At 35.5% G+C, this 485,760-nt stretch overlaps 2 protein-coding genes, 4 long non-coding RNA genes and 1 other non-coding gene across 13 annotated transcripts; 3 read left to right on the top strand and 4 right to left on the bottom strand.

Moving 5' to 3' along the window:
* Window positions 1-40,911: 40,911 nt before the first annotated feature.
* Window positions 40,912-231,269, bottom strand: LOC149803226 (uncharacterized). The gene is made up of 3 exons (XR_016420161.1): window positions 230,846-231,269; window positions 143,414-143,577; window positions 40,912-41,500 (listed from the first exon to the last, which is right to left on the bottom strand). It is a non-coding gene; the product is annotated as an uncharacterized LOC149803226 (long non-coding RNA).
* LOC149803227 (uncharacterized) lies at window positions 162,127-173,723 on the bottom strand. Its single transcript, XR_016420159.1, has 3 exons — window positions 167,619-173,723; window positions 164,754-164,911; window positions 162,127-163,777 (listed from the first exon to the last, which is right to left on the bottom strand). It is a non-coding gene; the product is annotated as an uncharacterized LOC149803227 (long non-coding RNA).
* Window positions 173,867-287,910, top strand: LOC149803225 (uncharacterized). Of its 6 annotated transcripts, none has more exons than XM_089952854.1 (31): window positions 173,868-174,379; window positions 208,985-209,351; window positions 238,171-238,272; window positions 242,517-242,672; window positions 245,200-245,949; window positions 246,511-247,590; window positions 249,376-249,441; window positions 249,908-250,007; window positions 250,513-250,610; window positions 250,957-251,199; window positions 251,361-251,551; window positions 252,190-252,358; window positions 253,080-254,117; window positions 255,041-255,158; window positions 258,980-259,063; window positions 261,281-261,404; window positions 261,846-261,933; window positions 262,255-262,344; window positions 262,730-262,810; window positions 262,990-263,082; window positions 272,864-272,959; window positions 274,295-274,407; window positions 275,147-275,461; window positions 276,299-276,431; window positions 276,966-277,156; window positions 277,464-277,572; window positions 277,944-278,060; window positions 278,573-278,890; window positions 279,492-279,613; window positions 281,599-281,763; window positions 285,630-287,910. In XM_089952854.1, the coding sequence occupies exons 2-31, from the start codon at window positions 209,054-209,056 to the stop codon at window positions 285,825-285,827; spliced, it is 6,846 nt and encodes a 2,281-aa protein (XP_089808980.1). In that variant the 5' UTR covers window positions 173,868-174,379; window positions 208,985-209,053; the 3' UTR covers window positions 285,828-287,910. The 6 variants fall into 6 exon arrangements, with proteins under 6 accessions (XP_089808982.1, XP_089808980.1, XP_089808978.1 ...); XM_089952852.1 differs by having other exon boundaries at window positions 255,017-255,158; XM_089952853.1 differs by lacking the exon at window positions 173,868-174,379 and adding an exon at window positions 208,735-208,882 and having other exon boundaries at window positions 255,017-255,158.
* Window positions 276,953-310,818, bottom strand: LOC149803224 (uncharacterized). The gene is made up of 3 exons (XR_016420160.1): window positions 310,487-310,818; window positions 296,954-297,137; window positions 276,953-277,092 (listed from the first exon to the last, which is right to left on the bottom strand). It is a non-coding gene; the product is annotated as an uncharacterized LOC149803224 (long non-coding RNA).
* Window positions 310,819-343,795: 32,977 nt separating this feature from the next.
* LOC149803223 (uncharacterized) lies at window positions 343,796-365,228 on the top strand. 2 transcript variants are annotated; one of them, XM_089952850.1, is made up of 6 exons: window positions 343,796-344,013; window positions 344,526-344,647; window positions 351,273-351,387; window positions 356,928-356,974; window positions 359,802-359,866; window positions 361,155-365,228. In XM_089952850.1, the coding sequence occupies exons 2-6, from the start codon at window positions 344,540-344,542 to the stop codon at window positions 361,213-361,215; spliced, it is 396 nt and encodes a 131-aa protein (XP_089808976.1). In that variant the 5' UTR covers window positions 343,796-344,013; window positions 344,526-344,539; the 3' UTR covers window positions 361,216-365,228. The 2 variants fall into 2 exon arrangements, with proteins under 2 accessions (XP_089808976.1, XP_089808977.1); XM_089952851.1 differs by lacking the exon at window positions 343,796-344,013 and having other exon boundaries at window positions 344,027-344,647.
* A 50,386-nt stretch (window positions 365,229-415,614) lies between these two features.
* LOC149803222 (uncharacterized) lies at window positions 415,615-437,177 on the bottom strand. The gene is made up of 3 exons (XR_016419952.1): window positions 437,016-437,177; window positions 435,373-435,472; window positions 415,615-415,734 (listed from the first exon to the last, which is right to left on the bottom strand). It is a non-coding gene; the product is annotated as an uncharacterized LOC149803222 (long non-coding RNA).
* A 5,316-nt stretch (window positions 437,178-442,493) lies between these two features.
* Trnap-ugg (transfer RNA proline (anticodon UGG)) lies at window positions 442,494-442,565 on the top strand. Its single transcript has one exon. It is a non-coding gene; the product is annotated as a tRNA-Pro (tRNA).
* The last annotated feature ends 43,195 nt before the right edge of the window (window positions 442,566-485,760 follow it).

Raw genomic sequence — 485,760 nt, 5'->3', positions numbered from 1 at the left:
TGAGACATTAAAGACTGACAATATTCCGTTTGTTACTTTATCTTCTTCCGTCGCCATATTCTGCCAGGTAATCAAATGTAGTTATTAATAAAGTTCTCAGTGGCGGAGAATTACGTCTGTGGTTAGGTCTGGATATGACATAAAAGACCTAGGATATTCCGAGTAGGAGTGGATCGTTCGCCAGGGGCAGAACGTAACAGGGGTTAATGTGTTACAGTTTTCCGTAGCGTGAAAATAATTTAAAAAAAAAAAAACTCACTGTGTGTAAGGGCGTTTGGGAGGGGTTTCGAATTGGTTTGCAACGAATTAATTTTTTAAAACCCAAAGCACGAAGCCTGATCTTTATGTCAAAGTTGTATGCGTTCAACATTACTAATTTGAGCGATATATACAACACGTTCTGTAATATAAATATGTCATTATTACTGAAAAAGTTATTAGCATAAAATACAAACATTTAATATTAAAACAACACTGCTGTCATATAAAATGTCAAATAAATCAGTTTTATTTGCGGATCCCTCCCGAGTTTTTGCTTTCCGTCAATTTGCTCCAAGTTCACGCCTACAAAAACCAGGTGTGTGTTTTTAGCACGAGAGCTCGTTCTGGGTATTATGTTCTAGACGTACGAGAGCTAAGAACGGCGCTAGAACGAGCACTGGTAAAAAAAAAAAAAAAAACAGTCCTCTCCAGTGCAGCCAGGAGGAACCGTATATAGCACAGTCACAATCTGGCATTTTCTGCCCTCCAGAAAAAAAGTTGTATAACTGCCATAGTATGATGATATCCACGGGAAAGCTGTACTACCTCAACACCACTTCAGCATATTTTTTTCTTCTTTCTGGACCACGTCTCTTTCGTCTTCACATTTGTTCAATGAAAAATGAATTTGTGCGTGATGTAGGGCGATATTATCTATTTTTATTTAGATTATGATACAACCAGTCTGTATTGCACACTGTTGACGCCATGTTCATTTTGTAAGCCAAACAATAATCAATAGTTATTTCTTTTTAAAGTATTAACATCGAGAATATTCTAATTCATCGATTCAACTGTCTGATATTGTGACGTTATATAATACTATTAAAATATTAAGCACATTTTCATGAGACATAGGACTATTATCAGGGCTTATCATGAACATATATCGTATAGAAGAATACAATAATTATGTTTTCATAGGTAGCAGATGTACATTTATGATGGGAAAGGATGATAATTCAGCAACTGAAGATAGTTATTCCTAATTGAAGAATTTATTGCTCATGCAACAGCAAATCACATTGACCATTTTTGTTCATCATAAATATGTTCTATGAATGAATACAGTTACCTATGAACATATATATATATATATAGATATAGATATATATATATATATATATATATATATATATATATATATATATATATATATATATATATATATATATATATATGGTACATCAAATTCCAGTGTAATTCGAATGCCTCTTGCCACTGCAGTTGCTTCAATTAACACTGCTACTACATATACTACATATACTACTGGCTACAGTAATAACAGACTGCAGCAACAGCAGCAACAATAGTAAAAATTATTTTATTATTTTTTTAAATTACAAATTGGCAGTTAGTTCAGATTTTCATCCAGGTCTGTTTCCCTTTCTAACTCAAGAATCGCCTGTTGTGTATAACCCAGACACTCTACATCTAGAAATTGTTTATTTTTAAATAATTTGATGTACATTGAGTACATAAAAGTGAAACAAGTAGACGATTACTGAACTGGTTTTGCTATTGTGGGCCTCGTTGTACATGTAATAAGGCCATCATTGTGGGCCTCGTTGTACATGTAATAAGGCCATCATTGTGGGTCTCTTTGTACATGTAATAAGGCCATCATTGTGGGCCTCTTTGTACATGTAATAAGGCCATCATTGTGGGTCTCTTTGTACATGTAATAAGGCCATCATTGTGGGCCTCTTTGTACATGTAATAAAGCCATCATTGTGGGCCTCGTTGTACATGTAATAAGGCCCTCATCGTGGGTTTCATTATAAAATGTAATACGGTTCTGATTGCGTAATTTTCTATACATGAAACAAGGTCCTCTTTGCCAGATTTAACACAGGAGGCGGTTAATTTTTGGTGTGTGTGTATGTGTGTGCGCCATGGCTGAGATGTTTTTGCAATCTGTTCTGCATTTGCGTTATGTTATCTATTTGTACAATTGTTATTTACCTACAACAGGTTATTTATTTATTGTATCAATATTTGGAAATTCTTTGCTGATATAATTTGAATGAAACTAACGATCTGAAAATCTTAAGAAATCTTAAAGATTAGCTTGCTTGAAATACATCTGCAATTACGTTTTCTTAACGTATAGCTTATGCAAAACTATACTGGACCTTACGAAGGGCTTCACAGATGCTGAAAATTTACTAATTTGTGTGACAGAATGCCTCAGACGACATTTGTTTTTAGGACTCACGGTACTGATATTATGGAAAGATGGGACCCAGTCTAGAAATGGTGAACACAAAATAGAGTCTATACAGGTAAGGAGAGTAAAGATTGGTCGATAATGAAAATTAATATTTAAGTAAAAGGAATCTTGTGAGAGCTTAACCGATTTGCAACTGAATTTTTTTTATAGAGAAAATATTCTACTGATGCAGTTTCAGTCTTTTTACAGACCTAACTTAGGGCCAACCAATATTAAGCGTAGCATCTGATTCGTTAGACGCGGAAAGAAAATACTTGTTTCAAACACATGTAGATTTTTAAAATTGCCGCAGCTCGTATGATTTTCTCCAAACAGAAGCTTCCATCTAGGAAGATTATACCGAGAGATACAGTTTTTTTTTAGGTCAGTGTAATTAAATATTTAAAGTTCTTGAATTTTTTAATAGGATAAAATTTCCATCAATTCACTATGGGAGTTGATTTAGTACCGCGAGTCCTATAAGTCTCGCTTGCCAAGGAACATTTTAAAACAAGTCGTAAAATGACTGACTTAACGTAAAATTACGTTGAATAAAGTCAAAATTAAATTTATTACATGGTTTCTGTTTACTATTAGTTTCTTCAACAACTTTTAGGTGAAAATGCGTCTGATTGTTGTCTTAAATTCTGCCGTTAAGTGGTTGCCTATCTACGAATACCCATTAACATAACAAATGTTCACTAACACATCTACGATTCAAACAACAGAGAACTTCATCATTGATCTAAATCGATTGCACACCAAAATTAAAAGACTGTCGATATTTGGATAACCCCTTTCAACCAAAGAATACTGCCGGTTTTGAAAGTTTCCAAATTTACAGTTGATGCCAGTTTTCAAAAATCGACACACAATGCGTCAACATATAAAGTTATTGCTATTATCCGCCTTAGTTTAAATCTTTTCCTACTCTGCAAACTACTTGATTAGACTGTGCATTGATGCTGCCACCAAACCATTAATCATCTCTATTTATTTTCGCAGTTATTTTAAGGCAGGGAAAATTGCGGAAGTATTGTTTACAAATGTCATCTCTCTTCTAAAATAATTTAATTACATAAAGAATATGAGCAGAAATTAATCTATTGTCTACAACCACGAATGTTCTGACAATCCATGAAGCTTTTGTATCATGCCACAACACATACAATTTTCTGATATTAGGCGGAGCTTACAGCAATAGATTTCCTACAAACGAGGCAGTAAAATGTTTTTGATTATACAAAACAATAGGAAAAAATTATGCGAAAATCTAATTTTTGCCCATTCTTGGTGTAAAACCCAGAACTCCATCTAATTGACTTTCCTATTTGCAGGGCATGCGCGCATGATGATCCAGTACAAATTATGTTGACAGTAACCTTACATACAATTAGTGCTCATTTGGAATACTGACCGGATGATGAACAGATAAAAACAAAGCCAATGCATGCTTTCTTGCGTATGCTTTACGTGTCAGTCTCCGAAAAAATGATTGGACAAAACTACAGGAAACATATGTGATGGAGTGTAAATTACTATTCATAATTTGATGCAAGCTTGTTAATGACTTTGTTGGCGTCGGAATACCGGAGAATAATTTCAGTGATGACATATTTGATGGCGTGTGCGACATATTACATTGATCAATATGAAATTTCATGCGACTAGTTTAATAATGCCCTCACTACGCTTGCCGTCACTGACAGTGAAGGCGAACGCACACAGCCATGGAAAATAGAGTTCTCACGAAATAATGTTTGAAATAACTTTGAACAAGGGAGGTGACGTAGCCAGTAAATAAATGTCACCTGCTAATCGGAGTAAAAATAACCCTTCCAATTACAACGAATGCTGAAACTTTTCTCCGCACGCTCGACGCACTCAGAAGCTTGGGCCCTGGAAAAGGCCATTTTGGAAGGGTCGTTTTTAACTGCCCACCATAAACAAAATGAATATAAATCTGTGGGATAGCATAGACCTTTCTTGTCACTAGTCTGCATAGCGGCTCCCTTACTATGCTTTCTTAACAACAACCAATTGAAAATTGTCCATAGAAAGGCGTCAGTTTCATTAACAGTGATGTTTGATTTCTCCACGCAGAAACCATCTTCTGCCACAAAACAGAAAACCGAGAAGGAAAACTTGACATTGTTTGTTATGGCTAAATGGGTATGATTAATTACTAATGACAAGTCACCTCGAATAATACGTACCAGAAGACATTTGAAACCCTAGCACTTTACGCAAATTCTTCTTTTCTGTCATAGATCATACTTTGGCAGAAGGAGGATTCCCACGAGTATTAAGAAAGGAAGGTTTTTACTGAAAATTTATATTTCTGATGGCCATCGTTACCAGAAATTAATGCTGAAGCATTCGACCCTATGAGTTGAAGTTTTCGTTGGTGTATTTTCACCCTTGATATCACCATATTTGCTAATATATATTTGTCTTTAATAAGTTATTTCTCCTGATGCTGCTACTTCTCTACGACTACTGCTACTAAGTGTATAAATAGCAACAACACTACTACTATTCCTAAGAATAATAATCATAACGATGTTTTTATTGTTGATGATGATGACAACGACGATGACGGATGTTCTTGTTTTCGTTCTCGATTTAAATGTTTTAAAACATCTTTAAATAACGGTTGCCATGCTTTTGTCGTTAGAATGTTTATGCAATATTACATATGCAGTTTATTTTTTATTTACTTCTCTTGCAATCTATCAAAAGACTCAGTGATGACGTTATCAGAATATTACAAGCTCAAAGTCAAGCATTACTCCCAAAATACATTTTGAAACAAAATGACAAAAAGTACAAAACCCCTCAACATCGTAAGAATCACAAAATTGTTTCATTTTGGTCGTATCACAAAATTATTTCATTTTGGTCGTATCACAAAATTATTTCATTTTGGTCGTATCACAAAACTATTTCATTTTGGTCGTATCCGATGCTGTTTCCATAGAAAATACTGACCTGAATTTGCGAATCTAGTTCTACGTGGTTTCATAACAATGTGGTGTGCCAAAATATGATAAAGGCATTTCATTCGCAAGTAATTCAAACAGGAATTAATTTGAGTGGGCAGCCTTGGTTTATCATTGGCAATGTACTTGGTTTCATTTCTTTGTTACTATTAGCCAATAACGTGCTGAAAGTACCGTTCAATCAGTCTTTGTACAAAAAGTGTTTTTTTCTTTCTTTGTTACGGTAACTTCATTTGTTTTTCATTCTATATGAAATATGAATCAAATATGGGTTAATGTTTTCGAACATATAACAGTGTTTGATATAACCGTGTCAGGTAGCTAGATTATTTAACAAGGCATCAGTTTACTAAAAGTTAGCATGTGCATTTTTTGATTTCGTGCCATTTTTAAGGATTTTGTATTTCCTTTAAATCACGAATTCAGAAGACCAAAATTAATGATTGACCTGTGACGTAAACAGGCAGCAACCATCAAGAGTCTTGTCAAGAATCTGAGTTCAGACGTAAATGAAATGTCAAGCTGATTTATGAATACTGGTATACTCGAAAAGAATTTAATTCAGAATTTCCCTTTATCAAAGTGGTGTTGTATTCTCAGAAATTCTTGGCTAACGTACAGTGAAAAATGCTTCACGAAGCAAACAAAGTTTATTTTAGAATGTCACTTCCCTTCAATTTATTCAAATTAAAGGAACATTTCTACCTCACTTTGTCCAAACTGTCTAAGCACTGGTGCATTGGTAGAATGGTTAGGTGCCTAACGAATTCTTCTTTATGTTTCTAATACCTTCCCATCAACACGGTGTAATATTCTATATATACACTTTATTATCCGCGAGAAGAAGCTGTTGGCATAAACAGATACGCTCATATTTCTGAGAACAATATTCTTAAAATATTGCTAAGAAAGCTTAAATGGAGGGACCTCTCAATCATTATGGCAGCAAAACTAACGGAATTACAATACGGAGACTATGTTAGATTTTGTTTGTTCCATTTAATATATGTGTTTGTGTCAGTGAGTGTGATTTGGAATTTTAACGTAGCTTTAACAAATTTTCAGTCATATACCTACAATGTTGGCAGTGTGGCAGTTTATAACGATGTTTAGCACTGGGGCATCATGCCGCAGAAATGTAGCATGATGTCCCACCCAGTCACATTATCCTGACACCGGGACGACCAATCCTAGCACTAACCTCTTAATGCTGAGCGCCTAGCGAGACAGCTGCTAGTGCCATTTTTATCAGTCTTTGGTATGACTCGACTGGGGTTCGAACCATCGACCTCTCGCATCCGAGGCGGACGCTCTAACCGGTCATATTAAATATTTGTATGAATTGGTTTGTTATGTTCTTAAGAAGATGGTTTATTTCTTTTGATGATGTCCAATTTAAAAACATTTGCTACAACGTATTGAATGTTTCATGGTGCCAGGTCAGCACTTGCCGTCGTAAAGAAAGACGTAAAGAGGTTGATCGCTTTACTCGACATCAATATTAGGCTTCCAGTACAGGCAGTTCCATACAAAATGTTACTTGTTAGTTTGCCTTTTCCGTTTTATATTATGACATACGTGGCTATTTTTGTATGCTGATTCAAGCTTTTTTGCTAATTTTAATATCTCTTGGACTACTTAAGAAATAAAATTGAGTCTCAACTTTTATTTTCAGCAGTTTAAACCATCAATCGATAAAACCCATCTGATGCGTGTTTAATTTTGTTATACTATCCACATCAATCCCGATATCTACTCTAAATTCTTAGGACTTTCCGCTAACAGTGAGGTCCTAGATTCACTGAGACTACATATAATCTTTTGGGCACAGTTAATAATCGATCCTTAATTTGAAACGATGGTTTCGTCTGCTTCTGACCGCCAAGGAAGACCACAAAAATAGCCTGCAAGTAATCTTATGTTTTCTCACCACCCATACGAACAATTCCTCTAAAATTGAGAGGAAACAATGTTTTCATCACAATAGGACTGAAATACAAAGCATTTCCTGTTGTCAATACCATTCGTTGATCTCAGACAGAGATTTGTCTGTCTCTTTCCCTCTGTTGTTAATACCATTCGTTGATCTCAGACAGAGATTTGTCTGTCTCTTTCCCTCTGTTGTTAATATATGTTTGTAAGCTTCTTTTGCTTCTCTTTCTTGAATATAATTCGATGTACATTGAGCAACCTTGATTAAAAGCCTTCCTTGGTCTGCTTAGCTATATTGTATTGTATCTCATACAATGAGGTTTATTGTATCTCATACAATGAGGTTTATTGTATCTCATACAATGAGGTTTTGCGGCTTTCGGTATTTAATCTCAGAATATTTAGAGGGGAAATAAAAATAATGTTTAATTCAGAAAAGATCTTCCCAGTTTCTTGGGACTATTGTATTGTCCATATTCTCTGCTGTAGCAAACTTGGACCTTTTATAGATGTCAGTTATGTCTGGAGAACATTTTAAAAGTTAAAAAAAACTGCAGATTATCTTAATGTATTCTATATATTTGGCGGTGTTAAATTTTGATGTTAGCCGTTTTCTCTGCCAAAATGCGCAAAATTCAATGATCGTCATTAATATGTTTTGAATTCAATAAAGGAGAGTCTTTTAACTATGATTGTGAAACTTCTCTAAACTGGTCCAACTGTAATCATATTTCTTCTGCAGATGCCGCAATAAGGCTGTTATAATATTAATAAAAACTGTTACTACGTATCAGCTTTATAAAATATACATTTTTTGTCCCAGCAGTGTCCGGTTTAGATACATTATACCGTATTTTGAAAAAAACTAAGCTCTCAGACAAAACAACCCCATAACATTCATTTGAATCTTCGTCAAACATAGAATTGTGAATGAAGAAATTCAGACTAATTCCGAATACAAGTCTGAAAATTGTCAGCTACGTGCGAGACTGTTTCACACTGCCTTTTTTCTGTCATATACATGTATACACAATTGTTTCATGCGAACTGCCTTGCGTATTTTTGTGGCTTAAAACTGATTTTTGAGACTTTCCAGTTTTCTAATTTATAGTTGTTGGCTTATGGTAATATATGGTGTATTGCAATTAAAAATAACTAATTTGACATTTGTTAATATACTTATCTAACCAACTCCACATCCGCCTCCACCCCACCCACCATGCCACAGCCACCAACAAAAAGACAAACAAACAAGCAACAACAAACAAAACAAACTTAGAAAGACCGTCAAGACTTGATTGTCTTTAATATTATGTATAGTGTTATGGTCTATTTGCAATATTGTTTCTAAGGCAACTGCCACATTCCTAGATTGATTGTTACAATCGCACCCAAACATTCAAGAAGAATAATTTTAAGAAAAACCATCTAAACACTTACAAAAAAGCAATAATCAACAGCAGAAACAATAAAAATATTTTACAATAATTCGATTTTGCTTTTAAGTTTGTTAAATCTGTCCAGGGACTTGGATCATAACTCATACAAAAGTTTGTCCAACGAATATGAGCAACTGTCACATACGATTTACACAGAAACGTGTCCTACGCGATGCCCCTATGTTCCTCTTGTAATGTGACAAGTCAAGAAATGCATTGTATACAGATTGTGTTCTATCTCTGTCGCCCAATTTTTGTAATCTCTCTCTCTCATTAATAAACTAGCTCAACACAAAATATAAATCATGTTCCAATCAAATGTGTAAATCTAATTTTTGCCTGTTTACCAGCTCCCGGAGGAGACTATGACAAATGCCTTTCCTCGTGCCTTCTTCTAGTACACCAAAAGCAATTATGATGGATTGTCACGTCATCTAATGTAAGTTTCTCTCTTTTACCTCCTTTGTATTGATTCTCCTTGAATCAAGCATCAAGAACATGGTGTCTTGGATTCCGCATTACATTAAGTGAGGGCGATTATGTTTGAGTGAATGTCAACCACTGCCTTATAAGAAGAAATAACTTCTCCATTCCGTATTTTGCGTAAGACTCGCGAGCTTGTCTATGTCTGAAAAACACTTTTCTCTTTTAAAGTTATAAAATTCATATTTCGATTAGTTTTTTGACTCATTGTACAAACTAAGTATTTATACAGAGTCGATCACTTCCCCTAGTTGATACACTTGACTACACAATGGACACAAACTAAACATCTCTTTAGAGTCGATCACTGGCCCTAGCTGATACACATGGCTACACTACGGACACAAACTAAAATTTTTATATAGAGTCGATCACTGCCCCTAGTTGATAACATGACAACACTACGGACACAAACTAAGCATCTATACAGAGTCGATCGCTGCCCCTAGTTGATACACATGACTACACTACGGACACAAACTAAACGTCTATATAGAGTCGATCACTGCCCCATGCTGATACATATGGCTACACTACGGACACAAACTAAACATCTATATTGAGTCGATCACTGCCTGTAGTTGATACACATGACTACACAACGGACACAAACTAAACACCTATACAGAGTCGGTCACTGCCCCTAGATGATACACATGACTACACTCGGACACAAACTAAACACCTATATAGAGTCGATCACTGCCCCTAGTTGATACACAGGACTACACTACGGACACAAAATAAGGTTCTATATAGAGTCGATCACTGCCCCTTGTTGATACACATGACTACACTACGGACACAAATTAAACGTCTATATAGAGTCGATCATTGCCCCTAGTTGATACAAATGACTGCACTACGGACACAAACTAAACACCTATATCGAGTCGATCACTGCCCCTAGTTGATACACATGACTGCACTACGAACACAAACTAAACATCTCTTTAGAATCAATCACTGCCCCAAGCTGATACACATGACTACACTACGGACACAAACTAAACATCTCTTTAGAGTCAATCACTGCCCCTTGTTGATACAAATGACTGAACTACGGAGACAAACTAAACATCTATATAGAGTCGATCACTGCTCCTAGCTGATACACATGACTACACTACGGTCACAAACTAAACATCTATATAGAGTCGATCACTGCCCCTAGTTGATACAAATGACTGCACTACGGACACAAACTAAACATCTATATAGAGTCGATCACTGCCCCTAGTTGATAACATTACAACACTACGGACACAAACTAAGCATCTATATAGAGTCGATTACTGCCCCTAGTTGATACACATGACTACACTACGGACACAAACTAAACGTCTATATAGAGTCGATCACTGCCCAATGCTGATACACATGGTTACACTACGGACACAAACTAAACATCTATATAGAGTCGATCACTGCCTCTAGTTGATACACATGACTACACAACGGACACAAACTAAACACCTATACAGAGTCGATCACTGCCCCTAGATGATACACGTGACTACACTCGGACACAAACTAAACATCTATATAGAGTCGATCACTGCCTCTAGTTGATACACATGACTACACAACGGACACAAAGTAAACATCTATACAGAGTCGATCACTGCCCCTAGCTGATACACATGCGTGAACTACGGACACAAACTAAACATCTATACAGAGTCGATCACTGCTCCTAGCTGATACACATGACTACACTACGGACATGAACTAAACATCTCTTTAGAGTCAATCACTGCCCCTTGTTGATACAAATGACTGCACTACGGACACAAACTAAACATCTCTTTAGAGTCGATCACTGCCCCTAGCTGATACACATGGCTATACTACGGACACAAACTAAAATTTTTATATAGAGTCGATCACTGCCCCTAGTTGATAACATGACAACACTACGGACACAAACTAAGCATCTATATAGAGTCGATCACTGCCCCTAGTTGATACACATGACTACACTACGGACACAAACTAAACGTCTATATAGAGTCGATCTCTGCCCCATGCTGATACATATGGCTACACTACGGACACAAACTAAACATCTATACTGAGTCGATCACTGCCTCTAGTTGATACACATGACTACACTACGGACACAAACTAAACACCTATACAGAGTCGGTCACTGCCCCTAGATGATACACATGACTACACTACGGACACAAACTAAACACCTATATAGAGTCGATCACTGCCCCTAGTTGATACACAGGACTACACTACGGACACAAAATAAAGTTCTATATAGAGTCGATCACTGCCCATTGTTGATACACATGACTACACTACAGACACAGATTAAACGTCTATATAGAGTCGATCACTGCCCCTAGTTGATACAAATGACTGCACTACGGACACAAACTGAACACCTATATCGAGTCGATCACTGCCCCTAGTTGATACACATGACTGCACTACGTACACAAACTAAACATCTCTTTAGAATCAATCACTGCCCCAAGCTGATACACATGACTACACTACGGACACAAACTAAACATCTATACAGAGTCGATCACTGCCCCTAGTTGATACACTTGACTACACAATGGACACAAACTAAACATCTCTTTAGAGTCAATCACTGCCCCTTGTTGATACAAATGACTGAACTACGGAGACAAACTTAACATCTATATAGAGTCGATCACTGCTCCTTGCTGATACACATGACTGCACTACGGACACAAACTAAACGTCTATATAGAGTCGATCACTGCCCCTAGTTGATACAAATGACTGCACTACGGACACAAACTAAACATCTATATAGAGTCGATCACTGCCCCTAGTTGATAACATGACAACACTACGGACACAAACTGAGCATCTATATAGAGTCGATCACTGCCCCTAGTTGATACACATGACTACACTACGGACACAAACTAAACGTCTATATAGAGTCGATCACTGCCCAATGCTGATACACATGGTTACACTACGGATACAAACTTAACATCTATATAGAGTCGATCAATGCCTCTAGTTGATACACATGACTACACAACGGACACAAACTAAACACCTATACAGAGTCGATCACTGCCCCTAGATGATACACATGACTACACTCGGACACAAACTAAACACCTATATAGAGTCGATCACTGCCTCTAGTTGATACACATGACTACACAACGGACACAAAGTAAACATCTATACAGAGTCGATCACTGCCCCTAGCTGATACACATGCCTGAACTACGGACACAAACTAAACATCTATACAGAGCCGATCTCTGCTCCTAGCTGATACACATGACTACACTACGGACATAAACTAAACATCTCTTTAGAGTCAATCACTGCCCCTTGTTGATACAAATGACTGCACTACGGACACAAACTAAACGTCTATATAGAGTCGATCACTGCCCCTAGTTGATACACATGACTGCACAACGGACACAAACTAAACACCTATATAGAGTCGATCACTGCCCCATGCTGATACACATGGCTACACTATGGACACAAACTAAACGTTTATATAGAGTCGATCACTGCCCCTAGTTGATACACATGACTACACAATGGACACAAACTAAACATCTATACAGAGTCGATCACTGCCCCTAGCTGATACACATGACTACACTCGGATACAAACTAAGTATCTCTATAGAGTAAATCACTGCCCCTAGCTGATACACATGGCTACGCTACGGACACAAACTAAACATCTATATAGAGTCGATCAATGCCCATAGTTGATACACACGACTACACTACGGACACAAACTAACCATCTATATAGAGTCGATCACTGCCCCTAGCTGATACACATGACTGCACTACGGACACAAACTAAACATCTATATTTTAAGTCTTTATGTTATTTTCATGTACTGTGGTTGAAATTTCTTTGTATCAGTCCCTCAAGATGATAGGATGGCGACACCTAGGACACAAAATGAACATCTATATGTACTATGCGATGCATTATATCAGTCCCTCAAAGTGATGTGGATGGCGACACATAGGACGTAAGCTAAACTTATATATGAGGTTGCTTTACCGATATTCTGAACTTCTTAGTGTCAGGTGCAAGGTGAAGCTGTTTGCATTTGCAACATTCACAAAGGAGAATGTTGGCATACCTCTATGTTACTTTCATGTACTGTTGCTGAAATTTCTTTGCATATAATGCTCGTAGAACCGTACATGAACTGAGCACACCACTGACCAAAATGACTGATCCCATGTGCTCGAAAAATCAACCTGAATTAGTTTAAAGTACACTATCTTTAGGAGTCATTAAATTTTGTAAAATAAGATTTTCTGGTCTTTATTTGGACAATTTACTTCTGAAGTCCAGGAAGTGAAAATGACCAAGCTGAGCAAGCATTTATAAGTAAGGCCAACTGCAACTCATCCTCTATAATTCTATACCAATTAATCATATACAAAATAAAGGGAATTTAAAGGTACTTTAACAATACCTAAGAGTCACGAGGTTTTTCTTAAATAACTATTATAACCAGTGAGGAAAACTCGGGAAATTCTTTTACTTTAAAAATATAACCCTATGCAAAATACAAGACTGTAGACTGCCACCTTCAAACAAATATGAAAATTTGTGCAATTTTGTTTCTTTTTCTCATATCATTATGTATGATTTTCTCAACAAAACGGTACATTCATATCGTATGATCTTCTCAACAAAACGGTACATTCGTATCGTATGATGTTCTCAACAAAACGGTACATTCATATCATCACGTATGATGTTCTCAACAAAACGGTACATTCATATCGTATGATGTTCTCAACAAAACGGTACATTCATATCATCACGTATGATGTTCTCAACAAAACGGTATATTTATATCGAAGCTACATTAGCTCACTATGTGTATTTTGCTCTTGGTTTCACAATATGCCTTATGGCAGTATCGTGTGTGTTATGACCTAATTTATCGGGAAATTAGAAGTCTTACAACACAGGAATGAAGTCAACTTAAATTAAAACTGTTGCATTAAGAGAAAGTAAAATATATTGAAGATTTTTCTTTTCATTCATTTGTAGCAGCATTAAGAAATAAATTAGAATAAAATTCACATTCTTCCATATGTTAGTGTTAGGAGAATAAGCAAACATTTTAACCGTTGACCTTTGACATCCATATACCTCATCTGTTCAGTCCCTTTTCATATTGTACAATTTATTAATGTTATCTCAGGAATAATTGTGGCAAGTTTCATGTTAATGTCTTTCAGCATAACACTGGTTGCTCCGTTGAGAAAAAAACCCACAACAATATGCATTTTTAAAGTAACCCACTTTATATCATAATGGGGGTGGGGGCTGGGCTTGTGGGTGACTTTGCTACTAATGAATTCTGTTTTGTGTGAAAAACCGAACAATGTTTGAAAATGATTGTTTTGATGCTTTGAACTTAAATGTTTCAGCTATACAACCAAAATTAAATTATAAAATAATAGTACCTATGTGGTCTCTGTGGGGCGGTCTACAGATTTTATGAACATATGAGAGAGTGATACGTGTAAGGTGAGGTTGTTTGCTTTTGCAACACGCACAGTGTAGAGAATGTTGGCATACCTCTATGTTACTTTCATGTGCTGTGCCTGAAAATTCTTTGGATATTGCACTTTTGGAGATTGCATGTGATCTAAGCACATAATTGACCAATACGACAGTTCCCATGTGCTCGAAATTATGAACCTGAATTAATCTAAAATACACTCTCTTTAGCTCTTATTAAAACAGGGAAACTGAATTTTGCTAGATTAGACAATACCAGCTTCTGAAAGTGTGATGGATGAATTACCAAGTATAAAAAAAAATGTAAAAGAGTTATCGATACTTTTTTGTGGTCTTTTTACATACAATTTACCAATGAAATCATATGACACATTGTAAACATCTTTATACAGTATGAGAAGATGTACCTGACACAAGATACACATCTTTATATAGTATGACAAGAAGTACCTGTCGACATATCGACAAATATGACACAAGATACACATCTTTATACAGTATGACAAGAAGTACTTGTCGACATAGCGACAAATATGACACAATATACACATCTTTATACAGTACGACATGAAATACCTGTAGACATAGCGACAAATATGACACAAGATACACATCTATATATAATATGACAAGAAGTACTTGTCGACATAGCGACAAATATGACACAAGATACACATCTTTATACAGTATGACAAGAAGTACCTGTAGACATAGCGACAAATATGACATAAGATACACATTTTTATACAGTATGACAAGAAGTACCTGTAGACATAGCTTCAAATATGACACAAGATACACATTTTTATACAGTATGACAAGAAGTACCTGCAGACATAGAGACAAATATGACACAAGATACACATCTTTATACAGTATAACAAGAAGTTTGTCCTTGCTCAGATTACACCTATATAAAACGTAAACATTGCAGTAATACCTAAATACGTTCAATCAATGTGTCCTGCAAACTCAAAATTTCACTTGCAACTATGACGTCATTCATTCCTTAATTACTGTAAAAGTTTCTTTTCAGTTAAAAAACAAAACAAAACGCCATTATATTGAACGTTGATTGTAGTAATTAAATGTATTTATTTTAGAATTAATTTGACGTCCACCACTGTTGTTATGTTTTTGTCTGTTGTTAGGCGTTTACATACCTAAAGCTCGGCGCATAACGTAGAGGTGGAGATTATGACGTCAGAATTGAAAACATTGCATGTATCCAGTCAACGCAACTGTTATATTGATACGTAATGTCCTTACTGGATCAATCCAATTGCCCGGTACATACTAGCTTTAGTCGAGTATATAATTATTGTAGTTATTTTGCACCTATAACTTGCGTATTTAGATGTATATAATGAATGCACTGTACTTCTACAGATCTACATTTCTAATTTTGTACATGTTTGCTCTCTGTCAGCATATACGTGCGTGTCACAGATAAAGTCAAATACAGTTTTATATCTAATATGAAAAAGAAAATATCGATATATTTAGAGTACACGTGGATATCTTATCACTGTTAAGACTCTGATATTTCAGGAGCACGAACTTGTTTTTTTTAGCATAGAATTTCAGAATCTGGTATTGCATTTTGGTAGATGACGAACATCAGTATATTCACAATCTTGCCTTTTTTTTCTCAAATGATTTATGACGATGCACACACGAGTCGCGCCTTAAGACCAACTGTAAAGTTTATCAGGTCATCGCGAGAGTTATGTTTTCTTTTGTATAAATCAATATAACCCCTGGATAACAAGCGAAACGAAATAAATCCAAGTCGTATTTACACAGAGAAGATCCCAATCAACTCCACACACGGCTTCTTAACACAATGACTAATAGCATAACAATAATAATACTAATAATAATAATAATAATAATAATAATAATAATAATAAGAAGAAGAAGAAGAAGAAGAAGAAACAGACGAAGAATCTCCTTTTGATTCTTTATCAACATCATTATCTTTGCGAATGTTGACCAACTAAGTTCATGGGCGTCGTACCCAAATGCAGCTTTATAATGACTCGATTTAATAATTTGTCACTAATACCCATGTTTCTTACCTCACTGAAAATACTAGTTGTTTGAAGGATATCATCATAAAGCCAGAAGGTGTTACCGTTTCATAATTTCTTTATTTTTAACTTGATCACTTTTTTCGTAAGAAAATTTATTACTTTTTGGTAATAACCATTCAGATCAAATTCAGACTCTTTAATAATGAAACTCTGAAACTGACAACAGCAAAACTACAACATTACATACCCTAGTATGAAGCCATCTGCTATAACTTCATTACTTATCGTGATACATGTGCATTGGTTCTTCTAAAGGGAGACACATTTTACATGCTTACATTCACTCGAAGGAAAATTCATTATCTTGCACGTTATTAAATATTTACTCCTAGATAAGGCTCATTGTCTATAAAGGTATTGGAAACAATACCCTTTGACCAACTGCTCATAAACGAATAGCTGAACGAGTATTGAAAACTTCTCAAAAGTTAAACAGCACAGAATTATTGTATCAAAAAGATCGAGAAAGGTGCAAATAACAGCACTGATACAAATATCGAGATCTGTTTGGAATGCTGAAACAGCAAGCCGACGAGACCGATTTACGGCAGGTCGTAAATTGATAATGATCCCTACGGCATCACATCTTTTGCTATTTTTTCATTCTGTAAAAGTACTATTAATAAAATGACTAAAACTGTATAAACAGTTTCATTTTCCATCTTTAAATAAAGACAGAAGTCGCAATCGCTAAATTTTAGGTTCAATCTCTAAATCAAATTCATAGCTATGCGGCACAGTAACGTAGCCGGTGTCATCACAGCGATGATCTAATAATCTAATGATATAGTCATGCATTTCTGCGCGGTAAACGTTGATTTTACAAAGTGAGCATCTTTATTTACGTAGTATTTAAATAAAGAGTCTTTAAAAACGTGATGAATGGTAGCTGTTTTGCAATAGTCTTTCCTGAAATAAAATAAAAGTATCACGTGAAAAATTCAGTGAACGACACGTATAATTGTTGGATAACATTCGGCTCTGACTTCTTTTATTGTAATTTTAAATTGTAAATCACTAAAGTGCGCATTGCATCACAATTTGAATCACGTAAGATTGCGAGAACTGTCAATGAATTCCGGCTCCGAGTCCTCAAAATAATTTTATCCTGATAAAACCAGTAAATTTGTAAAAATAGAAGCATATAATATTAAGCAATAGCAAAATTATGTCATGATAAGGCTAGCTCTAAACACAAACACACACACACACACACACACACACTACTACCACCACCATCAACAATAACAGCAGCAGCAGCAACAACAACGACAACAACAACAACAACAATAATAATAATAATAATATTAAATAATAGTTAGACAGCGTCTAAAGTTAACGTTTTCTAAAGTTACAAATGTACAACCTGTTGTGATGCATGGAAAGCAGGAGGTAACTATTTGATCAAAATGCCCAATGAAAGGCAATCGATTGGCAATTTATTGACCAAGGTTTCAACAGTCTAAGTATAATACAGTATCAGGTACATAAAACGACATATTTCAAAGTTTCTTTTCAAAAAAAATATCAACACGTTTATCAACATTCTTGCTAAACTAAACAACTGACTTACGTGTGATTAGCACAACATGTCTAACTGTGATGACGTCAATGTTTTCCACTAACTTAACCTTTAAAGTGCACAGATCATAAATTTAAACTGTTGAATGAAAAGAAACGAAACAGATATGCATTTAAATTATTAAAACAAACAAATCTCTTGACTGGTTCAACGTTATTGATGTTAGAAAGTGTCTTGATACTTTGATCAGGGACACACATGTGCTCCGACAAGAGTTATTTTATTACTTTTGGGTCTGCCATGAAAATTATAAATTAGACCAAATCCAATTTTAATTAAATACATTCTCTTTCATCCCTAATGAAAATGTAGTCTCAAAGAAGGTCTTCATTTTTAGAAAATATATAAAAATGAAGGAAATACACAGGTTTCTTCAACATAGACACTATTCTAACATTCTGAAGAATCTCGCGAAACAACAGACTGGCCAGGGTTGGTGAGTTTTGATTCTATCATGACCAATAACATGGAAACTGGTTATTTGGTAGTATGTTTTGTTGTTGCATTAATCCAAATATCAACCATTGATGCAACAGAGAATACAGACCTTCTGTCAAAATGTTTCAAGGAATATGATGTACATCTTGCACACCATCCATCTGAGGTTACCGATAAACATCGATCCGAGGTTAAGATGTTTTTTCTTCTTTTTTTTCTAAGGGACAAAATAGTACAAATATAATTTAGAAAGAATAGTTCAACCATTTACATTAGACGACAATAGACCCCAATTTTGTCAGCACCATTAATTTGGGTAAAAGGCTTATAACACAGCAAGAGCTATAAAGCTCTTGCATCTTGTCTGCATTTTCGGTCATCAGAAGGTCAAATTAAAGTACTGTATGAAAATGCAAAGACAAAAAATCCAGGATAAGTATTCGTGTAGGTTATATGATGCATTAAAAACGCAGCATTCCAGAAGAACATGAATGATTCAGTATAAAAGCATTTACCGTCTGATTCATACATCAGCTACCATGCGGCAATAGCATCAGAAGTGTAGAGACCGTTGACCATTGCTTGCCTTTTGAAGGAGTCTTATGGCTTTCTTTCTATATCATCTTTCTGTAGCAGTTTAATCAAAAAGGTGTCAGTAGAAATTGGCAAGCTGACCTGTATGTATTTCGACGGATGTATAAATATTAATGTATTCAGTTAATAAATATAGAATATCCTGTTTAAATAATAACAAGAATTCATGTGACATGAATGATCCAATATTTTTCTCTTTTATTTTGACTGACATGTAGTAGTTTCGATTTGCATCATGCAACCAACTGCAGAAAAAAGGAGTCATTACTGACGTTAACAAGGACAAGGTAATTTTGACTTGCGATCATGTCTGGAGCATCTATGAACAATAAAACAGCAACAACAACATTAATAATACTAATACTAATACTAATACTACTACTACTAATAATAATAATGAAATTAAATAACAAACTTAAAAAGTAGAAACATAAAAAAATAACAAATTGAAATTTTAACAGCTTGGATAAATATGTAGATATTAGTTTATACTACTTACAAATTTTCAAACTCACACGTAGTAGAGAAAATCTTTGAGGCAACCTAACCGAATTTGTATCCATTTTTCCACCTTTTATTTTTTGTTTGCCAAAACAATTCATCAATGCACATTTTAAAATGGGGTTTCATCACAGTTTTTACTTTCTTAGCTATCCTGGAATACGTTTGGATTATTTTTCTCACTGATTTGTTAAATTTATTAACCAAAACTTGTTTTTAAATCACTTTTCATCCAGTTTTGTTAACTGTTAACTCAGTTGTGTGGATTTTAGTTCAGCTGTGTTAAGGCCGTTGTAAGATTTCCACTGGTCCTTGAAAGGCTACTAAAAATTGAGGTCAGTGATCGCCCAGACTGTATGAGTCCTATGCTCACAAAACCCACACAACCTGGCTACTGATGTTTCTTTCAAAATAGTGTCAGCCAGTAGCTTTAAATGGAAATGGTGGTATGGAGTCAAGGGGAACCTCTATGCTAAAATGGTCATTAGGTCTAACATGGGCATGGTATTATAGGGTCAAAAGTGTTAATAGGGCTCACATGTTTATGGGCTCAGAAGTGTTTATAGGGTCAATAGTTTTATAGGGACAAACTGGAATTGTAATGTTACAATTTTTATCCACGGTCCAACACATCGCACATACTATCCCAAACCTATTCCCCCAGTCCAGCACCCTTTCTTTGATTACTCTCCAAACACATACCCCTACAATCCATCATCTGGTTTTGATTACTATCCAAACAAACACACTTACACGCCAACAGAAAGGGTAGAATTGTTTATGCATATATTTTCACACACAAGAGTATGAGGTGTTTATTAACACATTATACCTTCTCAAACATACAGACACGAAGAAGGGAGAATGAGGTAAAATGAGTTTTATGTTTTGGTTGACAGCCACATATTCATATAAAACACATATGTACATACACAACACACATATACATACACAATACATATATACATACAAAACACACGTATACATAAAACACACATACATACGAAACACACATACACATACAACACACATACACACATACATACAAAACACAAATATACACAAAACACACATATACATACAAACACACATATACATACAAACACACATATACATACAAAACACACATATACACAAAACAAACATATACATACAAAACACACATATACATACACAACACACATACATACACAACACATATACATACAAAGCACACATATACATACAAAACACACAAATACATACACAACACACATATACATACAAAACACATATACACAAAACACCCATATATACACAAAACACATATACATAAAAACACACACATACATACACAACCCACATATACACAACCCACATATACACAAAACAGACATATATACACAAAACAGTTATACATACAAAACACACATATACATAGAAAACACACATATTCACAAAACACAAAACAACAATTTGTGTGGACAAATATAATTAGTGGCTCTATTTTCTAGAGATCTGAGTGACAGTTAAAATGGGGGATTTTTTTACTAGACACACCATAGTTGCTACACCTCCCGGGTCGGGTTCTACTTCATAATTTTGTGATAACGGTGAGCCTTAAACGAGTCTCATGCGCTTCCTTCTTCCAATCCTCTGTTTTTTCTTCTTCTTCCGATATCGACTCTTTTTCATCCTCTCTGATTATTTTGTTCCTGTACTTTGATCTAATTCGTACTGAGACGAGGGAATTCCTTTTTCAAACTCAGACTCTTTTTCTTGCTTCTTTTCCGTCCGAGCCTTTTAGATCTTTGCCACATAATTCCTCCACGATTTTATAAAACAAACTCTTTGGGAGATTTTAGTTGTTGTATCTCCATTTTTAAATTGAAATCTGTTCGGGTAGCATTCCATTTTTTCTCCCTTCTACTTTTTCCATTAAGGCTATTGCCTGTCTCAGCTTTCCTACTCCGCAGTGTTGGCTACTCATTCTTCTTCTTTGGTCTACGATGGGTGGCAAGACTGCCCCGCGCATCTCTTTATATGGTAGCTGCATTTAGGTGAAGGAAAACATCTCTCTAAAAGAAGAGAGGCGGAAGTATACGAAAAGCACACATAGGTGTAATACAGAGCACAAAATCAAAGAAATAACGTGTTTTTAAATTTTCCCACTCAAACCCATGTTATCGTTAAGACAGAGACATTTATGGCACAACAAGGTAGGAAACGTCTATATACCCCCTTGATAGTCACAAACGCACGCTATCACATTAGGAAGGTGAATAAAGTTTACTTGAAAACACAGACATACACAAACATGAAACACACACATATTTTGTTAGTCAATACTTTCCAGATATTGGGTGGGCCTTAAAACGGCGATGATAGAACTAGGTAGGAATGAGTGAGGATGATTTTTCTTCACTGTCTCAATCCTCTGTTTTACGGACTGTCGAATGATGCTTGTTCACTGGTGGTCGATGCAGCAGCTCGGTTTTTTATTGGGAGGGGCTTGTTTGCCTTACTGTTGGTTCGTTGCTACATTATCACTGGATCGTGGTAAACTCCATTGTGTCTAACATAGGTTTTCCCTGACGATATCATCGTCTCTTTTCATTTTGCTGCGTCTGTAAGTCCGTCAGAACGTCTTCTTCCAAAATGGAGAGGACGAGCTCGTTTTCCATTTTGAAGGCTATTGGCCCTCCTGAATAATCTTCTCTTTCGATGGAACTCCGTCAGCAGGCGATTAACATGCTCAAAGTGTTTGACATAACCTGTCAGGACGTGATTAACATGCTCAAGGTGTTTGACATATCATGTCAGGAGGCGATTAACATGCTCAAGGTGTTTGACATAACCTGTCAGGACGCGATTAACATGCTCAAGGTGTTTGACATAACCTGTCAGGAGGCGATTAACATGCTCAAGGTGTTTGACATAACCTGTCAGGAGGCGATTAACATGCTCAAGGCGTTTGACATAACCTGTCAGGAGGCGATTAACATGCTCAGGGTGTTTGACATAGCCTGTCAGGAGGCGATTAACATGCTCAGGGTGTTTGACATAACCTGTCAGGAGGCGATTAACATGCTCAAGGTGTTTGACATAACCCGTTAACAACATCTTTTTTTTTCTTTGGGCAACAATGGGTGAAGAAAATACACACATTGTTCTACACTCCATGAAACATGATCCTTGTTATTTCACATTATTTAACAGAGTTGATACGGCATTTCTTTTTTTTTTTTTTTAAAGTGAACGATGTCGTCTTCGAGAGGAGGTAAGTCATAAGAATAAAAGTATTCCATACTGTGCTCGTTGGGAAAGAAGATGGCTAATTCAATGGATTTCTGGTTAGATTACTGTCGTTTGTGTTGATGATGTAGGCGTGCACATCTTTAAGTTTGCGATGGGAAAATTCATCTCTAGCAGATTTGACAGGATTCCAAGAAGCTGTATATGAACTGCGAGTCAGAAGATAACAATATTTATAAGAATCTGTTTTATTCTTTTGTTTTCACTGCGTCGTAAAGGATGTAATTGTTCTTCTAAAATATTTACGGGGATAATAATAATGCCCAAAGGAAGGTAGTGAAAGAACGGAGACCATCTGGCATGTTCCAGGACAATTGAGTCTTTCTACTCGTGGATCTTCACACCACAACTGAAACAATGTACTTAGTCTCCTGTCCCGACTATACAAATCCGGCACCGGCTAATGATTTGGGTCTTGATATTCCATCCTTATCTTTAGGCCACTGTTTGAAGGTATTGATTCTACATTCAAAGTAACAATAGCCAGGCAAAGCAACAGGAGACGTGTATTTGCATTTACATCGAGATGAGTTAATGGAATGCAAAGTTGTTTGCGAGTGCATGGACAAGATCCGTAGATAGCTATACATGCGGAATCACATTTGCCAGTAAAGTAGAAATATGCTGCATCGCTATTTGAGCGGGAAGGCACACGAACGATATCGATTTCGATGGTTGAGGAGCGGCAATGTCGTGCTGCATCGTTGATATTGCAGAGTATGGCATCACTCTAGGTGGAAGGCACATCATCACATTCACGTGGATTATAGAACTTTGAGTCTGTAGTGGGTCTCTTGCTCATTATTTGATGTGTTGAATTATTCACCAAATTTCTAGGTGAGCCTTTGTACTCACAATGAAATGTTGGTCGTGGAATTCTCATTTTTTATACTGGTCTGTCATTCGCAATCGTTTTTGGTACAAGATCTGATAAAAGTTTTATAAAGGTCGACTGACGATTTGATGGTTTTGCAAACGTACAATTATGTGTGGGTCCAATGATTTCACGCAAAAAGGATCGATCTTGTCCTTATTGTAAAGATATCAAAGTCGATACATAGTAAACTCCTTTGACTTTGAACTTGGTATAAATTTATCCCTGTTGGTCTCTGTATTTTCTGGGCCGCCTTATGATGAACATATACTAGTTCATTATGGGTGCTCGTCAGTTCATTTACCTAAACGGTCGTTTTTGATGTCTTGGCAATGACTATCTGGACGGTGGATATACGTGAAACTGTCGGTGGTGTTAAACTAAAGGTCTCGATCTCAATAAAGCTCTAAAAGGGAATGCAGTTTTAAATGAGCATTGGCTGTCACGCAATGATCATATTTCCAACGGCTTCAGGGGATGCAAGCTCTGTCACTCCTAAGTAATTTACCAAGATCAAATCTTCCCAGACGATCTTTGAGTGTATCATGATTATTCCTTTCTCGTCCATCAGTTGAAAGTAGCGGCTAGGATCTGCTAAGTGTTCTGTCTTGGGCAATATCAGACATTATGCCAATTTTCATTTGTTCTTTTTCCCATGCAAACTCAACATGCGACGGAGGAAAATATTTCTCTACCTCCTTTCCCTTAAAAGGAGGCACCAACTTAATATTTTGGCAAAATCAAAACCTGGAGCTGTGTACACAGGACATACGTATGCTCTACTTGTTAGTTTTAATTCCTCAAGTTTAAATTGCAGTAACATTTCCCTCTCCTTTTTGCACATGCGTTTACATTGCTCATTCATCTTTTTGCATTTGCATTTCTATATTCCTTTTGCATCTGTATTTCTCTTGAATCGTTTTGTATTTGCATTTCCCTTGCGTACTTCTCTCTCTCTCTCTCTGTTCATTTGTATTTGCATTTCCCTTGCGTACTTATCTCTCTCTCTGTGCATTTGTATTTGCATTTCCTTTGCGTACTTATCTCTCTCTCTGCATTTGTATTTGCATTTCCCTTGCGTACTTATCTCTCTGTGCATTTGTATTTGCATTTCCCTTGCGTACTTATCTCTCTGTGCATTTGTATTTGCATTTCCCTTGCGTACTTATCTCTCTCTCTCTGTGCATTTGTATTTGCATTTCCCTTGCATACTTATCTCTCTCTATATTCATTTGTATTTGCATTTCCCTTGCGTACTTATCTCTCTCTCTGTGCATTTGTATTTGCATTTCCTTTGCGTACTTATCTCTCTCTGCATTTGTATTTGCATTTCCCTTGCGTACTTATCTCTCTCTGTGCATTTGTATTTGCATTTCCCTTGCGTACTTATCTCTCTCTGTGCATTTGTATTTGCATTTCCCTTGCATACTTATCTCTCTCTCTCTATTCATTTGTATTTGCATTTCCCTTGCATACTTATCTCTCTCTGTGCATTTGTATTTGCATTTCCCTTGCGTACTTATCTCTCTCTCTCTGCGCATTTGTATTTGCATTTCCCTTGCGTACTTATCTCTATCTGTGCATTTGTATTTGCATTTCCCTTGCGTACTTCTCTCTCTCTCTCTCTCTCTCTCTGCATTTGTATTTGCATTACGTACTGCTGAAGCTGAAACTTTCTAAACTCAACTTCCATATGGTGTTTTTAAACTGCAGTTCCGTTGATTTCCTGTCCGAAGCAGATGAAGACTTCCTTATCAAACACAAAGCATTTTTACCAAGAATACCCTTTTCCCCCAAAAAATAAGGAATCAAGACATTAATTATCTTTCGCTTCGTTAAAGTTCTAGGAAATCATCCTATTTAATTAATCTAACCCTTCCTCGGTAGATCTTAATGAAAGTATTTTACATTATATTGGTATCATAGAACACATTAGAAAAAAAAATAACGAAAAAAATTAAAAGTAAAGTTGAAAACCTGTTTGGTATACTAGATACAAAATATCACATCAGATGAAAAAGTTTCTGCATAAGACAAATTATATAAATATACATGATGATATATTTAGCCCAATGGAAACAAATTTATTCATAGATTTATGTGGTTTGATAAACAATAATGTCTTAAATGTACAAAGTAATTGCAGTAGCAATACTTGGTTTTATTACCTCTCAAAAAATCTGTCCTTTATCATAACACAAACACAACATTGCAACATCAATAACACATGTTTATATGCAACATTTTTATTAGACTGTTAGTAACAACAGTAAAGCGTAGGTTTCTCAAAAGTCTGTTTTCTGAGAAGAATATAGATGAAAAGCCTTTTATAAATTATTTAAATAATGACTAACCAAACCGTGCTTCCTTAATATTTTATTTACGTTATCAATGTGCTTTGCTCTTCTTTCATTGAGGGGCCCGAGTGGCCGAGTGGTCTCAAGCGCTCTCCATTACGGATCACTGCCATCTCACCTCTGTCTGCGTAGGTTCGAGTCTCGGATTCAGCCAATGTGGGTATGTGAGAAAGCTTGCCAGTAGCTTCTCGAGGGTCGGTGGTTCTTTCCGGGGATTTCCCGGGTTCTTCCTCCACCATTAATACTGGCCGCCATGTACAGCCAATCGTGTGCTGAAAAATGGCGTTAAACCCTACAACAACAACAACAACAACAGATAATCTTTCATTGTACTCCTTATTCTTTTCTGTAATTCTGTAATGCTTCAGTTTATTTATTTTGTGTTTCTTTTTGAGCTTTATATTCAAATAGTTTCTAGCTGAGTTTGAGATTCATCATGATTAAAGTAATTGAACAGAAAATTAGTAGCTGTGAATGCTAAAGCATTATCAACAAATTATAATGCTGGCCAGGTGATCTTTATAATAATGGTAATCTTGGATTGATCCAAGACTTTCAAAACAAAATTTTAGACTCTATAAAATCTCCTACTATTAGAAATGTAAATTATAGACGTTTGTCTCTATAAAATAAATATATATTGGTTGAAACTAATACTCTTTTCTAGTCATAAATATAAATATTTATTGTGTATAAGTAAATGATTATTTTTATCATCAACAATAACGTGGAAAATCAATATCAGGTATGCTGTTCATTATTGCCTTCACATTATTGGAATATAAATCTGAATTACGTATTTTAACAACATATCGATCTGAAGCCTCCCCATATGTTGACTTTGTTCAGACCTTACCAATCCCTAAACATATCAAGTTCATTTTGGAATTTTATTAAGAATAAATAAATCAGAAATTGTTCTTACTATATTTGTAATCTTGCTATTAGTATATTTTTTTTTTAAATGTATAGTTTAAAACGATCGTCTTGTTCATACTTGAAAGGAAATCCTAAATTAAAATGGGATCAATTTAAAGCTAATTTATTTTCCATACTTTGTCATCTGCAATTATTTTTCATATTATTTGTACTTAAATAATTGTTCATTAATATTTGAAATAGTCTTCTCGCCATCTGTGATCGCTTTGTCTTTCACATCAATATCTATAAAACTTTCCTCCATGTCTTCTCTGCATGTTGTAATATCTTTCAAGTTGTAATCCACCAAAGACTTTCAATACTTCCATTTACAAACTACCCAGTGCCTGCATCACTTAGTTTTATCGGTTCTCCTAAATTATTAATACGGTTGTTATCCAATTTTAGCTTACTATTTATTGAAGTATCGAATTCATCCTTCAGTAAGTATCTAAAAATAAAATTGTATGACATCCTTGACCTATTAGCTGAGGGTTTAATGATATTATTGTTATTATTTATTTAAAACCAAAATGATGAAATGGGCAAAGTTATTGAGTCACCTTTCCAGCCTTATCTTTGATTAGTGAAAATCTTTATTTTATTGCCAATATTACAATTTAAGGTTTTTCAATTAGGAATAACATATCGAACTATTGTAACAAAAATATACTATTCCAAATAATGTTTTTAATTATTTTATTATATAATCTTTCTTTTAGATTTCGATTAGTGGACATTTATCCCAATTCGATTTTATTTTATTCATATTTACCTCATGAGAAGCAAACGTGTTTTTTTTTACAATGGACATACTGTACAATTTTAAATGATCTAGATATTTAAGCTTTAAGTTTATAAAAATTTAAAACAAGCTTGACCCATTTATCTTAATAACACAGTAGTCTATGGAATCTATGCGTTTTAACTTCTATAAAGTATAACATGATTGATCCTAATCAAGTCCATGACAGGTAGTTACTCTTTGTAGTGCTGTGAAACCCGATAAAATATCCCACAACCACGTAAACACAAAAATAAAACGTTTGAAATTTGGTAAATTTAATATACCATTGTTGTTCAAATGGAAACATTTGTTTTATGTTTGATCCATTGCTTCGACTTCCTTATCTTTCTCTTTGGATTTTAAACTAAAAGCACCGGGACGTATTGAAGATATTTGTTGTTATTTATCTTAAAATATTAACGAGGAGTCGGCCAAATTAATTTGTTTGAGATATTCGACGGATATGTGTAATTGGCATACGATTCAAATATGCTTCTTTTGTGTCTTCATTTTTGTATGGACTACTAACGTCCAAGTCACAGCGAAATGCAGTTTCAATAGACAGACACTCTAATATAGTTGGAGAGGAACTGTTACGATCTTTTTGCATTGTTTAGTGGATAAAGAGGCTTTAAGAAACCACAAACTGTGTCAGATTCGGTAGATGCCTTTATAGAATTTTGACTCTTTAAATCCTGTCACTTCAGAGTCGCAGTTGGATATATACATTGTGTAACTGTTACTCGACGGTTTTAAAACCTTTGAGCTATGGTTTCTGGCATTCATTATCTATGCTTCCTTCATTCTAACACTTATCAGTATTGAAGTGGTCTTGGTTTCATTCTTATCGGTTGTATAATAGAATACTCAATGTACAATATGACAAAACAGAACAATCAGGTTTGCCAAACCTTTATCCTCAATTACGGACAAAGGTCAAACACACGTTACAAATTAAATATTCATGACCTATTTTGAATACGCTGCTTCTCAGCCATCAGTATTGAAATTGAAATTCAGCCACACAAATAGTGGTTCATAAAGAAGGAAAAAGAGTTTTAAAATCTTACAAATCTTAACAAAAGTCAATATTTAAAGCAAATGGAAACCAGAAATACTAAATAGTAGAAACGTAATGCCTGCCCGAGAGCAAAAAGAATAATCCGGTATTACAATCGAAAGAAGAAAATAATTAAACTATTCGAGTGCAAATTAACAGGGATTTACATGTGAAGAATATTAAGTAGAAGATCAATGTACGGCCACAAGAAAAGTCAATTTTATACTGATCTTTGTGTTAGCAGAGAAATAATAGATTACTTAAAGATCGGAAAACCTAACAAGTACGGCACCCTACCCATATCGTGCAACTCAGTTAAATGCATTCAAATCGTTATTCCACTTTAACAAAAACAACATATCAAAAGAAATTAGCGAGATAACAAATTTGCTAGACTAAAAAATGTTTTCGCAGAATCAACTAAGCTGGGCAGTGCAGATGGCAAATCTAGATGTGTGATTTATTATTGCATTTAAAGACGAAAACATACCAGAGTTTCTCAAATCAGTATACAAAATTCGCGTTTATTTCTAGCCGAGAAAACTGCTGTTTAAATTTCAAATACCTTTTCCTGAAACTAATGCGTTCAAATCAAATGACAATGGTGCAGATAAAAACAATCTAGTCTGATCTACAGCAATTATGAAATACAAAGAACACCTCAAAACAATATCGATCATGAACTATGCAATCAATAATTTATTTTCATTCAGATGGTTTCGGGGGCTGCTATAGTTTATTACTTGAAATACGTTAAGAATATTTTACTCTTCAATATGCGTTGTTGACGCCTGTAAATAAAATTTCAAAGAACATACCTACAGATGTCAAAATAAGTAAAATAAGATTCGACATTTCTATTTTCATATATTCAAGTCTACAATGATCCATTGACAGAAATGATAACAATTAAAACAACCATATAACAACATATTAGAAGGGAGACATACATGCACACACTGCATCTATTCAAGTACAAATAACAGCAAATGCGTGTCCATTTATGAATCATAAGTATATATATATATATATGTCTACCAATTTTGAACAACTGCAGTATTGTTAGTCATAATAACTAATGTGTATTTATGAACGATTTAAAATTAATTTCTGCTCTGATTGACCAAATATTGTCTAATATAAAAGACTTTCGTCACGAATGTTTCTTCTTGGAACATTCAAATTACCAAATCGACTATATACATTTAGAAAGAAATTCAATTTCATTTGTCTTTCTTCTACACTTTAAAGGTGGTATATTCCGTGCCTGATTTAAGACACACGAATCTTTAAAAAAAAGAGTTTGTGGCACTGTGCAACGGTACTTTAATATATTTTTGAAACCATTTTCTTAAACAATCCCAGGAAAATGTGTTTTAATTTGACAACCTCTGCTTCCTCTATATTCCGCAAGCATAAGACTAAATATTTCCTTGCAAACAATGCGTGGGTCACTGTGTAATTCTTTGCTAAAGTTAAAAATTTTGTGCAGCTATATCTTACGATATAAGGTAGAAAAACAAAGGACGAACAGATCAGATAACATTTGTACAGTTTTAAACTGTATTCGTAAAACGCGACATAGTCTCGTCATGAGCTAAACCAGTGGTTCCCAAACTTTTTCGGGCCTTCACCCCCTTGGTTATCCTCAGCGCCTCCTACCTTATCCCGCAAAAAGCACTATTCAGCATTAGCGCCAACTCGATAATCCCACCTCTCCCAATGGGGCGGTACCGCCCACTTTGGGAGCGACTGGGCTAAACAATCTTACTTTTGGACCATTTTATTTGCTCCCTGTAACTGAACGAGCTAATGTTCTATTCCTTGTGATACCTATGTATGTATGTATGTATGTATGTATGTATGTATGTATGTATGTACTTAACTGAAACCTAGCGAGCTTATGTTCCATTGATTGTGGTGCTCTGTATAAGCAGGTACATACACTTTATATATATATATATATATATATATATATATATATATATATATATATATATATATATATATATATATATATATATATATATATATAGATATAGATATATATATATATATATATATATATATATATATATATATATATATATATATATATATATATATATATATATATATATATATATAAACAATGTAATGGCACATCAACACAATCCGGCTGTATAGCATTCAGTGAAATGAGGTATCCCCAAAAGGCATACAAACAATAATAATGACAGAGAGGGTAAGACACAACACTTCTGAAATGGGATATCATCACGGCACGCACCTTAGGGCAAATGGATTGTTACCTCCTACAAGAAAGGGCGAGAGGAAATGGAAGAGGATTGTCCTAATCGGGCCTATTGTACATCTCCGCATGGGGTCGTTGTACCTGAGATTTTCTGATCTCCATAATAATACTATCGTTAAATGATTGACCTGCTTAAAGGCATAAGCCACTTACATAGTATTTTAGACAATTTAAACATTTTTGCACGATGTATTTTGTTGTCCTCTATTAATGGAGGCCGCTCCGGTGGACTTTTAGAACCTCGGATGCGGGAGGTCGCGGGTTCGAACCCCAGGCGAGTCATATCAAGGACTTATAAAAATGGTACTAAAACTTTCTCGCTAGGCGCTTATCATTAAGAAGTTAGTGTTAGAACTGGTCGGCCTGGTGTAAGGATAATGTGACTGGGTGGGACATCATACTACATGTCTGCGGCATGATACACCGGTGATAAACATCACTATAAACTGCCACACTGCAGACATTGTAGCGATATGACTAAGAAATTGTTAAAGCTACGTTAAAAGTCCAAATAATACACACACACACACACACACACACACACACACACACACTCTCTCTCTATTAAGGTATGATTCTTATTTAGGATACCGCATTCATGTCTTCAGTACCTGCATGCGAACTTTGTCTTGTACGCTTCAATACAAATAACAGAAGATACGAGATTATATAAAACATTGTGATTAAACGTCTCGCGGGGCGCCGGAACTCGAAACGGAACAAAATGTAAATATCTTTAAGATTATTCAAAAGTACATCAAGGATACCTTGAGTTTTAAATAACGCTTATTGCTTATGTTAAAAAAAAAGGATTAAACAATTTTTTTTTCACATACTACAATAGCTGATGTAGGTACATTCAGTACTAAGTTCTATTCTTTCCGAGATTTGGTGACATCATTATTAACTTGAACTGGATATATTTCTTTCCATTATCAAACAGTTAAGGTGTATGTTTAAACACATCTTATTTGTTGCTTTTAATTTCTTCTTTGGCCGCTTATCAAGTGTGATTAATTTGTATCACTATGTCTGTGGGGGTAAGGGCGGATCTACTGTTGTGGGAGATTGTACCCCAAACACTATATCTGTGTGAGGAATGTTATGGTTGGGAGTGCTCCCAATATTGTATTTAAGCTATTACAGAAGTCCCACACAAACTCGATTTTGGTTGGAAGTTAAATTAGTGAAACATAGATGTAAAGTTCCGAGCCCCCTGTCAGCAATGCCGACGGTTAAATATACAAAAGGTTGAAATTCAATGAATAACAATTTAATAACAATTCAATAATCAAATTACGCAAATTTCCAATTACACTTCTTCCGCTCGACCATTTTAATAGCCTACTGCATCATTTGATTAACAGTGTGAGATCGATTTCCACCTGTCCTTGTATTTCCACTCATCTGTGGTATTCTTCTCTCTCTCCCTTTTCTTCCAATTCCTTCTCCTCCACTTTATTCTCAACCGACTAGACTTCCGTCGATCTCGACTTTTTCGGCTAGTCTCACTTCCGTCTCCAACTCTTGAAGACATGGTGGGACTCAATCGAACCCGAAGTTCTTTGTCCCCTGAAAAGCTTCCTGTGAAAACACAAGGACGGAACAATATTTTTCCTTAGCCATCTCATCTCACACTATACGCAGCCTATCCTCATAAAACGGCTATTAAATTTCTTCGGTCACGCATTCATTCATATCGAGGTACCCATACGGTCATGCATAGTAAACAGCCCCATAATACATCACTGTATCAGTTACTTCTCATTCATACATTAATAAAGCCCGTCACATCAATTCATATTCCTAATCCTGTTATACTAAAAATATCACAATAATCAGACGCATTCCTTTACCTTACACTCATACAAATTACACAAATATTTAAATAGTCATGCTCTAATATATGCATACATCCATAGCAACTAATCTTACATACTCCAACCATTTTCCAAATTCACACTTCAAACATGTGTAAATTCTAACATAACTTATTAATAAATGCACTAGTTTAATACGATTTAACCTAAAAGCGAATTACTAAGTTAATTCTGACCACAAGTTAAGAATCAACATAATTTCGCCTCGCATGTAATAATTCTCTTCGTAGGCTCAAGCCCATTTCTCAAATACGCATGTAAATGAAACACTACAAAGGTAATTATACATACTAAACGATCATTGTAATTAAATGTACATACTACAAATAATTACAATTATGATGCCATGATAGTCTACAAAATCGAGCAAATAACTTACTGACCTTTTCGAAGCTTTGTCTTTCCTTAGAATCTCCCCTCTAAGTTTTACCGCCAAATTACGATTGGCTTCCTCGGAGAAACCCTACAGGGGGTTTCATGGTGGCAACGGAGTTACTGATCGTAGCGCCTAAAATTACCTCCCTTAGCTCCAATGCGCATGCCCACAAAATATTTCCAGTTCCAGATAGTTCACCGTTCTACACTTGGTTAGCGAAACATAGTCAACAAAGGAAGGTATCTTAGTTGTACTACAGATCATTATGGTTAAACCAATGAATCAATTATATATGCCAAACATCTTTTGTTCATACTAGGAGAATAATTATAGACATTAAATCAGATAATTAGATTCAGTCTCCATACTTACATTATATCAGATAATTAAATATTTCCTTTCCATACTTAAATGATATCAAATAATTCAATTAAATACACTGTCCATACCTGATAATATAAATTAATTATCCATAATTTCAGATAAATTTGTAGGAACATTTCACTCTGCTCTCCGATTTTAAACATTTATTGCACATTTTTGGCTATATAACTTTAACGAAAACAATCTCAACAATTTGCATTTTTCGTACGTTGATATATCCTTCTTTCTCAGTTATTTTCGCGAGGCTAATAGTTCGTTTATAACACGTGTTAAGAAAGTTATAACACAATTTCGATAAGAAAATTATAACACGAATTCGATACGTCAGCTGATTTGTAATGCTGAATATTTTAAACCAGAAAAGTTTTTTTGATTAAAAAAATGGAACACAGTATTTTAGTGTATTCAGAGGAACTTAACAAAGCAATAATTACATTAGCTATCATAACGATACATGAGTGTAATTAATACAGACGAAATATTTATTCATATTTGGGTGTAAATATCGTACAATATTCAGAATAAATAACATGCCCAATGACGTTCTTTTGTTGTTTCATTTTCTTTTTAACTTTTGAAACATGAAATATCGGACGGAACATGCAATAACTTTCAGCATGATTTTTCTTTGCTTATGCTGACACGTAATAACTCTCAAATTTGCTGGGGTCTTTAGACAACATTTCTGATTGCCACCAGCTAATTCATCTAGAACAGCCTTCTTAAAATTAGTTTAATTCTGTTTAACTTTCCTTGCATCAAATATGTAAGTTTTAAAGATCCAATTATTTCACAGATTCCGTCATATTACTTTGGTTCGCCTTTTAAATCAATATTGATCCACGTGACCGGATGTAAAATTGCAAACAGTATGATTTAAAAAAGAGACTGCTTGAAAGGACATACTCTACAAGTCAATAATAAATGGATACTCACAAATATTCATATTTGTTGTCTTTATCTATCAATCACTCTTTCTAACTTAGCATCATTTTATACTCGTTTTTAACCAGAAGTATGTTTATGTAATATACGTATGCGAACACACATTCATCCGAGGATATACATACCCATGCACCAGATGAAATAAGACAGACATACAGACAGACAGATAGGTGAGAGCCACAAATGTCCTATACATGCATAGTGTGTCTAACATCGACATTTCTCCAAATTATATACTCTAAAATTTCCAACAGTTCAAGGAAATAAAATTAAAATAATCATCTAGGAGACTCGTACGTGCGCCTGTCTGTTCAAGCGTGGTTGACAGTTGTGCATTTAAAAAAAAAACTCAAGTTATTTCATGAAAAATATAATGAACATTAATAGAAAAGCAACAGTCTAAATCAATAATAAAAAACCTTAATAAGTTAGACTTTTTTCTCGTTGTCGTTCAACCTCCATTAACTGCTATGATTGAATCTGTACAAAATAAACATATTTTCATTATTCTTCAAGCGAGATAAATTGCAAGAACTTTTTACGCAGCGATATACTTTCGCACAATCAAATAATACAAACTAGAGCATAAGGTAATAATGAAAAGATAATGAAGTTCTGAAATGGGCAGATACTATTTATTTGAAAGCTGGGAGCAGCGCAAGTTAGTTTAAAAAAAATATAAGATGTAAAAAAAAATGATCAGATATTGATAGAATTTCTTTTTAAGATAGTGAGATATCGATCCTCCTTGCATAATGTGAACGGTCTGCCACATTTTATTGATCTACATCTGCCATCTTAATTGATTGAACTATCCGGAAGTGAGTTGCACCGATATGCTCTCTGGTGTTTTCAAGGGGAGATACTAACCGTGAAACCCCCTATTGCTCAGCAATCTTCCAGGTGAAACTGAATTTTCTCTTAAGAGTTATGAAAATTATCAGTTGGCCTGCATTGTAATAACAGCCTCTATCTCAATTCCGATTGGATATCGCTGCGAACCGATCCAATCAAACTTAGCGGACAATGTCCCTCTCGCTGCTTGTCAACGTGGGTACGGATAAGAACACGCCTCGTTAACCCCACGGTTTCCTTTGATCCCTAACTAACCTCTTAACACGTAGGTGTGGTAACTACAAGCTTTTGTTTAGATGCAGGTAATCTATTGCCTTTGCCGCTTCAAGATTCCGGTCTCCAGCTGGTCATGTAATCTTGCGTAAGAGATTAACACTAGCCCCGCGGCAATGTTTGGACATCGAACACAACGCCGCGGTACTATTCAAGACGGGTAAATTATTGCTTATACATGTCTTTATAGCTGAGGCTTAGCAAACGTGACAATCCCTATTGGGTAAAGGCTTATCTACTGTTGTGCAATGAAAACTATCCATGGGATAGTTACCTTAAAAGGACTTGCACTCGCACCGGCCGTCCCCCTCCATCCTCTAGAATTTTTTTTTTCCTCCTATATTTTATTTTATAAAAACCATATTATGAAAGACTTTTGATTTCGGAAGTAATGAATTTAATATATGCAACCAATCTGAGGGAGTGAAGTATAAAATATTAAAGAAAAAAAAGAGCTCACTCGAATTTGGATAAATTTATACAAAAACAGTGAAGAACGACCCATATATAACACATTAAAACAATAACAGTAATTTTTTGAATAAAATGTAACACACCGCTACTTCACCTAAATTCCAAAATGTATTAAATTAATCTCTGAATAAATTTTAAAAAAAAGAAAAGATCCGTTAATGAGGATCATAAGACAACTGGGAATGATACGACATATGGCTATCCCTACATGGAAAACAATTACAGCACAAACAAACAAATAGCAAAAACAACAATAGCAGACACGGGATATAGGGACCTCTAGCCAATGTTACAAAATAAAATAGGAGCGGAACTCCGAGTTAGGTGATAAAAAGCTATTCGGAAGAATAAACCTACAGGAGACACTAGGGATTTAAAATACCCCGGCAAAAATTTATTAAATTTTTGAACCAAATTCTTTTGTATAAAAAACACATTGCAACATATCGGAATCAGTAACACATAAAAACATTTACTCATTGGCTAAGTAGGGAGGGGCATCTGTCTGGTGCCCCCCCCCCCCAAAAAAAAAATTATCTACTGTTGTGGGAGCATGTACCCCATCACTATATCCGTATGGGTAAAGGAGTACCTACTGTCATGGTAGAATGTACCCCTATCACTATATCCGTATGGGTAAAGGCGTATCTACTGTTGTGGGAGCTTGTACCCCTATCACTATATCCGTATGGGTAAAGGCTTATCTACTGTTGTGGGAGCTTGTTCCTCTATCTCTATATCCGTATGGGTAAAGGCGTATCTACTGTTGTGGGAGCTTGTACCCCTATCACTATATCCGTATGGGTAAAGGCGTATCTACTGTTCGATTTTAGTGTTAGTAGGTTCCATGCTAGTTTTAGCTTAAATAGGTTATCTATTAGCTTTAAATTGGTTCGGTGCTAGTTTGAATAGGTTCGGTTTTAGTTTCAAATTGTTCCGAACAAGTTATACCAATTATACAATTTAAAGCGCACCATGACACAGGTTCAGTACCGAGAAAATGAAAGATTTCCTTGTTCGGACCGAAAAAATAACCTTTGTATATCTCGACTGACAATGAATGTTAATGTTGATGCACGACCGATTTAGCTCCGGGGCACTCAGAAAGAAATGAATTGAGCTTACATGCAACACGTGCATCCATGAGAAAAGCTGTGTTGTGCACACAGTCTGTATGCTATTTCACTAACAGTCAGGAAAATGTAGGTGATTATCATGCTCCGTACACCCAAGGTTCAAATTCCAACGAAATTACTCAAGCAATACAATCTGTTTATATGCTTTTGATTACAGGAAAACGCTAATATTGTTTGTTTTCGTGATACACGTTTTCGTAATACACGTGCTGGTGTGTTGATTGTCTCCACGTGCGTCTGAGGTGTGTCTGTGTGTGATTTTGATTTTTAACGTAGCTTTAACAATTTTTCAGTCATATCGCTACGACAGTTTATAGTGATGTTTAGCACTGGGGCATCACGCCGCAGACATGTAGCATTCCTAACACTCACATCTTAATGCTGAGCGCCAAGCGAGGCAGCTGTTAGTACCATTTTTGTAAGTCTTTGGTATGACTCGGCCGGGGATCGAACCCACGACCTCCCGCATCCGAGACGGACGTTCTAACCACTACGCCACCGGAGCGGCGCGTCTGAGGTAACCAAGCTTTGACCAACATTTACATTCGGGCTACGTCAGAACAAAATTAGGTCAAATTTTTAACACCTTCTAAGCACTAGAACATTTCTACAGTGCACGTTCACAAGTTGCAATTAACACAAATCCCGTAACTTTATTTTGATGTATCAAATATATTCCATTTGATCAAGTTTTCCGTATCAAAAATGAAAAATAAAATAAAACACACACACACACACACACACACTCGCGCGCGCTAATGTTAAGTTCCAGGAGCAGACAATATTTCCAGCAGTGACACAGCATACGAAGAATTTTGTAAGACAAACTGTGAATTTCCTCAGTCCACTCCAGATTCCAGCTGTTCCCTGTGACCAGCCTTTATACACGACACACGGTACTAATTATACGGAAGAACTGTGAACCAGTGTAGAAATAGGTGAAGAAATAATAGAGTATTTACGGGTTTGGTGGTCCATAATTGGTTAATAATGAAAATTAAAATTTTAGGAAAAATACTTTTTGAGAGCTTATCCTATATGTAATTAAAAACAAATATAGACAAATTTCTACTGATGCAATTTTAGCATTTTTACAGGCTTGACTCAGGAGTACTCAATAATGAAAGTAGCACCTGGTTCATTTGGTGCAGAATCAATAACACGTGTTTCATGCACATGTATGTAAACAAAATGCCGCGGGTCATATGGTGTTCTCCACACATAAGCTTGCACCAAGGTTAGATGTGCATGGAGAATTATAGGTCTCATCATCAGCACCCAGAAATTTTAAATTACTGAATTTTGAATATGATGGTGTTACCATATGTTTACTATTGGAGTTGAATTAGTACCGTGTGTCCTACACAGTTGACTGATACAGTGGATATGGACACAAACTCGTCGTGAAGACAAAAAAAATTCCTGGTAAATTTGGGAGGAATTCATATGTAAACGGCAGCAATGAAGATTATTGGTGATTGGCTGCAAGACAATGGGCTGATAGCTGCCTTTCCTTATGCTAACACAGCTTCTAGCACGGCAGATTCATGTATGACGGCATCACACGTGTCTCTTACACAACAAGCAACACACGTGTCTCGTACACAACAAGCAACTGATGCAAGCGTATAGATCCTGATGTAGAAAACTTACATACACTACATTGATCGATTGGCAGAAGACTAGAGCCGACTTACATTTGAAAACTGTGGAGTGAGGAAGGAATCTGAATGCCCATACTTCCAATATGGTCCAGCACTTTACAATTGGAGTGGTCGATTCTGACAAGTATTCAGTTCCTAAGCCAAGGAGCTATTTAATTGCACGGAGATGCTCTTGTAAAGGTGACATTTTGTTTTGATTTTGCTCTGTACCATAACACTTATGCTCGTTAGCTGCCAGTTCATCTCCGTCATATGATTAATCAATTTAATCGACAAACTCAGATCCTCCATTAAAAGTTGGTGCTCCTCGTTTTCATCTCACTTCGAGTTTTCCCCAAACCCTGGTTAAACCATCCACTGCATAGAGATTAAAGCCGAAACGGGTAGGATAATCCAGGATAATGAACAATATGAGCGTAACACATAATGAAAAAACAAACAAACCCCATACTCATTGCAAGAGTAGAAGTTAGACGAAAATCCTTGTATTTCACGCAATCAACTGCATGCTTGTCATTACCAAAAATTCAATAATTTTTCTCATCCGATAGCTGCCGCTGTTTGATAATATCTGCCAAGCAATTAATGAAATTATTACATCAGAATACAAACAATGAACAATATTACTGAAATAATATAAAAGATAACATATTATTCTGAGATTTTAATTTGATTTAGAAGTTTACAATTCTTATGAATGACACACAGTATGTCTTTTATGTACATTGCAAATCATCTAAAAAATAATTGCGGTTTAGACAATCAACTGATCTCTTATTGATGTCTGTTAATAGCTACAATGGATCATGTCAAAGTGCTACGCGTCAGACTATGCACGATACTAACAATGTCGAACACGTTCCTGTACATCGACTTGTATGTAAAACATTTCTACTGCTAAGTTAACAAAAATCAAAACTAGATTCAAGTGGAGCACGTTGTCTTGCTACAACGGGCCAAGCAAAGCATGAACTTAGATAACAGAAAGTCATCAATTAAACTGATTTGTATAACTCACTGTACAACTGAGAGGCCGATTATTTCAAAATATTGCCTAACCTAGCAAGCTGGTTCGCGGGATAAGTACAGCCGAATTTGAAAGATTTCTTTTTGGAACCTTGGAGGTCGTAGTTAAGATATCGATATGCAACAAATACATCTACTATCTCATACTAGATGAAATAAATGCATTGCTTTCACCCTCAGAGCAAGCCACGTGGAAGAATCTGATTTGGCTGAAAAAGTTATAGAATAGAAACACATGGTGTGATGAAATTTATTGACATTAGGAATTAAAACATTGACAGCCTCGTGGAATTTCTCAGAAAAGCCACTTTTTTGACAAAAGCAAATGTTGCCTTGCATACAATTACTTTAAGCGATTTAAAAATAAAAGTTAAGCGTGGAAATGGAAAGATGGTAATTCTAAATCAAGAATTTCGTAAATTTTGTCCCATTATAGAGTATTATTATAAACTATGAATGAAATAGAAAAGTAAATTTACCACGATCAAAGAGAAATAAAGAGTTTGATGCAAGATAGCAATGTATGTATGATATACATTGTCTTAGTAAACTGAATAAAATGGCCAAGATTCGCTAAGCCCTAAAGCTTTTTAAAATAGTCAATAAAAGAACAACAAAGAAAGAAATTTGCATAAAGGCAGAATGCTTTGTTATATCACTCTCATTCACAATATAAATGAGAATACTAACAACTTTAACTCCACTGGATCTCTGAAGAAAGGTGAACACTCCTTTGCCAAAGCTATTTTGCAGGTGTTAAAAAGAAACCCCTTCCGGTTGGTTGTCTCTAGGCTGACACGTCCCATTTTAAGTTCAGGGATAAAACTGAAAACAAAAGAACCTTTTATCGCCAGTAATACAACATATGGGAGATCTGAAACGAGAAAGTCATTAAGTTGCTTACAAACATAGTTACAATGAACAAATAGGGAAAAATTGAATATGCATCCAAAATCCCGCCTGACCTGATAGATCTTCATCAAGAAGACTGTATGCCCGAGGTATAAAATAAAATTGTTTATATTTCCAAGCATATAGCAGATAAAATAAATGAGATTTCGTAGCCCTCATTTGTCTTCACATCATGCCGAGATAACACGTTGAGTTTATCGCATGCCAACACGTAATGTGATGAGATTAATTTACTTTCCAAATAAACATATGAAAACATTTCACATAATATATAGATAAAAGATGAACATACTGTTTGCGATAAAACAAACGGTATTCTTAATGTTGTTGTTGTAGGGTTTAACGCCATTTTTCAGCACATGATAGGCTATACATGGAGACCAGTATTAATGGTGGAGGAAGAACCCGGAAAAACCCGGAAAGAACCCCCGACCCACGAGAAGATACCGGCAAGCTTTCTCACATATCCACATTAGCCGAATCCGAGACTCGAAGGTATTATTAATACTGTACTATACTATACTATACTATACTATACTATACTATACTATACTATACTATACTATACTATACTGCACTGCACTGCACTGCACTGCACTGCACAACACATAATTATTAATAATTATTAATATTATTATTGTTATTATTATTATTTATTATTATTATTATTATTATTATTATTATTATTATTATTATTATCATCATCAGCATACACTCTGATCATGACTGCAAGAGACCAGATAAGTATTTCTTACACAAGGAATTGACACCTTCCAGGTTCAAAAAGGCTTATCTTTTACGTACGTTCCTATCCTATAATCTTTGCAGAGGGAGAAGTTTTAACCTGTCAGCTGTAGAGTTTTCTGAAGGAAAATGGTGTGGCACCTTAGCTGTACGCTTGTCTAAAGGAACTAATGTGCCTGTCATCCGTACACTTGTCTAAGGGAACTTATGTGCCTGTCACATGTTCCTTGAGCGACGGGGTGGGCAGGTAGGTCGGTCAGTAATTATATTTTTTTTTTTTTTTTTTTGGGGGGGGGGGACAATACTCCCCCACGTCCAGAGTCCTCCCCCCCCCCAATCCAAGCCTTGGAAAATGTTGATTTTTAATTGCCAAAAAAAAGCCAACCCGAGCCTTGCATGTAAGACTAGTTGGCACAAAAGAAAATTAGCAAAAAGAGATGCCCTCGCCAAGCTGAATGATATTTTATACATTATTTCGTGGGTAATTGTTATAATTGTTAATTTGTTATCAGGTATACCCCCCCCCCCAAGGAACCCATGTGTGCGAAACGAACACCCTGGGGGGGGGGGGCAGGCAAGTTTTACCTGAGTTTAGTTATATTCTTTATAATTACCCGTTCATTGATATTTTAACATCTCAACCTATTGCAGATAATCACTAAGTATAATAATTCTGTCTTTACAAAAGTCGAAAGAATTGTTTGCCGCGTGATTCGAACCCGAACAAAGTTTCCGATTGGCGACCAACGGGTCGCTGAACAAAATTCCAACCGCGATAACCTCTACAGTACGAGCTCGCTGGAGAAATATATCTGATTCTTGATGTATAGAGACGCATGCGTGTTGTTTACAGCAAATCAATTACCCCCTCCACCCAACAGGTGTAACTGATTACAGTCGTACTGACATTTTTATGAACAAAATGTACAAAAATACTAATCCCAAAACATATTCGTAAATATATCCTACAAAGACAGTAAATCACTTATGTTATTATTTAATGTTCTAATAATCTATACAACCGTATTACAATCAGCGGAGAGATAAATGCGTAAACAACATGTGTTATTTTTAGCCGCAAGCGGGTCATTAAACCGGATATACGTCATGGGGGAATCTCGTCCGCGTAATTCGAAACATTTCTTCACAAAGAGTTCCAGTGGGTTGTTAGTAGGTAACAAAACAAAACGGCACATTACTATATGTACTAAAATCTTGTCTATCCTTTGACCGGTGATCTGTAATTAAATCACTGTTACAATAATAATGAGTGATTATGCGCTAACTATGAAATCTCGTACAGCTAAGCTAGTTCGACTACGACTAGAGGCAATTAGGAAATATCTTCCCATCCGTGATCCTGTCAAACAACAACGTCGGGAAGTTCAAGTGGAATTTACAGAGGGTTATTTTAACCAATTGTTGAACTAACCCCCCAAAATTGCTACAGCAACTGAGGCAACACGAAAAACTCTCGAGACATTACTGGCGTATATAGTTCATCGTCTTCAACCAGCTCAATCACCCCAGCAACCTCAACCCGAAGTTCACCAATCACCATCACCGAAAGGTAGAACTAACATAATAGATACTGAGGAGGGTATTGCCGCTATCAGGGATAGAGACCAAATACGTGATATTGACGTGTTTGGATACGGTGCTAGAGATCAATATATAAAACCCGAATATATTCACAGTCTAAAAGCTGCAGATTGGGTTAAAGATGTATATCACGTTTCTACTAATACTTAAAGGAGTAAATCTGAAGATTTTAATAATTTTGAAATTTTTAACCGAGCAGTTACGGAATAGGCTGCAATTGTAAAACAGCAAAGGACAGAAAGCAGGAAGGAATAAAGTGTCAACTTAAACAAGCAGAAAAAGATGAAAATCCGGCGTAAAAACTAAATCTGAAACAAGAAAAATAAAAGACAGAAGCTGAGTTAGAGGAACTTTCCAGTGCTCTGGGACCACATGACGAATCATCAACATTAAGGGGCTACGGGAAATAACCTTACCACTTGCGATCGTAGTCGTAAAAAGCAAACTTCGTCGGCGATTTACGATCAACTTTGTCCCATTAACGTCCATGATGATGTTGATTGACTAGAAATTCTGATTGGTGGAAGACGAGCCGGCAATAATTCCCCCGAAATCATCAGTGAAGCAGCTGATATTTGTAAGGGTTTATTTACCGGTGGGTCATGGACAGCAGCGTTTACCAAGCAATAATCGATGAAATTACTTCATTGTTTGATCAGTTAGATAGTGGATAACAAAATAACATGATTATTCACAATGCTCAACGTGGACCTGAAATGGTCTGGGTGATAAATTCACGATTACCAGTATATAAAATTATCTACGGAGATGGGATTGGTGATGTTCAAGGTTTATTTAAAAGGATCGACCCAAAAGCACTGACGTGATGCCAGCACGTGTCAGTAATATAATAAACCAAGCTGCCGATGATATAACGATACTGGGTATGCAAGATATGCAGTTGATTATTCAAGGTCAGCTGGCCCATCAATGATATTCGCCAAAGATACCACCAATGAACCCGAGAATCGCAACGTAAAAATGAACGATACGGAAACTAAAGTAGCACCGATGAATGAAATTTCAACTTATGATTCTCAGCACGTCAATCAATGTCAAATGGTGATGAATAATTTTCATGTACAATTCGACTATCACACATCTTTGGATTTTGCAAAAATGTTGCTATACATACATTTGTACTGTTCGAAAGGACAACGACAACGATGCAGTCTGGCGTACAGATACGTTTGACGCTGGTAAAGTGAGACTGACAAAACTGTCGTTGTGGATGACAACAATGATACCAGAACTCGTTGAAGAACAACGGCTGCTCTCTTTCATGGTCAGCGACGGAAAATCTATGACCGCAGAGAGTACTCAGTTTACTGTTTCTGGTGTATTTACATGGCAGATAGCATCAGCGCAAGGGGTTTCAGCACCACAACATACAGCTTCAGGATAACGCACGAGCAAATTCTCAGACACGAACCCCAGTGGTGTTTGACACGCTTCGTGTTAGCGAAGTCTCTCTAGGAATAAACGGACATCAAGAACCATTCGAAGAGGTGTTACTGAATTTCGATAACAATAATGTTGTACGTACGTATCATCGTTCGATGACATTCATGGAGCGTGATCAGAATGTTGCTTCTGGTTTGCATATATCTCATCGAGATTTTACGTCATTATATCCGAGTTATTATTTCTCACTGAAACACTTGGATTTGATTAGACATACAGCGTTGACATTTTCGAACTTGTATAATGGGGTTGGCCGGAATGAGGTTGTTGTTTTTCAGGATCAACATGGGCGCCTAAAGACGAACACTATTAAGTGGGCAGATATTATCCAGCGAGTTTTAGGTATGACCAACAATACCATACCGGTATGTACTAATAATGGGAAAATCAGAGACTCAAGCATATCAATAGCGACGATCAGAACGAGGTCAGTAAATGTGTTGTTAAAGCCGGAGATACAATGACTGGTGAACTCAACATGGACTGAAATATAATTGTTGTTTAGAAAGAACCGATAGGAGACGATGACCCTGAAACATAAAGGTACGTTGAAAACATAAACTCCACGGTAAATTCCTGGGTAGCATCAGTGAGTGGCATATTAATCACATTGTGATCCGAATTGTTGCAGAAACACAAGTAGAGTCTCTACTGATTACTTTGTATATACAATGGTCGCCGAAGTTATGCTCGTTGACATCGACGAAAAAATGATAAAGATTGCTGCTATGTGTAATTCATACGGCGCTAATCATCAACGTGGTATATATGGTGGGGTCTGGATCAGTAACAAGGTCACAAAAAACAACTCCCTCAAATATACTGCTGAGATCACCGGGGTGTACAGAGTCTCAGTGTTTAGCTATGCGAAATTCGGGATATTTACGAAATGTCAGTGGCGTCATTCAAGCGATAGATTTTCCGGAACGTGTCAGTCGTATTAAATCAAAATATAGAGGGAATATTCATATTGGATCCAGAAGACAAAAACTTAACATCAACGACGTGGTGTCTGGAATTCGTCGTGCAAACATCTCAGTTAATTACTTAGCGTATACGATCGCGCGACAATCAATCCCACACAATCTTACAGATATCGCCCGTGATAGGTATCGGTGTCACCGTTGTTCTCGGCGTTGCTGGTATCCTTAATATTATTGCGGAAAAACTGTCAACATGCGAGGGCAAGAAACTACATGAACACACAGAAGTAACATGGGCAGTGACGCATGTTTATATAAATATATCATATATACTATCGACGGGGTTAAACGACGGTGTAATATCAGATAGTGAATTTTCTGCAATTAGTGATATTTATTATTGGTATCACAAGATAGCACTGCCGTGAGATAACGCCCGCAGCGATAATTTGCGGGCGACAATGTTGCCAACACCACATTTACAATCCGTACAAATATAATAATGACCGCAGAAATAAATACCCGACTGAAACAGATTATCACTAACATAACGCTGCCAACGACCAAAATGATATCAGTGGTGCCAACGCAGCCGGAATTCGATACTGGTTTTCCAACTCCGATAAAAACACCTAATGGTCGGTCACTTGAGATCGCACTGACACAATTACGAATTTATAATATTTGGCCGAAAAACAAAATCATTTGGTGGCTTAGCTCATAACAATTCACTGGTATTCACGCATGAAATCAAGCTTGATGAAGGTGGCCAGACTGTCCCAGACGAAAGTCGTTTTCATTCCAACAGGATCATACCAAATCGAAGAAATCAATTATGAACGTCAGCGGAGAACCACATCTATAACAGGGAAAAAAAAAAATCAAAGATCGCTATCAAAGTACATGAGCCAACGCTGAGCGCTGCCATTGAACTATCAATGATCAATTACGCCGTTGACGTACATTGTTGTTGGTTTACTACAATCACAACGATATTATTATTCATCAGAAAAAACGAATATTTATGAAAACTCCAGGTATAGAATACACCCAATATGCCGAAGTTCGTTGAACTTTTTCTACTGGAAATGCTGCGGTTAGCCTCGACTGGTAGTAGAGATTACTAGGACCAGCTTTCACGTCGTGAAGAGGAAAGATTATTAACAGAAATTTCATTAAGACCATTGTTTGAACTAGGGGTTATTGATAAAATAGTTATCGTTGAAATAGCGAAGGAACATAAAAGGACACAAAAAGATCTCAGAAGGTTTCTTGAGTCGTATATACTTGAATATCTGAATAATGATCTTAAACAAGAAATCACTATGACAGTACATCATCTCAACCAGGTGAGGTTCAGTGCTGATTTCTGTCCAACGAAACTGATAGAATCAGTAATTCACCATGGGGAGGGGGTGAAAATAGGAGACGTATCATACAAAAACATTTCCTTGACGTTTTAAGATCACCGAAAACCAACAGCCTACGTTTAAACTACACGGGTCGAACATTGATAAAAGGTAGCAGTATCTCAATGATATAATTGACGAATATATGCCAAACATCTCTACTGTATGGGGGAAAATAAGAGGTCCGTTAGATATTCTACAACAAAACAATGGTCCAGTGGGTGGTGGTCGACATGTATCGCCGTATGTAGTAATATTACGTTGACGATTTCTTTTAACCGTGTCTTTGAATCAGTGGATGGTAGTTATACTGCTGATGGATTGCAGGGATGATGCAGGCATCCCAGTGATATGTTGTTTAAATCTTTTCTCCATAGGATCCCCCCCCCCCCGGTCATTTGATCGTATCGGTGCGGTTAATCATGTTTACTTCTCATAATCTATCGTTGCCACGAATACGTTTTCGTCTGACCAACTAGGGTGCGCATCTGATTGATATCCGTGGGAAAAAATTAACTGTTAGTTTGTATGTGCGTGATAGGCAGTGAAAAAATAGCGCATTCCGCCGCCAATACAAAAAATAAATAACCTATTGTTTTGTCATGCGAAACATTATGTTAGCTTTTTATACCCCTTCGTGTTGCTTTTAATACTGGCGAGGTCACAAGTCAATATCGGACGATCTGAATTCTGATTCAAATCAATCCGACACAAGTTTCCTTAGCTGTCTCACAAGTATACCTACAACCGCTCGAGTTTCATATTGGCGAGAGAGCTTGGATCTGATTTCTTAATTGCGCTAGCCAGTGGAACAAATTTAGCAATTTCGCTACCATTGTTGACACCAAAGACAATTCCATTTCGCGTTGGAGTAATTTGATAGATCTATATTCTTGTGCAAGTGTATATCGACCCTCTTCCCGTCGCTGCTGTATCATTTCAAAATAGTTGTTGATTTTTTTAAACATTGAGTTGAACCACGAGACAGTTTTTTTTAATATAATTTCTCAATTTCAGAGATAATTGTTTTAATATTTTCTTGGTTATTTATATAGTAAATATATTTCTTTAATAATAGGAAACCCACCGCTTATTTGACGTGCAGGCTGCTCAACCAAAGATTTTATCGAGACCAATGCTATATCGTGTTGCTGCATGTGTTAATTAATTGTAATGAATCCATGTGGAGTTATCTGAATATGTGCATAGACTTTTTTATGTCCCTGTCTCCGTGAATATTTCGCAATGTATGTGTATCAACGCCGTTAAAGATAACGAAAAATTACAGTTATCTTTGACCACCTTGGTGATCTAAACATATCGTTGCGTAACGTAAATGACTTCTGTGTTTTTATGCCTGTCTCGTGAAAATATAATGGCTGGATTTGTTTGTTTGTCAAGCATGACATCATAGTAAACCACAAGATTATTTATACTACCATCAAGATCTTCGACCGACGGTACATCATTTATGTCGGTGATATATTCAACAGTACCTGTATCGGGAAACAGGGACTCATTAACATCTTCATTGAATTCCTTTAGGACATCATACCATGGCTGGCCGTCTGCGGATGGTGCTACTAAATAGAGTTTAAGCCATCTTATTATCAGGTTGAGCATCAACCGAGTTTTACCAGACCCAGACGGGCTAATGATAATAGCTCGAATACTATCTGGTAACGCTGGATGGTGCTTGTCGGGTGCTTGCGTTTGTGTTTATGAAAGGTCAGTCACGTTCATATTGTAAAATTATTTATTATTTATAATCATGAGTCTATATTGTGTTCGATGCAAAGCGGTCCCGGATACAACTGGGCTAAGAGCAACAACAGTTGAGGAATAACCGGCGAGCACTAACAGGCAAGTGTATAAAATGCGGCACAAAAAGTATAAGCTTGTACGGTCTCGCGAAACGTCTATTGGCGGTGATATTGCTGCGGCACTCGGAAAATTACCAGGAACTCATTGGGCTAAGTGCACGGGTAAAAAAACTACTTCCGGAATATGATTATTGTGGTCCTGATATCCGACTTGATATCAGACTTGACGAAAACAAATCAGCCAAAAGCAGGAGAATTTCCAGTAAATGCGATTGACCAGGCTTTGCATGCTCATGACGTCGCATATAAAAACAAAGATCTTGAATAACGAGATATCGCTGATGTCAAGTTGATTCATATGTTGAAGTCGATAAAAAATAAAACATGCGAGAATCGCTCGTCAACTGGTTGATAATATCGGCTATGATGAGTGGTAAACAAGCGGGGGAATTACTAAGTGTGTGCAATTAATAATTATAATAATGGAGTCAATTCATTATAGTCCAAGAAGATATTCGAAAGACACAGCAGCGATTAGCAAATTCGCCGATGCTGAAGGTGTCGCATGCGGTGTATACGCAGATTGGTTGGCCCGACAGGCAATATGGCACATTTATTTACCGCCACCTGAAACGATTCAAAATGGACGGTTTCATGTGAGCAATCCGAACGAAGGTCATCAAGCAGATATGTTGTTTTTACCACATGACACAATCACTGTCATATCATGTAAACACGAACTACAGAGCCATGTACGCACATATAAATACGTGTTGACCGTCGTCGACCCTGAAAGTAGATACAAGGAAGCGGAACCGCTATCGACTAAAACAGCAACTGAAGTCGCAACCGCGTTTGAATGAATTTATTCGCGTTTACCGTTATTCTGGCCACGATTGCTACAGGTTGATCCTGGCAAAAAAATTCTTGATGGGGTAATATCGCTGATAAAATAACAAAGAGTTAAAAATCAGGCGAGGGCACGCCGCCATACCTCATGATCAAGCAATCGTTGAACCATTAAATCGAACGCTTGCTGAGCGATTGTTTGGATATCAGGACGCCCAGGAATTACTAACCAAGAACAAATCTCGCGAATAGTTGCGAGATTACCGCACGTGATAGCTGAGTTAAACAATGACGTTTACGCTTAAAATTGCTATGAAACCCGTCGATGCAATCACGGAGAAACAAACTGAGGCTAAGCAAACGCTATCCTCTCGTGAGGCTGGTGCTAGGCAGCAACGTGACAGTCAGGTATTTATATGGACCTGGTGAACTTGAAGGTGTTAAACAGTAACCAAACCAATATCGAGCGTAACCAGACATACAATTTGTAGCGTGGTAAGATCTACGGGTAACCTCAATCTACCGACTAGATTCGACGCTCTTCAGCATGGATTTGTCCGTCAACAACTGCAGGATATGATTGTTCATAATATGGTTTGTCAATACCTGTAAGCATTCCCGATGCAGAATCTTTATCTTGAAGGCCATATGCTGACCACGTGCTCGTGATTGTTGAACAGGGTCGAGTTGGGCAATTTTCACCATCGGGTTAGGCAATAAATTTAATTCTAATAAATATCTTTTATCATCAGCTAAATTACCAATAATCATCCCCCGCGTTCGTCATTCATTGTATCACCAATGAAAATACTGTCGTGATCTATCCGCAGCGTTGACCAAATATGAGCTGCACCGTCCCGCTTGAACTCCTCCTTGGCCATTCTGATATGTTGGTGTAATTGTAAATCAAACGGTGGGCGTTTTTTTAATATATCTTCTACTCTATTAAAATCAACCCTGGGCCGTGGCTGGTTTAATCATAGATAACATTACAACCTCTTATCTTGTAGTTTCTAACGATTTAATCTGATTTCGCAAATTTCCTAGGTCAGTTAACAAGGTTTTGTCTAACACCGTGAGATTATAATACTGTTCATGCAATTGTGTCCCAACAATCTATCAACCCGTTTTTAATTAAGGCAAGTTTTTCTTTCACTGATCATTATCCCGGAATGTAATATAATGTTAAGAGCAAAAAGTACATGTAAGTGGCTTATGATTGGATTGACAACCCCATATGGAAAACATGTTTTAATAAGTATTGTGGATCTCATTGAGCAAGTGGCCGGCGAGGAAGGTTAGGGTCAGAACCATGCGTTAAATGCGGAAAGGGGCAGGGTGTGATGGGAATGTCCGAACTTTGTGTTTAATAAGGGGGGGGGGAGTAAATATATAACGCTAAGAAGATACTATGAACGATGAAGTGACTTCGTGGGTGCTACAATAAAAGACGCTAAAGATTGTCTAAGTAGAAAATCATAGATTTTCCATGACTAGAAACCAATCTTATTAATTGGAGAAAAAGTCAGCTCGATAGAAGCGGTGTAATGAAAAAAAAATTCAGTATATATAGCAATGTACTGTTGTTTTTTTTACCTACTAACAACCCACCGTAACGTTTTGCGAAGAAATGCTTCGAATTCCGCCAACAACATGAAATTCCCCAGTGGCGTAATCCGGTTCAATGATTCAGTCGCGGATAAAAATAACACATGTTTGCGCATTTATCTTTCAACTGATTGTAATAGGGGTTGCATAGATTATTAGAACGTCAAGTAATAACGTCAGTAATTTGCTATCTATGTAGGATATATTGTACGTTTATGCTTTGGGATAAGTATTTTTTGCCCTACGTTCATAAAAAAAAATATATCAGTACGCTTGTAATCTCACCTATTGGGTGGAGTAGGTAATTGATTTGCTGTAAATAACATGCATGCATCTTTAAACATCAAGAATCGTATATATTTCTCCAGCCAGCTCGTACTGTAGAGGTTAGCGCGGTTGGAATTTTGTTCAGCGGAAACTTTGATTGGTTTCGAATAACGCGGTGGACAATTTGTAGGCGTTTGTAAAAAAAAAAAAATTATTATAATTAGGCGGGGGACAGTTGCGATCGGCTGAGAAGATGTTGAAATATCAATGAACGGGTAACTGTAAAGAACATAACCCAGGTAAAACTTGCCTGCCCCCCCCCCCAATCCACTGGGGTGTTCATTTTGCATCCATGAGTTCACTTGGGATGGTGCCTAATTACAAATTAACAATTATAATAACAAATATAACAATTGCCATCGAAATAGCATATAAAACATCATTTAGCTAGGCCTGGTCACCGCTTTTTGCTATTTTCTTTTTTGTGCTAAACAGGCTTAAATCAACATTTTCCAAGGACAGGATTGTAGGAGGGGGCTTTGGCCGTTGGGGATGGGGTGTTGCCGACCCCCACCCCCATGTTTGTTGACACCTCCACCCCGCTGTTTCTTGTCTAAAGAAACTAATACGCATGTCAGCTGCACATTTGTCAAAAGGAAACGGCGTTTGGCTGTGAGCTGTACATTTGTTTCAAGGGTAATGTTTGAGCCTTTTCAGATTTACACTTGTATAAATGGAACTCGTGTGACAGCTATACACATGCCTAACTGAAAATATAGGGGCATGTCGGCTGTATACCTTATTTCAGTTAGGAAATGGTGGATCCTGTCCTCTGCACACATGTCTAGAAAATAATGAATTCTGATTTGCTGTTACATCTACATTATGTATTCTTTAAATCAGTAACGAGCTAGAATCGTGCCTAGATGCCCTTACAAATATTATACAATGAGTGACAAAGTTCAAAGTCAAACAGCGGCCACACAATTTTGCCGGAAGATGCTGTTGTAGGTTTTCTTAATGTAAAAACTCATGCTAGGTAAGTTTCAATTTATGGAGTACATCACAATATTATAAGCAGAAACGAAATTCGCGACGGACTTGAAGTGATGTTTGGTGACAGAAAAGACGGACATGGTTGAAACCGTGTGTCCAAAGAGATGGAGGTGCTATTAAACATTTGACAATTCACTGCATTTTGACATGTATTCAGTCTTTCAAAAACAGCCGAATAAAGATAGCACATCTTTTTTAAGAGAACTTTCATACTATGAACATAATTTAGAAAATATGTCACAGCTACACAAATATTTGACAAACAATTACTTATGTGGAGAGAATATCCAAGGGCATGGGCTTTACGAGAGCTCGGGGCAGAACACTCCTTTGTATCAGTAATTATACCGCATGTCACTAATGTTAAACTTCAATTTATTCGATTCAAGATGAACTTAAGGCATATCATAGTTTGCGTTATGTGCTTTGTTAAAATGCATTACTTCAGTTGCGTGATATACGTTATTTCAATCTCAACTTCAATCACATGATATGCGTTACTTCAATCGCATGATATACGTTACTTCAATCGCATGATATACGTTACTTCAATCGCATGATATACGTTACTTCAGTCGCATGATATACGTTACTTCAATCGCGTGATATGCGTTATTTCAAAACCATTATTTGAACCGGTCCATATTACAGTATGTATTCCGAGAAAGAATAATTATGATGTTTCTTTAAGTTCATGCCATATCAATGCGGTACATTAGTGGAATGATTTATATTAGATATATGTAGGTCATTCACAGAGGACTCAGTAATAATTAATTAATTAATTAATTAATTAATTAATTAATTAATTAATTAATAATAATAATAATAATAATAATAATGATGATGATGATGACCCACGGGAAGCTACTGGCAGCTTTCTCACATATCCACATTAGCCAAGCCCGAACATCGAACCCATGAGGACAGAGGTGAAATAGCAGTATTTATTATTTATTATTTATTATTATTATTATTATTACAAAATCTGCCCATCTTACCATGAATGACCGACATAATAACCCCGAGTTTTGGGGAGCAATTGCGGACGCCCATGGATAGTTTGACTGAGACATAATGTATACTGACCTAAGTTCAGATCTACCATTACCCACTTCTTTGAAGGCAGATCCATAACATTTTTGCCGTCATTTCGGCTTTTGCAACCATTACACAAGAAAAAAGTTACCTCCGTACCACTTGCAAAAGATTTAGAAAAAATAATCGCTTCGACCTTCGATTGGAACGACACACACGTTATTTGTTTGCGTCAGTACGGACTGTTTCGATACGTGAATTTGGCGATTGGTGAGAAACGATCGCGTCACAGGGGGCCCTGACTGGCCGAGTGGTTTAATGCACCCAGCGTTACGGATCATTTGCATCTCACATCTGTCTGCGTTGGTTCGAGTCTCAGGTTCGGCCAATGTGGATGTATGAGAAAGCTTGCCAGTAGCTTCTCTCTGTTCGGCGGTTCTTTCCGGGATTTTCCCGGGTTCATCCTGCACCATTTATACTGGCCGCCATGTATAGCCTATCATGTGATGAAAAATGGCGTTAACAACACGACAACAACAACGTTCGCGTCACTGGTCCCTGTCTGATGGAACATCGATCGGTCATTTCTGTCAGGTCCTGAAAACACATCGGAAGTAGTTGTCGGAATACACATCAATTTGCTGTTTTTAGTGATTCGCCTCTGGCAGATTGCAAACACGTATGTTACAACCGCAGTGGTCGAGAACATTCTGATTGCAACTGTGTTTCCTTCCTCCGTTATACTTTTCCATGTGAACGAAAGTAATTTAGGTCTGACTGGACAGTTTATCTCGTGAATTTTCATCCGATAATGACCTATTGCAGAAAAATGAGAAAACGTTTACACTGAAGATACAAATAAAAACAAACTAATGAATTTTGTAGAAAGCATGCATGTAAGATTTTGACTGCGGCAATCAGGTTAATTCATAATACAACTGGTCGCTTTTATATTGAACTAACATTGCCACCAACCTCTCTTTTTTACAATCATTTATGACAGCAAAGAGCTATTTTGAATATTTTTCTATGACAAGGCAGCTAAAAGAATCAGTATATGCCTTTGCATGAATTAAGTTCCCTAGTACTATAAAAATTAGCATACTTTTCATCCCCCTCAACCGTCTCGATTTTTAGTTAATTACTTCTGTAGCAGACATGCGTAAATACGTAAGCCAAGTCGGCTGTTCATTTGTAGCTCAAGTTACGCGTTTGATCTCCAGTGCTAGTCTAACTGTGACAGGTAGTCACCAAACAAGCCAACTCATTTTCAAGCCTAACTCAAAGTAAATCTAAACCATATTGCAGATTTAGCTTCTGTGTGAACTTATAAATACTATGCTTGTGATTATTAGGTTCATGCCTTTTACCTTAAAAATTAGGGAGGTGTCAAATACGAAACTTCTCAGTGGTAGCAGCAAGGGCTGAACAGACCACGTCGGTGAGTTGGGGTTAGCACTACCATGAAATGTGGGCCCGAAGCCAGCTTTGGGGAAATTTTCTTCCAACGCCATAAACAGTTTTAGCGCGCGAGTGTTTTTTCCAGATCCACCAGGACCGTAAAGATAGACCGTTTTATGCCTTGCGATTGGATCATTTACAGTTGGTGCCAATGATGGCCTTGACCATTGTGAGTTTTTGTAATACCAAGGATGAGGTTTACAATCTGCAGGCTCAGAATAATCAAGTATTCGCTCATTTTTTACTCGTTACGAACCACATGGTGCATCGGCGTCACTTATCGGAAGTCCTTTATATGTCCATGGGATTTATCACATGATCTGATTTGTTAAAATAAGACCAAACCAAACAGCGACGACTGGGTGAACAATCCCAGCAAATCCTGTAAGATCGATGATATTCCCTTGAGAATCTGCAGGTATTTGGCCAAAATACCACCCACACTCACCAGAGCCAAGAAAACGTCCGGGATAATATGCAACCATGTCAATTAATGATAACATTCCTGTAATTATATTTAGCATTCCACAACCTGCCATGTTCGTACTCGACACACGATCGATGGATATCCTCGAGAAATTCCATACGTGTTGGCTCCCATGAAATCTTCTGCTGGGCAAAATGAGCAGTGACGGACGGCACAGTGAAGCAGTTACTGAGCAGTTGCGCGACAACTTCCATGTCATCGGTGTATTTTAACGCAACCGTAGTCATCTGCGAGTGAAGATCTTCGATCTGTACAGATCCCCGGACTACAGCACAAACTGATCAAATCCTCTGTCTTCATCCCCTCGAAACAGCCATATTGACACAGTGTCGCGTTTACTGATATCCCAAATGTACTAAAATATATCACCGCGGTAAAAGTTAACCTTTCTTTCTCGTGGAAAGTTTTGTTTCGTATTCGCGAGACAACTCTGATCCGATTTTCTCGGTCGCCGTTGCAAGTGGAACAAATTGATGAATTTGTGTATCGTCGGTAATTATCACTAACGACTCTGTCATTGCTTGCTGGAGCGATTTGATAAACATGTATTCGGCTTTCAACGTGTATCTTCCTTCGGATTTTCGTTGCTGTAACATTTCAGAATCATACAGTATTGTTTCAGGATTAAGTTGATCAGAAAGATGGATCCCAATGTTAAGATGGAATCGAGATTGCTGAAAATCTAGTTATGTAATATTTTAATTTCAGAAATAATCACATCGATGTTTTCATGATTAATTATATAACACTTCTTTAAATTGTGGAGGAACCCCCAGAGTTAACTCTCCAGTGTTAACACCGGGAGCCTAAGATCGCACCGATCCTAGGATTTGAGGTCGTAAGGCCTAACATACAGACTTAATATTAAAGTAGTTGTCAATGGTGATCAGTAAATCTGAAATGTAACCGTGAGAAAAGCGGATTATGACATCGTTAATAAACAGGATTAACTGGCACCGATACAATCAAATGACCAGAGGGGATCTCAGGGGTGATCGAATAGAGAATATACCCCTGCTGGGCAAGCCCAGCCGGTGCTTGTTTAGAGTTTTTAAATTCTACCTGATAGCTGCCATATCCGTCATCACATGCGAGATTCACGGCTATCGTTGATGTGATATTAACTACACTATGTGATACATGACGAACACTGCCACCATCGCTAGCGATGGAACCATTGTCGTCTTTTATAATCGTTGCTGACATGGATTCATTTTTTCATTTTTCATTTTTCCCATGCATATGTGATCTTGGGGTAGAATTCATCGACGATTGAATAAATCAGCATAGTTTAAAGTAGGTAAGTCCGCGTTTGTGATCCTGAAATAAGCGAGAAAATTTTCTTTTAATGATACTTTGTCTGAAAGTCTGAGACTCACTTGTACCATTATGCTACTGTGGAGACCCAGGATATCATAACGCTCAAACAGCCATAGTAGTTCATTATATGTGCGATTAAACTCTAGTGTTATATCCCCAGCAAATGTATCATAGATTCCCCTCTTCACCGTAAGTATCTACGTTCCTCGTCGGTGTAAATAATATGATGAAATATCCAGATGAGATTGATCGTTAATGGTTTGATATGCTGAGCATCCTCTCCCTCACCTCTGTTTATTCAAGTGTCACTATTTCTGTATTCTGGAACATTTATGAACGACTGCTTATTCGACTGATAGTCGGTTTTTCTGTGATTCTGTGGTGCTGGTGGTGTTAGTGTTGGTATTAACGGTTATCTTAATACAGTTCTGATAGATGATCTTATTTTTCTATAGGGCAGATTTTTTTTTAATGGGGTGGGCTTCCCGATGATAGACTTAATTCTGCGTTGAAATTCATCGTTGATTTATTTGATTCCTGTTGGAATACCGACCACATTCTAGTCAGGAGTGCTAGCGGATTCACCGTCAGGTTTATTTTTTTATACGCAAATACCAATTAATTATTGCTTACAAATCAACATAAACAACACTACGTGGATCAAGAATATATGCAACCCATCGAGTACCAGGACCGAAATTTCCTTAAAGATTTGCGATGCCCATTTCGATACTATTTGGTTTGTCAGGTAACTGATCACGCATGAAAACTCCTTTTGATGTGTTGGATATTTAATCGACGAGCAACTTTAAATAAATTAAAATTTGACATGGGAGGCGTGCTAGAGTTCCGTGAAAGTTTTAACGATGAGTCCGTGTTAATCTTAGACCTGTGCCTGATTTACCGTACCACTGAGGGGTTCGTGGCAGTATTAGATCTGATCCTTTCACGGATCGCAGATTTCGTCTTTTTTTGGGAGGTCAGACCGCGTTGGGACACTCCTTGTCTTGTAGCTTTATTTAATGCCATCCAGGCAGCAGTTCCAACAGCACCAAGTGCGGATGCGTTTTCAACAGCTGCAGCTGAAGAGGCAATCAACGTTTGTATAACTGCAAGAAGTGGAAATATACCACCAGTCGTTCCTATAACATTCTTGGCAGCCTCAGAAATGTGACACCGGTCTTTGACTTCTTGGCTTCATTAAAGCGGGTCATCTGACGCTCTGTCAGCGATAATTTATTTGGGCCTTTGGGGTTGCTAGCGACCTGTTTTGGTTTCAGTAATATTTTTATTCCAGATTTTGTTTTCGATACTGATTGTAGCTTTTTAATCTGACCAGGTGTCAGGGTAACATTGACGTGCTGATATGACATAATAATATTGTGAATGATTTAATTAATGATTATATTCAATTGCAGACCAGTCGTGATCAACATTCATCAACCGTGACAATGTTGATTTACTGCCTGAGTCCATAAAAGAGAACAGCTGTTGTTCTTCTGTCAGCGATTATGTCATTGTTGGCATCCGCAACGAACGTTTTGTTAGCATTACTATACCTGCAACTGCAGCATATCTTGCTAGATTGCACTATTGTCCGTGGCTTTTCGAACAATTACAACTGTATGTTTAGCACTGAAGATAACTTTTCTCACTTTACGACAGAATCCAAATATATGTGATAGTGGAATTGCACATGAAAATTCTTAATCACCGCTTAGCATCGACCGACGTGCTGAGAATCCATAGTTAATATTTTCATTTATCGCTGAAACTTCAGTTCCAGCGGCGTGCATTGTTATGTTACGATTCTCGGGATGATCAGTGGTGTCCTTTGAAAACATCGTGTACGGACCAGCGGACCGTTAATAATCATCGCTGTATCGGGCTAGCCCGATAATTGTCGTGGTAAGTCGATATTTTGAAGACATGATTCAATCTTCTTTCCGTCAATCATGAATGTGGCACTTTTAAACAACTTCAAAACACCATTATTAACAAAACCAACCCGATATGCTGTATTATATGCCTTAGAAGGCGACATTCAATGTCAATGAATGCCTCATTGGGCAAGAAATATCTGCCTGTATCCTGAACTTGAAGTTCGATTCTTTCACGTGCATCAGGTAGACGTGCATCATAAGAATAATACTGATAATCACGCACCGATTCATCTTCGAGGACTGGCGCACCAATGTCAAATGCGGTATCAGATACACGTTTGAACATATTATATCTATTGGTTTTTAAAATTAAAAAAACGACGTTGACGTTTATCTAGTGAATCAATACCACTTTCTGCTATCAAACTTGCTGTTATATTTTTTTTCTCTCTCGGTATCTTGTTGTCTTGTCAGCCTGTTAGGGGTTTGCAACCCAGCTAAAAAAAAATCAGCTGTTCATTTGCAGCTTGATTTATTATTTTACGGACACATACTGGCATCACTTAGTTGCTTGGAAGTGTAACATCCTGCAGTTTTACTGGGGGAATGCTAGTATTCTTTGGTCGGACCGCTGGTGGTTTGTGTAATAATGGTGCAAGTCTTTGTTTGATTGCTGAGAATGCTTTACCAGCAACGTTATTAACGGTGCCAAGAACCTTGTCACGATGGCTTTCTTTCATAGTCGCTTTGGGGCAATCTTTCTGAATAGACCTTGAACAACATCACCAGGTCCATCTCGGTAAAGTGATTTATATGTTGGCAAGCGTGAATGTATCACTGTGATCATCCCAGGTCCACGTTGAGCATTGTGTATAATCATATTATTTTCTTGTCACTGATCCAATTGCAATCCTAGTAAATGAAGTGACCCTCTCAGTCGCTGTAGTAATCATCTATAATTTCATCGACAAGTGCCAAATAAACATTAATGTCCATGATGCCACCTGTGAATAATCTGACAAATAGCAGCTGCTTCATTGATACTTGTTGGAATTATTACCAGCTCTTGTCCACCAATCAGAATTTCAAGTCTATCAACATCAGCAAGGGCGTTATCGGGACAAAGTTTTTCAAGGCCACTTCCTCGAGTGACCCGATCGCTAGCGACCAGACCAACGCTAGAGTTGGACAAACCACTTCCAGTTGTTTCGACTCTTTTTTTTCTTACTTGTTCTCAAGGTTGCTATCCTCTCTGCTCTTGCTTTTTTCAAATTGCTGCATTATTTCTACTTCTTTTCGTTTCTTTTCTCGTTTTGTTTGTTCAACATACTCACCTACTGTCTCACTAAAACAGTTAACATTTTCATCGTCGCCTCTGACCTGCTTAACACCGAAAATAATGCGATATATGTATTTAGGTCAATCAACGCGTTTTAGATCTTTAAAATACTCAGATTTGACATACCTTTCTCTTTCATCCCACCCAAATGCAGCGATTTTAAGTAACTGTTTTCCATCCGTGATAGCTGAGAGACCTTCCGGGGTAAATGTATCTACTATCTCAGCTTTAAATTTTACTAGCTGTTCTTCTATATCCAGTACTGGAATACGCTCTTCAACCCTGCCGATCTTAGCGCGAGCTTCATCGATGCCTTCTTGTAATTGTGGTTGAACATCAACTGTCTCTAATGCGGTTTTGCTCTAATGTGGGAAGACGACCACTGGTAGCCTCTGTGGCTGGCTTAAACAACTCTGCCGCATCGTCTGCAAATTCTACTGGAGCTTCCTGACGCGTTTGTAATTGTTGCTTGACAGAAAGATATTTCTTAATTGCCTCGATTCGTCGTTGAGGAGTTTAGCTGTACGATATTCCATTGTTAGCACAGAATCATTCATAGTTATTGCTGTATCAGCGATTTAATTATTTAATTATGTCACCTAACAGGCTTTCTTTTTTACCTGGTACTTTGATGACTCCAGCGACGACTCGCAAATATTTTGGACAACGACGATGATGCACAGTGATCAACGAACATTTTTTCTTCAAGAAAACTCCCTCTGAGCCCCAATGAGGACTAGACCACGTTTTGTAGAAAGCGTTGTTGTAAAAATGGAGGTCTTTTCCTATTGGATTGTCCCTCTCCCGCTCTTCTGTGGTGACAAATTACACTCGTGGATTCTTCTTTGACTTGACGACAAAGGCCGAATATGCTGCAATTGAGGTCCCAGTCAATCGGAACATGTCGACTCTGGAGTTTTCATCGGAAACAACGACGGATTAACGCACATTGCGAAGTTCATCAGTGTCATTACCTACTTTTATACTATATTGTCCCAGAGGTCTTTAGCATTACTTAAACACGTATAACAAGTAACATTTAAAAAAAAGAACAATAAAAGAAAGATAACGGGAGGTAATTACACTATCAGAAATGATACAATATGTTCACCTTTTATTTTAATGGGTTGTTAGCTTTTTTTTTTCCTTCTATATTGTGTAGAGCCTACTGATTTAGGATGGTAATTTAAAATAAGTGAAACATGGGAAACGTGACCAGCTTGATATTATAATATGAATTCTCTATATCCTAGCGATGCACTCAGCTGCAGGTCTGATCTCATCATATTCGTATATTTTGCACTGAATAGCAGTTTACCTTGTTTTAAATGTCCTTCAAATGTGACATAAACATTTTAAAATGCATACTCGAGGATTTGCATCATTGTTCCCATGGAAAAGTCTTTTGAAAAATGATGACATCCTGAACGCACGTACAAAACTTAATTTAAAAAAGTACACAGATTCTCCAAGAACCTTCTTTTTTGAGATCCCTGCTTGTACTCAGTACCTCTAGATATCTATCAGGCACCGAACTGGTTAAGCTTAAATATGACAAGTTCAAAAAAGTTAATTCTTCTCACACTATATCATTTGATTGGATACATTCTTTCCCTGGATACATTCTTTCCCTGGATACGTTCTTTACCTCAGTGACTGTTGATTCTTCATATTCCACGTTTTGATGCCTTTCGTTATCAGGCGATTTTCGAAGTGAATTCTTCTGAGATATCTCTTTGATCACTTTCTGACGCAAGAATCATCTGGTGTCATTATAAAAGCAAGTTCAGATTTTTATATGCAGATGACATTTTATACTCCAGTGAAAGAACGTTTGCAAATATATATCGTGCAATATCTCTGACCCATCTCTGGGAATAATCAATGCTAGCAGTATCTGTGCACGAGAGAATATTATTTTATGCAAATGCCGTTTTCGTTATCTGAAATGCTTATCACATTTGAGTCGACCAACTTTTCATCATTTTGATACAAAACTAATTGGTTTGCCCAGTAACCGGCCGGGGGAGGGGACTTTTGCATTTTTATTCTCAGGTTTAATATATCATTCTCTTCCCATTTGTGAAGTAGTTTTTACACCAAATTTATGACATTATGATTTAGATCATATGTATAAATAGTCTTATTCTGGTACAGTTACGAAAGTCAAAAGGCACAAAAGTAAGAGTGTTTTTGAATTAGAATTGTTTCAGTTCATCCCAAGATTATTTTAATTGAAGAAACGTTTGATGGGACTGAGCAGCAAGAAGAATCAATTTTCGCCCCCTCCAGACCCCAAGTATTTGTGTAGATTTTACTTGAAGCAGGAGCTGATAAAAAATATTAAATGTAAACAAATGTTTCACTTGTTATCATCTTGCTATGCTTTTTTAAAGTTTTGTTTATTCCTTTCTGCCAGCATGAGTTTAGGAATTTTTGTAATGTAACGGTATATATAAGTGTTATTTTTATTATGTATGAAAACATTAATTAGTGTAACGGTACATATAAGTGTTATTTTTATTATGTAATGTAAGGCTACATATAAATGTTATTTTTATTATGTATGAAAACATTAAATAATAATGAGATGATGTGTGATTGCTTAGGCTGCAAAAGTCCAATAATTTGGGTTTTAAAGAGTGTGTTTTTAATAATCTTTTCTTTTTGTGATTTGATAAAAAAACTAAATCATTGTCAAGCGTGAATTCATGTCAGGAACAGAAATTAAAAAGAGAAAAGCCTTTAGCTTCAAGTCATAGTGAACATGAGTAAACTGCATAACAACTTCTGTATTTCAAAATTTGCTGAAAAGTTCTTTGGATAACAGCGTTGCTTAATGCCTTATATTTTAAAGTGGACCGTTCCAGTTGCCTAAGTGGTTAGAGCGTCCGCCTCGGATGCGGGAGGTCGCTCTGCTCAGCATCAAGAGGTTAGTGTTAGGACGGGTCGGCCTGGTGTCACGATAATGTGGCTGGGTGGGACATCATTCTACAAATTACACACACACACACACACACACACACACACTTTAAAGTGTTTTTACGCAGTTTTGTTCTAAATATTGCTCAGAATGCTTGTATTTAACTACTGTCGATGAGCTATTAACAAATACCTTTGCATCAAAGATTTCCACTGTGACCACCCGTTGGGCCGAAGTTTCTGTGTGGACTTATGAAACATGATGCGATTTAATTCCTTGTCATCCAGCTATGCATTTCAGTGCCTGCACGCCAAGAAATATGAGATCATCTCTCGCCAAATCGATGCTGAACGTCCGATAGACTTTAGGATTCAATAAAGTAACATGAAACGATTACTTCGATCTTTGTTGACTGGATTCTAGCTGAAAAAAGGTACCGATTGCTATGGTGCAACTGGCGGACGTGATGGAAACTTCATTTTCGTCTTTATCATCCTGGCAGAACACAGTCGCTCCCGTAGTTCCCATTTTTGACGCCACTTCGCAAAATGGGTAACGTTAGAGATAATGGCCTATTAAAAAAAATTCATATTTGACCTCTCCGAACACGAGGCGAATGAAATGTATGACTTGCTAATGTTAGTAGCTGGATTAATTATCCTAATGTAAACGCACTCGTACGCGCGGCCTCAAGCATTTAGTCTTTCTTTTGCGATGTTTATTACCCCATAACAAGGTCGCCCTCCACGTAATAAGAGTTTTGACGTTGGAGATAACAGTGGCGTGAACAAAAGTACTTTGTAACTGAAAGTACATGAATGAGTTGCCTAATAATTGCCTGGCATAAAGAAAAATAATCAGTTGACAGGTTCCTCAGTCACAAATTTCCATGGTTTCTTGGGTATTAAATGTTGGTCTGCAATCGCAGACCATTGTTTGGAGTGGCAACATTTTGACTAAAGGTGGTTGGCTATCACATCACCTCCCGGTAACCTAACATATGAAACTTGGAATATAGTTCACACGTGGACCCCATTCTTAACATCCCCGTCTTTTTCCGGTACGGGTCAAGTAACAACTCTCTGAAAGAGACTCCAAAGTCATCGAAGTTATACTTACTAGCCTGTTACGTTTATGGCGGACGAACTGATTCAGATAAAATGATAGGCATTGAAAATAACACACGTGGACATTTCGACGATCAATTAAACAGAAGAAAAACTTGTGAACTGAATTTTTGTATGTTGAAAAAAAAATCGTTAGTTTCAGTGACTTAAGTTGTTGTTAGTGGTGACACGTCATTTACTCATTGTTACGCCATGAAGTTATTATGACGTAATAACAATCACGGGCTTGAGGGCTGTTCAAAACGGATATTATTTACCTATGAGCATTTTCTTGAGTGCTATGGAATTGTCAGATGGTGTTCCGATGGACATGAAACCCAATCGGAAAGTCTTTGGGATTTTCGTTGCATGTTAGAAAAAGACATCGGATATAAACATTCTGACTACCTTGGCTATTTCGGCGAGAAACAAATATTCATCAGTTATATGTCGGAGTAGTACTTTACAGAAAAATCATGTTTTTTGTTCTCCGGAAATATCTTCCCAAAGAGAAACCAGAATCTATTGCGATTTCGGCTATTTGTTCCTTTGGAGTGACCGTTATATTTACTGAGAAGCTGCAATTCAAAACTAAATTTGATACATTCGCATCATCTCGGTCAAACCTTGTTTCGTAAATAGCCCAGGTAGTCCGAATAGTAGTTATTGGCATACGTTTGAAGTATGATCCACATAATTGACCTGGAATTTGTGAATGGGATGTAAATGATAATTATTCCCACCTGCCCGTAGTTGTTTATACGTAATAAAAACTTTAATGACGTCACAATTTCTTGACGACGTATCGTCACTAATAGGAGTGTAAGCACTAATCTGAAGCCATTGAAACTGAATGATTTCTTCATTTAAAAGTCGCAAAGAAAACATTCTGAATTAGCAGTGAAGGTTTTCAATTGATGACTGAAATGTTGTTAAGTGTTATTTCACCGCCTTCTTTTGTGAAGATATATTCTTCGTTTATACAGACAGATAAAGACATTTTTTTTCCCCGCTTAAAACTAGCCGGTTTGGCAAGTATCACTACGATCACCAGAGAGTGAAGCCTGGGTGAATCGGAATGTTCTCTTTATTTTCCATCACATTTTGTGAAGAAGAAAAAATCCTCGAATGTAAAATAATTGTTATTTTTAACTGCCCACATGCCCATGTTTGGTATCACCTGATCATAACTTCATTGACATGTCAGCACTAACAGCATCGCAAACAATTACTTAAGGCTATTGGAACCAAATGATTTCTTCCGTTTTCTTTTTTATCTATTTTAAAGCTGCATGGATAACATTCACAATTAAATGTGCTGGTATTTCTCTGATTGCTGAAACGTTAACACTCTTATTTTCTAGACCTATCATTTTATAAGAACCTGTTCTTCGTTGATCCAGCCGTATTTTCTTCCGCCAAAACCTTAACAATTTGGAAAGTATTAATACGATACTTTCTTGTTTCTTTCAGTCTCAAAGTAATTCATCTCGCATTGGAAAGATACGATGATATTACGAATGCAGCTTGAGACACCCGGCAGGCTTTTGGTTTTTTCCCTCTATGCAGTGGGAAGCCTGCTCTGTACCACCACCGCTAAGTGAACACTTATACTATCTGGCGATTTACTATCCAATTTTGGATGCCATCCCTACGCTGACCATCTCGGATGACACGTCTGCATGTAAACACTTGGCCCAATTACTTGCTTTATTGATTTGCTGAGGTAAATATATATATCATCAAATAAATTAATAGTACAAAATATGCTAACGTGTTTTTGGAAAATATGAAATAGCGCGTACTGTGCTGGAGCACTCGATTTTACACATCTTCATTTTCAAAGGTGCTTGATTTTGTACGCTGTCATGCTCTTCAATTTCAGAGGCAAACAAATCTTGGATATAGTCCGCAATCAAATGACACGTAAATAGAAATGATCGGTTCTGAAAAACACCGGAACTTGCAAAAAACAAAGGAAAACAAAAACGAAGTACAGTGTACTCGAAATTATGGGATACTAGACGGCTTTGTCTAAATGACTAAAGTAAAATAAATCTAATAGTGCGATCGAAATATGCAAGGTGAAAAGAGTAAAACTTTACATCGGTTGCGAAGAATGTTGTAATTCAGGCTATTTCAGGTAGTATGATTTGTGACGTCATACACATTTTGATCTTTATTATTGATCATGTCATCACGTACTCAAGGGATCAAAGTGTTTCGGCATGATGTAATTAATCTGGTAATGCAATGGGGGCGTACTTTCTCCTGTATTTTCTATTGACTAACATTTGCGAGTTCTATAAGCAGATACATTCTATACAGCCCGAGCCTGCTTTGGGTTTCTTTCATGGACTTAATGTCGTCGTACTCGCATCTATATATAAAAGAACAAAAATGTCCTCTGCCATGATGTGCGTCCGACAAATTAGCTGAAGACCGCAGCGTAAGCTCGACAATAATAATATTGCAACTCTAGGACAGTGCCTACAGACAGCGCGAGCGAAAGTAAATGAAAATAACTGTTATTATGTTTTCTATCCAGAAAATCAATTTATTTTAAAATGCATTCTTTCATGCTTATATTTGATAAATAGTTGAATGTGTGTACTAAAATTGAACCATGATTTTTGTTTTGATTTCAATGCTTTGCCTCCTCGTCGATGCATAGTCAAAAATCTTTGCATTCCCACATTGGCAAGAAATGCAGCCTTGGTCGTTACAAAAAGAATTTCTATTTTTTATGGGTACTAACGTAAGTGAGAAAGGTTAATGCACAAATCAGCTTTCCGCCTCACACATGCATCAGTATCTATAAAAATGTGCTACATATGCATTACAAAAGGATATATTCAATAGAGGATGCAAAATACATCTGTCACTTTTTATTACATGTACCTTCTGCATGGGGTGATTTCAAATGTAATAGTGTCATAACTGGTTTTTGAGACCACACTTTCTTAACACGACTACAGCCTAAAACCCTTTCTAGTTCTCCATAACCTTTCCATACTTGGAAATTTTTACACATGCGTGCTACATCGTGGAAACTTTTCTTCAAAAAACCTGCTTGAGTTCGAGTGAAAACGAACGTCAGTAGTTCACGGGTTGGGGAGTCCTGATAGGTAAACTTGATCTCATACAGGCCATAACGATACTATTAATTGAGACATATAATAATACTTTTCATTGCAAACCATGTCTCATACACGTCCATGATGACACTTTTCACTGAGACAGGTAAGATTATTATTCATTGTAAACCAGGTCTCATACACACACATGATGATACTACTCACTGAAACAGATAAGATTACTATTCATTGTAAATCAGGTCTCATACACACCCATGATGATACTACTCGCTGAGACAGGTAAGATTATTATTCATTGTAAACCAGGTCTCATACACACATATGATGATGCTACTAACTGAGACAGGTAAGATTATTATTCATTTTAAATCAGGTCTCATGCACACCCATGATGATACTGCTCACTGAGACATTTAAGATTACTATTCACTGTAAGCGAGGACTCAAATACGCCCATGATGATACTACACGCTGAGAGAAATAAGATTATTATTTACTGTAAGCGAAGACTCAATGCGCCCATGATAATACTACTTACTGAGAGAGATAAGATTGCTATTCACTGTAAGCGAGGATTCAAGCGAGGATTCAAATACGCCCATAATGATACTACTCGCTGAGAGAGATAACATTACTATTCACCGTAAGCAAGGACTCAAATACACCCATAATGATACTATTCGCTGAGAGAGATAACATTACTATTCACTTTCAGCGAGGACTCAAATATGCCCATAATACTGCTCGCTGAGAGAGATAAGATTGCTATTCACTGTAAGCGAGGACTCAGATACGCCTATAATGATACTACTCGCTGAGAGTTGTTGTTGTTGTGGTGTTTAACGCCATTTTCAGCACACGATAGGCTATACATGGCGACCAGTATTAATGGCGGAGGAAGAACTCTGGAAAGCCCAGGAAAGAACCACCGACACACGAGAAGCTACTGGCAAGCTTTCTCACATACCCACATTGGCCGAATCCGAGACTCGAACCCACGCAGACAGAGGTGAGATGGCAGTGATCCGTAACGGAGAGCGCTTTAAACCACTCGGCCACTCGGGGCCCCACTCGCTGAGAGAGATAACATTACTATTCACCGTAAGCGAGGACTCAAATAAGCCTTTGATGATACTACGAATTGGACAGATAAGATTAGTATTCATTGTAAGCGAGGTCTCACACACGTGCAATATGATACTATTCACTGAGATAAGTTAAAGAATACTATTGAAACTATTTCTTCCCGGAGTTTTACAATACAGCATCCAGATACTGCTGAAATCATTGCAAGCATCAGGAGTTTATTTAATGGCTCTACAAGATTATCTTCCATTTTTTGTATTGTTGGATCTCGTGATAATATTTTCTTCTGGCAAACGATCGAATGGAAGCAGCGCTGTTTACTGAATGTTTTCACTTATGTAGATCATTTATGCCGATACCATATATTTTTTATTGACTAAACAATACCAATTATAGGCTGTAGATCTTGTTGCTTGATACGAGATGTTTTTACAGCTTGGCGACATTTGAGAGCATTCCATATCATATATAATATAACTGAGCTAATTTCACATAGTTCTTTGACCTCTTTTGCAGGGGTGGAACCATACCGCTTTTGTATTTCCGCAATAATTTGTGTTGGAAGGTCTTCTTGTTTTCTTGGCATTTGATATACTTTTCAATGTTTCAAAAAGAATTTCCTATGCTGGGTCAGTGGAGAGTTCCGAGTACGTTCCAAAAGATGACTTATCTGTGCGCAGAGTCGACTGTGGTTATTCATTTTAGCCAGCACCGTTTCAAACTCTGTAATCCAGTGCTGTCCAACCCGCGGCCCGCGAGCTGATTTTAAATGGCCCGCCTGAGCTTGAGTAGATATATAGTCGTTCCTTTTCAGTTTTCTGATGAGGCCCTCGGCTTCAAGAAAAATATTTTTCAGTGGCCCATGGTGTCAAAAAGGTTGGACAGCACTGCTGTAATCGTTTAATCTTCAATGGTCACCGAGAAAAGATTGAAAATTCTGCTGAGACAACTTTGGGAGCCCGCAAAATCTCCGAAACAGACACGTATTCCCGAAAGCAACCATAATTCAATTATTTTACCAGCGCCGCTAGCCACACGGGTCACTATTGATATGAATTCAATAGCAATTCCGACTGGTGTGCCTGTGATGGTTTCCGCAGCTGCTATTCCAGCCACACCAAGGCCAACGGTTGTTGCTGCTGAGAGTCAGCAAATAACATTTACGATAACATACATGCGTTTGTATAAGTTAAACGGTTTTCTTGTTTTTGGTGATTTCATCTCGTAACTGTTGTTCCGTTTCCAGTTTTGTTTCGCGTCGGTAGCTTTGAGGATCCATCAGAGTTCTTCTATTAATATCGTCACCGCAAAGTATAATTGGTCAGCAGGCAGACCCTCTCCAGACTAATCATTTAGGTGCAACACGCCTTTGCACTTCCGATCAAATGGCTCTCTTCCCTGATACACATAGGGAACATTTATAACTCAGGCGAGTGCACATTTGAGGCACTTGCCGCCACACTCACTTAGAACTACATTGATTATGCCGCTGTATGGTCTCTTTAACGATCAGTCTCGTTTTTTCTCAATAACATTTACAGTGACAAGCGCGTCATTGTTGAATAACAGTCGAGATATTTCTCTTCCTAGCTGAGTCAAAGTTGATTCAGGATAATCGACGGAGAATTTTGTATTGTAGGTGAATTCCACTCCGTATTTATAGAACCAGTCCCGAGGTATTTTCACTCCTGATGGTGTAGTCCTTGACTGGGTGTATTCGCGTTCTAAAACGATAATTCCAAACCGGTTTTGAGCTGGAGCTGAAAAAACCAGGGTGGTTACAATGGTCAAATTTAACTTTGGACGTTGCTAAGATTAAATTTGACTAAATGAGAAGGGGTAAAACGATACAACTGTGCCGCGTATCGATACGATTCACGATACACAGCCTGCTATACGATATATATCGATACACATATGAACTTGATGGTCTTTCCATCTTTTGAAGGTAGGTGAAGCCCTTTATGTATGTTAACACACTGGTTGTATTTTCAGTATGCAGCTTACAGATATAGATTAAGTTGTCATATATGTATCTGCATTTCTCAAGTCATGGTTAAATATTTACTTATCACTTCTCTCTTTCTTCCTGCTCCACCTTTTTAGAGCTCTACTGAAATCAGAACTTTTAAAAGATGTCACCTCTAGTTGTGTAAGTATAAATCTGTTAATTTTTTAGAATAATATGTTCTTTATCCGTGTTGAATATTTTTCTTTGCTTCTTTCTGGAGGGGCATATGCTTAGCTAGCTTTGTCATCTTGAAGATGTTGGGGAACTGATCTTTGTGGACGGTATTTACAATTTTCCAGAGCTCACATATGTTATCTATTGGGTACATCGGCTCCAAAATACATATTTCCACTAAGATAAATTCACTTTATTGAATCAGTAGTTTATCGACTACTGTGACAGATTTCTTATCTGTTCCATAATGCTGTATAAGGGTTTTTAGTCCATCACTATCATAGTCTGCTTGTGCCGGCAGAGGTATTCAAATAAATATCTTAACTTCTTATGTTCATTTTTTTAAAATCCATATTTATTAAGTTTACCTTAACCCTGATATGGATATATGGTTTTGTAGCTAATGATCTGCAGGGCTAAATTTATTCATAAAAAGTGACAAGTGCATTCTACCTTTAAATTGTCTGTATTTTAAATACGTGCAGTATTGTGCCCTTTCTACGTTTAATTTTGAAATACCGCTGAATTGGAGATTGAACGTATTTACCGATTGAAAACGTAATGAACCATGCCGAGAATCAGACATTTTGGGTTTTCTAGGTAGCTCGCATTTAAACACGCATTTGTAAAACATCTTTGATGAAAGGTCCAGACTACGCCATAATGCTTATTCCAGGGCGCAATGTGCCAATCAATTTAGTTACCTACCCGAAAAACAGATGTGGCGACAAGAACGGTTAAACAAAAATTGTATATTTCGCCGAGCACAGTTTCATATGCGAGTCTGTTAGCTAATTTGCGAGAGTTCTCGCGCATCACCGTTCTCCAAGTGTGCAAATTCATATTTTTTTTGCACCATTCATGATATCGGGAACCCTGAAAGCTTCTCTGTTTAAGTACTATGTATCAATGACTTTTGCGCGATGTTTCTATGTGGCTTTGCTAGTTCTTCCTGTTTGTAACGAAGGAAATAAGCAAGACTGGTTCCTGATTGGTAGTTATTATTTAACATGGACCAGAACAAACAATGAGATTTCAGTGTAACATATTTCACCGTGCGATACACCGGTAGTACAGCTTTCCAGTCGACCTAATTAGACATGATACAATTCAATGTAGAAACTCACGTAAAAGTTGTTATTAATGATGAGTAAAATACTTCATTGTGCATGTGGAACACATTTGGAATGTATCCTATATGCTGAACATTCTGCTGGGTTAAGATACTTAGCATGGAATGGGGGGGGGGGGAGGTTACAAACCAAGTAAATTTGTTTTGTTCTAATTTGCAGACGGCGTGAGAGTATTCTCAATAGTCGTTTTCGTTTTTTTCTAATAAAGACTACTGTCTAGGACTGCAAAATGATGTTTTAGATGAATTCTGTACTTAAAGAATAACAAGGCAAGCTAATAATAGTTATTCATGACTACTAAAGACTAAGATAACTTACAGTAAGTATCGCGTTATATCGATTCTTCATCTCCTGTATCGATATGTGTATCGTTGCAGCAGAAGCATTGATGCATCGATATATCGATGAATCGGTTCACCCTTATATATGAGGGACTGGTAACGCTATTGACATGCATATATTGGTCAACAAGCAACACATAACTATTAATATCGATGTTGGCACTCTCTGTCTCCTCTTACGGCGCTTTGGTGCGAGTCTGTAGTCATCGAGAGGAATCTTCTGTCAGACTCTATAAATGTCTTCAAACGTTCGTCTGTGACCACCGAGGGACTCGTTGAAGACACCCAAAGCGTAAGTTTGGATAACTCAACGTTAACGTTGGCGACACCATCACTTATCCAATCTAGATCGTTAGCATCGCCATTACGGCATAACATTACTGTATTGTTGACCCCAAAAGTAACCTTACGAACATCTCTGCTTAATCCAAATATGTGTGAGGGTGGAATCCTGCACGCATTAATCTGGTTTCTCCCCGTAGCCAAGCCAATGTTGAAATCTGTATTGTGGCAGACATACCATTGGGTTGATTGTTCACGAAAGCTGCCTGTGTATGTTGATGCGAGATATACAGGCTATGATCTGCATAGTTGTTTGAGTCATTGACAAACATCATAGATGGACCTGCGTGCATCCCGTAAAGGTCAATGTATCTGGTGGATCCTTATTTTGTAGTGGCAGTATCAACTTTGTCCAAACAGGCTTTAATTTCCTTTCGGTCCATGAGATATCGTGTGATGATGAATACCGCTATGATGTCTTTTGGGACAAATCCGAATTTGATTCTGTTGCCGTTTTTGTTTTCCTTAAATGTGTCGCAATGTAGAAAATACAGAGATGCGTCCCGAATCTGAAGTTCTATTGGCTTTTGCCGCCCTAGCCTTTTACACGAATTATTGGTAATCGTGAACGTTTCAATCTCTCGACACAGGTGCGACCATGTCTCACACTGGACTGGTTACATCTATGAAATTATCCATCGTTTACGCATTTCTGGTTTATTTAATATCTTCCGCAAGACAACTGTTATCCGCTCCCTACAGCCAGATTTTCGATCATTGAGCATGTATTGAACTTGTGCCAGACGTTGTTGACCGGCATAATATACAGTTTTACTAAGCAGAACTATTGTCGATGAAAATGGAACAGATTTTGGTCGTCGAATCACTAATCATCGTAGTCCATCTCGAATCGATTAAACTCCTTCGATCCCAGACTTTTTACAAGACCTCAGCGGCGCTTTTACATGTTCGCAACGACTTCCATTGGAAGATGTTTAGAGATCAGTGCAGCGCGCGAGGTCAGGTTCTAGAGATGCTTTGCGCTCCTGTTAACTATTCCCAGACGATATCGCCAAGCTGTTTATGTAATATGTGGTGAAAAGATGTTTTCTTGTGTTGACAACACGCACTGGCATTACGGGTACGCGTACTATTGTCATTAGATAAAATATCAGGTCGAAACCTAATATATATACGGTTGTATCACTGTACTTTCCGCGGAGGTCCAATACGTGCCATTCCTGATCCACAAGGGTGACGCGAAGGTTCGTCAACCAGTGATCGCTGCATGGAAGATACACAAGCGCTCTCGGAGTAATTGATATCAAATCATATGGGTGCACATTCGGGATGAACCCAAATGTGGAGGAAGGTGATATATGCCCCCACCTGGTATAGTGCTTTTGTTATCATTATCTAGGAGATGATCGACCACGATGTTATAGCCTGGAGAAATACATAACATAACATATTGGATTAATGGATGGAATAACAGAGATCTGAGCACACGAACCCCATATATACAATATAATAGTTTAATCAAATACATAAACAAAAATGAAATTGAACATGCCATTTGAATGATAGACTTTCTCTGAGAAAAATAATTCTATTATGTCAATAAAAATAAATTCATCATAGACTCGAGAGAAAGATAGAACTCAAATTGATGGCAAGTCTGCATAACTTTGTCGCTTTCTGTCCTTTCCTAATCACTTCTCTTTTATCTCTTCACGTTCTTCGGGTCACACACCGGAACTTGGTTGTATTCTGCACTTGTTCCCACAGTGTAGCACTGTTATTGAGTTATTTTTCCCTTAAATAGATAAACTCTACCTAAATATTTGTCTGTTTTTTCTCTCCTGGCGTTGATTAACATTCCCACTCTTGTTATGTCAGTTATCGTCTTATCTTAACTCAACAGACAAGGCCAATATGGTCAGTTCGCAACCTGATACTGATACACAAACCTATTAACATAAAATTAATATCTCTCTAGCTGCTAAACGCATTCCTAACTGGAACCATGATATAACTAGACCTCTTAGATAGAATATTACACCACCCTGTGGGCTGCAAATTACTAGCTGGTGTCAGTCGACTCACAAATGAATTACTGGACTTCAAGTCTTGTCTTAACTAAATTACTTGCTAACTAGCGATTCACTGACATTGATATAAATAGTAAAATCAATTCTTTGCATACATGTTACATATAATTTAAGACAGATAAATCAATGCTCTCAATTCGTATCAGAGTAATGCATGAAATTCCTACAATACATGATTTCTATTACGTACAAACGACAAAATCCGAGCACATTTATATCAATGAAATATTGTATAACATTCTTACAATATATAAATCGTATAATATTCAAGACAATGAATGCACGATTAACTTCTGAAGTAAAGGAAAACTGAAGTCTGAATTCAAAAAGAATTAATTTAACAAATAAAAACAAACTTACATCGAAGAACATATTGTATATGATTGAGACAATACCTTTGTGCCTTTTCGAGGCTCGTTCTTTCTTTGCAGCCGAATCTTTCTCTGGTTCCTAGTCTCTCAAATTCTTCTGCAGCCCCGTCCCTTTAACAATCTAACGAGAAATACTTGCTATTTTACGGAGTTAAATTCGGCCTTCTTTCAGAAACTTAGACTAATTTCGCGAGGGAGATTACTTCACATCGAATTCGTTTGGGAACCTCGCCCGCTTAGATAGTCAGGATTAGTTTTCTATAACCGCCAAACGTTTAACACATCCATCGAGGCTAGAATAATTTTCTCTATTCCGCTTGAATGTCAGCTAACCCAGGTTGAAAGTTATATATTTTCTTCATGTTGTTTAGCATGACACCTATTATTGCATTCGATGCTGTTGCAATTCCTTGCATGATCAAATGACGAGTCTTAATAGTGCAAGTTTACCTGCCTTACTCATACCGTTTGGTATCTTTTATTCCACTCTCTCGCGCGAATGGCTTAAGTTTATTCTCAGTTGACATGTCCGTATATAATGGAATAAAAAAACATTGTTTGTTTATTTATAAATGAAATTGTTTAAAAAACCGCAATGGCTTTGATCCTCGACAACACCGTCGGCTGTTATGGACGATATCGTTGGCATTTTCTTTCACATGCACTTTTCTAAGTTTTTGCCAACGCTCACGATAATACTCAGCAAATGATCCACATGGTTAGCAAAGCTGGATAAGTGGCTTAATTCCGATACTATATTTAAAAGCTGGTCGAACGTAACGCGAACAAGTATGATTTACAGTATTCGTAACAACATTGTCTGTGACAAAGTTCTCGTTTTTCAAGGCACACACCTTTGTATCGATTGCGTTCCGTGATAATGAAGTTTCTATAATCAGGCGATTACAGTCTTTAATTCAAAGTACCGTTCATCTATCATCGATTCACAGATTTTTTTGGGTTACTTGTTACTTCTTCCAGCCGCCTTAGTTTTCTATCCTCACGTGCACACGGTGGTATGTGGCCTCAGACCACAACTATTTTTTCTACTACTTTATGTATAAGCATACAAGAGTTTGAACGTTTTGCCATCATTGATAGACCGCTGTTGCATTTTGCTACACATTAACCCACCGTAGTTCAGTAAATCCCACAAGATTGAAAGGCTTCTTTTCGTGCGTTACTAATGTAAACAAACCGACGTAAAGGAAGCAACCACAAAAGCGTTTGCATAACCAGAAATTCTTGAACATTTTACATCGTACAGTTTCCATGAAACAAAAATCGAATACAACTTTCTATACAATTCCGTAAACTTTCAAGACGTCCCTTCCATAATTATTACCAAAATGTCTTTAGCACATACGTCAGTGGCAAAAATACTATGCAAGGAAAGCACTATCTATTTGTAATATCTTCCTGATTTTGGTCAACCTCAGCTTGAAAGGGAGGGGCTAATCTAATTGATAGATTATAACTTCACGGAATACATCAAGCGACATGCAATGATTTTGTGTTATAACAATTTGAACTTGCAAATCGATCTTTTGTAAATAAACAGGTTTGCCCTTTCTATGATTATTTGATTCTCTTGCAGGCATGGATAGAGTTTTCCTTTAGTTGTTCTCGGTCCAAATGAGCTCAAATTATACATCACCGAGCATCACAGCAACTCGAAGACGGCCAGATTTTTTTTATGTTTGTATCCAACAATATGAAACTTCTTGGAGTGTTTGTATATCTCAGCTATGGTTTTTTTGCTCCATTAGACTTGTAATGCTTCAGATGTTTCTCCCACTGGCTACGATGCTTCGTTTCTGTGGCGTTATATATTTTCGTATGCCTCAAACAAGCGGATTGTCGATGGCACTGAAATATTAAATGCTGGAGACACTTTTGTAATGGATTTGCATATTGCAGTGATCTTCACTGTCTTCGCTGTCTTTGCGGTTGACGTTGTCTTCGCTGAACGTTACAATATCTTCACTGTCTTCGCTGCCTTTGCTGTTGTCGTTTTCTTCGTTGAACGTTACAATATCCTCACTGTCTTCGCTGCCTTTGCTGTTGTCGTTTTCTTCGTTGAACGTTACAATATCCTCACTGTCTTCGCTGCCTTTGCTGTTGTCGTTGTCCTCGCTGAACGTTACAATATCTTAACAGTCTTCGCTGCCTTTGCTGTTGTCGTTGTCCTCGCTGAACGTTACAATATCTTCACAGTCTTCGCTGTCTTTGCTGTTGTCGTTGTCCTCGCTGAACGTTACAATATCTTCACTGTCTTCGCTGCCTTTGCTGTTGTCGTTGTCCTCGCTGAACGTTACAATATCTTCACTGTCTTCGCTGTCTTTGCGGTTGTCGTTGTCCTCGCTGAACGTTACAATATCTTCACAGTCTTCGCTGGGCGATTCAGTCAACGTCAGCGACTTGAATTTTTCTTGCAGGACATCACGCGTTTTGTCATATATTTCACCAAGTTTTCGTCGAGCTTGCTCCATCACGGTCCCTACCCGGCTAATTTTCAAGGTGTTCCAGATACAAATAAAATTATACAAGATCTATTGAGCCTCTTTAACAAATTGATATGATTTAAACTATACAGCGATTCAGGTGTTTTTTTTTGTGTTCTATGACATTATAAACTCACCATGGTTCTGGCAATTTAAGTCCCGTATTAGACATAGCTGCAATTTCTGCCATAGTACTCTTCGCATCAAACGATGTGACTTCTAATGGCACCATATAATAGTCTAATGCAATTCTTTAATAGTGAATCGCTTATGTGCTTTTGGCCTATCTGTCTCAGTGAATATCATCACATATGTGTATGATACCAAACTTGCCTTTTACAACTCCCCAACCCGTGAACGCAGGCTCACGCGGGGTTCAGAAGGGTAACCTCCACGCGATAGCCCATGTGTGTAAAATATTTCCAGTGGGGAAAAGTTGTAATGAACTAGAAAGGGTTATGGGATAAAGAACCCTGATAGGTAAGAGTGGTCTCTACCGTCCATTATGATACTACTAATTTGAACACATGTCAAATTTAATAACTTCATATACAAACGTTTATGGAATAACTTTCACCTACTTTTTCCAATTGTTACTTGCACCCTCCAAGGATGACGCGCCATTTAGAGATAATTTAGTAGGCTTGTTCAGGGGTCACTTGGAATATTTCATCTGCAATAATTCAATATGACAGACCAGGGGTCATTTGGAATATCTCTTCTGAATAATTTAATATGACTGGTCAAGGGTCACTTGGATTATCCCATTTACGATGATTCAACAGGACTGGTCAGGGGTCACTTGGAACATCCCATTTGCGATGATTCAGTAGGACTGGTCAGGGGTCACTGGTAATATCCCATTTGCGATGAAATGTAGTCTGGTGTACTAAGAGTTTCTGGTGCACTTTGTGAAAGTAATCATGATCAATGAATAAATCGAAATGTGTTATTTTTGATAATTCTATTTCGGATACGTTCTTCCACTAATTTAATTGCTAACATTCAAAATAACTCAAGTCAAAAATATAAAGTGCTCTGCACTATCGTCGCTAAGTTAAACATATCTTTTCTCTGCCGATCCGCTATGCAATTTTGTATTTTATCCCTACGCTGACCGGCCCAGTGTATACATGCGTTTGTCAAAGAGTCCAACAAAATAGTTCTGCACGTTTCACCCCTTTACTTTTGTTGCAATGACGTACTTAAGCCATACGAGTATAAATGAACTAGGTATACTCTTTAGCAAAAGTACGTTAGCATACGCTTTTGTAAAATATAACATTTCCCATGCTCATTGAAGCACATTCGTTTCGAAAATCTTTGATTTAGGATGTAGGGGTTATTGCAAGTAGTCCGCAATTCCATATCTAAATCGAAGTGATCGGTTTTGAGAAACATTGGAACTATTAAAGTTTTGACTTTTAAACTGTCACATTTAATAATAATAATGAGGACTTTGTATAGCGCCTAATCTTTAGAAGCTCTAAGCGCTTTACAACATTAGACAACGCCTATAAGATAAACAAAACATATATAATGATACGATTACAAAAACAAACACCATGAAATTAGAAAACATAAAAATCATGCTGAAAATATTGAAGGTAGGAAACATTAATAGGTCTTTAAGTTTTTTCTTGCAGTCGAAATAAGTGAGTTTTGAGAGCACTCTTGAATGGGATCACTGTGTCTTTGTGTCTAAGTATCTTGCTGGTGTGTACACATGGGTGAGGTCGGATAGGTTGGACTAGAGTCCGTCAGTGAAACGTAGCACAGAGAACAAATTTTGTGTTTGATTTTGGATCGAATGGATAGCCAGTGTAGGGTACAGAGCAGCGGGGAGGTGTGCTCTGATCGTGGTACTCTAAATATAATCCGAGCAGCTGTGTTTTGAACTTTGAGAAGTTTCTGGAGTAGATATTGAGATGAACCAGACAGAATTGAGTTACAATAGTCCAGTCTTCAAAGTACTACTGAACAAACAAGTATTTTAGTGGCATCAGCTGAAAGATATTTGTGAATGGAGCTGATGAGTCTCAGCTCAAGATATGCAGCCTTGCATATGTTCATGACATGTTGGTGCAATGTGAGAGTACTGTCCAGAGTAACACCTAGGTTTCGTACTGATGGTGTGAATTTAATGTTGGTGTTACTAATATTTATTGTTTGAGGTAAAGGATGTGAATCAAAAAGTCTTTGTGTTGTGATCAGAATGGCCTCAGTTTTATCATCATTCATCTGCAGCTTGTTACATGTCATCCATGATTTCACATCAGAAATGCACGTCTCTACACCTTGGATGGTAGCATCAACGTCAGTTGGGTGGCTAGATTTGTATATTTGGGTGTCATCAGCGTACAATTGGTGAGACATTGGATGATGATCTATAACACTTGAGAGCGGCCGAGTGTATATAATGAAGAGAACAGGTCCAAACACCACAACTTAGATCAACTGGGTTGGAGTGTATTCCATTTGCAGACAAAATTTGTGTCCTGTTGACCAAGTAGGACTTGAACCACAGTACGGCTGTATCATGAATGCCAAATACATTGAAGTAATATATCATGGTCTATTATGTCAAATACTGCAGACAAATCAAGGAGGGTGAGGACTGTAATCTTTCCACTATCCAAAGCAGAGAGAATGTCATTAACTATTTTTAGAAGAGTAGTTTCAGTACTGTGGCAAGGGCGATATGCAGATAGTACTTTGCTAAAAAGACTGTTTGAATTCAGATGAGATACAAGCTGGGATAGAACAACCTTTTCTAAGATTTTTTATATGAATGGGAGATTAGAAACTGGACGGTAGTTCTTTAAATCGTTATGGTCTAGTGTTGGTTTCTTCAGCAGAGGCTTTACAATGGCAGTTTTGAAAAATGATGGTAATTCCCCTGATGAGGGAGAGAGGTATTAATAACATCAGTTAGTGAAGGCAATACTGGATCTAAACACTCAAGCAGCAGTGATGTTTGCATTGGATCAAGTTCACGTGACTTTGGTGCACTCTTCATCAGGAGTGTACGTACGAAATCCATAGGGACAGGTTCAAATGCTTCTAATGGTTGCCGCTCAAATTCTGTATCCCAACTGTTTGGTGACAACGAGTCAATTGAAATTGTGGTGTCAAGCTTATCTCTAATGGTTTGTACTTTGTCACGGAAGAAATTTGCAAGCATGTCCGGAAGGCCGACTGGAGAGAAGTAGTTGGAAGTGGTGTATATTTGTTCCTTGACATTAGCTTGTTAGTATTCTCGAAGAGCTCTTTGCAGCTGGAACTTTCTATGATCTTAGTAGTGTAGTGTGCTGATTTCGCTGCATGGACTATATTTGTGACATTCGTCTTAGCGGCTTCATAGATTTGCTTATGAATAGTAAGTCTGGTGGAAAGCCAAAGCCTCCTCGCTTTACGGTGGTCTCTTTTAGCAGTGTGAAGCTGGTCCCTAATACTGCTATACCATGGAGGACACTTTTGAATTGATACTCTGCACTTGGTATCTGGGGCATGTTTGTCGAGCAATGAACGCAGGCAGTTATCGAGTTTATGTGTTCAGGCACTATAACATCCATGTTTGATTTGGAAAGGGTGTCCAAGGAGCAGATATAATTAACTTTTTAAAGCAAATTGTTGTTATTGTCATTTTAGATCCTGCGTCTTGTTTTTATCACTTCTTTTTTCCCCTTCTTTTTTCACATATTTGCTCGATCACTCCTTCGTCCCTAAGTACGGAAACAGAGAAATCGACAAGGGCACATGATGCAAATATATTTTTGTAGGCTACTGTTATCATTACATCATACATGCCGGGTGCACCATTCCTTATTATAGTCAGCCTTTCTCTTCCATTTGGCTGACGTGGACTGTCCGATATTGTTGATCCCGCTGTTATATTTATATCGTACGTGAGAGGAACGCCTCTTGTTAGAGTCAGCTTTTTCCCCCACGAAAGTGAGAAAGACGATATAATCCGAAAGTCCTCATATGTTTTAAGAAATAAAAACAGCTCCCAATTACCCGCATCTGATAAATCAAGTCCGTTAAAGAGTACATATTGGCGTCCTCTAACAATGCGTTCAACAAACATTTCAATGGTTTCTTCGTGTTATAACGAATATTTCAATGGTTTCCTCGTGTTATACTTACTAGTCTGAACTTGACAGGATTTTAGAGATTAACATATCCCACAATCGTGTTATACTTACTAGTCTGAACTTGACAGGATTTTAGAGATTAACATATCCCACAATCGTGTTATACTTACTAGTCTGAACTTGACAGGATTTTAGAGATTAACATATCCCACAATCGTGTTTCAGACTGAGGATACTCTACAAGACTGAAGCCGAAATATATCAGACACTTTGATTCCCTTTGCAAATAAATAAATAAATAAATAAGATGAAGACATCGTGATTATTTTATTTGTTTGATTTTAAAATAAAGTAACTTGGGCAATGAAAATTTTTCCAGTGTCGATGCAAGAATTTTTATGTTAACATGTATAAAAGCTCCATATTATCGCCCAGTGACATCAACCAGTTTAATGATATTTGATTCTTTTGTCTGATTAAGACGCCTACTTGATACGTGACGATTACTTGCTATTAAGTAATATATCATTCCGATATATGTAAATAAGATGGTGTACGTATGTATAATCATTTTGTCTGTCGTCTGCTTTTGATTTCTTCAAGTAATTGAGACCATATGCGATTTATTTATTGTAAGTAATACATTTTAAATGTTCTCTGTGAAAAACAAATCCTCCCCCCAACGAAGATATTGTCTATTGATAAATTCTGAAGTTATCAGAAGTAATAGATCTGCTCTACGAGGAGATGCTCGTGTAGATTATATCATTTTTGAGGTCCTACCAATACCTTTTATGTACGTTAGATCAAGAGACAAAGTCAATGCCATATGTTTGGAGGGATTAAGGGAGCTGTGCCTTTTTTTTTCTAGATTTATCCGTTCCCTGTTTTATCCAAAATTTGGTAGTCGCAGAAGCAGAGTGTTTAGCGTGCCAGGCTTGCGACTAGATGAGTGCAGGTTCAAATCCTTTCATCGGACCAGCCTAGGTTAGCTTAAGGCATGTTCTTAGACAAGACACGTTATTTCAGTTGCCGCAGCGTTCAATAAAATGCAACCACAGACTTTCAGTAAATCCTTTGGTCCTGTTAAAGGACGAGTTCAGTGGCATTCCAAGTGTAAATGGTGCCCGGGGCGACGATGATGGCCCCGTCAACGATTTTCCTGCAATTTAATATGTTATCAGCTGTTTTGGGCGTCCCAAGAACCTCTCGCGCGGGGCAACCCCGTTCACCCCACCCCCACCCCTTTAGTACGCGTGGAGTTATTAAGCATCAAAACGTTAGTTGCCTAATTCATAATTATCAGTCATGTTTATCATTCACAAATAATTTGATGAAAATGACTCTTTTCTTCATTCTTGGAAAAAATAAAGGGCCGCACAGCTAAGAGCCAAGATTACAAAAAGAAAAAAGAAAAAAAATAATTAAAGAAAAAAAATAATTAAATACAAAAACCACATGGTGAATTCTTGTCCAGCTGAGAATATGTTTAGAATATGTTTCGTGGTGTAGCAAGACATTATGTCCCACCCCTACTCCCGCCGCAACAAAACAAAACTTATTTCTGGGGAGTCACACCAATTTTTTTCTTCTTTTGTTTTATGGAAATGTTGGATACCACACTTTGAATGACGCTCCCCCTCTCCCCGCAACTGCCAGGGGTTTCTTTGGCGGCTGTTATGCCACTGATTTTAAAAATCAGTTTTTACCATCGTATCTTAATGAGAAAGCTTTAACTGAAATTCCAAAATGTTGGAAAGGGTGTGAATATTAGTATTTTAAAAGAGTACAGATTCCAGAAAAGTAACCACTGAAGCATGAATGGAATGAAAATTATACCATATTTATTAGCGCTGAGTAACACCCTGCAACAAAGATCAAATTACGTTTTCACTTAATGTGCAAACATTTTAAAGAAATTGAGATCAAGAAAAAACTTATCATTTGCGTCTACCAACATATCAGCAACAACTTCGGCGGAAATATGATAGTACTTTGCAGGCAAGACAAATTGTAATGAGTGAGTCCTCAAGAAAACCTAAAACGAAAATTAAGGTAGCAATAAAATCGTCTTGTCGCTTTTGACGGGTTATCAGCTTTATTTCTCTCTGTCAAATTAGTTTTAAGATCGGGTTCGCGTGTCTAGTTTTTGTCGTATGCTCCAGTCGTGTAAATTACTCAGACCATCCTATGAACCCATTGGGATTTATAAGCAAACAAAAGACCATGGAACGCCAACAGCAGTAAATCCCGCATGGACTAAAAGAAGAAACTTTGTTGAACTGTGAAATATGCCAGTTTAGCGTGTAAAGATAGTTCACATTCGAAGGTGATTGTGATGAAGTTGAATTTGCTAGTTGTCTGATTTGTAAGGTCGTTGTTGCCACGTGATTCTCTTCACACGCCTCGTGTCATGATTGCTGGATGCTTAAGACCCCTGACTGGCAATGAATGATGTGACTCCCTTGGAATGGTGAGGACGGGTAATTTACACTCTATATACTTTAGATTATATCCTTAAACTTAGTGCATAATTTACTATCAGTGGTAAATTTCCTTGCAATCGCTCCGAACTTTTCTGCGTTTGCATAGTAATCCCCATTAACAATGTGAAACAAGACATATCTATCTACCTACCCACATATCTATCTATCTATCTAACTGGTGTGTGTATGTTTGTGTGTGTACATCCCAAAAGATAATATTACAAGCTATTATCTCCAGGGTAATTAGATTTCATCAAGCGGGAAATATGTATGTACTTGATAAATTATGCAAGTTCAAAATAATATTTGGATGGCTTATAGTTAATTTGCCGATTTAAAACTGCCCATATTGAAGACATCTTGAAATTTCCATAAATAGTACGTCATCTGTTATGTTAGCAAGAACGGTTGGTTAGAATTTTACAATTGCTGATATGGACACTTCAAGAAGATTTATTTATTCGAAACTGAATCCATTATTACTCAGTATTTAAATTATAATTTTTATCTTGGCATAATATTGTCAATTTTGTAAGGAAATACAGATCATTGTCCATTTATTTTAATATAAAAAGGTAGTTCGCAGTCACGAACAACTGTACCGAATTTTCAGTCTCTCCTGCATTCTGGATGATGTAAAGCAGTCTATGCTAATTTGCTGAGAATGGGTCGATCGACATCTACGCATTGCATTTCAAGGGTAGGTACGTTGTGCACTAGATGCCACGATATCATTCTGAACACTTTTAAAAGACCTTAATTGATTGTTATTCTGAATCACTTTGAACTGTCATTTGCCAAGAATCCAGACAATTGATTCGATGCGAACTACCGTACACCTATGCACGTGAGAACATTTGCTTCGATTATGTCGATTTAAAATAAAAACTTCACGAAAATTTGTGGAGCGATCGGATTAAGATCATCAAATCTGAATCGTTCTGAACCGTTCAGCGTGGTAATGAATTTACATCTGATACTTTTCTCTTCTAAAGAATGTTTCAGGTTGGTGTTACATTATTATTATTTTTCGTGCGATCCTAGCAGTTAAACTTAGTAATGAACCGTATCGGATACTAACGTGTTTTATGAGCACTCATTTCAAATGAAATTTATGAAACGAGTGGAATAATTTCTACTCCTTGCGAGCCTTGCTGTCGCAGAGATTGAAATTATTCAAGCATTTTCACAAATTTCATTTGGACTAAGCGTTTGTAAGATCATAATTATCACAAAACGAAACAACTGTGATTAATTTTATAAAACAACAATTAATGTGACTTTGAAAAACAGTAGGATACCTTGGTAAATAATGTGATAAAATTCAGTCTTTCTTCTGATGTCAAGCATCTAGTCAAAATCCATCAAATAACCTCAGATGTTATGTTTGTGTTTTGTTTTTTTTTATAAAAAAAAAAGATTTATTAAATCTGTAATCATTTTAAACTGCAAATATGCTTTCATGTATACTGTGGAAAATAAACCCATTGCAACTTCAAAATGTATTGCCATGTAGGCATACAAACTTATTAGTATGCCTAACAGACATCTAAATATTTGGGTTTCAGCGAATAGGTCAAAATTTACAAATTAGTTAATTGTCGTTATATAAAAATGTTAGTTAATAATATCTCGACCAAACATACTGAGCAAACGGAACATGAATAGTATAGGAAAACAGGGGTTATAGACCAAACGTGAGAGGTCCCTTTTATCTTATGGGATAAGTCCTCTGGACCATCTGAACTATTAGGTGATGTATGAGGTTTCTGGACCAATCGTATTTTTTATTGTAAAAAAACTGTTGGTTTTGTACCAAATGTATTCTGATGAAAAAACCAGGGTGTCATGGACCACTGTTGGTTGTGTACCAATGTATGCATATTAGACGTTTATTGTCAGTATAAGCAATGGATCATACATCTTCGTTTCAGGAAATTTCGTTTCCAGAGGCGTTAGACCTACCACCATGGCCGTGGACATGGACATCAGCGTCACCTGAGCTGGATGCGAGCTTCGAAAAAGCAATCGATGCTATTTTGAAAGGTTTTGATGAGGTTGTAGCGATGTCTAACAAGGATCTGAGTTATTTTCCGGAGATGATTTTTTTCGGAGGAGAAGGAGGATCAGGATGTGTATGAAGATGACAAATGGAGGAGGAGATGTTATAGCCCTCAGAGACCCACGCAGCCCTATATGCAGCAATATCATATTAGAAATCATTTCAAGCGTTTTAATCTGTCTGCGGCACAACGAAATCAATTTTGTTATTAAATGAACCTTGTCACGGGCACTCCTCTTCCAGGTCGCACGACATTCATAAAGTTAGATTACGTGTTCAGGAATACTTTTTTTTATTTGAATGGATTATCTGAGAAGGCAATAAAATGCAAACCCGTTTCTGGTACAAACGTGTCTAGAGCTTACGATAAGATTATTTCCGATGCGCTTAGTGGACATATGGTACTGCCGTCGTCAGATGCATCATTCTAAACACGTCCTATTTACCTTTTTGCAATTCCTGATCGTAAAAACAACCATCGAAGGAATCTCCCGAGGTATTTTTAAGTGTGCACGTGACTGGACATCGTTTTCTTTACTGTATCCACCACAAACACTTCCTCGGTCCAGTGTGTATCCATTTTCGATTGTACTTGTTTGTCTGCGTATTCTTACGTGGTTACCCACCTTAATTTTTTGCCAAACAAATAAGGCGTAGGTCACTTCCTGTTTTCGGGCTCCTTTGGACGCTTCCGTGGGATCATTTTGATACTTCTGTGCCTCGTGTGATTCTACTGGTTTATGATCTCTGGCAATATATCTAAATACTGGTTAATATTATACGGTTTTTCAGAGTACTATTTAACCTCTCCACGACAGCAACTTTGACCTGATTTTGTGTGCTGTCCGAGACGGTTTTATTGTAAAATTCGGCTGCCAATTTTCTTGGTTTTTGTGCACCCACAATGCTGTCCAATTCCTCAACGATAGAGTTTCCTTTCTTGTTTTAGAGACGAACTACCTAAATGTATTTGCTAAACACATCGATTAACCGTCAGAATATACTTGAGATGATCGTTGTGCGGGTTGTAATCTCTCATGTCGGCGAGATCTACTTACCCAAAGGTTTTTGTGCAGCTCCTCTGCTAGCAACTCCATTTCTGGCCACGTTGTGGCTCGCGTCTTTGACGTTAGCGACTGTGTCACTAGCGGCTCTATTGCTCGCGCCCGAACACCGGCACCCAGTGTTTAGTTCTTATGATACTACGTACGAGAGTGCAGTTTACTCGTTCACCAGATTTTCTCGGTTTGAACTCTTTTAGAACCTTCACATCCAACTTTGTCGTTGGGATGATCCCTGTAACAAATATCATGTTGCAGAGCAATGGTATCCACGCTGTGATAGAGCTCTTGGCCGGGCAGAGGATGATCGTTTTCGTCCAGTTGTTGTTCCAGGGGGTTCCACGGCCTTAGTAACTTCCATCCACCGCTAGGTCAGGAAAGCTTTCAGAAGACTTTATGGGTGTCGACGGCGCCACCCAGGATCTGACATTGACCGCATCGCACACATCCTCCCACACAGATTCCTCTCTATCCGAGGATCCTCACAGTTCGTGCCTAGATCGCGATGTCAGCAGAAACACAGATACATATTTTTATGCAGAGAAAATTCGCTGTTGATACAGGCTACATAGTCGCCGGAGACATTTACACGCGAGTCGTCAGTTCTGCAATTTTTGGGCTTCACACCTCGTGGAACTATTTCACCATGATGTGACCATTTTTGGTCATCACCTCTCTGGATTTCTGCTGCACGTTATAGCTCTAAGCGTGAGACACCACGAATTCATCGTTGTACTATACCTAATATATCGACTAAACGTAGTGTTTTTTTCGCACTGATAAGATGGTGACGTTCCATGGTATCTCTGCTGGATGTAACGGATGCAGAACCAGCCACACGTGCTATCGTCGGGAGGAGGTAAACAGAAAGACTCGTAGTACTTGACATCGCGTTGTGGCGGATCATTCACCGCGGTTACCCAGTGAGTTCCAGATCCATCGTAATAATCTTGGACTTGAATAAAGCAGCTCTCGTCGGGTCTGATTTAATCGGGTATTTGATTCTTCACCTCTGAAATTGTGGACGCTGGATGCTAACTCTCACTCTCGTTGTCAATGTTTGACAAGGGCAACTTTCCAGTAAACCTTTATTTTTTGCTGTCGGAAGATGCTTCTCCGTGAGATACCTATCCGGGAAATGTCTTTTCCACATGTGGTTCAGGAAACTGGAGTCTTCTTCAGATGCCAAGCAAACCTGGAAGTAATGTTTCAGCGATACCGGCTAACAGTGATGTGACGAATCCTCCTTGTTTAGCCAACTGAGACGCATACAATTTCAGCACAACTTCTTTTTTAGGCCTCGGCACATTTATCTATCGCGGAAGCCTGTCTATAAATCTGCATGAGCTAATTAGGCCCTCATAATGCTGCCGAGCTCATCTTGATTGATATGGCTTTTGTTTAGGGCGATGCCTCAGCCACGTTTTTCTTCTACTGAGGCGACAGTGGTAATCCCACTGGCATGTAAGACATTGTTGTTTTATATTACAACAGATTATTATTTTGCTTTTTTGCGTTTTCTGTTACGATAACCACTGAAGAGGTTACAATAGCACGTTTCTAGAGGGCAACATCTTTTCCCCGTTGCCGCTTTTTGTGTAACTCAAAGGACTGCTCCTGTCGATGCAGCGAGACCAAGGGGAAGTAATACGCTGTTCGACAAGTTTGGAGCAAACGGTTTGACGAATGAAACTATCGCGCTGGCAATATAACCTTCCTGTGTGGTTCTGGAACCACACTGAGCAACATAGTTGCCACGGGTATTTTTAGCTCTACTTCGTCGTTGTTATCGCTGAACACACTGTGGTTGGAGCATGCTGTATAAAAAATGGTTTAGACATTTCTTCAGCCACACTACAGTCGTCTGTTCAACCACGTTCATTTTTCCGTTGGGCATGTCCAGTGTCATGATTCGGTTTGACGTCACTATCGCATAACACATGTACTCCCGGCTTTTCAATCTTTGAGACCGTCGGAATGCTTGTTCATATCGAAATGGAAAATAGTATGCCACCTTGCTAAATTCTCCAATGACACCTGAGTGCCCGTGTCCATGTCCTGCTTAACAGTCTTTGAATTATTTCGTGGTGGTCTCGCTGTAGTGGTCGCTGATGATCGCGTAGACGTCCCGGTTGTCTAGCCCTGAAAACAGCACAAAACATCCCCTGATGCGTCTTATATATTTGAGTAAGTCGTAGTACGATTGCGTCAAGTACATGCTGTTGCAGTGCTTGGTTCACGAATACGAGAAATACTCGCAGATCTTCGTCATGTTCTCGCGGTCGACTTCAATGTCTTCAAAAACGATGAACTTGTGCATTTCTGAATCAAGTTCCTCAATCGGACGGGCTCCAGTATCTTCTCAGGCCGTCTCGCGAGCAGATCTCGAGGTGGCACTCGCCGAATATACGATAAATAGGCGGATCAATGTCAGAAAACGTGCATCTCGCGGGCACGTTTTCTGTGGCTTCAGAAATCAATTCTAATTTAGGGATGGTATCGCCCAGCTCTAGTACGGGCACACAAAATATGAGACGTGAGAAGTATAGAAAACTGAGTGTTCTGGACCACTTTTTCAGGGGTGGTCACTGAACAGTGTAAAAATATGGTTTGTTCTGATCCACGTGGTAACGTAGAGAAAGAAATAAGGAAAATAAGTGTTTCTGGATTGGTTCTTGGCGATGTGATGTTAGGTTTTCTGTAGTGGTTTTTTTTTAACGTTTGTTATCGTTTTGTGTGTGGGTGTTAGTGAACGTATTAGAGATTACAATACAATTTAAAAGAATGGATGCTCGAGAGACGCATTTGCCCGATGAGTTTATTGAGAGAATCATGGTCGGACACACGGTGTCGATCACAGCACAGTTGACTCCTAAAGATGGCTATGAGGATGAGCTGAAACGTTTTGATGAGTCTATGGCTTTTGTGAATCACGATTTGAGATGTGTCCCAGAGATGATGTTTTCCGAGGTGGACATTATGAATACGAGGATGATCAATTGTGGAGACGATGTCATAGTCACCAGAGACCAGCGTAGAGATATAATCAGCAGTACCACATTCAGAATAAGGTAAGCGATTTAATTTATCAGCATCCAAGTTTTGTCAATTGCTGACTTTGGTGACGAGAGTGTGCTTCCAGGTCATCAGAAATTTATCAAGTTTGATTACTTGTTTAAGCGTTTAATTAAGGTGATTGGGGCTTCCAGAGCATGCATCAAAGTGTAAATCAGTTTCTGGTAAAAAGTTGTCAAAAACATACGACATAATTATTTCGGAGGCATGGCATTCATGCTTTATGTGCTTAGTTCCCAAGAGAGGTTACCGCCGCGGTCGGAATCACGAGTTAAAGGTGTCATGATAACTAAACTGTTTGACGAGAGATTTTTTGCGTTGGTGGACAGGACTTTTCGATTCTGAACAGTCCAGTCTGATTTTCTGCAATTCCTGCTCGTAAAAAGAACCTTTGATGGATCCTTCTGGGGCATCTTTAAGAGTGTAGGTGTCTTGGATGGTTTTCTTGACTATACCTACCGTCAAGACTTCCTAGGTCCAGTTGTGTGTGTATCCTTTTTCGAACGTTGTTGTTTGTCTGCTGATTCTGACGTGGTCATCAACCTTAAATTTGTCTGAAAAATAAGGCGTCTGTGACCTCCTGTGTTCAGTCATTATGGCCTTGTGGGGTGATTGATGAGCCTTTTACTGGAGGCATTTTAATGTTTCGATGACATGTTTGATTATACTGGTTAATGATCTCTGGTACAATATCTAAGCATCTGTTATCGTTATTGCTAGTGAATCTTATCCATATATGATTTTTTAGATTCCTGTTAAAGCTCTACGACAGCGTCTATGACGTACTTTTGTGTATCTTGATAAAACGTCAGTTGTTAAATACGAGAACTGATTTTTGCTCGAAGTCACATTAAAAAGCTGTTCCATATTCAGCAGAAATCAGTGCGATCTCGTACGTCGCCGTTTCATCTAATTATAGTGGAGTATTGTCTTTCCAGCAATGGGTTTTGCCCAAAATTTGCAACAGAGTTGTTGACCGATCAGATCCTCGCGTAAAATCTGATGCTGCTCCTTCGGGAGAAAAACGCTGTCCAGAAGATGATTTAGGATGTCCACCGTTTCGTTATCGATTTCCTACTCACATTATCCAGTACTCTAGTATTCTCTTTCTTCGTGTTCTCTGTCTGTTATTCTTTTTCTTGTTTTCTTCTAATATAATCTTTCATATTTTATCAAGCGGTCTGCTTCTATCAGCACTTCTAAGACTAGAAGTAGCACTGTGTTCACGTTCTGGTACTGTCGAGGGTGCTGCTGTCTCTTGTGCAGTAGTGGACAGACACACAGTTTCGCCAGGTGCTTCTGACTCGCACGTGTAGGATGTGCTATCTCTTTCAGACAGACCCAATGGCTTGCGTGATGTCGTGGTCACGCTGAGGGATCGGGGATAAGCCCCTTTCTCTTTCTAATTTCTTAATAGGTTTGGGTGGTGGAACAGCCGGGGGTGCTTTCGTTGAGAGTGTAATTTCGGAAAACATCTTTTTGGAAAACTCTGTTTCTTGCGCTCCGCTGGGGCCTATGATTTTGACGCCGTGAGCGCTGAGAGTACGAATGACACCATATCGAAGTTGGAATATGCTGCTGGTGTGTTTTTTAAGTTCAGGATGGATTTTAATTAGGTTATGAAATCGACGCAGAATGTGAATCTCCTGGGCTAAAATGTCTTTCTCCTCGAGAGTTTTTTCTTTTTTACGCTTTTCCAGGATGAGATATAATCAGTCTCCGGTCGCTCTGAGATACTCTTCTATTTCTTTAGCTTGATCTAGCTTTCTGACTTTAGTCAAAGTGTACGAAAAGCCTTTCGGTATTTTTCTGGTATACTTTCTGCATCGCGCTGAAACCTCATGAGATCGTGTTTACTTCCCGACGTAGCGACGGTATAAGTCTTTGAATTCTTCTGCTGTGATGCCACTGCAATAGTCCCTCTCTATTGCATCCACATGTGTGTTATCTAATCCTGAAAACATCACAAAGCATACGGTATTTCGTCGGATGTATTGGGCAACGTCGTAATAGGGCTGCGTGAGGCAATTTCTCTTACAATGCTTGTTTCATGACAATGAAATACACTCGCAGATATTGGTCATATTGTCGCGATCGATTTTAATATCGTTAAACTTGATAATCCTTATCGTGGAACTAATTCTCAGAATTCACGGCGTGTGGGAGTGTATACGGGATTAAACACGAGAGCGACCATGATTTACCATTTTCAAACTATGAACCGTTCAATGTTGATCGATAGAGAACCCGGAGAAACTTACATGCCGATCGTGATTCACACCATTTAAAGAATTAGAATCCACAGTTCTAGTTACTACTAACTGGTGGATTAAAACAACACAATAGTTAACTTGTACAGAATGACATCTATGGAAAGAAAACCATTTTACGGACTTCCCACCATCTGGTCGGTCACCGATAACACTCAAACGATCTCGTAATCCAAGTTAAATTCGTTTGGAAATACTAAATTATCATTAACAGGAGGAACACTCGCGGAAACTCTCACCGCGGTGGCAGGAGCCAAGTTGATGGTGATGGTGATGGATTACCCACCCGTAGCCATCAACGAGGTATCCAAGAAAATGTATGTGGCCACGCGCAGTGTCAGAAATACCACTAGACATCTTCCAACGCTCACTGGAAATACGGGAAACCGGTGTGACATGATCATTTCGGCCTCAATGGAATATTCGTCTGCCTTCAAATTTTATTTGTCTTTGTTCATCACGTCGCACCAACGTCCACAGTAGAAGAGTGGTCGATAACAGGAGTCACTTCTATCGTTTGGTTACGGTTACGATCAGGAAATTTCAGGTGCGCGGACTCACTTCTGAATCAGAACTCATTCTCATCTGGAGATTACACGGCATCAAACTAGATACTATAGCATACCTGCTTTAGGATGGAACTGCAACTTTTGGAGCAACCAAACTGGAATTTTACATCACCTCATCGAGCACGTACAACACATATTCCACATTTAAATTTACCGTGCTCAGGTATTTCCAGATTTTTGCTCTGGATGACCGTATCTAGATCGTTGTGATATCGTCGTGAGCAACATTGTTGCAGTAACTGCATCCAACCGTCGTGGATTTGAAATCAGGTCACATTCAACGTCGGAAATTTGTACGAAAGAGGACGATGACACCTACAAAAAATAACTCGACTGCAGGGAAAAAGTCGTCACACGAAAAAGTTATCGCAGAAAAGGAAAACTGCGTGATGCTATCGACAAACGAAAAATTTTCCATCAGCCGGGATAGAGTGAAAACAATTGTGGAAGTCATGACATTAGCAGACAAGTCTGATAATACTCCAGACGAATAGATGCTCGACCAACCCATAGTGGCACTGCAACCCTAAAAAGCCATAGAAGCGTAATTGTATGCAACCATTTACGGCCAGTATGGAAAAGTAGGTCCAACTCTGGCCGCAGCGGCGTACAAATGCCTTGAGAAATTTCAGCTAGAGGATATTAAAAGCAAGCTGGAGAACATTTTTAAAGAGAGCGATGCTCTTCCCGAAGGAAATTTTGTTATGCACACAGTGGCCACATCGGAGTTGCTGCATAAAATGAATGATCAGAAAACCTCCTTCCCAAAGTACAGGACAATGATTGTGTATACTAGTCTACTTATTTATATTGCTTCAAAAATCATAGCGTACGAAAAATGGAAAAGAAACGTGGACAAAATAACTACTGCTTTTATTACCTTTACAAATATCACCATGATATCATATGTAATCTCGCGGATTTCTTTGCGATCAATATAGATAGATCTTACAGGTATTTAGTCTGTAAACAGTTCCTGATATGCTAGCAGATCTTGTCAAATTAAACCAGATAACGGGAATAAAAAAGATTAAGTGATCATTGCACCACTTGCAGATGATTTTGAAGTGTTCGGGAGCAGAACTATCAAAGTAGTTGAAACTCGCATACAATTTCCATCAGAACATGTGCCTCAGTTGGAGGTTATGCTACAAAGTTTAGTCGATGTAGAACCACAAGATGACTGTTCGGTGCGGACGACCACGTCGTCAGGGTGTAATCGATTTCAATCACATCGAGGAGCATGGTTGATGCAGATATCACTTACCTTATTTTTATCTCGTTGCAGATTCTCCATCTCTCAGCTTAGTCTCAGAGATCCCCGCAAAAAAGGTAATGTATTCAGTCCACAGTTCGGGTCGAAACCAGATATTTGTTTCTGCCATGATCGAATCGATGTTGTGATGACTTTTGTCTGACTTTGTACCGTGCATAAAATCGTTCCACGCATGATAAAATTCCTCGTCTATGACCAGAGTTGACAACGCGACCGTAATCTGAAACAATGCTCATGTCACCTGAATGATTACTGCGAAGAGAGCAATAAGGGTAGCATATTCGTTAGCCAAGGTTCTGATAACCCTATCTACACCTTGGCGGATCGAACAACTATATTTTTACTTTGGCCATGCGACATCTATTGGATTTCATGTGTTGCCTTCCTTAATACGTAATGCCAAATAACCAATAACATGGTGCATTGTACATCTGCCGAAAACGGTGGTTGCAATTGACCTTAAAAGGATACTTTGTAAGTTTAACACCGAAAGTATGACTATGTACCAGACGGAAGCCACTACAGGTGATTTGAGTAAAAGATATTTGTGGCAGACACTGGAAAAGTGCTTATTTATCAGTCAACAGTATTCAAATTTGAACAACTTAAATTTGATTGGATTCGGTGGCTTGAAATTCACAGTCCAGAAGCTCAGAAATATCTGCTTGATATGTCAAGGTATTGAAACGGTTTTCGGAATATTGGCTAGCGAAGATGCACAAAGACAACGTTTACTCACTCTGGAACTGCGAAGACAGTTATCAATCGGAGGATGACGTCATGAGAGTCATCTACGACGAGGACCTTATTTGGAAACATTGTATGAGAAGCAAGGGAACAGAATACTTCAAGGAACTCTTAAAATGATCATGGTCTTAAAATATAAAGACACCATTGCCAGCAACAGCATGGCTAGAGATACACATGGCCGACAACTCTGTTGTCCACAACCCTGGCGACCAAGTCGATCACAACAAAGTTGCTCACAGCGAGGTCGACCATACACGATATCTTACTTTTGCCCACACCGAATTTCGTAAAGAACGCAATGCCGCCATCGTGAACCTGTATCATCTTCATAATGAAATTACTGTAACACTTATACTCACCAGAGTGTTTGGCATAGGAACAGAGCTCGTGCTGCTTACAGCAGCGCAGCAATAAAAACTCTACCGCCATGGTACGATCAATATCGTCTACAATAAACCAATGTTGATGAAACATAGCATCTAATGCATTACTCGAGAAGAACTCATTCATCTCATATACCGTGTATCCATATAATGCAAATATATTCAATGTAAGTATATCCCGGGTGAATGCGTCTATGTGTTGTAATTGTAGTTTTTCGTGCCTCTCCTTAGAAAGAAGCCTGGTCAACCTCATTGTGGACAGAGGCATCAGCAGCTATCGCTAGTGTTGTGGACAACAGCGTCCTGGACAGCCATGGTGTCTTCAACATCTTTAATCTTCGCTATGTAGCTATCCATAATGTGTGTAGCTTTCTTAATAATTATCGTCTGGTTTTTTAATACTTTATCATAATAATAACTGGATTACTCTGATGATTTTACTGCCACTTTTTTGACATATATACAGCGTCCGCGGACACCCACTACACATCTATGATGTCCTAAGTTTCCTTGCTTGCTGATTCTGAGCACAGTACTTACACATGTATGTGTGTGTTTGTGTGTGTGTGTTAAAAACTTATCTGAACCATCGATATAACGATCGAAAACGAAACATTAAGAAGCGATTAGAGATATATTGCAAAACAGTACATTGTATATAAGTTACAAAACTTATCTGAACCATCGATATTCCGAAGAAAAGTGCGAACCAAAAGTTGATTCTGCGGAATGAGCTCATTCTTAAGTTAAAGTAGTTCTTCATCAGCATCATGCAGCAGCGAAAACGTCATCTACTGCCGCGCTGTATGAACTTTCTGAAGAAGTGCGAGATCTTCTGAACGAGTACCTACGCGGTCACAGTAATTGGCTTCAACTCGTCCGTGAGTTTAAAAACGTCTTGGACGAGACATTATCACACTGCAGATCTATGCCAAACAATTACACGAGGAGTACAACACACTCACGGGTAACGTCACAGAGTATCCCAGATCAAAAGCAGAAGTTCTGAAGCGTCAGGACGAGATGATCAGTAGGCGGAGGCGAGCTAAAATTACGAAAGTGCCCAACGTAGACTTGCATCGTAAACCAATCACACCTCGACAAACAGTATGTTTATGATCATCTAAAAGTGCTTGCTCAAGTTGTCCATAAATAACAACAACTGATCAAAACTAGTTATTCAGGAGCTTAAGACACATATGACTATCAAACTGAGTGTTGCTTTAAACATTCATTTCACGACAGAAGAAAATAGTATCCATAACTGGATCAGACCAAATCTGTCATCGTTTCTCGTGACAGTCTATTCAGCGAGATTCTTGACATCCTCTAGTCATTACGTTCAATGTTGCATCCAAATACAGTCCAACGGGGCAGGTCATTATGACAAACTTCACAAAAGATTTTATCGACTGAAGCCTGTGTGAACGTTAAAAACAAGGATGACTCATGCCTGGTCTGGGCAGTGCTTTCTGCGCTTCATCCTGCTAAAGATCATTCCTGTCAGGTATTTCACTATAAACTCAATACCATCCAAACAGGAAATATCCAGTTTCCAGCCAGAATAAGGGACATCCACACATTAGAAAACACTCAACGGTCTTTCCATAAGTCTCTGGTCTCAAGGAAAACAAATACACTGTCTTTCTCTTGCCGATCTCCAAAACAGATTCACTAAGCAGTATCAACTTAATTTACAACCAATCGCATTTCAGCTGGATCAAATATTTTAGCCATCTGTGCCGATCTCAATACACTAAGCATGAAGATATAGTCTGATTCTGCCATATATTGTTGCAATGTTTTTCGAGGCAGAAAACGCTAGATGGGCATTTAGCGATGGGTTATTGTCAAGAAACACAAGTCGTTCAGATGCCATAAGAGGAGAAAATACTTTACAGCTCGAAAACAACCGCAAGAAATATGCACAGACGTTTCATTTCGTCTTCGACTCGGAAGCGATACTAGAAAATGTGGAGGGACCTACTCCGGATCCCGACCAATCTTTTACCCAAGTGAAGCGAAAATGCTATCGGCTATAAACGTATTGTTGCACAGACGAACGCCTGTCATCCCCCTATCGTCAGCATCGGGTGCAGAGTGTGTGGTTTGCTTCTTTGAGCAGCTCATGTCTGAGTACACACGCATCACAGACATCCGAAAAATTCAGCACCACTGATTCCACTCACGCCAGAACAATATCAACAACACAAGTCAGCACAGCGCCGTCATATCTGCGAAGAGCGTTTCCAATAGCAAGATAAAAAATGTCAGAGACCACTGCCACATCAAATGACATTATCGTGATGCTGCTCACTTCTAATGCAATCTCCATTTCAAAGATCCCCATTTCATTCCAGTCATCGCTCATAATTGACGAAGGTATGACGAACACTTTATCATCGCGGCGTTAAACCATCTTGCGCGTGAAAGAACTTTTAAAATCGCTGCTTCCCTCATAAATCTGAAACGTACCCATCGTTATCGATTGGACCCTTCCGATTTATACATTCTTTTCAGTTTATGTCAGCATTGCTGGACAAACTCGCAAAAATCTGTCCAGTCTTTACTCATCTCGACGACGATGATCCAGACAAAATATATCTGCTCAAACAAAAAGGAATGTATCCTTATGAGTACATCAACAGCTAGTCACCGTTTTAGGAAAATTCTGTTCCTGTCCAAGATTCCTGTTATACCTCGCTCTGTCTATAACACATGAACAACGACGAATACAGTAGTGCTCTCGCTGTCTGGTACACCTTTTTCTGTCAGACTCTCGGCGATTCCGACGATGTGTATCTGAAAAAAGATGTGCTGTTTCTTGCAGACGTGTTTCAAAAGTTCAGAAATAGCTGCCAGAATCATTATCAACTGGATCCTTTATGTTACTTTTCATACCCCTCCCCCCCCCCCTTTTTATTATGGGACGCTCTACTTAAGACACGTCAGGTGCAACTCAAGCTTTTCACGGACCCGGACATTTTTATGTTCACAGAGCAGATGGTGCGATGGGGGAATCTCCGTCGTCACCAAAAATCATGCCATCGTCAATAATAAGTACATGTCCAACTACGATCCGACGAGGCCACCCGTGTACATCCATGATCTCGACACAAAAATTCTGTATGGCTGGGTTATGTCATAACCTCTTCTCACATGTGTATTTCGCTGAATATCCAGTGAACAGTGTATGCAGGAACTCTCGGACGGTTACGTCAACGACATTGGCTATTTTGTCGAAGTCGATTTAACCTACCCATACCACTTACATGATCTCAACATCGATTATCCCTTCTGCGCTGCACAACTCCTTGTTTCCAAAGAGGTACTCTCGTCGGAACAGAGAACAACAAAAGACAAATTTAGCCTTGGAGATGCCAAGGTGGAAAAACTTATACCCAGTTTCATGAACAAGACCAAATACATCATGCACCACCATTTACTAGATCAGACGCAGAAACACGGATTATTGTTTGATCAAGTTCATCGTGCACTCATGTTTAATCAAGCGACGCGGATGACAAGTTACATTGACTTTTATACGACACGGCGAAACAAAGCTAACGCGGACTTCGACAAGGATTTCTTCAAACTCACTAACAATAGCGTCTTCGGAAAAACCATTGAAAGCAATAGAAAACGCAAAAAAATCGAAATCGTTAAGGACGCGTGCCGACGAGATAAATTAGTCTCATCGGATGCCTTCATGCACATGAAAATCTTTGACGAAGACTTAGTCGCGATCGAGTTCAGAAAAACCAACTTAGCGTGAAAAACCCATTTACACTGGAGTAACCCTACTCGATTTCCATCATGGATTTATCAAGCAGACATATAGAGATCGCGATAGTCTACTCAAGACCGATACCGATTCACTCATCTATGAGAATCAGACAGAATATATTTACTAGGATATGTACGATCACCGAAAACACTTTAACCTCAGTGATTTTCCACGGATTGTCCGTTTTACTGGGCAGATAATAAAAAGATTTTTGGAAAGATCAAGGACGAAACCTATGGCGATCCCATAGTCGAATTCATCGCACTACGATCCAAAATGTACTTCTTCACCACAAACACAGGTGTAATCCATACAAACTTAAAAGGTGTCACTAAAACCACCGTCCGTCACAGAGCTAACACAAACCATTACAGAAACGCCATAAATGGACATCTCCATTATTACACTATCAGAACATTCAAGTCGGATTGACATCAGATAGCCACTTTACTCATCAATACAAAGAGGTAAGTGTGCATTCGATGATAAAAGACAACGCACTAATGGTATCTCCATATTAGCCTTTAGACGCATAAACATTAAACACGTCTGACCTTACGTTCACTCACACTGAGCCAGAACTCTTCTTTCATCCCATGACAGAAAAACATCCATCTACATTTTTTTCTGCACAGGAATCAACACACTAAAACACTGGCCAAGAACCACTATCTCGATAACCACTTCAGAAATATGTGGCACACCTGCCAAAGAACCACTCCAGAAATACTTTTTCCTATATTTTTTCTCTGCGCCACCGACTGGCTCATAGTGACCCGCCGAAAAAGTGGCTCAGAACCCCATTTTCGTATTCTACTGACGTGTGGGAGTAAACACCGGGCTCATTCCTGGAGCGACTATTTAACACCTCCGGGAGGTTTATCGGGGAAAATCGATACTCGTCAGGAATTTACTCGCCCATCACTATACAAACCTGGGACGAAGGGTTGGAGTCAATAATTACACCTCATAGGCACCGATGACGGTCGCCAACTCTGGAATCACGCAGGTCACTGACGGGACTCTCGACCACTTGGCCCATCACAGATAACACCCACGCGATCTCATATTCGCAGCTAAACTCATTTGGAGGCACTAAGTTATCAACCACCATGGAAGCCTCGTCGGAACCCTCACCCCAGTAGCGGGAGCTAAACTCGTGGTGATGGATTATCGACCCGTGGCAAAGAAACAATAGACAAGCGCCGATTCCGAAACATCACCGGGCACATTCCAACGCTCACGGGAAAAATCGAAAACCGCCATGGGTTGGTCATCTCGGTGGCGACGAAATTTTCCTCTTCTTTCAAAGATTATTATGTTTCTGTTCATCACATCGCACGTACAGCCACGAGAAACGAACGGGAGACAGCTGAAGTCACGTCTAACATTTGGATGCAGATCCAGCCCATAGTGGCGTTCACGATCTGGAAATTTCAGGTACGAGCTCGTTCTCACGTGGAGATTAGACGGTATCAAACCCGACACCACAGTGGACTTGCTTTATGAGAGCACTGCAACTCCCTGGGAAACCTCATCACCGCCCTCCCCCCCCCCCCGTACCTACACCGGGTGTTCCAGGTTTAAATTTTCAGCACTCACGACAGAACCTCCTAATCCCGGTTGCACTTATTTCCAAACTTTTACCTTGGACTACTTGATCTAACCATCCAGCGAAGAAGAATTTTACCTTGATCCAACTAATTTAGTTTTTACCATGCCTGAAATAACCCGAATCGACATCGACATCAGTTGCTGTTCGACGGTACCTACTGGCAGGACACCTCGTACGCCGCAATTCACCTGCACTTCTTCAAACAGACCACGCAACATTATGTTCTGTATTTTGCCGTGCTTAAAGTACGCAACGACAGAGAATCGATGCGGTTATCTAAAATTATAAAAGGGCTCGTTCACGCTATCAACAAGAAAACCGGATACATGACGAGGCGAAAGTTTGCACGAATGAAGACGACGATCTGCACAAAAAAGACCACGACTGCATGAATCAAGTCGTGGCACGAAAACATTTTCACGTAACCAAAAACACCGCGATGTCGTCGACAAAATAATTTTTTTTCAGTATGCCGGATTAGAATACGATGACACCGATGTCATCGTTGAGTTGATGACGCTCAACGAACTAAACGGTAATGATCCTGACGAGATGGCTTTTGAACTGCCAAATAAAGTCATGGAGGCGATATTTTATCTCTTTTCTGTATTATCAGCCTGGATAAATCTCTCCAAATCTGGTCCCGACAGCACATAGTTATCAGGAAATTTTAAATCTGTCGAAGCCTGAGCTCACATACACGGTGAGATCTGTCAGTAAAATTTCTAAAGGAACTTCCAGTGATCCGCCAGTTGCAGAACCTAAGATGTAGAAAACTATCGTGTACAGAAAGTTCAACGTACATAAGTACACCAATAATTTTCTCTTTAACGAGGATATATTGACAAGAGTTTCTCCTGGAATAATATTATACGAGAAAGTGAACCTCAACCTGGAAAGAATAGTAATCATCTTTTATCACCTTTACAGGTATCACCATAAACTCGACCCTGTAGTCGACGTCACAGATTTTCTATCGGTATATACCTACTTAGAGACGATTCAGATGCAGACCTCTCCTGATACTCTAGAAGATCTCAATCTGTTCACAGAAATAAATATAAACGATTTTCTTGCGAAGGTAAGTGATATTGAACCAGAGATACGGACTGATATCGAGCAGCGAAGGGTTACAGTTGAAAAGTACATGAAATTTCTGATTAATCATCTGCTGAAGTTGCAGATGTTCCAGAATTTAGGATAGGATGAGACCGATCATCAGTTTGAATCACTTCGATGAGAATCTGTCGGACGAGGTCAGAAAAGAACTAGAATTGCATTACGGCTATTCCCATAAAAAAATCTACGTGTAAATTCACACGTATAGACATTACCAACATTTACTGTGAATCGCCTCAGCGGCACATCTAGCCTTGACTGCGGCGGGATCGTGTCCATGGTCACCACGCCAGTTCGTTCAAGCTGATTTTATCCGGAGCTGGCTTAGCTTTGTAAACGAAAGTGAAGCGGTTGGAACTCGCGATTGAAGCACACAAAAATAATAACAACATGCAGGTTTTTTAGTTTATTAAGAAGTGCTCAACAAAATCTGATCATAACCGGCATGGTGGTATATTGGATATGCCTTTTCTGATTCGCGAGCTAAGAACCCCATCATAATCAAAATGGCATCGATGTTATTGAGTCACCTCGAAAAGGCCTATTACAAAAGGTTTTTAACACCTATCGAAAAGAGAAACTGACGTAAAAGCCTGCTTTATGGATCGTATTTCTCGTGAACACGTGACACAGCCTGGTCGATCACGTCGCGATAATTTTCTTGAGATTGTATTCATGTTTGTGCATCGCCATAAGCTTATACGGCAAGTACGTGACGATGTTTTCTTCGGATAGATCATGTCGAACTCGTAATCACCGAACACAACATCACGTCCGTGTCTAGACCCTGCTGAAGTAATCTAAGCAGCTTTGACTCGTCAGAGTCATCGTAGTCCTCCTGGCAGTCATGATCGCAGAAAAAGAGAACGATAGCGAATGCGAGAGGTGCTTTGGTGTAACGTCAACAGTCACGATAATGAAATATTTTGTCCTTTCGTGACGCGATAGCACCTGCGAGTGATAATACTCGGCATTATCCCTACATATCTTAAAAACGGACACTTAAATTCGAGCAGAACAATCTGGTGATCCGTCACGATGAACAATTCGGAGGATTAGCGGAAAACCTGGGATTGCGTTGTCGATGCAGATGTCGTTGTCCACGATCTTCTCTCCCTGCAGCTTCTCCGTGTACAGTCGTAGTGCAAGGTCGAACATCGATCCCCACAGGAATGGTAACGTCATTGAGATGATCTACGCCCCTTCCGGAGAAGATAATTCTTTAGTCACCCTCAAATCGATGAAAGGGCACAATCTCATGTCAGTAGCGAGCTCGGATCAGCTCAGGGTCGTCCCTATAAACTGATACCAATCCGTGGACCTTTTCTTGATGCCGTAATTAGCAAACAATTCAGGAGTTTCTTGTGCAAATTTTTATCAATTATGCTTACTTTAATAGTCATTCTCTAATACAAAAAATGTTTGCGAACCACGTCGTGGCCACGATATGTTCATCAACGACGTCATCTCACACAATACAGACATATTGGACGAAGCCATTACGAGCTTGATGAGAAACAAGGTTCCTATGACCTTAGACGAGAGCCAATAGGAGTGGCGCGGAAGAAAATCTTGTTCACGCGAGAACAACGTCGTGAGATGTCTGAAAACGATGTCATCAGGGTCAACAACAACGAAGACCTGAAACGAAGCACTGGGTGAAATGTATGGGAACGGAATACTTTAAAAGCTCTTAAAATTATACCAGTCGTAATATATATATATATATATATATATATATATATATATATATATATATATATATATATATATATATATATATATATATATATATATATATATATATATATATATATATATATATATATATATATATATATATATATATATATATATATATATATATAGAGAGAGAGAGAGAGAGAGAGAGAGAGAGAGAGAGACATGGCCGACAACATCACATACCTCACGTATGCCTTCGTCGAAAATCGTAAAGATGTCGACGATGACACCGTGAACGCGTAAAATCTTAACATCGACATGAGTGTGCCTCTCACGCTCTCCAAAGTGGTCGGCATAGGAACAGATCTTTTCCTGCTTACGGCGGCAATGCAAAAAGAATTCTATGACAAGGGTACGCTCAAGGTCGTATACGCCAAAGAAACACAGCATCTTCATCATGCATCGAGAAGAACACATCAAGATCATACACAGGTCATCATTATCGATGTAAGCATCACAGCTTGATAACACAAATTTTGTGCCAAAATGATCTCGTAACCACCAGAAACACTGCTCACGTCATTTTCTTTTGCCTCTCGATGTCTCTGACTACGATAGCGCTCAGTCGGTTGTTGCTGTTGTTTCGTGATCGCGGTATCTTTCATCTTTGCTATGTAGTCGTAGATGATCGATGTGGTTTTCATGATCTTGTTGGATTTTTTCTTACTTTCTTCTATCTTCTACTAATATTTAGTCGCCCTAATATTTCGGCTTCCACAGTTCTGACACGCTTGTAAGCGTCCATGAACACCAACTCCACATCCTAGGCAGGGCTGAGGTCCTGGGCTTCCTTTTTTTGATGATTGAGTTGTGCTGTGCACATTATTCGCTACTGCAGGTTCAGATGGATCTCTCCTTCGTGCTCTGAAACAACTACTGACATCGGTTATTTCCTTCTAATGGCATTTTTCTTATGCCATATTATTATTAAGGTAAAAAAATATCTTTAATTTGAAAAAAAATTTGAACTAATTGAAGAAATCGAAAAATGACAATCATAGATATATTTTTAATTTATATGTAATATAAGATAAAAATGTGTATCTGAGCCATTGCCACAATGATGAAGAGCACTACCATTTCTACTTCAAGGATCCAGATTGCATTCCAGTGATCGCTCATAATCCACGAGGGTACGATGGACACTTTATCCTGGTGACTCTGAATCATCTGAGAGTCAGAGAACTCTTAAAATCCATCGGAACCAAAATCAGATGTATCATGTATAATAATTTTGAAAATTACATGTCGTTATTGCTTGGACCTTCAGGTTCATTGACAGTTTCAAGTTTATGTCTGCGACGTTGGACGAACTAATCAAACATTGTCCTGGCTTTGTTTATCTCGACGAGGCCGATCCGAAATACGTTTGCTCAAACAAAAAGGAATTTATTGTTACAAGTACATCGATCGTTGGTCACGGTTTTTGTAAAACGTTTCTTCCTCCCAAAGATAAGTTTTAATCCAAATTAAATCTGTCCAATATCACCAACGACGAATACGAAATCGCACTGTTGGTGTGGAAAACTTTGGTTGCTATACTCTCGGGGATTACCAAGAACGTGTTTCAAAATTTCAGGGAAACTTGCCAGAAACATTACCGGCTAGACCAGTTCTGGTACTTCTATGTACCCCTGTTGGCATGGGATAAACTGCTAAAGAAAAGTGGAGTACAGCTCAAGCTCTCTGCGGACCCGGACATGTTTGTTTTTTTTAACTTTACAAACGGTACGAGGTGGAGTTTTCGTCGTTAGTATATAAAAAAAGAACATGATGTTGCCAACGAAAGATTCCTGTCAAACTAAGATCCGACTAAGCCATCCGTGTAGATCATTTATCTGGACTCAAAGAGCTCTATGATTGGGCTATGTCGCAGCCACTTGCTGTGGACGGTTTTCACAGGATCACCGCAGATCAATTTCTACAGAAGCGCTCGGGAGGTTATGTTGATGACATTATTACGTCGAAGTTGACGTGATTTATCAGGAACACTTGCACGAGCTACACAAAGATAATCCGTTCTATGTTGAAAAATTTCTGGTCGACGATGAGATACTGTCTCTGGAATAACTGACGCAAAAGGTCTAGTTCGGTCTGGGAGACGCCGAAGTAAAAAAAAAGTGCTGAATCTCATAAGAAAAACCAAGTACATCACGCTCTAAAACAAAGCTTCTGCTTGGGAAAATGTATCACGCGTTAAAGTTTAATTAGGCACCGTGAATGAAACGATACCCTGCCTTTAACACGCACCAGAGCACGATGGCCATCACGGACTTCGAAAAGGAGTTTTCAAATTCATCAATAACAGCGTCTTCATCAAGAACGCGCAAAACATCCGAAAACGGAATTTGTGTTCAAATCGTCAGCGATGTGCGTCGCCGTGATAAGCTTGTTTCGTCGGATGCTTTCGTCCACATGGAAATCTCTGACGAACACCTGATGGCCGTTGAATACAGAAAAAGACATTTGAAACTCAATACTCCTGTGTACGTTGGAGCAGCTATACTCGATCTTTCCAAAATGCTCATGCTGGATTTCGATTATGACTTCATCAAGTCACGGTATGGTGATCGCGTTCAACTACTCATTGCCGAGACTGATCCGCCCGTCTACGAGATTCAGACAGATGATCATTATCAGGATATGTTTAACCACAAAGAACTTGTAGATCTTAACGATTAACCACAATATAGTCCGTTTTACTACCCAGACAATAAAAAGGTCCTGGAAAATTTCAAAGACGAGTGTAACGGTGCACCCATTGCGGAGTTTATCGGTCTGCACTCCAAAATGTTCTGTATCAAGAAAAAGGTCAAAGGCATTAAAAGACCATCTTCAGCAAAATTGCATCGAGACTTCTTCGATAGCACTTCAACGTTGGCGTATGGACATGTAAAAAGGTCAGTTCCTGTAATGTAAACATGCATCACCTCATCGTTTATGTCCACTCACTATCACCACCATGTGATACAGAACCAACATGGTTCACAACCAACATCGATCTAATCACCATCCAGTGGTCCAGAACCCTGTTGTTTTCTTTTTAGAACACATTTGGTACAGAAAACAAATGTTTTACATAAAAAAGTACAATGGGTCCAGGACTACCATGCATCACTTCATAATCCAGATCGTCCAGAGCCCTTATCCCATGAGATAAAAGGGTTATCCTACGTTTGATCTTGAACCCCCAGTTTCCATTACTAATAACGTGTTTATAGATTGGCAAAAACAACATTATACGATTAACAAAAGCGATTATCTCTCTCTAATTTATTATAATTTTTGTATATTGATGGTAGACATTATATGTATATCTCAAACGTAATACTGTAGTGATATGGATGTAAATAATTTGATCATATTGAAAATAATATCTAAAATATAACTAATTGCACAAGGATAATATATCACCCGTAATTAAGAACAAAATAATTTTGACTGAGTAAGGTATGACATGCCACAAGTGTAGAGATTTAAGATAGTTAATCCACAACGTAAATTCATAGTTTAGAATTGAGCTATTTTTTAAACAAAACATTAACATTAACCACTAAAATAAGCTAGTTTAAAATGTTAAATTTTAAATATTATAATTTAAATAAATAGCTTAAAACAATATTGACATCAAAAGTTTATGGAAACTGATTTCTTCATGAGATGTTTGTTGGTCCCTGTAGTTTTGTAATCTGTTCAAATTATGTGACAATGAAGTATTTTAAATATCACTTTTGGCTGTCTGACAATTTATCTACCAAACATTTATTCTAAAGTATATTTTGAGAAATAAAGTACTATATTATTTTCTATGCGAGTCAGTTTATCAATAGGTACATCTTTTGCGTACGCTGGACATTTTAAGAAATAATAATTGTTGAGCAAAAGGAAAGAGATAATTGGAGAATCCTTAGTGAATCCATTAAAAACGTTTTTTAAAAAATAAATGGCTATTTCAAATGCTGGATTCCTGGTGCATTATTTGTTCCGTGCTGATGTAACCACATTAAGCATTTTGCACCGCAAATGCTGGGTATCACTATTTAAAATATTCCTATTTAAAAATGAAAGTATTTTGGGTGAATTATTTGACAAGAAATGTAACTTTTCCAACAGAAAAAAGACATTCTTATTTCTAAGAGGTCAGGGGCACGGTCATGTATTGAAAGAAGTACATTTGTCTGAATTTATTATAGAGAATTATGAACTATTCATGTCGAAAGGTTCTATATCACTTATTAGTGATTCTGCAAATCCTATCCTTTTTAAAATTTTAAGGGACACAGGAGCTTCTCGGGTTCTTTTATTAACAGATACTTTGCATTTTTCTGAGAAGTCTTCTTCTAATGTAAGTGTTCTTATTCAGGGTTTCTGTTAATGTTCTATTCCATTGTGAAAATTTGCCATCAGACTTGGTCTCATACCCGTGACAGTCTAAACAGTGACGTATTTACCCATCTAGGGTATTCATGTATTACTAGGCAATGACTAGCCGGAGATAAGTTTGTGGTTAATCCTCTTGAAACTGAATTTCCTGATTTATACCCAGCTTATGCAGTTATGTGGGTTACTTGAGCTATTGCAACCAAAGCCTAAGAATGATGTTGACCGGAAGTGTTCCTTTAGCTGACACACTTGGTGGTCAGTCATTTGATGTGATAACTTTTGTTCCTGGTATGTATCATTCAAGAGGTATTGATCACATTGTTTTTTACTACTCGTTCTCTTTATTCAAATCAGATTGACAAAGAACAATTACTCATTGTCGAACAAGAACACGATCATGAACTCATGTTTGTTTCAGAGTACTATTAGGGAAACGGATACAACACAAGTACATGTTTGTTATTTTGCTAAAAATGGGGTCATTATAAGAAAATGGAGACTATCAGATGATGAGTGATTGGTGAGCTATCAAACTATCAAATTATTATTTACTAGAAATAGAAAGTGTTCATCAGTAATATTCTTGGACAGAAACATTAATTTGGAATTATAGTGAATTCAGACAAGGGCATTTTGGATAATATTGTTGTGATATATCAGAAAACCAAGTACATCATCACACTTTAGGAAATTTGCATAATCCATGATCGAGACCACAGGCACATTCACTCCTTCAGTACTGGGATTTTATTGGCACTTTATACATTTGGATTTGTGATAGAACTTTTAGGACTATTTGGGACTTAATTCACAATACTGTAAGTTCTTTTTAAATTTTCACTTTGCAAATTATGTTGTTGAATTTTACAAAAGTTGTTGGTTTTCACTCTTTTCTGTTACTTAGCTTGAGACCATAGAGCCGTAAGAATATAACCTATAGTATAACAGTTAATTTATACCTGCTATTTGTTTTCTTTCCAAATTACCAAGAGTATTTGCTTACACTGTTTCCAAAATTGCATCCGTCAAACAATTATGACTGACACTGTTCGTATTTGACATTATGTCAAGATGTGTCCACAAAATGAGAGCAATTTCAATACGAAACATGTCCTTATCGCATCTGTTTTGATTAAAAATTATGTAAATTACGTAATGTTTCCTTATTCTTTTGTGTACTTATTTAAATTTATACATCATTATTCCTTGTTTTTGGCAACGGTTATATCCATTTATTACTTTAAGCGGTTCATCATTTCTGTTCACTTCGCTTGTGAAACCATGATCGTCAGGGTCCATGTGGTTAGCGTCGCGCTCAGCATCAGTTTAGATCAAAACTACTTTCATGGAGCAAAAGATAATTTCTGGCCATTGAAGATTCTTGCAGAAAAATCTTAACTGATTAGATTACAATCTGAATACAAGTATTCCTCTTTTGCTGAGGTTAATAGTGTACATGATGTAAACCCATAAGCCAATATAACGTTACTATAATTCTCTTGCTTACAAAATTTTTAATTTAGAATAACTCACTTGACACTCCATGTAAACGTTTAAAAGAATTGCATCGTTTCTCGGGTTTTCTATGTCTTGTTTTCCAAACATAAATGTTCATTATGTATTCAGATCATATGCCCACGCTCATCCGATTCTTGTTGATTGGTTTATTTAGCAAAACATGCATTATATATCATGTTCTTCCTTGTCAATACCTTTCAGTCACTAAACCTAACAAACCGTGTGTGTATGTTTATATGTCTGTGCATTGCATTAGGTATATATTGGTCATAAATATTATCACAAACGTACGAAACAAATTCGAATCAGAGCTCGCACTTGATTTCACATAAATTAACACGGACGTGCCTTGTTTAAACGTTCATCTCTTATCTGCGATTTATGTGACATATATTTTTCTTTAAAGATTTTTTTAGTACGCAATCACTGTACATAAAGATAAGTCGCATAATTAAATTCCAGAATAATTTCCTTACATATATTCAGCATTTTCATCTGCAATCATCAATATAATATAATAACAGTGTCTTTAGTAAAATAACGTGTCTCGTACGCTTTAATACATTCTATCGTGCATCCAGGCGTATTGACTTTTCTGATATAAACATGGTAATTATCAATATAGCGAATGAAAAGAACCCGTTTATCTGAATTTCCAATTAGAGTTTGTTAGACCAGCTGTATTTGTTAACTCATTTTTGAAAGTACAAGCTAACATTTGTCAATGATAATAAAAATCATATAAACATGGTTGCATAATTATAAGCAATGGTTCACCAGATAAGTAAGTAAGTAAAAACTAAGTAATAAAGTAAATAAATAAATAAAAAGATAGATAATAAAATAAATAAATAAATAAATCATAAATAAATAAATAACGTTCAGCTAGAAACCTTTCTATGAAGAGCACATTAACCTGGGTAGGAGAACAATTAATTAGATTTATGAGGACAGGTGCTTCTTAAATCGCTATACTGCAATTATTTCTAATGTATGTGTCGTGAGAGGAATTGATTCTTAATTAAGCCTTTGTTTATTTAACCGTAAGACCGACTAAACAAGGGAAGGTTAATATCGATTTTATATCGATACTCTCAGATTTGAAATTGACAAGAATCCGTTATTTGGAAAGCTCGAAGTCAGGCTGACTACAATTATTACGCCTGGTTATAAAAGGCGGTGGATATATTTAATCCTGATTGGTTAGGCTAAATAATGGGCGTGGTTCCCACATGAAATTTCTTGGTCTTTAAAATTGCCCTCAGTCTACATTTTTTTTCTGCAAGAGTGAAAATATAAAAGACTCCGAGACTGAAATTATGAAGAAATTCTCTTGTACAATATTTATCCAAGAGACCTGATGCCTGGAAAGTCGACGGACAGTTCTGGCTGTAGAAGCGAACAAAGTTTGAAAGCACAAGATATCTGAGTCAATCTCATGTAATTCGTTGATACCAGTATAATGATTTGCTTGAATTTATTTGCTTATATTTGCATGAATTTACTTGTTTAAATCCGTAGATCGTTTCTCTTTATATGCGTATAACTGTGGTTGAGTTCATCTATCTGAATTCGTACAATGATCTTCTTTATGTAAGTTTGACGAATTGTTTAAATTTGTTATCTTGATTGTTATAGGAATCTAAGAACTTCATGTGTTACTTTAGTTGAAATGAGGTACGAGAATCCATGTGAATTCTCCGATCTTAGATGATTTCACGTATGATAAAGACTTGAATGTGTGTAATCGCTGAAAATAACGTAGTTCAAACATTTAATGAATTTCATTTATTCATTTGTGTAATTGATACGAGAACGGAGCTGTTATGTCTCATGTGATGTTAACGCGATTATTAATATTATGAAATTAGGTTTGTTTATGGTCTGCCATGTTTAGCTTGACCAGATAGCCTTTGGTATATGTTTGAATTCCGATAGGACGATATCTGACATAACGAGAGGGGAGTGATGATCTATTCCCAGTAGGATATCTGACAGAAGATTTAGGTCGCTTCTCTGTTTATTTTGAAACGGGAAGTAGCTCCACTGACGTATCCACGTACCTACTTATCCAGGTATCTACGTATCTACGTACTTACGTATCTACCTACCCACGCAAAGTTTGAGGGCCGAAAAGAGGCGAGACAGTAGGGATGTTGCAGAAGGAAAAAAGTGAAGGGACCGAGAAATGAAGTTGGAGTAAACCGGGAATAAGCAGTTTATGAAGTTGTACAATGCAATGACTTCGAGTGTTCACTCAATTCTATGATGAACCAATCCTATCATTTAAAACAGATCGGCTATTTACCTAACTATATTTGTTTCTGAAATTCGGTGAATGATTTTTTTTAGAAACGAAGTGTATCTTCCTAATTTAATTTGTCTTTCCTTATAATTTGTTTCTAAGTTTTACCGCCAAATTACTTTTTTTGGGTGGTGTCCCTCGTCTGATCTTTCTAGACCATTCAAGGTAGCCCCACTCCCTAACTGTAATTTTACTCGTAGGTTTAATGTTTTTGTTAAAAGTGTTTGCTATATTCTTTAAGTTTTTAATTTTTGTATAATTTTTTAACAAATAATTTTTTTATACTTTTATGATTAGTGTCTTGGTTGTATACGTTATTGTTCTTTCGGATTTTTTGTTTTACTTTGGACCAATTTCTGTTTCAGTAAGACTGTCCATCTCACTAATGTCATACTTTGTTTCGTCCAGTTCCTCATCGTATGAGAGCTTATAATATTTTTTCCTTTGCCTTTCACTTGCTTCTGATGTTGATTTTGATCAGTCTTTTTAAAGTTCCTGCCTCATAAAAATCTCACTTTCTTTCTTCTTTGGAGAGTTTTATGTTTGTTTTTCTGGTTTTACTTCTTTTTGCTTTCTTTGTTGTTGTTCTTCTTCTTTTTGTTGTTCTTTTATTTCCTTAGTTGTTAATATTATTTGCTTTTCTTGTTGGTTCTGTTGTTTTTAATTTGTTTATGTTTGTTTCTCTTTGTTTATGTTTGTTTTTCTTTCGGTTCTTGTTCTTTTTGTTGTTGTTTGCCAATTGGTTGTTGTTGTTGTTGTTTGATCTTTTATTGTTGGATCGGTTGCCGGATCAGTTGCTGGTTCGCTTGCTGTCTATACTCTTGTGTCCTTTTTTCTTTTCCTAATGGTTATTGTTGTTCTTATTGTTCTTGTTTGTTATTTAGTTTTTGTGTCATTTGCTGTCTATGTTCTTGTTTCTCTTTTTCTTTTTCTTTCTCTCCTGCTGGTTGCTGTTTTATCTGGTTTGGGAATATTGTTATCTCACTAATGTGGTGTGTCTGTTGCACTTGCTGCTGTTGTTTTGTTAGTTCTTGTTGTATTTGGCACCACTTGGGCGTGTGCCCCACTTTCCCACATTTATGGCATTTCCTGTGGAAGATACATCCTTTGTTTCACGATTTTGCTAAAAAGGAGTGTAAAAGGAATAATTTCTTGATGGTTAATTTGTTTTCTCATTCTGTTCCAGTAGTCTGGTACCGTTCTTTATTGTGTATCCAGGGATGGTGTCCATTCTCGCTCTAATTACTTTGGTTTGGAATTTTTGGTGGAATTCTCCTTCCGGTGGAATTTCCATTGGTATATTCACTATTTGTAATTCTCCTGTCCTCTTTTTTATTTTCCGCATAAATGGTTCCGGTTTTTTGACGATAATTGTTCCTCTTCTTATTTGTATTTCCCGGCATAACTGGTTAAGTCACTTTTGGTCTCAGTATAAAACCTCTATCCCCATTCATATTCAAACTGTCTGCTAGGTCTATAAATTTCCTGTTAATTATGCTTAATTCTGCCATCACCCTACTCGTTGTTGGTTTTTGATCTACCGGTATTCTTGTTGTATCTATTTTTTGCGTTCCTTTTTATATTAATATTTCAAGTATAATCCTTCTGTTCTTTCGTTATCAAAGTAATTTTCCAGTTCGGTCAGTTCTCTGTTTCTCGCCAGCTTTGTTTGCTCTTGCATCTAGTGCACTGAGTTTGTTTCGGCTTAAGAGAAAATTTAGTTGTATTGTTTCCGTCCTGAATTCTTCGTAATTTCTATCTCGTATTGTATGTGTTTATACTTTTACGTATAATGTTCCATGGATTCCATTTACTCTTGTTGTAGTAAAGTTTCACCTCACATTCCTGTGGACTTACTGGGGGGAGGGACAAAAACAGACCCCACCTCCAATTACCCCAAAAATAAAAAGAGTTTTCATGTTTTCCTGTAATCCCCTAAGGTGCGTGTGTTTGCATTTCTTTTTCTAATAAACGTTTGATCCAAAATTTATTTGAATAAAAAATTTGATGGGGTATTTTGTTTTCTAGTGTATCCTAAAGGGTTGTTCGACCGACCTAGGCTTCAATGTCTTAGTCGAATTCCCTTCCCTTTTTGTTTTCAAGTGACCTTTGCTAACGGTCTAAATACCATGGTGGAAAAGTGTAAATGAATTTTCAGTTATCATTCTATTTTTCTGTTGAATTTCAAGCAATGATGATGCGGATGTGGACTTGCGCGCAGTTTCTTTAGTTCTTGCCATGACAGACCTTACTTCTCAAGAATTAGTGTCAGAATCCAAATTACTTTTTTGGGGGAGGGGCACTAGACAGATATTCCCCTATTTTTCCCAAAAAGTAAAAGTGTTTTTATGTATTCATGTGTCTCCCTAAGGTGTGTGTTTTTGAATTTTTTTATCAAAAGAATTTCGATCAAAAATTTAGTTAAAATTAAAGTTTTTGATGCGGTATTTATTGTCCCTAGTGTATTCTAAAGGGTTGAATTCAATCTCCAAGATCGGAGTCCCTTCCCTTATTAAATGAGTGATCTTTGCCAGAGATCCCCGATGTCCTGTATATGCTATGTGTCTATTTGCTATATTGTTTGTGTACTAAAATTTGTATGTAAGGACGGCAACGTTTATCAAGGTATATCCCAAGTTGTCTTATCATTGGAAGAAAATACTTTTTTATTATTTGGACATTATCAATTCAATATGTCCAACATTTAATTTCCTATAATTTAGATAGCTATTTTTGAATTTTAGAATTTTAATGAGATTTAAAACAAATCCATAGTGTTTTATGCGTGTGTTTCATTGTGCGACGTTTCCCATTTTTCCTTAAATTGTTTCAAGAGTGAGAAAACTATGCCCTGTTTAAGAAGCCACGTTTCCTTTATGTCTTTATGCTTCTCTTAAAATTCGGGCTATTGGATCCTTTATAAAGTTAATGCAATCATCTGCATGTTGGAACATTTTGACTTCTTTAAGATTGGGAATCCTTATCCCCTCGATTTCTTGGTTTTCCCTAATTTTTATGTTAAGAATTTCGATTCCTATCACGTATAATAGCATTTTCATCGGGCGTCCTTGCCTCGCTGATCCCTATATTTCAAATTTCTCCGTGCTTCCACTATTTACCTGTACTCTTTAAGTTATCTTATTGTACATGGTTTTAGTATATCTCCAGAAATAGTTTCAAAATCCCAATTTTTCCAGCACTTTCTGTACCTAGTTTGTTCCAATCTTTCAAAAGCTTTTTCTTGGCCGAAAAGTACCATGGCACCTTTCAGGTCTGTCTCTTTTATAAACTCTACCACTGTTTTTATGCTCACAATATTATAAGTTTGATTTATATTTATTACGTTATCCATACCCATCTTAACCCTATTCGCTGATATTCTACTTAAGATCTTATAATCTATATTTAGGAGGGAGATGGGCCTCCAATTTGTTTAAAATCTTCCCTATCTCCCTTCCTTTTGTATATCAGTGTGATTAAGCCCTCCCTCGTGGATTGTGTCATTGTTTCATTTTTTAAATATATTATTGTACAGTGATTCAAGGATCGGCGATAACCCACTTTGGATATTTTTATTGAATTCCGCAGTGAGTCCATCTCTCCCTGGGGATTTCCCTTTCGCTAAGTGTTTAATTGTATTTTGTATTTCTTCTTTTGAGATGAATTCGTCACATTCGCTCCTATGTTATGACGATATTCTCTCGAATCTTATTCCTTTTAGATATTCGTTTATGGTTTTGGTGTCAATATTTTGGGTTGTACACAAATCAGTATATTATTGTTTAATATGATTCATTACATCTTTTTTCTCTGTCAGCATTTTGTTGTTATCTCTTAATTGTTCTAGATGTTTGTCTCCACCCTTTCTCATTTCTTCTCGTTCATTCAATCATTCCGCTTTTCATATAGTTGAGTAAACTTTCCTGTCCTTTTTTCCCTTCCTTCATTTTCTTCATCAAATTTTTGCTTAATCTTTCCTTTAGTCTCTTTTCATTTTCCCCTGCATATGTTTTCTAGTTGGTTTTTTTTCTTCTATTTTCTTTTTCTCCATTTTATTTGCAGATCTTGCCTTCTTTTCGCGAATTTACTGGCTATTTTCTTAAATTTAGCTTTTAAATTATCCCATTCTGTAAAAATATCTATATTTTCTCGTTTGATAAAATCCCCAATTTCTTTATTCATTATTTCTATAAATTATGTTTCCTATAGAATTACATTGTTTAATTTTCATACCCTCCTTCCCCATTTTAACATATTTTAAAGCAAATTTCGATATTTATTAAGTTATGATCCGATATTGTGACTTCTGTTATTTCAGCCCCTTTATATAAAATGTATCCAGTGTACTGGCTTTTTTGGCTTTTTATTCATACGTGTATCCCCTTCTAATCATGTTCTTCCTTCTATATATGTCAATCAACTTATGTCTTTTTAAAAGATTTTCCTTTTTTTCCAAATTACGAGTGGCTTTCTCGGAGTAATCCTATTTGCTCAGCAATCTTCCCAAGAGAACTACTCACCTTTTGCTTTGAGTTATTCAGTTACAATTCGGATCTAAATTTTAATCACACCCTCTGTCTAAATTCCGATTGGATAACGCTGTGAACCGATTCAATAAACCTTAGCGGACAATGTCCTTCTCGCTGTCTGTCCACGTGGGGACGGATGAGAACACGCCCCGTTCACTCGCGGATTTCCTCTGAACTCTGAACAAACCTTTAACATGTAGGTGTGATACGGCAAGCCTTTGTCCAGTTAGCACGATCTATCACCTGTGTCGATTCAAGATTCCGCTCTCTGTCGGGTTACGGTATCCTTGCGTAAGAGATTAACTCTAGCACGCTGCAATGTTTAGACATTACACAACATGGCCGTGTCAATTATATACTTCTTAATACCTGTGCTTAGCAAACGTGACAATGTCTAAATAATGCCAAGTGATTTTACTGCTGGCTTCGTAGAGATTCGAACTAAGTGGTCCTCACGCAACGTTTATTGTTCAATGCACTGCAGAATGTATAGTAAAGCATTGTGTACAAAGCACATTATGTATAAAAAAAAACAACAAAAAAAAAAATTGAAACGATACAACAGTTTTCCATATAATTGTACTTGAAAATGGCATATATTTTAAAATATAATTAGGTCTTTTACAAAAGTGAAAGCATCCAAAGGTTAGGTCGATAAAAATGACAGTTGTAATGATAATTTGATGTTTCTTCCATATTTTCATGACATATTCAGTCCATAAGGCTTAATGAGCACCTGTAGTTTTAATTCTGAAGAGTACATATTTATATCTGATATATAGTTCACTGGGCGCCGCGATATCATTCGATATTTTAGGTTCATTGAATTGATAGTTCACTGGGCGCCGCCATATCTTTCGATATTTTAGGTACATTGAATTGATATTGCTCTTGACTCACTTGAAATCGTTATTTGTTGAGCATGACGATCACCAATCGTCATTTTCTTTTGGAGAAAGCCGGCAATAACTTTGAAATGAGATTCTCTATGCCGTTCATTTTTGTATTTAAAAAATGCGTTGGTGTTTTAGAACCAACAAATTTGGCATATAGAACTTGCCGTTATTTGTTTGTAATATGTAAGGAGTTTATTCCTCTATTTGTATTTTTATGCGCAGCCAACGTTGATTTTTAAATTTATTTTCTTGCCCCAGACGCTAAGGATATGGTGCCTGGAACTCATTCCTTTACAACAACTGGCAATTATCTACAATTAGCAGCTTTGACATATCTATTTATCAAATATATGGTTCAAGAATATTCTTGACACAATAGCAAACATTCAACTGAGTAGACTGTCAAAAATATATTCTTGAGCTTAACACAAATGTGGATAACAAGAGAGACAGAACAAAGAAGTTTAAGAAGGGAAACTTTAAAAAAAAATTCGAAGACGAATGTCAGTAATAGAGTAGTAATGATATCCTATTTGTAACATTGCAATTTATATTACATACTTTTTTATGACGGTTGATACCCCTATTAATCAAAACGTATTAACAGACCATTAATGGTTTCCATTCTCTTCACTGATTCTTAAAATCAGATTTCTGATACCGCACATAAACAGCGTGTTTTTCAATTATATGATAAAATCTTATAAATTCCTTAGATCCTCTTGGACGCAGATTTCTTTATTTAATTTTTTGTATATCAATATAAAATTTTGCAAAATGCACGATTAAGGAGAATATCATTACTCTTGTTTAAAATTTATTTTCCAAATAAAATTTTCTTGTAATTTAATGCCATATTAGTTTCAACGTTTGCGCAAATACATATCATTCCTTCTTTCCAAATTTCTTTCATACAGTCACGTTGAAATTTAGAAACCGACAATATTTTTTTTTAATGTTCCTGAACCTGCCTTTGATGTTAAGTCAGCATGAAAAATCACACAACTTGGCATCATTTGTACCGATTTTAAAGGGAAGTCAATCAAACGTTCATTCTTCGTTATTTCATAGATATTAATTTTATTAATATGAAAAATGTAAACGAAGGTAGGAAAAAAGTCATACTAATAGAAATATTAGAGTTCAAACTTTTGAAAGTTGATGTATATACCATGTGTTTGGTACCGCGATATTCCAGAGGTAAAATATATGAATGCTATGAAGAAAGCATCAGAGGAATTACGAATGGTTCATTGCGTCACAAAGTTGGTTTGTTTACTGGAATTTTATATCACAGGCTTTTGAAAGGCTATCACTGTAATAAAAAAATTGCAGAATATCAGAAGGGGAAAATCCTATACATGCATGTATACAATAGGCAAGGATTTCAATACGGTCTCGAGATGGTTAGGTGTGCAATGTAAACAGTTGTACATTTTTTAGTTCGATGCTATTCCAAATATTGTATTAAAAAAATTGCAAATCATACCGTGCCTATACGAAGGCTAATTTTCATTCCATCATCGTATTATGACTGTACGGATGCTAATTTTCATTCCATCATCGTATTATGACTGTATGGATGCTAATTTTCATTCCATCATCGTATTATGACTGTACGGATGCTAATTTTCATTCCATCATCGTATTATGACTGTATGGACGCTAATTACAAAGTAATCCAGAAAAAGCATTATTAATCCAACATGACACAAATTAGGTTGACTCCATTTCTAAAAGCTAGATTACATTTCCTATCCAACGGGAAAAGTCCCTTAATATTTAAATTGCAAATGTTTCATTTAAAAAAAGATAAACAACGAAGTCTGTATGTATTTAATAATCTATACTTTTAATGCTTAACATAAAATCAAAACTGTTTTTCATTATTTGCTTCGATGTATTATTATAATCTCGGTCATAAACAAATAGCACAGGGAGATAATTCGGGCTGCAAATACAGCTTCAAGATTATTTACAGCAGCGAAAATGATGCGGCCTTGTTATATTCATTCTTTTAGGCAAGGTATGATTGGTACAAAAATATTTTGAATGCCATAAAAAATTAGGAATTTTTACATTGCAATCCTATCCACCTCAAGACTGTGTTGCCAACCCTGCACACACACACACACACACACACACACACACGATTCTCCTCCCTGCATAGTCTGCCCTTTTCGTACAACAGCGATAGAATTGTAAAGGCGTGTGGTTATGTACATAGTGTTGCTTGAGTGAAATATTTTCATTAAATCACAAAAAGTTATCACATTAAATATGAATTATGTTTGTTTTTTTGGTTTAAATGCGCACATAAGCTTAAATGGGATTTAAGTTTCTTACGATGTTTGACCCCAGTAAAAGTAAGAAAGAAAAAAGAATCATGAATCTGTTTACAATGTTCGACCCCAGTAAAAGTAAGAAAGAAAAAAGAATCTGTTCTTACGATGTTCTACCCCGGTGAAAGTAAGAAAGAAAAAAGAACGTGGCTCCAATTATTAATACACATATTAATTTTCTTGTCGGCTTTTATTTGAAGCTGATATCAAGAAATTTTAATATATTTTTCCTACTTTATATTAGTAAACTAATGACACTTCCAAAGGTGCTGTGTGCCAGTAGGTCTGTGATGCATGAACGAGATTCTTTGGAGACGTCTTGGTATATTGAAATAAAATGAGAGAAAGCAGATTGTACATTTTGGATTCTTCATGCAGGTTGGGTTGTTTTTTAGTGAGCATATTTTGTCTCTTCATTTCGAGTATTGAAGAAATGTCCCTTTATTTTCTTTTGTGTCTTTGATATTGGACTCCACCTTTTGATCATATTTATAGCGATGAATCAGATAAGCCGAGGTTAAGACATTTTTCAGTACCAGCACGCTTGAATTATTGAGCGCTTTAGTGTCACTAAACGTTCTTTGTATGTCACCGAGAACCATTCGATCTAGATTTCTGTTTTATTTGGCTCTAATTAATTAATCAATGGAAAATAATGTGAATGATTAATACTGATCGAAAATGTTGCGTAGCTCACCAAGCAAACATGGGTCAACTAGTCTTGGGCGTATTAAATTAATTGGAACCGACAGTGCATGCATTGGAATGATGTCACTATTATTGTTTGTTGATAAACATTATGTTGAACTGGGTCAGACCGTACTTTGCATAAAGTCAGACCAGACTGACAGCGCATCATAGTTTTGCCTCAATTAAGTCGAAGTTGACATGCAACGAAACAGTTTTAATACTCGTTGCCAAGTAGATTTGAATAAAGTGGGGTTTTACCTAACTTTAGTACGGTGCATCAGAATTTAAATAGTTGGTCAAATGCTTCAAACAGAGTTCATAGACAATATTTTTTTAAAAATCAATATAGTAAAATCTATTAGAACATATATGTGCAGATCGATTATGGAGTTCTGAAAGACATCGGCTTTACCATAAATAGAGCTTTTCACTTGCAAGCAAACATGCCAGTTTAATTTTGGAAATCTCACAACATATACGATTGTCTAATATTTGTTTGAAAGCTCTTCAAGTGTCTATATAAAGTTTGAGACTGTGTTCTTTCCTCAAAAATAAAAACAGAATATTCATCTCAGTTAGGTGGATAATAATTATCGAAAGAATCGGATTTGAGAACTGTTGAATAACCCTGATGTTCATTTGCATTAATTCCAGTAGAAACGGTTCACATAAAAATGCCGTTGTAAATTCTTACTTAATCCACAAATATTTGGCTTGAAAATCATATAAAAAGAATATATTATTTTGTTAGAACATAAGGGGAATATCGCCGACCAGAGCAAATTCAATACATTTTAAACTCAGATTGCATTTTTTGTCAGCAAATACGGCGTTCAAGTTAGATAAGAAACACATCTTTGCTGCATCGATTACGACTTATGATGATGTAAGACATGCACGCTGGCGTATTGTAAATGCATTATGCAAATTTAAATAATTATAACTTTTTTCGTGGCACTGCGTAAATCCTAAACATTGTACACCAGTTTAATACAACTTGTTATTAAAAACACCGTTATAATTTGGATCAACAAAGTTGGCGTCGTGCTCAGTATGATCTAGATCAAAATTATTCGCATGATGTGGCAAAAAATGTTCTGTAACGAAGCATTTTACGAGTAATCTTGAATTTCCAGCTTCACCTTAGCTTGGTATTAATGAGATATTCTTATTTGTGCGCTTGTCTTATCACATTATTGCAAAATATGAATGTAGATATGTTTTAATTTCAGACCATATGCTTCAATAATTTGGCTTTTTGCCAGCATATTTCTCAGTTTGTCGCGCCATGTGTAAGAGTAGAGAGACTTTTGTCTGCCTGGGCAATGGCTTTTTATTTTTTTTTAATATTACTATCTATGTCTAAGACAGAGCGTGATGCGAATAAATCATGTGTGGAGATATATGAAATTTGCGAGTGTATTTGATGGCAGGTGTTCTCAAAGAGTTACTAGATTTAGGAACCTGGTGTACAATACAGCTTGTAGTTTACGAAAAAGCCTTATAGAGACTGTACAATAACCGATTTGATCTGTGATGCTTTTTCAGAAGTTCCTAACCTTTAGTACTAGGCGCGAGATACAAAATGTGTATAGAAACTCTAAAGAATACTTTGGTTACAGTTAGTACGTACTTTTGAGAGAGGGATTGGCATGTATAATAGCTCTACATTAAGTTTGTATGTCTGAAGCAGGGATCAGTATATTTGGTAGCTCTGCATTCGGTATGTCCTTCTGAGAAAGGGACCTGTATTATGGTAGCTCTACAATTAGTATGTACTTCCGAGAGACGAACCGTTATAAGGTGAAGTTGTTTGCATTGGCAACATGCATAGTAGAGAGAATGTTGGCATATCTCTATGCTACCCTCATGTACAGTGACTGAATTTGTTTTGCTTGTGATCATTATGTACCTATGAACTATCTAAAGCAAGCAGCTAATACAAGGGCTGCCACAGTACGCTAACTTTATATGAACCACATTGTGGTAAACTCAATAGTTTTCCGAGTCTAGCATGAACCATATTGTGGTAAGCTCAATAGTTTTCTAACATGAACAACATTGTGGTAAACTCAATAGTTTTCTGAGTCTAACACAAAATCATCAATGTCAGTATTGATAGACAATGCCTGTTTGAAGATCTTGTAAACGTTACAACGAAACTCTACAGTGATTAAAATACAGATATAGAATGTATGAAGAACAAAGATTTAAAGTGGTGATTTAACATATAAGTAGCCGAACATGAACAATTTAATCCTGCATTAGAAAACCATATGCAAGAGCTGGCATATATATATATATATATATATATATATATATATATATATATATATATATATATATATATATATATATATATATATATATATATATATATATATATAGAGAGAGAGAGAGAGAGAGAGAGAGAGAGAGACAGAGACAGAGACAGACAGAGACACAGAGAGATGAAGTTGTGGTCGTCATCGCCACCGATGGACTAAGTGACACACATGTATGTATGTATGTATGTATGTATGTATGTATGTATGTATGTATGATAAAAAGGAAACAATAACAAAGTCACAGATGATGATATACACTGCGTTCAGAACAAAGAATGTTATGATTATGGAATAGTCATTTCACTGGCAAACAAATAAGACGTGGTTCCTTATGTTGTTCAAATTAAGCTCTAGTACGATGTGATGTGATTTTTATTTTTAACGTAGCTTTAACAATTTTTCAGTCATATCGCTACGATGTCTGCGTTGTGGCAGTGTATGGCGATGTCTAGCACTGGGGCATAATGCCGCAGATATGTAGCATGATATCATGATGTCCCACCCAGTCACATTATCCTGACACCAGGCCGCCCAGTCCTAACACTGACCTCTTAATGCTGAACGCCAAGCGAGGCAGCTGTTGGTACCATTTTTGTAAGTCTCTGGTATGACTCGGCCGGGGATCGAACCAACGACCTCCCGCATCCGAGGAGGACGATCTAACCACTAGGCGAATGGAGCGGTGCTATAATACGATATAATGAATTCTTAAACAGATACAGATGAGCAAAGATGATGGATCCACTTTCCTATGGAAAAGTGACGATCTTATGGATGAGGGATTAAAAGAAAACAATTAAACATATACAATATGTGTACTAGGTGGACACATTAGTAACTTGTATGTTACGTGTTTAGGCTTTAATAAACAGTAACAAAGAAAGAGGAAAAACAATGTAAAAATGAAAATAAATAATAAGAAATTACTTTTTTTAACAATCAAATACTAAAATAATCCAAGAATAAGCAACGAATTAAATTTTAGAAGTCCTAGCAATAAAATGTTTTAATGAATTCAAGTTTGAGTCCCGACGAAACAAATCACAAATGGAAGGCGATGACATATACTGTAGCCTTTATATTATGGATGTGTCTACAGATCTTTGTTGACCACAAACAATATTCCGGTGTTTGAATTTCCGAATAAAACTGAAAAACTGAAATAAAGGTCTTTGTCCAAGAATTCTGTGTGAGAACTCAAATATTTCCAGGAAAAAGAATTAATCTTTTGGAATCCAAAAATTTGAATAAAAATTAAAATATAACTCCACACTGGTCACAACAAAACGAATACCTTACGTCCCAACGTCACCTTACGTTCCAACGTCCCAGTGTTTAGAAGCCCGACTGACTAGTTTCTCTATAGACAAAGGTTATATAGTACCTTGAGACGCAAAACAGATTCCCGGATGAGGGTCACGTGATCACATTCCTGAACATTTTAGAAGGTACTCACATGTCACGCATTCCAGTATAGTCTCGATTTCACTATTATCATTCACACATTAAGAATGGATTTAAAAAAAAAAGAAGTTGTTTACTTGATTCTCAATCAATGTTAGGAACTAGGTCAGTAAAAAGATACAATGTTTTATTTTTATGTTTTTTCAACTAAACAGTCAGGTCAAACTAATTTCGGGAAAATATTAAATTCCTAGTACATAAAATTACATTACTTTGACATGAATAAAATTTTTAAAAAATTTAAACTTCCAGCAGACAATTAAATTAATCAAATATAAATCAAATCAGATATACATAACAGTAACAAAACATATATTACAGTATTCTTTTAAATAAGTGAAAAGTTTGTATCAGATTATAAACATTACAGATTGAAGAGTAAAATTAGATAGCGACATTTCCTTTTGTTACCGAGTGACATGGTGATGAAAAAACTGCTATTCGCTTGAACTCAATATAAATCCTGCTATCAATCTTGGTGCATCAGTCGATGGCACAGACTGATAAACTGTAGGTGACATCACGAGAAGAAACTCCTCCGGACAAAATAAAATAATTAAGCCTTATGTAGAAATGAAAGCTTATGATGATGCTTGTGACAATGACGATTCTTAGACATGTGCTGTCCCTGACATGATGAACAAGTCCCTTTAGAAACGTTATAAAACAGAATTGACCACGAAATAAACAAACAATCAGTTATAACGATACCAATGGTTGCAGGACAAGTTATAGTTTACTTTTTGAAATATGTTATTAATTATGGCTTTGTCATCTGCGGATATGATGCTATTAAAAAAGGCCTCAGCTACTTTGACGGCCTTCGCTTGTTTGTTTTATTCCTTTTAATTTATAGATGGGCTAATATTCATGATGTTGTGTTGCTTTATTGAGAAGATATTGAATTCGTTCTAGAACAATTCGATCAACCCTCTAATTTTGTATGCATCTATTCATGGTACCTAACTGTTCTTCTTCTTTAATATTTTTAAATATTATTTTCTGTAGATTACAATTTTTACAAGTTTTTCGCTATCTGCTAGTTCTGTCAAACTCAGGTATATTTCTTTATGTATCGTATCTGGGACATGATTTGAAATTCAGAGTTAACAGTTGCATATAACTACATGAGTGTGTCACGTTATAAACCGTCTTGCAAAGTAACCCTTTTATAAACCTTAACATGATGAGCTGACTTTCCAAAATTTCATTGCTCGTATAATAGAAAATAGAGAAGACAGAAGAACAACAGATCTTAGGCGAGCAAAAAACAAGAAATGGTTATTTCTCACAAGCGGAAATATCCAAGTAGAATTGAACCTGGCTAGCAACTTGTAAAATGTTCACAGTAAAATTAGATATTGAAGAAATTGTAAAGCTAATTATTCCGGTTTTTAACCAGTTAACAACTGCATACCTGAAAAGCTAATGTGCTTTTACGTGACAAGATTGCAAGTCGATACACAATGAAGCATGTCTGATGAAGAATGATTCCAACGAAGCAACATTTACTGTGGTCTTTTCAGGCACAAGCAGTGAGTACAAAGGATGATTACATTTTTGTTTTAGAAAGCAATCCACAGAAAAGATTTGTAGTACCTGCAGATTAGAGAAGCAATTCAGACGGAGAATGTGAAAAATAACAGTACAACCGCTAATACAACCGGTTATCATTCTTACGTCTACGATGTCTCTTTCAGATATATAAATATCATTTATATGTATTTAATTATTTCCAATAAAGTTTTCATATATACATCTACATCCTTTTTATTTCTTATAATGGTATACATAGCGTAATAGACCTGGGGGCTCTAAAGCTGTAATGTGATGGATGGGGAGGATGGTTTTTCTATGTCATAAATTTAACATGTTGTTCATGTTAATGAATATATATATATATACAGTGTATACTGAAAGAATGAATTTAAACATTGTATTGTAATATAACTGTATAGATCGCGACTTACCTATATCTGTATTAAACCGTTCATGTTGTATGTCAAGTGTGATTGTCGGTCATGTGGCAACAAATGCCATTGAATTCTGCCTCACACATCGTTGTTGTTGTTGTTGTTGTTGTAGGGTTTAACGGCATTTTTCTGCACAGGATAGGCTATACATGGCGGCCAGTATTAATGGTGGAGGAAGAACTCGGAGAAAACCCCTTAAAGAACAACCGACCTACTAGAAGCTACTGGCAAGCTTTCTCACATACCCACATTGGCCGAATCCGAGACTCGATCCCACACCGATATAGGTGAGATGACAATTATAACGGTGAGTGCTTTAGACCACTCGGCCACTCGGGACCCCTCGCGCATTGTTAAATACTCACACAATCTTCTGGAATCTTATTTTATATGAATTTGTCACAAACATAAATATTTTTATCACACTTAAATTCCCATCCAAATCATCATTTGAATAGCACTAAGCTCCATGACTCCAACAGCTGACATCACGAAAATGCGTATACAGTCAAGATGTCCGACACTAGATCACATGGCCGGTTCCATACAGTATTTTTGTCAAGTTCACACTTTTGATTAAATTTCGATTGGTTGATTGTAAACGCTTGCCTTCTTTTATACAAGTATAAGTATAACTTTTAATAGTGTGTTCTTCATTTCTATGCCGGTCAATATATTTTCAATGTTATCAGTGTTTATTGGTAGTTGTGTACTCTTCACTCAAGCTTACCTGTCTTGGTTACGACTTCAGGTACTTTGACGTTTGACGGACACGACATAATACGTAATGTTTATATATTTGGTAATGACAGAGTGTAAACGGACAAGTGATGATTGTTATATTAACCCTCCGTTTGTGTCGCTGGTTGTAGAATATCTGTTAGGCACTATCAGACCTGTTCGGCGTCTCCGACAAGCAATGATTGGTTAAATTTAAGTCACATGACTATTTTCCGAAGAGTATAAATACGAGCGAAATTCGAAATTCGGCGGATAGCTATCAACATTAGCGCTTCTATCAACATCTCTCTACCAAAGAAAAAGAACACAGTATTGAGGTAGTTATAATTACAACTTTATTGAATGACATTAGGAAGCCCATGGATACTTTTAAAAATAAGAAAAGTTGTAATGGCGTTATTCTCAAAAACAGATTGGAATTACACACACACACACACACACACACACACACACACACACACACACACACACACACACACACACACTGTAAGCGTTATCCACGGAGCACTTTGCAGAAACCTTACACAAAGTCCCCTCTTTTTGCAAGAGGTGTGGGTTGGCGAATTGTGCCTTCTTTCAAGGTGTCCGCTTAATTTGGTTTTCGTTATCTAGAGGCTGACCGCCCTCTATAGTAATGCCCGGTTCGAGTAAATATAAATATAAGTGGTGAAACTTATGGGTGGAATAGATAGAGATCTGAGCAGATATATAGAACAAACCAACACGAGCCCACATACATGTAAACAAACAATTTAATCAATTACATAAATAAAACGTGGGAATTCATTTCATCAGGAATATACTCTGCTTTTAGATATTAAACTTTCACCGAATTACAACAAAAACACAAATATATTTAAATATAATAGCCGATCTGTGAACAATCGAAGTCAATTGAAGTCAATGCCTTGTACGATTGCATAACCAGTTTATCCAGTTCACTCTACTTCCACTGTAGCTGTTCTTTCGACTTTTGTCGGTCTTGCCTCTTTCGGTCCTCACTATGTGCGTAACACGTAGATTCACAGGATACGTCTCAGAATTCGTCTCAGAATTAATACGTCGCAGCTTACATTGCAGGAGTTATTTCCTCACTTTGAGCTTTCAGCGTTCCCTCTTCTACCGTCAAATTTGTTCGTCAGTTTTTCTCGACAACAGTTTTACGAGAGAATTTCTCCCAAATTCTCTCGGGCTGTTCTTGACTTGTTTTCTCTTGCAGAAAAGCTTAGACTGACTAAAATTTTCGATGTGGGCGATATTAAAACTAGGAAATTTTGTCTGGGAAACACGCCCCTTATTTAGAGTAACCAATCAGGATTAAGTATATTTGCCGCCTTTTTCCAGAGGTGCCAAATCTGGGGTCAATTTGATCTTCTACGTTGCGACTACTGGTCACTCGAAATTCTCAATTTGTGACAGTTTTACCATGAAATCAATGTTTACCGTGTCCCTAATAGTCCGTCTGGCTGCTGTATAAACAGATGCTTAATTAAGAATGAAATTCTCCCCTCGAAAAGACATTACCGATCATGGCAGTATGGCGATTTGATACGCGCCTGTCCCCCTAAATCTAATTAATTTTTATCTGGTCTCAACTAATGTGTTCTTCATAGATCGCCAGAAAGTGATTCAAGCTTAATATAAAGTAATATTGTGCCACATAAATAAGCAGTTATCTCCCGCCACACAAAGAATTTAGGGTTAACTTTCAAAATATTTACTCTGTGGGTCGTCCATTTCTTGCTCAATAATTACGTTAAGGTTATGAAAGCCAGCATATTATAGCATTTGTGTATTGCATATGTTACACGTAATCAAACACAAACATTTATATTTTAGTCATATTTCTTTTATTAAGCATTTTATCACAATTTCATAGTCAAAAATAAAAAGATCCTGACAGTGAGCATTTCTTTACATGTATTATTACATTTACACAAGTTACTCCATACCCCCCCCCCAATCTGTTAGAATACCAATATTTATAAAAGGTTGCTGAATATAAGAATCTTACGTGATACAAAATTTATTTTATATGACTTTTCAGCTGTAAGTACGCATTGAAAAATATAAAAATTGAATATTAATAAAAAATGTATTGTTAATAAAAATTTTTGCAAATCGAAAGTATTGCTGAAACCATGCGTTCTAATATGAATATATTGTAATATAAGGATAAAACCATATTTGTGTTTCTTAACAATGTTCACCTGTAGCCATTTTAAATCATATAGCTAGTTATAAACATGCTTCAAAACTGTATCGAGTGAGATAGTTTTCTTGCGAAATCCAAAGAAAAGAAATTATTAATAGTTGATGCTTAAAATGCAAAGAACTTTTTCTGTTTAAATTCATCAAATAACATTATTTTAAGCATGTAAGTTCCAAAACATTCACGAAGTTAAATATAATAACCATATTTACCCCCACCCCCACCCTTTACGATAATACTTCAGTGAGGTTTCATATGACTTAATCTGATTTCTGATGCAATAGGTTACATATGTAACATTTTATAAAATGTGTTTACCGTATGAACAAGTTAGACCGAGCCGGACAATGCACAGCGTTTTTGGCATTGTTGAAAACGGTAGTACAGGGGACATAACTTCGTGGAGAGATAACTGTTATGAGCCAAATATCCTCTGCAAGAAATAATGTATGTGCCTCAAAGCTAAGCAACATGCATTTTTTTTTCTTGCTCTATGCACGTTTTCCTTGCATCCACTATAACTCATCTTGGAACCAAAATTAAAGAGTAGCATGGCATCATGAGGAATCTTGTATTTTCAAAACTGAAAATACTTAGAGTATTGTTTTGTACTCATTTTAATACCGGATATATTTCCTGATGTGGTATAAACAAAAAACATGATTTTTCGAGCGGCGCAGATGCGAGTTAAATCATATCGTTTTTATACTACAAAATGAAATACGAGGGGTATTTTGAAACGTTCTGAACTTTTTGTTGAACCTGTCAATTAATGTAATGCCAATCGATAAACAAAATAACACCTTATTAAATTATATGCAGCTGCACGCACAGTACGCCGGACATCTGCAGATATATTCGTTTAACGTAACACAAGCTAGTGACAGTGACGTAAACCTGACAGAAAGAGAAACAATTCTGCTATTGATCAAAAGATATACTGCGAAATCAACAAGTTTAGGAAAATCAACAAAACATTTATTTATTTAAGATAAAGTGAAATTTTAACAGACACTTATAAAATTGTGAATTAAATCTCCTATAATCCTGCATGTCCTATCATAAGTCCGAAAGTATGGACTGTCCTATATGATATCCAATAGTCCTGAATGTCCCGACGTACCAGTACTCTTGCACATCCTGGTGTAGCACAATAATACCATCCATAATGTATTTGAATGAGTTGTCAATAATCGTAAGCAGTATTTCAGTTCAAAAAGTCAATTAGAAATTTAGTGAATTATCTAAATAAATAACTCTTCCAAAGTTATATATGAAAACAAACGTAAATGATTCGACAGGTTGATCATGAAGCAGGAAAGACTGATTGATTACCAGCTCTGATTATATATATTTCACTTGTCCTCCGTCACAAAAGAATGTTCGGAAAAACTGATCATTTTCATGGAACATTCCACTGACCCTTGAACTCAAAATCTAGTAAGCATCTTGTTTATCACTCATAATGATGAAAAATTTCAGGTAAGCAATAACTCTATCTACAATCACAAACATGACAAAGGTCAGGTATGCATAACATATATCTACAATCCTCAATCACAATCATGACATTAGTCATGTATGCAAAGACTCTTTCCATAACCGTCAAACACATACAAAAGTCAAGCTCATCATATAAATTAAATATAAATAACACATCCCCTCGTAATGAAAAAGTGTGTGTGTGTGTGTGTGTGTGTGTGTGTGTGTGTGTGTGTGTGTGTGTGTGTGTGTGTGTGTGTGTGTGTGTGTGATTTGGATTTTTAATGTAATTTTCAATTATGTCGTTACGATGTCTACATTGTGGCAGTTTATAGTGAGGTCTAGCATGGAGCATCACATCGCAGACATATAGTATAATGTAGCCGGGGTTGAATTTCTTTTTTTTTTAAAACAAAGAGGATTCTTCCAGCCAGGATGTTGCTTCTGAGATAAAGAATCTATCATCTCAACGTCATGACAGATTTAATTTGTTTGTGTACGAACATCAGAAAAGAAGTGCTCACCATTCACATAACAGCTGTTTTTATTTTATTTCTTCCTGTCATGAAGTTGTAGACGCGAAAGTTCCTGATCCGGATTATTTAATATTTCTGAATTCCGAAGATTAGTAAAACTATTCACTGCAACCAGACTGCATTACATCGTTTACATCCTTACTGTGTGGGATAGGGTACAACTATACTGATTGAATGATTGACTCGGCTATCACTACCAAGATACTCTTTGCACATATTTATATCACAAATTTGTTTCTGTTTCCGCCTCTCAGGAGTGTTAATGAAATAATTTAAGTCATTTACCCCATTGTCAAATGTATTAGGACCATAAAACATAGCTCGAAGAGGAGTCTGCAGTATTCGCACAAGTTCTAGAACTCTATCATCAAACTGAACACTCCTTTCCTGTGTATTTCTCTCATACCTTAATTTTATTTTATCTGGGTAGAGCGAAGATGAGTTATTGCTTCCTCACAATCCTTTGACAACTTTATTGGAAATTGGACATAGTCAAGAACATTAATCTTTGAATATTCATTTGAAAGAAGTCCATCTTATAATAACTTCAATGGCCCATGGACCGGTAAGTCCAAAAACTAGCTCAAAGGGACTAAAACCCAATGATTCTTAAACTGAGTGCCTATCAGTAAACAACAGCAATTAAACAAACTCATCCCAGTCGTTTCCGTTATCAAAGCAATATGACCGAATCATATTCGTAAAAGTTTGATGAAATATTTACAAATCCCCTTGATGTTCAGAGTGATAGACAGACAATTTAAAGTGTTTGATGCCTAATTCATTCATAACTTGTTGAACACTTGTAGACATAATACACTGTACTGATTTTCGAAGGGAAACAAGTGCAAACAAAACTTTTTCAAAGCTTTTACAATGGTTTTAGTTTCAATATTTTTCAGAGGAATTACATCTTGAAATTTTCTGGACGCACAAGTTATGGTCAACAAGGATTGGTTGCAAGACTTGGTCTTAGGCAAGGGACCGACACACTCTACTATTAATATGTTAGATGATTCGTCAATTGCAGGAATATGTTCCAAATGAGTCACATGCATGTTCTGATTGTTTTTCTACAATTTGACAGGTGTGACAAGATCTGTTGTGTTTAGAATCACAATTTTTAAAATAAAATAAAATTAATCAAGATCTTGTGATACGTCTTAATGACCCATAAATGGCCATCCAAGAGAGTATCATGGGGTAGACCAAGAATGTCCTGTATATATGACCTGGAACAACAATCTGGTAGCCCACAGGCCACACGTCACCAGAGGGTACCCCAGGTGATTTCCATTTTCTCATAAGGATCCCCTTTGTCACAAAGTAACAAACTTGAACTTGCATTTTTGCTAATACCCACGTGAAACGAACAGGAGATATCGGTATCTTGTTCCTGTTCGAAAATGAGTGATTGTATTTTGTCACCCAGATCAGAATCAAGAGAATGAGTAGCAAAAAGTGGAACACTGATCGAAATTTATTGATTGATCAATACTCGCAGCAGTCGTGGCCTCATCAAAGACTAATCAATAAATGTTTAAGGTAAAGGAATAATTTCCTGATCAGCATTGTGCTCAAGAGCTCTTTTTTGCCATAGATCTAGTAACAGGTGAAGCAGGATTCAAATCAGACATTTCAGTCTCAATAATATTAGCTTTCTGATCCCAACAAGACTTATCAGGTTACAAATGGATTAACCACTATTTTATCACCAGATATTGTACAGAAATAAATGATTCAATTGTCACGAGTCCTGTCATGGGTTCTGTCACGGGTCCTGAGACTATGTCTGATATGAAATCGACAAAAACCGCACCCTAATCCCTAAATAAGAACACTTTCGGTTTTCTCCTCTGATACTTCCGGTACCCTCGACTCCGTGCTCTCCTTGCACTTCCGGGATTCTCTTCCACGCTTCCTTACGATACAAGGCCTCCCCAACTGCTTGCGTCACGCTAGACCACCCACGTGGTCCCAACGTGTCTTCCTTCTTTCCGATTCTCTGTGTCGCCTCTCCCTCCCACCCGGAAAGCCTCCTCAGAAGCCTTTTGTTCCAAATCCAAACTAGAATTTCACAAGAATCCCCCCTTTTACACATGCACAACTTATGCTCTCGGAGTACATGTAACGGCTCTCAACTTCGTTGCCATCTTCTCCTTACGAGATTCACGTCTGTACTAATTTTCCAAAATGAATGAAGCTGTAATAATGTCTCGACTGTACGGAAAACTCCGCCCTAAATTTTAATCTCTCGGTTCTGTTTGACTACGGCCCGGTCTCTTTGAAAACTGCCTTGTGGTAATTTCTCACTTACACGTCGCACTGAATTCCCAGTCGGGACATCGCTGACTAAGGGCGTAGCAAACAAATGCGTCCCGACCCGGATGAAGATTGATTCTGAAGTTAGCTGCGAACCGGCCATTGCGTAACGGTTACATTACCGAATTGCAGTTTCTTTGTCTATAATCAGGTCTATAGCCGAAACCTTACGTAGTACGTATTAACATATCCTGGTGCTCTCACTACGAAGTAACTATAAGAAAATATATGTATACAAGAACAGCAAATGTTCCCCACAACGTGCCAGGCATGGCATCCTCAGCAGAAGAACCTCATCAAATGACAATTTATTGAATGACCATTGTAAACGGTTACATATAAACTTTTATTATTACGTCGTTATTATCGGTCGAACCTTTCTGTTCAGCAGGACTTAAATGTCGTTACATAGGAGGCGGTAATCATTATACATCCGTTAAGGCAAACGACATAAGTAGTTGGAATTACTTTTTTTTATATCAAGTAAGGTACAATAACTTTTGCTTTGATTGATGACTGTGGGAATCTTGACGATGTAGGAAATGATACAAGTAACCTAATAAGACTAACTTTCAGGGGTAGCCATTTTGAAATATCTGTTTTTGTAATTGTTTGAAAATCCAACTCTGTAAACACAGATGTTAAAGAAAATGTGCGTTTCTGAGCCTTGTTTTACAGCAAGGTAAAAAAGAAAAAATAATTGAAACCGTGTTTTGACCAAAACCACGAATTCAGTGCAGAACATGAAGGAGCAATTGTAGATTCTCTCCTAAAGAACAAAGGGAGCAAGATTGTTATGAGTTTAGATTTACCTTATTATAAGTACAGGGTATTTGTAAGATACTTTCAAGTTTCGTTTAGCATGGTTGCGTGTTCCTAATGTAATTGTGTCATGTTTAATATATTTTGCCACCACCACCAAAAAATGCACTGGCAATCATATACTGACGATGATAATTTATTCGTCTTTACGTTGTACGTTTCGTGTTGGTAAGATCTGCGTAAATTAATTTCCTGATAATTTCCATGTGATTAAATAATTTAAATCAATTTCACAATTTAGGAAGTGACTTTCTTTAAAAGTGCAAACTCCTACCCAGTTGCTTACTAATAACAAAATCGATATAAAACTCTTTCTCTCAAAATTGGCTATAATATAGCATTGTCGTCAAACATATGGCTTTCAAGAATACCTAAATATTTCACAACTTGTTAAACTCATACGATTCATTAGATACGGAGTTCCGACTGTTGATAGCTAAATCTCTCGTTTTTCTACAATTTGCTTGATCACAGTAAACTTGCAAAATAATAGAACGAATTTAAAACAAAGAAACTATAGGCAGCTTGATAACATGTCTATCTTGTCATCCGCAAAGGCATAAATATGTAACCAACGACCGCCCTCAAAGAAATCCTCAATCGATGATATCACCTGTAGAAAGAAAGTGATGTATATGCTTCAAACACGATAAATCCACCATAAATAGATTTGCTTGATTTGAAATGTTGACTGAGCTTTCGTCAGTAATTGTTATTCTGGCAAATTAGAGTTCTTTCTATGTTTGAAAAATGGCCTTTTTGAAATAATGTCTTTTTTCTCATAGTTCCAGCTGATTACCTAACAATTGCTGTTCATCACTTTGAAGAAGTCTTCTCAAAATCCTTGATAGATTTATGTCTCAAATTTGTATTCATTTCAAAATTTTATTTCATCCACGGTTGCTAGAAAAAGAATTAAAACGATAGGACTATGTGTGTATTTTTCAGTTTTAAACCCAGCTATGTGCAAAGCGTTAATTGTTCTTAGTTTCTTTATGTCAAAAACCCAGCTGTGTGCAAAGCGGTAATTGTTCTTAGTTTCTTTATGTCAAAAACCCAGCTGTGTGCAAAGCGGTAATTGTTCTTAGTTTCTTTATGTCAAAAACCCAGCTGTGTGCAAAGGGTTAATTGGTCTTAGTTTCTTTATGTCAAAAACCCAGCTGTGTGCAAAGGGTTAATTGTTCTTAATTTCTTTATGTCAAAACCCCAGCTGTGTGCAAAGCGTTAATTGGTCTTAGTTTCTTTATGTCAAGATATGTTTGATACTCCTTTGTCGAATTCTTTGAAATTTATTTCTGTGTAGTAATGGGTTGTCCTTCCGACCGCAGACGTTATGGAATCTACAAATTAGCATCCCGGATCATTTACGTCTGCTATTTTTGGAGCAAATTTGCTTCTACCCATCTAATTTGTTCATCCATTGCCCATCTAAATTATATCCCATCAGATATTGGCCCTATTGCTGCAATACATAAATGAATGTATGTTACTGTCTTTGCTCGGGTATTATTTATGATTTACATTGGCATATATGTATGGCATTACGCTAATTCAGCTTCTTATTCCACATTCAGGAATCATCATCATGTGATAATCTATCAACATTTTTCATTCGACAACATATTCGTGCGTTGGATGTTGTTTGTAGCTTTTCCTTGAGACAAAAGGAAAATGGTCTAAACTGTCAAAGAAGATCTCGCTTTACATAATAGTCATGCAGATTTCTAAGCATTTCAGGCTGACATATTTCATGGCATCGTGATCATAGTGGAAGTCATTTTAATTGTTTTGAATCGTTAAGTGATGAGTGAAACCTGAAGCTTGTGTCGCAGTTTCTTTAAACTTGTGAAAGTTGTTGATATATTCGTACGAGTAAATGTCTTTCCTCTAGTAATTAGATATCATGTTTATAGCCTATTTCATTTTCTCTGTAAATGTGTCATCACTTATATGTTTAGAATGTTGTTTCATAGAAAGATCAATGCACATTCATTTATCTACACACCCGATTGTTCTTTCAGTTGTCTTTCTGTCTTTTCCTTCTTTCATTAACTTACCGTCTACAATATTCCTTACTATGGATTTTTCGTCCCCGATGCGTTTTTTTTTCCACTTCGTTTCGATCAGTTTTGCTTTAATGAATATATGGTTGGCATAAGCGGACAAATTATGAGTAAAGGAGGATATTTTAAACATCTGATATTCACATTACGTTCATTATATGCTGGATTTCTATATTTTTCATGGCCTCTTACCTTGTCCTAAAGCATTTCTTTCTCACATATACAGCATATATCTGTTTAGGTAAAATGTTTTTCGCCTACCTCTTTAAAAACCAACGTTGTTTTGGGTCCTTTATTCCAACGCAGTTTTATCTTCCATCTTCGTTTTTATTGTGGCCACCACAATGAAATATAATTAACAAGTGAACGTGTCTTTCTGTCTTTATAGTTCAGTTCTTCTAAATGGTTTGATATAAGATTGTTAATTTATTTTAGAAGCGTCTACATAGATATCAAATTCATGTTCAGATTTTTAATGTCCTGTGTTTTTAAAACAATTCTGCAGACATCTTTTGACCAGTTACCGTATCTATCCAAACTGTATGCTGGTGATCTGACTTTTATGAGAAATTTGATTCCACGGACAGGAAAACATTTATTTACCGATATTATCTACATTATTAAAAGCTTTAATTTTTACTCCATTATGGCGATTCTATGAGTTTGCTCTAAACCGTTAATTATTGTGGATGTGCATTATTGAATATTCAATCCTGTAAAACATCCATATTAATATTTCACTGAATTCCTGTCAAAATTTAATATGCAAAATGTCAAATACAGATTAAATTACATTATTTATTTACATCTCTTCATTATGTTAAGAGACATTATTCTGTGGTAGAAATGTCTGTATTCAGATTATTCGCCCTTCAGGGTGGGTCGTTTGATAAATATGATCGTTAAGTCTAATTATAAATAAATTATCGAATTATTATATTGGTGATATTCTTTAAATATGGCTGAATATCATTGAACAAAGATCAGACAAGTTATAAGTAGTAAATTCTGTACACTGGAATCAAATGAATATCAAGGTCTTTTGCTACGGTTCTGTTTAAGTTTTGTTAATTCATACTCTTAATTCCTTTTTAGTTATGCAACGTTTTGAGGGAGATTTTTTTAATATATTTGCATAACGAGTATCACGGAATTGTTTTGTTGTAAATGTTTACGCATTATGTATGAAAGAAAATGTATACTGGTTTCGTTGCCGCGTACAGCGTTCACCGAATTGTAATATTACGCAAATTTGTAGTTGTTTGTCGCAGAATATTTTAAGGATGTCAGCGTGACACGTAACCATTAAGATTGACGTATGGGCTAGGATCGCAATAAAATGGTATCTTGCGATGGTTAACCCCTCTTGTTTGGGAGACATGATTCAATTTGAATTAGAGTCCGTTCGGATAACGGATAGAAATATAGAACTGAGAGATGTTAAGGCAAGCTGAAAATGACAAAGCTGAGACAAGTCAGAGATAAATTTTGTGAAATCTTGGGCCATTTGAAAAAGGTTTCATAAAATGATATTTTACAGAATAGTTATTAATAAAGGTGGACTAGAGAGAATTATTCTGACTTCGATGGGAGTGTTAATATTTTGGCGGTTAAAGCTATTATTGAATGAGTGAGTGTGTTTCCCAGACAAAATAAAAAATTTAAGTAATTTTGCTAAATTGTTCAGTCCAAGTTTTTTTGTTGAAAGGGAAGCCTGTGTGACTCAGACGAAAATTAACAAGTAATTTTACTTGTTAAACAAATCGTCCAAGGGACCGAGTTCCGGAAGCATTAAAGACCGGTACGAGAGAGAGAGAGAGAGAGAGACAGACAGACAGACAGACAGAGCGAGTCTCGAAAAGGTACAAAGTTGTTGTCTCAGTTACAGAGAATATGCGCACTAATGTAAGTTATAATTATATGTTGAATTTATTCGTTTTAAAATCATACTTCAGTTTTCCTTGAGTTCAGAAGTTAATCGTGCATTGCTATACGACTCATGCATTGTAACAAAGTCATACAATTTTGCATTGTTATGAATGTGTTCGGATTTAGTGGCTTGTATTTAAAAGAAGTAACGTATTGTAGTAATGTCATGCATTACTCTGATACGAATTAAGAGAATTGATTTATATATGTCTTAAATTACATGTAGCTTATATGCAAAGAATATAGTTTACTATTTATATATATATCAATGAATCGTTAGTTAGAAAGTAATGTAGTTTATATAAGACGTGAAGTCCATTAATTCCTTTGTGTAATTAAGTTGTGAATTCTCTTAACCGGGAAAATCGGCGTAAGTCGACCGACACCGTTCAACTAGTAATTTACAGCCCACAGTGGGATGTAATAGTTTATCTAGGAGGTCCAGTTATGTTATATTTCCGGATAGGAATGCGATTAGCCGCAAGAGATACATTAAATTTATGTAAATAGGATTGTGTATCATTATCAGTTTGCGAACTGACCATATTAGCCTTGTCTTTTGAGCTACGATAAGACAATATCTGACAAAACAAGAGTGGAATATTATTCGAAATAGATAAAAACAAGACAAATATTAAGGTTGTGTTTTGTTTATTTGAAGGACAAAATAGCTCCATACCAGTGCTGCACAGGGGGAAGAAGACTACATTCCAGTTACGTTTGATGACATGAAGAGGATGGAGAGAGAGAGAGAGAGAGAGAGAGAGAGAGAGAGAGAGAGAGAGAGAGAGAGAGAGCAGCGCGGTCTTGTCACCATCAGTGGTTTTGAAAGGACTGGAAGCATCCAGGTTATGCTGACATGTCCAACTCGATTCTATGATAAATTCTGCTTTATTGGTAGAACAGAACGGCGAATTGCATTTCGCATAAATGTTGTAATTCTATTTCTAAACGAAAATGTATCATTCTAATGTCATGTTCAGCTTAATTTTGCTTAGGTAATTGATAAAATTGTTATATTTAATATACGGGTAATTTAATATTTTAACATACTGTTTCCTCGACCCGGGCAATAACACTGTGGTCGATCATCTAGATAACGATAACCAAAGTACCGTAACAGCTTAGGTAATCATGTCACTCCAAAACCTCGCACGAATGATGGTTCATTATATCAGACTTAGATATTTGAAAACACTGAATTATGTTCACCCACAACAGCACGCTTGAAGTGTCTGAAATGAGAGACCCGATTACCGATTACTTAAGATCCTTGTCCGTGGAAACTGACCGCTCTACGGAAGTTATTTTTCAGCTGTAGAGGTACATGAAATGTAAAACTATTCTTTCATCATATCATTTCTTTTTGCATACTGAATGTTTGGGAATTTATTCTGAAATTTCTAGGATGTCAAAATTAGTCACGTAACGCCATGTCATCAGATAAATTATGGTCTGTTTCAAATAAGCCATTCTTTTAATTATAGATGAATGGACTAGGTAAATTCAAAATGATGCATACATTCGGTGACAAGTATTGTCGGGTTCTTATAATCCAGTGCGATTATCAATGCCGGGTTCAGATTCATGTAAAAACGCGGACTGTATAATAATCATCACTTACAGTTGTTTTTATTAAATAATTTCTTGCATAACAAATTTGTATTCATGTGAGCAATTGCGTAACGTATATCATTATATTATTACTTAACAGTGTCTCAAGTATGAGACGGCTCAGTTATTATATGTTTAGCTGTTTCACGGTGAGTTGTGGATCACAGTTGGGTTGTGTTTGACTGGGATGTTGCTGCAAGTGGTGACGTTAGCTCGTTAGACAGAATTCGTTTACTTATAGTGAAAGGCCAAGATTAGGGACCAACATGTCTGCAGGAAAATCCTTCGGCTGACTGGGAGGAGTGCATCGTGCCAGGTTGCTCCTATACCATATGACGAGGTCTGTTCAATCGGAAGTACACCGTTGGCGTCGATTAGACGCCAAGAGATATATATCATATATCCGTTTTTGTAATTAAAAATTCAGTATCGCTTTAGAAGTTAAAATCAATTATAACATGTCTTCATGAACCATAAATTGCTAATATTTGTCAATAAATTCTACATATTGATCATCCCAGCTGATAAATCCTTATATCAATTATAGTTGTTGCTAAATGCTACACATTGAAATAACTGGTGATAAGTTCATATATCAGTCATATTTGTTATGAGTTCTATACGTTGATTTCAATTAGATTACACGTTGAAGTTGCTTTTTCTAATTAGTTCCATTTAGGAACGATATCATTTTATTATATCCATTGTTGAACTCTTTGTGCATCATTCAGATAAATCCATTCTTGGACTTTATGCGCACGAGCATGGTGTATGATTCATTTCTCGTTCAATTAAATTATTAAAAAATCAGTCTCATTCAGGAGATTGAGTTCAATGTCTTCAGTATATCTAATCCCATTCTGCGTTCATCCTGTTACAACGAGTACCACAAAACATGTTTACCAAGTAGTTAAATTTTTGTTTGTTGTACAGATTACACTGCTGTACCTCAGTAGCAAGATCTTCGTCAAAATCGTCCTCAATAAAATTTCAGATGAAGTCAATAAAGATATAGGCAATGTACAATCTACATAGACCACTTCTTGATCCACAGACAGATTCATAAACAGCCTGGCGAACGTAACATCATTATCTGCATTAATTTCATATACTTTTAAAGAGCTTTTGACAACTTTCATCGCAAATCCTTCTGGAAAATCCTCCGCTCATACGGAATCCCCTCCCCCCCCCATGTAGATTGTGAATGGCAAACACTTACTTTACTGAGACTTCGAGTGCAAGGCTATCTGCATCAACCACCTCACTGTCCCATCATCATCAAAAGGGTCAAGCAAAATTGCATCCTGTCACCTTCTCTTGGTATTTTTGCCATATAATGGCTGATAAAAAATCATAGCAGACAACAGTAGCAGAATTCGATTTACTCTCGCCTCCTATTAGAAGAACTGATGCTGATGACATCAGTTTCCTCTCCAGTTATCAGAAAGACAACAAAAAAAAAAAAGAAAAAAAAAAAAATTAAAGCGAGCCAGAGTTATAAAATTGACGAAAATGAATCAGAAAATAAATAATAACCCGATTTGTCATTAAGGACAATCACATAGAGAAGTGGACTAGTTTACACTACCTAGGAATCAGCGGGCAATAGATGCAAACACTAAAGAGAGAGAGAGAGAGAGAGAGAGAGAGAGAGAGAGAGAGAGAAGTCAATTTAAGAATCAGAAAAGCCAACCTGCCCTTCACCATGCTGAAGAACGTTCCGAATCACAACAACTGGGAAGAAAACAAAGCTTAAGATCTCTTCAACAGAGACGTTCTATTTGTGCTGGAAGATTACAGCAAGAACAGTGCGCAAACTTGAGACCTTCCAAAACGAATGTCTGCGGAGGATCCTTCAAAATGTACGACCAAGATAAATTGCAAAACTTATTGTTCAACAGTGAAAAACAGAAGATGGAGTTGGCTTGGGTATGCGTTTCGAATGCCACCAGACACACTGCCCAGAATAGCGTTATGCTGGACACGGACGTAAAGCGTAAAAGGAAGGGGTCAGCCCAAGGAGAAAGGCGATGTAAATGGAGGAGATGTAAGCGTGCGGCCTGACATGGAAAACCTTCAATTGATAGATTGTAGACCGGCAGCAGTACACTCTCTCATGGAATCCTTATGCACCACCTAAGGCACGATGAGGATTGAATGAATGAATGTTCTGGAAGTAACTGATAATGGTATAGTGTAAAAGAGATTAATCGCCATCGGCTATTGCACTCGCTGTGTTTAGCAATTCTTGATGATGTGTGAAAGTATCAAATTATTATCTTTTTCTCGCTCCAGCGACGTCGCTCCGCAAGCGTTTGTCCCAAAGAGACAAAATGGAGTTCATGTTTCACTGCACTAGCGCTAGTGATGTTTTATTGTGACCTTTCCAAAATCTCCCACACCTGTGAGATAAAGCCAAAATTTTCCATTTTTAATGCTCTTGTATGGCAGTACACAAAGCCATAATTTTAGCATAAATGTTAAAATGTATGCTACTTTTTTCTGAATAATTACTATTAACACGGAATGGGCCACGTCTTGGTTTTATATTAAATAAATCGTATCGGACATGCTCCCGTGCTGTATAATTAACATAAGCCAGGTTTTCAGTCTTTATAACGTTTTGGTTTTAATCTGCATCATCCTCTCGTAAAACGTTATACGCAAGGAAAAACTACGTACAACTGTGTATCAGGGGATTTCAGGCGGTAACATTTTTGCTTGGTGTATCTCCTATGTCAAGACCATGGATGTGTTAAATAATGATTGACGAAAATGTAGTCCAGAAGTTTGTTATCAGAAAATCTCTTTCAGCTTTTGTGATGCATATACATATGAATCTAGGCTCATGCAATATGCTCGGCATGTCATATTAACATAGGTCAACAGTTCCTAAGGTGTCCCATTACGTTTGGATTGGAAGCCTGAACTTGATACGTATGGTAAATGATTAAAATGCAAAACAATGTTACCTGCTTCATGGATAAACTTAACACGGGTAAGCAGTTTCTATGCATTCTGGCGCTACTATCGGCTTAATCCCTGTACCTCAGATTTGCAGATCCCAAGATTAATTTTGCAAGAATACTTTTTATGTTGTCTTGTGACTTTTATGCAGACTTTGCTTTCTTGATATCTGAAGAAAAAAAAACATGGCTTAAAATGAAATACAAACATCACCTAAATCGATGGCGTAACGCTTTAGATTTAATTTAATAATATTTAGTTATTTAAAGTTCACACAGTCATGTCTGCCACGGAGAAACTGGAAATCCATAATGGAAGACCAGGCCTCGTCAAAATTCTCAGAAAATATTTATGACAATGGGAGGCACCGTATCCAAAACTGCCAAGTGTTGCACTAATTTGTCAGATTATGAGAAAATTATATTTTACTGACCTACAGGAACTCGTATTGAATGAAAAGTAATTTAAACTTTGTGGCAGATAAGTATAAACACTACATGGTTGTTTATGTCATAAGTTTTTGACCATAGAATCGTAACACTACACCTCCCCGTTTGTTTGTAATCCCTACCAATTTCAATAACGAAAATCTTTACTGAGATAAAAAGTGCACTTAACTTAGTAAATTCATTCATTGATCTATAATTTCTAACCTGGCTGTGACCAGAATGGCCCTAACATTGGCGTTCGTGCTTAACGGACATTCAATATTAACGTGGCGCCATGTTGCGTACACTATCGGCAAGTTGATTTCCTCAGAATACAGTGACGTAGTTCATCCTGCCGTAGTAACTGCCGGGTAATTCCGTAAATTACCATAATGTTGAGAGTTTAGTTATATCCTTTGTACACATGTACATATAAATTACACCGCTTGTTAAGGTCACGTGAAAGGAAAATGGGTAATTGTCAATCTTTTCATTGGCTTGATTCGACATTGTAAATATCACAAGCAGACGACATAGTATTTTCCTTTTATGTAGATACATGTGTAGTTCGTTGTACATTTCACCCCTTTGCTGTAAATGTACTTGTACAGGAATTGGAAATGGCTGGCGAACAGGTCGTCATTTACATGAAAACTTCCGTTTGAAATGAAACTCGCAGACGATAACGGTGTTAGGATCCCATCTGGGCATAATCAGATTTGAAACTATAAATCAATAAATGAATTGACTAAGTTATGCGCATCTTTTATCTCATTTGCGCCTCTCTTCTTTTAAAACGGTGGTGGTGGGGTTACAAACAAAGGGGGAGGTATAAGTCAGACTAAATGCACTTGTTAAGAGCAAGATGCATAGGCAATATGCCACTTTCTTACTGGCAAACTGCTGTCGGAGTCAAAAGGAGAATATTCGTTAAAAATATATATGAATACTTATTTCAAAGATATGATTATTCGTTAAAAGGATATAATTTACTACAGAGCATTCCTATTCAATAATATTATGTCGTTGTAAATGTCAATCAGGTCTATTTTTGATTGATTTCTTACCAACGTCAGCTCTTTTGTTCTGGAGAGTGAATCTACGTGTTAGTATTATAATATAATGCAAGTCTAGTTTTTAACTGCACACTTTATGCATCAATTAAAATGCATCTGCGCATTTATGTTTCCCTATGCATTAAGTATCCAAGATATAAACAAAATGCATCGATATAAGTAATTTAAAATGCGGACTCTAGAAAGCAAAGCTATTGACGATTCACACCGATACAATCATCTAATCATCGAATTTCGAACTAATTTACACTCACAATAATAGAATTGAAAAGATGTTTCTTCGCTCAGTAGTTGGGACTTGTATATATAAAAACAAATAGTGTGCAATTCACGATAAGACAGTTAGTTTATTATTACGTCAATTTTGTTATGTCATTCAATACATTCGGGCAGAATCGCGCTAAGGAAGAGGTGTTACGTTCTTTTGGTGCAATTACGATATACATCCGCTATTCGGCATCGAAGGAAATCCATGCACGGAAACAATTTAATGGGGAAAACCCGTTTATAATGGAAACATATATGGCAACTAAGAACATATTAACATTTTTAATGTTATCATACTTTTGCGACTTGTTGTAAAATGGCTTTACTATCCCTTGGTTCAGGTTACAGTTGATATTAATGAATGTGTTTCAGAAATATAAACTTTGTATGCATACGTAAATATAAACTTTGTATGCATACGTTGAAAAGGAATTTATAATCTTTAAACAGCCAAAACTTTGCCGATTTCTTAACACTAAGGATATCGGACGAGAGGGCATACCTTTTGCTATTTGACAATGTAATTATCATTATTTTATCCACATTGGTTGCAGAGAATTGTGCAATAAATTGTCCAGCAGCCAATAACTTTTGACTCAGAGTATTACATTTCCTGAAAGTTAAATGCTCTGAGGTATAACCAGCGATCATCCTTAATTCAAATAATCAGAATTAAGCCTTTCCATTAGCAATAATCTATGCTATGCCTATTTTTGATGAATTGAATGAGCTTCGTATCATGTGATTGGAAGTAAACCGTCATGTGATACTGATCTTTGGACTTAAATCGTCATGTGATACTGCTCTGTGAACGTAAACCGTCATGTGATAATGATCTGTGGAAGTAAACCGTCATTTAATTCTGATCGGTGTGCGTAAACCGTCAAGCGATACTGATCTGTGGACGTATATAGTCATGTGATACTGATCTGTGGACGTAAACCGTCATGTGATTCTGATATGTGGACGTAAAACGTCGTCTGATTCTGATCTGTGGACCTAAACCGTAAATCGATATTGGTCTTTGGACGTAAATCGTCATGTGATACTGATCTATGCATTTAAATCGTCATGTGATATTGATCTGTGGACGTAAATCGTCGTGAGATTGATCTATGGACGTAAACCGTCAAGCGATACTGATCTGTGGACGTAAACAGTCATATTATACTGATATGGAATTGCTTTATAGATTGGTAAATTTCGCGGTTCCCAATCGGTTTCCAGTGCTTTTCGGTCAAATTTTGCATATATCAATGCCATACAATATCATAGTAACAACAATATCCACTTGCCCACACCACCCATTACTTCATATCCAATTTTGTAATAAGCATATGACAGGCTTAACATATTTCGACACAATTTACACTCATTTTAACAAAATTGAAACGATTTTCTTCACGGCAGTAGTTGGGACTTGTGTATAAATAAAAATGGTCGAAAAACGAAGCTATCAGAAATTCCATGCTCATTGCCAAAACGCTATGATGCATGTAGCAAAAGTACAATTAAATCGAGTATAATTTGGACATAAACCAAGCGCTAATTAAGCGTAAATCAGAGTTTGTGAAAGTGTTATTACGAATTAAATCTTGGCAGTTACTATTGTGAACACAGTACAGAGCTGAACATTGCTTTCTTGTCTCCCGTGTTAGCACAAATGTTTTATATGAATTCGTCATAACAGTGCAAAAAGGAGACAAAGTTTCCATCACCAAAAGAACATAAACATGCTCTTGGGAAATGTCTCAAATGATATCATATTTTGAAGACGTATAAAATGTCACTTTGTCCCCGAAACGAAAAAGCAATTGTCATTACAATAGAGTAATTCAATGGCTGACATTTGATATTTCAGACCACAAATGTATTGACTGGTGTCATTATCAAACCATATCTTCAAAACGATGACTGTACATACATAAAAATGTTCAGCTCCTAGTTTTATGATCTTTTATCAGGATGAAAATGCATTAGTGTTCTCCATGGACAAAATTTACTGACACACGCTACGTCTATGCTTCTTTAGCACGGAAGAATCGTATTGTTTCGACTATTTTTTTAAACCGTCACTTAATGTAACCCCAAGTAAACTTAAAGGGTTGCAGAAACAAAATAGTCCTGCCATACTGTCGACGATATGTAAAACTCTTTGCGTCTACCTCAGCTGCATTCAAGAAATTTGTCCCTATCTGAGATTAACAGTTCCACATTTTAACGATGTTGGCAGGTGTTAAACGTACATTTATTGCGCAACTCACGATGATGTAGTCAGTTTATTATCAATCAGGTCAATGTTGTTACGTCATTCAATACATTCAGGCAGATTCGCGCTGGGAACTATGGGAGAGATTTGACGTTGTTATGATGTAATTACGATATACCTATTATATTATGTACAGGAAGGAAAATCCTTCGTATGAGGATAACCTGGGAACCCGGTTATAATGGAACAGATACGACAAATAAAATTATACGAACCTTTTTAATATTATCGGACTTTTACAACTTGTTGTGAAATGGCTTCACTATTATCTGGTTCAGGTAACAGCTGATCTTAATCAGTTTATTTCATAAATATAAACATTTGTATGTATATAATGAAAAAGAATTTATAATTTTTAATCAGCGAAAGATTTCGCGATTTCTTGATACTAAGGATGTCGGCCGAGAGGGCATACCTTTCTCTATGTGTCAGTGTAATTATCATTATTTTATCCACATTGGTTGCAGAGAATTGTGCAATAAATTGTTCAGCAGCCAATAACGTTTGACTCAGAGTATTACATTTCCTGAAAGTTAAATGCTCTGAGGTATAACCAGCGATCATCCATAATTCAAATATTCAGCATTAAGCCTTTTCCATTAGCATAATCTATGATATTTCCAATTCATATGAACTGACTGCGCTTCGTGTCATGTGATTTGGAAGTAAACAGTCATGTGCTGCTCGTTATGTGATACTGATCTGATGACGTAAGCCATCATGTGACATTGCTTTGTGGATGTAAACCATCATGTGATACAACTCTGAGGACGTAAATTATCATGTATAACGATCCATGGACGTAAACCTCATGTGATACTGATATGAGAACTAAACCGTCATGTGATACTGATCTGTGGACGTAAACTGTCACATGATACTGATATGGAATTGCTTTAAAGATTGGTAAATTTAATTTGCTTGCAGTGCTTTTCTGGCAAGCTTTGCATCACAGTAAGAACAACAGCGCCCACACATCCTACCCCTCCCTCCTACCATTACTACAGATCTAATTTTGCAACAGGTATGGTGGCGCTCTACGGTTTCGTATTTTTGCATAAGGAGGGTTAAAATTTTAAAGAAAAAAAAAATCCCTGGCTTTTCTCAGTGGTTATACTGACTATTTAAAAAATACCTTGTATATCTTAGGTAGAGTTCAAAGAACCTTTAATTCCCTTTATTTTGGTGTATGATTGATGGGTATAATATGGGTTATAGAGTACATACCACTTGGCCTTACTCCAGATGTGCATCTTTCAAAACAATGCTAGCTCCACCTTGTCATTGAACTTAGAGGTAAATTGTATTAAAAAACAGAGCCGATAACTTTTTTTTTACATTTTATATATTTGGTAATTCATTCATTGCATTTTCAGAAGCTGTATTTTCAAGTCTGGCAAAATTCATTTTCCCTGTTTTAATAGCTGCTACGAATGGCGTACTTTAGACTAATTCGGGCTGATTTGTCGAGCACAAGGGAGCAGTCATTTTAGTTAGCAGTGTGCTTAGATCATGTACAATTTCCAAAAGTACAATATCCAAAGATATATAATCCACATTACATTAATGTAGCATAGAGGTATGCGAACATTCTTTCCAATGTGCATGTTTTAAATGCAAACAATTTCACCTTACATACGTCACTCTCTCAAAAGCCCAATGTGCATGTTTTAAATGCAAACAACTTACCTTACATACGTCGCTCTCTCAAAAGCACATAATAACTGGTGAGCTCTCCCGATATCACGGGCTTAACAAACAACTGCATATTAATTAATTAACTCAAAATGGACATCATTTTCTTTGGATGGGGTCGAAATAAATAGAAAACAACAACGATGAATGCTAAATTCGTAAAGAATATTTGGTCTAGAAATAATTACGGTGACCCTCATTAACTCTTGTTGATGTGGTCTAAGACAGCTTTGCTTGACAGTAGAAGTTTTCATACACTTTGTTCCGAATCGACGATAAACGAAGTGGATCGACAACCCTTGTCTAACGACGTGAAGCAGCTAATAACATACGAGCATATGCTGACGAAAATTAAAATGCTTTGTTGATGGAATCCGCTGACTTCGACGACAGGAGAAAAACTGAACTTATATGGATTAACTGATCGTGTTTGTGTATTTATCGAAGTGTGCTTTGTATCCAATCTTTTATATTGTGAGTGGGTATGAAATATATTAAATTCTAAATTAAATTCCACAAGCATTCGATCTCCACCATCTTCTGCCAGGTGTAGTTCTTGTTCAACGTAAAATTGACGAGTTCGGATTGTTCGTACTCTAGAGCTTGTGAGTTTGATTCTAATTAATGCTTGTGAGTGTGATTCTAATTGGGCCAAATGTGGGAGTAATTTTGATCTTAATTCAACCATCAACAGCTATCTACTGCTTCATTCATATCTGTCTGTATTTTTTAATGACCAGCTCAAAGATTGATAAATATTGACGTAATGAGCTTTGTCATGTTTGTACATTTCTTATTACTACTCGTTAATTTAAAGTTTATTGATATATTGAAAAATATACATCAATATATAAAATGTCTTAATCAAACATTTATCCGCTAGACCATTAAAACGCACTTAGTTCAGATATCAGATAAATAAATATACAAACACATCTACGTTACTTCAAGAATTTTAGTATAGTGGTCCTGGTTTCTATTGCATCAAAACATGAATACATATATTATCGAATTGTGCCGATGATGAAGACATTCTTGTTTAGGAATTGACGTTATTGCGTAGCATTATTTCAGTACTAGTTTATGCTACATTTTATCCATCCAGCCAGGAAATTTAATTTGACAGCAACCATTAATATCTAATAGTCTTGTTCTCAACAAGTTTTGTAAGTATATTGTCTTTTTCTCAGGATCGCGTTTTCAAGCAAACACGGGATTTCTGGCACTGTTAGAACACTTTATTGTTGTTGTTGTTGTTGTTGTTGTAGGGTTTAACGCCATTTTTCAGCACACGATAGGCTATACATGGCGGCCAGTATTAATGATGGAGGAAGAATCCAGGAAAACCCCGGAAAGAACCACTGACCCACGAGAAGCTACCGGCAAGCTGCCTCACATACCCACATCAGCCGAATCCGAGACTCGAACCCACGTAGACAGAGGTGAGATGGCAGTGATCCGTAACGGAGAGCGCTTTAAACCACTCGGTTACTCGGGGCCCCGAACACTTTATTAATACGTAAGTGTCATGACTTCACAAAAGGCTTAGGTGGGTGATTATCCTATAATATGTGTGTATGCCTTTATGATGTATGATGGGTATGACACATCCGCTGGTCCGACGCCCTCAAATTCAAGTTTGAAAGGTGACTTTCCCGCGGGAGGGGGGGCAAATACACGCAACAGAGAGAGAGAGAGAGAGACAAACAGACAGACAGACAGAGAATGGGGGTCATGTTCAGTTTCTAATGATTCATGCCCTGTTATTTATTTCATAATATTTTACATACTGGGTTTCTAAACTAATGGGTTTGTACTGTACGATGCGTCATTCTAATAGTACGAAACCATAAGTTCAAGGTTGAGTTATTCAAGTAAACATTACGTGATCTGACTCCAGGCTACAGTTTATTTTGTGTTTTTTTAACGACCAATATGACATAATTGATGTGATAGGCAGCTGATAATGTTTACCGGTTCGATGTGCCAAGTTAATGAGTCATTATTGAATCATCCTTATGTTTTAGTAATTGCCTGTTAGTTCTCTATAATTGCCTATTAGTTATCTATATAAATTAATTATTATATAGAATTATGGATTCTTTCTAGTAAACGCCGGTCTTGGAAGTTGTTTAATATGATAATTCATTTATTTAATATAATCATTCGATGGAAGTACAGTGTTTGAAATATTTCAGATTAATTGAAATAATAGCGGTCACGGAAATATTGTGAATTCGTTTTAAGACTATTTGGATATTTATAGCTATTACGGAATTACTATAAATTCATTTAAAGAATTTTTTGATCATATCATAGTGGTTCTTCTGTACTGCTGATACATCAGTACATTAGAGGACAACGTTCGAATACAATTTAAACTCATACGGATTACTCGCTAGTTTTGGACTTAATTATTTGGGGCTTTATGATTTCCTTCACCAATCTGAAAGTTACTTTTACTTTTTCACCTTATTTTTTAGGGAAATAAATTATATTTTCCATTATATATAAAAACTTGTTCATTTTTGCTTCTTATTTTAAAAACATAGAATCGTAACATCTGCAACTTTTTGCTCTGTGATCTCCCCATTGTACATATATCAAAATCTGTATTTAGCATTTATATATACCGCATGCATATAAATACCTGCAGCGTCATTCACAAGATACACTATTAATTTCCATCTTGTAGTTCGCATTTTCTACGGCAGGCATGATAACGAAAATATTTACTGTTTGAAACTTTTGACAAATAGAAAATAAATATTTCAAATTTAACTTATCAGGTGCATCTTATAATCGTAATATCTGTAAGTATACGGGATTCGTGGACTTTAAAGTCCAAAGCCAAAACAGGCAGATTTTCAGTAAGCTTCAAAATGTGCCGAGCTTGCCAACTCTAAAAAGTCTGCATGTCAATGATATTAAAGTGACTGGCTAATAAGCTTTACTAATATACTATACGAGATTTCTTTGTCAGTCGTATTCGGAATTTAAAAACACTCGTCTGTAATGATTGTCCCCTTGATTTTTTTTAAAAAGCGCGATCGATGTAATAAACCTCGGCACCGACTAGCGGTATTTATCATTTATAATATCATTTATTGTTTGCCTAAAAACAACAGTAGACTGATACATGCTTAATGTTTGGCAAATAATTAAAATAGATTAAAAAATATTCAGTACAAATATTTTTTTAATGGATGACTATCTGTATTAAAATTGATGACTATCATTATTAAAGTGGATGATTATCTGTATTAAAATGGATGACTATCTGTATTAAAATGGATGATTATCTGTATTAAAATGGATGATTATCTGTAATAAAATGGATGAGCATCTGTATGTAAATGGACGACTATCTGTATTAAAATGGATGAGTATCTGTATTAAAATGGATGAGTATCTGTATTAAAATGGATGATTATCGGTATTAAAATGGATGATTATCTGTATCAAAATGGATGATTATCGGTATTAAAATGGATGACTATCTGTATTAAAATGGAAACGAGTATCTGTATTAAAATGGATGACTATCATTATTAAAATGGATGATTATCTGTATTAAAATGGATGATTATCTGTATTAAAATGGATGAGTATCTGTATTAAAATGGATGATTATCTGTATTAAAATGGACGTGTATCTGTATTAAAATGGACGATTATCTGTATTAAAATGGACGACTATCTGTATTAAAATGGATGACTATCTGTATTAAAATGGATGAGTATCTGTATGAAAATGGACGAGTATCTGTATTAAAATTGATGATTATCTGTATTAAAATGGATGACTATCTGTATTAAAATGGATGAGTATCTGTATGAAAATGGACGAGTATCTGTATTAAAATGGATGATTATCTGTATTAAAATGGACGACTATCTGTATTAAAATGGATGACTATCTGTATTAAAATGGATGAGTATCTGTATGAAAATGGACGAGTATCTGTATTAAAATGGATGATTATCTGTATTAAAATGGACGACTATCTGTATTAAAATGGATGACTATCGGTATTAAAATCTATGAGTATCTGTATTGAAATGGATGACTATCTGCATTAAAATGGATGATTATCTGTATTAAAATGGATTAATATCTGTATTAAAATAGATGATTATCTGTATTAAAATGTAAAGTCAAGGATGTACACTCGGAAACTAGGTAGCAAATGTATAAGGGGATTGGTCAGTAGCCATCTGTGGGACATCGAATAAGTTTCCAAGCCTAATCTTGTTTTCGGCCCAACAGAAACCTCCGTATGATAAACTTACATGTGTTCTCAAGTAAGACCAATTTGTTTTCAATGGTAAATATCCCCTTTCTAATTATTGTTGAAAGAACTTCAAAAGGTTTTACTTTGCAAGTGTTTGTAGGAACTGAGCAATTTTCTTTCGGTCTTGTTCCGAAGTGTATTTCATGCTGCAAATATAATCTTTGTGCAAACAGGTGCAGTTTGCTCTGCAAAGTCTAGCGGTGGCAGAAAGGAGGTCCTTATCAATTAAGGCTGACATCCGAGGTATTCCAAGATTGTAGTGTGTATTTTCAGATGAGGAAGGACCTAGGAAGTGTTTGAACTAGTCCACGAATTTTTTCTGAGTAATCACAACAACATAAACAACAAAAATCGGTCTTTTGAGGAAATGTTTATCCAATGATCTTCCCTAAATTTTCTTCATGCTTTTAAGAAATGTTTGTTTAACGTTCACAGCCATAAAAGACAGTTACTGAAATTATTCTCTGACAAACGTTAAGTAACGCGAATGTACTTAGACCTGGATCATTAAGACCGGATGATCTGAGAACGCACTGCATCAGCTACCGCTTTGAAAAACATATTGCTATTTATCTTAATACCTACGTCTTTTCAAAAGTCTTCTGCTCATATAACGAATTTTCAAGATTAAAATCGGTTTCTTTTAGAAAATTATTGTATAAGCCTGCAACATAAATGCTGATAGCACACGTCCTTGACCAATTCCCTGTAGAATTGGGAACAGTTTTGATATGAATCCGTTACGTTGGTTGCAAGAATAAATAGCCAAGATCATATATGCACAGAACTTAAAGCACAGGATTTCACTACGGCCGTCATGGCGTTCATATTGGATGTCTGAATTATTATTTTATTCCAAGATCTTGTAGTTTAAGCAAACGACCATCAATCAAAAACTCTATCAAACGCTTTTTCACTATCTACAAAAGCGACCTTCCCAGATTCTCTCAACCAGTTTTTTGTTTTCCCACCAATTTCCTTTGTGATTTGATGTAAAACGCTTTTGAATGGTGGCTAAGATTTAGTGATTTCTGACTCGAAGTGGTATATAATAAAGTTTTAGCACAATTGCACTTTTACCTGTACGCCAGGTACTCACAATTGCACTTTTACCTGTACGCCAGGTACTGAATTTGAATTCAGTTTTATCGATATACTTGAATGTATTGTTGATGCTGCTGTGTGTGCATTTTTATAACGCCAAACTTATCGACTAAATATGTTGGATATATTCTGGAATAGTTACATTTCTGAGTATTCATTTAGCATCCGACAACGTCTCAACCTGCAGTAATAATAACCAGTAGATCTTTCTAGACATGACAAAAGTCTACAATAGTTATTTATTTAAAAAAATCATAAAATATACAATAATGGTAATATGTTTTTGTCAAGAAATCAACTTTAAATAGACTATATTTGTTAAAAAGATCGGTGTGTTGTCATTGAGTTGACTTTCAACAACCATTATTTATTAAAACGATCGGTGTATTGCCACCGAGTTAACTAAGTTCTTGAACTAAAATGTAGTGCGTTCAAATTAAATATTGTTTAAAAGATTTTCTCAACCAGTTTTGTATCTTATCGAGATTAAAGAAACATTGATTTAGTGTAGAACTTGACTGAACACATGTCACGTTCAATGATATCAATTGGAATAGACGAAAGAAACTGATCGGATTCAACTATATCTCCAACAACGTTTATATTCTTGAAAGAAGAAAAAAAAAACTTGTTTTGAACAAGTAATGTATTATCATGTTGGGTAATGGACTCCCTAGCTACGATGTCGTAGCCTCAACATGATTTATTGTGGTTGAGGCTACGAACTGGTCCCATATCTTGTAATAAAGCAACAACAAAAAATCATCACTAAAGTTAGAAAAACAAATAGTGTAGAAACATACTATATAAGTATAATCATGTTGTGAAAGAAGCTTGGCTTATTTTGGATTTATTAAACGCTTACACGATAAAATAAATTGGCATGGTTACACTAACCTCACCGTGTCCGCCATGACAGATAACGCGCGACTCTCGCCGTGACCCCTTTTATACGTAAGGTTTGCCAGACCATATTTGGATGTTTCTACTCTACGTATTTATCAATAAAATGGCAAATAATGGCTTCTTGGTGGAATTTCAAAGTTGTCGATAAACCGTATTTACTTTTAATGGGCAGAATTTCCGACTCAAACCGCACCATATTTTTGCTACGATTTGTTTACGTTTCCAAATAAGGCCTCAATGTCCTTATATGGCACACAAACAAAAGAGGCTGAGAAGGGAAGTAATCATTATTTGAATATGGCGGACGATCTAAACGAAAATATCGGATACAGAAATGTAAACGAGATGTTACAACTATTTCAACAATGATTTGCAATACATTCGGTATTAAATAAGAGGACTACTCAATTTATTGGATTATATGCAAGGAATATGTTCAAATTATTGATATTAGGCTTAAAGAGCGCCGTGTGTGAATCACACCCGGCCTGCTCCATTGACACGTATATGCTCATGTTAGTACCCCGTCCACGAGGTAGGAGTAGGGGTACTAATATTAGTACTATGGACTGCCATGAAAATCCTTCGACATTATTTTTATTTTCCTTAAACTGTGAACAGTAGGGTAGGTAGTTAATAAGGCTTTAGATGAATTATATAAGGAGATAATTCCTATATTGTCTTATTTTTATCGACACATTAAAACAATAAAACACACACGAATGGATCCTACATCAAAGAAGGGATCAAGGCATTTTGTGAGTACCATTGAGTGTGATGACTGAGTGAATAAATATTAAACGGAGCCACTCACCAACAATGAAATCTATGTCTAACCGAAGAGAGTATTGTCATACTATTGTGAGATGGAGGATTTGTATTATTTGGAGTTTTGCAAGTCATAAAAGTTCGTTGACTTCATTGCCATTCGTGACGTACTTCGATTTCAATGTCTTTACATTATTTTTACAAGTATAAAAATAAATTAAACTTCGCTCAGGTTCGAAAGACATGGAATTAAATTTGAATGACTTCTATAATCTGACGAGAATCGAACCATACAGACAAGTATCTGCCGCAGTGTTTGTCGTTGTCGACAGACAATTTAAAGCCCAAAGTCTTTAATGATTTTAGATATGGCTTCTCTCAGACAGACATTATTACAGCCAATAAATTCTAAGGAGCTTTTGGTATATATTCATGGTACTCACATAAATTTGTATTTCATTCAATGCAGTTAAGTACATTATCTAGTAATTTCACTATTAATGTGTCTAATTTGACTTACGGATGACTTTCTGTATGTCAGATTGATGGATACAGAACCAAATGTATGATTCTCAATAATAATAATAATAATAATAATAATGGAGTCGTTATTGCGTGTGTCAAATCTAATGAACTTTTTCCAGACTATATCTGACTGCAAAACCCCTTCCCCAAGTTTCTAACCCCCAACAATTTTTGTACAAATCACATCTACTTGTGTATTAACTATATTATTCAGCATTAGGTCACTTCGCTATTGACAATATCCTTCAAGTATGTTGAAGCAACAAACAAAGTTAACATGGAATAAAAACACATGTTCGCTACCCAAGCTTTGATTGATGACCATGCTTAATAAGTATTGTTGTTGTTATTGTCGCTATTGTTTTGGGTTTAACGCAATTTCTCATCACAAGAGAGGCCATGCATGCCAATATAGTTGGTGGAGGAAGAACACGGGAAACTCCCGTAAAGAACCACTGACCCACGGAAAGCTACTGGCCGCTCTCTCACATAACTACATTAGCCGAAACCGAGACTCGAACCCACGCAGACAGAGGTGAAATGGCAGTGATTGGTAAAGGTGAGCACTTTATACCACTCGGCCGTCGGCGGTGGGGTAATAAATATTGTAACTTTATATGTTGTTACATTGTTAGATAAGTAAGATATATACTTTTTTCGGATGGATGGGTAGATTGGTTGAATGGTGGGTGGGTGTATTGCGCAGTGAGTGTTGGTGTTTTAATTCTTTCTCCACCAACGATTTATCTCTGCTTACAACGCCATGAGAGAACCTTTAACAATTTTATGCACGGTCTGAATGGTTACCTGGCTTTGTAGCTTTTATTCTTTCAAATAAACCAGTTCTGTTCCTGTTGTCTCTTAACTGACACGGTTTCGTTCAGTTCCCAATAATTGTTAGGTCACTAGATCACATTAACAACGAACCAGTCATGTTTCAATCTTTCATCCCAAACATTTGTGGTGTGTATGTCTGTCCCATAACTTGGCTGTCAACAATGTTTATTTCAATGAGCACTATATATATATATATATATATATATATATATATATATATATATATATATATATATATATATATATATATATATATATATATATATATATATATATATATATATATATATATATATATATATATATAAAACCTGTCACGCACGCAACTTGAAGTTTTTACACACACACACACACACACACACACACGTAATCAAGGGATCAATTTAAAACTTTAACGTGCCCATAGAATTTGACCAATCAGTGATCTATTAATTGACACGCTTTCCAAATTTGCGTTGGTGAATCTGTGTTGTCCGATTGTTTTTAATTTCATATACTATTCTTCCAATTTTCCTTTCTTTGGGCAGAATATTTCTGGATTGTAGTGGTAAGTTCTTTTAGTAATTATACACTTTTAATGATATATATTGTTGTCGGAATTACTTATTTTTCTGGAATATTCTATCTTTGCTTCTTGGTAGACCTGAAAATTCATGCAATAAATAAAACAGAATAATATACGTTAAAGAAATATAGGTGCAATTACTGCGCTTTATGTTTTCGTTGGCAGTCGGGTTCGCTATTCTTTCATTATTTTAAATTGTGTACTAGTCTGAGCACATGGTCGACGATGTACTCCAACAATATCTACTTAAGTTTATATAGACCTCAGTGTCCAAATTCTAAGAACGTGAAAAATCAGTAACCACAATACTACTTTTTAATGCACGTAGCTGCAGCCCTGAAATTTAGTGCATTACATTAAAGAAATTGTGTGCAAAGTTTAACTTTATTGATCACAACCAAAAGAGACATTTCAAGGGTTTTTGTTTTGATGTAACTTTACATGGATTCTATGTATTATCTTACAATTTCCATACAAAGTGAAAGGAAAATTTGAAGTGAAGACTATTTGATTATGCCTATGGATTATATTGACAATTATTGAGGTAATGGAAACGAAAACTCCTAAAAGCAATCAACCACTCAGTCAATCAATCAACTGATCAATCATTTATTGAATTCAGATCAAAATTACATAGCGAACATGAACCAAAGCATCCACGCTGAATGTAACCACGCTGATTGAGTAGCGTGTTCTCCAAAGTAAGCAATGACTTTTCATAGTTATTACACGTATCATCAAAGCCATTAATACTGCAAATCACACCTTTTCGACATTAGGTTTGTTTTGTTTTAGAGAATTATCGCAATTAAAAGTGTGCCAAATAAAATACAGCTAACTACTGTCTCGCTTTTTCCAGAGATACGTCAATTAACAAATACATATATTTATTGTATCCCAAACTTGCGGACTAGTTTAAACATATCAAGCGTCGTTGTAAAAGACTTGTACTTCATGCAGGTCGTTGGCTCGATAAGAAAAAAAGTGGCTTTAATCACAGGGCTCGATTAATGAGAATTCAATGTTTTTTCTTTCTTTCTTGTATGTAGACTACGCCCAAGTATACCTCATGATCACGGGAAGTTTAAAAAAAAGTTGCCTAAAGGGAAGTAATTCGATTCACGGCAGATGTAATCATAAAGATTTCAGTGCGGATTACCGGTGGATGAATTTGGATGTGTAAGGAACTTGGCCAGATTGTCTTCTCATTCATTCAAATCGACATGACTTAGAATAGTGGCATATAAATGGGGAAGAACACCTTGTCTCTTCTGATAATCAACCTTTTTTGTTACTTACTATCTCTTTTAGGTCTACAGATACATTGAAGGTGTAAACAAAATCGCCAGGTACGAATGTTTTTGCTGAACTTCCGGTTAAAAAAATAATTAAATTGAATAATTTCAACAGCGATAAATGTTGTATGTAGTAATACGCAATAAATCTGACAGGTATTCAATCATAATACACACGCACCAGGCACAAGTGTGTACTGAATTGAAAGTTATGCTTATCAACATTTTTAATGCACATAACAGTCATGAAATTTACATTACATTAGAGCAAACGAATATTTCATAGAATAGACTACAAGATCGAGTTAAACATTTTAAATGTTTAGTCTGATATAAATTATATATTCCAAAATGTTTCTGTACCTTCGAATTTCTGGGCCTGATAATAGTAAGTCTTGTGACAAATCAGAAACTTGAGGTACTAATATAATTATTCCTTTTATACAAATTACGGTTTGGGAAGTGTACCCACTTAATCATTATGAATATGGGGCTTAATTGTACAAAATACTTTACACGAAAACCGGTGCACATAAGTACCTTTATCGTGTTTTAGTGCAAGTAGTTGGCTAATATCAGGTTGGAATCAACATTGGAATATGCAGGCACCACAAAATTGTCTCGTGCATAAGAAAGGATACGTTAAATAAAACATGTAACTCACTTTTACATATTCGAATCTTGCTATTTATCAAAAGGTGTGATAATTGTGACACTTTAATGAATTAAAACCAAATTAAAATTATGAAATTATGAATTTGAATATTTGTTTAAAAAATTTGAACTTGAATTCATGGGGATTATACAGTTTGCTGAATGGGGATATTGTTTATATTAGAAGGCAAACTGAAGCCAATGTTTACATGGAGTGCAATTTTAATTCTGAAATGGGTTTTTTCCTCTCTTACCTCTGGTTTGCATCGCGATGATATCGATAATTTTTTACATCGCGATGATGTCGATAATTTTTACGATGACATATATTATTATCATGATCAATATCCAAAAAGGGACAATGCATAGAGACTGTAAAAAAAAAAATGAAGACATCACCTTCATGAACGATATGTTGAATATTAGCAACCTTTTACACTTTGTTGCATTCAGTATTATTTCATTTGAAGACTTAAAAAAAAAAACTACTACCGGGTTCCCGAGTCCCTGAGTGGTCTAAAGCGCTTTCATTTACCAGTCAGTGCCATCACACCTCTGTCCGCATCGTTTCGAGTCTCAGGCTCAGTCAATCGTACGAGAAAAAGCTTGTCAGTAGCTTCCCGTGGGTCACTGGTTCTTACCGAGTTAACCTGGGTTTTTCCTCTACTACTTATAAAGTCTACCTTGCGCTGAGAAATGGCGTTAAACCCGAACAACAATAACAAAACAATATTAAAACTACCACCAAAATTCGAAAGTATGAAAAGGACTAATAATTATGCTGTATTTAGTTTTGACAATTATCAGAATACATTTCCTTTATTTATTACTCTCTGTTTCTCATCTCGTTCCAACATCCTGGGTTGGGTTCAAATCAGGAGACAGGACGAATCTTTACTAATCATCTCTCGAGGCTTTTCGTCTACACCTCAATCGTTTAGGACTTGTGCACACTAAGTTACGCACAGACGGATGGAGAGGAATACTAAAAATGCTTTGTTCATAGAGATCGGGGTCTATAAATTCATAAAATTAAAGACATCCAGACAGGTCGGGTATGGCTGGAAACTGATAAATATGGAGATGGAAGAATAGGTTGACAAACTGATCGGTGGATTAATATATTGCATAGTGGTGTGGGGGGTTGCAGCAGTTTCTTGTAATGTACTCTTTTGCTCATCATTTGGTCGCACTGTCTTTAGTTCATTGCGTGTACAATTTTATATTCTATTGCTTTAAATAAACTTAATATCTCATATCATTTTCATATATCTTTTTTAAAAAATGTGCCCACTTTGGTTTAAAAGGTACAATATGCGAATTGGGAAGAAATCATATGCCACATTCATCTGTATGTTCTCACCTGGATATACATACAAGTCTGGAAAATATTTTTCTCACTTGGATGTACATACATGTCTGGAAAATATTTTTCTCACTTGGATATGCATACATGTCTGGAAAATATTTTTCTCACTTGGATATACATACATGTCTGGGAAATATTTTTCTCACTTGGATATACATACATGTCTGGGAAATATTGTTTATCTATCGACTGTCTTTGGTATTCAGCTTGAGGCATCTATCTGTATTAATAGCTACACAAGGCTTACTTATCATGCATTAAAAAAATGCGATTCAAATTATCCACATTTATGTTGATAGTGGCATATCGCGCTATTGTAAATTTCAATATTCGTCTTAAGATTATATTATTCATTTCAACTTATTTGATAATGCGGATTTCGATTTTCCTGTTTTGCTTACAAACAAGAGAAAAATACTTGCTCAGAGGAGAGAGAGAGAGAGAGAGAGAGAGAGAGAGAGAGAGAGATATGCAAGACTAAAAGACAGATGTATAGATATACTGAAAAAATACGTTCAGATAAAAAGGCATAAAACCGACACATTGATATTTGTATAGGGAGATACACCAACTACGAGGGAGAGAATTCAAAGGGTGAATACGAGGCAGCTGGAATGTCATAACGTAAGTATGAATATTGATCTAATAATACAAAGAGTTTTGTCATTAGCTTTGTATTGCATAATATGCAATGTTACACATGGCCACAATATAAGTAAGATATGCATAGATCTTGCATCTATTCAAACCTGAAATCTTAACACAGTTCGGAAATGTACGCAAGGAGTACATTTAGTTGCATTATTAGAAATTAAGTTCTAAATAATTCCTCCGTGTATATTAAACATGCAAGGATTCCTCTCAGAACGTTAATTGATAGCCCCCCCCCCCCCCCGTTCCGAATATACAATTCGTTGTTGGGCTTCTGATACTGTGGTTATAATGATGTGCAAAATACATACACGATGCTTAAGTTCAGACATGTTATATTTACCATGGTCCTTGCAAGTGCGGAAACTAGATTTCCGAAGCATTCGCTGGAACCAAGGGGTAAAGTCAATTACATTGAGAGCGATAGAAACGGCCTACTGCTTCATCGACTGGATATTGTTTTCCCACAAAGATTCATCATTGATCAACAATATGTCCACTTAACCGATACAACAGATTCGGAAAAGACGGAAAACTATATATATATGTACTTTGCTTTTATCCCACAAAAACTATATAAAAGAACAACATCACTTAACTGACACAACATATTAGAGAAGGACGAAAAATTCATCATGAGCACATAGAGGAAAGGGGATGGGGCACACACCCGATACCGATTTCACCTCCAAACATGTTTTGGCCTACACTGTGAAACTTAATAACTGACAACTACATGTTTGCCCGCCAACCTCACCCCCAAAAAAGACAAAATTTCTGCGGGCACCCCTGAATCATATTTACATGGACTGTTTATATCCTATAAAAACTATGTGTCAATGAACAATATGATCACTTTACTGACTCTTAATTGACAGAAATCAATAGTTAGTACCTCGAAGTGCATGATACATCAACATGACGTGTAAAATTTTAGTTATATTGTGTTTACATGCCAAAAACTTAATCAGAACATCAAAACCGATCTCAGATATGATAATTGTGATACTTTTATTAATTGAATATTATTTAAATAATTAAATATCACGTTTAAATATTTTGAGTTTGAGTTCGGTATATTCATTACTGGACACTTTGAGGAATCGGGATTTATATTCTGATTCAGAAGGTTACCAGTGTTTACCTGGAATGTTATTCTAATTCCGAAATGATCTTGTATATCTATGTCTGTTAAGCTTGGTGATGGTGCTGATAATGATGACGATATTATCATTAGCAGCAGCAGTTACCAAAACGGGGCAATACATAGGAATTATTTTTAAAAAATGAAAGAATACATAAACTTCTGGAATAATAAACTGTGGATGATAACATCTCTCAGTCTTTAAATATTCCTTGCGTTCAGTAAGCCTACTATTTATTTTGCAGAGCTTCATGGAATTACTACAAAAAGTCAAAATTATAAAAATGGTTATAAAAGTATAAAAATGATTAACAGTTCCACTTTATTTAGTCTTGACATTTCAAATTATAAATCCTGGATTTAAAAGCTAAATCAATAAAAACGAAACAACTGAGCAATCTTGTCTTCTCACTGCTTCCCATCGTTTCCGCACCATGGGCTAGGTCCATAATCCTTGTCCGTTGTACACGTTTACAAACTACGGTCAATCTTTGCTCCAGATTTAAGTCTTCACCTCGGTTCTGTAAGAGTTAAGCGACAAAGCGTGCACTACTAACTTACGCCCGGACGGACAGAGAGGATTACTGATACCAAGCTTCTTGATCGGATAAACAAATTCGAGAAAGATAGACAGGAGTGGTGTGACTGGCTGGTTGAATGGCTTGATAGATAGCTGATAGCAAGAATGAAGGACAAGATGAATGAGTAGAGTTATTAAGGCATTTTGCTCTTCGGGGCTCCTTTTGCAATGTTCAATATCTCTTGTAAATTCCTACTAGCACTAGCTTATACTGTCTGAGTAATGCACTGCGGTTTATCTTTAACACATGGGAAAAATGTCTGCAAAGAAAGAGAGAGAGAGAGAGAGAGAGAGGTGCAAATAAATATACAGAAGACAGACGCAAAATAAACAAGAAAGTCAATTACATTGTGAGTTACAATGATGGCGATCAAGAAATTGTAAAACGTCTTCGACTGGACATTGTTTTATTTCCCCACAAAGACTTGATGTAAATATCACCCTATGATCACTTAAAATGTATAGTTGATACAACCGATTCGGAATGGACTGAAAACTATATCCATGTATTTTGTTTTAATCCCATAAGGACTATTTATAAATGAACAACATGATCACTTAATTGATGCCAAGGAGTCTGAATGTATATATATATATATATATATATATATATATATATATATATATATATATATATATATATATATATATATATATAGTTGGGACCTGTAGATGGAAGATACATATGACATGTAATTGTATTTATATAGTGTATAAAGAGTTAAAATCTAAACAAAATCTTCAAAACATTGGACTACTTGTATGATAATGTGGCATTTTCATTAATTATGCATCTTTTACAAAATTAATAATGTCTTTGAAATGGATTCATTTTAGCTGGATTTCACTGTCCATACTTTGCTACTTTTATGAAAGGATATTATTTTTTTAAACACAAAATAACTGCCAACAGTTACCTCCAATCCTACTTTAATTCTGAAATGGTCCTTTCTCCCTCCCCTCATTCCTCTGGCTAACATCGTAATCATGGTGATGATTTGATAACATAACGGCGATTATTGTTAGTAGTAGTGGTAGTACTATCAAAAAGGGCCGATCCAACTTGTTTTTGAAACTATATATTACAGCGTTAAGGACGGTCAAATTCGCAACTTGAACACCTTGTCGCATTCAATTTTATTTAATTTGTAGAATTTCATACAACTACAACAAAAAGTCAAAAGTCTCAGAAAAGGAAACAGTTATGCTTTATTTAGTCTTGGCATATTTCAAAATACCATTCTGTGGCAAACAAACGTACCAGAATCGGAAAATACAGAAATTTATCTTACAAGTTTTATTTTCCGCTTTTTCAATTTCCATTGGTTATATTCAGCTTCTGGGACCGAACGAACTATTATCAGTCACCTATCTAGGTTTGAAGCCTTCATCTCAATCATTTTTGAAGTTACTTCTAACTCAAAATGACTCAGACGTGTCTAGAGTTACAAATCAAAATGACTTAGACGTGTCTAGATTTACAAATCAAAATGACTTAGACGTATCTAGAGTTATAAATCAAAATGACTTAAGAGTTACAAATCAAAAGCTACTTAGTATCTTCGATGAGCAGGACCACTCCTGTGGCCTAAGTAGTTAGAGCGTCCGCCTCGGATGGGGGAGGACGCAGGTTCGAACCCCTGCCGAGTCATAACAAAGACTTATAAAAATGGTATTAGCAGCTGCCTCGCATGGCACTCAACATTAAGAAGTTAGTGTTAGGTCTGGTCAGCCTAGTATCAGGATAATGCGACTTGGTGGGACATGATGCTATATGTCTGCGGCATGATGCCCCTAGTGCTAGACATCACTATAAACGAAGACTGCAGACGTCGCAGCGATATGACTGAAAAAATGTTAAAGCTGTGTTAAAAATCTAAATCACACACACACACACACACACTTATCAACATCTCAGCTGGAATACAGATATCGATTTACACATACATATGCGCATTGGTGAAGAATAACTTCTATCTAAAATTACTGTCAAATTTCTATCTCAGCAGTCACTAGGGATATATGCTACCACTTTTAGACTACCGAGTGTACCATTTATGGAATACGTTCAATTGCATTCTATCCAGAACTTACAAACTCCATAAAAGGGCCGCCCGAATAATTTTGTTACGTCCTATTACGAATCCCTTGAATGCTTAGTTTTCACGTCTAAAATGGCTGCCTATACAAAACGCATTCTTTATTTAAAAGGAATCATGACATACAAGTCTTTAAACGATCTTTCTCCAGATTACATCTCTAACCTAACTGAACTAAGATTATCAAATATTGAAAGATCTCAAGATTTCGTGGTCGAAAACCGACCTTTTCAAAAGTTTATTCACTGTATCAGCACCTACCAAAAGAATTCCTTATCCCCCGAGGATACGTAATTCAAATTCCCTTGCTATATTTACAACCCCATTCAACATTCTTTCTTGTCCAACCGGAATGATAATAAAACCTCCCAAAAGTAATTTGTATCATTGTGTCCAGAAATAATATGTGCCTGTTGTTTTCAATGCACCCACTATAGTTACACATTTTAATTCCTTTAAAATGTGTGGAGTACGTGTGCGACGATACTTAAGTGTGTAAAAGTGACATTTTTGTAAAAACAAATATACAACATAACCTGTTATAAACAGTGAGGAATACATGGCAAATAGTCATACGTGACCAAATGTGTTCTCCTAAAGATTATTATTATTATTATTATTATTATTACCACTAATAATGTTACTTACGCAACGCGCACTAACAGTACAGAGGGTGGATTGAGATTGTTAATACCGTCGTTACCTTTTTAAAAAAATAAGGGATGGGTAAAATAACAGTCGTTGGGGTCTGTGGATAGATTGACAGAAAGTACGAATGGACGGATGTTGTTGTAGGTTTATAGTCATTTTAGAGCAAATGACACGCGGCAGCCATTATATCTGGTGGAAGTGGGGCCGGGGAAACACCTAGGAAGAATCATCGACCAACGTGAAGCTACTGGCAAGCTTGGGTTGAGTAATATATTACCACTGGTTTATTATTTTCTAATTTTTGGCGGCTGTAAAGTATTGCGGAATTGATACTTATATTGCATTATTTAAGCAGAAGTTACTGCTTTCGCTTTTCCGAATTTTGCGGTCAGTAAATTACATGTTTCATTGTTGTAAATACAATTAATTTTGGTACATCTTAAAAATATGTCCATTTTGATGCAAAATGAAAACAAAAGTGAATTAGGAAAGAAGAATATCATGAATTCGTTTACATGTTCTCAGCTATATATGCTTACATGCCTGACTATTATTTATCTGTCGATTGCCTTTCATAGTCAATTTAATTTAAAAGTCGGTAATATTAGCTACACAAGTCTTACTTATCATGAAAAAGTTGTTGAAATTTCGACATTTTATTTTATTGAATGTAACGGCGTTATTAAGGCATTTAATTATTCAGGTCTCAGCTGTAAAAGTTCAGAACCCGTCGAAAAATCTTTAGACTAATTTATACATATTTGACAATGCATACTTCCATTTCGGATTTTTGTTTTTTTATGCAAGAACAAGAGAAATAATTACTAGCACAGGCGAAAAAGAGAGAGATACATATAAAATATAGAAGACAAACGTACAGATGGGCAATAAAAAAGCTTGTCAAAAAGACTGGCAAACCCATATACAATGCTGTCGGGCATTTCTGCGCACCTAAGGTTCCCGTCTTCAACAATGAAGCAAAACGCATACCAAATTCGACGACTGACGAAAATAAATTAAAGCAGTGCTTACCATTTGAAAAGAGGAAATTGTTACCAAAATATTCTGTTCAAAATAATATTAATTTTGAACACACGGGATACCACCCTCGTGTTTTCCTGATATGTCGGCCTATTCTGCGCACAGCTTTGACAAGATGTAATGTTTATCCATCGGGCTATAAAAATGAAATGCATTACTTTGGACTGTTTCTGTTTTGTAATTTATTTTCTGTTGCATAATATATCATATCATGTGGATGCACGATGAATCTTAACTCTTGTCAACATTAAATCAGGATCTAACCTATAATTATAAAACAAAGAGAGAAACTTCTCCATTTGTGACAAAAGAACCGGATTATCTGAACATAGGAGGGATTTAACAACGAAATAAAGGTAGGGTTCGAAAAATATAAACTCCATTTTCACCCATTTGTTTGAGGTTTTTCTTCGACGCAATTTATTTATAGAAATAAGCAAGAATTACGCAATCGCACATGCTAGAATAGACCATGAACTATTACGGCTAAATTTAAACACAATTCGGAAATTTCCGCAACGGGATAATTTTACATTACTTACATTTAGTCACGTTATTTTATTTTACAGGATAAGTGTCTTCGAAAAAATAAATATGTTTTGCTCATATAAAAGGGCGGTGGTGGGTGGGTCGTTCAAATGGAAAGCTAATGTATAGCGTCTATGTTCTGAGACAACTTTTTGGACTTCCGATACTAAGCTTAGGGAATACAAAATACACAAGATACCATGATGATGTTTGAATTGAAGTCGTTTGAAACCGCTCGACCATATACGACTATCACAAAATACGCTTACGTTCCGACATTTTGTACTGACCATGGCAAAATCGTTTAACAATCCTTGAACTGTGGAAACCAGATTTCCGAAAGCATCACTGGAACCAACGTGGGAAGTTAATTACAATGCAACACTTATGCCTATGAAGAACTTCTCTTTTTGACTGAAGCTTACTTTTTCTCTAATGATTCGATAAATCAGCCAAGTGACCGCTTAAATAGATGTGGCAAATGAATCTTAATGTGTGTGTGTGTGTGTAAAGTAAAAGAACTTAACTTGAAGATACGGAAGAAAAACGTGTATAGTATTTAAACATCAGATTGGAATTGAAGTCAAATTTTCGCGAATTTTCGCTAATATAATTTAGGTACATATGAGACTAAAATGTAATATTTAAAAGCACAAAGAATTATTATTTACACCAGTAACTGAAGTCGATATACAATCTGACGTAATACAATTTAACAGATGTTCTTTGTGAAATGCAATCGAAATTTTTATAATAATGACCATGTGGAATGGATGGAAATGAAATGTTTTTTGGGTTTAACGGTATTTTTCAGCCATGATTGGCTATTTATGACGGCCAGTATAACTGGCGGAGGAAGGCCCTGGGAAAATAAACAACCACCTACCCACGGGAAGCTACTAGCAAGCTTTCTAACATACCCAGATTGGCCAAGCCCAAGACTCAACCCCACGTGAAATGGCAGTTTTCGGTGAAGGCGAGCGCTTTAGACCACTGGGCCAACATGGGCTTCGGATGAAAAAACGTATTATACTAATACAAGGAAATACACGTGAATATTTTAAAAAAATTCAATCTTCTAAAATACTATAGAACATTAGGATTGAATCATCATCAGATCTACCGGAGATGGTATTACAGGATACTGGAGAAGGAAATGTGGAGAATTTAATGTAAAAGCCGCCGTTTCTCCGTACAGAGATGCGACAATGTAGAACCAGAAACTCTCTATCATGCACGTTCTTTTTTATCGTTAATGTATTTTCTTGATCTATGATCCCGAGAAGGAAGCAAAGAATGTACATATTACCCAGAGTTGTAAAAAAATGTTTGTTTCTGAAATAATTGTTCCATGTTCAATTAACACAACACTGCAGTTGATTTGGACTATTTTGGACTAATTTCTCAATCTGTATGTAAACAATTTGCTTGGAACGTTCAGAAAAATATTTCCAAACAGCACAAAATCTTAGAAATCATCTACTACTAATCCAAAATGTTACAGTATACTTAAATTCATTTGTAGGGCGCTGGGTGCCGAGTAGTCTAATGCGCTCGCCTTTACCGATCACTGCCAGCGTCGGGTTCTAGTCTCGGGCTCGGCCAATGTGGCTAGCGTTCCAGTTATACTGTCTGTCCGTCATGTATAGCTTACCATGTGCTGAAAAATGGCGTTAAACCCACGACATGCACAAAAATATTTGGTCTACTGCTACTTGAAACATATATATCATTGTATAAAATATGTCAGCTTAAATATGACGCTTTCGAATAAAACTGATCGTGTTACTAGGTCAGTCAACTATTATGACACAACTGCCGTGAGTTCAAAATATTTTAGCACAATTGCTCAAAGTTCAAAATACTGCATTTTAAAAATTGCATTTGATTAACACCAAGTATCAGACATCTTCCGATCAAGTACACTAATGATATTATGAGAAATAAAAATTAAAACACTGGTCTCGTGAATTAAGATCATAATAAACAGAATGTTCTAAATCTAAAATTACGTTTATACAGAATTACTTCATTGCAATTAGGTTATGCGAATAAAAGTTAATACGGGTTCGTTATATATAATTTACTGTCTTTTATTTAAAGTTCACTTCTCCTCTAGAAAAATCTAAATCTGGCCCTTTAGATAAATGAACAAGTTTAAATTTAGTTTCTGAACTCTCAAATAGGTATATTTGTGTCACAGAGTTCCGTTAAACTCTGTTAACGTTATTTACAGACAGGTAAAGCCCTTCACAACTTAGACATGCTCAGGGTAAAAACATTAACTTTAATATTAATAATTTTTACTTCAGTTTAATAAACACAAACCAACCCCGACCTTCTGAAAAACATGTAAAAGAAATTTAGATTACATTATTGATGGCGCTGGATGCATATTCTCGCTAATAAACAAGTCTTTCATGTTGTAAGGCTTAATGTTTGATCTATAATCAACGAGTGAACGTATATGTACTGATTGTATATCAAAGTCTAACTGTAAACAATCTAGCTGACATTCCTTTATCTATTTACAAATTACCATTATGTCTTATCAAAATTTTCACGGAAAATTGAGAACGATTTACGTAACGTTTTTTTAGTCACAAAACCTATGAAGTGCGTTCCCTCAAGCCTTTAATTACTCACTAATGCAATTATTATTATTATTATTTCTATTTCGATGTTTTCTTCTAAATATTACTTTTAAATATTTAAGGGATCTCGATCGCAAAATTTAATGAGAAAGAAATAGCAGAGAATAATAATAATAATAATAACCGCCTGATACATCATTTGTGTTGTATAATATGACGTAAATATAAACATCAAGCAACTTAAGACGTGAAAAATAAACGTAAACAATGTACTGGGAACATAAATAAATTCCAACCTAGATCAATGTATATTAGGTAGATTAATAAAATCATGTTAATTTGAAAGAACTCATCAGATCATTGCTTTCGTGTACACAGAAGGCTAACTACGTGTATCATGGACTAAACGCGTGTTACTAAAATTCAGGATTTAATGGACTGAAATGTAAATGTGCGTAATAATAATAAGAAACCAATTTTACCTCAAAAAATGTCTTTTTCCATTTCAATGATATTTTTAAAAGTTAAAAAGTCTTCTCATTACAGTCTATATATAATGAGGGGAAGATACCTCATTAACATAGATTTAGTGTATTTAATTGTATATATATATATATATATATATATATATATATATATATATATATATATATATATATATATGACTTCTTTTTATCAAGCTAAATCTAATTTATAGACAATACATTAATCTTTACTGTTTTCATAGATTTCCTAATCACCAAAATCATACAGAAACAAATTACTACTACTTTCTCGTGCTAGGAAATTGTTACGAAATTATTTAACTGTTTACTATTCGTAAATAATGTACAAATGTGTGGTTTTATCAACTGCTGATTCCAGTAAATAAATACGTTATACGAGTACCGGCATCTTAATTTGGCAGTTAAAATACTATTTTCAACGCAGAAATTAGTTTACTTAATATAATGAAGTCACAATGCGGTAAATATTGTTTTGTTAAGTAATCAAATTTTAAGACATATATATATATATATATATATATATATATATATATATATATATATATATATATATATATATATATATATATATATATTAGCATCATATCTACAAATATTCAGGTCACATAATTTATTACTTCTTTATTTAGTTTAATTCATTTATTTATGTTGATTAACCGCCGGTCTATGCTCTAGTTTGTGGAGAAAACTGAAAACAGGTTCTTTTAAATGTCATATAGTACAACGTAATACCTGCAAATATTTCAATGAAAGGTTCTTGTTTTAAAAACAAATTATAATTCCTGTCTAACATTTGTTTTTTTTCTTGTTGTTTTTTTTTAAACATCGGTTAAGGGATATTACAACGTATTATCCCATTTGCTCTCGACTAAAGCCTTTATTATCAAAATAATATTTAGATCAATGCTGTATGGTTGGTGACCTAAAAACAGAGAAAACGGAACATTTTGATTTTCGACATTGGAGTTGAATCACTCGTTTTTGTTTTTTAAATGGATTAAAAACGTTTATTTAAAATGTCAAAGTGGAATCATTATGCGAGTTTAGGAATGTTTAGTTCAAAGCTTGTTATTTCAATGATCGTAATAAATATAATAAAGAAAGGGCTAAATTTATGACGATGTACATTACATAATACGTTCACTATGAGCTTTTAAAACGTGCATGCCAGAATCTCGTCTTTAACTTTTCGTGCAATTTTATTTTTGGGTCCTAAAGTCAGAGAAAAAATTCCGATTATTCTTTCTTCTACTATTATGGTGTAAAATATTTTTCCCGACGAGTCGTTGCATTTTAAAAACTTTACAAATAGAAGTATGCTTGACTTTATTCTTGCTTCGCTATAGAACTACTGTCAGAAGTTTTTGCATTACAAAAATATCGATGGAAGAAACAAAGTTTTGTTTCGCTAGTTAAACAGCATAACATAAAACGCAAGGGACACGCACTCTGCAAATAAATCAAACATTTAGTCTGAAGTGAGATAAACAGCGAAAATTAATGTTTTCTTTCACGGGGATCTGTGTACATAATCGCTGTAAAATTACCTTACCTTTACTTTTTGAAACAACCCCCGACCTAGGAAACGCCCGATTACTAGCCCAGCTATTTCCCTAACAGAAGTGGCACGCTTGTTTATACATGTACATTATAAATAGGTAATGTATAAGCTGCAAATGAGCTATATTACTCCCAGGCATGGTTTATGAAAGAATCACACACCCATACACAAACCAGTCTGAACTGAAAATACAGTGTTGAATATTCATAAAACAATTCACATGTCCAGTCTGGTTACATTGATTTTCCCGCAGGGTGATTGATGGCCACAATAAATTGACCTCCAAACTTCAAATCCATCCTAAATCCAGAACTATCCTTCGTCCAAATGCCGAGTAAAATGCATGTCGATTACTTTCCATTTCACCTTCCCTCGAACAAGCTAAAATATATCCGTTGTGTAAATGTCTGCACACATAAAACACTTCAAGGCAGCTAACTAACCATGAGCAAATTTGCAGAACGCTGAACAAAGCCATGGCTATATTGACGTATACTCAAGTGCTGTGCTTCATTCTTATGAAGGGCCCATCCTATAATACTAATCCGGTCAGGACGGATCCCGGACTCGTATGTACGTCAAAAATAGCACCGTTGAAGATGAAGGTGGTCGGCCTTGGCAGTGGCTCAAATTGCGGAATTGAATAACTCATTGATAGCACGTGATAAAACTCTAAACAGAGCAGTTTCGAGATTCCCAAAACGATTTCAACAACATGTTTCCCCTATATATTCAAAGACTGTATATTAGTTTCCCGACCTGAACATTACCAAAGCCATGTGAAGCCTGTAGCGGCTCGTAATTCAATACGGGTCTATGAATAAAGAATATACATGACTTGGAATTTATTTCCATGAATTTATAAACGATGTCGCCACTCCCTGAAGCCTGAAAGGTTGTGTGCGCTCGGTTTGTTTACATGGGGAATCTTGAAACGCGTGGTGAGATAAATATGTCCACAGGGGTTGAATAACGAACCAATGAAAATCGCGCTTTCGTTCGTTATGATAGACAAGCCTGCAATAACAATAACTCATGTCCCCTGCTAACCATACCACGACAGAACTATGATAAAATCGTTACTGAAGACGAGTAGGCCCCTGCCCACACTACCGGCGAAGCTTTCGAAGGGAATACACATACAAAGCACGCGCTCCAGCGTCAAACTTCGTGTGTTACGTTCACCACGGTTATACCCATCAGTTTGACACTTCTAAAATTCAAACCTACATGGAATAAGAATTTACATACTATAACTAATGTATCATTCTGAGTTAAAATAGAACAACAAAAACAAAATCAGCCCTTATAAGTTATCCGCCAGGAAAATGTTGAGTTAGTGATTTTATGAAGGGTGTGAAACACAGAACTGTATCTCACGTTTTCATTAATAGGATTTAAATTTGTGACAACTGTGCTAGAAAGTTACCTGACATTTAATCTTGTCAGGAAAATTATCTAAATTTGTTGAAGTTGATTGCAAGAAGTAATTCCGTGATCATTATTTTCGGGATTATCTTCAAATGAAGTGGTCTTACATATTGCGGAGCTCATAGTTACAAGGTAGGTCGTTTGCTATTTTTAAAAAATAATTCATAGACTTTAGTATTCATATAGTAAGGAACACATTATTCTTAAGGATCATGAAAGTCTTTAAAACTATGTTTAAAAGAAAATCACATTTAAATATAAAACATAAGAAGACACTTCTGTCCTGCCATGAACACTTTAAACGAAAGTTGCGGGGTATTCGACCCGGAAGATATGTCTTAATCCTCCTTTATCCCTGCTTTAACACAGGACAAGATTTATTTCCCCAACGACCGAATAAATATCGTGGTTTCTTATTATTAATATAATTTGAGACTAACAAGGTGGGAACTGCCAAAACATCATCTTATAAATTAGCATACAATTTTCAACATTTTTTTAAAAACTGAAATGTTGTATAAACTTTTAGTGTTGTAGTAACTTAACAGATGGCGAGGACAAATACTATTGCTAAAACAACAACAGCAACAACTTCTACTACTACTACTATTACTTCTTCTTCTTCTTATTATTATTATTATTATGTAAGATTATTGGAATTGCTATTTATTGTTTTGATTATACAATGCATACTTAGCAATTATGAAATAGTCTTTTATTGTACATTATATAAAATGCAGCTAGAAGAAAATTTGGAATCAGACCTTTTAAACATTCCACTATATAATATTTAGGTGTAAAACTTAAAAGCATTGAATTTTTAACCATCGCTGATTACGACTCATGTTCTGGTGAATTTTAGATTTAAAAGTATGTTGTTGTTGCTGTTATTATTATTATTATTATTGAATTGGTGGTATTATCTTGTTGTTCTCGGGTTTAGCTCAATAATTACGTCAGAATAATATAATAAATTACTTAATAGTTGGTGTTTGTTACTTATCGAGCTTGTCTATAAAGACCTTATATTTTAAGAATTTTAATTTTTTTGTATCATTATCTTTTATTTTATATACATTTTCACAGTGTTAACATCTTCACCTTTTATCTTGCAGTATTTCATGTTGACATATATTTGAAAGGGTTTGTCTTCCTGAAATATTCTGATCGGTTCGCTGTTTTTACATTTGAAAACATTACATTGAATCGTGTCCATATAGCCTCTATTGTGCTGACTTACCTTGAAACGCTACATACATACATACATACATACATACATACATACATACATACATACGTGTTGGTGCATTTACTGCTTTGGGTTCCCTCAGACGTGGTGATAAATTAATAAAGTTTAAACATTTGTCATAAAAGACCGGAAAATCCAGAAAATGGACTACTCTGCCTCAAATCCGCAAATTTGATGGGCACATTATTAAATTTATACTTTACTCAAGAATCCACAGGTGTAGTGATGGTTGAAAAGAAATCGATACTGTCACTTTTGAGAAAAGACAAACACCTTGAGTTGGAAACCGCAATGTTAGTAATCATGACTAATCCATTGATAGACACAATATCATGACATAACTAAACATGTAATATTTTCTACTAATTTCATTTCGATATTTCATACCAGTATGTTTTAGTATAGGCTTTTTTAGACGTTCTACAAATGGCATCACTGGTGTGTAGCAAACATATTGACATGATATATACATAGCAACGAATCATTAGTGATAAGTTTATCAATACACAGCAACGAATCATTACGGACAAATTAATAAATACATAGCAACGAATCATTGGGGACAAGTTGAAAGTCGATTTCAGTGTGTGTATTTTCTATATGTATGATGTGGATCATGATACTGCATATTTTTTAAAGTTTATCAATATATACTTTGCAAGATACACTATGCCATGACAAAAAGCACTTAAGATACACACACACACACACACTCGCGTACGCACACACATGCACACATCGAGCTAGTAATAATATTAACTTTCCAATTAAGGCCACACATAAAAAAATATCTTTCTGTCAAAGTTTACGGCGACACCTTTGTGATAAAGAATAGAAACTGATGATTGTCAAGAAGTGGACTGGCCATTTTTAAGTGTCTGGGGTAAATGGATTCCTTCTGAAGACCGCTCTAAGACTCTAAACTAGCGCCAAAATGAGGTAGAAGTTTTATTAATATATCGACCTGTAAATTTAAATTTCCATCTCCGCTATCTCACATCCTTAAGTTTAATGCACGCAATAGCCCACGATTTATGAATAGCCCACGATTTATGCAGTATTACTGCGCTAAAGCCAGATCGAAAACTTTTATACTTGGTTTGTCCACTGACAGACATTGTCTGATGTAGACGAAAATTGAGTATGCATTAAAAGATATGCAAAGTCCAGTCACATAATTATTATTTTTTCGTCAGGAGTCTTACGCTATAGGATGCTGTATAGAAAGCACTTGCATCGGGACTGCTGAGCAAAACACACGCTGAATATAATTAATGTTATTGGTAAATCAAATTTTGATAAAGTACATTATAGATAGCCGTTTATATTAGGCTGGAGGACAAACAATAAAGCAGACAGATAGGTAGAGAGATAGATTGATAAATAGTTAATTAAGTAGAAAGGTTGATAGTTCAATTATATCGTTGCATGTATGTCAGTCATCGTACATGAATAATTCGCGGACATCAATTGATGTTTCTTATGTTTGACCTTATTTAATTAACAAAACCAGGAGAAATTTCGCAACTGGAATCCTTTCTGTTACGACTGTCTTGTGCTTATAAAACATCTATCGAACGTTATACCCAAATTATTCAGTTTTCATCATCTTGTATACGGCTAAACACGCTATCATACTATGTCCATACCGCATAATGAAAACATGTATTACATTAAAGATGGAGTTTCTGGAAAGGTTCCAATGCTAAATGCCCCAAAATCCAAATCACATACTTTAAAATATCGATTTTAAAAAATTACATTATATTCCGAATGTAGTTCTAACGTTCAGAGTTTTCATGTCAGAGCTTATATTACTTAATTTGTTTTTCAAAGATGAAGTTAAATATTTGGGCATAGAACGGGTGAGTTTAACCATTACCTGTTTTCTGAGAGACATTTTCAGAAATGTCATTTTGAGTTGATACTGACCGCTGTGATCAACATTAGACCCTAAAATTACCGATATTGCGATTTACGCAGTAGAAAAGCATAGGGTGTTTTTAGGTTTAATGCCACAACGAACAGTTCTGGCTATGTAGGTCCGATAAAAGGGTTGATAATGTAGATCTAAAGGTACAAAACAAAAATGATAAAATCTTTGGAAAGATATACCCTGCTTAATAAAAGCAAACATGTACTTCTACAAAATAATAAGTAAAAGATAAAGGTTTAGATTTCAGTAAAAGGGGTATAAAAATTTAAAAAAATGAAAGATATGTGAAGTAGATCCCTTGGAATATCGGGTTAGTTACATTACACAAAGTTAATTCATGTGAATACAAGGTTGAAAACCCTAGTTTCATTACACAAAGTTAATCCATTGGAATATAGGGTTGAAAACCCTAGTTTCATTACACGAATTTAATCCATTAGAATATAGGGTTGAAAACCCTAGTTTCATTACACAAAGTTAATCCATTGGAATATATAGGGTTGAAAACCCTAGTTTCATTACACGAATTTAATCTATGTGAATAGATGGTTGAAAACCCTTGTTTCATTACACGAAGTTAATCCATTGGAATATAGGGTCGTTTAAACTATTACAAAGTCCACCAAACTTGGAATAAAAGATTTATATTTTGCTTTAGGACATTCTTTCGAAGATCTCGCCCACAGTGGATTTCGGATAGGTTGGTCACTGATCGTATAATGATGAGCGTATGTATATTCGTCGCTTAGTAGAAATCTAGTTTTGAAGTGCAAAGTTTAAAAATCCATACATTTGCTGTGACTTTTACAAAGTCTGTTAAACAATTCCAGGGTTATAAACATTTTGCACATTGTGCTTTTACACCTACCAGCCAGCGAATAAATCTTCGTTTTTTTTCATAAAAAATGCTAATAATCTTACTTGAGAATATAAAGACATAATGGTTTATTCAACGTCATTTCTCACCGATTTGGACATATAAAGAAAATTTATCTCAGACAAGGCATGTACATCACTATAACGCACAACGGAAAAGAATTTTCAATGCTTCATGCAAATGCCTTTCACAACTAACACGAAGGCGGTTGATGTTGCAGACGATTTTCACAATCGCATGCTCTTGCAAAGTGTTATCACCAACCTTACCAAATAGGGATTGTCCTGCACTTTCTCTCTACAATGTCACATACGGCAAAACCCAATCCATCCATATATATATATATATATATATATATATATATATATATATATATATATATATATATATATATATATATATATATATATATATATATATATAGTACACGCGAAACAGCCGTCGTTAACCAGAAAACTTTTATGAGAAACTTCTTAAGTAATACAGATTGAAATAATTATAACATATATTCAGGAAAGAATTACGTCAGTGTTTTAAGAGAACAAATCGCCGATCGAATTCCTTTTCTTAAGCACGCCTTTTCAATGTTATTGTTTCTTTATACTTATGTCTATGTATAAAAGGAGCAAATGCTTTATTGGTACATCCAGCCAAGTAAATGTTTTAAGCCAAAAATTGTGTCATTAAAATGTTGTTGTTTTTTTTTTGTTGTTTTTTTTTACCGCACAAGGAAAATCTAAAGTTATACATCAATACCCAGGTCAAAAATGAGGACACGTAATGAGACCATAAAAGGAAATAATTTAAGACATAATAATGACTGTACTTTTATTGTTGACAGACCCTGCCGGTATGTCCAGTACCTTTGGCGTCCCAGGCTTAACCCTTAAATCAATAAGTGGATCTCATTACGATAGAGCCATAAGTGAACAATTGCTTTCGCTAATAGGTTGAAAATTTTAAGAGAAAAGATCTTTCAAAACTGGACATTCACCAGCAACATTTCGTGCCAGTCATTCGTGCACAAACACGCAAACTTGACTTAGCACTTGCATACAGAGACTTCGTATATTTCAAGATCGAAATCAAGGGGCAGAAGTAGAGAAAGGGCAGCTTAAGAAATAGCTTCATTTGTCTCCTCCTCATTTATAATAAAATAATTTAAGGATGAACTAAATAATTAAATGAATTTATATGTGATATATAGTTTGAATGAATGGATTCTGATTCAATGAAAACTTGATGCTCCCTCTTTTACTCGTTGCTCATGTACCTCAGTATTATATTTGCATACTGAACCAAGCTGCACTTACTTCACTTTATAGTTCACTGCCATATGTTGGCTCGTATTTTTATGTTTTCGAGCTTGTGAAAGCCCACAATTGTAAGAAATTTTGTTTTTATTACATATACACATATCTCATACTTGTTATATATAAATTTAGGCATAAATAAAGTGTATCTTGTAAGATGCAAGAAATTGAATTCATGAATCATTATTATGCCTCACAATTCGATTACCTCGTTATTGATTTAGAAATCTGTACTTGCTGCAAGAAGTAACTAATTATGCGAAGAACGTACATTTCTTTTATGACACGAGACGTGTTTTTGCGTTCAGGAGGTATCTGGTTTTGCGTGCATATCGTAATAATACCAGAGCTAATTTGGATGGAAAGATTGTCGAAAGAAGGAGATTGTGGAATTTGGGGGGAGTCTAATGCATAAATAATGAGACTGCATAACATAATGATCAAAAAGATTTATAAGTGTTAAGATTATGGACTCCCGCACCATTCCATGTGCTACACGATATCTACATATTCGTTTATTTAAGCTGCGACGTCAAGATTACCGCCCGTTGCAAAGCGCACTGCAATATGTGTTCATATTTTGTATGAAGGTTGTCCTTCAAATATATAATCAGCGCACAGATAACAACATTAATGTGCCAGCTCATTAAGGCTTAAGATTTAATTGAATTTGTGTCCTCCCCCCCCCCCCATTTCCATCCGAAAGATGTGGCTTTACTATTTCGTACATCTAGGTCTCGGTTTGATTAATATAACCAGCACTTAACCCCTGGCAACTTTTATTTTGCATATTATTATCCATCTTGAAATGACAGTGTATAAATTAAGGCTAAATACATTTATGTAAATTTTTCGTCAATAATTAAATATAATCACAGAAAGTGTAAAACAGACGACATAATGAACAGTTGAAAAAGTCCCAAATTTGTCAGTCATTTGATATTGGTTGCAGTTAAAACTTGGAACATTATTGTTTTAGAAAATCCTACTCGCCAGTAATTTGCCAGTATTTACAGTTAAAATTGGCAACATTATGTGTGTTAGAGACAATTCTAAACTCGTTAGTGATTTGCCGGTATTTACAGTTAAAATAGGCAACGTTATGCTTGTTAGAGATAATCCTAAACTCGTCAATGATTTATGAGTGGATATAGCTAAAACTGGCAACATTATGGGGGCTAGAGAAAATCCTGAACTCATCAGTTATTTGGCAGTGGTTATAGTTAAAATTGGCAATACTGCGAGTGTTAGAGAAAATCATAAATTCGTCAGTTATTTGCCTACGGGTACAGTACAGTACAGCGGCCTGATCTATGATCAGTCAGTCATTCAGTGACTTTCAGTCGCAGATTCAAGTATTGAATAGATCATGCAAATTCGATGCCAATTAATTAAAATGATGAGAGATAATCATTCAAACCAGGAAGATATTAGTTTTGTTTGTAACTTTATACGTAACACAAATAACAACCAGCTGGATCCCTTAACCCTGTTGTCTACTTGTATACAGTAAATATGATAACGAATGTTTATTGACGAACAACAATTTTAACAAAAATGAAAAAAAGCAAGCAATTTTATGAATTCAGATACTTAATATAAGTAGAAGATTAAGAAGGGTTTATAGCAATTATCTCAACACTTTAGTTTAAAATGACTTTTGCCCATAACACTTCAGTGTAGACTGACCCTCGCCCTTGAAACTTAAGTGTAGAATGACCCTCACGATGTGAACTCTCTTTCGTAGAACTGATTTGTGTTTTTGGCGCTATGATCTTGCATGCTTTTGGTGGGCATGGGTATATATATGTGTGTGTGTGTGTGTGTGTGTGTGTGTGTGTTTTACAGCAAGTAATCACAGTTCTGGCTACATAAATCCAAGTAAGGTTAGATATTTCCAATAAAAGAGTACAAAACAAATAGTAACGACAAATGGCAACACATCTTGCATACAATATTATATATTTTATATAAGCTGTACTAATTTAAAACGAACAAGACCTTCTCAGCTGGATTATTATCACACTACATAAAGACTGCCTCCATCATGAATGGACATTGTGCTTATTCCACATGCCCCAAACCTAAGGGGGGGGGGAATAAATGTTTTATTCCTATCACTCATACGTAAATTTAAATAATAGTTTCCAGAATCTTCTACAAATTAAACAACATTCTTTCGCGTTAATAACGATTTTACATAGAGAACATGGTTCTTATAGGCAGCCCCCCCCCCTTTCTGGCGTTGAGCGAGATGTTCAGACCAGTTCGAGAGTTGAGGCCCCTAGAACCTGGTTATATTAAATTTGGAAATGAATCGCATGCCAAAACTAAGTACACAACGAAGTATATTTTCAGAACTTTTTATTTAATAACAAACAAACAAAAACGCTTTTCGAGGCCCCCTTTGGTATCTGTGTGCATTTTCAACAAAAACCCTGTATATTTCAGTTCTATTACCATGAATAAGTTGCATTAAGGATATGACTAACGTGTAAATTAGTCACGACCTTAAATCTTTCATATACATGATAGAGATAGTTCTGTCATGATCACAAATGTAGAATTTGTTTAGAGACCTTGTAACGTTATTCAAGTTTCAGACATTGTTTACTGTAATTTGCACTTGCTGTTGATATGTCATTGATAACTGTTATTTTTTTGTCGATATCTCGAATTCGAGTTCTTAAAGTAGGTGAAATAAATTTAATCAATTATTTTAAATACATTGTTTGTTGTTGTGGTTGTTGTTGTTGTTGTTTATTCACTGTGAACTTGGCTACCCGAGAAAGGAAAGCATGAAAATGTCGAATATTTCAAATAGTACATAACTATTTCTCATCACATGTAATTAAATGTCCTATAAAACAGCTGCCCCTCTTTGTTTATTCTTTAATTATTTTATAGCAGATTGTTTGAAAATATGTGATTACGTTGCACGATTTTCACGTTCATTCTTAAGGAAATGAAAATTTAATTTTCTGATGCCTGTATCATTCAAGAGTTGTACAATTTGTCCATATTTATTTATGAAGTGCGGATAAAATAATGTGGAATATCAAATAGCTGTATACATATATCGATCATTTTAATTCTTCTTGGAGTCTATGGTTTAGCACGCATTCCAGTAATATCATTTGGGATGTTTCATTGCATATAACAATTTACAGACTGTTTTAATATTTTTATTTAGTCAAAATAATGTTTAACTTTCTTTGAGGATGTAGGAAGTGGAATATGTGCTTTCGAAATTGTATAGAGAAAACAACTTCCACCCAAATCGTTCGCGTGATAGCACATTGAAAGTAAAAAATTCGACAGTGATATCCTGACAAGCATATTGTACATAGTCATCGATGCAATACTTGGTGTTTGTAATTGTTGTTCAGCTAAAATCATTTATAATCTCAGACTGCAATTGATTTGGCGTCCTTCCAATAACTCTCTGATGAGTTTACTGTCGCATGCAGTAACAACTTTTGCCGATGACTTCATCAAATATAACGTGTGATGTATTGCTTATTATTCTTGTCAAAAGGTTTGGTACATTTTGTTTTAAGTAATTTTAATTGTTTTAAATGTTAAGTTAAAAGATGCAACATACAAATGTTTTCACAGCATTTAACAAACTTTCATTAAAATAAGACCCAATTAAATTCATATTAAAACCCGTCTCGTTTTTGTGGTCAGCTTTTATTGTACCTGAATGAGCTTATTATTGGTTATTAAGCCTTTCTAGCAAACGTATGATATTACAAAGGCCATCTTGTATCTGCATATATTATTCGTTTTTACTTCATCGAGAGTTTCGTATTTCAATGATTCTTTTTCCGCATCGTCTCTGCTTTTAAGTTTGTTGTAAATGAAACAATTTGAAAGTCAGAAAATTATGGATTACGTCACAGTTTCATGCAGAAAAGTCTGTCTAATTTTTCAAACGATCTCCTAAATATATTTCTATTTTATTCTGATTTCTTCTTTCATTTACAATGGTTTCGATATTAAAGTTCTACACACGAAGCTTCTGACAGTCACATTTTTGGCATTCTCTGTAAATTTGCCCCGCCTTCGCCACACTGATATCATTTAATCTGTATTCAAAACTATATCCAAGGACCAAAACATCTTTCTGTAGTAAGAAAATACCTTTTCCATACAGCTCCAGTAATCGATATGGTTATATACTATGACGAACATTATAGTGTGTCAGTCTGGATAAGGCCAGATATGTTCAGAAACAAATCTGACTTGGAATAGACATAGCCTAAATCACCGTATAGCCATGGAAATCTTTATTTATCTTCACCGATAGTGCTGATGTATGATGTACATTTCTTTTACCATGAAATATGCAGTAAGTCTTTGAAAATACAGAAATATGCAATAATTCTTTGAAAATAAAGAAATATGCAATGACTCCTCGAAAATACAACAAGAAACATACTTTGAACGGAGACTCAGCACTTTGAGTATGTATGTCTCCAAGACCGAGAAATTTACATAAAAATATATTTTCCATTTCTCATTGCTGAATTCTGAAGAAAAATGCTCCAAATAAATGTCTTACACCCTTTCCCTTTAAAAAATACATACATACATACATACATACATACATACATACATACATACATACATACATACATACATACATACATACATGTGTGTGCGTGCGTGCGTGTGTCTGTGTGTATGTCGGTGTAGTTTGTTTCTGGAGAAATTTAATCAGTGTGTTCATTAACGATTTTTCACTGCCATTTTCAGCTTTATACACAGGTCACTTTAGTGAATATATATATATATATATATATATATATATATATATATATATATATATATATATATATATATATATATATATATATATATATATATATACACACACACACACACACACACACACACATACATACATACATACATACACACACACACATACATACATACATACATACATACATACATACATACATACATACATACATACATACATACATACATACATACATACATACATACATACATACATACATACATATGTATGACTGCCAGCTCTGGTCTCTAATTGTAAAGGCCTGCACTGCGATTTACGGTATTTTGTAATATGTAAATGCCAGCTCCAGTATCTAATTGCAATGCGATTGGCCGATGCAGTGGATTTTGAAACTGATAGTTTATTGCAGTTCTGCAGGTGCAACCGATGAAATACTGGTGCAGCGCGATGATGCAGGACATGTTACGCCCAATTTCCCTAATTGACGGAATAAAAAATCCACTTTAGCATTTAACCGCAGAAAACCGTAGACTGTATTTGTTTGTATCGCCATAAACATTGCGATACTTAGTGTTTGAACCGCACATGCTGTTTTGATGTAAACATGAAAATCGCAGTTTCCTCTGAGGTGGGCATAATTTACGCTAATTATGCTAGAACTTCTGGCTACCATATTGTTTGAAGTTATATCAGTTGTGTAAAGTCATGTCTTTAATCCAACATACTTAAGGATGGATTCTCTTATATTTTAAATTAGAACTAAGCCTGATGGTTAGAAGCCAACACTAATTGTTATTTTTGGGGATAAAAGTGTCAGTCGAAATAAACTTATTACGTTTTGTGTTAATGATCTTATATACGTAAATTCTTAAAATAACCATTTATGTATCTATCTCCAAAAACGGTGTGTATTATGCACACAGCTGCATTCCAAACTTTTAATACGTCACAAATTTATAACAATACTGAAAAAGTTCTTCGCTTTTAGCATAATTGAGCATTATTACATTGGGTAGAAAAATTAGGACAGTCTCTATAGTCCAAAACACGTTCTCCTAAACCTTTTATAATCTAAAAATACAATATCTGAAAATGGCCTTCTTGTTACGTTAAAAACCGTAGAGCATTTTAAGTTTAATACCAACAAACAACTAAAAATTGTCGATCAAGTGCAAAATACTACATATTTAAAGTTTAGCTGTTCTGCATTTATCAGTGATTACGGTAATTAAAATATACAATATAATGTAATTAATTTAAAGAGGCAGCATAATAAAATACCGTTCACGTTTCTGGACATGACTAATAGCAAGGTCAATACTAATATAATGGTGTGCACAGGAAAATTGATATCGCGCAGCGAATCCTATTTCCTTTTTTCATGATTTGACAAACACTCGATGCTTTTGTTTTCAGCTGTGACAAGTAACATACTACTGACAATTAATTCCATCATTACCTATACTTACTATGACCACATATGACTCGTCATAATAAAATGTGATAACCTATTGGTCAGTTTTTAAAATCAAACCTAATGGTTGTCATGGAAATGACACTGGGGGCATTTTTGCTGCCGAGCTGAAGTAGACGTATAGTAAACGGACAGTCACGATTCAGTTCCATCTTATATGGTATTTAGTTATACACTAGTTCGCGTAGAAGACGAATGGTAAACAATTGCTGCTCTCGTGACTAAAGAGTAACAGCAAATAAACAGAAAAACAAAAATATATGAAATTTATAACAGATGTCCAACAAGTAAATTACGAACTGGAAAATGTCTTTGAAATTGATTTCTCTTAAAGTTGGAATAGTTTAATGATTACCATTTTCATTGCACATCAATTGTTTGAAAGTCGAATCGGTATTGATGAACCAGTTGTTCTTTTTAAAAATGCAACGTCTACTTTGTCTTAGTTTAAGCTCGTCTTCGTTAGCCAAGGTTCCGATAAGATAAAATTATCTGCACCTTGGCGGATCAAGCAGATATTTTAGTGCTTTGTCCCAGCGACATCTATTGGATTTCTTGAGTTGCCACGACGCTATGAATGGCATAGGGTCTGGAAAAGTTTCCTATTTTTGTCCTAATTTTTTATCGTAACCCTAATCAAATAAAAATAATTGACCTTTCATATTAATAAATATAGAAAATACAAATATTGAATTAAGTGCGAAGATGGCTGTAGCTCAAAGGTTTCATCGACTAAAGGGACAAATTTCTTGATGCTATGCTACCGGAAGCCATGGGAAAATGAGATCGAGTCTCTAAGTGTATAGCGGACTAAAACTGCTTGAGACATTCTGAACTGACAGTACTAGTTGTATGGATAATTTGGAACCAGTCTGAAAATGAGTGAAGATAAATTAGAGTAGATATGTTATGGCTGGCCAGGATTGGTTGATAATGAAAGATATATATTTGTAAAAAGAATCTTGAGAGTTTATCCTAGTTGTAACTGAAAACTTGTTTTATTGTTGTAATTTCAGTCCTTTAACAGACTTAAGTTTGGAACACTCATTACTGAAATTAGCACCTGCCTGTTTGGTGCGGAATTGAACTGACACATTTCAAACATATATAGATCCAGAAAATTCCGCGGCTCGTATGGTTTTCTCTGTATTTCTATACAGAGAAACCCATACGAGCGCGGAACTTATCCAGGATGCATCTATACATATAGGTTTGATCATAAGCACTAAACATTTTAAAGTTATTAAACTTTTAATAGCACGGTGTTTTGCATAGGTTTACCTTGGGAACTGAATTAGTACCGTGAGTCCTTCTATTTACATATGTAGACTGTCGTGTACAATATGGTCATTACGTTTTATGTACCGTATTTGAATTAAATAATTACATAATTTAAACGCCTGTAAGTAGAAATCAGCCTAAAATATCTCAAACAAACGGAAACTGTATTAAATATCTGGTATGAAATTCATTTAGTGTTACGTACTGTTCGAGTGACTATATACTTCCATACAACTAAGTTCATCAATTTAAACAAAATGTGCATTTTTACACCCTTGTATATTTCGTGTAGGACATGTGGGAGTCGCTAGTAGAACATCGATTTTTTCACTGCACGGGAAAGGTTAGGGGATTATATTTGGAAGTCAGAACCGTTTCACCAAAATTTGTCTTCAAAGTAGCATTTTGTTACCATTTTTCTAAAATTTAAACTTATAGTACATATATATATATATATATATATATATATATATATATATATATATATATATATATATATATATATATATATATATATATATATATATATATATATATAAAGCACACACACACCCCCGCCATCAACATAGAACACTGCAAGCGCCAGAAACAGTTGATCAGCTGATAGCGAAAGAAGCTGTTTTCGAGACACGTGTAACGCCTTTAATCAACTAACATCACAAAACTGTAAGTGAAACACACCTTCTATTTGAAAAAGCTAACCCTGTTAGAAATTTTTCTCTGCAGGGGAACAGAAAACCTGAGGACTATAAGAAGTATGTGGCATAGACATCGCAGAGCTAAGTCACAAGGCGCTACGCGAAATGAACAGGCCTGCGAAAGAGCCTAAGAAAAACATAGTCCCAGGATATGGATAGACAAAACAGAAATATGGGAAAACACGAATGCTAATCCAAAGCTTCCCCTAATTAACCAACTAATTAATTTTGTTCTTTTCTTTTGAATTTAGGAACTTTCGGATATTTTTGATTTGTGGTAAAATTTGACATTTGATGTTGATAAAAAGCATATGTACTTAAATGGTTACCACATCCTAATCAGGAGGGTACATCTGACTCGAACAATTCCAGGGGTGGAGGAGGCTAGGTCCACTCACAAGGAGAAGCACGAGGTTAATAAAGATAGTGCGGATCCCCAAAATGGACATTGCCAATCCACCCTTGGAAAAATATTAGAAAAATTAGAAACATCTCACAATATCACTCACACACTAAAAAATTAGGGCTTTTCTTCTATTTTGAAACAGCAACCGTTTCTCATTCAAACTAGATTACACAAAAGAAATTAAAAAAGAAACAAATTTTGATTGTTTCCCAATTTTTTTTTTTTTACAAATACAAATCTTTAGTATACAAAGAAAAAAGCAAATACACACACATATAGCATACAGAGGACATAGGAGACCCTTAGCAAAGGTCACTTGAAAACAAAAAGGGAAGGGAGCTCGTCTTGGACATTGAAGTCTAGATCTGATGAACAACCCTTTTGAATAGACTAAAGAAAGAAAAACATAAAAAATTGTATTTAAATACATTTTTGATCAAAATTATATTGTAAAAAGAAATACACACTCACCTTAGAGGGATATAGGAAAACATGAAAATAATTTTTTTATTTTTTGGAAATGGGGGGGGGGGGGGCACGTGTCTGGTGCCCACCCATCCACCCCAAGTGTAACGCCGCTATTGTTATATACTTGTCCAGTCGCGGCACTAATAGGTAAAAGACCACAGGTACCGTACTCACTCATATGTTGAGTCAAACTATAACAACAAAGATCCAAAATTCACCGTTGAATAATGCACCTGCAGATAATGGTCAATGTTGTTTGTGTTACTGAGTACTAGGAACAAACTGCACTGACCCAGATCTGCCGACGCATTATGCGACGGCAGATCTGGGTCTGTGCAGTTTGCAGTTGGACTCGTCTTAAAAAAGCGGATATCAATAGTTGCCTTAGAAAGCAAATCTCAGGACGTAGCATAACTAGTATCGGTTATTTAGGATTACGCAGTAGGAAAAACCTGTTTATTATCTCAAAACAAGAAGGTTAGTGGGTCCCGGCGAGGTCTTTTAAAGAAACTCTGCAGATCATTCAAAAAACACAATTCGTAGTCTACAAAAGGTTTTCCAGTAGGAGGGTTAAACTTTTGTGAGTGCCGCCCTGGATGATATACCTATTACACTGTCTCTACAGGAAATCTGAGGAAAAAGTTCAATGCAAAAACGACTTTCCCATACGGCTTGGAATTATTTAATTGGATGCTTTGACCCTCTTGTTGATGGCTTTTCCAATTACCAACACAGTAGGCATGCTGTCCGTGATCTAGCTTAATCTCAGTTCTCAGACTGCCTGATTGGGCTTCTTACCAGAAAATTAAGGAAGCTGTAATCCAACTTCATTATGAATCTATAATCCCCATTCATGTCAGGATCAGCATATCATCTATGAACAGAAGCGTTTATATGTGTGTGTGTGTGTGTGCATCATAAAAACATATACATATTTTTTGATGAATAAATAAAACAATAAACAATGTTCAATGCCTTATTTTATTTTATGAAATAGTTACTATGTATTTTCATGTCGTATTTCTATATTGTTTCCAGTCAAAAGAGTGTTGTCCAGAGTTTATTCTTAATTTTTTAACACAACAAATACACACAACTTCAGCGAAAGAAAATGTAAAATTTCCACATCTTTCTATTATGGTCATCCAATGTCAAATAACACAACATTGCAATGTTTTTACTACATCATCTACAGTAGAATTACAGATAACGCATTCTTCCAGACGTTGGTTTTATCATAGCAACGGGAATTATCACCATATTTCTGCATTTATAAGAGTAATTAACACCATATATTCCACTCCCATACGAGTAATTGACACCATATATCCCACTCCCATACGAGTATTTGACACCATATATTCAACTTTTAAAAGAGTAATCTGCACCATATATACCGCTTCTATAAGAGTAATCAACACCAGATATTCCACTCCTATAATAGTAATGACACCATACACCATCTCCTATAAGACTAATAAACACCATATAACCACTCCTATAACATTAATGTATACCAAATACACACTCTCATATAACGATCCAATGTACGTTAGCTATCAGAGTAGATACATTTCAATTTTGTCATGGATTCGCCAGTGAGAACTGTCGCATTGTAAATTGTACTAATGTCTCATTTCCGTGTCTGTCAGTTTTTGTTGCATTAACGGGTTTCTCATGTTTTCTTGTGAGGATGACATCATGCCATCATGTCATTAAGATGATGCTTTGGTCAAATTGCATATATATTTATATATGTGTGCGTGCGTGTGTGTGTAGCTGTCTTGTCAAGGACAATTGGATTCCCAATGTATGTTCCATAACAGAAGTCTCCAACACATGATACTGTGGTGCTGCTGCGTGACCTTTCAAAAATCATTTCGTTTCTAGGAGATAAATATCTATGAACCTGTTCAACATCATCCAGATTTCTTAGGTTCAGACTGGTACAATTTTCTAATCCATAAAATGCTGACGAAAATATGTCACTTTCCCCATATTGTAACGCTAATAATGGAATTGATATCCAGTCTATTTAATTCATAAATGTACAGAACATTAGTTGTTCTCTCAGCTTTTTACGTGTGTATTTCTTTAACGTCGTTTGTTGCTAAATCACTGGAAAACAAAACACCTCTGCATATTTTTTTTCTTATGTGCATATCAGACTTCAGTCAAACAGATTTTGAAGGATGAGTCAGCCAAAACTGTGACGTTATTTTTCATGAATTATAGAATTGTTTTTATTTGCATTATGATCCCGTTTCCACCTTGTGACATAGCTGAAGGCAATATCCAAGATAATTTGTAGTCTTTTCATGGTTGCACTCTGTAGTCATGTTTGTTTGACATATACTGCGTATCAGCTGTTTGTGAGCTCATGTATAAGACCAATCAAATAAAGCTGAGGTGGGGGTGGGTGAGGGGAAGACACTTGCTTATGTTAAAATATGTTGTGTTAATTTTATAATGATAAATTCAACCAAGGATTCGTTTCCTCAAAAATGTTTGGGGATATTCCTTTGAAAATCGACTTCACAAGTTTTATTGGATTGGAAAATACCAGAGGTGGTAAATGTATTAAATTTTACAAAATTCCCTCTGCGTTTAATTGGTGTATAAAATATAATACGTATATATAATCTTCGTACACCACTTATAAAGTAGAACAGTGGATCTAAGAGGGATATTAACTTAAAATAATTTTGTTTCTGCATAAAGAGTGTTATTAATATGGGTAGGTCGTAGTATTAATTAAAATTATGCGTTATTTAGAAACTTAGCAATGGAAATGCTATAATTTTACCAAGTTTCTCGAATAGCATTGACCATAGCAACGTTTTCAGCGCTGATGTATATATTTTTGGATCTTCTCGTACTTTCTTGGACCATAGGAAGTGCACCTGGTCCACTTTCACTCAGTCTGGTGTAATCTTAGCACAGTCTCTTCGTTTTATGGCTCACACTTTGCAAGATCAGGAAACGTGTTTGATGGAAGACACAGTGTATATATGAATACGAGGTTTCTTGTTCTCTGGGAATTTCACGAGCACATAAACACTTTTCACCTACAATATTCTTGGTGAAATGTTCAAAACAGATAAAGATAGGCCATACGCAGCTGAAGGATGGAAGTCACAACCACGAACTAGACACAAGAACTAGAGTTAATTACTGAAGTGTCAGAAAGCGAGCAAGTACGCATTCTTTGATGTCAATTTTGGTGAGCCAGCTAAGATCTCAGACCACCTCAAAGAATCATTCACCATCAAACACGAAATAATTTCGAATAACATACACCATACCTGCTTGCGTAAATTAGAGTTATTTGTTTGAAAAAAAGGGGGGAAATGGAACGGCTATCTGACAGAGTCTTAATAAACTGTTGATCTGGGTATATTCCTTCTTCTTTGGATTGGATCTCGTGTTGTTTCAAGGTTTTATTAATACGCAGTTCAAACCCGATTTCGGATGTGGCAATGCTATAGGCTTCCCGAAATACAGCGTTACTTCGGTTAATTTTCTTGTTTATTAAACCTTGCTCTGGTAAATTTGCCATCTGTCTCAAATGGCAAATAAGCTGATTAACCAATAATTAAATTGATTAGCTACTTGTAGACAATTATTATATGATTTGTGCAATGACATTTTGTAATTTTTGTTCTTGTCATTGATTTTTACGTTCCATCATGGCCAGTCGCTAGTACGTGTCAACTTTGATAATTATTTATTGGCTAAATAAAACATCATCGATGCCTTCTTTTCCGTAAGCCACCAGAATTGTGATTCATTGTACATAAAAGTAGTTTCCTTAAATCGCAATGCCTATAATATGCATTCTTGACTAATATAGCACAGTGCCCGTTGCACTAATCATCGCTCTTTTTTTAGGGTTTATTCATTTGCAGGTTTTAGAAGTGTAATGAATGATGATACTTTTTAAAAAGGTCCCAATTATAAACGGACATGAATTAATTTAATGATGTCTTGTCAAATTTATGAAGGTTTGTATTTATTAAATGTAAAAATAATGGAATGATATTCAACTGCAACACGGAATATTATAATCGCAAGTATATACACTTAACACGTTCTCATCTTGGCATATGAATAGAAGTGAGTTAAATCAAAGAAGACAAGAAAACTGATTTTAAAAAATTGACTTATTCAGCAGATTAATGTTAATTTTCTTCTTTATAGACTCGTAAAGCGCCTTCATTTTTATACACTAAAACAACATTAACTAACTGACAAATAAAATTATCAGAAAATGTAGTTTTGGAAGCTTTTAGTGGCCACGAAGTTTTTAATCTGGAAGCAGTACACCTTCGAGTCTTGCAGCCACACAATGACACACATAGTTATTTTAATTACAATGGAAAACAAAGCAACGTCAACGAAACACTCGTGCTACATTTATATAAAACTAAATAGTCGTTGAAGAACATACCATCTTGGAAATTCAAAAGGAGGATTCTGAAGCGAGTTTATGGTCTAATAAATAATGTCCATAAACACAGTATGAAGTTACATATTATCGGAATGTTCTTTGTCCTCCAGAGAAATGTAACTAGCATAGGCTATTAAATTCTCATAAGTAACAATGCTGTAATGAAATAGTAAGCCAATGACCACTTGGCCTATGCTATACACTTGGCCCATGTTAAACACTAGGTATATGCTATACACTTGGTCTATACTATACACTTGGCCTATGTGAAACACTTGGTCTATGCTATACACTTGGCCTATGTTAAATACTTGGGCTATGTTTAACACTTGGTCTATGCCATACACTTGGCCTATGTTAAACACTTGGCCTATGTTAAACATTTGGCCTATGCTATACACTTGGCCTATGTTAAACACTTGGCCTATGCTATACACTTGGCCTCTGTTAAACACTTGGCCTATGTTAAACACTTGGCCTATGCTATACACTTGGCCTATGTTAAACACTTGGGCTATGTTAAACATAAGATCTTTATAAACTGAAAACAATTTTAGCACTGGCAATATGTATTTGCAGCCATGATTTCTTGTAACAAACATTTAAATATGGAATTTCGTTTTCTGCGGATTCGTTACGACCTAGCTCGAATCAATGAACAAAATCCAGTGTCCTTTGGGTCTGATATGATAGATGGATCTGCTCTAAGAGGCAATGGTAGAATATTACTTTCGAGAAAAGCACGACACAGGTACGTCCAGGTGCTCCGCCTTCTTAATTAGCAGCAAGCAAAACGTAATCGGGTGCCACTACGAAACGGATATATATATATATATATATATATATATATATATATATATATATATATATATATATATATATATATATATATATATATATATATATATATATATATATATGTACATACATACATACATATAAAGAACTAGTGTTGAAGGATGTACCTGTCTGTTAAAAGGGACATCATATAATGAAACAAAACTTTTTTTCTATTATCGTACATCCTCTCCTTCTCAGATAATAAGATACCAGAATTACCATTTTACTCGCTCACATAGAGAAACACACACCAATGTATATATTTAAATTTTCATAATATTTAATTGCAATTTAGACAAATTTGGACTTCATTATTATGGTATAATAATAATAATAATAATAATAATAATAATAATAATAATAATAATAATAATACACTGCAACAAACCCATGGCATAAAGGAGAAAGGAAGTGTTTCAAATAGACACGCAACAGGCATTGGACACGGGGTTTGTGATGGATTTTAAACGCAGCTCACTGATTAGGTAATACAACACATCGAATACAGAACCAACGCAACTCCCAGTTAGAAAGCAAACATGAAATTATTAGATTTTGATTGTTAGTTATATTTTAAGCGACACATTAATCGCATGATTGGTTATATATAGTACTAGATTGTCGTAGCTAAATGACTTTCACAAGGACATACCGAAACAGCCGACAAGGGTTGGCCTAGGGTTCGTATCGAACTCGCGACGTTTGGATCGCAATCGCTAAGCTACCGCAGCTCCCGAGCAGATTGCTCGATTAATGCTTAGCTGATATCTGGCATTTCAACAGTACAAAATTTTCGATGACATTAACTATGGAACACATTATGTTCGAAATAGTGCGGTCCTTGTTAACAGTGGTATCTATGATTTGGAATGCCTCATTGATCATCTGTAAAAGCAATGATTACCTAATCTGCTGTAATGGTTACCCTGACTGCTCCATTGTCCATAATAAATTGACTGGAAATGCAAATTATGTAATTGTTGATCACATAACAAACCATTCATTTACTTGTATTTCTTGTTGCATTGGCATTCCATGCAATTATTGTGATCCACACCAGTCTTTCATGCTTCATTGGTAATTTGTCTGCCCTCGTACGAATTTTAATTTAAATGCAATGCACTTCTTTCTTGATGGCTTCTTATTTTGCTGTAATGGTTATTCACGTGCGATATTTTCTTTATACTGCTGTATTAGTTGCAACGGAAATCCCTAGTACTCTTCGTTTCCATGAAATTCCGCTTTATCTTCATTATTCTGTGTTGTCCTCGACTGTAATTCTCCTTTAGAGGTACGTTCCACTAGTTGTATAGGCTCTTTAGTCATGGGTGATCGACATACATTGCTTCTCTGTCATCACTTCTCAGCAATACAGCCACACTCTGTAAGCTTTGGAGTCTTAGTTCTCAGCCGTTTCTTTACCTGTTGTTGAAGGCATACTAGTTCTTTTTAGGCAAGTTGCTAGGTTCACTTTATCAGTTGGCATACATCTACTAAGACGCTTGATTCATGGACCTAATTCTCCAAAAAGCACCTTAAGTTCGATGGACAATGTCAATAATTAGTACGAAACCTAACCTTTCCCGGATGTATTTAAAATAAATCTTTGCAAATCAATTCAATTTTGACTTTGGATCACCATTCTCAACTTAGCGGTCATTACTACTGATCATACCTCGACTGTATGCCGAGACATGTCGTTCGGACCACCTCGGCTATTTGGGAAACAAGGATTGTCAAAGATGTTGCGAATATATCGCCTCGGTCAATCTTACAGTCAATCTAATCATAGAAATAGCCGAGGTAGTCCGGATAGAATATGGTTTCGTTTATATGAAGACATATTCGGCGAATCAAATGTCTAATTCTTCTGTAAATTACTGCTCCGACATAACAGCCAAATCATATTTTGTCTTGCAGACATATCATCGGTGATCAGAATGTTTCGATCGCATCAACACCGATGTCAACATTCACAGATAGTCGATTGTATGTGATAAAAAAATCTGCCACAAAAACCATTCAATGATTTGGACAAATTTAATTTTATTCTGTATCATTTTGTATACCATAAGGCGTGGTATATTGTTATGATGTCCGTTTGTCCGTCTGTTATAATTTTCCTGTCCGCAAAATAGCTCTAGTTCTCCAAACCTTGTGGGCGGATTTCACAAGAGCCTAAGAAGACATCTATCGATTTTAGGGTCAAAAATAAAGGTCACTATGAGTGAAAGAAGAGAAATGCTTTCCGCTGAATGGCATTAGTTCTACATCACATACCAAGACCAAACATTGTGAATGGTTTGCACTTGGGATAAGGAATAGATTTTATACTCAACTTATGGTGTTTAAAGATCAAAGAACATGGCAGCTGTGGCTTATAAAATGAGAGAATATTTATACACAAAAATTACTGTTCTCGACAATTACCTTCATCAAAGTTCGTGTATGAATTTGAGTTAGAAAGAAACCTATGGATTCTGGGGTCTAACGGTCAAATGGCAATTTCACTGACTGAAAGAAAAGAATGTTTTTGCATACTAACTTTAGTTGTACGCCTCATATCTTGATAAAAGTCTGTGGAGGCTTTAACGTGAGGTCTGGAAGAGGTATATTGGCTTCGTTCAAGGTCAAAGACATTGCAATCCCCCCCCCCCCGCAATTGTTTTGTACAGAAAAACGTTTGTTCTAATGTAAGTTCATTTTGAAGACGTTGTGGCTGGCTTGTACTTGGGGTAATATAGAAAACTAGATTTTGAGGTCTAAAGGTCAACTGTCACGACTATGGTAACTGTAATAAGACAAGAGTGGTTTCTGTCGATTTCGTTGTGTTCAAGACCGCAAACCTTGACCAAAGGTCCAGATCATTGAGACTTGTTGGTCAATAATCTGCACGCAATCCCACTGTATGCATAGTGGATTATTGAACATGAGGCGGGCTAATATAGCAGTACCATTACTTTCAAATATTGGGCCTAAAATTAATGAGAGGTTAGTATGCAACTCTGCACGATTAATCAGATAAAATATTCAACATTAACTCCGTTCGATGTAAGGACAATTAATCAAAACTGATATTCAATATTAACTCCGTTCGATATATGGAAGATCAATCAAATAAAATTGTCAATAGTAAATCCGTTCGATATTTTTTAAAAATCATATATTTTCAATGGAAAAGCGACAATTGTCAACTAATGTATTATTTATTATCTCTGTTTCAACATGTACAGTTTGCTATCCTCAAAGAGTACTTGAATGGTCACCATTATGATTTTGTTCATGCACACCTGTAACTTTATTTCGCGATATCATATAAATATATACCTAAAATGTCAATTCAGTATCAACTCTAGAATAACAAAGAGTACTTCATCCTACACATGAATAATGGAAGAAGCTTAATTTGAACTGGAACATAATAATCTATCTGTTCGTTTACCATGTAAAGTTCATGCAAACGAAAGGCAGGCGTATATCACAATTCTGTCCATTCCTGTAAATGCAAATTTTTCTTCCTGACCGAATGACTTCTTGCTTTCATTTCGTAAAAACATGACACTAGACAATTTACAAATGATAAAATCGGACTTCTTAAAAAATCTGAGCTTTGTACAACGTGCGTAGATTTAGCGTTGACAAATTAGTCGCACTGGTATAGACACAGTATACATTATTGTTCTTTACTGTTTTTCTTGGACGTTTAGGCTGCTTTGTTACCACACTGTCCCCAGTATGGTTTTCGCTAGTTTTAAGGAGTTCAAAGCTCTTATGTTATCACAAGGTTCTCAGAAGAAATTCGTTTGTTTTAGGTAGTTTAAAGCTGCATAGTTACAACACGGTTCCAGCAGATATTGTATTCATCAATTTTAGGGACTTTAAGCTGCTTTGTTACCACATCGTCACCAACAGAAATTAATCACTTTTAGGGACTTTAAGCTGCTTTGTTACTATATGGTCCTGTATAGAAATACATCTCCTTCAATAAATCCGGGACCGTTTTGTTATCGCGCTGTTTGTAATAGAAATATAATGTGCGTCACTTGTGGCGCTTAAAGCTCCTTATAGTCGATGGATCTTACATTTGTTCTCTGGCATAGATCTGCAGTACTAGACAGCGACAGCGTGCCGAGGACAGTTTCTCCTAAACAACCGTTTTGTGGTGACACTTGAAAAGTATTTAATGTGGTTCGTTGAGACAGAGCGGAATGAAGATCTTTTTTTTTTCTTTCATGAGAAAATATAATTTATTTTACTGTGATGCTTTTGTGTTCGAGCACTTAATGTGTCGTTTTAATTCAGTGATAAATTTGCACGATAATGCACAGTGCTATTTATTGTTTGCCGGTCCTTAAACACAAAACAAAGAAAAGAGAAAACAGTTTAAAGAATACACGTGTTCCAATGAAATCTACTTTTCCTATTTTCAATGTAGCTATTTTATCCAAATATTCCCCCCCACCCACACACACACACACATATCAACGACGGAAATATTTGTTTCACTCGATTCCGACGACGTCAAGCGCAGAATTCAGTTTTTCTGGGTGCCACAGGATTACAGCTAGGGTTTGTTTAACCAATGGGCACTCTCATATGCAACCATACACGGTAATGAACTCTATTCAGCAAACACAATTCTACCCGTGTAAATATTCGGGCGTCGAAGCTTCCGGTGGTGTAAGGGGTCTCTTTACACTACAGGACAAGTCAATATGATAAGATTTAAGATCTCTCCCTATCACACATCTCCAATGAAATCAGACCAAGTTTTAAAGGTCTAAAATTGTCTAAAATGGGTGAAAAGACTCGTGTATTTTTTCTTCTTGTTAATCAGCTACATGGTAAAATGTTTTGTTTTGTTCTAAAAACAAATCCCTTTGAATCTTACATTTAATTTACTTTTTCTAATATTGTTTTGAAGAAATAGTTTCTATATCTATGTCAATGGTATTGCCTTTTAAGCCAAATTCACGAAGACGTTGAAAATGGATTTATTCTAATGTAATGTTTTTGTTTTGCTCTGTCCTGTAACGAACTCGGTATCCAGAAGTCAGAATGTTCGTGCACATTGAAACAATTTCGTTTTCTTATTGTTCAAAGAAGTAGCTGTTTGGTTGTCTGCTTTAATATTATATCTTTTATTTTGTTGTAAGTCGTGGTGTATACTCAGATATGGTGCAGTTTCCATATATAATGTTTGTCAACTATTTCATGTTTCCCACAATTCCAAATAATCATTAAACGTTTTATTCTCTTGATGTTCGTTCTAAATGCTAATATGTTATTTAGATTATACGGTGTTTTTTACAGAAAAGACTCCAACCTTATTTCTTTTCACTAAACATATTCTTTTTTTTATTATAAAATTTCATGCGTTTATCATAAATAATCAATTTTTAAATCGTGAACACAAGGTCATTCATTGTTAAGATTTCTGGATATTTGGCCGTCAGCGTTCTGCTTCCTGAATCGTTGGGATTACTCATTTTGTGCGCTGCATGCATCTTGACTGGTTTCAATTCCTATTTAGACTTCTCGAAAATGATTAACTGAAAACATACGGTAACCTGACATGCGGGCGATTAGTTTATGGGGGATGATGACACAGTTTCAATAGATAAAGTACATTCTAATCCAAATTTGGGTTGACAATAGCTATGCAAATACAAAACATTCTCAAATCTTATTTGTGTCTTATTTCTAAGTGACAGCTATGCGGATGGAATCTAAAAGTAACCACGAAGTTGGAAACGAAGACTGAAACAAAACGCTTCTTATTCATGGTACACAACAGATGATATCTTGCCGCTATTTCCAATATTAGACAGTTTTATTGGCCACTATATAAGGATTTTCCGTATCAAATTTTGAAACCTAATTGCGTTATACAGCCACATGTACATACATATATGTACAGCATTATCTCACGTTCCTTAATACTGTGATGGGTAGTTGTCTTTTTTTGTTGCTGTTTTTTTATATAATAAAGTTGAATGGCTGTGACACCTTACTTTATAGACAGCTAGTAGCACTTCCAAGGAGATAAAAACCTTTAAGACAGAACATTAGTAAAAACATGCTTGCAGCGACTACTGCATCGTTGTTTCTTTTTTATTCTAAATGACCGCAAAAGATCCTTCTTTTAACGAGAATGGTGAACATGTATTAGAAGAATGGGAACGAATAAGTAAGAAGTATTAATTTGTTGTCCTCCTTTGTGTTCCTAAATAGTTGTTTTATGGCATGTTTATGCTTGCCCTAGGTTGTGGAGTAATTTCATTAATTACAACATATTTGGAATTATTTTATAAAGTGGTAAAGATTGCTTATCGCATAAAATTGGATTGATAATTATATCTTCCTTTTTTTTAAAGCAGCCATATTTGTTATTCAAAAGACACTTTCAAACCTTATGAATTATATTATTCTGCAATCTTCAAGAAAGCAATGTTTCTGTATCACCAGCTGGACTGCCACACTTTTGATAAAGAACGTAACATCATTCCTTGACGCATAAGGAATGTATTAGTTTTTACTTACTTGCAAGCTGACTCAAAGTGCAAAATGAATGATGATGGTCGATAAAACGTGCTAAACTGCGTCAATACTCGTAATTAGGTTTATGAGATAATAAAATCAAGCAATTATCGATTTGTGTCCGCATAACATGCTTATGTTTGCGATGGAAATTGTGTGTGTACATACGATGATCTTTCTCTTTTTGCTCGTCTTCAGCTTTTGATTGTCATTGTGAAAGGCCTGTGGTTGTGCTAGTTTCCTTGACTAAATAACGCGAGATGCCATGTGTCGTACTTGCGGTTAGAAAGAAAAAAGGTTGGAAAGCACTAAATACGGTTAATCTCTAAATTTCTTGAATAATTCGATGAGAATATGACCATGATTTCGGTGATTTGTGTTTGATTTGATCTGTCACTTTCAAAAACAATGTCCAATACAGAAAATCTCACTCAGCTGGTAAAATTGCAGGGATACTAAAGTTCTAGATATAAATTTATTCCACATTCTGATTTGCCTTTGAAAACACAGAGTCCAGTACAGAAATTCTACCTTAAGCAAAAAAAATAAAAAAAAAAAAAATAATAGCTACAATGAGTTCTGTATTTCAAGTCCGAACGCTATTAATGATTTTCAAGTTGCGTAGACTACGCCAGAATAGGTTCCTTAGTAGTGAGGTTGACGTACATTTTGATACTGGAAGCTGGTACGTGATTTTATTATGGTATAAAAACCACATCTTTTCGTATACAATCGAATATATGTAACTGAGATGCAAACTTAATGGAAGATGGAATGAAAATTCATATAAATCATTTAAAAAGTTGAATTATCTACCCAGACCGACCATTTGTTTCTGGGTGGGGGTGGTTGAAAGCAATACGGTCTGGGATTGTCTTAAGAAAAATGCAGGCCTCCTAACAGTTTGAAAAAATATTATTGGTCAATTTTTATTTAAAAAAGAGATCATTATGTCAATTAGTAAAAGAAAAATTAGCTGCAGGTAAACGAATCTAGATAACAGTTTGCATTAAAATCCTAGTGGTTTTAATTGCACTCATATTCACTTTGTAAAGCTGGCCACCTTCGCATTTACATTAGACGTTTGGGACCGACCGATTATATTCTATGAGATGGGCGGGTGGAGATTGTTGTGGTTGTAGGATAGGTGGTGGATGGATGGAGGAAACTGTGATGCTTTCGGAGGAAAAATGCCTTGCCCCCAAATATCTTGCAATCAAAGATTCTTGCTCTGATTTTTAAGAAGACTTCCCAACCCTACACCCAACCTAATCATATTCATTGATCAGGTAAAACATTAGCTTAAGGTAAGCAAACAATAATTCAGGCTCTAAAGACACTCTACCCCCTTCCGCCCGAAAATTAAATGGTAGCCCCCCCCCCCCCCCGTTGGAAATTAGCAAAGTTTTCTTCTGTTGTGTTGTTTGTACACTGTGACGTAACTACCACATTATGTGTTGTTTACATGGCAAGGTTAGACAAGTCAAAGTCAACACTTTATACAAAGGATCGCTTGGGAATTCAAGTCTGCGTACAACAACAACGTATCCTTTGTCCATTAAAGTTAGCATTTTTCATGTCGTTGCAGCTGACTGACATGTTTTCAGCTTTGGATAATATTAGTTAAGAAAATGTGCCAAGCCTGCAGATACCTTCGGTTGTTCTGATTCAATATGTACAAAGTGTGATACGATCCCTGTAATCATTATGCTTATTAATGTCTCACATTCACACTTTCCAATTTTCATGTTCCGTAAATAAACACCTAAGGTAAGGAAAGTATTTTCTATACGATTCTGTCAAAAGATTTGAATATCCATTCATATGATTCAACTAACAGTCTTATATTTCTAATGCGCATATATATATATATATATATATATATATATATATATATATATATATATATATATATATATATATATATATATATATATATATATATATATATATGTATATAGATAGATAGATAGATAAATAGATAGATAGATATGGTGAAAACAGTGATCTCATACTGCTCTGCAGCTGGGTGGTTGCAATCTATACGCTTGCCAGCAATTAGTACCATTTCAGTTTTTTGTTTCTTCTTTTCATACGTAGTAATCTGTCTTCTATAAATAGTGCAATAAATAAACTGAGTTATACTTGAGGGATCAAAAAAAAACAAAAACCAAACAATACAAAATAACAAATATTCAACGTACAAAAGTAAAACGTTAATTTGATTCATGATTTATTACTATTGTTTTTCTTTTCGTATTTTGTAACATATTGTGCTGCAGTTGCATGGCAGAAAGATCATACAAAATGCTGAGTTGGTCTCTATAGGGAGCGATACGGTTTTATGGTTCCACCAAATATTAACACACCTAAACATATTTGTCTTCGTCATAATATAGCTTACTTTACAACCAATGGGCAAAGTAACCGGAAGTTCCCACGTTCTCCTGGTCGTTTTGTATGGTTAAAAGCTCATAGAAAACAAATGGTGGTAATTTACAGTAAGGAAGGAAGAAAATATTGACAAGTGGAGATGTCTTATGTTGAAGAATACAAACATCCGGGGGTTTTAAGAGTTGTGAAAATGTGTGACCATCTGCTTAGCAATTCTAATTAAAAAAATAAAATAATTACAATCATACACGACTAATTACAATCATAGAAGACTTGATGGTGGTTGAAATAATTACAATCATAGAAGACTTGATGATGGTTGAAATAATTACAATCATAGAAGACTTCAGGTTTATAATAATTACAGTAATAGAAGACTTGATGATTAAAATAATGACAATCATAGAAGACTTGATGATGGTTGAAATAATTACAATCATAGAAGACAAGTCGATGGTTAAAATAATTGCAATCATAGAAGACTTCAAGTTTAAAATAACTGCAATCATAGAAGACTTCAAGTTTAAAATAATTGCAATCAAAGAAGACTTCAAGTTTAAAATAATTGCAATCATAGAAGACTTCAGGTTTAAAATAATTGCAATCATAGAAGACTTCAGGTTTATAATAATTATAGTAATAGAAGACTTGATGGTTAAAATAATTACAATCATAGAAGACAAGACGATGGTTAAAATAAGTGCAATCATAGAAGACTTCAAGTTTAAAATAATTGCAATCATAGAAGACTTCAGGTTTAAAATAATTGCGATCATAGAAGACTTCAGGTTTATAATAATTACAGTAATAGAAGACTTGATGGTTAAAATAATTACAATCATAGAAGACTTGAAATAATTAAAAATAATTACAATCATAGAAGACAAGACGATGGTTAAAATAATTGCAATCATAGAAGACTTCAAGTTTAAAATAATTGCAATCATAGAAGACTTCAAGTTTAAAATAATTGCAGTAATAGAAGACTTGATGGTTAAAATAATTACAATCATAGAAGACTTCTGGTTTATAATAATTACAGTAATAGAAGACTTGATGGTTAAAATAATTACAATCATAGAAGACTTCAGGTTTATAATAATTATAACTATAAAATACTTGACTACGTTTAAAAAAAAATTGGAAATAAGTGACGACCTTTTCCTTCCGCATGTAGCTAGAATGCGAGTTTGTTAGTCTATTGTTTTACGTTGTGCGGCGAATTTTTGAAAGCATATACGTGAATACTTCTATTTATGTTGGATATTTATTGTGGTGCATCAGCACTAGGCTTTTTATCTTATATTGAATATAACGTGAATTATTAATGTTTCAGCCGTCGACAAAATTCAACCTGTGTGATGTTAGTTAGTTAAGGGTCAGACTTAATATCGATTTTTATATTCGTTTTATTACCTTTTGAAGAATTTATACTTACGACAGAGTTTATTTTAAAATACTATTTCTTATTAAACTTTAAACTTCACACACGCACAAGGTAGGCAAATAGACAACAGATAGATAAGGGAAATGGGCAACAAAAAATATAGGCAGAGATGAAATATGACACAATGTAATAGCTTAATTCAAAAAGTCGTATGGCTTAAACTTACTGTATTAATGTATCCAAAATGTTGAGCTGGAGACAAATTTGGCACATAAGATGAAAGGCAAACATTTACATAAAATGTTAAGTTCGGTTTTCAATTTTAAAATTTAACACTACTATTATAGCCTGCTCCACGCTGTTCAAAAATAGACCCAGCCCAAAATTTTGATCAATTAGGCACACAAAAAGCGTAAACAAAATATAACGGGCGTCAGAACGCCTCTGACATATATAAGACAAAAATATCGACAAGAAATCTATGACGGATGCGAACGTTTTGGATAATTGTGTAACATAAGCTACATCTGAAACCTATGTTCAATAACTCCTTTTTGTTCCCCTTACACATCACCGGCAAGGAAACTGCTACACGCATTGAAAGGAATATCCCTTCACTGTTTCTGTACCTTTCAATGAATGATCGAACTTGAATGTACAATCAACAAGTTGCCACGACTCGTCGTTTAAAGCTTGGTAGACAATTGACTCTCTATTAGTAATTTAGAGAAAAGAATTTCCAAATTTGTCTAGAAAGTATTTTAAAAAGGAGTACAATTTTCCCATTCAGAGGACTAGATAAGTCCGACGCTATTAATGTTGAAATATCCTTTTCATCAAACGATGAAAGAAAAAGATGTCTGAAATACTGTATCATGTACATGCGATGTAGTAATGTCTTTTGATGGTCTCTTTTCTTTAAAAATTATTCTAGTTCATATTTGAGATATAGTTAGTTTTTGTATCTTGTAAAATAGAATTCTAACAGATATATGAACTTTGAACGCATATGTTATCTTCAAATTATTTTCATTTAGTGGAGACCTTGGCTCTGTTCATTGTAATATAATACTTTTTGCCGTATATCAATGAATGGATTAACCACATTGACTGGCATGATGATATGAACTTTGCTTAAACCGGCATATACATTATTCCTTTAATGTTATCGACTAAATCAATGTATAATGATTACTATCTCAACTATTTACTTATAGAAACTTCAGTTAGGTGAACATGATTTTGTTTCCTCGTCTTTATCCCAGTATATCAGTGAAAAGAACTTAATGCATTTTTCAGGGCGTTCATTACAGTTTGGGGTTCTATGCTACTGGTATAAATATACAGTTAACTTCCTTCTTGTGAAGAATAATTTCCTCAACTCTTTTTTAAAGAAAAAAAAAACGATTGACGATATTTCTTTTAAGCTCATTGTTATTGTCATTAGTAGCAGTCCGACTTTGCATGCATCCTTTAGTTATTTTACAATACAGAGCATGTATCATTTGTATTAGGAAGTATACTAGTTAGTACCCTTATACTTAGGGCCTAATTAGTACGTTATCGTGTTTGAGTGATCTCTCAAGTGTGCATAATTCGTGGTATTATTTGCAACAAATTTAATGATGAATTAGCACAACATTTCCCAAGTAGATGTTCAACGGCTTTCATTCCCAACATTTTGTGAAGAAGCATGGCTTCTTCAGAAATCTCTTCATCTCTAACGTAACTGTTGGACGTGGTCTCGTAACTCAGAATATCAAAATATATTATTTGAACGTAGTCTGGTAGCTGAAATATCAAAATATATTATAAGACCATATCAGCATAAACAGTGAAGACCAGTCTAAATATAACCAGAAGAATCGAATTCATCCTCTCTATCGTAAATCATTATGGTCATGTTCAAGTACAGCTTCCCGTATAATGTGTACCCAAAAAAGTCAACAGATTGTTGAATAAAACATCACGTAAACACATGAGTGAAAACCTAACATATTCTGTTTAGGCTTGTGATAAAATGATCAGAAAGCTAAACATTAGTTTTTGTTTTGTAGAGACGTTTTGAAGATAAAATATCCAAAGATACAAACGTCTCTCTTTTTAGGGAAGATAAATACAATACGAGAATCCCCACCAAAAAAACCCAAAATCTTCCCGACCTGAGAGTTAGGTCTGTGTTTTATAATGTCTATGTTACAAAGTGTAGTTAAACAGGTAGTACCCAAACATTAAGCTTGGATTTAAGCGTAGTATCTAGTTTTCTTACCGTGTTAGTGTCTTTTCTTAACTCGAATTAGTATTTAAAGTATGGGTTGACATGACTAGTAAATTGACATGTTTAGTACATTGACATGTCTAGCAAATTGACATGTTTAGTACATTGACATGTCTAGTATACACATCTGGCAGCCTTTTGCTGTTCTTCAAGCTATTTCTTCTTCTATTAATGCAGGTTCTCGAAATCAGTGCTTCTGTTTTCAAATACGTATGGCATATAACGAGATTTCACTAAAGGTTTCTCACGCTGTAACTCAATCTATTTCTTCCAATGGTTCTTTGGGAATATTTTTAAAAGTAATTCTTTTATCGAACTAAGACGATTGCAGAAAAGTTAAATGCATTTGTGTACCGGACCTAAAGGCCATGAGAAGCCATTAGGTATATTATACATTTCGGGCACTACGTTTGTAAGAATTGTATAACTTTGTTTTTCTTCGCTACCATCAGCATATGAAGAAACAACTATGAGTAGAAATGACGCGCATACTATCATTTTCCGCGATAGTTCTACGTACACAGACTTTTCTCAGTACGGTAAAGATGACATTTGACATAGTTGACACAATACACAAATTTTCTTTGTGTACATTAAGCTAGAATAAAGTTGTAAACACGACTGCGTGTGTATTTTCAATTGATGTATTCACATCATCGTCAAATATAAGACGCCAACGTCTTATCTAATATTAATCACTCAAAAGAGCACACAAGCATAACATAATGTATGTATGTATGTATGTATGTATGTGTGTGTGTGTGTGTGTATGTATGCATGTATGTGTGTGTGTAGATATAACATTTATATATACTTTTGCTTCTTGTTTCAAGCATTTCAACTGGCTTCCTTTTATACGAGTCACTTTCCCTGTATGAAAAGGTTTCAGAGATGCAGTCCTCGGGCCAATATCCACATGTGGCTTTCATGGTGATTTGAGTTTGAGACCGGGTATTAAAAGTACATTTAGCATAGTTTATGGTGCCACTGTGAAAATATATAACGCCTTTACGTCAATTTATGTCAAGTGACATACAAAAATTAAGCACTATATTAAAAGTAGAATGATATACTGATTTGTTGTGCACTATTTCATATAATTAGAATAGATTGCCACTGCAGTGACAATACATTTTCTTCGAACGTTTGTAATTATAACAGTAAGTCTACAATGCAGTCTAAGAAATTGTTCAACAATATAATTTTAGTGAATCTTTATTTTCATTTTCAATAACAGAGGTTTATAAGGTTTGCGGAACCTTAAAAAACACAATTTTGCAAGCGGTCATTTTCTTGTCCCATAAATTCCTAAGTCGACAATTTCACTGATGCATCGAACAGAAAGGGAAAGTCGGACTTGTACTGAACCTTCTGTCCACGTCTACCAAACCAAAATAAATGACAGGCATGAAGTGACTGACGACTTTACTAATCGTCATATATACTTAGAAATTAACGTTACCAACAGGTTGATATGATTCATCGAATTTACCCGAGAATATATTTGTGCATCAAAGGCCCCCCTCCCCGAAAACTTTGTCACGAAACATACATTATTTGACAAGAAGTATCAACGGCTACATATAAAACAAGCACGCATATTTATGTATGAACACATGTATTCAAAATTGGAATTTGAGTATATTATGAGGTACCATTTAACCACTATTATGCTGTGTCATTATATACTATTGCTTACATAACTGAATATTTTACTTGTGAATATTACCTTTCTCGTTAAAATATGAAGTGCTAAGATTTTGTTATATAGATAAAAAGCCTATCATAAAGAATTGCTTATAAATCTGAGTATCGGACATTTACCTATATTTCTCTGGTATAATACATGTCTTAAAACTATCGACCTGGACACTTGATCTCCATGTATAACTGTGCTTGAGGATCATTTAGAGTATCTACGGTATTGAATCTGTCCATCATCTCTTATACGAAGTTGTGATGGAAGGTTTACTCTCGCCGGTAGGGCGAGTGGTCTGTGATCAGAGCGCGCCTCGCCTGGCTGCTACACAATAGGCTCGGTAACGGCAACCCTTTGCAAGATCGTATCTCCACCAATGCAACGTAACTCAATGTCATTACTGTCAATGATTGAAGAGGTTTTACAGTTCTCAACGATCTGCCGCTTTGACTGCCTTCTTTCTGCATATTAACTAGATCTAACGTGGGCTATAAGGCACGAATGCATGGAAAAACGTTCTTCAGCCATGAGGACGGGATATTATCAATTTTGTCTGCGGGCAACCAACCAAAAGGTAGTCATCTACATTTCAACTATCAAGTTCATTTGCAAAAGCAAACATGCGATGCATAATTACATGGGTATTATATTTTCCTTACGTATTACTGTTTTTCAGACGAACAAATTCCGTTGAGCAAGATGAAAGAGCTTAAGTATACCTAGCCGAAGCTAGGATACCCCTTCGATGGAAGGTCGTGTGGAATTCAGCAGTCTAGACCGGGTTCGTCTTTTAGGGAGTCTCCAAGCAGGATCTATAGGCCCTTTAGGGCCTCCTTATTCGAGTTCGGAATCGGGGCATTCCTCCTCTATATCTGCGCGTCTTAGTACGTCAGTCGCAACAGCAGCGGCTGCGGCAGCGTCAGTCACTAGTGTCAATGGAGGCACAGAGATAACAAGACCCACTTCCCCAACAACGCTTGCGTCATTGCAAGGACAGTATTTCCATCGTTGCATACCTCCAGGAGCGTCACTCCATTCCTCCGGTAAGTTATGTATACTATTCTTACTATACGTCAGTAGCCCCTGATACTAAATCTATTATGATAAATTGGAAAGTACAATGTTTTAAAGTTTGTAAATCGGATTATTCATTTACCAAAAAACCGAAACAAAAATAAATTATCTTAGCCAAACCTTTATTACACACACAGACACACAGACAATTATCTTTTATATCATTTCTTTTGGAATTTAGTAGAAATTGTATTATTTTTTTTCCAATTTAACGACGTATATAATTTGGTTACATAACTAAGTTCTTTTTTTCGAGACTGATTGTTTCAAAGATGATTTATATACATAAGCGATCCCTCATTCTTGGAGCATTTGTTGGTGTTATTTGTCGCCTGTTATTTATTGTGTTTTTTATGTCCAGGAGAAATTTGCGTTTTTGAAAACGAAATTAGACAAGAACGTATTTTATCTAGATTTTAATTTTAAGTAGAAAAAAAACCATTAGTAGTAGAAATATATATATATATATATATATATATATATATATATATATATATATATATATATATATATATATATATATATATATAATTTCCTTTAATTGTAGAAAAGTGCCTGATTTGATAATATTACATGTCCCAAAAAATCATGCATCATTTGTTTCAAAGGCGTGTCTTGCGAAATTACCTGGACAGCCCAGTCATTATCATAATCCAACTCTGAATGCACTCTTTATTTCGAGCGTAAATATATATATATATATATATATATATATATATATATATATATATATATATATATATATATATATATATATATATATATATATATATACTATTGTGGTATATATATGATACAGAATCACAGCAAATTACTTGTCATTGCTCTTGGCATATCCACGTTTTCTTTATTTTTGTTTAGTATCGTCGTATTTATTATTTTCCAAGTGACTATGTTTTTTATGACCCAAACTACTTTCTATCACTTAATTCGTTCATTAATGTTGCACGGAACATAGATTTGTCAAAATACAGAAACTTCTGAACCAGTTCTGGTCAGCTGTAGAGGCAACTGAAATATGTCTTGAGTCTTTCTTTATTTTAAAAACTCGTTTGACTTCGATTTATTATAAAGCTCGTTTTAGGTTAGTTTTCTTTGATATTTTCATAAAAATTTTTCCCACTCGTTTACTTGTTTCCAGTTGCTTAAAAAAAACGCTGAACAGTCAATAGTATTCACGAAAAATCTACGTTTTATTTTGAACTTCAATGAAATTTAGTCAAAGCTATTATCAACAATAATGCTTAAATAATTATAAAAGCGATAGAAAGAAAATTTTAAGAAATATTAGAAAGATGTGAATTTATGTAAGCGAGCCGTAACACTGTATTAAAGACGTAGAGCTAAAATAACTACCTTGCCAAATTTGTTCGCTAGCAGTTGAATAGTAATGACAAATGTCCACCCTTTGTAGAATAGGATGCTAAATAAGAGACAGGGATATATTCCAAAACGTTACATTAATGAGCGCCATTCACATATATCAAACGTTACTTTTGTTTCTTTATGAAAAAATATTATAAATCTCCCTAAATGTCGTGGAATAAAAACATGTAAAATATAACATAACATTTTGTCGGAATCATTTACATGTTATAGTTGCTGTTATTTAATTGACCCATAAGAAAAATAGGAAAATGCACAGCCAATTCATTAGCGCATGTTTCTACAGAAACCGGAGTTTCTCATTTTGAAAACTGGTTAGTTTTTTTTAAACACGATTCACAGTATATTGTGCAATTTCGTAAAAATGTAATGATAAACGTTCACATCATAGAGATGAATTTGTAAATACCATATACCGTATATACTCACTTATAACTTAAGTCCAGCAGCAAACAAATAGACCCTGATATGTCATCGCATAAGTTACTGACGTATCTAGGTCTGTACATTTTGCAGTTGGACGCTACTTACAAACCAGTTATACACACGGTATAAAATTATTTTAGCCCTACTTGGTTGGATAGTAGATATTCTCCGGACAACGATGATGCAATGATTTACACCAAATTGGCCATCGAATTGGTCAGCGGTCCACTGAAATGTATGTTATGCAAAGGCTGATTGAAACCCTCAGCCGATGGGTCAATTCTGAAAATATGTATTGTATTAAATTATAATTGTTGACCATAATTTAGTCACTGGAGATATATATCAAGAATACTGTAGTGAACGTTGAATATATAATTCTTATAATGTACGCCACTCCCTGCTAACGCTTAAAGGTTTAATCCATTTGCTGAATTGGCATGGTGGCAAAGTTCTGAATCTGGCGATGTAAATGAATGCGTCAGATCTATCGACGCGGGTGGCACAATGTACAATGCTTTAGGGCAACCCAAGCTATGCCCATGCGCAGGCTATTTCGATATAGCAAGGTCTTTTTGTTCACATTTTCATCCATCTCCGCGACATTTGATGTCATAAAATTATACCGTCTATACTCGCCTGAAAGTCGGATCTGACTGTAAACCACGTAGACCTCTACCTGTCGGCATATGATGCAGTCGCAGATCAGGATCTGTTGTATTAGTTCGTTTGAGTAGTCCTAACAACTGCACTAACTTAGATCTGTCGGCGCATTATACGATCTGGGTCAATATAGTGTCAGCTGATTATATACGGTAATAGTCAATGATGTGAGTTGTGATATGACGTGATTTGTTTTTTTAACGTAGCTTCAACAAAATTTCAGTCATATCGCTACCATGTTTGCAGTTTGGCAGTTTATAGCGGGGCATGATGCTGCATGTAGCATCATGTCCCACCCAGTCACATTATACTGACACCAGGCCGACCAGGCCTAACACTAACCTAATGTTGAACGCCTAGCGAGGGAGCTGCTAGTACCATTTTTAAAGGCCTTTGTATGTTCGAACCCGCGACCTTCCGCAAACGAGGCAGACGATCATCATGAACGGTCAACAGTCAATGAAATTTACAGTTAATCGCATTTATTGTTTCGTTTAGCTTTAATATGTGTGTTTGTGTGTGTGTGTGTGCTTTGGATTTTTAACGTAGCTTTAATAATTTTTCAGTCATATCGCTACGGTGTTTGCAGTGTGACAGTTTATAGTGATGTCTAGCACTGTAGCATGATGTCACATCCAGTCACATTATCCTGACACCAGGCTGACCGGTCCTAACACTAACCTCTTAATGTCGAGCGCCAAGCGAGGCAGCTGTTAGTATCAGTTTTTTGAAAGTCTTTGATATGACTCGGCCGGGTATCGAACCCACGACCTTCCGCATCCGAGGCGGACGCTCTAACCACTAGGCCGTCGGAGCGGTGTTACTTTAATGAGAGTAACAGATCACAACGATTATGAAACTGGCAGTCTGGCATTCCAATGAGTGTATGATCACTTCACATTTAAGCATCGCACATTATGGTATTTTCAATGTCCATCTAAAATAAACATTAAGAAATTTTAAGAGTTTTTAAGTATGTATGCACGTACGCTTGTGCGTAAAATAATGCAGAAAACAATGTAAGCTTGTCAAGTTGTTGATTTAGATCATCGTCTCTTCTGCAATAATGAAAAGCAAGAACGATATTTGCATAATTCTTTGTTTTTCCTTTGAAAGGATCCTCGAATGACGAGAGTATATTTATCTTAAGTACACATCATAAGGTGCATATCGGTGACTGAATTTTTTTCCGGTACGACTTTGTTACTGAGATCAACTTGCTTTTGTGCAAAAGAAATCCAGAGATGCAGAGCATTCTGCTACAAGTAAGTCACAAGCTGTGTCATATCGATGCAAGGTGTTTAGTTTGCAAAAACAGACATCTTTAAAGGCAATAGAAAGCTGGAATCACTTTTAAATAAAGTGATTAAGAGTGCTTCTCATGAAATCTTTTCATAAATTCTGTCGAAAGCAATAATTAGTTAGATTAAGAATTATATGTAGATCTTAATACAGTTTTTCCTAAATGACTTGATATTTTGTTTACACGTTTATCTTCATAAAGTAAATCAACAGAATACACGCTGTTATCATCAGCATTTATATGACCATCACTAACACGAATCTTTTATGTGCGCGAGAAAGAATCCAAACATAACATCAGCGTTCCTGAAATGTACTTTTCTTTATTTTCTACGTAAGTTTTTTTCCCCCTGTAATTTGTGATTCCCTATACATTACTCTTATTTATTTATCAATATGTAAAAAACAGTTTTGGAGAAGCAAACTCTGCATGAACACATCAAAAAGGTTTGTTCTGAGTCTTTTTAAGTTTCTAGTAGAACAGGGTTCACACAGAATTCTGAATGATGAATTCAGAGACTTTTCCAAAGCTTTCAAAGACCACAAACATAGATTTCCAAGACCTATTTTCGCTAACAGTTATGTCATATGAGAAAACAAAGAATGAAAATTATACAACATTGTTTAATGGTGAAATGAAACTGTACCGATCTCTGAAAGAAAGAAAGCAGAAAAACTCGACTACATCCGAATCTAACAACATTGCACAATTTTATTTGTGGTTATGGAAAGAAATTAAAATGTTTGGGTTTATTTCAATTTTCAAAGAATTCTAAAGACCTCTGGGTAATCAGCTTGATTTTCCCAAACTGTCATGGCCTTGAACATACTACCTCATTTTTTCCAAACTGTCAACGATTTTCAAAGACCGTATGAACCATGTAGAAGCGTTTTTGCTCATCTTTAACTTGCGTACGAATCGATTGATGTAAAATACTTTTCGTATATAAAGACGAAAACAGCCACAACTTCTAAATGACGCCTGACAACATCATTAATATCAGTGGTAGTTTAGGTATTTACCAAAGTATTTATTTCTGAATTTAAAAAAAAAAAAAACACATAACTCTGTCTGATATTAAATATTCCAATAACTTACTATATAATAATATACAGTTAAAACTATCAAATGTGCTATTATATTCAACTACGTTTCTCTTCCAAGAATTAATTAAAGCTGTGTTGTTGTTTTCTTGTTCTCTAAAACTGATACATCTTTGGGTCGGTTATTTTGTTTGTACACGTTTATGTAGTTTGTACACGGATATATAGTTTGTACACGTTTATGTAGTTTGTACATACTTTGTATTTTATTTCTTTAACCTTTTATCCATGTGCTAGCAGCGCCATGCAGAGATAAATTACTAGATGCTAAAGATGATCGAAATTCCCATTCTGTATGTAATAGAGGAAATTTGACGTATAGATTTTTCCCGTCTCCTTGGTGGACAAATCCCTTATTCATTAGTTGGAGATAACGCCTACTTATTTATTTGTCATTATGTAATAACTTTTGCCGCTTATATATTTTGGGAAAAGCCACCTCTACATTAACACGTCACAATGAATTTTCTCGAGTCCGTTGAGGTTTTCAAAAGAACCGATCCATGTTCATTTGTAGGGAGCGTACGAAATGAGAAATGAATTACTTGGTGTCGATAAAACCCTTATTCAGTAGTTTGAAACTCGTGAAACTCACGTAGCATATGCAGCTCAAACGGGATTCAAACACCTTTCTTTTTGAAAATATATAATTGATGAAAGTAACAAAAATGATCCATTTACTGTATTGCTTTGAATTTATGAGCATTTCTCATTCTCGAACCGAATTTCACATGATAGGTATTTGCATGTTTCAGCATTTCTTTTCAGAATTATATGTATATAACTATTGTACATTTCTGTCTGTATGATATACCCAAAGAATTGTTGCTAGCCTTAACGATGGAAAACATTTTAGAAAGACTAATCTTCAAAAAATATTAAGTTAAACGGTATACTGTGAGTAAATTACGTATGCATATTTTATATACTTAACGGTATACTGTGAGTAAATTACGTATGCATGATATGTGAATGCTACGCAGTATACTGTAAATTACGTATGCATGATATGAGTATGCTAAGCGGTATACTGTGAGTAAATTACGTATGCATGATATTTTATATACTAAACGGTATACTGTGAGTAAATTACGTATGCATGATATGTGTATGCTAAGCGGTATACTGTGAGTAAATTGCATATACATGATGTGTGTATGCTAAGCGGTATACTGTGAGTAATTAAGAATGCATTATGTGTATACTAAACGGTATACTGTTGATTAAATTACGTATGCATTATATGTGTATGCTAAGCGGTATACAATGAGTAAATTAAGTATGCATGACGTGTATAATAAACGGTATTAAATGAGTGAACTAAGTATGCATTTTATTTTTTGTACATTAAACAGTATACAATGAGTGAACTAAGTATGCATGATTATGCGAATCCTAAACGGTAAGCAATGAGTGAGTAAACTAAGTATGCATGATATTTCTATACTAAACGATATATAGTGTGTGAATCATGTATGCTTGATATGTGTACACTAAATGGTACACCATGAGTAGACCAAGTATGCATGACGTATGCACTAAACTATATACAGTGAGTAAACTATGTCTGCATAATATCCGTACACTTAATCATCAAACCACTAATTAATATCGGATTCATTTAAGGTCAAAGACCATTCGTAGACATTTTAAAATCTCTTTCAATGACAGTAACTGAAGAAAAGAAAATTAATATTTTCCTGCGATGTACGAGGAGACAACATGATACTCTCCACGCGATGTATGAGGAAACAACATGACGCTTTCCACGCGATGTATAAGAAAACAACATGACACTTTCTATGCGATGTACGTGGAAACAATGACACTTTCCACGCGATGTACGAGGAGACAACACGATACTCTCCACGCGATGTATGAGGAAACAACATGACACTTTCCACGCGATGTATATGAAAACAACATGACACTTTCTATGCGATGTACGTGGAAACAACATGACACTTTCCAATCGATGTATGAGGAAACAACATGACACTGTCCACGCGATGTATAAGAAAACAACATGACACTTTCTATGCGATGTACGTGGAAACAACATCACACTTTTCATGCGTGAGGAAACAACATGACTTTCCACGCGATGTATGAGGAAACAACATGACACTTTCAAAGCGATGTACGAGGAAACAACTTGACACTTTCCACGCGATGTACGTGGAAACAACATGACACTTTACATGCAATGTATGAGATGCATGTACTTGACAGATAAAACTAGAAAAGGAAACAATAAAGATGTATTAAACGCAAAGGCATTTTTGTATTTAAAAAATAAACTAAATATATTTACAAAGTACGTGTTCAAATAAACTCTAAAATATACATACAATAAATAAGTAACGACGGTCTTGACCAGAGAAAAAGAAATCAAAGGCAATGTTACAAACCTTTTACACGGATCAATTTCCCGTCTTTCAATAATACTAATAATAATAGCTTCAATTATTTGCTTGTTTGTCCATTTCATTTTTAGACGTGCATTATTTAGTAGGGAAAATGCAAAAATTTAAATGAATATGCTCTCGAGTCATTGTAATCCCACACAGAAATTGTATCCAACTTGAGAAAATATTTAAACTTTTGAGGAAATGATCAAAATGTGTTTACTGACGAAGTTCATAAGGAAAACAAGAAGGGGAAAATATCTCTGCAAAGTAAGCTCTGATAAAAGTCATTTTATAAGTAAAATCTATATCAGACCACTTCGAAACGTTTGAGGTTAAGAAGAACCTGAAGCTGTTTCATAGCCTCGTAGGTGATAACTGTGTGATTGATATCAGCTTCTCATGATCCCATTTGTCAAAAGAATAATGAACGATATACTTGCTAATACTTTCAGCAAAAACTGATACGAAATATATCTCCGACGAATTTGGTTGATGAAGACGTAGTACATTTAAAGAATAGTTGGCTGTGCCATATACTGTTACTTTATAGGATATAATCGATCTGTCCAGGAGAGGACAAAATATACGAGGAAGATGAAGCCAATGAAAACAACAAATCCAAGTGAAAACACAAAACAGGTCAAAATGACGTCATATTTGAAGTATGTCACAGAGCTCTGAACGCTGAGAGATCGGATATACATTGACGAAGTTACAACTTCTGTCTCTGAAGGAATAACGAAATGAAAACCGCTTGTACAATTTGAATACTCGCAATAAAATTCCTATGAAAGAAAATTATAAAGTCAACGAAATGTATAAAAGACCTTGTAAAATCATCAGCGATTTACTACCTTCGATCAGTCTGTAGCGTGAAACCAATCTGAACGCAAAAATTATGTCGTACTGAACATTGATCAATAACATAAATATTTCCTTATGCATTTGATAAAATGAATCTATGATGTTAACTCTTTGAAAGTTGAAGAATTTTTCATATATTTATGAACAGTGTAAAGTAGCGGAATCAGATGTACACCAACCCAAATATCAACATTCAAGAAATTTTTGAATTGTATGGATCATTAACAATGTAATAATACTTTGTTTTGAAATTTCCAAATGTTAAAACACCCCCAAATAAGTGACAAGCGATCATCCACAAGGTCATTATGTGTGTATACCATCGTAGGATAGTAGCCATTAGACCTTCAGGGCCATTCCATAATCAATAACAGTTAAAGCAACATAATATGAAATGTATATACCCAATAAGAAATACCAACCCAACCAATCAGGCACCTGTATATAAACAACGTGGAAACATAAAAATAAGGGTATGACAACAACAAACAACAACAGCAGCAACACAATTTCAAATGACGTGCACATACTTGAAACGGTTGACTGAATATTAAGTCAATTTTTTAAAAGTAGTTTTAAGGGTCTAATTCTATTTCATCCAGCAACATATCAGCTCTTTTGCCGAACGATACGTAAAGAACTTTAGAACTGAATTTTGATGAAAAGGGTTCTTCTCGCAACTAGTGGAGTTTTGCATAACATAAGTTACATATTAACATTTTGATACCTGACTTTCAAGTTTTAATAAATTTCTGAAGATTTTACTATATCCCGACCTGATCGAATAATCTAACAATAATCATGTTGTTTGGTGATATTCTGGTTTACGTTTACTGTACGTTTTTCATAAGTTATTTTTAAACAGGGTGGGCCAAGCTAAGCAAAATAGCAAAAGAATTTCAGAATGATACAAATCCTTTCTGGAGTCACAGAGAAATTATAAAAATTATACGTGTATTTGAATGAGAGGGGGAAAAAACTCATTCTTGTGAAGGAAAGTAGTTAATTTGATTATATGTCGCAAAGACAACAAAAGTATAAAAAAATTCGTTATGTGTGCTATCTTTTTCATTGAATTGTAATTTTCCCTCAAACGGTTTTCCATATTATTAATCCAATTTTTAAACAGTTTACGGTTGAATTTACTGTCTTCTGTCCAAGAATGTCGGCCAATGGCGGCGTGGAAGCTTATAACAGAATTCATTATGGAACAGTCGTATCTGGGAAAAAATAGTAGAGCTTTCATAACGTATCAGTCTTTTTTTATAGCTTCTATCGGTTGATTCTTGCTCTCTAATTATTTGACTGCGCTGTAATCTATATAAATTAAAGTAATTTGTTTGTCCTGGTGTAATCCTTGTATAATTATCAAAAATAATTGGGGAATACTTAAATTTTACTATTGAATAAATGTTTAAATTCTTTATGGCTACCGACATAAAATTATGTACATAAAGTACACATAAAAATGTATCATTATCATCATAATGTATGCTCCTATTTAAATAAAATGTTCCATTCATCTCGTGTTTCGTCCTCCCTGCTCAAAAGTAAGCCTTAACTTTTGACCTTATTCGTTATAAATATTGATTGTTAATCAGACACGTTCTCTAATAAGAACATATCCTGCTTTACCAAAATTCTCAAGAGTGAAGCAGACTGAAACAAGCAGAATTGCTTACGCTCTCTGTTGTACCCACGGCCAGCCGAAAGAGTAAACGTTTCTTCCTTTGATGGTGCAAGTATACGTAGCTGCATGGTCTAAAGCTAGGCCAAAGGTGGTTAACTTTGACTCAACATACGTGGTGTCGAGCAGTCACTGAGATTTTATTGAGAAAATACTTAACAACTTACAATGTTGGGTCGATGTGCGTTTAACGCCATTGTTCTGCACACAATAGGGTGGCTATACATGACGGCCAGTATAACTGATGTAGAACTTCAGAAAACCCAGGTAAGAACTGGCGACCCACGAGAAGCTAATGACAAACTTTCTCACATACCCGCCATGTCGGCCTATTCTGCGCGTCGGGTAATTCTGCGCAACGATACGTCATTTCTGTAAACATTTGATCACGTGCTATTTTGGGTCAAAAATCCATTTTGTATCCAGAAAGAAGAATCGTACATTAATTAAGAAAAGTGATATTCATAAAGTTTACAAAAATATCCCATATTAAGACTCGAAATGCACATTCAAATGTGATTTCTAAATGGCAACGTGAAAACCCACTCCATGACCTTCTTGAACCCGTAACCCAGAAAATTCGATTTAATATGCATTTTTTAGAATCATACAAATAAATACATTATATAAAAGATGGAAATGTGTACCTTAAAACAAAATGTATTTCAATCCAAGTTTCCAACTTTGCAAGAAGTTGTCCCACACGTACAAAATCGTCTGCTACCCAACGTGTCTTCTAGCCACTAGAACATAAACTCTCAACAAATTCCCCAGCGTATAGTCTGTTTCTAAATTCTGTAGTAATTTTTCCCCATCAACAAGACGTTGTAAACACATTACACCTATTCATTGTTGTTTCTCTTCCACGTAATAGCTTATTTTTCATAAAATGTTGAACTTTACAAACTTATTTACAAGATCGGTTTAGTTTGCTTAACATCTCTTGCCATTTATTGGTATTTTTACGTTTAATTTTGTAAAACTAACTATAAACCTGATCTAATTACTCGACTGAACTGCTGACAGAAACATTCCAAAGTAATATATTTCATTTCTATAGCAAGATGGACAAACATTTATCTTTTTAAACTATGCGCAGAATAGGCCGACATATCGCGAGTCATGAAAACAGTGTGGTGGTTTCCCTTGTGTCCAAAATTAATATTATTTTGAACTGAATGTTCTGGTGACAATTGCATCTTTCCAAATGGTAAGCATTGCTGTATTTTATTTTTGTCGATCGCTCGAATTCGGTATGCGTTTTGCTTCAATATTGGAAACGAAAACCTTAGGTGCGCAGAAATACCCGACAGCAGTGTACCCATATTTTCCGATGCCGACACTCGAAGCAATGCATACAGTTCAAAAACAAAGCGAGGAAAAACCCAACCCCAAAACACGCTTGTCATAGTCCTGCATGATACCATATGAGTATTATATATATATATATATATATATATATATATATATATATATATATATATATATATATATATATATATATATATATATATATATATATTTTAAATCTAAAGCTCTGTATAATAAATACTATCTAAATATTTAATGGTTAAATATATTTTTTTCTAATCAAAGAAATGACATGTTTAGTCCATGCACAGATTTAATTAGCTATGAAATTATGACACAACTTGAATAATACAGTATGAAACAAGCTGTTTCTTGCGAATTGTGTTTTTATATTACGTAACAAGTTGCATTCATGTCATATCAAAGGAACAGGATATGAAATTCTATAGGTCACTTATCTGCCAAGATTTGGCACTGACCAGTGTCTTTGTTAGGTAACATAGATTGTGGCGATATAGAGAAAGAAACGGACACGATATGATAAAATGTAATAAAGCCCTCGATAAACTGTAACCAAAGAAATCAGACAGACATATCGTACTGAATTTTTATATTCACTTGTAAAATATGGAAGATATAGAATGCATGCACAATAAGAATAGGTCAGTTTTAAGTGGAAACTGAAACCAATGGTTAAAAATGGATGACAAAATATATGGCTTGGAAAATGAAGTGTGGACGGTATAAATGGAAACTTGTCGTGTGTATGTGTCCCTTTAGAAAATATATCAGCTCATGATGTTTACTGGTTAAATGCATTGTACTCGTACTCATTTCTCAAAAATCGTTCCTTGGATAAGGCCTGATATGTAATCCAAAAATCCAAGTGATAAAGCGGCCGTATCCAATGATTCAGGGTCACTTATTGGTTTATAGAATGATGACATTTGAATTTTTTGTGCCAATCGTTCGAGGAAACTGAAGTATTTGATATCATTGTTATTAAAACTATTCGTGCTTTGGTATAAAACGAACTATTTAAAAACAAATTGAACACAAACCAATAAACATCACTTAAACTATTTGGGTTCTGCAGAACATCCACAGAAGCTGCCCTACATCGCAAAATGCAATGGGTTTTGAATTTAAAAAATATTTGCAATTTAAAAATTATACTTTCTTTGCTCTTAAAATGTTAGTGTTCCATTAGAAAACAATTATATCTATGAACACACTCAAATACACGAAGCACACACTGAGTTTTGACTAAGGGCAAAAAGGGTGAAAACAAACCTTGACGTGTCAAAAGCACTTGACTGGGGGCTAATTGTTTGATTTTATCCACGGATATGTGATAAACTTAATATAGTTTTAAATACATTAAGAAAAACCATTGATAATTTTAAGGCCAACATGATCTCAAAATAAGTTGTATCCTCAAAATGTTTTTAAGAAATTTTAAAACTATGACCTCATATTTTTACACACATTTTTATTTTAAACATAAAGACACTGAGTGTAACTCTACGTCAGTTAGATAAAACGATATTGAAGATATTAAAGATTTTCATGTTCCGAAAATAGACGCAATTTTTTCTCCAACACAGTTTCTCTTTTAGAAGATATAATATAAATGTAAGAAAATGTAAACGATACAAAAATAAATATAATGAAAACTTACACTAAATCATACATATTTAACATATAAAAGGAAAATATAATCTTGTTAAATTCCATACATATTTAACATATAAAAGGAAAATATAACCTTGTTAAATTCCATCCTTCGTATAATTTTATTACTCCCAGCAGTATACGGTATATTTTGTATTTAATGTTGCACCCAGAAGTATACGGTATATTTTGTATTTAACATTACAATCGGCAGTGTACGGTATATTTTGTATTTAATTTTGCACCCAGCAGTGTACGGTATATTTTGTATTTAATATTGCACGCAGCAGTGTACGGCATATTTTGTATTTAACATTACACCCAGCAGTATACGGTATATTTTATATTTGCAAGTTTCTTTTACTCATGTTGAAACAGTATAACCCTCTCCTTTGCACGATTTTTAATTGATATTGGTAAAAAAAATTCAACGCTACTTCGCAGCGAAACACTTTTATCTGTAGAACTGTCAGATGTCTGAACTTAATACACTCAACAAGCAAATACACAATATTGTTCAAATGTAAAAAGAATAGAAAAAAATATATCGAAGTTTAAAATAAGAATTTATTAACATTTTATGTATTTGATTTAGAATTTTTTCCTATCTTTTTAAAAGTTTGTGTATTTAATAAGGTATAATTTGAACAGTGTTGCAGTATACAGTTCATAATTTGAACAGTGTAGCAGTATAAAGTTCGTAATTTGAACAGTGTAGCAGTATACAGTTCATAATTTGAACAGTGTTGCAGTATACAGTTCATAATTTGAACAGTGTAGCAGTATACGGTTCATAATTTGAACAGTGTAGCAGTATACGGTTCATAATTTGACAGTGTAGCAGTATACAGTTCATTCACATTTATTTACGATATAATAATTGAATTATATACGAAAAACACGTAACATATCCGATATCGGAGACTTGCTGCATATAAGGTTTCATATGCAATGAATGTAAATGGTCACAAAGTCATTAAATTTGGGCCCGCAATATGTCGGATCCTATCTGACGCTGGGGCCAACCTCATGAATAAATTTCAACACAACCGCGTGTGGCAATTCACATGGAAGGTTCATGGGAGCGAGAACAATTGTGACAATGTACACCGACCGCATTTATTATTTTTCAATATTTTATCTTCTTACAAGTTGAAAGCAGGTTTTCTAGTACTTGAAGTTGGTACTAGTGTCCTGTGCTGTTAATCTATAAAATTAGGAGCCATTTTCGAAGGAGAAAAAGCACGCCTTTACTGATCACTTCCATCTCACCTCTGTCCGCGTAGGTTCGAGTCTCAGGTTCGGTCAATTAGGATACGTGAGAAAGCTTGCCAGTAACTTCCCGTGGGTCGCTAATTCTTACTGACCGCCATGCATAGCCTATCTTGCACTGAAATATGGCGTTAAACCCAAACAACAAATACAACTTTTCCAGTTTGTTAAAGCTGTATTATACATGTCTAGTTAAAGGGGTGTGTGGCTACACACAGGACAGAAAACAGAACACTTGGAACGAGAGATGAAATAAAACGAACACGAATTAGATCATTGCTACCATTTAGGTTTTATTCATTCATTGACATAAACATCAAATTAAGCTACATGTCGTAGTATTTGCTCGCATTTAATTATTCCACGGGGAAAACAAAACCATAGCGCATGAAATACGCCCAACCTTTATATTGTGCCTGCAATATTTAAATCGAAAAAGGAGAAAGATTCCGTTACAAATTAATTCAGAGAGATTACATACGTAGCAGGACAATGGATTGGTAAGTTAACTCTAGCACGACCTCGACTTTAACAAAATGAATTACATGAATGCTAATCTTACCAGTGCAAAGCGGTCAGAGACCGTATGAACTGTCTAAGAGAAGGGGGGGGGATACATTTTTTTTTAAAAGTTAGCCCAAATATAGTGCAAATTATGTTTCGGAAAAATATAAATCATATTTCTTTACACTACTGTAGATAATAATAATAATATTAATAATAATAATTCGCATTTTTGATCTGTTGGGAAAAAAAGAGAAATAACTGGTGAAGTTATAATAATATTATCCTGTGTGTAAAACCTTAGAAAAGTATGTGTAAAACCTTAGAAGCGTATGTATAAAACCTTAGAAAAGTATGTGTAAAACCTTAGAAAAGTATGTGTAAAACCTTAGAAGCGTATGTATAAAATCTTAGAAACGTATGTATAAAACCTTAGAAACGTATGTGTAAAACCTTAGAAGCGTATGTGTAAAACCTTAGAAACGTATGTGTAAAACCTTAGAAGCGTATGTGTAAAACCTTAGAAACGTATGTGTAAAATCTTAGAAACGTATGTGTAAAACCTTAGAAACGTATGTGTAAAACCTTAGAAACGTATGTGTAAAATCTTAGAAACATATTATTAATTCCAGCTTGTCCAGATTTTTAGCATGTAAATTTAAAAATATTAAAAACAAGTGATTGAACACTAATCTCCTCCCCATAATTGTCAAACTTAGATGTACATGTCTTGAAATTTGCGTTTTTAATGTAAATAAATTTTGGGAGGGTTAATATTTATCTCAGCTTCGAAGGGGATATTTGTCTGTTTTAAATACGGGTATTTTTGATACTTTTAAAATAATTTGTTTACGTCAGCCCAAAAGGAATTTGTACTAATATAAACTTTAAACGTGATTGCAGAGCAAAGTATAACCTTGGAAAAGCAAAATATCTGCTTTGTTTTATGTCGTGAATTTTATGTCTTCATTCATTTTTTTTTGGTGGTATTTTACGGTTTCCCTGAACTATGTTATCGTTATTTATTAATATATCTGATACAAGTTATATTTTATCTTGAATAACAAAATGTATTGCAATTGTCTTGAAGAAATGAACAGTACCTCAGAAATGAAGAATTTTTCAGAAACGTTCTCTATTTAATTTTTAAGATTTTATTAGAGAATAGAGATGGGCTAACAAATTCTGCGGTCAGAAGATTGGAAATACTCATGCGAAAATTTATTGAGCGAGCGATTGAAACAGCAAAGAAGGCTGAAAAGAAAGGACTTGATATTTATTTAATAGTTTATGACCGCTAAGTGATAAAATATATCCATACTAACACGCAGTATTTAAAGGAAACAACGTATAGAGCAAAGCAGGTATAAATTATGCACGCACATTTTTATGTTCATGTACTTTTCTAGGAGAGGAATGGAAAGGTATAAAATAAAGTCCAAAACATCACAACATCAATGTTTCATTACCAAGGTGATGACGTCTTACGGCATACATCATATCTGCCGAAGAAATTTAAAAAATAGGCAATAATTAGTTGTTGCAATCTATTTGAATTGAATGATTATCTGTAACAAGAATCTAATTCAAACACCGCAGTTTAAAAAAAATAGGTCGTTGTGCATAATAATTCAATCATTGATATTGATCTGAAATAAAATAAAAGCATGATATGTTTGAGACTTTTATAAAAGACCAAATATTGAATGCCTTGGTCAACGTTTCCAATTATAACTAGGCCTATACGCAGCAAGCGGATACACGTACCACTTATTGCAAGAAGATTTGGTTTTAGATAAATCCCGTACATGTAAGTAAATAACAATTTACACAAGCTGGTGCCTACCCGTCTACCTATTACTACAAAAGGGAATCAGTAATATTTGAAAGGCTTTAGTTTATTTTTTTCGGTGATTTGAGACCTGGTATGTTTTGGTATTGATATGATTACGTTATCATATACGACTGGAAAACGCATTTTCCTCTAGAAAAATTCCCTTCAATAGCACCTTCTCAATCTAATTACAGTGCTTGTTCTCAAAAAAGCACTTGTACGAATTTACTTAAAGTTCTTTGCATGGGTTTCATTTACTTTAAATGCTTAAAACACGCGAGTGTTATCTGGTACTATTATCGCCTATGAACCTATAATAATAATAATAATAATAATAATAATAATAATAATAATCTCATACATGTTTGCATTCCTATGCAGTTGTACCTTTTGAATGTGTTTTATATCTATAACATTAAAAATATACCATAAAACCATTATTTCATGGAAAATATTGCGTAGATGACTATATTTTTACAGTGGAATAAATAGCCCCATTGCAGACATTATAGTCCAGGAGTGGGCAAAGTACAGCCCACGAACTGATTTTGTCCGTAAAATTTACTTCACTTGGTGTGACTATAATCACTTATATGGCCCGCGCCCTGAAGGAAGTTGCCCATGCCTGGTATAGACCATGATCTTCCGTTGCATACTGCCCCTGCAGATTACAGTCTATGATGTTTGCACTACTCATTTCTCTCACATACCTTTATCTGCCGGCGCATTATGCGATGACATATCACGGCCTGTAGAAAATGCAGTTAGACTCGACTCAGGGTCGGCCTTAGGCCAATTGGACCGATTTGGCCCAATAGGGCCCCGCGCCTTACTAATCTTTAAAACTAATCTATTGAGAGAAAGTCATTTTAAAGCGATGGAAGAAAATTTTAAGTTCATTATCATATAAAACTTGTTTTATTTCCAAATGCTGCGCGTGAATTCGAGGGGCCCTGCCAAAATGATCAAAATCGGACTGCGCGTTTGCCAAGGCCGTTCCTGACTTGACTTAAACACGAGTATTTTCGCTACTCCATCTTTATAGCAGCTTTGATTCTGCGATTTCTTCATTGCTCGTGTGCAGTTTGCCAATCTGTTTTGAAATGGGGTCCCCAATAATTAACTAACTGGATTGATTTTTCCATTTTCCACTTAACTGTGAAGAAGTATCTTGTAATTTAAAAAAAAACGGCGACCGTATATTGCATTAATTTGCGCTAGATTTAGCCGAAACATTGTGTGATGCAAGTCATGCTACTGGGTGAGAGTCAAAAGTATTTTTAATTAATTGCTATTTAACAATATTTTTAATTAATTGCTATCTGACTGTTCTCAGTCACTCTAAATTTCTTATCTTCTTTAAGTGTACACGTTTCCTTTTATATGTTTATTTCTTTCAGACATTAATAATAAACGTGACCAAATAATTCATAAGCAATTATGACTACACAATTAAACACTGATTTTATTGACTAAACAAGAATAACAATCTTGGTGGTATGTTGTATTTTGCAAGCCATGCATATTCCTGCAATGTCATTAAAACAAAATAACCCATTGAAAGACTACTAAAGATGTGTGGGGTACATGACACCTCCAAAGGAAAGATACAGTGAAATAATATAAAAAAAATGGAAGACGTTGAGTAAATTAGACAAAATGCTTTTCAATATGCACAATGCGAAAACCTTAATTTGTACCTAACCTTTAAATTTGAGAGAAAATAATAAAAAGTCGCAAAGTCTGAAACCCCGGATTGCTTCATAAGAGTTGCTATGATTGCGTTCTGAATATGCAACCTCTTATCCAATTTTGCGAATTCGCATAGTTTTCTATTCTTTCTAATAGAAAAAGGAAGACATGGTTTACAGTTGTTTGATTATTTTTTCTTTCTGCCCCTCTAATTTCCTCTGAATTAGCATATCGATTCTTAGATAATTCGTTTGATGGAATGTCGAGTCATGCAACTAATATACTGGGGTTCTCCTTTCCGGTTCTAAGATGGGGACGATGCAAGTTTTTATAGGTGCGAGTCGAATTATTTTCATATTTTTACTTATTTTTATGGGGTGGGTTGGTATGGGTGGTGACTTTCTGTACACTTTTCAGTCCCTTAGTATTAATGATCCTTGCTGTCCACAAACCTTGACATCTCTTCTATACAACTTCCTTTGTTCGATTTACTTGTGGGTTCATATATGCTTTCATTGTAATAAAGCTGGTACAATGCAAGTATTTTCGGACCTACACATCTATTTTCTTCGTTGATTCTGCATGTCTTAAATGTGATAAATATTCACGAGAAAACAAGAATTAAAAAAAAGAAGATAACAATATAACAATAAAAATTCTATTCGTAATATTCATTTATAATAGGTGAATTTAAACGGTTTTAACGGAAAGAAAAATTAACGAAATTGTGAAAGACTAATGATTGTAAATGCAAGTTTTACTACTGAGTTTTATATCTATCATACTGAAAAAATCAGGAAGGTAATACTTTCATGTTATTTATGCACTAACCCAAGTTCATATAATGACATTCTCGGTTGTTTATTTCAATCAACTTTACATCGGATATAGGTCCAGTGTTATATCTCAGTTTCATATACCATTATTTGGTATATTTCAGATCTTGTTAGTTGGTTTGTGATCAAAACAGGCACAACAGCATTCCGACTGTATTAACATCTGCGAATTGCTCCCGGAAATTACAGGATTTGAAACTTCCACTGACATAATGCATGGTCTGAACCGAACTATATGGGTTAAATATAAACAATATTTAGCAATTCAGCAACGATCAAATATTATTTAAAAAAATTACGATTTAAATTTATTTCACTGCACTTAATTTGATATGAATTACAAGAAACAGTTTCGCGTCTGGGGTTTTATGATTGACATATTTTGCATAGGATTGGTTGCTGATATATCGAAAAACCAAAATTTCTTCATGTCAGCAATAAGAATGTTTTTTGAGATAATAATGCTTAATGTAGACTCATCTAATAAGAGAAAATGTTTATTTATGTTGACATATAAATCATTCCGGATACCCGTCATCCAGGTACATAAACAGTATACCTATGACTAAAATTTTAAAAATTATATTTAACGAATTAGAAGGGAAAGTTATTAGAATGGAAAGCTGAAAATATTCAGATATTTATTCCAAATTTATGACTGGAACTTTTAGAATGGAAAGCTGAAAATAATCAGATTTTTATTCCAAATTTATGACTGGAACTTTTTAACATTTCCTAATTCTTAAAATAAAAAAAAACACACCTGGTTATACAAATATTATAAATGTAGCTTAAATTCAGTTGGAGTAGATAGTTAAATTATGATTCTGCATTTGGTGTGAACATTATTTGAAGTTTCATCTTTTTTTAAAGATATAAATTATTTGACACCGAAAATGACTTCAAGGCTTTATTGTTTCTATTTAAGGGGCGTGTTTATTATTAAATATAAAGAAAAGCATTCCATGTTGGAAATAATTTTAATATTTTTGGTTTCTTAACGGGTTAGTTCCATGCGATACTATTCTAAAATATCTTTATAATAACATCTGAGTATCTTTTGTTTTTTCGTTTTTCATCTTTTACCACACATTCTTATACTTGGCGTGGAGAGTAATTATTAACAAGTAAAACATTAAAATAGGAATTTCTTGGAAATAAAGGCGCATAAACAAGCACATATATTTTTTCATCGTAATCGTTAAATTAATTGTAGCTTACCATACGATAGTAATTGGTAGTATAATTTACACACCTATTAATCGAGGTATCAAGAATTTCCACGTATTATAGTTGCATAAAGTTCACACATACACACCGAAATAAGGTCGATTATGCTAGTACAACGCATGTATCTGTTTTAAAGATGCCTGGTCTTTTTTGTACTGATTTTATTGATGTTTTTCTCTTTGCCGAATATCATGTTTTATTCATTTCATCACACTGTTGCTTAATACGTCAGTATAACAGAACACCATTTATCCGATACTCTAAACATATACGAGAAGTACTTAACTAGATTATCTAACGAAAATTATTGTGCATCTGTTCTCTTTTTCTGTTGTTTGAAGTTAGATGTATGGGATTTTTCTAAATGTATCTGAATTGCTTTTCCTCCGATGTAAATAATGCTCCGTTCCCTTTAGCTTTGTTCATGTAAATTTTTGATCCCGACGTAAAGAATTCTCCATTCCCTTTAGCTTTGTTCAAGTTATTTTTTTAATTATATAGTAAACATCATTCTATGTTAGTTTTGGAAAACTAGATTTTTCAACAAACACTAACTATGCACATGACAGAGGTATGAATCATCTCTGTGTAAGCAGGCAGAACTAGAAGAGTAATAGAAAGAAATACAAAATACGTGGACAGCTTCTATTTTTGTTACAATGTTTTGTGATATTAAGATTATGCCACTTGACTTTTCCGCATATGTTTCATACTAATCATTTAACACAATTACAGACAATGGTCTACATATTTTAATTTTTTTTTTAATGACAATAACCCAAATTGTATCAACAACTTATTTCTATATATACTAAAATGAGGAAAATAAATTATAATGGCAAAAAATTTCAAGTACTGAAATTAAAAAAAGGTAGTAACGTCTTTTCTTACAGCGAGAAACTTACCCACGGAACGTTCAGTATCCAATTTATATTCCTGGAGTAATATGCTTAGCAATGCTTCTAAACGGAATTTACAACGTCGGTATATTGATTGAATAAAGAGAAGAACAAGATGGCTGCCTTAGCAGCTACACAGATCACTGGTGAAACATGTACACATTTGTGTTCGTTATTAGAACACAATGACTGATGTACATAATACTTTGATAATCGTTGTCAGTTCTAAATACATGTACTTATCAGTGCTTTAAGTGCTGTAAAATGCAAGTTAAGTATAGCTCTGATGAATATGACCTCCCCGAACATCAGCCAATGAACCTCCTGGATCATGACAAAGATATTACCATAATACTGTTCGTACTTACTCGTTAGGAGGTTATTTACCGCTGCTTTTTAATCCATACTAAGTGCTGTCATAGCACGTACAATTAAGAATGCACATTTCGTGATGTAAGAAGAAGATTTTGACCTCGCCAATCATAAACTCCTCTGCATTGTTCATTAGTCCAACAAATACTTTGTTCTCGAGATTATAGGTCAGGTTGCATTCCAGGTCGATGTACATAGAGACCCTATAAATAGCTTAACCCGCAAATCTGCTTGGTATGTTCGTGAGGGGTCGTCTCAAATAGATAAAATTTATTGAAGAACCTGGACAGCTTGTGCCCTGGTGGTTTAGTTGTTTTTCTTTGTAAGATTTAAAGCAAGAAAGCTATCATACAAAGCCGGACAAGAAATCGGCTCCTCAAATTTAAAGTTAAAAAAAAAAATCGTGACTTTGCAACTTAATCTAAGATTTGACATCGGCTTAAATATATGAGATGTTTTTTTAGATTATTTAGTGTGTATCGTCAATACTTAGCTCATGCTGGGTTCATATATATATATATATATATATATATATATATATATATATATATATATATATATATATATATATATATATATATATATACACAATAGTTGATTATTCCTGTAAGGGGTTTCATTGTGGGAGAATAGCATCAGAATATTTATTGAAAGCGGAACCTGATCAAGTAATTTAAGCAGACTTAACTGGCACGGACTACCAGGAAAGGTAGATATTGGTTGTAATTATTCTATGGAAATTACTACAACGAGTGCCATATGACACTTGTAATATGCCAGATATATGACAGTTCTCGGAGTTGATGGCTTTGCCATCTGTTTGACCTACTTTTCAATATTTAATTTGGGGAAATATACACAAAATGGTATATGTAGGAAATGTACACGAAAAGGCTTGTGCAGGAAATTTACACAAAACGATGTGTGTGTGTGTGTGTGTGTGTGTGTGTGTGTGTGTGCAGCGTATGAATTGTACTAATGTTTTGTTTGAAAATGATAATATAATACAATATAATATAATATAACATAATATAATATGATACGATATATAATGCAATATATGGTATGATATGAAAAAACATACTAGAATAGAATATAATATACATAATTTAAAATATTCCCATAGATGCCTCGTACAAATACACACCCTTTATAACTGATATATTAATATTTCATGGATGTTTAAAGGTAATATTTTATCGTTGTTGAAGTACACACAATTATTATAAAACAATATAGCTACAGAATCAGTTCTGTACCGACAAAATGTAAATTTAAAACTACATCAATTCCATTGCAAAATTGCTTCCACCACCCCAGAAATAATTATAGTCAAGTAGATAATAGTTTATTATACATTAAGAAATACACAATAAAGTTTTTACAGAGATTGCATTTTCCCGAAAGGTGTGTGTGTATATATATATATATATATATATATATATATATATATATATATATATATATATATATATATATATATATATATATATATATATATATATATATATATATATATATATATACTTCTGCGATTATAGAGATTATTACTAAAAAATCATTTGAAAAACGGCTTTTAATAATCAGTGTAGTTCTATTAATGCCGACGTTTTATCTGATGCAGCTAGTAAACATTTACAGATGATCTTCGGTAGGTAACACATTGCTTATTTTGTATTGCATATGGAAGGAAAAAAGAATGAATAATAAAAATGAATAATTAATAATTTATGGAATAATTTACTTATCATAAATTATATATATATATATATATATATATATATATATATATATATATATATATATATATATATATATATATATATATATATATATATATATATATATATATATATATATATATATATATATATATATATATATATATATGTGTGTGTGTGTGTGTGTGTTATTATGGAAATTGAAGATTTCAATTTTCACACTGTAAGTATCTTCAGTTTATGCAAATAATTTGCAATATGTTTAATTGATGCATTCTTGGATAATAATAATAATAATAATAAGAAGAAGAAGAAGAAGAAGAAGAAGAAGAAGAAAAAAGATTGTTGGATATGGGTTGTATAAAATTGTATTGGTATCAAAAGTAGCAAGTGAATAAGGCATGTGTAGCGCAGTTTTTCATATTAAACAAAATCGGCCGTGGACCATTTATTTTTTCGGTTAAATTAACATCATCTCTGAGATTTTTTATGTATCAGTTAACGATAGCTTCAAGCTGTTTAGTCCAAACAGCAATTATAGTGTACGAAAATAAACTTTTCGCATTTGTAGCGAGTAAATCTATGCTTTGCAGGGTAACGTGTCCTCGTAGATGATACGAACAACAAAACTTTCCAAAAGCAATTAAATTCATATGAAGTCAAATAAGACGCAAAACTCATAGTAGCGGTTTGGTTGGAATTCACAGGATTAGCTAAACTCCATGTTGATGCATGGGTATTGTTAATACTTACTTGTATGCATTCAATTTGATTGTATCAAAGGAAAATGATTGACAGAAATATCCCAATTTCTACTTATTATGTCTTTTAATTAAATACGAGATGTCTTCGCTTTGAAAATACGTCTCTAGTGTAAGACTGGCACTTTAGGCTCGACTGAAGCATCTTGGGGAGCAATGAGTTCTATTCTGCTATGCTCGTTTAGATATTATCACTTTCTATTTCTGATACTGAATGCAATGAATCGGGTGCTGTTTCTCCCGGATCTAATTAGCAGCGAAGTGCATGTACTTAGCACCGTCTCCCAGGGCAGTTTCCTCTTATCTGAAGATGAATAATGATGTTTCATCAATGATTCATTATAATAAGTATGAAATTTCTAGAACAGCTGGCATTGCGTTGTCTACATGGTAGATTACTGTACATATCTACTGTGAATCTTTAACTTATTTATTAGACTCTTTTCTAGCAACTGGGGCATAAATCGGAACAATAGTAAGAAGAAGAAGAAACAAAAAAAAAAAAAAAAAAAAAAACGATAAATAATACCTTTGGAGATATGTATAATACTGTTTTCACAAACTGACATAATCGCGAGCTCTCTGTGCTATTTGGATGTAATTATGTGCTATCTTCTGGCTGGCTCGACTGAATAAATAGTGTACTATTATGGAAATATATGTGAACGAATAAATGCATGTGAAGGATTTTAAAAATCTATAACAAAGTTGTGGGAAGATAAAGAAGCAATATTTTTGAACTATTATGAAATCCCGTCCGTATACTAACGCAGGGAATATTCGATTTGTTTTGCTGGAAGCTGGTGCTAGTTATGCTTAGCTACGTAAGGATAGTAATATACTTTTTTATTATATGAAATTAAATAAAATGAATAATGTATTTATAATCTACAATATATCATCTTGTACAATTTGACAATAAGCTCATATGCCGCGCACGTTCTAGAAAGGGATTTAACAGTATTAAATCTGGTATTATGACGTCATTCGTCGAGTTAGAGTGTTGACCAACGATAAGGTCGCCATACATCTGGTTTATTACACCAGCAAACAAGACAAACATACTCAGTGGGATGCCCAAGGAAACGTACTAATAACCTGTAAGTCGTTCCCTTTTCTGATAGTATTCAGTAGGTATTCAAATATAAACCAGTGTAAGCATGAATTAATTCTAATACTTGCCTTAGCACGCCAGCGCCATTATCAAGGATTCATTTCCTAGTAATTGAACGATAACGAATGGAATCAAAGATGGGAATGGCGACTTGAAACGCGAAATCACCATAATGTGCAACTTTCTTATTATAAAGGACAGGGTTGGCTTGAATAATTTAGTGGTAATCTTTGAACTTTACCATTGCAAATATTGGATTGCTTTTGCTACCGTTCTGAAATAACACAGGACAACGAATAATGACGTAATTAATCTTTGCAATGTATATATGGCACAATCTTGTTCCAGTGCTGCTTTGTAAAATCAAATGTCTGGCTTTTGAAAGCAGATATTTAAAGATTTCTTTCAAAAGGTGTATTCAAATAGCATTTACTATCTGGCTTACTTTCCCTTATACAAAATTTTGAACAAAAATACGGACAAACACAACAGTATGGTTAGTATGTTCTTTATGTGTGTGGGCTTTATAAAACGAGCAGATTTTTACACGCTGCGAGCCTTTTGTAGCCACTTCATCGAATCATGAAGATGTTATTCTTTATAGCACATAAATGCATACAAGATAATCTATTTAGCACACAAATGTATATGTTATTCTATTTAGCACACACATGCATATATGTTATTCTGTTTAACACACAAATGTATGTTATTCTATTTAGCACACAAATGTATATGTTATTCTATTTAGCACACAAATGCATATGTTATTCAATTTAGCACACAAATGTATATGTTATTTTATTTAGCACACACATGCATATATGTTATTCTGTTAGCACACAAATGCATATATGTTATTCTATTTAGCACACAAATGCATATGTGTTATTCTATTTAGCACATAAATGCATAGTTGTTATTCTCTTTAGCACATAAATGCATCACACCACTACATATATGTTATTCTATTTAGCACATAAATGCATAGCTGTTAATCTTTTTTAGCTCACAAATGCATACATTTGTTGTGGGTTTTTTTTTGTTTGCACAGACTTGGTTGTGTTCATAATACAGCGCAACATACCATATTCTGAGACTTCAGTTTTGTCGAATAGAATTTTGTCCTTTACGATATCTGACAGGGCGTATTAAATTAGTGCAGGATTCACTTGGCATGCTTTACACTCATATCTGTTATTAATATTAACATTAATTTCCATACTTTCTTTGAGTTAATTATTCCGTAAGGACCTATCTATAAACTAAACCGACGGTAGCCACGCATGGTGACGTCACAAGTTTGACATGTTTTGTTTCAGATTGAAAATTGTATCTCGACTTTACTACACATTTTTAAAATAAAATCTTTAAGATGATAGTGAAATGAAAATTGGATTCTAAATGGTTTTTGTTTGCTAATATTTATTCCCGGATAGTTATGATAAATAAAATCATTAAATTATGTGTACAATTCAGAATAATTATAATTAATCAAAGTAAATAAAATGGTACTTTGTGAGCGAATTAAGGAATACAAATAAATAAGCATCTTCTGAACTTGTACACACACACACACACACACACATACATACATACATACACACACACACACACACACACACACACACACATATATATATATATATATATATATATATATATATATATATATATATATATATATATATATATATATATATATATATATATATATATATATATATACACCAAAATTTGTTACATCTTCTGTCTTGTGATATGATTTTCATTCCATGACGACATTGTCAAGTAGGAAACTCATTCTTACTGGTCTTGACAACGAAATTTGATGTACTTACAACAGAGTATGCCGCCGATAATCTACTCCAGCGATGTTGGAATCATATAATTAATAAAGCATTGCGATTCAGTAATTGAATATTTGTCTCGCATATATTCGTAGTCAATTCTTGAAGATAATTTCATAACTTGAAGAAATATTATGCAACAAATGCATAATAAGAACAAGAAAAAGAACTTGTTGTCTTTAAGATTCTACATTTAAATAACATGCCACAACACGAATCGATAGCATGATTTTGGTGTCAGGCAATACTGTTGCACGGGCTTATCTCTATTGTCAGACATGATTTGGTGTCATGTACTGTTACACCGGCTTATCTCTATTGTCAGCCATAATTTGGTGTCAGGCATTACTGTTACATTGGTTTATCTCAATTTGGGAAACTTAGATGTTATGTACAAATAGAAACAGCTTTTCATGTTCGTATTAAAACATATGATGATATTCGCGTTAAATAATAAGATTTGTACAAATTAGTTTTTACGAATACAGTAATGTAAAAGCTATTTTGACTGATATAATTAGATCTAACCACGTTTTATTATCACTGATTGGTAACGTTTATTCACTTATTTACGTAGGACACGTATTTCTATATTTATTATTTTGTACATTTGTTTGATGTGGTCATTTTTCAATGTTGTGATGAAATATCATTGTCACAGATTGTTGACTTAGGCGTGGTCTCAGTTTAACCCAGTGTTTTTGATTTATAGATTTTTTGTGTGATTTAGCAGATATAAAACACTGCATGATCATATTAACTTCGAAATGAGTGAAGTATTAGATGTTGATTAATGCATTAATTCTTCATATGAAAAAAAGACAAAAAAAAAACGACAACAAAAAAGGACCAATCAGTTTTATTCGTCCCGAATTGGTACTTCACATTGACCTATCAATGTCAAATACTTTTTTGTATGTTCGTTTCTCTTGTCATGATGCTGACGTAGAGGTAATGTTTGAATGAGTGTCGAATTTTATTTGAGGAAATTGCTCGCTTGATGAGAATTATTTTGCAAGAAATGCCACTGTTTGCTATCGCGCCTGTTTGCTTTAGTATTTGGTTACAAGAAATGTAACTGTTTGGTAACGCTTCTGTTTGCGTTAATATTTGGTTAGAATAAATATACATTTGCCTATATTTTACAACAGAGCATAATTATATATGACTGCTAAAACTACACACACACACACACACACACACACACACACACACAAATTAAACGTTTAAATGTAGCTTAAGATTATGGTTAGATCTGTAAACAAGTATACATACATTCGCCATATAAGCTGAAAGGCTAGAAACTTACGTCATTATCATTAATAATTTCTTTGAAATAAATGTTTAAAACCTCTGAGAAATAAATGTTGAAAATAATCAGGGAAATGTTTGAAAATCACAGATAATTTAGACATGGATGAAAGTATTGGGGAAAAAAACCCACTTTAGCCCGATTGAATTGCACACTATTGAAATTATATGGGAAAAGAATATAGGGGTTTACTTCTTTCGGATATAATTAGGGTTGCTGTGCCCATTGACATATATTGGTTAATATAAAAGAATATTTCATCAGACAAAAGTTTTCAGCGAATTGCTTTAAAGGAAAAAAGTTTAATATTTTGAAAACTGTTTGCTTGGAGAGAGAAATACATATTTTTCATCACATTTAAAAAGACTGAGAAAAAATAATATTTGTAACAAATAATTGATAAAATTGTGTCACCTTTTGTTCTGTGTAAAAGAAACGTACCATAATAGATGATCTTTTTGTAGATAGGGTTTGTGCACAAGTAGATTAGGCCAAACTAATGGACTATGTCTAGTACTGCGTTTCACCCGAAGTTCTAATCTCTATAATTTCCATCGTTCCAGGTGCTAACTACACAATGATGACGAACTTTTTGACCGGTGGCCACTCACCGGAAGCGTTGAAAGCACTCATGCCAGATATGCATTGGAGTCCGGCTCATGACGGTAAATTTGCATCTCATGGTATCTCGCTTATTAAATTAATTTTTGTTACAGTGTATCAATTAGCTTGTAATTAGATGTACATAAAATAACGTATAATGCCTGTTTCCATGATAATGTTTGGGTTGCTAATATTATCTTCAGATAAAATGTTGTCATGATGGCCCTAATACAGCCTTTTATAACTTGGCTTATTTATGGTCAGTTTCATTTTAAACCAAAATTGATATAACTGTTTGGGGTGTAATTGTTCCAAGGAAGTCCACACACTTAAAATCATTTAAGTTGTAATTGATACAAGAGCACGAATGGATCAAAGTTTGATTTGACCCAATGTTCTCTCACCTACATCTGCATCGGACATACAGAGAGTAATGGTAATGACTGATATTTGTAACATGATAGCGCCTTTATAAAGATTTCATACTGTCAATGTTTTGTGTGATTTATTCATTGAAATACATTTTAAAAATATGTGTATGCACGCATAATGTTGCAACATATATGTAATATAATTTAATTGACTGGTTCATGATTTTATAATAATAATAATAATAATAATAATAATAATAATAATAATAATAATAATACTTATTATTATTATTATTATTATTATTATTATTATTATTATTATTATTATTATATAAAGTGTAATGCTACTTGTTGCGGACTTGAGAATATACATGTACATTAATTGCCATCTGATTCAAGATGGAGCAATACATATTCAAAACTATAAAGAAATATGTGCCACAAAAGTTTAAGATGTATGCGCATATTCATGCACATACAGGTCACTCCAGGTGCTATCCGTTCTTTGATAGTTAACATGGCTTGTATTAAAAACAATAAATGAACACTCTATTGTTACGATACTGTATTTATTGCTTTCTCTTACTAATCCGAGCATGGTAGACCTTAACTTCATGTGCAAATTTGGTAGATGGTTCAATCTATGCATTACTTCAAGGTCCCTTATAGCCACTTGCAGCTCTCCTGATGAATTTTCGTGTTCAGCTCATCTTTTATGGGTTTGTGCCAAAAACTGTTGTGATGAAGGATTTCAAAACATTTTAGTAGTGGAGCCGCGGTAGATCAGCTGGCAGAGCGTCAAACTCGTAATCCATGTGTCGTGGGTTCGATACCCTCTCAGGCTGCCTCGATGTGTCCTTGGGTAAAGGACATCCTCGGCCTGATACAGCTAATAGTATTTTAAAAGTGCCGTAAAAAAATTAACAAATAGGTAAACCGATCACGAAAATAGTGAAATAATATGTTTTGCGTGTATCTGTTGAAAATTGGGGATAAGAAATTGTTTGGAATTATATTAGGAATTACTACTATTACGGACATAGTACTGCTTTGGTAGTAATACTGGAAAGTAATTCCATAAAAGTGGTAAACGTACTAACGTGTATTAAAGTGAACTGATACTTTTTTATAATAATTTATGATTTTTGTTAACTAATATATGGTACACATTGTCTGCAATGAAATAGATAGTTGTAAGTAATGTACATGTTAATATTATTCAGTTGTGTATATCATATTGAACAGAAGCTAAACTAAATCTTAAAATTATATCTGTCACATGCTGAAAGAATATATTCCTGATATTTTTTAGTGTTGAATAGCCAAACTTTGCATATAAAAATACTATTCATGCTTGGTAGGAACGTATTGGTTTTTGTTATTTATAGTCGAGATGGTTGGTTTGGGATGTCGCTCTCTCAATTGTAATTATACGATAATTAGCCATGCTTCAATTCTATCGTGTACGAAATGATTGACAAGTTTAGTGTCAGTTTCTGATCGAGGCTGACTGCAGCGGAACATTGGTCCGATTCTAGTATGGCAGTTTTACTTCTATTTTATATACCATGTAACGCTTGAAGGAATACAGTCGCCAGATTCTTGATATTTAATACTACCAGCTACGTAATGATTGCATCCGCATATGCCAGCGTTGGACCATTCTGGATTAAATTTAGAAATAATACACCGCAAATTGATGCAAGAATGATATTCAATTGTAATGTGTTCCACAGAAGAGAGCACGTTATTTGAAAAGAATTTTTTCAGTCAAGATCCAGGATTTAGCTTACGGAAGAAAGGCATCCCATATCTGACTTCCCATTTGTGCTCTTTTAAGCTCGCGTTCTTCCCGAGGGAGCTATGCTAGACAACATTGGATGGGCATCAACATTTTTTAGAGAAGGAAATTAACTCGGCCTTTATTTCATGCGAAATGAATAACATAACAAGAAGTCCATTAATAATTATAATGATGATTATGACAATAATAATAATAATAATAATAATAATAATAATAATAATAATAATATTTTCAAGATTTTGTCTCTTAGGTATAAAACAGGGTTAAAACGTTTTAGCTCTAAAGCACCAAGACCTCTGGAGCAACAACAAAAATAGCATATAAACTTCAACTTATTGGCTTGTCTAAAGTAATTTTTTAAAAACTCTTTCGGTATTTATATTTGTGTGATATTTTAGATATGATTTATTTCTTTATCGTGGACTTTTGCGTATCAAGTTTCAAGACTAATTGCTATAATGTTGTATCAAAGACGTCATTGCAAGAAGTACAAGACAGTTTAGACCATTTAACATATGAGTGAGTTACTGCATGAATTACTCATATTTGCTTAAAGCTCTTGTTGGCAGCGAAATAAAACCATTGGATCGTCATCTCCAGTAGCATGCTGCTTATGCTAGCTAACTCTATAATTAATTTTCATTAATTTAATCCATAGTTTGCTTCAAGATTGTCCCATATGTGCACACATTTGAACACTTTCTTTATTCTGTGGAGATATTTGAAATAGCCTTTTATATGATTGTATTTGTATTGCCCACTTAGGCAGTATAGCTCCTCCATTATACACATTTGTTATTCATGTTTATAACTTAAATATTATCACATTATAATGATATATAGATTTTCTTATGCAACTGTAATCATAGAAGTTATCCATGCTTTATGTAAAATGGTGTTACTAATCTTATTATTTTTTTTAGAAATTTAAATTACTATTTCTTAACTAAAGTGCAAAAGTGTGAAAGCATCTGTCATATTTTAAAACAATTTGCTTGTCGCTAAATTTTTCCAATCATTGGCACGTAAATGTATTATTTTGACAATTTAAGCATTCTTTACTACAGACTGATAATTGGTAAATATGCAACAAGGCAAGGAAGCGTTTGGTTTTTAAGGAATTTTTGTCATCATACATTAAATAGTGTATCTGTCTAGGTTGTCTACAGTGTGTACTCTATATTTTGTTTTTCGTTATAAACTTATGTACGCTTCATATTCGGAGTTTCGTCAATATCATCAAATGAAGATGAAATGCATGCTATATTGCGTTGGAATCAATACTGTTTGTTCTATATGACAGTAACAAGTCATCTGTAAAGATTTATTTTTTCAAAAACGGCAAAATCTCGATACAAAGAAGTAATCGTAGATTTAGTATATAGCGATGTTTACTGTGCCACTCTTTTTGTTGTTGTTTTCTTCTTGTTATTTTATAAAAATTAGCAAGGCACCGTCTGTAAATACTAAACATGTCTGACTTTCTGCATTTACTATTAATTAGTGAGTTAATTTAAAAAAAGTCCCCAGCTAATCTATTTTACTTACATCATGCATTAACGTATAAACCATCTGCAAATGATAGGGATTTGTCTGCAAAGATCATATATATTTTGGCTATAAATGTTTATTTTGATCTGTATTTTCATAGTTTCTTTCCGCATTGTATTAGTACGAAATGTTTCTTAGACGTCAAAACTTTCTAGATAAACACCAAGTGTTTTGTTTATTATATACTAACTCTGTAATATGTTTTCGGTTTCGTTGTACCTACGGAGCGAAATGGTCAGAGTTCGCCCGCATGCTGCTTGCTTTTATCAGCATGGTCTAATTTCACAGCAGGATGAGGATATCACCGGGCATGTGGAATATTTTAAATTGCTTGGTGGAAACGTACATAGATCGGGTCCACCCTGTCATCGCCTGTCTTGATCATTTAGCTATCTTGTGAGTTCTGATTTGATTATGCATTATTATCTCCACTCCTCGATCTCTCTTGGCCAGACATTTTGATGAACGATTGCGCTGGGAATGTGGAAGGAATGTCCAAAACACTCAAACATCTTACTTCGTATTTTTGAATAAAAAGGACATTCCGCTTGAACTTGTGTTACCTTTCTTTAATTTTCAGGCTATGCCCGGTACTTTCTGAACAACTACCATCCATACCTGCCATATTTACCAGCCACGGAATCCCTGTCCATGTTTGCCCATAACTCAGTCGGAGCGGCCCATGTGCAGAGTCAGGCGTTAGCCGCTCAACACCGAATATATGACCTTCATAAAGGTTCGATAAATGTTGTGTTCAGTAATATATTTATTTATTCTTATGGTAATTCTTTGAAACTTGTACCTATGAAACAACTGTTGAGAATAACTAGAATTATTGAAAAGATGGCTTATCGAAATCAGCAGCTTAAAGCTTAAAAGTCGAAAATAACGATTTGTGCAATTCTATTGAAATATAAAATCGGAGTTGAATCATAAATAAAATAGAGACGACTGTGTCAGTGTAATATGTATTTTGTCATGGTGATGGAGCGGTACAACAAAGAGTATGGAGCACAGTTCATGTCTACCCGTTGTCTCCGTTCACGAGCTTACACCCCAAAACATTGCCGTCTTCCGTTAGTACCCATTTACTTATAAGACATACATATTTTAAGTATGAATGAAAAGTGATATAAGTGATCCACACAGTCATCTTTCTTTACCTTATTTAAGATTTTATGCCTCTTTAAAATACTTGCTCCTTTATTGTTGGAAAAGTAGGAAAATTTGCTACTAGTACAGTTACCCTATGACCATATTAGACAGTTTCCTGTGTCTTGGATAGGGAGTAATTGGGTAGAGAGTAATTAATCGCAAAACCAGAAAGACATAATCAGAAAATAAGAGCTTCCGATTAGCACGCACCATAAAATTGTTCTTGCAAATATATTTCGGTGCAACGAAAGGAAAGAAAAACAATTAGTGTAATGAATTATTTATAACTTGTATTATAAAGATTAATCTATAATTATGCCTTTCTCTTACACTTGAAAATCATAAATTATTAACTGTTGTATTTTATAAATGAAAGACAAATCATGCTGATGTCAGTGCAGTGCTGGATTATGTTTCTACTTGAATACAGCGTACAAAACTAAGTATAACGTTTAATGCAATATAATTAGTTTTACAAAAAGAGATTTCGATTTATCCCTTTTCATAATTAAGTTTACTTTCACTTTCTTATGCATTTCAAACACTACAAATGAAATATGATTGTCAACTGTTAGTGATCATAACCCCACAAAGATGCGACATGATCTCACCGTATCCCTACAAAGATGCGACATGATCTCACCGTATCCATACAAAGATGCGACATGATCTCACCGTGTGATTGGATCTCGCAGTATCCCACACAGAGGCGACATTATCTTTTAGTGTCCTCACAAACAGACAAGTGATTTCACAGTATTCCAGTCTCACGTGAAAAATAATCTTCCTAGAATATAAACATAAGAGCGAGCCCAACTTGCCCATATTTTTCATCCTGTCACAAAGATTTGTTTTCCTAGGATAAAGGTCTTAACGGCTACGTGGTACTTTTAATTTAGAACAGACTAATAATTCAACGAAATGGAAATGGTATCTTCGACACTATAATTCCACTAATGCTGCTAATGTTTATTCAAGTTGTACCAGTTAAGCGGATTCCTTTTGTGAGTATTGAATAACAACCCTCAGTAAATAATAAAATCACCCAGTAACCGTGAGATAAAGTAAGCTTAGGATGCTGTAGATTAGAATTTGTACATCGTAATCGTAAGCCTTTGTTTGAAAACCGTTGTTTACCTCCTTCATTTTACTCTTCGTTCTATGTCTGTCAAATGTCGTGATAAGTTTTGTGTCCCAAAATGGAATAGAATTCCATAAATTGTCTTGATAAGTGTCTTGTCCCACACTGTGATGTAATTCCGGAAAATGTCTTGATAAGGGTCGCGTCCCAGAATAGGAGGAAATTCCACAAAATAGCTTGATATGTGTTGCGTGCCGCAATAGGACGAAATTCCACTTCACTTTTGAACTGCTTTTTTTTTGTCATGGATCTTTTTGAGAGGCAAAATGGTACTAAGACGTTAATGTTAACAAAATGGTTCGTGTTCAAGTATAAATCCTTGTTTACTGATATAACCTTATAGAGCATGATTATGTATTAATTTCTTAATAAAATGCATTCATGCTTTAAATTCGGATTTTAGTATTTAGTATTTACTGATGGGTAAATCCAGAAACTATATAAGTGGTGCAGATCTTTAAATTAGTTGATGCGTTCCCACTATTTTGCCACAATTTTATTTGTTGTTTGTTGTTGTTTTGAGTTTAACGTTATTTCTCATCGCAAGATTACCGGTGGAGGAAGAATCCAGGAAACCCCGTTAAGAACCACCGACCCACGGTGAGCTATAGGCAGCTTTTTCACATACCCAAAATTGGTCGAGCCCATGGCTTGAACCCACGCGGACAGAGGTGAGACGGCAGTGATCGGCAAAGGCGTGCCTATCTGGGCCCTCTCAAAAGTATTTGTAGCGCACCGTATACAAAATGTATTAACAGTATTTACATATTTTAGCACAAGCGTACTGACGATTCGTGCATATTTTACTTGATGGCATTTATCATTATCTTCAGGTGCCAGATAATTTATCGGATATTATTGTGTCGATCTCTAGATAGTGCGATAATATGCATTACTTGAGTGGTTTTGATTTGATCAAGGTCATAAAACAAATTGAAGTTTTTCTGGTGCTTTTGTTTTCTTTCAGAAGCCATATGTGGAAGCAGTTCATCGTTAGGAATGTTACCAGGTGGATTCTTTGGAAGTGGACCAGGTCTTCATTATTCTCAGGCTAGTCAGATGGAAGCCACAAATCTCTCTTTGTCCATTGTAAACAGGTGCAAACAAAATGATAAAAATCGCCCGCATGAAACTGGCAGAAAATCGTCTGATAGGCCTCAAGATCACCGCTCGTTTGATTCTAATGTCAAAACAAAAGGAGATACAATTTCTATAAAACAGCCATTTACCGATGCTGAAAAAGTGTGTTCTCCGTCAAGAAAAGACACAAAGTCGGATGGAAAGGATATTGACAAAAGAAAATGTAATGGCCATTCAATTCATCTGAAAGGAAGTTCAACTATTTCGAAAGAGCAGCATTCCAAAGATAAAAAGCAGTCTTTAGAGACACACAAAGATGAAATGTCTGATTTCAGTTACTTTCCATATCCATCTCCGAATGATAGTTGTGTACCGAACTCAGTGTATGAAGGACTGCAGTTAAATGGAATAAAATCCGCAAAGGAGGCTGATGTACAAGACAAGCCAGAGAATCTTTGCTTAAAAGATAAACATAGCTTGAATTGTAATTCTACTTCTGTAACACCCGCCACATATGTGAGGACGCAGTCGGTTGTCACAAATACAACAGTTACAGTCACTTGTACCCAGACATCATCGAATCCTCACGTGACATCTTCAAATTCGTCAGGATCAAGTTTATTGTCTACGACTAAAGGTATTTTCTTTCAGTAAATCTCCATATTTTTGAAATCTTCTTAGAAACTTGGTATAAAACTCATTTTGCATTGATCATTGCAGTTCTCGCCCATACATACAAGTTTATTATGCTCACAGGGAAGTTATTTTTGCTTAAGTGCTTTTGAAATACCAAAATCCGCGGGACCTGTAACGCTGCAGACACTACCTGCGATAAATTAAATCAATAAAATAGTTTATATGTAAAACACGACATGCAATCAATTTTACTTGTGCGATGACTTAGATCATGCAGTGTGTCAACATGGCGAATCATACTTTTATTAAGGAGTTTGACGAGTGTACTAAAGAAAAAACAGTTTCTGGGAATAAATAATTTTTAAAAAACCAGTTGACATACAATTCTGATGTTGTTTAATAGGTAAAATTGCATCATTTTTTTTAGCATACACCAAATACTCTTGTGTTTTTCCTATGTTTACTTTGCATGTATCACGATTAACGATTAACAGCATTTATTGCTTCCCTTGTAATTTTAATTTAGACTGTTTGTAACAATCTGTTATCGACTATTCAACAGGTTTAAGTTCAGAGGCCCTCCAGCATACATTGTCGAGTCCGGACAAAGACAACACTGTGACAACATACTCTCTACCTTATTACCATAACCTATACGCAAGATCACAGAGCACATACAAAGAAGGCATGAAGGTACATGCCACAACGTTTGTGCCGGAAGTAGGGACGGTAACGAGTCATTTAAGCGCTATTCCCAAGTCAAAGGACAGCTTGATGACGCTTATGGACGACAACATTGCTTCGACATGCTGTACATCAAAGGAGGAACACTGTTCTCAAACGCTCGATGGTAAGAAGGTCGCGCAGCAGGATGTTCGTCCTGTTTCTAAGAATGAAGTAAACAATGCTCCATATGAAATCGCTGCGACGACAGAAGAAAATTCAAAAGTGACACTCGTTAAAAGTCATCCTAAACAGCCTAAAGAAGTTCCAAAAGTTTCAAAGAAAACAAATGACCAAATGAAGATAAATACACACCACTTTCATAATGAAAATAAGATGGACACTGTTGAGTCACGTGTTCCTCTTAAAAGCCCCCCTACTGAAAACGATTACGTATCAGATAGACGAGTTGAAGATAAAATTAATAAAGTATCTCAGAAATCACATTCAACCGAAAATGTAGGTATACCTGTTGATAGACAGTCGCATATATCTAAAAAAGCCAAAGTTGTTTGCAAAAGCAAGGAAGTGAAAAATAATACGAAACAAACAGAAAGAAAAAAATCGCTAGGCAGCTTGAGAAAAGGAAATTTCAGAAGTCTTACCCAAGATAAGCAAAGGAAACAAGAATTACACGCTATCGATAAAGAGTCAATGATTGACATTTCCACTCAAAAAGAGGATGCGTTTGATTTCAATCATAATTCTAAGGGGAGGGAAAATAATATCAAAGCTATACCTAATGTGGAAGAGGCATATGCCCCGGAAAGTACCACCGATCGATCCGTTTGCCACAGGCCTGGCTCGGCTCCTCCAGCGACCAATACTTACGTTGCCGAGGAGAAGAAGGAAGAGGATAAAAGAATTATAATTTCCAAAAAGTCCTCATCGAAAATAATAGATGGATCTTCAACACCTGGTAAGTTAAATTTACATGCATTCTGTATCTTAATGGATACTTTAGTTACCTCGAAAAGAATATTTGAAATGTTATTTTTTGATTGTACATGTATTATTTGTTGAAAATACTAATGAAAATCAGAAATTATGTATAAGTATGTTTATGTTGAACATTCTCTAATGTTAATTTTGCTTGACAATCACATCGTCTTAATCTTATTGTCTGACGGTTTTACATTATTATATATTGAATGACACAACATAAACAGTTATTAGCTCCATGGTTATAGACCAGAAGAACGTTTGGATGGTCTGTTGTTTGTCGTCTGTCGTCCGTACCCGATCCGTCCGTTAGCGCGCGTTTGTTATCGATACTGTTCATGAATTAATTATAGGATTACCATGAACCTTTATCCATAACCTGATTCCAAGGTCGAGTTGATACAAAGTAAAAACGACAGTTCTGAAATATTGTTGTCGCCTCTACCCCTGAATGTTTGGTCAAATCCAAGTGTGATTTCACTAACATATTTCGTACGTCTAATTGGTCCTAACAGAAAATGACGTCTAAATGGTACCCAACATGGACTTCCATGGCTGCCACATTGAACATTTTGTCATCACTACTCCTCCAGTACTGAAAGACGTATCGACATGTGGTTTTCACCTGAAGATTTCTTATAATATCTACTTGATTCTAAATGAAACTATTGCCTATCAGACCTCAGATAGGGTTGCCATCTTCAAAACATTATTATCGTTACTCTCCCCTGAATGAATGGCCATATAAAATGGAGTTTTCAGCAAACGTCTTTTTTTTATAATGATTAGTTGATTTTCGATGAAACTGCTGTTGATTTGTTATCCAATATGCGACCGTAGCGACTGTTTTGAAAATCTTGATGGATGTCATGTCAAAATACGCCTTTCACAATAAGACTTCTTTTGATCTCTAATTGGTCTTAAATGAAAATGGTGCATATCTTGTATTGTTCCTTTTAATTGTCATATTAAATAATTTAGGTTTGGATAACATATCATTTTCTAAAAAGAGTTGAATGTATTCTTTCGTTTTGTATATTACATATAAGAAAGCGTTACTGATGTCATGTATTGCAAGAATAAGAGGTCATAGATTTTATTCAACAAATATCTGTCCGTCTTTGCGAAATAAAAGAAGAAATAAAAATATCTGTATAAACCCAACCGTGAAAAAATTAAATTTTTTGTGAAAGTCTCAATTTTGGTAATTTGTATATGAGGACTTTTCATAGATCTGTGAATTTTCATAGAAAGATTCTTTGGATGGAAACTTCCTATAAAAACGGGAGAAAATTTATTTTGGGTCGTAATTTAAATGATTTTTAAACAAAATGTGCAGTATAACGAAATGCCCAAATAAATAGTCTTTTTCTACAAAGTTTAAATATTAAATATAAGGCATTATAGTAATTTAAATTCTGTTTTGCTGATCACATACATTTTTAAGGTCTATCTTCTTCCGATACAGCATATTTCAACTAGATGATTTAATTCTTATTCAGAGGAAATATTAAGTTATATCTTTCATATTTTTATAAATTTTAATTTTATTATGTAGACATTTCTCGATGAAAGAAAAATTTATTATACAACTATGTCACCGTTTATCCAAAATACTAGTGAGTTTTTGAATTTTTAAATGTCACTATTTGATTTAGGTTTTTCATAGATATAGATCTGGAATTTCTTGGGCAGTGTTTATCTGCATGGTGAAGAGAGAACTATAATAATTGCATTTGACTCTAAATAACTTGCATTTTAGGCCCAAACATTCCTGTTGGAATTGCTGTTGCACGTCAAAGGCCTGTTGTACCAAAAGGCGATACTGGTACGTGGATAAATGCTGAAATTTATAATAAGAACTGATAATACTTGCGTTGTACACGTTCATTCGTCCCAAAAGTGTATTTTTAAGAAAATCTTAAATAATGAATTTTCTTACAGATATCTTATTTACTTGGACACTTTGTGCTTAGACATGTTTTATTGCACAATAACGGTTTGTAATCACGGTTGCTTGAAATCACACCAGTCGTGGCTAATTTCATTAGATAGCCATCTCTTCAATGTAATTAGATACGTTATTATTCTAAGTATCAATTTAAATGGTTTCTAACATTAATTTATTTGAAAGACAAACTATTTTTGCTTGTATTTTAAAAGGTATCCGTTGGGTTTTAAGTGACATTGTGAACAGTTATGTATCAGTCTTGCCATACATCAATATATCTATCTCAAAAACAATGTGTACATTTTCTACAATTTACTTTGAAACGGGTTCTCTTTCATTGTAGCAGACGAGAAGCTCCTATCGGATGACATTGATACTTCGGAAAGGCAAGAAAAATCGCCTGCTAGCCAGCAAGATATAAAACCAGGATTAACTTCTCAAAGGTAAAACCAGTGAAATCAAACGAAAATCATGTAAATATGAAAAAGGCATTATAGCTATGAAAGGCTATCAAGTATATTACACTGACTCCTTCTCGACAAAATTTGTTTTGATATGTTCCTTTTCAGTTTAATTATTAAGGTTTTATTCATGTTTGTTTTAATACACGTGTTTGCAAAAACTAAAGATGTTCAGTTCTTACGTGTGTAACATGTTTGGTTTTGTTCTTGCTTGAAAGAGTGTCAGATCAATACTGACGACAACATCTGTATTCTACATCCAATATTGTTTTTGGAATTATTAAATACGAAACATTATAAGTTCGTATTGGATATACGATAAGTTTTGTAAAGCTATCCATTACTTTTGTTTGCAAAATAATTTTCTTATATGTTCTTTTCTCTAAAATAATTAAGAAAAACATTTTGCGTTGTCTTAGGTTTTACCGCTATGTTGTGTGCGACCTACAACTCTTTCTTAAAATTACATTTTTCTATCTTAATTTAGACCTCTAAAGGTTATCCGCCCTGCAACCAAATCAAGTGCTAATGGACCAGGAACATCTGAAAGCAGAAACGAGCTACCTGCTAATCTTATCGTCACAGGTATGCAATGGCCTTCGTTATATAAAATACCAAAATAAGTTTTACAGACGCGTTTAGTCTCCACTAGAGGATAAATTATAATCGAAAACTGTACCATTTGCTTTACAGTATGTAATTCATATGAAAAAGTAAGCTCCGAGTTCAAACACGGTATTCTTTCACCGCCTGAACAACGTGTTAGTGGAATACCGCTGTTTTAAGTAAAAGTACGTTATTGCAGGTTTTGTTAGTCATTCTGGTCACTCTTTTCAGTCGAAGGTAAATTGTATGACGCACTTCCAAAAATGTTGGCTCCATTAAAGTTGCTTACAGTTAAGGCAATGGACTAATTTTCTACTTGGTTTAGGAGGTTCCAATGCTACCACCGGGGTTTTCTGGCCAGACGATCCTGCCTCTCGACAAATCGCCGCTCAGTTTCATACCTTGAATGCAGGATGGTTCGGGCAACTAAACCAGGCTCCTTTTAATTACCATCAGCCGATTCCAACATCGCTTCCAGAAAATGCCGGACAAATGCCGCTATCTGTTCCGGCCGGATATAAGCTTGCACAAGATTCACTGACTGGCCAGATACTTTTGATTCCATCAGGTGAATATCTTCAACTTCTCCTTATCTCTAAAACTGTCCCTTCTCCTTTCTATCAGAAACACACTCAGTCATTTACGCGGTAACTAGGGACGCACTTTAAGATTAAATGGATGTCTTTCATCCAGACCGTTTATTGTCTTTATATGTTTTCTTTTCTTCAGGGCCAGATATATATGACGTGAACAGAGTCTGGCCCGGGTATTCTATTCATCCTCAAGTCCAACATTGCCACTCATCGTTTCCGCCAGGTCTACTTCCAATGCAAGGACAAACTCAACCTTTCTTCGAACGACCTCCTAATACCGACTTTCAAAGTACCATGCCACACTTTCAGAACGCTAGCAGCAATATCGTACGTAATACCATTAAAACATCCATGCATCTGAAGAATGGAAGTTGTGTATTTCGCAGAATATTCATTTATGATTTATCATGAAACAATTCAGTGCTTTTATTGGATATATTTGTAAACTTTTGAAAAATGTGTGTAACGTTAGTTTTGTTTAATACGCGCACACATTCATGCATATTCAAAGTGTATACTGCAAGGCGGGCTCTGTCCTCAACGATTTCCTTTCCATTCGTAAGTAATTATTAACGAGTGTTTCCCTCAGTTCTGTATGACAACATTATTTTGCCATTTAAAGACAAAATTTAAAATAAAACGTGCATATTTGTTCGCTCGCAATATGCGAAGACTAACAACGTGTGGGCTCTCATTCCTAAAGTTCTTTAATTCCCCTTATTTATTTATTCACCTTTGTCTTTTTGAAGTTCCAAGATTTATACGTAAGGATATAAGTCTTCAAGCCAGACTTTCTAAAGTTGTTGGTTAATTTATAATGGTTGCGTTAACTATGTTCGTTAATTTATCTAGGAAATTATTTGTTCACCACTCACACCATTAGTAGGCTCATTGTTACTTGCTTTAGGACAGTTACATTATATCGAATCATTGACATTAATCAGATAACCCATGACTTTTTCCAGTCTTATGCAAGAGCGGAAACAGTGGTAAAGGAGGAAAAACCCGACGAGGATACAAATCTGGATTCTTGTAATCTACCCGACTCATCAGATTCTTTCTCTGGCTCTCACACAACTCACAGCCCGCACATCACGGCTGAAAAAGATAAACACAACACTGGGTATATTCCAGGTGATAATAAATTGACAGTTACATGTGTATAGAATTTTAGATCTTCTGTTTCATTTTACATATATTTCTGACATTATTATTGGTAAGAAACATCTTGCATCCAGCTTAGTTTTAATTGTATATGGAGGTATGTTTGGTATGTCATTGTAAGTTTTTATTGCATTTTTATCAAAATTAAATGATGTTGAATTCTGTCTTATTTGACGTTTACATTTGGCGAACATTAAATTAAGAAGCATGACATCAGTTATATTTTTACATGATTGCATTTTTATGAGTCACAGCAACAGTACTGTCATCATCACTTTAGTATCTTCAAGGTAAAGTCTACATGCAAAGTGATCTTTATTAATAATTAAGACGTATATAGTAAAATTGTTTCCCCCAGCTCATTCTAAAAAGTTACAATGTCACAGTTTATAAGTATTCTTCATGTAGTTTTCACATAATATACATAATGTTTCTTATACGATTCCTACATAGTATCTGGCTTTGTCTTATACTTGTTTTTTTTAAAAATTCATTTCTTATCTATATTAGCTACAATATACATAAATGTTTTGCCAAATAGATTAGTTTCTAAATTTATATTGAATCATCCAGCCAGGGATATGGTACCTAATCAAATATTCCTTTAAAGTTCCATCATTAAAACGAATAATTGTCAGTTCCGATTTATGTATATTAATATTAATTAATATTGGGTTGTTATCATTTTCAGAACTCAGTGTGAGTAATGGGCAGCAGGGGAACTTCCCATTTTCATCACCGCAAATGTCATTTGTATTTAATCCTGAAATTTTGCCTATTTCTTCAAATCTGGCCGAATCTCAAGTCGTGGACACAGATATCAAAACTGAACAAGCTTCTGTGCAATCTAGGGGTACGTCGCCAATGCTTCCACCCACAGATTCCAATGATGAAAGTGAAGAAGTTAATTCTCAAACGGAAATATACTTTGAAGAAAAGAATGATGAAAGCGTTTGTGACGACAACGTTGACAATGACCTAAACGAAACCACAAAAACTGATGCTGACTGCTTACTTCAGTGTTCTAGTAAGGAGATACAGTCGAACGATAAAGCGACTGAACTTGTCAACAATGATGATACTTCCCGTCTGGAAGAGGATGTTTGTGTCAGGACAATAATATCAGAGAAAATATCTATAAATGTTGACGACGAAACCCTGAAGCAAGAATGTGACCCGGTTGAGGGTGAAAAATGTAGAAAAGAATACGATTTGATGGAAAAAAAGTTTTACAAAGAGAAAACGGAGGAATGTAAATCAAATGAGGACGAAAACACAGAGGAAGAAAAAATAGCATCTTCGGCCCTATGTGCCCTAAAAAATAGCGTGAGCAAAACAAATTTACAAATATTTCCAACAGATCTTACATGCCAAGTAGCTAATAAACCAAACTCAAGATCGGATTCTGATGAAAGCTATAATCCATACATAGACCCGGTCATTCTTTTGGCGGCAGATGGTCTTGAACTACTAAGTGCCCTTGCTGAAAAACGGTCCTTGTGTTCTAATCCTACTCCGCAATTTCAGGATACTTCTAAAAGTCAATCAGAGGATCATAAACCCTCCACAGATTCAGACAATACCGTAAATCTTATATCTAACAATGAAAGTTCAAAATGTGTGAACGAAAAACCAAAGGAAGGAAAGCCTAGAATTAAATTTGGATATTCATTCAAAGCCTCGAATTCAGTTAAAACAACAAACTTTTGTGGAGTTCAGTTGCCTGCAGGTGAGTAGCTAAATGGACATTTGTATTGTTGTAATTTGTTGCGGTATTGAGTCAAGAAGAAGGTGAACCTAACTGCGAACAGAGTAGACTCAGCCCAGGCCTGAGACCACATCGTTTGCAGTTGAATGCGCGTTGTACACGAGTACATACAGTATACTTTAGTATATTGGTGATAATATGAATGCATAATGTATGTCTTGTTTAATTTAAACTATATTTAAATATTGTTTTATATCTAGATTAATTTATCGAGGGAAAACCTGGCCAGTTCTTTAAATCAGTTGTGTCTCACGTTTCCTGGGCAACTATCACTGTGTGTCCCACGTGTCTTCTTTATTGTTGATTCGACTTTTCACAGTAACTTTGGTAGACAATAGCATATCTTATTAATCCGATCTGCACGGTTGTCCATCATAGACAAACAACATTTGGACCAGAAACAATCAACTGACACAAATATAGATTATTATAATTATGACTTTGTAATATATTTTTCAGTATTATTATCTTTTTCTTGTCATTATCTGGTTAATAAATGAATATCAAATATATATATATATATATATATATATATATATATATATATATATATATATATATATATATATATATATATATATATATATATATATATATATTGTCTCTAGTTAAATTTTTGGCAGATGGACATCAAAAGTCGGGACCACACAAAAAAAATAGAAATAACAAGTGCAATGTATTCAAGAAGTGTAAACACTTGCGATGGGAAAGATACATTTTAAGTGTTGTTACTTTCACTAAAACATTTTCAAGGGGAATATTATTTCCATGGTTTCGTCCATGATAACTCCAATAAAAAGAGTTATATTAAAAATGAGAGTTATCGCAGTGCGTTCATTCATTTCAACTCAAAGAAACAGACCTTGATTCTTTTCTGCAAATAGATGACGAGGTAATGGACAGCCTGGAGCTTGAAATGAGGATGAGGTTGGCGGAGCTACAGCGACGCTACAGAGAAAAACAAAAGGAGCTGAGTAGATTTCAACCAAAGAAGGACAATGAGTATGACTTTTTTATCAGCCATGATATAAAACACCTTAAATAAGAACACACATTATCATTTAAAACATGTTACAAAAACATCAAAATATATAAATAGGCGCTAGAACAAAAATAAATTTCAGCTATTTTTGTTTCCCATTTTAAATAGCGTTTAATTTTAATTGATTGATCATTGTTTTTAGTTTTCGAACCATTACTCATTGCATAATAATCATGTAAGTAATTGGTGCTTTTCATAGATAGAGGAGCTAAGGTCACAAAATACACATTACAGATGAAAATATTACATCATGTTGGAGAATATACCTCATTCGGAAATTCTATTTTAGTCAGATAAATAAATGTTACCGTACTTCGTTTCTTAGTTTTCAGTCCAGAGGTATCAGAAAATCGGGTAGTTATAAACATTTAACACACACACACACACACACACACACACACACACACACACACACACATATATATATATATATATATATATATATATATATATATATATATATATATATATATATATATATATATATATATATATATATATATATATATATATATATATATATATATATATATATATTCTACAATTGCTTATTCTTGAAACTTATTTTACGAAGTAAATATGATCAGTGTATACTAATAATAAATCTTTATCGACACCGGTATCTGTATTTGACCCCCATTTTCATGAGCGCAGCCATTAACCTGCCACGTGATGCATCAGCCATGATGATTTTGAAATGAACATTAGATAACACGCGTGTTGCAATCAAAACACTATCAATCTTTTTTTTACATGATGTCTTTGCTCGAATTCTCTTAAACACTGACATTTACAGCGATATAAAATATAAAAGGGGTGGAGGCAGTTCACGTTCCGTCAATGTGTGTTGAAATGATTGTCAAATACTGAATGTAAGAAAGAAATCGATGTGTGAAATACAAGGACAAGTGCCTGAAGACTGTATGTATAGCTCCATTTAAACTTCGTTATATGGCGTCATATGGACAAATGAAGCTTGGGTGGATTAATACCATAAATGGCAAAACAATACTAAAAACCGGTTTTGTTTGTTCTGAACATTTTTTAGGCTGAATGCCGACATAAAGAAACCCATTCCCAAAGCTTAAATTGGAATACGAAAGCAAAGCAATACCTGGTCGGCGCAAACTCCTGAGAGAACTGTCTGTTCAAAACGTAAATTAGAATGCACTAGAAATAATCAGGATCATCATAACATAGTTTTTTGGAAAGTGAATAAAATAAGTATTTCGGTAGGTGGTGAGGTTTTATATATATATATATATATATATATATATATATATATATATATATATATATATATATATATATATACATATATATATATATATATATATATATATATATATATATATATATATATATATATATATATATATATATATATATATATATATATATATATATATATATATATATATATAACTTTAATTTTTTATTTGTCCAAGTCTGTAATTTAAATGGCACGTTCATTAACGTCAAAAGCATGACTAGAAATCGTCAACCAACATAAAACTCTATTGCTGTAAATTAGAAGTCACAGGCGCATACATATTTTTAAAGTCTTGCAGAACACTAGGCGTTATTCAATTTCATCATCCCTGCTTGACATTGTGTTGTCTGCATTAAATGTACGTAGTCTTGTAACATGGTCATTCACATTATTATCATCATACTTTACAGCCACAAAATTGTGGTCATCTGCACTAAGCTATACAAGAAGTCTACATTTCCTAAGACCAGTGCAAATCATTGTCATATGTATTTGCATATAGAACCCCTTTCTTCTTAGGAATCGTACACTCATTGCCACTCTTTTATAACTAAAGTTCATCCGATGTGGTTCAGTTAGTAGGCATTGGACATTTAATTTCAAAGAGCGTGTTTGGGCTCGGCAACAACCAGTTTTCTTTCACATAATCATATATTTTCTATTACAGAATATTCATTATAATGTAAATATTGTTCTCTGACACTTCACTTTGAAGCCTATATTTTGTGAAGTTATTTCCTGCACATTTGGAATGTTCTCTTATAAAATTTGTACAACCAATGGAATCCTTTATAAGAATTTGGCGTACACAGCTTGCAGTAATCCAGAGTTTTCTTGTATATTTCCATTGTGTACTTTCACTTTGCGCTATTGCAATCAGTTTGCAACTATGCAATCCGAGCATTGTCGCGAGTTACATATTTTTCGTTTACAGTCTGGGAAGAACGTACATCTATTTTTAGGATCATTTTGCACACGCTACGTTAAATCGTGTCAATATGGCCACTTTGAAAGTAAATGTAAATGTAGCCTTGTAAACTGTTGTGGTATTTCAAATCGCCACCACCGACATATTTTGACGAAGTTTAATAATCTTAAATGTCACCCTATGTCTCATTTAACCCGTTTCTGTACTTTAGAAAAATTCGCTGGCATCTGTTATTACAAGTAATTCTGTTAATTTTTTTTACTCACTGATTCGTTTCGTTTACAATCTATTTACTAGTGATATGGCGGACGCTACTGCTACGCACCTAGCTAGCGATATCAGTACAACGAGTGATAATTAAAACGTGTGTATAGCTGTTATTAACGTGATCAGCTAGCTATACAACCTTTAGCCGTGAAGTTGTTTACATGGTCCCAATCAACACAAAATACTTGTTTCTTTCAGACTTGTATAATACCGGTCATGTTGATGCGATTTCATATTTCGCATTCATTCGCTCATATACACGGTACTTTGAGTTGATGGATTCTGAATTTTTACTGTATCAGGAAATAAGTTAATACACATAAAACATCAAACATTACATCCGGTGTATTTATATTTGTTCCAGAGCTATAAATAGAACTAGAAAATTGGAGAATTAACAAATATACTTGCATCAAAAATTACCTTGCGAAAGTGGTAACGTTAGATAATAGTTATGATTTTAGTACTTAGCCTAATAACAAAAATATTTTGCAACAATTTTAGTCAAGAAAAATGGGAAACGGGGAGAAATTCTCGTAACGTCAGGCTGACCCTGTGCATGTATATGCGTTAGGTGATTGATCTTATTCTTAACGTACGTATATTATGGTGTAACAAAACTGACAAAATGGTCAATGTTGCACGTGCATATGCAAACAGCTTACCGAGTATTGTCAGAGTGGGCTGGAAAAGGGAGAAGCAAAACAGGTGTTTACGCCTTACCAGGGTCACTCGCCATTTCTATACTAATTTTTTTAATGAAAAATTATGCTACGTTTTACACTATTTAGAGTATTTCACGGCACCTCGCCATGATACTTGGTGTCGGTCAAAAGTTAAAAAATTATAAAGGTAAAGAAATTGCAAAACAAACACCACCACCCAAAGAAAAGAAAAAAAAAAAAAAAAACGAAGTCAAAGGCTTCCAAATGAACGTAAACAATTATACAACCCTTAAAATATATTCCGCAATCAAAGTGAACACATTTAAAATTTTAATTGTGAACTTTTAAGTGGAAGTGGGACACATTTTCAAATTTGCCGCGTCACTTAGTGCGATCAAAATTTACTTTTGATCCATAATACCGAAATTTCCGAAACCTTAACAGACCGAACTAAACGATATGTGTGTGTTTCATTAGTAACATAGTCATTTGAAATAGGCGACTAGGCAGGAGTTTGAAGAACACAGTCGTTATATCGTTTGTAAAATTGGTTTGGGAAGGGATAGAAGTAATGAACATCAGGCACTGGAATATTAAACAAAAGTGAAAATGATTATTGTTGATGTAAGAGTAAAAGTTCTTTTTCAGTGATTCGAAATCCATACTGCGTAGAGGTCCTGGCAGACCTCGGAAAAGAAAATTCACAGTAACAGAGGACACTGGTCGTTGTGGGTGAGTAGATCGCTCATTAAATTCGATGTGCTACTTTCGCAAATTAAAATCCCAATCGCCGTTGTTCTAAAATTCAAGCACATGCCATGGATTCGTCGTTTAACGGTTTGTGAATATAGCAACTTAAAAATTAAGACAAATCTCGTTTCATTCTGAATAAACTCACTTGTAATTCAAACAAATTATTTTTCCTTCTAAAAGAACCCATCCACCCAACTATGCATCCACCCTTCCATCCGTCCACCTCTCTTCTGTCTGTCCATCTATCTCGTTATCTCCAAAGAGTAAAATACGCAGTATCTCATGGGGAAGTCTTAATTCATTTGATTTTAGCCGAATAGGAGAAAAGTTCAGCATCAGATAGCAGAGCTGAAAATACAAATGTTGATATAGATTGAGTTCACTGAAGTATAAGATCTATAACATCTTTGTAATTAAACAAACAGGTACTGAATAAGCCCCATCTCGTGGCATTGAACAAAAGTACCTTTGTTCAGTTTCAGTGGACGACACTTAACGAAACTGTTCAATCGTCTACGACGTAGTCTTTTGTGACGCTTAGGACAGAGGTTGAAAACTGATCACTGCGCACAGCTTAATTGTTCAAAATCCTTCAAAAATAAGAATGCTTTGTTTAGAAGAGACACGCACAGAAAAGGCTTAAAATATATTGCGTTGCTAATTTGTTAAGCTTCACATAAAACTAATAGTTGTCTGGATTTTGCGACACATTTTACGCCCTACTGAACCAGGCCACTGTGTCACCCATGATTTAGGTCAATGTTATCACGATAACAAACTGAAGAAAAAAAATTGACTTTGGCAATAAGGAAATAAGAGAAATGATGTCTAGCTGTAAACGCTCATTCTTTTTATTGGTTCAGTTATTATGTTGTCATAATTACAAAACATAAAGACTTTCTCTTATGATAAGAAAATGCAGACGTTGCCGATCCAATTATAATATTGTGTGCTTATTGTTGATGTTGTTATTCACTAAGAACGACGAGGCTATTTATAGTTTTGATGCACACACCCTAAGCTTAAAATATTAAAACATGATGCACACATAAGTATGCGTGTAGCATAAACTGAATGACACGTGACTATTATTTTATAGGAAGAAAACTTGGGTTGCAGGTTTAGGCTATCTAGGTAGACGAAAGAAAGTATTAGGATATTTTTAGTTTAATAATTTTTGACTCCGACGCTGTATTGTCGCGGCAAACAGGGTTTCACGAATAATGTTGAACACGCGCTGTCCATCGGCAGTTTGCAGATGTAAAGTTATAACCAGGAAAGACGCAAATCTGTAAGAGCAGAATTCCTGCAAAAAATGCTAATATTTAAAAAAAAATCTACATCGAAAACCACTGAACATCACATTTTTGTAAGGTACATTCAATTCCACTGATACAAATCTCTTGTCAAGTTAATGTATATCCACATTGGTCTTGATTACGAACTATATTCAGTGTATTGTCTGATGTTTGACGACTATAGGTCATATACTGATGGTGACATAGATGTCCTTACAAGGTTAAGCTGGAAATTTCATTCCATGGCAGCAAATATGGATCACAATTTACAAAACGTTGTTTATAATCCTACTTATCCTATATAAAAATAAGAAAACTCACTTAATTTTTCAAATCAGTAATATTTCAGTAATAACAACGATAATATTGATAATAGATTCATTTATATAAAAATATTTCTCAGCCCACATTGCACTTAAAATTCAGACAAAGTTATATAATATTTTTTCATTTTAGTTTCTACTGTTCTTATCTTGGATTTCAATTTACCTGACGTTAGCGTCCTTAGATCCTTTATTTTGAAATACTTAGCTAGGGTAAGCGTTGACATACCATCTTACCGGTAAGTTGAAATTTATGTTTATTATATAATAAGTGCGTGCTACCATACTTAAGTTAAGCAAATACCGCGATAATATAGAGTTGTTCCCCCATGATAATGTAATTTTGATTAACCTCCATAAGTATTTTTGTTTACATTTATGCGATTGGATTTACAGATATTTTTGTTATTAGAATATATAAAGGAAATGTCAGAATCTACACAATTTGTAACAAGGCAACAATAACAACGGTTTTAATATGCACCGATAACAACATTAAGTGCCGCGATAATACAGCTTTCCAGGCTACGTGATCAGCCTGCGTTCAGTGATTATGAGAACTGTCTTTTTCACAGGGAGTACAAGCAAACTGTAAAGATTAAGAATGGAAAGCAGGAGTCCAGTCCTGGTCACAAGAAAAAGAGACTCGCTGAAATGCTGGTTGATCGTGTTTTCCGAAAAACGGGAAGTTCATTCAAGGTACATTACAAATAATTGGATGGAAACAGTACGAGTAGGTAGACGTGTATGTCTACGCGATTTCAACATATTTTGCAATGACAAACATACAAACGAAATAAAAATATTGTAGAAGGTAATGAAATTCTAGCATCATTTTGATTATAAATCCAACGTCTCTTTGCTCTTTTCCATCCGTTTTTGTTCGGAAAAAGTTGTTCCATTTATAATGAATGTGTTTATCATTGATTGTTACTTTTTATTTATTTTTATTCTTTCACTGTAACGTACCTTTCAGTTTAAATCTATTAAATTACGTTTCTTTACAATGACAATGTACTTATATAAAATTTTCAGCAATGTAACAAACCGAATAGTTTTCCCCATTTTGGGAACTTTATTTTAATAGATTTTTTAACACTTTTTATTTTGAATACAAACATATTTCCATTTTTTTGGCAGATTCCTTTAAGCAAAAAGACAAATTTGATTGCACCGGCAAGAATAGAATTTCATGCTGGCGTGAACAAGGCAGAAAAGCTAAACGCTGGTGAGACATCTCATCTCATTCTGGTCATCTCATCATAAAAATGTTTAAAATAATATTATCAAATATTTTTTTAACAGTATATTACACAATTCAAGACATAAATAAAGTTGTAAAATTGTGGGATATTTTATTATACCATGTCTGCATATATACTAGTGCTGTTTCAGGCAAGTTATATAGGATGGATACAAAGAATAAAAAGCTTGATAGAATAAATGAAAAGGAGATCATCAATATGTTAATGTATTATACTAATTTAATCCAATTAACGAGAAGCACTGCATGAGCAAAATGACAGCTAAATTATCAAATTTGTTTCAGTCAAACCTAAATCATCAGTCGATATTGCGAGGCTAATCAAGAAATCGAGATTATCCCAGTGGAATGGGAAAGACAGAAGCTTTTGGGGAGGTATACACAATTTGGAAAGACATTTTATGTCAAATTCCATCTAAGTAAAAGAACGTCGATGCTTTAGCGTATTAAATGCTTCTTTAATTAGAGGATATATATAAATGCTCAGGTGCACATTATATCAATTAAAAAGAAATGTTACATGGATTATTATTTGTTTACCATATTCATAGACAAATATATTGAAATAATAGATAACGAATTGACATCTACTTTCTGTCAAATTCACACATTAGTGTCTGATTGATATGTGATTTGTACATGATAAATGAGTATTTGATTACAAAGTTTTGAGATGAAAATACCTGTATGAAATTAAAATCATAATGTCAAATCGATAGGTTCCTCAATTATATATAATTTTAATGTTTTTATTCTTCAGGATTTTGGAAGAACAAAGATGAAAAGAAAGCCACTGATTCATTTAAAACGTCTGAACCAAATACAGTTAAACAATTTCAGGGTGAGATTCATATCTTTTGCAATATTTAAATTTCATATTTACTATTTTATTTCCTGTTTCCAGTATACATTAAAAAAATACACAAAATCTCAAAGATGTGTTTTTATTTAATACTTACCACTGACCAAAATATTTCTAAAAAAAACAATAATGTTTTTTTGTTTGTTTGTTTGTTTTAGGATTTCCCGTCACAAGTGGTCTTGGACTTTTAGCTGAATATGCATCAAAGTCAGTTCCAGAGAAGAAAAAGAAGAAGAGGAAAGAAGATGAGGGTAAGTTTAACATTACTGTTATACATAGATACATACATACATACATACATACATACATACATACATGCATACATACATACATACATACATACATACATAACATAACATTGCATACATACATACATACATACATACATACATACATACATAACATAACATTGCATACATACATACATACATACATACAAACATAACATAATATTGCATACATACATACATACATACATACATACATACATACATACATACATACATACATACATACATACATACATACATGCATACATACATACATGTACATGTACATACATACATACATTGTTATGTATATTTGATTTAATTTATATTTGATTTAAAATAATTGTCTATTTGTAAGTTTTAATTTTTTTTATTACTTTTAATTTCATTACATGTTAACGTAATGTAATTTTGTTTACTAAGAATTTAATATTTTCCCGAAAATTCAGTTTGACCTGAATCTTTTGATAAATACCTAACAATAGAAACTGTTTCTATTTCTGACTTAGTTTCCAACCTTGATTCAGAAATCACTGAGACAAGTAAACAACTATTTATTTTTATTTTATTCTCGAGTAAAACGAATTTTATTTTTATCAAGGTTGTACTAGGAGTACGTAATTTTTTATATGTAAACAGTCTCTGTTTCGCAATTCTGGGTTTTCCGAAATTGCGCACTAGTCAGGTTTTATACTGATGTCTCATACAGAATTCTTGGACAAAGATCTTTATTTAAATTTTATTCGGAAATTCAAACACCGGAATATTTTTGTCTGTGGAATTAAATAGAACTGTTGATGATACAGCGCCATTAAAGCTACAGTTTACGTCATCGCCTTCTATTTTGGATTTTTAGTACGGACGCGAACTTGAATTCATTAGAACATTTCATTACCAGGACTTCTAAAATTGAATTCGTGGATTAGTCTTGGATTATTTTTGGATTTGATTCTTAAAACCGTTAGTTTTTATTTTTTCAGGGAAATAAATTATTTGTTAAATTTTTCAGAGCTTGTTGTTTTCACTTTATTTTGTCGCTGTTTATTAGAGCCTAAACTAGTAACATAGGAATTGGGGCCTCGTCCGGGATTTTTCAAGTTTGGCTAAAATATTTCAGAAAACCTTGTTTTTTTTAAAATTTGAATTCCCCATGTTTTTGAAATCTTTAGTGAAATCGGCAAGAATTTTCTAAAATGTCATCAAAAGTGGAAATCTTTCTTTCAAATTCTAGCCAGGACCAGTTAGACCTTTTCAGAAAAGATGAATTAATTTAATTTGCCAGAATATATGATTTTTCTGAGGTAAAGGCTTCCTTAACGAAGCAAGAAATAAAAAATACTGTGGTCCAGTACTTGGTAGAAAGGAGTGTTTTAGATAAAAGTACTTTGGTTTCGATCAGTAAATCTGTATCAGACTCTGACATACATGTAAAGGAATTAGAATTAAAATATAAGATGGAATTGGAGTTGAGGAAGCTGGAACTTCAGAAAGATAAAGAAGAAAAACAAACGCAGTTGTAACTGGAATAAGAGAAAGAAAGTCAAATATGTGTGTGTGTGTGTGTGTGTGTGTGTGTGTGTGATTTGGATTTTAACGTAGCTTTTAAAAAAATTCGGTAATATTGCTACGATGTCTGCAGTCTGACAGTTTTTTAGTGATGTCTAGCACTGGGGCATCATGCAGTACGATGTCCCACCCAGTTATATCATTCTGATAGCGGCCGACCAGTCCTATTACTAACCTTTAATGCTGAGCGCCAAGCGAGGCAGCTGTTTGTACCATTTTTGCTAGTCTTTGGTATGACTCGGCCGGGGATCGAACCCACGACCTCCCGCATCCGAGGATGAGGCACAAACCACTAGGCCACCGGGGCGCTTAAAAAAAATATGTAGTTAAAAAAATCAAAACAAATGCAGTTACAAGAAAAACATATGCAGTTATATAAGGAAGAAGAGGGAAAGAGATGGAATATCAATTTAAAAATGAAAGAAATGGAGCTGGCAAGTGAAAAGCACATTTCCACTTCAAATACAAATTTAAGTGTCGATGTTACAAAGAATATTAGGTTAGTACCCCCTTTCAGAGAAAATGATGCAGACATATATTTTCCTTATCTTGAAAAAGTTTCTGAAAATTTAAATGACCTAGGGTGCATTGGACTCAATTATTACAATCTGTACTTATTGGTAAATCTAGTGATATTTACCGATCACTGTCATTTCACCAAAGCGGTGACTATGATGTGGTTAAAGAATGCATCTTAAGGGGTTATGAGTTGATCTATGAAGCTTTTGGGCAAAAATTCAGAAAGTATAAAAAAAGAAACTGGATAAACTCATGTCGAATTTGCTAGAGAAGAAGAGCAGTTATTTGATAGATGGTGCTTAACCAAGAAAGTTGAACAAGATTATGAAAGTCTCAAACAACTTGTATTACTTGAAGAGTTCAAGAACTGTGTCCATAGTGACATTAAGACTTATATTGACGAGCGTAAGATCGAAACCTTGGAAAATGCTGCTTGTGCTGCTATTCTTGAACTTTTGTAAATAAGACTTCCATTCCGTAGTTTGATGGCAGAAAAGTATTTCAGCCTAATATTAACAGGACCTTCTAAATCTGAAACTGGCACAACTTTTAAAAAATCAAGCTTGACCAAAGATCCTTGTCTCTTCCTACGTGTACCTATTGTAAGTTGTAAGAAGAACGGACACGGTATTTCTGATTGCTGCAAATTGAAAAATAGGCATCAGAATCAAGACAGACGTATTCCAAATGCTCTTATTTCCAAGAGATCAAGGTCACGGTCATATATTGAAAGCAGTACATTTGTTAAGTCTAATAAACCCCATACTGATTTTATTATGGATAATTATGAACAATTCATATCGAAGGGTTCTTTATCACTCTTGGGTGATTCGGCCAATCCAATCGCTATTAAAATTTTAAGGGACACAAGGACTTCTCAGTCTCTTATTGTCAGGTACTTTGCCTTTTTCTGAGAAGTCTTCTTCTAATGAGAGTGTTCTTATTCAGGGAGTAGAGTGTGGCTTTGTTAATATTCTTCTCCACTGTGTAAATTTGTCATCAAACTGAATCTCAGGACCCATGAAAGTCGCCACAGTGTCTGTTTTACCCGTTGAGTATTCATTTATTACTAGGCAACGACCTAGCTGGAGAGAAGGTTGTGGTTAATCCACTTGTAACTGACAAGCCTTGCTTGGATCAGAAAGTCGATCCAATTGAAAAAGAATTCCCTGATTTATTCCCAGCTTGTGAAATTACCAGAGCTGTGGCAAATAAAGCTCTTGAGAATGTTTTGATCAGGAAAGTATTCCTTTAGCTGACACATGTATTGGACAAGCTTTTGATGAGGTCTCTTTCACTTGTTTGGATCAATCAGAAGGTGTTGATCACTGTGATAACTACTCGTTCTCTTTATTCTAGTCAGAGTGACAAACGAAAATCACTTGTGGAGCAGAAAAAGATCCTAATATCTCACGTTTGTTTCAACGAGCTATTAGTGAAACTGAAGCTACTGAAGTTCCTGTCTGTTATTTCCTTAAAAATGGAATTGTTATGAGAAAATGGAGACCTCCGGATGTACCTGTTGGTGATGAAAGGCCAGTGAACTATCAAAACCTTACAGACAGGAAATACTTAGTCTGGCCCATGAAACTTCTTTGGCTGGTCATTTAGGGATTACTAAGACTTATCATAAGATCTTGACTCACTTCTAATGGTCAAAAATCAAAAGTGATGCTTGTAAATACTATAGATCTTGTCATACTTGTCAAGTGTTAAGAAAACCCAATCGGAAAATACATAAGTCTCATCTACAACCAATTCCTGCCTTTGACGAACCATTTATGGTAGATTGTGTTGGACCCTTACCTAAGACCAAGTCAGGTAACTAATACTTATTGACCATAATGTGTGCGTCAGCAAGGTTTCCAAAGGCAATTCCTTTGAGGAATATTAAAACTTTGATAAAAATATTTGAACTCAATTTGGCCTTGACAAATCTGTCCAATCTGGTCAAAGTTCAAATTTTAGGTCTGGAACTTTCCAGCCTATTATGCCTGATTTTGGCATTCAGCAGCTCAAGTCAAAAGTGAAATTTGACAGAACTGCAATAAAGAGAACGTTTGAGTCTGGTAAAAAGTTCTGTCTCTCTTGCTCATTCTTCAAAAAATTTCTTCAGTTTTTATATTACGGCCTTTACAAAGTTAAGAAGAAAATGAAATAGTTCAATAATATTAGTGTTCCTGGGATCTAAATAAATTATAGGAGTACCAGTATATTGAAAGAGATAGCCAGGTTAAACATGCAGTTAATTTAGTTGTACCTGTCACATTCAGTGAAGATTTGTGTGAAGGAATATCATCGGATTCTACCGATTTTGGAGTGACAATCTTCGGAATTCAGAAGTTATGAAAGATCTGGACCGGAAATTTTCACATTTGCAAGATCAAGAAAGAAATGAACGTAAACAGTTATTAATTGAATATGAGACCTTATTTCCAGATGTTAATACAAGAAGGAACAACATTTTCCATGACGCTGAAATTGTAAATTCCAAACCTGTGAAACAACACCCGTACAGGATGAACCCTCTCAATAAACATGAATACTTGAAAATTGAAATTCAGTATTTGCTAAAGAATGATTTTATAGAGCCCAGTAAAAGTGACTGGAGTTCACCATGCATACATGTTCCAAAACCAGATAAAACTTTCCGTATGTGTACTGATTATAGGAAAGTGAATAGTGTGACAAAAACAGATTCATTTCCATTACCAAAAGTCGATGGCTGTATTGATAAGATCGGAAATGCCAAGTATGTCACCAAATTTGACCTTCTGAAAGGATTTCAGCAAATTCTACTAACGAAAAGAGCAAAGGAAATTTCGACATTCGTGACTCCAGATGGACTTTATCAATATAAAGTAATTCCGTTTGGGATGAAAGGGTCGCCAAGTACTTTTCAGCGTCTCGTGAATATGATTACCTCTGGTCTAGACAATTGTGATGCTTACATCGATGATGTCATCATCTACAACGACACATGGAAAGCACCTTTTGCAACAATTCGGAAACTCTTTGACAGACTCGCAGATGCAAGTTTGACAATTCATTTATCCAAAAGTGAGTTCTGCCGTGCTAGTGCAACTTTTCTAGGACATATCGTGAGACATGGACACGTTAAACCAATAGATGCTAAGGTCAAGGCTATCTCTGAATTCCCTGTGCCTGTTAGTAAAAGGCAACTTATGAGATTTTTAGGTATGGCTGGATACTATCGGAAATTTTGTTCAACTTTTTCTATAATTGCTGAACCCCATGACAAATTTATTGAGTAAGAAAAACAAGGTCCTTTGGACTGAAACAGGTCAGGAAGCGTTTGATAAGTTAAAAGCGCGCTAGTTCTTAGAGCTCCAAATTTCAGCTAATCATTTAAACTGTTTGTTGATGCAAGTGATGTTCAGTTTGGAGAGTTTTGATTCAAGAGGACCAAAATGGTATTGGTCATCCAGTTTACTATTTGTCTAAGAAATTAAATAAGCACCTAAGAACTTATTCAACAATCGAGAAGGAATGTTTGGCTTTGATATTGGCATTACAACTATTTGAAGTTTACATTAGTTCAGTTCCTTCTTCGATTATTGTGTTTAGTGACCACAATCCCACTTACTTTCATCGGCAAGATAAAAATAGAAATCAGAGACTACACTGGACAACAAATTTTTACAAAAGTCATGTTACTGAAATAAAATTAGTCAATTCTTATCAATTTTTATGTGCTGAACACGAATATGACAGTCAAATTGCAAAATTGGCTCTAGTTTTTTTGTAATCTGCAAGAAATTAATGTTTACATAACGAAATGCATTCCAATAGTAAAAGGTCAACTGTAATAGCCTACCTATAAAAAATCAAGTCATTGACTACATCTTAGATTTCTTCGCCTGTCTCTTGTACAGCTGTTCGGGAGCATCTCTGAGGAGTGTCCAGCAGTAGTCAGCCAGCATTGTAGTGGACCATTTTCTCTGGTATCTTTGTTCCATTGTTGCGATATCTTGATGAAAACGTTCGCCGTGTTCATCACTAACGATACCACAGTTGCTAGGAAAGAAATCCAAATGGGAATGAAGGAAGTGAATCTTTAGAGACATATTGCAGCCAAGTTTCTTATACTTCATCAACATGTCTTCTACTAGTTCCTTATAGTTTTCTGCCCTAACATTTCCGAGGAAGTTTGTAGAAACTAGGCGAAAAGCATTCCATGCTTGTTTCGCGTCACCTTCCAGCAAGTTGTTGAACCGGTCATCTTTGAAAAGCTCTCGAATCTGAGGACCCACAAAAACTCCCTCTTTAATCTTTGCTTCGCTGAGTCGAGGGAATTTTTCATGCAGGTATCGGAATGCTGGCAAAGTCCGGTCAATGGCTTTCACGAAGTTCTTCATCAAACCTAGTTTGATGTGAAGGGGTGGTAGCAAGATTTTCTGAGCCTCAACCAGAGCTGGGTGTTGGATATTCTTCTCTCCAATGGCTACATTCTGCCTGTGAGTCCATTCCTTCCTCATGTAGTGCATTTCCCTTGCTCGGCTATCCCACTCGCATAAGAAACACATGTATTTTGTATATCCTTGCTGCAGTCCCATTAAAAGGGCAACTACCTTCAAATCACCACAGAGGTGCCAGCTGTACTTGTTATACTCAATGGAATTCAGTAGCTGCCTTAAGTTATCGTATGTCTCTTTCATGTGGACAGCATACGCTACTGGAATAGATGGAAGAATGTTTCCATTGTGCAAAAGCACAGCCTTGAGACTCAGTTTCGAAGAGTCCACAAATAGTCTCCATTCTTGTGGGTCATGAGTGATTTTTAAAGCATTCATGAGGCCCTCAATATCGGAACAGAATATCAGATTACTTTCCTTTCTGAAGAAAGGCTCCAATTGCTGGTGGCGCTTTCGATATGCAGTAATTGTGACATCTTCTTCTAGAAGATTCCATTGTTGGAGTCTTGATCCTAGCAATTCTGCCTTGTTCTTTGATAAGTCCAAATCACGAATCAGGTCATTTAGTTCTTCCTGTGTTATTCTGTGTGGGGTTGATGATGCACCACAGTGAAAATCTGGATCACTGCATGCTGATGGACCAGGAGAAGAACAGGTCGACTCACCTTTGTCTTCGTTAGATGAATCAAGAGAATATTCTGCTGGAGGTTCTGGAATAGGAAGTCCCTCACCATGTGGAACTGGTCTCAATGCAGACGGAATGTTTGGGTAGACTATTCTCGACTTCTTTCGCTTCGTTATTCCGCCGGAAAGAGGAGGAACCAAGCAGAAGTAACAGTCATTTAGGTGGTTGCTTGGCTCTCTCCACACCATTGGGACTGCAAACGGCATTGATGACCTTTTGCAATTCAACCACTGTGAAAGCTGTGTTGTACATGTAGCACAGCATATATGCGGAGCCCAAGGCTTGTCTTGGTCACCAACCTTGCATCCGAAGTAAAGATGATATGCCTTCTTCACTTGAGAATTGATACTTTTCTTCTGGTTGGCAAATGTCACTTCCCCACAAATATAGCAAAAATTGTCCGCGGTATTAACACACTTTCGAGGCATTACTGTTCTTTATTGCACGTAAATGGATAAAATAATAAGTTTTATGTAACAGTAGCTTGAACTGTCTCGCACAACGTCTAAAATATTTTAAATGCTGAACCTATCTGATTGGGCTTTATATAGTACACTGCTTACGTCAGCTTCAGCAGCCGCCTGGCATTAGTATAATAGGCCTACACATGTATACTACACTGCTGACGTCAACTTACTTCAGCAGCCGCATGGCATTAGTATTGCATTGCATCAGAAAATGATGCAATCAACTGTGGATGATGTGAGCATGATGGTATTATGCAATGTTACATCATTATTCCGGATGTTGCTGCAGTCCTACTGGAGAAATTTACACAGTGAAACATAGAAAATGAGGTATATGAATATCTTCAAAACGAGAGCCAATACAAATTTTTCACGGTTATATTCGTGTTCGGCACACCAAAATACTACAGATTAGGGCCTTTTCAAGTCAGTAATGATTTCACTGTTGACCAGTGCTATTAAGGTAAAGTTTGATGTTGCAGGGATATGATACTGATACAAGGGACATCAAGGGGAAAGATAATTTAATAGCAGACGCACTTTCACGTGTATAAAAATGTATTATTTCGTGTATACTTTATCTAATTTATGAGTTATTTTTAACCTGATGTATAATGAATCTATGGCAAAAAGAAAGCTTTATGATAAAGTCTTTCTTTTTATTTATTGGGGAAGTGTTATGTATATTTGATTTAATTTATATTTGATTTAATTTAATTGTCTGTTTGTAAGTTTTAATTTTTTTATTTTTAATTTCATTGTTTGTCATTGTAATGTAATTTTGTTTACGAGAAATTTGATATTTTCCAGAAAATTCGGTTTGACCTGAATCTTTTAATAAATACCTAATAACAGAAACACTGTTTCCATCTCTGATTTAGTTCCTTATCTTGATTCGGAAATAGCTGAGAATAGTAAAAAAACTTATTTATTTTAATTTTATTCTCTATAAACAGCCTCTATTTCGAAATTATGGGTTTTCCGAAATTGCGTACTAGTCAGGCTTTATACCGATATCCATAGATATATTTCTCAGTTGGGCTTTTTTATTTACACTGGAAAGTGTCTGTTATGGCAGTTTGGAGTTATATTTTAATTTTTATTTAAATTATTTGGATTCAAAAAGATTAAGTCTTTCTCCTGGAAATATTTGATTGCTTATACATAATTCTTGGACAAAGACATTAATTTAAATTTTATTTGGAAATTCAAACACCGGAATATTATTGTATGTGGAATTAAAAATGAGCTTTACACGATACAGCACCTCAAAGGCTACATTATACGTCATCGCCTTCCATTTTGAATTTTTCATCGGGACTAGAACTTGAATTCATTAGAACATTTCATTACTAGGACTTTTAAAATTTAATTCGTGGATTAGTCTTGGATTATTTTTGGAATTGATTCTTAAAACCATCAGTTTTTATTTTGTCATTTTTACAGTGTTTTGTTGTTTTTTTCAGGGAAAAAATTATTTTATAAATTTTTCCAAGCTTGTTGTTTTCACTCTTTCTTTATTAGAGCCTAAACACGTAACATACAAACACACACACACACACACACACACACACACACATATATATATATATATATATATATATATATATATATATATATATATATATATATATATATATATATATATATATATATATATATATATATATATATATATATATATATATATATATATATCCTTTCCGAAATTTACTCTAAGCCCCGCCCACGCTCATTTAGGCATGAAACTCCTTCTGAATAATCAAAGTACATACAATAATTTTATGGATTTTTCACTGAACTAAAGGAACTAAATATATAACATAAAACCAGCTACATGTATTAACACCAGTGTCTTGCTTTAGCTACATGTACTAACACTGGGTACTAACACTGGGGTCTTGCTGATTGCCTTTTCATTAGCCGGGGCTAAAGGGTAAGCAAATGCTGAGAAAGGTTGATTGATATATCGGAATGGTTATTAGTAGTCGTAGAAAATTAGTATCCATGACACCGAGAAAATGTATTTTGTTGTGTTATGTATATTTAACTTGTTCTTAATTTGGCAATTTCTGCCCATTTTATTTCAGAATCCATTGATTCTTCACCGACAGAATCTCCAAACAAAAAGCGGAAACCAGGGCGACCTAAAAAGTGTAACCCGAACAATCAGACTGGAGTAACAGGTATTTACGTAAAAGTGTTGATTAAGCTTTCGTAAGTGACGTTTTTAAAACTGAAATGTACATATCGCTAGGGTGGCCTAGTGTTTAGAGCGTCCGCCTCTGATGCGGTATGTCGTGGGTTCGATCCCCGGCTGAGTCATACCAAAGACCTACAAAAACGGTACTAACAGCTGCCTCGCTTGGCGCTCAGCATTAAGAGGTTAGTGTTAGGACTGTTCGGCCTGGTGTCAGGATAATGTGACTGGGTTTAACATCATGGTACATGTCTGCGGCATGATGCCTCAGTGCTAGACATCACTATAACTGCTACACTGCAGACATCGTAGTGATATGACTGAAAAATTGTTAAAGCTACGTTAAAAGTCCAAAACACACACATATCGTTAGGGGGCATGGGGTGGGCAAGTGGTCTGAGCGCTCGCCTTTACCTATCACTGCCATCTCACCTGTGTCTGCGCGAGTTCAAGTCTCGGGTTCGGCCAATGTGGGTACGAGAGAAAGCTAGCCAGTAGTTTCCCGTGGGTCGGTGTTTCTTGCCTAGGTTCTTCCGGGTTCTTTCTCCTCCATTTATACTAACGGATTTTTCAGCACATAGTCTATGTGCTGAAAAATCCGAAACAACACCTACGTATAATCAGGTACCGGAGACTAGGAGCACAGACCTGTGGAATATGTTGAATTTTTCTTAAGGTTATTGAACAAATATTTAAACTGAGCCAAACTTGGATTTTATTGCATAGAAAGTGTCCATGGAAGGTCCATCGTGCCCATTATGATTATAGCGTTTTGATTAATCTAAATTACCCCACCATTGTATCAATAGTGCGGACAAATAGTTTACAAACCTCCCCATAAAAACTCTAGCTACATGGCAACGCTCCTGCTTCTTTGCACACAAAAAATCGCCTTTTAGTACAATACAGTTAATCTGCCGTGAAAGGCCAAACTTATTAAACAACAACCTGTTATAACCGGCCAGTTTTACAGATCCCTTATATCAGATTGTTAAGAAACGCGCTATCTCAACCTACCAATTTTCTGACTTTAACATGTGGATACTAAAGAGAGGTTTGACTGTTTTTATCAGCAAGATTGGTACGATGTAATTGTATGATTTCATATTTATTACATGCAACTTTATTTACATAGCATTTTTGATATGTAACAAAAATAAACAAATTTGTTTAATAAAACTAATTTTTATTTGCTTAGCAGAATGATATTCTTTAACGATTATTTAATAGCTTTGGTATCAAAACTTGCAAGATAAATTACAAAGTCCATTCTCGAACTTTTATGATTATCAGCTGTGAATAATTTTTCATATATTTTCAGAGACCATTGTAGCAAAGCAGTCCAAGCACCGCGACTTCTTCTTGTGGCAGAAAAGAGATGTCCCAAATGAATCTCAGGCACAGACCTCATCATCTACAGGAAGAAATCTAAGTGTAAGCTTTTCGATGAAAGAACTGCAGACTTGGAGAATAAAACTGTATAACATTGCATTTATTGATATAAAAGATTTCTTTTACAAGGCATGATAAATTTAATATGGTTTAGATAAACCACCGATTATGAGTATTCACGTGTACATCTATAGCACAACTTGGTATCTACCTGGAAGAAATATGTAGTAACAGAGATATACATGTATTGCAGACTCGCATTTTGCAAGATGGTCACATTATCAAAAGATAATGATGGTGTAGAAGTGATGGAGATAGTTTTCTTTACTTTGTGTATCATCTAATTAAACAAAACCATACTTGGCCATCAGTTGGATACAATAAAACCAGGAAGGAATGTATTATATAATAAATTAAAATTCCTTCCTTCCTAGTTTTATAGTATCCAACTAATGACCAGTATAGTTTTGTGTCTTTTTCATCAAAAGCATTGTCTTTCTATGAAAACTGAATACAAACCAATTTTTAAAACACGTTTCGAACCCTTTAACGTGTTTATAGAGTTGATAAAATAAACGCTTGGATACATAGGGTGTGATTTAACGATAACGAAAGATCGATAAGCTTTGGTATATACACTTGAATTATATGGACATTTGTAGGAAAAACCTTTCTCTCATATAAATGAACAGTTGAGGTTTTTTATTTATCATTTGATCATCGTATTGTCAGTTTAATTGCAAAAATAAATTTATTACGATAGAGGTTTATGCATTTTCAGCTTGAAGGGAAAGCTCCTTTAAAACCCATTTATCTCGATGAATGGAACTTACGAAGAAGCGAAAGGATATTCTTGAGTGATTCTAGTCCCCAACCTTCTCCAAACAACACCTTATCTCCTACAAAATCACCAACGCCATTCCCCGTGAAATCCGAGAGGAAACTGGAGCCACATAAATTAAACATGGATAAGGTGAAGGCCTCAGAAACATCTAAAAGGTCAACGAGTATACATGATTTGTCAAAGAAACTAAAGAAGAAATATTCAAAAAGTGTTTCCCAGAAGTGCAGAGATCAAAGTTCTATCCAAATAAAGGTAGAGTGCAAAATTATTAATTAAAAGGACTTTAGAAAAGATTCATGAAACAAAAAAAAAAAAAAAAAAAAAAAAAAAAAAACGTTCTGTTGACTCTGGCCAAAAGGGTATTTTTTTTACGTACACCTTGTATTCCGATGATTTTTGCATATTATTGATTTATTGCAGCCAGTTATGAAAAAGACCATTGAGGTTTTAATGCTCGAAAATATGCGCCATCTATATAATAAATATGCACATCACGAATTTATGTTACATTTCATAAGCATATATTATATAATGTGTGTGTGTGTGTGTGTGTGTGTGTGTGTGTGTGAGTGATTTGGATTTTTAACGTAGCTTTAACAATTTTTCAGTCATATCACAATGATATGCAGTTTGGCAGTTGAAAGTGATGTCTAGCACTGGGGCACAACGTTCCCTGTAAGCGAATGGTAGACGCGCACTGCATTGTGCAAGCATTACGGTGACTTGAACAAATGTTTTAGATCTTCGTCGATTGCGATGCGCGGGAATGTCTGAGCGCGCAGCTTAGAGGGAACGTTGCTGGGGCATCGTGCTACAGACATGTAGGATGATGTCATACCCAGTCACGTTATCCTGACACCAGGCCGACCAGTCCTAACACTAACCCCTTAATGCTGAGCGCCTAGCGAGGCAGCAGCTAGTACCATTTTTATAAGTCTTTGGTATGACTCGGCCGGGGTTCGAACCCGCGACCTCTCGCATCCGAGGCGGACGCCCTGACCACTAGGCCACCGGAGCGGTTATATAGTCTGTTAATTTCAAGATTTGAAAGAAAATTATAATTTTAAACTTAGGACATTTTAAATTCAGGTTACCAAGGAGATCCCCGAGAAGAAAACTGAGCAAAACAATGAAGGAAATGGACAAAATAGCGGCTCCGAAAGTGAGAAGGATGACGACAAGCCTCTAAGCTACTTTAAAACATCGACCACTTGTACATCTGGTACGAAATGCCATTAAGTACTTAACAGATGTTAGATATTAAAATAATAAATAGTTTTAGTTGAAACATATTTTGTTGTCAAAGTAATAAAGTAATTGGGGCTGGGCAACACGTTCTAAAATGCTAGGTTCAGCCTTTCACCTACATGAATGTACATGGTATAAACTTAAGGCAAATAGGTGGGGGAAGAGAATAGTTTGAATGATGATAAAGGGGATCTTAAATATGAGTCATAAAAGTATGATGATTTTTTAACTATAATTTATATCACACAAGGTTGTTCTTTAACAAGGCAGAGAGATAGAGAGTGGTCAAGTTTCAATTGGAACAAGGCAGACAGAGAGAGAGAGAGAGAGAGAGAGAGAGAGAGAGAGAGTGGTCAAGTTTCAATTGGATATTTTTATTCATCGATATTCCGTTGTAGAGAACATTTTGGACATATAAGTACTCAGTATTAAGGTCTTCAAAACGTACAATTTCACATTGTTACATTCCTTAATTTATGCAAAAAAAAATTTTCATTCCCCTTGTCAGAGCAAAAATCATGCAAGATAAATAAGGGCGATCTACGGGATGGACTCCGCGTTCTGCTGTTCAGTGATGGCCTTTTTCACGAAGGATCAGTCAAAGCTATCCAGCCACCTGACATCTATGGAGTTTCCTTGGAAAATGAAAGAAAAACGCGTTCACATATTTATTCGCAAGAAGAGATTTTGCAAGAGGCGGTATGTTGTACCTTCATATCCTAAATTAATTCAGTTTCTGATGTTATTTTATATCACTTTAAAATCTTATATTGTGCACTTACGTTTAATGCACTCACGACTCGTCATAAAACTAGAGTAAATATATTTCACCAGTACTCTATTTTGAAATGTGTGTCGTATATGATCACATATATTCACAAATGTATCTTATATCCGAATAGTAACAGAATTAATAAAAAAATATTGTTATGTAACTGATACAACTGTAGCAGAAGTGCTGAAAGAATAAACAATCGAAAAGTTTCAGTTTTCATTTTTTGTACAGATTCTGGACGTTCAACCATCATCTCGGCAGTTGCTCCCAGAGGGGACCCGCATATGTGCATACTGGAGTCAGCAATTCAGTTGTCTATATCCTGGAATAATTTCAAAAGGCAAGCAAAATCGAAATCATAATAATGTATCCTAGAAACATTTGCTAAAATGCTAGATGAGTTTAACCTAATTTCTTATATTTGTATACATGCATTAACAATATAAATGTATCGATTACCATACATATCAAAAGTAATATCACGCATTTACCTACTGCGTAGAGATTAGTCTTTTAGTTTAGCTGAAAGAAAGCTATACTCTGGGATAGGGACTTGATTTGTTATACCATGTTCGCTTTTTTCATTTGCCCACGCACATTTCAACCATCGTATCTCAAAATATATTTCGTTCATGTAATGTTCATACCACTCCTAGTAAGAGTTTCCCTCCAGAAAAAATTCAAAGAATTTCCCATTTTTAACCGTTACAGCAAGTCCAAATCCCTCTCAAGATAGCAATCTAATCAACGTTGAATTTGACGACGGCGATTCCGGTAAAATACCTATCGATCACGTCCGTCTCTTGCCACAGGACTTTCCACAAGTTGGTTAGTATCAATAAGTAGGATCGTAAATCCTAACCGTGAAGGATTGAAGCCTTGCTGCATAATGATCAACTGTTGAGAACTTTTAACGGTCAAAACAATGTCAACAGAAAGAAACATAAACAGAATGTAATATGTAACATGTTTTGAATGTCTGGTCCTTGAGACATGACTTGGATGAATAATCTTACTTTAATTTTCAAATCTGTCCACAAAAAAACGCAAAAGGAAGTGTTTACTACTTTTAAAGCAAATTGTAAAAGAATCTCGTGACATTTCAAAGAAATTTGTACAACAAAACTTGACAATTACTTTGTTAACATAAGTTCAATTCAAATAACACGTGCAATGTTATTGTCCATACCATGATCATAACAGTACTGGCTACTGTCATGACGATTTACAGTGTTCCCATAGCTCTCGCTTATCATTCAACATTAGACAAAATAAAATAATAGAAGTTTGTTTTTATGCTATTCCTACACTGTGGCCAATACGTATTACGTATTTGACAGAATATGACCCGAACCCACTCCTCCTCTTGACGAAACGTCGCCGCAACACAACGACATCCGAGAGTAGTGAACCCAGAAAGTCGCTTTCAGAATCGAAGCCTAAAAGGGGACCAGGTCGTCCGCCAAAATTGCCTAAGGCGTCAGCAGAACCCTCTGAATATGGTGATGACGAAGACGTATTTACAAAAGAAATAGAAAAAAATGACAAACATGACAGCAAGGAATCAAAAGAAATATCTCCCCAGAAGGAGAAGACAGTCAAAATCGCAAAGGACACAGGCGCCAACGAAAGAAGAGATGAAAACAATAGGCCGCAGGGTAAATTGATTTTACGCTATTCAAATTTCTCAAACCATTGATAATTTTAATTACCGTATCTTAAATCATTCGAATACATTTATTTACTACCTCTGAAAATAAAAAATGGTTCCTTCCTGTGCTTATATAGCTTTAATTTGCAGCAACTATCAAGGCTTACTAGCTTGTGATATCAGATATTGTGGTAACTTTCAATAAAAAAAGATGTTTGATAAATTTAAAAAAACCTTATATTCAAAATATTAAATTATTTTTAAGATTAGAAGAAATTACCGCGTTTTGAATTACTAGAACCTTTCTGTACACTCGATGTAAGAACAAAATATTCATTACTTAGAATATTTTGGAAAGGCAGCCTCTTTTGAACGATAGTTAGTCCTCAGTGACAAACAACGCGTACATAAAAGAGTGAACAGCAACGTATAAAACACCTCCAGAAAAGTGAGATGTTTAATTCGTGTTACATTGAGCTGGATCGTTACATTTAATAATAATGGGCACCGCACAGGATGGAGTGATCAAGTACAAGTGTCCATCTAAAGTGCTTCGGAAACATTTTTAATTGGTGACGTTTTGAAAACTTAAATTCTTAAACTTTCAGTCGGTTTTCCAATACGCCAGCTATGGGAATGGTCCGGCAAAAGTACAAAACGACCAGGGTTGAAGGGAAAAGCAAAGAAAGAATATTACAAAGCAATAGCTCGTGGTAAAGAGACAATTATGGTATGTATAAGGAATGCATCTATACCATCGTGGTTCATCTTTCATTCAGAATCCAGTCATGGATCTTGTAAAGATATGCAATAATATAACACATCCTTTTCTCATAACATATCATGCCTTTGTAAGTAGAAATATATTTTATCTGAATTTTCTTTGCATCATATCTCGTTGCGTATTATCTACACAAATGAAGAAAAAAAAAACGCTGTCAAGTATTTTTCATCGCTGGGAGAGGTCAGCTATGCTTGTCTACTGTTGCTTTGCTCTCGGTGCATATATATCTACTGTCACTTTTTTAAGTAGCCTAGCATTCTTATATACATATTCTAACACAATTTATTTTCTTTCCTAAAATTACAAAATCCCAATAAATTCTATTATTTTTACCTGTAATTATAGATACCCTGCTCAGAAATTTGGATAACGTCGCCTTTCATTTGTTTATGAACAGAATCGGTTGTTTACATGGGTTACCAACAACTTAAATATTAGCGAGATGAAAAAGATTAATTAAAATAGCAACCAGCCTCCACCCCCACCCCGAACAAAAACTCCCCTTGAGCAGAACAGTTTTGTGTACAGTTAAATTTTTTCTGTTTACGATGAACGGGAGATAAAAATGAAGTTTTCACAGCGCCTGTTCTGCTTTTCGAAATCAAATGATGGAGAATTTGCTGGAGAAAAAGAGTCAGTTTGCGGTCACAATATTGTCCATGGTATCATGATTTTCTTAATCAGAAATAGGCATATATTAGCTTATATATCATGAAGATTCAAACAACCTTTGTGGGGTTTATTTACCATGGAAGTTTGAATAAGTATTTCAAGGAAAAGTGACATCAATAATATTCCACTATATTAAGCAACTTGCAGTAAACATTTACACTATATATAAATTTATGTTGCTGGATATATCGGTTACATACTTTGTATCCTATTAGCCTTAATACTAAGGTATTATCCAAAAATTGCGTAAAATATAAATAAAATTATTTATTAAACACACACACACACACACACACACACAGACATATATATATATATATATATATATATATATATATATATATATATATATATATATATATATATATATATATATATATATATATATATATATATATAATCTTTATTCGGTTACATGAGGCAAAAGCTAATATATTTAACCGATTCGGCCCCGATCCCGTCTGTAGGCGTGATGAGGCTGTACCCTACTTCCGAGCTCTGCAGCATCAAGGTCATTTAAGATACACCAGCGTGGGTGTATTAAAAAAAAGCAGACAGATATAGCTCTAAAATCATGCCAAATAATCTGGAAGTTCTAGTTGCACTACAAAATACAGAGGGAAAAACCTCATTTTTTGGACCCGGTTTTTTTTTCCACCCAAAATTTGCTCGAGGTCGGAATGCGATTTTGTGTCCGGATTTTAGACCTTTTGGCCTCAAATCTAAGGCATACCGGTCTTAACTGCACACAGACAGGTGATTTTTTTGCAAGAACTAGGATAAGGTGGGCATTTGGAATAAATTGCGGTCTCCATACGAAAACGATGGGTCCATTAAAAAAAACGAAAAAAAAAACAAAAAAAAGACAGAACTCCAACTTTTACCCTTCTGCTCATGCGCAAGCAAAATAACCAATGAAAAATGATGTTTCTAATACAACTAGGCATTATTCTCTTGGAAAATCTGTTGAAAGCCGATGTATTACGATGTATTCAGAAATAGCCCCCCAAATGTCTTTCCTACGCATATTTCCGGGCAAAAACGACAAAAACCTCTTGGGCCGAATGAGTTAATGATCGGTATTATGAGTTTAAAACCAGTTATAATATTTGTCGTTACGTAAATTAACATCTATGACGGATTTATCTCAATATTTTTATTTTTGATTGAATTCACGACATTATTTGACCTAATTTGTGTGAACTATATTTCAGAACATTGTAGCATTTTGTCTCTATGGGCTGTCTCAATATTTACAGGTTGGAGATTGCGCAGTGTTTCTTTCCACCGGTCGCCAAAACCTCCCTTATATAGGCCGGATAGAAAGCTTTTGGGAAGGATGGGGAGGCCAAATGATTGTAAAGGTCAAGTGGTTCTACCACCCCGAAGAAACAAAAGGAGGCAAAAGGCTCGCAAATATGAAGGTAAGTTTTAAGCTTTACCATTAGCACCTGTGCCCACTGTGTACAAATAAATACACTGGTCAACAGTGAAATCATTACTGACTTGAAAAGGCCCTAATCTGTAGTATTTTGGTGTGCCGAACACGAATATAACCATGAAAAATTTGTATTGGCTCTCGTTTTGAAGATATTCATATACCTCATTTTCTATGTTTCACTGTGTAAATTTCTCCAGTAGGACTGCAGCAACATCCGGAATAATGATGTAACATTGCATAATACCATCATGCTCACATCATCCACAGTTGATTGCATCATTTTCTGATGCAATGCAATACTAATGCCATGCGGCTGCTGAAGTAAGTTGACGTCAGCAGTGTACTATACATGTGTAGGCCTATTATACTAATGCCAGGCGGCTGCTGAAGCTGACGTAAGCAGTGTACTATATAAAGCCCAATCAGATAGGTTCAGCATTTAAAATATTTTAGACGTTGTGCGAGACAGTTCAAGCTACTGTTACATAAAACTTATTATTTTATCCATTTACGTACAATAAAGAACAGTAATGCCTCGAAAGTGTGTTAATACCGCGGACAATTTTTGCTATATTTGTGGGGAAGTGACATTTGCCAACCAGAAGAAAAGTATCAATTCTCAAGTGAAGAAGGCATATCATCTTTACTTCGGATGCAAGGTTGGTGACCAAGACAAGCCTTGGGCTCCGCATATATGCTGTGCTACATGTACAACACAGCTTTCACAGTGGTTGAATTGCAAAAGGTCATCAATGCCGTTTGCAGTCCCAATGGTGTGGAGAGAGCCAAGCAACCACCTAAATGACTGTTACTTCTGCTTGGTTCCTCCTCTTTCCGGCGGAATAACGAAGCGAAAGAAGTCGAGAATAGTCTACCCAAACATTCCGTCTGCATTGAGACCAGTTCCACATGGTGAGGGACTTCCTATTCCAGAACCTCCAGCAGAATATTCTCTTGATTCATCTGACGAAGACAAAGGTGAGTCGACCTGTTCTTCTCCTGGTCCATCAGCATGCAGTGATCCAGATTTTCACTGTTTTGCATCATCAACCCCACAAAGAATAACACAGGAAGAACTAAATGACCTGATTCGTGATTTGGACTTATCAAAGAACAAGGCAGAATTGCTAGGATCAAGACTCCAACAATGGAATCTTCTAGAAGAAGATGTCACAATTACTGCATATCGAAAGCGCCACCAGCAATTGGAGCCTTTCTTCAGAAAGGAAAGTAATCTGATATTCTGTTCCGATATTGAGGGCCTCATGAATGTTTTAAAAATCACTCATGACCCACAAGAATGGAGACTATTTGTGGACTCTTCGAAACTGAGTCTCAAGGCTGTGCTTTTGCACAATGGAAACATTCTTCCATCTATTCCAGTAGCGTATGCTGTCCACATGAAAGAGACATCCGATAACTTAAGGCAGCTACTGAATTCCATTGAGTATAACAAGTACAGCTGGCACCTCTGTGGTGATTTGAAGGTAGTTGCCCTTTTAATGGGACTGCAGCAAGGATATACAAAATACATGTGTTTCTTATGCGAGTGGGATAGCCGAGCAAGGGAAATGCACTACATGAGGAAGGAATGGACTCACAGGCAGAATGTAGCCATTGGAGAGAAGAATATCCAACACCCAGCTCTGGTTGAGGCTCAGAAAATCTTGCTACCACCCCTTCACATCAAACTAGGTTTGATGAAGAACTTCGTGAAAGCCATTGACCGGACTTTGCCAGCATTCCGATACCTGCATGAAAAATTCCCTCGACTCAGCGAAGCAAAGATTAAAGAGGGAGTTTTTGTGGGTCCTCAGATTCGAGAGCTTTTCAAAGATGACCGGTTCAACAACTTGCTGGAAGGTGACGCGAAACAAGCATGGAATGCTTTTCGCCTAGTTTCTACAAACTTCCTCGGAAATGTTAGGGCAGAAAACTATAAGGAACTAGTAGATGACATGTTGATGAAGTATAAGAAACTTGGCTGCAATATGTCTCTAAAGATTCACTTCCTTCATTCCCATTTGGATTTCTTTCCTAGCAACTGTATTGTTAGTGATGAACACGGCGAACGTTTTCATCAAGATATCGCAACAATGGAACAAAGATACCAGGGAAAATGGTCCACTACAATGCTGGCTGACTACTGCTGGACACTCCTCAGAGATGCTCCCGAACAGCTGTACAAGAGACAGGCGAAGAAATCTAAGATGTAGTCAATGACTTGATTTTTTATAGGTAGGCTATTACAGTTGACCTTTTACTATTGGAATGCATTTCGTTATGTAAACATTAATTTCTTGCAGATTACAAAAAAACTAGAGCCAATTTTGCAATTTGACTGTCATATTCGTGTTCAGCACATAAAAATTGATAAGAATTGACTAATTTTATTTCAGTAACATGACTTTTGTAAAAATTTGTTGTCCAGTGATATCATTGAAAAAGTTACCTTATTTTCAAAATTTATCAGTATCTTTATGTGACACGCGTGTAACAAACTAATGAAAGAATAGCAGTTAACTAATGACCTATAAACATATGATCCCTTTCATTCCGTTTTTGCACTAATTATTGTAAATGTGTATTTTCCCTTAAAGAATTTTGATGTGAGACATTCTGTTTCGTTTATAGTCTGCAGAAAGTTTCACTGATCGGCATAAACATCTCACGAGTTTGATTAGCAATGATCGGTTATTGCCATTTTTATGAATACATATATTTGATTAGGTACGACATGTTGTCTGTTATGAATACGTACGTTTGATTAGCAATGATCTGTTGTCTGTCATGAATACATACGGTTGGTTAGCAATGATCTGTTGTCTGTCTTGAATACATACATTTGATTAGCAGTGATCTGTTGTCTGTCATGAATACATGAGTTTAATTAGCTGTTTCGATTCTATGGTCAAAAATTAAGTAACAGAAAGAACCAAAGCCACCAAGTTTTGTAAAACTTAACAAACAATTAAATTATCGATGTTATAAATGAAAATGTGAGAGAAACTTACAGTATTATGAAGTGAATCCAAACTAATCCCCATAAAGTTGTATGAAAGTCCAAAAGAATGAAAAGTTCCATATAAATTTTAAAACCGAAAATGTACTGGTCTGCCATGTGTCCTGACGTTGTCAAAATGGCGTTATTCAGAACTCCTTTGAATAATTTACAATAGTTCCAGAATAATATTATTTTCCAAATAATGAGCACTTCTTTCCGGCTGAATAGTCTAGACAAATATTTTTCCTCTCCAATACTATTTAAGTACAACATAAATTACGTATGCAGACTTACAACAGGAACACAAGAAATGAGAATGACTCCAAAATAGGAATGACTTTGATTGCTCAGATCTCTCCTTATATACACCTTCTATTACGACTATATTTCACAACATACCCCACGTGACAGATCTTACTACTCAATTTTTTTCGAAATTGCCTATTCATGTGACCTAGCCCAACCAACGAGAAATTACTTAATTCTTCTAGTACTGTTCAAACTTACCAACCATTGAGAAAGTTACCCGAAGTCGTCTACAGGTCTTATTATTAGTAATTGTCAGTACATACGTAAGCATCTATTTATAGGTCCTTTGTAATTTTACTCTCTTAATGTTCCTTAAAATGACCCTAGTCGCAGGCAAAGTGTAATAAAATAATCTGTAAAATTCATAACCGTAAATAAAATATAAAAAATTAGATAAAATCATGTATCAGGAGTTACAAAAGTATTAGATATACATAACATGTCAATGCTCTGTTGTCTGTAATGAATACACACGTTTGATTAGCAATGGTATGCTGTCTGTCACAAATAAATATGTTAAATGTGTTCTGTTGCAGGGTGCTTTGTTTAAATCTGATCACGAGGATGAGAACGACGTTCAAACCATTTCACATCAGTGTGAAGTTCTTTCATATGACGAGTACAAAAGAAGGAGAGGCGTGATATCTTCAGAAACTACGGGAGAAGTGTATTACCTGGCCGGTTCATACCAACCTACCATTGGGCTAATTAAATTCGAAGCCGGCGTCATATAGAAATTAAAAAACTAAGCACAAATTAAGTAAGCAATTTGTATCGATTTCAGCGCAGATCACTGAAGAAATCGTTTTAAAGCAACACATTGTGTTCAGTACTTTTCTATCTATTTTCTTTATATTATAATTTTCAGTTAAATGTGTGGGTATAAGTAAAACTGCTTGGAGCAACTCTAGTAATGAAGAATTTGTCAAAGAATGTGTGATATGCAAATGTGATTTTAAGATTTTTTATATGATATTGTATAAATGATATGTTTATTCATTAAATGGTATATATATATATATATATATATATATATATATATATATATATATATATATATATATATATATATATATATAATGTTTATGTCCTAAGTGAAATTGAAAATATGTAAATAAATTTATTTTAATTCATTGCAAAGTGCCTATTAGCAAAAACTTGAAGGTCATAAGGTACATGTATGTAAAGAGAGGTGAACTTCAAGCATACGTTTCTGTTCACACTAAATTATTGTTTTGCATATGCTGTGAAATCCATTGATTCTGCAGTAACTAGTTAAACAAGGACTGAGATATAAGCAAGGATAAACTTGCCTGTGTCATTTCTCCCTGACTGTGGCACTAAACCGACCTGACTAGGACTACCATTGGTCATTTATGTACCTGATTGTATTACAATTGGTCATTTATGTGCCTGATTGTATTAAATTTGGTCATTTATGTGCCTGATTGTATTGTAAACCTGGCCTGGTCTTGTACTTCTACGGCACAATTACATGGTTTCAAAATCCGGTCGTGAGCACTTTTACATCTATATCGCAAATTCATTTCTGAATTCTAAGTTTGTCCCGACACAATTTTTTTTTATAATTTATTTTTCTTCATGGAGCTCCCCAGGATACTGTATGAATAATCTGTTTTAAAGTATATATATATATATATATATATATATATATATATATATATATATATATATATATATATATATATATATGTATGTATGTATGACACAACAAACGCGAATTGTCGGTATCGTAATGTAAATATCTGATCAAACATATCATTTGTGTCATCCCGGTTTTGTAGAATATTCTTGAGAGTTCAGATCCGATTTTTAATTAATATTTGTTCAATGTTAAAACCTTGAATAGATGTAGCAACTGGAGGATGCCATAAGTCTCATCTCAATTGGAGTTTGTTTTGGTGGGGTGGGGTGGAATAATACTTTCTCCGTTGTATGGAGTGTGTCTATTGTTAGAAAACAGTCTGTCTTTTTTGCGTTTATAAATTTGTATGTCATCAGCTTGGAATATTCAGTTTGGAATTGAAAACTTAAAATTTAATTCTCAGGAGTTTGTTTATGAAACATTTATTAAACAATGTCTGCATATTTAGTTTCCCTGTTCGAATCCTTATTAAGGTGAAAAACTAACAGAATCCAAATGAGTTATAAGTTGCCGAGAAAATAATTCCATTCCTGGTTTCCCATTATAAAATCATGTGAAAGATATGTATTGCTTGGAGAATAAAGATGCTCGTTATATTATTATACTTCATTTCCGATAATACACAAGTTTGTGATTGATTTTGATTTGTTATTTTTTTATAAAATGTGCAATAATGTATATAGGGAGTCCAATGGTGCTGAAAAAATGTGATGGTTAAAGTGACAGTCTTGAAGTATAAACAAAATGAATAGATAGTTTATCAGCAAGATGGTACAGAAGTATCTATACACATTTATGTGCATACTTTTCTCCTTTTATATGTCAAAAATTATAAAGAGTTCTATACTTTCTGTTCATTTCTCTGTTAAAAATATTTTTATTTCTTTTCGTACGTTTTGTTCCATGCACAATTCAGTTTTAGCATCAAATGCATGTATGTATGTATGTATGTATGTATGTATGTATGTATGTATGTACTTGTGTGTGTGTGTGTGTGTATGTATGCATGTATGTATGTATGCGCTCATATGTCTGTACGTGATTTACAATTTGCCAAGGTATCGTGTAGTACACCGCACCGCATTTAATATTCATGCTTCATAAATCTTTTCTTAAAAGTTCACAAAATTGTAATAAACTTTACTTCTGATGCTTATTGTTATCTCTCTGTGCTTGTACACTCATAATGATCGCATTTTTCTTTTTATGTAGCACTTACTTTTTTCTTAACTTTCTCTTCTCTGAAAAGATACATTTTCCCTGCATTCTTGTTTCTCAGGTTTCCAATTGTGCTACAAGACATGAAGCCGTCCTCCGAAGAAGGAAAAACGGCAAACCCTTGTCACGTTTATACTTAGCGGAATTTAATCTCTATTATTTAGTAACTTCTAGTCAAGGCATGTAGGAAAGGATATCTTTATGATTCTTCATAAATTCAAAGTATAAGCAAAATATCAAGCACAATGTAAAAGCAACAAGTGGAACCAAAAGAAAGTGTGTGTTGGCAGGAACAAATATTGAATGATGGAATACACATGAAATGAAGGCGAATATTGCTCTAAATGTCTTTCCTAGACCGAGAACCTTCTCGACATTAATTTTGTTTTATACGGAATCAAAATCACGAACTTTATAGTTTCAGATGTGAGATGTATTAAAGACCGATCTTTCGACCGTGACCCTGAGGTCATGTAAGGCGGGTTTTCAAATTTGACCTTGAACATAGTTCTTTTGCTCTTCAATCATATTTTTAAGTAGACGACACTGTTTCTACGCCCATGGTTTAAAATGTGACACAAAATGATTGTATAAATATTTTCCCCTTCCCATATATACAGATCTTGATTCCGAAAGATTAAAACTTTTTTCATTACAGACTGTGCATATCACAAATGCACGTTTTGTTTCTTTATATTTCTCAGAGTCGGAGACATTTTTACTCAAATAATTATGTACTAGTACGCTTAAAACAAGCATCTCTGAAAGGGTATGACAAATCAACGCTATGTTCATTTAATCCGTTCCTGCATTAATTTTTAACAACTGAATATTGAAACCATATTAGATACGAGCAAGAAACTCCAACGTGCCAAATTTAATGATACCAATTATTTATGTTTCAATTAAAATGTTCGCAATACAAATGGAATACAAAAATATATTGACCTTGACCCTGAGATCAAATAAGGCGCCTTATCACAGTCTTAACGATACAGCTGAGATATAAAAAGAGACCAGGTTTAATCAAATCGTTCGGCGAGTAGGAACTATTACAGATTAACTAAGGCTTCAATGCGTGTCGTATGAAATCCTCACCTGAAAACTATAAATCGATATAATTCTCATTTAATGAGACAGGATTAAACTCTAAAGATGATCACGGTGGCATCCATTTTGAGCGTTAGATCAATACCATTTTCAGTGGGATCAACCACAGTGTCCTAAGTATTCTATCGGAAATCGCGTGTCAATAGAACCATTAATTTGGTAGGAATAAATATATACAAAATTTCAAGACTTCTACGATTGATTCCATGTTGGTGTTCATACAGAGCTTTAGAGTACTCTCAAACGTTCTTCAGTGCAACTTCCATGAAAGTATGATTATAATAAGTATAAATATCATGACTTCTAATAATGCCACGATGGTGGCCATATTGGAGTTATTTGTATGGTGGCCATATTGGAGTTATTTGCTCCATCATTTTAATGTAGGACCAACTACATACTGTAAAAATGTTTCAGTTGAAATCCTAAGTAAATGCCGCCATCAGTTCAAGATTGGTAGTGATAACAATGATTTTGATATCGTCCCAAAGCTCCCATATTGGAGATACTATCGGCACCATTTTAATTAGGATCTATTATATCTTAATATATTAAAGCGGATCTTAGTTCATATCTCTCTTCAATACTATTGTATGCTAAGGACGAGTAGCAATCCAGTGTCCTTAAGATCTCAGCTAGGACAGTCATTTTGGAGGTTTGACCGCACCATATTCATATAGAACCATAAATATGTTACAAGGAGTGATATAGTGACACCAACATGTCAATACAGCTATCCCATCAGGAAACGTAGCAATAGCAAGCTTTTCAAGATGGACAACATGGCGAGTATATCGTAGATTAGGTCGGCAAGATTTTCATTAGAACCAATTATATATCATCAAAAGCGTTTTAATGAAAATCCCCTGCAAATATACCACCTGCTGAGGAAAAATAACGATGAGCAGATTTGTCTGACTGGCATCATTTACATATAGGACCATCCACATATAACAGCGCCTTTAGTGAAAATCCTGTATGAGTATAAGCATTTATTCCAAAGAAGTTGTGATAACAAGATAATTTTAGGAAGGTCACTGAACGGCCATATTGGAGGTCAAATCGACTTAATTTTTTATTTAGTCAAGTGATATATCGTAATAAGTGTTTTAATGAAAACCTCACGTTTTTAAGACAATCCATTCTGGATTAGATGCGATAATACAATTTTCAAGATGGCTACCCTGTCGGCCATAATGAAACTCTGAGGGACACCATTTTCACTAAAGAACAACCAGACCTAATGATAAAGCTGAGTGCCAAGCTTTGTGACTTTTCTTCCCGTAGGGTCAGTAAAAATAATGGACAAAGGACCATGGAAATACAGAGGGCGATCTACCTAAGGAAGCAGGACCATTGCATAAGATCTGAGCTTCGTCCAGTAAATATGAATATTATTGACCAAATTTACGATCGGCTGGAATAATATGAAAGCAACTAATCAAACTTAATGCAATGCCAAGTTGCATGCCTAGCAATGAAAAATGGCTAAAGTCCATATACATTAAATATAGTTCTACTCTGACACATGATGCCCAATCTAATTGAAGTATTCCTCGACTCGAACTCAAACTTTATTCAAAACATACATTTGATCGGCTAAAATCAAATAAATTGCCAATGAGACGTTAGCATTCTGAGTTAGTCTGAATTTGAACATGAGAAAGTCTTAATAACCTTACGCCAGTTTTATACTTCGTACGTACGCTTGAACGCGTGTTACAAATATTTTCCTGTACATCTAATGCAACCACCACCACTACGCTCTATTGTGCGGAAATTATGTGCGTCGTGTGACTTATTTTGTCCACATGGCTACATTTTGTTCTCGCAAAATGCTGTTTAAACGCTTTCAATCTTTGTCCTTCAATGTTCATTCTCTCATATTCTCTTATCAAGAGAAACATCGGTTGAATACTTTTCCTTTCATGCAAGTGAACCTTTTTTATCGTCTAGACCTTTAGTCCCATTTGGTATGGATCCACACGAACGCTTCATGTACAAGGCCATGTGCGAAATTCCGAGAGTACATGATTGTTAACATTACGATGATATTGAGCTATTTCCCAGCCATCTTTATTGAGAAATTGACTGACTAAACGCATCGACCATGGCTTGTTTAATGAACCAATTCTATGACTTGGCATAGTTTGTAATTACCATACCGCTTTATGGTCATCGGATTCCAATCAGCCTTTGTTACTACGTTTCATTGCTTCTACCACATAGCAACACCAAAGAACAGCGAAAGGGAGTCGTGCCACTTGGACTTTTACAACCAGTAGAGTTTATTTTGCACAATAGTAAAGACAATAGGCGATTCTTGCCATTGTGTATATTCTTGATACAGAATCCAAGGTGGAAAGGCCAAAGATTACACGACCCATTTAAACACGTTTTACTTTAATCATGGTCTATTACTAGGCGTTTCTCGTACGTGTGTCACTTTCATCTTGTTTACGGCAATGAAAAGGTCAACAATCACTGTATTTGCAAAAAAATTTAATGCAAACTCACTTCTTACATTAAATTCAATACAGCTGATGATAGTTAATAAAAAAGATTGCAAAGGTCATGTATTGGATTTCTAATTGTACAAGAAAGTCATGTGGCCCAGTAGAAAAAGAAAGGACAGAGTTCACAAAGCTATGTGCGTTAAAACAATATCATATATGTGTAATGGATATCAGAATGTAAGAAGTCTGCATTTGTGTGCTTTTGGATTTTTAACGTAGTTTTAACAATTTGAGTAGTATCGCTACGATGTCTGCAGTATGGCAGTTTATAGTGATGTCTAGCACTGGGGCATCATGCCGCAGACATGTGGCATCTTGTCGTACCCAAACACATTATCCTTATTCAAGGACGACTAGTCCTAACACTAACCTCTTGATGCTGAGAGCCTAGCAAGGCAGCTGTTAGTACCATTTTTGTTTTTAAGTCTTTGGTATGACTCGGCCGGGATTCGAACCCGCGACCTCCGCATCCTAGGCGGACGCTCTAACAACTTAGGCCACAGGAGCGGTGAATGGAAAAAAACATTTTACGCGTAAATTTTCCGGTATAATTATGCATAAAAAAAGAAGAAAATCAGCACAAGATTATTACGTGAATATGACAAGGGATGAAACTCGTGAGAACGGTACGAGAAGTTAGCTATACAGGTTCAGGAATTTTTTGTAAACCTGCTTGCATATAATAAAAAAAAGTATGAAATAACTGATGACCCGTATGCAAAATGAAGTCACCCATTTCAAATAGTGACAGTATCCAAGATATATTTTAGTAAAGGTCGAAAATTTTAAGACCACAACGTGTTATTTCTTCCCTTTCATGAGCGCACGTCTAAAAGTTAATTTTAATTGTATGATATTTGCTGTGTAATATTTAAGTCTATCATGAATTTGACTAAACTGGCACCAATCAGGTCTCAATTTCAGCAACAGAACATAACTCTATACTAAAGTGTCAGTTTTCAAACCAGCAATCTGATGGCTGAAATGTAAGCCTTAATTTAAAACTGACCAATCAATTATCATAAGTCTTAACTTAACTTCAAATTTATATTCGTGAAATTGAAGCCAAGTCTTAAGACATTTTTCAAGTAAAAACCATAGGCCAGTAGACAATTTTAGAAGTACATGTATTCATATGACACATTTGCCCCGAGACAGATTCCTTTAAAAAATCTTGCATCAATCCAAAAATGGCGAGACACGTCCAAGGCATTATTCATCATTTAAAATGACATCATTCTTTTCCTCTTCATGCTCTTTTTTTTTCGTAGTTTTGAGTCCAGTTATGTTTGGTCAACATTCTTTTGACACAAGACACGATAAATGACAGACAAATGGAATATTTCAGAATCCACTTCAACATAAAAATAATATTCTTTAAATACGCAGCAATTTGGCGACTGCATTTAGTATAGTGCGCAATCGCGACTTTGTTTCACAGATTAAAATTTCAGTATATCGGCACAGCTTAGAGATCTTATAATGAAAAACTATTTTAAGCAGTTTACAGGTTATATTATGGAAGCTCGTTTATTTCGTATGCCAATATATATATATATATATATATATATATATATATATATATATATATATATATATATATATATATATATATATATATATATATATATATATATATATATATATATATGTATATATATATATATATATATATATATATATATATATATATATATATATATATATATATATATATATATATATATATATATATATATATATATATATATATATATATATATATATATATACGTAATGGAGAAATATTTTTTAATATTGTTGACTCATAATTAAGTCCCTAACTGAGGTAACAACCGTAGGTTTGTGGAACCATTATAGAAATAATGAAAAAATGTGTCGTGTTTGTAAGGTTCATCTGCTGTCCGTTCTTTCTTTTCTCTTGTGGATCATTCAATGACAGGCCGTTTAATCCATGCAATACGCTTGAAATAAATACGTTTTACTCCAGTGATGATGTTGTTGTTGTTGTTGTTGTTGTAGGGTTTAAAGCCATTTTTCAGCACACGATAGGCTATATATGGCGGCCAGTATTAACGGTGGAGGAAGAACCCAGGAAAACCCCGGAAAGAACCACCGACCCACGAGAAGCTACTGGCAAGTTTTCTCACATACCCACATTAGCCGAATCCGGGACTCGAACCCACGCAGACAGAGGTGAGATGGCAGTGATCCGTAACAGAGTGCGCTTTAGACCACTCGGCCACTCGGGGCCCCCTACTCCAGTGATAAGGAGGAGCATTTATGCACCTTCATATCTTTAAAGCAAAGCCATTAAATCAATTTGAATCACCTTTTTAAAATTCAAGTTACATTTCTTAAAAAATTGAAGACATAACTTTAAAGCAATTTCATTTGCTGCTAAACAGTGGGCAAATGTGTAGAATAGTGTCAATATTATGAAACACATGTTCAATTATTGTATATAGTTATGATAGTATACTATTAATTCACTTTAATTCGAGAAATTCCGATTTTCGTGGCTTTCCTTGTTTCCGCAAGGAACAAAATCAAATGACCTAACAAGCATTAGTCCTTCTGCAAGGAAAATATGGCCCCCATCCCAATGTGAGGCAAGTGCCGATGACAAGAACCTTTTTTTTTAACCATGCAATAAAGATTTTACTTTATGCCCAGAAGCTATGAATAAAATATTCACGAGGAATAGTCCGCCAGGGAGACGATTGGAAAACTTTTTTTTTAGGAGCATAATGCTAATATATTGACTTTTGGGTTAAAAATGATACTTCCATCATGGTTCAACTCCTTATCGCATGCAATGTCAGCGACACTGCTGGTAAGATAACCACGTACTCGATAAAGTCAGAGAATGATATTGAAAGAAAAATTAGAGCACAACTAATTTCAGGTGATTAATTACGTGTTTGTCTATATGAATAAAACTAGTAATTTAGCATTGGCGAATGTATTTCATAGCTTCCTCCACCCATTCAAAACCAACAATTTTTTTTTGGACAAAACTCTGAACTGAAACTTTTATGTGCATGACGGACACGCACGAAGTAATAATTTGACTGGCAGTTCCTAATATAATTAATTTATTGCTTTAAAATTAAATTTGCTAGCTTACATTCGATCAAATGTCTTATTTAAATAAGGTTGGCTGTGCATAATTTACTTTTAAAAATAATTTGTAAAAACTTAAAATATGCTTTGATTGGTATCGATCATCGGTTTTATTTGTAGAAAAGGAACAGGAAGGAAGAGAAGAGAAAAAAAAAAAAACAGTTAACAAAATTTGCTTTAAAATCAAATATATGGCTCCAAAAACCAGTAAACATAATGCACAGAAAAATCACATTTTGTTACTACCGCCATGAGCGAGTGAACCTTTTATCATTGACTTTTTTAATAGAAAACCACGAGAATAATACTGGCTAGCAAATGAAGACAGGGTAAATTTAATTGCAATGATATCACTTCTGCTGAAGAAAGGAACCAACTGAAACAAATATTACCAACATTTAGGAAAGAAATAATTAAATTTTTTATGCACAATAATAAATACATTTCCGACTTATTCCCGTGGAAAAAGCAGAAAGGGCTTCTGATTTACAAAATTAAACTGTTTCCTGAACGGGCATTCCATAGTAAAGCCTCACGTGCAGTTCTTAGCACACTAGTACTGCTCCTATTACTAAATGATGATGATGATGATGATGATTTTTATTATTATTATTATTATTATTCACGAGGTTTATCTAGTCTCCAATTGTGGAGACGAAAAGAAAACAAATTTGTAATTCCAATAAATACTGAAGAGAAATCTTTGAAATGCCCTCCCCCCCCCCACACACACATTGAATACGAACAATAAAACAATTATATTTGATTACCTGTCACATCTAATGATTTTTTTTAATACATAATTGTATTCCTACATATTTGACATGGACAACAAAAGTTACGTATCTAGTTGAATGATAACAGAGCAATAAGAAAATTCTGGAAGTTTGCAAAAATAAAAATACTAAGTACCCTATCTTTATTAGGCGGCATTATATTACTTGAAAAAACAAAAATCCTGCAAGTTCAAATAATTCTTCCTAATAATATGCAAGCTTTACAGCTAATTCCATTGTCATTATGGCATCTATACGATTTAAATCAGCGTCAACTCTCATTTATCAAAAAAGACTGAATTTAAAAAAAGTTTGATTAATCATACACTCTTAAAGAAAGAAGAAAGAAAGAAAGAAAGAAAGAAAGAAAGAATGTAAAAGTCCAATTCCCCTCTCCGCCCATGTAACTTTGAAACATACACGACAGCGTATTATAAATTTAAAGCAGAGAGCGTGTACCTTTGGAGCCGCCAGTTGGCTATTGATTTCTTACTAATTTTGTTTGATACAATATAGTACCCAATGAGAAAATAAAATCTTATTACGTATAGTGATATAACATACTTCAGCTTTTGTCTTGAGTACACGATAATCTCACACGCACAGACTACATTGCATTTAGAATTTCTAAAGTTTTTAAAGTTAAATTTAAGTATTATTATAATATGATGCAAGATCCTGACCATGTTAATTATTTACACTTTTCCCCCCATCTTCTACCCTGCTTTTTTCTCTTCATTTCCTACCGTCAATTAGTAAGCCTGTATTAGTCTATATATCTGTAATTTTCCGCAATAAATTAATAAATAAGTTCTCATTTATTGTGACCATTGCTTATTAGAGGAGCATAATTGTAAATCATGCGGACATGTGCGAGGGTGTTAGTAGACATTGCCTGTTGGCCAATCCCTATCGAAATATGTAATACTGTAACAACGAAATGTAATAAATTAATAGCGATAATAATAAAGAATTATTAATAAAGAAATACTGCAAACACAATACTTGTTTTAAAGTCTAAACTGCAGTTTCCGAGCAAGTTTCTTTTTGCTCGGTAAAATGTACTCACCATCACCGAGATTAAAGCATACATGTTTCACTAGCATATATATCGGTGTTTCAGCACTTCGTTCTCATTTAAATGCCAAATCAAATACATGCATTTATTGTCACATTTCATATAGAAATACATTGTCAAGACACATGTAAATTATTCCCAAAGATAGCTGGTGACTTGAAATACCTGCGTGTTTTATTTCCTCATAATTGGGCATGCCATAATGCAGAACAGTGGAAACTAATCTCAATGCTCGTTACTATTTCTCGAATAAGTAAGATTGAAACTTTTTATACGTATGGAAAGACACATTAAAGTTCATTTGTAATCAGATTGGGTGACGCCTCTCGCTATTCACTTAAGATGTGGACTCATACACGAGCATACATACCCGGCAGCGGTGTCATGGGTGGTCCACAAACTAGTTTTTCCATGGAGGAGCAGTTTCGAGCTGGGCCATGTGTTCTAGATCTAAGTCAGGTGAAGGCTTTTAGTCTCTTTTTTTTATCCGGAGTAGACTTTAATTTTCAGGATCATTTCCTAGTTTAATAGTTGTTCTTCCTCCTAACATCAACCTAATAAGAAATAGCATATATGTGTACAGACACACATCTGACTGTGTGTGTACCTAATAAGAAATATCAGATATACGTGTATAGACACACATCTGATTGTGTGCGTACCTAATAAGAAATATCAGATATACTTGAATAAAAACTTGCAATTATAAATCTGTTTCTGGGGATAAAATAAAGTATTGCAAACCAGATATTGTATTAGCCGAGTACGAGTTAAAGGGAGATGAGCTAGATATATAATTCTTCTCAACGTAAATATGTGCCAAATATATACTTGTTGAACATACATACATACATAGAAATATATATATATATATATATATATATATATATATATATATATATATATATATATATATATATATATATATATATATATATATATATATCACTTGATTATCGCCTATTCAGTACTTTTGGATGACGTGGGGGATATGTACGGTATGAAAGCTTATCACAAGGGGGCCATTTCTCACTTTTAGAGGGAAAAATCGAAGAGATAGTTAATCATAGGGCTGACAGATTTGTAATAAGTTTGTGGGACTGTTCACGGATTCGTCAATGAGTCCTCTGAGATATCTTTAACCAAATGTAAAATATATGTATGTATGTATGTATGTATGTATGTATGTATGTATGTATGTATGTATGTATGTATGTATGTATGTATGTATGTATGTATGTATGTATGTATGTGTGTATGTATGTATGTATGTATGTGTGTGTGTATGTATGTATGTGTGTGTATGTATGTATGTGTGTTTATGTATCTATGTGTGTGTATGTATGTATGTATGTATGTATGTGTGTGTGCATGCATGTATGTGTGTAATATACACGCACCCTCATATATATATATATATATATATATATATATATATATATATATATATATATATATATATATATATATATATATATATATATATATATATATATATATATATATATATATATATATATATATATATATATATATATATATATATATATATATATATATATATATATATATATATATAATGTATTAAGTTTTAACATGTATGTTAAATCTATATCTCTGTCCATCGCTGTTTTTCTGCTTGTCTGAATTATAATTTTTGACTCAAAAGCAATTTTGTCGGGAATCTAATGTTTTGAGGGAAAAAAGAAAACAAAAGACAATATTCAACTTCTCCAAAATAAATTTAATGCGAGAGAGCATTACAGTCCTGTCGTCATCCTGTTGGTCTCTGCTATACCTATATTCTGACAATACAAGATTGAATGAAAGCGAAATTTTCTTACAATACACGACAGAATGAAAAGATGCCTACTGTAATTTTTCCCGAAATGTTGCAAAATTTTGAGTTGGTATTTTGGAATAAAAAAATATCGCTATCAATTTACTTAGGTTTTTGCCACTTCTCAAAGCGTTACAAAATATGCACAAATTCAAATAACGCACTTCATGATATTTTTGTTTTAAACATGAAAAACAGACTCAGCCCAACGACTGTCACTTATCAAGGATCTTAACTGCATCGCAGCAATTTTGGAAATCTTTTCAAAGTGGAAGAATGGCTGTAAATTTTAATAATTTTGACAGATGAAGTGATTATGAAATATGTTATTCTGTTCGCTCCTATTACTTCTTATCTTTTATTAATTCAAACTCTTCAATAGCTACTGTGAGAAAAATAATGGGTACAGAACTTAGCAGATTCAAAGTCATGCAGACGTGCCATGTATGTATGTATGTATGTATGTATGTATGTATGTATGTATGTATGTATATGTGTGTGTGTATGTATATGTATGTATGTATATGTGTGTATGTATGTATGTATGTATGTATGTATGTATGCATGTATGTGTGTGTATGTATGTATGTATGCATGTGTGTGTGTATGTATGTATGTATCTATGTAGGTATGTGTGTGTGTGTATGTATGTATGTATCTATGTATATATGGATGTATGTATCTATGTATGTATCTATGTATACATGGATGTATGTATGTATCTATGTATATATGTATGTATGTATGTATGTGTCTGTATGTATGTATGTATGTATGTGTGTGTATATATGTATGTAGGTATGTATGTGTGTGTATGTATGTATGTATGTATGTATGTGTGTATGTATGTATGTATGTGTGTGTGTAGGTAGGCATGTATGTGTGTGTTTGTGTGTGTATGTATGTATGTATGTATGTATGTATGTGTATGTATGTATGTATGTATGTATATATGGATGGATGGATGCGTGTATTATCATTTAATGGTACTGCAGCAAAATAATGGCTAACTGGTACCAATTAAAAGTAAAGTTCGAAAATTGTAACAGCACACAGATTAAGCTAAATGTGTAAACATGTGTTAAACTTTGAAGTTGGAAGGTGAAATAGATCTGATCATTTCATGGGGATAAACATAAAATTATAATGTAATCTACTGGCATTAAAATAAGAGTACTGCGACATATCCGAAGAGTACTAAGCGGGTTACCCCAAGACACTCCCAACTTAAGACGCAGGTCACGGCAAGAGGGCGTAAGTATGGGTGAATAATGGAAACTACATATCAGTTTTTAGGTGTGTGCCTTAATGAGAAAAAAAAATTCTCGAGAGAGGGAGAACATATACACACAGAAACAAGCACAATAAAAGACATTGTCATTATTACACAATATTTTATTTATATAATCAAGACAAAAACAAATTCGTTATGATACTGAATCTCACAAAGAAATCGGTCAAACAAATCCTATACATATTTATTTATATATGCATATGTCAGAAACACATTTCACACATATGTATTTCTATTCCATTCTAAAACTGCATTACATTATTTACGGGCATTTGAGTGACACAATAGGGCAGTAAAATTCACATACCATATAGAGATAGTTCAGGTAACTTCATATCTTTTAACAGTAATCCGGGAAAGAAAACTAGATTTGGCTTCGTCTGTTCTGTTCGTGAATTATGAACGCAACTGGTTTATCGAAACTCAAGAGCTATGCTATATTTAGGTGCGTAAAAGTTTCTCAATAATAATAATAATAATAATAATAACAATTTTTTCTTTAATAATAATAATAACGATAATAATGATGACAAGTTTCTCTTTAATAATAATAATAATAATAATAACAGTAATAATAATAATAATATATTGCTACACTAATACTACTATTATTGGTATTACCATTACCACCACCACTACTACTGTATCATTACTATACTACTATTAATAATACTGTATCACATCATCAACTAAAGAACATCTCATCTGGCAGATCCTGTGCCCTAGTTTAAAGATCAAGATCTCGATATTAATCAGAAAAAAGTGTTTGGTGACTTTCTGTAGTTTAAAGTTTTGGTAGTGGTAACGGTGGTATTTTTTTGGTGCTGGTGTATGTGGCTTTTATGGGCCGTCTTGTATTCTGCTTTTGATATATTTGGAAATGCAGCTACTACACCACTTGTTTTCCTGCTAACACTTCAGCACTTTAAAATATCTCATGAGAATATTTCTCACCTCTAAAATATTATATTATTCATTGAGTATGAAGTCAAGGAATAATGAAGATTTAGATTAATGTCCCAAATATGCTAACCTTGATTGTTTTCCTGAAAATCTCTTGTTAATTAATACAATGAATATAGCAACTACTGTAGACAATGTATAAAAAAGGTCATCAAGGACATAAGCATAGAACTTTTCATAATGCTCTATATACATAGCGATGCCGAGGTTCATCATTTACAACGGTTTTTCCCAAAAGATACAAATATAAAATATTCTCTTTCCGTACAAAAAAGTATGCAAAACAAACAATATAAACGAGAGAGAATTTTGTTTTCACAATAAATAAATTTAAAAAAACCCCAATATTCTTATTAAAGTAATACTATGTATTTCAGTATACAAATTTACCCGTATTATTTCACTCTTGAAAAATTAAAATTTTCTACAGTCCCAGTCATTTCTCAGTCTCATCCTTCTTTTCATATTTGAAAGCCGCATACCTTTCCATTGTTATTTTAGCATCTTAGGTAGCATTTTAATCGTACTTAATGCACTGTACACGATTTCATCTTTAACGTGTATATATAATGTTGAGTTACAAGAATAATGCAGTTACCATTTACAATTCATCTGATGAGTCTTTTTCAAATAATACAATTTCGAAATCTAACTGCGCTCTACTACCATTTCTTAAAAATAAATTCTCGTTATTCGATCTCTTTTGGCCACACTGTCAAAATAAATGATGGATTTTTGCCTTTGTACTCTTATAAAAAGAAATATTTTCATTTTCAAGCACCCCAATTAGTTTAAGATATGAATGAGTGGTCAAATTAATGTGGGTGATGCATAATTAAAAATCAATTTAGTCCTTTAAGTCATTTGCATAGCCGTGAGTAAATTGGCTTCTATTCATCTTCCAACAAATTAAATTTCTGTATTCGTTTCCATTTTTTTTCACTAGTAGTCTTCATCGTGTAGAAGATGCCTCTACAGCCATTTCCAGATTAAGCGTGACTTTAGGTTACAGGTTACCAGTTCCTAGTTTGATAAATCAAACCCCCAAATCTTGATATTGATGGACGATATGTGGTTTTGATGTAACCTGTTCATGAAAATGTGCTAATTTTCTGCATGCAAATCTTTCCGGAATAAACCTGCGTACACTTTAGAGATATACCCGTATTTGGTAACATCCACATCTAGCGCGAAATTCAAAATGGCCACATGACAGAGGGTTGTGCTATTCCACGTGGATTTTACAAGTCACCAAACAGGATTTGCTCCGGAAATATAATGTACATGCCACCAAAAGAACCCTTCAGCCGACGGTAGCTCCACAGCCGCGATAGATACTGTTAAGTGTATAAAATGTAGACCGATGTGCAGACAAAACTGGCTGCAGATCTTTTCATGTTTTAATCAAAAGGTGATATCATCCCCTAAACCGCCAATCAATATCATCACTGGTGCACGGCTGGTTTATCGGTCTAACAAGTTCCAAAGGTGTCAACTGTAAAGAATGTATTGATAAACGAATTAAGCGTTCAGAATATCCTGATACATACTCACATTTTGTATCAATACAAAATAATTGAGAATAATTGTCTTTAAACTCACAACATTTGTAAATAGGCCGTTTTCGTTAATAAAACCGTTCTGAATAATTTACATTTGGCTTTCGTTATTTCCAATTTGAAACTGGACTGTTAAATACTATTTTCTCTGTTCAACCCCTATATTGGTGGATCGTATATCCTCACCTTTCAATGGAAGATAACATCCGGTAAATTCCTCCATCACTTTCTCACATCAAGCCGAAAGGTGCTTTTAACTGTAACCTTTATATGCATTACTTCACAAAATCTATGAAACATGCCCTACCTGATAAAATGATTTCAAATAATGCTAGAAACTTTTCATTCTGTATGAAAAACAATCGAAACTGGGTAAGTCGACAACGGGTAAGTCGATGAAACACACACACATGTATATATATATATATATATATATATATATATATATATATATATATATATATATATATATATATATATATATATATATATATATATATATATATATATATATATATATGCAATAAATTGACAACGAACAGTGCGAAGCTAGTATCTAGCTAGCCTGAGCGCTTTCGAATCTTTAATGAGTCTTTCTCAAAGGCAAATACAAAACTCGGACAAGATAAGGAAATAAAACAGAAAAACGGTTATGTTTGCGAATTTTTACATGGCTGTTTCTACAGGAATTCAAACTTTTAACTTTATGTTTCCACAAGTTTATTTCAGCTTGCTGCTGATACTGGAAAATATTTGTATTGACCTAGAAATTGATGAACCATAACGACATCTGTTATTTTATGTAAATTTACCTAAAGCGCAAATTATATCCCGGATATTTCATTGTTACAGTAGTCATAGGCTATTAAGCAAATTTAGAGAATTATGTGAATGTGAGGTTTTATCAACCACTAGACCCCACATTTAAAAGCCTTGAATTTGAGTCAATATGATAAATTAATAAGCTCATAAAATTTCACTTTCACCGAAACAATGATCCCTCTTTGTTTTATTAAATATCTAGAGAAACTGCAATTTAATTTTCTTTAGAACAGTTCGAATGTCATTTCAACAATGCAGCGATAAGAATGCAAGACTATATAGTCAAAGTGAAAAAGTTCATGGCGTCATCACGATGCGACACGAATAACCATGCAACACTTCGAAATATCAGGTATCACGTGCCTTTGTTTAGTCCAATGAAAAGGCACCTCTCACAGAACAATGCATTAATCTAGCAAACAATTATACAGTCCCATCAAAGACCAAAAAGAGAATTCAGCCACAACTTTGAATGACAAATCGAAATAATGTGAGGTCTAAGAACACCATAGTCATCCACTCAGTAGACAAGGAACAAAAAAAACAAAGATGACTGACAGTGATAAAGAAAACCTATCAACAACATGGTATAACATGGTATAACGATATTCGACAGTATCATAGTAAAGAAAGATGCACGCTGATGTAAAACCTTACAAGAAAGAGATGATACCAACATCACCATATACCATATGCTTTTATTACATAAGAAAACAACATAAACATAGAAAGAGCTTCCGTTGCATAACATGGAGGTAGAACTTTCCTTCTAAACAAGAATTTTTAAAATAAATTCTTAAATCAAGAGAAATCATTTATCTTGGATATGAACAATGTATGAGCAAAATACTTGCAATCTCACATAATTGATACAAAGCTACATATAACAGATAATCGATATTTGACAACTTTAGATTTTAGTTTTTTATGCCTCAGTTTTGTATATTCTATTTGTATGTGATCATCTTAACGACGTATTATTTAATTCCTATATCCAATATCAAGGTTAAGGAGTGATATGCCAACGAACCAGAGAGAGAGAGAGAGAGAGAGAGAGAGAGAGAGAGAGAGAGAGACTTGATGTTTCGTCTTTCCTATTTGACTTTATAACTATCCTGGAATGAAATGATTCAGTCCGATTATGTGGCTAGAAATTGTGATTGTTCGCTTCGGTCGAAAACAAACTGTAAGCAAGTGAAGTGAAGTGAATCTCTCTTTTGTATTTAATATTCTGGACTTGATATACATCTTTCTGCCTAAAACTCAATTATAATCTGAGTGCACATTTTTGGAACTGATTAAATTTCCTCAGCTAACTAAAGCCATAGGTTTTGAATCTGAAGTTACAACTTTATTCTGCCAAAGGAAATAAGTAACGAATACAATTCAAGAAGACGTATATAAACGATCCAGTTTATATCATGAATGGTAGAACGTAACGTAACCGTCCAAACGAATTCCCACCAAACAAATAAAGTACATCTTTTTGGGCGATTGCCTTTTAATCAGTTTCAAACTGGTATAACATTACAACCATTTATTCAGTCATGATGCTAATAGGATTAGATATACTATATCCGAATAATATTAGATATACGAATATTATTAGATACACGAACATTATTAGATATACGAATAGTATTAGATACTCGTGCGCACAAATTTAGATGAGAAATGGACATAGCGGAGTACGTCGCTGACCATTTTCATCTACCTCCCAATGTGACTGCCTAATACGACGCTTATGGGCAGATTCGTGGCATGTATCCGATTTACTATTACCCTTGTTGCACAAAGCCATCGATATCTGTTGTACACAGCATCAAATGTGTTGAATCTTCTCACCATATGACATCATAAATGTATCAGTCAGAAATCATAATAACTAAAATCTGCGAAGACGCACAGCTCTAGTTGCACAGTTTGCGACAGAAACACGTGCCCTCTATGCTAAATGTATTTATGAATTAGGAAATCGATATTCAAGATAAGATAATGTTGACTGATCTGCATTTGACCCTAATATGATTCGCATTGGTAAAATATCCATCGAGTCACGAATAAATGATAAAGGAAGGAATCCGTCTCTTAATGTTTTTAAAGCAAATACAAAGAAGCAAATAAAATCAGGCACATAAATGCGTACAGGGAAACAAAAAATGTGTACAGGGAAAGAACAATACATGTCAATTTGTCCTTTAGGATTCAAAATCTTTCCCGTACCTGACATTTAATAAAGCAATAATATATGAAACACCAATTCTTATTTTTGGAAGGTTTAAACTGGCTATTTTTAAGGGCCAAATTTAGGAAATTAAATATGTACAAAGCATTTTCATGCCAAGAGAAAAAAAGCGAAAAAATCCACAATTTAGACCTCCCAAGACTACACATGTAACATTGAAAATCTTAAGAAATGGATATAATCTATATTTGTACAATGTGAACTATAATAACCAAGTAATTCAACCATTGTGTGAGATTTCTCTGTATGTTTCATATAACATTACCGTCCATAATTTCACAATTTAGCTTGCTACGTCAAAGTCAACTCTGGCACTTTTTAACAAGACTTTCCAAAAATGTCGTCGCAAGTATTACTTACCGAGAAAAAAAAAATCATATTTGAAATGAGTGTTGTAATTTAAAGAAGCGATCGAGTGATCAAACAGCACAAGGGGAAAATATCAGTATTCACCTTCAAGAAAGAAAGAAAAAGTCCTTTGAAACATGTTGCAAAGTTAGATCGTCATATATTATATAGATCAAAAAATAATGCGCCACACTTAGGTAAGCCTTTGATCAGAAATATTAATCTATTGTTCTGATTATAAGACTTAATAAATCAATATATTAATGGAAAATAATGATAAAAATAAATTTAAAAAATCACATTTCCAGTATGACGCAGAAAATCACCCAATACAGAGTGAAAGGTAAACTAGCATATTCCAGCAACCGTCTTCATAAAGGAGTGATTTCGTGTGTATAGCAAAAGTGACTGGAGTGTATTTTTAAAAGTTTTAAAAATATCTCTAACAATAAAATAATAAAAAACTATTCCCGATCGAACACCGAACACATGACACACCTCGGTAACCTGTCAGCAAAATTAAGTAATGGATTATAAAGATAATCAGGTAATTAAGACTCGTGAAATGCAAAAACTGACACCAATATGCAAACTGAACGACCAGGGTCGATGAAAGATTAAACCTCAAAAATAATGAATAAACCTGAAAATGATGCACTATTAGAATTTTAAATCAAACGTAATCTTAAATATCACTGCATCGCATTACCTTTCATTTTATTTCGTTAAACATATGAACAGATGCATGTTGTTTAACAGTGTTCGTTTCAAGGAAACTGAAATATCCCTAATTGTGCTGGACATGTATTGTATAGTGCTTTGTGGTAAACACTATTTCTACTCATGCGTCTCTCGGTAATTTTAAATGTTCATAAATTACATTATTAATTGTCTCTGAAAAATAAAACTTGCATGTTAATAGATATTTCTGAACGATTTTATTTCAAAATAAAAAATAAATTAATAAATAAAATCAAAAATAAATAAAAATAAATAAAATTTAAAATCAAATAAATCAACTCATATACAACTCATGACATCAAAAATGTCACAAAAGTATTGTTTGAAGCATCATTTTAGACACATTGTGATGCTCAAGGATAATTACAACACAACAGTGGTACCAAAATGTCCAGAATTAAAGACGTATTCACTATCGGCATGAGTTATATCTGAATCCAATTTTTACTTTGCGCCGGACATATGCTACAAAATTAAACGCGTATTCCCAGAAAATGCATGTTTCCAAGCCGCATGTAATATTTAAAATAATGTGTGCACTAAATATTTTTTTATATTTATTATAAATAAATGTTAATTATATTTTGTATTACGATTCTTTCGGTATAAAGTATCACATGTAATCTACGGATTAAAGTTCTAATAAACGTCATATTTTTAAACTGAGCAGAACGAAGAGAAAATTCGTAATATAGTTTACATGGTTAAAACTTGACATTAATGAAATTTACAATGGAGTTACGAGAAAACAACGCAATTCACCAATATTTCCTGTAATGACGCATTTCATGCAATATTCAAACATCAGCACCATTCCTTCGACCAGTGAAAACAGATATTTTTTGCAGTATTCAATATAAAGAATTTTATAACCTATTTCTAAAGACGTGGGATGTAATTTGCCATTAAGCCGATATACTTTCATATTCATAAAAGCTAAGTCTATAATATTCGTAATAATAATAATAATAATAATAATAATAATAATAATAAATGAAGTTCAACACTTTTAATTGCAATCCTACTACAGTACTTTCAAAGTCTGAAAATTGCAAAAGACTGCACGTACCTAGCAAAGATTTATATTGTAACAAAACTAATCGCCATCGGGAAAGTCCTTCTGTAACAATGCCAATGAATTTGAATAGACGAGGAAACTGGTTTTCATATGAACAAACTTTGAAGATTATTTCATGTATAATTCCCATCGTCTAAAAAAATGGAATGATTAGTTTAAAAAAGTTCATTTGTAAGTGTGACTGACTTCCAAAATGTAAAAAGGGCACAATAACACATTCTACATTGATATCATCAAGCATGTATCAATTCAACATAAATCATTAATATAACTACTGCTTTTAGAAACATCTTTCATGGTAAGCAAAACAGTTCCAAAAATGCTCAGTGATTTGTTGTTGCTTTTTTTTTTTTACACACTACCATATTTTACTTTCACAGCGACATCATTGGATCTATAGACTCTTGTAAGCTCTGATACAGAAGGTAAAAAAAACCACTTTCAATAGTTTTCTTGAAAAAACAAAATAACTCACTGTCTCTGTATTTACATGGATAGATTTTTTTAGTACAGAAATATAATAAAAGGCACAAGATATGCAATAATTGTAAATTTCTTCGAATAATGAATCTGGGACTAAAGCCGTTTTCATCACTGCATATTTGACCGTGAATACCTTATACTAAGCGAACAATAAATATACATTCATTTAATAACACTTGTCATCGGAAAAACTGCAAATATAACAGGCGTTTTCGATAACCAATAGTCACTTGGTTTGTTTTTATTTATCCTGGATATTTAGCTTAACTCAGCAGTTGAAAGATATATTTTGCCTGTGTCTGAAAATACTGATAAACGTTGATTATGAGAATTCTTTAGTTACGTTGAATAGTTAAATTGTATATGGTGAAATATTTAGCAAGACTTAGGCCGGGAAAGAAGATTAAAATAAATAAAAATTTGTTCATCAAGTGAAAGTACATTTTGTGGAAATATTCATCTTAAAACATGTCGATTAGAAGTTATACTCATAGGAAACAAACTTTGGTTTCAAACATAACTAAGAAATGAAAGGAATAATCCTTTCACGAGGCTCTTTAGTTATTAGAAGAATGTTTTTAAAATTCTGTCTTGTGCTTAAAGAATTAAGGATCACAAGTAATGAAAATTTCAATCATAAATGTAAATTTTCTGCCTTGTTAGAGGCAAGTTCAATTCAATATAGTTCAATTTGAATCGAATATTATGAGACTTTAGAAGACTTAAAAGCTAAATTCTATATCGGTTTTCTTGTCGATAAATGGTGTAATTAATCTGAATGTCTCTACAAATTTCATATAGATGTTTAACGTGAAGTAAATCACATAAGTGTTGGACATCACGGCTATTTCAAAATTTAATGTAGATTTTTAATATATTTAAAAAAAAAATGTTTGTCTTGATGGACACCAAAATAAATCACATTATCATGGCGAAAGTCATAAGCACTACCTGTACAAGCACGATTACCTTCATCAACGCCAGTCACGCATGTACATGTCCAATTTCACCTAATTTCATAGGCGCCCGCAGATAGAGGCCCCAGATTTAAACTCTAAATATGTTTTGGCCTAAATCCGTAAAACTTAATAGCTGACCCCTTAATTTTGCGGACGTCCCTGTCCCCTTTGTGCTTTTCCGAAAAGGTTTGTTAATTTGACATTAAAAAGTCTGTTCTGTTCCTACTCAGAAATGTGTATCAAAAGTGACTATTAAATGTGATTGTTAAAATAACTATCAGACATCCAGATACTTTGACAATTTTTCCGACAAGAAAAAACAAATTTCACATAATTACATGATAACGATAATGAGAATGATAATTACTTATTTCGAACATTAATCAGAATAAACAACAGTAAAGAATCAAATCTTAACTGACGTAAAATATTACAAACCAATGTAATGTAATCAATTCATGCAATATTCCCAAGAGGTTGTGTTTTATTGATGAATATATTTACAGAATTAGATTATTTTAGTGCTAATCATTTTGTTTAAATTATACAAAACGGAACACATCTTCCTCACAGATGTATGTTATTATTATTTATTATTACTTAATTCGTTTAAAGCCTTTTTATTTTAGTTACAATAAAATATATTTTATTTTCTAAGCAAGCATACCAGGAAATAATTTTAATAATTTTTATATCTCACTACAAAAGAATTGTGTATCTCTTTACACTTGTACGGTTTCACATTTGAACTAAAATGTACTTTTAGTAGATACAAACATTAAGATTATTTTCAAGAACAAAGCTTCATTCTTTTCTCCTTAAAAACAATCTTATATAAATGTTTTGCTCTGCTTCAGAATTTGCTCAACAAAGAACCAACACATACGATTGCTCATAACCGATATATGCAATCGGCCAAAAGAATGTTCTGGTCTTTGACCTAGGTTTCGGCCATGCCGCAAGTGCGTGACTTTTGCTGGTACACGATAAAATTTATTAACAATAGAGGACATAGCAATTTATCTAGCTAGTCATCAACGTCCTTACACGCTTGATCATTTTAATAAACGTTACTTGTAATACATAATATTTTTCTGCGATTTCTTTTGGAACAAATGAAATACAAAATATTTACGAGGCTAAAATATTCTGACGGATCCTAGCTTGAATGGCTTGACACTCACTGTTGCCTGACAACGATCGAAGGAATCATAAATATGTATTTAGTAGCGGCAGATGCGCTTGATAAAACTAACTTCGCATATGTAAATTGTTTTCATGAACATATAGGTTACCATACTGGGAAACATGCTCCCACTATCATAAAGCTGAAATAGGAGCGCGGACATTATTTCATTTATCCAATCAATAGTCGACAAATAGCAACGAAGCAGTTCACACTAAATCAATAGTGAGACCAATAAATCTTACGTCAAGCGATATTTAACACTAGGCTGTCTTGACATGCACAAAATAACTGTTGATTCCACATTGTGATGGTTTATGCAGTTCAAAGGTAAATAATTTGTGTGCATAGCTGCACCACAAAGCCTTGTACATTGCATCTTTACCTTGCAGCGTAAATGAAAAGCTCCTTTCCAAACAGTGGAACAATCAATCATGGCGGTCCGCCATGCTTTCCAAAGCACGATGTACAACCCCTTAATTTGGCCCGATATTCTTCTCCTGATCAGCGGCAAGCCTTGGTTCTAAGCACTCTACTTCCGCTTGTATTAGCATTACCACTATCCTGCAGTGAATAAAGCAAGTGTTATATCCTTCATCTTGAATCCGAGGCTATACAATGTTGCTTTACTGGTTTTCACTTTAATGCGTTTTCTGTTTTATCAAATGTTCAGAGGTCACCTGCTCTTTGACCGTGTAGGCCTATTGAAATTCCACATCATCGAGGGGTGTGAGCAAACATGGAACCCGCCCTTGGGAGGGATTTGTTGATTGACATATCCTGTCAGACATTTAATATTGGGATCACATGCTCTGCCCCGAGATTACCTACATTTACGTACCGTATTTACACCATATAAACTTAAATTGGTACCCATGGGAAGATCAGTTTTGGTTTTGGCGTTGTTTTTGGCATGCACTACTTTTTCACAGCGAACAGATCCTGTCAGCGTTGATGACAGTCAGTTCCTTGTCATTATTTTTCTTTAAGGAAGGGAGGATAAAGCCTAAAAGATTCAATCGACCCAATTCTGTCATCAGTGTTTACGTGTTCTCGTTGAAGCATTTCAATATTCGTGACTATTTTTCCTATGTTATCATTACTCTAGTTTCTTTATTCCTTAAACCAAGCTCTAAATGAATCAATCCGAAAATGCAGATTTCTATTTGAAGAAGAAAAACAAACAAATAATTAACAAAATTATTGGAAATAACGACTGTATATTTCATTATTTGTCATGTTTTATACCAAAACCAATAGTGTGGCTTAATCTGCGAATATAAATTACAAATTATACACAACCTTTGTCCTATAAAATTTGAGTGATTATTATTTGGAAGATACGCATAACAAAGACAATAAGCAAAATACAAATAAAATCTTAAATTCTTCTTCTTTGATCCTTTTTCTCGGTCCAGAAGTAACTAAATAGTTTGATGTCATTGAATCTAAGCCAAATTGATTTTACTTTTGTTTAGAATATACATATATACATATACATACATATATACACACACACACACACACATATATATATATATATATATATATATATATATATATATATATATATATATATATAGAGAGAGAGAGAGAGAGAGAGAGAGAGAGAGAGAGAGAGAGAGAGAGAGAGAGAGAGAGAAAGGTGCAGGAGAATTAGAGGTATATATTTAGCGTTTCAAGTATACATTCCAGGTGTGCGTTGTATCTTTATTTCTTTTTCTTTCATTCTTTTATTTTATTTGACACACGTTTTAGACATATGGTCATAACATGAGTTCATCTCATCTAAGATGTTTATCTTTTATACTTTCGTTCCTTTAAACTTCTTGATATTTCCATGCTTCTCTTCTAATAAAATCAGAGTTTAGCAAGAAGACCAGCAAATACACACCTTGCAAATGTTCTTGCTATGTGATCTGTATGGGGATACCTGTGGTGGCCAGAGGCGTAGCTATGATATTTTGCGCCCGGGAACGAACTATAACATTGGCGCCCCAGCCCCCTCCCCGTTTAATCACATTTTTGAATATTACTCTTGTTTACTTATTATAATGTAACGTTGTAAGCCTCATTTTGGCGCCCCTGTACCTTGGCGCCCGGGGACATATGTACCCCCCTGCCCCCCCCCCCAGCTACGCCTCTGGTGGTGGCTGACTTCGTTTAGAGGAGTACAAATTTAGCACCCTATACAAAGAAAAGTAAAGGATTTCGAATAAAGACGCTATCTGAGAGAAAATAAAACACTTTCTTTAAATAGAAAAACATACATTTACAAATGAAAAAGATTACACTAATCTGTAAATATGAAACCTAATTTGTGTTTTTACGTATTATTAACTAGTAGTATATTATAATATGTTGAAACAATTTTGTTTTTGTAATATTGATATTCCGGTGTGCTTACAATCTTTATCAGAGATGTGTGCAACATTCAACCACCCAGTCATCCCGGATGTTCAACATAAAAATCAGACACTTGTCGCAGGTTGTACGAATTTGTTTCAGATTGTATACCATTTTTATTTACAAGGAAGACATGCTTTCATGATATATGTTCAAAAAAGGATAAGGAAAGAGCCTTCGGAACATTTTTTATTTTTAATTACGAATCTGCGACTAAGATATCGTTAAGAAAATAAATACCGCACAACGGACTGAGTATTCATTTGGAAACGAAATCATGGCATGCGTTTCCTCGACTACAAAGATAACGAAGATCGCCAGATACCTATGTATTTTCAGATTCACAGTGGAACAAAATGACACGCATTTTCTATTCCTAAAAGATATAATTGTAGTAAAGAATGATACAACATTTAAAATCGATATGGCAAAACCACTAATTTTCTCAATCTTGTCAAAGATCACATTTAAAAGCGAAAAGAAAAAGTTCTCTAAAACAACCATACTTTCGCTCTCGTCATTTCAAACATTAACAATGTTGCCACAATGCTGACTACACATCAGCGAAAGAGTTATTACCAAGAGACAATTGTGACAATAACAAAGATTTTGAAGTTGACAGTGGAGAAATTATTTTTCCTTTTACGCACCGAAAATACCCCAAAACAACAAGTAACTCGTAAAAGAAAGTTTTCTGAGCAGACACGACTAATCAGAGAAACAAAGTAACAAGAAAAGTTACATGGAAAATTGAACCTCACATCTTAAACATGAAGGCCTACAACGCATGCGTAATCGTATACAGAACATAAAACTTCCATGCCAGGTTGAAAGAATGAGATCCAAAATCGTGTCAAAAAATGGCAATAAAAAAAAAAAAAAGAAATTAAGAAATGTTATGATATATATGGTATAAACCTATTAATCTCCATCGTCACTTGACCTGTATAACTTAGCAGTTAATACCATATAATGTAGTAAGAAAATTCAGTCTATATAGTTTTATAACTAAGTTTAGGATGTTACTTTACCAGGAGGACAGAAGACTCAAGATAAATAATGATAGTCGATTGAAGACCAATTGAGATGCTATTACAAGAAAGGCTTCTTCAGATTAAAATAGAGATACGTTTTTTTAGTACTTTATGAAATATTTTATGCATCCATTTAACAAGCTAACGAAGGACAATTATTCAAAACAGAAGGCAATGGAAAACTAATGACTATATATTGGTTAGCTGATTTTATAAATTTAACACTGTAATGTGTCTCATATCTATGTTAATATTAATAAACGTCATTCATAATAAAAGTCAGCTTGTTACATCATACACACAAAATTGTTTGTTTTCTCAAACATGAAACCCACTCCGGGCAACAATAGAAAAAGCTTGACACAATATTGATCACATTGGAACATCCTTTAGCATATAGCAAATGTTTAAAAGTTCTCTTCGTCCAAGATCCTAAGCAGTCTGGAAGTAACATAAAGGTTTCGTCTTATATATTAGTTGTCCTACGGGATAGATGCGTTTCATAATACAAAAAGATACAATACATTAATCTGTGAATTGAAAAAAAAAACCCAGACTAATCTGTTCGTGTAAAAGATACAAGCCGAATAAAAAACGGACAAGGGAATAAGGGACAATGTTTTGATTAATTGATTTGTTCTCATCTTTATACGTTCAGCTGAAATCCTTTGTCGTTCATATGAAAAACAAAATATGTTACCTGTGTTCATTTTCACAACATTTAAAAATGCCATATACACATGCAAATACATTGCGTATCGTACTATCGAAAGCAGAATTCTAAACAATTTTTAAATTATTTATTAATTCCATAAATATCTGCCGGCAAATGAGTTTAGAAAGACACATCGGTCCTTCTTTGGTGAAAACCCCAGTTAATTCTAAGATTTTGTAAATACCTATATATATATATATATATGGTATTTACAAAATCTTAGAATTAACTTATATATATAATCGCTTAATTTTAAGTTTCAGTAATAATATTTCGACAGGAGCACCGGGTAGAGTGAAAATCGGTGCGACGTTGCTATTGCTCAGAAGTGATGGAGGGAATGTTATAATTTACAGCACAAATCCTAATCGAACGTCATATAAGCTGATTCACGATTTAATAGGAGGGAAATAATAATAATAATAATAATAATAATAATAATAATAATAATAATAATAATAATAATAATTGAAATATCGTTTCAGAGTATGTTATACAAATCTATCAGAATACCTTAAGTAAACATTTTAATTTATGGTCACAAATAAAGTTAGGGCCCAGCGATTTTCAAGAAAAAGTAAAAGCGGTTTTCCGACGTTTCGAGCTGAACAAGCTTATCTCCAGGCGGATAAACAAATGCTAAATACAAAATCAAAGCAAAATTCTATACTTCTTCATATTAGAATAATATGGTGAAATTTACAGCAAGATAGAAAAAAAAAAAAATAAAAAAAAAAAATAAAAATGTTATGTAACAGTAATAAATAAGCGGCTAATTATGCCGATGACATGGCGAATCAAGATATATATATATATATATATATATATATATATATATATATATATATATATATATATATATATATATATATATATATATATATATATATATATATATATATATATATATATATATATATATATATGTGTGTGTGTGTGTGTGTGTGTGTGTGTGTGTGTGTGTGTGTGTGTGTGTTTGTGTGTGTGTGTGTAATTTACTTATCTTGTTCTTGCTCTGCAAAACAATTTTCGAAAATAAATTGTAACAAGGGACATTTAATTCATGTATGCTAGTTTTAGTTAGATGAAAAATTAAGTCGACTCCGAGGAAATTCGGTTTTGTTGTCATACGATTGATTGTATTTTTTTTTAAATTGTCATATGTAATGAAGAAAAACATGCTCAGTTTTAACAGTTTAAAATTTTTACTAATTAGTCACAATTTGAATATTATGCTCTTCCATATGCGGTGGTAAATGGAAAACCGGTTGAAGAAGGTCTAAGAATGCATACAGCAACAGAAAGTTATAGTGCAAAAATATTTTTTTGGAGGGCGGATTATGGCTTTGGGGTAGGGAGTAGAGTACGTAAGATAAAGAGTTATAAATACATCCTGAAAACTGTCCATAAACTGTCCTCTGTATGAATATAATTATCATTGGTATATAATGCTAAGTATGAAATGGTTTAGATCAATAAATAATTTATTTAAACACATGTAATTTAATCCATGGCAACCAAGACAGCCTCAATGACTTAGGGGCCGGGCCACAAGTTCCCCTCCCCCGCGATGTCACTGATCCGGCACTACTTTTCTGTTATTGATTGTGTATGATTTTCATCCCAAGGCCAATAAAATGCAGGACTTCAATGAAAATCGGAATATACCTCTGGGGAAATGCAGGTAATTCGATTTCTATAAATATTCTTTTTTTTTTTTTGCTTTCTCTTTTCTCTTTCATTCATACTTCACACTTGATTTCATACACTTTCTTTGTCATAATGCAAATGCTTGACTTAACGAACTGATGCTTGTAGCATTCAACTTTGCAACCACTGTAGAGGTCATTTGGAATATAACGTTTCCAACGAGAACTTTCCATACACGAAATGCAACAATTTATCCGATAGATTACTAACATTAAGTGGACCGTGAATTCCAAAGGTCACGAGAACATGGACCTTTATCAGTGTCTGTCACATTTACTTATGATACGCGGATCTTGATTTTAATCCCATTAGCAATTGTTTGTACACTTCAAGGAGTTAAACTATACAAGATATTGGCTTCCGTTCTAATTCCTAATTACTCTTTATTGCACTGATTTTGTTTAGTACTGATTGTAATTCGTACAAATAAAGGGAATCTTATATTAAACCAAACGATTACATTCTTTATCTCGAATATATTTTCGTAAAATAATATGATCGTGATGCATGTAACAATCATCAAGTAAAAAGTTTTCACTTCTTTTAAGTATAAAATAACTTTAATTGTGATGGATTTAATGTTTCGTATCTCCATTATTTTGTGGTACTAACTCTTAGAAGCATTAAACTGTTGACTTTGTAAACCATATTGTTTCATTCTGTCCATTATTGTTATTTATAAAAAGAAACAATAAATGTGATTTAATTTCGAAAAACACGTCTTACACGTCAAAAAAGAACCAACCAGTTATAGTATTCGGAGGCTTCACTTTAATGCAAACAGCAAAAATGATGCGGAATGCCTAGACATGGGAATACAGCTACTGCATATAATGTATATTAATACAATTACTGCATATCCTATATATGAATAAATCTACGTCTGTACTATATATGAATATAGCTACGTATATACTATATATGATCACTACTACATTTACTATATATAAATATATCTACAGCATATACTGTACATGAATACATCTTCTGTACACACTGTATAAGAATATATCTACTGTATATACTATATATGAATACATCATCTGTATATACTATATATGAATTCTGTATATACTATATATGAATACATCTTCTGTATATACTATATAAGAATATATCTACTGTATATACTATATATGAATACATCATCTGTATATACTATATATGAATTCTGTATATACTATATATGAATACATCTTCTGTATATACTATATATGAATATATCTACTGTATATACTATATATGAATATATCTACTGTATATACTATATATAAATACATCTTCTGTATATACTGTATATGAATACATTTTCTGTATATACTATATATGAATTCTGTATATACTGTATATGAATATATCTTCTGTATATACTGTATATGAATACATCATCTGTATATACTATATATGAATTCTGTATATACTATATATGAATACATCTTCTGTATATACTATATATGAATACATCATCTGTAAATACTATATATGAATCCTGTATATGCTATATATGAATACATCTACTGTATATACTATAGATGAATATATCTACTGTATATACTATATACGAATACATCTACCGTATATACTATATATGAATACATCTTCTGTATATACTATATATGAATACATCTTCTGTATATACTATATATGAATATATCTACTCTATATACTATATATGAATACATCTTCTGTATATACTATATATAAATATATCTCCTGCATATAATGTACATGAATAAATCATTTGTATATACTATATATGAATACATCTTCTGTATATACTATATATGACTACATCTACTGCATATAATATATATAAATATATCTACTGCATATACTGTATATGAATACATCATCTGTATATACTATATATCAATTCTGTATATACGATATATGAATACATCTTCTGTATATACTATATATGAATACATCATCTGTAAATACTATATATGAATTCTGTATATACTATATAAGAATATATTTATCGTATATACTATATATGAATACATCTTCTGTATATACTATATATGACTACATCTACTGTATATACTATATATAAATATATCTACTGCATATACTGTATGTGAATACAACTAATGCATATAATGTATTTTAATACATCTTCTGTATATACTATATATGAATATATATATAATTTATATACTATATATGAATACATCTACTGTATATACTATATATGAATACATCTACCGTATATACTATATATGAATACATCTACCATATATACTATATATGAATACATCTACGTATATACTATATATGAATACATATACTGTATATACTATATATAAATATATCTACTGCATATACTTTATGTGAATACATCTACTGTATATACTATATATGAATACAACTAATGCATATAATGTATATTAATACATCTTCTGTATATGCTATCTATGAATATATCTACTGTATATACTATATATGAATACATCTACCTTATATACTATACATGAATACATCTACTTATATAATATATATGAATACATCTACCGTATATACTATATATGAATACAACTAATGCATATAATGTATATTAATACATCTTCTGTATATACTATCTATGAATATATCTACTGTATATACTACATATGAATACATCTACCGTATATACTATCTATGAATACATCTACCGTATATAATATATATGAATACATCTACCGTATATACTATATATGAATACTTCTTCTGTATATACTATATATGAATATATCTACTGTATATATTATATATGAATACATCTACTGTATATACTAAACATGAATACATCTTCTGTATAAACTATATGTATGAATACATCTTCTGTATGTGGTATATATGAATACAATTAATGTATTTTGTATATATGTATATATCTATTGTATATACTATATATGAATTCATCTTCTGTATATACTGTAAATTAATAAATCTTCTTAATATACTATACATGTATACATCTACTTTAATAGTATATATGAATATGTCTACTGTATATAATATATATGAATACAAGTTTTGTATATACTTATATGAATACAATTACTGTATATAATATTTATGGATACAATTATAGTATATAGTATACATGAATGCAATTACTGTATATACTATATATAAATAATCTACTGTATATACTATACATGTATACATCTACTGTAATAGTATATATGAATATATCTACTGTATGTATTATATATATATATATATATATATATATATATATATATATATATATATATATATATATATATATATATATATATATATATATATATATATATATATATATATATATATATATATATATATATATATATATATATATATATATGAATATAAGTTTTGTATATATAATATTTATGGATACAATTATAGTATATATGAATACAATTACTGTATAATGTATATATGAATGCAATTACTGTATATAATATATATATATATATATATGGATACATTTACTGTATATAGTAAATATGTACACAATTACTGTATATAATATTTTGTATATATATATATATGGATACAATTACTGTCTATAATATAATATATATGGATACAATTACTGTATGTAGTATATAAGGATACCATTATTGTATATAATATATATTGATACAATGACTGTGTATAGTATATATGAATACAATTACTGTATATACTATATAGGAATACAAGTACCGTATATACTTGCTATATATGAAACTGATCATAGGAGAAACTGAATAGAAACCAAATTTCTTTGGGTTTGTGTTAACGAGTCTCAAAAGAGAATTGTATCTTAACAAAAATGATATGTTCTACTGTTTTCATTTAACTAAAATGTTTTGAAGACAAAACAAGATCGCTGAATGTTGACTTATACTAACAGGTCTCATCTGTATATGGTTCTAAAATCCAAGCCATACATAGAAACTATAAACATGAAAAAAAAGATATCATGGCCATACACAAAGACTGCTAACATGAAAACTTAAATATCACGGTAATATATGGAGACTATAAAGCATGAAAACTAAAGTATGATTGCCATAGATAGAGACTAGCTATTAGCATGGAAACTAACGTTTCATGGCCATACGTAGAGACGATAGGCATGAAAGCTAAAATATTATGTCCATACCTAGTGACTATAAACATGAAAAGTAAATTATCACGGCGTTACATAGAGACGATATGCATGAAAACTAACGTGTCATGGACATACATAGAGACTATAAGAATCAAAACTAAACTATTATGGTCATACATAGAAACGATAATCATGAAAACTAAAGTACCACGCCCGTACATAGAGACAATATCGATGAAAACTAGATATCATGGCCATACATAGAAACTATAAAAATGAAAACTTAAATATCATGGTCATGCATAGATACTATAAGCATGTAAATAACGTGCTAGGACCATACATAGATACTATAAGCATGTAAATAACGTGCTAGGACCATACACAGAGACTGTTAGCATGTAATAACGTGCTAGGACCATACATAGAGACTACTAGCATGAAAACTAAAGTATCATATCCATATATAGAGAGTATACGCATGTAAATAACGTGTCAGGGCCATACAAGGAGACCATAGGCATGTAAATAACGTGTCAGGCCCATACAAGGAGACTATACGTATGTAAATAACGTGTCAGGGCCATACAAGGAGACCATAGGCATGTAAATAACGTGTCAGGCCCATACAAGGAGACCATAGGCATGTAAATAATGTTGTCAGTGCCATACATAGAGACTATAGGCATGTGAACAAACTATCACATTTTCGATCAAATTACTAAGAGCATTTTTTATTATTATTAAACCTGTGATTTTAAGGTGTTCGTCTGATCTTGTGTCCAGCCACAAACTTGATGAAACTTGTAGTTCCGAAAAAATAAGAACGGTTGAGTTGAAGGGATTAAACAAAATAGACGGAATTTGAAACAAAAAAATAAGAAAATCTAAAGAACCAGCGTCTCAGTAGAAAAATATCAAGGCACTGACAAGTGTAGTGCTTTTTAGGCATAAAGTGGGATTCTAAATCTGGGTCTTTTGATGAGGCATAACACATTTTAAAAATGCAATTGTTAATCAGAAATAGTAGAATAAAAGTCGTGAAATGGCAGATGTGAAAATAACTATGTGTAAAAGTTAATAATACTTTAAACGACATTTCTATAAAGTGTTCACTAGGCCACAAGAAATGCTTTGTACACGAAGCTCCGTCTAAAGATACTAAACATTTTTTTCATTTACATATATTTGTATGCTTATTTTCATTTCATTTATTGATAAACACATTAGGCCAAAAATAGTTAATAAATCCCACATAACCGATGTCTGTTTTTCAAAATATTTTAAATGTATGCTTAGTATTTCGTATTTAGCAAGTTTGCAACTTTGAAGGTCCTAATAAACACTTGAAAATAATTTATGAGAAAATGATAATTGTCTACATTTGAAATTAATGATGTAGTGATTACATAGCTACAGTCATAAAGAGGGTTAATTTTTCAAGGAGTATGACCTATATAAGACCGATTCATTTTTACTTTGCATCAAGGATTGCAATATTTTACCTGGAAGACGACCTAAAACGAAAGATAACTGTTATCGTATTTACTTGATATTTCGTCGTAATTATAGTTTTCATTCATTTGATATTTTGCGCTAAATAAATTGGGTATCCCTTTTAAAATTTCATCGGGTTTTCCGTTAAAGTTGCCCCTCCTCGAAGCCGATTTTAAAACTGATTTCAAATTCTTTGTTGAGTGTTTATTTGTGAAGCCTTTATTTCTAATTCATGGAACTTACTTTGCTTTCATTGTTAATTGCTACTGCAGTTATAAAGGAGAACTTTAATGTATTGTTCAAAGTCCGTCCTAAGATAAAACTTGGATCAAGGAACACAAAACAATGAAGCACACATTAAGTTAAACAGAAAATTATTTTTTCAAGCTATTCAAAGTTTTGTTAGGAACACACACACACACACAATCTCTCTCTCTCTCTCTCTCTCTCTCTCTCTCTCTCTCATTTTAATAATTGATATCTGTATTCACTAAAACACGTATAAATGACCGAATCAGTACATGTCAAAGGATTCCAAGGTGTACATGTGCGGAAGAGGTGGGGTTGTCACTAACAATGTATATTCGCCCCACATCATGTCCGCTCTTGAGATTGAGAATTGTTAAGTCTATTTCACAAATCCATGGAGCCGGATTACACTTTTAAAGAGACGGCAACTCTGTAACGTCATTCAGTCTATGCATTATCTACAAACCACACGTCTATTCTGGTAGATAATAGGGACCTATTCCTTGAGAATTCAGGACAAATAGAGCCTTTTCCTGAACGACTATTGTTGTCAGACATGGCCCCCAGCTAACTCCATAGCAATATACCCGCCATTCATCAAAGGTCTGACATTGGGGCTGTCGTAAGCTGATTGCTAGAGAGTTTATAATTAATTACTGTTATTCAAAGATCGACAAGCGGCATAAATTGGCTTCAAGTCTCAGTGGTGAAGTGAGATTTACAGAATGGTAGATCATGACGCTTTGTCGCAAACATCTTGGTTATATTGAAATCATATCTATAACTTGAACAGATACCTACAGGTGTGTGTATGCATTCCAGACATCATAATGATGATGATGATGGTGATGATGTCTGCAACGACGACGATAACTGTGTTTGTCATTATTATTACTGTTGCTCTTGTCGTCATCGTTGTTTTTAGCGCTGATGACTTGAAATAAATGTGAAGATCAAGAACATCATATTGAAAAATAAATAAATAAATAAATAAATAAATAAATAAATAAATAAATGATATTAATTAAGACAACCATTTTTGCCATACACGATACGTCGGGACTAAATGTACAATGTATACATGCTCTTCAAAAACCCAAACTAACAATAGCTTCATTTTAGAGGTAAAGTCGTTTTTCTTTTGCAGCCAGTTTTAAGTTATAATAATACTTTACAGTTGAAATGCAAAGCATGGAAAAAGCTTCGGAGAAGGGCGTAAACTGTATTCCTTTCTTCCCCAAAGTAAAATTAGCATAGGTCCCTCATGGGATTTTCAGTAGGGGTAAATACCGTCACTGTTTCTTGGAGCCACTATTAGCTATATCGTGTCGACATGGGGTTTTAGTTATGATCTCGGCACGAACAGTACGGTTTGTCACGCATACATTCTGAGGTAAAACGAGGGAAATATATATATATATATATATATATATATATATATATATATATATATATATATATATATATATATATATATATATATATATATATATATATATATATATATATATATATATATATAATCCTGGAGCATGTACAGCAGACATTAAAGTAGGGATAACGTTTTGCTGAGTAAAACGTAAATCTGGTTCATAGCAGCAGCTTACTAATAAGACTGATATACCGATTCAGTTCGCAGATACTCTACCGCTTCACGTATTAGGCAAGGTGTCTGTTTCCATACATTATTTCTTTGTTGCCTAGCAACGGCACGAACTGAAAATGTCATAAGTTGGGATATTTATCTTAGCAGTATTTGTTCTCTTTGTCAATGATATGTTCTAATCTGTTTAGATCATTCAAAGCTTTTTGTTGCTAATGTAACGCCAATGTGACACGAACTTGATATATATAGTGGTATAAAACTATCAAGGTATCGCGTTACATTTGCAACGTTTCCACTGGCCTTTGGGCTAAATAGGAAAGAAAGAAAGAAAGAAAGAAAGAAAGAAAGAAAGAAGGAAAGAACGAAAGTAAGAAAGAAGAAATTGAAATAAAGTTTCAGCTATAGAAGATTTTAAAAAGCAGTATATCCCTACTTTTATAAAAGGATTTTGTCATTGACCTCCTCTTGTTCTATAAAGAAGGATTAAATGTGTCATCCATCAGACCTGACATAGCAACAGATGAATTATGTTGCCATATTGCGACTTTGAACAACGGGTATCTGATAAAGGTGAAAATACTGTAAAGCTAGGGGTGGGTGGGGTCATTTTGATAACTGTTGCTGTTGTTTACATTGTTAAAATCCCTTGTTATTTCCTACGAAATGATACGCTTCACATCCTATCGATAAGAACTGCATTGACAACACGATTGTCCTGTATACTATTCGTTGTTTCCAGGAGATAGTGAAGTTTTTGCTTTGAGGAATGGCCTTCACTGCCGCAGAGACAACACTTGATAGCATTCTTGGCAAGAAGATATAGCGCAGGGACGCTCTGAACAAATCATTCATTGCCTCTGAAGTCTGGCAATCGACAACTTTAGTGAGATTTTGATCTGCTATGAGAATAATAATCCTGATTGTTAGAATAAAGGGCAAACCTGGAATCCAAACAAGGAACGATATTGCAAAACGTAGTAGCCAACAGATAATGAATGAATACTGCAGGATATATTGAATACAAAATGTATATATAGGAATGTATTATACATAGACAATCAAATACAAACCACATTAAGAATAGCATGATTCATGAACAAATGACACCCTAGTTACAAGCAGATTCCTACACTAGATAATATAACAAAAGGAGAGATTAATTCTTTGTGTCACAGTCGAGAATCGAAATCGATTTGTCTGTCTCACAATCGGACACACCTACCATTAGATTAGAAGTTCGGAACCAGCTAGTCTGCACGGTTATTAGCCTCACATACCTAAAGGCTACCCCCGTCTCTTCGCTTATCTTGACATTCGTCCTCGAATGTCCCCCATATTACTTTATAACAGCATTGGAAACAAGGTGAACGTCAGCACACATCTTTAATTTTATTTGTTAAAACACCCATTGACAATTTTATTCCACTGCCGTATCTGACCGCTCCGGTGGCCTAGTTGTTAGAGCGTCCGCCTTTGATGCAGGAGGTCGTGGGTTCCGATCCCGGACGAGCCATACCAAAGACTTACAAAAATGGTACTATAAAAGCTGCCTCGCTGGGCGCTCAGCATTAAGAGGTTAGTGTTAGGACTGGTCGGCCTGGTGTCAGGATAATGTGACTGGGTGGGACATCATGCTACATGTCTGCTGCATCACTATAAACTGCCACAATGCAGACATCGTAGCGATATGACTGAAAAATTGTTAAAGCTACGCTAAAAATCCAAATCACACACACACAACACACACACACACACACACAAGGCCGTATCATCCTTGTTACAAAATCGAACAATTACTTTCCACGCATTTATATTAATTACCACGATTTTGGTTTGGATCAGAACCATATAGGGTGATTATCAGCTGCACAGCGTGAGTTTCTAAAACAAAGTGGTGTTAAATTAGACGATAAATTAAATGATGTTACCGAATGCATGGGGAACTTTTCACAACCTGGCCTGCAATCTAACAAGTATTCAACGGTGCAAGGGAACTAACTCACGATTTGCACTTGCCTGCGGGACAAAAATTGTAGTCTTGTTGTTAATGTAAATTAGGTAGACAAATGATTAGGTTAGTTGCTCGTTTTCAAGGAATACTGTGCGTTGGAGACCTTTTCTCTGTAAGGATACAAATAGTATTCATACTTTAAGATATACGCCGTCTCACAATCACGATCTTCATATGTGTTCCGCATGTTTATTTCTTCGTCGTGTGAGTCATACCACTAAGATAATTGTCTGTCTCAGTGGAATTAAATGCAGTTTGTAACTAATATATTTCTTGTTTTTTTTCGATATTCGTTTCCTACTCATATTTCTTGTAACGTTTGTCGCTCCTGCGATCAGTCTTTATTATGAATATTCTGTCATTATAAGTCTAATTTTCCAATCTGGTCGGAGTCGAAATGGCTCGTGTATCCAAGGAAATTGTGTCTCACCAGTTCCATGCAGAAGTACAATAAAAACCTTTTCCATCCCAACACCGTATTAGCAGATGACAATGTATAAAATACATAAAATACTAGCAGCATTCCTTGGAGATTTCACTACTAAACGTCATGGAAATAAAAGTACACTATACTATTTTATAAATATTTTTCGTAAATTCACTTCACTTTCATTGGCTTATCATACAAATATCAGTGACTTTAGAGATTGGTAGGATAAGGATGAGCTAAACATGGAAGTAATATATATTTCTGTGACATTTTGTAAATTATTTGGTCATACCAGACCACAAAGCAAGTCCGATTTAGCAATGCATCACATCGAATTTTTCACTGCTGTCAAGGAAAGGAGAAACAACATTGAAACGCAAAACGGTGTTGAGTCAAACTCCTTCAGTACAAATTGTCATGTCTGAAATGTAATGCAGTTTCTGTGATTTGTTTTATAGCTCACGAAGTGGTTGTTTTCTTTGCAGCCAGTATGCCATTTACAGGATCACACAAACAAGCATCGTATGGAATGATGGGAAATTCACAAGTGAAAATATATGAATATATTTGTCACGTATTGAAATATAGGAATGAAAAATGTTAAAATTATTTCATCAGTAATTTTCCATATTTAACACTTAAGTATATAATACATCTCTTTATTGCTTGTTCATTTGTTCAGTTCATCATTTTCACAGGACATTGTTCAATTGATGGATTACAAATAGATCTTGCTGTGAATTGAAGTTGGACCATGGAATGAGTACCGCTTTCTGATATTCAACTTCGCGATTATACTGGGATTTATGTATAATATCTCAACTATAATGGTAATTTTGAATTTGAAGAAAAGAAAATAGAGGAAAAAATAATAAATGCAAGAGGTTGTTCTTATTTGTTTGCAGTTCTGTCAGAGATTTGAGAAATATCCGAAACACCAGACAAAACGAGTTTTCTTCTTTAAAGTCAAAATTGTTTAATGTTATACCTCATGATCAATAAAATATATAAAACTTTGTAGTAGCAGTAACATTAGAAAAGATGGTGGCAATCAAAAAGACAAACTAGTGTTGATAATGGCACACGAGAATGTCAATAATCTAATCTTCAAATTAGGGTTAATTATATAAAATGATTATTTCAACGTATAAAATCACAATTTTCCCCATTTCGCGAATATCGTCTTTGAATTTAATGAAATTGATTTGTATTAGCACCGCGACATTAATTCTTTGTTTAACACAATGGAAGGATTGCAAATTGTTTGGAAGGAAATTAACCATAAGCGTCCATAATTAAGCTTATTCATGTATAATGGACCTAAAACATTTATTTGCAGTAGTGTGTGTCGACAGAATTTTATTAAATTTAGTTTTGTGCCAGTCAATGTGCATAAATTAAGTTTTGCTGTTATATTAGAACAAATTAAACTTAGTCCAAACATCATGTGATAAGACTAAAACAAATAATTAAAGAATACAATAAAATAAGCGAACTAAAAACATAGAAGAGTATTTAATAATTAAGAAAAACAAATCCAGTGTATTCATTTGTGCCAAATAGAGTTGTCTTCCATGACATGGTGCTGTTTTAGGTCAATCTCCATAATGTAAATTCATTCTTGAAAATGACCCATTCATAAAATGGCGTTATCAGATACTAAAGTTGCTGTCGAATTTGGAGACCGTTTTGTTTAAGAAAATCATAACTGCCAACCACTTCTTTTTAATTGTTTGAGACACGTATAACGTATATTTTCATATACATTTCCAGAAATGACCTTTAGAGTGAGCCTTACTGACTCGCGACCGAAAGGGTACGATCGGATCAGACCTAGTCGGCTATTGTGGTAGGAATGCACTTTACTCCAGTTGTCATGGCACTAAATGTCCTACTTGTGTTGCTGCGCCGTGTAACACCACACGGCACAGGACATAGCGTTTTGCTATCATACACGTACACGTCTTTCACATACTGTAAGATCACTGTCCTTTTTACACTACTAGCTAAAATAGTGCAGTCTGAATCAGAATGCCGATGAAGCTAACTACTTCCGTCTGCTCAGAAAGCGAACCTGACTATCATGATATCTTTGCATGCTCTTTAAATACAGAAACGTACCTTCACAGTGTAGGCATTACTAATTTTAAAACATAACTTTCCTCTTAAGTTAAGAATACGAACATAGCCCCGCATAGATAACAATCACAGTGCCAGGGTACCAGTTAAGCACAGTAAGCACGTTCTTATGGCACCAGCAGAATACGAGTATTTTGATTTGGAATTATGAAAACACTGGTATATTCCCACATTTTCATCTTTTAATATGTTTATTTGAGTTTCGCAATTTGTACGGGCCGCACCATACTATTTTCAGTGTTTAGGGCACTGGAAGACCTTAATCTGGCACAGCAAGGTCAAATGCCAGAGGTGTTCTCTTAAATCCAAATCATAACACATAATTCAGATATCAAAATAAAATTTTAAATCCTTTTAACGTCTTTAATATATTCACATTCCTGCTCTGGTATAAAAAGATTACCAGCAGGGAACACGTATGAATGATCTTCCGTTACATTTTTAATGTTCTATAAATGTGCGAAACTTTGGAACAGAATATAAGGTTGCAAAATTCATTTTTCTCAATAATAGATTTTTTTGTAGCAGTAATAGTAGTTGTTGTAGTAATAATAAGATGAAAGGAGTAAATAAGAATGAAGAGGAGTGAAAATGTAAAAATAACTAGCATAGGTAGAAGAAGAAAGAAAAAACCCACAAGACGACCACCCACTCCCACCGCCACCCCCAAAATATGTTAATTTTTTAAGGAGAGTATTAAAGACACATGTATTGCAAGATATGCTGAATATGGGACAATGTTTTGAGATTTATAAAAAAAAGAAGAGAAAAAAAGAACAAAAGAACATCGATCATCTACCCTTATGCGGCCTACATTTGGTCAAAGTCTCATCTGTCCTTTTGTCTTCTATACAGTTTAATCAAACACGTTGCCAATGACAACACGGCTAACAATACACATTCTTGGGTAATGCTATATCCGTCGAAGAAAACAAAATTTTGACGCATAGTGTAGTGTCTTGTCAGACAAAATAACGTCTGACATGTGGAGTACCTCAAAGATCTATTTTAGGACCGCTACTTTTTATTATGTTTATAAATGATCTGTAAATGCATACAGTAAATATTGAAACTAATTTATATGCTGTTGACACCACCTTATCTGATATTTGCTCGTCTAAAACTAATGTCTAAAGAAACGTAAGTAATGTTCTTGTACAAATCTGTTTATGGTGTAAACATAATGGAATGGCAAAACCAAAGTGAAGCTGATAACCACTCATCAAAGACGTAACAGAATTAATGATAAGATTCTCCGCATCCAATTTAATTACGTTGAACTAAAATGTTACGCAAGAAACTCTTTTTGGAGCTGAAGTTGATAACACTATGTTATGGTCAGAGCATATCAGTGATGTTAATTAACCAAAGTTCGCTAAGAATATCTGGTAACTATAAAAAAAAAAATTATATAGAATTTTTGACCTAAAAGCTTGTAACAAGATAATGTTTTAAAAAGTTATATTCAACCTCATATGGACCACTTCAACATCATATAGGGTAGTGCTACTAAAACATTTTTGTTTAAAAGTGGAAAGAATTAAAAAATAAGCCATCAGAATTAGGCATGACAACAGAGTTGATAATATCCACGAATGTATAAATTATTTAAAGATCATGACTATCAATGAAAGAATATGTTTAACAAAGGCTAAATATATTTATAAATCTTATAATGGTTCTATGCCAATCTATAAAAATGATGTGTTTAGTAAAAGGACAAATCATATCAATACAGTTTCTAGTCTGTCGATGCTACGCGCTATATCGTCTAATAACTTTTTACTTCATCAGCCCAAAACGGAACTGTATAAAAATAGTTTGGCTTTCTCGGGTCCAATCATTTGCAATTGTCTACCTAAAGATGTTAAAGAAGCATCACCAGAGCCTTCATTTCATCACAAATGTTAGAAATTGATGCAATTCAGTAGCAGGGAGGGCGAATCCCACAACTTTTTATGAGGGTTATTTCGCAAAAATAAAGCTTCCTACAAAAAGTGAAATTGCAAGGTCGATAACGTCAAACCGAAGCCTCTAACTGACCGATACTTCTCTAATTGGGTTAGCTCATTTTGTTATATTATCTTTAACGTTTCTGTTTTTGTTTTTAATGCGTGCTCGTTTACATACTTGGACACTCAATTTTGTCGTCGCCCTCCCTGCTGCTGTGTGGTGTAATTAAATCATTATTATATCAATAATACACTAACTATGGAATCTCATACTGCTAAACTAGGTCGACAACGATTAGAGACAATTTAGAAATATCTCCCCGTCCGTGATTTTGTCAAGCAGCAACTACAACAGCATCAGGAAGCTCGGGTGGAATTGGCAGAAGATCCAGCAGAACTATTGAAACCGACCACAGAGGCTACTAAAAGTCTTTTTCCTACCTTAGAGCAAACCGTTAAGTCAACTGGAAAAATCGCGGAAAGAACTAAAAAAAATCCCCAAAACAACAAAGATTCTACGTGAGCTTCCAGCTGAAATAACTGCCGCTCAACCACAATTACAAGAAGAAATAGAACAAATACTTAAGGGTATTAACAAAGTTCATGAGGAGGTCGGCGCCGTGAACTGTATTGTTGCTTCGAAACCAAAACCACAAACACGATTTACCGAAGAAGGTCGTAAACTACATTGAGAGAGAACTATAACGGTTTCCGCAAGAGGATATTCAGATCGGGATAAATTATTAGACCCAAACACCGCCAGTGTTCCATAAAAAATTGGGTTCTTTTTGTATTTCGAAAGTCCCGTGATATATCTAGAACCACTAATAAATATAAAGATGAATTTACAGATTTTGAGAAACTAGTCGAATAGATTAAAAGAGAGCCAGTACCTGGATATATATTATCGCCAGGAAAGTCATAATTCAGACCATCTCGTATTGAAGAAGAAGAAACAACCAGAAGTTATCTTGTCGCTCCTGGTACAGGTGCCATGGGAAGTGGCCTTATTACTTCATGCCTCCAAAACGTTTTTGCAGATGTTGAACGACTGGAAATTCTGATTGGCGGAAAACGATCTGGTAAAAATTCCACAGAAATCATCAGTAAAGCAGCTGCTATCTGTCATAGATTATTTACAGGCGGTATCATGGATATTGACCGCTCCGGTGGCCTAGTGGTTAGAGCATCCGCGTCGGATGCGGGAGGTCGCGGGTTCGATCCCCGGCTGAATCATACCAAAGACTTCCAAAACTGGTACTAATAGTTGCCTCGCTGGGTGCTCAGCATTAAGAGGTTAGTGTTAGGATTGGTCGGCCTGGTGTCAGAATAATGTAACTGGGTGGGACATCATGCTACATGTCTGCGGCATGATACCCCAGTGCTAGACATCATTATAAACTGTTACATTGCAGACATCGTAGCAATATGACTGAAAAATTGTTAAAGCTACGTTAAAAATCCCCCCACACACGTCATGGATATTACTGTTTATCGGCCCCTTATTGACGAAGTCGCCAATGATTACCGCAGTGATTAAGGGTACACAATTAGATCAGTGACAAGAAAAAAGGTGATCATACATAATGTTCATAGTGGATCGATCATGATCAGGGTGATCCATTCCTGATTACGAATATACAAAGTTACCTACGGAGATGGACTCGGTGATGTTTATTATTATTTAGAAGGATAGTCTCAAAGGTGGCGCTATACAGTTTTGCATTTTGCACAGGGTTAGGATTTTAAAGAAAAAGAATTTCCCCGGCTCTCCTCACTGGTTACACTGGCTATTTAAAAAAGACATTGTATATCTTAGGTATAATGCAAAGAACCTTTAATTCCCTTTATTTTGGTGTATGATTGATGGGTGTACTATGGGTTATAGAGTATACAGCTTGGCCTTACTTCAAATGTGCACCTTTCAAAAAAGTGCTAGCTCTACTTGGTCATTTTCACTTCCTGAACTTCAGAGGTCAATTGTATAAAAAAGAGCCGATAACTTTTTTTACATTTTATATATTTGGTAATTCATTCATTGCACTTTCAGAAGCTGGTATTGTCTAGTCTGGCAAAATTCATTTTCCCTATTTTAATAGCTACTATGTATAGTGCACTTTAGACTAATTCAGACTGATTTTTTAACACAAGGGAGCAGTCATTTTAGTTAGCAGTGTACTTAAATCATATAAATTTTCCAAAAGTACAATATCCAAAAGAAATATCATCCACATTACATTAATGTAGCATAGAGATATGCCAACATTCTCTCCACTGTGCATGTTTTAAATGCGAACTACTTCACCTTACATACGTCACTCTCTCAAAAGTACATATTATCTGGTGAGCGCCACCAAAAGCAATACCGATTGCAAAGCAACTGGGAATAAAAGCTATTGACGTTGTTTGTGATACAGGTATTGGTGCTGTTGGTGATGTTGCCAGTAAAACATTCTCAGCGATCAAGGACTTACTAGCACGATTAATGCGACGAAAACATCAGAAAGTTACCCAGCACTAAAGTATTGCCTACAAATCTTAGTACAATAATCAATCAAGCTGCGAATAAAAAAATTAGCTGAGTTGGCTGGTGAACCCCTATCAGAAAAAGACAAAATATAACCGCGTGTCTGATATCAGGAAGTGGTCTTTGTGTTAGACGATAACAAATATAATCAAAATGTTCAAGCGTGTATCTGATCCCGCATTCGACATGGATGCACTAGTTCTCAGAGATGAATCGATACGTGATTATCAATATTATTCTTATGACGCACGACAACCAAACCAGCTGGGCGAATTGAGCTTCAGGTTCAGGACACAAGCATAAATTTCTTACCCGCTGAAGCATTTATTGAAGTAGATGGTGAAATTCTGAAAGAGATGATACTGAATATGAAGCATATGTTAGAATTGGTTTTGTTAACAATGGCATTATGGCGTTGTTCGACAGTATTACGTATCATTGACGGTAGAAACATTGAATCAATTCAGAAAGACGTCGACATTGCCAAGACGATATTGGGTCTAGCAAGATGCAGCGATGATTATTCAAGATCAGCTGGTCCGATAATGATGTGTGTCAAGGATACTTCTGACTATCATGACAACAGACAGTATAATATAAGACTTCGCCGACAAAGCTGACGCTGATATGTGGCCGGTGGTTCATAGTGCTGATCAAGAATTCAACTTAGGAATCGCAGCGCGTCGATCAATGCTGAAAGCTGGAAGTAGAAGATTTCCATGTGCAATTCCACTGTCACATATCTTTGGCATTTGCAATTCCACTGTCACATATCTTTGGCATTTGCAAAAATGTCAGAAAGGTTATATTCGGAGACAAGCATAGAGCTCTACCCGTACGAAAGGCTACAGACAATGATGCAATCTGGTGCCTGTCGGTGATGCTGGTAAAGTAATGCTGACAAAACTTTCATTCTGGATGATACCATCACTAACTGAAAAACAACGGCTTCTATCTTTTATGGATTCGGGTGGTAAATCAACATAATCATGGCTGACGATGACCACAGATAGTGTTCAAAGTACCACTAATGGTTTATTCACGTGGCAGATAGCATCACAGCAAGGTGTCTCTGCACCGCGTCATATATTGGTTGCTTTCCAAGATGCTGCACGAGCAAACTCACAACCACACAGAATAATGATATTAGACAAACTTGGTATTACTGAAGTTTCATTGAGAATAAATGGACGCCAAGAACCATCCGAAGATATATTATTGAATTTTGAGAATAATCATGTTGCACGTGCATATCATCACTTGATGACATTCATGGGACGTGATCAAAATATTGGTTCTGGTCTACAAATATCACAACTAGATTTTACTGTATCCGATCTATTACGTTTCGCTGGAACACCTGGATTTATTTAGACAATCTGTCGTTGATATACACTTTCGTGCTCGTGTGGCAAAAGGAGCTATAGCTAATTACAGAGCAATCGCTGTTATACTCTCGGACAAAACAATGTTGATTGAAGGTGTTGGTGGACGAATGAGAGTTATTGATGCCCCAGTGGAAAACATGTAATTAAGTCGCTCATGATATTATAATGTCATATTATCGCGTTAATGTTACTCTGACTCCTGGTCAGATTAAAAAGCTACAATCAGTATCAAAAGGGAATTGTGGAATAAAAATATCAATAAAATCAGAACAGATCGCAGGTGGTCCAAATAAACTATCACTGACTGAACGTCAACTAAAGCACCTCAATGACGCCAAATGATCAAAGACCGGCGTACGACTTAATCTGTCTACGGGTGCCATCAAAGACTCAATTACGATGGGTGGTATATTTCCACTTCTTGCAGCTATACCAGCGTTGATAGCCGCTGAGGCCTTAGCTGTTGCAAAAGCAGCTGCACTTGGTACTGTTGGAACTGCTGATGGGATGGCATTAAAGAAAGCAACAGGTCACCGAATCAAGACTTCCAAAGAAAAAAAGGAAGGGTCTAAGACTGCCAGCAACACTTTGCTGATTCATCATATGTCCAGTTTTGATTTACTTGATGCTGCTAAGCGATTAAATACCAAACATTTCAAAAGTGTTTTTATGCATAATCAATTACCAAAACAACCAAACCGTGTTGAAATTGGTATCATTAATCTAGATGAAAGTTCAGGACAACGTACTCACTTGGTTGCATACGCGATTGTTCCACGTGGAGTTATTTGTAACTGATCCGCCAATATGTGGCCGCAAAGTACTTGCTGTACTCGACGCTCTGTCATTGTCAACGACGCAGCCTCATAAAGTCGTGCACAATTATACCAACAGACAGTATAACCGTCCACCGTCGTTTTAAACGGGCCTTAGTGAATTAACAATGGTAGTTATTCCAGAAGATCTTCTGGGGACAACAAACCTCAAGGTGAATTATCCAAATATGCAACCCTTGACCAGGTCAAGGACGAGCTCGCCAATCTTTTGCGTCTCGCAGATGTGGACCAAAATGAAGTTGTCATTTTTCAGGATCAACAAGGACGATTAAAGACGAGTAATATCCTGTTGGCAGATAGTATTGTATGAGTTCCAGATGCGACCGAAAATAACTTAGCGGTAATTCTTAAGAACGGCAAAATTAAAACCTCGGAGGAATCAGTCTAAACACTAATGGGAGATATTGCTGGACGCATCAGAAGAATTGGAGATATGTATGGCCATCTCAATATGCGCAAAAATAAGAACCAAATTCAGATGATGATGCGGCAACAAAAAGATACGTAGACAGTTACAACAACACGATCAGAACTGAGATCAATGATCGTTTGTTATCCGCCGGTGATACAATGACTGGTTCTCTCAATATGGCTAATAATAAAATTACTGGTCTTAGAGAACCAGAATCAAATGATGACGCGGAAACGAAGAAATACATCGACGATAGCAACATTCCAATCATGAACTCGTTAATGACAATCAATGATAGATTGGCCATATAGGTCTAAATATTCTAATCATGTAAACACGTTTACAAATTTTCGCAAAAAATACAAAGAATCGTTGGTGATTTCTTTGGAAAGCCAACAGTTATCGGCATTAAACTCTCTGACACAAATAAAGATTACCGACAGTGTAGTCTATACAGTAGCGTCTGGACCAGCATTATGGTCACCAACCAGTGATTTCATCAGAGGTTGCCGGTATATACATGATCTCAATACTCAGCAAATCGACATTGACAATACTCACCTCAGTTTCACGGCGTTCTTCACTCAAGGCAAAATCTGTTATGTTAGCAGTAGTGGATCAAAGTGACGAGGTAATAGTTTTAGTGGCACCCGAAGTAAAAGTCCTCGGCGTGTTGTATTATTGGTGTCTTGAATTAGTCAATAAACTACCACCTACTTAAATTATATAATGAACCAATCGACTGACTTTGTTACAGCTGAACATTACAGATACGAACAAGTTTGTTTGTTGCAGACCAAACTTAAGCATATCATTGATAAGTATACAGTAAAACTTAAAAAAATACCGCAGACGTGTCGTTGTAACTGACATAATTGTATATTCTGCATCTTCCGTAGTCGCTGATACAGTGACTATAATCGGATCATTATCAGCCACATACATAATATCACCAGTAACAGGAATTGGTGTTGCAGTTATAACCGGTGTTGCTGGTATTCTTAATATCATCGCAAAAACGATATCTACCTGAGCGGCTGATAAATTACATGAATATACAACTTTGATATCAACGGGAACACACGCATGCTAAATTATCAACGCTGATATCATCAAGGCTCAATGATGGAATGATATCAGGTCAGGAATTCGCAGAAATGATTAAGGTTTACCATGAATCAACTGGAAACCAAACCCATTTGTCGCAGTCACCTTAATTTAAATCAGGAAGTAAATAATAATGTCACTAATAACTACGTCATTAAAATTGCTAGAACAAATCGTCGCTAATACAACACCGCCAACAACTATATCAGCGAGCTCAACCAACCCTGAACTCGACGTTAGCTTTGCAACAGCAATTCCAGCCAAGGAAATAGATTAGCACAATTGCGAGTATATTACAGTTGGCCAAATATTATATCAGAGTTGTTCGCTAGATTGTCCGCAAACAACTCATTAATGCTTTCTTGTAAAAATAAATCTGATGAAACTCCCGATGGGCAAGTTATTGACATTCCTGCGGGCGGTTATCAAATGCAACAGATTAAAAGATAAATTTCAGCGCAGGATTAAATCTATCAAGAATCCAAAATCGCTATTACGGTTCATGAGACAACATTACCAGCCACGATAGAAAAATCGACACCCGACTACGTCGTAGATATAAATCAATCAGAACCGTATTAGGATGACCGGACGTTCCATCCGCGGTGTCAATGACGCTGCCACCAGAACCTAAATGCGATGATTTCACCACAGACAATCAAGAGTATTGGGGAGAGAGAAAAAACAGACTATAATATTTCTCGTCTGTGGGGAGAAATAAAATGTATCCCCGACATATTCAATGTTTCTGGATTTGTAATAACTCCACGTGGTAAAGCTTTACCCGTTGAAATGATATGTGAATTAGGCGCCCGAAGTAGGAGGTTATTTTCCGAAGATGATATCAAAGAATTGTTTAATGAAATTAGTCATGAGCACAAAGGAATGAGTGATAAACTACGCCAGTCATTCACCCGTTACATTACGAGTATCCACCCATTAGCGATTATCTGAGGGAGGAAATCATCAAGCAAATAAAGCACCTGAAACACATTGCATCTGACATCAAGGCTGCCCATCAGAGTATTATACAGGCAGTGATTAAAACCAACGTGTAATTGTGTGAAGTTATATAGACACATAAACACATATTCCTGAATAAATATTCGTTGTCAGAGGCAGATCTACCGACATTTAAGTTTTCTGGATTTAACGCAGACGAGCAAAAGATAAACATCAATGATATCATTGATGAATACTATTCCAAAATTATTGCCGCATGGAGAAAAATATCCCCTCCAGCGATCATTCTCAAACACAACAATGATCAAGACGGCGGTGGTCATCATATATCACTAGGTGTTGTCACGATCACATCAACGAGCGCAGTCAATCTTGTATGTGATACAATCGATGGCAGCTATCAAGTAGATCAAGAAAGATCCAGACAAGCACATCAAGGATATTTCTTAAGTTCATTTACCCCTGAAGTACCTCTTGGGATTTTAATTGTGTCAGAACCCGTTAATCCGGTTTATCTAAGATGTCACAATCCGCTATTATCACTGATACATTTTAGACTTACTGACCAGAACGGACACTTTCTTCTTGATTTGCGATGTGAAGTTTTGACAATAAGTTTTTATGTGAGACCATGACGGATTTATTCTCAAATTAAATCACACAAATGAATATAATGGACGGAATAATTGCCAAAATAGAAAAACTAAACCATGCACAACAATTGATGCTGTGTCGAAACAAAACATTGATGATGCAATCGATAGGGTAAAAAAAATTCGATGATGGAAAAAATCTGAACCAGAATCAGAATCAGAATAAATAATTCAGAATAAAAATAAATATTATAATAACTTTTCTTTTTTTTTTGATTATCGGCCAGATTTCATAATTTGTCGGGTAAATTGTTACTCGGAATTTTATAAATTGGGCCGAAAACAACAAAAACAAAAACTTTCAAAAGACAATAAGTAACAAAGAAATATTATAATAACATTTTCTTTTTTTACTGATTATTGGCTGGATATCATAATTCATAAAATGGTACTCAAAATCATGGTTGTTGACCAGATTTCATAATTTGTGTGGTAAATTGGTACTCAAAATCATGAGTGTTGACCAGATTTCATAATTTGTGGGGTAAATTGGTACAAAAATAATTATTATCAGTCAGATTTCAAAATTTGACGGGTAAATTGGTACTCAGAATGATAAAAATAGGGCTGAAAACAACAACAAACAAATAAAAAAATATTTAAAAAATATTTCTGAATCTGAGTCTGAATAAATAGTTATGATTATTATAATCTGAATAAAAATAATTACAACTTTTCACTTTCACAATCCCTCTTGACTTTCGTCAGCGACTTTGTCATCGAGTTTACGATCGTAGAGATTATTTCACGGTTTGTTGAAGTAATTTAATAAATCTGTCTTCAGCTGCTAGTGTATATCTCCCATCATATTACCGTTCCTGCAGTGCTTCAAAACCATTTGCGATTTTTAAATTATATATCCTTATAATTTAATATTTTAATCTCAGAAATAATTGAATTAATATTTTCAGAATTCATTATTGAATAAATATTTGTTTAAAATAAAAATATGATCTGGAAAAATCTGAATCTTATGTTTGTTATATTTTTTCGTATTTGTTAATTTGCGTAAGGTACCATATTCTATTTTTGTATGAAGTTTCGATGTTTTTGTTATATACCTTATTCAATATTTTGGGGCATATTGGAGGGGATCCGAGTTTCTCCTGCTTTTTGGGGGCAAGTTAGTTCGTTGATTATGATATTTGGGGCAAGTGTTGAAAACATGGTCCAATGTTTCCATTGTTGGACATTGGGGACAGTTCGTGTTTTGGTTTATTTCTTTGTTGATATGTTTTCCAAAACTGCTTTTTAGTAACGTTTTTCCTGTTTTTATCCTATTAATAACGCGAAGGTCAGTGGTTTTTATGTCTTTAGTTGTTGTGATTGTTTTGTTGACCTGTTTTTTTATAGTTGGAATAGGTGTCTGTCCTAGTTGGTATTTTCCCAGAGTTGTTGTCATTTCTTGTTTATTTTAATTCTTATTTGACTATATACCTCTTGTACACTGTAATAAAGATGTGTTAATGAGATGTTCATGAGGTTTAGTTTTGCTTGTTTGTCAGCTTTGTCGTTTCCTGTTAGATTTATATGTTAGGGCACCCATAGGAATTCAACACTTTGATGTTTTCCTTCAATCTCACTAATGGATATCATAGTTTCTTTTAGCATGTTACTTCTGCCTTTTGTTGTGTCAGTCTCTAAGGATTTGAGTACACTTAGATAGTCTGTTATAATAACGTACTGGTTGTATGTTTGGGTTTTTATCCATTTAAGTGCCACATTTATTGCCCAGAATTCTGCTGTATAGATGGAACAATCATCCGCAAGTCTGTCTTCGAGTGTAATCCGGTGTTCGATTATTATTATTCCGGCTGCTGTTCTTTTTAGTTCTTGGGATTTGGATCCATCTGTATAGATTTTGAGATGTTTAGAGTATGTTTCCTCGATGGTCTTGTGTACTTCTGACAGTGTTCCTACAGGGCTTTGTAGTTTGAATCCGAATTTGGGCAAAAAGTTTGATTTTGAGGGTGTTATGTTTCCATGGTGTGAGATCGCATATTTTGTATTGTTCTGTTTGAATGCCTGGGAGTTCTATTTCGTTGCAGAAGGTATGTACTTTTTGGTATGCATGTGGGCGTGGAACAAGTGTTTTGCTGAATGGGGTGTTACATCTTTTGGTCGGAAGTTTAGCTGGATTGGAAATTTTATGAATCGAGTTTCTGGTGGTGTATCTTAATATTTGTTCCTCTCGTCTCATATATAATGGTAGATACCCTGTTAATATTTGGAGTTCCTCGACTGAGGTATTGGGTAAAGCTCCAGTACAAAGTCTGAACCCTTTGTATTGCATGTTGTATAGTTTTTGGAGCAGGGTGTTGATGGCTGATGCCTACACTTGGTAGCCATAGTCAAGGTTAGCCCTAATTAATGATCTATAGAGCATGAGCATTATTGTTTGGTCTGCGCCCCATTTTGTCCCCTTACTATTTTTAGGAGGTTGAGATCCTGTAGGCATCTGTTGAATAGTGTTGTTATGTGTTTTTCCCAGCTGAGAGTCTCATCAATTAGCATTCCCAAGAAATAAGTTTCTTTGAGAAATTGTATTGGTGTATTTTGTAGATGGAGTTTGGGATATGTTGTATGTCTAGTTTTTGTAGGTGAGAAAATCATTCCAGCAGTTTTGGTGTCTGATATTTTAAATCCCCAGTTGTCAGCCCATTTGCCGATTTCATCTAGGCTCTGTTGTATTTGGTTGATGTTGGTTTGGTTGTTTGGGTTGCCTGTCTTCCAGATTCCACTGTCATCAGCAAATTGTGATAGTTCGATTAGTTGGTTGGTAATATTTTCTTGGAGATTTTTGATCTTTAGGTTAAATAGCGTGGGGCTAATTACACTTCCTTGTGGAGTACCGTTGTCCAGAGTGTATGTGTCACAGAGAGAGCATCACCTACTTTGGTTTTGATTTGTCTCCATGTATGGAATTTTGCGATCCTTTGGTGCATTCGCCCCGTTATGCCATAGTGGTTTAGTTTCGAGATGAGGCCTTTGGTCCGGACCAGATCGAATGCCTTTTCTAGGTCTCGCAATATTGCAATTAAGTGCCTATCTCTTTTCCGTTTGGCATTGAAAGCAAGTTTGATGGTTTAATGTTTGCTTCTAATCTAATTAGTTGGTCAATGGTGGAACGTCTGTTTCTAAATCCACTTTGATTTTCTGTTAGCAGATGGTTTCTTTCCGGTTGGTGTTTTAGACGGTTCTTAATCATTGTCTCCATGGTTTTAAAGATGGTGTTTGTCAAGGAGATGAGTCTGTATGATGTTGGGACTTTGGGATCTTTGCCTGGTTTCGGTATGGCTAATGTTATTACTTGTTTCCACAATGTGGGTATATTTCCTGTTTTCCAGATTAGGTTGATCAAATCTAATGTAATGATATGCATATTTACTGGTAGGTGCTTATAAATGTCATAGCCGAGGTTGTCTTCTCCTGGGGATGTTTTGTTTTATTAGCTAATGCTTCTTTTCCATTCTTCAATATTAAAAATAAATGTCGTTGATTGGTGACTCTTTGTTGTTTTGATCCGTAAATAAGTGTGGGAATTCTTTTTCCAGTGTTAGTCTTTGTGTCTTAAATGTTTGGGTGTGATTTTTGTTACTGCTAGAGTTGGCAAAGTGTTGTGCGAGTAGTTTTGCTTTTGTTTGGTTGGTGTCAGCTCCCGCTAGTTTTGGTGTTGTTTTTAGTACTTTTCCTCTCATGACTTTAATTTTTGTCCAGACCTCTTTAGAGTTTGTGTGACGGTTGAGAGTGGAGCAGTATGCTTGCAATGAGTTAGTTTCGCTTCCTTTATTACATTTTTGGTGTTGATTTCCTTTTGTTTTAGATCAGGAAATTCGTAGCCCGTTAGAATGGGAAAACAATCAGACACTTATGAAAACAAAAAACAAAAAGTTGGAGGTGGGCGTCAGAACAGTATATTTCTCACCCTTTTGATTTGTTAAAATTGAAGTAACACTACCCTACAGCTGACCTGAAGGTCTTGACAGTCCATTGTATAACTTTGTTCAGCATTTTGAGTAACAAATATTACTCAGGACTTGGAAATACTACCCAGAATTGACAAATGCAGTCCGTTGATAGTAAAGAAAATATTTGAGTAAGATTCCGAGTACTGTATTATGACGGGTGGCAGGCACTAGCCAGTTCAGAAATAGGTAGGCAGATAAAAACTCGCTGACCTTACTGATACATTAATAGATCTGAAAGATGTGTTTATGATCCAGGTGTATCATTCATTGTTGACACCTGCGTCCATCTCTGCAAGGTGCATCATTCATTGTAGACACCTGCACCCATCTCTGCAAGGTGTATCATTCATTGTTGACGCTTGCACCCTTCTCTGCAAGGTGTATCATTCATTGTTGACACCTGCACCCATCTCTGCAAGTTGCTCTTGTGCACTTTTGTACTTCTTTAACAACCATTTCTGACACGATTTTCATAAGATTCAGTATGCACCACTTATACCCGTCCCCATATTTACAAATTTTGCTCAAATGCATTTCTAAAGATTTACTCAGAAAGAAGCCAACATGCATATAAGACATTAGAGAGTAGCACAATGTTATGTCATACTTCGAATGATTTCATAACACTTTAAAGAAATTCCACATTGTTTGACAATATCAATGTTCAAGTTTATCAGTGAAAACTCAAGCCGACGAATTTCGTACATACCAGTAGTGACATCATTTAAACTTTTTTGGGTGGGGTGGGGCAAAACTTGATTCGGTGGTGGGCAAAACTTGATTGGTGGGGGAAAAACTTCACAGGCTTGTTAATCTTCGTATATAGGCTACAGCAATTTTACAGCACATGCAAACTCGGGGGGGGGGGGATTTTCCCGCCTCCCCACCCTCCCCAAATGACGTCCCTGCATACGAGGTCTAAAAACATTACCATGAAATTAAAACACATAGTCTGTTGCGACCATATCCCAAAAATAAATTCTCACTTTAATTCAGACATAATTTTATCTTTGATTGGTCAGTGCTTTGACGTCTAAATCATGTGATGTGCTTTTGAGTTTAAATTTAAGAATTGTCAGCAACCTTCGTTCTATACTGTTTCATGATTCAAAAACACAGCCTATTATACTACTGTAAATATGAAACAAACAAGCACGTGTCTCGTTGAGCGAACTCATACAAATACTGCCTTCAATGTTTTCGTCAAGGTTTAACCACTTTTTCGACGAATGTTTGGTCACGCGTATTTTACCTTGAGAAGTTAACGTTAAATATGTCAAAGATATTCTAGGTGTGCTTGAAGGCAGGCGGGAACTATTTGTCAAGCAATTAATCAGCCAATAATCTAAGAAAATAAAATTCCTTCTCCATGTAATTCCACAGTATCAGGTTTGTCTACAATTGTTGTCCATTCAAATAGCATGCCCCAAGCTACCATAGTGCTCTGTATTTTGTATGTACACAGCAGGACAGACTAATTTTTTACGATCAATATGACCTGCATATTCCAAGCAACCATGAAAATGGGCCTACTGGCATACAGACCTGTATTATGTGTGGTTACAAAGGAAAATGAGCCAGATTAAGAACACTATCTAGGGGTCAAAGACAGGCGAATGTTTCTGTGCGTTAACCTTTAGACATCAGCGTGAGGGAGGTACATTTTGACACTAAATTTTAGAAAAAGGTAAAAAGTTTTACCAGTGAAACTTTTTGATTATACACACAATGACAACAGTAAATACTACCTTAGACACCTGAGGCAGAGTAAAATGGCCAGAAAACCATCTACCACTTGCTTGATAAGGCTTGAGTTCCAGTCCTATTTTCATCAAATATAATGGCTGAAATCATGACCAAAAAATATCCACCACACACGCAAATACACTTTGACTAAGATTATCCGAATATTAAAGTGAACAAAGTTAAATACATTAACAACTTGCTTAAAACAGAAGGTGGTATAAACTATGAGACCGTTCAATTGTACAATTATCACGAGCACATACCAATGAAAGAACACTTTCCATTTTCTCCGCAGAAGGTTCATTTATTTCCTTGTGTACACATACAAGGTAAACTATTATTTACTTTACTCGATTGAAATATTTGTTTGTCTCTACGTGTAACAATTAAACAATCTGCTCCATTGAGTGGAGTTCTGAATCAGTAGTACAAGGAGTGATTATCGCATCGAGAAAGTGCCTTTCCATGCTAACAGACCAGATTTTGAGAGAGTAAGTCTGTATTTCTTTATTTTCTTCTTTTTTTCTTCTCACACAAAACACAACTATAGGATCAATATGTATAGGACAGTAAGAAATCACTCGAGAACTGCTCCAAACTCAATAACTGTAATAATATGTTTCATGGATTAATGTATTAATATAGCTCATATGTAATATGCCTATTGGTGTCCGTGCGTACGTCCCTTCATATTATTGTAAATGACCATCGCATCCATCATATGCTGATAAACTGGTATAATTATTATATGATACAAAAACGCATGAAAATAACGAAGTTCTGTATGGATATGTCTGTTTCACACATCACAACTGTTAAGAAAAATACAAGTAATTCAGTAGAAATAATGTAAAGCGTTACAATGAGTCAGATCTTTAAGGAGTATCATGGTAAGAGTTCGTGTAAGTGCAAATCATATAAAAATGTGTTCTATAGCAGAAACTATAAGATATACTTAAACTAGACGGTGATAGAAGAAATTACATAATCTCATTTTCGTTAGCACTTTACAAAGATATGACCGACTCCACAGACAGTATGCAGTCACGTGACCCATCTCTGAGGCGGGCAAAAACAGAAATTGAAGACGAGTTTCTCATCAAGATTGGAGCAAAGAAGGAAGAGGTAAGATTTAGAACCAAAACAAATGAGATCGGTTGGCCGAGATAAGATCACTGTACTTTGGGGTAAATGGGCGATTGGCCAAAGGAAGAGTGAGCGGTATATTCCTCTGCTGGTGCAGTGGAACAAATGTTCTTCTAATTTCGAAATGTATAGTGAAAAACCACAACAAGAAGCAAAGAAACAAAAAACTGAGCCAAAGTACATATCAATAACACTATGACCTATGACATTCAACCATACATACATTTAAACATTGTTTAATACGGTAATTTCTTTTAGAGAATTAACTTTAGAAAAAAGTGAACAGTAATTAAATTTCGTTCATAAGTTGAGAACAACAAATATCTCGACAGAGTTTCATTTTGCCCGTCTGCCCCCACCCCCATTACCCATTATTGACCAAAAAACTACCATATTCATTAGGTCATTAGGTACACCTTGTTATGTACATTTTGAAGAAACCTGAAGACGGCCCACTTGGTCATTCTAACGTTATTATCATATTTCATTAGACCTCTTTGTGTAAGCCAGCAATGTTTAATATCCATCTTAAATTTCACTACCAACATACAGAGGCGTAGCTATGATATTTTGCGCCCGGGGACGAACTATAAAATTGGCGCCCCAGCCCCCTCCCCGTTTAATCACATTTTTGAATATTACCCTTGTTTACTTATTATAATGTAACGTTGTAAGCCTCATTTTGGCACCCCTGTACCTTGGCGCCCGGGGACATATGTACCCCCCTGCCCCCCCCCCCCCAGCTACGCCTCTGCCAACATATGAGCGTGTGATGGGTCCATTCCCACTCATACATACCTAAATACAGCTAAGTAGTAGCGATTGAATAGGTCGAGTGTGTGTTGGGTCTATTTCTACTCGCCATCAAGCCCTCCATTCAGACAGTTAGGGACTAATCTTAGTCCCACTGCCTGACGGCTTCAATCAAACATAAAAGCCTGGGGGGAAGTGGCTCGAATTTCTTCACCTAGGAGTAATCAAACAGCCTTCCGTGTAGGAATAAAACAGTGGTACATGCACGACTGTGCGAAAACCACTTAAATCTAAATTTAACTAACCATCTGAATGCATTCTTTCTTTAGCCCATCTGTCTATCCATGTCTTTCCTTTCAGCTTTATTTTACATTATATATATATATATATATATATATATATATATATATATATATATATATATATATATATATATATATATATATATATATATGTCCTTTTTGAAGCACCAGACTCGTAATAAATACGCTGAGGGTTGAAATTGTACCCAGGCCAGGCCAGACCAGGTCGGCCTCATTAATGGCTCTGGGCACTTTACTCTAATTTCCTGTGGATACATTTATCAGTTAAATCCGAAAAATCTATAATTATCTCTGTTTAAGTATTAGTTTTCTTAATAATTATAATAGATGTCAGCCACCATTACATATTTCTTTAATTATGCAGTTGTTTTACAAACTCGTTGTGCCTGTACGCGCCTTTCTTCAATCATCACTTATGGAAGGGTGAGGCTGTAAAAAGATATGAGAACAGTAAAATTGAACATAACACCACCATTTTTAATTTTCTAATTAGGATATTGCTAGTATGTATACTTCTTAATTTGGGGGACAACGCACAAAATCATACTTTAGTACTGTATGAAAACGCTAATCAAATTGTTGTTGACAGAACCTAACTGTTTTGCAACTTTATATAAACCTAATAATCTGTCTCTATTACGCTAATACATTGTCATGTCCTTCCTTTCTTTCCATATTAAACTCAGTCTTTATCTCTGTTTGTACTTTCTGTTGTCACAGAAAATGAGTCATACTTGAAGTAGAGTCTCATGGGAACAAGTGAGCATGCAGTGCGCTCTCTTTTTGTGATTTGGCGAAGTAAACAGGCTTTTGAATAGCCCTGAAAATGTATAAGACTGTTTAAATGTCCTGCATATGTGTCAAAACAGACTGTAGTACCTGCAGCTGTTGACACCTATTGACAACTCTAATATGTACAAGACTTTTGTCAACCAGGCAAAAGCCTTTGAAAGAGCCATCTCTGAGGGCTTCTGGGAGATCATGTCACAATTTGGTTGATCAGAGACACGTATCATAATGGTTCGTCAAATCCATTTTGGGCGACGGTGAGTCATCTGAACCATTCCCAGTCACCAGTGGAGTCAGGCAAAACTGCGCATAGACAAAAACCCTCTTATGTTTAGCATTCGTCAGCATGCTACAAATGCCTTTGGTGACTATGACACTGGGCTCGATATCAGATACCGGACTTTAATCTGAGAAGACTACTAGCAAAGGTGAAGTCACAGAAGGAAGGGTTTCAAGGATGCCTTATTGCAGGCGACTGTTCCCAGAATGCCAAATCTGAATCTAACAAGCAACAGAGTATGGACCATTTCTTTTCAACTTGTGCCAATTTTGGTTGATCAGTCAGTATCAGAAAGACAGATGGTGCACAAACCTGCACCAGGAACGCATTATGTACAGCCTACCATCATAGTGACTGATCAAATCCTCCAGGCTTGGTAATACACTGTCAGGTGCAGTCCACATCAATGATGAAATCAACGCCAAAATTTATAAAGTGTGGTTTTCGGCATGCTATGCGCAAATGTGTGGGAGTGCCAAGCTGTGTCTACAAACAAACCTAAAGGTCTACAAAGCCTTTGTGTTGTCGGTCATGCTGTATGCATGCGAAACCTGGAAAATGTACATAGGCTATACAAAGAAGCCGAACCATTTTAACACTGGTTGTATGAGGAAACGGATGATGATAAGATGGCAGGATAAGGTCCAGACACTAAGGTTCTTACACGGGCAGGCGTTCAAAGCATCAATTCTGCTGATCAAATCACAGCTGAGATGTCACTGGCCCTGTAAATCCTGGTCACGTTACCTGGATGTCAGACGAACGACTACAAAAGAAGATCTTCTATGGCAAGTTGAAGGAGGGAAAGCAATCTCATGGTGGTCAGAAGAAACGATTATAAGGATTCGTTAAGACATCCTCGAAAACCATCATCACTGACCCGAAGACGTGGGAAAATCTCGCGCAAGAACTGCAGCATGTCCCCTGTTGATCAAACAACTCCAAGCAGCCTCTCCTATCCAGTGTGCAACAGTCAGTTCAGAGGACAAATTGTCCCGATCAGTCACTCACGTGCTCACAGAAACCAGACTAGTTAGTAATATCATGGTTAACTTAGAATAGTAATGTTATAGTAACTGAGAATAGTAATGTCATGATTAGGTTAGAATAGTAATGTCATAGTAACTTAGTAATGTAATGGTTATCTTAGAATATTAATGTCATGGTTAACTTAGAATAGTAATGTCATGGTTAGCATAGAATAGTAATGTCATGGTTAGCATAGAATAGTAATGTCATGGTTAGCATAGAATAGTAATGTCATGGTTAACATGTAATAGTAATGTGATGGTTAACTTAAAACTCGAACAACGGACAATAATAACATATGCATAAAGAGCTAAGGAATAATAATGCGGCAACAAGAAAAATGACATCATTACTTTGTAAATTACCAACATATATCACATATGACGCTATTTAATACAGATCATTGAATTTAATCATAGTATATGATAATTAGCTGTATTTACAGCTAAGAGCACTTTTAACAGAATTCATTGGAGGGCCTATCTACTGTCAACATGCTCTAAGGAGAACACTTGCCAAAATGACACAAGTCCTGGCTACAGTGTTGATACCGTGGTGCTGACATTTTGTTGTATATAGCCTCAAAACGGTAAAGATAAAAAGTCATTTGGTTTTTCAACAGATGCTAGCTGGCACGGACCATAGAGAATTCCAGTTTAAAAATTCTTTATTTTAAATAAGGAAAACCCCAACAAAAATATGCCTGGGAATTTACCAGGAAAACATATAAAATCCTTAATATTTAAAACAATCAAATAAAGAGGAGAGGGGAGCATCTATAAAGTTTAACCAGTAGAAATTTGCTGGGATGAGACTGTGAGGTGTCCATAATAAGGCTATAGCCGGTGTTTGCGTACCTTTTGTATACAAGTAAGAGTACCTCATTAGATCTGAAAAGCATTAGACCCGAGACTAGTGGCTGTGGTAATACTGATTTACATGATAATAACTGGAAACTTGAAATGTTGTAGGAACTGAAGGATATGGTAAAAATGGGATCAAATGAGCCTTTAATGGTTGTGTTGAAACTTGCCTTGCATAAAGATGATGGCATCTTATAAAGCCATATGATGTTAGAACAATTGTAAGAAACCCGTTTTCTTACTTCAAGGATTAATAGAAGTATTCCTTATACAGCGTTTACCGTTTTCAGCCATCCAAAAGTAACACAAGAACAGTCCGTATACATGTGGATAAAGATTATGTTTATTAATGATAGGCAATCATACAATTTGGATAAACATTAAAACCGTTATATTATGATCATGTTTTATTAGTTATTTATTTTAAATAAGCTTAGAAATGTAATTCCTACATATAAGACACGAATAAAACCTTTTGTAAAATTCATAACGTTTTCCTGTAAGCACGCGAATAGTATCTTAAAAAAACAAACAACTATGTTTTCTATATTTCCCTTGCATAAAATTAAGGATTAATGATACATTCTGTGTGACAAGTGATTTTACATACCTCATAAGTAGGTTAAAGTAAAATTTGCTCAATTCTGCTACTACAGAGACAGAAATTGCAAAGTGTTTATTCATAAAACCTGTCTTCAGAAGAACATAAATGTAAAGGCCTTTCATCAGTGAATTCTAGGACTGGTAACATGAGTAGAGATGGTTTAGAAAACCTCAGATATTTTATTGGAGTGCCTCGCATGAGGTTACAGAAGCTGCTGAACGGCTCCGGTGGCCTATTGATTAGAGCGTCGGACTCGGATGCGGGAGGTCGTGGGTTCAAACCCTTGCCGATTCATACCAAAGGCTTAAAAAATGGTGTTAACAGCTGTCTCGCTTGGCGCTCAGCATTAAGAGGCAGTGTTAGGACTGGTTGGCCTGGTGTCAGGATAATGTGACTGGGTTGGACATACGGCATGATGCCCCAGTGCTAGATATCACTATACATTGCCATACTGCAGACCTAGTAGCAACATGAATGGAAAATTGTTAAAGCTATACGTTAAAAAAACCCATCACACACACACACAGAAGCTGCATCCTGTTAATAGATACATCTTTTAGACAAATCTATGTATTATTAAAAATAACTTCAGGCTTTTTTAGACATACATTTTTTAATTTGCTTTAAGTACAACTTAATTTTGTTTCATATTTTACCTTTCATTTCCCACTATTCACAATTTCTATTGGCGCCTTGTAACCTAAGATTCAAAATGGCCCCTAATATTCTCAAGTAGGTCGTACTATAGCTTTTTAAGTTAGAAATGTACTTACATTGATGCACACTCCACAGATGTATTTATTGACATGTAGGTCACCGTGAAAAGACCAGAAACTTGTAAAGGAATCAAGATTTACTTACTCTATGTAAATACCAATTTTGCTCTGTCTAACGTGCAGACCACTTAAACAAATGCCAAGTGTAGGCAAGTTATTTGAAAATCTTAGACCTTATTTATGTACTTTCGTTAATGAGACAGACAATTTAATTTATAATTCGAGGTGTAATACATGATTACTTACGGATGTTATTTGCATGAAAGTTTTTGAAGTGTTGCTAATTTTCTACAACAGTTTTAAAGCTTTTGGTTCCATTAGATCTATGATTTCTAAAGACAGAGTTCTGAATTGAAACTATCTTTTTATTTGAATAGATTTGCCAAAATCATTTTAACTTTACCTCTTATATAGTATTCGACTACCCTTCGTCCAGTTTGTACATTATCCCACATCGATTTACAAAACGAGCAGTAGCACTGACATAAAGAATCCACAAAACGTAATCACTTCATTCTTGATTATCGCCAGGGGTTCTCTAACACTATGATTTTGCTCGCATTTTAAACCAAACGAGTTTCGCCGCCATTTTTGCGTGGGTGAGTCTATTTTGTTCCAGGAAACATAAGTGACATGGCTCAGAATAATTCCGCAAACGTCCGTAAATGTGAACCGATGTACATAAAAGTTACACTGCTTGCCCTTCTTATTTTGATCAATGTTTGTTGAGCTTGAAAAGGCAAATATTGGATGCAGACAACACAGTTTTTACCTGCTTGGTATGTGTACTGCAAGGAACCCAACCTTATTCACTGAAAACTGACTTTTCCAGGAGCCGAAAAAGGACAGTGACCAGGTTGTTGTTTACACAGAAAACTTCCTTCTTCTCTTAAATGCAACAAGTCTACAGTGTTACGGAACTCTTGGTGACAGTCCGGTTAGAAATTATTAATGAATGAATGAAAAATCTTAAGTTTTGTGCACGTTTTTATATGCTTGATGCTTTTCGTTTTTGACATCGCCGTGGGCTGCAATAATAAACGAATAATATAGTATAGCACACGTACGAGAGAGAGAGAGAGAGAGAGAGAGAGAGAGAGAGAGAGAGAGAGAGAGAGATGGTAGAAGAATGAAATGCAGAAGTGGAGGTGTACAATTCTTTAATTTTTTTGTCTCCATTTTCACAGATTCAATGGCATCCACAGATCCTTGCTGAAAAGTTAAAAAGACCACAAACAAGTATTGGTGTTGAGTACAGATCTTCATCTTCATTGCACCCTGATGACACCGACGTGGTATTAGGTAGGTTTGTATTGTTACAAGCCAAGGGTCCTTACTTGACCGAGCGGTTGTCAAACCCTGGTACGATTCTCGCTAGAAGTCATTAGTTTACCCCAACTTTCCAAAGACTTCCATACAACTTCAGTTGTAAATTAGAAACCCCGACGTGTCCATTCTATACCAAAATTTACTCTAATTAATGCAAGACCACATATAAAACAACCTGCCAAATATCTATCAACCGCACATCTGCGTGGTTGATCTTCATCGGGTTTCCGTACCGCTAGCCGTTCACGCCTAAGAAAATATACGAGTATCCCCTAACACTGGGAACTATTTTAACTCCGCCGCCTTAGGCCACTCAATATTCGCTACGATGTCGTAGCCTCAACTTGATTTGTTGTGGCTGAGGCTACGAACTGATCCCATATCATGTAATGGAGCAAAAAAAAAAAAAATCATCACTAAAGTCAGATAAACCAACAATGCAGAAATCTACTACATAAGTATAATCATGTTGTGAAAGACGCTTGGCTTATTTTGAATTTATTAAGCCCTTACACGATAAAATAAATTGGCATGGTTACACTAACTTCATCGTGTCCGCCATGACAGATAACGCGAGACTCTCGCCGTGACCCCTTTTCTACGTAAGGCTTGCCAAACCATTTTTGGATATTCTACGCTATGTTATTATCAATCAAGTGGCGAATAATGGCTTCTTGGTGGAATTTCAAAGTTGCCGACAAACCGTATTTACTTGTAATGCGCAAAATTTCTGACTCAAACCGCGCCAAATTTTTACTACGATTTGTTTACGTTTCCAAATAAGGCCTCAATGTCCTTGTATGGCACACAAACAAACAAGGCTGAGAACGGAAGTAATCATTATTTAACTAATATGGCGGACGGTCTAAACGAAAATATTGGATAAAAAAAGGTAAACGAGATTTTAGAACTATTTCTACAATGATTTTCGGTTTTTCCGGTATTAAATAAGAGGACTACTTAATTTATTGGATTATATGCAAGAAATATGTTCAAATTGTTGATATTAGGCTAAAAGAGCGCCGGGTGTGATTCACACCCGGCTTGCTCCATTGACACGTATAAGCTCATGTTAGTACCCTGTCCACGAGTTAGGAGTAAGGGTACTAATATTAGTACTAACTCAATATATGCTTTCCATGCACATTTCGCCAATATAACTGCACCACATTTGCCCCCATGGCGACATCAATGGTATCTGCCGAGTCCCTTCTTATTTATTCCTTTGCGTAATTTACAGGTTTCCTACCGTAAACACTGCCACTGTAGTCATACCACCAATGTACACCACTAGATTTTAATATGGACTATCTTACAACAGGGACATCCATTCGGTTTTGGCCGGAATTCACTACTAGTGAACCATGGCATCATGGAAACTCACTAACATTTCACTCCGTGACGTTTGCTCCTAGTAATTGGCTAAATATTTAGGGTTAAGGATATTTCCGTTGCGCCGAATTCCAATAATCACACAAATAATCACACAGATCTAAGACTTCCTTAAAACGGGGCCCTATAACCAAATGCGCATACTCCACATTTATTACAGTATGATAATCGATCAAAGAACGACATTAAATTTACTGGTATAACATGCACTTGATAAGTAAATTTCTAAATGTTAAAATGACATCTCATACAAAAGGCCAATCTGTTCTTTGGTAGAGAACGTGATTTAAAAACATTTGAAATCAGTATTGGTGTGGTCTCAGTAAAAATAAAAGTCACGTGATTATTATGCCTCTTAGAGTGATTTATATTGTTATAACACAAACATTTACGTAATTGTTACTATTTTTGTATGAACGCGAAATTTTATATAAATTAATTTACAGCTAGTTTTAATTTTTTATTTATTTTACACTTAGAACAGTATGCTTTCTACTAGATATTGCATTATTTATTGTTTTATAGGGAGGCAATCCTTAGATGGAAAGGGATGTAATTTAAACAAATACAATTATAGGAAATTGTATTTGCGGAAAGTCCAAAATGCGCTTGTTTCAAGTTGTCAGAGATATATGTGGAGCAACTAATTTATTCTTGTTGGTTCTTTAATATTTTAACAGCAACCAATATTTGATTCGTTTCTTAGGCGAATTAAAGATATCTAAACATAATAAATACATGAATGATAAAAGAAACCTTACATTTTGCGTAAGGTTAAAATTCGTTAATTAAAAATTTATTTTTTGCACTGCACCATATCATCTGTGTGAGAGCATATACTTATGTAGTATTGAAATTATGAACCAGTAGGTTTGAATTATGTGTATACACCGGTTTCGGTGTTTATAAAATATCTTAAGGAGCCTTTTTGCTATCCTATTTGGAGAAGATAGTGTGGCATCGAGAACAGCTTCACACCACATTGATAGCTGAGTGTACTGAGCACAGATTTGGTCATAAATCGTTCAGGCATCACTTTATTAATGATATGGAAAAATAAGAAGCAGTGTAAAAATGGACGGAACGATGAAACAGAGTGCATATGGGTTTTCTTTCCAGGACTGATTGATAATGAAAGAAAGATTTTAGTAAAAAGATTCATTTTGAGAGCTTTTTCATGCTGTAACTGAAAGAAACAGAGACATTGTTGTATTGATGGAATTTCAGGCCTTTTGCAGACTTGAGTTTGGAAAACTCACTACTGAAATTAGCACCTGACTGCTTGGGTCGAAATTAAAAGCACATACTAGTATTTCAAACAAATGTAGATCCAGAAAATGCCGCGACCCATATGTTTATCTCTACATAAAAGCTGTCATCAAGGCTGTCTATACTGACAAATACATGTTCGATCATTAGTATTCAGAAATGTATAGCTATTGAATTTGTAATACCATCGTGTTTGCATATATTTACTATGGAAACTGAATTCAAACTATTGTACCAAAGCAATTTTCTTCATATAATATTGGGTACAACTCTTAAAAGCTAATCACATGCTTTTGTCGCTTATTTCCCTTTGCGTTAGCATTGAAGCAGGTTGACTGGTCCCATTAAGTTCAAGAATATTTACAGTTCTACAGAATATTCTTCTATTTCGATATGTTAAAATTATTATTGCGTTGTCGTGAGATATAACACTTGCCGAATGACTCGTTAAATTTTGGGGTCTTAAAATGGACACAAGAGAAAAGCTCAGAGTTTTTCTCATCATGTGATGGTCAGCTTTTGCAGTCAAGCCGCAGGAATCGATGGGTCATTTCTTAATCTGAGGATGATCCTTTAAATTCAACATTATACACTATTCCACTAACATCAGAAAACGTCAAACTAGATTTGCCCTTTTGTTCTTGATGCACTTGCCATGTTATTTGGTATTAGCTTCACTTAAATCTTCACATTTGTCATTTAATAAATAAAACCATTGAATATTAATTTTGAAATACAAAGGATTATACGTTGAAATTCTTACAAGAAATTCTTGAAACACATTTCCATTATGAGAACTAGAAGATATATACGTACTGAACAAACATTGTGCGAAGACATTAACCTTTAATTAAGATTTAGTTCTCACCACACCCATAGTTTAAAAGCACAAGACAAATTTCTGAAATGGCTCATTCAACTGTGACAATGACATTTGAAATAGGCAAGGTACGGCTCACTGTAACAATGACATTTGAAATAGGCAAGGTACGGCTAACTGTAACAATGACATTTGAAATAGGCAAGGTACGGCTAATGCTAACGTTTTATCGTATTTAACATAGTGCTGGACCTAAGAGAACTCTGACATTAGTATATATATAGAAAAGGACTGTATATTCTTCAGTAGTCGTCGTCAGACAGCTTTGCATTGTATAGCCCATCAAACCGAGAATGGTATATTCATCTGACACCCCTTTAGGCTGAGAATGGTGCCATCTTCAATGGTGTCCATCAGACGGGGAATGGTATCATCTAATAGCCCATCAGAAAGGGGGATGGTTTCATCATCGAATTGTTCATCAGACCGATGATGTTATCATCATCGAATGGTATCGTCATCGAATAGCCCATCAGACCGGGAATGGTGTCGTCATAGAATAACCCATCAGACCGGGAATTGTGTATTCATCGAATAGCCCATCAGACTGGGAATGGTGTCATCATCGAATAGCCCATCAGACTGGGAATGGTGTCATCATCGAATAGCCCATCAGACTGGGAATGGTGTCATCATCGAATAGCCCATCAGACCGGGAATGGTGTCATCATCGAATAGCCCATCAGACCGGGAATGGTGTCATCATCGAATAGCCCATCAGACCGGGAATCAATGCCTTGAGCATTAAATTTCATGGATTCAACGATTGTCCAATACTCCAAACATGGGACTAATAGATACTCACTTGTTTGATAAACCTGATATATTTCTCCATTTTTAGTACTGTCCTAATATTTTCACACTAAATGAGTTAACTTCCTAGATCAAAATAAGAGAATAAACTGAAGGTGCTTTACCTTTATATATAGATGAATAAATTACAGTACTTCGAAAAACAAACACTGAGACATATGTTGTTAAATCTTTTTTCCTTCTTTCCTTTGAGTCTTAATAAAACAATATAACTAATTCGTAACTAATTCCACTAACTGATACTAACCATATAAACGATATTTTCTGTCTTGAGTGGTTACCATATGTTTCATAGATTTGTACTTATTCATAACGTCCGAGTTCATAGGTCACGAATGAAATCTGACTGTTTTTAAAGTATCTTTATTATATAGTATATAAATATAATACCGAAATAAATGAATTTAATCTCAAAATATTTTAATAGAAAATTACTTTCAATAACATTTAGTGAAAACTTACTTTTAATACAATTTAGAGAAAATTTCAATCTTATTACTTTTACTAAAAAAATGTGTCCTCAAATAAATAACTTTTTTTAATCACAAATTCTTTTTGATTTGTTTCAGAAAAACAAACACCTACACTATAGGGGATACAGAAAAACATAAAAGCTGTTAAAATTTTCAGATGTCGGGAGCATGGGGGCATTTCAAAGGCCGATAGCTTAGCATAGCTAAAAGACATAGAAGTGTCCACAGCATTCAGTTCACCGTTTGTAAAGGAACTTTGATAAAAAAAAGTCTAGCTTTTGTGAAATGTGATCAGTGCATTATAGATCAGTATGACTAAAATACGTAACGAAAAAATGGAACGCAACGGAAATAAAATAAGCAATGGAAATTATTTTTATTTGTTTTTAATTTTATCATTGAAAAAAGGTTTTAGTCATCGGATGCATACATATCTGTTTAAATTACACAACAAAAATAGAATTAATTTTAAAAATGATGATAATAATTGCATGAGAAAGTATTAAATCGTCATATGCAAATTGAAACTATCATATCAAATGTTCATTGCCGAATTTTTGGATAGCATAAAACTTTAACGCAATGGAAACTTTTAACCGGTATATGTGAATAAGCAATAAACTTCTTTTTATATTCCGAGAAAGCCCTGCACTAAGAAATGTGTATCGTTTTCTATCCTTTAACAGGTAATTCTTGGATCAGTCGAAGTCAAGCTTGTCGTCAACTACACCAGGTAAATTCATCCAGGGTAGAAATCACTTCTTTAGACTTCTTGTGCGGTTTTTCTTTAGAAAGTAATTTTCGCGGACCAGGTAAACATAATAAATAGGAGAAAAACTTTCTGCTCAACCCTTGTGTAAATTAGCCATTGGTATCTCGGTTTTAAATATGAGAAATGCTTTAAAGGGCTAAATATGAAATATACGAATTATTGTATGCTATACATACTGTGAGAATGCTTGGCTATATTATTACTTGTATGACCATTTAGTTCGGACTTGTTCGATAAACTGTTCGTCGAAAGCAGGGCATAGTTGTTGATATTTCAGCTGATGCTGACTTCGCTCCAAAATCAGTGCAAACATCATTAGGCAATGCTTGTGCTAGAGTGAATCTTAGATTTCAGGTATCATTAGCATTGCCTGGAGAAAAAACATCTTCTTTCACACTGAATTATCATTATTATTGCCAGAAGATAAACGATCTTTCATTCCCAATTGAAAAATAATTATTACTACCAGGACATAACGATCTATTCACTGAATAATCATTGCCATCGTCGAGACATAAACGATCTTCTTTCCCACTGAATTATCATTATTATATCCAGGATTCATATATGTTCTTTCCCAATGCAATATCGTTTCTTTGCCAGAATATACACGAACCCCCTCCCCCCATTGAGTTATGACTATTATTGCCTGGACATAAACGATCTTTCTTCCCACTGAATAATCGTTCTTAATGCCAGGACGTAAAACATCTTTCCAATGAATAACAATAATAATAATAATAATAATAATAATAATAATAATAATAATAATAATAATAATAATTATTATTATTATTATTATTATTATTATTATTATTATTATTATTATTATTATTTACTTTTAAGTAGTCCAGTTAGTTATACGTTGTTGTCGCGGTCAATATCCAGCGGTGTTGACGGTTGTTAAGTAATAATATTGACTATTTCCTTAAATATTAAATACTTGCCTGCATTCTATGAACTACTGGCTACGGCTTAAAATAATGGCGAAGGAAACGTGGAGCGATGAAAACGTTATAAATGTCATGGCTGTTTGTAAATCTCATGGCCGTTTGTAACCCTTTCTACCTGACGCCAGAGCTGAATGGTCAGTAGATATGGCTTTCATCCAATAAAATATCTATCATACAAACTAAATAAAGAAAATCTGTATATAATGAATGATTTAAATTGAAAGAAGAAAAATTAGTATGATTTTTAAAACTATGTAAGATGGATGGCTGGTGAGCGCTAGTTGCTCCTTCTGTTGCTGTGTGTATGTGTGTGTGTGTGTGTGTGTGAGAGAGAGAGAGAGACGGGTGGGGGTGATGATACATTGTTAGTCAATACATTTCACTTTCACGTAAACATTACACTTTTATCCACGGACGTCATTTCAACTTTTTTCGGGGGGGGGGGGGGGCAAAACTTGATTGGGGTGGGGGAGGCAAAACTTGATGGGCTTGTTAATTTTCGTATATAGCAATTTTACAGCACATGCAAATTTGTGGGGGCGGGGCAAATGTCAGGACATAAACGATCTTCTTTCAGACTGAGCAGTCGTTATAATTTTGTTTGGACATAAACGATCTTCATTCCCACGGAACAGTCATTCATATTGCCGAAACATAAACGATCTTCCTTCCCACGGAACAGTCATTCATATTGCCGGAACATAAACGATCTTCATTCCCACGGAACAGTCATTCATATTGCCGGAACATAAACGATCTTCCTTCCCACGGAACAGTCATTCATATTGCCGGAACATAAACGATCTTCATTCCCACTTCAGTACCTCATTGTACTGGAGCTGAGCCATGTTTACCATAAGTCAAGTTTGTATGTTAAGCAAGCACACAGTGAAGCCCGTTTTCTTCTTCATTTTCGTTTGTTGCCGTTGCGATTGTATACATGATCAGTCGGATAGAAATACGGTATTATGACGCTCAGAGTGATCACACTTGTGAATTTTCAACAAAGTGCATATTTTTCACCGCTAAATAGTGGATTTGCGACAGAATTGACACTCGCGGAATGGTCTCGTCAATTATTTAGATTTTTTCATTATTGTCGAAAACATTTGTCCACGTTGTAGGTCAGCACAAAATATGAGATCTTTGTGGTTTGGTATGACATACAATGTGATTATCAAGTACGTATATACATGCTATACTTCATGTAAAATTAAAGTGCTTTAAGAATTGCCTTGCGCTTCTGTTGTTTGAAAAATGGATTTCAAGCTCAGCGAAGTTTGCGAGTATTTTGAATTGTGAATTTTTGTGTACTTTGAGGTGAATCGTGAAGTGTCTGCGGTCACCCTATTATTGTTCACGTTGTTTGACGAGGAAGGTCAGTTGAAGAAACTATTTTATGAATATTTAAATTAATTGCTTTTGTCCTTGTCAAGGTTATAATTGATTTAATTTTGCTAGTCTATGTACAACTTATTGTTACCTGTTCTCGAGTTCACACATTCCTGAAAAGTGATTAGTTTTGCCTCCATGTTTTTAACTTAAATTCCAATCACCGTAGGAATAGAATTTACACCGTTTGAATATAGAAGGATATAAGCATTTCTCGGGAATACAAAATTGGAGAAAGTTGTTGCTTTCCAGCTTATTAAAGAAGCAGAGAATATTTGTAATGCTTGGTAATAATCAAGTAAAACGTATAAACTTGCGTCAAAATAAATGACAAATAATATAACTTGGTTTAGAAAACTTGCTTAACATGGATATTTACTGATATTGCTTCTTCAAAGTAATTTACTTTCTGTGACATTTGTCACTGTTTCTTACATTTATAGACAACTCAGCGAGGACCTAGACTGCGATTCATCAACAAACAGGGATTTACAGCCGGCAAGCTTAGGTACAGCATCATTTTTCATTTCTTTCAATTGCATAATTAATTCTAGTTGGGTGTGTCTGTCCAAATTGTTTCCTGCTGTAGCGGACAATAAAGGCTCTTAAATATTACATGTTAGAATTTCAGGGAGGGGCATATAGTATATATGATCTGGTTTATTTTAGTTATGCCTCATCAAGCGTGTTCTTTAAAGTGTTTTAAAATTGCACTTGTATAATGTACACAGACTCAATGTTTTCTAAAGAAAAAGAAAAATGGCTGATATTTTTTGGTGAAAATTTTGTGTTCAACTTATAGGTTATGAATATTGTTTTTCAGTGTATCCCCTAGGGGTGCAAGACTGAGAGTCAAAAATATCCTTGGTGTCAAAACTGGGGGTCAGACTGAGTAAAAAACAAATTTTAGTATCAAAACTGGGGGTCAAATTAAAAATTTGGGGGTCTCTGAAGCGCAAATGAGGGTAAAGGGAAACACTTGTTTTTGTTTATTCACGTTGATAAAATTTTGCATTACAAAGTATAATGCTATTTAACGTAAACCATGTCAGTATGATCACATATCGCTCCAACATATACTATCTAACGTATTCATTTGAAAAGCAAACTAGTTAGATTCTACACCCAAGCAAGGAGGGGAAATCATTGTCATACAGTTGTATGTTTGTTCTCCTTTCAAAGGCCATATGAATAGTGTGTGTGTGTGTGTGTGTGTTTTGGATTTTTAATGTAGCTGTAACAATTTTTCAGTCATATCGCTACGATGTCTGCAATGTGGCGGTTTATAGTGATGCACTGGGGCATCATGCTGTAGACATGTAGCTTGATGTCCCACCCAGTCACATTATCCTGACACCAGGCCGACCAGTCATAATACTAACCTCTTAATGCTGAGCGCATAGCGAGGCAGCTGTTAATACCATTTTCATGAGTCTTTGGTATTCATACCCGCGACCTCCCGCATCCGATGCGGACGCTCTAACCACTAGGTCATCAGAGCGGTATGAATAACATGCTTGAATCACAAGAGGCAGCATCATTGTAAAAGCTTAAAAACAGTTCACTGGGAAGTGTAACATTCTGTTGTGCATTTTTGCGTACTGACTACCATGTTTCACTGAACGTTGAAACAAACTAATAATTCGGATATTTTATCCAAAAATACAAATGGTATGTCAAGCTAAATTGTCCCAATAAATGTCTAGGCTACTAAAATGTACAACCTTATCATTAGTTATTCAAAAATTACGTTCATTGTCCTCACACGTGACAAAAACTATTTTTATCTATTTCAGCGGAGGTATGGATACTTCTTGGGGACTCTGCTACTTCCCAGCAAGAGTAACACACCTGTAGTTTTCAACTGATGAATTGTAATCGTAGTTAATGAACATAGCTAATTGATTAATTGTTTAATTAATTACTGCTAAACTGTCTGTATGTAACTGACTTATATCAGCTTCGAACGGATAGAAGTCAAAGCAAAAATAACAGAACACATGAATTCTAAAGCACGTACCAACGTAGACTATACTGAATATAAGCCACACAAAAAAGCAGTCCGTAGGTAGTTCCAGCATAATTCAACGTTACAGATATCGCCAGCATCGAATCAATTATTAATTAAGCTCAAATCGCACAGTTTCGGAAACAGTATATAACAATTGAGATAAAATTCTAAGCGCATTCTCATCTTAATAGACTTTCATTATGATACAGCAACTATTTCCATGAAATTCTTGTATGAATATTTGGATGCCAATACATCTTAGTTAATTATAAGCTAGTACCTCTTCTAGGTAAAATAATAAAATACACATTTGATTATTGGCTGTAATATCAATTTGTCTATTTTAATTTTTTGAGACCTTTCATCATTACTTCAACTTCTACGTAGAGCGTGCCTCCACTCTCACGTGATCTAGATTGTTTTCTGGCAGGCAACACTTATCCTCCGCCTCGACAATGCGTGTCTGTTGTTTCAGGTAGCTTATATTAGTGACATTTCACTGGAAGAAATGCCGGAAAGAACCACATTTTACTATTACGAAAGTTTGCGCTAAATTTAATAAAGAAGTGTATATTTTGAGTACTGGGTCATTTAGTACACCAAATAGTTTCATTTTTCTGAAACGCGGTGGCGTCGACCGATATTGAATTCATTTTATGAGCCCAATGGGCAAAAATACATGTGATTTAATATACCCTGGTAAAACAGGAACAGCTGATGTTTGCCTGTAATCTATTATAAATCAACTAAAATAGCTATAAGGTGGTATTAACCTGTGATTTATAATATCCCTGTTAAAAGTAGGTACAACTTATATTAACCACGTTTATACAGCTAGTAATGGTCTACATGTGTACAAGTGTCATAAGATAAGGCGCTCTTTTTATATATAATTGTATGAAATATTAGTTTCTATGTTAAAACACGGTAATCCGAATTATGCAATGCAGGAATATTGTATCTATTTGATTCTTATGTTTATCTATATTTGTGTAATTCCTGGTAGATGATTTTATTTAATTTTTGTAATTTTTTCATGGTTGTGAACTGTATATCAAATATCTTTTGTTATAAATTTGTGTACATGACCTGGTTTTGTTAAAAACGCAATTTGCATAGATTCTATAAATATATGGTTATGCCAGATAGGTTGTTCTTGTTTTAAACACTGTAACTTTAAAGGGTGTGCATGAAGTTAAAGATACTGTTCAAACAAATTAAAGACTACTCTCAGGAAAATAAAACGAGAATGATTGCCGGAGAATAAAACGAAACTGCTCTCAGAAAAATACAACGATACTGCTCTCATGGAAAAACTACTGCTCTCAGGAAATAAAACAAGGTTGCTCACGGTGAAATAAAACGATAAAGATCACACAGAAATTGAAGACAATGCGCTCAAGGAAATATAACGAAACTTCTCACGGGGAAATATGCATGGGCATAGAGGTGGTAGTGGGTGTCACTTTTTGTATCGATCTGAAAGCCATAATAAGACGTTAATATATGCAACAACAAGTATAGCACTTACAACTACATAACATTTAGAGAATCGGGTTATTATAGTTCTGAATTTATTTAAATGGTCACCAAACGCCCTTGAGTAAAACAGACGTAACATCCTAGACAAAATAAATATGTCGATCATAGTTTTGTATTTCCTTCTCAAAGACACAACAGAAAAAAGAATGAGGCAAATAAAAGTTGAAATTTCATTTGTGTGTGTGTGTGTGTGTGTGTGTGTGTGTGTGTGATTTGGATTTTTAACGCAGCTTTAACACTCTTGTTCGTCATATCGCTATTTTGTCTTCAGTGTGGCATCCTATAGTGATGCCAAGCACTGGGGCGTCATTCCGCAGAAATGTAGCACCTAGTCACATTATCCTGACACCAGGCCACCAATTCCGACACTAACATCTGAATGCTGATCGCCTAGCGATGCAGCTGTTAGTACCATTTTTATAAGTCTTCGGTATGACTCGACCGGGGCTCGAATCCGCGACCTCCTGCATCCGAGGCCGACGCTCTAACCACTAAGGCCACCGGAGCGGTATAAATTTCATTTGAACTAATTCCATTAATTGAAGCACCATGAAATGCATATGGCAGTATGAATCCAAATTAACAAAATGGATCATGACCTTGATTTCCATAAATACGGACATTTCAAAATTGGAAAGAAAAATAATTTCCCATAGCTTATTTGAAACCTGTACTAATATTTACTGATTCAAAACATGTTCTATCATAGCAAAACTCTCTCTCTCTCTCTCTCTCTCTCTCTCTCTCGCTCATTCTCTTACACACACACACACACGTGCGCGCGCGCGAGCACACACACACAAGTACATGCACAATTATTTTCTTCGATTTTGTTGCTTTGATTTATTTCTGCAAAGAAAATGTAAACCGTAATTAGCTCAATTGAAGAAACCCTTACCAAATACTTTATTATTATCCTTCCTGTTATTATTATGATAATGCTGCTACTGCTGGTACTGCTGCTGCTGATTATTATTATTATTATTATTATTGAACAGGCTAATATGACCCCAGATCGCACGAACCTTTCTTAGTATTTCCTCGTTTTATAAAAGCGATTTTTACAGATTATGCATAATTCATAATTTCCTCAATTTGATATCATGCCAACTGGATATTACTTCTACTGGTGCAACCATGATAGTTCTCGATTAGTATAGGGGGTTCCACGGTTGCAACGGAGTTACTGATCGTAGCGCCTAAAATTACCTCCCTTAGCTCCAATGCGCATGCCCATATAAAATTTCCAGTTCCGGACAGTTCACCGTTCTACATTTGGTTAGCAAAACATAAAGTCAACAAAGGAAGGAATCTTAGCCATACTACAGATCATTATGGTTAAACCAATGAATCAATTATATATGTTAAACATCTTTTTGTTCATACTAGGAGAATAATTACTATATCAGGCAATTAAATAATATTTACTTCCCATACTTAAATGAAATAAAAAAATTAAATTAAATACACTGTCAATACCTGATAATATAGATTCATTATCCATAATTTCAGATACATTTGTAGGATCATTTCACTCTGCTCTCCGATTTTAAACATTTGTTGCACATTTTTGGTTATATAACCTTAACGAAAACAATCTCAACAATTTGCATTTTTCATATGTTTATATATCCTTCTTTCTCAGTTATTTTCGCAAGGCTAATAGTTTGTTTATAACACGAGTTAAGAAAGTTATAACACAAGTTCGATAAGAAAATTATAACACGAATTCGATACGTCAGCTGATTTGTAATGCTGAATATTTTATACCAGAAAAGTTTTTATAAAAAAAAATGGAACACAGTATTTTAATGTATTCAGCGGAGATTAACAAAACAATAATTACATTAGCTATCATAACGATAAATGTGTGTAATTAATGCAGACGAAATATTTATTCATATTTGGGTGTAAATATCGTACAATATTCAGATTAAATAACATGCCCAATGACGTTTTTTTTTTTTTGTTTCATTTTCTTTTTGACTTTTGAAACATCAAATATCGGACGGTACATGCAATAACTTTCAGCATGATTTTTCTTTGATGCTGACACGTAATAACTCTCAAATTTGCTGGGGTCTTTAGACAACATTTCTGATTGCCACCAGCAAATTCATCTAGAACAGTCTTCTTAAAATTAGTTTAATTCTGTTTAACTTTCCTTGCATCAAATATGTAAGTTTTAAAGATCCAATTCTTTCACAGATTCCGTCATATTACTTTGGTTCGCCTTTTAAATCAATATTGATCCACGTGACCGGATGTAAAATTGCAAACAGTATGATTTAAAAAAGAGACTGCTTGAAAGGACATACTCTACAAGTCAGTAATAAATGGATACTCACAAATATTCATATTTGTTGTCTTTATCTATCAGTCACTCTTTCTAACTTAGCATCCTTTTATACTCGTTTTTAACCAGAAGTATGTTTATGTAATATACGTATGCGAACACACATTCATTCGAGGATATACATACCCATGCACCAGATGAAATAAGACAGACATACAGACAGACAGATAGGTGAGAGCCACAAATGTCCTATGCATGCATAATGTGTCTAACATCGATATTTCTCCAAATTGTATACTCTAAAATTTCCAACCGTTCAAGGAAATAAAATTAAAATAATCTTCAAGGAGACTCGTACGTTCGCCTGTCTGTTCAAGCGTGGTTGACATTTGTGAATTTTGAAAAAACTCAAGTTATTTCATGAAAAATATAATTAACATTAATAGAAAAGCAACAGTCTAAATCAATAATTAAAAAAACTTAAGAAGTTTGATTTTTTTTTCTCGTTGTCGTTCAACCTCCATTAACTGATATGATTGAAGCTGTACAAAATGAACATTTTTTCATTATTCTTCAAGCGAGATAAATTGCAAGAACTTTTTACGCAGCGATACACTTTCGCACAATCAAATAATACAAACTAGAGCATAAGGTAGTAATGGAAAGATAATGAAGTCTGAAATGGGCAGATAATATTTATTTTGAAAGCTGGGAGCAGCGCAAGTTAGTGAAAAAAAAAAGATGTAAAAATAATTGATCAAATAGATAGAATTTCTCTTTAAGATAGTGAGAGATCGATCCTCCCTGCATAATGTGAGCGGTCTTTCACATTTTCTTGATCTACATCTGCCATCTTAATTAAATGAACTATCCGGAAGTGAGTTGCACCGATATGCCCTCTGGTGTTTTCAAGCGGAGATACTAACCGTGAAACCCCCTATAGGACCTGTTGACGCTCTCTACACCATGGTTTGCTAATGAAGTACATGCACTTCATTAATTTCTCTTGCACCATTCGTTCAAAGTGAATAGAACCTGCTATTTCTACGTCGGATATTTTTTAATTTGTTGATATTACGATTTGAGCCCTTCTACTAATTTCCTGGGATGTAACCATCTGAAGATTTTCTAAACTATTAAACTTGTCTAGAGCCAAAATGCTTCCGAAATAAATATAGTCAAAGTTTTACTAGTTATGGATCACCGAGAACGAAAACAATGCTTAAAATGGTTGAAGAACTGTAATTTTAAAGATATGATACTGGGTCCGTATATACGACCTCTGACTTTGGAATGGCGGAGGATAAGTGAGTTGTACAGGGAAAGGACGTCAGAACATGAGGTGGGTTCCACACATGTGCTGCAACACTTGTGCAAAAAATCTTATCCAGTGGTTGAACATGAAAATGAAATCTATGCATTCAGCAGTGTCAATGATTTGGAGAGAGCCAATGGATCATTTCAGCAACTGTTACTTCTTCATGGTGCCCCCAGTTGGGAAAGGTGTGTCAAAGAAGAAAAAGTGGACTGTGCATTATCCAAATATTCCATCAGTTATACACCCAGTACCACAAGGAAAAGGACTGCCAATTCATGATGCACCAGAATCATTCTCACTTTCAAGAGTCAGACAAGGAAGAAGAAGAACATGAAACTTCTAGTCCTGAACCATAAATGTCACATGACCCTTAGTTTTCCCATCCCTCTCCCCTGAACCACACCCCATAACGCAAGGTGAACTGGACGACCTTGTCAGGGATTTGGAACTATCCAAGTGTAAGCCAGAATTGTTGGGCATCAGACTACAGCAGTTGAATCTTCTGGTAGGTGATGTTAGGGTTTCCATGTTACCTGACCGTCAAAAGACCTTGTTCTATTCTTCTTCATGGAAGGCGATTTTGTAGTCTGCAACAATATCGATGGTGTGATGGCAGTCCTCAACATCGTTACGATCCAGATGAGTGGAGACTATTCATTAATTCATTGGAGACGAGTCTTAAATCTGTTTTGCTGCATAATGGCAATGTGTTGTCATCAATTCCAGTTGGTCATGCAGTCCATATGAAGGAAACCTGTGAAAACATTAAACAGCTTTTGAGGTGCATACACTATGACCAACATTAGTGGCAGCTTTGTGCGATTTGAAAGTTCTTGCTTGGTCTGCAGACTGGATACACAAAGTACTGCTGTCTTCTCTGCGAATGGGACAGTCGTGCGAGTGATTCCCACTACATAAAGAGAGATTGCCACTCCGACAGTCATTGGAGCCTGGGAGGAAAGTTTTAAGCATTCACCACTTGTTGAGTCAAGGAAGATTTTGTTACCACCCTTGCACATCAAGCTGGGTCTGATGAAAAGCATTGTTAAGGCCATGAACAAGACACCAGCAGCTTTCAAGTACCTCCTTGGAAACTTTCCAAGGTTTAGTGAAACTAAGATAAATGAATGTATCTTTGTTGGTCTTCAGATTAGTGATCTCATTCGAGATGATGCATTTGACCATGCTCTGTTTGTCAAAGAAAAGACGGCATAGGAAACCCTCCAGTTAGTGGCAACACATTTTATTGGACACAACAAGGCAGACCACTACAGGGAGTTGGTGGAACACCTCCCTAAATCATACAAAAGTTTTGGTTGCAACATGTCACTAAAGATAATTGTGTGCGCTCTCATCTACATTTTTTCCATCGAACTGTGGAGCAGTGAGCGACGAGCACGGCGAGCGATTTCACCAGGATATTGCAACAATGGTGAAATGCTGTCAGGGAAAATAGAACCCATCAATGATTGCAGACTATTTCTAGACAGTGACAAGAGATGCTCCATTTAATGAATACAAGAGACAAGCCAAGAAGCGCCGAATATACACTGAATAAGGACTAAAATATGTACTTATATATGCATAATAGTTTTTGCCTTTTGTTTCATAGTACATTTTATTTATATAACCCTTTTGCTGTTTTTTTTTTAAAAGTGTTACACTAAAAGGACAGGTGAAATAATATCATGTAAAACAACCATAAACACATCCAATGACATAGGTTTACAATTTGTGATTAAATCTCGACTATCTGCACAATATACATAGACGTAAAATCTAAAAACTTTAATATCTTAGAAACAGTAGCCAGTCATTTTTTTAATTGTCTTATTTGAATTCAGCACATCAAAATACATAATAAATAACACATTTTATCTCTGAAGCAGACGACTTCTAAAAAATTGTAAACCAGTGTTATCCGACCTATTGTCAGATTGTCTGGTATAAGATTATCTGGTACGACACAGCGATGATGCTCATACACGAACCTATGTGCTAAAAAACTCTTAAATGCAAGCTGAATCCCCAACATGAAAATAAGCACTTTTAAATACCACTTTGGAAGCAATGCGCTTGCGTTTGACCTATCTTATATCAACTGTCTCGCTGGCCTGGTAGTTACCAAATATAGGGTGAGTACGCCGGGTTGTCTAGACCATGTGCTAGCCCTGCTAAATATTTAAGTTCCATTGGCAGTCATAGCATATAATGTACTGCAGCCGGTCTCAAGTGTGAACGGCTTTCGGAAGCAGGTTTTCTGTCGTTTCTCAGCTGTTTTCACAGCAGAAGTTAATATCGTACCCTTAACGTTTCTCTTACCGTAAATTAGTATGCAAGCAATGGAAATAACTCTTGTTACCTTAAAATAAAATATAAGCAAGGGAAGTTACCCCTGTGCACCTGCCATTATTTGTGACTAACTTAGTATACATCATTATCTGCGATAATTTTTATGGCAACAAGGATATAGGCGACTCTAAATTGTACTATAGAAAAGAGGGTTAATGAATTCGCTCGGTCGTTTTTCCAAGTTTTCCAACTAGCTTTATCCTATAGCAAGGTTATGCAAGACCACCTTGCTGCTTTAAATAGTATAGAAAATTTAATGCTTTTAAATTCCAATTAGAACCTTGGATTTGCACAGCGTCGAGGGCATCTTATTATCGTTTTTGTGTACGATTTTTTGAACGTGTTTGCAATGATACTTTTGGAGCTAAATATCACATTATACCAAAGAAAAACCGTATTGATGCAATTTTGGAGTGATGCGGGTGATGTTGCTAACAAAGCTGTGTTGTTGCATTTATCTTTGTGGATGCTTGTGATAATTTCCTCAGTAGCTGTAAAAATAAGTTTGTTGACTTTATTCAAACTATCGATATTGAAGTATGAGTAACATAGGAAAATGGGGGTTCTGGCTCACCTAGCTCCTTGCCTGAGCTAGGGGAGCACATCCCCCGTGTAACTATACTACTGGTGTATGTGGGTTCTTGATCACTTTGTTGTGTTTTAGCACCCTGCGTGAGTGAATCCGCCCTGGATCTAGATATTTTTTTGGCTCACTGATGTGATGGATGGGAGAGGTTGAATGGAGATGTGCTTGTCGTATAGCAAAGATGTTGGTGCCATCGGCACTGCCGCTGCGGATACTATTTCCTTTACGGAGGCCTTGTCCAGTCGTTGGACTTTTTTGTCTATATCATTCCCAAGTGGATTCATTCATTTTCTGCTGACTGAGCAACTCCTCTTCCATCTCGTGGCGAAGGTTTATTCTCCTGGTCTCTTATATAAGTTTCTTCTATTTAAATTCTCCCATTTCTCTAGGTCCTACTTCTGTAAACCATGCCGACACCTCTGCAGGTAGTTTCGCTGAAGTCTCCACCACTGGAACTTGCGGACGACAGCTCCTTCAACCTAGCCGATTTTAATCCTGCTGGATTGGCAAGAGCGGAAAAGACGAGTGGTTTGCTCGCTGAATGGTAAGCCTTCTCTCTGTTTTCCTTCCCCATTACTGTACGTTTTGACCACGTTGATGAGGATCATCATGCTCTCCTTTTCCGCCTCCTCGGTTTTCAGCCTGGAGGAGGTACCGTAACTTTTGTTGATATTGTTTAGCATCTTTTGTGCCATCATCATTATGAATAATCGTTAGTGTAGAACGCAGAGGGCATGACCAACTGTTGGATCACTGGAAGATTTTAATCCAGAAATGTTTCGGCCCACTGTATATTGGGTTTATCAGGTCGATCTTTAAATTTACTTCTATTCGCTAGTGTTTCATAAGCTTCTGTTTCCTAGTCCCTCTTATATTGACGCATTTTTCGCTTTCTGGTATGAATCACTTTCTCTTGTACCCTATCTCCTGTTCCCAATTTTCTTCTCCTCTCCGCTAAATCTTCTATCGCTTCTTATTCTTCTTGCTTGATCTGTCTCAGTTTTGCCTTTATAGATTTTTTAGTTTGCTTTATTTTTTCTACTTCCTTCATTTTCACGACGATGGGTCTCATCACCTCTGCACTTTCCAGAGACGGCGGTGTTAACTCCCCCAGTAATCGATGTTGCAGTTGTTGAGAAGTTTCAGAGTGTCCAACAACTGGTCTTGCTTCGTAGGATACGTCATTTTCGCTTCGTGGAATTTAGTCAGGATCGTCCTGAACAGTTCCCCAGCGACATCGCGCTGATACGTCTGCTGACCTATCTTATCCTCGAAAACACGTTGACGTAACACTACCCGCTGATCTATAAACCTTTTGAGGACATCCACGTGCTGGTGCTGAGTGGTGATCTTTTCGAACGGCATATACTAATCAGGTATGTAAAATTTATCAAAGCCATTTCGGTAGCGTTCCGGGATCATTTCTGCGTCGCAATGAAACGTTATGAAATCGTGTTTGGAACACAAAGTCGCTGAAGCATAGCAGTCTTTGAATTGTTTTGCGACACAACGAGCCAAAGCATATACGGACTTCGGTAAAAAGTCTCCAAACTCATGAACAAAAGCGTGTTTAGAAAAACCATGGAAAACATCAGACGCAGAAAGAAAATAGAAATCGTCAATGATGTACGACGATGACATAAACTTGTTGCCAATGACGCCTTTCTACACATGAAAATACTCGACGGAAAACTCGTCGCTGTCGAATCCAGAAAAACCAACTTCAAGCTGGACAAGCCCATCTACATCGGAGCGGTTCCCCCAGTCTCTCCAAAATGCTCATGTACCTGTTTCTGTACGACTTCATAAAAAACCTGTACAGGGACAAAGCCACGGTGCTCATTGACTAATACAGACTCGCTCGTGTACCAAATTCACACCGACGATCTACGCGGACAGGTATCAGCACAAACAACCTTTTCGATCTCATCGATTATCCACGAGACAATCTATTATAATGCGACGATAATAAAAATGCACTTGGAAAGTTCAAAGATGAAACTCGTGAGATACCCATCACAGAATTCAACGGACTTAGATCCAAAATATATTGTATCACACTTGACGATAATACCATCATTAAAAAAGCCAAAGACTTCAAAAACATGTCATCGGTCACATCGCTACCATCGATCACTACATGCATTCATTACAATGTCATCCATGCTCCTATTCCATGAGATCAGCCCATTCACATTAGCATAAAATATCCATGGTACCATTCCATAAAAAAGGGCTGTGCTCCTTTGAGATAAAAGATACTGACGAAATGGCATTCGCACATATGCAGAGGGATTCACTCACGCCGGGAGCTAAATCACAAAAAGTGGGCCAGAACCCCCATACACTAGTATTATAGTTACAATGGGGATGTGCTCCCCTACCTCACGCAGGGAGCTATGTGAGCCAGACACACACACACACACACACCCAGTTTCCTATGCAGGAACAAGTGAGCCAAAAAAACCACACACCATTAGTATAGTTACATGGAGCCAGAACCCCCACATAACTATGCTACTAGCATGTGTCGCTTTTTCTTTTTAATGTTTTCTGTAAATTTGATTTTTTATAGTCACTATTCTGGTTTTCCTTATTTGGTACTCAGAGGCATATTTATCTGTAGGGTTTAAATTCATTTGCCGTCGGACTTTTAATATTATATTTATCATTCATTCTCATGGAGGTAAAATTATTAAGGATAATTATTGTTATTTAAGTTTATTTCTTAGAGCAAGTTTTTTTTGTGTGTGAACCCAATGCGCAAAGCAACATTTTAATAATCTGAACAGTGTGTATAGTTGTCCATATATTTTTATTGTCTGTCCCTTAGAGTTAAAAATTTGGGTGATGCAGGAACTGCCAAACTTCACCTATAAGACAGTGTACATGTTAACTCTTTTGTTTTAGAAATAAAGACAATGGCATGACCTGAAATCCAGTAAACAACTTCCACATTAAGTGGGACAAACTTCATGTTACATGCTTCGATTTATGGTGTATTTTACCCCACAGTGGCTATTATTACAACAAAGATATCGTTTGTAATTTATTGTACAATGTGGATAACTGACAAGACTGATTAGGAGATAGGGGTATTTGTCGTTTGCAATGTGCAGTACAATATGGTTAATTGACAAGGTTGGTCAAGAGATAGGGTTTCTATTACCATACTGTAATTTCTCATGTTGAGTTGTTCAAGGTGGTACGAACATTAGAAATGGTCCCCGTAAACACGAATTTTATAACCCATGCCAGCCAATAATATGAGTATATTGTGTGTGTTGAAGAAAGGTTGCTCGTGCTAATTAGTGCACTTCTTTCCTTTATTTATTCTCTCTATCCCAGTAAAGGTCGTGGTGGCATAACTATGTTGAAAACAAACTTACTCATTACTGTAATCTTCTTTATCATCCTTCTTCCTAAATTAGAAAAATTTACTAGGTGAAAAGCTGAACATTTTCCCCCAAACTGCAGCGGTCAAACAAAACTTTTGTTCCATTGAACCTGTCAACAAATTTAACGCAGATTGATAAACAAAAATAATGTACTTTAAATGTATCTGCAGCTGCACGTACAGCACGTCAGGGGACCTGCAGACATATTGATACAACATAAAAGACAGTAACCTAAAAAGTTGGGGGAGAGAAATTCTGATACAGAGCAAAAATCATACTTTATTATCTTTGAACTCTTAACATATCCATCGAATGATATCATTTCTGACGTACGTTTATGGATACAATTCTCTATCATATTCTACAATTTAGAGGTGGTTTCATTGTAATGAATATGGTTCCGAATCCATGGAAGAGGGCCGGCATTTTGGAAGACAATTGTTTGCTATTGCCGTGCGGGAAGTGGCTGCTGTGAAGATAACGATACTCGGCATACAGTGGAAGATGTTTCTATTATCGCCATCACTTGCTAGATTATTTTGTTTTTATTTTAAAAAATTATATACTCTTTGTATAACCATCAGTTTTACATTCCCTGGATCAGCCTAAATTCTAACTGTATTGTCATAACACGTGTACGCGTTGTGTTAAAATAAATTGTGCAATCATTGCATCACCATGAATGAATATTCCTTGTATCACCATAAATTTCGTACTCCTTGCATAACCTTGATTTTAGTATTTTATACTGCTTTGTCCAAAAAATAGTTTTTAAAGTTACTATTAAATATTTCAAATTTAGAGTGATGATAAATAAAAGTACAAAAGTTTATTATCAAAAGTTAACAGAAACTACATGAAACTGTGTATCTCACCAAAGCATGCGAGGAAAGGTTAAAAAAAACCCACTTAAGCAAACCATAATTTATTAGTATAATCTGTGATGTAATTCTAAATATGATAATGAATAGTCTAATGAAAATATGGCAATATAAAGACTTCACGAATCCAAAACGTAGCGTATTAGTTAGAGAGAGAACATACAACCTAAAATTGGCAGAGCAAAAGTAATACTGTATTACATATTTACAATGTCCTGTGCATTTTTTCTAATACCTCAGCAAAAGACAGTGTTAAATGGATTTCTGTAAACGTCTGAAGACATACACTGTCTTCTTAATTAGGAATAGGATATATAAATCTTTATCAAGGGGAGTTTTATTATTAACAAAATATTACCCATCTGTCTCTACATATGTTCTCAGTCGCAAATTTCCTCCTCAGAACTATAAATCCAAAGTTTACATCTACAAGCATATCCTAACACTTTTGACAGCTAAATGCTGACTTCGGTGACCTATGAAATCATAATTTGAGCATAAACTATGTCTCCGCCTTAAATTTGTCTTCACGCCTTTGCTTGAACATTTTAAGAATGCATTTTAATCAACACATAATTACGTTATTAGCCAAAAAGTCAGTTTTCACCCTGCGGTTATCATTCTTTTGTGGATCTGTTTATATAGCATTTTCAAGAATCAAAGCCAATAGTTTATATTCGTTTGTACTAGATATAATACATATTAATTCTATGTAAGTCATTGTATACAAATGTACTCGGGGTAGATCTGGATATTCCAAGTATTCATTTTCAAAACGACATCTGCACTTTTTCAGAATAAGAGGCTTCATAGAATCACCCCCGACTTCTCATTCATAATTTGGAACTGTGATAGATTTAGTGCTAAAACACACAATTTAGTGCTAAAACACACAGTAACTTCTTCATCAGGTAATTTACCAAACATTGCGAGGCTGCATATCATAGCACTGAGACTGGTAAAGCTAACGTTTTTGACACGTATACTGAGCAGGTCGAGTCAGCCAACAGTGCACAAGCCGGTAATTCAATGCCCCTCTAACTGAAGAGGGTCAAATTAAGAAGAAATGTGGTGGACAGATTGGACTGCACTTTCGCATATTTCAGAACATTGCCAATAACTAACCAAGTATGGCTGTAAGACAGACTATCACGGACGATGAAAATAATATCCCTTGGACCTCGTGTGCACAGCCCTACACAGCTGTCGATGCCAGGACAATTTGGAATATAGACAACCTGCTCTGTAGACCAAACAGGTGTATTAATATGGATGGAAGCACAATGACATAGCTCTGCTGATTTGTATTTCAAAATAAAATGTATTTGGGCATAAAATAGAAGTCATCTTGGATAATGTTTATCGTTTAAGATTTATTATCATTTTTAACTTTTTAATTAGATTACAAGCATAAATATATAAACTAATTTCAATAAGACCTAGAATCGGTGCTTATTGGACATACATAAAATGAACATTTTATGGACAAAATGTTGGGGAACTTGGATCTTTGGGTTGCTAATGATTTTTTTTCTTAAGTTGTTACCTGAGGAGATAAAACATGACCGATTTGGTGTTTGTGTCATCTGAACGATTGTTGTACTTATTGGTTTTATTATTTGATTTCAACCACATCTTGACACTTTCTGGTTAAGGATCTACTCAAAGAGTACGAAGCGTTTGGATAAAATTCGTCGAGCCTATTTGGAGAAGGGGGGGGGGCTATCTCCATTGTAGGCATAACAAACCCCGTAAAGGATTAAAATCTTAAAGATTAGACCTAAACATCACCTCTTGAGCTCATTTTGACATGGATCCGTTTTTGAGATTTTGTATTTTGGAATGTGTTTGACGAAAAAATGTTTGACGACGATCCTCAAGAGAAATCAGAGATATAGGATGGTCCCTATGAATACCGGCAATATTAAATAGTTTGAACCAAGTATATTCAGAATTTCCAATGCGACAAGCCCTACTAAGATAATTTTGATTTCAACCCTTCTTTAAAAGTTTATTTCACTAGTAGATTTCGAGAAACAGGGTGTGAAATATATGGGAGGAATAAAACAAACTGAAGAAAAACGTCTTAATAAGAGGGGTGGTTAATTGGATTTGGCTGGCGTTATCTAAAGGATGACCTCCCTCGATGTTATAACCCGGTGAAAGTGGAAAAAGAATATAATTTCAACAGAGAATTGAGCAAGAATACTGGGAGGAAATAAAGCAATACGATCCCTCTTAGACAAATAAAAAATTTGATCAAAACAAATTAAATGTGGCAATTCCAATTCAATTTAAATTATGTCAACATAATTTAATAGCAGTGTCCAATTTGGATTTATTCCATCATAATAACGAGCGGTGAAAAGAGCTCAATGTCCACGACTGATTGGCATCACCTTCCTCCATTGATCATTCGTGTATCAACGTCTTCCTATTTTCTCTACTTCCTATTCTCTACTCTCCATCCCTTCCTGGACTTCCTAGTCCTTTATACTGACCTCGTCCTTTTTATTTTTTTTGACTTCCATCTTCGTACTGTCCCCTCTCTCTCCCAGAAAGCTGGTCCTTAATGTTGTTCTCTTTCAAAACTTGTGCATCCTAGCACTAAACCCTGTCTTTTCTCTGAAGACACCACATGGACCCTTTCTTGTTTAATGAGGAAATATCTTCCTTTGAAGACCAGTGCATATATTACTACAACATATGAACTGTAAACCTTTTGTTCTGCAAACTCTACGATATACAAGAGATGCATATGTTGTTTAAAATAGGAACAATGTATCTACAACAGCCACTGTCTTTTCAAATGGTATAGTTAGACTTTCCAGCTAAATTGAAACAGCAAACATTCGAGTGCATCTAATTTTAGAAAGATGAGCTTTTTTATTATGTAACCACTCACATTCTAGCTTTCTTATAACAGTCCATTGATAAGATTGCAAATTTATAGCTTTATTATTTGTTGATGTATATGTAGTAACATCAGGCATTGTTTGAATAGTATTTGCTTTGCTACTTTTCTTTTTCCCTGTATTTTCACAAAATGAGTCAAAACAACTTTGACCTTACAGGGCTTCTGGAATTCCACAACACAGCATTATCCCATACGTTGGGACCTACATAATTGCATTTTTATGCTAAATCTTGAATAGCATATTATTTAGACTGTTTTCTGAGTTGAATATTTTCATAAATATATTTGCCCAAATGTTTACAAAGGTGGACATTCTAACAAAGTGGTTCATCCTTTATTTGTGGGCTCCTCGCAGACTCCAAGTGTTTCATGTTCTATTGTGTTTTCATGTTAGGGCTGGCATCTAGTTCAGATATTTTGAGTTGTGTATATAACCTTAAAAAAAAAAGAGGGAAATAATTCCTTTTCATAACTTCCACATGCTGTTTTTCTAGAAATTTCTAAAATTTGCACCTACATTATGGCAATATGTTTGTGTGTTCATAAGGCAAAAAGTAAAAAGTAAAGTTTTTTTTTACTGTGTTTTTGTTATGTCTATTACAAGTTCTGTATATACTTTAATGCTTCTCCTGCTCACAGCTCTCACCCTCAGGGATTGGATTTATCTTTATTCTCCACGGGTGGATAAACTTGTTTTGGGTCTATAGTCTTAAGTGACTTTCTAAAATGGCTAAAACTCGATCAGTAGTATAAAATTTACATCACATTGTTTTGGTGTTGGTGTGTATGCATGTGTTGATGTTTGTAAGGGGAATGTTTTCGTCTAATGCATTTTTGTTCCCCTATCTGTATGTTATGGTTGTCCAATTACTACTAGGTTGATTTTCACCAGCTTCTCCATAAGCCTGTTCACTTTGTGTGATGCCTTGTGATATTGCCCTATGGTAACACACCCACTAGTATCGCAGTTCCCTGTCCCGGTCTGTATTTTTGTACCTTTGTGCATGTGTTAAACTGTTAGAGCATGTTCTCCCGTTTTTGTTTTGTGAATGTCCATGTGTTATATTCCCTTCACCTTTAGTGGCTGGAGGGGGATATCATGACTTCGTTTGAGACTTTTTCATGTCACTATCTTTCTCTCCTCCAGATACCCCACAGAGACTTTGACATGCAACTAGCCTCCAGCTCATGCACTGGCTGGTACTGTCCCCTATGCATGGCAGTGAATTGGAGCCCATGGAATGCATTTTTGCCATAAAACATGGTACAGGTCATATCAAAACTTTAAATTTGAGTGTGCTATTATTTATACGAAACACTTCTTAAATACCTGACACAATAAATGTGATACATAGCACCTGTCATTGTTTTTTTGTGTGTACACCTATATGCATTTAGGCAGACATATTGCAATTTGCTGCAAAAATCATGTGAGCTAACTTGTTTCATTACCACTGGTAAAAATGTTATCAGCTGTACAGATCCAAACTACCATTTGTTTTAAATACCATTAATTAGTCAATTTTGCTAGAATTTTAAAACTTGCATGAAAATTTAATTTTTTATTAAAATTTATTTTTCGAAATTTAAATGTTTATTTAATTTTCCATTAAAATGTAATTGATCAATGTTTTAAATTTCAAACTTATTTTCAGACGGGTCTCATCTTGTATTTCAGTTAGATTTTTACTGCTGAAAAAGATCCTGTAATTAAGGAAGGTCTAGCAAATTTAGTTTTGGTTTCTCAAGAGCATATTGGCCAAAACTTGCACCCTGTGGAATACCAGAACTACACTTTCTGACAGCTGTCACATGTCTGGTTTGCAAGGAGATTCCAAAAGACTTCATGTATAAAGTTGAAATAGGTGTGGCATGCAAATATAAAAGTTTGAATAAAATTGGCCATAAATAACTTGGTCTGTTAGGAATCAGATCGCAATTAGTCCCAGTCAATTTTTAGATTATCTTTTTCTGTCTCCTTTTGGTGGTGATAACAAGAGTTAGATTTAGGCATTCTTGTTATGGGTTCAAAGTAATTGTTTATTCTTTCAAATATGAGCTTACGGTGTGGATGTCTTGTATGATAATCCAGAAGTGAAATATGTATTCCACTGCACATTGCTTTGTTTACAACCCAGCCCCTCAAAGAAATGCTAGTGAACATATAACAAGAATTTCACCGTGAAGCCATCTTTGAAGGTATTTAAGATTAACATATGATTTGCCTTGATTGTCACACAATGGAAAGTTCAGTTCAGTTCAGTACTGAGAAACAAATGTCGAGTATATATAGTAAAATGTATTGTCTTCTGGGTCCAGACACACTACAGCTCTATTTTTAGTAACGAAGGAGCCCCGGCTGTCATTATGACACATGTTATTGTGAATCGAGTTAACATTATTACAAATAAGGTATGTATGTAATGTGTTATTTATTGTTTACTTGAACTTACAATTTAAAATTATACAACTGCAACTCATCTCCATTATGTTTGTTTTTAAATTATACATTATTTGATTAGATTAAGAATAAAGAGCAATCAGTTTTAGTCTTACATATGCCTGGTGATGATCGCTGTACCGTAAATATAAAAAAGGTGTTGTAAGCACCTTAAATTTACATGAGATGGGGTGGGGAGGGAGGGATGGGGTGGTCAACTGGAGACCAAAACAGTCATAAAAAGACTGGCATCTATGAATTTAAGAATTTTCTACATTGAAAATGGCGAAGCAATAGTTGTTTCATTAACCACAGTTATGTACTGATAATAATGCTTATCTACAACATTATAAAGGAGAAAAATATAATTTGTAAAAAATATAATTATAATTTGTAAAAAATATAATTATAATTTGTAAAAAATATAATTATAATTTGTAAAAAATATAATTATAATTTGCAAAAATGATGACGTGGACTAATGTCAGACTGGATGATACTTTGAAGTGTCTTTGAATGGAAAAAACATTTCATGCGGTTAGGAAATCTTTTCAAATGATTTTCTTTTGCAGAAAGATTGATCTAACGGAAAATTTCATGTGGGAAGTCGCGGGTTTGAACCCTGGCTGAGTCATACAAAAGACATTAAAAAATGGTACTAGCAGCTGCTTCACTTGGCGTTCAGCATTAAGAAGTTAGTGTTAGGACTGGTTGGCCTGGTATCAGAATAAAGTGTCTGGGTGGGACATCATGCTACATATCTGTGGCATGATGCCCCAGTGCAAGACATTACTATAAACTATATATATATCTTTGAAATTGTGCTTTGTTTTCAGTAACAAATCTAACACAAATTATAACACGCCTAATTTTGATAAAAATGCTCTTAGGAAACTTACCACTCTATCCACGCATAAATATAGCATGCTGGTTTTCTTAAAAGATTAAATATTTCTTAAGGAATCAGACTTGTACATTTTTGATGACATAAGCACTTATAATTTTCACTCTGCATTTCACATCAATATAACAATAACAATGTAGCAGTAATTTCAAATTTTTTTAACTTTAAATCTATTGGTAGAAGCAATTTTTGTATGTTTTTATGTAGGACAAATAATGTTTTTGTATCCTTTACAGTCCTCCTTTTCTTACCAAAAAAAAGAAATACTGTGTTTATAAACAAACCTAAACATGAAACACTAATCAACTGTTTGTTAGTGACGAGTTTCCAACTTAGAAACATTTAGATTACCCCAATACCAAATATTATCATTCTCTGCTGTATATACATAATTCATTTAAAGTTTTGTGAAGACATATTTTGTTATGTTACAAATAACAGTATTGTCTGCATAAGGAAAAATATACCTTAAAATATTAGGTACTTGTAAATATTATACCTTAAAATATTAGGTACCTGTCAATAATATGCCTTACAATATTAGGTACTTGTGAAGGCACATTCTATTGACAAGATTATTATCCAGTGAAATCAATTTACCATCAATTAAAAAATCTATTATGATGATGACAAATCATGGTCGTTATAAATTGCTTCTTCTTCTTCTTCTCTCTCTCTGCTCCTGTGGCCTAGTGGTTAGAATATTCGTTTTTGATGTGAGAGGTTGTGGGTTCGACCCCTGGCCGAGTCATACCAAAGACTTATAAAAATGGTACTTACAGCTGCCTCGCTTGACACTCAGCATTAAGAGGTTAGTGTCAGGACTGGTCGGCCTGGTGTCAGGATAATGTGACTGGGTGGGACATCATCATCATCATAGTGTCTATATTCCACTTACATTACATTATGATTTCCAAGAATTTTGTCACTGTGCTTTTATATCTTTTATTTTAATTTACTGGTTATAGCAGTTGTTATCTTGTACACTGTATACAGTATAACTGTACTGACTTTTTAAAAAAAATCTGCAAGACTATCTGCATCACAACCATGCAGCTTACAATGTGCATTATTAGGCTGTCTACTAAAAATAAGCATTTCTTTAATATTGCACATGATGTAATGACTTTATTTTTCGAGCCATAGTATAAATCATACAGTCCAGTAATGGTTGTTGTTTTTTAAATATTATTTCACATACCTTTAGATGGTGATTATTCATTTCACTTGGATCATCCTACATTCATATTCCTTTGTTAAGTTATTATCTATATGCCCCAAGAAACAAATATGACAAACTCAGTGTTGAAATATATGGAAATTTTTGGCCAGATTCAATAATCCAGTACAAAATGGATTGAATGTCACACATTGTGATGTCACAATGAAAGATACACACACAGATTTTTTTAAATATAATACCTTAGATTGTGACATATTTAGCTCACTCTTTTCTTGACCCAGCTTAGCATCTGGGTACCATTGTAAAAGTCCATAGTGATCAGCAATTTTCATCTTGAGGACAGTTGCTTGTACAGATAATTTAATAACCAGGATTAAACAGACTTTGGTTAAACTAGATAAGTATTAAATTTGAGAACAGCAATTAATATTTAAGATGAGTAAATGTGCATACATGACTACACTGACATACACTACAGATAGTAATTGTGCCAAATAAATACTTCTGAAGATCAGGTGTGCAGTACCATTCATAATGAACTGATGCCATATTACAGTAATTGTAACTTCTGACAAACATTTATTCTGAGATGAAAGAAGAAAAAATATCTTCATTGGAAAGAGACATCAAGCCCCCCCCCCCAAGATATTTAAATTTCCTATTACTTTGTGGTTTAGTTTGCCATATGCCACATTACTTGCTGGTTTAGTGTACCACATGCCATATTACTTTGTAGTTGTGTGTATGAGATGCCATATTACTTTGTAGTTGTGTGTATGCCATGCCATATTACTTTGTAGTTGTGTGTATGCCATGCCATATTACTTTGTGGTTGTGTGTATGCCATGCCATATTACTTTGTGGTTGTGTGTATGCCATGCCATATTACTTTGTGGTTGTGTGTATGCCATGCCATATTACTTTGTGGTTTGTGTGTATGACATGCCATATTACTTTGTGGTTGTGTGTATGAGATGCCATATTACTTTGTGGTTGTGTGTATGCCATGCCATATTACTATGTGGTTTGTGTGTATGACATGCCATATTACTTTGTGGTTGTGTGTATGAGATGCCATATTACTTTGTGGTTGTGTGTATGCCATACCATATTACTTTGTGGTTGTGTGTATGCCATGCCATATTACTATGTGGTTTGTGTGTATGACATGCCATATTACTTTGTAGTTGTGTGTATGAGATGCCACATTTGTGGTTTAGTGTGCCATATGCCATATTACTTTGTGGTTGTGTGTATGACATGCCATTTTATAACAGCCTTGTTTGTAAAATACTTCAGTATAAAGTATCTTCACTTTCAATGATGTGACTTTTAATTGCCTCTATTAACTTATAATTAGTGATTAATATACAAATTAAAATAATAATTTACCGATAATAAGAACTGCACAAAATTTGCCTGCAAAATTATGTAGTTAATAGCAATGACAATTTCATGTCATTTTATGTTTCAGAGCAAAACCTCTCCATAAAGGACAGTCATGAGATATGAAATTTTGACCTTTTGTATTGATAACTGTCCTTTGTTATGAGGTACTGAAGTTGGAAAGAAAAACGGAACAACAGTACATAGATTCCAAAGAAACTTTAATCTTTAAAGATGTAAGATGACTGCCTCTTACACAAAACTGTCATATATTTTATACAACAATGTGGTTGGTATCAATTTCCTATGGAATAAGCCAAAGTAAAGAGGTTTGAGAACTAAATACCTCATTTATTTGCTTATATGCGGAGTCCAGCTGCAAACTGCATAGACCTAGATCTGCCATCAAATAATGTGCAGGTAGATATGGGTCTGTTCAGTTTGCTTGGAGTAATCAGTAGAGCAAACAACATAGACCCTAATCTGCTAGTGCATTATGCAATGGCTGATAATGGTCTATGTTCTGTGCAGTTGGACTTGACTTATCAGCAAATATTGATGGCAAATGTTTATCTTTACTGCATATGCCAAAACATGGAGCCAAATCCTACTTGCCAGACTCATACTTTGGAAAAGATTTGTGAGAGATGTTAAACTTTCTTCTAACATTACAAAATGCGACTGCTTAATGACATTTAAAGTAACACTACCATATAAATCCATACCTCATTTTGATGATTTGGTTGTTGTTGTCTTGGGTTTAACATCATTTTTCAGCATATATAGGTTTCACACACCTGCCAGTATTACCTGGTGGAGGAAGAAACCAGAAAAATTCTGGGAAGAATCATTGACCCATGAGAAGAATCTTGCAAGCTTTCTCATATACACTGGCTCATCCTGAGACTTGAACCAACATGGACAGTGGTGAGACGGTGATCTGTAAAGGTGAGTGCCTTTAACCACTTGGTCACCTGGGGCCCCTCGATGATATGGTGACATAAGTTGCAAAAAAATGGTGATGGCATTATGTCCAATATGAAGCACATGGCTACTATCCAAAATCCCATAGACATTCACAATAAGATTTACACATATACAAATATTATACATTCAGCTCATTGAAATTAAACGATCTATAAATTATGCATAGGAAGAGACTTTACAGTGGCCTTGACCTTGAAAATTATATTTTGACCATGATATATAACAGTGCTGTCCAACCCGCTGATTTTAAATGGCCCGCCAGAGCTCAAGCAGTTATATAGTCGTTGCTTTTAAATTTTCTGCTGCGGCCATTGGCTTCAAGAAAAACATTTTTCAGTGGCCATGGTGTCAAAAAGGTTGGACAGAACTGATATATAAGATACACTCATGCAGTGTACCATGGTTCATCCCTGTACCTTAAACATCTTTAACGTAAATTAAAATACTCAACTGTCACCTTGACCTTCAAAATAGGACCCCAGCCATGGTTCATCCCTGTACCTTAAACATCTTTAACGTAAATTAAAATACTCAACTGTCACCTTGACCTTCAAAATAGGACCCCAGCTATGGAATACAACACATTTTCAAGTAACAATATATAAGTACACTAAGTTTCATCTATTTAGCTTTCAAATCATAAAGTAGAAGGGTAGATGTGTTTGAAACCCAAGATTCAGACCTGTCCAATGGCCCTGAAAATGCATGCCCGAATGTGGTATGCAACACACCTGCTAATGATGGAGCAAGTTATACCAAGTTCCTTGTCTTAAAAATCTATGATCTTAAACTAAGTAACAGAAAAGAGCAAAAGCCAACAAGTTTAGTAAAATTCAACAAATTATTTACTTCCCTAGAATACTAAGGAAACAAAATCTGAAAGGAACTTATAGTATTGTGAATTAAATCCCAAACAGTTCTGAAAGTTCTATCACAAATCAAAAAGTATAGAGTTCCAAATGAATTCCAGTGGTGATTTGAATGAATACCAGTTTTTAATGTGCTGATGTAACAATATCACAATGATATAATCCAAATGTCCTTTAATGAATTCCTCGGCTAGCGTGGGTACGTGGGAAAGCCTGCCAGTAGCTTCTCGTGGGTCGGTGGTTCTTCCCTGAGTTTTCCAGGGTTCTTCCTCCACCAGTTATACTGGCCGCCATGTATAGCCTATCTTGTGCTGAAAAATGGCGTTAAACCCTACAACAACAACAACAACTTTAATGAATTCACAGTAATCCCAAAATAGTGATAATGATTTCTTTCTAATTCCAGCAAATAATTTAAATTAATGAATCATCTCCAATACAAGCTGAACACAACAATAAGACAGATTCCACTTCAGATTTAAAGGCAGGAATGAGAAATTCCAGCATAATCAACCGTAATATATAAACCTATGACACAATTTTAAAACCAGAGTGAGGAGCAATAGTCATTTCCATATAAATCCAATCTTATACAGACACCCCACTACTCTTTCATCTTAATGGAAACGTCCATCAAATAAATTTGTTTCCAGAAAATTCTAAGGTCAGAGTCAAGATGTAGTCAGAACTCAAACTTAGTAAATATGTTTATCCTAGATGACATTAGCTATGTAGGTCCAACTCCTACCCTAAATTACTGATGAAGGAAAGACACACAGTACAAATTAAATATGCATAACTCTTACTGAATCTCAGATGGTTCAAAGTGAAAGTTGGGAAACGCAAGTGTTACTGAAAACTGAAAATATCAAATCATGACACTAACAGGATCCTCAGTGTAGTATGCAATGCTTTGTTAGTGATGACATGTAAGTATATCAAGCTGCATCCCTTGATCTCAGAGTTACTGAGTGAAATGGAAAGTATACTAGAAAACTTATACTGCTGAGTCATGACCTGGAAGACAGGACCCCCAATGTGGTAAACTATGCACCTTCTAAGGAGGACATATAATATACCAAGTTTCATTCCTTAATCTTAAATGGTTTGAAAGTTTTGTAGTGGAAGGGGGAGTGTGATATTACAGCTTCTATTGATGATATATAAGTAGACCAAGTTTCATTACTTATTCTTAAATGGTTTAGAGTCTGGAATCTTGGCATATAATGCAGCAAACTTTTCATAAAAAGAAAAAGAGGCTTGTCAAATATCCTTTTAATGAAACATTTATATGAGTGGTTTATAACTGATACAGCGTACATATATTTTATTTATATCACATGCAAATACATGTGTTTGCACTTTGAATGGAGTTTAAGATTGGCTAAAGGCAGCTGTGTATTGACCAAGTGAATGAACTACTCATATCCCTACCGAGTGTATCCACTACAAAATGCAGCATGTGCCTTTTGTTGCTATTTAAAATCACCTTTGCAATTTGATAAGCTGATTGTTTTCTTTTTGAGTTCCTAATGTTTTACATTGATAAAATCAATATAAGACACACTTATGATTTAAACATGAAAGATGGTTATAATGAAGAAAGTAGAGCACTACAAACACATGGTTAGCTCAATCATTGACATGAACACTCAGCCCTTCACGTACCAGCGCAAGGAAATTAGTGTAGAATAGAAACCAAGTGAAACAATGAACAAACAAGATGTAAATAAAATATTTTAATATATTTACAGTTGATCTAAATCATTATTCTGCTTTAATAACAGTACTAACGACCATAAACTCTCTCTCACCCTTTGGTCGGTTTGAATTAACTTTTACCACCATTCATAAGTCCAGAGGCACTGTGGGATGACACAAACAAACATCCTCCTATTAGCTTGTCTTTTCATAGATTTTCACCTTTATCTTGCTACCATGGTACAGAGAGAGAGAGAGAGAGAGAGAGAGAGAGAAAGAGAGAGGGAGAGGGGGGTTTGGACATTTTTGTATTTAATTAATAATAATAATAATAATAATAATAATAATAATTGATTTTAGAACATTATAATAGGTTTAAGAAACAACAACTAAACATTAAATACATTACAGAATGGACCGCTTCGGTGAACTAGTAGTTAGTGCATCTGTGTCAGATGCGGGAGGTCGCGGGTTCAAACCATGGCCAAGTCATACCAACTTATAAAAATGGTACTGCTGCCTTGCTAGGTGGTCATCATTAAGAGGTTAGTGTTAGGACTGGTCGGCCTGGTGTCAGGATAATATGATTGGCAGGGTACATCGTTCTACATGTCTGTGGCATGGTTCCCCAGTGCAAGACATCACTGTAAACTGCCACACTGCAGATATTGTAACAATATGACTGAAAACTTGACAAAGCTACGTTAAAAAATCAGATCACACACACACATCATAGTACATGTATGAGTACCATGTAACCAAGAAATTTACTATATTATGTCGACAAGATTTTCAACTTTCTATCTTTGGTTATATAAATCCCAAGGCATGTGCACACATACTGTTACAATGAACCATATTCTTTTCTGTTACTTGGTCTAAGTTCAATTTCAAGGTTTTCATGCAGCCCAAATTCTTTATCTCTGTCATGTCCAGGTTTCTGAGTATTTTGTCCCCTATGCATGTGAGGGGAGGGGAAATAGAAAGCAAAAAGGATTGTGATGAAATTGTATATTCATTTAGAAAACGGGGATTATTAATATTTTTATCGTTATTTTCGTACGTCACAGTGATTAATAAATGGACAGCACACAGCAGCAAAGGTGCCATTGCAAGAGTGCTTATATATGCATATTACTGCTTCATGGGCAGATCACAAATTAATATACCAACAGTATTGGTATATCGTATTGCTTTACACCAACACTATAAAAGCCATGTTATTTTTAATATATATATATTGAAATGTAACTGACAAGATAAAATATAAATATATAGTACCTGTTGTCAAATATTCATGTTATGTCATGGATTACAAAATGGAAATTATACACGTTAACAGGGATAGACTGATTTTAGAAACTGTGGACCATTATGTAAAAGAAGATTGCAATATTCGTAATCATACATAAAGGTGATGATATATGTACTTTGGGGAGATCACAAAGTATGAAAATAGCAAAACATGAAGAATTACAACTGTACATGAACTCTCTTAATTTTTTCACCTTGCCCATGGGATAATGCCAGAAACTAACATGACCTTTACATGTTCTTAACTTAAGTTTCAGTAAGAGACCTGACTTGTTTAAAACTTAAAATATTTTCAAAATAACTGTGAACCTGGTTATTGCATCTCTTAACATCAGTTTTTGAGGACTCAATTTAGGTTGCATTTCAGTTAATATTTCAGAGGATTCATTTCTTTAAATTATTCAGTGCAATTCCAAGGTACTCGTTATTAATTTTTGGACTAAATCCCTATTTTCGAATTGTACTGAATTGATTTAAGATGTTTTGGATTATATCACCCCGATACAGGAAGACTGCTGGTACATTAGCACATTCGAGGCTACTGACAAATCAAGTTCAATATTGGAATTTGTTTGCATCACTACTGGATTTTATTTGAAGAGAAAGACAAATGCAATTTCAGAAAGAGGAAAGAGAGAGAGAGAGAGAGAGAGATAGAATAGATATGCAAATGGAGAGAGTGTCTGTGTGTGTGTGTGTGCAATTTGGATATTTATCATAGCTTTAACAATTTTTCAGTCATATCGCTGATGTCTCCAGCGTGGCAGTATATAGTGATGTCTAGCACTGAGGCATCATGCCACTGTCCCACCAAGATACATTATCCTAACACCAGGATAACAAGTGCCAACATCAAACTCTTAATGCTGAGCACCTGTACCATTTTTATGTCTTTGGTATGACTTGGCCAGGGTTTGAACCAGCAACCTCCCCCATCCAGGATGGATGCTCAAGCCACTAGGCCACCGGAATGGTCAATAGGCAAATGGAAATAAAAAGAAGAGATGGAAATACAGAAGAAAAAAAGAAAAAGGGGAAATGCAATTTAGATTAAAAATTAGAACTGAAAAGTGAAAAGCGACCATCCCTTTACATGCATGCTAGTGTTCTGATGCTATCATAAGTAACAGGTTAGTATCAATTGTTAGAGAAGAGGAAGTAGATCAATATGGCCAAAAGAGCACTGAAATATATTTGTACAACGTGTACCTATTGGCAAAGCTAATAAAATCTACACTTCACGGTCATTATAACAAAGTGTTAATTATGATGTGGTTAAGGATTGTATCTTGAGGGGTTATGAGTTGGTACCTGCCATTTATCAATACAGGTTAGGAATTTCAAAATGGAAACTGGATAGACCTATATTGCAACAAGAAAGTGCATGCTATTTCTGATTGCTAAAGATTGAGGAAAAAAAGCAATATAATAAAGACAGACTTTCCAAAGGCTCCTATTTTAAGAGGCCAAGGTCACAGTCCTGTATTGATAGCAATAAATTTAGTGGATCAAACAAATCAGTCTGATTTTATTATTGAGAATTATAAGACATTTCATGTTGAAAGGTTCTATATCACCTGTGGGCAATTCTACCAAACCTATCCATATTAAAATATTAAGGGACACAGGAGCTTCTCAGAGTCTTTTTTTATCAGGTACATTGCCCATATCTGAGAAAAAATCTTGTCAGAGTGTTCTTATTCAGGATGTAAAGTCGGGCTTTGTTTTTCCTCTCCAGTGTAGTGAACTCATAACCACTGTATTACAAAATGCATTGATCCACCTACTGAGCTGCTATGGCCACCTACCCAAAACATTTTGAAACCAAAGAAATAAAAATGAATAACAGTAGGAAGTTGAGAAGAAAAAGAAAATCATTAAATGGTTAAATTGCATTATAATTTAATTGAGCCAGATAAGCATGTATAAATATGACACATATTTCACTGGATACAGTAAATGTTCATCTCCAAAAAAATTTTTAATATAAAAGATACAACCCAAATAAAGTCATTTCAGTCAATATGTATGTCATTTTTGAATAAATACAAGGAGCTGGCCACTCATGAACAACATTCAAAATGTTGGTTACAATGGTATTAAAGTGAAAGAAAGTAATAAAAAAAAAAACAATCAGGGTAGTCAAAGGGTGTTGACAGATGAACGAAAGAACATCAACTTTCATCTAAAAATGGCATCACATGAAGACATATGCAATACTACTGCATTGTTACATGAAAACATCATCTTGTTTATCATTACTGCCTGCATGGACAATCTCTATTATAATCAGATAAGGTAGTTCCTTCCAAACTTGATGAAGCGTCACACTGTCAATTTGTTTTTGGAATGAACATCAGGAAGCAAGACAATTTCCTTTGTAAAGTGTAAATGCATTTCAGTAATTCAAATAATTTCATCTTTACTTATTCAGAGAAAGAAGCAAATGAAGTTTAAGTTATCTGTGCTATAATTCCAAGTAGATTTTTTCCCTAAGTCTAAAAGAATGATAACAATAAGACGTGGGCAGCAGACCTTTGAACACACTTCAAACAGGTGCTAAAATACAAGTCAAGAATATGGATGTGACATAATCTCGTCAAGTGACATTTTAAACATCTGACAAACAGAACAGTTGCATAAATAGATTCATCTGAAAGATGTTTAATACATTTTTCCTTCAGAATATTCAGACAAACTTAGGTTGGCAATAAAATTGTACTAGACTTGCATTTAAGGTATGCTATGTCCCCATTTCAAAATTACTGTATACTTCTAACCAAAGTTTACATATCTCAATATATTAAAGTTAAAGAAATTAAAATGCAAACTTCTTTAAGACTAATATGAAAATTATGTACAGGAAGAGCAAAATTTAAACATGTTAAGAAACTGTATTGAATAACTATACTGAAGTAATCTTGACTTCTGAGACAACACTCTATTTTCTGATGGAAATATTCAAATTTACATGTTTGAAACATGGTAATACTGTCAATGCTTTTACAATGAATAATAAATATACAAGAACTACTTCACTGACAGGAAAATTATTTGTTTAAGAAAAATATGAAAAGGTACAAATAACAAAACTATAAATCTGAACACCAATTTAAACTTCCTTGCCCTGAATGCAAATTAATCAAATAACCAAAATGAAATCTAAGAACACATTGTAAACACAACTGGAAAATCTACCCTATTTGTCAACCTATAAGTCACTGTGAAGTTTAAGTTGGATTTGCAAATTTTGTACAGTTTCTATCTTTCATCCATATATAAGTAGATGCTGAGTATAAGACAAGGCCAGAACAATACCTCAATGTTGTCTTTTTCACTGCTGTTTGTTCCACATAGCATCATGAATTTTCCATAAATTTGCAGGTCAGCACCATCAAATGTAACTAAAAGTACCAAATTCGTTTCATGCAAAATATTTAAAACAAATTAGCTACTTCTATCTACAGATGACCTGAAAGTTTAATGAGTTACAGATAGGATAAAATTAGCACTGCTGTCTGAAATGCACTTTAGCAACTTCCATTATCAGGAATATTAATGGTTTGTATTTCAGATTACCAGCAACAGGGAAATGGCATCACTGATGCTAAAATGTCTTTCACAGGGTTCTGTTTTGATGAACGAGGCATGTGCATTCCATCGCATTTCATGTTATTTTTGTACATTACTGCCCTGTTTATCTGAAACTTGTGAAAGATAAAACAGTAATAAACTAAACAGTAAATGTGGGAGAAAAAAATACATACCATAATCCTTCAGTTTCAAATTTAAATATTCACAATGTTTATATTCAAATAGACTCCATTTGGCAGACACAATTTTGGTCTTCCATAAAAAAAAAAAGCTGAATTTTTTAAAAAGGGATGTTTGTGGATTCTCCCTCAATGGGGTCTTGAGGGGCAGCACTCCATGTACATATTTTTCATATTAGTCTTAAAGAAGTTTGCATTTTAATTTCTTGAGGTAATTTCAATTTATAGATATTACTAAGTGGATATCCTTAATGCATGAGCTCATCTTCTAATACAGATTATCATGGGTTCTTGCAATTAGTTGTTTGTGGTAACCATCAAGAAAGGAATTCACAGCCTTAGTGGTTTTTGTGATCACATCTGTTGTTGTTTTTTAAAGTATTGCTCATCAATTTATTTCAAGTGCTAAACTCCAGGGGCAAGATGTTTAATAAATTATCTTCAAAAAATTCTGCTGTTATGTAAATTTAATTTGCATTGTTTGTTACTGTTTTAATTTTAAAAAATTATTTCATTACATGCTATTGTAATGTAACATTGTATGTTGGACTTGACCTTGTCCAAAATTGAGTTCATCTTCACTTTACCTGAATTGACATTTTTTAAATTTTATTTTGTAAACAAATAATACAAGGCTAAAATATTCTCTATGTATATGAGATTAATATCAGGATCATTATTAAACAGAAAAAGCAAATATGTTTCTTTGGTTCTGTGTCTAGGTTTTGAAATTCCCTTAGTTTAATTCACATAGTCCAGGTTTTGCTTTCTAATAATAACTAATATTTTTATTTTGTAAGCATCAGGATCATTCTAGAAGTTTACTGTCAATTAGGTATTAGGTTTTGTTTTAGAAAATGCTAATCGTGACCTGAGGTCAAGTAGAGTACTATGTAATCTTGTAATTAAGAGGATTTTTCAGTCATGCTTTAAGATCAAGCACCTTCAAGTTGAATTATAAGTTGTGTTCAGTATTTTATTTCGGGCTGGAATCTTTTACTTCAAATTATTAAATTCAAGTGATTATTTTCTCTGGAAATACAAAAGTGCTCTGACAAAATTCTTAGATAGAGACAGTCACTGGAATATATAGTGAATTCAAACCTGGAATTAAATTACTGTGATTCAACAAAAGACTACTGGAACATCAACACTCTACAAACTACTACAGACACATCAATATGTACCCTCAGTTTTGGATTTAACTTATTCAGGATTTTTAATTATTAGAACTTCTGTTGGTAATTCGAGGATTATTTGGGATTTAATTCATAATACCATAAGTTCCTTTTAATTACATTTTCACTTTGCATTCTAGGGAAATAAATTATTTGTTGAATTTTACAAAGCTTATTGCTTTTCACTTTTTTCTGTTACTTATCTTAAGAGCAAAGACCTGTAACATAGCTCTTTCTTCTTCTTCTCCCTCCTCTGAACCATCATCCGGAAGGTTTTCAATAACGTCTGTAAGAACAAATCTTCAAATATATTTTAAATTAAATAAAATGTAAGAACTGGATACTTGCCAATTGTTTTCATTATCAAAAATTCTATAACAATGTAAACAAACTTGGTATGTGTCTTATATCTTGGTATGATCTGATCTTTAAAATTGGGACCTATCAAATATGTGAAAATGATGAGCTATAATGTATATTTGCATGTAGTTTCATCATCATATTTCCTGAAGCTAAGAAAACTACATATCGGATACGAAAAACACATCAGACAGAAAATGTTTCGCTGTGCATGACACTCTGTCTAGCTATGATACATATCCGGGTTAAAATGTCAGCTAAAGGAAATATGAATGGACAAAACAAAACTGTAGAATAATCGGACAGACTTTGGAAAGCACAATGACAACATCATCCTTCCAGCTTTTTTAAAATAATAATGAGAAATATTGGATTGCAATGGGAAGAAAAAAATTATAATATGTAAAATGAGGTCATTAAGATCAAAGTGATTATATTTAAACCAATTAACTGGACTGCCATTTATTCAAGCTGAATGTCATTTATACCTAAACTTAGTGCTTTACATCATTTCATTATTTATAAGACCAATTATCAAGCCCAATGTTGATATCTTCCAAGGAGTCAGGATAATCAGTCTTTGGTTGTATCAACAACCCATTCACGCTTTTACTATGCAACAGAATTTAGAAGCATTATAAAGTTTCTCCTTACAGAAGTATATACAGATAAAATCAGGCATTTTTTTTCTTCAAAAAATGTGTTGACCATTATTTCAGTAGACTGAAGAGTTATGGAAGTGGAGATATGCTGAATATGTTTGAACTAAGTGTGAATTTTCTCTTAACAATATGGTTAATAACTTGTGTTGGTCCAAATTTAAAAAAAAAAAAAATACTTGACTCTATCTGGATATACTTCCACAAATAAAAAGGCATAATGGTAACTTCAGTATGACCAAAGCAATTAGACAATGGAACATGTATGCAGCAGACATTATTTAGGAAATGTGTGTATGATTTGAATTTTTAATGCAGCTTTAAAATATTTTCAGTCATATCGCAATGATGTCTGCAGTGAGAAAGTTTATAGTGATGTCTAGCACAGGGGCATCATGCAGCAGATATTTAGCATTATGTCCCACCTAGTCACACAGCACTGGCCTTAGCAAATGTAGGGCCCGATTTGGATCATTTTCGCAGGGCTCCCTGGATTTATGTGTGGGACCCCTTGTGAACAAGGTATTTGAAAATAAACTTTAAAACAAGTTTTATATGATACTGAACTTAAAATGGTCCAATTGGACTAAGGCTGACCCTGCAGTCACATTATCCTGACATCAGGCCAACACTAACCTCTTAATGCTGAGTGTTAAGCGAGGCAGCTGCTAGTACCATTTTTATAAGTCTTTCATATGATTAAGCCAGGGTTCGAACCCACAATCTCCCTCATCCCAGGCGGACACTTTAACTACGAGGTCACCAGCATTTGTTCAGGAAGTAAGACAATTACCAGCCCTAATCCCGCTATATATATCAGGGGTGAAAACTTACGCAGTAAGAATAGTGTTACAGTGTTATGTTGCTCAGTTAGCAACCTTCATGCTATAATAGTCCATCATTCAAGCCTTAATTTCTAATTTTGGAAACAGTAATGCAATCAGTGCTTTTAAAATTCAATTCTTTACTGACCACTTAACGGGGCCTTTAATGGGACTACTTAAATTCATGAACATCATTTAAGATTCAAATAAAGCTAATCATAATAACACATTAAATACTGCATATATAATAAAAACTATGAATTATTCATTTGATTCTGTAGAAAGTATTGATAAAGAATCTCAAGGTAGAAACAATCATCCTACTGTTTTGACAAGGTATGCCCTCCTTACACACAAAGGCAGGGTTCTCAACATATTTCCAAACTAAAATCATTTTACAGCTAATTCCAAAATCTCAAGGGCATTTTATTATATGTCTTCTCAAAGGTTGTAATTTAAAGTGTTCCTAACACTGTGCTGTATCAGTTTTGATATTGCAGCTATATTAATGTGCTTTATACACAAGAAATCATGGTCTGAAAACAACAGCTGAGACAATAAAAGTTTTATCCTACCCCATTTTGATGATGCACTGTTTTGATTCAATGTCATAAACTCCCAGTTCTCATGAGAATTCATCTCTTAATGACAAAAAAGTTACTTGCCATAAAAAATCCATTACACTAATTATCCTGTTTTGAATCAGTAAAGTTCAGATCAAAGTCCTTAGTAACTATTTCGATGAAGCAAACCAACCTCTGCCTAAAACAGTCAGCTACTAAACGTGTTGGCAATGTGACAGACAGTGGACACCTACATCAGTAACACTGTTCAAAATACTGAAATGAAATCTCAAGTTCTATGAGAAGCTGTTGTAACCGATTTTCTTAGCTGGTTCTTTGTTACTGTAAATACCTTTATGATACATTTCATAGCTGTATTAGTGTCCTTTACCTTTGTTTTAGGGACTCCGAGTGGCCAGTGTCTAAAGCACTCACCGTTCCTGATCACTGCTGTCTCACCTCAGTTTGCATGGGTTTGAGTCTCAGGCTCAGCTAACGTGGGTTCATGAGATAGCTTGCCAGTAGCTTCTCATTTCATCAAGAGTGAGAACTGTACTAGTTTGAAAGGGACCAACCATTTACTTCTGTTGGGGGATGTATTGTTTCATCAAGAGAACTGTACTAACTTGAAAGGGACCAACCATTTACTTCTGTTGGGGGATATATTGTTTCATCAAGAGTGAGAACTGTACTAGTTTGAAAGGGACCAACCATTTACTTCAGATGGGGGATATATTGTTTCATCAAGAGTGAGAACTTTACTTAAGTTTGAAAGGGACCAACCATTTACTTTTCAAGGGTATCAGGCACTGACAGAGAGGTATTCCATTTTCCTTTCCTCACCTATGTGACTTTTTCTTAAATTTTCTTTTTCGGTCTTTTTTGGGAATAAAAAAAAAAGATAAGAAAAAGCACAATTTTTTTCTTGTACTATAAAGTTCATTTTGCTCTGCTTCTCTCTCAACAATCAAGTTGAAAAGGAAATGGAGAGAGAGAGAGAGAGAGAGAGAGAGAGAGAGAGAGAACCACTTCTTCGTTAACCCACTCTTATGACATCATGTGAACTGTTTTGACATGGGAATATAATAATCAAGGCCTTCACACAGGGGCTTATATTGCTGCTTACAATTTAAGTGCTAGTCATAATATTATTTTATACTATGTGTATGACTCATAGTTAAATATAAGCAATGATACGAGGCATTGTGCATCAAGCTCATCGGTGGTATGGGATATAAGCAAGTTGTCACAGATGATAACCAATAAAAAAATGAACAGCTGTTTGGACGAATATAATAAACAATTTTATAAAGAATCCATTTCTTTATTACCAATTTGATCCAGTACGTTTTGCCATCTTCTAAGAGTTAGGTGCATTAAGTCTCGAAGCAAAAAAATCTTTGTACACACCAAATAAATGCCACAATTACCACACTATATCAGCCACACCAGGCTTAAAATACTGGACTTTCTGCTGGCATCACCAGTTTACCATTGTTACAAAATTATTTCTTTTAAAAAATCACTATTAATACTAGTAATTATTTTTGTGAGCGTATTTATCAGTATACAAAATTTACAGTGACACTGCAAAGAACCGATGTTCTGATTTGATGACCAACAATCAGAAGGTACATGCATTCTGACTGACTTAGTATCTGCATTCCAACCTACCGCCAGAGGAAGAACACAAAGTGTGCGTACTATATACAGAGTGTAAATGCCTATCAGACATTACCGACTTTGTGAGGACTTTCAAAATAACACGTTGTTCACCTCTTATGATCATTCTCAACCATTTTCTGCAGAATCATTTTGAGGACTGGTTTGTAAGTTCTCACAATGTAGTCATGTCCTCAAGATGTTGGTGTGCATCCCAACTCAGGTCCTCACAAGTATACCCAAATACACACACACAGAGTCACAACTGTAAGCAATAAACCATTATCTTACATAGATCTTCTATTTAATTCTGTACCCTTGACAGCAAATATATGTACAGTCCACTTGTCACTGGATACACATAGAAAAAGCAGAGTCCAGTCTGAAGTTTATACTGAAATTACAATTTATGTTTACTTACATTTCTGATATAAAACTGAATTATTCCCTCAAAATGGTTGCATGTCAAAAGATTTTCGCACAAGTGTTGATCCATGTGAAATATTTTGGAATCTGATTGATACACCACCATCTGTTTGCATTGGATAGCCATGTGTGTGTATATATATATAAATAAAATTCACTTCACACAGCATCATGAATGATATTGGCATCTGTTTCTCATTGAATTTTCATGTCTGAGTCTCAAAATGTAGCTTAAAGTACAGAATTTATTTAACGGACAAATGACTTTACAAAAATTCTTACTGACATATAACACCATTCAAATTGATATAGGTTGAATAAGACTTGTCTTTGCAAATGTAATCTGCCATGCTTGTCCTATGTTTTGGAGAGTCAGTTTTTGAGACTGCGAAAGAAATCAAAAGGAGACAACTACATTATGGCAGAATATAGAAGAATAGGTTCCACAGGTTATAGTGACATTGAAGAATTTGTCGTAAACAGACCACACTGTTTCAGTATGCAATGGGTGGCAAGTGTTATGCAGTTTGTTGATACAAATGTTGTTGAAATAATTTGTACGCGAAACAAATAAAGTAATTTTACATGCATTTAAAGACAATGACGTTAAACTTTACAAAAGCTACACACATTTCAATATGCTATGTGTAATAAACTATGGTACATTTAATCACTCCATGTGTTTCATAACAAATCATATGTAACAAGCACATTTTAAACTCTATCGAATACCGATTATACTTGCTTATAGAGTCCAAATGAACTCATAAGTACGTACATACAGTCATTGCAAAGACTTGGCAATGCTTAATGATGTTGTAATTTAACATATAACGTTTACAATTGTACTGAGGAACTATTCATTCATCAGTTTGGAAACAAAATAAATATTTTATTATCTCACCTATGAAGTAAAGAAATAGTAATAAGTTTTTTCCCACTATACATATATGCTGCATTTGCCGGCATATAAGACAATACTTTCTCACCAGAAAATCTTAGCTTCATCTTATGCTCCGAACTGACTTATATATGGATTTTGTCATCCAAATCGCTTTTTCATGTCACATAATTTGTCTCCACTTTGGGGAAGATATCATGTTCAAAAAAATATAGGACCCCATATTGGATTTTAAACAATTACATGATTGTCACTATTAAATATTAATGTACATCAGAATGTAATTGCACTAAAGCAGCATGCATTATTAATATATGTCATTTGTAATATGTGCTGTTTAAATTTGATATATGTGTGTCAGAATTGACAAGTTAGAAGATGAATAGCTATGACAAAGACAGATATTACCACACAATTTTCTTATTGCACCTCATGATCAATAAAAATTATGTCCCATTATGATAGAGAGAGTGTGTGTGATTTGGATTTTTAACGTAGCTTTAACAATTTTCTGTCATATTGCTACAATGTCTGCAGTGTGACAATTTATAGTGATGTCTAGCTCTTGGGAATCATGCTGCAGACATGTAGCATGATGTCCCACAAAGTCACATTATCCTGACACCAGGCCGACCAGTCCTAACACACCTCTTTATGCCTTTTAATGCTGAGCACCTAGTGAGGCAGATCTTACTACCATTTTAATAAGTCTTTGGTATGACTTGGCTGGTGTTTGAACCTGTGAACTCCTGCATCCAAGGCAGATGCTCTTACCACTAGGCCACTGGAGTGGTCTCGTTATGAGAGAGAGAGAGAGAGAGAGAGAGAGAGAGAGAGAGAGTTGTCTTGATGACTATGGTAATCTGTAATCTTACACATGTATAAAAGTGCAGTACCATATTCAATTATCAATTAATACCATTAGGTAAGCAATTCCTTCAAGCTAGTTATCACTTATATTGTCCAAGAATCATGTGACTTTGTAGTGGTGTTAACATTCTAATTAAATATGCTACAGCTGTAGTCTGGTTTTCCAAGCTAACACCTGTTTGAGTCAAGATTTGGCAGACCAGATCAGATTAGTGAGGTTACCATTAGAGAAATGAGGCTACCCATAAGTATGATAAATACAGTACCATATAATGAAAGGAAATGTCAGGTGGTTACTTGTGTAAATTTCTCAACCATTGACATCTTTGGAACTTGTCGATAGGACTGATAGCAATTTAAAGTAACATCATATGAGCAAAGATAAAAACAATTGCCTCCTAAGTACAGGAAGAGTACATGCACTTTAAAAAATTATCTTATTGGTTGGGAATGGAGAGGTAATTATACTTGCAAAGAAAATTAGGCAGCATGTGAAATGGTCATTCTTGGGATTTAACCTAATAGACACTATATGGATACAACTATGGTGAATATTTAAACCCTGAACTAGTATGGTATGTATTTTTATAGTTTACATTTACTATTTAATATAGTGATGTATATATATCAGGCCATATTTTATTCTGAATGTGAGGTGAAAGAAGAAATATGCGATGGAATACAAATATGGAAAAAACATTTTAGCATTAATGATGCAATTTCCTTGTTGCTGGTAATCTGAAATAGCATACAGTGACATCTTTAATATTTATGAATGGGAAGTTATTATAGTTTAAATCCAAACATACTTTGCAAATTTTATCCTATCTGTAACTCAATCAATTTTCAGGTCAGCATTGTTGTATGTATCTAAAAGTACATAACGCATTTAAAATACTTTGTGTGACACAAATTAGTTACTTTTAGTTACATTTAATGATCTAGACCGGAAAGGTTACTGAGTTATTACAGAGATGCAATAAAATTTGCGATGCTGTATGGAACAAAGTGAAAAAGACAAAACAGCAGTATTGATCTGGCCTTGTCTTATACTCAACACTGACTTATATATATATATATATATATATATATATATATATATATATATTACTTTTATCACCATCACTATAATTACTTATCAATAATTATTTCAATTTGTGACATTTCAAGTTGCAGTATCAACAGTATATGTCATCATTTATTCCTTCAGCTGGCAACACTGCCTTCAGTATGAAGAGAGTCAGTAACTGTCATAAATACCATTGACATTTAAGTGACATTTACAGAGTTTCAGTATACATGCACATTGCAGCTAACTGAATTAAAGTATTTAACATTCTAATGGTCAAAGGAGAAAAATTCAATTCTCTGAATGTAAGCTTTAAACTTGGTTTTTAATTTTCAATATGTTAAATATCCAATACTTTCAAACTTATCATATATCAAAATTTACACTGACCTTTAAGCAACATAAAAATAACTTAAAATTTGAGGAACACTGAGCAATTTGCTCCTGCTTTCACATACATCAACTTAATAATGATGTTATGTATATTTATGATGTTTAACTTTTACCCATGATTGTAAGTGCTGTTTTTAAACAAATTAATACATAGCTAATTTTTGTCCATGATTGTAGATTATATTTTAAGACTATGGTCATTTGTAAGCAACATGTTTACTTGGTATTGAGTTCAGGATACTGGCTTTTCCAGATGTTTGTCAGGTTGAATTGTGAAAATTTATGTTAACATACCAGACCTTTTTGCAGTTTGGGGTAATTTTCAATTAAGATGGTGGAGTTCTTTTTCAGAAAAGGTTACTGTAACATTGGTTAAGTGGAGATGTATATAAGGGTAGTCACATCAAAATTATTCATTCCTATTTTAACATCTGTTGAGTAGAATTACTGTAGTCTTTAGTTGAATTCAGTAATAATTTGAGAGGATTTATTTACATTATTCATTGGAATTAAAGAGTGCTTATAGACTTTTGGACTCTGTGTGTGTGTGTGTGTGTGATTTAGATTTTTAACATAGCTTTAACAAATTTTCAGTCATATCGCTACGATGTCTGCAGTGTGACAGTTTATAGTGATGTCTAGCACTAGGCATCATGCCACAGACATGCAGCATGATGTCCCACCCAGTCCCATTATCCTGACACCAGGGCGACCATTCCTAACACTAAACTCTTTATGTTGAGTGCCAAGCGAGGCAGCTGTTAGCACAATTTTTTGTTAAGTCTTTGGTATGACTCGATTGGGGATTGAACCCACAACCTCCCGCATCCGACGCAGACACTCTAACCACTAGGCCACCGGAGTGGACTTTTGGACTAAACACAATTTTGGGCTTATTGTGAATTCATTCAAAGACATTCTGGATTATAACTTGTGATGCATCAAGGCTGCTGCATGACAGTTCATACAAGGCTACTGGCAACAGCATATTAAATACTGGAATTAATTTGAAACACTCTGTATTTTTGGACTTGTGACAGAACATTTAGGATTATCTGGGATTTAATTCAAAATACTCAAAGTTCATTTTAAATTTTCGCTTTGTATTCTCAGGAAATAAATTATTTGTTGAATTTACATAAACTTGTCGGATTTGCTTTTTCTATTACTTAGTTTAAGATAATATTGTTGTAACAAATGGATAATAAGATGAAGGGCATAATTCTACTGAAAACAGTTCAATCACTGGTCATCATATATATCTTTAGATTATGACCATAGTATGTACCAAGTTTCACATTGATCCATAAACAAGAGTCCTAAACAGGACTGATGCTCTACTGCCCCAAAAGAATTTCCAGCAACTAGACAAATCCATTTTTTTTTCTAATGGCTTAGCACTGACAAACTCATACATACTAAGTGGCCACATTGGATGTCAGATTCATACCATTTTAATTTAGGCCCAACTACACATAAGTCTTTTAGTGAGAAAAAAAACCATGTTGCTATGACCATCCATTAAGGATGACTAGTGTGTGTGATTTGGATTTTTAACGTAGCTTAAACAATTTTTCAGTCATATCAGTATGATGTCTGCAGTGTGGCAGTTTATAGTGATGTCATGCCGCAGACATGTAGCATGATGTCCCACCCAATCACATTATCCTGACACCAGGCCGACCAGTCCTAACACTAACCTCTTATTGCCAAGTGTCAAGCAAGGCAGCTGTTAGTACCATTTTTAAAAGTCTTGGGTATGACTTGGCTGGGGTTCTAACCCGTGACCTCCTGCATCCAAGGTGTATGCCCTAACCACTAGGCCACAGGAGCGGTCAAGGATGAGTAGTAATAACAAGGTTTTCATGATGGCCACAGATTAGCACATATATCACTTGAAACCAACTAGACATTAAAAGCTGTCTGTCAGTGAAAACCCCGTGATGATATGACCAGTCATGCAAAAGGAGTAGTGATAACAAGGTCATGCAGAAGTAGTAGTGATAACAAAGTCATGCAGAAGGAGTAGTGATAACAAGGTCATGCAGAACGAGTAGTGATAACAAGGTCATGCAGAAAGAGAGGTGATAACAAGATTTTCCAGGGGCCTCAGATGGCAGCAATACTGGACCAACTAGATATCATGATAAGCCTTTTGGTGGAAACTTCAAATCAATACAATCTTCCTTTCAGGATTAGCCACGATAACATTATTTTTCAAGACAGACATCATGGTTACCATGCTTGATGTCCAATGGTCAATACTGGTGTTTTCATTCAGGACCAAGTAGATGTTTGTAACATTTTACAGCAATCGTTCCAGTAGTTTATAAGTAGTGATAACAAATTATGCTAACAGATGCCAGTGGACAACAGTTGAAAGGTCATAAACAGTTGAAAGGTCATCACAAAAGATCCTGGTCTATGATCTGTAGATGACTCACTATCAATGTCCACAAGAAGAGCGAGTATGTCATCATGGAATTGCTGAACCATCTGCCCCCCCCCCCATACATGCATGCTTGCATACATACCCCCCCCATACATACCATATATACTCACGTATAAGCCAACTAATTTAGGGGGAAAAAGGCCTGAAAGAAGCGGGGTCAGCTAATTCATGGACCAATGTCTAAACTTGAAAAGTTTTTAAGATTTTTTTGTTGACTACCATAATGACTGTAAATCTTGGGACACTAAAAAATCATTTTTTTACATATCCTAAGATGTATATGCATGTAAAACAATACATTCACGGCGTCCCACACTCACTTGCAGATTCAAATTTACCCACGAGACCAGGCTACACTATTATGTACAGTATTTACACAGTGCAAATTGTGCTTAGCATCACTTTAATCTTTGTTTATTCACAAACATGTTTCATGCAAATTTTGCTTTTTTCAATATTTCAGCTAAATCACATTCTCCCAGATAACACCTCAGCTAGTTGGTAACAGCTGTGCCATTTACATTGAATCACATGCTCAAAAGTTACTCTTTTTCAATGATATAAGTAATGCTACAAATTGAGGTAATCTTTATGAAAATGTACACACATTCAATTGTGCAAGGCACATAACTAGCATAACTGTTACATGTTCATGAAGGAATGGTAATAATAAAAAAAAAGGCATGTCTACGGCATGATGCCCTAGTGCTAGTCATTGCTATAAACTCACACTGCAGACATCATAGCGATATGACGGAATAATTGTTAAAGTTATGTTAAAAATCCAAATCACACACAACATAATGGAAAGCTTGATGTTTTGGTGTCTTCCTTTTTTATAATTGGCAGGTTCGTCTTTTTTTCCCTGACAGCAATAGAGGCCAGTTAATCATGAAAACCCTAAAACTGGCTTGGGTTAAGAGAAAATTTTAACCATCAGCTATACCAGTACTTTGATATGTAACAATACGCATATAATATGAATGTTAATAAACAAAGATTCAAATGGTCTTTCACTCCATAATATTAGCATGATTACCATAGTTTTGTAAAACAGGGTGTAAGGTGTAAGGTCACTTACATGAAAGCAAACTACAACTCAGTTTTTACTGCATTAGCATAATATTCGAAGCATTATTTCTGAAACTTCATTTTTGTATTTTGGAGATATCATTAAAGTTTAGTGCAGTGGCACCCATGATTTGAATCGAAGGGATGAACTTCATTCAGTGGAATGTACTTCATTCAGTGAGCATTCAAACCTACAATGTACATGCAGTGGCACCATTATGCAAATATGCTCACTAGCCTAATTGTGAGCATTGAATCAAATCATATTGTTGTTCGTCTTGTCAAACTGGGATCACAATTTATTGAGTTAGGTTACAATTTTAAGGCAAAATAAAAATGTAATCACTGGTGCACATAAAAAGTCAAATGCAATAATACATAAACAATCAGTCAAAAGGGATAGGTAGTGTTACACCAACCTATGAATGCTCAATTCTTGTCTTGGTCCAATCAAGTTATATACAAATTTGAGTTTGGCAGAAACAATAAGAAAACAGAAACTTAAATAAATTTCATGACTTTTCAAACAAATTTATAGCATTTCTATGTAATAATCATACATGCAACCCTGCAAGATGTATACATCTAAGTTTTGCTAATATAACTTTGCCTGAATAAATGCATTTACAACTTACTGCATGCATCTCAAACTTGTGGGTCAGCTTATATGCGGGTCATGCACTTTTTAGTGTTTATACCTATTCAGCTGGGGGTGGTGGTGGCTGATATTCAAATGGGCTTATATGTGAGTATATATGGTACATACATACATACATACATACATACATACGAAATACACACACACACAGCCCAATAATAACAGCCAAGCTGAGCTAAGTATAAAGATGACAACAAGCATTATTTTTGGTCAATAATTTTACTTGGGGATCAAAATAAGTTCATGGCCTAACTAAGTGACTGCCTGAGTCAGTAAAAAAGAGGTCTTCCCTGCATGGCTATCAGGGGATTGCATCATAGATTAAAAGGGTCAGATTGGTTGTGCCTCAGAAACTCCCTGGATGTATAAGGCCTTTTAAGATCGGCTTAATTTTTACTATACAAAAAAGAAGGCAGAATTTAGCATGCCAGTGTAAACATTGTTTGCTGGTTACAAAGAGGAAGCTGATTACCAATATAAAGTTGCTGGGTCTGCTCCACACCTCAGTTCTACAATCAATTTCTTAGTGTTCACATCAAATACTCGAACTGAAGTGCCCTGTAAACACTACATACAATTCCAACATTTATTAGTATATTTATCTTAATAAAAAAATCTTTATTTTAATTAAAAAAATTCTCTAAACCAGAAATGGGTTCAAAGAACTAGAATGCCCATCCACATTCTTTATAAGAACAAAAGGTGTTGTAACCACCAAGATGCATTCACTCAAGTTGCTTGACTTGCAGCCAACAATGGACAATATATAGACCTAACTGCAGATCTAAACCAGTGTATGATTGATGGGTAATTTAGAACCGCTTTTTAGAAATCATCATAATGTAAACAAAGGTACTGTGAATGTCACATTATATAAGCCCTCCCCATCTTTAATAGTTCTCATGCAAGCACTAACATGCTGATCTTAAATGTACAGAAAGTGTGTGTGTGTGTGAATTGAAGTTTTAATGTAGCTTTAACAATTTTCCAATCATATCGCTACGATGTCTGCAAAGTGGCAGTTTATAGTGATATCTAGCACTGGAGCATCATGCCCCACACATGTGTCATGATGTCCTACCCAGCCACGTTATCCTGACACCAGGCAGACCAGTCCTAACACTATTGAGTATATGTACAGAAAAGTAGTGCAGGTGGGCATAGCTTTAAAAAAAACAACTGGGTTCATACCTGTATGAACCCACAAAATTCAAAATTGCCTGACCAATCAGATTGCTGTAAATAATAATGATGAAAGAAAACTTTAATTAAAAAACAGATAAAAGAAAAATAACCTTACCAATTACCTATCCCTAACACCAATTGGCAGCTACTTTTGTGTACCAGCCTAAGTTAAGAGAAATGTCAATGAGGATGCTTGTATTTGTCGGGATTGGTGGAGAGTTTAATAGTAATGTGATCCAGTATTCTCAAACAAATATAATTAATTATAAAATTGACCTTCTCCATCAAATACATTTCCTGATCACAGTAATGGAGAATACTGAAATGAAGGAAGCATCCTATCTTTACCATGGCCAAGAAAAACACATGTCAGACCCCAAAACCCTTCTCCATACACTTCAAGTATTGCTTAAGAGCCTGTTCTGGGTATGGAATTGCTGCCTCCAATGATATATTGATCAAGCAGAGGAAGTGGATGACCACTCTTTCATTGCCCACTGATGGCAACCTATTTTTAGCTAAATAGTACTACTTCATAATCACAAACCATCTGATCTGATTTGGAGATAGTTAGGGTTCATTGAAAGGTAATCAAACTCACATGCCTTGCATGCCAAAGCTAGGGCTATCATAAAACACAATTTGCATGACAATAGCTTTAGTTAGGTCCTGGCTACAGAACCTATTCCATTTAGGAAACAGGGCAAAAGACTTTGGCCTTTTCAGGTCACAAATGTCTGATTGATCCTTTTTATGCCAATGACTCCTCTACCATAAATCCTGAATGGGATGCAAATCATGAAGCAGTAGCCTTGACTGTATGAGGGGTTAACATTGTCTCCTCTAAAGGTAAAAGAAAAAAGTTTGCCTGTTGTAGTATTGAAGCAATCAACAGTGTGATGTTGTTGATGTTGTACCAGTCCCTGAAAACCCACCACTTTCCCTCAAATGCCATCAGAGTGGAGGGTCTTCTGATTCAACAGAGATTCTCTATATGACAGAGGGTTGAAATTCCTTGTAGGACTGAGGCACTCAACAGTGTGATGCTGTTGATGTTGTACCAGTTCCTGAAAACCCACCACTTTCCCTCAAGAGCCATTAAAGTGGAGGGTCTTCTCATTCAACAGAGATTCTCTGTATGACAGAAGGTTGAAATTCCTTTTGACACAAGAATGTACCAGTCCCTGAAAACACACCACTCTCCCTCAAATGCCATCAGAGTGGAGGGTTTTCTCAACATGTCCCACCTAGGGGGGTCTATTAGAATCAATCTGCTCTTCTGATCTTTCATTTTCTGTATTATCTGCTGTACTAGAACAAATGGGGGAGGGTAGACATAGTCCCAAAATCCCTCCCAGCTAATTAGAAGTGAATCCATTGCACAGGCATTTTGATCTTGGATCATGTGCAATGAGTCCATCAATAAATAGCCAAGATGGATGAAATCTGCTGCCAAACTGAGCAGACAGAAAAGCTGTAGAAAATCTTGTGCTGCAATTAACTCCCTACTGGAAATCAACTCAATGTAGTAGGTGATATATGTGAGCATGTTCTGATGTTCAGAGTGCACAAAAGTAGTATATCTTTCCTAAGAACCTGAAATGAAGGAACTTGTGTGAACCTGGGTGTATATGAACATGAAAATATAGATAGGTTAGATCTAAAATGACAGCAAATTTGTCCTTTTTGATGGAAAGCCTAGCATTGGGCACCAGAAACAGCCTGGTGAAAAACCCTGGAGAGTTTGGTCTGTGTACTCTCTCCACCACCCAATTATTGAATAATCACGTGATTTCTGCATTTTTAGTTCAGACTGTGTCCATCATAAAAGGAGGGGTTGAATATATGAAATTTAAATCCCCTCCTTAACAACTTGGACTGCCCATTTATTTTGCAAAAATAGTTTCATCCAAGACTGCTAGAAAGAAAGGTGTCTGATGCCCCCACCCCCCCCAGCATGAACTCAGCAGGCAGTCAGGCGAGATGGGTGAGAAGTCATCAGCAATTGTTGGAAGGGTTGGGCAATGTGAAACCTTGCTTCCTATCCATTAAATTGCATCCTTAACTGAGGGTCCTGTTGCTGCCTGAAATTCAGCTGAGGTCAAACTGATCTTGTTCAGCCTCTGATCTTTTTGCTCCCAATCATTCCACCATTGTTGCCATTGGAACTGGTCCAGCCTAAAAGTGGGTGTTGGCAGCAAGGCATATAGGATAGGCAGTTCTTGTGCTGCCTGCTTCTACACCTCCTCTAATCTACCACAGAATAATAATAGTGTACTGAAAGGTATACAGAAGAAGCCAAGGAGTAATAAAGGTTCAGTGCAAATGTTACAGAAACAGGTATCTCACTGCTGAACACCACATTGTTTTGTCTAAGGTAGAAAGCTCACTGAACAGGTTGATAATTGCATCAAATACCGGCATGATGAGAAACATGCTGATAGCTGACTCTCAGAGAAGAAAGCCTTGGAGATGTATGGGTCCCAAATCATTTTGATAGGCATTCTGTAATCTTTATCTCTGATGACTGTGGCAGCAGACAGAGGGAGGAGAGATCATCATTTCCTAAGTCTGCCTAAGTCTTCACTTTATACACTTTTCTTGCAGATGGTAGTAATGTGCACTTGGAAACTGGCAAAATCTGAAAAATTTCAGAGATATGAAAAGTCAACAACTGTACTAACTGTAGGTGTTATCCTATTCTGGTAATGGGTCCATGTCTCCATAAACCATGCCCTAAGTATTAGCAACGTAGTGCCATTGTCTTTGACTGGCAATGTATCTCCCCAAAGGATGCACCATTCAAAATTAATCCACGTTTTGATGGGTCTCTGGGCAAGTATCATGGCTTGCCTTACCAGCCTGGATGGCCAGGAAGTGTGTTGATGAATGGTTTGTTTGGTGGTCAATCTGAATGGAACATGCAGAAAAACAGATGGACTGGTTAGAGTGATCTCCCCTTGATACCAGTACTGGCACCCTATCCTGTGAATTTGTCAGTCACTACTGGAGCAGAAGGCATGCTCTATGTATGTAACTGTGGGGAGCTGGAAGGTTGTATGCTTATTATTACTGGGTAAGTATTATCTAAGAAACATAGTTACCAGAAAATGTCTTCTTCCAAAACAGTACTTACTAAAATATTACCCAATCATTATACCTCCTTAGGAGATGAGGGAAGAGGTGGAGGGAGATACATCCCCTTACCCTGGAGAGACCATCTCTGGTCCCCTATGGTACATGAGACAGCTTCTAGATAACCTGACTGGAAAACAGACTCCATATATTGGGGATTGGCTTCTGAAGGGAACAATTTTCCCTCTTGCAAATCCAACAGAAGTCGTAAAGCTGCATCTTTATGAAGCTGTCAAACAACCTGAAAAGGTAACCTTTTGCAACACAGGTAAAAGTTCCTCCAGACTGAAATGAACCTTTTAGGATGTAAGATCTCTGATAAAAACTTGAGAAGTGTATTCGGATCTCCATCCCACGGTATGGATAATTATAGTTAGAGAACAGTTTTGCTCATATGCAGTGTTTGTGGTAAATGTCCAAACTTTGTAAGCTGATATGTGAAGCAAATTCATTGTTGTGGGATTAGTCCATTATACAGAACAGATAGCCCACTTTGTTCAGGATGAAAGTGTCTGTGTTGATATTATCATCCTTCCCCTCTTTTGATGGCAAAATGAGGTATGACCACTTCAGAGCTCACACTGGGTCATGTAGATGACCTTAAGATAATGTGTCCAGACTAGACAAGAAAATTATTACCAACGTCTGATTACCCATGAAAGGTAGCCTGTTCATAGCAATGAAAGCTGGGTATTCGTGATTGATATTGATTCATCTTTTAGCAGCTGCATGTAGACTGGTCCACCAATAGGAAATATATTCATTTGATTTTGCCTGCTGACTGCCAAAGCAGTGAAGAGGCAGGCAAAAAGAACGTTTTGCGGCCTTATAGATTTATAGATAATCAATATTAAGTATTTTATTTTAAATAAAGCTGTGACAAAAATAATCATAATTCAGATAATTTCAACCAAACATGATGAACAAGAATATTAAAATAACAAATAAATACTGTCAAATAATAATAATAATAATAATAATAATAATAATAAATCAAACATAATTTGAAGATGATGATGTGGGTCTGCGGGCCTCTCAAACTGTAACAGTAGTTTGTTTTGTCCCTGCAAAATATGGGTCCATCTTTTGTACTAAATAATGTCTTCATCTAGTTGAATTCAATTTGAATTAGTACTTACCATATTTACCGTACATCTTGGGACAAGATAAAATAAATGATTTTTTTCCTGTCTCATAACTTATGGTTAAAGTTTTTGTTACCTATATCATATATCCCAAAACTTACGGACAAGAAACAAATTGTGCTGAATATGCCTACTCCCCACCTCCACATATTACAGTAAAGTAGGTAAACAGAATGCTTATTTGATAACACATTGAAAGAAAATAACCTTCCACTGTAGTAATTTATTTTTAGTTTTTGTTCTTCGTAAGCTATTAATTTGCAAAAACAAGAAATGTATCTACTATGTGCTATAGTCCTGTGATGTAGTGTACACATCCATGGTGTGTATTTCTTATGCTGAGGAAAAGAATTGACACTTTGTTCACTGATGTGAAGATGTATAAATTACTCAAGGGTTTCAACATGTTATCAAAGTGAAATTGGACTCAACAAAATCACAACCAAACAAGAGCGAGAAATAAAGATTGCTTCAAGGCACCAGCAAGTCACACATGGCATGGTGTATGGTGCAAAATAACCAATAGTGTATTATATCCAGGTTAATAATATAAAAATCTTTCAAAAAAAATTAATTATTAAATGTATTCAGTGAGTGCAAATGACAATATTTTTGTTAGCACATGTTACAAAAGCATTCTTAAAGACAATTAATGATGTGTATGATATTGTACACTATAGACATCAATGCCTGTTTGTATCAATTATGACAACAAGGTGGCAAACATCAAAAGCTTGAGTGGTGATTAACACACCTGGTAGAGAGAAATAAAACCATTGTTTCAACTTGGGTTTTTAAATAAAAAGGTTATTTTATTTACAAGTAAGCCAACCCTGGAAGCTGACTTTTGGATTCTTTTAATTATGCTGATTTTTTTATGTTCAAAAAAGAAGGATGACGATAGAGAAACTGACCTTGGTTTCTTTTTACTGGTATTCACTGGAATTTCAAAATAGATTGAAACGATGGAACAGGTGGGACTCTCTAAGTTACACTTTGGGCATGCACTCTGTGAAATCTATTAAAGCATATGCCAGAAATGAATAGGTTTCAATTGTGTGGCATGATCACAGGAAGTTCAAATCAGCCATTAACTGAATATAGGACTACTTGGCACTGAGCAAGTATCAAATCACAAGGGTCTGGAAAACAAAACAAGTGCTGCCATTACAAGCTATGGGCAGATAATTAACAAAGTATTACATGGGGTATTACATGGGAATCAAGACATGGCTAAGAAAGAAGGCAAAAATAAATCAAATCAGAATATGTATTACATCAAACACCAAGTACAGCAAAATATAAAATATAATACAAATACAAATTGTCTGGACTTGAACAAAAATAGAAGCAATATACTTACTAGGAAACACCCAAGGGTAAACAACACTGATGGACATTTTACTCTGTGGCAAGTAATATTCAATCTTATAAAATTATTAAAATCCAAATAAAAGTAGATACTATTGTGAAATGAATAGAGTGATGAGACAAATAAATACAGTACATATCATAGTCTATATGCATTTCTTGATGGGAATAGTGGCAAGATAACATACAAATATTTTACTTTAAAGTATTTTGTAAATACTGCAAATCTTTTTGAGTTTCCAATATTACACCACTGCATCTAGATTTATAAAATTTGGTCAGGAAGAATGGTGTGAAAAACACTGACCATATTTTTATTTTATTAGTTTTAATAAATTTAAGTTTGACTGCAGTTTGGGACATACAAGTTTTGAATTATTTCATTTTTAAATCCTACAACTGATACCTTTATTAATCATTTCACCAGCTAAGCATTGATATTATGATTGAAAAGGTGCCCAAAACTTATGATAGTTGAAAATCACAATGATAATACTGAATTACGGAAAACCTTGTACTATGATATAGAACAGACCAAGAAAAAAATTAAATTGGTAAACTTTCAGTATGTTACATTCGGTTTCAAAGAACACACAAACACCAAGTAAGGATCCAACAACTTTAAGTAAATAAAGCTAAAATCTTCACAAAAACTAGAAACTAGTGTTGCTTACAGTACCAAGCCCCACTAAAAACTGCCTGCTCTACCACTCTGCTCTTGTTTTAATAAAGGTTAGAGATAAGGGATCTTAATTAAATTAACATTTGTGCCTTATCCAAGGGCAGGAACTGGTCCAGACTCAGTGAGCCATGGGAAGATAAACAACAGCATGAACCTGTTGACAGTCTCTGGAAACAGACATTCAGAATGCTGGGATTATTGTTCTGGTCAACTGTCACTATTAATTAACACATTAACCTCTGGAGGTTTTTGTCAATTTCGCCTGAAATTTGAGCAGGAAACAATTTTGAAAGCTATTTCTGAATACATCCTAATACATCAACTTCCAGGTGATTTTCCAATAACCTAATGCCTAGTTGTGTTAAAACATCATTTTTCATTGGCTATTTGGCTCGTGCATGAGCAAAAGGGTAACTGTTCTGTTTTTTTTTTTTGCTTAACAGAGTAAGTTGTGTATAAACTAAGGTGTTATTATAAAACATGGTTTGATGTCTAAACACAGGCTAGAGTTAATCTCTTACGCAGGGTTACCATGACCAGAGATCTTAAATCAGCACAAGCGTTGGATCATAAGACTTCCCACCTATGTGTTACAGCTAAGTCCTAAGATCAGAAGAACCCACAAGGGATTGGGACATGTTCTAAATCAGTCCCCATGTGGACAGAGAGCGAGAAGGACATTGTCCGCTACGTTTGATTGGATCAGGTCAAAGTGACACCAATCAGAATTGAAATAGAGGGTATGATAACAATTTTGATCTGAACTGTAACTTCTAACTAGCAAGCAAAAATTTAGCCTTGCCTAGGAAGATTGCTGAGCAAATATAGGGTTAATCCAAGGAAGCCACTTATAATTTGGCGGAAACACTTAGGAGATTCTAAGGAAAGAAAGCTTTGTAAAGGTCAGTAAGTTATCTGCTTGATATTTGCAGAATATTACAGCATTGTAATTGTGATTATGTATAGTATGTATACTTAATTAATATGATCATTTAGTAAGTAGAAATAACTTGTAGTGTTCATTTACAGCCGTATTTGAAAATTATGTACAGAATTATGTAGATCATTAGCTTGTGGTCAGAATTAATTTGACATTTGCTAATAGGTTACTTTGTAGTTAATTAGTGCATTTATTCATGTGATATGTTAGAATTTACACGTCTGAATTTGGAAAATGGTTGAAGTGTGTTAGATTAGTTAATATGGATGCATGGATATTTGAATATTTGTGTACTTTGTATGAGTTGTAATGTAAAGAAATGCATCTGACTGTTGTGATATTGTTTAGTATAATGGGATTAGGAATATGTACTGATATGATGCAATTTATTGATGTATGTTTGAGAAGTAATTGATACCGTGCTATTATTATGATGTTGTTTTACCATACAAGAACATATGAGTATTTTGATGTGAATGAATGCTTGACCGAAGAAATTAACAGCCGTTATCTGATGATAGGCTGGGTGTAGATGAGAGGGCTAAGGAAAATATTGTACCATCCTTGTGTTTTCACAGGAAGCTTTTTGGGTGACAGAACTTTTGGTTAAGTTCCAAGTCTCTGAGAGGGGAGATGGAAGTGAGACTAGCAGAGCAGTTGAGCCTACAAGTCTAGCTGGTGGAGAGTCGAGGAGGAGGGAAGGAGTCGAGGAGGAGAAAGTGGAGAAAGAGGAGGAGAAGGAATTTGGAGAAAGTCGGGAGGAAGAGAAGGAATGGGAGGAAAAGGAGAGAGAGGAATACACAGATGAGTAGAATACAAGGACAGGTGGAAATCTATCTCACACTACTAATCAAATGATGCAATAGGCTATCACAGGGTTGAGGAGAAGGAGAGTACTTGGGAAATTTGAAGCACTCGACTATTAAATTGTTATTCACTGAATTTCACTTTTTGTATATTCAATCATTTAACTTTCGGCATTGCTGACAGGGGGCTTGGAGCTTTACGTCTATCTTTCACTAATTTAACTTCCAACCAAAATTGAGCCTGGGTGGGACTTCTATAATAATCTAAATAGCATATTGGGAGCACCCCATCCCAACCATAACACACCTACCGCAGTGACAGCATAACAACCCATCACATCACAACTGTAAATGGTGGATAACTTGAGCAATTATGCAAAAATGTAATTGTTAGCAGGCTGACAGATGAACATATAACATGAGAACATAATATACTCCGTCTTATGGCAGCTACATACAAAATAAATTAGGATGGACTCCATTGCTTGTAAGTTACTGATTGAAAAGTTTATAAAAATTGGTCAAAGTTGCCAGTAATGTGGCTGAAGTGTGCTGCATCTAACTGATCTGCTATCCTGTCGACTGTTATTTTAGGGACATGCCCCATATTCACAAATACAGAAGATTTCAAATAGCAATACATTTAGATACATATGTCCATTAAATAAGTAGAATGTGTAACAATGTAATAAATATCAGACCTACTGCAAAATGTGTTAGAAGAGAAAAAATAATTTTGTACTTGTTATGTAAATACCATATATACTTTCTTATAAGTCAATTCCAACTACAAACAACACTGACACAGATCTGCCATTGCATAATATACTCTTATGTTACATGTTTAGGCTTGAATAAACAGTAACACAAGAAAGAGTGAAAACAAGCTTTGAAAAATTTAATAAATAATTTATTTCCCTGGATAATTACTGTAAAAAAAAAAAAAGAACTTATGGTTTTAAGAATCAAATCCAAAAATAATCCAAGAATAATCCATGAATAATATTTTAAAAGTCCTAATAATAAAATGTTCTAATGATTTCAAGTTTGAGTCCTGACGAAGAATCCAAGATGGGAGGCGATGACGTATCCTGTCTCGCGTTCAATGTTGTTGTTTACAGTTCCTTGTAGAAACACAATAAATAATCCTCTAATTTTTGAAAATAAAAATACAAATTTTAAGAAAATGTCTTTGTTCAAGAACTTTGTATGAGCACACATATTTTCCACGGAAAAAGAATTAATCTTTTAGAATCCGAAAAATTAGAATAAAACTAAAAAACTCAATACTGGTCACAACAGAGGAAAACAACTTGACATCAAATGTTTAAAAGATCCAAAACTCTGAGATCTCTCTCTAAACATCATTATTAATACTAAGTATTTCGCAATTTAGGAAATGCCTAACTGCCAAATAGAGGAGCATGTGATAATGTTTACATATAAAAATCACGTAGCCACTGTATGTCTTTGATAAGAATCAATCATTTTACTCCGAGAATAAAAACTGCTTACTTGACCCTCAATCAAAGACCAGGAACTATGTCAAAAATAGAAACAGTGTATCTGTTATTAGATATTTATGGAAAGATTTAGGTCAAACTGAATTTTCTGGAAAATATCAAATTCATAGTAAGCAAAATTACATTACATTGACATGTAAAGAAATAAAAAGATTCCAAAACCCACAAACAATCAAATCAAATCAAACACAAATTAAATGAAATATAAATTAAATCAAATATACATAACAATGCTGGCCAATCAGGTCTATGCTGTTTGTTCTATTGATTACTCTTAACAAACTGCTTAGACCCAGTTCTGAAAGCATATTATGCTGTAGCAGATCTGGGTATGTGCAGCTTGCAAATAATCTCAATTTATAAGTGAATTGGGATCAGTACTGTTGCAAATATCAGTTTCATTGGTCGTGCTGATGTAATACAATAAAAAATTCTTTTATAACAGTAAAACCAGCATAAATAAACTAAACTCATCAAATATAAGATTATAGTCCTGAATTAAACTTCAGTCTAATTAATGACTTACTTTGGTAGATGTAGTGGTTAGCATGGATCCAGACTGGTTAATGGCCAGACATGCGAGCTCCCCATTATGTGCATTGTAACTGGGGACACAGTCTCATCAGGCTTAGTGTCCTCAAACTTCTGAAAAATATGTTTTATATTCAACAGTTTCATATGACTGGCTATGAGATAATTATTTTATTGAACAGATATTAAGACTCTACCTCAGTGTAATTCCTTTATTATTTACTGAGATGTTAAGAATGCTGTTTGCACAAAAGGAAACGTCTAGTGTACAAACATATACATGTATATCACTCCCTCAATAACTTACATACAACAGTGTCCAAAAACCGACTGCATCATTTGCAAGGCCACAAGTAACTGACAGACCTCGGAAAAATCATCAATGGGAAGGGGTGGGGGTGGATAAGTGGTTGAATACTCATTTCATGATCATATACTTATGAGTAAACACCTGATCAGCGCAATTTCTAATAATGTTGGGAATAACTGTAAAAGATAACTTTCCTTAATTAAGTTGTTTGTTTCTCTGTATAAATTTTAACTGTCACGACAACAAAACATTAAAAACACGAGGTTTGACATATCACATGTACAACAATTAACAAACTGAGTATTACACTACTGCTTTTTTGTGTCGAATGTGGATAGAGTAAAACCTGTTATCAGAAATCACCCCTTCTGCCAACATAAAATGGTCTCTCAAGACAGGTGGTCTCTCATAGCAGGTTTGTATAAAAAGACCAGTTTCCAAGGTCCAGTTTCAGAACAATTTTAAGAAAAATAATCACAATCACTGTACATATATTCTATTCTTTATTAATAGTTCTTGCTAAAATAATGTATGCATTCATCTAGAAACAAAATCATATAGCAATAAAGATATACTTCTATCAATAAACATGAAATCACATTTACTTTTGAAGATCACATATATTAGCATATGAAATCATTCTGATTTACTCCTTTTCCTTTATAACAACCTAAATTTGTTTTACCGACCTTTAAACCACTTTGTTGTGAGTGGTCTGCTCTTTTTCATTTCTTTCAGTTACAATAATTAATTTCCCCCATGCTTCAAATTTCTCTTTTTAAGTTGGAGGTTCATCCATTGTTATTAACATTCTAGGTGTTAACATCATTAGTACCCAGTTGTAATACTGAATGTAAATACGGTTTTGACTGGGCTTTGGGAAAATATGAAAAATCTATACAATTGCATTGCATATCTAACAATTAATGAACTAAAAAGAAACAATTATTTCATCCAGAAACAGAACCATTTACTCAAAGACAAAAGTTAACGGCTTCATTCAAAGAAGACAAACAGGGATTAACTTAATAAACAAAGTGTGTAACCCGGTCACACCAACTTGAACAGACAACAGCTTTGATTGGGATGTTATCACTTAAAATCGGGGAAAAAACAACAAGCATCACAAGTCTTGAACACTATCAACTGAATCCCACAAACGATTCTCCCTTTCTGGTTTAAAATAAAATGACCTTATTCACCCCCAGGCAATATGGATTAACTCTAAAGACAAACAATATACACAACCACTACTTCAATTTTGGCACTACAATGGCAATTTGTGACATGTACATTTGCCTGGTTTACGGAATGTAGTATCTATCACCGATAGCCACAATCCTTTTTCTAATATAATTATTATTATTCTTTCTGTGTTTGCTTTTTATCAGAACAATCATTACTAATCAAGCAGTAGTTATAACAATTGATTACATATAAGTCAGCGGTGTCTATGTTCTCGCGGTACAGTCATTTATGGAGATGCTGGGTCATACATAGAATCTAAGATAAGGCCAGGAAGCAGGCTAAGTGCGGGAATAATTAGTCTGGTTCCCAGCTTTGTATGCTCCCTGTGTTGCTCTCCCCTATATTAATAGAAGAGAAAAACGCAAGGAGCATATGAAGCAGGGAATCAGACTAGGGAATAATCTACATGTACTTTTTAGTCTGACTTTCAGCAGAAACTATAAAACACTATAAGCAAATTTTATATATCATTAGCCAGCCTATTTTTTTTTTAGAACGGCATGAGTGGTTGTTGTTACAGGGATTAAATAAAGGTCAGTTGATTATATCCTCATTTTTGTGATGTGGTCATTCATAGCAGTGTTGAATTGCATATTTTGCCAAGACATCGTGATCGCTGTCATGTTCAGCAGGTGGTCATTCATGACAGAGCATTTATATAATAAAATCGATCCATGCATTACGATTGTGGTCAGAAATGACAGGTGGTCGCTCATAGCAGAGGTCGCTCATTTTTACTGTATATTCTAGTGTCCTTGTTTTATTCAGAACAAAACCAGATTATTTTTTTTAAGAAAAAACAATGCTGAAACTTGATTTTTGATTCTTCTGTCAGTAAATACTGATCTGATTTCATAGCAAAAAATTGCAAACTTCTGCTCACTCCAGCTGAGTTTTGATTTCAGAATTTTAAGTTCAATACAAATTTTGTATTCTGTATAATGAAGACTGTGAAGCTAAGCTTTTCATGCACAGAACATGCCTTTGTCCTGGTTACCTTGCTATCTTTCATCACACTGCGAATGAGAAGGATAAGCCACTGATTAATGTTACATATTTAATAAATGTTACTTGCATAATGATATTTGCACCAGAAGTCATTATTAATGTTCAACTGAAATGAGTTGACTTGGCACATCATCATGACTGCTGGCTCTAATACATGTACTATTTCCATTTGATCTGAGTTGATACAAATAACATATTTAACATCATAATACAAAGCAGGTTAACTCAATTGTAACTATGCAGTAAATACTTCTGCAAGTCAGATATTAAAGTTGGGACTTAATTAGGTTCTCATGGAAGTTACTGTGGGCATCACTCTAATGAATGATTTGATACTCTGAATGTCTGAAAACAAGAAAGCATTATGGTGAGTACACTAAAACGGATTTATTTTCTTTTTAAAGAAACTTTAACAAAATTAATTTATGACTTCTTATTAAAGTTGTCAATTTAAAATACTGATTCGAAATTCCGTGCATTAAACACCATTTTTGAGAATAAAATGAGCAATTTATCAAGGTTTCATTTACCATTTTTTTCCACAATTTTTTTCACATTCAGCAAATAGGGGAATATTTTGGGGGTATTTTATATAAGAAAACATGAGATCTACACCTGCCTCTGCATTGTAACTGGGTTAGATAGTTTTCCATGCATGCTAACACAAGGGAGCAGTGCATGCACCAGACTGGCCTACAATATATATTAATTACTATCTATTTACTTCTAGCACTACTTTACAATGTTTTAAGTGATATTGATTTTGTGGGAAATGACTTTGGGATCCATTTTTCACTTCACAGGGGGTATTATTGGGAAAACATTTGCCACTGTTTTGCACAGTCTCCAGCTCTTTTTAGTTCAGGTTCTATGTTGGAGGAAAGTGCTGAGGTTAGGGAATTGTCATACAGTGCAAGGAGGAAGATGGTGAGGCTATTATAATGGGGCAGATCTTATTTGGTGTGAGTATAATGGGGCTGATCTTGCATGGTGTGACTAGGCAGACCTTACTTGGATCAGTTTTGCTGTGCCAGTCCTTTTTCTGGTTCAGTTGCTATTAATACCTGCTTTTAAGTCGAGTCCAAAATAATACAATCCCTGAACTGCCAGCACATTATGTAACAACAAAATCAAGGTCTATACTGTTTACAGCTGGATTCAAGTTATAAGAGAGCATATATGGTAAATCTTTTTTCATGTACTGTTTGAAATTGCAAAGCCACACCAACGGTGTGTGACAATGGTTAAGTAGTTTAAAATGTGATGCAGTGCATTCTACCCACCAATGGTTAATGTATTGTCTGTGACAATGGTTAGCTTCAAATGGTACACCACATTCCAGTCGCCAACATCAGCACAAAACTTTTCAATACCACCTTAATATTTGTAAATTATTGTGAAAATATCTCACTCAAATCCCCAAAATGAACTACATTATCAGTTTCTGGGGACAGTTAATAATTTATACACACTGAATGATGGAGATTTTAGGCACGTTAACGAAATGAAAAATACACCGAGTACTGGCTGTTTGTTCAATATCTGGATAATATAAAAATTGACTATAATTATTCTAGAACCATGAAAACATTGAGGCTTTTAAATGAAAGTTATATGTAACTATTAAAAGAAAAAACAGAGACACTTATATATACAAACATGGATCTGATGTATGCAAAATAGTGGAACCCACTACACATCCATGCATACACAAATAAATGAAGGATCAGAGAGTCTTCAAACATTCTTTGATATGCATGATAACAATGAAGTATTTCTAACTGGAAATTTCAAACATTCTTTGATATGAATGATAACTGCAGTGTAAGCCGTAATCTAAGTAGCTTTGAGATATCACTTGACTGTAAAAGTAATCAGATATTCCATACTGGATTAGTGTGAGTTGAAAATGGCTTCATTTCAATTTACAAATCCGGACAAAATTGATTTTTCAAGACCTGAAACTTGGGAAAAGTGGTTTCAGCGCTTTGAATGCTTTCGTCAAGCATCTGGACTTAGTGAAAAGAAGAAATTCAAGTAAATACCTTGACTTATTCCATGGGAAGTGAGGCATATGACATTTTGTCTTCATTCAACCTGACAGAGGAAGATCAAAAGAAGTGGAAGCCTTTGACATAGATTCATGCAATATTTCATTCCAAAGAGAAATATAATTTCTGAAAGGGCAAAATTTAATTAAAAAAAGACAGGAAGAGGGAGAAACAGTGGACAGTTTTGTTACATCTAGCAGATAATTGTAAGTTTCGGGCAATACATGATGAAAGGATCAGAGATCAACTTGTAGTTGGACTGCGAGATTCAAAACTGTCAGAAAAATTGCAGTTAGATGCAAATCTAACTTTAGAGTCTGCTGTTAGTCAAGCTCGACAAAATAAGGCTGTGAAAAAGCAACGATCATAATTATACAACCAACTGGAGAACGAATGACTGAAATGGATGCAGTAAAATCATCTTCATTGAAATATGGGAGACAGAAACATAAAATCCCAAATGTTCAACAAAACAATGTCAGCAGAAAAGGATGCATGAGATGTGGAAAGAAAATTAATCATTCTCGACACCAATGTCCAGCAAAAGAAGCAGAATGCCACAAGTGTAAAAAAAAGTGGACACTGCAAAATGCTGTCAAAATCAGCAGTTCGCACAATAGAATTGAGAGCGGAACCTGGATTTCTACAGACTATTAGCACAAAGAAAGGGTCAGCCATGGATAACGCATGTGAGATTGAAGAATGCTTCACTTTTATTCAAGACCGATACTAGAGCTGATGTGACTGTAATTCCTATGAGAGACTTATGAAAAATCAGAGACCAAAAACTATGAAAGTCTGATCGAAAACTGTATAGACCTGGGAACTCTGAACTTAAAGTGCTGGGAAAATTTACATGTGGACTGGAATCGAACAATGCATTCAGTGTATAAGATATATTTCTTTTATAAAGGGACTGAATCAAGCACTCTTAGGCAGGCCCACGATTCAGGGTCTCAAGATTATTGAACAGGTAAATATATCCTCAGTAAATGCCTCAGATAAAAACTCACAAAATGCAAGCAAAAGTCACAATAAATCTATAAATTTAGATAGGGATTATCGCAAGAAATTCCCAAATTTGTTTAAAGTCTAGGGAAAACAAAATGGTTCTATAACAGAACTCTGGACAAAAATGACAAACCTTATGCCTTATCTACAACAAGAAAGGTTCCTATCCCTTGAATAAAGTTCAAGAGGAGTTGGATAGAATGGAAACAATGGGTGTTATTTCAAAAGTAGATACACACCAACAGCTGGTTTATGTTATGGATTCACTAGGGTTTATGTTCTGTGGGAAAAATACTTTCAGGACAGTCTTTACTCCCTTTCCTATCTGTACTGATGTCTTGTATTTAATAAATAGTATAGAATGCCTTCAGCAGTTATTCTTCAATAACAAATAACATTACAATAACAATTAAGTATTTCTAACTAGAAATTCCAAAGCATTACGGGTCTTCCTAACTCCTTTACCTGATACATGATACAGTGAAGCCATGCAAATGGAGGAGTGCATGGATATGAAAGGATAGTGCTTACTGATTCAACAGTTTGAGGATGATAGCTATCCATTCCAGGGTTTTTGATTATGATATTGGAAAAACCTTTACCAAAAACTTTACCAAGAATTTAAAATGACACTGACCTTGCAAGGGTGTCAGAGTAAAAGGTTACATGAATATGAACTGGAAAAGTTACACGTTTCTACAGTCCAAGCATGACAGCTAACTGTCAGAGGATTTTCAAGTTGCAACCATTGAGAACAATTTGAACCAAAACTTCACAGAGATTTAAGAAGACTTAACCTTACTGGGGGTCTAAAGTGAGGGTAGGTGTGCATCATCAGTATCAATTGGCATAGTATGACAGCTATTGACATCCCTTCCAGAGTTGGTGAATTATGGCCATACATAATAATTTTAAACAAAACAATGCAACTAAGATTTTCAAATGACCATGACCTTGCCTGAATACTGGACAGGGGTGCATGGATTTTAGGGCATAACCGACTTTTGATCCGGAAATCGGATTCCACCGGATAGTATGAACTTCCGATTAATCGGAGTCGGACAAGGCAGGAACGCCGATTCGGATAATAAAAATAATAAAGTTGAATTTCTAAAGCACCGTGTCTAACACTGCGTGTCATTCGATAGTGCATTAATAAAGTTAAATAAGAAGTCAGAAAAGTCCAATATGGTCAACACAACGGGGTGAAACGATAATACTTGAGTTAGACCGAAAGATTTAAATTTATTAAAATATATAATACAGTCCTAACCGTTTATGTCAACATCCTCAATAATGAAGGCATAATATTGAATACATTGACACATGCTAATGAGGTATTAAAAGAAAATGATTCTTACAATCGTAAATATAAATAAAGTTAATAAGGAAACTTTCACAGCACAATAAACTTGTTTCAATCACCGATCACTTTGGAAAATGCAAGAATCGATCAAATTTCATTGCTTTTATTTAAGTCGCTGCAAGAGGCCAACTTTATAGGACCAAACAAAAGCCTGTTTTATTTTTATTTGACCGCGACATTAAAGCATAGTGGCAAGATCAACTAATTGTTGAATAAAGTACAGGATGGAACTGGCCGCTTGCCGACATAAATGATTAAGGCGGGAAAATTAAAGCCTGGCGGCAAGATCAACTAATTGTTGAACAAAGAATGGGTCGGCACTGTGGCTTTGAACTTCGTTGCATTTTGCTATAGTCCTGCCATATCCTTCCCCTTGTGACATCGGTGTGATATGCAAAACGTGTGTAACACGGTTTAAAAAGTTAATTTGAAAAACCTTTTAATTTAGCATTTCCGATTAATTGAATCGTATCCGGAATCGGAAAAATTTCATGCCCAAAATCCGGAATCAGAAATCAGTAGAAAAATGCTAATCGGTTATGCCCTAATGGATTTGAAAGAACACAGCTGCCTAATTCAACATTCTATGTATGCCAGCTATCTCTCTGAGGGATGGGACTAATGACCATACAGAAAAACTTTATTGAAACCTTAACAAAAATGTTGATGCTGCCATAGCTACTGAAATGAGTGATATCTACATCTCACCTATGCTAAAAAAGGTGAAATAAAAATTACCACAATCTGAACGCTGCTTTTCTTGTGACTTGGCAACACAACTAATGGCCCTGCTGGACTGACTTCACATAGACCTGTGAAGAAATACAGACATTCATTATTCAGTGGATAATATGTAAAATCATTGCGATGACCAAAAGAAACTTACGCCTTGGACAAGGGATTGTAAGGCTGAGTGCCAGCCATTAGAATGAAGCATTTCTTAAAACACCATTTCATTTAAATCAGGAACTAACTTTGTGTTTCTAAAATGTGTATACCTTCATTGCAACCAAAACATAAAAGTAAAAATGTTCGAAAGGAGTAAAAAAATATTTTAAATAATGCTGCAATGGTTGAAAATCTATTCAGGTCATCTACATATACACCTACTGAATTTGATTTGTCTAGAAGCTTTTGCTTAATTGTTAATACGTTTTACTGAAAAAAGACTATGCTCAAAAAACCCGTGTCAAAAAACTGGAAAATTGTTTGTAATGGACTGAAAATCTAATTAGGTCATATAACTCAGGACAACGATAAAGTGTAAAATTTCATGGATCCAAGTTTAATACTTTTGTACTACTGCAATTATGTGGATTTGGGACAGACACAGACATATGGACAAGCTGACTTGTAAGGAATCAATATGCCCCCTTTCAACAACTTGAGGGTGGGACATAAAAAATAATTATTGATTTTTATCATTGACCCAGAATTTAAATTCACACATATGAGAGATACTGTTGTTTGGATACTTAGCATTTTTTTAAAAAGAAAATAATTTCCTAATATTCTAAAATTTGTGTAACTTTTATTTCAACTTGTTTTTTTCTCTTGAATTAGAACTACATGTAATTAGATTCATGAATATTTCATGAATTCTGATCTAAAAGAACTGTTAATATGGTCAAATATGTTGGTGCAACCTGTATTTCAACTCTTATTTCATTCATCTTTCTAACAGCTCTGGTGGCCTAGTGGTTGGAGCATCTGCCTCGGATGTGGGAGGTCGTGGGTTCGATCCCCAGCTGAGTCATACTAAAGCCTTACATAAATGGTACTAACAGCTGGCTCGCTTGATGCTCAGCATTAAGAGGTTAGTGTTAGGACTGGTCAGCCTGGTGTCAGGATAATGTGACTGGGTGGGACATCATGCTAGATGTCTGTGGCATGATACCCCAGTGCTAGACATCACTATAAACTGCTACACTGCAGACATCATAGCAATACAACTGAAATATTGTTAAAGCTATGTTAAAAAGCCTAAATCACACACACGCATCTTTCTAAATAATGTCGAAAATTTTAGGTGCAAGTATTCATGACAAGACATTACTGTTTGGGTTTTTATTGCTTTTAGTGTCAATTTTAACACAATATTGGCTATATAATGCTGAGGAAATGCGATCATAGTTCTTTCCGCAAGGACACACCAAGATGGCTGGCTCAGGTTGACCTGGGCAGGTACTGAACCTATGTGCCTTGGATTACGTGTTCAATGCACTGCCAAATGAGTTACCACAGAACCTCATATGACATTAGTGTATTGTAGATATTATAATGGGGATCCAATGTATACATTTCTGTAAGAGATGCACACCTATTGGATTGCCTCTTGTTCCAAATGTGTACAGTTTACTAGGGTTGTTGGAAAAGGAGAATACATGAATCACAGTCCTTAACACAACAATCAATCTACAAGAAAACAATTGATGATTCTGTAAGAAGGTCTCATAGCATAAAAACAATATTCAAATTGAAAATACTTAATGTATGCAATTATTTATGAATATAAGCTTACACCATAATTATATTTTTTCTACACCCCCAACAAGATTCAACAAAACCAAATTTATGCAAATGGATTGCAAGTTCAGCCAAAAGTATGGAAATCACCTCAATATTGCTCATGATTGCACATAATAATAATAATAATAATAATGAGGACTTTGTATAGCACCTAATCTTCAGAAGCTCTAAGCGCTTTGCAACATTAGACAACATCTATAACATAAAAAACATAATGATATGATTACAAAAAACAAACACCATGAAATTAGAAAACATAAAAAAACATGCTGAAAATATTTAAGGTAGGAAATATTATTAGGTCTTTAAGTGTTTCAGCTATAGTATTCTCATACCATTTGTTTATACTCCTCTACAGATTTTAAAAATGAAAAGCATCAAGGATATACAACATGAACACAAGTTAGAAAATGTTGTCAAGATTTCTATAACTGGTGTGCTGCATAGCTATGGATAACACAACAATACAGTATGAAAGTAGAAAATATTTTAAAGATATATCTGTGTATGCTATATGGCCACAGATAACACAACAATACAGTATAACCCCACTATAACACGGTAGTTGGAAGCCATAGAACCCGACCATGTTATAGACCGAACCATGTTATAAGCAACCAGGTCAATTAGCTGAAGAAAATGATGCATGTACCCCTAAAAATTGCGGGGGGGGGGGGGGGGGGGGGTTAGGTAATAAATGCAGGCAGTAAAATATCTGCTTCATCAGCAGTTACCATCTTAAATCGATGCATATTAAATGAGAAACACACCTGCAGTGAAAACAGAGAAGGCATATATAATAGTTTACTTTATTTAGAGAACCACGAATTTATACATATACGTGAATACTGTTTATTATTGTTGTTATAGGGTTTAACGCCATTTTCAGCACATGATAGGCTATACATTGCAGCCAGTATTAATGGTGGAGGAAGAACCCGGGAAAACCCTGGAAAGAACCACCGACCCGTGAGAAGCTACTGGCAAACTTTCTCACATACACACATTGGCCAAATCTGAGACTCGAACCCATGCAGAGTTGAGATGGCAGTGAACCGTAATGGAGAGCGCTTTAGACCACTTGGGGCCCCGAATACTGTTTATATATACATGTCTAACGTATAGCAAGAATAGAGTATCAACACCGTGAATCTCATCATATACAATCAATCCACAATACAAGTGTTTCCATCGAAAATATGCACACACACAGATTTAAAATAGGCTCGGCTAGCGTGGGTACATGGGAAAGCCTGCCAGTAGCTTCTCGTGGATCAGTGGTTCTTCCCTGGGTTTTTCAGGATTCTTTCTCCACCAGTTATACTGGCTGCCATGTATAGCCTATCTTGATCTGAAAAAATGGCGTTAAACCCTAGAACAACAACAACAACACATTTAAAATATTCAATAATTTTGTCACAGGTCATATTGGTCTGAATTCAGTGGAAAAACATAACACAATCACCTAACGAATGAAGAATAACATTTACTTTTCAGTACATGCCAAGTTGGTAAAAGTTAGTTTGCGTTTTAAGCTGCCATTGGTAGCATTCGTAAGCATAAACTTTGTCCCTGCAAAAAGGAAAACTTTCATGGCACAGTTAACATGTTCCATTCACGTTGGAAAATGCAAAAATCCATCACATTGCATTACTTTTATTTAAGTTTGGTACTGACTTCCATGGAAGAAAAGTTCTTTGTTTTTATTGAAGATTGTAGTCGGCTTTCTTTGATGAAGGGTGCATGCATTATTGAATAATCACCACTAAAGGCCAGCTTTGGAGAACCAAACAAATGCCCATTTCTTACTATGGCGGCAACATCAAATAATTGTACTGCACGATTGAGACTGATTTTTTTCTCCATTTGCTAAGCATGTTTTCATAACAATTGGTGCTTCAAAGGTAATCTATTTCCTTTGAAATTTCAACAAACTATTTTATCTGGGTTCATTTTAAAAAGGAATTGGCCATCATATCGACTAGTCTAGTTACTGTTCTTCCCTGCCTATTGAATAAACCAATAAGATGTTGTTTGTTTTTTTTTGACATTTGTGGTAGCAGTGTGATGATGCCTTCCACGCATGCATCAGACATTTAACAAAGGGTCAATGGACAAAAGAGACACATGTGTTTTGGTCTGACGACAGGGATTATTACAGGAAATATGAGTGTTCTGAAGGATTTAATTCTGAGTGAAAAGAAGAATTTGACTTACCATCCATATACAAATGTCAGTCTATGTAAATATATTAATTACTAGTGAGCATCCGAAAAACCAATGAAAGATAATGCCTCATCTGGTTGATCACTGTTACCAGAAATGTCAACAACAAAAAAGCGGATATCCCACAACATAATGTACTCATGCTAGATATCAAGATAAGCGAATTATGATATAACAATGCACTGTTTACATGGTTTGTCAATGTGGACAAAGAATTTGTTTATGTAACAATAGATAAATTTAAGCACATTTTATATTCAGTTTGTGGCTTCCTTTCATGGGGTCTCTGAATTTCTGCACTCCAAAACAATGGTTGTATATATAAGTTTAAACAGCCATCAAGTCGCCAATATAAAATCGCCAGACGTTATATTTTGCCGCAAATAAGGGGAAAAAAATACAAGTTTACAACATTGGCGAAGCCCTATGCAATCCCAGAATAAACTTTTTATACATTATTTTTTCGTACTTTAAAGAAGAAAAACCTACTTTTTTGTGTACAAGAAATATACATATAAAATTTCATAGGCCACACCATGATCGTCTTGTAATATTCATACGCAATCTCTTCCCCAAAATTATAATAAACTTTTTACGGTTTTTTTTGGTACCATTAAGAAAGATTTTTTTTTGTGTACAAGGAAAATATATGTGTATGAAATTTTGGGAGCCACACCACAATCGTGTTATATACGAATTTGTGTTATAACAGAGCATGCTATAGCAGGGTCACACTATAAAGTCTGGGAGTAGAAACATCTTAAAGATTTATCTAAGACCAGATTTTCTTCATCTAAATGATACTGGTGCATTGTCTGTTGGCCATTAAGTACAAAAAATCTAAATCTACAGCATTTTCTACTGCATGACATAGATAATGTGCCAGATTTGGAAGTAGAAATTGTTGCATAACCACGGATATTGTGTGAAGAAACTGTTGTAAAGACTGATTTGTGTAAACTACTTGGCCACAGATAATGCACTTGTAAAGTTTGGAAGTGGAAAATATTGTCAGGATCTATCTGTGTATTCTACATGGCCACAGATAATGCACTTATAAAGGTTGGAAGTGGAAAATGTTGTCAGGATCTATCTGTGTATTCTACATGGCCACAGATATTGCACTTGTAAAGGTTGGAAGTGGAAAATGTCAGGATCTATCTGTGTATTCTACATGGCCACAGATAATGCACTTGTAAAGTTTGGAAGTGGAAAATATTGTCAGGATCTGTGTATTCTACATGGCCACAGATACTGCATTTGTAAAGTTTGGAAGTGGAAAATATTGTCAGGATCTATGTGTGTATTCTACATGGCCACAGATAATGCACTTGTAAAGTTTGGAAGTGGAAAATGTTGTCAGGATCTATCTGTGTATTCTACATGGCCACAGATATTGCACTTGTAAAGTTTGGAAGTGGAAAATATTGTCAGGATCTGTGTATTCCACATGGCCACAGGTACTGCATTTGTAAAGTTTGGAAGTGGAAAATATTGTCAGGATCTGTGTGTATTCTACATGGCCACAGATAATGCACTTGTAAAGTTTGGAAGTGGAAAATGTTGTCAGGATCTATCTGTGTATTCTACATGGCCACAGATATTGCACTTGTAAAGTCTGGAAGTGGAAAATATTGTCAGGATCTGTGTATTCTACATGGCCACAGATACTGCATTTGTAAAGTTTGGAAGTGGAAAATATTGTCAGGATCTATGTGTGTATTCTACATGGCCACAGATAATGCACTTGTAAAGTTTGGAAGTGGAAAATGTTGTCAGGATCTATCTGTGTATTCTACATGGCCACAGATATTGCACTTGTAAAGTCTGGAAGTGGAAAATATTGTCAGGATCTGTGTATTCTACATGGCAACAGATACTGCATTTGTAAAGTTTGGAAGTGGAAAATATTGTCAGGATCTATCTGTGTATTCTACATGGCCACAGATAATGCATTTGTAAAGTTTGGAAGTGGAAAATGTTGTCAGGATCTATCTATGTATTCTACATGGCCACAGATATTGCACTTGTAAAGTCTGGAAGTGGAAAATGTCAGGATCTGTGTATTCTACATGGCCACAGATAATGCACTTGTAAAGTTTGGAAGTGGAAAATATTGTCAGGATCTATCTGTGTATTCTACATGGCCACAGATAATGCACTTATAAAGGTTGGAAGTGGAAAATGTTGTCAGGATCTATCTGTGTATTCTACATGGCCACAGATATTGCACTTGTAAAGGTTGGAAGTGGAAAATGTCAGGATCTATCTGTGTATTCTACATGGCCACAGATAATGCACTTGTAAAGTTTGGAAGTGGAAAATATTGTCAGGATCTGTGTATTCTACATGGCCACAGATACTGCATTTGTAAAGTTTGGAAGTGGAAAATATTGTCAGGATCTATGTGTGTATTCTACATGGCCACAGATAATGCACTTGTAAAGTTTGGAAGTGGAAAATGTTGTCAGGATCTATCTGTGTATTCTACATGGCCACAGATATTGCACTTGTAAAGTTTGGAAGTGGAAAATATTGTCAGGATCTGTGTATTCCACATGGCCACAGGTACTGCATTTGTAAAGTTTGGAAGTGGAAAATATTGTCAGGATCTGTGTGTATTCTACATGGCCACAGATAATGCACTTGTAAAGTTTGGAAGTGGAAAATGTTGTCAGGATCTATCTGTGTATTCTACATGGCCACAGATATTGCACTTGTAAAGTTTGGAAGTGGAAAATATTGTCAGGATCTGTGTATTCTACATGGCCACAGATACTGCATTTGTAAAGTTTGGAAGTGGAAAATATTGTCAGGATCTATGTGTGTATTCTACATGGCCACAGATAATGCACTTGTAAAGTTTGGAAGTGGAAAATGTTGTCAGGATCTATCTGTGTATTCTACATGGCCACAGATATTGCACTTGTAAAGTCTGGAAGTGGAAAATATTGTCAGGATCTGTGTATTCTACATGGCAACAGATACTGCATTTGTAAAGTTTGGAAGTGGAAAATATTGTCAGGATCTATCTGTGTATTCTACATGGCCACAGATAATGCACTTGTAAAGTTTGGAAGTGGAAAATGTTGTCAGGATCTATCTATGTATTCTACATGGCCACAGATATTGCACTTGTAAAGTCTGGAAGTGGAAAATGTCAGGATCTGTGTATTCTACATGGCCACAGATAATGCACTTGTAAAGTTTAGAAGTGGAAAATATTGTCAGGATCTATCTGTGTATTCCATATGGCCACAGATACTGCATTTGTAAAGTTTGGAAGTGGAAAATGTTGTCAGGATCTATCTGTGTATTCTACATGGCCACAGATATTGCACTTGTAAAGTCTGGAAGTGGAAAATGTCAGGATCTGTGTATTCTACATGGCCACAGATAATGCACTTGTAAAGTTTAGAAGTGGAAAATATTGTCAGGATCTATCCGTGTATTCTACATAGCCACAGATAATGCACTTGTAAAGTTTGGAAGTGGAAAATGTTGTCAGGATCTATCTGTGTATTCTACATGGCCACAGATAATGCACTTGTAAAGTTTGGAAGTGGAAAATGTTGTCAGGATCTATCTATGTATTCTACATGGCCACAGATATTGCACTTGTAAAGTCTGGAAGTGGAAAATGTCAGGATCTGTGTATTCTACATGGCCACAGATAATGCACTTGTAAAGTTTAGAAGTGGAAAATATTGTCAGGATCTATCTGTGTATTCCATATGGCCACAGATACTGCATTTGTAAAGTTTGGAAGTGGAAAATGTTGTCAGGATCTATCTGTGTATTCTACATGGCCACAGATATTGCACTTGTAAAGTCTGGAAGTGGAAAATGTCAGGATCTGTGTATTCTACATGGCCACAGATAATGCATTTGTAAAGTTTGGAAGTGGAAAATATTGTCAGGATCTATGTGTGTATTCTACATGGCCACAGATAATGCACTTGTAAAGTTTGGAAGTGGAAAATGTTGTCAGGATCTATCTGTGTATTCTACATGGCCACAGATAATGCACTTGTAAAGTTTGGAAGTGGAAAATGTTGTCAGGATCTATCTGTGTATTCTACATGGCCACAGATATTGCACTTGTAAAGTTTGGAAGTGGAAAATGTTGTCAGGATCTATCTGTGTATTCTACATGGCCACAGATAATGCACTTGTAAAGTTTGGAAGTGGAAAATGTTGTCAGGATCTATGTGTGTATTCTACATGGCCACAGATAATGCACTTGTAAAGTTTAGAAGTGGAAAATGTTGTCAGGATCTATGTGTGTATTCTACATGGCCACAGATAATGCACTTGTAAAGTTTAGAAGTGGAAAATATTGTCAGGATCTATCTGTGTATTCTACATGGCCACAGATATTGCACTTGTAAAGTTTGGAAGTGGAAAATGTTGTCAGGATCTATGTGTGTATTCTACATGGCCACAGATAATGCACTTGTAAAGTTTAGAAGTGGAAAATATTGTCAGGATCTATCTGTGTATTCTACATGGCCACATATATTGCACTTGTAAAGTTTGGAAGTGGAAAATGTTGTCAGGATCTATCTGTGTATTCTACATGGCCACAGATATTGCACTTGTAAAGTTTGGAAGTGGAAAATGTTGTCAGGATCTATCTGTGTATTCTACATGGCCACAGATATTGCACTTGTAAAGTTTAGAAGTGGAAAATATTGTCAGGATCTATCTGTGTATTCTACATGGCCACAGATATTGCACTTGTAAAGTTTAGAAGTGGAAAATATTGTCAGGATCTATCTGTGTATTCTACATGGCCACAGATAATGCACTTGTAAAGTTTGGAAGTGGAAAATATTGTCAGGATCTATCTGTGTATTCTACATGGCCACAGAGAATGCACTTGTAAAGTTTGGAAGTGGAGAATATTGTCAGGATCTATCTGTGTATTCTACATGGCCACAGATAATGCACTTGTAAAGTTTAGAAGTGGAAAATATTGTCAGGATCTATGTGTGTATTCTACATGGCCACAGATAATGCACTTGTAAAGTTTGGAAGTGGAAAATGTTGTCAGCATATGTGTATTCTACATGGCCACAGATATTGCACCTGTAAAGTTTAGAAGTGGAACATATTGTCAGGATCTATCTGTGTATTCTACATGGCCACAGATATTGCACTTGTAAAGTTTAGAAGTGGAAAATATTGTCAGGATCTATCTGTGTATTCTACATGGCCACAGATAATGCACTTGTAAAGTTTGGAAGTGGAAAATATTGTCAGGATCTATCTGTGTATTCTACATGGCCACAGATATTGCACTTGTAAAGTTTAGAAGTGGAAAATATTGTCAGGATCTATCTGTGTATTCTACATGGCCACAGAGAATGCACTTGTAAAGTTTGGAAGTGGAGAATATTGTCAGGATCTATCTGTGTATTCTACATGGCCACAGATAATGCACTTGTAAAGTTTAGAAGTGGAAAATATTGTCAGGATCTATGTGTGTATTCTACATGGCCACAGATACTGCACTTGTAAAGTCTGGAAGTGGAAAATATTGTCAGGATCTGTGTATTCTACATGGCCACAGATACTGCATTTGTAAAGTTTGGAAGTGGAAAATATTGTCAGGATCTATGTGTGTATTCTACATGGCCACAGATAATGCACTTGTAAAGTTTGGAAGTGGAAAATGTTGTCAGCATATGTGTATTCTACATGGCCACAGATATTGCACTTGTAAAGTTTAGAAGTGGAAAATATTGTCAGGATCTATGTGTGTATTCTACATGGCCACAGATAATGCACTTGTAAAGTTTGGAAGTGGAGAATATTGTCAGAATCTATGTGTGTATTCTACATGGCCACAGATAATGCACTTGTAAAGTTTGGAAGTGGAGAATACTGTCAGGATCTATCTGTGTATTCTACATGGCCACAGATATTGCACTTGTAAAGTTTAGAAGTGGAAAATATTGTCAGGATCTATCTGTGTATTCTACATGGCCACAGATAATGCACTTGTAAAGTTTAGAAGTGGAAAATGTTGTCAGGATCTGTGTATTCTACATGGCCACAGATATTGCACTTGTAAAGTTTGGAAGTGGAGAATATTGTCAGGATCTATCTGTGTATTCTACATGGCCACAGATATTGCACTTGTAAAGTTTGGAAGTGGAAAATATTGTCAGGATCTGTGTATTCTACATGGCCACAGATATTGCACTTGTAAAGTCTGGAAGTGGAAAATGTTATCAGGATCTGTGTATTCTACATGGCCACAGATATTGCACTTGTAAAGTTTGGAAGTGGAAAATGTTGTCAGGATCTATGTGTGTATTCTACATGGCCACAGATAATGCACTTGTAAAGTTTGGAAGTGGAAAATGTTGTTAGGATCTATCTGTGTATTCTACATGGCCACAGATAATGCACTTGTAAAGTTTAGAAGTGGAAAATATTGTCAGGATCTATCTGTGTATTCTACATGGCCACAGATAATGCACTTGTAAAGTTTGGAAGTGGAAAATGTTGTCAAGATCTATCTGTGTATTCTACATGGCCACAGATAATGCACTTGTAAAGGTTGGAAGTGGAAAATGTTGTCAGGATCTGTGTATTCTACATGGCCACAGATATTGCACTTGTAAAGTCTGGAAGTGGAAAATGTCAGGATCTGTGTATTCTACATGGCCACAGATAATGCATTTGTAAAGTTTGGAAGTGGAAAATGTTGTCAGGATCTGTGTATTCTACATGGCCACAGATATTGCACTTGTAAAGTCTGGAAGTGGAAAATGTCAGGATCTGTGTATTCTACATGGCCAGATATAATGCACTTGTAAAGTTTGGAAGTGGAAAATATTGTCAGGATCTATGTGTGTATTCTACATGGCCACAGATAATGCACTTGTAAAGTTTGGAAGTGGAAAATGTTGTCAGGATCTATCTGTGTATTCTACATGGCCACAGATAATGCACTTGTAAAGTTTAGAAGTGGAAAATATTGTCAGGATCTATGTGTGTATTCTACATGGCCACAGATAATGCACTTGTAAAGTTTGGAAGTGGAAAATGTTGTCAGGATCTATCTGTGTATTCTACATGGCCACAGATAATGCACTTGTAAAGTTTAGAAGTGGAAAATATTGTCAGGATCTATCTGTGTATTCTACATGGTCACAGATAATGCACTTGTAAAGTTTGGAAGTGGAAAATGTTGTCAGGATCTGTGTATTCTACATGGCCACAGATATTGCTCTTGTAAAGTCTGGAAGTGGAAAATGTCAGGATCTGTGTATTCTACATGGCCACAGATAATGCATTTGTAAAGTTTGGAAGTGGAAAATATTGTCAGGATCTGTGTATTCTACATGGCCACAGATATTGCACTTGTAAAGTCTGGAAGTGGAAAATGTCAGGATCTGTGTATTCTACATGGCCATATATAATGCACTTGTAAAGTTTGGAAGTGGAAAATATTGTCAGGATCTATCCGTGTATTCTACATGGCCACAGATAATGCACTTGTAAACTTGGAAGTGGAAAATGTCAAGAATGACCTTACTGTATATATTGTAATCATGTACACTGTGTCCACAACAGATTATAACCAATAAAAGTACTACAAGACAAGATAGTTATTTTGTTGAATAGAAATAAATAATTCTCATGAATAAAATTTAAAGTTTAAATTAAACCAAACAACAGTAATGATTAGTCAATAAGATTTACTGTAGTAATGTTTTATTATATGCCATGAATGAAATGACTTTACAGCCACTGTAAGACTCACTCTTTTCTCATATGGTTCTTCGTTTCTCAGTGGTCCCCCCCCCACATTTAAATACTGAGGTATCAAAGGCCTGTAGGTAGATTTGATCTCCACTTCATATTTTATATTTTAAAAAAACATTTGAGTTTAAAATGAGAGTAAACCTTTGTTCTTAACTTCTCTACAAATAATTTCTTATCTTGAAACTAAATGATCACTAATCTTTATGATTGCCCTTTCCTACCTGTTTTATTTGATCCTGACACTTACCACTGGCTGAGCAAAGGTTATGTCAATCACAACCTTCTTGTCCACCTCAGTATGGGCATCATTCCAAATCACCACTGAAAATTTAAAAGTTACTCTTTATGTATTCACTTTCACTTGTAAGACACTTACTCTTAATGGTTCAGTCAGTTGAACATGTACATACCATTAATGACTGTATATGACAAGTTCATACTCTTGATGGTTCAGTCAGTTGTATATATGCATACCATTAATGAATCTGTATATGACAAGTTCATACTCTTGATGGTTCAGTCAGTTCCACATATACATACAATTAATGACTGTATATGACAAGTTCATACTCTTGATGGTTCAGTCAGTTCCACATATACATACAATTAATGACTGTATATGACAAGTTCATACTCTTGATGGTTCAGTCAGTTGTACATGTACATACCATTAACGACTCTACAAGTTGATACTCTTGATGGTCCAGTCATCAGTATATGACAAGTTCACACTCTTGATGGTTCATTCAATTGTACATATAAATACCATTAATGACCGTCAACTGTACAAGCTCATGCTCTTAATGGTTCAGTCAAAAGGGTGAAAAGCAACAAGCTTTGTAAAATTCAACAAATAATTTATTTCCCATGAATGCAAAGTGAAAATGAGAAGAAAAAAACTTAAGAGTATTGTGAATTAAATCCCACAATAATCCAAGAATTACAGATACAAGTCCTAATAAATTAATAAATCCAAAACCTGAAGGCGATGATGTCTGTGGTAGCTTATATAGTGTTGATGTGTCAACAGTCTTTTGTTGAATCACAGTAATATAATTCCAGGTTTGAATTCACTATAAATTCCAATAAATGTCTCTATCCAAAAATTTTATCACAGCACTTTTGTATTTCCAGAGAAAATAATCACTTGAATTCAATCATTTTGAAGAAATAAAATTCAGCCCAACCAGACACAACATATAATGCAACTTGAAAGTGTTAGATCTTAAAGTACAACTGAAACAATCCTCTCATTTACAAGACTGTATAGTCCTCTACTTGACCTCTGGTCATAATTATAATTTTCTAAAAAAGAACATTATGTAATGGAAATTAACATTCTAGAATAATCCAGATGTTTACAAAATGAAAACCATAACCTGGATTATGCCAAACACAAAGGAAATTCCAAAACCAAAATACTTCTATTAGTAACAATTCTGATTTTAAACCCATACACAAAGAGAATTATTTAGATATGTATTAGTTGTTTACATAGAATAAAACTAAAAAAGTCAATTTCAGTCAAGCAGAAATGAACTCAATTTTGGACAAGGTCAAGTCAAACATATAATGTTACATGACAATAGCATGCAATGAAATAAAATATATATATAAAAAAATAAACAGTGTAAATATACATAAAAATTGGTACTAGCAGTTGCCTTCAATTGTGCTTAGCATTAAGAGGTTAGGACTGGTTGGCTTGATGCCAGGATAATGTGACTGGGTGGAACATGATGCTACATGTTTGCGGCATGATGCCCCAGTGCTAGACATCAATATAAACTGCCACACTACAGACATCATAGCAATATGACTGAAAACAATTGTTAAAGCTACGTTAAAATTCCAAATCACACACTTGATAAGAATTTATGCTGTTCAAGCAGAATGTACATCCAACAGCCAATCACCATCCAGGAAGAATCTACAATAAATTTATAAAGGTTAGCAAAACTTACATTGTTAACATTTTACAATGTATGATTTTCTCAGAAACACTCAATAACCATGTGATCTGTTTGTTAGCACATGTCTAATACCACTGACTCAAACTGGTATTGCAAGGATGCAAACATTATTGTGTTCACACTGTACTATCCAGGCAAGAAAACAAAAGTCAAATATAAACAAAAAAATTGACTGCTTCAGTGGCCTAGTGTTAGAGCATCTGCTTCGGATGCCAGAGGTCGCAGGTTCAAACCCCGGGTTACTCATATCAAAAACTTATAAAAATGGTACTAACAGCTGCCTCGCTTGGCGCTCAGCATTAAGAGGTTAGTGTTAGGACTGGTCGGACTAGTGTCAGGATAATGTGACGGGTGGGACATGATGCTACATGTCTGTGGCATAATGCCCCAGTGCTAGACATCACTATAAAGTTTCACACTGCAGACATCATAGCGATATGACTGAAACATTGTTAAAGCTACATTAAAAATCCAAATCACACACACAGATCAACAAAATTAAATCATGTGACCCCCTTTTATAAAAAGGACACCAGAATTTGTGACTATCAGCACTGATATTTGAATGTAATGGCTACATAAGGGTAAAATATTTGTCTAAAAGTATTACATTAAGTCTGGATTAAGAAGTTTACCTGATATATAATTTTTAATACAATGTAGAACACAATATGCAGAGATCACATAAGCACTAAAATGAGGATAAGCCTCTTTTTCTCTCATTTTTCCATATGTTCACTTCTGTACTTTGCAGCAGAGAACACTCTTGCATGATTTTTTGTATCCTATCTATCTCACATGATTGCTATCCTAACTCGTGCAATTGCTATCCTACCTCATCTGAAAGCTATCCTACCTCATCTGACTGCTATTTTGTCCCACATGACTGCTATTTTACCTCACATTCTGACTGGCAGATCACTACTATGACTATCATAGTGGTTATCATGTCATAATATAGAAATAATACATGATATAAGGTCATCATCTATTTTTGAAATTGTTTCAGAACTTGAGTCATCAGTAGTTTAATCAAATGTCCAAGTTTTCTCTAAAAAAGTTTTTAGTGTAAACCAAAAATAAAATTACTTGCTCTCTCAAGATACAAAATTTCAATGGATCTTTTGTCTCTATTTTCCTTTCGGTTTCAACTTCCAGATTTAAGTTGTTTATCCAATATTTTCCCTCTTGAGTGGAGAAATCTGGATGAGGCAACTCCAATTCTCTTGCTTTTTGTAATACCTATTGGAATTAGAAGTGTTGGGGGTGGTATGGTATGCATCCATGCCATTTCTATCTATGAATGTCCACTGACCAGGTCTTTATATCTGGGACTGCCGAGAAAAAGGTTAGGAGTTCTGCATTCCACTTTGTTGTAAATAGATCCATCAGTGGTTGATCCCACTGGTTACATATGTAACTAAGAACTGAGAGATGAATTGATTATAATTCTGTTTGTATTACCATATATATATATATATATATATATATATATATGTCAAAAAATTTTTTAAAGAAAATTTGATTCAAGCAAAATATGGTTCATCTTATCATTGCAACATATATAAAAAACTGAAACTGTATTGGTACTGGAACTCCAGACATTTGCAGTACACAAAAATATTGTCAATTTCCACTATTCCCACTCAGAAATGCATCAAATGTATGTGCTTTGTTTATCCATTTCATGATGGTATTCATTACACATTACTTGTATCAACAGTTATTTTGATTTTTAAATATTATAGGTAAATTAAATATTATATGCCATAAAACGAAGTGTCTATCAATGTCGTTTACCATGGGTATTTACTAGCATGAATATTGTTTCCATTTCTGTTCCAGTCCTAACAATCTTTATTTTAATTAATATTGATGCATTAACAGTTTTGATTTAACTTGCACTTTCCGTTTCCATAAGTTAGATTTTAAATTCCCATGTGATATTTTTCACATTTGCTACCAGTGCACCTGACCAAAGCCCCTGGCTTGTAAAAGCAGCATTCACTTGTTTTCAAGTTTTTAATCGTTTTGATTAAGCTACTAATTCAGTAAAAGTACTTGTTCAGTGCCAGGTAGAGATTCACATCTTCCAGTGAATGTTTGACCTGAATACCTTTTAATTTCTAAAGGCAGCACCGTCTTTATTTTCCCCAATTGATAACCTTTTGATCAAGCTGCCAGTTTGTAAAGTAACTGCAGGTGGTTATTTGAGCTACTCTGAACTTGCTGCACAACTGATATGTGTTCAGTTGTAATAATAGATTTCAAAGACTCTTACTTACAAATTACATGGCCCAAGCTCAGTCTATACATATGCACCTGCATACGATAGTGAAGCCAAGGAATCAGATGATATTTATGATCATAGACCATGATGGTTTACAGGATGATGATGGAGGATTACAGAACTTGTTACATTATCATACAATTAGGATGAATTCTTGTACTTTGTACAAGATGACATTAGATAATGACATTTAAAAGATACTGTGAATTTAAAAAAGTGGACTCAACTTTCATTTTTTATTTGCAAGATACATGGAATTAACATATTATGGAATACTGTGAATCTGATCATTCTGAACTATGTTATAACTGCACTATCATTAACTATTTAGTAAATGCAATTATATAAATTATCTGGTGTAAACTTACCTGTAAGAAAAGTAAAAAGAGACTGCCTATACAGGTAAAGTAACTGAAGCATGACCTTAAAAACTATGACTATGAGGTATCCATTGAAAGCTTACCTGTATGTATCAAACTGAAGGGGAAATTATACAATCATACACATACAGTTGCAACCCTGACTTTTCTATAGCACAAACACTACCGGTACAAAAATATACAGCTATTATTCTATTAACCCGTATTACATGTACCAATGTCCCAAGCTGTGAGGACATACTACTGACCCATGCAGGGAAGTGAAGAAGAGTGCCTATGTTGACAACAAAGTTGTAATTCTACAACAATGATACAGATTTCGTCTGCAAAAGAAAGGAGCAAGAAAAGTTTGAAATATGGCAGAAATATACTTCCCTAAGGTGAGAAACTCCTCTAGCCTTCTCTAATGTTTAATCTCTTTTCCAAATATTTCTAAGATGGTTTGCAAGTAGACAGCCACTAAGTGGACAAACAACTTTTTGCATTCAAAGGTAGTACTCCTAAGGTAATATAGTTCTGTAGCGTGCATGAAGAGCAAATAACCATGTGTATTAATGTGGGATATAGTCATTAGTTGCTGTGGGATATAAAATGTTCATTGATGTTGGGGTATAGCCACATTTATTGATGTGGGATATAAAATGTGTATTGATGTTGGACTGAAAATCTATATTAATGTGGAATTGAAAATGTGTATTCATGTTTGACGCAAACTGCGTACTGATGTTGGATAAAACAATCCAATGTCAAAACAATGTCAGATTCAACTAATCCATCTCAAATACCATGAGATGACTGGAATAATTACTGAAATTCAATTAGTAACAATTCTATTCAAATGATGATCAAGTTATCCAACATTTTTTTATGTACCTACTGACAGCTGTCAATTAAGTGTGGCTTACCAGTGGACTGGCGACCAATCAGATAGCCAGCCATCTGTGCGGCCTTGTATTTTCACTATTTATGTCTTAACTGTTGAAAGATAAAAGCTATTAAAAGAACTTTAAACATCTTTACAGATTTTGTAATGCAAATGTAAACACTGACATTTCTAATTTTTCACTATATACCCAATTATTTCAGTGAAGTATCTTTGAAAATACAATTCTGAATTCTGAAGAAGTTTTAATTAGTCTATATGGATTAGATTTACATGATTAGACTTTACATGTAAATCTATCCTATTCACTTTGTTGGTTGTTATGGGTTCAATGCCATTTTTCAGCACATGATAGGCTATACATGGAGGTCAGTATATTTGGTGAAAGAAGAACTCAGAAAAAACCTGGCAAGAACCATTGAGCCAAGGAAGCTACTGGCAAGATTTCTCATATATCAATGCTGGCCAAGCCCAAGACTCAAACCCATAAGGACAGAGATGAGATGCCAAAGACCTGTAAAGGAGAGAGCCTTATAACACATGGCCACCCAGGGCTCAACACTATGCTGTCCTTGATAAACAAATTTCATTAAACATGATGTAAACAAGAAGCAGTGACTTGTAATATGTACTAGCATTTCATCAAACCTTGGCACACTTCCACCACCTACCTGGGCAATCACGTGATATCAACAATAAACAATTTCTAGTATTGCTGTAGGAAAACAAATCGAAGATATAAATGAAAGTCATGTAAAAAAAAATAGAAAAATGAAAAAACAAACTTCTCAAAGTATTTATTGTGAAAACAACGACCAAAAATCTGTAAATGTTGCAGCAATTTGAAGAAAACCAGACACACTAATGCAGAGAGCTCCTGTCAATGTGGTAGTGAGCACATGTCAATGTGGTAGTCAGGTGACACGAACTAAAACATTGCCGACACGTGCTCGGTACGTCTTGAAAATGTTGTTTGCGAGATTTGTATAATCATGTGACTCGGGATGCAAATGGCCAGATCAGGTCAAATTTCAGCAACGGCGTACTTTCGTCTTGTCTATCCGCGGTTTTAAGACAGAACGAATGCTATGCTCACAATTTTTTAGAAAATAAATCATATTCCTAATGATTTCATCCACAGGTGCTCGACGCGAGCTTGATGTTGAGAGAAAAAAATAACCTAAGGAAAAAAAATCATACAGTGACCCTTTCTGAGATAGGATCCTATCATAATATATATTATGATAGAGACGGTCCTATGTCAGAACGGGTCATGGGGGTAATCTAAGGTAGTTCTGTCACTCTGTATGATTTTTTTCCCCTTCTAATTATTTTTTTCTCAACAGCAAGCTCGCGTCGAGCACCTGTGATTTCATCCAGGTATATCTAGATGAAAGGTCGTTCAAGTTCGCTGGTCCTGCTAGTAAGCATGCCGACACCAAATGTGTCGACGAATTCCAACTTTTCAATGGGGGATGGACTCTGACCCTACACCCCAACATAAATATCTAAATATCAAAAATGGGGTGACAAGGGTCAGAGGAAACTTTGACTATGTTGATTGCTATTTCTGAACTCATCCCATTTCGGAATACGCGGGTAAGCCAAGTAAAGGGAGGTAACCCTCTGTGAGTCATGTGTGAACACATTACGTGAATAGCCAAGTCATTAGCGAATTTGAATTGTAGTAAACACGCATTAATTATTATATAAATGTTAGTCGACTATGCAGACATTAATTTTTAGAGAAAATAGTGGCAGAAGGCATAATAATACATAATATTTAAGCAAATGTACCACAATCTTTTACAACAACGGCTCGTTGGTCTAGGGGTATGATTCTCGTTTTGGGTACGAGAGGTCCCGGGTTCAAATCCCGGACGAGCCCGTGCATTTTTTTTTTTTTTTAAATCGCTCAAATTATTACTTGCATCTTCTTCACTTTGAAAGGTTTCCACGTAAATCTGCTACACGCATTTCTGTACACCTAAAGTTTTCGTCTCCAATATTGATGGAAAACGCATACCGAATTCAACCAATTGACCAAAATTAAATACTGCAATGCTTACCATTTGAAAAGAAGCAATTGTCACCAAAATATTCTGTTCAAAATAATATTGATTTTGGACACACGAGATACCACCCCCATGTTTTTGTTACACGCGATATGTCGGCCTATTCTGCGCAGAATTGGCCGACATGGTTGTATATTATATATACACACATACACGTTCCAGTTTTGTTATATCTCAGAGGAAAACTGGATGATTTCTGTATATTTTAGGATTAATTTTCTTCTATTTTAATTACGAATAATACTATTCCTGAGAGTACAAACTTGTATATTTCGTCTACCCTTCTACTAATGTAGCTTACACTTTATGAATAAATCCAGTGTGGAGAGGAGATGAGCACGGCGCAACTACAAGAAACCCGCCATTCAAAACTGGATGATGTTGAAAAAAAAAATGCTAACAGCGAAGAAAATGAAATCTTATAATTCGAGAAAGGAAGAAACATATATGTGAAAAGTTATTGTGATGACGCGGTAGGGTTTTAACCCATTCGTCATCCGGGTCTTCGATAGTACCAACTAAGAGTGACATGGATGGCTAAAAATACTCAGATGCATGTGTATTATGTCGGTTGTCTTTAAATAATTAAATTATATTGTATACATTAATTACTATTTACATAATGGATTGTTTTATGAAATTTGATCACATTATCAATTTTATAAACGGCCTGATAATAGTATTAGCTCACACGCGACATCTTACTCGTAGAAGGCACAACCAATAACTCGTTGCTCTCTGACAAGCATGTATGAGGTAAACTGCGAGTGGCCTTTGCGGTTCCAGTCGAATCACACCTGTTGGCTTTGTCATCGCAAATACGCACAAACAAGAGGCTGAAGTCAAAAAACGCTTTATTTTCTGTTTAGCATTTATTGATGCTTTTCTGTTGAATGCAATCAGAATTTTCGCTTGGTGCGAATCTCCGGGAAAAAAATTAAACACAATAATAATGATGTTCACAGGGACTACAGTAGAATATAAGAAATGCTGACTGCCTCAGTGGTTGTAATAAGGAAAGATACAAAATAATTACAAGTATCGAATCCAAGACTGGTCTCTCTTGATTTACTTTAATCACATTTCCGAGGGCACATCTTCCATAACTAGAATGTTTGCTCACGAGTGTCTTTTGATTAATCATGTCCATGTTTGGCAGAAACGAAGTTGTAATGAACTGGGGCGCTCAACAGTTATTATGTACTTCGAGACAGTGATGTATGTATGGTGAAGTTGTTTGCATTTAAAACTTGCACAGTGGAGAGAAGGTTGGTATACCTCTATGCTGCTTTGATGTAATATGGTTGACATTTCTTTGGATATTGTTGTTTTAGAAATTGTACATTGTCTAAATACACTGTTAACTAAAATAACTGCTCCCTTGTGCTAAAAAAATCAGCCTGAATTAGTCTAAAGTACATTATCCTTAGCAGCTATTAATAAAATAGGGAAAATGAATTTTGCTAGACTACAAAATACCAACTTCTCAAAGTGCAATGAATTAATTACCAAATATATAAAATGTATTTAAAAAAAGTTATCGGCTCTTTTTTTACAATTTACATCTGAAGTTCAGAAAGTGAAAATGACCAAGTGGAGCTAGCACATTTTTGAAAGGTTCACATCGTGAATAAGGTAAAGCTGTTTACTCTATAAACCATAGGACACCCATCAAACACATACACCAAAAGGGAACTAAAGGTTCTTTGAAGAATACCTTAGATATACGAGGTCTTTTTCTAAATAGCCACTATAACTAATGAGGAAACCAGGGGGAAAAAATTTCTTTAAAATTCTAACCTATGCAAAATACGAAACTGTAGAGCGCCACCATTAGGATGTACTATAATGGTCGACAAAATGGCGTATCAAACCAAATTAAGAAAAATTAAATCATATTCTTTACTAACAAAGGGTTAGTGACCTTCTTCATAAGTTGACAATACGAATATAAGTTTGACTCAGTCACAATAACATATTGGTTTTGTATATTGTTATATTGTAAGTGGTCAACTCAAAATACCATACTAAAGGTTTTCAGAGTTCGAGCTTAAGAAATTTAAAACAACAAAAAGATAAGCAAAAAGAATAGGAAAAAAAAAGAAGAAAAAAGACTGATTTGAGACACGAAACGTCTTCTAGATTATATGTACCGTCTTTGTTCGGTTATAAATCTAACCAAACAGCAAACAACAAAAATCAGATCTGTCGTAGCATAACGCGCATGCAGATCAGGGTATATGCTGTTTTTTAAATAAAAAAACTGATTACTCCATAAAAACTGCATATATCCAAATCTGCGACGGCAGATGCTTGTACAGCTTGCATTTGTACTTGTCTTATAAGCGAATACATACGTTAGTTCATACAACCAATTTATGAATATGATGTTTAAGATGGTTGCACCTTGTCTGATTCTAAATGCCTGGAAAGTCTTCACCTTGATGGAGTTTGAATATAATACCAATTTTAGAACATAGTGCTAATGTGCGTGAGGTTGTGGCAGCTTGTTTGATTCTAAAAACCTAGAAAAGCTAGATCGTGAAGGAGCCTGGACTGACAAGTTATGCTTCTAGTCAGTCTCTTTAAAACGGAACTCCGAGGAAAGAGTCTTTGTTGGAGAAGGAGATAGAAAAGAAGAAAAGTGTTAGCGTGTATGAAACTGAAACTGTCTGGTAGATCCTACGATCTTTAAACATAATTTTAACCAAATTCACATTTGATGTTGATATAATTTCAAACTTTTGTTTACTAAGAAGTCTTTCTTTCAGTTAACATTAGCAGAGTGGAATTATCTTGATGAGAGTGTTAGACATGCATCATCTATTTCAGTTTGAAAAGAAAAAGTTTTTTTTTTTTTTTAATATCAAAGATACTAAAATGAATGATATACTAATTATTGGTAATTGGGGTCTTGATTAATACAGGAATGATCGATATGGTTGTTTTACTCTTGACCCGTACCAGTATGGAGCGGGATTTCAGTCATAATTCTACACACGTAATTAAATGTTATGATATATTTTCTATCATCATCACCATCATCATCATCGTCGTCGTCGTCTTATTATTATTATTATTATTATTATTATTATATGCTCTATATTCTATTCTGCATTATTCTGTTTGCATTTTCTATTAGTTCTGTTCTGTATATTATATTTTGTTTTTATTCCATTCTGCATTTTCTATGTGTGTAGGATTTACATTCTAGATAGCATATTTACATCTGTAAGTATTCGTTCCTGAGTTTGTTAGATATGTGAATATACATGGAATATTTAATATTACCCACACTAACATCCTGACTTTTAAATGTTTTCTTTGCAGGTTACAGATTTCATATTGAAAGTTATAATTTAGCGCAATGGAAGTTGCAAGTTGGCTGTTACCATGACAATAAATGGAACATGTTAATGTTCCATAATTTCTGACAAGAGAGGGCACTGTTATGAACAAACACAAATAGCTACGCGGATCCAGTCTAATGTAATTTCTAATTGTGCAGAACTGAGCTACAGATCCCACCTACTCTGTCTCGACAGCAATATCGTATCTGTCGAATAATAAGACATTATAAATGCTTCTTTCTTTCAGAGTATTTTTAAAAAAAATTGTTTTAAGTGAGTGTTTCTTGTACATTTAAATAATTATTAAGAAAACACTCTTCAATTTCACATTTCATCATTTCCATCATACTCTTCGGTTTTAAAAGTTCAACCTTATTACAGTAATGCCCCACTATGTCAACAGATGGTGTGGATTACAATATTTTAACTTGTATTATACTAATATTTTAGTTGTAACTTTCAATGTAGTATAATGTGACTTATACAGTGTTATGTTTTGTTTTTATTGATTATTTTGGTAATTAATATGTAATCAAAAGAACAGTCAGAAATGCAAAGAGGTGACATAGAAATAGAATAATGTATGTAGACTGTTGACACGTGTACTGTTGAAAACATGCATATATAAATGAGAAGATATGAATCGCAGCATTCCAATATCATGCATGTCAAATTTAGAAAGAATTACATGCATGAGTAAATATGCAGTCTTGAATGTACATCTTACCCACATGCAGAACTGGAGAACGGATAAAAGAATATACAGCATAAACAAACAAGAAAAACACATGCATTTAATTTTGGCGGTAAATCATTCTCTCTGTCTCTCTTTCTATCTCTGGACAATCGTCTCAAGCAACGGGCAAAATATTTGTATATCTTTAATGTAAGTAGTAAGGTGGGCCACTATACGTACAATGGAAATTAGCATTACGGAGACCCCTGGGCCACTATACGTACAATAGAAATTTAACATGGCGAAAAATCGTGGGTCAATATACGTACAAGGGGATTTAACATGGCGAAAAATCGTGGGTTAATATACGTACAAGGGGAATTAACATGGGAAAAAAATTGTGGGCCGATATACGTACAAGGGGAATTTAACATGGGGGAATAGAGTTTGGGGATTGTTTAGGGACAAAGGGGAATTGAATATGGGATTTTTTTTTTTTAAATTTTTTTTTAAAAAAGGGGTAGGCAATGGAAAGGCTATCTCTTTTCGAGAAATATGGCTGGCCCTGAAAAGGGCCTTTGGGTTTTCTTCTGCTTCTAGTTTCTTCTTTTTCTCCACCAAGTTCTTATTTTATCTCCAACACTCTTTCTCTTCTTTTCTTTCTTTTTTTTCTCCTGCTCTTCTTTCTTCTTCTCTTCCTCCTCTTCTTTCTTCCTCTTCTCATTTTCTTCTTCTTTTTCAATCTTTTCGTTCCATTTGCTTATTCTTATTCTTTCCTCTTCATCCTCCTTCTCCTCCTTTATCTCTTTCATGACACCACTAATCTTGTCCTTTACCTTTTTTAAGTTATTAATTTCCATCTTTACACGATGGGGACTATAGGAATAATGGTCTTCAACCAGTCTTATCAACATCTGCTCCATCATTCCTAAGTTGTCTAAAACGTCCTGTAATGTTTGTATTTTGTCCATTTGGTTAGAAGCCATCTTCTTTTTTTATTCTTTGCAGAATGGTTTGAACGACGAATACTGTGGGTTCTTATACTTAAGGCGCGTACGTGAAGGAAAACATCCCCCTAAAACGTACAATTTAGTTAGTTAGTTGGATTATAGTGGTTTTCGTTCTTTTGAACATGTACCACTTTTTTATTCACGCACTGCGTGATTTTTAATTACTCCTGGGGGAAGGAAAAGGAGCCTCATCCCCCAGGCTTTTATGTACTCAAAGAGTACTTTTTAATTTAGCCACTCAGGTGTTGGACTAACTAGTCCTTAACAACCTGACTGAAAGGCTAATAGACATGAGTGGGAATAGTCACACCACACACTCGTGTTTCTTAGTTGGATTGAAATGCCCCAGGTGTCAAACCAAGCAGTATGTGACTCCAGCCACGATTGGTCGGCAGCGATGAGGTCACATTAGGACACCCGGTCTTGTGGCATTGACGAAGTGGCCCGCTTTTTTGATATCATCAATTGCCTTTCCCAGTCCGATATTCCGGTAGACAGAGCCTTCCTTTTTTCCACTCTGTTTAGGTGGTGCAGGTTCATCAGCTTCATCGCCGCTGGATGATGATACTTCCAGGGCCGCTGCCAGCGTGGAAGTTTCAAATTCTTCAGTGTCGTCTGCCAACATTGCCTGGATTTGGCTGAGTATGTTAGTAGAAATAGCTGTGGAAGCTTGATTTAAAAGTTCAGCCAGATGTTGTTTAAGAGACAAGGAGACGGTTAGGAGTATTTTTTTTTTTTTTTTTTTTCGTTTTCTTTTTTTTTTTAATTCATGAATTCCTTATTTATTTTGATTCCCTATCTTATTGGTTTGGAATGAAAACTTGTTTTATGGTTGTTTGTATGTTATTATGGAGTCCTGTTTTAATTAATTCCTATTTTCCTATTTTAATTTTTTGTGGCCTTAATTGGTTTTTATTATTCGGGGTATGAACGGCTGTGTCAGTTTGTGAACCTACGAGACCTAGCAGGCCGTCATAATTCCCAAACAGTGATTTTGTAATATTCGTCCTTAACTGGTTTTTATTATTCGGGCTATGAACGGCTGTGTCAGTCTGTGAACCCACGAGACCGAGCCGGCCGTCATAATTCCCAAACAGTGATTTGTTATATTTTTAACTGGTCTTTGATTTACTTTCTTAGATTTTTTTGAGTAGATTGGATTCGTGTATAAAACTTATGATATTTTTGAATGTTAGATTAATATTGGGGTTTGTGTTCATCAAGAATTCTGGGTATGTTGTAGGGGATCCAATTTTATGCTGTTTAACTTTAAACTTAGCCCTTTCTTTTTCAAGTGTATGGCAGTTGTTAAAAATATGCTCTATGTCTTCTGGGACCCTGCAGTGGTAGCAGTTAGGGTTATGTGGTTGTGGTCCTATGTGCTGTCCGAAGCTGTTAGCCAGCTTGGTTTTGCCCGTGAGTATTCTATTTATGAATTTTTGTTCACTGCCTTTTGTTTTGGGTGGTTTCCTATTTCTACATACTTCTTTAATGATGGTTTTTAGTTTCCTGCCTTGAGTGCTTGTGTTCCATAATTCCTGCCATTTATTATCAATGAGGGTTTTAGATATGCTATTGAGTTCGCATATGCTATAATCTAGGTTGATGTGAGTGGTTTCGTTTAGTTTTTGTTTAGCTGTTATATCTGCCATATCGTTACCTGGTATGTTAATATGGGATGGTATCCACATAAATTCTACTTGTAAGTTATTATTGTTCAGTATTTTTAACAATAAATTGGTTTGCCTAAGATAGTTTTCTCTTGATTTGGTGTTGTTATTAAGTATTGAGTTTATGACGCTTAGCGAGTCACTTATTATTACCGCTTGGGGTATTTTGTTCTCTTTGATCCATTTGAGTGCTTCAAGTATGGCCCAGAATTCAGCTGTGTATATAGAGCAGAGGTTAGGTAGTCTTCGTCCTACTTTAATGTTAAGTTCGGGGATTACGTAAGCTGCTGCTGTTCTGGGTGGTTCTGTAATTTTGGATCCATCAGTGTAAATCTTAATGTAGTTGCAATATTTTGAGTTGATTTCTTCTGTACAGATTGTGTTTATTTTGAGTTCCTGTTCGTTTTTATTGCCATATTTCGTAATGAGGGTGTTAACTGTGGGGTTGATATTTATCCATGGTTCTTTGTCATAGTGATTTGCAATTTCTGCTTGGAGTTTGTCTATAGGAAGTTGTTCAACTAATTGATGGACTAATTTCCCTGCTGGTATGTTTTGTGATAATTTAGTTCTAAAAGGTATGTTGCATTTATTTATAGCTAGCCGGGTGGGGTGTGTGTCGGGGTGTGTTGTTAGCCTGGCTGCATATCTGAGGGTGAGTTCTTGTCTTCTAAGGTGGAGCGGCAGTTCTCCAGTTAAGATTTGAAGTTCCACTAGTGATGTGGATGGTAGTGCACCAGTGCAAATAATTAGGGCCTTTCTTTGTATGCTATCTAGTTTTTTGAGGTTATTTTGCGGTGCCGAGTTGTAAATTTGGCATCCATAATCTAGTTTAGATCTAATTAACGATTTATATAAAGCTAGTAAGGTTTCTTGATTGGATCCCCAGGTGGTTCCTTTAAGGGTTGTAAGGAGGTTAAGGTCTTTATTGCACCTTTTGACTAGTTCGTTTATGTGGTGTCCCCAGTTTAGCTTGGAGCCATAATGCATTCCTAAAAATCGTGCTACATTTACAAATTTAATTTCTTGATTTTGGATGGTGAGTTTGGGAAACTGATTTTGTAATTTACGTTTGGTGGTGAATAATACTGCTATGGTTTTTTCATGGGATATTTTGAAACCCCATTTATCAGCCCATTTCCCTATTTTGTTTAAACTTGTTTGAATATCGCTGATTACTTTGTGGTTGGAGGGGTTTCCTGCTCTCCATAATCCACTATCATCAGCAAATTGTGAGAGTTCAATTAGTTTTGATGTTAAGTTGGTGTCCAAGTCATTAATCATGATGTTGAAAAGGGTTGGGCTGAGTACGCTCCCTTGTGGTGTACCGTTTTCAAGTGTGTGTGGTTCAGAGTAGGTGTCGCCGACTCTGGTTGATATTTTACGGTCAGCGAGGAAGTTTTCAATGAATTTAAACATTCGACCTGTGATGGCGTAGTGGTTGAGTTTGGCTAATAAGCCTTTGGTCCATACAAGGTCGAATGCCTTTTCGAGGTCAATAAATACTGCAATTAAATTCCTATCAGCTTTGCGTTTGGAGTTGAACGCCAATTTAATTGCGGTTTCTAATCGTATTAGTTGATCCGTGGTGGATCTTTTGTTTCTAAATCCGCATTGATTATCGGAGATTAAATTATTGCTCTCTAGGTGGTGTTTGAGTCGGTTGGTGACTATGGTTTCCATGATCTTACAAATGTTGTTTGTTAGGGAAATGGGTCTGTAGGAGCTAATATCGTTAGGGTCTTTTCCTTGCTTGGGTATTGGAATTACTATTGCGTGTTTCCATTTATCGGGTAGGTTGCCTGAGGTCCATATTTGGTTTAGTAATTTAATAATTGTTTGTTTAATGTTATTTGGGATATTTTTGTATATTGTGTATCCTATTTGATCTTCCCCTGGGCTAGTTTCGTTTTTGGTTTTCAATGCTAGGTCCCATTCGTAAGTTGTAATGTCTTTATTTAGGTTCGAGACTTTGGGACCGAGGTCTTTAAAGAGATTACTATGGGTTCTTTCTACTTTGTCCCTATGTAATTGAAATGCTGGGGTGTGGTTGGTGTTGCTACTCATATCTGAGAAATGCTGAGCTAGTCGGTCAGCCTTTTCTTTATTAGTAATGGCTCCAGCTATTTTTGGAGTGGTGTTAGTTGTCTTTCCTCTAATTGATCTAATCTTATCCCAGACTTGTTTGGTACTAGTTGTGATATTGATATTCGTGCAGTAATTATGCCAAGTTGATTCCTTTGCCTGTTTAATTATGTTTTTAAGGTTTTTCTCCTTTTGTTTATATATAGTGAAATCAATAGAGTTTTTAGTGCGTTTGAATTTATTGAGGGCTTTTTTCTTATCAGTGATGGCTTGTTTGCATTCATCATTCCACCATGGGACTCCTTGTTTATGTGGGTTACCACTGGTTTTGGGTATGTTAGTGGTGGCTGCCTTTAGTATGGTATCAATCAGGTCTTCGTAATATTTATTAATATTATCATTTTCTATGTTTTTGGTGTCTATTTTGCTTAGTGTTTCATTAAATGAGGTCCAATCTGCTTTTGAATATATCCATCTAGGGGTTCTTTTTAGCGAGTTGTATTGGACCATCATCTGCAGGGTGACTATTACTGGAAAGTGGTCACTGCCCAAGGGGTCAGTTTGATCCACTCTCCAGTCCGCCACCTGGGTTATTGATGGCGAGCAAATGGTGAGGTCGATGGCGGACATGAGACCGTTTTCTGGGTTAAGGCGTGTTTTTGTACCGTCATTTAAAATGGCTAAGTTAGATTCTGCGGTCCATTCTTCAATCAATTTGCCTCTTTTGTCCGTCACACCGCCCCCCCATAGCTCGTTATGGGCATTGAAATCTCCACAGATGACGATCTGATTTACTCGTTTGTGATCATTTATTTGTTTGTAAGTAATTAAGTTAGCTGTGCCTGATGTTCCCCCTGGGTCATAAATATTGAATATTTGTATTTGACCCTTGCCTGTATGAATTATGAGGGACTGAATTTCGAATGCTTCGTTGCTACCTGGGGTTGGTGTTATGGTTATTGTTGTTACATTCGGGATGTTATCTGCTATATAGATGGCTAAACCCCCACCTCCTTGTCCCGTGGTTCGATTTTTGAAGTGACCTGGGGCATATCCTGGGAGTTTGGGTATTTGTTTGGTTCTACTTGTTATTTTTGTTTCTTGAATGCATATAATATCTGGTTTGTGTTCTAAGCTTTGTAATTTGGCTTTGAGTTCACTGATATTACTTATTAAGCCTCTAGCATTCCATTGCCATATTATAATGTTCCGGTTTGTTGTATAATCCATTATTGGGGTGGTCATTTATTGATTGTTTTGTGTTGAGGGTTATTATGTTAACTTCAAATTTGATTCGATTTTGCTTATTATGCTTATTATCTGTGTTATTTTATCCACGATGTAGTGGTGGTTGTTGATAAGTTCGGCTTTGATCTCTGTGAGTAACTTTTCTATTGTCGGGTTTGACAGTGATTTGTTTTTGGTGTTAGTGTTATCTGATTCCTCGGGGTGGAGTTGTGAGTCTTTGTGGGATTTGATTAAGTATGTATCTTGTTTATTTAATCTTGTTTGATCTTGTTTGACCTTGTTTGACCTTGGTAGGTTGGGTGTTTGGGCTGTGGTTGCTTCAGTTGCTGGTTTGTTTGGGGTCATGATGTGGTAATTTTTATTACTGGGGGTTAGTTTTTTCGCCGCATGATACGGGATTTGCTTGTTGTTCATGATATCTATGGTTTGATATTCCTTGATAGTGTTGGGGCATTCGTGGGATTTAGGTAGGTGGGGGCCCCTGCAGTTGGTACATTTGGGTGTGGTTCTACAACATACATCTTTGTGGTTTCCCCCACATTTGTAGCATAGTTGGGTATATCTACATCTGTTAGAGAAATGTCCCCAGTGTTGGCAGTTGCTGCAGAACCTGGGTTTGTTTATGTATGTCTCAAGGCGGTGGCGTGCCCCAGAGTGATCTAGTCTTATCATGGTTGAGAGTGGAGAATTTGATTCTAGTATCGCTGTATTGGTTTCCTGTCCTAAATGATTTTTGAGTTTATACGCCCTATTTATGGGGGTACCACTGTCTTTGAGTTTGGCAGTGAGGGTTTCATTGTTTATCCCTTTATTTTGTCCTGTGAGTTTTAGAACTGCTTTAAATATGGGGGTGTTCGTGCGGGTGTATGTGGCTAAGTCATTTGTTCGTGTGTTATTGTTTATTGCCATGAGGGTCTGGTTGCTATTGTGTGTTTTGGTTATTATGTTCTTTGTCCCTATTTGTTTGTGTCTTTCGACGTTAACCCTAATGTTGTTAATAATTTCAATTTCTAGGAATTTGGCCATTTGACTGCGAGTGCTGCAGTGTACTATTATGTATCTTGTGTTTGGCCTAAATATTTTGAATTGTCCTTGATGAACCCTAAGGAGGGCCTGTGTGAGACTGTTAACAGTTAAGTTTATCAGTTTATTGGAGTTGCTACTGATATAAAGTGTGTGTTCTATGGGGTGGTATGAAAATTTGGCCTGTTTCTTTGGTTCTTTGGGGGGGTGTGAGTTTGAATTATTTTGGGGGGCAGGTTTGTTCTTGGTAAACATGGGTCCCTTCCCTTTACCCTTGCCATCCCACACGTTAGGTTTTGATTTAGTGGTTGGGTTAGCTTGTGTTTTGTTTCGGCTGCTGAGTAATTGTTCTTCAGTTAAGGGATTTGATGGTCCAGGGGTCTGACTGTTAGGTTTTGATTTAGTGGTTGGGTTAGCTTGTGTTTTGTTTCGGCTGCTGAGTAATTGTTCTTCAGTTAAGGGTTTTGATGGTCCAGGGGTCTGACTGTTATGATATTTCGGTTTGTTGTTACTGATATGAATGGGTGGAGTTATCGTTACCATGGGCCCCATTTTGGGTGTAGTTTTTCCTTTGTTACATGAGTTGGGCCCTATTTTCGGTGGGTTTCTTATTATCATGGCTATATGTTTTTTTTCCGGGGATTGTGCAATGACCATGTATTTGGGGGTGGGTGGCTGGTCTTGTTTTTGGAGTGGCGATATTGGTGTTTCTATAGGTATTGTATCATCCAGGTCCTTGTTTGCCGATGGATCTAGTAAGTTTTTGAAACTTACAGTTGAGTTGATACTTAAGTCGGCTGCTGATATTTGAATTAGTTCATTTCTCTCAGGGGTGGTTAGATGCGGTGTTGTTAAATCTTTCCTTTCAGGAGTGGATGAGAAGTTGAGTTTCTTCTCGCAAAGTTCAAGGTGCTTGGAGTTTTCACTGAGATCCAATTTCCCCGTGATTATTTGCGGGTTTGGTGTCATAGGGGTGGGAGGTTTATGTGATTTCATTTCCTTTTCAAGCCTATTGTTTCTCAGAATTTGTTTTCTAGTGTTAAAGTTAAGTTTGTTTGTGATTGATTGAGACATTCCTACTTTGGTTTTGAATAAGGTTTAGGTTACTTATTGTTGTTAATAGTGGTTGTGGTTATGAAGAAACAATGAGAGATGAGATTCTGTTACGTTCCGTGAATCGGAAAATCTCACAGCGGTTAGCTTGTGCTTGTAATTTGTGAGATTCTGACCAGGCGTGGTATCAGTGTGTTTCCTAGTGCCTGTTTTCGGGAACAGTGCTAACAGCTAGAGTTGTTATTATAAGAAAAAGGTAGTGGTTAGTTGTGTAATTTGTCGAATTTATTCTCTATGATTGAAAATCACACAATGATATTTGGTGCTTGTATCATGTGTGGGTTCAATCCAGTCGGTTCTAGTATGTTTCTTAGAGACTGTTTAAGAGAATAGGCGGCAAATTGAGTAGATACGGAATTTAGTACAAGTAAGGTAAAATATATTATAGTGAGATGTAAACAGCATAGAGTTTTAATTGCCCGCAGGCTTAGTAATTTTCCTACCTTGTACTAAAGTACTTAGCTTTTATACGAGGTGGTATGATCCAAAATGGCTGCGTGGCGGGCTGCTTGGCTGGATTTCCTTTGTCTGATATATTACTATCTTACTGCGTGTTCCTATCGTTCCTTTGTGAGGGTTCCTTAGATCTGTGCACTTCCTTTGTTCACGGCTTGCCGGGTTGCTAATCGTTTCCTCTTCTTAGCATTATTTCTTTGCACAAGTTGTCCTGTTCCTTTTTCTATATTAATTGGTGTTGGTGGTGGCCGCACTCAGTAGAAATTTTAAAATTATACACCAAGCCGGTTTTAAACAGTAAACAAGTCAAGCAAATTCAGAGATAGTTTTCAAACTTGAACGTACAATTGATCTTACCTAGATCATGACCAAACAACGCGCGGACGTGAAGGAAAACATCCCCTACTTTTTCATTTCATATAATAAAACCCAAACTATACTCTCCACATACGCTAAGAAACAATAAACAAATCCATAATCTACTATCCACACAATCGTACGTGAGCGGGTACAAACACAAACACACAAACACAAACACACAAACACATACGCTAAGAAACAATAAACAAATCCATAATCTACTATGTTAGTTAGTTAGTTGGATTATAGTGGTTTTCGTTCTTTTGAACATGTACCACTTTTTTATTCACGCACTGCGTGATTTTTAATTACTCCTGGGGGAAGGAAAAGGAGCCTCATCCCCCAGGCTTTTATGTACTCAAAGAGTACTTTTTAATTTAGCCACTCAGGTGTAGGACTAACTAGTCCTTAACAACCTGACTGAAAGGCTAATAGACATGAGTGGGAATAGTCACACCACACACTCGTGTTTCTTAGTTGGATTGAAATGCCCCAGGTGTCAAACCAAGCAGTATGTGACTCCCGCCACGATTGGTCGGCAGCGATGAGGTCACATTAGGACACCCGGTCTTGTGGCATTGACGAAGTGGCCCGCTTTTTTGATATCATCAATTGCCTTTCCCAGTCCGATATTCCGGTAGACAGAGCCTTCCTTTTTTCCACTCTGTTTAGGTGGTGCAGGTTCATCAGCTTCATCGCCGCTGGATGATGATACTTCCAGGGCCGCTGCCAGCGTGGAAGTTTCAAATTCTTCAGTGTCGTCTGCCAACATTGCCTGGATTTGGCTGAGTATGTTAGTAGAAATATAATCTACTATCCACACAATCGTACGTGAGCGGGTACAAACACAAACACACAAACACAAACACACAAACACATACGCTAAGAAACAATAAACAAATCCATAATCTACTATCCACACAATCGTACGTGAGCGGGTACAAACACAAACACACAAACACAAACACACAAACACATACGCTAAGAAACAATAAACAAAATCCATAATCTACTATCCACACAATCGTACGTGAGCGCTTACAAAACCCAAACTATACTCTTCACATACGCTAAGAACAATAAACAAGTCCATAATCTACTATTCACACAATCGTACGTGAGTGGGTACAAACACAAACACACAAACACATACCCTCACACTATCTTAAAAAAGAGTTAGTGTTTATATTCACACTACTCTACCTACACATTGGCAAATTGATGGTTATTTCTTTTCTAGAGTATTTGGTAGCCCTGAAAAGGGCTGTTTTTTTTTTTTTTTGAACTTCATGGACACCTGGTTAATGGTGGCACCTTCCAGGCCTGGCGCCACATACACATCTTATCCCCCAGTTACTTTTTACTTTTTTGGGGGAGAGATCAGAGGCAGGATATGTCGCTTCGGAATCCCAATCTTCGCTCTCTGGAATTCTGAAATTTATTCTTCTTCTCTTCTTTTCCTTATCCTCCTCCTCTTCTTTGTTTCTTCTCTCCTCCTTTTTGTATCTTCTTTCCTCTTCTTGTTCTTCTTTTTATCTTCTCTCCTCCTCTTCTTTTTTTCTTCTTTGCTCCTCCTCTCTTATCCTTCCCTCCTCCACAATGGCTTCCGCGGCCAGTTCATTCAACAGGCACCTGGCATATTCCAGATGCACATGAAGTTCCAACAGTTTAGACAGTCTCGTGTTCATTTTTGGTGTTGATCAATCAACAAGGGTAGCTAGACTTCCCAGCGAGTTTCAATTTATAGTGAAAGCGCGGACGTGAAGGAAAACATCCCCCTAAAAAACATAAAATTGATGTTACCTACATCATGACCAAAAACAACAACGCGCGGACCTAAAAGAAACACTCACTCACTTTTTTATGCTACCCATCACTATTTTAAAATTTTTTATAAATCACTTCAATAGACTATCCACATACGCAAAGCAATCCAATCTAACCTCAAATCTACACCTCAAACACCAAATAAAGACATCATTTTAATCTACTATCCACACCAATGTACTTGATCACTTACAAACACACAAACTCACAAACACATACCCTCACATTTTTTTAGAAAGAGTTAGTGTTTATTTTCACACTACTCTATCTACACACATTGGCAAATCGATCGTTATTTCTTTTCTAGAGTATTGGGGGGTAGCCCTGAAAAGGGCTGTTTTTTGTTTGCTATGGCATTTTTTTAGTTTCTAAGAATGCGATGTCCTCTGAGGATAGACTTTCTGGCGATAGGTCTGCTTCTTCGGAAAGAGAAGAAGAACTCTTTGGTGTCGATACGACAATCGACAAAGCCTCTGTCAGCTTCAGGCTGCTGCTGCTGCTCTTGTTGTTGTTGTTGCTGCTGTCTCTGAAGTCTGTACTTCTCTGTCCATTCTTCTTTTTCCCTGTTCATTTCTTCTCTGAAGAGCTCTTCTATCAGGTCTTCAGTGATTTTTAACATTCTCACATTCTCTATTTCTTCTGGCTTCGGTATCAGACTGTGTCTGACCCTATGCAAATTCACGTAGGCTTCGTTGAGTTTAGCTAGTTTGGAGCACATCTTCTTAGGAGGATGAGTCGACAATGGATGGTTAGACTGGAAACAACCCGGTTCTTAAAGTCAAAGCGCGGACGTGAAGGAAAACATCCCCCACACGGTTTTTGAGTCGCAACGTTTAGTGAGTGTCATGAGAGGGATAGTAAGAAATGAAAGAGCATCAATCCAACATTCTTATAGCTAAACAAAAGACAAAGGCATTTTTTTCAAAACACAACATTTTTTATTCAAAAACCACTTAACACTAAACAACAACTCTAACATTTTTAACAATAATCCAACAATATAACATCAAACAATTTTTTCAAAACACATTTTTTTATTCAAAAATCACTTAACACTAAACAACAACAACTCTAACATTTTTTAACAACAATGCAACACTAAAAGTTTCTCCACTAGGTAAAGATGGATAACAGTCTTCCATGGTTTCTAGTAATCTAGGATGACTTCTCTCAAACTGTTGATTTCTATGGTATTATCGAATTCTGCATACAGGATGACGTTCACCGTTTCATCAGGGTCTCGGTCTTTAAACTGAATTTCCACACGAATCTGGCCGGATTTTATAGGGTGGAAATGTCCCTCGTCGCTGCCTTGGTCTGGAGTGAAATCGAAAGCCCACAAAGCGTAGCCTCCTGCATAATCCTCGTACGTAATACCGTGACTGGTATTGGTTCCTAACTGTCCGGTGGCTTCGTACAGGGACAAGTACGATCTCAAGTAATTCTTCTTGGTAAAGTCAGGTTCGAAAGGTCGGGTACACAAGGTCTTGCCATCGCGACTGACTTCGATTTTGGACACGCCAAAGTGTTGAAAGTAGAAAGGATTTTTTTCGGCAGCTCCGTTGAAGGCTGTATTCTCGACGATACCAACGATCAAACGTTTGGGTAACTGTCCTTGGAACAGATGATCTTCGATCATGGATCGCTGTCCCTTGGGAATGGTGAAGGTTTTCACTTCCACGCGTCGTATGGGATACTTGGCGGTCGTTCTGCTCAACGTCTGACTGATGTCGTTTCCCACTTTAGGTAACACTTCCACACGGCGTACGTAGAGTCTGGCTTCTAGGATTTTGGTTTTGTAACCGTCACTATCAGCCATCAAATGGAAAGCGGCACTGCTACGATTCAGTCTCAGGCGGACATCCACCCCGTTCAGCAAATACTTTTCTTGCAACCACATGTCCAAATGCAAACGATCCATCAGTTCTAAACTTGTGTCGGCTCCCGTGATTCTCTTTCTTCGTTCTACAAATCCATCATTGTTATCTTTCTTTTCATCAGTTTCCAATATTTCAAACTTGGTAGGTTCGTCAGCTTCCCATACCACACAGGCATTGAGATGAGTGTTCTTGGCATCTATTCCGTACGTCAAGAGATTTTCCAGGTAGGCACGATAAGGGTAAGTATCCATGCTGCTACTGACCAGTTTGTTATTCAAGTACAAGTCCACTCCACTGAACAAGGAATGCATGAAATTGTTGACGGGAGCTACTGCTTCATCGTCTATAGAACCTCCAGTCTTATCTAGAATTTTGACTTTCAGGTACAAGTAACTGCTATTCAGATCGATGTAATCTTCGGGCTGTCCTTTGATTTCAAACTCGATGGGAGCGGAATCGGTCAGTGAGGAGACGGGGTGAAATTCCACCCACTGGGATTCTTGCATCGTCATCATCGTGGGGGGCATGGCAAACAGGTCCAGTTCCGTCTTGGAACAAGCGCAAGATTCTCGGTGCATCATTTTTTTGTCTCTTTTCTCAATAATCGAAAACGTCTAAGTCTCGAACGGTTTTTCTTTTCTTGGCCTTTCTCGCTTGAAGTCTGGTGAAAGGGTGTTTTCTTCGTCGTCTCTTTCTGCCTTGTCCTTGCTGAATGCCTGACTCGGTAGCGTGCAGGGCATTTATAGGTGTTTCTCGTTGGCCTAAAATGTCTTTGCCCGTTTGCAGCAAGACATTTTTGCCTGCCCTCATGAAGGCTTCTTTAGGGTTTTGTTTGTCGATGATGACATTTTGGAGAAATTCTTTGCCTTGCGTCAGTGCCGCATCTTTCAAGGCGTGCAATCCGCGTGTCACCATCGGTTTCAACACCGGGGCCACCGAACGAAAGGCTGATTTTAACATATCTCCTAAACCGTGTCCTCGCTGTCGTGCAACCCCTCGGTACACTGGATACATGACTTACTTACGAGTCGTGAGAGAACCGTTTTCGAAAATGGAGTTTCACCGTGACTTTTCCTTTGGTAAATGGAATATTTTGTCCCAGATCTCCTTTTATAGCAATGTTGACCGTGTCCAAATACGACTTACTGACAGGCAAATAGTGAGGATGTACAAATTCGCGGTGGACGTGGTAAGTGTTTCCACCTTCCTCGTCAGCGCCCGTGGCAGAATCTACTTTGAAAGGAATGACACGCAGTAAAGGTACGGAGGTGTGTCCCACCACGTTATACTCCACCACATCGGAGTACACAAACATCAAATTCAGTCCTTGGTTCAGTTCTACCGGGGCACGAAATAACTTGCTAAAAGACTCGTTGTCGTAAACGATGGGTAATTCGTTTTTCTTGATCATGGTCTTTCTCATGTCCATGTCTCCGCCCAACATGTCAAACAATTCAGGACAAAATAAAATGGACATGATTTTACTCCGTTCAAATTTCATCAAGAAGCGACGAGCTGCTTTGTGGTACTCCATGGTGACACTTTTGTTGACATGCTCCAAAGCTTTCAGAAACACGACATTAAACCTGGAGGTTATGGTGCTGACCAAATGTTGACCACTAAAATAATAGCCTGGGGGAATGAACAAGTGATAAGTGGTGTACTTTTGATTTTGTGTACGGGTTTTCTTGTCATATTTGACATTGCTATCCATCCACTGTTGCATTTGCTCGTCATGAACTTCCACATCAAAAAAATTTTGATTGGGAAGGACATTGAGGACTTGGGTCGGGTGAATCATTTCTACTAAAGCCACTTCCCAATGGGCTTCGTGATCTAACTGGATGGCTTGAGGTAATTTGGCCGTGTAACAGCACAACGTGTTCTTGGGAAACACCTCCATGGAACTGTCACTGGGTAAGGTTAAGTAAAATTGGTTTTGGTGACTCATAATTCCAGAGTTCTGTGGCTGTCCGAGGGGATATTACTGGACGTCAGAGGCGTGTCTCCGTCTAAAATGGGGTTCTGGTTGTGGTTGAAGTGGTGACTGGCACTGGCACTGGACACAAGGTTCCCGGGGTTCCCGTTCGAGGTGAATTTCAGGGAGGGATTAGGAAGCAGGTAACCGATGCAACTGCTCAATAAAATGGTCCACAATTGTTTGTCTCCTTGTTGCAAACTCAAATTGGCGATGGCTGCCCCGATGACACAATACACCACGAAGATTTGGCAGAAAAAGACGATTTGCGTTTTAGGCACACGTTCTCCACACCACACCCACAAGGGTTGTTTTTGTAAATCTTGCACAGAAGAACTAGGTGAAGGAGGAGTGGTCGACGTAGCTGCGTCTGCTGTGTGAAAGGGCATGATGGTCACTTCTTTTTATAGTCGATGACTTGCGAAGCGTCGATCCAAGAATCGAAACTGGGTGGATATCCTTTCCAACGTACTTTGACTTCTTTGACACGTCGTTTGCCCACTTTACGGGTTCTCCGTTCGAGAATGCTTTCGATGTCGTACACGTCGTCTTCTTTTTTGGTGACACGTTGTAACTCGGGCAAATAAAACGTTCCTTTGAGCACTTCTCCGTTCATGTCTTCCAATTTATAGACGGCAGGATGACGGCCATGCACTCGTCCAGTGACGCGAAACAATTCGGTCGTCCAGTTAGGTAAGTAACCTTTGTCGAAAGTGCGTTTGGTTTTGCCAATGCGCACCCAATCTCCTACGGCCAACATTCCACTTTTCTCGGGGACAGCCCTCGTCGGGGACGTACCAAACAGACGCTCAAACACCAACACTTCGTTGTCGGGAGTCACGTCTTGCGGGGCACGTCCGATGCTTCGATGGTAAGATTGGTTGTACGCTTGCACCAGGTGCGGTAAGATGTCGATGTACTTCAGAGTGTGGTGATGCGTAAAATATTTCCACATGCGTTCTTTCAATGTGCGTTGAAAACGTTCCACGATGCTGGCTTTGGTTTCGGGATTCTCGGTGGTAAAAAAATGAATGTCACGTTTCTTTAATTCTTTTTGGAAAGCTTGGTTCAGAAATTCGGTGCCTTTGTCCCTTTGCCATCGAAGAGGGTGACGACCGCTTTGTTTCAACACCCGTTGCAGAGCTCGCACTAACTCGCTGCTCGATTTGGAAGTCAAGGGCACGACCCAGGCAAATTTGGGAAAGACGTCGATGACACAAAACAAATATTTGTAGCCACAATTGTAGCTGGCCAAATGAGAGACATCGGCTAAATCGGCTTGCCATTGATGATCGATGCCTTCCACTCGGGTGCGACTTCTGGCAAACTTGCGTCGAATGGGTTTGTGTAAAGTGTAGGTAGCTTGTTCTTGTAACCATCGTTGCACTTGAGGTAAACGGAGACTTTTCAGTCGCGTTTTGGCAGCACGATACAATTTTTGAACTCCTGCGTAACCTGCAGGATGGGAGGGATCGTAGTAAATGCTGGCTAAGACTTTTTCCATTTTTTTTTGTGTTGGTTGGTGTGTTAATAAGACACCCACTCTTGAAGGATGCTACTCTTTTTCTCTTGGGGTATTTTCTTGGATTGCAATGCTTTGCGTGTGCGGCCAGCAATAGGTGTCGAAGAGGAGAAGGATGTCTGAGCGGGGGATATCGGTTCTTGTTTCACTTCTGTCTTCACTTCTGTCTTCACTTTCTTTTTCTCTTGTGAGGAAGAAGGGGTGGCCATCATCTTTTTAATCCATCCAATTCTGGAGGTAGGTGGTGTTGTTAACTTGCGTACTTTTTCTGGTGGAGTTTGAAACCCTTCCTCTTCTTCTCCTTTTTCTGTCTTGGTCACGGGTACTGGTGGTACTGGTACTGGTACTGGTACTGGTGATGGTGATGGTGCTGGACTTTTCATCAAGGTCTTAAAATCTTTCAGAGTGGGTAGAGCTGTTTCGTCTAAAGCTTTCTGGTGAAAGAGTTGCAGTCGTTGCAAGAGTTGACCGTACTTTTGCGATTTTTCTGTTTCGGACAAATCTTGGCGATCCATCAAGGACTGCAATTCGTGTTGTAACTGGGACATCTCGCTCAAATGGGGATTGGGAGGTAAATGTGGGGTGTGTTGTTCTTGCCACCGATGGTATTCCATCCATCGTTTGTAAGGTACTAAAACTAGTTTTCGTCCTTCCATGGGGTTGTCAGGGGTCGATTCTGAGATCTTGGAACTTCCGAGGCCTTTTTATCTTGCTCCCACCAGTCCTCCCAACATGGTTCCCAAGACTCCTTTCAGTATGGGGCCTAACAAGAGAGGTAAAATACCTCCACGTTGCACTAACATCTTCTTTTTTTGACGAATGGGAATTTTCTTTTGAACCATTTGGCGAAGAACGTGACGATGTTTGCCTAAGCATTGTTTCTGGTGTTTGGACAAAGGGATCGTGCCTTTCAAAACGTTCAAACAACATTCGCACACGGTATCGATGACCTCTTTGGAGGCTGTTTGAATGAGTTTTTTTCGTAGGGGTGGAGAAGCTTTGGACAGGACAGATAACATGTCCCCATGTTTGGCTAAACGTGGTGGCTGTCCTTTCCTTTTCTTTCCTTGGGGTTTTCTGGAGCGTGACATCTTTGAGTCTTCAGGAGCACCAAAAAAACACTGATACCCGACTTGGTCACAGGCCTTTTTTATACTGGAACGCGTCGCCACTGATTGTCTTTACGTCGTATTAGTTTGAGGACAGGCATGACACGTCGTGCAGGGGTACGTAACGGACTAAATCGAGCCAGTTCTTGCTTGGACAAATCCAGTAAACTTTGTAACATGCCCGATCTTTCTTGAACTTTGATTTTGGGAGAAGGTACTTTGTGAGCAGCAGCCACTGCCACTAAATTGGAAGGTCCTGCCACTGGGGAAGTTCTTTTGGGGGTCATCAACGGAGAAGTTCTTGGTGTGATCAACGTCTCCAAGTACTCTTCAGTTCTGGGTGTCATTAACGGAGAAGTGGACAAACGTGAAGCTGCCGGAGACGCAGTCACCGCCGTGGCAGGTCGTGGTTTGCGAGTGTAAGGTTGCGTCCTGGCCGAAGTGCCTCTCTTGCGACTAGTTTTCTGTGGACTTTTCTTTTTCTGGGGGCTTCTTTTCTTTTTCCGGGGTGGTGGTGGTGTCTGGTCAGAGGAGGGTCCTGCCACTGGAGAAGTTCTCCTTGGGGACCTGGTCTTTTTCTTCTTGGGGCTTCGTTGGACTTTTGTCTTGGGGATAACTTTGGGGGCATTAGGATCCCATCTTAAGAGTGAGCGAATGATGACCCCTCCTAGAGTACCGCTCCCTCCAGGTTTCAAAATGATTTGTTTTTTGGTTTGAGTGTCGATGCGGGGATCGGCCAGTTGGACCAAAGCGACTTTGTTTCGATCGAAAAAGCGTTTGGTTTGATGAGGAATCTGAATGATTCCTTGGAGTAATTGACGTGCTGTCACCGTGAACCATCGTAAGACTTCTTTGAGACTAGCTTCTAAGACACGAGCTCGTGTTTGTGGATCTTTTTCTCGACTGATGCCATACAAGGCACGAATCAATTTGACGGGAAGATGCGACTGAAGGGACGTCATGTTCGCACTGAGAGTGAGACAGACGAAAAAGTGTCTGAGGTTTTTATAGATTTTTTATGGGGAGTGAAATGAAGTCGAGGACGGAGACGTGTACAGGACAGGCCCTCCGTCTTGGCACCAGTGGTGAAACAAGTGGGTACGAAATCGCAAATCCTCGGGAGTCGTAGGTTTCAAATCGACGAGTAAATAGGCGTGTGGAGTTTGAGTGGCATCGTCGTACACCTGAGTCAACCAAGGCGTTCCTAACTGTTTGGCTAAGACTTGCACTTGCGATTCATCTCGAGGGCTTTTAAACAAGACCACGTAATGCGCATTGAGACTGATGGTGCGATGGGCTTTACTTTGTTGAAACAAATTTTGGGTGATGTAAACGACACTGGCATTACGGTGATGCCCTTTGCGCGTGAACCACAGTTTAATTTCTTCTTCGTCTTCTCCTAACATGTCGTCGAAAATGACCAAATGGGTTAGACGGGAGTCAGAGACGATGCCATCGTCTTCTTTAGGAATGCCTTCCACAAACACGATGGAATCGCCTTGACTTTCTCGCAAGAGGCTGTACGCCGATTGCCACTCTTTGTAACACCACACGATTCGTTGAGGGGGTCGATCGATCAAATGATGTTTATGTTCGATCAAACGTTTGACGAATTCGGTTTTGCCTGAACCGCTAGGTCCAGCAATGAGCATGTTAAAGGGATGGCGAAGATACAAAGCCTCCCAACTGGCACGATCTAAGTGTTCGTCGATGACTTTGACAGTAGAGGAAGAGGGAGCAGAGACAGCAGAGGTAGCCATGGTGTGAGAAATGTCACTTGTGACACGAAAAACAAACAAGACAAGAGTTTATATACTTTTTCAGAACACGTTTATTGAATGTTTTTTCAAACATGAATACGAAAGACAAAAAATACATAAAAGCCAAAGGCTTAAGTACAAGAATAAAAGGCACATGATAACCATTAACGTGGAATAAACACAAGTGTCTGTACAACATGTTTTGGGTAAAGTTCTAACCAGTTCTATAGTAGGGGTAAGGTCACACAAGTGTCCTCCCGAAAGGGTCTTTCAGGCCTGTCCACGACAGTCCTGTCCTGGGTGACGGGTTCTTCTGGCACCGTCACTAACACAGTTTGAAAAGTAACTTTTTTCCTTGAATAACTCTCGTGCATACTGGGCCACCTCTTGTGTCCAAGCCTCAAAACCCTGGTCTCGGTGATGTCCAACATTTGACTCCTAACCAATCTGGTTTCTTCTTCGTCAACGACATGGTAAGTTACTTCAATGAACAATGAACTATCGATCTTGCCTAGGGTTCCTTTTTATATACAGACCAATACCGACGTGACCGTACGGTAAGGTGAAGTGATTGGGAAGTCGCACTCGCTTCTGGTATACAATTTGATAGACTTTTTCCAAGGGTCGACTGACGATGTGGTGAGTGGGTAAACGTACAATCTTGTTCGGTTGATAGGTGGTCACTTTAAAGTTTCCATCCTCTCCCGATTGCAAGGCTTCTTTCAATACCCCAAAGTTGACCACTCGACTGGTACGATGATTCAGAGTCAGTCCTTTCACTTTGCACGTCGTGTGCACTTCTCCTTGTTTGTCCCGGTATTCGTAGCCGTAATTTTTGGGACCACCACTGACGAAACTTAGAATCTTGTCGTCGGGATGCTCGTCTGTCCAGGCTCCTAAACGGTCTCCTTCGATGTCAGGGTGCTGTTGAATCGGATGATGGATGTAAATGCAACTGTCCGTGTCAAAGTACAGGACGCGTTCCCCTAACAGTTCTAAAGCTTCGTACAATTTTAAGCGAGCATGAGCTGTCACGTAAGCCGCAATGATGACATTTCCAAAAGGGTCGTCTTGTACAAAGTCCAGATCTTCTTCGTAATTGACCAAGATCAAATCCTCTCGAACGACGTCCACGTGTTTCATGTATTTGGTTTTGTCGTGAATCATCTGGAAGTAGCGAGAAGGTTCGGTCAAATATTCCGTCTTGGGTAAACAAGGTCGTTGTGCCATTTTACCCCACAAGCAATTTAACATCACTTTGGCAAACGATCGCCTGCCTTCGTTTTTTTCGATGTGGTCTAAAGAGATGCCTTCTTGTGCGTAGTATTTCTCTTTGAATTGTATTTGGTCTTCGGGAGTGTGACACCAGGAAGGATAGCCGCTGGCTTCTTGTTTCAGTTTCAAAAAGGCATCCACGTAGTCGGCGAAAATGCCTTTCTGAGTAGGATCACCCTTGTTGTACTGTTGGGTCTTGGGAAAGTGGCAAATTTCGTACACTTGTAACAGTTGGTATCCCATGTCCAGAGCTTTGAACAATTCCACGCTGACCCACGTTCCCGTCAAGGCACGTTCTTCCTGGCTGTGATGGCAAGGTTGGTCCTGGTTGCACGTTTCGGCACAAGTACGGCACAAGGGAAACATCAGTTTGCCTTGACAATGGTGAGGTAAGACGGGATGGTATAGGTTCGTGGGAGGCAAAACTTTACACTTGATCAAGCCTTCGTATTGTCGAATGTTTTTCAGGTCGATGTGTTCCGTGAACAATTGCGGGTGCCCTACAGGAAAGCGACAATATTTGCACACGTAGGGATACAGCGAACACACGTCCAAGTATTTGATTTCTTCTCCTTTCTCTTCGTCGGCTTGGTACAGCAAACAGGTGGCATTGGTCCTTCCTCCGTACAAACTATCCCTCGGGTTCAGCGGGTCCATGAACTGGTAACTTTCCACGAGGCGTTTAAACTCGGGATCGGTTTTCAAACGGTGATCGTACTCGTGTTCCCACATTTCCACCACTTGGTATCCTTGCTGTTCTAGCTTTAGGCGTCGCTGACAAGTGTCCTGGTACAGGTCTTCCATGGTCCGTTGTAAAAACTGATTTTTAGTGTCACGGTCAGGGTAGCAGACGGGACATCCGTGAAATAAGCAACCATTAAACTCGTACACGATCTTGGGGTTTTCTAAGTCCCAGCCATCTACCGAATACGTTCCGATGGTCTTTTCGCCTCCTCCGTTGCGGGCATGCTGAATCCATTTGTCTTCCTTGTCGCACAAGTAATGTAACCAACGTAGGGCTTTGACCGAGTATTGACGCTTGACATAGTGGGTCGTTTGAGGACTGATGACAGCCACGGTGTTTTCAGGCATGAATCGTTGGCGGTACACTAAGGAACACGATTTGGTAATGGTGCAAGCTTCTTTCAAAGGATCGACCCCTCCGTGTTCCATGAACAGTTCTCGAAATTTTCCACAGCAACGACGTAAAATGTCCACGTCGGAACGACAATACTTTAGCATTTCTTCCTGAAAGTCGAAAGGGTCCGAGGCGTGAGCTTGGTACCAAGCGTAGAAAGCTTCTCGTTGTTCGGTACGCATGTTGTCGGGGTCGTAATAGTGAGCCTCAGGCAAATGGGGTAGAACAGCATGTTGATTGGCTTCCGTATTGAAAAAGTGTGGAAAGTACCCTTTAGCCATTTCTGTCATTCCAAACGTTTTAGGCATTCGGCTCAAAGGCATGGCCAAGTAACTCATCGAATCTTTAAACTGTACTTGTCCCACTTGCATGAAAATGATTTTGGCTCCGTTCAAAGTCACTTTAGGACGTTCGGTGCCTTGTTCCGCATAGTACCTCAAAAGAAACTGTCCATCGTATCCGGAGAAATTGTGAGCCATCACCGTGGCATGACGATGAGAATCTCCGTAACGTTCGATGTCCTCTTGGCTCCACGTCTTGTCGACGGGGTCTAAGACCCATTGGGCAAAATCGGCTAACGTGTTTGGTCCCCGAAAGATTTTTTCACGTCCTCCAGGAATCTTGCTGCAGTGAGGGCAATGACTGAAGATAGGTTCTTGAATGCACTTCTCGCACGCTCGATGAGCCACGCAGAAATTAGGAATGTGAATGCCGGTCTCTTGCATGCATTCGAAATCGAAAAAGATGAAATTGCCTTTCTTCTTGTGACCGTCCTCTTTCTCTGGTGGGGGTTGGTATTTTTGCACGTAACATTCGTGTTCCAAGTCCACGATGTGGTGACAAATGTGACATTTTTTCTTTCCTCGACATACGTGTGCCTTGGCATTGTTGGTACGTATGCCTTGTCTACACGTAGGGTACAATCTCAGGAGTTGACAAGCACATTTCTTTTCCATTCTGTCGTGTCGTTCTTGTTGGCATAGGTTCGTCCCACCACGATGGCACGGGCTAAACACATCTGGTCATGAGGATTGTGAATTTGGACAAGACTACGCTTAATGCTGCGAAGCTCGTTCACCAATAACATCTTTTTGCGTCCTGTCCCTTGAGGAAGAGAGACGTGGGCCATTTTCAGTGTGGCTTTACCATCGGTGATGTCAAACTGGTCATTAGATTGTTGTACGTGTTGAATCATGTCCATGATTTTGGAAGGGGTTAGTTCTGCAGGTCTGCTAAACTCGATCCAAACAGGGGATTTCAAACCGTCGTGATCTATGGATAGTGTCAAGCGATCGTCTTCTTTGGGTTGACATTGTCGCTTGAATGCGGTGAGCAAAGAATCCCACATCTCGGTGATGAACCCTTCTGCTTTCTCTAAGGGTACGTCGGCCTTGAAATCTTTAAACTTCACCGTGTAGGTGTAAGCCGTGGTTCTAAATTTTCTAGAGGATCGCTTTTCCGTCTCTCGAATGGAATAGTATTTTTCAGGGTTGACTAAGGGTGACGAACTTGGTTTAGAGGTTTCAAATTCTGGTTCACTCATGTCCTCTTCAAAATCACTGGCATGAATTTGTGCCAAGATTTCAGCCCTGGTACGAGGCGATAGATCACGTTTCTGCCTCTTACTTTCTTCTTCTTCTTTCTTCTCGAATGAATGGGATCGTTTCATCTTGAGTGCAAAACGTCAAATGACTCAAGTTTAAACACCACAGACTAATTTATAGTCTTGGCAAACCAGCGTATATAAAAAGGGTGTGTGTCTTGTCCTTTCACTATTCATTTCACTCTCAAGCCGAGCACAACGATGGAAGAGACTACCCAGATGGAACGTTTCGTCAGAGCTTTGCGAGGGGTCATTAGAAAATTCTCTTCAGACCAGCCCACGGACTACTCTCCTTCCTTTCGAGATAAAAGTCAAGATACTTGCTATATCTGTCAGAAGAAAGGGCATTGGTCTTCAGAGTGTCCAGACCGTCAAAAAAGAACAAAAATAGGGACTAAAAGAGACAAAAGTCAAGATACCTGTTATTATTGTAAAGAAAAAGGACATTGGTCTCCAGATTGCCCAAAAAAGAAACAAGAGGAGTCAGAAGAAAAGAAGGATTCTTCAGAAGAAGAGAGGGATTCTTCGGAAGAAGAGAGGGATTCTTCAGAGGAAGAAGAGGAAGAAAGAAGACAATTCTATTTAAAAGAAGCAAAGAAACAGGAGAAGAAAAGAAGAAGGGAGGAAAATGAGGAAAAAACGGTGAAGAAATTCAAAAAACAGAGAGACTAAACAAGGAGAAAGAAGAAGTCAATGAACTTTTAATTAAAGTGTTCTGTGGTGAATTGTGAATTGGATTGTAAAAAAATGGATAAAAGAATACATGAATGATATAAGGTAAGTGTCTTTGAGTTTTGATTTTAAAATAAGAAGCTACACTCACGCACTCATACACAGACACGTACTATAAGGGTAAAATGGGTGGGGTTTATTTTTGAGTTATTGGCAAATTGAAATTGTATTTCTTTTCGAGAAATGTGGGTGGCCCTGAAAAGGGCCTTTTTATTTTGGTGTAGGGGTGAGTTTAACCAATCAACTTTAACTGCCTTAAGCCTTTGCCACGGCCAAGGCCTACTTCTGATGATTGGGTTGAAATCACTAAGGGTGGTACGACAGGCTTGGTCACAGGGTTGGCGTGTTTAGCTCGGGAAGGTCGTATTCTCTTCGGTCGTGATAAAGAAGTCTGATACATTTGTTTCAGACTTCTTAACTCCGCTAAAATGTCCAACAGTACCGTAGCCGTTTGATTTTCACCCTCTTGTTTCTTTGCTGCTACTTCTTCTTGCTGTTGTTGCTGTTGTTTTTTTCTTACCTCTTCTTGTTGCTGTTGCTGTTGCTGTAGGAGAAAAGCTTGTTCCGCTTCCTTTTGTCGTTGCATAAATTTCTCCAATTCTTCTTTCTGTCTCTGTCTAAAATTCTCCACTTGCGGTAATGAAGAAGGTAACGAAGGTTCCGGAACAAATTCTTGCGAGGTAAGAAAATCCACAAAATCCCAATGTACCTCTTCTGAAAGTAAGTCCGTGTTCCCTTGGGCAGTCTCCCCTGCTGGTGCACCCCAATGGATCGTTTTCTGAGTTTCCGTCATGTTGAATCACTGTCGCATAGATTGACTGCACACAAGCGCTAACGAATCTATATAGACCACGTGACGTCACAGACTGCTCTCTTCGGATTGGATGCGAGCTGACTGAATTTTGTAACGCGAGTTCGGATTGGTGAATGAATTCAATCCGTTTCAATCCTTCCTGTACCTATAAATAAGCGCAGTTCACTGCATTGATTCACTTGTTCTCGTCGCTTCAAGATGTGGACCGATGTGCAATCTTCTACGCTTGTGTCTTCCATGATGTTCCGGACGGACATGCTCATGTATGTCCGATCCAAGTGGACCGTTGTCCACAGGACAAACACCAGCCTGTGGATACGTAGGATCTACGTTGAAAGACAAGGATGCCTGAAAAGAGTCCTGATTTACGGACCAACAGTGAGACGTAGCCTAAGGACAAGAAGAAGACCAATGCGGTACCATTTATGTTAATGAATACATTAACATAAACCCAAAGGCCCTTTTCAGGGCCAGCCATATTTCTCGAAAAGAGATAGCCTTTCCATTGCCTACCCCTTTTTTAAAAAAAAATTTAAAAAAAAAATCCCATATTCAATTCCCCTTTGTCCCTAAACAATCCCCAAACTCTATTCCCCCATGTTAAATTCCCCTTGTACGTATATCGGCCCACAATTTTTTTCCCATGTTAATTCCCCTTGTACGTATATTAACCCACGATTTTTCGCCATGTTAAATCCCCTTGTACGTATATTGACCCACGATTTTTCGCCATGTTAAATTTCCATTGTACGTATAGTGGCCCAGGGGTCTCCGTAATGCTAATTTCCATTGTACGTATAGTGGCCCACTTAACTACTAATGTACTTAGTAATCAATGTTTATTATATTCGATCAAGTTGTTCCTTTTATTGTATTTTGTTTTTCATTGATAAAGACGGTATTGTAATTTGTCAGAGCGTATGTCCGGTTAGATTATAGTTTTACTCTGGCAATAAAATACGTTTAAAGTAAGTAAACTTAACCCAGAATCAATACAACATGAATTCGAGTTGCTACTGAGCACTTATCTTTTTAACCGCTTCGGTGGCCTAGTGGTTAGAGCGTTCGCCTCGGAAGCCTGAGGTTCTGGGTTCGATCCCCGGCCGAGTCATACTAAAGACTTACAAAAATGGTACTAACAGCTGCCTCGCTAGGCGCTCAGCATTAAGAGGTTTGTGTTAGGACTGGTCGGCTTGGTGTCAGGATAATGTGACTGTGTAAGTACATCATGCTACATGTCTGCGGCATGATGCCCCAGTGCTAGACATCACTATAAACTGCCAACTGCAGACATCGTAGCGATATGACTGAAATTTTTTTTAAAGCTACGTTAAAATCCTAATCACACACATACACACACATTATAGTTTTACTCTGGCAATAAAATACGTTTAAAGTAAGTAAACTTCAACCTCGAATCAATACAACATTAATTCAAGTTGCTACTGAGCACTTATTTGGAAAAGAGCCGATTTGTATGAAAGCGCATGTACATTTTGATGTATTTCCACTACTTTGCTGTTTTGATTTTGAAATGAGGAAAGGAGAAGCAATATAATGTCGACCTGCACAATCAACCTTATTTGATAAGCACGGCGAAATGGCATAAATTCTCCTCTTTTTCTGCGTGGTACATGTCATCACAAATGTACACCGAGCAGTCTACTTGTGTGATCAGCTAAATTGACTGATCGTCAATTGCTCTCTTGTTTGCCTGTGGCCTTTATCACTTAGAAAGTAGTCCATTTAGCTGTTTATTTTTATCATGGTCCTTTTAATTTAATACATGTCGCTCAGAATCCGCGTTGATGAATAAATCACAGTCAGATCGTGCACAAAACACAAACCCTGAGGGGAACTAAGTTGGAAAATGTGTATTCTGGTTCCATGACCGCTTTACTTATGATGGTCAGACAACGGCCTCTGCCATATTATAATTAAGACTGTATTATGTATCAGTATATTAGACCTATATATCAACTTGATCGATCTTAATAAACATATGCAAGAATATGGCTTGAATCCTTTCCACTTACCCTTATTAGTATGGACTTTGATAATGAAAGTAATCTATTGAAATTTAAAACTGTTATAGACATATTTGAGAGATAAGCTTCTGAAAATCCGAAGGATCAACATTGGAACCATTTTATGTCATTCTCTGCTCATTATAATTTATATCTGGATACAGCATGCTAGGTTCATAGCTTCTAAATGCACTATATATTATATATAATAATACATGGATTTAACACGGTTTAGTTACAAAACAGCTTTACACCGGACACCAACCATAACATTATAAAGTTCTATTGAAGCCTGGGTAAACACTAGGCTCAGATTGAACATACAAACTGTGCTCTACCAAACACTGTAATATTTATCTAATCAGATGGTCTCACATTGTTTCCTAATGTTTATTCTTGCAATCATGTCTGACAACGGGGGGGGGGGGGGAAGCAACCGGTAATATATCCCTGGGGCTCATGCCCGTGAGGGGGCCCGGGCCAAACAACACTTTTCAATTTTATAAAAGAAAAAAGTTGTTGGAACAAGAACTAGGAGAGGCCCGGGTGTTTCTTACCATAGGGCCTGTGGCCGCTCTCTAGGGCCCTGCATGCTATGACCGTAAATGTTACCCTATGAAGTGATTTGTATCTCCATTATGTTATTGACGTCGCCTTACAATAGTGTAGCAGTTGTGGTATTCTCATATGCTACCTATGTGTGGCCTGAGATTTATTTTTATTATTAAAAGTTTTGTTCTGTTCTGTACAGACTTGGTACAAAGACATATTAACAGTACCATAAATGTATTTTATAAATTAAATAAGAGCAAAAGATTGCTTTATCAGAGTATTTCAATGTGACGTCCTAGCAGACTTATCTTTTATTGTGGAATGTTACGACATATGTGCAATTTTCAGAAGTGTGTCAAAACCCACTATCCTCAAATTCCTGGAGGAGCAGAGAGTGATGCACACGTCAAGATTATGATGCTAGCCAAGGGATGTTTTAATGAATACATCATTATTTAAAATGCAGAAACAGAGTTTTCAAGAAGCTAAATCCAACATATACCTACCTGAGCAATCCGAAGTATCATCAAACATGCAATGTAATCAGTGCCGGATTTAGGACAAATGAGGCCCTGTGCTAGTTAAGTTATGAGGCCCCTTACTTGGGCCCTGAAAGAGGTAGGCCCGGTAGGCCTACACAGGTAGTCAGGCATACATACTCAGGAAGTTTAGGACGTTTTGACTTTTGAAAAACATTTGAAAAATTCATCGTAAAATGGGGCCCTGTGCTTAAGCACACCTAAGCACAATGGTAAATCCGGTACTGAATGAAATAAGTATATTTATCGTTCAGCTTTGTCAATGGACAAATACTGTATTATATTTACTACTCAGTAGTTGTCATTTATAAACAATGGGTTGGAGAACAATTCTACACGACTTGTAAAACACTTCCTCGAAAACCAGAAGTGGACAATAATGATAACTATAAACCGTTCTAATTGGATACTAGTTGTTAGTTAAACCGTTCTAATTGGATACTAGTGGTTACTGTAAACCGTTCTAAGTGTATATTACTGGTTAATCAGAAGATAGATAATTACATTCTATTGACAACAATTCTTACAACAATAAATCCCAAATATGATGTTTCCTCATATGTAAGTTTAAGAACCCAGTTTCAGTCTTTACAGATTGGTTTTAATCTTTTACACAACATACATGTACAATTCCACTGTTAGACTTGTAATATTTAATCTGTGTAAAACTATCAAAACAGTACATCACTTAAAGTCGCTACTGCACAGGATACTATGCATATCCTTACATTTTGCCATTTTTTCTTTATCAAGCCACGAATCTGTAGGTTATTAATGATGATCGACGTGATGTTAAAGTTCTGACATAGACAGCTACCCTGAAAGTAATAGTAACGGCTGACATGTCATAATGCAATCCAGTAGTTGGAATCTTCAAAGGAAAAATTGGAGTGGAGGTCCAGAATGCAATTTGTAGACTCAAATCTTGAAATAACACGTAACAGCTGTATTGTTCGAAATCTACCCAGAAATTGGCTGCTTCGTATGAAAATGGAGGTATGGGTTGTGTTACATCTTTATGGTATTGAACTAAGTAATAGAAAAGAGTGATAACCAAAACTTTATTCCATAGAATATAAATTGAAAATTTAAAAAGAACTTGTAGTATTGTGAATTAAGTCCCAAATAGCCCTGAAAGTTCTATCATAAGTCCAAAAGTATAGATTATTCTGAACGAATTCCAGCAGTGCCAACTGAATTCGGATTTTGAATGTGCTGATATGGCATTAGCGTGGAATAGTGTTGATGAGCTAACAGTCTTGATGTATCACAGTGATATAATCCAAAATGTTCTTGAATGAATTCACAATAATCCCAAAATAGCAATAAGTCCCAAAAGGCAATGGGCACTTTGTAATTCAAGTGAATAATTTAAATAAATCAATCCTCTCAAATATTAACCAAAAATTAATCTAAAATTGATTCCTGTAAAAACTGATATTAAGATAAGAATGAGTAACGATGAAGTAAACGACTGAATATACCTCTCCACCTAATCTATAACGTAATATCATTTTCTGATAATACCCTGTCATCTTATTGAGACCACTCTGGTGGCCTAGGGGTTAGAGAGTCCGCCTCGGATGCGGGAGATCGCGGGTTTGTACCCTAGCCGAGTCTACCAAAGACATAAAAAGGTACCAACAGCTGCCTCTCTTGGTGCTCAGCATTAGTGTTTTGACTGGTCGGCCTGGTGTCAGAATAATGTGACTGGGTGGGACAACATGCTACATGTGTGCGGCATGATGCTCCAGTGCTAGACATCACTATAAACTGCCACACTGCAGATATCGTATCGATATGACTGAAAAATCGTTAAAGTTATGTTAAAAATTGAAATCTCTCTCTCTCTCTCTCTCTCTCTCTCTCTCACACACACACACACACACACACACACACACACACACATCATGCTCACATCCGGTCGAGTTTCGAAGCAAAGTACAGTATGAACTGCGTTCAGGCGCATTTTAGGATTAAGTAATGGGACAAAAAGAGAAACAGGTTCAAACGTGTAAAATGTTAGCAGCTTTAGGGTGAGGACAATTAATCAGTATGTTGGTTTTGGAAAAAAAGAACTTATTTAGATAACATACTAGTAACTCCAAGGATGAAATGGACAAAACAGCCTTCAAAGAAAATACTTTCTTTTTTTGGTGCACCATTGAGCAATACCTTACCGTATTTACTCGCTTTAAGCGGAGTCAAACTGCAGACAATAAAAAGAGCCTAATCTATTGCTCCTAGCAAACTGCATAGACCCAGACCTGCCTGCGCACTTTGAAACGGCATATATGGTTCTACAGTTTACAGTTGGATTCGTCTTATAAGTGAGTATATATGGTATTCATTGTTTCCTTATTTGGGACAGAGACAATTGTATTGTGATTGAACAAACAGCGACTGCTTTCAAATTACTGTTGTGAAATAGCTTGTTATGAAAACGGTTCATTGGTCTATTTATCAGTTATGTATTACTGGGAGTCTTTAGTAAGTGTGTATTTTACCACTGAACAGCTGCTGCTTTGCTCTCAAAATAATTGCATTCACCAACGACAATTAACATAATCACAAGAAACTGACGTAATGTTTGTACACGCTGCATGCATATTCCCGACTCATTCAAACAGCGTAATACTTATCACTGCGATTAGTAAGTGACAAACCCCAAAAGAGTGTAATTGTAAGGCATTGCATGCAAACAAGTCTCGTCTGATTTATTAAATTCGATTCGAGATAATGCAATCTGGTAACTGCTAATAAAAATATGGAACAACAGCAATAATAATAATAATAATAATAAGGAGCATCATTTGAGCGTATCATCATCGCCATCTTCCTCCTCCTCCTCATCATCATCAGCATCCAATTAATACATATACACTATCTGGTTCAAAACTCAACATTTGGAATGATATCACTGATATTGATATGTGTCATGGATTGGCATAGTTCATGCGAATATCAGCTATCTACCAGAGACTTGCTTGAAATATTGATTACATTTGGTGCGATTAATGCAAATACCAGATTATTTTATCCGATATGAGGTGAATCAAAATATGAACCCGACTCTGAAGAGCTTCGCTGCAAGAAAACAGTATTGTTTGGCTTTACCTTTTGGATGCAAGAGGAACAGTTGCTAAAAATTATATTTCCACATGCGTCATTTCCAGATATTATGATGTTGATCCATTATTATCTTTTTCATTTCTTCTTTAATCTTATTAGAATATATCATAACAATTTAGCTACTATTTCTATACTTAAATGTAAAAAGTCAACCATGATTCAGGTAAGGAATATATTTGTATAGTACAGTTTTCCCTTATTATCACCTTTGTCACCTTAAATAAAAGGACACATAAAAAGAGTACAAGAAAAACAAAATCCCATATATTCAAATGCACAGTAAGCAAATATCAGCTGAACGGATACTGTACTTTTTTTCTTCAAATAAGCAAAGATAATACTAAACAAATAGCTACTTAATTAAAATACCTACTTGAGTATTTACTGAAATGGATAAATGTTTTAACGATACTTTCAATATATTATTGGGTATATCACAAAATAAAGAAATCAAAGTAAAGTACATTTGCTAAAGGATGCATTGAGACAAGTTAGGATTAGATGATTTGAAATAGAAACTGCAAATTAGAAAATAATTACACTGTAATAAAAAATTGAAGGACGAGTTAAATAGATACACTTCGCTCAAGCTACATCCAAACTGTTACGTTTTCATGAAGCATATGAAAGCATAACGGATTAATATACAACATCTCATACAATACTTATAACCTAGTTGGAAATTAACAGCAAAGAAGACAACAACAAAAAATCCCCCATTGTACGAGAGGTTTTATGCACAACTATTGCAATGGGTTAGGTGCTGAGAAACCTGTTTTATATTTTCTGCATTTAATTTATTGTTAATTTCTCATCTACTTGTTCGTCATCACCTTCAAAATCGTCATCATCACAAGCAAGCAACAGCAGAGTCAGTATGATCAGCATTGCATCAGCACCAAACATTCACCTGCAGAGCTGTGAACAAAATTGATTCCGCCGTATAATTTGATTTAATACCAGACAGTATATGGCAACTGTTAAAGGGTTGCAGGTGTGTAATCTGTCTATCCTTCGTTATGTTGGCCAATCTGTCTGTCACCCCATCTTCTGTCATTTGACCTGTACACCCTTCTTCTATTTAATAATATGCTTTAGGAAGGGTACAAACGTAGATGCATGATAGATACAGAATTCTGAAGATATTCTCTGGCACGCACGTGCATGTTTTTTTTTTTTCCTTCAATGCTTCTGACGATGTAGTCCATAGCAAATGTAAAAGGACACGATTGATTATACAATCGTGGAATTTGATAATGAATATAAACCATAAGAAGAATTACATCATTCTTATTCAAAGGAGATCACTGTAACCTACTGTTAACACTTCAGCAGCTATACCAGCCTTTCATGTTGAACTATTTTTCTAGGACATAATACTCAAAGTCGTGTATGGACTATGCCAATCTTTCTTTTGTGTATCAGCACGTTGAAAGAAATTTTGCTTGCATAGCAATGAAATTTAAATTTTCACATGTCCGAACGAGTACTACTTAATTGTCATAAAAGCTTATCATTTTGACCTATTCTACAATCTTCAGTGATTATGTTAACTTCAAGCTTCAATCATTATGTTAACTTCAGGCTTCAGTGATTATGTCAATCGTATTGTTGATGCCAATTTCTTGAAATAATATGAGCATACTATCTGAGAGTACTAAAACACAATAATCAAAATAGGTCAATGTGACCAACTTCACACTTCATTGACAGTGTTGATCTTTCCCGTTGATATCAGTTTCTCCGACACTGTGAATTTTAGAATAATCAAAACTGATATGTGCAAAAATCATTAGAAAGAAATACAGCATTATTATTCAAAGTGGGTCATTGTAGCCTACTTTTAATGTATCAGTACTGATGTTAACCTTTCATGTACTGTATAAGGTATTTTTTATCGGACATTGTTGCTGGTATATCATCAAACTTGATATATGCATCGATCGCGTGCAATGCTTCACCATACTATCATGCTACATACAGGCATATTTTTAAAATTAAAAGAAAGTATCACTCAACAATCCTAAAATTCTACATTTTGCATTCGCATGTCTAAAGTATTTTTATGTATCTTTTTTGGTATGCATGTCGACGCTGTAATTGACCACGGTATTGCTGAAATGACTCGTATATTACACTTAAATGGCCATTATGCAATACGAGCTATAGGATCTATTGGGCATGTTTAACAATATAAATTGATCAGTGTGAAATAGAGTACTGGTTCTTTGCTAGATAACAACAGTAACGTTTGTCAAGTTTACTGTTTATCACTTATTTCATTTATTCTCATTATTTGTCACGATCACCTTTTCATCCTTCTGTAACCACTTTCACCTGTTCGTCTTGCTGGATATAAACGTTGTACAGATGATAACAATGTAATCTAAAACGTTTTTCAGTTTATATCATATATAGTGCAAAACACAATATTTCCGCAACTAGTAATTACGCATATTATCATGGTATCCATCTTCGCTGCCCAAGGTTCCGACATGATAACCCAAGCTACACAATGACGGATCGATCAGATAGTTCAGTTATTTTGTTCTGTAAATTTCACTGCATGCTGTGGCAGGCCACATCCAAACAATCAAATTGTTGAAATTTGAACACTGTTCCTAAATGATCTAGACAAGGGGAGCATGCAAGTGGAATGGATTCATAAATAAGCAATTTTTCACTGCCGGTCCGTGTTTGTACAAATACACCCCTTACCGCAAATACGTTGTCATACTTTCGATGTCAAACTTACAAAGCATCCTTTTGAAGTCAGTCGCCTCCACATCTTCGGCCTAGATACAATGCACCGATATTAGAAGCTATTGGTTAGTTAGCATTGCATACTAAAGGAGACAACTAATGACATCCAATAGATGTCGATTGGACAAAGCACTGGATACCTGATCCATCCGCCAAAGTGTATATATAGTTAACACATCGAACTTTGGCTAGCGAAGATGCATGTTAATGAAGCTCTGTTAGATATATAGTGCCTTGCACTATCTCTGGTATTTATTCATGGATAAACCATAGTTGATTCTAATTGATTGCTTTGAATGTCTACCTAACATCAGAATGAAACAAACATATATCTTATGGGCATCTACATTTTCTTTTATGTTGATCTGTAAGCGGATATTTTGTAGAGCGTAATTTATAACCGCTATCACGCCATCTGTAATCACGTTTACTCCTTATATCAAGCTGTATACAATGATTTTTGGTGTTAAGGTTGTTTACATTTATGTTTGAATTCTTTTCTTTTTCATTAAATAAAAAGTCAGTTGCTTCTGTATACATTTGCCTGAATCGGAAACCTTGAGAATTAATCACATTTTGTAGATCTTCAAGTCACTGAGATTTTTTCTTCTTTTAATGAGTTGTACAATTTCTGGACCACTCTCTTCACTTTTTGTTACAGTATCAAAATACTGTTTCAAATCCTTCTGGGAGACGCAGATGTTAGGTTAGTTAAGTGTAATGGCTTCAGTGTCTATAATTCTCCCCCTGATGAGGTAGTCATGAAAGAAGCCAGTACCATTTTTGTATTTGTCAAAAAGTGTTTGTTAATTGATTCTGTAATACCGTATCACACTGACTGAAAATATGTTTCAGTTCATAGAATTGTTTTCTTCCTTCTCTAGAGTCTTTAGCATGCGTTATGATAAATCTGAACTCCTGTGGAAGAGCGGAAAGCTACACTGAACAATAATCTATTAGTATCTGAAAGTCTAATGGTATTCAACAACATTTACCGGACACAATAAACTTTGAACCGTTGGTACCAGTGTTTTGTGCATAACAAGCTCACGATCTTTGCTTTGCATATTTTTAATCAATGATATATTGTTCAATTCTGTTAAAAGAATCATATAACCACAACATTTTTCAAAAAACGAAACAAAGCAACTACATTGTATTCGCAAAATATATGCGCTTAGTTTTGGAACTGTTTTCCGTAATTCATACCCAGGTTTAATGTTGCTTATGGGTGCACGTGACATAATGAGGTGTTGGTTTTAAATATTGTTACATCTAGGTACTTAATCATTGTAACAACAAGGTTAAACCAACAAGCATTCCATTTTCCAAAATGTAAATTTATTTTCCTTAAAGATAAAATCAAACAAAGTGAAAGAATAAGAGAATAACTTTCAGTGTATGGATTCATAGAATATTATAGTAAATGTACTATCAATTTCACAGTAATCCGGAAACTATCCAAAGATATTCCGAATGAAGATTTTGCTGTGCTTATATTCTGGCACCAATACAAAAGTATTATTATAATTATTCAACAGTTTTACTTTAAGGTAACCCAGTGAAAGTTGAATGTCAAGTTCGTAAATAATTTTATAATAGTTCAGCAAGGTATTGTCTGTTTATAATAAAAGGTGTTTCCACTCCAATTTAAACGAACATGTGATAAATAAATTCAATTTCCATTCTTGAATCTTACAGAACTGGAATATAGCTGAAGAATAATATCACGGTGCTTTATATCTCTTGTATAGTCACATAATGCATATCAAATAAGCAAATTAGTCACTCAAAAATGATTCAAGAACATTTAAATCATTTGACCCTTTCGAAAAACCTTGGTCATCTACAACTTGTGTTATTATTATTATTATGATTATCATTATTATTATTATTATTATTATTATTATTATTATTATTATTATTATTATTATTATTATTATCCACTAGGTCAGTTGTGACATCCACAATACAGATGTACGTTCTAAAATCACGCTGTCCTGTCATGACCTCCATTCAAATAATGCATGCGGTACTTGACCGAATTAAGTATTGATATGAATTTGGCAATCAAAGTGTTAGCACTGGAATCGTGCTTGACTGGGAAGCCGTACAAGATAAGGGTGCTGCTACACATTACTTGCAGTGATCCATCTGAGTCAACCGAATAAAAAAGAAACTTGATTCATGAATGGAATTTCCACAACACAAGTGCGTTCTTTTATTGTGTTGGAATTACCAGTCATAATAATATTATTGTCATTAACCCAAATGACTTAAATAAAAACTATATTATAAAATAATACATGAAACAGATATTCGTAATATCTAACTTCCTGTGTCGGGGTGCATTTGATACAATGAGGTACTGGAATGAAATATCTAACTTCCTGTTTCGGGGTGCAAGTTATACCATGACATGTTTAACTCCCTTTGGCATTGTTTTTCCTGCTAAGAGTTTGTTTTTATGTTGATATCTTATTACAAATTTCTAATGAAGCTTAAGAGCAACACACCAACACAGATATATAATATATGTATAGTATGTACGCTTTATCAATGATGTACCACGAGATATATACATTTTTCAATAATTTATACAACGAGTGACATAGCATTGATAAAGCGTACATACTATACATGTATTTATTTCTATCACATACAAAATACACGCATTTGTCCTTTTAACGGAGTTAAGATTTACAATAGGCAACAGTGTATTGACCATGTGAAGTAACTACTCACATCCCTGCTGAGTGTGTCCGCAACAAAACATAATTCTATGTCTTTTATGGCTATTCACAAACACCTTTGCAAACTGATAAGTTCATTATATTCTTTTTTGAGTTTCTATTTTCATTCACATTGATTAAATCAATACAAGACACACTTTTCATTTAAACATGAGCGATGTTTTAATGAACAAACACAACGTTACATTCTTGAACACTGAACGGTCAATCTTTCACGTACACGTGCATGTAATTTAGTGTGGAATAGGAACTAAGTGAAATGACGAACCAACAAGAGGTATTTAAAATATTTTAATATATTTACAGTTAAACTAAGTCATTATTCTGCTTTAATTAACATTACTACCAACCACAAACTTGTTTCTCTATCGCTCTCTCTTCCTTTGGTCGGTTTCACTTAACATTTACCACGATTCTTCAAAGATCTAGAGACATTGTGCTATGACAAAAGCAAAAATCTTTTATGCTTGTCTTTTCATGGATTTTCGCCCGTCTTGCTACGATGGTAAACACAGAGAGAGAGAGAGAGAGAGAGAGAGAGAGAGAGAGAGAGAGACGGAGAGAGGGGGGCTTTTGGACATTTTCATATTTAAGTAATAATAAACATTATAATAGGTTTAAGAAACAACGTATGCCCCGAAACCAAGACAACCTATTGCAATTTTGTATCATTGGGTATATAAACACTGTAAATAGATCCCAAGGGAAGTGTACACATACCGTTACGACAAACCGTATTTCTTGTAGGTTACTTGGTGCAAGTTCAGTTTCAAGGTTTTCATCCAGCCCAAATGTTTTCTCTCTCAGCCCAGATATCTGCGTCTTTTGTCCTTTAGACATGAGAGGGGAGGGTGAAACGGAAAAAAAGAAAGGAATGCGATAAAATTAAGTATCATGTTAAATTCATTTAGAAAAACGGGGATTATTATTACTTTTTCTCCTTATTTTCATACGTCACTAGTGATTCATGAGTGGAAATTCATTATTGATCTATAGGAATAGAATCGACAGCACAGTTCCAAGATTGTTTATATATTCGTATTATTAATCCATGAGTGGATCACAGTTTCAAATATCAAATTGCTGTATACCAACCAATGCTTTAAAAAGCCATGATATTTTGTAATGTATGTTGTATATATATATATATATATATATATATATATATATATATATATATATATATATATATATATATATATATATATATATATGCGCTAAATCCAATCACTAGTGCGGTGAATATATCTTTTCCTCTGATAGAAATCATTCACTGATCAGGATTGTTTAAATTGCATGAACACTATTAGTATATTCCTATGGGCACAATCATCACCGAGTTTCTTCAAGAATTGAGTAACAAAACATTGTTTACTTATTGTTTCATTCATGTAGTGAAGTAACTTGGCCCTGCTTTCATTCAACCAGCAAGATTTCTCGACAATTATTCCAGGATTATTTAATCTTTCTTTATTTCTCTTTTGGCTTGTATCTGGGTCAGATATCATGAACAGATTGGCTGTCTACATATGCTAGACCGATAGCTATTGCCTCCTGAGTAGTTTCTCCTGCTACAGTCATTAACCATCTAAGTAACGTGTTTCAGTTACTCTGTAAAGATTAGACCCAGCGGGCTTCAAATTATTATTTGAACGAGAGCTTACTGTGGAACATCTATTGCATCATATGTGTTATTCTTGGATTCATTTTTAATTTTATTCTTAAAACCGTAAGTTCTTATTTTTTTTTTATTTTTAGTGTTTTTCCAGGGAAATAAATTGTGAAATTTTTAAAGCCTGTTGTATTCAGTTGTTTTTTTTGTGTTACTGTTTATTCGAGTCTAAACACGTAACATAAGAATTGGGAGCTCATCCTCGGATTATTTTGAATTTTGAATATAATATTTCAGAAAACTTGTTTATTGAAATGAATTTCCCTAGTTTTTTTGAAATATTTAGTTAAATCGGCAAGATTTTTCTCAAATGTCATCATGAGTGGAAGCCTTTCTTTCAAGTCCTACCAAGGACCAATTAGACCTTTTCAAAAAAGATGAATTAATTCAACTTGCCAGAAAATTAAACCAATAGATGCTAAGGTTAAGGTTGTCTCTAAATTCCCTGTGCCTGTTAGTAAAAAGCAACTGATGTGATTCTTAGTTATGGCTGGATACTATCGGAAATTTTGTTCCACTTCTTCCATAATTGCTGAACCCCTGATAAATTTATTGAGCAATTAAAGCAAGTGTCTTTGGACTGAAAAATGTCAGGAGGCTTTTGACAAGTTAAAATCCATACTTAAAAGCGCACCAGTTCTTACAGCTCCAAATTTCAGCCAATCATTTAAACTGTCTGTTGATGCAAGTGATGTTGGGGTTAGAGCAGTATTGATTTAAGACGACGAAAATAGTGTTCATTATCCAGTGTGCTATTTTTCTAAGAAATTAAATAAATACCAAAGAAATTATTCAGCAATTGAGAAGGAATATTTGGCTTTGATATTGGCATTACAACATTTTGATGTTTACATTAATTCAGCTTCTTCTTCGATTATTGTGTTTAGTGTTCAAATCCTCCTTACTTTCACCGGCAAGATGAAAAATAAAAATCAAAGACT

The sequence above is a fragment of the Sinohyriopsis cumingii genome, chromosome 3 (assembly GCF_028554795.1).
Source record: "Sinohyriopsis cumingii isolate HCF-2022 chromosome 3, ASM2855479v2, whole genome shotgun sequence".
Classification (NCBI taxonomy): domain Eukaryota; kingdom Metazoa; phylum Mollusca; class Bivalvia; order Unionida; family Unionidae; genus Sinohyriopsis; species Sinohyriopsis cumingii.
This window is presented reverse-complemented; position numbering and strand designations above follow the sequence as displayed.

Coding starts and splice junctions, on each gene's coding strand:
- LOC149803225 (XM_089952852.1), top strand. CDS start 209,054: ATGGAAGGTCGTGTGGAATTCAGCAGTCTAGACCGGGTTCGTCTTTTA. Junction 238,273..242,516: donor TTGGAGTCCGGCTCATGACG/GTAAATTTGCAT, acceptor TTTAATTTTCAG/GCTATGCCCGGTACTTTCTG. Junction 255,159..258,979: donor CAACCAAAGAAGGACAATGA/GTATGACTTTTT, acceptor GTTCTTTTTCAG/TGATTCGAAATCCATACTGC.
- LOC149803223 (XM_089952850.1), top strand. CDS start 344,540: ATGACCGACTCCACAGACAGTATGCAGTCACGTGACCCATCTCTGAGG. Junction 351,388..356,927: donor TGACACCGACGTGGTATTAG/GTAGGTTTGTAT, acceptor ATCCTTTAACAG/GTAATTCTTGGATCAGTCGA. Junction 359,867..361,154: donor TTTACAGCCGGCAAGCTTAG/GTACAGCATCAT, acceptor TATCTATTTCAG/CGGAGGTATGGATACTTCTT.